Source organism: Balaenoptera acutorostrata, chromosome 8 (assembly GCF_949987535.1).
Source record: "Balaenoptera acutorostrata chromosome 8, mBalAcu1.1, whole genome shotgun sequence".
Lineage (NCBI taxonomy): Eukaryota > Metazoa > Chordata > Mammalia > Artiodactyla > Balaenopteridae > Balaenoptera > Balaenoptera acutorostrata.
The window spans coordinates 55,122,776-55,614,475 of NC_080071.1; the positions used below are offsets into that span (position 1 = coordinate 55,122,776).

A 491,700-nucleotide genomic window follows, 5' to 3' on the forward strand; every position below is an offset into this window, starting at 1 on the left:
ACTGGAAAGTAAATGAAGCATACATATGATTTTGTATTGGTAGGGCTGACTTAAAGCTATGTTTCTGTATTTGGAGGGTCCTCTATCACTACTGGTGATTTGAGGCAACATTTAAGAAATGACAAATAACATACAAGGGAACTCCTATAAGGTTAACAGCTGATTTGTCAGCAGAAGCTCTACATGCCAGAAGGGAGTGGCAAGATATACTTAAAATGATGAAAGGGAAGAACCTACAACCAAGATTACTCTACCCAGCAAGGATCTCATTCAGATTCAACAGAGAAATCAAAAACTTTACAGACAAGCAAAAGTTAAGAGAATTCAGCACCACCAAACCAGCTCTACAACAAATGCTAAAGGAACTTTTCTAAGTGGGAAAAACAAGAGAAGAAAAGGACCTACAAAAGCAAACCCAAAACAATTAAGAAAATGGTAACAGGAACATACATATCGATAATTACCTTAAACGTGAATATATTAAATGCTCCAACCAAAAGACACAGGCTTGCTGAATGGATACAAAAACAAGACCCATATATATGCTGTCTACAAGAGACCAACTTCAGACCTGGGGACACATACAGATGGAAAGTGAGGGGATGGAAAAAGATATTCCATGCAAATGGAAATCAAAAGAAAGCTGGAGTAGCTATACTCATATCAGATAAAATAGACTTTAAAATAAAGAATGTTACAAGAGACAAGGAAGGACACTACATAATGATCAAGGGATCAATCCAAGAAGAAGATATAACAATTATAAATATATATGCACCCAACATAGGAGCACCTCAATACATAAGGCAACTGCTAACAGCTATAGAAGAGGAAATCGACAGTAACACAATAATAGTGGGGGACTTTATCACCTCACTTACACCAATGGACAGACCATCCAAAATGAAAATAAATAAGGAAACAGAAGGTTTAAATGACACAGTAGACCAGATAGATTTAATTGATATTTATAGGACATTCCATCCAAAAACAGAAGATCAAACTTTCTTCTCAAGTGTGCATGGAACATTCTCCAGGATACATCACATCTTGGGTCACAAATCAAGCCTCAGTAAATTTAAGAAAATTGAAATCATATCAAGCATGTTTCCTGACCACAACATTATGAGATTAGAAATGAATTACAGGGAAAAAAAAGTAAAAAACACAAACACATGGAGGCTAAACAATACGTTACTAAATAACCAAAAGATCACTGAAGAAATCAAAGAGGAAATCAAAAAATACCTAGAGACAAATGACAATGAAAACACGAAGATCCAAAACCTATGGGATGCAGCAAAAGCAGTTCTAAGAGGGAAGTTTATAGCTATACAACCCTACCTCAAGAAACAAGAAAAATCTCAAATAAACAATCTAAGCTTACACCTAAAAGAACTAGAGAAAGAAGAACAAACAAAACCAAAAGTTAGCAGAAGGAAAGAAATCATAAAGATCAGAGCAGAAATAAATGAAAGAGAAACAAAGAAAACAATAGCAAAGATTAATAAAACTAAAAGCTGGTTTTTTGAGAAGATAAACAAAATTGATAAACCATTAGCCAGACTCATCAAGAAAAAGAGGGGGAGGACTCAAATCAATAAAATTAGAAATGAAAAAGGAGAAGTTACAACAGACACTGCAGAAATACAAAGCATCCTGAGAGACTACTACAAGCAACTCTATGCCAATAAAATGGACAACCTGGAAGAAATGGACAAATTCTTAGAAAGCTATAACCTTCCAAGACTGAACCAGGAAGAAATAGAAAATATGAACAGACCAATCACAAGTAATGAAATTGAAACTGTGATTAAAAATCTTCCAACAAACAAAAGTCCAGGACCAGATGGCTTCACAGGTGAATTCTATCAAACATTTAGAGAAGAGTTAACACCCATCCTTCTCTAACTCTTCCAAAAAATTGCAGAGGAAGGAACACTCCCAAACTCATTCTATGAGGCCACCATCACCCTGATACCAAAACCAGAGAAAGATACTACAAAAAAAGAAAATTACAGACCAATATCTCTGATGAATATAGATGCAAAAACCCTCAACAAAATACTAGCAAACAGAATCCAACAACACATTAAAAGGATCATACACCATGATCAAGTGGGATTTATCCCAGGGATGCAAGGATTCTTCAATATATGCAAATCAATCAATGTGATACACCATATTAACAAATTGAAGAAAAAAAACCATATGATCATCTCAATAGATGCAGAAAAAGCTTTTGACAAAATTCAACAGCCATTTATGATAAAAACTCTCCAAACAGTGGGCATAGAGGGAACCCACCTCAACCTAATAAAGGCCATATATGACAAACCCACAGCAAACATCATTCTCAATGGTGAAAAACTGAAAGCATTTCCTCTAAGATCAGGAACAAGACAAGGATGTCCACTCTCACCACTATTATTCAACATAGTTTTGGAAGTTCTAGCCACAGCAATCAGAGAAGAAAAAGAAATAAAAGGAATACAAATTGGAAAAGAAGAAGTAAAGCTGTCACTCTTTGCAGATGACATGATACTATACATAGAGAATCCTAAAAATGCCACCAGAAAACTACTAGAGCTAATCAATGAGTTTGGTAAAGTTGCAGGATACAAAATTAATGCACAGAAATCTCTTATATTCCTATATACTAATGATGAAAAATCTGAAAGAGAAATTAAGGAAACACTCCCATTTACCATTGCAACAAAAAGAATAAAATACCTAGGAATAAACCTACCTAGAGAGACAAAAGACCTGTATGCAGAAAACTATAAGACACTGATGAAAGAAATTAAAGATGATACCAACAGATGGAGAGATATATCATGTTCTTGGATTGGAAGTATCAATATTGTGAAAATGACTATACTACCCAAAGCAATCTACAGATTCAATGCAATCCTTATCAAGTTACCAATGGCATTTTTTACAGAACTAGTACAAAAAATCTTAAAATTTGTATGGAGACACAAAAGACCCTGAATAGCCAAAGCAGTCTTGAGGGAAAAAAGCAGAGCTGGAGGAATCAGACTCCCTGACTTCAGACTATACTACAAAGCTACAGTAATCAAGACAATATGGTATTGGCACAAAAACAGAAATATAGATCAATGGAACAGGATAGAAAGCCCAGAGATACACCCACGCACCTATGGTCAACTAATCTATGACAAAGGAGGCAAGGATACACAATGGAGAAAAGACAGTCTCTTCAATAAGTGGTGCTGGGAAAACTGGACAGCTACATGTAAAAGAATGAAATTAGAACACTCCCTAACACCATACACAAAAATAAACTCAAAATGGATTAGAGACCTAAATGTAAGACCGGACACTATAAAACTCTTAGAGGAAAACATAGGAAGAACACTCTTTGACATAAATCACAGCAAAATCTTTTTTGATCCACCTCCTAGAGTAATGGAAATAAAAACAAAAATAAACAAATGGGACCTAATGAAGCTTAAAAGCTTTTGCACAGCAAAGGAAACCATAAACAAGACGAAAAGACAACCCTCAGAATGGGAGAAACTATTTGCAAACGAATCAATGGACATAGGATTAATCTCCAAAATATATAAACAGCTCATGCAGCTCTATATTAAAGAAACAAACAACCCAATCCAAAAATGGGCAGAAGTCCTAAATAGACATTTCTCCAAAGAAGACATACAGATGGCCAAGAGGCACATGAAAAGCTGCTCAACATCACTAATTATTAGAGAAATGCAAATCAAAACTTCAGTGAGGTATCACCTCACACCAGTTAGAATGGGCATCATCAGAAATTCTACAAACAATAAATGCTGGAGAGGGTGTGGAGAAAAGGGAACCCTCTTGCACTGTTGGTGGGAATGTAAATTGATACAACCACTATGGAGAACAGTATGGAGGTTCCTTAAAAAACTAAAAATAGAATTACCATATGATCCAGCAATCCCACTACTGGGCATATACCCAGAGAGAACCGTAATTCAAAAAGACACATGCACCCCAATGTTCATTGCAGCACTATTTACAATAGCCAGGTCATGGAAGCAACCTAAATGCCCATTGACAGACGAATGGATAGAGAAGATGTGGTACATATATACAATGGAATATTACTCAGCCATAAAAAGGAACGAAACTGGGTCATTTGTAGAGATGTGGATGGATCTAGAGACTGTCATACAGAGTGAAGTAAGTCAGAAAGAGAAGAACAAATATCGTATATTAACTCATGTATGTGGAACCTAGAAAAATGGTACAGATGAACCAGTTTGCAGTGCACAAATTGAGACACAGATGTAGAGAACAAATGTATGGACACCAAGGGGGGAAAGCAGCAGGGGGTGGAGGTGAGGGTGTGATGAATTGGGCGATTGGGATTGACATGTACCCACTGATGTGGATAAAATTGATGACTAATAAGAATCTGCTGTATAAAAAAAAAAAAGAAATGTTGACATGGTTTCCTGATTGAAACTGGAACGACAGTAAATCTCCACCAACTGGTGAACAGTTCTTTAACCAACAGTTAAAAATGGTTTTGTTGTTTTGTTCTGGGAGAGGCAGGGAGAGGGATATGTTGGCAATGTCATGAGAAGGTTCAAAAATTTGGATTTGGGTTCCATTTTCCAATGCCAACTAAATACCAACTAGACGTGAATTATTACACTATCCAAGTGTTTTGTGGTGCAAGAGGTAGTATTTTATAACAATATTATAAATTGTCAAAGAAATATATATTTGACAATGATTTATGGCTTGGAAATTGCTGGCTTTTCCTTTCTAAATGAACAATCAGTTCATTAAACTAGACATCATCTAAATATCTTTTGAGATGACCTATAATGATGGGGCAAATAAAATATGTGAAATTCATTTCTATCAATATATACATTATATTTTTATCAGATATTCTCATTTCAATTTATTATTGTTACTCCAAAGTTTACTTTGGTTGACAAATGGAATACTAGTCAATCTATTGTCTATTTAGAAGAAAGTATCTGTTTAGAGGGAAAAAAAGTCATTAATAAAGTTTTTTGATCAAGAAAAAGTGGAAAGTATGAAGAAAAACGCTTTTCCATTCCTTGATAAAGGGGTTAAATGCTTTCTGGTTAAATGGTGAAATAAAAAAACATCAAGAAAGACTTCCTGGGGGCAATTAGCAGGATGGTGGGAATTATGCATTGTTAAAACATTCACTAAATAGGTTTCAGGTTTTATTAAAACAATATAATGAAAGTAGATAAATTTATCATAACGAAAGCACATTGAGGTCAAAGGTTACACAGGGAACATTATGACACCATAACCAGGAAGTCAGTGTCATAGATTAATCTCTTGCTCTTCTCTTTCAATAATAATGTCAATCTTTAGTCAGTTATAAAGGATGTCTTTGCTTAACTGTTCTCATGTGATACAGGAAATTCATTTCTAGTTTCAAATACAGACTAGAGCTTAATGGCACATGTTTCACAAAATCTTGACATGGATCCTCAACTTGTATGAATTAAGACGATGAATTGATTTTCAGAATGATACTCGTGGGTTTCCCTGGTGGCACAGCGGTTAAGAATCCGCCTGCCAATGCAGGGGACAAGGATCCAAGCCCTGGTCCGGGAAGATCCCACATGCCGCAGAGCAACTAAGCCTGTGTGCCACAACGACTGAGTCTGCTTGCACTCTAGAGCCTGCAAGTCACAACTACTGAGCCCGTGTGCCACAACTACTGAAGCCCGTGTGCCTGGAGCCCATGCTCCACAACAAGAGAAGCCACCGCCATGAGAAGCCCATGCACCGCAGCAAAGAGTAGCCCCTGCTCGCTGCAACTAGAGAAAGCCCGTGCGCAGCAACGAAAACCCAATGCAGCCAAAAAGAAATAAATAAAATAAATTTATAAAAAGAAAAAAGAAAGAAAGAAAGATACCGGTAAACACAGATCATTTTCAAGTACATCATTTAGTGATTATCTGCCGTTACAGCATATATTTGCCTTTTTCCTTTCCCCATCTCTTTGTATTAACTGCCATATCACAGTAATGTTTTATTTATTTGGTCAGTTCATTTATACTACCAATCAAGTATAAAGTAACATTACTGAGTAGATCAAGGGTTCCAAACTGGGGGACCTGCAAGCAAATTCAACCTACAGACATTATTTGCTTTGATCCACCCAGTATTAAAGAGATCTAGAAATGCCATATAAAAATTTAGATTTCTGGATTTCTCTTGATAAACCAACACTGGCCTGAGTCTTTCAACACTGACCTGAATCTCATGTGACTAGAATCTGCTGGACCAAAATATTAGAATGCCTCCTTTAGGTAAACCCCACCACACTCTGTTGCTTACACCCAGACAGTTTCATTCATTAAATACCTACTTGGCCCCTGCAGGCTTGTGACTATGTGACCCCTCGATTAGATTGATGTGGGTGGTAGTGGTGGTGGTGGCGTGCATATGTGGTTATGAAATAAGCATACAACCAAGATGGTTTAACAAATAGTCTCAACCCATGTGACTTCAGAGATTATGGTTTGTGTTAATTCATTTCTTTAACATTAATTTATGGCCTATCAAATAGTAAAATAATCTTTTAGGGATAAACAAAATAGATTCCTACTTATAAATATCATGAAAAGAGAACTTCCTGTATCCACAAAGCTGCATACTAATCCCATGAGACCTTTACCCCTACTTTGTTCTCTTCTCTCTTGAGTTTTTTCTTCCCCAAATATATCACAGAAAAATCATAATCTATTTTTTTTAAAGAAGATTTATTTTGGATTAAGTGATTTCATGATGCAACATGGTTTTAAACAAAAATAGAGATCAGTATGAAAATAAAACAAATTGTACACATTAAAATATCTTTCCCTCAAAGCATTTCAGAGTCATAAAAAAATACAACACAAAAGTCAGGGGTTCAGGTTAGGATAAGAATACAGAAAACAAACAACAAGTCTACATTTCAGAGTCCCAGGCTCCATTTAATACCACCCACGATTCATTTCTAGGATGTCAACAGTCTGTATTATTTGCTTGGGAAAAAAAATAAAGGTGAAATTGAAATATAAGGTGAAATGAGAGCTGTATAATTTCAGTGTCAATAGCAAATACTTCTCATTATTATTCTCTACTAAAAGTCACATTGAATAAATATAAAGCTTAAATCAACTCAACAAAAATAGAAACATAACTATTAATTGTGACATGGTGTAATAGACACAATGGGTGGAGTTGGTGAAAAGAAACTGGAAGGCTTAAAAAAATACATGACCCATGCTCTACGTCGTAGAAATAAATGTGTTTTTCTTTTACAGAGCCTTAATATTAAAAAGTAAGCATTATTATAAAATTAGATTAATACTTTCAGTAAGAGGCAAGAGAGATGCATGTATTTTTATTTATTTATTTTGGAATGCCTGCATCCCTATTATAAAAACATGTAATCTTATGTACTTTCCAACATATAACAGCCTCCATTTTACTTATGATATTATATAAAGAAAAATAGGTTGTAATAACATCTTTTAGAGCATTAGGGTCCTAAAAGAACATTCATTTTGTGTGTTTCTTGGTTAGTCCTTCCAAGGTATTTCTTGAACATTATCCATCCTTTTTTTTTATAGAAGGTGATAGTAACCAAGAGTTTACTAATGGTTTCTTACCTGCATCAGTAATAGCTGATTCAGTTTGAATCATACACTATACCTATCAACACTCCTGAGGGCTGTAATATCTTAAAAGAAGATTGGATAGAAAGATATCACCTGCCCAAGGCCACTAGATGTAAAAATCACATATTTAAATTTAATTTTCCTGTGTTCCCCAGAAACCATACAAGTAGGCCCTTCCAATTCTGCTGAATTGTTCGATCATAAAAGCCCAATAAACTACCTAACAGATTAAATCTAAGCAAATGTATTTCAGTCTTGATGAATTTCTCGAAAAACTGGAAACATTTATTAGGTCTCCATTTGCAATTCAGTAACCTAATTCTTAGGTTTTTGCTTTTTAGATGAACAGTGAACATTTAAGTTACCATTAGAAACCAAGAAAAACGTCTCAAAAACTATTGTAACATCAAAGAATGTCTGCTAAAAAACAAATTAGGCAAAATAAATGTGTCAAGCAACAACACCCTCTCTCATTTTTCCCATACAAAGTTCAGTAATAGTAACGATAATTCTTAAATTAAAAACAGTCCACAACGTAATTTAATGCTAAATTGTTGAATCTCCTGATTGAGCTACGGTTAGCTTTAATACTTTGGGACTAAGTTCTGTTTTGCAATACAGAAAATGTTATCAACCTACTTAAGTTATAAAATAAGGGTATTTCCCACTAGGCAGATTACCAAGCAGTGCTCTCAATAGGCAGCATGGCATTCTTTTTCTCTAAGTCAGAAACCAAAGTATATGTTCCTACACCCACCAACAAGCCCTAAGATGATCCTTCCATCTTTGTTTTCACTTTCCCTCCGCTACAGTCCTGTGGACTGCTCTGATACGGGTAGTGCACACACATTAAGTATATCCTTTGTGCCAGCTCCTTGGAATGCAGTTACCACTCCTGAATCTTGAAGGTTGGTCAATAATTAGCACTACATTCTTGGCAGGGGTGGGGGAGGGAGGGAGGCACCACTGCTGGGCTCCTCTTTTCTGATTTTTGTTTCTATCATCCTTCTAGTGGGGAGCAAGTTGTTGGCCTTAAGCCACAATTTAGAAAGCTTGATGTCTCTGACGTTTCTTTGCTTCCACATTAGAAAAGCAAATCTATCTAGAAAACACAATCGAACTAGAAAGGTAATAGTTTTTGCAAAATTAGGATCTAACTGAAAGTGACATTCTCATTAATTTAAACTCAAATTTTATAGAAGGTGTCTAAGATTTAGAGTGTTTTCATTCATCAATTAAATCAGAAAGAAGGTAAGAAAGCACAAAAGGGCCTGAAAGTCAGATTCAGTTTGAGGATGAGGCATGTTCTTTATTAGCGTTTTTTCTACGCAGGGTGATACGTATCTTGTAATGATGGTATAGCATCATTTCATACTCAACGGGAATTTTCAGAATTGGGTTGGATTGGAAAAAAGACTTTAAGGCTATTCGTTATCAGATGTTTGCCTTAGAAGTAGTCAAGTCATAAATACAATTTGTGCAGACAGAAAAAAAAAAAAAGTTGGAGGAGTGTGAGGAGGACGGAGAGGGAAAGAGAACCTGCAGTAGTTCCTTCATCCACATCACTGGAACTCAGCTATCAGGGTTTTCTAGATCCATCCTTGTCCAAAATTAAAAAATAAAATCAGGCTTCTAATTAAAGTGTTTTTTCATTACCTTGCTTCCAAATAATATTTGAGAAAACTAAACTTACTATACCATATAAATCCACCAAAAGCAATCAAATTTTGCAGTTTGTTTTTAATTTCTCATAACAACTAGTAAAATGGAAACATTAAGAATATGGGGGGTTTTTCTGTGAATATGCTAATTTCTTCATGGACTTTTCAGAAGGTGTCACATTTTAAGAGTGTTTGAAAAAATGAGAGTTTGGGTAGACAAAGCAGCTTGTAAACTTCACTGAAATTGGAATAGGCTGGTAGAAACATTAGTCTCCACATTTCTCGAGATGAAACCTAGAACTGTAGCTGTAAAGTACTAAAATTGATCTCACAAGCCACCTGTGAAAATCAGCCTCAACCCAGATGGGACCTGATGCCTTCTACCCCACAGAGTGTGTGAGGATCAAGAGAGACTAAGCACTTAAAAGTGCTTAGAAACTCTAAAGCGCTGTTCAAACATATTCTACCATTACTGTTAATCATTTGAATGCTGGTTTTCTTTAAACTTCTGACTGTTAAGCAAGTACAACAAATTTTCCTTCATTTATTACAGAATTTCTACTTAATTATAAACACAATATATAGCAGAAAATTGTGACCACACTTCTTTGACCAAGATCCATTCATTTTGTGCACAAGAAAAAAGTTTTGACCCCAGTGGTGGATGGGCTCAAGGATTGGGATTTTTCACACTGAAAACCAAAGGTACATTGTAGTGCAGATGAAAGGAAACAGAGGGAAACTACTGAACTTAATTTTGGCATTTTTTGGGTAATCTGAAGATCCTTGAGTTGGTCCTTCACAGTTCAGCTCCCCACCTGCACACTTTAAACTCTGTGTGTAAACACACTCTGGGCTTCCACACTTGACCAGTATCATCACACTGTTACATGCCATGAGTCACCAACAGAAAGAACATTTATATGATTTTTTTTTAGCCACAGTATCTCCCATGTATGAACCCTTCACTGGAACCCCCAGATGGAGCAAGCCATTCTCTCCTCATTCCTTGACTGTAGAACATACCAAATTTTATTTAAAATACCTTTTTTGAACCTTGGTATCTACTCCACTAGACTGTGAGCTTCTTGAGGGCAGATTTTTGAATCTTGTAGCTCCATCATCAAACACAGTGGCTGGCACAGAGTGAATGCCAATAGTGGGCCTCTTCTCTCACCTAACAGAAGTTCTGCATACACATTTGATGCATCGTGACTGTCTTTTATAGTATAAGATGGTATAGTATAAGCATCACTTATAAGTTTCTTAAAGAAAACAAATCAGACAGCCAAATTATCTAGGTTCATAGTCCAGAAGAAAATATTTACAGATATTTCTATTTGTAGAGTATATTAAAGTCTAATTTATTCTGTGGAAATGTTATTTAATATTTTAAATAGTTATTATTGGACTCTTTTGTTTTACTAACGAATAATAATAGATCAGTTATCATGGTGTTCTGATGTGAGAGGTCCATCTTGGATAATTCCCAATTCTGAGAATGGTAGCAGCTAGACGATTATATTGGTATTTGGAAAGAAGCTCGATGCCTTAACAAAGAAGTATATTTGCTAAAAATAATTAAAGAGAGATATTTTATTTCAAATCTCTTTTACCTAATAATGTGTAATATGGTAACAAAGTGTCACAAACCAAAATGCAAGCTGACATGGTCTATGAAAATATTTTGGAAAGAAATGCAACCTTCTATATCAGCTGCTTAGAGAATGCCAGCTCTGAAACATCTTATATACCATCAAAAATGTGGTGTTTTTTTTTTAAAAAAAAGCACGTTATACTATTTTTCCTTATAATGAAAAAAATACAAGTAAAAATAGTTTGTAAGATTAAATATATACTTATATTCATGATAAGTAAGTACAAACTAACATTTCCAGTTCAAATTTTTTTCTCTTTCTTTCTGATACAATTATAGTACACAGATAAATCTTTCCTTCTTATTTCCAGATTTCTGTAACCTTTTCCCCAGAACGTTTCTCCACACCACAGTACTTGCCTTTAGAGCAGGAATGCAACATGAGTGGTATTCCTCCTGAGGGTCCCAATAGTAAATGTAGCTTAACCAACAGTGAAATCAGTTCTTACAAACCACCTATGAAAACCATGCATTTGACCTCCATAAAATGTAGGATTGCCAACACCTCATAATAGGAATTCCATGGTTGCTTATAAATATAGTTCTCGAAGAAGTATTTGGGCAATGCCTGTAATACCATAGGCTGGCAAGCCAAATGTTTAATCCAATGATTTTATTACCCTCAATTTAACTTCACTCTATTGGACACCTGATTAGTTACGACCATAAGTCAAGAAATAAACAAGGATATGGAATAACCCCAAAGCAAGAAAAATGAAGAACACCCTCTGATAAACTAAGCAGAAATAACATTAGTGATGTCATGCAGTTTCTGAGATATCATAGAAAAATTGTTTCTTAATATTGATAAGAAAATTATGCATCAGTGAAAATGTAGGCTTAGAAATATAGTACTGAGAGTTTCAATTTGTGATGTCTTCACTGATGAGGGAAAATGGAATTCTTATTACTAAAGAGGGCTGATCTCTTGGGTGTTGCTGATGGCTCCCTAACTGAGCTTAGTGTTTAATGATGCTGTACAAATAAAAAGCAGTGGGGGAAGTACGAAATATCTGTATTAAATGCCATCCTGCAAAGTATTTGATGGATGGAAGAGAGTCTAATGCATTTTAAATAAATGCATATCATACTATCACATAGAGTGAATCTTAAAAAATTATTACTTAGATGCACAGTCCTTGTAGTGGTAAACATGGCACTGTGAAGAAAGTTTGATTTAGAAGCTATTTTGTATTATACTTGTCAAGTGATGGAGTTGCTGTTAGTCATATTGTAATGTCCCTTCAACTTTGGTACATTCAGTGCAAAATATTTTGGGGAATTTTTTTGTACCTTTATAAATATAAAAGGCCCTTTTGTTCCCTTTGAGAGTGCTTAAAAGGATACATATTAGCATGATGCCCTAGTAAGCATGGAACATGAAAATGGAACAGATGATACGTACAGTATGATAGGTAGGTTCTTATATACATCTTAGAGAACATAAATATAATGAACTTATAAAAAATAAACGGAACTCACTGTGTACTTTTTCCTGATATGCTGTGATTAATTGCTAGTTATTTTAAAACTGTTTTCATGCATTATAAAGCATAAAATCTGTCATTAGTAATTCACTGAATAACAGTTTGTCTTCGGCCATATACACACATACCACTTTGCATATACATTGTCACAGACCACCTTATTGCAAATCTTTAAGGTTACCTCATATTGACTTGGTTTCATCTTCACTGTGTCCCATGAAAGCTGAAACCTATGGTGCACACCATGCAGGCACTCATAAGCAAGAAAATGAATATTCTGTTATAACTTAGGGCTTAAATGAATGTATTTTCAGGAGATATATTTGTTTTTATTATATTATTTAACTTGCATTAATTTGGAGACTGGGCCAAGTGCTGCCAGTTTGGCTTGAATCATGTTCAAAGGTAAGTTTCAAGATTCTCCTGAGTCTCTAAAAGTCATCATGGAGCTGATCGTGTACAGGTTCATCTTTGTCTTGGAACATAACAAATGGAAAAAAGTTTGGCAGTCAAGAACTGTTGATTGAAAGATTGTTGGGTGGTTCCCTGGGCATCAAGCTCACCCAAATCCTTCCAAGAGGACTCATCACCACTATCCAGTCCCCAAATGTGACAGAACACGTGTTCCTGGAAAATAACAGCGCTCAGCTTTACTCTAATGGAAGTGTACTCCTGAAACTTCCAACGTTCAGCCATTCTTCTAGAGGCAGCTTCCGGAATTGCCTGTCTACACAAGGCGGGGCATTGTGCCTCCAGGTCACTCAAGTCCAAAGGTACTGGTCTCTTCAACTGCTGTCAAGAGTTTTTCATAAAGCATGGAGAAGGATGGGTACGGAGGGAGATCCAGACGGTTAAAACAAGTGTGAGCTCTGCAAACAGAAGAAGCAGTACAGAGTTCAGAACGCTTTGAGTGAAACGATATTGTTTCTCTGTGTGTCTGCCTGTGCTTGTCTTTCATATTCAAATGGGTTTGTTGCCAATTTTCACATTCCTTTTGGAAACACTTTGAAAACGTTTCGACTTGAAAAATTCAGAATTGAATTTCTTTAAGGGAAATAGGATCTTTAAAAAATATTTTCCTTACATTTTCACAACCGTTTAAAATCCATATTACATACATATTACTATTTGTTTAGTTGTCTAAGAATTACAAAGACAAGTTTGAATTTTTGTTTCTCTTTTGATGTTAGATTTTTTTTTTCCTAAAAGACATGACTATAAGCTCTTGCAAAGTAATTCATTTTCAGAGTTGGCATTTGCCTGAAAGTCTCTCAAAAAATCTACGGTTTTCCATTTTTTCATTTTGTTGGTCAGGGAAGAGCACTGAGTGTCTCTGAAGACCCGCAGACACGCCTCATGGCTTAGAGTTTTGGGAAATTCCCTGGCTGGACTTTCCTGTCGAAGTCAGTAGACCATTGTTACTTCTTTGACTCCAGTGCTATATAATCTGTTTTCTCCTAATTCACAATGCAAAATAATGGCCATTTAAATCATTACATTACATTCTTTTTAGAAATACCTCCCCTTTTGCCAAGATAGGAAAAAAATATGCTTTCCTGTTATTTGCACCTGAATCACAATAAAAAATAGACAGTCTCCAAATAGTACATCTTATCAGGAAGTAAATCTGTACTTTTGACATGAAATAGGAAGCATTTTATTTGGAATGTACAACAGTTTGTTTGTGGGAGCTAAACAACTTTGACTTTAAAAAAATGCTCCTGAATTAATATGGAATTTTGGGAGCTGTGATTTTTAACAGGCTGTTTTTGCAAAGTCACATGTTTAAGTTTGTATTCTTATAAATCACTTTAATACTAATGAAATATAGTTATACTCCTAGATGCAGCATAGTGTCATGGGAAGATCAGAGATCTACAGCTGGATAGACTTGGGTTTGAATTTCAGCTCTGCCAACAAGTTATGTAATTTGCAGTGAGTTATTAAAAATCTGCCACTCAGTTTTCTCACCTATAAAATCAGAATCATATCATTTGTTTCAGAAGGATATGAGGATTAAATGACATCACAGAAACATGCTTAATACAATGCCTGGCTCACAGTGTTTGACCAATTAATAAGATATATATTGTTAGCTACATTTCATTACCATCAAAAAGATTTACTCCAATTGCCTTCATTAAACTGCCAAAAGATAATCATGACTCGTGGAAACTATGAGATAACAAAGAGATGATAAAGCAGGTGTGTGGTCACATGGCTTATTAGAAACAGTAACTCGAAGGGGCTGTTATATTAGAAAAATAAAGATCTTCCTCAACTTACAATGGGGTTACATCTTGATAAACCCCTCGTAAACTGAAAATACAAGTCAGAAATGCATTTAATACACCTACCCTACCAAATATCATAGCTTAGCCTAGACTACCTTGCACATTCTCAGAACACTTACATTAGCCTACAGTTGGGCAATATCATCTAACACAAAGTCTCTTTTATAATAAAGAGTTGAATATCTCATGTAATTTATTGACTATTGCACTGAAAGTGAAAAACAGAATGTTTGTATGGGTACAGAATGGTTGTATGTGTATAGGTTTTTTACCCTCGTGATCACGTGGCTGACTGGGAGCTGAGGCTCACTGACACTGTCCAGCATCAGGAGAGAGTGTGGCACTGAATACTGCTACCCTGGGAAAAGATCAGGATTCAAAATTGGAAATATGATTTCTACTGAAAGTGTATCACTTTCACACCACTGTAAAGTCGAAAAATTGTAAGTCAAACCCTCATAAGTCTGAGACTGTCTGTACCAGTTTTAGGACACAGAGAGAGAACCGGCTCAGAGTTTACAACTCTTGTTATTACAAACTCTAGAATATATTGGGGGAAAATCACCGAATCAATCTTTGCAAGCAAACACTTTCTTTGATATAATAAACCACTTCAGAATTGCATTTAACATAATCTATATTACACCTTCCTTACACCAGAGCCTCAACTTAGGTCTCAAGAACAATGTTTTACTTTTTAAAAAACTAGGGGCTTCCCTGGTGGCGCAGTGGTTGAGAGTCTGCCTGCCAATGCAGGGGACACGGGTTCGAGCCCTGGTCTGGGAAGATCCCACATGCCGCTGAGCAACTAGGCCCGTGAGCCACAACTACTGAGCCTGCGCATCTGGAGCCTGTGCTCCGCAACAGGAGAGGCCGCGATAGTGAGAGGCCCGCGCACCGCGATGAAGAGTGGCCCCCCCCTTGCCACAACTAGAGAAAGCCCTTGCACAGAAACTAAGACCCAACACAGCCATAAAAAAATAAATAAATAAAATAAATAAATTCTTAAAAAAAAAAAAAAGAACTGAACTAGCATACTGAAAGTCTTAGGAATGGTTTAAATATCTATCTTGTGTAAAACATTGGTGTAAAAATATTAACTGAAGACTTAAATCTGTTATAGGGAAAGGGGAGGAAGAAGAGAAGTATGTTTTGAATGTAATTATCATCCAGACTTTGTGTGTCAGATGACACGTAACATTCATTATCCCATTAGACTAAAGATGGTACTTCTTTTGGGTGAAATTTAAACATTTTCATTTCTTTGGTTACCAACAAGGCTGAGAATCTCTCCCCAAGTCAGCTTGTTTGTAACATTTCCCATTTTGTGATCTACACGTTCATCTCCTTTGTGATCTACATGTTCATCTCCTTTGCCTATTTACATTTTCTTTAAAAATTGTTTTTATTGTGATAAGATACACATCACATAGAATGTATCATCTTCACCATCATCAAGTACACAGCTCTGTGGCATTACGTACATTCACGTTGTTCTGCAACCATCACCACCATCCATCTCTAGAACTTTTTCCTCTTTCCAAACTGAAACTTTGTACCCACTGAACACTAACTCCTATTCTCTCCTGCCCTTGCAACCACCATTCTTTTTCCCATCTCTATGAATTTGACTACTCTAAGAACCTCATGTGAGTGGCATCATACAGTATTCGTCCTTTGTGACTGGCTTATTTCACTTAGCATTTTCCAGGCCCACTTTGTAGCATGGGTCAGAATTTCCCTTCTTTTTAAAGCTGAATAATATTCTATTGTTTGTATATACTACATTTTGTTAATCCATTCATCCATTGATGGACACTTGGGTTGTTTCCATCTTTTGACTATTGTAAAAAAGTGCTGTTATGAACATGGGTTCCAATTTTCCTACATCCTCACTGACACTTGTTATTTTTTGGGTTTTTTTTTTTTTTTTTGATAATAGCCATCCTAATGAGTGTGAAGTCAACTTATTATTTAAAACTTCAGGACTTCTTATTGATTTGTAAGAAACACTACAAAATAAAGAGATTAATTCTTGTTTATCTCTAGCTAATCTTTTCCAGCCTCTTCACCTTTTTATTTAGTTATGCATTTTATTTACAGAGCAATATTAATCTGGTTACTTGTTACCCATTTTTGATACACTGTCTTTCTTCAGCATGTTGCTGTGATAAACGTTGAAAAGATGATCTCTAATGTTTACACCTAATAGAAGATTTTCATTGTCTATTTTTTTCTTTTGGTAGTGCTGGTATATGAAAGAGTGTGACAGATCAACTTTCGGGACAACTCTTAAAAGAGTAACTCATTTTATACAGTTGTAATCTTGCATAGATATGTGTGAATTCATTTTTGTGAACTGAATCATAGTGGGTAAACTAGGAAATAAAATAATTCAAGCAAACCCTTTATCTAGGTAAGCAATAATCCATAATTAATGTTTTACTTGCTTAGGACAGGACAGGACTGTAGGTGTAGTATATCTATCACATGGTAGTTAAGCCTGTTTCTTCCCTCTTGATAACCAAATACCTTCCCTTAACTGAAGGTTAATTTCACCTAGTCAAGAATTAACAAAATGGCCACATACATGAGAATGAGAATTCATAAATAGTAATGTTTGAATTCCCCAATTAACTTCTTATGCATACTTGAACTGAATGATGAATTTTAATTCACTGTGGTCTTATGGTAGGCAGAGTTCTAAGATGATCTGCCATGACCTATATACCTTTGTATAATCCCCATCATTTGAGTGTGACTGGGGACCTGTAATTTGTAACCAATGGAATATGGCAAAGGTGAAGGTATGTTGCAGATGCAATTAAAGTCTCTAATCAGTTGATTTTAAGTTAATCAAAAGGGTGATGATCCTGAACGGACCTGACCTAATTAGGTGAGACTTTTCAAAGAGCATCTAGAGATCAGAGACTCTCACTGTTGCTAGATTTGAAAAAGTAGGCTGCCATGAATTCTATAGCTGCAGGCAATGAATTCTACCAACAACCTAAGGGAGTTTAGACACAGGTCCTTCCCTAGTTTAGCCTCCAGATGAGAATGCAGTCCAGCTGACATCTTGATTTCAGCCTTATGAGATGCTGAGCAGAAGCCCTGGCTAAGTTGTGCCTGGACTCCTGATTCACAGAAACAGTGACATAGTAACTGTGTGTTGTTTTAAGCGGCTAGACTTGTGGTAATTTGTTATGCAGCACTGGAAAATCACTACAGGTCTCAATGTAGTACAACAGTCTAAGAAAAGGTAGTTAAGTGTGATATAGTAGCATCATCCCTATCAAGGGCAGGCAGTGGGGCCAAGCTGGGAGTCAACAGCAGTCCTTTCATTCTCCCAGGTTTCTGAGTAAAGAAAGAGGAACTCTGCATGTCTCTGCTGTTCAGTAACTCATCCATGAAATCCATAAGCCTGGGTACTCTTTCTTCAATAGTTTCAGTTCTCAACACGAAAAGAAGGACTGGACAACTTTTTTGATCCTCTTCAGTCATAAGACATAATCGCCATCACTGATCCATAACCTAAGGCTATCAATGCTTCCTAAATTACATCTGGGTGCATAATAGACGGTTACCGTAACAGAACTTTCCTTCTGAATAAACTGAACGGCTCCCCTGGAAGATGTATCATGAAGATGGAGAAAGTATATATCGTTGAAGGGGAAACTGTGCAGAAAGAGTAAGTGGTTTTTCCCAAGGTCAAATCAGGAATAGGACTGCAACCTTGGGTTCCTAGGGGAAGTCGAACATTAAACCGAAAGCAGGGAGACTAATGCTCTTTCACTTTTGGAAGCCTGACTGTTAACTTCATCCCACCCCTGACTTTTAACTGCTAGTCCTCAGCCTCCTACCAGATTACATACATTTTGACGATAGCAATTAGCAAAATAAAGCTTCAGATATTTTTTAACTGAATGACTCAATCAAAATATACGGGCACTCCAGGGAAAATGGTCCAGATTGGGTCAGTCCAGAAAACTCTGAGAGATACCAGGGGATTTTTAGGTGCTCAAATCATCTAGTTCTATCTCACGCTCACGCTCACCAGAAAGCAGAGATACTCAGAGAGATATGGTGAAATTCATCAGAATCACCCAAGAAGCTTGTTTACAATGGAGATTTTTGGGGGTACCCCTGAGATTCTACTTTAGAAGGTTTGGGGTGGGCCTAGGGATCTGCATTTTAACTATCACCCCAAATGAGTCTGATGCAGGTAGGCTCCACTAGCGGAGAGACGTCAATTGGATTAGAAATAAGATATCTACATTGGCTATTTGTTTCTTTTTTTTGAATTTTTGAACTTTATTTTATTTATTTTTTTTATACAGCAGGTTCTTATTAGTTATCCATTTTATACATATTAGTGTATATATGTCAATCCCAATCTCCCAATTCATCACACTACATTGGCTATTTGTACCAGTGTTTTGTGTGCTTGCAAAAATTTCAAAACTCCTTATAAACAAGACAGCATTGCTAATAAGGAAATTGAGGAATAGTGTGGTTAAATAAATTGCCCAATATTTACCATCAACTTGCTGTATGAGCCAAGAACAGGGGAAAAAAAAAAAAGCAAAACAAAACACAATCCTCTGAGGCTTTTCACACCCCCTCTCCCGCCCCATTCCATGTCCTAAGAAAACTCTAGCAGAAAATAACAGAAGGGCCCTTGGACTATGTTGATATTGGCAGCAAAAGCACATCCAGTTATTCAGTCTCAATAAAAGAACATTTTTCAAATCTTTCAAAGCCAGCCACACTAAGGCTGTAATGAGTTTACCTCATTTTCATCTATGCAGCCAGAAACACTCAAGGAGGGCAGGTCTGAACTGGTCTTTGGGAAATCATGCTGGCATCAATATAAAGAAGATTTAAAAGCCCTCCAGACATCTGGTCTGACTTAATAGATCTCTTGGTGCTTTCTGGATTCTTTAAATGGTAACCAGAAGGTCACATGCTCAACCCTTTTTTCTTTCCTATAGATAGACAAGTCAATTATCCAAATCCAATGAGCCCAAAGAATCACAATTACATCTAAAGTTTCATCAATCAATTAACTGATTAATGTATTTCTGTATGTGTGTATGTATTTATTAATTTATTCTCCATTTCCCCAGAAGTGATTTTTGGTAGCTTATAAGGACTCAAAATATGAGGCAAAGAAGAAATTACAATCAGGATTTTAAAGAGAGAGAGAGAGAGTGAGAGGTGAAAAGCATGGGCCTCATTTTATCTAGTAGATATAGCCCAAGAAATAAAATGTATATAAATCGAATAAATTTTTTTAATTTGCATTATCATTTAGAATGTGTTTTATCAGTACTCTCTTTCTTTTTGATTGGCAGTGGTGCCTAATCCTAATTTGTTTCCTTACTCCTATTCCCACCTTTTCATTAAGCAATTAATCAATCAAAAACAAATACTTATATATGTATATGTATAGCTGATTCACTTTGTTATAAAGCAGAAACTAACACACCATTATAAAGCAATTATACTCCAATAAAGATGTTTAAAAAAATACTTAAAAGCATTCTGGACAATTCCTAAGGGATACTAGAGCTTATCTCTTTTTAATGTCATGATTTCTTTGGAAATGTGAGCATTCCTGACCGAGTTTACGTGTCAAGTCCAAATTTTCCTCATCTGAGATAGCGCCTATAGGCTTCCCCACAGGGGAATCAGGTGCTGCCGCAGTTCTGTTGGCAGGGAAGGCTGGAGGGAGGAGCAGAGTTGGCCTGGAGCTGGGCTATGAGGTAGGCAAAGAGCGACTCCCTTTGGGCTCTCCAGGGCCCCCTAATTCAGGGCCCACTGAGTGTTCAGGTAGCACCCAAGCACTTTCACCTGCAGACCCTCTTTTATTCTGTCCCCCATTGAAGACCCCATATTTTGAAAGCTTGTCATTCCTATACAAAGTACCCTGATGAACAAAAATTAATTTTTCAACTTACATTTCATTTATTCCTTCATTCATTGAACAAATACTTACTGAGGTCATACTGCATGCCAGACACTGAGCTGTCCCCTGGTAGATGAGGAAGAATAGTCTACTCTCTGCCCACAAGAAGTTTGCACTCTGACAGCAAAATATGCAGGAATGGGACCCACTAAAGGTTATGCAGCCTGTGCTCTGTACTAGGGGATCTGGCTGGGGCCAGTAGGCACTGTAATCCAGCCTACCTTTGGCTCTGCTCACCAACCCATAATCCCTAGCTCAGGGCTGCATTTCTCCAGAAAACTGTAAGAAACCTTTCTCTAATCCAAAAGATTCATATGGGCTCTCAGTGGCCCTGCACACAATGAGTTGCAAGTCTGCTCTGCAGAGTCAGGAAAGGCTTTATAGACGACACTATCTGTGCCAAGCCTTGAAGGATTTATAGGTGTGTAGGGTTTTTCTGGATCAACAACAAGAAGGACGTTCCCAGCAGACCGCCCGGAAGTGTGAGGAAGCATTGCATCATCAGGAACTACAAGTGCTTGAGTGATAGGAGCCAAGGTTGGACGTGAAGACAGAGAGGGAGGTAGGGTCACATCAGGAAGTGAGGTGTGCTCATGCAGAGACCTTTCCCATTTATTCCATGCATTAAAGGGAGCTAGTGACTGGGTGTGGAGCTTGATACGGCACAGGTGCCATTAAACACACCAGGGAATAGAGGAAATGGGCGCGGCAGATGATGGATCCGGAGCTTGTCATCAACATGAGAAATACAAAGTTACCAATCACACAGAGTGATCAATTCAACGGAAGTAATTCAGTGATTGTTTTGTTAGCCTAGATAGATTAACACAAATAAAGGTATAACTTTTGTTATGATTTTTTAAAATATTCATAATTTCTTTAGTATCCCAGTTAATACTTTCTTAGACCATGAGATTTAGAGCAGGAATTCTCGCTAAGACTGGTTCACAAATATCTGGGTAACCCATGGTGGTACAGCACAACCCCGACCCTCACCAGGTGTTCAATAAATGTGAATCAATGGAAGGGAATTCTACGGCACTTACTATGCCCACTACTCGTGTGTCATATACCGTTTGGTGGCAGTGATGTTGGTTATCTATTCATTGAAATACCTATTACTTCCTTCTCTGTGTTTTAAAATCCACATGGACAGAGGTCAATTTATGTCTCCCATAAAGTTTTGCATATAATAAATGCATAATGAGTATCTAAAGGCTTGTTGGAGGAATTAGATTTACTAACTAATTAATATCTTATTCTAAAGTCTCATTAGGTTGTCTTGGTTAAAATGCATCTGGATCTATAAATACAAGGTGGAATGTTCCCACAGTGGGAATTCCTGCATGGGGGATAATTAACAGAAGAAACTCTTCAAACTATGCCTGGTAATCAGGTCACTTCTCACCTGTGGATGCCCCCTGGGAATAGATGAAAAGTACATACTTTTCAAATATAAGAATTTAAACCCGATAGAAGAAAACCCAGTAAGGAACAGTTCCAGAATGAGAACTCTTAGAAGCCCAAACAAAATATAAATATCCTGGGTGGATGCAGCACATTTCTTGAACACCTAAAGATTGTAGAATGCCATGCCAGCTCTGAAGGCTAGGGATTAGGGCCAATAGTCAAAATAGCTGAATTTATTGAATAATGTGTCAGGCATCATTTTAAGCACTTTGTACATGTTATCTCACTTAATCTTCAAAACAACTTTGTAATGTAATTATTAGTACCAATCCCTATTGTTCAGATGAGGGCATAAAGATACAGAAGCGATATTGGCATATCTTGTCTGGAGTGGTCCAGAGTCAGACCTGAAGTTTAAGAAGTCACTAAAAATACTGAGTACCAATTATGCACTACGACTCAGCACGAGGGGCAAAACCACATTCAATTCAAACAAGGTCCTTGTTCTCATGGGGTTAGATCCTAGAGGGGGAGATAGACAGTCAACAAGTACACCAATAACTAAACACAATGAATGAACTGAAGTAAGTCCTATAAAGGAATTAAGGTATGACAGAGTGGCAGGTACACTGGGTGCAGAAGCCTGGAGGGCCTTTCTGAGCACTGAGCTGAGTCCTTAGGGATGAGAAAGCCAGCCCCATGCAGAACCAGCAGAACAGAGTTTGGGCAGCAATTTCCAGAGTCTTGAGGCAGAGTTAAGTTTGGCACATTTCCTCAAGAAGGAGGCTGGTGGCCGTAGCTGGCGGCGGGAGAATGTGTGTGTTGAGGTTAGAAGAGTGGACCAGAGCAGGCCACCCATCTGCTAGTCCTTGGCAAGGAGTATGGATTTTACTCTGAGGCACTGGAGGGGATGAGCAGGAGAGGGAGGTGATCTGGAGATTTCAGAAGCTCACTCTGGTTGCTGAGCACAGGACGAACTACAGGATGTACCAACAGAAGCAGGTGTGTAGCCAGCAGGCTGCGGCAGCAGCCCCAGCGGAGAGGGGCTGGTGTAGTGGACTAGGGTGGTGGAAGGAGATGAGCCCAAACTAGTTTTTGGTCTTGAAGCCAAAGAGGAGGGGATAACCATTCCTTAACAGCTGTAACGTCTGTCACTCACAAACACACACTTTATGATTTATAGTTGTTGTGACTTGGACGACTCTATTCTGTTGGCAGCAGCAATGCAAACTAATTTCATTCCGTTCAGTAATTACAAATTATTTCAGTAGTATTTTACATTCAATACTGGAGTCCTTTTTCAGGCAAAGTGCGTTTTACGATCATCTTACCCACTTCCCAAAGTAAAGACCAATCCAAAAGGTGTAGCGTATTTAAGGATTTTTAATAACGTAATATTCCTAGTCATCACTGGTGTATTTTCATTAGCACGTGCTGATCCAATGGCAGGATACAGTAAAACCTTAAAATATTATTATAAGATAGTATAAACTGAGTAGGTGGGAAGGAAGGGAAAGGGTGGAAGAGGGCCTTGTATCAGAGATTAAATGATGGAGCAGACTGCCGTGGGACAGTCTTCTGCCAACTCCCTCTCAGCCAAGGCACTTCGGCTGACCAGCAGGTGGTGGGGACCTGGGAGACCAAGGGGGGACGTCCCAAGGCAGGTGCAATACGGAAAAGTGGTGGTGTCACCAAGGGATCCTCCCAGTGTCCATCGCCTGTTCTGGATTTTTTTTTAATTAAAGAAAGTGACACCAGCTCCTCAGTTACTTTCCAATTTCCAAGCTGATAGCTCCAGTAGACAATGCTCTCTGTACTAGAGGAGGAAAAGCTGAATTATTGATAACATTGTAAAGCAGTATTTAATGACATTGAAAGTTATTCATGATTAGTGATATGTGATAAACAAAAAGCAGGTCATAATCAGTACAGGAGCTATGATTGTATTTTGTTTTTAAATGTGTGTTGTGTGTGTGTTATGTTTGTAGAAATGAGTGGAAGCATATTTAGAGATTATCTCAGTAGTGGACTTTATATATATATGTATACATGTATATTTTTATTATATACACACATATATTATTGTATTATATGTATTATATACACAAATATTTAAAATTTTTAACTTCTTGGCATTTTTTGTGAAATATTTTCTTTACATAAGAATAAAAAGCAGAGTTTTAAAAATGAAAATAATGTCTAGCAATATAGGGGTAGGGGAGTGAGAGGTACAAACTATTATGTATAAAAGAAGCTACAAGGATATATGGTACAACACTGGGAAATAGCCAGTATTTTATAACAACTATAAATGGAGTATAACTTCTAAAAATTGTGAATACTATATTGTACACCTGTAACTTATATAATATTGTATATCTACTGTACTTTAATTAAAACAATTTTTAATGAAAAAAGTCTCATCTTTATTTACTTATTTATTTTGCAATTTTAAAAAAATATTTATTTATTTATTATTTATTTAATTTATTTTGGCTGTGCCGGGTCTTAGTTAGGGCATGTGGGATCTTTTAGTCGCAGCATGCGGGATCTTTTAGTCGCGGCATGTGGACTCTTAGTTGTGGCATGCATGTGGGATCTAGCTCCCCGACCAGGGATCGAACCCGGGCCCCCTGCATTGGGAGTGCAGAGTCCTACCCACTGGACCACCAGGGAAGTCCCTGGGATTTCAATTTTAAATCGGGTGCCCAGAGAAGGCTCTACAGAGAAGGTGACATCTCTGCAAAGACCTAAAGGAGAGAAGGGAGAAAGCCATGTTTTTAATCTAAGTGAAGAATGTTTCAGACTGAGAGTGGCAAGTGCAAAGGCCCTGGGGCAGGAGCATACTTGGTATATCTGAGGAACAGCTAGAAGGCCAGTGTGGCTAGAAAGCTGTGAGTCAGGCAAGAGGGTAGGGGCAGCTCCTATAGGGCCTGGGAAGCCCGCAATGGTTTTGGCTTTAACATAGAGTGAAATGGGAAGTCCTTGGAGGGTTTTGAATAGTGGGGATCTGATTTATGGTTTAAAAGGATCACTGGTTTCTATCTGAGTGAATTCAGGGATTAAAGAGAGGAGGCCTGTTGGAAAGTGATTGTATATAGTAATGATAATGGCTTAGTAGAGGTGGTGGGGAAAAGATTGTGGATATATTTGATAGTAGAGCCAACAGGATTTCCTGACAGATTCAAGGTACAGAATTAGAGAGAGGGGTCAAGGATTGTAAAGTCTAAGGCCTTTGGCCTGAGCAGCTGGAAGGATATATTTGGTTGAACCGAATGATGTTGCTGATATTTGACTGTTCTTGACCTTAAAAAAAAAAAAAAAGGTTATTTCATATATTCTAACTTAATAGTGGCCATTTACTGAGAAGGGGAAAACTATGTGAGGAAGAGGTGGGGAGGTTATCAGAAGTTTATTTTTGGACATGAGAAGATGTTGAATAGTCAGCTGTATATACATGTCTGGAGTTCAGGAGCAAGGCCCCAATCAGAAATGTATATTAGGGAGTCAGAGCATAGAGGGCAGTTAAAGCTCTGAGACTGGATGAGATCACTTAGGAATTAAATGTAGATAAAGAAGAAGAGAGGCCTGGAGACCGAGCCTGGAGCCTCTAGCATTTCCAGATCACGGAAATGAGGAAGCAGGAAGCCACAACTGGCAAAACAAGGGTTCCAAACAGGGGTGCTGGCCCCGAGGAATAATGTAGGTGTGAAAAATTTCCCCAGCCTTTGTCTGTCCTTGAGCCTTGGCATTAGGGTGTGTGTGTGTGTGTGTATGTGTGCACGCGTGTGTAAGGGGGACATGATAATATCTCATCCACGACTAGAAGTTGCAACATCTCTTCTCCTATTTGATCTAAGCAAGGGTAATGTAGGTGCTATCGCCCCATTTTACAGATGAGTAAACTGGGACACAAAGGTTAGGTTACTTGCCCAAGTTACATCAATAACAGGTAGCAGATCTGGGACTATGAGGGGGCATCTGTCTCCAAGTTCCACACTCTCGTTGAATCACACTTGTTTGGGGGAGGTTGGTGCTTCCCCAGGGGGCCTGCTGCCAGAAGGAGCAAGCAAAGAATCCCATGGGAATGATAGCAGTGAAGGAGATACAGTCTTTCCATCCTTTCTGCTGCTGGCTGTTCTTGCGCCCCACTGACTGCTTCTGGTCAAGGGCAGGTTCAGGAGTCCTCTGAAGCTCTTCACCACAGAGATCGACACTGTGACGTCTTTAAAAAATACCAAAAATGGGAATTCCCTGGTGGTCCAGTGGTCAGGACTCCGCGCTTCCACTGCAGGGGGCACAGGTTCGATCACTGGTCGGGGGAACTGAGATCCCGCATGTCTTGTGGCGCAGCTAGGAAGGGTGATTCCTTTTCAACGACTGCTCAGAGGCTAAATCGCCATTGCATTCTTCAGTAGAGCAGCCTCACCTTCCCCAGTGTGGCCCAGAACAAGTCTCTCGAACTAAACACTCCTCTGATGATTTTTGCTTAGTACTTAGACCACAGCATCATAACATCTGTGAAGATTAAAGCATCAGGGAAAAATCTCTATATCCACCCTATGCCCTTCTTTCTCAAGTGTCCCATCCTTGACCAGCTCTTTCTGTTCTGGAAAAAATAGCTTCAGATCCTCTAAGCTTGCTACCTTGGTCTCAGGTGGGGAGGAAACGTCCTTATTTGCATAGCCTCATCTTTAAAAAATAGCTTTATCTTTTTAAATTCTATTCCACTGGAAAAGCTGTCTCCCTGAAACATTTCATAATTAACTCTTGCTTCTTATTTTTTAATTTGGGTCAGCATTTCACTTGTAATAATCTCCAGATGCAGCCATTTTCAAAAATGAATGTTTCCTCCCTTTGGCAAAACCAACACTCCCCCATCATGACTGCGGCTCTCCAACTCCTCTGTCCCATCATCCTACTTGGCAAGAACCTCTGAGATGAACATATAAAGTCTATACCACCCTTGGAGAGAGGATTTGACCTGCATTTTCCTGCTGGCATGTTAGCAGCCTGTTTTTTGGAATGTTTAAGAGCAACTGCAGTAAAGTGAATTTACAGTCTCCTAAGTCCATCAGAGCACAAGGGACAGGAAATCTACAGAAATGCAAAATATAGAGCTAACTACCAACCATGAAGCAGAGGAAGTACAGTTATGTGTTCAGGCTAGAAGCCTCCACAGAGACATCCGTCTGCCTCCATCATTATTTATCATCTGGTCTCCAGTTACTTTATTACCACAAGACAGAAAAAAAAGAGCCATGGATTCAACTTGTACTGGCTTCAGAGACAACCCTATATACTTTAATACACTTCTTGGCCCACATTGTGAGTAGTGCTATTCACTGCTACCGCAGTGTGGGACTAGGAAATCTGAGAAAAGAATGAGACTCACATTTGCTTTCTTGAAAGGTTGAAAGGCCTTCAGTCATCCATTTCTAGAAAGACTAAGATGCCCTCCCTTCTGCGGGTACTACCTGCCCTCATCCTTCATAGCCACTTCCAAGTCTCCAGGGTACAGCCTCCCATGCCTGACACGAGATGATGCCAGACCTCTTAGGCAATACACTTTTTAAGTAAGAACAACATTCAACCATTTTGTCTCCAGTGTGTACAATGTCACATTTTAAATGTTAAACATCATCTTGCTAATAAGAAAAAAGAAATACATTGGGGTTGACCAGCTTGAGACAGACCAGTCCTTTAGTTCTGCAACTCAAACCTAGCCGGAAAGATGGCTTCAGTGTATCTATTCTGATGGTGGGAAAAAATGGACTCAGTCATATAAAACCATCTCTTGAGACCACAGCCAATCTTACAGATCTTTTTCACACTTAAGTAACACCCCACATTTCATAAAGGGTGATGACAACGTTATCAGTAAAGAAATCACTTCTGATAAAACTATATGGTCATGCATTGAAGTTCTCCTTTTGTGTTTTTCCTCCAAATGTACTTTTTTTTGTGTGGAGCACATTTTAATAGTTTCAGCAGTATGGTGGCTCACAGAAGATTCACAATAAAAGGTTTAAAAGAACAAAGAAAACATAGTGTCCCTAAGAACTTTCATACACATTATCTCACTCACTTGTCGCGAATACTCTTTGAGCATGGCATCGTTATTCCTACTCTTCAGAGGTGGATCTGGGCTCTTAGGATCACATTGCTAGTGTATCACAGGGCTTAGGTCTGCATTCATGCCTCCTAACAAGGCTCTACAAATTGATGAACTGTGAAGTAGAATAGCCAAGTAGCTCTTTCTTCCTGCTGGACCTAAAAAGTCAGGGCTTGTTAGAGACAAGGTGTGAAAACGGTCTGCTTGCCTGATGTGCCTCATGTCGTCCTTCTGTACGGCTATTTTACAACCTAGGTAGAGCTAGGAACCTGGAACCTAGAGCCTTAGGTCATAATGCAGAAAGGAAGAAACAACAACGCCTGTTGCTCAACCGTATGTATGCAACAATGTGAAGAACCCCACCATTTATGATGACTCAGCACATGAACTTCCTGGAGCTCCAAGGGGAAGCAGACAAGTGAATAGGGCCCGACACCCAAGATTCTTCAGCAACCTGTTGGGGCTACTTATTGCTCCACTAAACCTAATATACCAGCCCTTCCCTGGCCATTTAAAGATGGAGAAACGGAGGCCCAGAGATCAAGTGATCTTCTAGGTCCCAGAGTTAGCTGGTGGCAGAGGTGGGCAAGAACCCAGGTGGTCTAACTCCCAACCCTGCGCTCTTTCCAATATGCTACAGTCTGACATATATTACAGACAACGGTGACAGAAATCGTAGTGGCAGCCATCATCGACTGGATGCTTCCTCAGGGCAAGGGTCAGCAGTAAATGTTTTATATAAACGATTTCATTTAATCTTCAGAATTACTAACCTACAAGGTAGATGAGGAAACAGAGGCTCAGAACAATTAAGCAACGTCTCCAAGACCCCACTGTGGGCAAGTAACAGAACTGGGATAGAGTCCACTCTCTCTGAAGCTAAAGTTTGTTGTTTATACCAAATTGCCTTTCTCTGCTCACCAGAGGTTTGGTGAAAATTACAGTGATTAAATATGAACAGCTGATATATCTGCCTATTGTTACAGTTTATTCCATCTACTTTACATAAGCAAGTCTTTACAAAAACAGATTTCAACAGAAAGAACACAATTCATCTGTCATTTCCTGCCTCTTTAATGCTAATCCTTGAGTTTCTCAGAAAAGTGAAAGGCCCTACTCAGATACTGTAAATCTGCTTTTGAGTTGTACATTTGGTCTGAGGGGAAAAAAGCGTGATTCAGACATAAACAAAATAAAATACTTCTTCAAATAATGAAATGAAAGTCTCTTACAGTTGGAACACCAGGTAAGCCAGCTAATTACTTAGGTGTTTGGATGCAGTGCCTCTGTTCACAGACTGAGATGCACCCAAAGCGACTGAGGAGGCTCAGGCCAGCCCTGAGCTTGCTCTATTCATTGCTCTTTGCATCTATATTTTCAGCACTGCTTTTTTTCGCATGTTGATGCTTAGAACGTTATTCTTAAGAACCAGTGTCGTGCAATTGCTAAGAAGACAGTTTTGTTAACAGGTTTCTCAAAGTCACTTGTAAAGTTGCCCCTTGGTATCCCCAGGGCATTGGTTCCAGGGCTCCCTCAGGGAATACCAAAATCACGGATGCTCAAATATAAAACGGCATGTTATTTGCATATAATTGATGCACATCCTCCTGTATACTTTAAATCATCTCTAGATTGCTTGAAATACCTAATACAATGTAAATGTATGTAAATAGTTGCCATCACATAGCAAAATTCAAGTTTTGCTTTTCGGAACTTTCTGGAAATTTTTTTAAAAAATATTTTTGACCTGTAATTGGTTGAATCTGTGGTTGGTTGGATCCGCGGATACAGAGGGCTGACTGTACTTAAAGAAACTCAGGATAACATCTTGGGGAACCTAATATCACTTGGGAAGATTTAACCTCCCCAGACTGCAATTTCATTATTAGTAAAATGAGAGGCAATCCTTTTTACCTCAAAAATTCAATATATTACTGCTGACTAGATAAAGGAGTTCTGAAACCAACTGTTCTCCACTCCTCTTTTGCTCATTTGCTCCCTCCTTTTCTTTTGCTTCAGCTCCAGTTTGCTCCATTCCCCCCAAAACACTTTTTTTTTTTTTTTACTCACAAATACTGCCTTACTAGTCTCTTACATTTATTAGTAGCAGCAGAAAACAAATATTTCCACTCCAAGGAAATGTATCATCTTATTACGAATGACAGTACAATGCAGAGAGCATTCCCAGGGAGGCAAGGCATGTATGATAGAGACTGAAGAGGCACAGAGCACAATTACATGATTTAATATTCCTTAGAAACCACAATGGTCATTTTTAGTGAAGGGATTCTAAATAGTTACCAATGATAAACTTAAAACTAGAGCTTCTGGAAACGTAAATTAGAGCCACAATCATAAGAAGCCACAAGTGTGATGACCAACGTTGCTTTTCCTATTGCTAACAAATGTTTTGGTTCTGTCGCGTTTTGTATTTTAAGATATGTATGTATGAATATACACTATTGATATTATGTATAAGATAGATAACTAATGAGAATCTACTGTATAGCACAGGGAACTCTACTCAGTGCTCCGTGGTGGCCTAAATGGGAAGGAAATCCAGAAGAGAGGGGACATATGTATATGTATAGCTGATTCACTTTGCTGTACAGTAGAAAGTAACACAATATTGTAAAGCAACTATACTCCAATAAAAAAAAAAAAACAAAAGATATGTATGTATGTATTCCAAGTATGACCAGGAAGACCTTTTCTCCTTCATTTAAAAAGGTAATCTGAGATAAATTCATTCTAAAAGTTTTTTCCACTCTCCCAAACTTTCAGCATAAAAATGGTAATAAATCAATATATATATATAAGCTAAAGGTCCTCCCTAGAACACTGTAGTGACAGTAAAGAAATATTTTCTACTTTACCTGGGAAGAGCGGTGATTTTCCCCCATTTCTCCACACAGAATCTTCTTGGGCCGTTACTCCCTCGGAGAGAAGCAAATCCTTCATAGGGAATGCTGGATGTGCCTGTAACAAACTACCAACCCAAGAAAACAGAAGGAGAAGGTGAAGCCAAGAGACCAGGCTCCAGGAAAGGTTGGCATCGTTCACGTGCAGAGGTGCTGGGGAAGAGCGGCCTGCCGCTCACTGGTGGAAAAGCTCAAAAGATAAAACTTCATAGACATAGAATAGCTATAACACGAGAATTCTGACAAAGAGCTGGAGAATACCAAGGAAGGACAGAGCATTATACAGAGAAAGGGGATGTGGAGGATTTGCAGAAGATACAGCACCCTGTACAGCTGACCAGCCTAGAAGCTCAAACCATGTATACTTCCCATTAGAGATTAATAAAGTGGGCGTATCAATGAACCTAAGTCAACTTAGCATTAGTCCCCGATCGAACTGAGGTGAATGAAAAACAAAAAGAACTTCTAGCCCTGCAAATTTGAGACCCAGATCTGTGATCCAAAGGAGCCAAGATCCAGCCTACTTGTAAGGCTTTGCCTGAGTGACCAAAAGGCTTCCTCATGTCTGATATTTCTTTAGCTGCAACCAACCAGCAATTGCCCTGTATAACTATAAACACCACAAGAAAATGAGTTAGTTTTCCCAGTATTCTTAAACTTCAATATTATCTCAAATTTGTGGAACGTTAGATGGAAGAAAAGAAAGGACTCTTTATCAAGGAACTGGGTCACTTCTTAAGGGACTGGAAGATTATCTCTTTCAGCTGCCAGGGATGCTGGCCTACAGGGTACCCAGGGACCTCTTGTGGAAGGGATCAAAGTGCCCTAAAGGCAGACGTTGTTGCTGGGATTCTTGGATGGGAGCTGGTACTTCCTCACAACTCTAATGACACGCTTGGACTAGGCTGGGGATGTTCTGCATAGTGATGGAAACACAGAACCTCGCAGTCAGAAGGGTCTGAAAACAGTATATCCCGAATACGCAGATAAACCTAAATACATTTATTGAGTATACTTAGCAGTTATTAAAAATATGCAATTCCAACAATAACTGTATTAATGCAGTAAAAAGATGAACTAATGGCATCTTACCTGTAACAACCTTAGTCGTTGTTCATTGTTGAATCTTTCCACTGCAGCCCAGAACCACCGAATTACAATATGATTGTCATGATATCCTATCAAACCAATCATGAAAGCCCGTGTTACTTTGAGTTTTCTGTCTTAAGTCACCACGACACTGGCAAGTCGACAAAAGACCCCCAGACATAAATCATCGTCTTGGATTCATTAAAGGTTATTTATAATTTAAGGCCAAGGAATAACACTGTAAATGTGATCACATGAGTGTCAGAAGTCAAACAAAACACTAAATGAAACCAAGAAACCTCTGTTTCCATTTAGTGGTCACTAAATGAAACTAGTGGAGAGAAGAACAACAAATGAGTTATTTTAACCATATCATTTCTGAAAAATATAACTTCTGTTACTGGAAATGCTTAACCCTTTTGGTCATTTATTTAAGAAATAATTTTCTAGCACTGCTATGCCAAGCAGTGTCCTAAGTTTGGGGGACAATGGCAAAGGAAATAGACCCTCACAGGGCTTCTGGTAAAGGAGAGACATAAATCAAATAATTATTCAAATAAATATATAATTGCAAACCATTTTAAAACTGTATATTATGTTCATATTTTAAAAGCAAATTACTTTTTATTAATAAAAAGGGAAAATAAGTTTATTACTTTAACTCCTTCAACTAATAAATCTCAAATAATCATCAACCTAAATGTTACTTTTATTCCATACTTTACTAGAATTTAATAAAATGTCAAAAGTATCATCCCACAGGTGGATTAAGGCAGTAGCTGTGGATTCTAAAACCTTCTGTGGAGAAAAATTAAGTTCAGAGAGAAGGCTGACAAGGATTAAGGCACAGTTGGTGATTCAAACCAATTAGCTGACATATTCAGTGTGCAGAGAGCTACTCTAATTCTGAGTCAGCAGCAGTAAGTCCTAAATAGAAGGTCGGTAGAAACCATTTTCATTCAAATTTTTCCTCACATGTTTCAGTGGTTGTAGGATTTGGGGAGAATCTTGCCTTACTGTTTACCATTTGATCAGCGATGCCCTTGGAGAAAGGGGATCCAAATGAAGGGTAAATACAACTAGATTGGACACGGAGATGCACAGGCTCCTTGTCCTGCCTTTGGCAAAGACTAGCTGTTTGGTGCTGAGCAAATAGTTTTCTAATCTATAAAATAAGTGCATTGGCTCTTTATAGCTTTAAAGTTTTCTGACCCTTTGAATCAGCCCTTTTATGCCTCTCCTTTGCTGTCTGTGCCAAACCATTTGGAGAAGGAGGAGGAGTGAAAATGTCTCATCCTATTCTTTATAAACAGCTGCCCTGTGAACATATGGCAAATGGCAGCAAAGCCGCCCCTTCATTCAGTGCCAACTAGCTGGGTTAGCAAACACGGCAGCTGGGCATCTCGCCATTTTCCTGCCCCCTCCCCCCAACCCTCTCCTCCCAAGGATTTCATTTGATAAGATTGACAATAACCATAGAAATAGGTACTCGATTAGTCATATACAGTGAATAAAAGTCTATACTGTGTAAATACAAAACTGGCTGACTTGATGAATGGCATTGCTATTAGAATCTCCTGGGGGTTGGGGACGGGCGGAAGGAATGAGCTAATAGTATTTATGGTAAGATATAAGTTATGTAGCATGTTGGAGAAACTGTGTTCTAGTTAGTGAAAATAGTTAACAAAGTTATAATAGCCAAGGTCGTATTTGGATTATACACGGGGCCAATTGGAAGAGTTACTACAGCAACTGGACTTCAGAAATAGCAGCAATGAACACTGCAGTTTAATATCGTCTTTCAGAGAAAATGGACGGGCAAGGCCAGCCCAGGGCAACAGTGATGGGCTGGAAGGGCCAAGCAGAGGCCAAAACAAATCAACTGAGCCAATGTTAAGGTATTTTTTTGTACTCCAAACTTTTTAATTGTTGTTTTTTTTTTTTAATCTCTGTTTCAATTTACAGATAATTGGAGAACTGCTCAGCTCTCATTTTAGTCTGCTAAGTGATTAATTCAGTGACTTAAAGGTTGTATTCTTCACTCTCCAAGTTCAGAACCACTGCTAGCTAACCTCTTACATTCTGAGTTCAAGAACAAAAACAAAAACCAACCGTCATCTGTCACGACTTTCTGAACACTTTATAACACTACAATAAATTTCAGAAAATGTACTCTTTCTTTGATTAAAAGTATTGGATAAAACTTTAACTCTGGGGCTTCCCTGGTGGCGCAGTGGTTGAGAATCTGCCTGCCAATGCAGGGGACATGGGTTTGAGCCCTGGTCCGGGAAGATCCCACATGCCGCAGAGTGACTAGGCCCGTGAGCCACAATTGCTGAGCCTGCGCGTCTGGAGCCTGTGCTCCGCAACGAGAGAGGCCGCGATAGTGAGAGGCCCGCGCACCGCGATGAAGAGTGGCCCCCACTTGCCGCAACTAGAGAAAGCCCTCGCACAGAAACGAAGACCCAACACAGCCATAAATAAATAAATAATAAATAAAATAAAAAACAAACAAACAAACTTTCACTCTGGGTTAGCATCAGGTCCCTTTCCAAGCGTCTTGATTCAGCAGTCAAATTTCAAAGGCTTCGATGCCAACTACTAATTGAAAATTTGTATTGATCTACAGAAATGCCAGTCCTAAAGCTTCCCATTTGGTGATGTGTGTAGTTTTTAACTAATCTTACAGCAGTTTCCTTTTCAGTTGAACTTAATGCTTGAATTTTAGAAGGGCTTGTTCAAGAAACTTGACATCTGAGAACCATATCTTACTCCATTCATATGTTTCAACTGTGAATTACAACTGGTAAGCAGTTCAAGTGAAATGTAGAAAAACTGTGTTTGTTCATTAAGAAGCTCAGAGGGTATGCCTCTTCAGGTTTGAGAATGAAGGCAGAATAGGTGGAGTTTGACCAGCTGGATATGAGCTCCCTGGTGCTTCACTAACAACACCATAAAACAATTAATTAGTGTTCCTATGGTCGCATTTCTTCACTAACAATTAAGAGTTATGGCATCCTTAGACGGTGTGTAAACAGTTCTCCTTCCACTTGACAGATGAGGTAGCTAGGGAAAGAAGGGTACCTTGCCCAAGGTCTCAAAGGAGACTGCATCAGACCTATGATTAGAGTGCGAGTGCCTCTGCCTGTCCTGGATCCAGGCCAACGTGCCAAACCGCTTGCTTCCCTCTAACCTGGAACTTTAAATCCAGCCATTGATAAGTCAAATTTCACCTCCTCTATATTCTGTGTTGTTCCTCCAATCACTTAGGTCTATTTCAGCTGTGCCTGCGATGACCAGTTCTAGTTCTCTTGCATCAAAAACAGATACCAGCCTGGCATCCACCACCTGTGGAATAAAAAGAATACAGGACATGGCTTCAGAACCTGGAGAAGCCTCAGCTATAATTAAGCCTCATCAGAAAAGGAGGGCACAGGGAGTGTTGGGAACACTATGGATGTATTCTGTGGAGGTACTTTAAAACATGTAAAGCTCTCTACAAATATATTTTTAGTACAAGGTTGATGAGGTTTTCAACAGAATTTTTGTTTTATAATTGGTCACTGATTAATCCAGTTTTTTTTCTCTTTTGCAGAAGATCTAGTGCTCCAGTCACTTTCACAGTTTATTTTAATTTCAGCTATGGCTTTTTCACAGAAGAAGTCATACGGAATACTTGTTACAACTCATTCTGACCCTCAGATACAATCATTTCACATATCAGGCATGAGATCTGATTACACGTATCTAAACATGAGTAAAATGCGTGACTTAAAAGGTTATTAGTGGTCATTAAATCGTCAAATGCTATTTGAATGCAGGTCATTTTATTTCAGTGATTTCTTGTAACAGGGCAATAAGCTTTTTTTGTGTTCTTAAAACATATAGGAAAAAATGTTGAAGTGTTTGAATTGAAATAGCAACAGTAAATACACCAAAGAGAAATGGAAATATTGCACACATATGAAGTACAGTGAGGTGGACCAAGGTATTGCTGACATCAGACTGAGAACCCCACTCCTGCTGATGGTCTTTACCTCATAAAAGCCACGCACTAAGCTCTCTGTTTGCTGCACAACACCCCTCTCAATCCTCCATTTCACCATCCTCTCGATGTACTCCTTCTTATTCTTCTCGGTGACTGGGATGTTAGCACCCCCTGGTTTTAATTCTCGTTCGGTAATCTGCGATTAAAAAACAAAAGCACTGACCATAAAGCAATACTCTTGATGTTGTAAGACCACTGCTACCAATGAGCTGGAATCAGCCAGCTACCTGTCTCTGCTCTGGCCCGGGTACATCCCACAAGCAGGGTGTGTGGTACCAGCACAGAGCCCAGGCACCCACCGATGCTCAGGGAAAACTAAGCAATGAGCAGACGTCTGAGAGCCTCAGTGGTTAAAAATATATGTGTTGCAAGTGCTGAACGTTAAGCTTTAAATCCTGATTAAACAAATAAGTCTTTTTAATGGAAAGAAAGGGGCTCCAGATGCTGTTCCACTGCTATTTGAATGTTTGACAAAAAGACATTTTCACAAATTCCTTTAGGATTCACAATCAACTACATATAGAAAGCCAATATTTAGGTAAAGGTTTACCTTAAGGAAGCAGAATTACATTCAAGCGAATGTTAAATTGAGAACTTCTTTTCCAAAATACGAAATTCAGGAGACCAGCCAAGTATTAATGTTTAAGAATATTAATTATGAACTAGTATATAATTTCTGAAAATCTTTTAACCAACTCTTCTACCAACTTTAAAAAAAAACAATATGTTTCCAAACCTTCACCAAAATATTGTTTACTTTCCCTCAGCTTCAAAACAATCCATTTCAGTTGTTAAACATGAATGAGAGTTAAGTACAAGGGCTAATTAAATAATTTAATATTCAACTCTGGGGTAGCATGGATATTTAAAAACTGTATTTAGTACAAGGCACATTCTAATATCTTATGAGGATATTGTAGCTGGAAATAAAAAGATTGTTTACAACATACAAATAGTACAGTCTATAAATTAGAAAATCTTAATCTGAAGTCGGCATTAGAATAACCTTTGTAACCAAGATTATTGTAACTGTACATAAACCTGGGTTTAAACCACCCAACCAACCACAAATAAATAAGCATCTGATCTTAGGCCACTGAATTAATTCTTCATCAACCAATAGCCTTCAATTACCACACTTAGTCACCAGTTATTCACACACACAGACCTGCCCAAAAACTTCTTCGTTCACAGTGAACGTGAGGTCCAGGATGTCATGGATGTCATTGTCTTTCATCCACTGCAGGCTCTGGTGAAATTCTTCATCAAGGTATTCTAGATCACTCAGGTCACAGAGACTAAGATGATAAACAGATAGAAAAAAATATGTAGTCATGGCTATTAGCAAAAACCCAGAGTTGTGAGGAAAGAAACTAAGAAATAATGACAAGAACAAGATCAACTAAAATAGGCAGTGATTTCTGGAATCTTCTTCGTCAAAGTCAGTAACCAAACCAGTGAAATAATTCAGAAATTTGACATAAAATTGAAAAATTCTGATATATATAATGCCTTAGGAATCACTCAGTTTGTTTTGTCTTTTAAGACACAGAACTGGAGGTGCAAAGAGTGGCTGCCATTTGCACAGTCACCCACGATTAATGCCAGAGCTGGAAATGGAACTCGAGTTGACAAACTTGGGTTCAGTATTCTTTGGCTATGTTATACAATCTTAAATTATCATTCTCCTAATTAGAAATTCTTTGTATGTTTCTATACTGTACTTTAACTTTTTTTTTCTTTTTTTAAAGACTAGATTCTGTGATCCACACTCACATACGTCCCTTTTTTCTTCATGGTTCTAATTCTTTCTGTGATTCTGAAAATTGAAAGCTACAGAATTGCTCTACAATTATAATGGTTTTCTAAGAGAAGATCTACATGAGGTGGAGTTACTATTATATGACCCTGTTGTAAGATGGTAGCAATTGATTTGCTTTAGTTGTGTTGAAACTTCCTCCCATCAGTCCAATTTCAAAGACCATTTTGTTTAGTTCAGTCTACACATGTATTAGGCATCAAGTATGTGCCAAATATCTTAATAGCTACTTGATAAACAGTTACTGCCCTCAAGGAGCTAATGGTCTAGCTGGAGAGACACAGACACAAATAGATAAGTTAACATAAGGTGATAAGTGGGTAATAAGTGTTAGGGTGGGTAACACTTATTATTAGTGCACTTTTTTATATGTACGTTACACTTCAGTTAAAAAAAAAAAAAAGATAAGGTAGATATAGGGACCTCCCAAAGAAAACATGCAAAGCATTTACTTTGACCTGGAGATTTAGAAGAAGGCTTTTGGAGCAGATGATACCTATATTAAAGTTTGCAGGATGTTTCAAGCTAGAGAGGTAAAGGGGAATGGATGAAAAGGAGAAGAAGGGGAAAAAGAGAGACAGGAGAAGAAGACAACCTGAACAAAGCACAAAGGGATGGAGTATACAGATTTCCCAAGCATACTGGCAGCACCAGAGACTTAACCACAGACAGAATGTCTAGAGAATGAGGTTGGAAAGGTAGCTGGGAGCAGGTCTGAACGTCATTCTAAGGAGCTTGGTGATTCAGAACTACTGAAAGGTTTTAAAACAGGGAATGACACGGTGAGACATGAGGTGTGACTTTAAATTGTTCTTCTGGAAGTGGCAGTGTAGAGGATTACTTAAAATTGGGGGGCGGTGGTAATCATTGGGTGGAAACCAATTAATAGATCACTGCAGTAATCTGGCCAAAATAAGATAAATAAGATAAGGATTTTAATTAGGGCACAGCTATTAGGGTAGAGAAGATGAATTTAAGAATTATTTAGGAGGTGAATGTGGAAATTCATAAATGGTTTTACTGGGTAGTATAAAGAAGTATATCTAAAACGGGATGGCAAATGAACTCAAGTTACAAGACAACTCTGATTCATTGCCAGTCTTGAGGGCCAAAAGTTGAAAAACTCCTGAGGCCACAACAAGTTCAGCAGGAAAAAGTACCTAAATGATTTGTGACCTGTACCATGGGAACGGGGTGGGAGGTGGGGAAGAGAAGAAACTGTGCTGTGTATTTACCATCCCTGTTTAAGGTTGACGCCCAATTTCTGACCAGAGTGACTTGAGAATGTTGGCACCTTGAACTGTGACTGGGCGTAAGGGAGAAGGTACATTTTTAGGTCAGGAGAAATTGATGAGTCCAGTTTTAACCATGTTGATTCTGAGGTGCCTGTGAGACATACAAGAGGAGATATTCAGTGGAATGTTGACCGCTTGAGCCTACGACTCAAGGGAGATCATGTCTGTGGGTTCGGATTGGAGAGTAGATGAGACAGGTAAAGAGATATCCCATGAGAGCACACGGAGAGAGAAAAGCAAGGGGACAAGAATGGAAGCCTCAGGAACATCGAGGTTTAAGGGCAAATCAGGACATCCACAAAGGAGGCATAAAAGTAAAAGGAGAACCAGGAGAGCACAGTGTCACATAGGCCAGTGAAGGAAGAACTCAAGAGAAATGGGTGGGGTTGGGAGGGGTCAACAGTATCAAAAGCAGCAGAATGGTCCATTAAGATAAAGACTAAAAAACATTCTTTAAAAGCTTCCATAGGTTATTGGTGGGAAAAAAAGCCAGGCTAAAATGTGTTGAGGGTGTGTCAACAGTCAGTATAGACTACTCTTTCAGGAAGCTTAAATGGAAAATGAGAGATAAGGCAATGAAATGGGAAGATGCAAATGGGCCAGAAGAACCAGAGAGGCAGAAGGCCAGTGCCCAGGTGCCCAGGACTTCATCGGTCCATGTACCAAAAGGGAGGATGGTAAAAGTCTTCCTACTGACCCTCTTTAAGAACCATTAGAAATACTTTGCTTTCAATTGAGCTCTAGGCTTCCATTTTTACAGAAAGCAGATACATGGCCTTGGTTAAGGAATGAGCTGGTCAGAGCCATGTAATCATTCTGTGTTTTCTCACTGCAAGTTTGAGCTACTACCCTCACAGATAGTTGCCTTCTTCTGTTCAGCCTTGTAAATGACTACTGATTATAGGACAGAAACTGTTTGCTCTACATTTCACAATAATTGTAATCTTTCATTGTGCTAACAATGAAGAAAAAGTTCTGTGAATGCTAAATTTTCATCTGCCATCGTAAATTACTGTCTTGCATATAGAGAGATCTCAAGATAAATATGGGACTTTAAAAATATTGCCCACCTCTAACAAACAAACAAATTAAAAAAAAAAAAAAGGAGAATGAAAATATGAACCAAGAATAAACAGTTGAAAGTTTGCATAAAGCAAAATGTAAAATGCATCTTGTGAAAGATGGGGGGCTGTGAGTCACCAAGACTAAGCCGCAACTATTCTATTAATAATCGGCATTAATACCACAGGAATTCCAGCACTGTATTTGAAGTACAATTGTTTTGAAGAAACATGTGTAGCAACAAATGAGAATGAATTATTCAGAGTGGAGCAAAACTAAGCATTTGGGAGCAAGACAGGAATAAAGGAACAGAAGCTGGAAAAATCCAGTAACCACATTTGAAATTATATTAGTTGATTAGTTTCAGAAATCTAAATCACTATTAAGTAAGTAATAATAGATTTGAGATAGTGAGCCGATAAATGACATTGTCAAAAGACCCTTTTTGATAAAGGAAATATTACATTCTTTACATGCTAATTACATAAGCAATAAAAACACTCTTACATTCTGAGAAGAGCCTTATAAAAGGGCCGTGTGAAGAAGGCATCCAACAAATACTGGTGAATTAGTGCAAGACCAAGGATCCTACCACTGAACCGGAACCTGTGAAGGAAAAGCAGGAGATGGCGTACACGTCATGGAGCAATTTCTGAACGGTTCTATTTGCTCTCAAGAATGCTTTCCAGCTCTGATCATCTAAGTTTGTCCATGAGAGTTTGTGTGCACTGCAGGCTGGTTCTCCCTTAGGCTGATATTCACATCTACTTGTAGAAGAAATCTGTTTCACTCTGATGTTCAGGGAGATACTGCTCCACTTTCCCCCCATGTCAGTAATGTCCACCATGCAGCACCCTACATGGCCAACATGAATTTCCTGTTAGCATGGCAGTGAAATTTCCCTAAATCACTTCTAAGAAATGTTGACAGAATGAGACCAGTGGTGGTGGGAAAAACGTTGTCCCTTTGTAGTTTGCTTGCATGAATATTAGCAGGATTTCTCTAATGCAAACCTAGTAGCAATTCCCTTTTGAGGAAAAACCCAGTCTCAGAGTGAGAAAGTTCCTGTTTCTGTTCTCTCTCAAACCCCTCTTTGATGATAACTCACCATCCAAGAATTATGCATGTGTACATTTGAGGGAGTTTCCTCATGGGACATTCTGTTCTTTAAAATTTCAGTGCTCAATTCTATTCTGAATCACTTCGGAAAATTTATTAAATATATCTGTCACGACTGGGTTTGCTGAGATGTACATGTATTTTCTTTTTCGGAAGTATTCAAGTTTCTAGCTCTTTGAAAGCCTGGTGCCTTCCGAAAGTGTAAATCCACACTGAGGTTCATACTATTCATTTGTAATTTTAGTCTTAGGCAACCATTTTAAGATGAATGTCCAGCAGCTTTGTTTTTCTTTATCCACTTATGTTAGCATAACTGCCATAGCTACTCTTAGGAGGACTCCAAATTGTAGTTAAACGGAAGTTAATTTGAAGAATAAGTCCTAAAACTTAATGCCCTCCACCCACCAATGTTAACCTCATGACTCAAAGACATTGTTTCCATGAGTCGTACTCATGTTCTTTTTTTTGTTACTATAGTGAAAATGAAGAGGAACAAGCAAACAGGGGTTATAAAGATACTTCAAGTCTATAAAGGCAGGCATGTAAAAAAAAAAAAGTCATGAAAAGAGTGCAATTTGGGATTTTCAGAATACATAATTCCCAGATGGGAATCCTAGCCCAGTTTTCCTTGGTTTTGTGTGAGAAATTAGGAAAGGGGCAATTCCTGGCTACAAACTTGAAACAGTCACTAGGGTAAAGGGGCCACTGCTGTGACTCTGCACTCCTGCCTGCCTGCCTGCCAGCATCCTCTTCCACCTTCCGTTCCTCCAGGGCACCCCACCCTCCCGCCCTCCCTCCCCCTAGAACACCAAGAGCCCAGCTGCTCTGCCCCGCCCCCAGTGTTAGCCACTTCCCCAAGGGCTGCTCCAGAAGCTGCCTAACCTCTGGGTCAGGACATTCCCCTACTCACCCCCCACCTGCCCCCGTCAGATCTCAGAGTGGCCCAAAGCTGCAGAGAGGGATTTAGGGTCTTGCTGGGAACCTAACATCACCTGCAACTTTCTTTCAGCGGAAAAAACCTTTTGAATTCTACCCAACTCACTTAAAATTGGTCTTATGGAACATAATCTATTCCTAGCTTGGAGACTGCCTGTATATTAAATTTGACAACACAAACAAGAGTCAAATGAGATAGTTAACTGAAAATATGATGTTCTCCAAGGGAAAAAATGTTTTTTTAAAAAAGCGTGGGTTCCTATAAAAACTAGTATCACAGAAAATCAGCTGAAGAAAAGTGTTGGAGAAAAAAATACTTACCATTCATGGTGATTGTCTACAAAAGCAGACATGGGACTTATTTGTACTGTGTATGTGTCATTGGCTGAATATTCAAATAAGCCATAATATGGGTTAAAGAGTTCTCTGGATACCAGGAAGAAAAACTCTCTGGAAGGTCCACTGTAATCCAGCCTTTAAAAAATTCACAAAAATAACAACCAGTTATTATTTTTTTCTATTTATTAGGCACATTTTCTACAGTGCTCAACTTTCTACAGAACATTCCTTAGAAGTCTAATTATCCACATACCAGGATTGTTGAAAACATTGGACATTGAATGGTCATGATTCCTAATCTCAAACATGTTTTGACCCAAAATAACATAATGGACATTTATATGGAGCATATCTAAAGCTAAAGCTACATATCAGATAATGGATGAGATAGGCAGTATGCTAATAATTTGATTGTATAAATATGCAGAAAAAGGTAAATTGAAATGCCCAGAGCCAGGTTATGGGGAGAGAGAGTACAGTGGGAATGCTTTATTTAAGCAGGTTAAACCAGAGGGCATCAGCTACATACATCCATGGGACATGGAGTCCTCATGGATTTCTGAAACACTTTTAAATGGGGAAGGAAAGAGACTTTAGTGAAGTGGTGAGAGGATATTACAGATACAAGGCCTCCTAGGGAGATCAGAGGCAAAAGATGGAATGATAGGGTTCACGTGAAAACTTTAAATTATAAAACGCCAGGGAAAATTATAAACAAGAAAAGTGAGGGTGTCTAAAGCTTCCTTGGGAAGGTATTTGGAGAAGAGGCTGAAACTCCAGCTCCTGAACTACAGTGTAAATTCCATTTTACTTACAAAGACATCAGGGTCAAAGTAAAGTTTGAGAAATGATTGTGTGAGGTTTGAGGAATGACAAGTGGCCAACAATGCTGAGAGCAAAAAACACAGCAAAGAGGAGTTTGCAATAAAGCAATCTGATATGCTCAATTTAAAATGAAAAATGTAAAGTACATCTACCCTATGATAAAAAGTTTACACAAGGGTTCAAAGACAGGAAGGAATTCTGAAGGGGGAATGAAAGCTACGGATAAGTTGGGGTGGTGGGATTTTATAAGACTTCCTTTGTTCACTCTGTTTTTTTCCCTCTTAATGGAATTTTCTCCAATGGGCATTACTGTTTTTTTTTTTTTTTAATGACAAAGAAATCATCTGAGTCTTGTGTGGTGATGGGATTGTGTGATAGAGAAAAGCATCCTATTATAGGTAGAAGAGGGAGTTGGAATACTAGTACGAAAAATGAAATAGCTTTCATATGTCTTAGACAAGAGTTTAATAGAATTTACTTAGAACAGACCTCAGCTATCCACCTAACTACTTTCTCAATTTTTGCGATATACGCACTGCCATTTCCTTAATATTTCTAGCTTTACTTGCCTTTCCAATGTAGCCTTGTCTTACACAATACTGATGGAATTATGATGTGCTAGCTTTATATCTTTTCTAATACACGTTAAAAGAAACACATAAATATGAAAATAAAAAATGTCAGTCCATGTAATAGCTACAATCATCTCACACCTCACCAGTCCACACTGCACTTTGGGAGATATGAGTGTAGACTGACAGGAAACCTATGTGTACAGAAAAATGCAAACATAGCAGACTCTCAGGGCCAGAGAGGCCTTAAGGTGACATGACAGAACTGCCTTCTGGGGCAGCTGAATATACTGTGGCCACCAGGAACCGTGGGACTATGCTCAGATCACCCTGGGGAGGGCTCCCAAAGCAGCCCTGCGGCTGCCTGCCAGGTACAGTGACGCAGGCTACCCCTCTTGGTGCCGAGACCAAGGCAGCGTCTTGTGGCTTCCTTCCACTGTCCTAGTTGTGGTCTCTGACGCCACCAAGAACAAGTAGAATACTTCTTCCACTTGAACGTTCTTCACATACTTAGAGGTTTTCTTTCAACAAATATTTGAGTGCCTATTATGTTTTGGGTATTAATCTAGATGCTAAAGATGTAAATTTTTTTTCAAAAGTCACTTTCTACAAGAACTCTAAGTTCAGCAGTTTCCATATCCTTGGTCCCTGCCCCCTCCTCACTCAGGAACACAGACACTTCTTTCAACCTCCTCTCAGTGCAGGGTAGGGAATTCCCTCACCACACTGGTCCTCTGCTCTGGACACTCTCCAGGTGTCAAAGTCTGACCTAAGGGGCGGTGTCTACGCTGATCACAACACTCAAGGTGTGGTCTCGTTAGCAAAAACTTAGAAAGGGCTCTTGACCTCTCTTCCTGGACACTTTTCCCCACTAATGCAGCTTAATGTCACTCTGCCTTGTGGGGCAGTCACTTGACTTTGTTGACTCATCATGAACTAGTCATCAGCTCAAACCTTTCACCTATGCTTCTTTAACCTAGGACTCTCCCATCCTGTCTGCACATCACTGTATCTTTTTAAAACCTAAGTACTAGACGTTATACTTTTCCTACTAAATTTCACTTTGTGAGACTGAGTTCATGATTCCAGTCTACCTGGATCCCTGTGGATGCAAAACATCTCTAAATTTCCTATCGATGGTGAATTTCAGACCCCTGTGTCTTTTCAGAAACAGAGAATGCCATCAATGGCATCTGAGCAGTCATTTCGTCCATCCCCTCATTTCATTGAGAAGACTGGGGCTGAAGGAAATAACTGACTTGTATCAAATGAAAGCTGCAGTGGAGGATCCAGGTCTTGACACCGGTTTCCTGATCCCAAGTGTAATGTTCAGTACTCCTTACAGCTCACCCTTCAATAAATTTTAAACGCTCATAAGCAAAACAACGTTGCTTATAGAGCAGAGGCCAGCAAACTATGGCCTGAGGGCCAAATCTGGCCCACCCCCTGGCTTTGTAAATAAAGTTTTATTGGAACACAGCCACGCCCATTTGTTTATGTGTTGTCTGGGGCTGCTTTCCTGTTATGATGGTAGAGTTGAGTAGGTGCAACAGGGAATGTATGGTCTGCAAAGCCTAAAATATTTACTATCTGGCCCTTTACAGAGAAAGTTTGTCAACCCCTGCTACAGAAGAAAGTAGGAGGAAAATGCTGCTTTATTAAAAAACCTGACTTACCCTAAACCCTCTTCTTTAGTGAGGATCACTTCAAGGAAAGATAAAATGACGAGAATACCCTAGGGTGTATGCAACCTCCAGGAGAGTTGCACACACCCTAGGGTGAGACCGTGAGTGAGCCCTGGCCTGCAGGGTCCCTGCTCTGCAGAAGCCTTCAGACACAATCAAGGCACATGAGGATAAGGGTCAGAGACAGCTGAAACATGAGCCAAACACTCTGTGAGTCAGTTTTCTTACAAAGAGACAACTGGTATAAGTAAAATGGGTTTTTAGCTGCTTAAAATTAAACAGTGGCATTCAGTTAGAAACAGCAGGTTTTCACTGAGCTTCAGCTCTCAGTGTTTTAATAATACCGCACTTAGCAGAGTGTCTTATAATTGTCTGCCTATGTGTCTGCCTCCCACCAGACACACATCTAAACTGTAACCCTTCTGAGGGCAGGGACTATGTCCTTCTCATCTTTGGATCCTGAGTACTTAGCCTGATACATAGGAGGGGATCAGTTTATATTGTTGAATCACTGAGTGGAGCTGTCTGATGCTCTCTAAAGGAAATCAATATAATTTACATTGTTATTTCACATCTAGTGGAGTGAACAGTTTTGCACAAGTCTGCCTTATATTCAATGCATTAATAGGTCATGCCAGTCCTTAACAGACAACCCAATTAGCAAACACTGTCAGAAATCGCGCAAGTGAATTATGCTTAGAAAGCTTGCATCTTGTCTTTTCCAAGTCTAATATCTTCTAATATGGTAAAGTTTGTTAAAACAACACAGATGGACCTCACTGATTGGTTCCTTTTTCATGATGATAACTAAATCTGGTTAAAGATACAATGAATGTTCCCTGAGGAGTTAAGTTGAAGAGTAAAACTCCTTTTTTCCCAAGAGAGAACAAAGCTAGCAGCTCCTCTAGGAGGGAAATGTATCTTCCTCAACTGCTGGCTTTTATCTGCTGTTTTTTAACTCTAGCAGCCCTGATAGAGTCACTCTAAAGCCAAGACAGTTTTTAAAGTTCGATTTGATTATAATCTGAAATTTAGAACCGCATATCTGAGGGCAGGTTGTTGACTACACATTACATATGTCTACCTAATTCGATAAGACGTGTCCCAGCAGGATACCTTATGCATGCGCTTCCTGTCTTAGCAACCTCTTCCATATAAATAGTGAATATGACTCATATCCCAGGGCTCATTTGTCACATTCCTGTTCTGCCAGTTAGGTTGGTTCCACAGCTAAAGACTTGGCATGGGAATAATGAAACTCCGGACAACGGGTGTATAGCCACACAACAGCTGCATCTGAGGCCATTTCGGAATAAGCACGGATGTCCTTAGGGTGGCAATGTCGTTTTGAGCCCCACGAAGTGCTGATAAGGCATTTTAAACACCATCCCGTTGCTGGGCTGACGCCACCCGAGTTGTTAGTAGCAGCCAATATTTGTTAAAATAAATAGTTTTGCCCTCCTGTTCTTTATTTTCAACTAAAATTGACCCAAACCAAAGTATTCCAAGGGAAGCAGACTATAAAATGAAAGAGGGTGGTGCCGTTGGGAAGTCTCACTATCACTTCCTCCAAGTTTTCCGGAAGATTCTGCTTTCTTACACGTTGGTGCAGGCACAAATGGCCTACACATCTGATTCAGCCTCACATACTTATAGCAGCAAGGCTTTGGCTCTTGAGCCACTTAAGAAGGCCTGATGGGTGAGTAAGGAATTTTGTGAGCAATTAGCATGACAAAGTTCTTCCTGGCGATACCGAGCCAAAGCCTAGATACAGAAGCACCCTTCTCCAGCATGGTATGAATCAGTTAGGTTATCCTGCAGGTGTCTCTTTTTAGAGGAAAACAAGCAGCACCATAAAGTTTCACTTGAAGCTTTACAAATTTTTGAGGAATAGATGATCAAGCCCAGGACCCCAAACAACTTCTACATCAGTCAGATGTTAAGAGCTGCTGGTTATTTTATAAGCAGGGACCCAAGAAAACCTTTCAGATCTCATCCTCCCTAGTTGCTTTCATTTTTCTAAGTAGAACTATCACAGGAAGAGCGCACCTGTTCTTAAACCCCCACACGAAAACTGTTTGCACGCATCCCCTCCCTGGTCCAAGTGTGGCTTTGCAAGACAGATGACTAATGTCACATCAATGGTACCTTACATATAATGAACTCATTCTTTCCTAAAGAAAGGTGCCTTTTATGGAGCTGGCCATGGAGAAAAAAAAGAGGCGAGGCAATCACAGTGTAAACATCCTCTCTTTATCCAGGCCATTATTTCCTTACTTGTTTTGGGTACTAAGAAGTGAATGTACACCTGAAACTAAAACAATATTGTAAATCAACTGTACTTCAATAAAAAAATAAATAAAAAGAAGTGAATGGCTCCAAATGTCCCATCAGAACACGATAGTCTGCCTAGCTAAGTTTTGACACCACACATTTAGAAGAAAATAATACACTGGAGAATATGCGGTATTCTACTGGCTCCCTTCCTAAAGAAGCAACTTCTAGGCGGACAGAAGCACAACAGAAAGAGGCAACTAGAGTGTGCAATTTCCCACCACATTCAGTCAAGATGCCTCAGTTTCCAAGCTCTTCCACCACTGCTGTCTTCTCCCACTCCCCACTTTGCAAGAGCAGATAACCAAATTAAGTTGGGTGGAAATTTTAATGACTAGAACAAAACCTTCAGCGCTGACCAAATTATATCACAGTGGTTTGCTTAGAAACCGTCTGCTTTTCATAAAAAAGCCAAGCATAACATGAAGCATTATTTTAGCGAGATATAATAATTAGCTGTCAACTAGTATACTTACATTAATAGGTTCTAGATTTATTTTTGTATTTTTAATTGAATACAGGCATCTCTACTATCCTGGGGTTAATTCTACCTCACATGGAATTTGTAGTCGTCCTGTAAATTTATGACTATAACATTTCCCATCATTTCTCTTGACTCAGCTCTTCCATTTCAGGAACAACCTATATATCATGTGTCAAGACCTACGCAAAGAAACATCTTAAAGCAGAGCTGAAGTCTCTGAGTGAATCTGCTAATTCACACCTTTGTGGAGGGCAGGCAGACGCATTATTCTTAAAAATAAATCCCTTTCTCTTTATGCCCTCACTAATCTATTATAAATAAAGACCCTGATTATGGCAGGTAGAAAATACAATCAGCGAGATGGTATCAATAAGAATTGCAAAGTATTATTCCCTCACAGATAACAAAGTTGACTTTAGCAACACAAAATAATACTCTATACCTACCAATACCTCTACTAATTTCTTCCACAGAATTAACTGTATCTATATACTTATTACTCTCCTGACCTCAAGTGCAAAAGGAAGTATACACATACCAAAAATTACCCTGGTGGCAATCACTCATCAGACAGCAAAGAAATAAGAAAAGTTGTTCAGGGAAACATTCTCTAAATCTCCCCAAATCCTGACTCTATGCTTTCTTTTTTTTTTTTTTTTTTAATTAATTAATTAATTTATTTCTTGGGTGTGTTGGGTCTTCGTTTCTGTGCGAGGGCTTTCTCTAGTTGCGGCAAGCGGGGGCCACTCCTCATCGCGGTGCGCGGGCCTCTCACTGTCGCGGCCTCTCTTGTTGCAGAGCACAGGCTCCAGACGCACAGGCTCAGTAGTTGTGGCTCATGGGCCCATTTGCTCCACGGCATGTGGCATCTTCCCAGACCAGGGCTCGAACCCGTGTCCCCTGCATTAGCAGGCAGATTCTCAACCACTGCGCCACCAGGGAAGCCCCTATGCTTTCTTTTAATAAATGTTCTATTTTAGAATAGTTTTTGATTTATAGAAAAGTTGCAAAGATAGTAGGGAGAATTCTTACATACCTCACACTCAAGTTTCCCTCTTATCAACATCTTACATAAGTACAGTACATTTGTTACAGTTAATGAACTGATATTGATACATTATCAACTAAAACCCATACTTTAGTCAGATTTCTTTCGTTTTTGCTTAATGTCCCTTTTCTGATCCAGGATCCCATTCAGGATACCACATTACATTTAATTGCCATGTTTCCTTAGGTTCATCTTGGCTGTAACAGTTTCTTAGATGCTTTTGGTTTTTGATGACCTTCACAGTTTTAAGGGGCACTGATAAGGTAATCTTGTAGAATGTCCCACAATTTGGATTTATCTGATGTTTTCTCCTGATTAGACTGGTGTTACATGTTTTGGGGAGGAAGGCAGTAAAGTGTCATTCTCATCACATCATACCAAGGGTACATACTATCAACAGGATATATCACTGTTGATTTTAGATTTTAGCCTTGATCACCTGGCTGTGTGTTTGTCAGGCTTCTCCACTGTAGACTTAACTTCTTTTTCCCCCTTTCATACTGTACTATTTGGAAGAAAGTCACTATGTGCAACTCATAATTAAGGAGCAAGGAATTATGCAGAATTATTTGGAAATCTTCTGCACAGATATGTCTATTGTTATTCATTTATTTATTCAATTGTGTATTTATATCAGTATATAGATATTTATTTTATTTATATCAGTATATAGATATTTATTTTATAATTTGGGGTTCTAATCCAATACTACTTTATTTTGTTGCTCAAATTATTCCAGCTTTGACCACTGGCAGCTCTTTCAGTTGGTTCTTGTGTCCCTTTGACATCACTGTGAGCTGTCTGAGCTCCTCTATCCTTTCTGGCACAAGATGCTTCAGGGGCCATCTCGTACATTTCCTGCCCCAGTCCTAGAATCACGCATTTCTCCAAGGAGTCCTAGTCCCTTTTATTGAAGAATGATATTGCAAGCCAACATCTGGGCACTAGGCATATACATTTTTTAATACCTATTACTAGAGCTAGACATGAAGAACTTACAAAATGACACATTTTGAGGGCATTAAAATTAATGAAGGAAAACTGACCAGAAAACTTTCAGCTCCATTTCAGGATTCCATAGAAAAAACTAGGTAGCTTTTCTCTTTGGGTATTTATTATAATTCAGAAAGAAATGTTATGATCTTTAATTTTAATGTAGTAAGATGACAAAGGCTAAAATAACTTCTTAATTTTATGTTGTTTTGAGGTTTCAATTTTTTAGCAAGCATACTGCGTTAATCTTTGTTTTTGTTTGTTTCTTTGTACTGCAGGTTCTTATCAGTCGTCAATTTTATACACATCAGTGTATACATGTCAATCCCAATCGCCCAATTCAGCACACCACCATCCCCATCCCACCGCAGTTTTCCCCCCTTGGTGTCCATACGATTCTTCTCTACATCTGTGCCTCAACTTCTGCCCTGCAAACCGGTTCATCTGTACCATTTTTCTAGGTTCCACATACATGCGTTAATATACGATATTTGTTTTTCTCTTTCTGACTTACTTCACTCTGTATGACAGTCTCTAGATCCATCCACATCTCAACAAATGACTCAATTTCGTTCCCTTTTATGGCTGAGTAATATTCCATTGTATATATATACCACATCTTCTTTATCCATTCGTCTGTCGATGAGCATTTAGGTTGCTTCCATGACCTGGCTATTGTAAACAGTGCTGCAATGAACATTGGGGTGCATGTGTCTTTTTGAATTATGGTTTTCTCTGGGTATATGCCCAGTAGTGGGATTGCTGGATCATATCATAATTCTATTTTTAGTTTTTCAGGGAACCTCCATATTGTTCTCCATAGTGGTTGTATCAATTTACATTCCCACCAACAGTGCAAGAGGGTTCCCTTTTCCCCACACCCTCTCCAGGATTTGTTGTTTGTAAATTTTCTGATGATGCCCATTCTAACTGGTGTGAGGTGATACCTCATTGTAGTTTTGATTTGCATTTATCTAATAATTAGTGATATTGAGCAGCTTTTCATGTGCTTCTTGGTCATCTGTATGTCTTCTTTGGAGAAATGTCTATTTAGGACTTCTGCCCATTTTTGGATTGGGTTGTTTGTTTCTTTAATATTGAGCTGAATGAGCTGTTTATATATTTTGGAGATTAATCCTTTGTCCGTTGATTCGTTTGCAAATATTTTCTCCCATTCTGAGGGTTGTCTTTTCGTCTTGTTTATGGTTTCCTTTGCTGTGCAAAAGCTTTGAAGTTTCATTAGGTCCCATTTGTTTATTTTTGTTTTTATTTCCATTACTCTAGGAGGTGGATCAAAAAAGATCTTGCTGTGATTTATGTCAAAGAGTGTTCTTCCTAGGTATTCCTCTAAGAGTTTTAAAGTGTCCGGTCTTACATTTAGGTCTCGAATCCATTTTGAGTTTGTTTTTGTGTATGGTGTTAGGGAGTGTTCTAATTTCATTCTTTTACATGTAGCTGTCTAGTTTACCCAGCACCACTTATTGAAGAGACTGTCTTTTCTCCATTGTATATCTTTGCCTCCTTTGTCATAGATTAGTTGACCATAGGTGTGTGGGTTTATCTCTGGGCTTTCTATCTTGTTCCATTGATCTATATTTCTGTTTTTGTGCCGATACCATATTGTCTTGATTACTGTAGCTTTGTAGTATAGTCTGAAGTCAGGGAGTCTGATTCCTCCAGCTCCGTTTTTTTCCCTCAAGACTGCTTTGGCTATTCGGGGTCTTTTGTGTCTCCATACAAATTTTAAGATTTTTTTGTTCTAGTTCCGTAAAAAATGCCATTGGTAATTTGATAGGGATTGCATTGAATCTGTAGATTGCTTTGGGTAATATAGTCATTTTCACAATATTGATTCTTCCAATCCAAGAACATGGTATATCTCTCCATCTGTTGGTATCATCTTTAATTTCTTTCATCAGTGTCTTATAGTTTTCTGCATACAGGTCTTTTGTCTCCCTAGGTAGGTTTATTGCTAGGTATTTTATTCTTTTTGTTGCAATGGTAAATGGGAGTGTTTCCATAATTTCTCTTTCAGATTTTTCATCATTAGTGTATAGGAATGCAAGAGATTTCTGTGCATTAATTTTGTGTCCTGCAACTTTACCAAATTCATTGATTAGCTCTAGTAGTTTTCTGGTGGCATGTTTAGGATTCTCTATGTATAGGATCATGTCATCTGCAAACAGTGACAGTTTTACTTCTTCTTTTCCAATTTGTATTCCCTTTATTTCTTTTTCTTCTCTGATTGCCGTGGCTAGGACTTCCAAAACTATGTTGAATAATAGTGGTGAGAGTGGACATCCTTGTCTCGTTCCTGACCTTAGAGGAAATGGTTTCAGTTTTTCACTGTTGAGAATGATGTTTGCTGTGGGTTTGTCATATATGGCCTTTATTATGTTGAGGTAGGTTCCCTCTATGCCCACTTTCTGGAGAGTTTTTATCATAAATGGCTGTTGAATTTTGTCAAAAGCTTTTTCTGCATCTATTGAGATGATCACATGGTTTTTATTCTTCAATTTGTTAATATGGTGTATCACATTGATTGATTTGCGTATATTGAAGAATCCTTGCATCCCTGGGATAAATCCCACTTGATTGTGGTGTATGATCCTTTTAATGTGTTGTTGGATTCTGTTTGCTAGTATTTTGTTGAGGATTTTTGCATCTATATTCATCAGAGATATTGGTCTGTAATTTTCTTTTTTTGTAGTATCTTTGTCTGGTTTTGGTATCAGGGTGATGGTGGCCTCGTAGAATGAGTTTGGGAGTGTTCCTTCCTCTGCAATTTTTTGGAAGAGTTTGAGAAGGATGGGTGTTAGCTCATCTCTAAATGTTTGATAGAATTCACCTGTGAAGCCATCTGGTCCTGGACTTTTGTTTGTTGGAAGATTTTTAATCACAGTTTCAATTTCATTACTTGTGATTGGTCTGTTCATATTTTCTGTTTCTTCCTGGTTCAGTCTTGGAAGGTTATACCTTTCTAAGAATTTGTCCATTTCTTCCAGGTTGTCCATTTTATTGGCATAGAGTTGCTTGTAGTAGTCCCTTAGGATGCTTTGTATTTCTGCGGTGTCTGTTGTAACTTCTCCTTTTTCATTTCTAATTTTATTGATTTGAGTCCTCTCCCTCTGTTTCTTGATAAGTCTGGCTAATGGTTTATCAATTTTATTTATCTTCTCAAAGAACCAGCTTTTAGTTTTATTGATCTTTGCTATTGTTTTCTTTGTTTCTATTTCATTTATTTCTGCTCTGATATTTATGATTTCTTTCCTTCTGCTAACTTTGGGTTTTGTTTGTTCTTCTTTCTCTAGTTCCTTTAGGTGTAAGGTTAGATTGTTTACTTGAGAATTTTCTTGTTTCTTGAGGTAGGCTTGTATAGCTATAAACTTCCCTCTTAGAACTGCTTTTGCTGCATTCTATAGGTTTTGGATCGTCATGTTTTCATTGTCTTTTGTCTCTAGGTATTTTTTGATTTCCTCTTTGATTTCTTCAGTGATCTCTTGGTTATTTAGTACCGTATTGTTTAGCCTCCATTTGTTTGTGTTTTTTATGTTTTTTTCCCTGTAATTCATTTCTAATCTCATAGCGTTGTGGTCAGAAAAGATGCTTGATATGATTTCAATTGTCTTCAATTTACTGAGGCTTGATTTGTGACCCAAGATATGACCTATCCTGGAGAATGTTCCGTGTGCACTTGAGAAGAAAGTGTAATCTGCTGTTTTTGGATGGAATGTCCTATAAATATCAATTAAATCTACCTGGTCTATTGTGTCATTTAAAGCTTCTGTTTCCTTATTTATTTTCATTTTGGATGATGTGTCCATTAGTGTAGGTGAGGTGTTAAAGTCCCCCACTATTATTGTGTTACTGTCGATTTCCTCTTTTATAGTTGTTAGCAGTTGCCTTATGTATTGAGGTGCTCCTATCTTGGGTGCATATATATTTATAATTGTTATATCTTCTTCTTGGATTGTTCCCTTGATCATTATGTAGTGTCCTTCCTTGTCTCTTGTAACATTCTTTATTTTAAGGTCTATTTTATCTGAGATGAGTATAGCTACTCCAGCTTTCTTTTGATTTCCATTTGCATGGAATATCTTTTTCCATCCCCTCACTTTCAGTCTGTATGTGTCTCTAGGTCTGAAGTGGGTCTCTTGTAGACAGCAGATATATGGGTCTTGTTTTTGTATCCATTCAGCAAGCCTGTGTCTTTTGGTTGGAACATTTAATCCATTCACGTTTAAGGTAATTATCAATATGTATATTCCTATGACCATTTTCTTAATTGTTTTGGGTTTGTTTTTGTAGGTCCTTTTCTTCTCTTGTGTTTCCCACGTAGAGAAGTTCCTTTAGCATTTGCTGTAGAGCTGGTTTGGTGGTGCTGAATTCTCTTAGCTTTTGCTTGTCTGTAAAGCTTTTGATTTCTCCATCAAATCTAAATGAGATCCTTGCTGGGTAGAGTAATCTTGGTTGTAGGTTCTTCCCTTTCATCACTTTAAGTATATCATACCACTCCCTTCTGGCTTGTAGAGTTTCTGCTGAGAAATCAGCTGTTAACCTTATGGGAGTTCCCTTGTATGTTATTTGTCGTTCTTCCCTTGCTGCTTTCAATAATTTTTCTTTGTCTTTAATTTTTGCCTATTTATTACTATTTGTCTCGGCGTGTTTCTCCTTGGGTTTATCCTGTATGGGACTCTCTGCGCTTCCTGGACTTGGGTGGCTATTTCCATTCCCATGTTAGGGAAGTTTTTGACTATAATCTCTTCAAATATTTTCTCTGGTCCTTTCTCTCTCTTTTCTCCTTCTGGGACCCCTATAATGCGAATGTTGTTGCATTTAATGTTGTCCCAGAGGTCTCTTAGGCTGTCTTCATTTCTTTTCATTCTTTTTTCTTTATTCTGTTCCGCAGCAGTGAATTCCACCATTCTGTCTTCCAGGTCACTTATCCGTTCTTCTGCCTCAGTTATTCTGCTATTGATTCCTTCTAGTGTAGTTTTCATTTCAGTTATTGTATTGTTCATCTCTGTTTGTTTGTTCTTTAATTCTTCTAGGTCTTTGTTAAACATTTCTTGCATCTTCTCGATCTTTGCCTCCATTCTTATTCCAAGGTCCTGGATCATCTTCACTATCATTATTCTGAATTCTTTTTCTGGAAGGTTGCCTATCTCTACTTCATTTAGTTGTTTTTCTGGGGTTTTATCTTGTTCCTTCATCTGATATATAGCCCTCTGCCTTTTCACCTTGTGTATCTTTCTGTGAATGTGTTTTTTTTCCCACAGGCTGCTGGATTGTAGTTTTTCTTGCTTCTACTCTGTGTTAATCTTTCAAAATAGTATTATGTATTCCCAATGCCTTAATAGCAAAATGAAGTCTATATCTAATAATCTATATGTATGATACTGACATGATAAAGCCATGAGACCAGAAGTTATCTGGCCCCATTCCTGTTTCAATAAACCATATGCAGAGGGGCCTGATTAAGAGATTGTCCCTGAGGGCTGAGGTCACACCTCAAAATATCCTCCCTCTTATTTTCCTTCTGGGGTTACAGGAAGGAGACAAGAAACGGAGGCAGGAAACATTTGGACATTAGTCGCAATTAAATAAGGTTTCAGGCCCCACTCTGCATGGGCCTCCTCCTAGGAATGGATGTCAGTCCAGATCACGGGGAGACAGCTTTAGGATGATCAAGCATGATAGCATGTGTTCTATTCAAACCTAAGTACCATGGCTTCCAAAGACTCTTGCCTACATCTCTGAGATCTCAACAAACTGTGGTCCAACAAAGAAGGAAGGCAGCTGGAGTTCTGGGGGAGGAAAAGTATTCTCATCCAAACCAGACTGGTTATGTAAGGAAATACCTGGAATCCCATGCATACCTGTGATTAGGCTAAAAACATTTGCCTTCATTTTCAATTGCACAGCTGCATCTTTAAGGCAACTAACAAAAGCTAGAAGTCCATTAAGGCTTGTCAGCAACAAAAGGCTCAAGTCTCAGGCAAGCTTCTCAAACTTTGTCACATTATATTGTTTTCCCATGGAATATTTTACTTTAATCTAGTCACAGCTGGGAGACTATACAACACTATATGTGACAAGAGAAGTTATCAGTCACTAGCTGGAATAGTGAAAAGATCCATGGGTAGGAAAAAATTCAGATAGATCAGAGTTCAGGAGTTTTGCCTAAATCCCAGTGCTGGTCTAAGAATCCTGGATGGAAGACGAGAGGCCTAATTTTAAATCTCAATTTTACTATTATCTAGTTCTACTAGCACATGTAAATTATTTTATACTTTGACAGCTCCATTTCATCAACCATAAACCAAATGGCTGAATCTGTTGAATATGATTGCTACGATTCCATAATCTAATATACTTTATTCCTGGGCAAGACTGAGAGGGGTAGCCTTAAAATGATCCAAATCAACAGCAGTTAAGGAGTTAAAGAGAAGACAACCAGAGTTCAGACAATCATGTGGTATTTTTAAAATTCACTCTAGTGATGTCTACAAAGAAGGTGCTGAGACTCCAAACCTAAACCTGAAATGAGGAAAGAGTAAGGGGTCTAGGAGAGATGAGAGCTGTCATCTTCTGAAGAGTCATAAAACCACCGTTATGCCTATTTGAATGCAATAAACACCATGTAGGAGTCTTTACCCCTTCATTTCCTAACCCTTATCTCTATGAGCACACTCATGGAAGAGTCATAGAAGGCTGGACTCTGTTTATGGCAGGTAGTTATTTTGGTAGGTGTGCCAAAGAAAGAGAAAAAGTGGGGACACAGAAATAAGAACCAAGGCCCAAGAGATGCTGCTGGGGAGATTTCCAGGCAGAACAGAAGGATTCTTCTTTTTTCCTCTTTTTCTATCTTTTTTAAATTGAAGTACAGTTGACATACAATATCATGTTAGTTGCAGGTATACAATGTAGTGATTCCATAATTTGATACATTGTGAGATGGCCACCACTGTGAGTCTAGTTACCATCTTGTCAGCATACAAAGTTATTTCAATGTTATTGACTATATTCCTTTTGCTGTACATTACATCCTGTGACTTACTTATTTTACAAATGGAAGTTTGTGCCTCTTAATCCCCTTCTCCTATATCGCCCATCCTGCATCCTCCCCATGCCCCCTACTCTCTAGCAAACACTAGTTTCTAATTCGTGATTCTGAAACTGAGCTTATTTAACAGGTGAAGTACGATTTACTTAGTATTCCTGGGCACATAACAAGATCATAGATGTTAAAATGCAATTCCTTGCTTTTTTTAATCTCAAAGCCCATGTTTTGAACTCTCTTACACTGTTGGTGGGAATGTATATTGGTACAGCCACTATGGAAAACAGTATGAAGCTTCCTCAAAATCTAAAAATAGAGTTGCCATATGATCCAGCAATCCCACTCCTGGGCATATACCCAAACAAAACTCTAATTCAAAAAAGATACATGCACCCCTATGTTCATAGCAGCACTATTCACAATAGCCAAGACATGGAAACAACCTAAATGTCCTTTGACAGGTGAATGGATACAGAAGATGTAGTACATATATACGATGGAATACTACTCAGCCATAAAAAAGAATGAAATGATGCCATTTGTAGCAACATGGATGGACCTAGAGATTATCATACTAAGTGAAGTAAGTCAGAAAGAGAAAGACAAATACCATATGATATCACTTATATGTGGAATCTAAAAGATGACAGAAATGAACTTATCTACAAAACAGAAACAGACTCACGGACACAGAGAACAGACTTGTGGTTGCCAGGGCAGGGGGTGGGGGGGAGGGAGGGATAGAGTGGGAGGAGCTTGGGGTTAGCAGATGCAAACTATTATATAGAGGATGAATAAACAACAAGATCCTACTGTACAGCACAGGGAACTATATTCAATATCCTGTGATAAACCATAATGGAAAAGAATTTTAAAAAGAATGTACATGTATGTATAACTGAATCACTGTGCTGTACAGCAGAAATTAACACAACATTGTAAATCAACTATACTTCAATAAAACAAACAAACAAACATGCTTTCCCTTTGAGAGAAAGAGTTACAGAGAGAAGAAACGAAACTAAGTTTCTGCTCCCAAAAATGATCTATAGTTATGAGTTTTTACCAAAGAATTTCTATGTCAAATGATTTAAAAATCAAAGGAAGCTTTAAAAAAAAAAAAAAACTGAAAGGTTTAAGTGTATGAGAACAGCATTTCCCGTCAGAAGGATTTCCTGTTTCAGGCAACCGCAGGGGACAGTGTGGGGAAACATCCTCCGGCAGCCACAGCCTGTGCTTCACAGGCCACTTCTCTGTGCTACTCACCCTTCCTCCCCAACAAATGTGACATACAGCTTATTTCTCTGCAGGTCTTTTCTGGAGTAGCCCATAATCTGATTAAAAGCATCTTCGAGCAAGTGATCTCTTCTGATAATTAACCTGTCCAGAAAAAGACAATTTGAAAAATACAGATTATTTCCTAATCCTTATCTTTCCAGAACTGGGCACTTGCCATTTAATTTCCACTTACCACAATTAACTAGGGGAAAAGTGGAGTGACTTACTATCATCGCTGTCTGCAATAAAGCACACATCTGTCTGTAACTCTTAATGGCATTAACAAAAGTTACACCAGAGAATCATTGGTAAATAGAGCACCCCACCTAAGACCTGTAAAACCAATGCAAGAGTCCTTTCTGAATGGTCACATCAATTTATCCCAGAAGGAAAATGATTAAAAAACAACACACACACACAAAACATTTGTTTAGGGAGCAACCCTAGGAGGTAATGTTTTAAGCCTGAATGCACCTAGGAATTCAATTCTTAAGTACCTAGAAAGATAACAGTGAGAACAAGAAGGACAAAAAAATTCTCAGTGTCCTCCAAAGCAGTGGAGTTTACTGTTGTGCTTAGTTTAACTTTAAAATTAAGTGAATCTTGAGATTCCCTAAGTGACAGATAAAAATGAATGATACTGGTGGTTGATTAATCTACTTGTGACAATGACAATTTAAGTCACCCTTAAACAGGTGTCAATTTGCCCTTAATGCAAATAGTAATGGAAAGGGAGATGATAGGGAGGCTGAAGGTATGAAAGCTTGATCAGCAAGACCTTAATAAGTGAAGCTCAGAGAGGTATGGTGTTTGGGGCAGGTTGATGTTTTCGAGGGTGATGAAAGGGGAACCTGTGAGTTCAGATGAGCAAGCCCTGTATGGGGGGCAGTGAGCCGTGTGCCTGCTGGGCTGGGCAATTCTCTCACACACCTGGGTCCTGGCGCTTCTGCAGTCAGACCCACCCTCCTCTGTCCTCTCTCAAGTGGCACAGTGATCTCTAGTGGGGACATGGGACAGGGGTGGAGGTGGGGCTGAAGGGAGTATGGGTAAGTAGGAAATTCAGATAATTCTAGGCCAAACAACATGATGATGTTTCAATTCCCCATTTAAAGGGAGATGGATAAAGACAGGCAGAAACAACGTTCATGACATATTCTGTTGGACAAGTTAAGCTTACTTCACAGAAGGAAACAGAGCTGAGCAGCAGTCCTACACTCACGTCAGCCCAGGAGACAGTGACGTGCAATACAAGACACCGTGACAGCCTTATATCTAATGAATATGCGATAAGTCAACAAAGAGGTACTTTTCAGGAGAACAAAATAAATCAGCTTTTAATTTTGCCTTATTTTTATGTGAAACATGGTCGTCTCTTTCCTGTCTGTTTTAAAACCTTAAGTTTAATTGTGCTTAATTCAAGAACTGTTTTAGATGATCCTGTAATTTACACATGCCAAAATAATTATGCCGACTAAAATGAAGGCTGGTCATCCCAAATCAATCCATTTCCTACATTCCAAATTGCATCCCATCTTTTCACCATCTACTAATCCTGGGGTTTGTATTATTTTGACTTACTTTAATTTCCCTGGGCCTTGTCCATATCCTTTAGTCTCTAACTTCCTGTAAAAGTTTCTTAGTTTGGCTTCAAAGTCTCGCTTGTAAGGAGCTGGAGCACGGGCATTGGCACGCTGAGTACCTACAACAAACCACGAAGAGACAAGGGTGTGGATTTGTGCGATGTCCTTATATTCATCACATCACCATGAAAAATATTACCATGGGGCTGAGACCACAGTTAACAAGTAAAAGGAGGCAATACTTTTAGGTCCCTGCACTTTTCACCTCTCCAAGTCGAAGGCTATCACAGAGCTTAACCAGGATCTCAAGATGTCTTCTTTGTGGCCTTCAAATCCTGTTTGAAGAGTTACAGTGGTGCCCATGTGTTAGTCAAATATGTTCCTCTTTTCAGTCCAAATCAATATGAGTCAAACAGGTACTCATGTCTAATGGTAACTGTTCAGGGTGGAATATCTTTGCTTGCGGCTGAGATGATATCACAGCAATCAGACAGGAAGTTACAGTGTGAAAGTATGTGGTACAGAAAGCAAGAATAGTGAGTTTCCATACTTGATGAAAAACCTACAACATTACATTTCATACCACAGGGTAGAATAATCTTGATTTGAAAACAGAATTCAGCCATAATTGCAGAAGGCACATGTCTCCTGGTTATGCAGAGTAAAAATACTGTGATTTGTTGCACTCTTAATATATGCCAAGTACTGTAATTATCTACAGATTATCTAAAGATGTCATGTCATTACATGTCATTCCACGGCAAGCATCATTAATAAAATATAAAAGCAACATCGTTTGTTCTTCTTTCCATAGAAAAATCTGGTTTTGTGTCACACTGTGACTAACCAACAAGCCGGGATACAAAACTGAGGATGAATATGGGAATCAGCGCCATGACAAAAACACTGGATATTTCCAAGAAATATTTCACAACACAATAAAAGAAACCAGAAAACAAAAATTGTGATGTCTCGTGCATTACACACCATGTAAGCTCCTTAAATACATCTTTATGCATGAATCAACTAAGTGATGATTATTTTTTGCTAATACTCTGTTAGGTTCAGCAACAGACGCTCAGAATGGATAAGGTCGGGTTGCTGGAGTGGATATCTTGGTTGGGAAGACAGAAATAGAACATATCAAACAACTAGAGAATATTTAAGTCTTAAACTAGATGGTATACAAACTCTAAAGCAGAAGGAACAAAAACGATAGCCCTGGGGCTATACCCAGCCCTATAGATCTATTTTGTTTGCCACACAATGTTCTAAAGATTTTAAATTAACTGCCAACGTTTAAAAATTAGGAGATTTCAAGTAGAAAAAAAAAATCCTGATTTCTCGTGAAAATCAGTTGGGAACTCTTGCAACAACTGGCTTGCGTCTCCCTGGGGCTACAGAGGGCAGCTGCCCCATGAGGTGAAGCACGTGCTCTCCACTGTGCCACCGCCACTCAGTGAGGATGCATTTGAGATCAGTGTTATAGAAAAGTAATAGTAAATGAGGATAAGCAGAGATCAAAATGGAAAAGACTTTAGGGAGGAGATGTTATTGGAACCAGGCCTTATAAACATGGGAGAACTATAGTCTATACTGGGGCGGGGCAGCAAGAGCTGGAAGAAGCATTGCCTGCATGTTCAGAAGACACGGAGGAGACCCCACTAACCTAGAGCAGAGGGGGAGTGCTAGGGCGTTAAGTAGGAAATTAAATTGGTCAGAAGTTTGGTATGAAATTATGAGAAGAAGTTTTAAAAACTTAGCTGAGAAGTGTGAGCATGATGCAGCAAGCACTGGGAAGCCTTTATAGGTTCTTAAGCAAGGGAATAACAAACAAGTGGTGTTTTAGTTCAGAAATGATTTTCAGAGTGGATTAAGGGCAGGAAGGAGGAAAGACCTAGCTAGGAGTAGTTGAAGCAATGGAGGCCTGAGGGGATGAGGACTAGCCTGGACTATGGTGACTCAGAGGAAATTTTACAATGGGAAGTAAGAATTGGTAAGAGTAGATAAGTAAGGAAGAGGAATAGGAAGCTCTCATGGTAATATAAAGCTTTTTAAACAATAGCAATAGCTGTCATTTGTTGTGTCTGCTACGCATTAAGGACCATTCACTTTATAGAGAGGATCTTGGGAAATCCTCACAAGTCTAAGAAGCAGGCCTTAGTATTATTACTGTCATCACCACTTTGTAACTAAGGAAACTGAAGTCATATGACAGTGAATAGTAGATTTAGGATCTGAGCCAGGTCCGTCTGATGCTAAAGCAGCATGGGAAATGATGCTGGTAGACAGGAGCATATGAGGCTTTCTACATACTAAGCTGGAGAGGACAGCTGTTCAGGTGGACATTCCTTGCAGACACTTGAAAATATAGTACTGGAGTTCCAGCGCGAGATCCGGGCCACACTTGTGGAGTAAATGAGTTAGTGTATGTGTGGTACGGCACTTCGCGCAGTGCCGGCTGCATAAGCAGCCCCACGTAAACGTTAGCTGTTATTGCTATTATCTGCATAGTTGTGAATACTGAACACATGGGGAAATGTACTGAGGTTGGGGAATGGAATTTAATAAAATGGGCTATTGATGAATAATATGTCCAGAGGTCTGTTGGCATAGTTATGAATCTTTTACCCAAAGAGCTAAGAGCTATGCCATAAAGGAAAACAAATAAACTTGACCTTAAAAGGTCTGGGACGCAGAAGACTCCTAGGCAGTGGTTCTCAATCTTGACTGCACGTTAGAATCACTTAGGGAGCTTTTAAAAATCCCAATGTTCAGGCCACAGCCAGGACATATTACATCAGAATCGGTGGGGGTGAGACCCAGACATTAGTATGCCATGCAGCTCTCCAGATGATTCCAACGTGCAGCCAAGTCTGAGGACCATTATCTCCCACAAGAAGGTCAAAGGTAACCAATGAAACACCTGGGCATCATCCAGGGACCAACCCAGGGGGAATACTTCCCATGTATTTGAAAGGTATCGTTTGCAACATGAAGGAGCATGATCTGCGAGGACTCCAGGCTCCTCTCTTGGATGGCTGAGGGACAGAGCCGTGCAGCACAAGTCCAGTTAGAGTGGCAGAATAAAGCTTTTGCTGCTGCAGTCTGAGTAACTGCAGACTCCTAAACCCAGACAGCTCAGAAAGCAGCCATAATGAATCAGCTTTCAAGAGCGCGATCATTGATAGGGAAGAGGAAAAACAGGAACAAAAGACCGAAAATCTTTCAGGACTCAAAAGAAACCCGATTCTTTAAGAGTTGATTACTTTTAAAAAACAGCACATATACTATTGCTATATAATTTGAGATGCTTAAAAGGATGTGGCAAATGCCATAACGCATTCCATCAATATCAATACAGACACTTAATAAAAATTAGCTCTGACTCCTTTTAAGCTCTAGGTAAAGGAATTCAAGTATGGGGACTCTGGAGACAGAAACTGTTAAATGCAAAAATTATTTTGCCAATAGTTCTATTATGAAAAAATCATTCACACATTACATCATGATTTAAAAATTACAATAAATTATGCTGTTGGCCCTTGTCAAATTCTTAATGCAAGTCAGGTGCAACTGCCAGAAAATCCAGGGCAGAAACAATATTACTTCCACTTTGGAAATAAAAAATTATCTTGGAGACAGAGCTCACAGAACTAAGAACCGTAACTGTAAGTGAAGTTCTAGAATATAATTCTCTTGTAGAGAGAGTAAATGTCATAGTCTTTATGGTCTTAAAGAAGGAAGTCAGATACGAAAAGGTCAATGTTACATATAGGAAGTGATCAAATGAAAGGCTGGTTTTATGGATAGCCAGTATTACGTTAATTATTTATAGGAAAAAATTTCAGTAACAGATATTAGACTTTTTAAAAATCATTGCTAGGCAGGCCTAAAGGACTTCCATATAGTGTTACACTATTTCCACATACTGTTAAAAAACTGCACAATCACATACAAACTAAAGAATTCTACCAGGCAAAGGATTTCTTTTCTATGTGATACTAGAAAAGTCTTGGCATCAAACAGCTAAGAAGTCTGGGTCTTTTTTGATGCTGGGTGTGCCACCCAGAGCCCAGATGCTCTGATGACTTGCTCTTGGTCTGCAATGGAGGCGGATGAAGTTCAGCCTAATCCAGCATGGTTCCAGGCCTATGTACTGGGACGGCTCAGAAGAGAATTTCTTTTCTGTTCACTTTCTAAAACAAATCAACTCTATGACATTTTTAAAACAATAATTCCCTGTTAGTGAATGAGAACAAATTATCAAGCATTATAATAATTTCTGGAAAACTCTATCTTCTGGAACATAGATCAACAATGGAAATTAAGAAAAAAAAACAAAAAACAAACAAACAAAACCTCAAAAATAGCTGGCACAAAGCACAAGCAAGGAAGTCCTGGCATTTTTGCTTTATTCTCTAAGAGTAATAAAAGGCCCTCAGGTCATTGTTTTGACCTTGTTGATGCTTCCATTTACATACCATTTATTTATTTGATAATCTGATTTTTCAAATGTTGGCAAGTTAAAAGCAATTTATTAAAAGGGGAAAGCTGGAGGGCATGCCAGTGACAGGCATCTTCTGAGAGTGTTAGGGGTGGGAAGCAAGGGAGAGTAACAGCAACAAAAACCCCCAAACAAAAATACCTGTATATTGTGACAGAGATAGTATTTGGTTTTCCTGCAGTCTCTGGAATCATAACTCCCCCATCCCCACCTACCCAGAGAGCATCCTTCATTTGTACTGTTTGGTTCCTAGATCATCTCTGTGGGGCTTAGCAAAGAGAAGGGATAGAACACTTTTTCTAAAAACAAGTATAAAGCTGCTTCAGAGACTGCGGGTAAGGGGAGGGATGGAAGAGGGAGAAGGGAGGGTGGGAGGAAGTCAAAGAAGGCGGAAGGGAGAAGAGGGAGAGAGAGACACTGAGAAAGAGAAAGGGAGGGAGAGAGGGAGGGAGAGATGGAGGGGGAGAGAAAGTGAGGAGGAAGGGAAGGGGGAGGGGAGGGGAAGGAAGAGAGAATATTTGTGAAAAGAGCAAAAGAGATAAGCAGCAGCTGGGATACTAAGACTTTGGAGGAAAAGAGGGGAAAAGAATGTCCTTAAGGAGGTGCACTGTGTGTTGAGAGAAATAACTGCCCTTAAGACAGCCTTCAGTAAAGACCCACATAGCTCTTCAGTGCTCTCTGGTCTGTTTTACTTCTCTTGAGTGTGATCTGGTGTTCTACTGGCTTCCAGAGTGTCCAGTTCTAGTCAAGTTATAACAGCTCTGTATGCTGATCCCCCCCGAACCATGAAATATCCTCAAGGCACTGTGTATAGGGAAGCAGGGAGAAGTATAATGTATTTATGAAAGAGTCTCAGCAAATGGTGGGTTAAACAAATTCTCAGATGTCTAATGTCACAGCTATGGTCACGTGGAAGAATCACATAAGTAAGCACATCTCCAACAATATTAGATAAATTAGGTGTTCTTGCATTTCAATTCCTAGAAATGTACAGCTACAAAAAAGTCCTTAAATAAAATTCTGGGTCCTATATTTGGCATAATAAACCACATGGTAATTGGAAAGATCTTTTCCTTCTGGCATCGCTAAGGTTGGGACTGGCATTATAATGGTCCTAGAAAAACAAACCTTCACATTCCAAAATTTTGACAAATTTTAGGTGAGCACTCTAACAGCTGCAAAAAGCAGCGAGTCCAAGTTTCCAAAGCCCCTCTCTCTCCTGCACTTGAAAAGACATGTAAATGGGCTTGGAATGAGGAAAAATGTGGAAAGTTTAGCAGGTTCCTGGGTGTTCTGAAAGAAGATCATTAAAATTTACGATTGTCGTAATTTTTGCAATATTATTCTCATACCACTAAAAGGGATGAAATTCTAGTCACAAGAAGGAGGATCAGACAACTTGAAAAAATCTGTTAGAAATGTTTTCATAAGAACTTTAGGAGTACTGGTAGAAGAGGCTATTTTACTCAAAGAAACAGAAGATTCCTCCACAGGGTAAATGAGGCTAGTCCTGCCCTTGTTTCATATGGAATTAGTTATAGTTACTTCCATTGATATTAGGCAGTACATCCCAATTTCAAGATCAAATAAAGTCCACTGAAATAGAGTAGGCCAAAAATATGGAGATGATTCTTCCTGAAAATTAAAACCACCACAAACACTGCTAGCAATTTAGATATATTTGGGTTAGACATGTCTTTGGAAAACGTTTAACTCTCAATCTGCTTCCAGAATGCATTTATTACCACCATGGGTTACTTATGTACATTTGTGATGCTACTTGAAAAGAAGAAACTTAGTCACCATTTAGAATGTTCACAGAGCCTCAAAAGGGTCCAGCCCATCACCGAGAGTACACGCCTTTGCAGGGCTCAGAAGGGACAGAATCTGGTGATCTACCTTTTTCTCTAGGAGGAGGGGCCGCAGAAAAGGTCTGGAAAAGAGAGCTTTGACTGGGCTGAGCAATACTCCACAGAGCTTCATTCCTTTAGACATAAAGCATGAGGTGAAGGGACAACCCATTTAAACCCCCTCGTAGGTTCTAGCTAAGATTAAGGCCAGTCAGAATGATTAAATATCTAGGCAGCCAGTTCTGCAAATATGAAATAGCTTCATATGTATCAGTTATTAGTGGTGCAAATACTGACAAATTAGACTTCTCAGATTTCCAGAAAGAGAGAAAATGGGATAAACTAACATTTACTGGATGCTTGACATGTTTTAGGTACCAGGTGAGGCATTCTCCTCCAAATAACCATGGGAGGTGATTACTATCATTCTCATTTTAAGGAGAAAGAAATTCAAATTCAGGAAAGGAAGTAAACTGCCCAAAGTCACACACAGTTGGTAAATGACCGAGGCCAGCTGTGAATTCCATTAATTTTTCCCCTACACCTTTACACTTACCCATAGAGCCATATACTTATTTTCTTTTCATCCTGTATCATCAAAATAAGTGTCCCTACTTTGTTCCAGAGTTGACCTGTGCTTTTGCCTCCAGTGTCCTGCCTTCCCACGGGCCCGTGCTGTGCTGACCACTGCTTCTTCGCCCCATTCAACAAACCACTTTCCTTCCACCCACACTATCTGACCTCCGCACACACATGCTCAACTTCCCCATCCTAAAACCCCTTCCTTAATTCCTCTTCTCCTTCTAAGTACTGCCTTATTTTGCTTCACTTCCATATTTCATGGAGAGAATATTTTTCATGCCTGTTTTCTGCTTTACATCTTCTAGCATCCTGTAACTGGTAACATTCCAGTTCATGACCTATTAATTCATAGAAACTGCTTTGGCAAAGGCCACATATAACTTCATGATTTTCAAATCTAATGGCCTCTTCTCAGGCCTCATCCTTCTTGACTCCTTTGAACACCTGGCCCTGTTGGCCACTCCTTCCTTCTTGAAACATGGCTTCCCCGAAAAGACTTTCCTAGTTCTCTTCCAAAATCCACTGTCTCTCTCACTTTCACTTGCACCCTCAGCCCCTCCTTTAAATATTGGGGTTGCTCAGGTCACCATCCCCTATTTTCTCTTCTTTTCACTGACCTGTCCTCCCTACTTCCTCTATCTACCCAATGGGCTTCAACTGCCGCCAGCACACCTGTATTCCTAGCTGCTAACCTCCCCTGAGCTCCAAGACTCTGTTTCCAGTTGTCTTTGGGTTTCCATCTCCAGTTGGATGGCCCAAAGATTCTTCAACAAAACATGTCTCAAACCAGCCTCCTTTCACCTCTCCCCTCCAGTCTAACCTTTTTCCTTTCTTGGTAAATGGTGTTACCATCTGTCTTAGCAGTCTATGAGGTGAGAACCTTAGAATTTGCCTTGACTCTTCCCTACTTGGACTTAAAGTTCTAGAATCTCTACATCCAACATAGCCTTTGAATTAACGCCCTTTTCTCTATCACCATTAGTCCAGCCCTTATCATGTCACCTGGGTTAATGCAACAGCCTCCCAGATGGTTTCTCTAACTTTAGTCTCTCGTCTTCTAATACATCCTCCACATGGCCACCAAACTGAACTTTATAAAACAGGATATTCCTGTTTATAAATTTTCAGTGGCTCCACATGGAGTACAAAGTAATGCTTCAGTGGCCAACCAACTCTAGCCTATCTTTCCAACCTGAGCTTTGAGAACTTGCCTTTACTTGTATCTATTAATTTGTCCTAAACTACTTTCGTGCTTCTGTGGCTTAGCTCATGCTACTCCTTAGAATGTCCTCGTTCCTTTGGTCCACCTGGTAAAATCCTATTCATCATTCTTCAAGGCTTCCCTTTATACCTGTTGTCTTCACCTTTCCCCAAACACCCCACCCCCATCTTGAATGAAGAATTGTTCCCACATCTGTGTTCCCATACATTTCTTCATTATAGGACTAAACACAGAGCTTTTGGAGTCACTTGTTGACTTACTGCCCCACCGTGAATTTTCAAAGGCAGAGACTGTATTATTCATCTTTGTAGAACCAGGGTCCAATTCAGGGCTTGGATCATAGCTGGATGCTCAATAAATCTCTGTTAAATGAACAAATTAATAGACCTTTTTCTGTTTGCGGTATTCAGTTAGGCTGTAGCTTCACTATGATACCAATATATGAAAACAGGTGTTATATATCAGAGAACATAGAGCAGCTTTTAGTGATACATACGGAGTTTGGATTTCTATTAAAATAGTTTTAAATTCTGATAACTGCTACAGTGTGAACAATATATGGCTTATAATAAGGATAAATAGAGCTGATGTTCTGTCAACATCATGACTACCTTCCTTAAAAAGAAACTCATTTCCTAAACTGCATTATCTACTATTCATTCATCCATTCATTCCTCCATTCACACCATACCCCTTTCAAAAAGAATTTAAACTTAAAATTTTTAGTTAATTTCATCTATCAGCATGTTCTACCTGCTCATGTACCTCTGGTCTTCCTATCTAATGCAATTAGTAACTACTGAAGGGAAAAAAATTATCCAAGACCATTAAACTGATTAATTCTAATTCTATAATATTTCTTGAAAACAGAGATTTCTCTTTATTATTCTTTGAATCAATCTCCTAACTAGAACTTTTTAAATCCAAAAAGCTAACATAGTATTTTGTGCCCTAATATTTTCCAAGATATATTAAGCACTACATAACATAATGAAAAGTAAACTCTACATCTGAGTATTTCATACTGCTAACATTTATATCCTATTTTGGAATGTCATTATTTTCCTGTCAAAATAAATCCCCATGGAAACAAGCCAGTTTTAAGAGACAGGAAGTACCACAGAATATGTACCTGTGCTAACAGTACAGATGTACCCAAAGTGTTCCCTTACTGTCCTTTATGAGGACAGAACATGTGACTTCAGGGCTCACTCCTCAGAGAAACGGCAGGCAGCTGGTGGACTCACCTGGCGAGTTCTGGGGAGAGGACACAGGAGAGCCACGTGGGGACTGACAGTAGCTGGGATGGAGTAAGGCATGTGGAGGCACATATGACATTATCTCTTCTTCAAATAAACTGGGGAAAGACAAGAAATAAAATGCATACTTCAGCCAAAGAGGTGGGTAAATGCCTTGTTTCCGCAATGAGTAAGTCAATCTCTTGCTCCGACCAATTCCATCTGAGGTCCAGTGCACGTCCCAAAGAAAGCACCTGTCCCCTTTCTCCTGCAGGTAATTCGTGGGACAAAAACAGTTGGCTCTTGCATCTTTTGTGAAACCTGTGGTTATTTGCCTGTTTTCCTACCAACTTTGGACAGCATGATTTCTATTTTGTTACTTTAAATGAGTTTGAGTTTGCACGTTTCATCTGAAAATAGCCTGGGTTTTTACGTCTAGGAATAAGAGCCAAACACAAGAGACAATGTTTATTGAAGACCCATAGTAAATACACAAAGTATGTTCATACCTTCATTCCAAGACACATACAACATGGTCTCAGCCTTCAAAGAGCTCGGGATTTCATTGGAGAATTAAAAGCAAAATAAAACAAAACACCTCTTAAATAATTACAACTGCTAAATAATAAGCTTCCTCATTTAGTCTGGCTTTATAATGTTTTTCAAATGTGAGGATTTTGATGTTATTCAACCTAGTGTCTTCTTTCTCCTCCATACTGAAATTTCTGTTTCTAATACTCTCCTAAAAGATAGTAACCAGGGATCTGAGATCTTGGAATCCTAGACTTTTCATTAACTGTTATGATAAAGAAATGTACTACTGATTATCAAATATACAAACACTTGACAAAATAGAATCAACAATATAAGTAATAAGAGTACTTGTGTTTTTAAATTAAGAGTAGAAGTAGCTTTCCCTCAAACTTGGTCACATCTAGAAACCTGCTACTTGTTTTCAAAAAACATTGAGAAAAAGTGACAACAGTTTAGTCTTGCGGAGATTTAAGGAAAGAACTCCTAAGAGTTATAGCACTGGCTTTCCACTGAGGCTATTTTGCCCTTCCTCACACTCTATGGGGACATCACATAATGTCTGAGGACGTTTTTGGTTGTCGTAACTGGGAGAAGGGGTGCTTTCGGCATCTAGTGGGTAGAGGCCAGGATGCTGATAAACATCTTACAAGGCACAGAATAGCTCCCTGCAACAAAGACACAGCCAGCCCAAAATGTCAATACTTTTAAGGCTGAGGGACCCTGGGTTACAGCAATGCAATAACAACTTGATAATTCTTTCTCTGGTTCTTCATTCACCTGCACACGTCTGCTAAACCACTATAAACCACTATCACAAAAACATTTTTAGACACCATAGTTTTTAAAGCCATCTTCCCACTTTTAAACTATAAAAGTCAAAAGATTTAGAAACAGAAGCAATAAGTAATTGTATTTGTAATACCAAATTAAGCCCTGAAACAGTCAATTCTCTTTCTCAATAAATCAATAACCATTGGAATAATGTGAATTTTAAGTTGATTGCTAAGGAAAAATGCCATATAAACAGTTGATACCATAAAGGTCTAGAAATTCATAGCTAAATTAATTGAAAAGTAGGAATTAGCACCCTCTCCTCAAACATCTATACATGTGTCCTTTGCCCTATGACACTTACTTCCTTTAAATACAACCAATATGCAGAAATCGTTCTTACCAAGAGAGAAATTTTTTTACTTGAAAACTTTAATATAGGAGAGATAGCAAATAACATAAAAACACTCAATACATATCATCCAGGATTAGTACACGTTAACCTTATTACTTTTGCTTCAAACACACATGCATACTTAGGGATGTGTATATATCTATATATAGATGTATCTATATATCTGTGTGTATGCATGTTATGTATATGAAGTCCCTTTTGAGTGCCTCTATCATGACTTTAACATATCCTTCCATAGTCTGATATTTTGCAACATACATACAGACGAACAATATACAGTTTTGCCTTATGTGCTAAAAAAATTTTTAAATACTTTGTAAGTATATTGAATTCTTGAACTTTTTTTATTCAACAATATATTTCTGGTATCTGTCTATGTTGATATATAAGGGTCTAGTTTACTACTTTTACCTGCTATGTAGTATTCCATTCTATTAATGTACTAATTTATTTATCCATACCTTTCTTGACAAATATTGACTTTTTTCCCAACTGTGTGCTTTTTATCAATAATGGTGCAATGAATATCCTGTATGTATCACCTTGTATACATGTAATACAGCTTCTTAGTGTAAATATGGTATATATCTAAAAGCAGAGTTGCTCAGTCATAGTGTATATGTCTTTTTTTTCTAATAGATCTTTATTGGAGTATAATTGTTTCACAATACTGTTAGTTTCTTTTGTACAACAAAGTGAATCAGTCATATGCATACATATATCCCCATATCCCCTCCCTTCTGAGCCTCCCTCCCACCCTCCTAATCCCACGTCTCTATGTCATCGCAAAGCACTGAGCTGATCTCCCTGTGCTATGCTGCTGCTTCCCAGTAGTTAACTATTTTACATTCGGTAGATGTTGATGCTATTCTCACTTCGCCCCAGCTTCCCCCTCCCTTACCGTGTCCTTAAGTCCATTCTCTATGTTTACATCTTTATTCCTGCCCTGCCACTAGGTTCATCAGTACCTTTTTTTTAGATTCCATATATATATGTTAGCATACGGTATTTGTTTTTCTCCTTCTGACTTATTTCACTCTGTATGACAGACTCTATGTCCATCCACCTCACTGCAAATAACTCAGTTTTGTTTCCTTTTATGGCTGAGTAATATTCCATTGTATATATGTGCCACATCTTCTTTATCCATTCATCTGTCGATGGACACTTAGGTTGCTTCCATGTCCTGGCTATTGTAAACAGTGTTGCAATGAACACTGTGGTACATGTCTCTTTTTGAATTATGGTTTTCTCAGGGTATATGCCCAGTAGTGGGATTGCTGGGTCATATGTTAGTTCTATTTTTAGTTTTTTAAGGAACCTCCATACTGTTCTCCATAGTGGTTGTATCAATTTACATTCCCACCAACAGTGCAGGAGGGTTCCTTTTTCACCACACCCTCTCCAGCATTTATTGTTTCTAGATTTTTTGATAATGGGCATTCTGACTGGTGTGAGGTGATAGCTCATTGTAGTTCTGATCTGTATTTCTCTAATAATTAGTGATGTTGAGCATCTTTTCATATGCCTCTTGGCCATCTGTATGTCTTCTCTGGTGAAATGTCTATTTAGATCTTCTGCCCAATTTTTAATTGAATTGTTTTTCTGATATTGAGCTCCATGATAGCTAAAAGCAGCGTTGCTCACTCATAGTGTATATGTCTTTTTAACTGTACAAGATATTGTCAAATTGTCCTCCAAAGAGGTTGTAGAAATTGCAATCCACTGAGTCCAGAAAATATGGAGTTCCTACTTCTCACTTGGTATTACCAGACTTTTTGATTTTTTCAAATTTAATAGTATGAAATAGTATCTCAATATTTGAAATTGCATTTTATGATTACTAGCATCTTTCCATGAGTTTATTGGCTATTCATGTTTCAATTCCTTTGAAATGCCTTTTTATATTCTTTATCCATTTTTCTTTTGGGTTATTATTTTCTTTCAAATTGATTTAAAGGCATGCTTTATGTATTCATGATATCTTTGTTTTATGTGTTGTGAATATATTCTTCTAGTTTGTTGCCTTTTTTATGCCTTTATATGTGGTGTCTTTCATTACATAAAATTAAGAATCCTAATGTAGCCAAATTTATCAATCATTTCCTATATAAGCTCTGTTAAAGGCACACTTCTTACATTAGTTGAGTTAGTGACAGAATACATGAAATAGAATAACCAATAACAAATACAACAAAGTTATTTTTAAATTCTTGAGTTTTGTAATAGCTGTATTGGAAAATAACCTTACATGGGTTTATTTTAAAATGAATAATTTCCTAGAGCTATATCATTTCTACATTGCAGCTTGCTGATATTCAAGTCCATTTGTACCAGGAGTGACTTTCCTTTTTAAGAAATAGACAATGTATATAAGTAAAAATTAAATAAGATACAAGGATATAATGTATAGCACAGGAAATATAGCCAATATTTTTATAATAACTTTAAGTGGACTATAATCTATAAAAACATTGAATCATTATGTTGTACACCTAAAATAAATATAGCATTGTAAATCAATTATACTTTAATAAAAATATTTTTATTAAAATGTAATTCATATACTACAAAATTCACCCAAGAAAATAAATATTTTTAAATAGAAAAAAGAAAGAAATAGAAGTATAAAAACAGAATCAGAGACTCCATCTACATATCCAGCAAGTCCACTGCCTGAGTTTATAGTTACTGATTCAAACGACTCAAACTCCAAAGTAAAATAAAAAATAAAGAGCTGAGAATATCCCAAAATGTTTCAATAATCATTAAATATTATTTATTAAGCATGCACATGTAATATATTGTGTCACAGCGTACAACTATTTGCTCATCCAAATGAAGTAAAAGTCTAGAATTAAATAACATCATTTGTCATTTGTATGTAATAATTATAAAGCTACTATATGTAAGTAAATTTCTCACACTTCTCCAAAGGCTCAACTTCAGAAAACATGCTTATTTTCCCAAAAGGGCAAAAATGTAGCCTTGCTCTTTATATATAAATCAGTTTTCAAATATTTTAAAATTCAACCACATAACATATAGAAATTCATGCCAACTGTGGTGTTTAACAATGTACAAATATTATAAACTATATTTTAACTCGAAATATTTAGGACTATACCATCTAAAGATTATTTAACTAAGGACAGGTGAACAATAATCATGATTTCTGTTTTGCAATCATTTTCGTTTTTACTAACTCCAAAAGTAGAATTCTTTAAATAAAAAAACACAGACTTCTAGAATGAATCAAAAGAGTCCTACCCCAGCCAGAATTTTGTAATAAATGTTACTACTTTATCAACAACCAAACTACGGTAGAAACATCATACTCCATATTAATTGCCCAAGAGTCTTCATGAGTATATAGCATGCTACATCCTGCTTTCAGAACTGCCAGAACACCACAAGTTGAGGGTCACCACCTGGGCTGAGAAGTGACGCCCAACCACCAATACATCTTGTTCAGGATAAAATGAAGTGAAATATCTATGGAAAGTGATTATATCCCTTTGAATTATGCTCCAACCACAGAGTAAAAGAAAATGACTTTTTGGCTTTAGTTTTACAAATATGGCAACTATCGAGCACGCAGTAGAAATGGTTAGAGTTAAGATTATCACGAATAATATGAATGAGACTATTAACACTTTGAGATAAATAAAACATTGCTGATATGGCCAAGCATGACTTCCCTTTAAGCCTATGGAGGTTACAGTAGTAGGTGCTCCAGTCACTAGGTACAGCAAAGCATTATTTTACTCTGATCTCCTACATTGGAGAGGTAATACCAAAAATGAAAAAGCCTCTTGAAAACTTGCCATTCTAAGCTACTCTAAAGTTTAAAACTAAAGCTCACCTAACCATCAGAAAAGAAAATATAATTGGTCAGTATTAGGAAGGTCTATCAAGTTGGCAGTGAGTACCAGTGACCAAATTTCAACTTTCTTATCTGATTTCCCATCTTAAATTCTCAAAACCATAAAGTAAATAGATAACTTCAAATCAGCAAACAGGGACAAAACAGCTTTTGAGAAAAAAATTTGGGATGAAAATATAAGTACAACCTCTCTTCTACTCTGATGAGGGAAGCCAGGTATAACTTCCTGCCCCATTCTGTGATGGGACATTCTACTCATCGGCCTCTACAGACTTTCCGTTCTCCAATACCACCTCCTCTGCCAGCAGGGTGAGAACAAAATCAAACTGATTCCAGTGATAAGAAATGAAATCTGAAATGAATTATCACTAAATCAGCATCTTATACCTTCAACATGAGTATTCCACGAGTCTTTAAGAATATAGGCTGCCAATATTGGCACGTTATTTTCTAAAATGCTCCACGACGTCTGACGATAGGAGACTTCCCACTTCAAGAAGCGGTTACGTACCTCAGCAACATAACAAGGTCGGCATCACTTGAAAGACGCACCAATCCTGGGGTCCCTTCAGTTCGGATAAATTGGATCTTCTCCCTATTCAAGCAAAGAAACAGCTCAAATATGTGTAGTAGACTTTTGGGACATAACTCAGTACTTCAGGCACCATTTTTTTTTAAACAATGGTCACAACATTTTTGGGGGACTATTATATGGCAGCTACTGTGCCCTAGGGATACACATCCAAGAAAAACGTGGTCCTTGCCTTCAAGGAGGACCTCGCAAGCATGAACATCACTCAGTTCTAACAATGCCAAAAAAAATTATTTTATTGCTTTCACCTTTTGCTGCCTAAATACTACTGTGGGTAGCAGCACCATCCAACCAATAAAACTCAGTTTCTGCTTTGAGTTAAAGCCTTGTTGTGGGCTTGAATCTAAGCAACAGTCTGGACCATTCAGGCTGATTCTCTCTTATTCCAAAAAGGGAGTGTGTAGGGATAGTCATTTATTTTCCTCAGGATATACCTCTATATTATGTGTAATGAGTACATTCCTACTTGGAAGCAGGTAGTATCTATAAATTATATATTCAATATAAAAGCATATGGCCCTCTCAAACCTAAACCATTTTCAGTTACTACAGTTGGTGAAATAGATTGTGCGTATACTTGTGCAAATGTACATATACATACACACACCAAACACAACGATGTGAGTTATCTGGACCATTATTTTATTATAGTTATATGTGATAACACCAGTTTTTGTTTGTTTGATAAGTCATCGTTTTGCTGGTTTCAATTCTTTGTATGAATATAAATTCAGTAAAAATTCTTCCTGGTTGCTTCCCCTCATTTACATCATGCCATTTCAAAGCACGCCATATCAATTTTGATAAGATGAGGACAAAAAATAAGAACATAAACTATGGTACTGAAAGCATTACATTTGATAGGAACATAGGGGCCAACACAAGTATACAATTTTACTCTAAGTGCTAATGACAATATATTCTGATTCCTGTATGCTATAAAACAAAATATCAATCTCTGATGTAAGTATTTAGATTTAGTTCTTTTCCATAGAGCATCTTGTTTTCCTATTTGATATTTACACAAAGCTCTAATGAATTTTATATTCCCAAATTTCAAATTCTAATTCAATTGCATGCAGGCTTGAAAGTAATGAGGTGAAAGGCAAGGTTTAATTGTTGAGATGAAAAATTCCCTAATGTACAGAAAAGTCAACTGATACGCTCTTAGCCACACAGCTTACTGGAAATGATAAACAGAGTTTAGTCCTAGGCTTCTTCTGCCTAGATCCATTTTACATAACCTGTTAGCATACGATGCACCTAATATTTGATATTATCAACTTTTCTTTTTGGTCCTTTATTGCCAGTAGCAATATTATATGTTTTATATAATTTTTATATGATCTAATTTTATAATATGAAATTTTATATTATAGCTATATTATATATTATATAGTAGCTAGCTACTGGCAATATAGATACAGATACAGATATAGCTATACATATAGATGAATGGCAGACATATATATAAAGAAACTATTCAGAAGAGAAAGTCCAGCCTCTCCTCTCTGCTTAAGGTTATTTCAGTCTGAAGTCTCAAATCAAGCAGAACATTTTTCCTCGAGTGTTTCAATCATATGTCTGAAGCACATGACGGAAACCAAGGCCCATTATCTGGTAAATGGTTTTTTGATAAGAGACGTAAAAGTTAGTTTAAAGAAAGCTAAATTAGAGAAAAGTTATCTTGGAGAAAACAATGAACTTGACCAAAGAAGTACTCTTATAAGGGTCAGTAACAATATGCTTTGGGGGCTTCCCTGGTGGCGCAGTGGTTGAGAGTCTGCCTGCCAAGGCAGGGGACACGGGTTCGAGTCCTGGTCTGGGAAGATCCCACATGCCGCGGAGCAACTAGGCCCGTGAGCCACAGCTGCTGAGCCTGTGCGTCTGGAGCCTGTGCTCCGCAACAAGAGAGGCCGCGATAGCGAGAGGCCCGCGCACCGCGATGAAGAGTGGCCCCCGCTCGCCGCAACTAGAGAAAGCCCTCGCACAGAAACGAAGACCCAACACAGCCATACATAAATAAATAAACAATAAAAATAAAGGAATTCCTTAAAAAGAAAACCAAAAAACAATATGCTTTGATCTTGAAGAATCAAACGCTGTCTCCAATAAATACACAGTTTATCTCCTCAGTCTATCACCACAATGAACGAGGCAAACCGAACACAGCGAGAAAAGAAACGGGCTGAGCGCTGTCCTCCACTCCTTTAACTGGAACCACACCGAAGGGGCTGAGTGATCAAAGAGACAGCATGCTCCAGCCTATGGCTCGTATGTGTCCTGTGACAGCCTGTGAATAAGGAACAGATCATAGCTTCCTGAGTCAGAAGGATGACAGGGTGAGGGAAGGAAAGGGAAAGACACCAGAGTAAACAGGCCAATTGGGAAACTTTTCATCATTTTCCAGATATTACCTAATGAGGCAGTGAAGGCAACTGGTCTGATTCTTTGGGCCAGAACATACCAGAGGCAGGCTGAGACTAGTTCTCTATGGGCCCAGCTAATTTATCACAATGGCAAGTAATGGGTCATGTGCTTCCAGAACAAGACACGGGAGCATATTATCTGATGTACATCACACCACTAAGGACTTTATTATATTAATATGCGTTCATTCAGCAAACATTTTCTGAGTGCCTACTGTGTGCTGGGCATGGTACCACATACTGGGAATCCAACTGGGTGTAAGACACAGCCCCTTTCTCAAAGAGTTCATGGTGCAGTGGAAGAGAGACAGTCCATGGGCAATTCCAGTATGACACGAAAATATTTAAATTATTCCATTCACTTAACTGAGCTCTGTTTAGGCCTTATACCCACTCTTCTTCTAATAAGTCCTTCATAAAGTTATTTCACGTAGAAACAAAGAAGGCATTGGTTTACTGACTGTCAAGAAAGCAGATCAAGGCTGAGGAAGAAAAATAAGTCAGTAGCTATCCTCAGAAATGTCACCAATCTTTCCTGAAGGGGAAAAAACGGGAACCACTCCTCGGTTATCAGGTCCTTGCCCAATATTCTACAGGCCGGTATTTCTTAAACTGGCATCATTGCCTACTAGAAATCTACAGACATAATCTTGAGTTCTGGGAGAATTTTAAAATGCTGTGTTTTTACTTTGATGATCAAAACTGCTAACATGAGGTAAGCTATTTTGGACAATCTAGATGACATTCATGACTCAACATTACTAAGTGACCTCACCTCCCATGTTTGCATTTACAAAACACTTGTTGCCAAGTGATCAGAGGCGAACGTTCAGGGTGTTGATGAGCAGGGCCTTGATATTAAATATGGTAACAGTCCCTGTCTGCTACTCACATGCAATTCTTTCACCATTTAAAAAGACAAAACTTTTCTTTGGAAGTATTAATTTGTAAATTAAATGATCATGATGAAGTGAGACAAGGTAATGTATGTATAAATTGCCATAGGTTAAAGAGAAAACAAAATAAATGGACTTAAGAAGTGAATTATGCATTTATGCTAAATAAAGCAAAAAAGATGTTATGGTTTATTCTAAGAACAAAAGTTTTAATATAGTTTAGAAGTAGAAAAGTGGCGGTAGAATCATCACAGGGTACGTTTAATGATATATTTTTCTTCAGTATTGTACTTGGGGGTGCACCACTAAATGAACTGGCTCTTCACATAGATAAAAATAAGCTATTTGTTAAGAAAGAAAATTGATGACCACAATAATGCCACAGATGCACGATATACCCTTAGATGCAAAATCAAAAGAATCAAGTCATAACACAAGTGAAACCAAAAGCACAAATGTATCTTTCCACTGACACTGGTCTCAGCATTGGTGATCTGGCTTCTGAGAAACAAAACCTTCTCACGATATCATTAATTCAAATGTTATTTTTAAAGTTTTTACTTAATTTATATTTCTTCTGGTTTTATAGCTTATAAAAGCTGTAAGGATAAGAAGTTTATGCATATTTTATATTTGTACACATTTAAGTTTCATTAAAATAAAAGTGGTTAAAATCACCATTGTAGATCTGCAATGCTTCTTTTCCTTTTAGGATGGAAAATAACAGATTTGGCTCCTAAAAAATTTCCATGAGTCCACCCAGTGTCTGAAATAAACATAACAAGTTTGAGAAATGTTGTTGATGATTCATATGACTCTGATTAGAGGGACATTTGAAAGTTACATTAATATATTTATTCAAGTTTATTTTATAAATTTATAGAGTTAGAAGGAATCCGTGGCAGTCCTCTAATTTATTTCTTTACTGCCATCACCGTAATGAAGAAATTCTATTCAATTTTAGTGGTTTATAATGAGAATTAAGATTATATTCAAACAACATTTTATCATTTGACCGTCTCTGCATGGGCATGTTTCTCACTGTGCCCTTTACAGCACATTCCAGCATTTCCTCCACCGCACTTTCTCACACGGCCACTCAGTTATAACTTCAGCTCCTTTTGAATTGTGAGATTCTGGAGGGCAAAAGCCCTTCCCCCTTTATCTTTGTGCCTCCAAGTACCTAGCTCTATGCTGTGCACACAAGAAGTGCTCAGTAAAATCAAACCAGGCACATGATCAGTTAACACCAAAACAGATTTGGCTCCTAACAAATTTCCCTGTGTCCAACTCAGTATTTGGAATAAACTTATATTTATAGCATTTTTTGTTGTGGTGGAGAAAAGAGAATCAGAAAGCTAACATTAGATTATTTACTAAAACAGAACCCACTGTAGGAAGCGCAAAGACAGGTAAAGGCAACCTCTTAATAAGAAAACACAGCTGTTATAACTAAGAGATTTATACAGATGCTAGACTGTACACATAGTGACAACCTCAGGAAAACGTCGCTGGCTATTGCTGTCTCTCAGATGCCCATGGCCTTCAGACCTTGGTAACCACTTCCTCCAATGAATAGAATCACCCCAGAAGATCAACTCAAGCAGAAGATCATCTGAGGATAAGGAACATAGTCTCAAGACCGGAATGCCCACAGAAAATACCCTCATTGAAACCAACCAACATTTTGGTGAAATTAAAGTAGGGCACGTGATCAAAAACAATCAGAAGCAGCAATGCCTCTAAACCACAACACTCACTGGATTGTAGACTCTGCACACACATGGTTCCTGTAGATACAGTTTAGTAAACCTTCAAAAATATATATGTTGTTAAAAACTGCCTTAGGGCAATTTTAGAGAAATCCCCATGACTTCTCTGATGGTGTAACGCCAAGAAAGGAAAATTAGTAATGATCATTCATATTTCTGACTACAGTCACAGGGCATGGTCTGACTTGAAGGGTAAGAGCCAGGCAGTAGAAAGGTCAACTTTTCTTTCTACTTCTCATTATACAGGTTAGGTTTGGAGATACAGGTCCATTATTATCTCGTGATTCTTATGGACGCATAGAAGTGACATCAATTAGCCATATATGTAGAGGCAATATTTGTTGTAAATGGATATAAATCAACTCTGCACTAAGAATTCAGAGTTACTTAACTCTCTCTCTGCTCGTTTCCCCATCTTGAAGTAAGTATAGTTATACTATCTGCCTCATAGGTTGGTGGACAGGATTTAATGAACAAATGCAAATAAAATGTTTAGCACAGAACTATTATATAGTAGCACTCAACCATTTTAAGATATTGAGTATATTATAAGATATGCCTCATAATTATTTATTACTTTTTCAGTAGACAGAATCATCCACTGAAAATAGAGCAAAATAAGATGTCTAGTCATATACTCCTTTTTTTGTTTCTGTTGTTGGCAAGTTATTTTAACCATGCTATTTACCTTGGTTAATTCCACAAATATCTATTGAGTACTTCTATGACATGTAGTAGATAAGATCCTGACCTCTCCATAAAACTGAAATAATGCTGTGAGTACCAAAGAGATAATACATATGAAGGGTTTACAGTTCTCATAATTCAATGGATAATGGGAAACATTATTCTCAGTAAAGCAAAATTCTATGTAAAGCAAAACCATTTTGGACTCTAAAAAAGGAATTTAGTTATTATACAAAAAAACATGTGGTTATAAGACACCTTACCTAAGGCATTCTAACAGCTTGCACTGTAAGCCCATCATTATTCTGAAGAATTAGTATCTAGGGTATACTAGAATGCATAACTGGTGGTTTATATTTTCTTATGAACTATAATAATTTATTATGTATTTGATAACAAGTGTTTTAACTGAAAATATATTCAGGAATTGAAACTATGTTATATATGAATATATTTTATTTTAAAATCAATATATATATAAAAAACAAAAAACCCCAATTGGTTATAATATAAGACATTAGAACGGACAAGTCAGTTAAAGAGCGTGTAAAGGGATAGACAAGGATAAGGCAGTATTTTTTAAACAGTGATATAAAATGTCAAGGTAAGGGAAAAAAGAACTTCAGGCACCAATTTTTGGAAAATAGTACTACAAAAACTAGTAGTTTTCTAGATTTGGCAGTTATTATTTAGAAAACTAAAAACAAAAAGTCCACCCACAACAGAAACAAAAACATAAAATACTTTGGGAAAACCGAGACAAGAAACATTCAGTTCCTAAATAAATAAATAAGAAAATTTTATTGTAGTAAATGAAGGGGTTGAACACATGAAAAAAACTGTAGTTGTAGAATAAAAAATGGAAAACTAAATATTCTAATCGTATCCAAAGTAACTTAAAAAAAAATCCCCATCAAAATCCCAATGTAATTTAAAAAGTTGAGAACAGTATTCAAAATTTCATCTCAATACTCAAAATAATGCTATGTGCTAGAGAATTTTAGCCAAGTTTTCAAAATAAATAATTGTTATGCTATCATTTCCTGAGATCTAAAATAACATACTGGGATATACAAAGATATATAAATTGTTGTATTAAAAAGATGGATTCTTTATATATGTGATTTTGTGTACTGGAAATGTAGTTACTTGCCCTTTGGGATAAATAGTTTTAGGTGCTATCATTAAGTCCCAAATATATTGCTATGAAATTGATTTATTTACCAAATATTTCTCAAACACCCACTTTATTCAATGTAAGATGTGAGGTCCCATGAGGATTAAAAAAGATGAGTAAGTTACATACCTTGACTTCATGTAGCTTGTAGTTGACTTGGAATAAAGTGTGTAAGAAAACATATGGTAGAAAAATACGAGATGTTTTTAAACATTTTAAGCACAGATGGTAATATTATGCCATTTCTACTGTAAGCTATAAAATTCAGACACATAAGATACCTGATTTTTGGTATAATGGCACCCTGATGGGTCTGCAAGAATGTTTTCTGTAAAATGTACCCTCAAGGAACAGAGAGTAATGACTTATTCAATGGGACGTACCCATTTGTATGTAGGACAATGTGCATGAAATAAGGAGATTTTAACTTTAGCCAAGTAAATTTTTCTGAAGACAGTTTCCATAACTATTTAAACCCACTGCGAAAGACCAAAAAGAAAAAAAAAATACATTATTAAGATAGAGGGGATGTGTATTTTGTTTGCTTTGTAAGAAATGCTTCTGATTTACTAATAACTTAGAAATTTAAATATATATGTAAAAATCATATTTCATTGAAAACCATTTTGTGCTATCACAAATGGTAATGCATTGTTCTCCATGATTTTAGAAATGGCTTATTATTCTCTTGAGTTTGGGAAAAGCATTGAGGCTGGAATCCATACTGATATTTTTCTTTGGTCCACACAGAGTCCACATATGATGAGCTACTGAAGAAGGATGACATTTTGCTGAACTCTTTTCTTGATAAATGCAACAGAATATAGCAAAAATCAATAGTGGAACAGACATACCTAAAACATGGTTATTCTTCATGTAAGAAAATGGTTTGAAAACCCTGATTGAATCATTTGTTAGCCAGAAAATACAAGGCTTCGGATGAATATCCAGTGGATGAACATATTCGTAATTTGGGAAATCTTGAAAAGTTATATCAAGGAACTTTATTTATGGGAAAGTGGTTTAACAAATACCTGGGTGTAATACTTTAAGAGAATCTAAACTTATCTTAGCTATAAGGGTTTTTCTTTTGGGCCTATTTTATCTTAAGTGATTGACTGTATAGTTATTTAAAAATTAATAGTTACAAGATTCCACACATGGAAAATGTGAAAACTAGACATTTACAGGATGTACATGTCAAAAGCCTATACACTACTACATCTTGGCATATCCATTCACATAAAACATAAGCAGCAATTATTTCTTCCGCAGAAGCTGTAGAATAGGTATCAGGGACTAAGAATCTGTGTTCCTTACTGTCCTAGGTAGCAATATCTCAAACCTCTCATTAGATCTACGAGAAGATTATTGCCTGATAAGATGTTTTAACTCAACTTTGGATGGCTTCTAAAATGTTATGTCAATGACTTTGCCATGATGTTTGGCCCTCAGTAATTTGTACTGAACCTTGAGCCAGAAGGCTCAGTCCTCCGTGCAGGCAGGGAGCAGTCAAGGCTGGTTTCATCACATACATGTGAAAAATTTTAGAACAAAGCTTCCCATAGGACACAGTATAAGCACAACACTAGAAAACCTTCTTACACAGAAGTTAATCATGGAACTCAAGATACCCTTCCTGTATTTTAACTATGTCCATAGAATCACATGATGCCATCTATGCATATGATCAGTCTTAGGGATAATGGTATTGAGAATCAGTAAATTTAGGGGTAAATTACTTTAAACTGAGTCCTTGTGATACAATAAAGAAGTGAAGGACAGATTACTAATACAATATTACTTTAAATTTGTTGTATGCTTTCTATTGCATACGTCGTACGAGGGGCTGTAAATACATGATCACGTTTAATCTTCAAAAGGACACTGCAAGTTAGAAATTCCTATACCCACTTTACAGATGAGGAAACTAAGACTTGGAGGGGTTAAATGACTCATTCAAAGTCTGGTGAGTAAACTGCAGAGCCAGAATTCAAACCAGGTCTGTTTGACCCCAAACCTGAACTCTTAAGATCTATATTCTACTACTTTCTAAGTGTCATTATTAATGCTGGTCTCCCAGTTGGGAGACAGACCAGAACTCTCCAAATAACACTATGTGGTGTCAATAAATTATTTTAATCAGGTGTTTAAAAAAATTCAGTAATTATGCTTATGCAAATTTTTCATAGGAAAATAATAGTTTCAATGCAGTTTTCCTGTTACATAAACAGGAAAGTTTGTCATGTCGGTTCCAGACATCTGAGAGAACAGTAAACAAATTAGGAGAAGACGATGAGACAGAGCTAGGCAGGCCATAACAGGAAAATGCATAAGGATTGGCAAAGGGAAATTTATGCTATTTTGACCAAGTAGATCAGATGTTAACTGAGATTAATACTTCCAGCCCAATAGTAAATGCAGAAAAACTCATCTGTTAGAAAACTGGACAAGAAATAGGTTAGAAATTTTGAACACTGGGATTTGTTTTATGAAAGCCAGCTTTTGGGAACTTTAACTTTTTATTTCATAAAATAAATGCTTGATAATTTCACAATGGCATGCACTATTTTTAAAATGAAAACAAAATTAAGAGTATAATTTGAGCAATAAAAAAATTCTAGGGCTCTTAAAATAGGATTATGGGGCTTCCCTGGTGGCGCAGTGGTTGAGAATCTGCCTGCCAATGCAGGGGACATGGGTTCGAGCCCTGGTCTGGGAAGATCCCACATGCCGTGGAGCAACTAGGCCCGTGAGCCACAATTACTGAGCCTGCGTGTCTGGAGCCTGTGCTCCGCAACAAGAGAGGCCGCGATAGTGAGAGGCCCGCGCACTGCGATGAAGAGTGGCCCCCGCTTGCCACAACTAGGGAGGGCCCTCGCACAGAAACAAAGACCCAACACAGTCAAAACTAAATATAAATAAATAAATAAAAATTTAAAAAAAAATAGGATTATGGGAAGAAATAAAAGGTCAGAGTCTGCGTTTGCTTCTATTCTGGTGAACCCTGGGAGACGTATTCATTTGCCTTTTGTAGCTCAGAATTTCTTGACTTCCAAGTTATTGATTTACCAGTGACATAAAATAGGAAATAGCCCAATTTATCCAGAAGAGAAAAAAAAAGTATCATAGATCACATCCTCATGGGAAGGAAATTTTTTTAGGAGGCACTCAAGGAGGAATTGACCTAGAGCCCAAAATAATTATCACTGATGTCTGAGGAAAGCTGGACTAGTAGGGAGTAGATTTACTGGTTGAATCCAATAGTCACACAAAAGGGGAATTCTCAACTCAATTCAGTTTCATGGTACTTAGCTCCTTGTTCATAATACAATGTAGTACACCAAAAAGTTTATTCAATTTGTATGCATTACATTCATCTATAAAATATGCTTAAAAGGTTGTTTTTTAAATGAATACAGTTTTTTAAATGAATACATTTGTCTTTGGATAAAATATTAGAGCATTTTATTTTAATGTTATAAAGCTTTTTAGTAGGATTACTGTCTTTCACTGAGAACCAAGAGTAGGATACAGTAATCCAATGGGACTCTATCCATGTGATGGAGGTGGTACTGACTTCTGGATGTTGAGTTTTCTGAGCAAACCTCTTCTGAGATTAAAAAAAAAAAAAAAAGAGGACAACTTGGTAGCAAGCACATTTGCTTGACAGATGAAGTCAGAGGAAGTGGTGATTTGAAAACAGCAGTTGAAAGCAAAAGCCACATCCCAATGCATGAAAAACCATACCCATTCTACAGGAAAAGATACACAAGGCGGGTCTCAAGGAGGAGAAAGCTGTATATGGATACAAAGTAAACAAACTGTTGGCTGTCCTCTGGATAGCACGGAGTCGCAAGCAAAACAAGAAAATCACAGAGCACAGAGGTGTACCTACTTGAATCTCCCAAGGGCTGATGCTTATTTCCTCATTATGTTATGGAGAAAATAAGAAGGGATATTTCCTTTAAGTGGCTGTACCACGGAACAGCCACTGTAACAGCCACAGTAACACTGAGGAACAGTGTACACAGAGCTCGGGATATGAATATAGGTCCACAGTTCGCTTTGACACACAATCAGTGACTCCATTCCATGCATAAATCTCTTTATCAAATGTATCACTGAAATGTGAGACTGAAGAACCCCAGCGAGTTCCCCACCCCTTCATTTGTGGGATATGCGCCTTACAATGCAGTTTTTAACTATATGAAACAGGGTGTTCCTTTAGATGTACGAACTTCCCCATTATGTTGTTATGATAAGCAAAATGCTTAACTATCAACAGCTTTTCAGACTAAAAGCGCACTGTGACACACACTCTATGTAAGAGGAACAGTATTATCGCACTGATGTAAGTTCCTGCTTCTTTCTACTTGTCATGACCGCTCATGCTTTCTATGGTCAAATTCTATAGTTATAGAAAGAGTAAAAGGAAATTTATAAATAAGTTTTGAAATAAGATGGAAACTTATTTTAAAACCTATCAAATAATATCTTAGCAATAGCCTGCCATGCGAGATTGTACTTAATTGAGGACCCCGAGTGTCATTAAAAAATAAAAATCTTCAACAATCTTTAGGAGATTAGAGCCTTTTAAGACTAAAAAGCAGAAAGGAAAACAAAAACAAAACTGGAAGCTACCAAAGGGGCCTGCAGCTTTTTCCTCTTTAGGATCCGTTAAGGATCTCTTAAGTCATTAAAGAATAATGATGTTAGATGCCTTGTTCAGGTAGATTATATCATCTTATTTCTCTGATGAGACAGATCTGAAGATATGTTAAATTAATAATAATGTGGAGGTGCAGAGCAAAAGTAGAAAACTTCTTGAGTTCCCTTTTTCTTGCTCTTTTTTGCTGCAGCACGGTTCTTTCAGAGGAACAGATATTGACTAGACGTGGGGGGAGGAGGGGTTGGGGCTGAAGTTGGTAACAAAGAGAGAAAATAGAGTTCTCCTTATTTTGTGCTTTGCTAAAGAGGCGGGATTTTGTTTGTATGTTTGTTTGTTTTGCTTTTCAGCCCAGAACCTCTAAGATCTCTCATTAGAGAACTGAGGGGCTCATTTCTGCAATGTTATTTTTACAGAAGACTCTCTAGAGGACCATGAGTTGCTGAGTAGATGCTATAATATACAAATATAAAAAATTACAGCTTATATAATTTTTATAATTTTTTCTGACTGACAACAGCATGCTTATCAAGTTGGGGAAAACACTGAAACCTGAGTTAGATGTTAACTATGTGAAACCAGGAGTTCTGTATAAGCAATGTTTGTACTATCATACTTGAAATTATGTGTAGTTTTAGCCTTTAGGAACTTTAGAAAGTAATGATGACTTTAAAGATATGAGAGACTAAGAACATCATAAGAAGGATATCTGGTAATTTAAATTTCATATAAACATATACCTACATTTCATATTTCATATCGACATATACCTACATTTACTATATATGCAAAGTGCTATTCTAGATATTTCAGCAGTAAGGAAGGAGAAATAATGATGAGTTGGATGATATCCCTACTTGCAAGGAGCTTATAACCTAATTGGAAAATTAAGCATAAGGACTTGAAAACTCAAATTAAATCACAAAAGTCACATAACCAAAATAATAGGAGGGACAACTTGATACATTACATAATTAATGATCAAATTAGTGTCTGGACCAGAGGTAATGACACCTGGATGGGCCACTGGAATTATACGGTGAGGTGTTTTTTTTTTTAACATCTTTATTAGAGTATAATTGCTTTACAATGGTGTGTCAGTTTCTGCTTTATAACAAAGTGAATCAGTTATACATATACATATGTCCCCATATCTCTTCCTTCTTGCATTACCCCCCCTCCCACCCTCCCTATCCCACCCCTCTAGGTGGTCACAAAGCACCGAGCTGATCTCCCTGTGCTATGCGGCTGCTTCCCACTAGCTATCTATTTTACGTTTGGTAGCGTATACATGTTCATGCCACTCTCTCACTTTGTCCCGGCTTACCCTTCCTCTTCCCCGTGTCCTCAAGTCCATTCTCTAGTAAGTCTGCATCTTTATTCCCGTCTTGCCCCTAGGTTCTTTTTTTTTTTTTTAGATTCCATATATATGTGTTAGCATACGGTATTTGTTTTTCTCCTTCTGACTTACTTCACTCTGTATGACACTCTCTAGGTCCATCCACCTCACTACAAATAACTCAGTTTCATTCCTTTTTATGGCTGAGTAATATTCCATTGTATATATGTGCCACATCTTCTTTATCCATTCATCTGTTGATGGACACTTAGGTTGCCTCCATGTCCTGGCTACTGTAAACAGAGCTGCAATGAACATTTTGGTACATGACTCTTTTTTTTTTTTTTAACATGACTCTTTTTGAATTATGGTTTTCTTCAGGTATATGCCCAGTAGTGGGATTGCTGGGTCGTATGGTAGTTCGATTTTTAGATTTTTAAGGAACCTCCATACTGTTCTCCATAGTGGCTGTATCAATTTACATTCCCACCAACAGTGCAAGAAGATTCCCTTTTCTCCACACCCTCTCCAGCATTTATTGTTTGCAGATTTTTTGATGATGGCCATTCTGACCGGTGTGAGATGATATCTCATTGTACTTTCGATTTGCATTTTTCTAATGATTAGTGATGTTGAGCATACTTTCATGTGTTTGTTGGCAATCTGTATATATTTTTTGGAGAAATATCTATTTAGGTTTTCTACCCATTTTTGGATTGGGTTGTTTGTTTTTTTGATATTCAGCTGCATGAGTTGCTTGTATGTTTTAGAGATTAATCCTTTGTCAGTTGCTTCATTGGCAAATATTTTCTCCCATTCTGAGGGTTGTCTTTTAGTCTTGTTTATGGTTTCCTTTGCTGTGCAAAAGCTTTTAAGCTTTATTAGGTCCCATTTGTTTATTTTTGTTTTTATTTCCATTTCTCTAGGAGGTGGGTCAAAAAGGATCTTGCTGTGATTTATGTCATAGAGTGTTCTGCCTATGTTTTCCTCTAAGAGTTTGATGGTGTCTGGCCTTACATTTAGTTCTTTAATCCATTTTGAGTTTATTTTTGTGTATGGTGTTATGGTGTTAGGGAGTGTTCTAATTTCATTCTTTTACATGTAGCTGTCCAGTTTTCCCAGCACCACTTATTAAAGAGGCTGTCTTTTCTCCATTGTACAGTCTTGCCTCCTTTAACAAAAATAAGGTGACCATATGTGTGTGGGTTTATCTCTGGGCTTTCTATCCTGTTCCGTTGATCTATATTTCTGTTTTTGTGTCAGTACCATACAGTCTTGATTACTGTAGCTTTGTAGTAGAGTCTGTAGTATAGCCAGGGAGCCTGATACCTCCAGCTACGTTTTTCTTTCTCAAGACTGCTTTGGCTATTTGGGGTCTTTTGTGTTTCCATACAAATTGTGAAATTTTTTGTTCTAGTTCTGTGAAAAATGCCAGTGGTAGTTTGATAGAGATTGCATTGAATCTGTAGATTGCTTTGGGTAGTAGAGTTATTTTCACAATGTTGATTCTTCCAATCCAAGAACATGGTATATCTCTCCATCTATTTGCATCATCTTTAATTTCTTTCATCAGTATCTTATAATTTTCTGCATACAGGTCTTTTGTCTCCTTAGGTAGGTTTATTCCTAGATATTTTATTCTTTTTGTTGCAATGGTAAATGGGAGTGTTTTCTTAATTTCACTTTCAGATTTTTCATCATTAGTGTATAGGAATGCAAGAGATTTCTGTGCATTAATTTTGTATCCTGAAACTTTACCAAATTCATTGATTAGCTCTAGCAGTTTTCTAGTAGCATCTTTAGGATTCTCTATGTATAGTATCATGTCATCTGTAAACAGTGACAGTTTTACTTCTTCTTTTCCAATTTGGATTCCTTTTATTTCTTTTTCTTCTCTGACCGCTGTGGCTAAAACTTCCAAAACTATGTTGAATAATAGTGGTGAGAGTGGGCAACCTTGTCTTGTTCCTGATCTTAGTGGAAATGGTTTCAGTTTTTCACCATTGAGGACGATGTTGGCTGTGGGTTTGTCATATATGGCCTTTATTATGTTGAGGAAAGTTCCCTCTATGCCTACTTTCTGCAGGGCTTTTATCATAAATGGGTGTTGAATTTTGTCAAAAGCTTTTTCTGCATCTATTGAGATGATCATATGGTTTTTCTCCTTCAATATGTTAATATGGTGTATCACGTTGATTGATTTGCATATATTGAAGAATCCTTGCATTCCTGGGATAAACCCCACTTGATCATGGTGGATGATCCTTTTAATGTGCTGCTGGATTCTGTTTGCTAGTATTTTGTTGAGGATTTTTGCATCTATGTTCATCAGTGATATTGGCCTGTAGTTTTCTTTCTTTGTGACATCTTTGTCTTGTTTTGGTATCAGAGTGATGGTGGCCTCGTAGAATGAGTTTGGGAGTGTTCCTCCCTCTACTATATTTTGCAAGAGTTCGAGAAGGATAGGTGTTAGCTCTTCTCTAAATGTTTGATAGAATTCGCCTGTGAAGCCATCTGGTCCTGGGCTTTTGTTTGTTGGAAGATTTTTAATCACAGCTTCAATTTCAGTGCTTATGATTGGTCTGTTCATATTTTCTATTTCTTCCTGGTTCAGTCTCGGAAGGTTGTGCGTTTCTAAGAATTTGTCCATTTCTTCCAGGTTGCCCATTTTATTGGCATATAGTTGCTTGTAGTAATCTCTCAAGATCCTTTGTTATTTCTTCAGTGTCAGTTGTTACTTCTCCTTTTTCATTTCTAATTCTATTGATTTGAGTCTTTTCCCTTTTTTTCTTGATAAGTCTGGCTAATGGTTTATCAGTTGTATCTTCTCAAAGAACCGGCTTTTAGTTTTATTGATCTTTGCTATCGTTTCCTTCATTTCTTTTTCATTTATTTGTGATCTGATCTTTATGATTTCTTTCCTTCTGCTAACTTTGGGGTTTTTTTGTTCTTCTTTCTCTAATTGCTTTAGGTGTAAGGTTAGGTTGTTTATCTGAGATGTTTCTTGTTTCTTAAGGTAGGCTTGTATAGCTATAGACTTCCCTCTTAGAACTCCTTTTGCTGCATCCCATAGGTTTTGGGTCATTGTGTTTTCATTGTCATTTGTTTCTAGGTGTTTTTTGATTTCCTCTTTGATTTCTTCAGTGATCTCTTGGTTATTAAGTAGTGTGTTGTTTATCCTCCATGTGTTTGTATTTCTTACAGATTTTTTCCTGTAATTGATATCTAGTCTCATAGTGTTGTGGTTGGAAAAGATACTTGATACGATTTCAATTTTCTTAAATTTACCAAGGCTTGAAGAATTGCAACCCAAGATATGATCTATCCTGGAGAATGTCCCATGAGCACTTGAGAAGAATGTGTATTCTGTTGTTTCTGGATGGAATGTCCTATAAATATCAATTAAGTCCATCTTGTTTAATGTATCATTTAAAGCTTGTGTTTCCTTATTTATTTTCATTTTGGATGATCTGTCCATTGGGGAAAGTGGGGTGTTAAAGTCCCCTACTATGATTGTGTTACTGTTGATTTCCCCTTTTATGGCTGTTAGTATTTGCCTTATGTATTGAGGTGCTCCTATGTTGGGTGCATAAATATTTACAATTGTTATATCTTCTTCTTGGATTGATCCTTTGATCATTATATAGTGTCCTTCTTTGTGTATTGTAATAGTCTTTATTTTAAAGTCTATTTTGTCTGATATGAGAATTGCTACTCCAGCTTTCTTTTGATTTCCATTTGCATGGAATATCTTTTTCCATCCCCTCACTTTCAGTCTGTATGTGTCCCTAGGTCTGAAGTGGGTCTCTTGTAGACAGCATATATACGGGTCTTGTTTTTGTATCCATTCAGCCAGTCTATGTCTTTTGGTTGGAGCATTTAATCCATTTACATTTACGGTAATTATTGATATGTATGTTTCTATTACCATTTTCTTAATTGTTTTGGGTTTATTATTGTGGGTCTTTTCCTTCTCTTGTGTTTCCTGCCTAGAGAAGTTCCTTTACCATTTGTTGTAAAGCTGGTTTGGTGGTGTTGAATTCTCTTAGCTTTTGCTTGTCTGTAAATCTGAATGAGATCCTTGCTGGGTAGAGTAACCTTGGTTGTAGGTTTTTCCCTTTCATCACTTTAAATATGTCCTGCCACACCCTTCTGGCTTGCAGAGTTTCTGCTGAAAGATCAGCTGTTAACCTTATGGGGATTCCCTTGTATGTTATTTGTTGCTTTTCCCTTGCTGCCTTAAAAATATTTTCTTTGTATTTAAATTTTGATACTTTCATTAATATGTGTCTTGACATGTTTCTCCTTGGATTTATCCTGTATGGGACTCTCTGCACTTCCTGGACTTGACTATTTCCTTTCCCATGTTACGGAAGTTTTCAACTATAATCTCTTCAAATATTTTCTCAGTCCCTTTCTTTTTCTCTTCTTCTTCTGGGAACCTTATATCTCAAATGTTGGTGCGTTTAATGTTGTCCCAGAGGTCGCTGAGACTGTCCTCAATTCTTTTCATTCTTTTTTCTTTATTCTGCTCTGCAGTAGTTATTTCCACTATTTTATCTTTCAGGTCACTTATCCGTTCTTCTGCCTCAGTTATTCTGCTATTGATTCCTTCTAGAGAATTTTTCATTTCATTTATTGTATTGTTTACCATTGTTTGTTTGCTCTTTAGTTCTTCTAGGTCCTTGTTAAACATTTCTTGTATTTTCTCCATTCTATTTCCAAGATTTTGGATCATCTTTACTATTATTCTTGTGAATTCTTTTTCAGGTAGGCTGCCTATTTCCTCTTCATTTGTGGGTTTTTGCCTTGCTCCTTCATCTGCTATGTGTTTCTCTGTCTTCTCATTTTGCTTATCTTACTGTGTTTGGGGTCTCCTTTTTGCAGGCTGCAGGTTCGTAGTTTCCGTTGTTTTTGGTGTCTGTCCCCAGTGGTTAAGGTTGGTTCAGTGGGTTGTGTAGGCTTCCTGGTGGAAGGGACTAATGCCTGTGTTGTGGTGGATGAGGCTGGATCTTGTCTTTCTGGTGGGCAGGTCCACGTCTGGTGGTGTGTTTTGGGGTGTCTGTGGCCTTATTATGATTTTAGGCAGCCTCTGTGCTAATGGATGCGGTTGTGTTCCTGTCTTGCTAGTTGTGTGGCATAGGGTGTCCTGCACTGTAGCTTGCTGCTCATTGAGTGGAGCTGGGTCTTGGCATTGAGATGGAGATCTCTGGCAGATTTTCGCCGTTTGATATTACGTGGAGCTGGGAGGTCTCTTGTGGACCAGTGTCCTGAACTTGGCTCTCCCACCTCAGAGGCACAGCCCTGATGCCTGGCTGGAGCACCAAGAACCTGTCCTCCACATGGCTCAGAATAAAAGGGAGAATAAAAAAGAAAGAAAGAAGAAGATAAAATAAAATAAAATAAAATAAAATAAAATAAAATAAAATAATTAAAATAAATATTAAGAAAAAATATTTTTTTAAGTAATAATAAAAACCCAAAACCGACAGACAGAACCCTAGGACAAATGGTAAAAGCAAAGCTATACAGACAAAATCACACACAGAAGGAAACACATACACACTCACAAAAAGAGAAAAATGGAGAAAAAAGTATATATAACGTTGCTCCCAAAGTCCACCTCCTCAATTTGGGATGATTCGTTGTCTATTCAGGTATCCCACAGATGCAGGGTACATCAAGTTGATTGTGGAGATTTAATCCGCTGCTTCTGAGGCTGCTGGGAGAGATTTCCCTTTCTCTTCTTTGTTCGCACAGTTCCCGGGGTTCAGCTTTGGATTTGGCCCCGCCTCTGCATGTAGGTCGCCTGAGGGTGTCTGTTCTTCACTCAGACAGCACGGGGTTAAAGTAGCAGCTGATTCGGGGGCTCTGGCTCACTCAGGCCGGGGGGAGGGAGGGGTATGGATGCGGGGCGAGCCTGCAGTGGCAGAGGCCGGCGTGATGTTGCACCAGCCTGAGGCGTGCTGTGCTGGATCGCGGGACCCTGGCAGTGGCGGGCTGCACAGGCTCCCGGGAGGGGAGGTGTGGGTAGTGACCTGTGCTTGCACACAGGCTTCTTGGTGGTGGCAGCAGCAGCCTTAACGTCCCATGTCCGTCTCTGGGGTCCGTGCTGATAGCTGCGGCTCGTGCCCGTCTCTGGAGCTCCTTTAAATGGTGCTCTTAATCCCCTCTCCTCGCACACCAGGAAACAAAGAGGCAAGAAAAAGTCTCTTGTCTCTTCAGCAGCTCCAGACTTTTTCCTGGACTCCCTCCCAGCTAGCCGTGGCGCACTGGCCCCCTTCAGGCTGTGTTCACGCCGCCAGCCCCAGTCCTCTCCCTGGGGTCCGACCTCCGAAGCCCGAGCCTCAGCTCCCAGCCCCCGCCCGCCCTGGTGGGTGAGCAGACAAGCCTCTCGGGCTGGTGAGTGCCGGTTGGCGCCGAGCCTCTGTGCGGGAATCTCTCCGCTTTGCCCTCCGCACCCCTCTGGCTACGCTCTCCTCCATGGCTCCGAAGCTTCCCCTCTCCGCCACCCACAGTCTCCGCCCGCAAAGGGGCTTCCTAGTGTGTGGAAACCTTTCCTCCTTCACAGCTCCCTCCCATGGGTGCAGGTCCCATCCCTATTCTTTTGTCTCTGTTTTTTCTGGGTTTTTTTTTGCCCTACCCAGGTACGTGGGGAGTTTCTTGCCTTTTGGGAGGTCTGAGGTCTTCTGCCAGCGTTCAGTAGGTGTTCTGTAGGAGTTGTTCCACATGTAGATGTATTTCTGATGTATTTGTGGGGAGGAAGGTGATCTCCGCATCTTACTCTTCTGCCATCTTGAAGCTCCTCCAAGTTGTACTCATTGGCACAAGGTGGCCATCCCTGGTTTCACATCAACATGATCTCAGGCACAAACCTCGTTTTCCCATTTTGTCTTTAAGTTACTTGTTGAAACAACTGGCCCGCAGTCCCAAGGACTGTCGCAGCTTCGGCTGGTGGGGCCCCTCCAGAGCTGGCAGCCTCAGTGAGGCCGCCCTCCCCTCGGGCTCTGGGGCAGTTCAGTGACGGCGGAGGGAAGAGACCCCGAGCCAGCTACAGTGAGGTTTTAAGAAATTAAATGCTTGAGCTCTACCCCAGATCTCCTGAACTAAACTTCTGGGCAGGGCATACGAGGACAGAGGGTGTAAATTCAGAGAAGGGAGTGGAGTTGGGGGAAGCAAGACCTGGCATTCTGTACCTTATAAAACTCCCCAGTAATGCTGATAAAAACAGTTTGACACAACTTAGTGGAGCAATATTTGAGAATCACTGCCATGGGGCAGGATGGCACCATTGGGCAAACGTGTTCCTGTCAGTTAAGGTGGCATGTAGACCAAATGGGCTTTGAGTTATGCAGGATATTCAGCAGAAACTCCCACGTCTTTCCATCTCCACCTCGCTGATGCCTAGCACACCAAAGTTGAGAAATACTACACTAGATCATGAGCCTGAGAGTCAACAGTGGTGCCGAAAGGCTTCAAGGAGGGGCATCTTACATTGAATTTAAAAAGAAAAATCTTGCCAAACATAGAAGAAGAGAAGAGTTGCCAAGGAAAAGGAACAGCATGTATTCAGGAAAGGAAAACTGGGCTTAAAGTGTGATGCACTGAAGAGTTGTTTAGAAGAAAGGGTTCCTGCAGGGGAATGCTAGACTCTGGAGAGGATCAGATTTCTTCCTTGGGTTCCACTGTGTTTTTATTATGGAAAATTGTGAATACCAAGTCTAGGATTTTATCAGTCTCAATTCAATAAACTCTATGTTACTTTTGTTTACTCAAGTTACATTCTAATAGGTAGTGTCTTATTATTTTTGTTATAATCTGCACACCTAGGATGCATTCTTGGCTGTGAAATTTTCATATTTCTTCTTTAAATTTGGTTCCAGGTTCTTTAGTCAGTTTCATTCAGTCCTCATACATAACAGAGAAAAGCCAGGACTACACTGACCTGATATTAATAACAAAGTACTTGTGTACAAGATGCCTTTGTTCAGAATGCCAGAAAGCAAGAGTGAATTTCCAAGACAATTATCAGTGTTACTGAAGATTTAATAGTTGTGGCTTATGCAACCTGAATTAAATACCAATATTATGGTTACCTGAGTGAGTGATTCCTGGTAAGATCAGGTTGACGCTCCTGTAGAATTTCAAAGATGTTGGGCTGGCGCAGAAATGCAACAATCTTGTCATTGTAAGCTGAAAAAACATACATATGTAACAATATTTTAAAATCTGTTATTTTATGCACATAAATCCAGACTTTTTAAGTTTTGTTTTTCTGGTTAATATTCCTTGTATTCAAAGTGATAGTTTAGAGCCACTATAGATGCTTAAATTCCAATTTGTGTCTATCCTGTTATATGAGTATTGGACTTAGATCTGTTAGGTATGACTGACTTAAGCACTCATTAAACTCATCTGATGAGCCATATTTATTATCAAATTGCAAGATGAGATCACCAACAAGATTCTAGATACTGATTGTTTTATGCTACTGCTTACCAAAATCAACTTTATAAGCAATTGTTAAAAATGGAAAACCATCTTCTGATTAAATGTCAGCCACCTACAGATGTAAAGAGGTAGAGCAAGAGTTGCTAAAATACCGTAGTTGCCAGCAGCAACTACCAATATGCAGAGGCAAACCATTCCTAAATTCTATGTGGAAATAAATGCCATTAAGCCACAGGGTAGCTCTTTACCAAACCAACTACACCAACAGCTACAATACAACCAGCATCATCAATTATGTACATAATATTTTAAAAGGAAAATCTATATCTTAGTCAAGGCTGGCTAATGTTTACAGAAATTTTAAATTTAATTAACGTTTACTAAAGGCTCTGTTAACACTCTTTTGTAAAGAAACTAATTTGCTTACTTAAGATAATTCATCTTGATTACATTTATTTATAATTAGAAATACAGATATATTTAAATTACAGAACTGAGTGTCTGAATTCTCAAACATCAGAGATCCTAGTTCAGTCAATACTCTTGTGCTCATAAATATGATCAAGAAACATGCCTTACTTTAACAAAATATCACTCAATAGAAATATAATTCTTTAGACATTTGCCACTTCAAATTTTAGCTACATCATGCTAATTTTAGTTAAATGTGAATAAAATAATTAAAAAAATGCTATCTGCTAACATGGAATCCCATTGTCAAACTCAAAGTGTCCCTAACTGTACATTTCACCACATATAAATAATAAAAACATTTTTATAATTGAGGTTTTGTCAGCAGTTTTTACATTCTATCTAAGATCAGAGACTAGGTAACTTTTTAAACCACAATTTTATAGTACTTTAAAATTCTACGTGCAGCATTTAGTATCATATGAGTAACGGCATAATAAAACATAGACTGTTCAATTTCTACCCAAGGTTTCTTCTTATTCAGCGATTGTCGAACTTTTTAGGACATGGGCACTGCATTATATTTCATGGTAAAGTCTTTCTTAAAAAAGGAAAAATTTTAAAGCAAAACCAGACAAATGGGGAGCTGCTCAAATGTAAGTTGGAACAGGGAGCCCATCTGGCCTCCTGTCAGTCTGTCCACTCCATCTGCCTTAGGGGCTCCAGGTTTGAAAACTGATCTACTTCAACCTCATCATTTTACTAACAACTCAAGTTGTTCTTCAGGCCAATTTGCCTACATTCATTCATTTTTTTTTTTAATTGAATATTAAGAGTTTTTTTTTTTTTTAAACTTTGGGTTTATTTATTTATTTATTTATTTATTTATTTATTTATTTATGGCTGTGTTGGGTCTTCGTCTCTGTGCGAGGGCCCTCCCCAGCTGCGGCAAGTGGGGGCCGCTCTTCATCGCGGTGCGCGGGCCTCTCACTATCGCGGCCTCTCTTGTTGCGGAGCACAGGCTCCAGACGCGCAGGCTCAGTAGTTGTGGCTCACGGGCCTAGTTGCTCCGCGGCATGTGGGATCTTCCCAGACCAGGGCTTGAACCCGTGTCCCCTGCATTGGCAGGCAGACTCCCAACCACTGCGCCACCAGGGAAGCCCCATTCATTTTTATTTTACAATTTTGGTGACTTTTGCTGTCTTGCATTTGCTACAAAACCCCTTAAGAATGTGCCATCATTGCTTTCTTACTTTGTGAGGCTCACACACCTTTTAAACTCTGTCTCAAGCATTAGATATATACTAAATAAATGCTTGTCCAAATGCCTAATTTAAAATGACCACACAATACAGCTGCCTTAAGAACGTATTTTTCCTTAACTTCAACTATCTAATATAATAGTTCTACTCAGATAAGGTAGAGTAGTAGAAAAAATTCTCATCCTATAGGATTTTACAAGACATAAGTGTTTTGAGACTCAAATCGATTTCTTAGGGATAATGCAGCAGTTTTTCAGTACAGGGCAAATGTAGCAGGCTGACAATAGGGAAGTGTATCAGCAGAGAATGCATGGTACACACTGACATGAAAAGCAAAGATAAAGATTTCGGGAAAGGGATGACATACCCACTGGAACCATGTCCTGGTACTGTGGCCTACTGACTGTATTGAACGTACTCGATGGCCTGGGAAGAACTGGTGGTCCTGCATGTCGAGAATCTTCTCCTACCTGCAAATACAAGCAGTGTTTTTGTTCTGCACCAAATCCTAGAATACTTTACATCAGTACCTCAAGCCAAGTTGTTCAGAACACTTGACAATGAGCATTGTTAAGTACCAACTGATCAGAACAGAGGCTAGCTGAAGAGCTGACACAGGACTCTCAAAAGCTCTGCTTCAGTTGCTGAATTGAGGGGATGGGTTGGGGTATAATGTCCCTGAGAGGGGCCAGGGCAGTAACTGTGGACCAAGCGGTACAGGAGTAGCTCAAAACGCCTACACCTCTTGGGGATGTAGATGCTGAATTCCTGTTCCTCAGGAATAACTTCTACCTGACAGAACACAAACCTGCAAAAATACAATCAGAGAGAACACTTGGGTGGTACAAAATTCATCGGGCAGTGCCAGGATATACCTTCTTTTGGCCAAGGCAGGTCAGGGAATTCCCTGCTTCAGCAGAGGAGGGGTTGGAGAGCAGCAGTCTTCACGTGGGTTTCCGAGTTGGGTATTATCTTCTCAGAAGCAATTTTACCTGCCTATTAGAGCACCCAGTACAACAGCTCTTTCTGGTTTGAACCTCCCACACCAGCAAGCTAATCACAGCAGGTGTGGAGGAGCAAAATAGGGTTGCCCCAACCTGAATTAGTTACCATACTGATTATAGACTTAGAAACTCATACGTACAAGGAGATAAACAAAAACGCCCATTAATAGTCTTACCAGAAAACTCTAACACTGCTCTAGCTTCTGTTTTAGCATTTTTCCCCCATACCACCGAAGTCTTTTAAGACAACAGTAGAACAGTCGAATAAGAGAGTAAGAGAACAAAAGGCAAAACAATCTCCTGGATTTATAAATTGGTACTTTTAAAATACAGTTTCTACTCCCACCCATTCAAACCCTCACAACCATTTTATCATACTGCATCCGTTAGGTGTTCAGTGAGGGTTTTTCTAAAGGCCCTAAAGCTGGAAATATCGTCCCCACCCTCGACTGCTTGTTTACCCTTCAAGAATGTTCTCACTCATTCTTCAACGTGTAGTTCAAACAGCCCCTCCTCGATGAAGCCTTCCCTTCCCTTCAAGCCGACGTTAAATGTCACCTTCTCTGAGCACCCACAGCACTTGGGGTACATTTCTAAAGCAGCTGCCATTATTAACAGTCTATAAAGCATTTTTTGCTTGTATTGTTATTCATCTGGATTACGGTTAGTTTTATATACTCTCTCCTTAATAAGAACACAGGAACATACATTATTTACTTGTATCCCTCACACCAACCACATTTCTACACACAGGTGTTTAGTAAGTATTCATTTGTTGGATGGAAGAGATAGCAAAATTTCTACTACCTGAAATATTTGCTAAATGAGTCTAAGAGAATAGCTGGGAAGACTTGTGCACGTAACTAGAAATTTCCCACTCTGCTTCTCTTGAGTTATTGGCTCTGAGAAATGAAGTCAGCCCCTCTTGCGGGAGATTCAATCATTAACTACACCTTGTCAGTCACCAAACTTATCATTTCAATCTGCCAACATATACTTTCCCTCCTGTCAGTAAGTTGCCTTGTGTCATCATTTCCCAGAACAGCCAAAGGTCTTCTCTTTGACACCCTGCTTCTTCAGACCAGACCATCAGACAGTGGGCAAGCCGTGATAAACGTGTGTATTACTGCAGGATGTGCGTGCTTCCGACAGCTGGGCCAGAAAGCACATTCCCCTCAAGGGTTTAACAACACTGAGACTGAATGCTGAGTCTTTATGGGTCGTCTCTGTTCCACTGCTCAATTTCCGTCAATAAGAAGAGAAGTCCTCATTCAAATTTTAATGTGTACCTTAGTATCCCTACTGCTAGATCATGAAAATAATTCAAGTTCTGAGGCAGAGGAGTTGAAAGAAAATGTAAGTATAGCTACTAATCTCATGCACGAAAATGTATGTACAGCTACTAATCTCATGCATGTAGCCCTGATCAGACTGAACAGCCAGCGTCATATTGTGAAGTCAAGATAAGGCAAGCATCTAAAGTGCACTGGTTGCGTGATAAAACCAGGCAGGGCCCTAATACGCTACATATCACACACAAGGTCCAAAGGTGAGAGAGGTCTGTTCTGCTTTTTAGATGCATGCAATTAGCATCATCCAGTTCACCACTAATGTTTTATATGACAGCCAGGTAGAGATTTATTAGCTACTCATAAAACATGCATATTTTTGTGCATACCTCATCCTGCAATAGATTTATATATCATTTTTATGTTAGCTTCTCGTGTGTACTCTTCTATGTCTGCACTTACAACCAGCAAACACACATAATCATTAGAGCCAGTATGTAAATCATGAGGGGAAATTCCAAGAGTGGAATTTTGATGAATCAAATCCAGTTATTTATTACATTCATAATCTTTTCTTATACTAGAAGCTACAAAAATATTTGACATACAATATAATACTGAAAATATGATATGCACATAGATGGAACGTGGAAAAGGCATGCAGGAAAAGAATCTTAATTCTTCTTGTCTAAGGGAATTTTTAGAAACAATGTATATCAAGTGATAATATATGACATTCAAAGCATAAGTCTGTACTAAGGAGAAAATATGTGACCTAAAACATTCCTCTTTTATTTATTTAACCTGCTACAGAAAAAGGGAAACAGGAAGAGATTATTTCTTTTCTCTTTTCTTTCTTTTTTTTTTTCTGGTTAGATTATTAGAGAGCCCTCATGTGGTTACCATGGGACACTGCAAACTAGCAAAGTACAATAGAGTACGGTGGAGAGTTTAGTAATTCTTAATGCCACCCATTTTCTCTGAGCACTTAGAGTACATAAATCAACCCTCATATATATCCTAACTTTAAAGAATATTAATGAGGATACCACAACCCCATAGCACTGGCCGAAGATTTTAATCTAATCCAGCAATCCTCACTTAAGAAACTTCCCTATCTTTAACCTAATTTTAATCCCCTAAAAAAGTTACATTCATTTCTTCCTATGAAGCTGCTCTTAGGTATGCAAAAGGGCTCATCATCATCCTCTCGTGAACACTGTATTGCATTATGAATTCCCTCTCACCATCCACTGAATTTTTTTTCTCTAAATCTCTAATTTCTTCAACCTTTCCTCACATGTCCTACTCTTTAAACCTGTAATTTAGGCTCTATGAGTTTCCAAAGAAGCCCCGTTAACATTTCAACACTTTCAGCCTCCAAATGATAGTCTCTAAATCAAACTAGAAAAACAAAGCAATAAGACAGAGCCAGCACGATTCCATACACCCCACATCCCGTGCTTCTATCAGCCAAAAGGTCGGTCGCTAAGGCTCGGGACTCACCTCGCCCGCGCTGTGGCTGCGCTGCCTGGTCAGGTGCTGTCGATGCACCAGCGCGCTCGTGGGTCTGCTGCTCTGAAGCGGGAGCCGGGGGTCGATGAAAGTGGTGGTACGGGAGTTGTGGTCGACAAAAAATGCCTAGGAAGCAACCCACTCAGTCAACACTCCATACGTGGCACACAGTTGTCTTAGCGGTCCTATCATTTCACACATGCAGGGAAAGACCCACTTTGGAGTAATAACCTTCACTCCGTTTTCTCGTAATTTCAAATCTTCGGGAGAATTTCTCCTTCTTCCCTCAGGATAGACCAGAAGAGAGGAAGCAACGCTTAGACTGGACGCAGAATGAAGACAGCAGGAAGGAACATTGTTCCTGGCTTTAGGAAATACAGTCATCAAAGATAGGATCTTAGAAAGAAGCCCCCTGAATGGACATTTGGGCGTCTCTTAACTGACGCTCTTCGCTCTAACTGCTATCGGTTATTACCAAGTTTTTTTTTTCAAATATCATTGACTTCCCTTTTCCTTCTATGTAATCAGCTACCAAGTCCTCCCCCATTTTCTCATTATAGTGTCTCCTCTATTTGTCCCATCCCAGCCTGACTATCATTCATTCCATTATTTCAGGGCTTTCTCTTAAACATACAATTATTAGTAGTTTCTCAGTTGTTCCACATCTCTATAACCTTATTCCCTGAATGGTACCTCACTATCAGAATTTTTTTTTCTAAAAGCTTTGACTACATTTCCACTCCAATCCAAAGCCTCTAATGGCTACCTGTTATCTATAGAAAAAACATTCTGACCCTTTGGTCAGTTTTCCAAGACTCTTTACAATCTCCTTCTTACTTCCTTTCCAGTTTGGTCATTGATCATACACCCAGACAAATTCTATCACATACAATGACTCAGGGCAAGACACTTAAGTTCTCTGGGCTATAGATTTCTTATAAAAACATGCCTCCTTCATTCATAATAAACATTTCTCCTCCATAAAGTGATAGGAAGGAGGAAACTATGTCTGTCATGTTTACTGCAGAATCCCTTGTGACATGATACCACGAATGAGCATAAACCATTTCCCTCAGTTTTGCAGTAAGGATTGCATGTAATGTAGAAAGGCCTTTAAAAATTCTGTTTGTTTGTTTAATTCTAAAACTCGATGCAAGTGTTATTTTTCATTATCATTAGGAACAAAATGGTGTTAAGTTTGCAATGTAAAATTCATTCAAGGCAATAATGAAGCCCATTATCTCAAGGATAATTAGAAAATGTAAGTTTTCCATGATCAGATAAAGTTAATTAGGTCAAGATAAAAAGGACTCTTAGGAGAGCCTGGAGACTCATTACCGATAAATGTCAGGACACATGATATATGCCAAATAATCTAAGCAAAAAAGAACTGATGGAGCTCTGTTAACAAAGTACCTTAAAGACTAGGAATGAATGCATCTAGGCAAATCCCAGGGGCAGATGGTATATTTATGCTGATTAAAAATTCACCTTTCCATTATGAAACAAAATGTTTCTGTAGATAATCAGGAAATAGGGCAAAATAATTTGTAAGTAGCTCCCAAATAGGGGGAAAATGACTTCTTTAAAAAAAAAATAACTTTAAGCAGAAAGTGCACTAGGAACAAAACAGGGAAATGGCCAGAACAAGAATCCTTGTCTGTCCCTTCTCTCAATATCCGATTTCCAGGTACAAAGACTGGATTAAATGGAAGTCTTGTAGGACGGAGTCATCAACCTCACATCCCTGGGTAATGCTCCCTTTTCCATAACCTATCAGGTGGAATATCTTTCTTCTCTGATCTTGTAAAAACGTACACCAACAATAAACCCTACACAGGCTTGTATTGGCAGGCTCTGGTCTCAAATGTGACACTAGTCCCCGTTTGATTTGAGCTTCTAATACACTTGTACGTATATTATTTCTGCCACTATTTAAAATGTCATAAAATAGAAATTCATTTTTTTAAATACACATTTCAACATAATAGGTATTATAGTCAATTTAATATTCTCTTTATGTATATTAAGATTAAGCTCTTATTACTACAACAATAATATGAGCCATGTCGTTTAAGGGGAAAATACAGAGAGTATGAAAATAGAATTGCCTATTTACTCTACCTAATTTCTTAGGAATGTTTTGAAGGAACAGGTGGTCATTTAGAGGTAACAATGAATCACTTGTAATTATAAGGACTAATGGGTGTGTACATCTAGGTCAGTTGTGATTTACATGGAGTGTCATAGTATAATCTGACTTAAGAGGCTTGTCTAAAATCCATTCTATAAAAAATTATACTGTAAATGCCTTCAGGGTAGGGACTCTTTCTTACTCACCCTGTTCTCCCCAGTAGCTTTTAGGGCTGCATCTGGGAGAAAGACAGTGCTCAGTAAATAAACTGCCCAAAACTCGAATAGCAGACTCCTGACCAAAATACAGGAAGACAACTGACAATGAACTAACCAAGTATTAAACGTCACATTCTTTTATGTAAGCATAGAAATACTGAAAGATTTGAGCAAAATACATGAGAGAAGTGTGTGTGTGTGTGTGTGTGTGTGTGTGTGTGTGTGTTGGGTGAAAAGTGTGGAGAGCCGAAGACTATAATACCACAAATAGGATAAAAGGTTTTAAAACACCTCATGTGGACATGGATAAACTATCAAGTTAAAACTTGAGAAGTCCGAGACAAAGTAGTGATTAAATGCTTGGGATCTAGAAAAAGACAAGCCTGGGTCTGAGCTCTAGCTCTACCACTTACTAGTGACATAACATTGGGCAAACTACTTAACTTTTTCAAACTACAATTTCCTTTCTGTTAAATAGGTATAATAACGCCTACATCAAAGGAAGATAAAATGAGATGGTTCATATAAATTTTTGAACATAGTACCTGAGACCACTTAAATGTGAGTTAATATTATTATTACTAATAATAACAGTATTAACTTCCGAGACATTTTTCTAAGGATTACAGTGTTTCTCCCTGCAGCCCATAAACAAAGCTCAAAAAAAAAAAAAAAAAAGAGGAGAACCAGTGAACCCACATTTCCCAGGCTCCTTGTAGGTACGTATGGCCTAGATTAAGTTCTGGTCAATGAGATGTAAACAGAGGGTCACATGATGCTTCTGGAAAACTCCTTTCCAAGGAGATTTTTACAAGGTAAAGCCCTCCTTCTGTACTTCATCCATTCTGCTCCCTGAAACAAAGATGTAATTGCCGAACCCCAGCAGCCATAACAAACCCTGAAGATGAGGGACGGCTGAGTAAAAAGCCGTAAGGAGCCAAGGCTCTTACAACTTAAGAAACCACCTTAAGAGCCCTAGACTGCCTATCTCTGAACTTCTTTATGTGACAGAATAAAATCTTGTATAGTAAACTTTGTATAGGTCTCTGTCACAATGCAGCCAAACCAAATCCTAATTAATGCACTGAAGTCAGCAAAGAAGAACGCATAAGCCGGCCACCACCATTATAAATAAGGATTTTCATTATTTCATAAATAATGATTTCTCATTATTGTTCACCTTTAATACAGCTGGGTAACAGTCCAAGATTTAAGTGAAATGTGGAGTTGGGAAAGTATAAAGCTGAGATTTGAATCCATCTTTCTGACTTCAAAGCCCAGTGAGCAGTGCCTCTTTCCCCTCCCTCTCCTTTTCATAGTTCTCCTCTTTTTCTTCCATTCTTTCTGCCTCCTATTTTTCCTTTTGATGTTCTTCCCACTCCCCTCACATAGTACTTGATTTTAGAAAAGTATTGAAGTATTTATTGAATTAGGCCGACAATAACTGTCACTCAGAGCGCTGGGTCTCACCACTGTTTCCGTGCTGAAAAGGTTGCTACTGACACTGGACAGCAAACTGTGCATCCTCTGCACAATGTGCACGGCTCTCCTGCTGGAGGCTGGGCTGTGGGTGGAGCATAGGTGCTCATTTGTATTCCACAAGGAGCTCAGTTTCAGAGTAAATGGAATGTGTATACTGTTTACATGTGCTTTTTAAGTCTGCCAAGCACTTGGGGGGAAAAGTCTCAATTAAGACCACTATCAAAACCACGCAGCTAGCACACTTAGCGCTGGCCAAGGGCAGCACCAAGAGGCAATTCCTTGGCATGTGCTTTGGCTCTGCTCCACTCCCTGTGTGACCCTGGGCAGGCTTCCTTGGTGCTTTGCTACATCCACGTAAAGGAGATGACTGAGGTCACAACTGAGTTGTGGAAGATGTATTCTACTTTAAAACAAAGATCGAAGCATAGAAAAAATACTGTGCAAATTTTAGGCTTGCCATTTCTATTTGTGATGCACAAATCGATTATGTCACAAAAGTGGATCACTTTCCCATAGGATGTCCTAACTAGTTCAAGCCAGTAATGAAGCTGACCTATTCCTTTTAAAAAAAAATTTAATTTGGGTCACTTTTTATGTCACCATTCTTGAATAGCCTGCCTTTATTTATGAAATTGTCTACCGTGTATCAATAAATACTGTCTGAATAAACAGTATGTTGAGAAGGCAGACCACATTAAAAAAAGCAATTGTATCAGAAAAGGAGTCTTTTGCAGATTAGCCACTAGCAAAGCAAATTTTGAACAACACAGATTCCCTACTGTTAAGTTTCATTAAGGAAGTTCACTCAAGCTTCCCAGTGCTGGACCAACTAGGGCTAACTATATAATCAAAAACTGAAAGGAATGCAAATACCCAAATTCAAATCTCATTTTAAAAATTTCTACCCTTTTGCTGCTTCAGGGCATGATCAGAGTCAGAAAGTATGGGCTGGATGGAGCCAAGTGGTATTTTCGTGAGGCCAAACAAAATACACTTCTCTCTTTACACAATTCTTTTTTTTAAGCTTCTATTATTTTAAGAAAAGAAAAAGCCATCAGTATTTGTGAAGAAATACCAACCTCAGGCTCAACAAATCTAAGTTACAGAAGTTTGGAATTGTTTCCACTTAACATTTTGCCAAACCAGGAATCCGTATGAAAAGACCGTGTAAACAAAATAAAACAAAAAGCACTTGTAACTAATGCTACAGAAAGACATCATCAGATCTTCTTTCTTTCTCTAAAGAGCTATGGAAACAATGAAAGAACAATAATTTAAAAGAGCAGCACTGCATATTGAATCTGTTCTAACTTCTAGTTTCTCAACTCTATAAAGTCCTAAAATGCTCAAAAAGTTCACTGTAATCTACTTTAATTTTTATTAAGATTGTAATTTACTCACGCATTCTCTCCCTTCCGAAATATAAATCTCAGCTCCTGGTCCCCTCTCTAGTATTTCCCCAATTATAAGGAATAAACATGCTATTATTTTCTCTACATTATATCCCAGACAGAACTCCGTTACCAATACTGGAGATGAAAAGCACTGAATAGTAAAGTTTATTATAACTAAAAAAATAGTCATGCTAACATTTTCTAACATTTGGTTCATCTGAAGGAGTGAGTGGTCCCAAATATCTCATGACATCTATCAATAACAAAGAAGTTAAAGAAGGTTATTTTGTTAAACTGCTGTGATCAGAGATCTACAGTTGCTAGGAGAGAAAACAGGGACACATGGCACTGTGGATAAGTAAAACATCCCCAAAACTTCAGATGTAAAATGTTAGCTAAGGTGGGGGGGAAGTGGTATTTTATGTATTGGGAGTAGTGGTATTTAGGTGTTAGAAGTATAATATAGGGGAGACAGTGACATGCTGGGGATGGCTTGGACCAGCTTACAGGAGCTGATGGTGGAATCTCAAGGAATTCTCAAGCTGGTTGACGATGATGCTGGCAGCCTGAAATTGGCTATGGTGGGAGAATTTACACCATGGAAAGTGGCAAATGTTACAGATCAGCCCTCCTCCCCACCGCCCCTGGGGATCTGGTTGCTAAGCATTTATCAGCACGTCACTGCAGAAGACCAAGGATGGAGTTAACCAAATCAGCACATTTTAGGTAGAACAGAAGGGCATTGCCATGAAATTTTAAAATAGTACTCTACATTTTTTTAAAAGATTCAGTGCTGGTCAGAGGACAACTGTTTAAAGATAAAAGGCAAAGGCCATCTTGATACTTGGGCAATTCCTTCAATATTCCATGAGTTTAGCATTTTACTCAAAAATACATTCACAAAACCAACCTCTGCTTTAGTCTCTCATTCTGAAAGGTATACTGACCTAGAAGGATTCTTCACCTCTGCCTCTATGTGTGGGTTACTTTTTGGTCTAACAAGACCGTACCCCCTGAAAAATAAGCAAGAGATACTCTAAAAACTATGTGTTATTTATAAATTTAGAGTTTAATTTCATCTCTACCTGGATTGCTGTGTAAGTGGAGGTGATTAAAACAGACAACCAACACAAAGAGGTACTAGTTGTTTCAAAGCAATTAAAAAGACGTGTCACAAAAATAACAAATATTGTGCCCTAGTGAATGAAAAATATATCTTTCAAAGTGTAGAACTTATTCTGCTAAGAGACTTTTGGGATTCACTTGAAACCTCCAAATATTAAGTTGCATTTTACTCATTAAGATGAACCTGACCCAATCAACTGTGGCCATCAGCTTCATGTGGGATTGAAACCAAAGTCTGTGTCATCACTGGGGCAACTTCTACAGCCACATAAGCTATTAGCATCTGGTAAAATGAGAATCCTCAAGTAGGCTCTGACTGTGGTAACTTTCACTGTACAAATATTTGTTCTCTTCTAAAAAATCTATCCTCATAACCATAACTCCTACTTGCCATGGTCATCGAAGTTGAATATTTGGACCATACTGATACTCAAATCCCCAGTCTGACATCCAAAGTCACAAACCCCTAGAGTTACTACAAGCTTGGCTTTAGAGATGGATGTCAATTTAGCTGGGTGATATTATAGCTAGTGTTTTTTGTAGGGAAAAACACAAGAAACTATGGGAAAAGACATTTCACTTTAAATAAGGAGATGGTTACCATTTTACATTTTCATTTAAAGAGCCCATGATGTTTATATCACTTTTAAAGTTCAAAGTTTCAGTTTAGGCTCAAGTAGAATGATCTGGGGAAAGCACCCAGTGTTAATACTGTTTGAGAGTACGAAACAAAGAGGCAGGAAAAAAGTTATTCCATATTTAACATCTGAAAGGGGAGTCAAAAATAAACACTTTTCTTAAAAATTAAACCAAATGGTAAGTCCATTATATTAACTTATTAATAAGAAATATCTAGCTTTGCAATATTTTTCTAATTGTCCATGTCATTTTGTATCATTCTGTTATCCTTAACCCTCTGTAGTGGTGCTTCCACTGATTTTACTCCATTGATACCAGTCTGTGATTGTTAATTTTATGTGTCAACTTAACTGGGCCACTGGGTGCCCAGACATTTGGCCAAACATTATTCCGATGTGTCTGTGAGTGTGTTTCTGGATGAGATTCACCTTTCAATCAGTAGACTGAGTTAAGCAGATCACCCTCCCTAATGTGGGTGGGCCGCATCCAATCAATTGAAGGTCAAAAGGCTGAGTAAGAGGGAATTGCCTTGGCCTGACTGAGTTGGGACATTGGCATTTACTTGGGTCTCAAGCCTGCTGGGTTTTGGATCGGCTCTTACACCATCAGCTCTCCTGTGTGTGTGTGTGTGTGTGTGTATATATATCTAATGCAGGGTCTCTCAAAATGTTCCCATTACTTCCTTTTTTTTTTTCTTAATTTTATTTATTTCTTTTTTTGGCTGCATTCGGTCTTCGTTGCTGTGCACGGGCTTTCTCTAGTTGTGGCGAGCGGGTGCTACTCTTAGTTGCGGTGTGCGGGCTTCTCATTGCGGTGGCTTCTCTTGTTGTGGAGCACAGACTCTAGGCATGCGGGCTTCAGTAGTTGTGGCACGCAGGCTCAGTAGTTGTGACTCGTGGGCTCTAGAGTGCAGGCTCAGTAGTTGTGGCACACAGGCTTAGTTGCTCCATGGCATGTGGGATCTTCCCGGACCAGGGCTTGAACCCGTATCCCCTGCATTGGCAGGCAGATTCTTAACCACTGCACCACCAGGGAAATCCTTTTTTGTTTTGTTTTGTTTTTTTATACATCTTTATTGGAGTATAATTGCTTTACAATGGTGTGTTAGTTTCTGCTGCATAACAAAGTGAATCAGCTATACATATACATATATCCCCATATCTCCTCCCTCTTGTGTCTCCCTCCCACCCTCCCTATCCCACCCCTCTAGGTGGTCACAAAGCACTGAGCTGATCTCCCTGTGCTACGCGGCTGCTTCCCACTAGCTATCTATTTTACATTTGGTAGTGTATATATGTCCATGCCACTCTCTCACTTCGTCCCAGCTTACCCTTCCCCCTTCCCCCTCCCCGTATCCTCAAGTCCATTCTCTACGTCTGCATCTTTATACCTGTCCTGCCCCTAGGTTCTTCAGAACCATTTTTTTTTTTTTTTTAGATTCCATATATATGTGTCAGCATACGGTATTTGTTTTTCTCTTTCGGACTTACTTCACTCTGTATGACAGACTCTAGGTCCATCCACCTCACTACAAATAACTCAATTTCGTTTCTTTTTATGGCTGAGTAATATTCCATTGTATATATGTGCCACATCTTCTTTATCCATTCATCTGTCAATGAACACTTAGGTTGCTTCCATATCCTGGCTATTGTAAACAGAGCTGCAATGAATACTGTGGTACATGACGCTTTTTGAATTATGGTTTTCTCAGGGTATATGCCCAGTAGTGGGATTGCTGGGTCATATGGTAGTTCTATTTTTAGTTTTTTAAGGAACCTCCATACTGTTCTCCATAGTGGCTGTATCAATTTACATTCCCACCAACAGTGCAAGAGGGTTCCCTTTTCTCCACACCCTCTCCAACATTTATTATTTGTAGATTTTTTGATGATGGCCATTCTGACTGCTGTGAGGTGATACCTCATTGTAGTTTTGATTTGCATTTCTCTAATGATTAGTAATGTTGAGCATCCTTTCATATGTTTGTTGGCAATCTGTATATATTCTTTGGAGAAATGTCTATTTAGGTTTTCTGCCCATTTTTGGATTGGGTTGTTTGTTTTTTTGATATTGAGCTGCATGAGCTGCTTGTAAATTTTGGAGATTAATCCTTTGTCAGTTGCTTCATTTGCAAATATTTTCTCCCATTCTGAGGGTTGTCTTTTTGTCTTGTTTATGGTTTCCTTTGTTGTGCAAAAGCTTTTAAGTTTCACCATACACAAAAATAAACTCAAAATGGATTAAAGACCTAAATGTAAGGCCAGACATTATAAAACTCTTAGAGGAAAACACAGGCAGAACACTCTATGACAAAAATCACAGCAAGATCCTTTTTGACCCACCTCCTAGAGAAATGGAAATAAAAACAAAAATAAACAAATGGGACCTAATGAAACTTAAAAGCTTTTGCACAGCAAAGGAGACCCATTACTTCTTCAAAGGAACCAAACATACCCACCCAGTGTATTCCTTTTTCCACGTCTTTACTTTGGGTGTTTTCCTTCCTTTCCCATTCCAAATTTTCTCTTCTCCACAATCTAATTTTATCAAAATCCTACTCGTCATTCAGGGTTCAGTTCAAATACAAACTTTACTATGAAAACTCTCCAGGTATCCCATGCCAGAAATAAGTCTTTCTGTACCTATACTAATGCATGATGCACGTTCTGTTCTTTTATAATCCAAATAAGAGGCATTAGGGGTAAAGTGGTCTGGGCAAGGGGTGCTTAGTGGCTTTACACAGGAAGTGCATGATTCTGTGCAAATGTGTGGATCTGATTTCAGTTCCAGTTCTAAAAAGAAAGTTACTTATTTGGCTAAGGATGTTTTTAAAACACTATGTTCATGACCATAGCTTATGGAGATTGTAACCACCAGAGTAGAAGACCACTAATCTAGCAAGAGAACAAATCTACCAGAGAGACCACAATAAACAGAGCACTCATAGCAGAGACACAGAAAATGCTCTGGGTTGTTATACAGGTTTCAGGCAGAAGGAAACATTCGAGGGCAGACTACCGTGCAGTGGTCAAGAACAACATGGACAAAAAGAACAAGAACAACAAAATGAACCCTGTTGTGACAAAACTATTCTGTTGGACCACCTCAGTTAAGGGAGATCAGCTGTTTGTTGAGAGGAGGAATGGAACACTGACACTAATTCTTCAGTGTGTCTTTTATATGTCATTGTGTATTTCCCATTAGAGTAAGGATATAACCATCAATAACAAATCTTTATCATTTTTATAAAAGTCTAAACTGATGAAACTCTTTAGTTATTGTTCTACTTACTGTAGATTCTTGCTTCTACCTAGCCATTCACATCAAGATTTTGGAGAGCTGGGTAGGAATAACCAAGTGAGTAGCATTCCTGGCTTAGTGTGCTGTATGGTCCATTTTATTTTGTAAGTGTTTGAATAATCCATATTTTGCTTTCCCCAAACTAAGTCATAAACCTCTAGAGTCTTGTAATTGTACTGCTTTTATCTTCTACACTATAGGTAATAATAAGTCAATTACTGAAGAAATTGTTTAATTATAATCCTAATTGTTTTTCTTCCATTTGCAATCCCATGACTATCTAAGTTGATGCCAACCACAGCCCCAGGAGCTGGACAGGACAGGTTACTAGCCCTCATTTTAGAGAAAACTGAGGTTTGTAGAAGTTAGATCAGAAAGACAGCGATGGATCCAGGAATCCTCATCCACAGCAGCATAATTTCCTCAAATCCTCCAAATTAAAAATGAGAAGGAAGGAAGGGAGGGAGGGACGGAGGGAAGAAAGAAGAAAGAAAGGAGCAAAGGAGGAAAGAATTTTAAAAAATGAAGAAAGAAAAAACACTCCTAGGTTAAGTAACATTTGGTTTTCCTTATTAAAACTCATATTCGTCTACCAGATATATTATCCCCATGAGCACATACTAATGATCAAACCCAGCCAAGAACCAGAAGCATTTTAACCAAGTCACATTTTAATGCTACTGATGCATATTTCTTGCATAAATATAAAAAGTTTATATCAACAATGTAACTCAGATCCCAAATTACCCTTGATTTTCACAGTCCTGAGAGTGCACAAAAGTTTAAGAATTACTGCAGTAAGAAGTAAGAAGAGATTTTCTTTCTCTATTGGCCTACTTTCTTTGCTTATATGTTTTGTTTCAAATAAGGCAAGTCAAAATGTGTCCTGTATGTTAGTTGAAAATCCTAGACCTTAGGTACAACAAATATGTACACGTAGATGTTGATCACAGTCTCATGAGGACTATCCTGCATTAAATAAAATGTGGGTTAATTCCCAGAATCAAAATGATTAAGGAAATCAAGTAATGGAACAAAATACTGATTAAAATGTAGTGTGGAATTCTGAACAAGATACCTTTCCAAATGTAATTAAAAGTAGAAAGAAAAGCATTACATATTTGATGTCAAACCCAGTTTGGAACTGTATCATCTAATCTTTAAGACTGAAGAATCAAAGATCTATAAAATCTAGGAGGTAAAAAGGGAAACTCAGTCTTCCTTTAATTCAACCTATTAATTTTTTAAACAGCTTTACTGAGATATAACTCAGACACTGTACAATTCACCCATTTAAAGTATATAATCCACTGTTTTTAGTATATATACAGGATTGTGCAACTATCACCATAATATAATTTTAGAACATTCTCTCCTCCAAAAGAAACCACATACCTATTAGCATTCACTCCCCATCCCATCTCCAACCCAAGGAAACCACCAATCTACTTTCTATCTCTATAGATTTGCATATTCTGGACATTTCATATAAATGGAATAGTATAATATGTGATATTTTGTGACCAGTTTCTTTTACTTAGCAAATATTTTCAAGGTTTACCATACTGTATCAGTATTTCATTCCTTTGTATTGTTAAACAGTATTCCACTGTACGGATCTACCACATTCATTTATTCATTTATCAGTTGACAGACATTTGGGTTGTTTCTACCCTCTGGCTATTTTGAACAATGCTACTGTGAACATTTGTGTACAAGTTTTTGTTTGGAAGCACATTTTCATTTCTCTTGGGTATATACCTAACTGTGGAATTGCTGGATCATGTGGCAACTCTTTGTATAAACATTTTTCCAAAGAAGATATACAAATGACCAATAAACACATCAAATGATGATCAACCTATTCATTTGTAGAGATAAAGAAAGTCAGACCTAGGAAATTTAAATGATGCATCCCAAGTCAGTTAGATGGCTAGTGGCCAGTGAGGTCTAGACTAACCTTGCACAGGAAAATTATTACAGGATTTGGATACAGAAAGACATGGATCTGTATACAAGAGTTTACTTGCACACTTAACCTCTTTGAGCATTGGTTTCTTCATCTATAGCAAAACCTATTCCATAGGATTACTGTGAAAGTTAAATGAGCTAATATAATATCCTATCATAGAACCTGGCATCTAATAAGTCATCAATATATGTGAATTTCATTCCTTTCCATTATTCTATGCGTCCCTAGCATAAGGACTCTACGGTATTTAAGCATGAAGTCATGTATGTGTTTCTGGTGAGGTGTCCTCTAGTAAACTACCTATGATCTAATCAAAACCTATATGTATGACTCAGCCTTGAAGGATACCAGTAAACCCAGTACCTGGATTGGAACTCTTCTTCCTTGGAATGATAAAATATCTCTCATTTCCAAAGACAATCTCTCCCAATAGAGTGTAGCAGTTAAGAGTCATACTCCTAGAGTTAGAATCCTGAATTCCTCACTTGCTTGCTAATACACACATTATTTAACATCTCTAAATTTCAATAAAATGTAGATAATAATAATAACACCCACCTCATAAACTTCCATGAGGTCTAAATAAGATAATTCATGAAAAAGTACCTAGTACAGTGCCTGGCACATGGTATAAGCTTAATAAATGCAGGTATCATCATTATCACCATTGTCATTGTCATTATCACCATTATCCTCATCCTACCTACTAAGGCCTGATATTCTGTTCTTACTCTTTAACTAATAGTCAATTAAAAAAATATATTTTACTTCTTTTATGTAAGTCAAGGACATTTTTCACTCTAGAACTCTCAAAAAAAAAAAAAAAGCATATCAAATCTAGACTCCTGTGAAATCTCACCCAATTTAAACCTTTGGCCTTAAGTAATTAGAAAAAAAAAGTCTCTTACAAAACTGAAGACAGCTAAAGTGTGGTACAAGCATAATCACTACTTTGTTCAAACATGTAATATGAAAAATCCAAGACAACATATGCATTAAGAGAGGTCAAATCAGGCGAATCTTAGGAGCTACTTCTGGTGAGAGCACAGGAGGAGGAGGGAGTGGCAATGAAGAGAGAGCCTGGAAGCTTCCTCATTTGTCCAAAGCAGACATCACTGAATAACCAGGAATCTACAGGTGACAAGTTTCATTCATTCATCAAACTTGTTTTGAGAATCTTCTATATGAATGGCACTGGGGTTGAAGAGGGGGTAATTAAACAATAAACAGGAGAACTCTCAAGAAGGGGATCATCTGCTTGGGAAGATAAAATAAGTTAACAACTATACCATGAGACAGATGGGGATAGCTGTCATGAAACAGTGCAAGGGAGACTCTATGGGGAGTCGCTTATGCCTGGAGAGCCAAGAGCAATCCACCCAATATGCTGCCCTTCGATGATGTGTCTAAAAGCTCCCACCCCCTCAACTATGGTAGGAGACCCTACCACAGGCTCCCAGAGCACCTTTTACTACCTTCACTGTAATTGCTAGAAGATATGCATTCACCCTCCTCACTGGTGAGAGGCAGGGTAAAAGCACAGACTTTGGAGCTGGACGTCTTGAGTCAAATCCAATTCTATCACATACTAATTATAGGACCTTGGTCAATTTGCCATGCTATGCTTCAGTTTACTCTTCTAGAAAATATGGATAAAAATAGCAGTTATGTACAAGGCTGCTATGAGTATGGAAGGAATTAATCTAAGTGCTTATAACATGTGTAGCACACAGCCAATGCTACATACTACATAATGCTACACTGTTAGCTTGTATCATTGTTATCACAGTGGCATGTACATAGTAGGCATTCAGAAGTGTGTTGAATGGCAAAACAAATGAAAACACAAAAGGAAGATGTTGCACTTGAGAAGACAACGTGGAGCCAAATTTCATAAACCTGAGCAGCTAAGTTTGACAACGTTCCTCTTAAGAACCATTTCTTTTCATGCAGGTGAGGATTTGGCCATCCTATTCCATGTCAATTCTAGAAATCAGTCATCAATGTGGGGAAAAAAAAAACTCATAGTATTTAATAGCTTTCGATGTTATATTAAATGGGGCAAAAAGTTTACTCCCTTTAAATGTTCTAGAGGTAAAGCTATTCATTAAACAGGGGAGCTAAAATTTCAGGCTGGAAGAAAACCTATTAACTGCCTGGAGGATGGGAGCCATGACTTTTAAAGTACAGTCAAAAGCAGCACAGCCAAATACAGACATGGCAAGAGCCTTTCCCAAATGTTCTTTTAAGCTATTTTAGTTCATTGGAAGCCAATCATTTGTACAGGAAGGATAGGGGAGAAGCACAGGGAGATATATCTGCTTTCACTAAGGTACCCAGCTTAGCTAAAAACCTTATTAAAGTCCAAATGCACAAAGTAGAGGAATCAGGCTAAAGTGATAATCTTTCAGGCCTGTCTGATAATCCATTTTGTCCACAAGGCCAGGGGTCCTTCCACATCTTTCATGCCACACAGCATTCAAATGCAAAGCCACCAACAGACTGTGAGGTCAGCTATCTACCAGCCCACATCCAGGGCTCTTTACAATACCTACAACTTCAGGCTGAAACCCCAAATGAATCCAAACCCTCAGGGAAAGATGGATGGTTATGTTAACCCACACAGCCGAGATAACGTTTACCTCTGTTTAACTATCGAAACTTTATAAAAGCTATGAGACAGAATTTGTTCTTAAGAATACATCGTAACTCATCTTAAATAGTATCCTAAGTTTAACTTTTCTCGAGGTTCAGGTGTTATTAATAAGAAGTTCTCTCCTGAATCGTGTCTGGCAAGTTGTGACTGGCAAGAAAGGAACCTCCCCTTCCGTGTCTGCATGATAAGTTCCCGATTCCCTTTAGCTAAGGATACAAAATGACTTAGCAAGTTAAGTCTCTATATAGAGCAGAAATACATGCAGTGTTATCTCAACTTGGGTTTCCCTGGACCTATGGTTCTCTAATGAGTATAGCTCCTCATGACACCAGGTAAAATATTGTCAGAGTTGAGAACAGAGCTGAATTCTTCGTCTGCTAATGCTCTTTTATATGCAGGTATAATACCATCAATATTTTCCAAAGTCCTTTCTTGGACCACCTGTGCCTTTTCATTTAGTAGAATGTTTACAAACACTGGGCTCTCAGGCTGTTGACCCATACTCAGCACCAGCAAAGCGACATCCTCCTCTGGAAGGAGAGAGCACAGGAAGTGCTGTGTCCCTGCTTGCAGTTCCTAGTGTCCTGGAAAGGCTTCCCTGCCATGCCCACCTGACTCTGATACAACGCCATTCTATCTGTGGTCCAGGGACCTAATCACAAATCCATTCTCTTTCATCTATTCTACTTCATGCTTGCCACTTCTAATCTTCTCTAGGCTGGGAATTAGAGGTTTACTAAAAAAAAGTTTACAGAAATCAAGTCAATAGTTTCAATGAAAGTATGAGGGGTTCCTCCCATGCATTAAAATACATACATGTACTTTGTAGTATCTAATTTGACTGCTTATAAGTTCTTAAATAAGATTGTTGGAAGCTGAGTTCAGGATGAGTAAGATGCTACTGTGGTATTATTGCCAGAGGGTACTTTGGGGGAGAACGGCATTTATTGAGCACTTTCCACATACCATTCGCCTTGAATGCTCTTCCCTGATATGGTTTACCTCTCACCTCGTTCAAGTCTGTGTGCATGTAGAGCCTTATCTGTGAGGCCTTCCGCAGCCACCCTGTATAAAATAACCCTCCACTCCTGCCTTTCTCTAGACCCCGTCTCCTGCTTTCTTTTAAATCATAGCTTTAATCAGCTCTTGGCATGCTATGTATTTACTTATCTGCCCATTGCCCATCTCTTTCCATCAGAATGGCAGTTCCATGGATTCGTTGGCTTATCTGTTTTGCAAAGGTGCTCAATAAATATTTGTTGAATGAAAAAGTCAAGCATAGCTATTGTAAATATCTTGTCAATTTAATCCTCCCCACCCTACAAGTCACATATTTCAAGCCTTTTTATAGATAGGGAAACTGAGGTTGGTTACTCAGTACTTGGAGAGCATAATGTGGTGGTTAAGAGCATGGACCCTTGAACCAGACTGTCTGGGTTACAGCCCACCTCAGACACTGCTCACCTCTGTGACACTGGGCAAGTCACTGAACCATTCTGGACCTGGGACCCTTTATATGTAAATAGCAATAATAATAACAGTACTGCCTTACGGAGTTGTTGAGAAGAGCTTAAACATACAAAGGGCTTAAACAGTTCATGGCTCATAGTAGGTGCTGAACGAGAGTTAATAAATAAAATCTTAGCTGAGAAACACCTTATAAGAATTACTAACTTTCTCATTCTGATTTCTTACTTATATAACAACCTCCTGATTACAAGCCAGCTTTCTGTTTCATCCGTCGAAGAAGGAAGTATGGATGTGGTGACCCGGCCTGTGTGAGAGTTATGTATTTCTCATCATAAATTCATCAATCTGTGAATCTTGTTTAATGTGCTAACAAAACCAGGGTTCTGAATCAACAAGACTGAGGCCCAAACCCTGACAGTGTCACAGACACACCTCGCGCTGTAGCTTAGCAACCTCCTAGCCACCTTCTCCAAACACTGCCGCAACTTGTATTCAACTACCCACAACACAAGCTGTATAGCTAGGAGAAGGAAGTGTTGTTGCCTAAGAAACCTTTTCTCTAATCAGTAGAAAATGGTGAGAGATTACAATTCAAAGAAAATCCAGGGGAAGTGAGTGTTTTGCCCAACAAGTGCCCTCACAGCCATCCACCGCATACACTACTTCAGAAGAGTGTAGCAATGGTTTATGGTATCAAACAACCTGCTTGTCCAGGTTTCCCTTGAACCAGGTCACGCAGGGCTTTCAGCCCTCACTTGAAGGGTAGGGCCCAGTGCCAAAGCCACAAGCAGCCCACAGTCACACGGAGGCTTCCCCATGGCAACTCCCGCAAGTTACCTTGCCCTGATGATCGTGTTTCATTTCCCAGCCCCTCGGCAGCTCCAGTTGTTTGTTTGCAAACATGTTGAGGAATCCCACAAGGTCCCGGTTATGCTGGTAGCGTTCAAAGTGGTGGGTGTCCCGCCGGACTTTGGTGATCATGTGCTTCAAACACGTGTTGTTTGTAAACATGCGGTAGGCACTCTGGAGAGGATGGAAAAACAATGTTAATCTGCTTTGGGACATGCAAAAGTAACATATATACTCCCATGGGCATATTTAATCTTTGGATGGTATACAGGCTTCAATGTAACTCTAGACCCACACATGGAAACAGCAGACAAAGCAAAATAATTTTGCTCAAAATAAAATAGACTACAGAAAATCAGGGAGTCTGCACTAATGATTCTAGTTTTCTAAGGAAAAAGAATGCCGTCGAGTCTCATTTTACAGGTGATGTAAGATCCTAAAGTTGGTTTTAGGCAAAACCCACACACTCGAAATCACACCATGCTGGAGATAAACATACCACCTCACAGTGAGCCCCAATACAGCCAGTGTTTCCTCCAGCACAGGAACAGATCATTGGCTCTTTGGGTGAGTGCCAATGAAGCAGCTGGCGTAACATTTAGGAGCCAAGTCGTATGAAAAAATGCTTGGCCATGTATTTGAATATTAGAAGTACATGCAATGGGCTGAGTTGTTCTCACTGAGAGTCATATTCAGCTGAGACCAGAGTAGACTGGAGTTTTTCATCTCACTCCTGCTTGGAGGCATAATCTCAGTAAATGGAATGGCAGGCAGAACTACCTGGACTGTATAACTCAGTATTTTTTTTTTCTTTCTCCCTCTCTTTTTCCTGTGTGTACACACACACACAGACATATATACATATATATCGCTAAATTTACATGATTGAAATACACAGTTAATAAAACTCCATTATACCAGCACATACAGAAAAGTGATTGTTTTGTAAAAGTATCTCATGATACTTAAAGAAGAGTCCAAAAAAGGACCATGGGCTGTCTGCATATGAGTCAGGCAACAAATATTCAATGCACAATACCATGTGCCAAGCAGTAGAAAAGGAGTAACTGTATAGAGCTATTTCCTTAAGTCATCAGAGGGAATGTGATATTCATGAAATTGACCAACCGTGAATGATCGCTCCTGGAATGCTATTCTTCTCACGTAGATTCAAAGGGCTTTGGATTCCTCTTATCTTTAGTGTCCCAGGGACACCAGACTAAGTCTGGAGGCCTTCAGGCTTTACTTCATGGGTTCTGTTATTTATTTCCTTTTAGACAGACCAAGGCAAACCCAAAAGAAACCCGAATCCCTGGAAATCGTTTCACGTTAATAAACATTTACTGTGCTGGTTATTGAGGATAAAAGATAAATGAGTATGAGGACAGTCAACAGTGCTCCTGCCTTTCCAGGGTCCCTCAGGATGTGTCATGTCCAGGTCAAAGCATTTATTGCCGATGGGAATCCCTCTAGAGCTTTCTTTTCTTTGGTACAGTGAGCACAGCAACCGGCCATGTTTGAAATAGTGGCTGCTTCCCAGTCTGGGTTCCCGGGTCTCTGAAGGCTACAGGGATCAGAGAACCCTGACAACCCAATTTGGAATGAGAAACAAACCTTTGCTGGCTTAAGCCACTGAGATTTTTTGGTCACCGTTATTGATGTATAACCTAAACTACATAAAGTAACTTTTCTACCATTATTCTGATTGATTCGCTGTCATTGTATACTTTTTGCTTTGCATGAAAATATTTTTCCTCTATCAAAATGGAAGGAACGGAGGGAGGGAGTGAGGGAAGGCCAGCCACATTAAACTGTCCTCAAATAGTAGTGTACTAGTTCCTTAGTACACCTGAGTAGAAAATATTTTGAGGTCACATTTCAACCTGACAGTCTAAATGAGAGGAGGTTTGATGGCTGTGAGAAATTATGAGGTTCAGAGCACACAGCACTGCCAAAGCAGGCAGGCCCGTGCAGGGGCTCTGGGCAATTAGAGAGCACGAGAGAATAAGAAAATGATACCATGAAAGCAGAGAAGGAGACTAATAAAAGAAGTTGGAGGGTGTCAGAGACAAACGTTAGCTAAGTCACAGTTTAGCCTGTGGCTGACCCTTCCTTGGAGTCTTACGTACAATCAGCAAGGCATCTGTTTTCTGCATTTGGCTCCACGTTGCTGATTTATTTTCACAGAAGCCATTACAAGCACAGAGGCCAGAGACCACACTAGCTTCTGTGATGGCGATGGTAATGAACTTTCAAGTCATACTCCCTAATAAGTCTCTCTGGGGACAAATTATTGCAGGATAATTCTGTCAGATAAATCATTTCATTAACTGTCTTCTAAATAGGTATGTCCTGTCCCCCTTCCTTCTCCTTCCGCCCATTAAAATAAGAGGCCACATCCTGATTCTTTATCTAGAGCACCAGAAATGTGCCTCACTGTGCTAAAGAAAAGCAGCAGAACTTCATTGGGGCAAGCAGTGGTAATGAGGTGAAGGAACCCACTCCAGCCTCAGGCACGAAGCAACTCCCTGGGGTTGGACAGCTCTTTAAGCACAGGAGTCTTAAGGCTGGTCTTATAATTAATTATGTCCTTTCATCTTCCTCCTCTCCACTCAGTGAGACGTGTAATAGAGTGCCAAGTTCAACGGATCTTTGCAAAAAGCATCTACCAAAGTAAATTAAGTGTAAGGAAGATTTCTCTCATCAGTAACCAGCAAACAACCTTTAGAACCACAGCTTTTTCAAGTTTGAATAGTATGCACATGACTATTAGGGTCTATTTAAAACACATAAGGCAAACAGGAACATCCCTCTAGACTGCTACATGTCTATAAGAAACTACATACATACTTATTTACATATATATGTTTACTTATACATGTATATATGTATGTATTTGTAACATTTATACAGGTCTATGCTTATATACACATGTTTATTCTATTTTTGAATATATATTTTATATGTTTATTTAATATATATAGTATTGTTTTAAATATATATTTTTTAATTTTATTATTATTTATTTATTTGTTCATTTTTGACAGTGTTGGGTCTTCATTTCTGTGCGAGGGCTCTCCCCAGCTGCGGCAAGCGGGGGCCACTCTTCATCGCGGTGCCCGGGCCTCCCACTATCGCGGCCTCTCCCGCTGCGGAGCACAGGCTCCAGACGCGCAGGCTCAGCAGCTGTGGCTCACGGGCCTAGTTGCTCCGCGGCATGCGGGATCCTCCCAGACCAGGGCTCGAACCTGTGTCCCCTGCATCGGCAGGCAGACTCTCAACCACTGTGCCACCAGGGAAGCCCTATAGTATTGTTTTAAAATATATATTTTATATATGTATATACATATATATATGATCTGAAATATAAATATCCTTTCTGAGTAATTTTGTTCAGAAAAGATATTTATACTCCAGTTCATACAGAACTATGGTGAGGATTCTAGTCACAGCTCATGGACAGAGACAAAGAAAGTAATTTACTCTCTGCCTCAATTTGCTCAACTATTATAAGACAGGATAATAGCAACTGCCCTGATTTCTTCATAGGCATGTGGGATTGAAATCCAGTGGAACAAAGGATGTAAAAGTGCTTTGAAGAGGTAAAAATCACTGTAAAAATATAGAGTGGAAGTAAGTACAAGAATACATAAGGGATTATACCTATCATAACTACATTCTAACAGATGAATGATAGTACTAAAACTGTTTTCTACTTTCAGTCATTGAAGATCTTGGGTGAGCATCCCACTTTCTGTTAAGGGAAGAAGGGTCTCATAACCTCTCACTAATTATGTGCTAAGCCCTGTGCTAAACCCTGAGGATACAGAGATGAGCACAGCCTGATCACTCAAAGGGATGGAGAAGGAAAATTATAGGGGGAGGTGGGAGGAAGGGGTTCACTGGAGGCAGAAAGTAGAGCTTGGGAAACAGAGGCCACAGTAGCAGTGAAAATACTGAAACACACTGATAGAACTAGCAGAGCTAAGAAAGAGAGCAGTCCAAAGAGTTGAGAAATACTAAACAGGTGGGATTAGGTTGAAAGAGCTTCGTCTTCAGGCATCTTTATTCTCCCTCTGGGGTTCAGTGGGTCTAACTGGAAAGGGATCCTTTTCTGTGTTTGAGTTGTTGTTTTGTTTTGGTGTTATAGGGAAAATATGCAGTAAAGGGATCTGATCTTCTACCTGAAACAAAAGTAGATTAGGAAAGGGCAAATGGACCTATTTCACAGCAGTCTCATGATAATGCACAGAACGATCTCACCTGGGAAGCTGCTGCATGTGGACTCACAAGCAGTGAGGCAAGTTGGCAACTGTTAACAGTAGACAGAGTCCCTTTAAATGACCCTAAAGGGTGTAAAGTTTTCTTGTCCTTTGATGTGATTTAAAATGTCCATTTTGATCATCCCTTCTCTAATCCGAAACTCCCTTTCCCAATCTTCTTGGTTGTTTCTTGTCTTATCTTCCTAGTAAAGAAATAAACACTCCATGGTTGGATGAATGATCAACTGATTATGAACTGAATTTCTTTGTGGAATTTTGTTCAAATAACACTCCTTAGAGCTTGACATGTTTTGTTTGGTTAAGTGCTTGAGGTGTTAGAAGTGAAAAATATTGAGAAGAGCCAAGGGGAACGTTATTGCCATTTGGCAACAGAATAAGAAAATTGTATGTGAACACTCACTTCTTATCAATCAACCAACTTATCGATCAATTAATTGCAATCAATGCAAGTAATAACCAAACCTCTTTTCTTTTTTTGGCAGTTTTTTTTCCTTAAGCATTATGGTGATCATATGCCCAGGATTACCTGGGCCAGTCTTGATTTACTCTAAATCTGTTCTTTTCAATAACACAGGTAAGTATTGATACATTACTGCTAAAGAAAATCTATCTTTCATATTCTAGAAATCCTTCATCAAGAATAGGTATTCTGATTTCATGCTTGGAAAATATCATCACTGCCTCCATAGCAAATGTATACAAAGGCTCACAAGGGAGCAGATGTGAGCATCTGTATATATTATGCACTAAACAAAATTTATCGTAAACAACATCAAATAACATTGTTTCCATAAGATATATGCTGGGATATGGAAACAGTCTTGTCTTACGCAGGTGCTTCACAATATTTTTAATCATAAGGGATTTTACATTTTTCTCATCTAGCTAAAGAGTAAAATGGAGGGAAAACTGAACTTATTGACAAAACTAACTAAACTATCAACTCATCTACCTTGCAATAGCGGGAATTTCTGTCTTATAAGAATATATTTAAGTATTTTGAGCAATATTTTTCTTCATTAAGTAGTAAGGAGTGTATAAGATGGAATTAATGTATTTCTAGAGAGTTTATTAAAAGCCGAAGTAATAATTATTTGGCATGTATGTTGGAAACATTATTCAGTTGCATATAATGAAATGTATTTATGTATGACAATTATTAGACAAACACAGTCATACCAACTATAAAAGACATGACACTAACAATTAAATCTTGAATTATCAGGAGAAATGGTTTATCAAGACAATTTTGGAAGCAATATGATCACAACCAGAAGAGGGCAGTAGAATATATCTTAAAGCAACAACCACGCAAAAACAGAAAGAAAAAAAAAAATCCCAATATTTTATTCCTCAAGTTTTCCTTTAGAGTTATGACACCTATATATCTACTTAATTTTGTTCTTTTCAATAAAGATGATTAGGTATCCACCAAAAAATTATTAGAACTAATAAATGAATTCAGCAAAGTTGTATGATACAAGATTAAAATACAGAAATCTGTTGCTTTTCTATACACTAATAATGAACTAACAGAAAAAGAAAGCAAAAAAAAAAATCTGTTTAAAATCACATGAAAAAGAATAAAATACCTAAGAATAAACTTAACCAAGAAGGTGAAAGACTTATACTCTGAAAACTATAAAAGATTGATGAAGGAAACTGAAAATACATAGAAATGGAAAGATCTTCTGTATCCTTGGATTGGAAGACTTAATATTGTTAAAATGTCCATGCTACCCAAAGCAATCTCCAGATTTAATGCAATCCCTATGAAATACCCATGACATTTTTCATAGAACTAGAACAAAAAACCCTAAAATTTATATGGAACCACAAAAGACCACAAATTGCCACAGCAATCTTGAGAAAAAAGAACAAAGCTGGAGGTATCATGCTCCCTGACTTCAGACTATACACAAAGCTACAGTAATCAAAGCAGACTGGTACTGGCACAAAAACAGACACACAGAGCAATGGAACAGAATAGAGAGCCCAGAAATAAACCCACACACCTTGGGTCAATTAATCTATGACAAAGGAGGCAAGAATATGCAATGCAGAAAAGACAGTCTCTTTAATAAGTGGTGCTGGGAAAACTCGACAGCTACGTGTAAAAGAATGAGATTAGAACATTTCCTCATACCATATACAAAAATAAACTCAAAATGGATTAAAGACTTAAATGTAAGACTTGAAACCATAAAACTCCTAGAAGAGAACATAGGCAAAACACTCTTTCACATAAATCATGGTAATATATTTTTTTTGGATCTGTCTCCTAAGGCAAAAGAAATAAAAGCAAAAATAAACAAATGGGACCTAATTAAACTTAAAAACTTTTGCACAGCAAAGGAAACCATCAACAAAACAAAAGACAACCTACTAAATGGGAGAAAATATTTACAAATAATATGACTAACAAGGGGTTAATATCCAAAATATATAAACAGTTTATATAACTCAATATCAAAAAAACAAACAACCCAATTAAAAATTGGGAAGAAGACTCAAATAGACATTTTTCCAAAGAATACATACAGATAGCTAACAGGCACAAGAAAGGATGCTCAACATCACTAATCATCAGAGAAATGCAAGTCAAAAGCACAATGAGATATTACCTCACACCTGTCAGAGTGGCTATTATCAAAAAGTCTACAAATAACAAATGTTGGTGAGGATGTGGAGAGAAGGGAACTGTTGTACTCTGTTGGTGGGAATGTAAATTGGTGCACCCACTATGGAAAACAGTATGCTGGTTCCTCAAAAAACTAAAAATAGAACTATCATATGATCCAGCAATTCCACTCCTGGGTATATATCCGAAAAAAACAAAAACATTATTTCGAAAAGATACATGCACCCCAATGTTCATAGCAGCATTGTTTATAATAGCCAAGATATGGAAGCAACCCAAGTGTCCATCAACGGATGAACAGTTAAAGAAGACACAATGGAATATTACTCAGCCATAATAAATAATGAAATTCTGCCATTTGCAACAATGTGGATGGAACTAGGGACTATTATGCTTACTGAAATAAGTCAGACAGAGAAAGACAAATCCTGTATGTTATCACTTATATGTGAAATCAAAAAATAAAACAAACAAATATATATAACAAAACAGAAACAGACTCACAGATATAGAAAACAAACTAGTGGTTACCAGTGGGGAGAAGGGAGGGGGAGGGGCAAGATAGGAGTAGGGTATTAAGAGATACAAACCACTATGTATAAAATAGATAACCAACAAGGATATATTACACAGCACAGGGAAAGAGCCATTATTTTGTAATAACTTGAAATGGAGTATAATCTATAAAAATATTGAATCACTATGCTGTACCCCTGAATCTAATGTAATACTGTAAACCAATTATACTTTAACAAAAAGAAATCACAAATCGCACACTGTAAAAAGATGGTAGCTTGAAATTGGCCACAGTGGGAATGTTAACACTAAAGAAATCCGTAAATGCAAATCAGGCCTTGATATTGTTTTATGGGCTGTCTAGACTAAGAGTGAGTAAACTATAGACTCATGGGCTGACTTGCTAACCAAGTTTTATTGGAATACAACCACATCTATTCATTTACATGTTGTCCGTGGCCCAAAAGCTGAAAATATTTACACTCTGGCCCTTTCCAGAAAAAGTCTACTGACTTTTTCTAAATAATAAGTTCTAGACTTAAGAAATTGGTAAAGAAAATAAAATGCTAATAATACAAATTAAAGTTCAAATTGTGCTGTTACATTGCAAATAGCGCATGCACGTGCGCACAGACGATGAAGAAAAATAAGTCCAATATTCAAACGCTATTATCTAGCTAAACAAAGAAGGTGCTGGCCTCATTGACAAAAGAGTGTGAAGAATGCCAGCTCTCCCTCCAGGATATATGCCATATTCATCCACCTGTCACCATCTCCACTGCTGCTGCACTAGTCCAAGTCCCTTCCATGTCTCACCACAGCGCCTTTTCACTTGTTTCCCTGATGCCGATCTTGCCTTCTAAAACCCGTTCTCAACACAGTAGGTAGAAGAAACTTTAAGAAATCAAAACTACACCCCCCACAGGAACCCCCTTTAGAATAAAGCCCATTTAGAATGAAGCCCAAACTCCTTGCCAGATCACACAAGCCCTACATTTTGAAGCCCTGCTCACCTCTCTGACCGTACTATGTACCACATCAAACTCATTCCTGTCCTCAAACCTTTGCTCTTCCTTGGCAAGGAAAGTTCTTCTCCAAGACCTTTGCCTTTCTGGCTTCTTGACGTTGTACAACAGCTTGAATATGGCTCCTTGGAGAGGCCTTGCCGTCCACCTGATCTAAACCAGCATCTGCAGAACCTTGGCCCCAAGTCACCCTAGCCCAGTCACCTGTACTCTCTCAGTTGCCTCATGACACATTTCACTGTCTGCATTATCTTTTCTTGTTCACTAGTTGATCTTTATTCCACTGTATCCTGAGAGTCTCGAATGTACTAGGCAAATCGTAGGCATTTAATAATTACTGGTTGAATGAATGCATGAACAAATGAACAAAGGAAAACTCGTGTTACCTGACCCCAAGTCCAAAGCTCTTCCCACCACAGCATGACACTTTCTGTTTTAGACTGACAACTCTGAATGTTATCCCATTCTTCCTTGTATGAAAGCCTACGATCTCCTAGAATTGTCACATACACGAGTTTAGGTTCCTGTAACCCGGCTTCTGCTTACCTTTCCAGGCTCAAATCTGACTTTCACTAGTGTCCCATGCTCTCCGCACACCAGCAACACCAAACTACTGTACTAGTAATTCGGTTTCAGTACTTCTATAGTAATTACAAAGACAGCCTTGCAACTTCATGGATCTCTTGTTTTGTAAATGCTGCTCCTTCTACCTAGAGAGCTCTGGCCCATCTTATTTCTAGGGCAAGTTCCTATTCAATCTTTAAAACCTATCAGTCTTTAAATCCTATCCCAAATGCAAACCCAGCTATGACTCCTCCCGTAGGCCTTCTCCCCAGAGTTAATCATGCACCCCAGCAGGATATCTTCTACAGCCTTCCATTACAGCACTTACAACTCTGCTCATTGCATTGGAATGTGTTTTCAAGTCTGGGGTTCCAGAGCCCACAGTTGCTGTCAATTTTGTATCTCTAGGACTTAGTGCCTGGTATACAGTAGGGAATAAACAACTGTTGCTACAAACAATGCCTCTTGCATGAAATCTGAGAACAGCCTTCTCCCAAGTCCTCTCTCTTCCAAGATAAACCTATAAACCATGAGATAATGATCAGTATGTTAACTGATCAATAAATATGTGCATACTAATGGCCTCGCCAACAGCTCCTGGTGATTGGACTATGCTGACTTCTACTTTTCCCAACAGTCTACTCTATTTTTCCTAAGGCATATAATCTGTCTGGTTAAATTCAAAATGTTCTTACATTCCCTTAACAAGCCTCTCAAAAGTCCTCTTCTTCAGTTTCTATTCTATTTACCCACCAAAGCCTGCCAACTCTCTGCCTGTGATTCTCTCATGCTGGATCCTTCCTCGTTATTTCCTCACCTCCTAGTCTAGGCTCTTATCAGCTCCAGCCACGACGAATGGGTTAAATACAGCTGGATGTCTGAGGCCAGGGTCTCCCCCCCCCCCACCGCCGCCCCCGTTCTAAAGCGCTCCAGGTGCAGCTAAGACAACTTTCCCCTAATTAAAACCTCCAGGAAGCCGCTCCCTCAGCCCTCAGAGACTTGTGGGACAGTGCCCGCCTTGCCGCCCTGTTACCCCCAACACCTTGCAGAAACACAAAGCTCCTTCTCGATGCCTCCACACCTAGTCCAGTTTTGAGCTGTTTACTTGCGCGTTAGCTGACCCAGCAAGATGAACTCCTGTGTCAGACCAAAGCCCTACAGGTGTTTCTTGTTTGTTCTTTTTCCCATCCCTAACAGTTTTTCACCAAGTCATGTCGACTCCACCTTCAAAATAGCTCTTGAGCCCGTGCACTTCTCTCCATCTCCACGCCAACACCAGTATTCCAGCCATCACTGCCTTTCCCCTGGACCATGAAGATCCTCCGTTCTCATCACCCTGCTTCCACCCTTGCCTTTCTATGCTCTCCAAATCCAAGCACGTCACACTCTAAGTGCATGATGGCTTCCCGCTGCTCAGAATAGAATCTAAATCCCCTGCCATGTCCCACAGGCAGATCAATGATCTGGATCTTGCTGACTTTCCAACGTAGTATCACACCACCCCCTCTTTCTATCACTACACAGCAGCCCCTCTGCCCTCTTCTGAGCCCTGGGGCCCCTGCACTTCCTATTTCAACTGCTTGAAATGAGCTTCCCCTGGCTTTTCCCATGGTTGATGATTTCTCATCTTTCAACTTCCAACTCAAAAACTATTTCTTCAGAGAGGTATTCTAGAACCATCTTTCTAAGGTAGCCTTCATTCTCTGTCCATTCTAGGATAAGAACTTGATCTTATTGCCCACTGTGTCTGCAGCACCTACCATAATTTCTAGCATAAACTGTGTTTTAAGTAATATTTATTGGATGATTAAAATAACTCACTATGCATATAGGACATGTTTTCCACTTCTGTCTTTGCTCATGCATACCCTCCACTTAGAAGGCCCTCCTACTCCTTTCTTTTTTAACCAACCAGTGTCCGTTATTTATTCTGTGAGACAATTTAAGATTTACATCACAAAGAAATGCTTTCTAACCAACTTTCCTATCACACTCTAATTTTTTTCTTCACACACACACACGTGCACACGCCAAAACACAAGTTTTGGCTTAAACTATATAATATTTTCAAACACTTCTCTTTTCTTCTAGAAATGTTTGAGATAAATATCATGCTCAGGACCAGAGAACAGGTATGTAACATTTTCCACTGTCACCCCATGGACTTCATATACCCTAGTGCCTCCAAGAGGTTCATGCTTCCTGAGTAAAATTAAAACCTCCCATTCCAGACGGTAATTCCAAAATAAATGTGGGAAAGGGGCACATGAATAGAGCTGGAGAAACTGATTGTCATGAGGACTTAATGGGGTGGGGATTGGGAGCTAGCGAGGGGTTTCTTGGTTAAGGAACCAAGATCAGGAAAGGGGTAGAATTTATGTTAAAAGTCAAGACTGGGGGAAATGAAAGAAAACAAGTGAAGGAGACAGTCAAAATGATTTCTCTCTATTTAAACAAGATTAAAAGGCTGACTTTTTTAAAACCTTCTGGTTAACAGAAGGTTGATTCTTTTAGCTGATGCTAACATTTTTAGGCCTCTCGCAAAATTACAGAGGGAGGGCTTCTAAAGAATAGACATATTAGTAAAAGAAGGGAAATTTAAATCTACTTCATCCTAAACACATCACCATTCCCCCTCCTCCCACTACCCCCCCCAAAAAAATCCTGATCTCCCATACAAACCTCATGTATCTTTAAAATATTCCTCTATTTATGGATTTATTTTTTTCAGATTACAGCAATGTATACATTTTATATTCATTCTTTCTTTTGGAGAGCCCGTACCAATATCTCAAAGCTCAATCCGACCAACGCCTCTTGTCAGTTCTCAGATATTTGGTTATACTTGTGCACGCAAAACGAGGTGGTCATTAAGAGCACAGACTCTGGAGTCAGCATCTCTGGGATTTTAACCCCAGCAATCCCACTTAGTAGCTGTATAAACTTGAGCATGTTATTTAAGCTCTCTGTGCCTCAGTTTCTTCATCTGGAAAAATGGAAGTTTTATCTAACTCATAGGTTTGTTTGGGCTAAATGGGTTAAGCCAGGGGTAGTGCTTAACACTGAGCATGGAACACATGTGGTGCTCGGTAAACTTAGCTGTTTTCATTCTTACTCTTATGACGTAAACCAGGATAATTTCCTTCGGCTTGGTGCTCTTTCCCTCACATCCTCTCGGATTTGATACTCACAGGGTTAGAATGCAGCACGGTGAAGAACTCTGGGCTGATGAGGAACTTCACGGGGGGAGACTGTAACAGCAACGTGAGCCTGGATCTGGAGGTAGAGTGGGGCGGGACGTTCTCCCGTCGGAAATCTAGACGGGGCAGACCACAGAGGCTTTCAGGGAGGTCTCTGCACGTGCTAGAAACATCTACTCACTTCTGTCTATATTTTAAAACAACACCTATATCGTTTGTTATTATTTTAATCCCCCAAACACTTTTTTCTTTTCTGTAAATTCATGCATAAAACCCAATTGCTCTCCATCACATTAAAATAGAATTCAATAATATTTCTAGTCATATTAACATTATTTTAAATAAATTTATTTATTTTTTATTTATTTATTTTTGGCTGCATTGGGTTTTTGTTGCTGCGGGCTTTCTCAAGTTGTGGCGAGCGGGGGCTACTCTTTGTTGCGGTGCACAGGCTTCTCATTGCGGTGGCTTCTCTTGTTGTGGAGCACTGACTCTAAGCACACGGGCTCAGTAGTTGTGGCTCGCGGGCTCCAGAGCGCAGGCTCAGTAGGTATGGCGCACAGGCTTAGTTGCTCCGTGGCATGTGGGATCTTCCCAGACCAGGGCTCAAACCTGTGTCCCCTGCATTGGCTGGCGGATTCTTAACCACTGCGCCAACAGGCAAGTCCCCACTATTAACATTTTAATGCATCCTTAGATTTTACAAGTAATCAGATTCCATCTTTTTCTACTATCCCACAGATCCAGAGATTAAAGTAATTTATATCCTGTTTGGTTTTGTGATTCTTTTCTTAGTACTAATAAAAAGCTGAGGATTAGAAGAGGTGTCTGGTGAGTTCGACTTTTTGAGTTGAATTACCTGGTCTTCATGAAGATCAAAAGTCCTTTTAAAGAAAGCTTCATTTCTTGGAAATCCTTACTTACTTGTTTTCTATTTTTGTGAGATTACAAAACAAACCAACCCAAAGGCTCTTACCTGCACTGGCTTGGTGAAAGTCGGCTTCCTCCCCTGCCCCATCAATCGCATTGCTATTTTCCTCAGGCCTCTCGTTAGTCATGGTTCTGCGGATACTCTGGTATCTAAAATCAGGAGCCTAGAGTTACAACACAGCAGCCTCTAAAACACGGGGCTCAACTGCTCCCCCAGAGCCCAGAATTTTTCACCATCTTCCCAGCCTTGACCATTTCCTCCCCAAACCCCCATCCCCTGACCTTCTGGGCCATCTGTTAAGTAAATCCATTGGATTTAATTTCTTCTGTCCATAGTCTGTGGAACATTTTCTTAACAAATTAATAAAACTTTAAAAAACATTGTGGCCTTTAACCAAAGAAAACTAAATTCCTATATTGTTAAAGAAAAGAACTTGTGTTCCATAGCAATTAGTTTTTGGAAAAGAAGGACAGATTTTTAAAAGCTTAGGTAACTAATAAAGATGCATTACGAACGAAGATTCTAGATATTTAAAAAAGCTATCTGGCTTCAAATGACAAGTATATATGCTCTGTTTTACTAAAAATCAATGCCTTGGGTTGACTAAAGGGGTCATCATTACTTATTTCCTCTCTAGTTTCTAAGCAAGCTGTGGCTGTGTGTGCGCTTATTCATTTTTAACCAAGAGACATTCAATGAAGTCTATGAATCGAGAGAAGCGACAGCTCCACCTTCATGACAGGACGCCCAGAGATGAAAGAGGCCACCGTGTTTTCCATTTTGCACTGTGTAAACATCAGCCCAACCACAGAACCGCCCATGCTCACCGCCGGTTCAGCTGTTCCATCTGCTGTATGGAGTTGGACCTCTGCAGCACCTGCGGGGCAGGGGGAGCTGTGGGCCGCTGCCAAGTCGTGGTTCTGTTTACGTGATCCACGTAGAAGATCCTGCCGTGGCTGTCAATGCGTGCCTCCCAGTCTAAACAGCAGCAGTGCACGGAGAGGGATTAGGAGGAGCGGCTGAAGCCATTAATGTGGCTCATCAAGCAGCACATGTTTTCTCCCTGACATGCTATACTTTGGGGCTAATAACATACACCTGGCTGCATAATCCAGCACCTCCCCCCAAGTCCACTCCAGAATCTGTTTGACCAGTTAGTAAAACAGCTCCTGTGTGCATAACCAACCCCTTAAAGAATCCCTGAATGTAGGGGATCCTCCCAGATCCGCCCACAATGCTCATCCTTCACGTATGAGCGCCAGTGTTTAAAAATTACTAGCTGGTATCATAATACTTTAGGTATTCACATCAAAATTGGTACTGATGTTTATTTTCACCAAAACTTGATTTTTCTGGGGTTTTTTTCCAACTTAGATGAAAGACTCACAGCTGGAAATTTCCACGTGTATATTTACACACAATTTTAGTAGATGTAGTCTTCGGAAGAAAGGAGTGCTAGCTTAGTCATCAAACAGTATCATTATCTACAAACTTCCATTTACACTTTCCCAAAGAGGAATACATTTTCAGAGCAAGGTTAATGACTTGTCTCCAACCTCAAATAAATACAATGTTTTAAAAGATTATTTAATTTTATGTTTAAGCAATCTCATGAAACGTGTTAGTCTTTGTCAACAAATATGTAAGAGCATGTTCAGTAAAAACAGCAAGCAGAGTAGTCTTCGGGGCCAGCCAGCCCACCTCTGTGAATTCTCTAAAAGGCCATTCCCCTATAAAAATAAGCAGAGCGTGAGCTGATCTTTACAAAAGGCAACAATTTTTAAATTGATTGCAATTGGGAAGGGTAATTTATATAGGAACATATGAAAACAGCAGAGATCTATTCTCCAACCAGGAAAGTTCTTTATACATTGCTATTTCTATGACAAATATGTTTTGAAATTAATAAGCACCTTTCTCTTGAGCAGCTCTGTTAATTTCAAAACTCTCCATGTGATCACACAGCTTATCAGCAGACACCATGGGTCTAATCCTAGAGACCAGGACAGAAGCATGTTTGCTCCTGACCAGCTATGGCATTTACTCTGGAGGTGAACGGAACAAGTATTCCAACAAAGTCCTTAGGATTGCAAAAACCTGCATGGTAGATCCCAGCCAGCACCAGAAGACCATTGAAGACTGCCTCAGCTGGGAGTGGAAAGATTTCTTTTTGTTGATTTCAGCCGATCATAATTTATGACACATGGCAAGGGAAAGAAAAATTTTCCGTGAGGAAAAGCACCACACAGACAACAAATAACTCCGTGTCACTCATGCTCCAAGGTAACACGGACTCACAATAAAGCAGGCTGCCAAGAATGAATTATTCGGGCACAGCTACAATCCCATCAGTAGGACGTTTCCAAAAGACCTCCTGCTCAGTCTGCCATACGCTGACAAACAGTAAGTACATAAAGGCATTTTCAGGAACCATCTTCTAAAACCTTTGATCCATTCCATTGTTTTGCTCTGCTCCTCGCATACTTTCCCATCTCAAGGATTCTGAGAACAAGTATTCCCACTGCATTCCTCTCTCATTAGAGCCAGGATGATTCAAGCACATACTATATGTCAAATCAAATGCACATGGAAACAAATGACCATTCCTTCCCCCCAAGAATGTTTACAGTAGCTTCCAATTTTTTAAAAAAATGTAGGATAGGTCAATTAGGGATAAAAACAGAACAGAAACCAACTAAAGGAAGCAGAGAGAGAGAGAGATTCTGCCAAGCTCCCAAGATAAGGTTGTCACTACAACTTGGCTCTAAGTTTTCTGGCAGTTACAGCAGAAAAGAAAACACACTGTTGCATACTTTCCATTCTCTGACAAAAGAATATTAAAAAAGTATCTTCAAAGATGGAACTTTTTCCTTGAATAAACTATACAAGAATTTACCCCAAGAAATGTGACCTGTATGTGGGCCACATGGGTAGGAAAATGGAGGAGGGGGTATCTCCAAATATATTCGCCACTGTGCCTTGCACATAGCATGTAATGAATGAACAAATAATTTAAATAATGTAAAGCTATTAAAAAATGATTCTTGTTATGGTTAGCAGGGGGTCGGGGGGGAGGGATAAACTGGAAGATTGGGATTGACATCAACACACTACTATATATAAAATAGATAACTAATAAGGACCTTCTGTATAGCACAGGGAACTCTACTCAATACTCTGTAATGGGAAAAGAATCTAAAAAGAGTGGATATATGTATATGTATAACTGATTCACTTTGCTGTACACTTAAAACTAACCCAACATTGTAAATCAACTATACTCCAATAAAAATTTTAAAAAATGATCTTGTATTCACTTTCCACAAAGGCCAGGAATAACCTTAATTTGTATTTCAATAAAGACATTTCTATGCAATGGGAAAAACAAGGTCCAAAAATTTGCTTTCTAAGAATATGGGATGTTGGATGCACTTTGACTCTCCCTATCAAATATCATATCTTTAAATTGAGGTTGTTACTTAAGTCCCCATAAAGAGAAATGCTATACTGCTGGTTTCAAGTGGACAGTTGGCACTGAACTGGGAAAGACTGTTATGCTATTGGCTTATTCGTGAACTATATATCTACTCTTACCCAAGCGGTCAATACCCTTCCATCCAGGCAAGACAGCAGAGGTGCCTGTAGGAAGGTCAGTCCTCTATCATTATCTATTCGCGGGGGTGGGGGTATGGCTGCTTTAATATCTTATAAGTATTTACGTGAGGCCTGGTTTGTTCTTGGTTAAGAAAGCATATGAGAACACATGGCCTGGTATCAGTTTCTTTCACAGACAATGCTAAAATCACACAGGCAGGGTTAGAAGACTAGGATCTTGGCATTTACTTCCCTGTTTTGCCACACTGTAAACTGGGGTACATAATCAGTGTGCAGTGAGACTGAGAGCAATGTGTTGTGTGTGTGTGTGTGTGTGTGTTTGTGTGTGTGTGTAATGCACTAGATTAGCAAGTAGAAGGCCTGTATCTGGCCATGGCTTTGTCATACCTTTGCTACATGACCTTCAACAAATTACTACACCTCTATGACCCACAGTTTCTTTACCTAAAAAATGAGAAGACAGAGGTAAACATTGCTAAGGTCGCTTTCAGTTCTAAAATAACATGAATCTGCAATGACACCCATTTTATCACATTACGTTCAGGAAGGACCTAGCAACATCTTATGTCTAGGCCAGAATTTCCAAAATAGATTCTAAGTTAATTAAGCCTTTGGGGCCAGGGGCTCTGGGGTCCTGAGGAGTAGGGCTGCTGAACCACCTGCCAACCCCACTTTAAACACTGCAGCTCCAACATTATCTGTTGTGCATATTAGTCTTCCACATAAGATTTCACTTCCATAAAGAGCTTCACAGCAATGATAAAGTTTGAAAACTATTATCTAGAGAATGTTTCTCAAGGTGTGGGATTCTGACAGTATGTGTCAGAATCACTGCGAGGATCAATCAAAATGCAGATGCCAAGGACACGCCCCAGCTCTTCAAAATCAGACTATCTGAAGCCAGGACTCAGTTATCTACACTTTGAACAAACTTCCCAGGTGATTCCTAGACACACTAAAATTTAAGGAACACCGACGTAAATTAACAAGAACTTAAAACAGCAGCTAACTTACGGGACAAACCCATGGAGCGAATGCTGGATTTCTTAGAGGTCACGAAGTGCGGGCTCGCAAGAAACTAAATTTCAGCCTCAATACCCCAAACTGAAATCCAGGAGCAAGTGGACACTTAAAAGACACCCTGAGATTCAAATATAATAGCCCTTTAACGCGCTTCCTTGAGCACAGAGTTATTTGCAGGGTGAGGGCCGACCTTCCCAGTCATCTGGCACTCCACCCTGCAACTTGGTGCTTGTGTGCCAAACTTCACCCTTCCCTGCTCAGGCCCAGCTGGGGCCAGAGGGCAGCAACAGTTGCTAGGTCTGGGGCAGGTGGCTGAGAATCGTTCCTGGGAAGGTGAGGAGGCAGTGCATGCTGGGAGATAAGTATCTAAGGCCCCACTATGTGCTCCATTGTTTCGCCAGCATTCGTTTACCAAATTTAAAAATAAAGTTATTAAGAATTTCAAGATGATGACATTCTGAGTGTGGGGTTTCGTGCAACTGTACTATTGATATGGTATTATTTTCTTCTGTTCCGGGGTGAAGTGTAGATATAGCACAAATATATATGATGCCAAGATCAGTGGATCATGTGGGTCATTTCAGAGTCATTTTTTAAAAAACAGTTAAGGACATTAAGCAAGAAATAGGTATATAAATAAGCAGGGAAAAGATATGGAAGGTTTTACAGCAGTTTTAAGTGGTTTCCCTTGAGTTTGATTATTGAGTAATTAATATTTTCTTTTGGCTTATCTGTACTTTATAATGGCTCTAAAATAAACATGTATTGATTTTACAAGAAGAAAAAATAAATTATAATAATTTTTATTTAAAAAAAAAAACAAATATAATAGCCCCCTTTAAATAGCTGGACATTAAGGGTAAGTCAGAGAGTTAGCATGAAAATCTACGCCAAGCCACTGTCACAGCATTAATCCCAGATGCAGGGAGGCAGAGCCGGGCAGGTCTTAGATATTTTCAACTTTTACAATCAATATATGTGGGCAGGGGTCATCCCTATGGCCCCTCTTCATCTTATCACTCTTTTTTCTTGCTCCTCTCAAACTAGACCTTGGTCTCCGCTGGACCACCCAGGTGATTAGATGAAGACGTGAACACATCTCAGTGAGTGCTGAGACCGGGAAGAAGGTCAGTGTCTAGACAGGATGAATCACATATCAGGGGAAGCCAGCACTGAACTGTCTACTACGTAACTCAAAGCGGTGAGAGGACTGTGAGTAGGGAGCTGACCTGGTTGGAACTGGACTGAGGAAAATGAAGTACCTGAATATTGTGAAGTAAGTTTACAAACCCACTGTAAAAATTATAATAACCGTGGTATCCTCACCAAAATGGTGAGATGATGAAGTTACAATAAACTAAAGGTACTTTTAAGGAAAAAAGCTTTGTAATAGATGCCAGAAATCAGTGTTTAATGGATTATTTTTTCCTTATTTAAACACTCAAAGAAGTATGATACCATTTGTATAAAGTACGAAAGTAAGTTAAACTTGTCTATGCTCTGGGGAGTCAGGACAGTGGGTCCCCTTGCCCTTCAGGAGTGGGGGTTGGAGACTGGTAGCGGGGCACAAGGGGCCTCCCAGGGACCACAGATGTGGTGCTGATTGCCCAGGTGGGGACAGTTTGGGAGAATTCAGCAGGCTAAATGTGCTCTTTTCTGCATGTACATTATATTTGAATAAAAAGTTTTAAAAATCTCAAATAGCTGCATATTTTGGACCATAATATTCGATTTTTAAGGATGTAGCTTTTTTTTTTTCATTTTTTAAAATTTATTTATTTATTTAGTTTTGGCTGTGTTGAGTCTTCGTTTCTGTGCAAGGGCTTTCTCTAGCTGCGGCAAGCAGGGGCCACTCTTCATCACAGTGCGCGGGCCTCGCACTATCGCGGCCTGTCTTGTTGCGGAGCACAGGCTCCAGACGCGCAGGCTCAGCAGTTGTGGCTCACGGGCCTAATTGCTCCGCGGCACGTGGGATCTTCCCAGACCAGGGCTCGAACCCATGTCCCCTGCATTGGCAGGCAGATTCTCAACCACTGCGCCACCAGGGAAGCCCTAAGGAAGTAGCTTTTTAGATTAAAAGTGTGAATTTTTTTCTCCAAACTAACTTTTAGGTTCTAGAGAATAAGAGCCCCTAGCTTTAAACACAGTAGAAATTCTATAAGATTAATTGTACTTTTCAGATTCATTACCTTCTTTTAAACCTTCATTTCAAAGGATGCTTTAATAACCAAAGTGCACAACCACAAAAAATGATAAACATCCCCCTGTGTTTTTCCAGAGTTACTCATTTGAACCCACTACATAAGTAATACACTAGTCCTAAAAATACGGCAATAAGCCTGGGATCCTATAAGAGTCCACTACGGACTGTTCATCTGGAATCTATTCCTATTCCTACCCTTTTGGGAGAAAAACACCTTTCAACAGTTTCCTGTTGTCTCCAGTGCAGCAATGGGTTAAGTCACAATTACACTGGAGCCAAAAAAGAAAAAAATAAAATAGTTTTTCAGAAGGGGGCTGAGCTGGCCATTTTTTTTCACTTATCCTAATGCTAAAAAGACCAAGATTCATTATGCTGATGACATTTTAATGGGCTTCAGCCCTGAACAACCTCCAGCTGCCAGCCTATCAATCATCTCAGAATAAGATACAGCAGGTTCTTAAGGCACTCAATTTAAGGCACCGCCCTTAAAACACAATATAATGCAGTTTCAGAGAAGCCCCCAAACCCTCTAATTTCAGGTGATGCTTGTGCCTAATAGATAACATACCAAAATATATCACCACTCTGCCACTAACCAAGCTTTCAAAACTTACATTCATCTACCTACACAACAATCCCTACCATTCTAATCTTAGATCATAGAGTAGAAAAAAATGTTTGAGACTCTGTCTCAACTTTTACTAGCATGGAATCTTAAACAAGTTACTTAATTTATCTGGGCTTCAATTTCTCCATCTATAAAGTGAAAGAATCAGATTATTTGATTTCTACCCATCAATCTATAAATTACGGATAAGACCTGCTTGACCTACTTCACAAAATTGTTACAAAGAATTTTTTTTAAAAAGCTAAAAATTCTTTGTAAACTGTGAAGCACTATACAAGTCTGAGGTATTATAGAAAATAATGTTAAAAGTATAATCCCTAACCTTAAAATAATTCAGCCAGGTCATTTAAGAGACAGGCCAATCTGCATACTCCAAGTAGATGCCCCTTAGCTGAGCCTCCTGAGAGACAATATGTGAACGCAGAATGCCACAGCTCTGAGTTAAGAGGCATGGCCAGAGACAGTAGCAGAGCTGCCCAGTGAGGCAAGGAAGGCAGAGAACTGGTTCGGGCAGGACACACAACTAGCACAGGCAGCCAAGTGATTAAATAGACTGTCAAAAGATGAGACCGACTGAGAATAGAAGAGGGCAAAGCAGTGTGAGGACAGAACAGTAATCAGGTATGCTCAGACCATAATCTGTAATTGGTCCATGATAATGGAAATCCCCAAATCTGCAAGTTGCACAAGAGGGAACAACTCTTAAGAATTCCTCCCCCTCGCCGTTCATCAGTTACTCATTAAATTAGATATACTACTAAGGTGCTTTTTTTTCCTTTTGGATATATTAACTTATTAAAATGAACTGCCCATTGTTTATTTTTTTAAATCCTAAAATTTAGTATTATATCTGTGTAATGCAAATACCAGTGTTTAAACAAATGCATGGAAACAGCACAAATAGTGGTCATAATTTCAGCAGGAAAGTACCTGTCTTATTAAATACAATCTAGAGACCAAAACTGTGACTCCAACAAAATTCAGAGCAATTGGATGTGGCCAGGAGGATGCCATTTATCCATACACTGATGCAATGCTATGCCTCCTGTCCAGGTGCCTGAAACTCTGATTACTTTCTATTAATCCACATACTCATGTAAACAAAGCTCTCCCAGAATTCTCTCCTGGTGTTCCTAATTCATTTCTCTCCAATTATGTCTAAATATCACCCAGGAATACTTTTCTTTTCTGCCTCTAATATTTTCTCCAAGGGTAAACAGTAAGGAAGTTTTCCCCTCCACCTGCTTAAGATGACACAATGGTTAATTAATCTCTTGGATGATTTTTAAAAACTGCTTAAAATATATGTTTCCTATGAGTAACCACCCTCAGTTATCCAGATATATGAACAAGGGGAGGATCTGTGCACAACAGTATTTACAAATGATTAAGTCAATATTTTGCCAAATTGTACAGAGCGCCATTCAGCTCTTTTGTCAGCACTCACCAAAACTAACCACTCAGCATTTTAGCCCTTTAAATCCATACTGCCCCCGCTCTATGTCCCACCATTTTTAAAACACAGAGGGCCAAAAGCATCCACTTCTTGCCATGATCACATATAAGATGGGTGAATAGAGAAGGTGAATAAGAAGGAAAAGCAGTAAGGCAGAAAGATCTATTTTCCAATGTGTTCTTAAAAACAGTATTTACTGAGCTTGATCACTGTTCTTCAAAATGCTTTGCTCTCACAGAGTAATATTGCTTTAAGGGATTCTAGAAACTTAAATAGAGTTTAAATTACATTCAGACTATGATTGGCCATGGGCATCACTCAGCTCTTGGAGTTCAGGTCGCATAACTTTCCCAGCATTCCTAGTCCTCACCCATCTCTCCTTTAAGTGCTATGTGTTTCTTGAAAGCAAAAAAAAAAAAAACAAAACAAGAAATATCTTTCAAATCTCCAGATAATCATCATGGTCCAGAAAATAGCAGACTAATTTCTGAAATTAATAACACTTCTCTGGATATCCCTAAGAAAAAAAACAGGACCCTGTAGTTAATGATTTAAAATGTTGTAAATGAATAAAAAGCAGTAATATTACCTAGAGCTAGGTTCTTCTAAGAGATTGTACCTATTTGTCTAATAACTGAAAATTCATACTGCCTTATGCAAACTTAAAATTTTTTCTATTATATGTCCTATTGTCCATAACATCTGGATCTCTTTTCCTTTAGAGTATTCACTTTCCCCCAGCTACCCTTTCATTTGGTGGAACTGGGCCACAGGGGAGTCTTCTGCTAAGCACTTTCCAGACTGTATCTGCTAAGTCACGTGGCAGCTCCCAGAACCCTACTTCTGGGGGACAGGGCATCCATCCTTTAGGTCCCGTGGGTCCTGTCACCCTTGAACCCTTTGATCAAGGTGAGCCCTTTAGTTAGCAGGTCCTCACTTGGTGGGAGAGCCTCGTCCACCCTCTGGTACCGGCTAACATCCTGGCGCACTGAAGGCAGTGATCGTAATGGCTGGTGGCCGTTGGCTTGAGAACCTAGGATTAAAGGTAAACAGTTACCTGGGTATTGTTTTCCCCTTCAGTGTCAAAACAGCCTTTGGAAAAAAAAAACACCTAACAAAAATCCTGGGGCCAGTCTCTTGTCTCTCTTTCGTCTCATTTCCCATATGAGGACCCAGAAACAACAGAAGAGAATGGGAGGTGGATGCTTAGTCAGAAGCGGGTCTTCCAGGGAGATGTCGGTCCGTGCCCATTCCTCCCCCTCCCCCGCCTTTTCCCACCCTGGCATCTGTCCTAGTCATGCACCAATGCTTTAGGGTCACACAATGACTGCAAGATAATGAGAAAAAAAAAAAAAAAAACGGTGGAGGAAGAAAAGAAGGGGATAGGTAGAAAAATAAGTTACAGAATAAGAAAATCATTTCTATTTCTGAGTCTATGCTACTTAGGCATGTGAAATTATACTCAGACTTTTTGATGCAGCTATAATAGAACAGTTTAAAGGGATCATTCTACTGAGCCACATTCATTGAGACATAAAACAAATTTTATGTGTAAATTTGCATCCTCAGACACTCAAACAGCTTGTTTTCAAGTGTCAGAATGCATCACCTAACTTAGTTGACATTTCTTATACTGCAGAAGGCAGTATAAAAATATGACATTTGATGCAAAGCACATATTAACCTTCTGTTTTGAAGCTTCATGCAATAAGGAGCGAGTTAAGATGTTCCTGAAAACCTCGCAGATAACACTAACGTAGATGCTTTCGGCCTGTTTGGTTTTGTATCTACAAACCCAGGTCGCGCCAGAGATTCATTATGTTTTTTCACGCTGTCCAGACAAGAGGACTGAGCCCCAGGCGCACTGAATGTGCCGGTGCGCGGCACGCACCCCAGGCCTCCAGGCCTGTGTGGACCAGGGGTGCCCCCACCCACCGGGCCACCTTCCTAGGCAGAGCAGGTGCCCGCACTGATGCAGAGCCTTGAGGTGCATTATCTAAGTTTGAAGACTGTTATTTGACAGGCCTCCTATTCCACCAAAAGAAGATCCATAGGGAGGGTGGGAGGGAGATGCAAGAGGGAGGAGATACGGGGATATACGTATACGTATAGCTGATTCACTTTGTTATACAGCAGAAACTAACACAGCGTTGTAAAGCAATTATACCCCAATAAAGATGTTAAAAGAAAAAAAAAAAAGCTGTTGAACCCCAAGGAGAAGAATTCAGCTAATATTTGCCCTGCAGTACAATTTCCACTGAGGGACAAAAGCACAAGACTTCTCTCTTGAGCGGGTATGCCTGAGCCATGAGCCACGTTGTCTTGTACATCCTACCTCCTCCGGTGGCGCCCTCCTCCTGGGCCGCGGCCCCCTCACAAGCGCCTTGGGCATGCGCCGCGTCACGCTCTTCTCGGGGCGGGCTCTCAGCAGCAGCGGCCGCCCCCTCCAGGCTCCCCCTCCGCTGCCAGACCTCGCCCGCCTCCTCCTGGTCAGGTGAAGTGGCCGACCCTGCCCCTGGCCCTTCCTCCTCTCCACTGGGCACCTGCACTACAGGTAGAGAACCAGGAGTGCATACGGGACCCCGTGACGCTTCAGCGGGGCCACTGCTGGTGGGCTCTGCTGCACAGGCTCCATCTTCCTCCTCCTGAGAAGAAAAGGCTGGGGTTTCGGGAAACCGCGCGCTCTCGAGCGACGAGCACCGCGTCTCCACCGAGGACAGCTGCGTGGTCACGCTCTCATTGCAGGAGCTGTCGGCCCCTTCCAGGTCACTCTCACCCTCGGGCCTGGTGCTGGCCTCGCTCACGCTCTCTGTCCTGGCAGGGTCACTGGGTTCTGTTTCCGAGGACACCTGGGAAGGCTCAGACCCCTGATCAAGGGACTCCGTCTCACTGATGGCTCTCCGGCTTCCCCCTGACGCGTCGGAAGTGCCCGTGTCTGCCCCACTCGTGGGCTGATCTATCTCTTGAGAGCCACACGGTTCAGTGCTCCCCTGGTCAGCGCTTGGTTGAGGCTCTGGAGCATTCTCACTTTCGTCGGGGACCGGGCCTGAGGGTAAGGAGCTCTCCGCAAGCTCGGCAAGATTTTCTGGCTTATCCTCGAAGGAGGCAGCTTCATTGATGGAGCCTTCCTCGTTCTCCACCGCGTTGTCTTCTGCCTTTGTCTGAGATGTCAGGCTCCCATCATCAGTTCTTGATGCCCTGCTAAACATTATCAACCCTCCTTCCTCCTCCAAGGAGGATGGATAACCCAGGTCTTGCTGGAACTCGTGGTCTTCTTCATCTGAGTCGATATGAAGCATTGCATTGAGTCTTGTGTCGGTGGGAAAACTACTCCTTAGTTTCGGAGAGGCTCCCATGGACCTTTCCGAACAAGTAGTTGCACCCGACCTGGAATGGCCATTGTGTTCAATAGCATCTAAATAATCATTGAGTGAATCCTGACGTCCTCTGGGAGGTGAGGTCCTTGAAGAAGTAGAGGTTAATTCTTCTGAGTCTATTTCCAGAGTAGAGCTAGTCCTGAAAGAATGCTTGGGGGTCCCATTAGCACTTTCCTCAGAAACTGGTCCATTGGAACAAACCGGGCTGTCATGATGGCCCCCTGGCATGTCCTCCTCATCAGAAGGGCTTCCTAGGTCTCCATTCACAGTATTGACTCCAAGTATTGTGCCAACAGTTTCTGGAGAAGCATCTGAAGGAGAAAACAGCATTTATAAAACCAAAGTAGTAATAACGAATGAACTTTTAATGTCCTATTCCTTTGCCACCAATCAGTTCAAAGAATTCAGTCATCCCACTGAGGTCTCTTTACAGTATCACCAGCTTGCTAAGAGTTACTATTCACTACTAAACGAGTACATATATTGCTGGTCAGTTTGACATATGAGGTTTACATGTTCACTACTGCCGGAAATTCCACATCCCAGTTTCCAAATGCAGGTAAAACCTAAGAGAGATTTTTTGATAAACAGGCTTTTAAATCTGCTTGGAAAACTTCAGCAGGTAATCATTTGATAGCTATTTTATGTTCAGAACAGGATACAAACAATTCTGTTCAAATGTAAACTGACAACAGAGTAAGATTTAACAAGTTTTTCCTAGAGCAATATATTTATACAGGTATCTCACCTTCATGCACAGAAGATGTGACCTCCACTCTGAACTGGAGGTACCCACTCACATGGTCAGCTGGGAGCCTTCTGCCGAGGTTGTAGCTGAGCATCTGATCACTGCAAGAGGAGAAATGGTTCTTTCATCCTTACTACTCTGGTGTCAGCCTTCATCTTCTTCCCATAGGCCACCCCCTAAACCCCACATATTTCTCTTGAAACTTTCACACTCACAAGAAAATAAAAGGTCAAAGGCATGTTAAGAGTCAGTGTAATTTTGTTCATTTGTACAAATGAATACTTATAAACCCAGGGATAAAAGGGAATCTTGTCACAAGGAAAAGTATCAGTAAAGGCTGAAAATGCAATACTGTACAATATTGTTATGATTTTTTTAAAGGGCACTTATTTGCTCTCTCACCGTTAAGAGTGACCAGAGAAAGGGCATTTTAAAACCCATCAAGGAGCTGAGAAAGGCCTAAAATTTTGGGTGTTTTCTGACTCAAGTGTAAATGTATAGAAGGTCTGGTTCCTTAGCATTTAGCATGATAGGAGTTAGGTTCTAAAAAGACAGGCACAGGGAATTCCCTGGTGGTCCAGTGGTTAGGAATCCGTGCTTCCACTGCAGGGTACACAGGTTCCATCCCTGGTTGGGGAACTAAGATCCCGCATCCTGCATGCTGCACGGCCGGCCAAGCAAAAGAAAAAAAACAAAAGAGAGAGAGAGGCGCACAGGTAAGGGTTATCACATGGAGGGCACAGTGCTGCTGTATCCTGAAGAACAGGAGCTGGGAGTTAGGAGAGAGCAGCGTGAGAACAGGCCGGGCTCTGACAGCTGCTCCAGCTGTGTGAGAGGCAGGGGGTTGCTGCACCTCCCCTTCTTCACCTGTAAAGTAAGGGGATCACTGTTGGCCCTCACTATTGGGGGGCCTATCACTGATACTCCAGGCAGCTTGTGAGAGCCATACTGATGGGACAGTTGGAGAACTGCACTAACTGTTGGGAGTCTCGCTGCCACACTTGGAGGTGCGCTGGAGGGGACCACAACTGGGCCCAGCTCCTGCCCCACCTTGGCCCCAGGCTCAGGCTACCAGCCTCCTCGAGGATGGAGTGGTTGATCTTTTTCAATTCCGTGTTTATTTATCAAAGTCAAATACAATCACATCATTTCTCTGTATGCAAGCAACTTTTGTTCAGAATCTGATTTATTCTTAATTAAGGAAAATAATCAGAGGGATAGTACCAAATCACACTATCTCTGCTCTCACACTGCCCTCTAATGGCAACTTCAGGAGGAAAACACAAGGCCTCTACCTAATACTTGCACCACTGTACACTTCAGAGCCTCTGGTCAGCTACTGATTATTAATCTCCATAACTATTTTGCTTGTTCTTCTCTACCTCATCAGTACAATTATAAATAGATGTTATCTGGGATTTTACATTAGCTTGTACACATTTACATGCTAATGTAAAATCCCAGTTCAGCTCTTATGAATTTCTTTGAGTTCATAGCAAGATTTTCTTAAAACAATAAGATCATTTCCTTTACTTCTTTCCTTTTCTTCCCTAGAAATGTTGTAATAATTTTTTGACTGATGCTTTTAAAAAGCTTTGTTTCCCCCAATTGAGTGCTTACACTCTGATAAGGGCTTTGCATGCATCATCTCCTTCAATCTTCCCTGTGAGGCAGGTGGTGGCCCTGTTTTCTAAGGCATAGGGAGGGTAAGTAACTTGCCCAAGGCCAGGCAACAATTAAGTGACAGAACCAGGATTAGAACACAGATGCATCTGACACAGAAGACCCTGCTCTGCAGTCTCCAGATCAGATCTCATTTTATACACACTTTCAGTGATTCTTGGCTGCTTTCAGTAGCATGCATTTTAATGATGTTTACTCATGGCTCATCTCAATGCAATCATTATCATAATGTTTTGTCTACTTAATCTGGTATTTTAAAAAAATTTTTTCTGTAAAGGGATATATTGGCATTTTTAACTATTAGACATTACAGGTATGTTAAATGCTTTTACATTAGAGTGTTTGAATAATTCTATAATGACTATAATGACAGCAGGGATGTCTTTTTCTCTTACCACTGTCTTCCAGTATTTAGACAGTGCCTGACACGCAGAGATGCTCCACCTTTGTCCACTAACGCATGAACCCAGCAGCAAACTACTGGGACCTACTCTCAACATTACGGTTCCTCACCCACGTCTTTGGACATTCAGTCCTGGAATAATAAAAATCTTCATTTCTTTGTTAAAATTAAATTGACTCTCCTCTCCTCCTCTTTGGCCAGTAAAAGTAAAGTGCTGGTGTTGATGATAAAAACTTATAAAAGTGATGCATTTTAGCTAGGAAGTAAATGTTTAGTAGGGATTCTAAGAATGGCATCCATCCTTTTGCTCACTATCATACCCCAAATACCCAACACAGTGCTTAACATTTAGTAGACACTATATGTATACACACCCACACATTTGTTGAATAAATTTAACAAATGAGGCTCTTTACTTGGAAAAAAGAATTTTAACCGGTGTCAGTGCTATTTTTTACCCAAACTGACAAGATACTCAACTAGTCAGTCTATCAGTACAGGAATGCCTCCCTATTTGGAGATTCCAAGTCAAGGGGGTTTCATCCTTGTTGAGTGCCTGTCAAGGGATTCACCTCTTTCTTGTTCTTACTCAGTCTCATCTGATTCATCCTGCCTCTTGCCATGACAGATAATTGTGTACCCTATATTATATATTATTATGATATATAATTATAAAGAATAAGTGCCAAAGAACTCTCACTGTCTGACTGAGACATCCTCTCACTAGTGTAATCACAGCAAATGACAAAGCATGGGAAGGCGGTGTGCCTTTTGGACAGAATGCAAGCCACTCCCTGAAAAATGTCACATTCAAACCGATGCTCTTAAAATAGGTAATGAGTAAGGACTTCTAGCTCATCCTATAAAACCTCACCATGTAAAAACCTCAGCTACTTCAGAGAGTTGCAGTCTACAAAACACATAAGGAAACTCAGCATTTTTCAAGACGTATCAATTACTTGATAGAAAGTAATAATCAGATCAAAAAATAGATTTAGATGCTAATAGCCAATACACTAATATGTAGTATCATATTTATTTAATAAAGCAAATTCCTACGTATCAGGCAATGCTTTTAATATACTTATGTAGAAACATTTCATAATTCTGATATTTTACGAATTCATGCTGGACTTCCTTCCCGTACATATGGAATCTATGACAGGCAGTACTCTATGTGGCCAGTTCTTTAAAAGACTGAATGAAAAGCCAGCAAGTTAACAGGAGTTTCAAGCACTGATAAGGTTTTATTTTTCCTTGATCATTCTCACTGGTATACCTAAATTGACACTCTGCCAAGGGTCACAGATATTATATAAATTATATGATTATACTTATATAAACTAAATTCTAGGTATATTTCCAATGAGAGTTAATTCTCACTCTTCATAATTTTTCATTTTCTATCAATCCTAAAAATAATTTTTTAAAACTTCCCAAATAATATTATCTCTACTAGAAGCAATAATTGCTATCCTTAAAAATAACTGTGATTTCCCAGTTTTATCAAATTAAACCAGGCTGCTAGAATTTCAGCATAATATTTCTACTTCACGTGGTCTGGCTCAACCATTGCCTCTGATGGCCAGAGAATGAGAATCCATTAGAATCTCTTAATTTCAGGTTTTGAAGGGGTCTTAGAGATCATCGGTCTAAAGACTTTATTTTTCAGATGAGGAAAGCAATGCCTGAAAAAATTGTGACTTGCAGAATCGAACAGTTAATTAGCTGCAAGGTGAACAGGAATGAGCAACCTTCCTCAGTTAGCTAGTACTACATCACTGCCAGTCCTTGAAGTGTTGCAGAGAAGCTGGGATTCTGGAGCTGACCGACCTGCTCAAATCCCAGCTCCACCCCTGGCTTGCCAGCCTCAGATTTCTCATCTCCAACATGGGTATAATCACATTATTCACCTCTCAGAGCTGTTGAGAAGATGACATGAGCTAATGAGTGTAATTTACTTAGCTCCTGACACAGAATAGGGTCTCATCATCTTTTTTGTTTACTTTGGTTTACTACGGCTGCTACCACTACTACAACTACTTTTATCACTGATACTGCTGCTACTACCACTACTATTATCACATGTTCATAATGTTCTCCTAAAATGAAAAAGATGCCCCCCAGTGCCACCTGAGAGCACCAGTGTTACTGGGTTTGCTGGCACTTACCATGTGAAAATATATACACCATTTATAATAAGGGATGGAGGCACGTTACGATTTCTTAACTACTTGATTCACAGCTTACAAAAAGTTCACAGAAAGAAAACAGACGTCAAATCACATTTTAAAATTCTCTCAACAAGTAATTTCTAGTTGTCTGAATGAACATATATGTCTTAGAGCTCCACTTTAACACCTTCTCAGAGTCTAGGCTTTGTTTTAAAGGGCCCTAAAATAAGGTGGTTTTGGTGTCTCAGGAATAACATATTCTCTGGATGGGGTTAATCAGGATCAGGAGGTGTCAACCTGACACTCAGATCTTGCTCTAGGGAGAGCTTTTTATAGCAAGATTTCAATATGCTCAAAAACAACTGAGCACTGTGACATTTGACACTGAAATGGTAATAATGGTAGGTACATCTTGGAAAAGATAGATAACCCAAAAAAGGTATATAATTAAAATAAAGTGCTTTCTGCCCTGCACATTTCAATGAGTATATGAGCACTTTCATTTTTAAAAGAATTATGTTACCACTTCTTATCAGTAAGAAAAGTCCTCGGACTTCAAAGTTATCATTTCAGTTGCTGCAGTAGGAACTAATCCCAACAAGACCCCTACGTGTGAGGGCTGATTACCCGATGGCTTGCCGCTCCAAAAGCCTCTGGACTGGAATGGTTAGTTTCCCCAGAAAACGCTTGATGATAGGACGGCTCTTGGCAAATTTGTCTTTAATTTCAATTTCTAAGACATCAGTAAGGAGTGCAAAAAAGGAATATTTCTGAAAACAAAACATAACAGGTTGAGTCAAAAAAAGAGATAAATATGAAATTATGTATATCAGTTTATTATTATAGAAAATAGTATCTCTTAAATCCTAATGACACAAAGAGTCCACATTGTTAGAAAAATCTGCAGCTATTGTCAGTCCTTTATTCACTCAGAATCATTAACATTCACAAAGACTAAAAAGCAACAGCTAGGATCTGTATGATAAAGGAAGCCCCTTCAATCATCCAACCCTTCCTGGTTCAACAGTTTTAGGAGATGCTATCAAATATTAAACTATGCACAATACAATTTTAGTGCTCACTATATTTAACGCATCTTAATTCCTTAATACTTAACATCTTATTATAGAGTGGCTTAGACTTAACTGATACATTTGATTAACAGCAATTTTAATTCCTGATCCCATGGTATTTTTGAAGTTGCACACCACAGGTTAAAATACTCCTTCACTTAGTGGTTAAAGTAGGAACATCTAAAGGATATTATGGTTTCCCTGGTTTATATTAAAATAAAACAATGCTTAAATGCAAGTTACTCAATTTAAAAGGCACACAGGGACATTTTTTCTGGGACAGAAAAATAAAAGTATGAGGTTAAGATAAGATGTGTTGTTTTAAGAATGCCATTGGAGAAAACTGGATTGGATATTAATAAGGATATAAAATAAAAATAAAGAGCTTTACTCATTTACAAAGACTTTCACATATATTACAAAGATAAAATTTTCTTTTTAATGATGAGGCTTTCAGGAAAAGTAAGTGATGGGGCCAGGAATCTAACCTGAACCATTTCTCTCCTCCCCTGGCAGTATCCAGGCAACCACAGTGATGTGAATAGTGCCAGCCAGCTTTACACTTAGGGGTCACGAAATTTATTTAGTCATAACAATTTAATTTCACCAAAGGGCCGTAAAGTTTAGTCATCTTCTTAATGGAAAAAGCACTTGCTTAGAATAAGAGAGCAGAGTTTAAGCACTACTAGCCTCTGAATAGCTAGTTACATAAACATTTTAAGCTTCTGTTTCTTAATCACACAAATGGAGAGATGATAATCTCATCCCTTACACCCCCCTTATCAGGCTTGTACTGGTAACATGGTTAAAAACTTTGTAAATATTAAATGTTAGGGAAATAAAGTTACTACCCAAAGCAGTCTACAGATTCAACGCAATCCTTATCAAATTACCAATGGCATTTTTTATAGAACTAGAACAAAAATCTTAAAATTTGTATGGAGACACAAAAGACCCCGAATAGCCAAAGCAGTCTTGAGGGAAAAAGACGGAGCTGGAGGAATCAGACTCCCTGACTTCAGACTATACTACAAAGCTACAGTCATCAAGACAATATGGTACTGGCACAAAAACAGAAATATAGATCAATGGAACAAGATAGAAAGCCCAGAGATAAATCCACGCACCTATGGTCAACTAATCTATGACAAAGGAGGCAAGGATATACAATGGAGAAAAGACAGTCTCTTCAATAAGTGGCGCTGGGAAAACTGGACAGCTACATGTAGAAGAATGAAATTAGAACACTCCCTAACACCATACACAAAAATAAAATCAAAATGGATTAGAGACCTAAATGTAAGACCGGACACTATAAAACTCTTAGAGGAAAACATAGGAAGAACACTCTTTGACATAAATCACAGCAAGATCTTTTTTGATCCACCTCCTAGAGTAACGGAAATGAAAACAAAAATAAACGAATGGGACCTAATGAAACTTCAAAGCTTTTGCACAGCAAAGGAAACCATAAACAAGACGAAAAGACAACCCTCAGAATGGGAGAAAATATTTGCTAATGAATCAACGGACAAAGGATTAATCTCCAAAATATATAAACAGCTCATACAGCTCAATATTAAAGAAACAAACAACCCAATCCAAAAATGGGCAGAAGACCTTAATAGACGTTTCTCCAAAGAAGGCATACAGATGGCCAAGAAGCACATGAAAAGATGCTCAACATCACTAATTATTAGAGAAATGCAAATCAAAACTACAATGAGGTATCACCTCACACCAGTTAGAATGGGCATCATCAGAAAATCTACAAACAACAAATGCTGGAGAGGGTGTGGAGAAAAGGGAACCCTCTTGCACTGTTGGTGGGCATGTAAATTGATACAGCCACTATGGAGAACAGTATGGAGGTTCCTTAAAAAACTAAAAATATAATTACCATATGATCCAGCAATCCCACTACTGGGCATATACCCAGAGAAAACCGTAATTCAAAAAGACACATGCACCCCAATGTTCATTGCAGCACTATTTACAATAGCCAGGTCATGGAAGCGACCTAAATGCCCATCGACAGACAAATGGGTAAAGAAGTTGTGGTACATATATACAATGGAATATTACTCAGCCATAAAAAGGAACGAAATTGAGTCATTTGTTGAGACGTGGATGGATCTAGAGACTGTCATATGGAGTGAAGTAAGTCAGAAACAGAAAACCAAATATTGTATATTAACACATGTATGTGGAACCTAGAAAAATGGTACAGATGAACCAGTTTACAGGGCAGACGTTGAGACACAGATGTAGAGAACAAATGTATGGACACCAAGGGGGGAAAGCCGCGGGGGGCGGGGATGGTGGTGTGCTGAATTGGGCAATTGAGATTGACATGTATACACTGATGTGTATAAAACTGATGACTAATAAGAACCTGCTGTATAAAAAAATAAATAAAATTAAATTAAAAAATTTAAAAAAAGAATGTTAGGGAAATAAAGTTATTGCTAGTATCATTACTATATCCACTATGTGCCTTCTAAGTGCTCATCTTGAGATAACGTTTTATGTCTTCTAGGCTTCTAATGTGTTAAATTAAGTGGTATGCCTTTAAGAGTTAATCACTATTTGGGGACAGTAAGTAGTTTTTCAAACCAAGAATAAGAAAACATGTAGTATTTATCCACTTAAATAACCATAAAAACTGCCCAGGAGAAACATCCTGCTTCACTGACAAGTCTCAGATAGCCACATCTTTTCTCCAATTGGTTTTAGATCCCCTGAAGTATCTCCCTAGCCAATGAAATACTTGTTCAACATTGTTAGAACATATTATTGTCATTAAACATTTAGGGAGTGATTTAATTAATTGTGCAACTCCCATGCCAATACAGGTTTGTCTAGATGCACTCATTAATGCTAGTATATGAAATGTGTCTTGGTTCCCTGAGAAATGGTGGGAGAACTCACATTTTGCTCCCTAGAAAAGAAGCAACGTCTCTGTTCATTCTTTGACTTTAAATAGTTCCAGTGGGAAAACCCTGGGCTTGATTTCACTGATATGATGCACTATGATGACTGGTAACATATTGTAACTGTGAGAGAGTCTGAAATACCATCAACACAATCTGCCTTGCCTCAGGATGATGACTCCTTGAATGGCTCATGTAAGTAACCAAAATCTGTAATGGAGATCCAAAAACCATTTGCCAGACAGTAAGGAGAGAAATTCCTTTAATCTGTACTGAGTATATGCTAGAACAAAATATCAAAATTTTAAATAAAAATGAGATCAGTATTATTGACTTTTCCTTCTGCCTCAGGCTCCCATATGGCTTGGCAAGGCACTGTTACTGATGCTGCCCTTACAGAATTTTGATACTTTGTTCATCATGAATTTTTGCCTCGATTTTGATTTTTTAAAAAATATTGCATTGAAATATTAATTTTGATCATTGAGTCTTTTGTACCCTATAAATCATGCACCTGAAGGAAGTGCCTCACTTGATTTACCCTAGACCTAGCCCTGGTTAGAAGGGAATATCTCATTTTCATTGTACCTTTTTCTAACAGAACCTCTAGACACCTCAACCATCTTGCCCACACCCATAAGCAGCTCAATGATACAGAGTCCAGTGGAAAGAGATGGAGTTGGCCAACTTCCTAACTGTCAAGTAGAAGGCCACTTACGATCATCTTACCTCTCGGTGCCAAATTGGATTTGTGGTGTTACTGATGATAGTAGACCTCCTCTCCTGCCCATGGTGGGCACAGGTGGGGAAACTGCTCTTCTTCCCTGGCTGAATCGACATCTTAAGATAAGGGTCAGGATTGAAGAACATCCCTTTCTTTAGCCCAACTGCCCGAAGATCTTTAAAGAAAGAAAGAGAGGAGGAAGGAGGGAGGGAAAGAGAGAGGGAGAGGAGAGGGACAGAAGGAGAAAAGATTCATATATCTTGATTAGAACAAGCAGCTCAACGACAATTTGTTCTTAAATAATCACACAGGAAGCTCTAAACAGAAACTATTTGGTAAAACAACAAAGTTATTCACACTATGATTGCTTAGGTAAGTGAGGACAAGTGGGTTATGACTAGTTCCAGCAGAAGGTCTCCTAACAGGCTGCAAGATGAAGCCAAACTTTTACTACCACCTTATACACCTAAAATGACTTTTCCTGGGAACCGTTTTGATCGTAACATGTGCATCTTCACCACCTTTTTCTATGTGGCTTGGCAGCTAGCATTTCACACAATGTCTTGAGAGAAACCCTTAGTAAATAGTGTATTAAAAAAGAAAACCAATATGTTCCTTCATGAGAGAAAAGTGAATCTTCTATATACACATATGAGATGCACTGACTTAAGTTTAATTGGGGATGAAACTTAAGAGCACACATTCAGTTATGCCATATTTAAAACGTCATACATATTCTACAAATGAAATGAATGTTAGGGGAAATAAAAGGAGACCAGAAATATTTCTAAAATTTGAATGCTATCTGCTACATTAAATAATTGTAAGATTATTTTTTCAATAGGCTGTTAAGTTAAATATTTGATGAATGTCCCATAACTCATCTTAGAGTCACCACTTGTTATTTCATACTATGGAAGCTGCTAAAAGTTCTGGCTAAAGTCTGGTTAGTGAAGAGACTAAAACTTTTAAAAATGGTCAAGCTGAGGGATACAAAAATGTCAGGAAATAAAGCTGGCTTCACTGGATCCCTGATGCCTTTCTGAGAATATCAGTTTGAATAAGGTTGCCCTGAGAGCTATGTGATCTTGAAAGCTTCCGGGAGAATAGACAGCTTCTAGGTAACTTTATGCAGTTATAATCAGTTTAGGGAAGTCCTGACCACTGGTTCAGAAAAAAAATTCTGTGGACGGCCTCTGAATCCTCAAAGACCTTTGGATTACCCAAATCAGCTGGGGAAGAGACCCTATAGAGTAACCCCACATTTTAGGAGGTCACCAGGGTCATCCTACTCAAGCCCATTCCTGAAACACAAAGTCTTTCTTAGAAGGACAGAATTGGCCTGGGGTTGCCCATAGAACCATACTCCCTGGAGGAGGTTCACCAATGACCAAGAAGAACTTGTGGCCTAGATAACATGTGATGAAAACAGACCAGGACTGTCTAATGACTCATAACTGGCAGTAGTGGGAGACAGTCTAATATGTCAGAAAAGATTTAAAAATTCAAGCAAGAGGACCTTATGTTAAGAACACTGCATCAAATATAGTAAGATCTTTGATCTAAAAGCCAGTGGCAGATGGGAAAGATGAGTAAAGAACTAGACAAGCACTTCAGAGAAGCTGCTGTAATCTCATTAGCTTCATAGTTCCCATCCCTGGCACTTCCTAAACTATGGAGTCATTATTAATACAGCATTTGCATTTTACTGTCAATTTAATAATGCTGCATGTTTTCACTTGGCTTTATTTAGCATAAAATAGCTTTGAGAGAAAATGCAATTTACATATTTATTTTCTTACCTTTCTTGATTGTGCTCGCCTCAGACTCAGACAAGAGAATGACATTCTTTAGATATTAAATCTACTTCTCAAGAAGGGATTTCTTTGCAGTAAACAAGGAGTAACATGTACAGAAATGGCTGCCATGACGTCTGACAGAGCTAAATTATTCATGCAAAACATTCCTTTGAAGAAAAAGCATCCACCAGAAGATTAAGCCACAGCGATGAAAGATGTCACTATTAACCCTTTTCCACAAGGGACATCGTACAAATAAATACAATAAACTACCAATTATTTGTACTCTGATAATTCAGTTCACTTTATCCATCTCTTGCCTCTCTCTTTTATCTTTTATATATTTTATTGCTCATAAATATCCATATCACCTAACAGACTAAAGAAGGACTCAAAGTCACAAAGGTATGACAGGTTAAATATCCTTCTTACTTGGAGAAGAGGTTTAAGATAGTCATCAAAAAACAGTTTTTTGTTTTAGCTGTAGAGTTCAATTATTTGTGTCTCTACTTATCCATAGATAATCAAGAGCAGAACATTTGCAGACAGACATTCTACAGTGCTTAAATGCGCTCCATAAATATTATCATCCACTGTCAATATGCTACAACCAGATGAATTTTTTAGAATTACCGTTATAAAATTGCTTTCATCTTCTATAATTTTTAGCCATTTCTATACATCATCTGCAAATAGCTGATCACATGGTAAGAAATAAAACAGATTTTAGGTAGCGAGCCTCCATGTGTATTGAGGTGGATGTTGGAAAAAGTTGTATATAAAAAAAAGCATTTGGCTGTGCCCCAAAGCTTATTTCCTACTTTTTAGGAAAATGTCCTGGGATTTTCAACTTCTACGTGGTCATTCTCCCATGGTGGGTTAATTAACAGCCCCTCTGGAGTCAAAATCAATATGTGTGTGTCATATTTAGAGTGATATTGATCATTTGAAAGCTTAGGGCAATGCTTCTAAACTAAGAAGACCGTGGTATGGTCAAACTAAGTTTTCTGAGCCATGGAGGTTGGCCAATTGTTCCATATCTATAAACGAATAAATCTATAAATGATTTCTCTTCCTGCAACCACCCCAGAACTGTGAAGGTCTAAAGCACAGGTAGCCAACTGAAGTGTTTTCAGAAGAGAGACAGATAAGGGGGGTGGGGAGTAGTATCACAGGCAGTGGTAGTAAGTTCTTTTCTAAAAATCTAGATATTTTTAAAACCCTGAGGGTTCCAACCAAAATATATTTATTGGCCAAATTTGAACCAGGGCTTCCCTGGTGGCACAGTGGTTGAGAATCTGCCTGCCAATGCGGGGGATGCGGGTTCGAGCCCTGGTCTGGGAGAATCCCACATGCCGCGGAGCAGCTGGGCCCGTGAGCCACAACTACTGAGCCTGCGCGTCTGGAGCCTGTGCTCCACAACAAGAGAGGCCGCGATGGTGAGAGGCCCGTGCACCGCGATGAAGAGTGGCCCCCACTTGCCGCAACTGGAGAAAGCCCTCACACAGAAACGAAGACCCAACACGGCCAAAAATAAATAAAATAAATAAATAAATAAAAATTAAAAAAAAAAATTTGAACCAGTTTACAGCCTCTGAGATTTGCCAGAGAACCAAAGCAAAATGGTTTTCATGGTAAGTAACCTGTATGGCGGGGGAAGGGGAGGAGAAGGAACATGCTAGAACAGACACAGATAGGCTGTGGGCCAGCAATGAACTAATGTGCACACTTCCATTATACGTGATATTCATGCATCATGGACTTGTGTTTTCAAGATCAGCCTTCTAACTCTCACTCTTGAAAATTTCTATTTTAATTTTCTATTTTCATTCGTAACATTTTTTTGCAGCCAAGAAAAAGTGAATCTAATTTAAATTTCAGAAGCACTACAACAATGGAAAAATGAAAACAAAACATCTTACAGTGATAGACATCTGTTAGACTTGATTTTACATGTATTGTAGTATGGTCGTCTGTTTTAAAAGTCCATTTCAAATACTGATTTTTCTTAGAGTATTCTTGACTTTATGACTGCCGATTAATTTTTTTAAATCAGTGGCTTTGAAACTTTTTTTGACAGTGATCTATGTATGAAATACATTTATCTTGAAACCCATTATACACATACATAGGTGTGTATATTTTTGTGTGTGAAATTTTCAGTTTGTATAAACTGGTGTTCTATGAAAAACATTTCCCTTTGGTGGTTAAACTCTGACTTTTTTCTATTCTTTTTTTAATTGCTAGTTTCAACTAAATTAATCTTATAAATCACCAGTGAGTTCCAACTCACAACCTGAAAAGCGGTGCTTCAGTTGTATGATAAATATACAAAAAATCAGAATATTTTACTAACCAGAAAATAAACAACAAAAAAATTGTCTCATCCACTTTTCAATTCTTTATATGTATTCCTTCACAGAAATAGGAGTATCCCTTGGCTTTTTTTCGCTAGTCTCCAAATTTTTCCTTTCTCTAGATGAGGCAAGCACAAATTGTTTTCAGTAATCTAAGCTCTACAGTGGGTTTAGCACATGTTACATTACAGTTTTTTTAAGTAAGTATACACAGTTATGGTCTTTTCATCACAAGACAACTTGCTAGAAGCTTTCTGAGTTTATATTAATAATCTAATTTTTCATGGTAAGAGATATACTTGAATTTCCAGAAGTATTACCAAAAAAAAAAAAAACTTGCTCACATATCATATATGAGAGTGTAGACAGAAGTGACTATTCATGCCTTTGAAATTACACACTTTCCACCTGGACATCATGTTTCAAGACATCCTTACCAGACAACGTAAAGCTAACGAGTTTTCGAGAATGCTGACTTCCTGAAGCACCTCCTTCCATGCCTTCTGCCCCCATCTGCAGAGAAAAAACACATATGTTAAGTTTCACAGGAATATGGTACCTCTCAAATTTCTTAGGGAAACACATATATTTGCAAATATGATTTTTGTATCAATGTATTGTATATGCCTTTTCATATGCTACAAATCTTGGAAGTGAGACATAAATGCAGATTCTCAGAGACTAGAGAAAGGGTCATACCTAAATTTAATCTTTACCCAAAATGTAACCAATATGAGCTTCCAAGTTCCCTGGGATATGAACCAACCTACTTTATGTCCTTTTATTTCTTTGGTAAGAATATTGGGGCTTCCCTGGTGGCACACTGGTTAAGAATCCGCCTGCCAACGCAGGGTATGTGGGTTTGAGCCCTGGTCCGGGAAGATCCCACATGCCGCGAAGCAACTAAGCCCATGCGCCACAACTAAGCCTGCGAGCCACAACTACTGAAGCCCACGTGCCTACAGCCCAAGCTCCACAACAAGAGAAGCCACCACAATGAGAAGCCCGTGCACCGCAACGAAGAGTAGCCCCCACTCGCCGCAACTAGAGACTGCCCGCGCACAGCAATGAAGACCCAACGCAGCCAAAAATAAAATAAATAAATATTTTTTAAAAAGAATATAGTTGACATGTAGTAAGCATACTTATATTGCTATTATGGTATTAAAACATTCCCTTAACTTAAAAATCAAACATCAAATTCCTTCAGATTTATTAGGAAAACCTAGAATAAACTAAACAGGTGATTTACATCAGACTCATCCATATATATGTAGAATTATCCTCTCTTGCTAAATATTTCTGAGTGACCATGTGGATGTCCCACTGCCCTTGTAGACTCCTATTTTATTGTGCTACTGGTACATGGCACATGCTATTATAATTAGCAATAATAAGAATTTGCAATCCTATTGTACTGATTATTGTATTGTAAAGTTTTTTCTAAAAGCTTCTGAGTAAATTATATCTTACTTGAAACGAGTCATTTACAGACCATAGCAGATTAAGTCTCTCAATTTATGTACAATTAGTGCTCAATTTATGGTACACTAGGAAAAAAGGGTTTTGTGGTCCTCTAAAAAAGAAGTCCAGAACACTGTAAGAGACAGATTTGAAGGCAGAATGTATTTTGAATAGTCAAGAAATAGAAACCACATTTTAATTCCAAAGTTTATATTACACCCTTCCATCTTATCTTTGTGGCACTCCCCACCTCCCTTAAAAATCATACACCACCAAGAGATAAAACTTTCACTAATCCAAGTCAAGTTGAGGAGCTTCAAAATAAATTCCATTCAAATTTTGAAATACAAATGCCCATTTCCGGGCTTCCCTGGTGGTGCAGTGGTTAAGAATCCACCTGCCAATGCAGAGGACACGGGTTCAAGCCCTGGTCTGGGAAGATACCACCTGCTGCGGAGCAACTAAGTCTGCACGCCACAACTACTGAGCCTGCGCTCTAGAGCCCAGGGGCCACAACTACTGAGCCCACGTGCCACAACTACTGAAGCCTGTGCGCCTAGAACCCATGCTCCACAACAAGAGAAACCACCGCAATGAGAAGCCCGCGCACTACAACAAAGAGTAGCCCCGGCTCGCTGTAACTAGAAGAAAGCCTGTGAGCAGCAACGAAGACCCAACACAGCCAAAAATAAATAAATAAAATAAAATAAATAAAATGTGAAAAAAAATTTTCCATTTCCTTCTCTACTTCTTGTACCTTAGTCAAAACTATTTTGTGTGACATTTAACTGCTTCCTGATTGTTTCACATATCATTTGCAATATGCCTAGGGTACCATCCAGGCATCTCTACTTTGTTCTATCCAGATGCAAATTGTCCTGCAAGAAGTAACTGAGAAACTCCACAGGGAAGGAAAGAGCAGCCATCCTAATCATGTAGTCTCCTTTCTCACATATCCTTTTGCAATGAATCAAGAATAAAAAAAAGTTATGTGTTCTCTGTCATGCATACTTTGACGTCATTGCCATTCATCAGAGTACACAGTGATCTGTGTCACTTGGAACAGGAAATCCTTCGCTTCAGGGACAGATAAAGGCGACCATCACTCACTACCACGTATTGTTTCAATACGGGTTGACAGTATTACTTCTGAGCTTTCCTGGCTTAAATCTATGAAGGGAGTTTATTTAAAAACCTCTCTCTAAACACTGAGTACAGATGTGTTTATTATCACTGATGTTCCTATATCTGGTGGTCAGGTTGGTCTTTCCTGGCTTTATGGTCACGAATGATAAAGCTGAATTCTCTGAATATTAGTTCACATGAGCATTTTACCACGCTGTTGTAAAGGACACTGTTTATCTGTGAATTATGTGAGAATTGTTTCATATTAGCCTTTTGCCAGACAGTGAACTACACTTTTTTTTTTTTTTAAACTTTATTTATTTATTTTTGGCTGCGTTGGGTCTTCGTTTCTGTGCGAGGGCTTTCTCCAGTTGTGGCAAGCGGGGGCCACTCTTCATCGCGGTGCGCGGGCCTCTCACTGTCGCGGCCTCTCTTGTGGCGGAGCACAGGCTCCAGACGCGCAGGCTCAGTGGTTGTGGCTCACGGGCTTAGTTGCTCCGCAGCATGTGGGCTCTTCCCACACCAGGGCTCGAACCCGGTTCCCCTGCATTGGCAGGCAGACTCTCAACCACTGCGCCACCAGGGAAGCCCTGAATTACATTTTTAAAAGGAGAATTCGAGGGCATTTTCTTTCGTTTGTATAATTTCTTAGAACATTTTAAGTAGGCTTTGAATGACGACAGACTATGAATCTTAGCAAAGTCTCACTGTTCTCACTTGGCATGAAGAGACATCATGTTTTCGGAGGGGGCACATCTCCGGGCAGTGTGGTCCATTTGAGGGGAGGCCACGGTTTGTGAGATGCCTGGCACAGGAAGGGCAGCTGTTGCTGAGTGTCTGTCCCAGATGCAGTCTGTACTACCTCTCTGTTTGCCACTTTACAGTCCAGGGGTGTGTGTGTGGTGAAAGCAGGATGAGGCAGAGACAGCGATGCTATCTGGCCAGTTGGGTGCTGTCTCTGCTCTATTTAACCTAGGGATGATGAGTCAGAGGGGTACAGCCCAATATAATAAACCATATGCACTTGGTGAGAGCCAACCAACCCAGTGTCATCAAGCATTAAAATGTGGTTGCTACTGCCCAACTATTCTTTGCATCATGGAATGATCCTACTAAATGAGCTTTGTGAATATCGATGTTGTCAGTCAGTACCATATCTACACACAGGTCATGTTCCTAGGTGAACGTCATGCTGTCATAGAAACACAGTGCACAGCCCACACTGAAATGCCCATTGGCACAGCCTCTCAAGAGCAGATATAGACCCAACTGTCTCAAGCTTGGTCAGAAATCTACTGACCACCAATTCCGTTAGTCAGCCTTTGAACCAAAATATTCTATTATGATTGCCAGTGCTGTATCTATGAAGCTTTTAAGGTGCTCTAAAACCTGTCTGAAGCAAATTAATTACCTCCAACTATCCACAGGCTTTGACAGAATAATCTCAATGCAAAATCAATTGAACAAGATCAATGCTCACCAGGCTGTAAGCTCCCAGCCGTCAGTGATATCTGATCATGGAAACTGCTCAAATCCAAGAAAATCTGATTCCAGAAGGTCATGTTTGAAAGCTATTATCTAATTTCACACATAGTTAATTTTTCAAACGTTTTATTATAAACAGCCCCACTTTTCTAGTTTTATAATTTTTCTTTTTAGAATATTAATTATTGTGTTCCAGGGCTTACTGTGACATGGCAGGCTTTGAAGTCAACAATTGTTACTCTCCTTGTGAACCTTCAAAGTCTTATATAGTAAATGTGGGCTTTTTAAAAATATTCTATACTTTGTTCACTATAATAGGAACTCAAATATAATTCAAATGTGAACAGAGTCCTTAGATATTGAAAATTTTGCACATACCGTTCCCTTTCCTAAAATGCTCTTCCCTCCCCCTCTTCACCTAAGTAACTTCTACTCATCCTTCAGATTGTCCTGAAAACACACCTTCTTCAGGGAAGCTTTCCAAGACCTTCCTGAGCAGGATGAATCCTGCTAGTATATGCTCTCATAGCCCCATTTCACTGCCCCTCATAGTAATTATCACTCAAATAAATACAATTCAGTTTAATTGATGTCTCTCTCCCCCACCAGACCAGTGAGAGCAAGGGCTGTGTTTTTGCTTGTCATTTCACTCCTAGTGGTGGGTATAATGTCTGGCACTTAGTAGGCACCCAGTGAATATCTGTTTGAATGAATAAATGAAAGGAAAAGACTGCTTGGTATCGTATTGGTGGGCCAGACAATTTCAAAATGCCATCTGCAGAGATTACATTCTGAATTTCAGGGAGTCAACCTGTTCACTTGCTTATTTCCAAAAATGCATGCATCTATAAATGTGTACACACACGCACAACATTATGAAGATTCTATATTACGAGAGTCAATAATTTTCTTCTATACTTTCACGACCTGATTGTTATTAATGACTTATAAACACTGCAATGATTTATATATCTTGGACTCCAAGAATCATCTGAGTTCAACCACCCATGTACAATGGAGTGCATCCTGTGAAGCTGTTAGATTCTAAAGTTAGTTGGTGAAGTGAAAAATCATGAAATTGTGAAAAGTAATTCTTAAGAAAGTACCATGTTGGAAATGGACATACTTTCCTTCAAAAGTCCAGCACAATCAGTTTTCTCCGAAGCTAAGTTAGATATCTCTTTCTTTAATTGAGGACCTGGTGAAAAGGTTGGCTTCTGTTGAGTGGCCACGTGATACCAAACTTATGTGTGGTACCTTTAAGCACTATAGATCAATTCAGCATCAAGAGGGATCCCACACTCTGTCCTGCAGGAACGGCACATTCGTAATCCCCATCTCACACTCTCTTTGGGGTAAAAGTCTGTTAAACTGACTGGCAGGGAGAATCACCCACTACTTAAATTTTTTTTTTTCTCTCTCTTTTACTCACTGAGTTCATGTAAATTAAATTCACATAAGATGCAAAACGCCACCATTTCCTACCAACTGGCCACCCTGACAAAGTTTAAAAAGAACCTTCCACGATGGATGGGCACGCACCAATTTCCTTCAGGAATAGGTTCCCTGGAGAGTTGACTATATACAGAATTATTATAACTCAAGCCATATTTTCCCACTGGTTTACATTATGGATTTAGTTAAGCCATCCTGTAAGTTATTTCCTTTCCCAAAACGGCGCCCACACTGCTATGTGTTTCCTTTGCATTGTTTCCCATAACCCTGCCATAGCTGCACGGGCAAAAATAGAAACCAAGGCCTCCGGGACTGAGGCTCAAGGAAGCAGCCTGAGGGGCACTCACCATCACAGCGGGGTTCTTCACCGTGATGCAGGGGGTCGTGGCTCGCAGGGCTCCACTAATGCCGTGGTAGTATTTGAAACAGATTTTTATCTCCGCTGTAAATTGATTGGAGAAAAACAGTAATTTAAACACTGAAACAAGTCCCTTAGGCATCACCTGAGGAAATCCACCTCGCCACCTCTCAGAAAATCCCACTCAGGACTCTTTGAGCGATCCCTTCTTTTCCAGTCAGAGGCAACAGATTATACCAATTCCTGTTTGATTTTATAGGCTTCTCTGAAAATTTCTAAGAACACCCCAAATATATTAGAAAAACAGTGCACAAAAACAACACGCCAAAATATAAGTAGTGTAGAGATAAGAATAAGACTAGCTACCACTCACTGAGGAGCTGCTGATGGACCACAGGGCTGCGTCTCTGCCCCCATTGTTACTGACCCCTCATATCTACCTCGGGAGGCAGAAATTCTTGTCCCCATAGAACAGCTGAAGTATCGAGGTTTGCCGAAAGTCAAACAAGCAAGAAACGACAGAGTCAGGACTCAACCCCCATCAAATGGAGCTTTGCCCCATTCCAAAGCCTTCATTCCTATCCTCTACAATATAGACAGACTGCAGCTGTCAATGGGAATAAAAAAAGAGCAGACTAACAGAGTATAAAAGAATGCTGTAGGAGACTCTGTGGTAAGAGGGTCTGGGAACCTGTATTATTTTAATTTCCCAAGTGACTTAAATGTAGCCACTAGTAGGGACCATATTTTGGAACCACCAGTAAATATATATCTACATCTCCACAGGTGTGTACGGGTGTATGTATATATATTGGATATAACTATAGGTGCTTGTGTATGTATATATATCTATATACTATATAATTTGAACTTGATAAAAAGCAATACAAATGTCAATTATTGTTTTTGGAAAGTAACTACAATTACCATGAAGCCAACAAGTGTCAAAGATAAAACCCAGAGTCACTGAAATTTCTCTGTATACAGAGCATCTGAGTCACTGAAGTTTCACTGTGAGATGTCTTTTTTCCCAAGGTGTCATTTAATATAGGCAATGACGCTGATGGGCAGGCTGCAGAGGAGAGTCCTAGCCTATAGGAGTGGAGTTACCCTCTCAACTGAGTCACCTGGATTATTAAAGTGGGACCACTCGATGTGATTCCCCAAGGAAACTAATCTTGCACTGACTTTCCTGACAGCACCAAATGGTCTCCTACAGAGTAGCTGGTTTGCTTATTTTAAGAAAAAGATACAATGATTAAAGAAAAATCCTACTTTAGGAACTTATATAGGAATATTTAGGAATATTACATATAAAAATATAATATTATTTCCCATCAATGAAAAAATACTAAATCTCAAAAAAAAGGTCTATCATGGGTAAAATACCGAGTCTTTCCATTACGTACGTTAATCATGATGCAGTGATTCACAACACAGTTGGCCTCATGAAGTGAAAGATTTTTACCATGCCCAGCACTATGCTAGACAGCGCAAGGGAATCAGAGAGAGGTTTCTGGTCTAGCAGGTGTTTTATAGTGCAGCTGTTAAGATGACAAAATCCAGAAGAGAAGCACTGAAGAGGCAGAGTGCCAGGTAGAAACGTGGAGATCGTGGAAAATATTCCACGTGAGGGCACAGTGGAGTCAGAAAGGTCTCATGGAACAAACAGAACTCAAACGTTCAGCTGAGAAAAATGGGGTTGGAGAGAGTTAGGAGTGAGTAGTGGCAAAAACAGGGAAGCAGGAATGAGCATGCTGGCTTGAGGACCAGCAAGACGACCTTGGCAGCAATTCTAGCTTTACTATGAATCCCCTGGAGCCCGACATAAGTGACTTGAGTGAGCACTAACACAGGTTTTTGGTGATTATGGAAATGTAATAACTATAGATCTGAGTAAACCGCTGTCCCACTTGCTTTCCTTCAAGACCAATAGCATGTATTCTGCAAGGACAAAGCTAAGTAACATGCACAAGGCCTGTCAAAGCAGAACAAGCTCGGTGACAGGCGGGAGGACTGAATTCTGCGGGCATGAGCTCATTAATATCACGTTCTACATGCCGGGAACCAGCAGTCTGTGAATCTGCCTGCAGCAGTGCCTCACAGACCCAGCCAATGGCCAGTCAGTGAGCAGCTTGTTTTTCAATAAAGAGAAGTGCATTTTTACAAGACATCTTCCCCGAACTCCCTCTCAAGTTAGGATGCCACCTCCTCTTTTCTAATGTTTTAATAGTCAGCGAGGTAAAAGACTAGGAAACAGACCCCAAAAAGTGTCTGCTTATTTTTATCTGTAGATGCTGCTAGCCAGACCAGCTTTGCTAGCTGACCCGTTCTGTTACTTTACTTCTTGCTAAAACAAAAATCTCCAACCCCCGTGATAAATTAGAATCCCTGAAACTATAAGATAAACTCATTCTCATTGTGCACAGCAGATTTTGTGGACATGATCACCGAAAACCGCGGAGCTGGGGCTTCCCTGGTGGTGCAGTGGTTGAAAATCTGCCTGCTAATGCAGGGGACACGGGTTCGAGCCCTGGTCGAGCCCACATGCCGCGGAGCAACTAGGCCCGTGAGCCACAACTACTGAGCTTGTGCGTCTGGAGCCTGTGCTCCGCAACAAGAGAGGCCACGATAGTGAGAGGCCCGCGCACCGCGATGAAGAGTGGCCCCCGCTCGCCGCAACTAGAGAAAGCCCTCGCACAGAAACGAAGACCCAACACAGCCAAAAATTAATTAATTAATTAATTAATTAATTAATTTTAAAAAACAAAACAAAAAAACCCCACAGAGCTGACAGCTTCACAATGCTTTAAGATTCAGTGTAAAGCCAAGGGGACTTACACAGATCACCAGTTACAAAACCAAATGCATAGGCTGGTCCTGGTCACCAGAGAGAAAAACCCAGTACCCAACAGAACTAGTTGCTTGCATCTCAACTGTTCAGGAGGACACCAGTGGAGACTTCTGCCCCTAAAATAGAGGAATGTTTCATGCTGAGTGGGAGGTTTCATCTTCACATATCATTTAGTGTTTTAGAAGGTCACTCAAGATTTTAAAGAATGGTGTAACTAAGCAACATCCCCTCTGAGGAAGAGAGAGAAGAGAGAGCAGAATTTTGATTAATGTCCCTGAACATGTTAGTTATGAGAAGAGGTAACTGGGAAGACTACTCAAAAGGGCGGAAAAGAGAAGTTGGTATTCATGCTTCTATTTTAGCTACAATTTTAAACTCTAACTGTAAGAGGAGACCAGAAAGCTATTGCTGAGAAATAGATACAAGAACAGGTGAAAGCAAACATGGGCGTTATGATGGAGCATCAGATAAGGGAGGAGGCACTGGCCACAGGGCCAGCCCTGCTCACAGGCAGGAAAGATGAAGGATATGGACTAAGGAGCATTCTACCTGACAACGGTTTCTCCACAGCCTGATGTGGCAGCTAATTAGGCCTCAAATTATGGAGGGGGAATACATATAACTATTCCTTTGGATTATAAAAAAAGAAGAGTATTTTCTCCAAAGCTACCGCTTATAAAAACATGTTGCCTTACTGGGAATATACCCAGACAAAACTATAATTCAAAAAGATACATGCACCCCTATGTTCATAGCAGCACTGTTCACAATAGCCAAAACATGGAAACAACCTAAATGTCCATCGACAGGTGAATGGATAAAGAAGATGTGGTACATATATACAATGGAATACTACTCAGCCATAAAAAAGAACGAAATAATGCCATTTGCAGCAACATGGATGCAACTAGAGCTTATCACACTAAGTGAAGTCAGAAAGAGAAAGACAAATACCATACAATATCACTTATATGTGGAATCTAAAATACGGCACAAATGAACCTATCTACAAAACAGAAACAGACTCATAGAGAACAGACTTGTGGTTGCCAAGAGGGAGGGGGGGAAGGGAGAAGAATGGGCTGGGAGTTTGGGGTTGGTAGATGCACACTATTACATTTAGAATGGAAAAACAACAAGGTCCTACTGTATAGCACAGGGAACTCTATTCAATATCCTGGGATAAACCATAATGGAAAAGAATATAAACAAAGAATGTCTATATGTGTATAACTGAGTCACTTTGCTGTAGAGCTGAGATTGGTACAACATTGTAAATCCATTATACTTCAATAAAAAAAAAATGTTGCCTTAGAGGCAGTGAACCAGGAGAAGGGTGAGGCCTCCCACATTAACCTAGAAGGACCTACAGTCTGGGCCAGCTCCCGGAAGGAAGAAAGCATTGCCGAGTGGCATCTTCTCTCTCTCAGGTCCCTTCAGAACAGCTGAAGCCAGTCATGAATCACAGAAATATATTTTGGCCCCTTTCAATAATCTTCTGGACACTTTCGTTTATAGAGTTACTAAAAGATTTAGCTGCCTCTATTTAAATGCTGATAAGACATAGAAAGGCTTTTATTTTTAAAATTTTAACTTACCAGCTTCCATTAAATACAAATGAAGAGGTCCCCCAGAGCAAGAGCATGCCAGCTCCACGTCCACCACAGATGGGGGGTGGGTGACCACTGTCCAAAGATGGCACTTTGTACTTGTTGGGGGTGACTGGGAAGGTAGAAAGAACTTAAACTTGTTCCCAAGTAAAGGGGTTTCTGTAATCGTGTCATTATGACATTGCATTTTAAAGCAATCATTCTACCATCTGCCTAAAGGAAGAAAATATCTCCGTGTTTGTATATGAATAAAATACTTCTAGAACGATCACATGAAACTGGTAAAACTGATTGCCTTCAGAGAGGGGAAACTGGTGACTAGGGCATGAAGCTGGGGAGATTAATTTACTTTCATTTTTGTGTCTTTTTAACATTATACTCTTTTCATCTATTATCTGTTCAAAATTTATTTTTAAAAAGCAATCTCAACTCAGCTACGTTTTAATTCTAGGCACTGGTATAAGATTCCAAGCCCTCTCGGAAAAAGGTTCTACAGGCCACTCCCTGCAAGAAATGGTTTTGTTTCAAAGACTGGGATCTTTGAAACACCACCCATCACCTTAAATAGCTACAAGATTCACTTAGGTAGTAGTTAATAGCTTGCTCCTATTTAGAAAATCTGGATTTTTCTCAAGTTCTAGAAGTTGACTATTTTGAACCGTAAAGATGGATGGAATGGAAATGTTCTTCTTCCTTTAATCATTTCTGTTTCATTAAAATAGAATAATCTAAAAAAAAATCAAGCTAATAGGAATTTATTCAAAAACATGATTTTAACCACTGCCTTTATGCCTTTATTATATTCTTAATATTATGATTCCTACTGATAAGCTCTTTTATTCAGAGGCCACAAGTTGGGAAAGAGTAAACACATTCTAATTCTCATGCTTTTGAAGAAATTTACCCACATTTCTAGGGACGTGCTCACCTGTTTATACGGTACCGCAGGTTGTCTTCTCTTTAACAAGGGCCAATGCAACCTGAAAGGGCCAGGCCCTCCCCTGCTAAAACTCAGAAAAACAATCTTGAAAATCAAAGACAGACAATATCAGTATAATGTGGAAGAACCTAATAGGATTAGAGAAGTAACTGGACCTTGTTTTTTTTCATTACTTAGTAATGGCAGCTGGACCAATGTTGGAAAGTAAAGAGAAGTAGAAATAGGCAATAAAACGTAAAGTATGCTGGCAGAGAATGAAAAGCACCAAACCTCCATCTAAGGGGCAAAAAGGCCCTTCTGATGTTGGTGGGAAGGGGCTTATGAATGGAGGTTAGAGCAGGGGCTCTGACAGTACAAATAAGAGGCTGAGGCCACCCCGTTCCCCCCACCCAATAAAAAGTCACCCACAAAGGTTCTGTTTGGGCAAGGCACCGCATCTTAGAAAGCACGCTAACCTGAGCGCCAATCAGAGATGAGGCTCTCACTTACACAAGCCACATGCACCTCTGCTATGCAGTTTCCTAATCCTGTCCACTTCCTAGGGCTGAGATAGGTAAGGTATGTGAAAGCACTATGTAATTTGTACAAATGGCAATGTCCTGTTATTATCATTAACGATCACAAAGCAGTTAAGTAAACAGCAATGAAGCTGACTATTTCTAAGCTTATTCACTGATCCAGGAATCAGTGAGTTCTCGAATACTGCCTGGCACAAAGTTGACACTTAGCTAAATACTTCACGATGGTTGGGGACATAGATGGACAGATAAGTAGAAGAAATGAAGGAAGGACAAAAAGCAGGTCTGAATGAATGAATGAATGACCATAGTCTATGAAAGACTATGTAGAATAAAATAGATATCCTAGCATGCCAAGACAATTTCTGAAACCTCTTACATTTCAAAACTCAAGAATACATATTGCCCAGGTGACCCATTCATTTTCTGCAAGCATAAGCTCATTTGAGGAACTGTGACAGTCCTATGACAAGTAAGTGCAGATGAAGCTGATCCTCCTCTCCAATGTCTAGGAAGGTCATTTACTCAGAATTAAACCTGTCTTTGTCCTTCAAATTCATTCCAGTAGGTCCCATAATAATATAAGTCTGGGCCTCCTGCCTCCTCTGGAGTTTATTCAGATAAACCAAAGCCATCTTTACTTTCAGAAACAGGTTAAATAGTGCTCAAATCCAGGTTTGCCCAAGAACTCAGGTCGATTTTCAGAGAATTTACTTTGCTTGGACTTCTGATTAGCTAAAGATAAATTTTCTCTCTGAAGATGAAAGCAAAAATTTTTAAATGTCATAAGTTTTCAAGATCAGAGGCTGAAAACATAGAAGTTTTTAACCCATCCCCCCAATCCCAATTTTTTTGTTTCACACCATCATCTCCAGAGATTCAAGCAAAACTTCATTATGCTGGGAAGTCCCCTTAGGTCTGCTCTAGCCAAACATGGGGTAAAAAAATTGATGTCTAAGAGATCTAAGAGACACAGACTACACTTCTAAGCACTGATATAAACACCACCTGACGTTTTTACAATGAATGGATTTTGAAAGGATAGGGATGTGTGTTGGGGGAGATCCCATTCTGATGAATGAAGATAAACTTATTCTAAAGCCAAATCTTTCTGTAATTCCTATTCACTGTCTTGCACTTTAACTTATACAACTTTTCTCAGTCCTTAAAAATGCATTACTAAATATTTCCAGTTTTACAACCATGCTACACAATACCCCCAATTTTGTGTGTGAAGAATTAAGGTGGAAATGCTAAATTAGAGGAGAAAAGCAAAAGCATTCCCAATTCCTAGCTTCAATATCAAGCCCATTTCTGTTAAATACTAAGACTGAGATGTAAAGAAAAAATTGTGTCATGCCAGAGATGTTTACTATACCCTAATCAGCCAGGACATTATGAATCTCTAATTCATACTTCATGGAGAAAGAAAATCAATCATGTCAAGTGGGATACTCTGTAAATGGTTTTTTTATACATAATGTTACAAATTATAGCAGTGTGTGGTACTGACTTCTTCCCAGGTGTTCACATGAGCCCTATAATGTGAATCTGCGCACTCCATCAACAGGCAACCATTCCTAGCCATCTTCAGCATTTTAAAGCAAACAGGAAGGTTGTTTTGCCTTTTTCCCTGAAGTTCAGTTGGCAATACTTCTCAGCTAGATCATCCTCTTAAGCCCTGGGATCTTTTCAAAGGAGGAATTACACTGAAAGTAAACCCAGCTATTTCCCATTCCATTTTCACCAGATTCTTTTATCACTTATTTTTCTCATTACTTAGTAATGGCAGCTGGACCAATGTTGGAAAGTAAAGAGAAGTACAAATAGGCAATAAAAACAAATCACCCATAATCTCACCTCCCAGATACAACCCTTGTTCACATTTTGGCAAATCTCCTTCCAGACTTTTTCCTACATGCTGTATTAGCTGGGATTATGCTGTATGTATCTGCTTCCCGCTTATTGTTATATCATGAGCATTTTCCCTTAAAAACTACATTCCATGTAAGGAGAAAATCTAGCCAGAAATTGAACTATGAAAAAAAAAGACAGTCCTTAGAGGACAGAAGTGGGATTCAAGAAAACTATGAAATGCTGACCTACAAGTAAGGATGGTCAAAGAAATTATCTGGTGTCTTTCATGGCAATTCAAAATAATAGATGTTAATCTTTTAAAATGACTTTTTATATTATAGAAGTTTTACATGCTTCAAAAAAGACATGCTTACATCAGATTTCCATTTAATCAAACTTACTTTATATTTTATGGTTTAATAATTACCATTCTTAAGTACCAGTATCCACACACTTTCTTATATTAAATCCCTTGCCTATAGAAAATTTAATTCTTACACAGAGCTAAAGAGCTCAGAAGAATTTTAAAGAGCTCATTTTTTTCTACATTAAAGAAAAATAAATTCTGTAAATGTAGAAGTTAACCTGGACCAACTAGTAAATCATATAAATAATACTATATATAAGTACTATACATAAGCATTTGTATTTATAAGTAAGTATCAATGTAAATCAGATCAACTGGGTAATGGTTATTTGCAGTCAATTTCTGATTCCTAGGAAATGACCTCTATGGCAGTGTGCCCCACACTATCTCATCTACACTTGGAAAGACCAAGACCCAAATGCAAAACTTATTCTGCTGCTGGGAAAAATAATAGTGAAGTATTCTATGGGCAAATAAAATTCTTAGATTAACTGAAATCTTGATTATTCTTTCTGCTCCTTGTAATTAATATAATATTAATTATAAATAAGATATAAGGGTATATAAAAATGTGTAAAGTATTAAAATAACCATACATAATTTATATACCATACATTCATCAGGTACATTTTACACACACAAGTTTTTCAAATTATATGAACATTCTCTAATGAGTATTTTCCAAAACAATATATTTTCCAGTTTGGGGCAACATGGCATACATGAATAAACCAGAGCCCAAAACTTTTACAATAAAATTCAGGAAAGACTCCATAGATTTCTGCATACTTCTGCAATGTTCAATCACAAACTTATATTTCACACTTAGTTACTTACGCTCCATGAAATAGGGCCCAGGCTCAATTCTCCATACAATTTGTCCTTTTTGTGTTCCAGTTACACCCCTGTTTTTAGAATCCCAGAAGTTGGCTGGAGAATTCTCATCTGAAAAAACCAAAGAAACACTTTTTAATCTTAATTATAACCTCTTTGTCTTTCCTTAGCTCAAAGACTAATACAAGTTCTAAAATAAATGGAAAAGAAATAAAGGGGAAATATTAATGAACACTATTGTTAATGACTTACTTCTTCCCAGCAGATTACCCTGAATTTCTACACCTGCATTTATACAGGAGAATTGGGGAGGAGGGTGGGAAGGTGGAAAGGAGATGGCATGTCCGGGCTTGGCCAGGTTGGTCATTGTTGCCAAAAGACAAAACTGCAAAGAACAAAGGGTACGACTGCTCGTCAACCAGCAATGAGATGATACATAAGAAAGGGGTTGGGTGAGCTCCCATCTATAAAATCCTTTATCAAAAGAAAAGGAAGAGTAAGGCCAGACACTATAAAACTCTTAGAGGAAAACATAGGCAGAACACTCTATGAAATAAATCACAGCAAGATCCTATTTGACCCACCTCCTAGAGAAATGGAAATAAAAACAAAAATAAACAAATGGGACCTAATGAAACTTCAAAGCTTTTGCAGAGCAAAGGAAACCATAAACAAGACGAAAAGACAACCCTCAGAATGGGAGAAAATATTTGCAAACGAAGCAACTGACAAAGGCTTAATCTCCAAAATTTACAAACAGCTCACGCAGCTCAATATCAAAAAAACAAACAACCCAATCCAAAAATGGGCAGAAGACCTAAACAGACATTTCTCCAAAGATATACAGATTGCCAACAAACACATGAAAGGATGCTCAATGTCACTAATCATTAGAGAAATGCAAATCGAAACTACAATGAGGTATCACCTCACACCAATCAGAAGGGCCATCATCAAAAATCTACAAACAATAAATGCTGGAGAGAGTGTGGAGAAAAGGGAACCCTCTTGCACTGTTGGTGGAATGTAAATTGATACAGCCACTATGGAGAATGGTATGGAGGTTCCTTGAAAAACTAAAAATAGAACTACCATACGACCCAGCAATCCCACTACTGGGCATATACCCTGAGAAAACCATAATTCAAAAAGAGTCATGTACCACAATGTTCATTGCAGCTCTATCTACAATAGCCAGGACATGGAAGCAACCTAAGTGTCCATTGACAGATGAATGGATAAAGAAGATGTGGCACATATATGCAATGGAATATTACTCAGCCATAAAAAGAAACGAAATTGAGTTATTTGTAATGAGGTAGATGGACCTAGAGTCTGTCATACAGAGTGAAGTAAGTCAGAAAGAGAAAAACAAATACCGTATGCTAACACATACATATGGAATCTGAAAAAAAAAAAAGGTTCTAAAGAACCTAGGGGCAGGACAGAAATAAAGATGCAGACGTAGAGAATGGACTTGAGGACACGGGGAGGGGGAAGGGTAAGCTGGGACGAAGTGAGAGAGTGGCATGGACATATATACACTACCAAATGTAAGATCGATAGCTAGTGGGAAGCAGCCACATAGCACAGGGAGATCAGCTCGGTGCTTTGTGACCACCTAGCGGGGTTGGATAGGGAGGGTGGGAGGGAGATGCAAGAGGGAGGAGATATGGGGATATATGTATATGTATGGCTGATTCACTTTGTTATAAAGCAGAAACTAACACACCATTGTAGAACAATTATACTCCAATAAAGATGTTAAATTGAAAAAAAAGAAAGAAAGAAAAGGAAGACCAAAGCTGGTAGAATATAACAGAATCAAGATGGGATGAAACAAAGGAACACTGAGCTATGAAACTGAGTCAAGACAGCACAGGTTGGCCATGGACAGTGTTCAGGAGACACCAACTAAGTTATCAGGTTGGCTAGGACAATCGTTTACAAAAGGTCGGTAGCAGTAGACCTTGAGTCAATACAAGAAGAGGAAAGAGGAAGAAGGACAGAAAGAACAGATCCAAAGAACAGCCTGAAAGTAGCATTCTCCAAGCTCTCTGACCTCATGGCACTAAGAAGATGGTAATATTTGTAGGACACACTGGAGTACATGAAAGAGACACTTACAACTTAAGATTATAGTAGGGGTGCTCTGGCTGCCCCAGGCTCTGCCCCACCCTGAAGGCGCAAGGGATTCACATTCTTTAACTTGCTCACATCACACTAGTTTGAAGTTCTGTCCTAGGGCCCTGGAATAGGAAATGAAACTAAAAACATGAAAAAGAGACCATTCAGAGTTTTATAGGTACACAAAAATGTGTGCAGAGATACTGGCTCTTAAAATCAGATGTACCTTATTTGCTTCCCCAAATCCCTTTCCCAGGAGGGAAGATTAGGGATACACTTTAACTGAGAGCTGGAATTAAGCCGACAGGGTGACAATCCAGTGGTTGTCCTTGGGGCCCACTGGTTTCATCACATTGAGAAGTCAAAGAAGTTTGGGAGGAATGGTCCTTTCCTGCTATCTGTAATCAGCACAGTATAAGTCAAAGATTCTTTATTGTGAAAAGGCCAAGAAGCAGCCACTGTTCTTGTAAGAATGGAAAGGCATAACTGACTCAGGGCATCACCTCCCCTCATAGATAAACAACGCAAGGCGATCCACTCCATTCCATCACAAAAATAGAACCACAACACTGATATTTAGAAGGCACTCAGACAATCACCTAAAACTGGATTTGAAAGATGTCATGTGGCTCCTCAGGGCAGATCCTGCTCACTGCCTATCCCTTGAGCCTCTTCCTTGTCAACTGAACCCCATTTCTGTCCGAGGTAACAATGTGCCCAGTTAAAAATAGTTGCCTCTCCAGAATCCCTTGCAGCTAAGGGTGGCATGTGGCCAGGGAGACGTAGGTAGAATTCTACTGGGTGGGACTTCTGGGAAAGCTGTTATTTTTCTGATTGATAAAAGGACAGACTCAATAATCTTTTTGTTCTCACCCCTCCCCTCTCCTTAGATGAGAGTCACATACTAAGAATGGCAGAGAAAGAAGTTGGAAGCATCCATGATGATCCTTTGAGCCCTGAATGGCCTTCAGGCTTTTTGCTACCGAGGCAAAAATAAATTCCTATTTACTTAAGCTCCTGTGGTTGGGTTTCTGTTACTTGCAGCTGAACACAATTCCTAATAGACACAACTACCATCCTAAAAATCACTCAGTGAGGGCCTTCCCTGGTGGCGCAGTGGTTGGGAGTCTGCCTGCCGGTGCAGGGGACACGGGCTCGAGCCCTGGTCTGGGAGGCTCCCACATGCCGCGGAGCGGCTGGGCCCGTGAGCCACAATTACTGAGCCTGCGCGTCTGGAGCCTGTGCTCCACAACAAGAGAGGCCGCGATAGTGAGAGGCCCACGCACCGCGATGAAGAGTGGCCCCCGCTTGCTGCAGCTGGAGAGGGCCCTCGCGCGGAAACGAAGACCCAACGCGGCCATAAATATAAATAAATAAATAAATAAAATTAAAAAAAAAAAAAAAGCAAGGAACATGACTTAAAAAAAAAAAAAAATCACTCAGTGATTTAGATGCATCATGCCTGACTTGACCCAGAATTGCTGAGATGGCATCACTTCTCCAGGTTAGACAACAAACGTAGTTTCTTCCTTTCTAAAACATACTGGGCAGAGCTGCTGGCATAGGGACAGGGACTCTCATGTTTTCACAAACAAATGTATTGTATTAGCTGTTGCTCACATGCAAGGTGCTGGACCCTGCAGGGAACAGAACACAGACACAGGGAGTAGAAGGTGTCCAGCTGTTCAAAATGCTTTTTTTAAAAAACACGGCTATGCACATGGACATTTTCTGAAAATACTGTTGTGTCACTTTCCTCTTGAGGCCTCAGGAAAGATGAGGCAACATCAAATCTCATTTTAAGGAGCATGCATTAGGATCACAATGATAAAAAGCAACATTAATAAATTTGTACTTGTTAAAGTGTGACCTCTCTGTAAGAGGGTTTGCACTTCTGCTATTACTAAACTTTTTCTCCCCAAGCCATCAGTTAAGTCAAACCAAGTACACACTTCTGACATAATGACCCTGAGAAGATGGGGCACTAAGGAGCAGAAATAGGAGGGGGTGGGGGTAATGGGATGAGGAGATATCGTGAGAGGACTGAGCTCCACACAGAAGTGATGCCTGAGGCTTGACACAACCCCTTACATGTTCCCTGGAGGAGAATTTTGACAGAGAACCAGTGCCAGCATCTCTTGTCCCAAGAAAGGCCACTAATAACCTTCTTTTTGCCAGTTATATTCACTTTGAGGTAGAAATACTGCACTGCACGAATATCTATCCTTGGTCTCAGAAGTTGGAAATAAGGGAGGATGAGTTATGGGTGCTTCCTCCCCAGAACCCTCACCAAGAAAGAGACCTAGAGTTACGGGTTCGGTTCACCCACCAGCTCGTGTGGGTTGGGATAAAACATGTGTCTCTGACTTTTACTCCTATCATTGGTTCATAGGCTATGTGGACAACTCCATTTGGTTAAGTATATGATATTTAAAGAAATAAAGGCTAGCCCCTTGAAGCAAAATGTCAAAAATGTACCATGAGTATTCAGGCCCATAGGGAACTCAAATGTCGCATATATGATGAGAAATGGGTCAGAATTAGGATGAACAGGCCCAGAGCAGAAGCTTGATGGGTCTGTTCTGATTTTTTTTTTTTTTAGCCCAAATGCCATAGCAAGAAACAAATCTGTAAACCTTCATGGGGAAGGTCTTATTCCCCACCAAGCATAGTGTCTGTCATTTGGAAGTTACCCAAGTTGGTTAATATTCTGGTTATTCTAGATGGAAATCTTTCTCCAATGAGATTATGTTTCTGAAGATTCATCATCCCTGACAGATACTAGCACTCCTGCTACTGAGTGGCAGCTATTCTTAACTGAAAATGTAAAATCCTTAGAAAGAAACCAGTGCGGTGGCATAGAGTTCAAATTATTTTGTGGCGGCTCTCACAGTCTCCCCCACAGCTCCAGCTCCTACTGACGCGAGCCGGCAGAGCTCTGACCAGCCTCGGTGGCATCATTCTAAAAAATACTTAGAATGACTCACCCCTTGTCTTTGTTTCAAGAAGACCAATTTTAACTTGTCCTTCAGACTAAACCTTTTTTCCTTAAGTAGGTTAACACCTTCATTTAGGTTGCAATCCATTCTAGGCTAGCCCAAGAACATCTTTTCAGTGACAGCATTTCTCTGCTCAGGTCTATTTTTTATGGATATTGGAGGACAGAATATTTTTTCCCAGATTGTGTAAGTTGTTTTTCTTCACCCTCATTTAACATCTGTATTAGATGACTCAATCTTTTTAAAATGCCCCCACTCCAAATACGAAAAATAACTGAGTATAAAAACAGTACACCAAAGAAAGGCTTCTAAATTCCCTACATGTATCGTATAGACATAATTATACATCTATTTCTTCCTTTAACTGAATAAAGATTCTGATAGATCAAAGAAATGTCATTGGTCTTTAAAGCCAATTATCAATTTTTCCATTTACACTTGGCCACTTCCCTTCCCCATTTCTCTTAAGAGCTATTCAAATCTGTCTCACTGTCCTCACATCCTCTAATTTCCACCTTCTGACTTACAGCAGGGTACCACACACACTATGGCATCTAGAACATGGAGGACATCAAGCCCCATTTCCCTGGTTTCTCCCTCTCCCTACTGCCATCTTTTCTGAACCCACATGTATTTCTTGCTTTCTTGTCCAGGGTTTTACCCTCCATTATGGTGGTGCCCTTGACTCAAACCCTTTCATCAGTCACCTTCTCTCACCTTGACCTTTAGCTTCTTCCTCTCAACCAAGAAACATGTCAGCTTCCATGAGACATAGTTGTCTGCTTTTGCTCTTTGACCATTGCCTTCCTTGCCCCCTTTCCTATCCACATTTTTATTTCCCTTCTTACTAAGATTAAAATATCTGTTATAGTTACAATGGAGTCTGTATTCTAGGAGTGTATGTTCTAAATACTTAGGTAACTTTCTAGCTGGAATATAATTACAAAAAGAAACATTGGAGGTGTTTAATTCATGTACCTAAATATCTTTTCTAAATCTAATTTTGTTTGGCAGCGTTTATATGAAGCTTGTCCACTCATGTCTCTTACATATTCTTTGTTCTCTTGTAAATCTAGTTGGCAGTACATGTTCTGTAAATAAAAAGGCAAAGCACACACCCAAAAAGCCCTAAAATCCTTCTAATATAATTTTCATTCCTGTTTGTGAATATTGTGGGAACACGATCAAGAAAACTTTTGAAAATCTTTACTCTTGCCTTATTTTAGCAATCCATGATACTTTTCGAAAATGATTTCATTTAGCGTTTTTTAAAATTACAGTTGACCCTTGAACAAAGGCTGGGGTTAGGCACACCGCCCCTCTCTGAAGTAAAAAATCAACATACAACTTATAGTCGGCCCTCTGCATACGGATGGGGTTCCTCCTTACCCGCAGGCAGTTTCCGCATCTGCGATTCAACCAACCATGGATCACATGGTACCACAGTATTTACTATTGAAAAAAATCCGTGTATAAGTGGACCTGAGCAGTTCAAACCCATGTTCTTCAAGCATCAACTGTACTCTTCTAGGGCTATTCCAATTAAGTTTTTTTTAATACTGGAATTACTTCTGTTAAGTCTGCTTCTCCAAGGGAGAAACAAAGTGTTCGGACCCAGAAGTAAAGGAGTAGGGATATAAGATTACACCACACAGAACTAACTCTCTTCTATTAACTGCAGAGTATAGTAGCTCAGAGAATTTTCTCAGAAATTTGGTTAATTAGGTGAGAAATAGTCCTCTTCCTTTAATGAGAACCACATGATTTTACCTTGGGGTCTTAAAATCTCTATATAAGCAGATTTACCAACATCTCCTGCACATTCAGTAGGTCACAAATCATCATTGGCTACCTTCTCCTTTAGCTAACTGATCCTCTGGGGCAACGATTGCCCAACTCCATTGCTCACAATGAATATCCTGGGGGCTCCTTCAAAAATGCTGATTTTGATTCAGTAGGTTTGAGTCGGGATGCAGGAATTTGAATTTTAGGAAGCACCCCAACCAGGTGATTCTGATACAGGTACTACAAACACCTCACATGGAAAAAATCTGTTCCATGGTAATTTCCAGGGAAACTGAGCAATCATAGCAATGCTGTGGACCATGCACATCTCATTGACCACTGTCCCTCTCATTTGCTAGCTTGTTCCTTTCCTTCCTTCCTCCCTCCTTCCCTCCCTTCCTTCTTTCATTTGAATGGCATTTATTGACTGTCTTATGAAGGTCAGAAACATCCATTTCCTGCCATAAGGAGTTGGCAGTACAGTAGGAGAAGACTGGCATATAAGGTACAATGCAATGTTAAAAATGCTATGATAGAGGTGTGCATACTTTATAAAGTGTTAAAGGAGAACCGAAGGGGAATGATTAGCATTCCCTGTGACCGTGTATAATGACTGTGGCTCTGGATCTCTCAAGTTTGAAGTGTCTTTGGGAGATGCATATGGAGATATCCTTTCAGAGGTCTACACATTTAAGCCAGTCATTAAGGTATCCCATCCATTCCTTTGCTTCGCTATTCTCTAGACATATTGTTTTGTCTCCCAAGGTTCATTTTTTGGTTCCATAAATGGTCATCAGAAGCAACAAACAAGTGGCATATTTAGAGCTGAATTCAGTGGTAAAAGTTACTGTTGTTCTCTAGGTCCCATGACATTATCATTTTCTTACTTGGAAAAATAGGATTAATTATATTAACTTACAATATGATTGTAAAGAGTAATTTTAAAAAATAAATAAATTCTTTTTAAAATGCCACAAAAACCTAAAATAACGTAAGCATAAAGTCTTTTTTTTTTTTTTTAAAGGATTTTCTTTTATTTATTTATTTATTTATTTGTTTATTATTTTTGTCTGTATTGGGTCTTCGGTTCGTGCGAGGGCTTTCTCCAGTTGCGGCAAGCGGGGGCCACTCTTCATCGCGGTGCGGGGACCGCTCTTCATCGCGGTGCGCGGGCCTCTCATTATCGCGGCCCCTCCCGCTGCGGGGCACAGGCTCCAGATGCGCAGGCTCAGCAATTGTGGCTCACGGGCCCAGTTGCTCCGTGGCATGTGGGATCTTCCCAGACCAGGGCTCGAACCCGTGTCCCCTGCATTAGCAGGCAGATTCTCAACCACTGCGCCACCAGGGAAGCCCTAGCATAAAGTCTTTTATGCATCAAACTCTTCCTTCCCTGTAATATTTCACACACAGAGATCAGTGTGAAAATAATCTTTTAAAGATTAATTTTTTTTTCTGTACATGATTTTTGGATTGCAGAAATGTCCTGTGAATAGGCATATATAGGAGACATGGCCAGACATATTAAACATATCCAAAATAATTGGGATTTGGAAATGTTTCTATGTCTATATTAATATTTCCAAAACCTCCATACAGTACTGGAGATAAAATAGAAACAAAAAAAGTATTCAAAGTCCTCACTATTCTATCAGTCAACCTAGGGGAGTTGAAAAAAGATAAGAAATTTTGTAAGAAAGATGCCATGTGACAGACTGTGACAGATGAAAAATGATGTTTACAAATGTTCTTTTGCTTTAAAGTAATTCCTCCCTACATTTTCTTGAAAAATGGCATAAACATCTAACTTGATTTTAAATTACTTTTTGGATAAAAATTGAATATACCCATCTCCTGAGGTTGGATCATAAAGAGGCCTGGCTTTCTTCCAGCTACACTCAGAAATTAGATGCCTTGTCTAGGATTTGGGATTTAGAGCAATCCTAAGCTACAATTTGAATCAAAATGATCATTCTAGACCTGGGCAAAAACACATCTTCACAGGGGCTGCCTGACTGTTAAAACTTTGCAAATTCACCTGCATGTGCTAGGCAAGTTATGGAATCCCACTAGGCAAGTTATGGGAGAGCAAAACTCTGACAATGGCTGAGATCTGAACTACATTGCAGGTGGGTGAGGGGGTGACCCTTTACCACTGATTGTACCAAACAGAGCACCAATCTTATTCAGTGCTATGAGCATTCACGCACAAACTTCATGAATTGGCACACTTGGCATTTGTTTTTAACCCAATGTCCCTAGATGCCCAATTCTGTACACTGACACCCTCCCTGGATGGAAAAAAAAAGAGTGTGAGTATCCGACATATTTAGGGATTGCAATGATGACACCATGCTATCAAATGAGAATGCGCCCACTGCCACTTGAATATTTTCTTATATTGATAGATACCAGAAAGGTTTGCTGATTATAATGTGCCGGAGATGAGAGAAAAAGACACTGGCACATTACAGGACAGAAAAAGCAAAAGAGGCTGAGAAGACCCTCTGGCAAGTCGGTAAAGTCTGGCCTTGGGGATGTTTGCACTGAAGGGCGCGTGCCCCGCTAAGAAGGGAGCTGGCGAGGGGGGCTGGGGGGAGTGAGGCGCATATACTGATTCAGTGTCACTCACACCGCTCTATGAGAGAGGTGTGCTATTGTTGTCTCCTCTACGGGAGGCCTCAGCAGGGGTGGTGCAGCCCAATCTGAAGAATGTTATATGTTTCAGTAGATCCAGGCTGGGTGACATAACTTATAGCCAAGTCCTAACACCCCTGAGGGGTCTCCTCAACATTCAGACCTCCAGACGTGCTAGGCAGAGGCAGGAGGCCCTGCTAAGCAACTTCCTGTATAAAATACCTGATCCTAAAATAGTCAATTAAACACTCATTTGACAAGGGAGAAACCACCAACAGACCAGTGAGATGAAACACTTGGCTTCATTTTAGCAAATACCTCTCAAGAGTTTCAGTCAGAGAGGGTTTACAGAAGAATTCACTTTAAACATAGGTAATGTTTACATATTGAAGATGTCTTACCTCTTCTCTTGTTCATTGGATCCCTGTTTCTTTCAGAGTAAAATTCAAAGTCTTTTTGGAGGTTAACAGTGCCCTACAAGATCTGGCAGCCCCCTTCCCCACCCCCCCAAAAATTAGAGCTCTGACCTCATCTTTCCCTACCCTCTCCCCCTCCCCGCTTGCTCCACTCCAGCTGCACTGGACTCCTCGGTAATGAAGGGAGTTGAGAGTATGCCAGGCCAAAATATGCCACTTTGAGCTGAAAGCAACCAGCCCTCTGCTCCCCCCCTTTATGTCTAAAAGCAAGACATAAATTTCCATCTGTAAAGGTGTCTCCCTCTCCCATACCAGGAAGAGTAAGATGACTCTTACTCACTACTCATCAATGGAGAAGGAACCAACTTCAGTCTGCGTAACAAACCTTCCTGAACAACCCTTATCTTCCATTAGTTTCCCCCATATATTTACCTTCCCACAATTTACCACCCACAGAAGCCAACCCCCCTTCCTTTGTCTAGTTACTTCTCCACAATTTATTGTCCTTTGTTAAAGTAGCATATAAGCCCCTGAGTTTAACCACTTCTTTGGGTCTTCATTTTATATACAAGAAGGCTTCATGCAAGTAGAAATAAAATTCTTAACATCTATTAAAATTTGTATCCCCTTTTTCCTGTTAATCTGTCTTTTGTCAGTCTGATTTGCAGGGCCAGTAGCCAAACCTAAGAGAATAAAGTTTTTTTCCTCCTTTACAATATCCTCAAAGTTCTGGTCAGGATTCTGCCTCAGGGTCCATCTGTCTGAAACTTTCCCCCAATATATCCTTATGCATCAATCCTCTCCTTAAATTATTTTTCTTTTTTGTTTTCATATCACTGTCTCAATGAAATCTACCCTGACTGCCCGGTTTAAAACTACCCTGTCTCCAGCATTCCTGGACTATCTTACTCCGCTCAATTTCTTTTCTATAACCCTATCACCATCTAACATCCTATATAATCTACTTACACTTCTTGTATATTGTCTTTCTCTCTAGAATGTAAACTCCAAGAGGTCAAGGACTTTTGTCTATTCTGTTCACTGATGTATCTCAAGTAACTAGAACAACACCTGGCACATAGTAGGTGCTCATATTTGGTTGAACAAAAGATGTTGTCATATCTTCTTTTTTTTTTTTTTTTTTTTTTTATTGATTAATTGATTGATTGATTGATTGCTATGTTGGGTCTTCGTTTCTGTGCTAGGGCTTTCTCTAGTTGTGGCAAGTGGGGGCCACTCTTCATCACGGTGCGCGGGCCTCTCACCATCGCGGCCCCTCTTGTTGCGGAGCGCAGGCTCCAGACACGCAGGCTCAGTAATTGTGGCTCACGGGCCCAGCCGCTCCGCGGCATGTGGGATCTTCCCAGACCAGGGCTCGAACCCGTGTCCCCTGCATTAGCAGGCAGACTCTCAACCACTGCGCCACCAGGGAAGCCCCATATCTTCTTTTAATTATGATGATATGGCATTAACTGAATATCAGTATTATATTGTTAAAATATACAAAGGAGGAAAATAAAATTCTCACCAAGGAATGCATAAAGCCTTTTTAAAGAGATCTCTGTCCTGTTCAAAATAGAGAAGAACAAGGACAATACTGCAAATTCCACACTAAGCTTTATTAGACTAACTTAACAAGATCAATTTATTTAAACTCTCAATCTTTATAACAAGAATTTCTAATTAATTCAATCACACTGCTATGCTGAGCTGACATTCAACTTTGTTTATAGCTTATAATCCATCATACCAATGCACAAAAAGATGAACTAGCTTCCTTAAGATCGCATAACCAGTTTCTGGTAAAGGCCTTTGAAACATCTTAAACAAGTTTTTTCCTGATGAAGGCTTTCAGAGCATTTCTAAATTAACATTTACTTTTTCCCCAACTGAATACTGTCCTATATAGAACATAGGAAACTCAAATTCTTTGATAATACCTCAAATGAAAAAATTATTAAAAGTTTACTTATATCAAACAATCTATTTAATTTGGCTACTCTAAAAATTTATAATAAATATCATTGTGAAAACAGAATATGCAACTGGTAATAGTTTTAGCCAATTTCATGTTAGAAATATCAGCAGGAATTTGGTGATCTTTATAAAATTTGAGGCTTAAAAATTTCCAATGTCTTCATGAAGTACACATTGCTGTCAAAACATAATTTTCCCCATCACAGTTTGCATGGCTATATTTCCTCCAGCGATTACACTCTAACAATGAGAATGTAAGCCTCAGCTCTTTCAAAGGGTCAAGCATGGTCAGCACATGGTAGCTTGGTAAACACCTTGGCACTTGATTCTCTATTAGGCCCTTTATGAATATTCTATAACAATGACACTAAAATGCCTCAATCCCCTTCCTGGTACCAAAGCTGACAGATCAGAACAAGACTTCATATTGCTAAAGAAATTTCATGAGAAAGAGTAGGTAAATGATCTTTTTCTAAAGGTCCATCATGTGGGGCAAGGTGATGACAGGCTAACAAGAGTTAGAAGGAAGACTTTAAGGCCTAAAAACAGAAAGAAAACAATTACAGAAGTGATGATGGAAATGAAAATCACTGAAAATTAATTCAACAAATATTTACTGAGCATCCCCTCTCTGCCAGGCCATATTCTAAGTGACAGGGATCCTAGGGGGAATAAGAGAGTGAAAGTCCCTCTCCTTGTGGAGATTTTGGTCCAGTGGGAAAAGCGATGAATAATCAGACACAAAATAATGTATATGTCAGGTAGTGTAGTAGAGACAACGTAATGTCAGGTGGTGGTGACATGGGTTGAAGAAAGACAGCCAGGGAGCAGGAGGGGGAGAGAGGGTGGTGGGAGAGTACTATTTTATGTCAGTTGATGAGGGAAACATTTGAACAGGGCCTTGAATGAAGTGAGACTGCTTTCCACTGGGAGATTTGTGAAAATGCAAGGACCCTGAAACAGGACAAGCCCACTGTGTTCCTAGGAACAACAAAGTGATGCAGAGTGAAGGATGAGGCCAAGAGTGGGAGAAGATGAGATCAGAGAGACAGGCAGGGCCAGCTTGTAGATGGTGTAGTATGGCTTTTGTTTTCAGGTGCACATCATTCATTACAGGTGCAATGAAAGTAGTATACTGCTTGATAATGGTGTTACCAGTCTGTGGCTGCTGTGTGATGCTAAGATCCCAGAACTTCAAGAAACAGCAGGCCTGAGTTTAAATTCCATTTTTCCCATTTACAGAATTTATGACCTTGGGCAAGTCTTAAAACTGCAACGACTCCATTTCTTTATTCTATAAAATGATAATGGCACTCCTAGCTCAGAAAGCTGTGAGGAGGACATGTGTACAGGATGTGAACCTGGTTCATATTAGGAGCTATTATACATGTGTAGGTGTTTATTTCATCCTTTTTAAAGAGTGCTATGTTTTTAATACTCAAAAGCACAATTCCTCAACTTCTTTCCTTCCTCCTTTTTAAATTTATTTCCTTTAAAGACATTGTCTTATTCTGATTTTTCATAAATAAATTAAAACAAAAGCATAGTTATTTTTATCTTTTTGGAGACTCTGCTTTCTTAAGCAATGGATGCCAAATGACCAGGCAGCAAAAGTGCAGGCCGTATGTACAGTAATTGTACATTATGCCATGTACTATGCCGTGTAGCACAGTCTCCCACACAGAGTATCTGTATACTGCCCAGTTCTTGGACGGAGGGTCACTCAAAGCTGAAAGTTCTGTCAATGAGCTTTAAGCCTGGCTTAATAAAGAGTCAGGCAGAGGTGCCCTCATCTCCCTACACAATAAATCCAAGACTTTGAGTATAGTTTCAACTTGGGAATCTCTGTCACAGCACTGTGTATAAAAAGTCATCAGGAATTATAACGTTTTAACTATATATCCTCCTTTCTTTCCTCTATTTTTTAAAATACCGTGCATACACTAAGCTCTCACTCATAGGTAATTCCTTCTAATACTAAGTGAAGTTTAAAAGCAACCTCTAGATCTTCCAGGATGTTACTTTTACATTGCACATGATAACTGAAGATTCTGAGAAATGTACCATTATAAAATATAAGTTTAGTACCAAATCATCCTTTGGTTCAGGGTAAATTACTCCTTTGATCTTAATGAGCTCATATAATAAGGACTGGAAACTGTAATAGATAACTTTATTTAAAGAAGGAGGTTGCCGGGCTTCCCTGGTGGTGCAGTGGTTGGGAGTCTGCCTGCTAATGCAGGGGACACGGGTTCGAGCCCTGGTCTGGGAAGATCCCACATGCCGCGGAGCAACTAGGCCCGTGAGCCACAACTACTGAGCCTGCGCGTCTGGAGCCTGTGCTCCGCAACAAGAGAGGCCGCGATAATGAGAGGCCCGCGCACCGCGATGAAGAGTGGCCCCCGCTTGCTGCAGCTAGAGGAAGCCCTCGCACAGAAATGAAGACCCAACACAGCCATAAATAAATAAATCCCAAAGTTTAAAAAAAAAAAAAAAAAAAGGAGGTTGCCCTTATTGAAATGAACCAGATACTTGTTGGAGCTAATCCAAACTAGTTATGAAAATATTAATTAGAAATATGTGGGAGCAATCTCTTTCTGGAACAGTTATTGCTACTGATTCTAAAGAATAATTTTGCCAAGTGGCTACTCCCTTGGGTCCTTCCCCAAAATGTCTTGATCAGAAGATGGATAACCTTCCCAGAGATTAGACTGCTCACCTGAATCTCTACTAAATCATCAACTTCCTTTTCATTAAACTGAGCATGTATCAATGTTTCTCAATAAGAATGCTCCTGGCATTCTAGCGGATAATTCTTTGTAAGAGTCTGTCCAGTACATTATAGGAATGGTTAAGCATCCCCAGCTCCCAGGCACTAAATGCAATTATATGCTTTATGACAATAAAAAATAACATCCCCACCCCCCTTGAGAACGATTTTTGGCCTACAGCCCCCCCCCAAAAATTTTTTTTTCATTCAAAAACTCTAATTTGAAAAAATTAAAATAGAACTGAAATTTTGCCCTGCATTCATCCCAGTTTTTAAACAATTAATTGAAGCAGATTTATAAGGTCTATAGAAGACTGGGCCAGTTTGCCACAGTTTCCACAAGAAAATATTTTTTAAAAACATGGTTTTAATCTTGAGTTAAAGTTTTGTTGTAAGATTGTTGTTAAATCATTAGTCTCTAGAATGTGAATCCCTATGAATGAATACTGTCCACAAAAAATGTTACATTATAAATAAATCTGTTTTAACACCTCATTCCCTGAGAGAAGAGTTTTTAAATCCATCAAAAACATTATTATTCCAAAGGCAGATGACCTGTCATGAAATCTCTTTGGACTCAGCCTAATGCCATTTTCAAAAGCATTCTTGTAGGTAGAACCTGTACTTAACTTCACAGTAAAATAATTCCTCTAAAACCAGTGGGACTCTAGAAATTCAGTGAGGGGACTGCATATTTATTTGTAAACGTTTTACAAAAGCTTTAATCCCAGCACTGATCTCCTATGTTGAGATGTCAAATGACTAAATGTGATGAATGCACTACAGAATTTGTTAATAATGGTCCCTAACCAAGCTGGGAGGGGATAGCATTAAGAATTTTTCAAAAAGAAAGGCAGAGACAACTGTAAATCCCAAACAGTTGGACACAGAAATCATATGAGAGTGGAATTCATTTCACAGAACTTTCTAATACCTTACCTCATAAAATCCCAAAGAGTTCCTCTCTGCCTTTGCCAGGGCAGAATCCATCATTTCAAACCAGATTTAGGAAGCAGCATGAAGAAACATTTCATTCTCCTTCAAACCATGCACCTGGCCTACCCACTTGGCAATTTCATTCATAAGAGTGGCCCGAACTGAAGTCAAAGAGGGTCTGAGATCCTAATGCGGCGGGGGGAGCTCTGCAGGTCCGCTTCAGATGCTTCCGTTGCTCTCCCCCTTCCCCAAAGTTCTAGCAGTGAAATACTGAGTGGAACTCGGGCAGGCTGCTACCAGGAGACTCCTGTCCAGCTATAAACAACACTGAGAGCCGCCCCTGCCTTGCATCAAGACTTATCACTGTTCAGGCATCCGAAGTGAAAAAAAAAATCACGTATCAGTGTTCCCGCGGCTGAGGCAGTTGTGGCCACGCCCCTGTAAAGCACAGGATGCACAATCGCCCCATCCTCCCCTCAGCTTCCTTCCTTTGCTTTTCCATGGGAGAATTCCAAAGAAAAAGTTATGCGTGTACACACACACTCTCACACACACAGTGGGCTGATGTCAACAAGCTGACTGTTATCACAGAGAGGGAGTTTTTCTGTTTGATTTGCTCAGAATGGAGTGGCCACTATCTGGGAAACTCTAATTTATTGTTACCATTCATCAGATACAGCCTTAATTTAAGTTACTGAAATAGTATCCTAGCCAATCCAGAATAGAGTTTGTGGACTTGTGGTTTCAAACTGTAAAAAAGGACTAAAACTTTTTCATATAGCATATAGCTTTCACGAAAATCGCCAAATGTGGTTATCAGTAGTTATTTTCAGACCCTACTTTTAATGCAAAAATAGACACAATCGCCGATTTAGCTGGTACTCCTGTCTTATTCTAGGAAGCGGTCGTGGTGTGAGAATCTCCAGTTCAGATGTGTTGTTCTTCAATGGGGAGAGGGGCCTCGTAAAGCTCTTCACCCACCCAGTGCCATCATTGCAATTTTTAAGTGCTGGTTGAATGTATGAGTACAATCAAAGGCTACAAGACCATCTCTTTCCAGCAAAACTTCCAGGAAAGCAAGATATGTCCTCCGTTGTCACGTGCTTTTGCTGTGAAGTGGGGCAGACTAGATTTAAGCTCCATGGTATATTTGGTGGCTGCAATTTCCTCTCCACTGTTCCCTTAACCCAGACATAGTTTGCCATGAAACTTCAAAGGTCCACAGAACTTTGGGCTGATTCTGGAATAGACTGAGTGAACACAGCAAGCTTGTCACTCCAGAACCACCCCAACCCTGTCCAGGCCTCTTCTGGACATGCAAACCCAGCCACGTCTTAGGACAAATCATTGTGGATTTCTAGGTATGTCCTAGCAAACAACAATTATAGCAAGCATGTACGGAATGCCTACTATGTACCAGGAACACATAGTAAATGCTTTAGAAATAGTCTCTAATGAATGCCACCGTACTCTAAAACTGAGGTCAATAGTGTTATTAGGTCCATTTTACAGATGAGGAAACTGAGACTCACAGAGAGAAAGTGATAACAACCAGGATTAAAGTCAGATCTGAATACACCCAAGCCCAAACCCTGTTATAATACACTGCCTCCCCCAAATAACACTGTGAAAATGCCATGACCTCATTAATTAATAGGTGGCCAATGGGCCCACAGCAGCCTCAGTCACCATTAGGAGATTAGAAAAAATAAGCCAGAAAGGATGAATTTATTTCCTATTATTGGCATGAAAGATGACGAGAGCCTATGAACAACAGACTTCTCAACAATGTCAGCATCTCTGTTCTCAACCCCAGTCTAGGAAAGTGTTTAACCCTTACCTCCACTCAACTCCCAGGGCCCTAGACCCACTTGATGCTCCCACCACTCTGGCCCTCCAAGCCACGTTTCCTTGCCTTCCAAATATTGTAACATTTGTCAGATACACCACTTTAGCTGAACTCTAGGTTCTGGTCCATCCACGTGTCACTGACACTCACTTGTGACAAACAGGCTACTTTCCTATGTAAAGGAAATCTGCTTCTCCACAGCACAAGCCTTTGTCATAATAGAACATAGATTTTCCCAAGTTGATCATGAAAGAAACTTATAGAGTGGAGCAAGGGAAGTTAGACGAACGTTAGAGCTTAGCCGTAAGGCCATCACATACACGTACCCTTTCATGGGGATGCTGTTTCCTAAACACAAGCAGTTCAGCCAGTACCTCTTCACTCACAATAAACTACTGTACTGAGAAGGTACAGCCAGAGGATGGTAGTGTCAGGCCTCGAAATTTACATATGCCATTCCTTCCTCCAAACCACACCCTTGAAGAAAACACCGAAAAAACAAAAAAAAATCCATAGCAACAAATAAAATGGTGAAGCACATTAATACCAATTTTGCATCCATATAACACCTTAGCATTTTCACTTACTATGCTATCATATAGGTGCTAGGCACTGGGAGACACATGCGAACAAGACAAACACAGCCCCTCCTCCTTCTTGCAGAGCTTCTATTTTAGAGAAAGAAACACTAAATAACAAATATAAAGTGAATTCTTTAGTTACTATTATGATACATGCTACAAAGGAAAAAGAGAAGGTGGTAAGGCAATGGATGAGCTGGGGACATGACCCAGGCCAGAGAATAAGCTCCCTCAAGGAATCGGTGTGTGGACTAAATGGACGACTAGGAATTGGGGAGGGGAGGAGGGAAGAGGAGAGAGAGTTCCTTCCAGATAGAAGAGCTGGCCAGAGGCCCTGTGGTAGGAAGCAGCATGGCCCTTTCAGAGACTGAAGGAAGACCAGTGTGACTAGAGCACAGAGGATGAGGGAAGGATGAGGCCATGGAAGGAGAACAGACTAGAAAATTTAAGCATCAGTGTATAGGGAGAGAAAAGGAAGCTTAAGAATAAGGGAGAGGAAATGTCCCTTTCCCCATCTCCTTAAACTCTCCTTCTGAAAGCCCAACTGATTATCACGGTTCTCAACATTCTGATCTACTGATCAACAAGGATGCTTGTGGGTAGAACTGTGATTTGGGGCTGCTGAATGAATTAATCATGTAAATTAAAGACATCACTGAACTGAAGTAGCTTATTCCCCAAAGCCCACAGAATATTTATTAAGAATAAGGTAGAGAAGAGCAAAACACCATTCTTAGATTACAATCCAGACTGACAACGGAAAACTCCAACAGTGTCTCCTCCAGCTATCTTTATGCTGGCACCAAAAACACGAAGCAGAATCAAGGGTAGCACATCAGGAAGCAACAACCCTCTTCCTGAAAAGCCCATTATGAATTTCCTTTGTGTTTATGCATTTAGCATGCCTGGGAGTCTGACATCACTCACACGCATTACTGAAGTCTTGCAGCAAGGGTCTGCCTAACTGCTGCAATTTGTATTGCCTGCTTTTTCTTCTGAAATTGTGTTCGTGAAGCAGCCAGATGAATACTCATTTCATCATCGCTCTGCTTTCGGATTCCCAAAATCTTCCAGTGGAAATACACATCGGTTTGTGTATAAATCAGAAAGCTTTGGAAAATAAATTTTAAAATGAGACAGCTGCTAAAAGATCAAGGGGAGGGGCTTCCCTGGTGGCGCAGTGGTTGAGAGTCTGCCTGCTAAAGCAGGAGACACGGGTTCGAGCCCTGGTCTGGGAGGATCCCACATGCCTCGGAGCGGCTGGGCCCGTGGGCCACAACTGCTTAGCCTGCGCGTCTGGAGCCTGTGCTCCGCAACAAGAGAGGCCGCGACGGTGAGAGGCCCGCGCACCGCGATGAAGAGTGGCCCCCGCTTGCCGCGGCTAGGGAAAGCCCTCGCACAGAAACGAAGACCCAACACAGCCAAAAATAAATAAATTAAAAAAAAAAATAATAATAATAATAAAGGCAGAAATCTTGTGAATGGTTTAAAAAAAAAAAAAAGATCAAGGGGAGGACGCTCAAAACTAAACTCAAGTAGACACATGTACATGAAATATGTTTGTTTTAAATTTAGCTTAGAAAGTGGTATGCAATCAAATTCAATAAAAATAATAATGGCTATCATCTATTAAGAAACTTCTATGTGCCAGGTGCACACTCCCTCATTTAATCCTCATAATAACCTTCCGGAATCATCACTACAATCCCCATTTCACAGATTAAGAAAAATGGGGGATACATGGATTGAATTACTCGCTAACACAAGATTACATAGCAGGAAACCAGCTGAATTTCAAATCTAGAGTTTGCATGACATCAGAGATTACCCACACATTTCCCACTGCTATACAAATTCCCCAACAGTTACTACCACTCACCAACGCCAAGAACTGTGCTCGGTATTTCAGAATCATTAACGGATAGAGTTCTCCCAGCAATTCTAAGAGGTCTTGTTATCCTTATTATGAGGAAACAGTTTGGAGAGGTCTAGTAACTTGATCAAGGGCACACAATGGCAAGGTTGAAAGGTCCAGAGGAAAATTTTCCAGCAGCCTGCATAATTTCACATCAGCAACATTCTTGTGGTACTCTGAGTTCAGTAAATACAAGTATGGACCTGTTACTTTCTTAGGGTTTTGCAGTTTTACCTGGGAAATTATCATTATGCTTGGGAAGAGAGTGAAGTCCCCAAAGAACTGATTTTCTTACCTTAAGTGAATAAGGAAATCCCTTTATCACTGTCCATTCAAGACAAAATATCAGGATTATGATCTACTGCTTTCCTAAACAAGAATAAATGACCCTCACTTTTCTATTTCTAAAAGACAAATACATAGGGAGGGTGGGAGGGAGGGAGATGCAAGAGGGAAGACATATGGGAACATATGTATATGTATAACTGATTCACTTTGTTAGAAAGCAGAAACTAACACAGCATTGTAAAGCAATTATACTCCAATAAATAAATAAATAAATAAAAGACAAATACACACACGTGATATAATGTGCCAAAAACTCGGAAAGGAATAGGCAAATAAGAATAAATGTGGTGGTGTTTTTTTTTTTAAGTAATTTCCACTACTGAACTAAAGATCCAGCTATAGCAGAGGCTCCTTTATTTGACTGATGTGTATCTTGAATAATATATCTAAGGATATATTATTTTTCCTTATGGGTGAATTTGGTATTAACACCTAAGAATATAATATTTTTCCTTATCAATAAATTTTGTATTAACCCCAGATTAATGTAAAGACAAGTGTTTTTAAATGAAATATTAACGTGGTTTATATACAATCCCACATGCCTCATTCAATTCATAACAACTGTTCAATTACATGGTTAATGGATTCTGTAGCTATGCTACTTTTTATTCCAAATAAAATTATATTATATAAAGCAAGGTGATTTTAAGAATAGATTTTAGGTATGTAAAACTTTGAAAATAAAATGAGAAGGCTGTAAAATCATTACAATAAAGAAGGATGTACAATTATTTTATTTGTGTATGTGTGTTCTTTGCTTCTGTCTGTAAAATGAGAACATACCTTTTTCCAACAAGGCTTTGTATATGTCTGAGATAGCAATGAACCCAATAATATCCTGGAGATTCTCTGCTGAAAGCACATATATAGAGATTCCAAAATATTCACATTAGTGGCCATTTCAGAATTGGCATTTATAATATACCACCATAGTGTATGATACAGAATCGAATAACCACACAGATTCCCACACCCTGAAAGAGTAGAACTCAAATTCTATTGTGTATTAGAATCAACTGGTGAGACTCATGTTTAAAATTCAGACAAAATTTCATAGAGCAAACCAGAGAAATTCTGATTCAGTAGGTATAAGATGGGTCTTAGTAGTCTTCATTTTTAAACAATTACCCAAGCTAATTCTCATATAGTTGGTCCTTAAACCACACTTTAAGAGACACTGACCCGGTGTCAAAATCCAACAGACCATTTATTAAGGTATGTGTGTATGTGAATGTCATATTTGATTTTGTAAATTCGTTTTAGTAGAAAACTCAAAAAGAGACATGCATCTTTGTACCTTTGCAGTATTACCTACCCTAACAATTCTCATGTTGATTATTTCCAATCCATCTTAAGAAAAGAGGAAAACTATGTAAGAAAAAGACAAGAAAGTACAGGAAAAATGAAGAGACAGGAAGGAACGCTAACATGAGAAAAAAAGTTTTTGTCTGTATTTAAATCTAGAACAATGCTCCTCAAAATACGGGCCATGGGCCAGCACTGGGCCATAAGCTGGCTGTTAATCACCTGAGAAAAGTACAGAAATTGAGCCCTTTAGAAACTTTTACAGAAATTTGTCAGAGTAATTTTAAGTCTGTTCAATCTAATAATAAAAATGTGGGCTTATATTCTGTGGATCTTGTTTTTTATTCGATTTCATTCTTCTAATAGTTTATTTTTATTCTGACTAACAAAAGATCAGTGTCTGTGATGGATCTGAACGACCATAGGTAATCTGAGAAACTCTGGCATACTCTAGATGGAAGAATGAGCCATGCTTGGTCAGACCAGGGAGCCTCTTAGCCCAGGGTTTGATATAAAAGTGGCTTTCTGTAGTATCATTTCCAAAGGTTAGGGGCCAGAAATGATCTATTGAATGACTGTCTGAACTAACGTCTTCATCTTCTCATAATAACTCACTCTGAATCTGTCAGCAATACACCAAACTATGTGTTACGTGAACTGACCAACCATTTTTTTAGCTCGTACCACCTCTTAGAATAACATTTTGGTAAAATTTCCTAAAAGTTTACTTTCAACAGCAAAAAGCAGCCCTTGTTTCACTTATTATAAATGTGTATCTTTCAACTTGCAAAGAAATCCTTGAGTTTTAATATTTGAGAATTCAATGATGAACTTTATCACTTTAGGGTGTAGATATTACATCTATACAATATCTATACTCTGTCTGTGAATCTTTGTTGACATGAAACTACTGCTTCAGGCTATTCTCAAATAGCAGCCTAGCCATCTTAGCATTGGGCCCTATCAGCTAATGATTTTCATGATTTTTGGCAATGAAAACAGTAATAGGAAGCACAAAGTATCAGTACATTATTTCAGTCATAAGTACACAGACACAGATTTTGCAGTTTTCCTGCCTCCTAGTAAACCTTGAATAATAATTCTTTCTCTTGTTAGAGACCTGCATTCTAAACAGAATTGAAGTTAAATGCTAGACATATTTCTACAATTCCTGGCTCAGGTCAGTATTTCCCTTCATGCCCCCCTGCAGTTGCTACTTTTGCTCTACCAGTGTTGCCAAAAATAACTTTTTCCTCTTCCAAGTTAAACATGGTGTTTATAAAAGGTGGGGATGGAGAATCTGGGAGCATGAATCTGTACACACAACAAACAAACTCACAATAATAGCAACAGCACTCCTAGCTGCCAAGATTTCTAGCCAGGAAGAATGAAAAATGAGGGTTTTTTTCCGACTAAATAATTATGCCTCCTTTTTAAAAGAGAATAAAGCCAAGCTTTAAATATCCAAGTTTGTTCTGTGATGCTTAAAAGTTATGTCACACACTAAGTTTGTTCATTATGTTTTCTTAACATTTTTTAATCCAATTTAAGACATTTTCTCATGTAGTCAGTTTAGTCAGTTCATATGACTAAGAACTCTCTGACAGCTTGAAGGCAGCACAGAATAGCACTGGTTCTGCAGCCAAAATGGACACCTATTAGCTGTGTGACATTGGCCAAATGAGTAAACTTCTACAAACTTTAACTCACTCATTTATAAAATGGGGATAGGGACTTCTCTGGTGGCACAGTGGTTAGGACTCCGTGCTCCCAATGCAGGGGGCCCGGGTTCAATCCCTGGTCAGGGAACTAGATCCCACATGCGAGCCGCAACTAAGAGTTTGCATGCCACAACTACGGAGCCCACCAACTGCAACTGAGGAGCACCTGCATGTGCCGCAACTAAAGGAGCCGGCGAGCTGCAACTAAGGAGCCTGCCTGCCGTAACTAAGAACCGGCACAACCAAATAAATAAATAAATATTTTTTTTTAATTTTTAAATAAATAAAATGGGGATAATAACAATGTATAACAAGCATGATTTTGAGAGGACTGTAAAGCTACATAAAGCAAGGAGACAGTGTGCCTGGCACAGAGTATTTACTCACTATCAGTAGCTCTCAGATTCTAGTGTTGTCTTTATTCTCAATAGAGAAGATCTAAATCATTGGACTATTTGGAGAAGTTTTCAGAATTCTACTTCTGTGACAAATACGAATACTAAGTAGATTAATGACAGTCCACCAAGAAGGCAACTGGCTAGATGAACTGACCTCAGAAGTCACTTGGATCTAGGTTATCTAACATGATTCAACCAGGCTTATATTCAGTACTTTTATTAAAATTCAAGTAACATTGTTGGAGAAAAAGAATTGCCTTTAACTAAAGAAATTATAATTATGTTAATTCTTTTTATTGTATTACATACATTTGCTTCAGCAATCACTTTGGGAAAGGTTAAGTGGAGTAGATAAAACTAAAATCATAAGACATCATTGTAAAAATAGATGGCATTCATCCAAAATGCCTTTCCTGGAACAAATTGTTACAACTTGATTCACTGCCGCCCTTCCCTACAAAGCTATATTTAAGGATCTGTAAGCATTTCCCTTATAAACTGCTATCATCAGGATTTGTAATTTTACCTTCTAATCTGTTTTAGAGTTTATGTTTAAACAACTCAATCATTCTTAAAAAAAAGTTATTGTTCTTTAAATTTAAAAACTTCCTTCAGTAAAGAATAATAGTACAAGGTTGGGGGTGGGGGGGGGCAACACCAGAAAAGTAAGGATTATTTTACACATGAAAAATGGTTTAATAAGCAAAATAATATGCATGTTCAAGAAATATGTGCCACCAAAGATTATATAAATTCAGTGGTCATTGTGTCATGATCTGTAATAATTAGAAACTAGATTAAGTGTCCAAAAAAGATAAATAGGTAAATTATGACACAACCATATTATAGAATATTATGTAGTCATTACACTATGTTCCCAGATAATTTTGAATGACATGGGAAATGGTCATGATATAATAAGTGGAAAAATGTACTGCAGAGTTATATGTATAACATGAGCTTAATTGACCTTAAACATACGTATGAGATTTATAAAAATAAAATTGTAAAAGGAATATGCCAAAATGTTCAGAGTAATTATTGCTTGGCAGGAAGACTTAAGTGTTCCTAATATTCTTCCATATTTTCTACCTTTTTTGTAATGAACTTGCATTACTTTAATAATCAGAAAAGAGAGGCTTCAACCTGGCTTAGTGTGACAGAGAAATACAGAAACAATAATAAATAAAAAAATAAAGTTTCCCTTGCAAACCTATCTATCCTGACACTTGAAAATATTACTTACAGTGTGGATTTATTAAGTACTCCTTTAAAAGGAGTTGTTATTTATCAAGTGGAGTTGGCCAAAAAAGTGACCTTGTAGCTAACCACACATTATCAATAACCCATGTGTCTCAAGATACTAAAAAACACAAGTATCATCCATCATAAGGACACCTCCAGGGGACAAAACTCAAGATACAAACTCAAGATACATCTGGTAAAGGAATTGTAAAAAAAAAGTTGAAGTGAAAGATGTCACACAAAAACTAGTTTGAATCTGAGTTTAAAATTGTATTCAAAACTCCAAGTACTGAATAGTCATCAACTCAAAGAGATCTGCTCCAAATGGAATTATGACATCAATTTAAATCAAACATAAATACCCAAAGAATTCAGATTCCCAGGCTACTTCAGGGTCTCCAGCTTCCACTGTAAACACAGGCCCGTGTGCGTGAGCACGTGCACACACGCCCCACACACAGAAAAATCACAGTACAATCAACCATTGTAAACATTCATGACCATAAATATCATTTCCAGTTTCTCTTTAAAGAAACCTGAATAAATTCTACCAGAAAAACAAGTTTTACATTTTTCATCAAGATGACATTTTTTAATACTTATATATCCATTATGTATCAGCTACTATGCAAAATATTTTCACATAAGCTCTTTTTTTCATCTTGTCCTCTTATACCACTGTTAGAAAATCTGGTCCACACGGATACAGTCATATCCAATCCCCTCTATCAGTCTATGTTATCTGAGATAAGGACATAGAAGATACTTTATTAATCTTCATATTCCAAAAATTATCCAGTTCTGGGAAACATCCAATACACGTTTTTGATTAAATGCGTAAGAACAGAATCTCTATCCTAGTTTTTATTTCCCTCAGACTTTACTTCAAACATCATAAGCGTGAAGCACTTTATAACTTACTGGTCTCCAAATGTATGTATTTAGGAGCAACTGTTAAAATTAAAATTTGAAGAGATACTAATACTGGAACAGACACAAAGCCACATCTAAATAATCCCCTTATACTGACAAGTAAATATGAACAGTCTGACAACAAAACATAAATCCAAATAGTTTTCATTCTTTAGGGGAAAAAAACATAAAAGTTACAAACTCTATAAAAACTACTCTTTGAAGATGTTCAAATTTCATAAGCAGGCCAAGGAAGTTTTAATAACATTACCCTCTAAGTCAAATGGAAACCAACTTGGTTGAAGCTACACACTTAGTTTGTGCCAAGGAGAAGTAGCTTGGACATTCCTGATAAAACAATGAATAAATTCTTAGAGCCTTGAAGAGAGAGAAAGAGAGTCTCAAATATAACCTAAGAGGAAACTTACATTATGGCCACTTTTAATTCTTTATGTGCTTAAGTTTATATACTTGGAACAACTGCATTCCCTATCTAAGCTGGTAAAAATTATCTTGGTGTAGATTCTTCTAAATGGCATCGGAATAGTTAATTCACAAATGAGGCAAAGCTTCCATTTTACAAATTGATCATGCAGTAACAACTGTAACATCTGAAAGGGCTTAGAATAAGCTTTTCTCCCCATTTCTTGCCAGTAGATCAAGTCAATAAGACTAAATCAAAAGTAGAAAATGTGGACCAACCAAATAAAATACAAAAGAGAAAAAAGGAAAGAAAATGAAGAAGAAGGATATTTTTTGTTGGCACAAGTCTACTTGGATGCATTCTCACATAACATTTTTACAATTCTTTAAAAAACAGTTCCCATTGCTAATTCTGTGTTCAGATGACTTTACCACTCATTACTCTGAGAGTAGCAAGTCACACATTCCTCCTTTTTTGGGTTGTGGGTCAGTGAGACTGCCATAAGTATAGCAGAGCAGTTAAGAGCCCAAGGTCAGGAGTCAGATTGTTCCTGAGGAGCAAGGAGAGAATATAGTGAAAGAAACCACACAAAAGGGACTTCCCTTTTGTGGTGCAGTGGTTAAGAATCTGCCTGCCAATGCAGGGGACATGGGTTCGAGCCCTGGTCCAGGAAGATCCCACACACTGCAGAGCAACTAAGCGCGTGTGCCACAACTACTGAGCCTGCGCTCTACAGCCCACGAGCCACAACTACTGAGCCCGCGAGCCACAACTACTGAGCCCGCGTGCCACAACTACTGAAGCCCGCGCTCCTAGAGCCTGTGCTCCGCAACAAGAGAAGCCACCACAGTGAGAAGCACGCGCATCACAACGTAGAGCAGCCCCTGCTCGCCGCAACTAGAGAAAGCCTGCGTGCAGCAGTGAAGACCCAATGCAGCCAAAAATTAAAAAAAGAAACCAGACAAAAATGAAATACTCTATATAATTGGTTTGTACAGTATGAAAGCAGGCAAAACCAACCTATAGTCTTACAAGTCAAACCCAAGGGGAATTATAACTGGAAGGGAACATGAGGATGACTTCTGGGGTGCTGAGAATGTTCTATATCTTGATCTAAGTGGTAGTTATAAGAGTGTGTACATATGTAAAAATTGATTATTCTGTATATTTAGAATTAAGGCACCCTAAGGACCTTCCTAAATATGTGCTAATTCCCAAAAAGAACAATATAAAAGGCATGACTAATGTATGGTGTTAGAAGTCAAGACTTTAAGTTGCCTTTAAAAAGGGATGTGACTGGGGGGACTTCCCTGGCAGTCCAGTGGTTAAGACTTCTCCTTCCAGTGCAGGGGGTGCAGGTTTGATCCCTGGTTGGGCAGCCAAGATCCCACATGCCTCACAGCCAAAAAACCGTAACATAAAACAGCAGCAATACTGTAAAAAACACAATAAAGACTTTAAAAATGGTCCATATAAAAAAAAAATTTTTTTAAAGGGATGTGATTGGAAAAGGCAGGAGAGGGACCTCCAGAGTGATGGAAATACTTGGTTTCTTGATCTGAGCGCTGTTGCCATAAATGTGTTCACTTTGAGATAATTAAGCTGTAAACTTATTACTTTTCTTTTCAGTATGTATGCTATACTCCAACTTTTAAAAAAGTGGAGAGGAGGTACTGCTCTATATTAAAAGTGCCATAATAAATAAATTGTTTACTGAATTTTGTTTTAAGCAAACCAACTGATTTTTAAGAAAGTGCAATTTTAATATTGGATAATACTTGTGTATTATAATAAAGACATTGTAGTTGTATAAGAAAATGCCTCTATTTATTAGAAGTTTATAGGGATGAAGCAGTTCTCATGGGTGGCCACTGAAGTCTATGCTAAGTTAGCTTAGTGCTCAGATAACAATTGGACAGAGATTTGTTTAAATGCCTTTGGCCAGTAAGTCTCCCAGCCTTTGCTAATGGGCTCCACGTGTATGATGGATCGCACCTTCAACACTCTAGCAGCTCAGAGCACTGTAGCTTACACTTCCTGCTTGCACAAAGTCTCAAGATCAGTGAGATGAGAGAAATGAGAGCCTTCTCAGGTCTTTGCTGGGCATAACACAGCCCTACATATGTGTGTGGCCTTCTCGAGTCCCTAGAATATATCAAAGTTTTTCAAAGTCCTGCATATTATCCTTTTACATTTTTTTGGCCAGCCCTTTGTGTGCCCCAAGCAGTACTGCCACCTCAGGCAGCTATGATGCAAAACAGTTGCCAGTGATTATTTTTGACAAATGTCTTGGAGATAGGGCTATTTGCACAGAGCAAGCTCTGAGCCACGTCAAATAAAGAGAAATCCCACGATTGGGGCTTTTCCAGGGGCTGCCAGACATGTCAAGTAGTGACAATTCTCTAAGCATGAGGCTTTTGGGGGATCTGGGAACACATTTTGCCTGTGTTCGTGGCTATTAAGTTGTTGATTTTCTAAGCTACCATGGTCACAAGGCTCTTGGTTTTCAAAACTACCGTGGAGCTGGGGAGAGGGAGATAGAAATAAGGTAAGTTAAAATACCATAAAGCCAAAACCTGCTATTCTAATTGAGATTCAACTGTTTCTTGAATAAATGCTCCTCCTGTACTTAAAAGCATTCTGATGATTTCCAGAATGCTGAAAAAGTTAATTTTGAAAATTAGGGGTTTTCCTATTGGACTTCCCAGTTCAACTAGCTGCCATTTTCAATAAGCATTTATGCTTAGAGCATGATACTCAGGAAAGTCAAGAGTCCCTTACAGACACTGTTCTGTGACCACAAACTTCACTGATAACATGGTTATCATGTCACTGATTCTAAAAATCGGTTCAGCAAAAGTCACCCCTCCTACTGGAAAAACAATTAAGTATAACATGCCCTTCTGACCATGTGGGCTATTACAGTAGTTTCTATTAAAGTTTTATTTTCATTCACAATGCTTTTGCACCTTAGTTGTTAACAAGTTGTAAATCAGTAAAGAAAAATAAACTAAATGTCCATACAAAATTCTCACTAAAAATGAATCAACAATGGAATTTTCAAGGTGGTCACTAGTTTCTCATAGTGTAAGGGATGGTAAAGGGACAGGTTCCGGGCTATTAATAGGCAGAAAATGTTTCTTATGTCAAAATAAGTAAAAGCAGAGAAGTTCTGGGAAGTCAGGAAGCAGATACTTACCTCCTACCAGGAGGGCAAAAGTTTCCCAGAAACCAGACCCAGCTGGGGTTGGAAGGGTCATTATGCTAAGGCTCTCTGTAAACCATGATTTGGAAGCTTAGAGTGAAATAAAGAAGTGAGCTTTCCTAAACTGCCAGGAGTGCACCACCTAATGCAGGGCATGGCCAACATTAGTTCTTTAACTAGTTTAAGCTGAAATAAAATTAAACATAATATTATACAAGACAAAACAATAAAGTTCCTTAAGAGTTAAGATTAAAAAGAGGTAAGTGAATGAACCACAATAATCCCCTTTATGGTTAGGAGCATATCTTAAATAAGCTTTTCTTAACCTCAAATCCTTGGATCCTTAAAGGTAGATTTTTGAAGATGCTAAAATCCATAAAATAGTAAGCAAACTTTATATGTATGTATACATTTTGTTTTTCCTGTAAAGAGAGCCCATAGCATTCATCACACTCTCAAAGGATTAATTATAAGTCCCATAACAGTAAATGCATCACAAATTGTACCCAGCAGCATATTAAAAGGATTGTACACCATGGCCAAATGGGATTTATCTCAGGGATACAAGAGTGGTTTAACACACAAAACTCAATCAATGCAATATACCACATTAATAGAATGAAAAGGGGAAAGACATTTCAATTGATGCAGTAAAAAAAAATCTGAAACAGTCTAACCCTTAGGACAAAAATACTTAACAAACTAGGAATAGAAGGGCATTTATGAAAAACTCACAGCTAACATCATATGCACTGGTGAAAGACTGAAAGCCTTCTCCTTAAGATTAGGAATAAGACAGGGATGTCTGGTTTTGCCACTTCTATTCAACACTGTACTGGAAGTTCTAGCCAGAGCAATTAGGCAAGAAAGAGAAATAAAAGGCATCCAAATTGAAAAAGTAATAAAACTATCTCTATTCACAGATGACATGATCTTATATAGAAAATCCTAAAGAATCCACAAAAAACTATTAGAGTTAATAAATGAATTCAGCAAAGTTTAAAGAATGCAAAAATTAGTTGTATTTCTACACACTAGCAATAAACATGCAAAAAGGAAATTGAGAAAGCTATTCCATTTACAATAGCATCCAAAAGAATAAAATACCTAAGAATTAAGTTAACCAAGCAGGAGAAAGACTTGTACACTGAAATCTATACAACATTACTGAAAAAAATTAAAGAAGACCTACAGATTCAATGCACCCACTATCAAAATTCCAATTGCCTTTTCTTAAAGAAATGAAAAGACTGATTTAAAATTCATTTGGAATTGCAAGGGCCCCTAAACAGCCAAAGCAATCTTGAAAAAGAACACAGTTGGAGGCCTTATACTTCTTAATTGGAAATTTACTACAAAGGCTACAGTAATCAAAATAGCATGGTACTGGCACAGGGATAGACATGCAGGCCAATAGAATAGAAATAAACCCATATATTTATGCTCAATTGATTTTCAATAAGGGTGCCAAGACTGTCTAATGGGAAAAGAACATTCTCTTCAACAAATGGTTCTGAGATAAATGGATTTCCACATGCAAAAAAATGAAGTTGGACTCCTATCTCCCAGAGGTTGCAAGGAACGAAGTTGGACTCCCTTTCTCTTAGAAGAAAACACAGGGGTATGATTTCGTGACCCTGGATTTGGCAAGGGAATCTTAGTAATGGCAACAAAAGCACAAGCAATAAAATTAAAAATAGATAATTTGAACTTCATCAAAATTAAAAACTTTATCTGCAAATCATGTATCTGTTAAGACTCTAGTATCCAGAATATATAAAGAACTCTTACAACTCAACTACAAAAAAGATAATCTAATTTTAAAATGGGCAAAGGATTTGAATAGACATTTCTCCAGAGAAGATATCCAACTGGCCAAGAAGCATATGAAAGGATGTTCAACATCATTATTCATTAGGAAAACGCAAATGAAAACCACAATGAGATACTTCATACCTACTTGGAAGGCTATAATAATAATAAGTATTGGCAAGGATATGGAGAAATTGGAGCCCTCATACATTACTGAGAATGCAAAATGGTACTCCTGCTGTAGAAAAGTCTGGAGGTTCCTCAGAAAGTTAAAGAAATACCATATGAGCTAGCAATTTCACTTACAGGTGTGTAAGAATTGAAAGTAGGTATTCAAACAAATAATTGTACATGTATGTTCATAGTAGCATTACTCACTGGAGCCAAAAGGTTGAAAGAACCCAAATATCCATCAACAAGTGAATGAATAATGTGGTATATACATAAAATATAATGGAATATTATTCATTCATGAAAAGAAATGAAGTACTGATAGATGCTACCACATGAAGGAAACTCAAAAACATTATCCTAAGTGAATGAAGCCACTTTTAAAAGGCCATATATTGTATGATTCCATTTATATAAAATATCCAGAATAGATTAATCCATAGAGACAGAAAGCAAACTGGTGGTTGCTGAGCTGGGAGTAGGGGTATTGGGAAATGACAGCTTAGTGGCTGCGGAGTTTTCTCTTAGGGTGATGAAAATGTTTTGGAGCTTGATATATGTGGTGGTTGCATAAAATTATAAATAACTAAATGCCACTGAACTACTATACACTTTGGTTAATTTATGCTATGTGAATTTTCCCTTAATTGAAAAAAATGAGTAATTGCATTAATTATATACATATATATAATTTTATACATTATATATGTATTCAACACAGCATTATTTATTTGTAATAGGAGAAAACTGGAGAAAATTTAATCTCCATCAGGTGTACCTGTTAATAAATTGTTACATCTCAACAACAAAATAGTATGTAAATATGTAAGAATGGGACTCTATGTATTGACATGGAAAATCAGAAAAATACATTAAGTGAAAACAATCTAGGTGTAGAAGGGTGTTATTTTGCTACTTTTTATAGCACAAGAGGGGGAAATTTTTTTAAATATGTGTTTGCATTTGGCTGTATATATGTATGTATGTATATGTGTACACATATGTATACACACATGCACTAGAATATATAGCCACCCATATACAGTATATGGAAACTCTGAAAGGATAAACCTGAAACTAATAAGCATTGTTACCTGTTGGGAGGAAAGGAGAAATCTGGAAATGCAGAGGAGGTTAAAGGGAGACTTTTTCCTTTATATCCTTTTGCATTTAAAGAAACTTTTGAGCAATGTGACTAAATCACTTAGTTCAAAAAAGGTGTTTGTTACATGGTTATTCAAATATGGCCAAAGGCTCTATGATAAGATATTTTAACACAACTATTTTAAACAAAATTAGAAACTAGAGATATTTTCAAATTTTACAAATCACTGTAGTCAAGAGAGAGTTGATGAAGCCCGAAAGGATGGAACGAGAGTCTGTCCACGTGATGAGGCACTGTGTTCTCCGCCTGGTAGCAAGAGATGCTTTGCCTTAATTTATAAATAATCTGGCTTTAAAAAGAGACCTATAACCGTGGACTCATAGGGAAACTGCGCTTCCACCTTGCTTCACAACCACAGTCCTAAACCAGGGTAGTTGACATGATCCCGCTGTATTTTAAATATGTAATTGGCTTCAATATTAAAGAATTATATTGTAGATGGTAGCGGGCCTATAAGTAATTTTTACTTTATTCTTTATATTTCCTGTATTTTCCACGTTTTTCACTGAGCTTAACCTTAACGATCAGGGATAAAACTATATATTTTTATAAGACAGATAACTCTAGAGGCAGTATGGAGGAGGAACTGTAGCAGGAAGAGATGGGCAGCAGGAACCTCAGTCAGAGTGCTGGAAAGTATGGGGAAAGATGACAAGGATCTATATAAAAGGAGAGGCAGTCGGGGTAGAAATAGGTAAGATGAAGAGGTGAACGGACCAGGTTAACTGGATAAAGTAATGAAGAAAAATTTAAGAATAAGTCTTAAATTTCCGAGTTGAGTAACGGCCACCAGCAGTATTAGAGAAAAGAAGAGGTGGGCTGCTTGCAGGACCAAGGATGGAGGCAAGTTCAGTTTGAGATTAGTGAGTTTGAGGAGTCTGGACCCATTCCAGCAAAGATGTCAAGTCAACACTGGAAATACAGCAAAGGCACTCAGAACCAGGAGGAGGATTGGCGAATTAGGTGCATGGACGTTAGTTGAAGCCATAAGAATGGATGAAATTGCTCAGAGTTCCAAGAGCAAAATTAGAAGAAAATGGGACAGGATAAAAGCTAGGAGAACACCAGGATTTAAGGTGAAAGAAACAGTAAAGGAAAAAGTAGAAATAAATGTAGGCAGGTAACTAGGAAAGAATGAACTTATTTTCAAGAAAGAAAATGTAAGATCAACATCATCAAATCCTGCAAAGATTAAAGGATAAAGCCTGAAAAATGTCATTGCATTTGGCAATAACAAGGTCCCCAGTGAGTTTAGTGGGAGCAGAAACAGTTGTGTTGGACTTGGGAGCTAGACTGGTGTGGGTTGTGGAGTGAAATGGAAGGTGAGTATTCCAACCATTCAAACCTAATCATTCACACTGTATATACGCCATTCATTTAAAATCTTTAATAAGTGAGACTGGAAACTATATTCTCTTTTTATCTGATGGCCAAAGGTTAAACAGTTTAGTACAATGGTTAAATATACTCCCTGTGTTCAAGTCCTGTTTCTATCACTTACTGCTTGTGTGACTTTGGACAAACAATTTTACACCTCTGTGCTCCAAAATCCTCATTGGTAAAATGGGGATGGGAACTGTACAATTTCAAGACATTGTTGAGGATCAGATGAGGTAACTCATGCAAAGTAACTGGCTTAGCGTCTGCTCACTCAAGATTCAGATGTTACATTTCCTAACTCTTCTATCTGTACAAAACCAAAAAGAAATTAAATCTGGATCTCCCCAACTGAAGTTCTGATTATTTAAAAATAACAATCTCATTCAGGACTACTCATGAAGCTTTCTCATTCACTGGACAATGAACATTCGTTGAGCCTCTTCCATGGGCCAAATATGTGCTGGATCCCAGGACAAAAATGATTAAGGTTTGGTCCCAACTCTCACAGGCCAGAGGAGGCAATGGCTACATTGAAAAAAAATCATTAATATATATTTCTTTGTGTTAAAAAAAAATCACAAGTTGGCAAGTAAAATTACAGAAGAGTTATTATAAGGGTTACTTTTAAGGGTTGTGAAGAAGCAACAAGAGAATACAAATGTATAAGTATTTACACAGTGAAATGGTGAAAACAACACTTGAAATACCCTGCTTTAGTACTTCTTACAGTCCTTCATTACAATGTCCTGAGCTAAGATTAAAAAAAACCACAATGCTAAACTGCCAGTTGATTAATTTCTTTTGCATGCTTTATAAAATATTAATCAGTTGTTCTAAATACCTGTGTTTAATCTGTTTTATTCTTCTCTGTATACCTTAATAACTTCCTGACGTTAACAATAAGTCTCCTGAGTCACCTGTTGGCTGGTTTCTTTTCTGCACCCCATATGCAATAAATCACATGTAATCTCATTAAGATGTAAAAGCCTTCTCTGCCTTAGAAATAACAGCTCATTTACTTAATCAGAATATAAAAGCTATAGTTACTTAATGAAGAGTATTCAATAAACCACTGAAAATGGGATTAAAGCAAATCTTTTAATATGATCTCAGTAGAGAGAAATGAATGTTTCATCCCGTAAAACACCTTCCTGAGATCCTGTATCGTTAGTCACCCCTCTCCCCTAATAGCCTATAAGCTGATACTATAACCTGCTAGCAAAAGAGCACTGTATTCACCTGGGTAGGACTCCAAAGACTTAGGCTGCAGGTCTTAGAAGATCATTTTTGTGATCTGGGGCTAGTTCTTTAATTTCTCTGGAACTTCAGTGAAGGAGGACTGAAAACACCTGTTCAGTTAGTCAAGGTTGTCAAAAAAAATACAAGAAAGTTTTTACCCAAGTGCTCTTCAAATTGTCAAGTGCAATACTAATGTGAAGTATTTGACTGAAATGTAACTCACCTGCATTAAAATACCAGTTTTAGTAGATGACTTTTGTTTTCTTAATTACTTATTTCAAATTAGTCCAAAGGAAACTAACCTGATTGGAAGCCTATCTCTAAATATCTATTAAATATGCTTCATTTAATATAAAATACCTCACTTAATGTGGAAAATGTCAGGACAATGTAGAGCTGTGTATCCTGAACTTCTTCCCACTAATATATACAAATGTGCCACCTCCACCCCCATCCTCAAAACTTTTTGGAAAGAAGAAACACAGGTTATACCCTTATGAAGAATTGGACTAAGGAGAAAGTAGAATGACAAAATTCATTCAACAACTATTTACTGAGTGCCTACTTTGTGCCAGGAACAATTCTAAGCCCTTGGGATATATGAGTGAACTAAACAAATAAAAAAACTCTTGTCCTCATGGAATTTACATTCTAGCAGGAGATGGAAGGAAGAGATAGACAATAAAGAAAAAACATAAGGCAAGTTAGAGAGGGTATTGGAAGGTGTAAGTATTTTGGGGAAATAGAACAGGTTAGAGGCTCCAGAGGAGGAAAGCAGGGTAGACTCCATTCAGATGGTGACATTGGAGCAAAGAATTGGGTAAGGTTGTTGAGTTGGTCTCTGTGTTATGAGCACAGAGAATGAATGTGCAAAGGCCCTAATGCAGAAGCTTGCCAGAAAATGCTTGAGGAGCAGCAAGCAGATAAAAGGAAAATTTTGAAGATTTAAAAGGAACAGAGATACACAAAACAGAAATAGACCCACGGACATAGAAAACAAACTTACGGTTACCAAAGGGGAAAGGGAGGGAAGGGATAAGTTAGGAGTTTGGGATTAACACATACACACTACTATATACAAAATAGATAACCAACAAGGACCTACTGTATAGTACAGGGAACTATATTGAATATTTTGCAATAACCTATAAAGGAAAAGAATCTGAAAAAGAATATATATATGTGTGTATATATGTATATATTATAACTGAATATATATATAACTGAATCACTTTGCTGTATACCTGAAACTAACACAACATTGTAAACCAACTACAATTTAAAAAAAAGAAGAAAAGGAACAGAGAAATTAAGAGCAATGTAAAGAAAGAGACCAACTGTCTGAATTGGCTTTTCCTATAGTCATTGTGTATGGTGTTGATTTCTCTCAGTTGGTAAGCTGGGCACCCCAGCATTGCAAGTTAGGAAAAAGGCAGGAAAAATCTCCTTTACCCTCTGTGTTCTGAATCTCTTTTCAAGCAAAATGAAGACCTCAGGGCCAAGACAATCTCCTTCCTAGGCAGTGTTTTTCAAATATGACTAATGAACAGATTCCTTATATAAAAAGAAAAAAAATTCTGGCATGATTCCTAGCATAGATACGTTATTTTTGTTATAATATTAAATATATACAAATGTATAACTAAATGCCAATAGTGCCAAACAAATTTATAAAACAAAAAACAGGCATTAAATACAAGCAAAACTAGAAAACAAATAAAATTCTCATTTACTGTTACTGATGATGGTGTTTGCTGGAACTATAATGAGCCCCTAACACTGACTACTAACAGCGGAAGTTAGTTTGAGTTCATCATGAAAATAATGCACGATGCTGGGTGATGACTCAGTTCTTCTCATTTTTCTTTATTAAAGCTACTGTGAAATCTTTGTTTTGGGCCCTTTCTTGGCACAAGTACATCATCGACATATTAAACTTACCTTTTATCTTTCTCATGGTGACAGCAACATTTAAGCACAAATGTTATAAACTGATGATCTCAATGAGTCAGAATATGTTTAAATACTTTGGAGGGATGATCCCTGGAACAAAAACACAAAACTTAAAATTCCTTGTAAAAAATACACCCCTGAGGGCTTCCCTGGTGGCGCAGTGGTTGAGAATCTGCCTGCTAATGCAGGGGACACGGGTTCGGGCCCTGGTCTGGGAAGATCCCACATGCCACGGAGCGGCTGGGCCCGTGAGCCACAGCTGCTGGGCCTGCGCGTCTGGAGCCTGTGCCCCGCAACGGGAGGGGCCGCGATGGTGAAAGGCCCGCGCACCGCGATGAAGAGCGGTCCCCGCACCGCGATGAAGAGTGGCCCCCACTTGCCGCAACTAGAGAAAGCCCTCGCACGAACCGAAGACCCAGCACAGCCAAAAATAAATAAATAAATAAATAAATAAATAAAATTAAAAAAAAAAAAAAAATACACCCCTGAGAATATGCTTACATGTGTCCAGGGATCGGGATCTTGTGGCCGTATTTCAGCCAATAGTAGAGAAGAGACCACTGAGGTGTGTGTGGTGTGCGACACAGGAAAGAGAATAACAGGCCAGATTAGAGCATTTGCCTTCTTTGCTGTGACTTGGGGGATATCATTTGGCAACTTCCTTATTTCACTGAAGAGTAGCAGCAGTAGATAACTTGTATCCAATTTGAAGCCCTCGTTCCTCTTAAACAGGGTTTATGAACACTGAGTGATTAAGAACCATTCCTTAAAATACAATTTTATTATTCTTATTGCACAAAAAGGTCATTTTCTAAAGACTGATTTTTTGCTTTTTCATGACTTTCTTTAGGTATATGGATTTAACGCTTTATATAATGTGTACTACCTGTCATCCATTGTTCAGGGTATTTTATAAATATAAATTAATTTAATCCTAACAGCAAACCTATGACTTAGATGCTATTATTATTCCCATATTATGAGGGTGAAAACGGAGGCACAGAGGGACTATATAACATGTCCATAGGCACAAAACTGATTAGCAGCAGGGCCATGATTCAATCCAGATGCCTGGCTTCAGAGTACATGAGTTTCACTACCAGGTAGCTATGCTATCTTATATTTACTTGTGGGCCTTAAACATACACCTATTTTCTTTTTCCTTAATGTATTTATAGCATCTAATCATATGTATGATGTTCAATATATAAGAAACCTAGAAAAAGGTAATGAGGATTGAATTTTTCTGGGTATCAAAAGCAAAATACTGTGGCAGTTTTGCAGAAGTGAAACCATTAGGGTTACTGGATGTGTTTACTTCTCAGACTCGAGTCACTATCTACAGAGCTGCCTTTTGATTATTATGTACGTTTGCTTTTGTTGGCAAGCAAGACTAGCACTGGGGACGTGGCTACTGCCACAATGAAGAGCGCCTCTGTGAAAAGCTCAGCAGAAGTATAAATCTCTCTACGGGATAACTTTACAGGCAACAGGAAAGCAACAGTTCCTAGAATTTGAAGCACAGATTGGTACATAATAAATTGTGATTGAAGTGCAATCTGTTGTGAATTAGTCACTTTATGGACCATTTGGGACAAATTTTTCACCTGTGTCTGGTTCTCTCTCCATACGGCACAGTGACTTCATGCCATTAACTGAAGAATATTCCATGCGTGAAGTTAACTACCGTATTGCGAAACTGTCTATTGCTGGAAAATGGATGTTCTACCAAGAAGCCTTACGGAGAGATATTTCCTTAGTGCAGCATTTTGTAAAGTGCATTTTGAGAAACCTTAGTGCTTTAAGAAGTTACTAGGAAAGGCGGCCGCTGGTCAAATAAGAGTAGAGTGTGATGGGCCCTACACCGCCCCTTAGAGGTTCACAACATGAATTAGCAAGTACAAAGGTTCCCAGAAGCATTCTGACATCCATGGTGGCTTAAATTGACTTGATCAGGGGACCCTTTATCACATATACCTACAAACAGCTGGGGATTGTAGTTTGAGAGACTGTGACTTGGTGAAATCCCCACTATTCCGGATCTTTCTCCTGGCTCTGCAAGAGGTTTGATCTTGTCAGGCTCCTAGGAGTTACTCAGAATCAGAAATGCAGATTAAGTTGACAAAGAAAGGTCACTTGATGGGGGTCTAATTCTTGCATCCTCTGGCCTTCTAGGAAAACTCCACAGAAAGCCAAATTACAAGTTTGCTGGGTATCAAGAAATCAGAAGTAGGGAACAACTTCAGATGTTTAAAGGTCTCTGGCTAATGTCATCGGACACATGCACCTCTGGCCCTTGGGACCACACAGACTTCATCCTTGGGCCAGCACATCCTCTCCCTGGGCAGTGATTGGATGGACACTGCCAAGGACTACACTGCTTGCTCTAAGCTTCTGAGACTCCTTCTGATTTTTCATAATCTCTTTGGGATTTTTCCAAACCTTGGGTCTGTTATAGCCAGGGCTTGGAATAATAATACTTACATACTCAGTACTTCCTTGATGTCAGGTGTTTTATGAAGTACATTTTATTCATTAGCTCTTATCATTTTCCTTACAACTCCGTGAGGTAGACCCTACCATGGCACACATTTTTTCATGAGGTACCTGAGACTCAAAGAAGTTATGTAGCTTACCCAACATCACAGAGAAAAAGTGACCAAGCCTAAATTTAAATCCAGGCCACCAGTTTTTGGAATCCATGCTCTTCACTAGCTACTTCAATGATTTAAAGACCTGAGAACTTTGCGAGTTCTTTAAGATGACTTGGCATGATCAATATGTCAACTTGATAGTTTAACTCTCAGAGGGAATTATTTTTACACTCTTGCCAGAACTCCTTGTACTCCCCCAAACTATCCCATATCATGACTTCCCAGCAGCCACTGATCACCTCTCAAACTGAGCAAGAGAAGTCACTGCATGGAATACTAAACACACTAGAAGTGACCATGAGAAGGGTACTAGTCTCTTCTGTGCCTTGATTTTCTCATCTATAAAACAGAAATTACACTTCCATTAGTTCATAACCTGGCAGGGAATGCATTTTCCTGCAAATGCATTTTCAGCCTCCTGGGGGAAATAATGCCATCTAAAACCTTGTTGTTTTTTATTAATACAACACTCTCCTACTTAATGCCTGTTGGGGCCAATGCATTCACTGTCCTGGAAACAAATACACATTGCTATAAAACCAGTTACAGTAAGAAACAAGATACTCCGAGATAAGTAGATTAAGACTTCACAACAGGCAAGAACGTTGTTTTTATTTGTGATGAATGGGCCAAGTATTTAGACAAGGAATTTTCTGATTTGAATTTTGTATGTTGTCTAGGAAATTCTACAGGGTGATATCCTTATACACATTGGCATTGGTGCTGGATTATCTTCCATTTGCCCCACCCCTACCCCTACCCCCTCTGCGCCTCTTTCCACTCTGCTCTCTGCCCTGGGACACTGACTTGTATTGACTGCATCATTGAGCTCCTTTTCTTTCAAGATTGCAACTGGATTTAGCCAACAGGTAGTACCAGCAAGACAGAAAGGAGGGAGAAGAGGAAAGTTGGGATATTAAACCCCCAGTCCTAAACATATAGCTCTCTTGCAGGTTATATAGCTCCTGCCAGGTGACCCTCTCCACCTGGCTCTCTCTGTCATCCAGGTTCTAATAACAGTCCCCTCTTCTTGCATCTTCAGGCCTAGGAGTGGTAATGGTATCCACTCTGCTGATACTAGCCATGTGTCACCCCTTGTGATTTCCCTTTGCCCTGCTCATACCCTTGTAAATAGTCCCTGTATTAAAGGCTCCTCAAATTACCTAAACTGAGATGGCCATCTGCATTCTGCATGGACCCTGACTGATATAGCACTCAATCAAGAACATCCTTGTGCCACTTTTGTACTGAATTAATATTGTTCTTATTATAATATTTAATGTATGTTTTAGATTGTAGGATCTCACATTTGGAACCCAAAGGTTTATCAAGTGTAATCCTATAGAGCTTCCATTTTTTGAAGTTTAGGTCTTCTATGCTTTCTCTCTCACACTGCACTTAACTCCCTGGGACCAGAATAAGAAAGTACGTTTTCTAGCCCCAGATGTTATATTAGTTTCCTAGGACTGCCATAACAACGTATCATAAACTAAGTGGCTTAAGACAACAGAAATTTGTTCTCTCAGTGTTCTATAGGCAAAAAGTCTAAAATCAATTTGTTGACAAGATCATGCTCCCTTGCCTCTTCCTAGCTTATGATGGTTCCTGGCAATCCTTGGTGTACCATTCTAATTTCTTACTCTGTTTTCACCTGGACTTCTCTGTGTCTTTGTTTTGTCCTCTCCTTTTAAGGACAACAGTCATTGGATTTAAGACCCACCTTAATCCAATATAACTTAATCTTAATTATATTTGCTAAGATCTAATAAGGTCATAGTCTGAAGTTTCAGGTAGACACAAATTTTGGGAGGACACTATTCAACCCACTACAGATATGCTATGTACAATAAATTTGTCCAAATAATTTTTCTTTTTAGGTTCAGTTTTCTAATCTGTAAAACAGATCATATTAAGATTGGTAATAGAATAGAATAAAATGGAATAATATTGTTCTCCATCTCCTAGTCATGCTAATTACTTACACGACTCTTTCCAGAATGAAGCATCAATCTTACTAAACATAGTACTCTGTGTAGCTTCTACTATTCAGTTTAGGTAGGCATGTAAGATAAAACCTATTTTCTGTGTCAGGGCTATGTGGTCTTTAAGAATCCTTCTGGTTCTTTGATTTTAAGCTTTAAACTCATTAATTAAAATGCTATGTACAAAAGCTTAAGGAACTGTGTTATATAAAAGAAACTTATTCTTTTAATAGTAAATATTCAAGTCAAGAACTTAGGAGAGAAGATTTGTTTGTTACTTTTTAGTCAGCAATGGAACACAACATATTCCATCTTCTAAAATGTGAGAATAATGGTTTATAAATCTAGGAAGTAGGCACAGTTAATGGAAAAGTATGAATCATTCCCCTTAAGAAATAAAATACAAAAATGCCAAATGCCACCCAAATGTTTCAGAAATATTGCTGGAAAACATGAAAGAAATACAAAAACAATAGAAATCAACACTGAAACAGCAATAAATAAATAGAGAAAAGGAAGACATGAAAATATCACTCTTTGCATGTAAAACTTTTATACACCTAGAAAACTATCCCAGAAAAAAAATATTACAGATAATGAGTGACAAATAAGAATTTGTTTTCTATTTCTCTCATTACCTAAGGTAGAAGACAAATTAATTAAAGGGAAACTAAATTCTGCTGTACCTTGGCTGAGAATAATATACTTTCCTCCATCATTTGCCTAAACCTGGGGCTGGTTTTGCAACTTTAGTGAGTCAATAAGCACTACCCCACTAGTTCATGACAAAGTTCAGACCATCTAGAAGTAGATACAGGAGCCAGACAGATGGATGATTTATCCAATAGCCTGGCCCAGAAAGGTCAACTAACTCGCCCCAGATCATATAGTTAGTTAGCAACAGAGGTATATCTAAACTCAGGTTTGTATGATTCCAAAACCCAACACTGTATACCACAATGCCTCTCTGAGAGAAAAAAAAAATGAATTTGCAAATATTCTTTTTTAAAATGTTTGCCACTCAAAGGGGAAAAAACAGTCTTTTGAACAAATGGTGCTGGGAAAACTGGATATCCCCATATGGAAGAATGAAGTTGGACTATTACCTTACATCATATACAAAAATTAACTCAAAATGGATCAAAGACATAAGCATAAGAGCTAAAACTGTAAAACTCTTAGAAGAAAACATAGGGGGAAAGCTTCATGACATTGGATTTGGCAACAATTTCTTGACTATGATGTCAAAAACACAGGCAACAAAAGAAAAAATAGATAAGTTGGATTTCATCAAAACTAAAAACTTTCGTGTATCAAAGGACACTATCAACAGAGTGAAAAGGCAACCCACAGAATGGGAAAAAATATTTGCAATGTTAAGGGTTTGATATCCAGGATATTTAAAGAACTCTTACAACTCAATAACAAAAATACAAAGAACCTGGTTTTAAAAAATGTGCAAAGGACTTGAATATACATTTCTCTAACAAAGATATATAAATGCAATAAGCACGAAAAAAGATGCTCAATATCACTAATCATTAGAGAAACGCAAATCAAAACCACAATGAGATACCACTTCACACGCATTAGGATATCTAGCATCAAAACAAAACAAAACAGAAAGAAGAACTCATATGCATTGCTAGTGTAAATGAAAATTGATACAGCCACTGTGGAAAACAATATGGCAATTCCTCAAAAAATCAAACAGAGAATTACCACATGATCCAGCAATTCCACTTCTGGGTATGTACCCAAAGGGACTGAAAAGAGACCCGAACAGCTATTTATGCATCCATGTTCATAACAACATTATTCACAATAGCCAAAAGGTAGAAGCAGCCCAGTGTCCATCAATGGATGAATGGATAAACAGAATCTGGCACACATAATGGGATATTATTCAGCCTTAAAAAGGAAAGAAATTCTGATGCATGCTACAACATGGTTTGATCTTGAAGACATTACGCTAAGTGAAATAAGCCAGTAGCAAAAGGACACATTTTGTAGGATTCCACTTATATGAGGTACCTAGAGTGGTCAACTTTATAGAGACAGAAAGTAGAATGGTGGTTCCCAGGGACTGGGGGGTTGGCAGTTTGCATGTCTAAATAAAACAAAAAATACACAAAGATAATCAATAGGTAGAAGTAATTGAGAAGTTTATAATTCAAACTACAGAAATCGTTTTTAGATAAACACATATGGGTCAATTCTCAGGGTCTCTTTACATAATGATTAAAGAAAAACTACCCAGGACTAAAAATAGGTAGTAAATTATCACATGGAGAAGAGTTCTGAAATGCCATTTTTAAAGATTTACTGAATATCTAGTAAAGGAAATAAAAATAAACATGTAAAAACAGGCATTCTTATACATTTCTTGTTGCAATGTATAAGACTGTTTCGATCTTCTAAGGAATAATTCTTAAGTGTTCAACATAAGCTATAAAAGTATCCCTATTGCTTTCTCCTTTTTGAGAAATATGTCCCAAATTAATACCCTTAGATACTTAGATTCTTGCCTACAGGCAATTTTTTAGTGGTAACCAAGCTGAATGTTTACAGAGGTAAGAAGGAAACAAGCATGAGTAAAAGTGGCCTGGTTAGGACTGTGGCAATGTCCCTGAAGGTTCCAGCAAATTACTGTCTTGTAGATAATATATAGGGTTAGGTTTTCACATATTCCAATTCAAAAAGCAAAAACTGCCTTTGTGGAGCCTTCTACATATGGAAGAATGAGAGCTATTTACAGTTTGACGTGACAGAGGAAAGACATTATATTGTGCCTTCTACTCCAGAAGAACAAATGAAAGTAAGGCAGTGCTTAATATGACTCAGGTACCAGAGAAATCTCACTTCTGAAAGTAGGCCTTCCACTCCCTTCCCCAAGAGCTTACTGACATTCACTTCCTGGAACCATTGTGTACCTACCCCACTTCATACCAACTCAATGACCTGCATCTACACACACAAATAAGGACCTGGATTTGTCAATTCTTAAATTCTTTTAATGGGGAAAGCAGTGAACTGCGAGGACAGGAGTGAGTTTGGGTTTTGTGGCTTCTTTCTATTATTTTTTTTAAAAAACATATTCTGTTTATGCTTAACAGGTTTGCTAGCTCTCTGCACAACTTCACAGGTAATAATAATGACAGAACCCCCTTCATCTCCCACCAAATAGCAGAGAGCATCATTAGTTGTGAACACTCAAGGCCCCTTTCCCATTTTATTAAGGTGCTCAGCTGCCAAAATCTGTTTTCCCTTGGAAGTAGTTAAATTCTTTAGGTTATGGGTCTCCACTGACTTGCTTAGCTACCATTTCCTTCTATACACACCAAATTTTTCAAATGCTTCCAATGTAGAGTCCTTTAAAACTCAACAGAATGCCTCCACACCACTGCCTCACTTGCCTCATCTTCCTCACCTGCACCCAAAGATGTTCATGGAAGGGCTGTAAGAATAAGAACAAGTCTTCGTTTCCACAAAGCTCTGACAATCCTGCAGAAGGCATGCCCTTCCTAAGGTACATCAGCGGGAAGTGGAGTTTTCTTAAGAAGGTGTAGGTGTTTTCAGGCAATCAAAGGGGAGAAGGAAACATAAAAGGGGGAAAAAATGGAGATGGTGGGAGTGAGCAGCAGGGAGAGAAGAGGATAAAATGGCCTTGGAAGTCAGTATGTATCCCTGTGAGTAATGAGGGAGGACACACTGTCCTGGAAGGAACCCTGGCTAGATGAGAAGGACTTTGAATTTGACGACGAAGACTAATGGTCAAGTTAAGGGTTTTGAAGACAAAACAATATGGCCAAGTCCTTGGGGAAAAAACCATTTTGTTTATGCATGCAGAGAAACAAACATCTAGCAAAATGTAGCCAGTTAAATAAACATGTTTAACAACTTCAAGGAGGGGAATATGTTATATAATTAACACAGGTAATTGTAAAAGAGATATATAATTACTATAGTTTAATAAATTGGGTGCTTCTGGATAAGGTAAAAGACATAGCAGTTAAGGTTTAGAAACAGCTTGGATATGAGAAGGGAAAAGAAGAAATACCCCTAAGGTGTCCTTTTTCCAACGAATCAAATCCCACCTATTCTTCAAACTCTACTCAAATCCTCTATGAACCTCTATGAAACCACCTCTGGCTTCCAGTCCAAAGTAGAATCTCTCTTAAACGTGTAATTTACTGTCCACACCACTCATTTCTCATCTAATCATATGCCCCTGTATGCAGATATGAATCTTGTGATATCTTGTACTCCATATCTTGTCTCCCCAGTGAGAGTAAAGGGTTTATGGTAGTCTATAGATTCAGGTGCCCAATAACTCCAAGAAGAAGTAAATTTTAAAAATGGAGATAGAAGTATGGCTAGCAAACCACCAGATGCTTACAATCCAATGTTATTATTTTGTTTCAATCAGTAACGACATATTGGCCCAAAAATCCATTCTTAATCTCAAAATGACAACTGCATTCAGGCCTCAATAGTTCTAGAGTTCCTCTCAGGCGATGGTTCTTAACTTGAGCATGCATGCTCCAGAAGAATGCACGGGTATGCCGGGGACCCTCCCAGTCCTATTACAAACATGGAGCATAATTTTAGTCAAAGATTTGAAGAAGAACGGGGAGGGCTAAGTAACATTAAGTAATCTAATTAGTAACTTTTAAAAAGCAATTCTATATGAAAACATACATTTCTATATGAAAACAAGACTTCAAATAATTCCATCCCAGTAGCAGACCACTACGAGCTATACTTTCAGAGGCCAATGTTACTTAGCCACTGCTATCTGCAGTAGGAATTCTCTGGTGAAAAACTCTGGGAAGCTCTATTTTAAGTTTCCACAAAACAGAGAATGAAGTGCCAACTATAAGAATAGCAACTCACTGGTGCAGCCACTATGGAAAACAGTGTGGAGGTTCCTCAGAAAACTAAAAATAGAATTACCATATGATCCAACAATCCTATTCCTGGGCATATACCCGGACAAAACTATAATTCAAAAAGATAACATGCACCCCTATGTTCACAGCAGCACTATTCACAATAGCCAAAACATGGAAATAATCTAAATGTCCATCGACAGATGAATGGATATAGAAGATGCGGTACACATATACAGTGGAATACTACTCAGTCACCAAAAAAGAATGAAATAATGCCATTTGCAGGAACATGGATGCAACTAGAGATTATCATACTAAGTGAAGTAAGTCAGAAAGAGAAAGACAAATACCGTATGATATCACTTATATGTGGAATCTAAAATATGGCACAAATGAACCTATCTACAAAACAGAAACAGACTCATAGACATAGAGAACAGACTTGTGGTTGTCAACGGGGAGGGGCTGGGGGAGGGAAGGACTGGGAGTTTGGGATTAGCAGGTGTAAACTATTACATATAGTATGGATAAACAACAAGGTCCTACTGTATAGCACAGGGAACTGTATTCAATATCCTGGGATAAACCGTAATGGAAAAGAATATAAATAAAAAGAATGTCTATATGCATATAACTGAGTCACTTTGCTGTACAGCAGAGATAGGCACAACATTGTAAATCAACTATACTTCAATAAAAAATTAAATTAAATTAAAAAAAAGAATAGCAACTCATGATCGAGCTCTTCCTCCAAGTCAACTATGGTGCTATGCACTTTATGAACATTTATTAATTTCTTTCTCCAGTCCCATAAGAGTTATGGTGCCCACCTGACAGACGATGAAACTGTAATTCACATAATTTGCCTAAGTTCAAGCCGCTATTAGTGACAAAGATGGGATTCAAACCCAGGCCTACTGAACATCAATGCTGATGTTCTAACCACATAGTCTCCTACGTAGGACTGAAAGATGCTTGGACTTGCAGGCCTAACTCTTCTCAAAAGGCTACTTCAAATTATAAGCAAATGTTAACACATCTTTGAACAAATGGTTCAGTAGCCTTTCATTGCCGTATCTACTGACATTTTCAAGGCAACAGAATAGTCTCACTGTATGCTGCCAAGTTTTCAGTACAACAAAAGCTTCTCTGGATTTAAATAAACTCCTGGAGAAGGTCCTAATACAGCAGGTACTCAATATTACATTATCAATAATTGAATTACAAGAACCTCTTAGAATAATTAAAAAATGCTAGAATCTAGAAGTATGGAGAATTTGTCGTATAAGAAATTAATTGGCTCTCTCCCTCAGGCCAATTTCTCAGGAACTTTTTCATAAATGTAAGAACCAAATCTCAAATTTTCAACAGTCTTTCTAATCATAGTAAATAGTGTTTGGTGTCTTTGTAACCTTCACTGTGGGATTCTTGAGGCCTTTCCAAAAGGGACAGCCTAATTTTAACTGCCAACATTGCAGAGAAACTGCATCACTCCTGTTACATACATCAGCAAGGAAATGGGACAGACAGAGGAAGGATTTTCGTGTTGGGGGGAAGGAGGGTAGGGTATATGACTAATGCTTGCATACCTCTGGAAAAGATATAGCATTTTTGCTGTTGAGTGAAAAGATAAGCTTATGCATTGTATTAAAATCAAGCCCTTTGACTGAAACAGGATAGCCTAGAAATAGTTCAGAAGCACGGGATATTTGAAACTTGAAAATGGACTTTCAAAGAGGCTATTTTTATAAACCAAATATGCACAGGAAATTCTGTTATTCTATTCCATAGCTTAAAGATCTGTATTGTCCTAGCACAAAGACCTTCTTGGACTCAATCCCAGCCACAGTTGGTTTACTTAAAAATCATGATAATCTGACTAAATGCCACCTTGTTCCAGATAACATCTTCCTGGCAGATGCCCCTTCCTCACCTCTTTTTCCAAGACTGAATGGTGACTCTTTTGCCCTCTCTCTAAGCCACTAACCTGCATTCTCAGGAAATGCAAAATACAAAGTTTAAAATAATTTCCTATTTTTATATTCAACTTGGGTCTACTTAAAATACAATTTTAAAATTTCCATGAAACCTAAAAAGGTATACAACTTCATCTGTGATGTATGCCTTAATCATTCAGCAGACTTGTACCCGCTATCATTTGAGCAATTTCTAATTTAATTTCACAGTTAATAATAGGCTTTAGTAAATTGATATGATGTTTCTGGAGGGATATTTTGCACTATCCCTCAAATTAAATGCGCACATTCTTTGCCTCAGCAATTCCATGCCTAGAAATTAATTTCTTAGAAATAATGACACAAATGCTCAAAAATGTAAGTGTAAGAACTTTTCTTGCAGCACTATTTATAATACCAAATTTTGGCACCAATCTAAATAGCCCTCAACAGGGTAATGATTAAATGAATTACGGTAGAAGCACATTAGGGAATATTACAAGGAAGTTAAAAACAATGAATATCAAGATTGGTGGATGTCCAAGATGCATTGCAAAGTGAAAACAAAAGCAATTTACAAAAGGATATGTCTAGCATGATACATTTTTTTGTTTAAAAGTTTATTTTTGCATGTATATGTGTTCACGTGTATTATTACATAATCCATCATTAATACTTCTTACCTTTGGTGGAGAAAGGGAAACAATTTGTATTATTTGAGATTTTTACAAAAGAATACAATATTCTTGTAGCAATTTTTAAATAAAATTTTCCTTTAAAAACTCTAGCTTTAAAAATATGAATCATCCCCTCCTCTTCCCAAATATTTCAAAGTATCATATCAGGTAACAATATACCTTTGAAAGATGTTTTATATACACAGATGTGAATCTACATTCACAGATACTTTTCAATGAAATGAACATTTAGAGAGCTTCATTCACAATCTTACCAAAAAAAACCTTTGTTAATGGCAATACTTTATTCATCAATATGATTTCCAATGGAAAACAAAATTCCCCAGATAAGTTAAAACATTGAATCAAAGTATGGTGACCATTTATAGGATCATCAAATGGAGAGAGTACTAGCTAGCTACAATTAGGCATCCCAAGGAGAGAAACTTGCCACAGAAACCTTAAGTTACAAAAAAAAAAAAAAAAACAGATAGAAAGCAAGCAAGCAAGCAAGCAAGAAATAGCAAGCTTTTGTCAGAAATTCAGTAATTAAGCCATTATATAGTACTTTACAATTTAACAGACGTTGGATTTGGTTTTGGGGGGGATGGTTTGCAAGCAGTATATTTTTTATTATTAGTCAAAAGGAAACTTTGGAACTGTTGTCTGACATGAGAATACAAGTGAGAGACTTTTAGCCGTAAATGCTGTGCACAGAGCACCTGCACAGCATAGGTTACTTCGGCTACTTCTGCTTTCATTGTTCAGTCCCCCTGAGAGATATTATGCTCCATAATGTTCCTCTGTCATTCATTTAATGCCTTTTTTCAGAGTGAATAATGTAGCATATTGAATGATATGTTTTTCATGGTACCTAATACAAATTACCGCAGCATACCTTTGACAATCGCCTGGAACCCCCCTAAAAAGAGCAAACTGTAGGAGAGCAAACACAATTTCTATGGCTGACAATTTAATTTGGGAGACCAAATGAGTACTTATGAAGGAAACTTAAATATTTTTAAAGCAAATAAAGTAAGAATTAACCAACAAATAAATCTCTTTGCCTTGGGGTTTTTTATTCTTTTGCGGCTCTCCCCAACTAATAACCAGCTTTAACTGTGCCAGATAGGGTAGAACCACAGGCAAAGAGACAGCTAGTAAGTACAAAATAGCCATAGGCTACCAATGCATTTTGATTCTTTCTTTGATGGTTAATGTAATGTGTAAGAAAGTGTTAAATAGATATGTTTTGTGGAACATTATCATACTAATAAAGCAACAGATCACTACATGTTTCTGTTTTACACACACACTTGAGATTACATATAAACTATTAAAAAGACGTCTAGGGAAAGGTAGACTCTGTCATTAAAAATTCATCTCATCAAATGAAAGAGATTCTGTAAGTGCAAACCCTCAGATCTTCAAGATGCCATAATTTTCTAAATGTCCTTTCCAAAAGACATTTATACTGTGCAGCTCATTTCTGCAAAATGTGACTTGATTACCAAGTCCTCAGCAACTTACGTGATTTATTTTAGGAGACTGAGTCATTTCCCTAAAGTTTTACAGCTATCTCTTGTCAGTGAAAAAATCCTAACGCTTAAAAGCTCTCAAGAAAATGAACCAAAACATTCTGGAAAATTCTTTCTTTGCAGAGAAGATAACAACAGCTATAAGACCAGGAGGTGTAAGGAAGTTAACAGGGAAGAAGAATGACAAAATGTGATAGGACCTCAGATCTTTTGAAGGAAATTAAAAAAACAGGAACGGGTCCATCTCCCATCTTAATATATGTAGCCAGATTGTAAGCCAGACGCTTTTTCATGTTTTCACAGGTTGTATATCAAGCACATTGTCCTACTTCAGCACCACCACTGTCAATATTTTCTATAGCACCCAGCCTTTCTTTTAAAATTATGTTACATGAATACGGTTTAGGCCTCATATTCACCTAAGATCAAAGTTTTAGGTGCCATGTGACTTTGATAATATACAATGGAACCACTCATTGGCTGTGGCTGGCTAGCCATGTTATATTAGGTTTTTACTCTCTTCAATTAAGTTCTAGGGGAAAGTTTTCTGTTTGCATCCATACAATAAACAGCTTTCTTACAATTGGAGGGTCTGTAGCAACTTGCAGCATCCACATTGGATAAACTTCATTTTTTAAATCACTGTTGATAGTTGAGGAGGTACATGGTACTGGAGTTGGAGACTGGCTATGAGTCCCATTCTACGAACTTTAAGAGTCAAAAAGCATAATTCTCCTTATGACTCGCCTCATGAATGTTTATTTAGTTGCCCAAAGCATTAGTCATGCTGTTTTCTGCCATATCTGCTAGGATAATGTAGGAATAGAGAGTCTTCAAAGTCTCTCCCTACATCTTTCAGTAGAAGAAAATGATGTTCTCATTTCCCAGCACCCAGTAAACCTGGCCCGACCAGTCAGGAAGGTTTGGAGGGTCGCCTAATGCCTCTCCTAGTCAAAAGTTTATAACTTGAGAATGTAATGACACTTTTCTTTTAATTGAGAAGAGACTCTCAGAAAACTGGCATTAAATCCCAAAGGGATTTTCACTCTTGAGACATTTTATTATCTTGGAAACTGTTCCCTGTCTTTTGGGCATATTTCTGTACCCAAGGACCTCTGATCTTCTAGCTCACCGGGTTCAATGCTCCCACTCCAGAAATCCTCTGTCTCAAGCCTTTCAATTCATTTTCTCTGTCAATCACCCCCAAGAAATCAATATGCTCCTCATCCTGCTAGATTCCTTGATCTATTCTTTTAATCACCCTCTGAATCCATCTTCCTTTTCCCCTTCTGCTGTGCCCCATGGCAAAGCTCAACAGTAGTTAAACCTAGCAACCTACTTAGACCTCATCTGCAGCCCAGCTGCTAGAAAAATAAAATGAAACCAAACACAAGGATGCTCACCAGTCTTTTGACCACAAATCTTGCATGGGACTCAATACTGCCATGCGACCTTGCTACACTGCTCAAACACATGTATTCTCTTATTTCCCTAGGTGACTATGTCACATGTTTACCTCTCTCCTCCACCTCCCTACCACATGCATAAAAAACATTCAAATGCATAAAAAATAGACGTGAACAGACTCATATCTTCATTGGCAGATCTACTGCTGGCCTGCTTCTAGACACATCTTCTCTCCATTGCCTTCTACCCTTCTGGATGAAGTGCTTCTGCTCCTGTTGAAGTCTGAGCTCCTGACCTGTGCTCTCACCTTCTCAAATATTTATCTCCTGCACTTATCCTCTCTCCTGAAACATCAATGTCATCTGGACAATGTCTACTGGGTCATATCCATTTTTAACACAAAATGCTAAAATGCCTTCACTTTATTTTGAATGCCCCACCAGGCACTACCCCATCGCTTTAGCCTTCTTCACAGCAAGTTCCTCGAGGGAATGCTCTGCAGCCAAAGTAGCCACTTCCTCGCCTTACATTCTCTCCCCAGCTCACTTCATTCCAACTTCTATCCCCATTGATCTTGTCAAGACAGCAGTGATCTCCCTTACCACGTTGCCAAGCCCAGGGGTCAATTCTTGACTCTTAATAGTACTTGACTTCTCAGCTCTAACTGTTGATTACTCCCTCTACTTGATCATATGCTACTTTCTTCTTATAGCTTCCAGGACACGTCACTCTCTTGGCTTTCTTTCCTGACCACTCTTTCTCAGGCTTCTGTGCCTCCCCTGCTCTGCTCAACCTCCACCCTAGGTCTCCTTCTCTTCTCTATGTACACACTCTCTCAAGGCAACTCCCTCCAGCTCCATCTGTCAATGATTCCTAGACTCCGGATTCATGGACCCCACCTTCTTCTTGTCATCTCTACCTGGATGTCTAATAGGCACGTCAAAACTGACATGGCCAAAACAATTTTTAACTGCCTCTTCCCCTCCTCCCCGTTCCCCCCAGTTAATACCTCCCTCAGTCAATTGAACTATTCTGGTCAAAATTCAAGGTGCCATCCGTGATTCTTCTCTTTCCCACAGCACCCCTTATCTGAGCCATGAGGATTCTGTGGATACCATCTTCAATAATGCCCTACATACATTCAACTTCTATCAACTTCTCTGCTATAAGCCCATATTCTCTCTCACCTTCACTGCCACAAGACTGCGGCCTATGATTCATTCTCCACCAGCTGCCAAAGTGATCTCCGAAAAACTCAAACCTGTTACTCTGCTTCTTAAAACCCTTCACTGGTCTCCTTTATACTTAGAATAAAACCCAAACTCCTTATGCTGGCTTACAAAGTGCTCTGTGATCCAACCTCTGTCTGTTTCTCTGACCCCCATCATGTCTCATTTCCCCCTTATCCACTCTGCTCTAGCCACATTGGCCCTCTTTCCGTCCTTGAAACCTACTAATAAGCTCATTCCTGCCTAGGAATTATGCTAGAACTATTCCCTCTGCCTAGAAAACTCCTATCATTGGCATGGCTTTTTCCTTCTCGTCATTCAGCTGAAATGTCACTTTTCAGAGAGGCCTTTCCTGACCCCCAGTATAAAGTCTACCCAATCATTCCTATCAGATTACCCTGTTTTTATTATCTGCATTGTACTTACTTGACAATCCTGATATTTTATTGCTTATTTATTTTCTGTCTTTCCCCTCTAAAATATAAGCTCCACAAAAAGAGATCCACTCTGTTTTATTCACTGCTGTATCCCAAGATGGAGAAGGATGTCTAGCACCAAGTAGGTGTACAATAAATACTTGATAATGAATGCTTATATGGAGAGCTTGGTCAAAGAATATGAGCTTTATGGTTCAAAAACAGTTATGTTTCCAAAATGTTTATACTTGCATTTATGTGGCAGACAGTAGCTTCAAAACACTTTCATAGTCATTTGTTTAATCTTCCCAATAACCTTTTAGAAGTTCACCATGATTCTTCCTTTCCCTAACACAGAGAGAAGAGGCTAACTGATTTATACCAGGTCACACAGTCAGGCAGTGCAGTGCTGGGACTAAAATCTAATTGCTGGACTCCTTGCTCAGTGCTCTTCCTACTAAGCCTAAGTTAACAAATGAAAGCATATATTGAACTGGACCTTTCTGCCATCATGTGCTCTGTGCATATGTTGCACTTAAAGATTATACTTAAGTTATTTGTTCACAGGTCTCTTCTCCCACTGGCTATAGGCTCCTACAAAACAAAGCTCATGTTTTATTCATCATCTGTATTCCCAGTGCCTAGCACACTGCCTGGCACATGGTAGGCATTTAAATATTTGTTGAATTTAGCTGAATACTCGCATCAGAGCCAAGCGTTGCTCTCAGTGCAAAACAGATGGGTTATTCTCTATCTCAATACTGAAGATTTCACTCTGAATACATAAAAACCTTTTAATGATTCTTTTGAAAAGCCTCACGTTTCAAGTCATCCAGCACCTTCTGAGTTCTTTCACTGACAACTCATGTGCCACAAGTTGTAGGAGGTTAAATGAGTCCTAGGCATTCCTCCAAATCAGTACTCCAATTCACTTTCCACTTCTTAATGGGAACAAAGGGCATGTTAGAAAACCTAAGATTTATTCAATCTGAAGTCAGAGGCTAATGACATAGGCTATATGTTTGTCCATGCTCTGAATGTGAGAAAAAAACAAGTAGTCAAAATGGTGTAATAGGAGGAACACTGAATGGGGTATCAAGAATCACAGGTTATGATCCCAAACCATGACTCTCAATAGCTATGTGGCTATTTACGTGCAGGTTTCCATCAGTCTCTCAGTTTCCTCATCTATAGTTTAAGAATTTTCGATTATCTTTAGGGTCCTTCTAGTTCTAGAATCTGTTATTCTGTAAGCAGTCCTGATTATCATGACATTGCCCCCAGTATCTTATCCCCCACCCCAGTCTCTAAACTCAAAATAGCTAGATGGAGGAGTGCCATAATTAGATTTGGATGCAGCGGTAATAGTCAAATATAAATAAATAAATAAATAGATAAATAAATAAATAACTGACTAGGTGAATGGGAGATGTTCTGCACCCCTCAACTGGACTTTCTCTCCAGATGCAGAATCTTCATGAATAGCAAAGTCTAAGTCCCACAACATGACTATCTCAAAATGCTGCAGAACCAAAAGAAACATCCCCTCTTCACACCCAGTATTTGTTATCATACTTTAACTCAAAAAGACAACAAAGTCTTATGAAGAGATTAAAATCCAGGGAATGCTGGACTCATTTTAACTGAGCTGATCAATAAAATAGGCCCTTGTCTTAGTCACAATGTTTTATCTCCCATCAGCTCAAGGGGCCTACCTATCTCACAAGACAATGGTCACTGATATGCCACCAACAATGCCAAAAAGAACAGGCAGAAGAATACAACTGGTGGTGTGTTGGAGCTGGTTGTTAACAGTTTCTGAAACTTGAAAAGCTGATTGTTAGGCCGCTTGAAATTGGCCATGGTGGAAGTCTTTATACGATGGAAATCTATAAACACTACAAATCAGGGGGTACTTTTAAAAGAGAGCCAGTTAATCAACACACTACTGAACACGGTGCTTGGCTAGAAAGACTCTGGAAAAAACAGACGATGCAAGATCAATAGAGAACAGAGAGAAGATCTGAGTTCTAGCCCTATATACCCACTCATTGGCCATGAAAACTGTAGCAAGTCTATGAACCTATGGTTTGTTGACTAAAATGTAAGAGAAGTGAAACAAAGGTCCCTTTAGAACCTAAAATTTAGGATTTTGTGGTTCTCTGTCTGGGTCATACTTACCCCGACTCCTGAGGTCTTCTTACAGGAAATGCTACATGAAACAAAACCTGGGTAGCACCAGGACATTGATCAATCTTCCCTTTGTTGTGAGAGCACTACTTCAGTCTGACGCATTTGGCCAATCAGCCATGTTCAAACCTGGCCAGAGTTCTAAAGTTCCCAGGATCTCTTAATTATTGAGCTGCATCCAAAAAAAAGTTCCAGAAAGCCTCCAGCTGATTCAAGGGTTTCCTTCAGACTTAGGCTAAAGGCTCAGAGAGGATTCCTGGCCATTTTGCCAAGCATGTGCTCCTTCTATATCCTGTCGCTGTGGTGAAGTTCCATAAGGAGCCCTCTGGCATGAGGGCAGAAATGAAAGTGCCATGCTGCCCGAATAAGTTGTAGAAGAAGCACATGTCCTAATACCAGACCTTCTTCCTCAAACCTGAGCCACCATCCCAAGCTCAACATACAGTAAGTCCCTTAAAGGCAGAGGCTGTGTATTACCCACAAAACCATGGGTTTGCACAAGAACCAAGGAAGATTTGCTACAGTGAATTCCCTTGTTTGGTAGAATTTGAGGTTCATCAGCCTGAGGCTGGTGTATGGGCAACAAATAACATTTAGTTAAATGTTTCTCCCAGAGCAGCAAAGGACTCCTCAAAACAGCTGCTCCCTCTGACAAGTCAGCACAGATTTATCCCACAATATAGGATGGCAGTGTCATCATGCATGATTTGATCATAAAAAGATATAAATACTCTTGTTGTGCTTCCAAGTGTTCTCATTTCTGGATGCAAGGATTTGTAAATATCATCATCATTCCATTGCCTTGCTCTTCAAAATAAAAATGCATATATCACATTTGGGGGGAAATATTTAATTGGTAAATAGCAACAGTACAATCTGGACATAATCCTAAAAGTGATGAGAAATATAATATCATCCAAGAGGACCAATTTGTCAGTGTGCTGACAGCCATATATTTTTTTTAACATTCAGTCACAGAGAACAGAACTTAAAAATAGAGTGGTTTAAACTTAGAACAGATTCTAGAAAATGATCATATATAACCAATCTAAATCATAGAAATAGATTTTTAAGAGATTATGGAAAAAGGCAAGGAATTATTTAAGTCCATCTGCTGTGTTTAGGTCCAGATAGCTACCTAAACCACTGAAAACATTTCCTAAAGCTCCCTAGAAATACAGGAGCCAAAATACCTTGGGAATCCAGTCCAGAACTAAAAACATTCTCTAAATCAACAATATTCTGAATCTAAAGCCTAGAAGAGGGCCTCCCTGGTGGCGCAGTGGTTAAGAATCCGCCTGCCAATTCAGGGGACATGGGTTCGAGCCCTGGTCCGGGAAGATCCCACATGCCATGGAGCAACTAAATCTGTGTGCCACAACTACTGAGCCGCCACTCTAGAGCCTGCAAGCCACAACTACTGAAGCCCGCGTGCCCTAGAGCCTGCGCCACAACTACTGAGCCTGCGCTCTAGAGCCCGCGAGCCACAACTACTGAGCCCACGTGCCACAACTACTGAAGCCCACGTGCCTAGAGCCTGTGCTCCGCAACAAGAGAAGCCACCACAATGAGAAGCCCTCGCACTGCAATGAAGGGTAGCCCCTGCTTGCTGCAACTAGAGAAAGCCTGCATGCAGCAACGAAGACCCAACGCAGCCAAAAATAAAATGAATAAAATAAATTTATTAAAAAAAATAAAATAAAATAAAGACTAGAAGAACATTTCAGGTGCAACGTATCACTGAATTCAATTTTATGGCAAATTAAAATACAACCTATAGGACACTGAACCTCAGTTTTCCTTTTAAAATGCTCATTGATTCAACAAACTCATACTGAATCTGAATTTGGTACTAGGAACTGGGGATCCAAACATGATTAAGACATGGCCAGTCTGCAAACTCACAGAATACAGCAGAAGACACACACCCACAAATGGTAAAGATACAGGATGCTGAGAGCTATGGTAACAGCAGCCCATCCAGATAAGTACAGACTCTGGAGCTTCAAATGCCATACAAGGCAACAGCTCAGCTGGAGGCAGCAGCATCTTTGAATTAAGGGCCAGGCTCTGTGGTGAATTCAAATAGTGCTCTTTTTAGTGGGTGCTACCACTTCTAAGGATAACAATTTTTTTTCTGGCCAGAAGAAGTAAAAAAAAAAAAAAAACTACAAAGCACTGGAAGTTTAAAAAAAGCAATCCAGGTTCAGTACTAAGGTTTGTGGAAAGGAGGACAGCCCTTTACCTGACACAGGGTGGCAGAGTCCAGACACCTAGGGGACCTCACATAAAAGGAGACACACCAGAGGGTGCCCAAGCTCAGGATATGGCGGTGCTGTGGCAGGACTGGGGTTGGGGGGACACTGTTGAAGTGGAAAGAGAGAGAAGGGGCAGCCTGAGAAGGCCTTAAGGCTCCCGAACAGGCATTTTTAATTCAAAACTCATGAGTTTGATCAGAATTGCACTGGAAGAAGATCATGTTTTTCAGTTTAAGAATTCTTATTTAGTTACATTCTCAGTATTTAAGCATATACCTACTGTATTCGTTTCCTAGGGCTGCCATAACAAAGTACCACAAATTGGGTATTTTAAACTGAAGTTTACTGTCTCACAGTTTGGAGGCTAGAAGTCCGAAATCAAGGTGTTGACAGAACTATTTCCTTCTGAGCACTGTGAGGGAAGGATCTGCTCCGGGCCTCTCTCCTTGGCTTGTAGATGGCTGTCTTCATATTTATATGGCATTCTCCCTGAACGGCACGTCTTTATCCAAATTTCTCCTTTTCATAAGGACAACAGTCATATTGGATTAAGGTCTATCCTAATGACCTCATTTTTAACTTGATTACCTCTATAAAGACCCTCTCTCTAAATAAGGTCACATTCTAAAGTACTACGGTTAGGACCTCTGCATACAAATTGTAGGGGGACATAATTCAACCCATGACATCTATATTATAAAAGACACAGTCAAAGACACAGTCCTTGTCCAAAAAGAGATTATAATCTAATTGTGAAGTTGGGACTGAGCCACATGAGACAATTCCAGAATAACATTCAGAGGATGTAACTGAATTATAAGCTCTGTGTTTTGGGCAAAAGTCTTTAGGCTGGTAGTTCCTAAACATACATGTGCACTGGCCCCCATCACAATTACTGCCACATCTCGGTAGCACTATTTACTTGGTGCTTTTTAATTTCTACTCTTTCACTTAAACAAGTTTATCCTAGTCCGTTAATGGAAAACCAGTATCTTTGCCAAAAATAGAAGGCAAACTTAAAAATAAACACATCACTATTAAATTTTTTAAAACTGTCCAAAAATCATCTGAAATCCTCTCACCGCAGTTGTTAACACAGCAGTAAAGGCTGGTACACTGGAGAGAGCTCTTCGAATTAGGAAATTACAAGACAACTTTGATCAAATTTTGTTACCGTCTATCTAACCTTGGGTAAGCAACTTAACCTGTCGAGTTTCCTCATCTAGTTCCACCAACAGGTGGCATAGTTAATAAGGTGGTTGGTTGCTATAACAATTACATGAAATGTTCCTGAAAGAACTCTCTAAATATAAAAGCACTGTAAACACAGTATCATGGATAAATTGGAGGGAAGACTGAAACCTTACAACCTTAATCCTGCCTTCTTTTTCACTCTCTGATTCGGAGCTCTCCCTTTGAGGGAGATGGCATCCTTTGAGGTTTACCATCGCTACACTGACCGCCCACACCATCTCTCGCGTCTCTTGGCCTGTCAGTTCGTGCTAGTCCCTATAGGAACACAGAGGCTGTTCGGAGAGACAGGTGGCCTCATTTCAGTCACCCTGCACTTTATGCCTCAAGGACTGAGGCAGACCCGCCTCAGCTTTTTGTTTGTTGTCGTTGGCGATGATCATCGCTCTGCACTTCACCTCCGCATCCAGCTGTATCCCACCAATGTCATCAAAAGCACAGAGAACACGGTCCCCTGATTTTCTCTTCTTTCGCTGCTCTTGAGTGAAATGCTTTGCTTTTCTACAAATAGTTCAGAGCCTGATGCCACATGCGTATTTCTTCAAAAGTGGTTCTCTCCGGGGGACTGGAGCACAGCTGTCAGTCAGCTTGACTTAGAAGCAAGAGATCAGAGAAAGACATTTTCCCCAACAGTACAGTTTTCGATCCCACTTTGCCTGGTCCCAGTCAGCTCAATTTCACCTCTAAGACTAAAACCATGCCTGTAACATCCCTGTAACCTCCAGTCTTGTAACATCACAATTTGCAACTTGAAAATCAAGCAAAACAAATCTCAACTGTCTCCTCCACCTCAAATTCCAAAGACCCTGTTTAAGCCCATATTTTTCAATATAAATTTAATAACTGGGTATTCAGTGAACTATTACATTGAGCAAGCAGGACTCATTGAGTACGACTTAACCCTATCCTACAACCCTGCTGCTTGTCCTAATCTGCTCTGGGGGACTAGTTCTTCGCCCACCATTGGACGGGATGAGAGCAGGGCCCTTCACTTTTCTGGTCATTCTGAGATAACGAAAAGTCCTTTGGTCACATCAAGTCACAAAAAAGTTCACTTCTGCAAATAAAATGTCTGGTCCTGTGTCAGAGACAAAACTTCAAGCTTCGGTTACAATGACATCTCTTCTGTCTTCGCGTAGGTCTGCAGAAAGCCTTCCAAGAGAAAAGGAGACGTGGCTGGATTCCACCACATGGATTATTTCCCACCAGTTTCTGACTCTCTCAGGGTAACAGTAGGGTGGAAGGAAGAGAGATCAGGAGGGAGAGAAGGTCTGACTGAGCTGGCATGGCCACAATCTGGCGCCTGTACTCTGCAAGCTTGGAGTATCTCTCTCTCCAGGGGACCTTCCTGGGTTCTGGAGACATACCCCATTCTGGGGATTCTCACCTGCAATTTCCTTGACGTGGTCACTTACAGCCCTCTACCCACCAGAGATGCTGGGACTCTGGGAGCGCACTCAGCCTCTTTCTGCCAAGGTCTTCTGTCCCGCCCCTTTGGGTGGCCCCTGGGAAACAGCAGCCTCTCCAGGTAGTCCCTTGAGCAGGTGTGACAATGACCCCACACCAGCTCTGTCGTGGGTAGACCCCACCCCTGATCCACAAGAAACATGCATTCTTATGCCAACAACTCAGGCCATGCAGGCCACTGCCAGCAAGCCCTCCTCACTCGGAGGTCCAGCCAAAGCTTATTACCTCTAGAGCCCCCAGGAGAGGGTCAGACTGTGACCAGTCTACCGTGTCCCTCACACTGCAGAGGACACTTGTGAGCCTCTCAGAGCAGCTCCCCTGACATCCCTCTCACTTGATTTGAGGTGGAGGGAAGCACCTTACATCTCTCTGACAAGTATGTGTGTGACAGAAAGAACAGGCTTCCCAGCACATGGACAATGCCCCCAAAGAAACCCTCCATCAAATCAACAACTCTGAGCACCTGGGTGGCCAGGAAAGGGTCATGAGAGTGATTCTGGACCACCTCCTTCCCAAGTGCTGCTTGGGTGATCAAGCATCTCACTTTGAAATGTAGACGTGGTTGTCATCTTTCACCTGGGAGCCTCAGCTGACACTGATCCAGAACGATTTCCATATTAACATCCTTGAACACTAATGATGCTATTCATCAACTGAAGTACAATTGCCATCATCATATTTCCTACATACAGTGTTTAGTTTTATTTGTTAACTCAAAAAATACTTTATCCAAAAGTAATGGGCTGTACTCGGCAGTACAGCAAATGGAAACAGAAAATGCTCTTTGCCTGGCTCAGATATGCAGTTTAATCATCATCATCATCATCATCATCATAGTCGATACCTCCTATACTCTTATTAAACCAAGTCCTGTGCCCAGCACTTTACATGTATGCAGAAAAATCCTACTGGGGATTTTGTTATTTCCTATGAGATTGCTACTGTTATCAGAGAGGGTAAGTAACCTGCTCAACATCACACAGGAAGCAAGTGGCAAAGCAGAGATTTAAATACATGTCTACCCAACTTCGTAGCCTAAACACTTGATCTCTAGCCTCTGTTACGTGAGTTGGGAGGTTTATGACAAAGGATAATAGACAGAGCATAAGCTACAAAGTCAGGAACATTTCAACTCCTCCTTATGCTAATTGAAAACACCTTGAATTAAATTCTTGGTCTATTACTTTGGCTATAAAATGAGGATACTAACAACTGCCTAAATCAGACATTGGTTGCACTACACAGCATCCATCTCTCTCCTCATTCTCAACAGTGTAGCTTGTATAGCACCACCCCCACCCCTACCTCCAGGCAGAACCTGGTTGGGTTGGAGGATAATTTGCATATGCCATTCTCCGGGCCACAGTTACTGGTCCAGGGAAGGGCTAGGTTTGTTTGGTTCTTTTTAGTCACTGACAAATCCTAACTGATACACTACTCCATAAGGTTGTTTTTTTGGTTTTTTTTTATAAATTTATTTATTTATTTTTGGCTGTGTTGGGTCTTCGTTTCTGTGCGAGGGCTCTCTCCAGTTGCGGCAAGTGGGGGCCGCTCTTCATCACGGTGCGCGGGCCTCTCACTACCACGGCCTCTCTTTTTGCGGAGCACAGGCTCCAGACGCACAGGCTCAGTAGTTGTGGCTCACGGGCCCAGTTGCTCCGCGGCATGTGGGATCCTCCCAGACCAGGGCTTGAACCCGTGTCCCCTGCATTGGCAGGCAGACTCCCAACCACTGCACCACCAGGGAAGCCCCCATAAGGTTGTTTTAAGAATTAAATGAGGTAAGATGTGTAAAGCACTTAGTTTAATGCCTGGCAAAAATAAACTTACATTTATTAAATGTTTGGCAATAATGTGGAACATGGACCGGACTAGAGCATGTTAGACTGAGGAGATTACTTCTGTAGCTAATAAAAAAGACCTAAACAAAATGAGAATCAAGAGGTGACAGTGGGCTTCCCTGGTGGCGCAGTGGTTGAGAATCTGCCTGCTAATGCAGGGGACCCGGGTTCGAGGCCTGGTCTGGGAAGATCCCACATGCCGCGGAGCAACTAGGCCCGTGAGCCACAACTACTGAGCCTGCGCGTCTGGAGCCTGTGCTCCGCAACAAGAGAGGCTGCGATGGTGAGAGGCCCGCGCACCGCGATGAAGAGTGGCCCCCACTTGCCACAGCTAGAGAAAGCCCTCGCACAGAAACGAAGACCCAACACAGCCAAAAATAAAAATAAATAAATAAATAAATAAATTTTTCAATTAAAAAAAAAAAGAGGTGACAGTGCCAGGAATCATTGCTAACTTAAAACTTACATCGCTGAGTAGCAGATTAGATGTGCAGGTTGAGGGAGGGGGTAGAAGTCAACACCTTGGGCAAGGTTGTCAAGCCTGAGAAACTAAAAATAAAAAAAGCATTTCCACTAACGAAAACAGGGAAATGAAGAAGAACTGGTGTGGCATGTCAGTCAATTTGTTTTGAACAGGCTGAGTTTGAGGAATGAGTAGGATATTCAGAGAGACATGATCTCGGGAGCTTTCAGCAGAGGTTGGGACTAGTTAGTGGTGTGCTGGTGAACTAGCTCTGGGTGACTGGGAGGAAGCCCTGATTTGTAACGTTTGCCCCTTTTTGTGGTATAAATGCTCTCATCACACAGCTGCCTTCATGCTACTTACATGAGGAATTGGGAAGGGACGTGCAGAACTGGCTCTCACGAGCCAGGAAGAGATGACTCCAGTCACCCTTGATGAAAAGGAAGCTTTCTGCTTAGACTGGCAGTGAATGAAATTGTTCAAGGCGAGAGGTTAAAAAGAAGAGAATTCATAATAAAGCCTGAAGAATACTTAGAGGATAAGGGTGAAAAGGGGGGAGTTTCAGCAAAGAGGAAAAGAATGAATGGCCAGAAAACTGGGGAAGTTGGGACAGTGTCACATCCAATGAAGAAACAGTCTCAAAAACTGGGGGCAGTAGACAGCACGTAAGGCAGAGGGTGCGGACCCAAAAAAGGCCTAGTGTCTGACTTTTAAGAGTATTGTTGACTTGAAGTGCACAGTTTTGGTAAATTGTAGGGGGAGAGAGACTCTATTGTGTAACCTCTTATAAATAATTCTCTATATATGTCATTTTTTCTTCCTATCCTTTTCTTAATAGAGATATTAAAGAAATTTTGTTGAAATATTTCAGCTCATGGACACTTTGGGGTGCTGGTCACATCTGTCTTTAGAAAACAGTAAATTACATCAGTTACGGTTTAGAGATAGATGAGTAGGTGTGATATTTTATGGCAAAGGAATTTAATAGGATCTAAGCAATCATATTAGATCCTCTCAGCCTTTCTTATGCCCAGAGCTTGTATGCACACTCGGCCCTGTGGATTTAAAATCCCAAGGAATGGGGTGCTCCACTGCAAAGGAAGCACAAGAAGTAACAGAACAATATAGATCTCTGTGTATCTGGTAAGGGAAGTCACCAGAAAAAATGTGATGGTTTAAATGGAACTCTTTCAAGAACCATAAACAAATGTTAAACTCTAGGTAAAAATGCATACTGTAGTGTTTAGGGGTGAAGTGTACTGATGTTTGCAATTTACTTTGAAATGCAACCAAAAATAAGATAGATTGATCAATGGATAGATATGTGATAAAATAAATAGAACAAGATGTTCATTGTATAATATAGGTAATGTGTATATGTGTGTGTTCACTGTACAATTCTTTCAAAATTTTCTGTATTTTTGGTATTTTTCTAATAAAAATGTTGGGGGAAATGCAAATAAATAAATAAATAAATGGCACTCTTTCACTGAAGTATTGCTCAAAGTGACAATAAGTATTGGGTTGGGGGGGTATTTTAGACAGTGCTATAAAAAGTAGTAAAAAATGATTTATAAAATAAATCTCTATGAGCTTACTTTAAAGGAACGAATTCAGCATACACTACAGAATCTTCAAAGATGAATTGATGTTCAAAGGAGGCACAGCAAATACCCATTTAACAAATTCCAGTGTAACCAAAAGGCTCACTCGGGACAAGCAGAAAGACTGAGAAAGAGAACAATCTAAGAATAGTGGGAACCATTCCAGACCCTGAGCGCACGCCCCTGGGGGAGCATGAAATGTGCAGCTCTTCCAAGCATCGCACCAGGCTGAGTGGAATTTTAGTTTGAAATGATAGGTTTTTTAACATAAAAACAGCCCCTAAACACAAGCCAACTTCTTCTCTGGCACTCAAGCTAAGACAGGAGTCTGTTCCAAGACTGGAAGAAAAGCTAGCTGCACTCAACTCATTGTTAGGTTGCATTGCCTTCCTACGGGGTTTTTCAAGGGTAATTTCGACTACACTCAAAAATCACCTGCAGGAATTGACTTTAGCACCTAACTTCCTTTACAAAGCAACTCCACTGTGGAGGAAATTCCTGTAGACACTATTTTGTCTGACTATTTCACTGAGTAACCATGGGTACATTACTTAATCCATCTGAGCCCTCAGCCTCTCGTTTGTACAATGAGGTCAGTGAAGTAAAAGATCACTAATTTCTTTTCTAAATCTAAAACCCTATGACACTATCTTTCAAAATAAACTTCAATAGATGAATAATATATTTTAATGATTCCAAATGACAAAAAAAAAACAAAAAACAAAACACAGTACTTCACTACAAGCATTCAATTTCCTTAAATAAGTAACAAGGTTTCCTTACATTTGAGTGAAACTTACTTAGAATGAGGAATTCTGGGGTTCTGTCATTAGCATCCACACAATGTGAAGATGATAACCGTGGCTGCTTAACTTAGCAATATTGCCGTAGTTAGAAAGACTAACAAGTAATAATAATAATTTCTAAAAGAAATTTTGTTAGTTTCGTAGCACTCCATTCAGGCAAATGAATCACATGATGGGCCACAAAACTCTAAGTTAGCTGACATATGCTGACCTATATAACCTTGCTTAAATCAGCAGTTACAGTGGGTCATGTGCAAAGCACAGTTCACCTTGTTTATCCCTTTGAAATGGCTCAGGAATGACAGGTTTTGGCAGTTAAGGTGAACAGAGAAAAAAATGGCTGTTACACAGCCCCTAACTAAGGCTTTAACCTCCTCCAGATGCTCCCTGAATTCTTAAGGCTCCCCTTTTCACATGAAATGTTTTATCATGTCAAAAATATGCCACAGACTTACACTTAAAGAAAAAAATCTATTTGGATGCTTTAAAAAGATACGCACTAAATATTTAGAATCCTATTAGTAATGTAAATTCGCAGTTGGAAATGTCAAGATTTTTTTAGGTTAGTCTTTCAGTAACATATTTGCTTCTATATTACACCTTAATGCTATAACTACAGTCTAAAAAACTGTTCTTATTTTTGTAGAGTAAAAGGATGATCATTCCTTGATCCATCAATAATCACATAATAGCACTTGTTCATACTACAAGTATAATAGTTATATATTTCTGAATGACAAAAACACTACAGATATTCTCCATGTCAAACTCACAGCCTTCAGGAAAACATCCAAGAGTGCTTAGAGTAGCAGATGCATACTTTTGAAAACAAGAGACCAAGAAAGGCCAAAAAAGTGAGCGTTTAAAGCAGTAACAGTGAGTTCAGGGAGTAAATTTATTTCTATTTAAACATACAGTGCTTTCTATATATTTTTTTCTTTTTTTAAATTTGGCTGTGTTGGGTCTTCGTTGCTGCACGCGGCGAGCGGGGGCTACTCTTGGTTGTGGTGCGCGGGCTTCTCATTGCAGTGGCTTCTCTTGTTGCGGAGCACAGGCTCTAGGTGCGTGGGCTTCAGTAGTTGTGGCACACGGGTTCAGCAGTTGTGGCTCACGGGCTCAGTAGTTGTGGCTCACGCGCTCAGTAGTTGTGGCTCACGCGCTCAGTAGTTGTGGCACTCAGGCTCTAGAACACAGGCTCAGTAGTTGTGGCGCACGGGCTTAGTTGCTCTATGGCATGTGGGATCTTCCTGGACCAGGGCCCGAACCTGTGTCCCCTGCATTGGCAGGTGGATTTTTAACCACTGCACCACCAGGGAAGTCTAATGCTTTCTATATTAAAGATAGAATCCATGGCTTAAGGAAACAGGAATCTAAAGGCCAACATATTGTATAATAATTGGGAAAAACCCTATAGTGACAGCACTTTATTAAATATAGATATTTTTTAAATTCTTTCAGATGCCTGGTACAGGGTAAACTCCTAATATTGTTGAATGAACAAATGAATGAATGAATACCAAAAATCATCTTTTGAATAAAATCATCAAGAGAAAACTACATAGATGGCCAACAGGCACATGAAAAGATGCTCAACATCACTGTCATCAGAGAAATGCAAATCAAAACCATAATGAGATATCACTTCACACACCTCACATTTGTTAGAATGGCTATCATCAAAAAGAACACAATGGGGGGTGGGGGAATGGGATGAATTGGGAGATTGGGATTGACATATATACACTAATATGTATAAAATAGATAACTAATAAGAACCTGCTGTATAGCACAGGGAACTCTACTTCCCTTCGCTGTACAGTAGAAACTAATACAACATTGTAAAACAACTATACCCCAATTAAAAAAAAATATGGACATTAAAAAAAAAAAGAACACAATAACAAATGCTGGTGAGGATGTAGAGAAAAGGGAACCCTCCTACACTGTTGGTAGGAATGTAAACTGGTGCAGCCACTATGGAAAACAGTATGGAGGGTCCTCAAAAAACTAAAAATAGAACTAACCTATGATCCGGCAGTCCCACTCCCGGGTATATAAACACTAATTTGAAAAGATACATGCACCCTAATGTTCATAGCAGCATTATTTACAATTGCCAAGATATGGAAGCAACCTAAGTGTCCATCAACAGATGAATGGATAAAGAAGATGTGTGTTTGTGTGTGTGCATGCACGTGCACACACACACAATGGAATACTACTCGGCCATAAAAAAGAATGAAATTTTGCCATTTGCAACAAAATCAATGGACTTGGAGGATATTATGCTAAGTGAAATAAGTCAGACAGAGAAAGAAAAATACTGTATGATAGCACTTATATGTAGAGTCCAAAAAATACAACAAACTAGTGAATATAACAAAAAAGAAGCAGACTCACACATATAGAGAACAAATTAGTGGTTACCAGTGGGGAGAGGGAAGTGGGGAGGGGCAACATAGGGATAGAGAATTAAGAGGTACAAACTATTATGTATAAAGTAAGCTACAAGGATATATTGTACAGCTCAGGAATTATTGCCAATATTTTATAATAACTATAGATGGAGTATAACCTTTAAAAATTGTGAATCACTATATTGTACAACTGTAACTTATATAATATTAACATCAACTATACTTCAATAAAAAAAGAAAAAACATAACATGAAATAATCTTCAATAAAAAAGTATTTACTTTTGTGTCATAAGTGCTCTAGCCTAAAGCCTATTCTTTAATGAAATTAATTGATCTGCATGAATAATGCGGCAATGAAAGCTGCTCAGGACACAACATGAACAGGACACAGTACAAGAGTTAAGAGTGCAACTGAAGAGACAAACGTGGAAGAAGATAAATTACAACACAGTGCAATCAGCACTGAAACAGTGATGCGAAAAAGTTTCTAAGGGAGCAGGAAAACCGACTGATTGCTTGAAAGAGATGGGGGGTGCATGACAGAGTGGGTGGCTTCTGAATCCTGTCTAAAAGGATACACAGAAGTCAGCCAGGAAGAAAGGGGATGGGGACAGAGGCGCAACCTTCTAACATAGCACATGAAGCCCTTCACGGGAAAGACTGCATCTGCATGTGCAATTCCCGCCTCCTAGAACGACTTTTACCTTCTTGGTGAAGCCCGTTCTATACCCTTCCCATCCCCGAATCCATCTCAAGCATTAAACTGTTCCCCCTCCATGCTCTCATGTCCTCTGTAACGTTGTTCTGAACACACTGCATCATGCACCCCACTAAACTCCGAGCTGATCCATGTTTGTATCCTATTGCCCAGTGGCAGACAAATAGGAGGCTCTCAACAAATGTTTGAAGTTGGTGTGGCAGCTACCTCCTACGAAACAATTACCCTTGTATACATATCACAAGTGTTATCTTGTTCCATCTTCGTTGCAATTGTGTAAAGTTGGTATTCTTCCCACTTCGTATATGAAGAAACGGAGTCTCAGAATGGTTAAAGAACTCCCAAGCACCAACTAAGTGACAGAGTCAGAATCTAAATCCATGTCTGTCTCACACCCCAATTCCAAAACCATCCTCTTATCCACACTATTCCTGATGCTGAGTTGATGGATCCACGAGACCTGACCCAGTTCAAGTTTGTCTGTAATTAAGGCATTAATGTGGTTCTCATAATGATTTTATGAACTACAGTAAATTGAGCAAATATGACCATCTATCGTATTTACTTGTTGCTTTATAAATTTTGATGTAAGAAAAGAAAAAATCAGGTTTTCTCAATGAGTAGATATACACTAGGAGTTTGCAATTCATAACTGACATAAAAAATACAAATACAAATCAGTTTTTCTCAATGAGCATGCATACATTGAGAGTTTGCAATTCACAATTGAAGTAAAAAATACACACAGAAGGTAGAACTACAAGAACTTAGAGGAAGAATTCCTTAATGTCACCATTAGAACTGTGTTACAACACTCTGGCACTCACAACTTAAAACAGACTGAAGACCTGAGTTGTTCTATACAGTTTCTCTGAAGTCCATATGAAGTGAAGTGAGTCTGTAGTTATTCAAAAATCCAACAATGTCATTCAGATTGTAGGAAACAACTGACGGAAATTAATATAATGACTTTGATAGTTATCACAGCTCTACTATACCTCAAAGACTGCCAGCATAAGGCTGGTTTAAACTAAAGATACAAACAAATGGTACAAAATGAAATAGAGATCGTGTGAGAGCCCATAAAGGGGAAAACTCACTGGAGAAAATGAAGAGAAGATTTCAGACATACCTGACATCTTTTATCATTACCTACATTAACCAGAAAAAAAGAATTATTTGATTTGGTAAATCAACAAGGGTTTGAAGTTAAAATTTAAACTCCCCCTACTTGCTTCCATTTATTTTAGAATGCAACTTCGGGGGGTGGTGTGTGTGTGTGTGTGTGTGTGTGTGTGTGTGTGTGTGTGTGTGTGTGTGTGTGTGTGTGTGTGTGTGTGTGTGTGTGTGTGTGTGTGTGTGTGTGTGTGTGTGTGTGTGTGTGTTGCAGGAAAGTCAAACCCCATGTACTCTAGTGTTGCTGATTCAGATGTCTTTTCTTTTCATCCTTAAATTATTTACTCACTCAATAAATTGTTGCTTTAAGCCACTAAGTTTTGTGGTGGTTTGTTATGCAAAATATATAACCAGAACAATTCCTGTCTATGAAAAAAACACAATAATAATAACGACAATATGGAAGAAAGGGTTTAAAACAGGATGGAATTAAATGTCAACAATAAAAAAGAAGATGGGGAGGGAAGTGATTGTAGTGAATCTCTCCTAAGAGCCTTGTACAGTTTGAGAGGTGCTTAAACACACCGATTCATTAAAACCTTTGTTAATTATACATGACATATATTTTAAGGATGACCACTAACAGACTAGAACTAGAATGTTCAACTGCCAAGCAAACAGACTGAAGAAGAAAGTGGGAGGTAGGGATGAGTTAAGAAAACTCATCATTTCAACTGAAGGCATAAAAGTAGAAGGAAAAAAATACCTATGAAAAAGCAGGCAATATATAGAAAACAAGATGTGGAAATAAATCCAAATATATGAAGAAATAACACCAAATGTAAAAACACTAAATGCACCAATTTTAAAAGATGGTCACACAGATTGGATAAAAATCATAAAGCTATAGATGATTTACAGCAGATATATCTGAAGCAGTCAAAGAATGGCTGAAAGTAAATTGGTGGGAAAACATACATCAAGCAAAAACTAACCAAAGGGAAGCTGATAGGGCAACTGATAACGGACAAACTGACTTTAAGAGAGATATGAGGATAAAAAGATGGCATTATAAATGCTCTTTCTTTATTGATGTGCCCACTATTTAGTCCTTAGGAAAGTATGAAAAGCCAATTAAAACAAACATTACAAAATGAGCATGTGTGGTAAGGATTATTTTGTATTTAGTAGTGGGTTATATCAGAATGAAACATTTGTAAACCTCAGGCCAATGGTATTTTCACAAAATATTTACAATTATTTAACATTTAGTAATTATGGCACCTACATAAGCCTCCTTTAGGGAAAAGTGACACAAATCAGCATGGGGGAAAAAATCAAGTAGTATTTAGAGAATAACGGGATAGAAAACAAAAACCATGTCACTATATGGAGAGAAGAATACCTATTTCAAGTACTGCTTTCAACCAGTATGTTAGGGGATAAAATATACTAAAGTGTCTTCAGTACACTGAGCTATACAGTTTTTTGAAACCTACGTCATATCCAGGGAAGTGTTCCATTACCATTTTGAACTCACGGACTTCTCTGTGAACCAAATCTTCAACATGCATAATAAAGGAAGATCCACGATCATCTGAGACACCAATGCAATGCTGTGAGTTCAGATTCCAGTAACTGCTATTGTGCGTCCATAATGTTGGGTATTATCCTTGGTCCTGCCCTAGATGTGTCCTCTCATTCAGTCTTCTGAACACCTTGCAAAGTATATCCCAAAGTATGACACTTTCTAACCTCCAGCAACTATTCTTGCAGTGACTATGGAAGACCAGACACATCTACTATGGCAGAGATACTGACTGCTCACCAAATAGCCAAGGGCTTCTCCCCATTTCCCAGTCCCTATGCAGTTAGGCAGATCATGAGACTAGTGCTGAACGACGGACTCTGAGCAGAAATGAAATGTGTCACTTTGGGGACAAAGTGTTTAAGAGCTGGTATAAAAGTCTCCAGCTCTCTCTTCCCTTGACACCTGCCCAAAGAGGCCCAATGTTCCAGATGGTATAATGACAAGATGGTTGAGACTTTAATAATCCAGTATGGCAAAAATCAAGAGGTGGTAAGCCTGAGTCCCTAAAAGACAGTACAAAGCAAGCCCCCATGTTGGATACATAGCATTAGTAATAATCATCTTTTGCCTGTTAAGCCACTAAGGATTCAGGAGTAGTTAATTACTGTAGCATAATCTGACCTATACTAATACAACAAGGTAACAAAAAGTAATTTAGAGTTAAGTTGTTCCAAAAAATAATTTCATTTCCAAAGCTATTATTTTCTAAGAGAATTTTTTTTTTAATTTAAAGACATGACCTAAAACAACACTTCTTTGGCACTAATCATGTAAAAATACCCCAAAAAAGAGTTTAAGAACAAATACTCTTAACTGTTTTTGACAGCTGTTCTGGAAACTAAATACCTAATACATAAATTATTTGTTCCATTTGACTGAATTTCAGATTAAACTGCAGCTTTCCTATCACCTTGGAAAGTACGCTGGTTTAGAACCTACATAGTACTCAACTTAAAACACTGCATTATTTAGCATTCATATTTTAAGTGCTTTGTATAATTCCTAGAGCTCAATTTCAAAAGAATAGATTTTGTTTTCTGTAAGCAGAAGTAAGCCAGTATGTCACTTTAATCTGGAAATCCTTCTTATGGACTCACTCAGTGGGTAAATTCGTGCTGCTGCTTTAGACTACCAAGGAGATGATTTCATTATTAATAGTAGCCAACATAACGATAATAGTTTACAATCAGCAGGCCCTTACAATGAGCCCAGGTACCTTGCTAAGAGCACTGCATGTATTATCTCATTTAATTCTCATGATACTGGCACTTTCCTTAGTCTTTTTTTTTTTTTTTTTAAGATAAGAAACCTGAGGTTTAAAAAGATTACATAATTCTCCCAAGCTAGTAAGTAGATCTGAATTTACTAGTCTGCCTGACTCTAGAGCCTGTGCTCTTAATCACTGATAACCTCAGAATTTCTCAAAGTGTGCTGCGTGTGACAATCTTGGGTGGCCCACAGACACAGTTATTACTGACTGTTAATGTATGTTAGGAAGAAACATAGCTAACACAGCAAGCCTTTCCCAGACCTTACTGCTTAGAACAAGGTCAGGGTACATAACCAGTTTGCTTTCTTTTAATCAGATGGTTTAAAGAAAAAGATTAATAGCACAAGTGATAATCCCAATATTGCAAAAACCAAGAAAGTGCTGAGAAAATAACTAAAGGTTGAAAAACACTGGACTAGGGCTTCCCTGGTGGCGCAGTGGTTGAGAGTCTGCCTGCTAATGCAGGGGACGTGGGCTCGAGCCCTGGTCTGGGAAGATCCCACGTGACGCGGAGCAACTGGGCCCGTGAGCCACAGTTGCTGAGCCTGCGCGTCTGGAGCCTGTGCTCCGCAACAAGAGAGGCCACGATAATGAGAGGCCCGCGCATCGCGATGAAGAGCAGCCCCCACTTGCCACAACTAGAGAAAGCCCTCGCACAGAAACGAAGACCCAACACAGCCATAAATAAATAAATAAATAAACTCAAAAGTTAAAAAAAAAAAAAAGAAAAACACTGGACTATATTTTTCAACACAGAGGGGAAAACATGAAGACTGGGACACAGGGCTCTTAAGTCCCAGCCTTGACTGCCTCCAAGTAGCTGTATGGTATCACCACTCTGGACCTTAGTTTTTTATCTATAAAACATCAGCTTAAATTTGGAGCTCAAAAATACATGATCCCAATGCCTTGGATAACTACTGCAACTTTATTTTACCATCCAAATGCAAAGAAATATGAAAAATGTCATAATACATAAGCCAGGATTTTTTAAAGACAGGGTCAAAGTACAATTGTTCTGCCATCTATCTTTGAAGATACAATCAACGCACAGAACTGAGAGGTATACTCAAAGGATGGTCCAGACAATGCTGGTAAATTATTTATCTGTTACCACTCGATGACAAGATAAGAACCTTGATCCAGAATATGAAATACCTACATCAATAAGCACTTTACTTAGTTTAGATGATTTTTTTAATAGCAAGATTTTCTCAGTGAAGGAAGCTGCTACACTGATTTACATTCTGGAGAATGTTTCTTATCGAGTTACAGATCAGTAACGAACAGTTCAGAGACCAGCACTGTGAGAAGCACAGGTGTACAGCACAGTGTAAACTTCTAATTTTCATAATGTGCATTTTCCCAGTTCTGTTCAGGTACCTGAAGCTGCCTGCACATAAGAAACGGCAAATTAAGCTTCTTGAAGTGTTTCTCTTTTGAACAGCCAGAAAAATAAGCACGAGATTAAAGGTTAGGGGAATTAGATAGTGAGCCTGAAACAAATTTAATATTTTCTGCCTCCACTTTAAAAAGTGTCCATTTGATTTTTCATGGAAAGCTGTTTGTGTTGAGTACCCTAAGTGTTCTTGCACAAGATAAGCATTTGGTTCTTTTTATTTAGAGAGCTTAGGAGGAAGCAATGGGTAGCACTATTAAATTTGTGAGGGGTCGATTCTAATTTTGGATACCAACACTAAATTATAAACCTAGTGATTTCTGGAAGCCATCTACAAGGCATTAATTGTTGTAATTTGGAGATTTGGCACTACAGGTACATTGTGATCATCTCTGGAAATCTCAGGGTGTATATGAGACTTTCCGGAAGGAGAAAATATAATTAGCTTCTGCTTTAAGAACCATGTTCACACTCAAAGTTTCCCCAAATGGTGTTTTGATAGTTTCAACTTTTTTGCTTTATATTCCCAAGAGGATCTCTACATCGCCTAAACTGCCTAAAGAAAGATTTATGTTTCTGATCCAGAAGGATATGTTTTCCCTCCAGATTAGTAGTGCTAAAAGTCATCTGGAACAAGCTGTACAGTGCAAAACGTTACTAGCAATTAGCTAAACAAAAACAAATCACACTTCTAGGTAGGAAGAAAATGTAAGCCAAGAGAAATATGATCAAAATGCAGGGTGTGCCAATATGCCACACCTCGCCAGGCTTATGTTCCACCCAAATCCTTCCCCTTTGGGACTTATTGCTATAGAGACCATCTCTCAGTTCCACAAATAAAACTAGACATGGCTAGGAAACAGTCCAGCTTCTCAGGACACAGCTGAAGAGGAGTGGCTGCTTCCTACTAAGAGGTATAGAAACCTGAAGCTATTCCCACTATATGTGCTTTTATGAAACCTATTTCACAGAGCCTGAGAGAGAACTTATTATGCATATTCCTCTTCAGTCATAACAGCCTTAAATTTAGGACAAAACTTGGACCCCAACATTCTTTTCCCCACCTTAGCCCTGCATTTCCTCTTTTCTTTCAGGTCTTCTCCAAATGCATCATCTCACCTATCTTCCCTTCATAGGGCCCAAGAAAATTGTTTTGTATGTTTTCAAATTACTAAGTGCTCATTTGAAAGATTCTTCCCATCACGTCATTGATTCTATTAAGCTCTTGAAAATTTCTGCATGGCTTGGAGTTACAGTTTTCAAAATTTTTATGTCAATTTTTTGTTACTTCTTTTAAAAACAACTGAGTGGTTTTTACCTATATTAAAGCAGCCCAAGCCCTCACCCTGAAGCAGTAACTATGGAAGTAGCCCACTCACTCTTCATCCTGCCTTTAAAAGCAGTTGTGTTCCTCCTTTCCCCTTTCTCATCATAACAGCCACCCCAGTGACTCAGTTAGGAATAACTGCTGGTTCAAGAAAGCCTCACTAATGATGACTTAAACAGAGGTGACGATTTTTTTTTCATATATAGCAAGAACTTTGGAGTTCCAGTCCAAGCTCTTTCTTTCTTCTCTGTAATTCTCGGCTCTTAATTTTCTTGATTGATAACTTATGGTTGCTACATGGATGCCACAACTCAAAATATCACATCCTTTCACCAGAGTCCCAAGTACAAGAGAAAGGGAGGTTTAAAGACTCTCTTCATGAGGCTCTGGTTTTTCACTAGAAAAGGAAGTTTCCCCAAAGTCTTTCCCTTACATATCACTGGCCAGAACTGGGTCACATGTGTACTCCTTGACTACTCACTAGTTGGACAACCACATCAGTTTAGACCCGTCCTGAGTCTGGAGAGGGCCTGCCTGCCCTGAGATCAAGGGCTTGCTGCCCACCCCCTGACCCCATAAGGAAGATGGGATCAGGAGATGGCTGCCAGCTAAAGACCACAGTGCTGTCACCAGTCCCTCACTACGTGGGATGGCAAAGTCCCCACAGAAGTGAGGTTGTCTCCAGTCCAGAGGTCAGAACAGTCCATGCTAGCCCCAGGGAAGAAATGGATATCTTTGCTTAAACCAAGGTCTCTGTCACTCACTTTGAGGTCCCAGATAAGCCAATCTTTCTTTTAAACACAGCTGTGGTTCTGCAACTACATAAATGAGCTATCTTTAATGTTCTAGATGTTAGGACCTGTGCCTTTTAAAGCCATTAACTGTGGAAGACCTGTTAAAACCAACAGCATGCCTGAAAATACCACATACCTCATTCCACCTACATGATACTTTTATTCCTGAATTCTAGTCTCTGTGTTCATCCCACCCCCTTAAGAGGTCTGAGGGTGCCAATTCCTCACACCTTTTCCATGTTAGGGATCTAAAACTATTAGAAAATACACTAAGAAGGAGACAAACATATGGGACTCAAACTATCATTTATTATTTATTCAGAGTTCTCTGGAAATGGCTAGATGCGGAAATTAAGTGGAACCTCTTACTGTCTACCCTAAATCAAAAGCAGGGGAGAAATTTCTACTTCAGACCATATTGCAGTAATTAGTTCCAGACTTGCCTTCCTAATGAAGCACCTGTAAAACTAGAAGGCAGTGGTTTTCTGACATTGCACAATAGATTAAAATCCCAAAGAGAAGGGAAACTTATAAGTTGACTCCATGACCACCCAGATCTCAGCTGGGGGACAATTTCCTGGAAGCTCTGATGAGCTAAGGAGGCAGCAATCAGAGTTTGGGTCAACTGAAGTGGCTAGAGTCTCCAGGCAAGGCACTGGAAAGGAAAGAGCTATGGGGGGATGAAGGCCAGAAGTCCACATGGGGATCCCCCATAAGCCTTTGGCTAAGGTCTGGGCTGCACATGTGCAGGGCAAGACTACCAAGGCTTCTTTCCAGAGAGCAGCTGCTACAAGGGCTGAGAGTGTAGTGGAGTTAAAGAAGTAAAGCAGTGCTGGAGAACACTGGAGTTACAGCTGAGCCAGAGAGAATGGTTAACATTCCAGGCACGCAGCTAAGACATCAGAAATGCCACTACTTAGGAATAAGCACGAAGGCCTAGAGTAAAGCCTAGTAGACCTACTCTAACAAAGCCCCAAACCAAGCCCTAACAAAGTCCATAGAGGAGACCAAACTTGAAGGCTGAACGCCATCAAGCTAGAAGTGCTGCATAACTACACTGGGCTTTCCATAGATCCATTCTAACCACGTGTTAAATCATACGTAGTAAGCTCAAGGAAATAAATCTGCCAACTAGAATAAAAAATAACATTAAAATAAAAAGTATGCCACAGAACTCAGGATTTCTACAATACAGAATCCTCAATGTCCAGTGTAAAGTAAAAAATTGCTAGATATACAAAGAAACAGGAAAATGGGACTCATGGTCAAGAGAAAAACAGACAATAAAAACGGACCCTTAGATGACCCCCACAGATATTGGATTTAGCAGAGAATTTAAAGCAGCTGTATTCAGATCAATTCAAAGTCCTGAACAAAGATATGGTCTGACAGACTTAAGATATAGGGACTCTCATAAGAGTAATTAAAACTATAAAAAGAGAAATCCATATTCTATCAATGAAAAGTCAAATAACTGAAAATTTAAAATCCCTTGGATGGGCCTGACATGGAGAATGAAGATAAAAAAAGAAAAAGTTAGTGAACTTTAAGATAGGTAAGTAGAAATGGTTGAATTTGAATACCAAAGAGATTAAAGAACAATTAACCAGAGCCTCAGGATCTTGTAGAACAATATGAAATGATATAATAAATGTGTAACTGAAGTCTCAGAAAAACAAGAAGAAAGTGAAAATAGAAAAAAATATCTGAAAATATAATGGCCAAAATTTTCACAGTTTTCATTAAAAACATTTACTTAAAAAACTCAAAGAATCCCAACCAGGATAAATAAAAAGAAAATCACACCTAGGTACACAATAGACAAACTGCTGAAAACCAAGATAAAGAAAAAAATGTTGAAAGTAGCCAAAAGGGAAAAAAAGAAACACATTTCATATAGGGAAGCAAAAATACAATGAGAATACGTAAGAAAGGTACAGAAACAGCTTGAAATAAACTAAAGAAGAATAGCACTTTTCAAAAGAGATTTATTTCCTAATTCTATTTTCCTAGCTATATCTTTGGACTAATTCCAGATTTAGAACTCTGGCCTATTCTCTAGAAAGTGAAATATAGGAACACCAAGATTTTGTGAATTTGGTCACTTGGGAATAAGATAAACTTGGTTTTGGATCCCTTAGTTCCTTCACAATTAAATACAGACAGGGAAATAAAACAAGTGAGATAAAGAAACAGAAAGAAAATTAGGTAAAAAAGTATGAAGTAATAGGAGTCATTGTCTTAAGTGATTCTAGCATCTTACAGATTAAGTTATTCACACACAAAAAAGAAACCATCTTATGTGAGAAAATAAAATTGATTATGTCCTAAAGAAATATCACATAAGAATCATTTAAGAAAACACAATATTCTATTTGTAGCCTTGTATTAAGCAGTAGAAAATCTCAAATGAGAAAAAAGGCAAAAAATTATGAGAAAAGAAAAAAGTTTTATGAAATCCAAAAGGGTGAAATTACATCAAAACCAAGAGTTACTTCTAAAGTCACATCAAAACTGTAAGATTCTTTTGTGAACATAATAGAGATCAGATATAAAAATGTAATTTTAAAATCATGAGTCTTCCTCACTTTGAATGTACATTTAAACACACCTGAGGAAAATGATGAACTGTGAAGACTTTTCCTCCTTTTGTGATAAGAGGAAATAGAAAGATAAAAATTCATTGAATTTTTGTGTTTCCATTTCTCTCTACCTAGCATGATTAAACATTAAAAATTACATAAGTAAATACAAATCAATTTTATTTTAGTCAATATAAAATTCTCTGTCCAGAGAAACATAAAGTGCAATAGGTTTAACATTTTAATAAAATTTCAGCCAGTATATTACTTTGCCTCAACCAGGGTTTCTCAACGGTGGCACTGCTGACATGTGGGGATAGATAATTCTTTGTTGGGAGAGGCTGTCCTGTGCATTGCAGTATATATAGCAGCATCACTGACCTCCCATTCCCCTACCCACTTGTGCCAACCAAAAATGTCACCAGACATTGCCAAATGTCCCATAGAGCAGGGGTCCCCAACCCCTGTGCCATGGACCGGTGCTGGTCCACGGCCTGTTAGGAACCACGCCACAGAGCAGAAGGTGACCAGTGGGCAAGCGAGCAAAGCTTCATCTGCCGCTCCCCATCGTTTGCATTACAGCCTGAACCATTCCCCCCCATAGCTCGTATTACTGCTGGATCCACTCCCCCAACCCCCCACACACACCACCCCCCTCACCCCCATCCATGGAAAACTTGTCTTCCACGAAACCGGTCCCTGGTGCCAAAAAGGTTGGGGACCGCTGCTCTAGAGGAAGTGGGCAAAATCGCCCCTGGTGGAGAAGCACTGCATAAACCAGTCTTCCCCCGGCAACCAATCTAGTCACTAAAAAAAAAAAAAAGAAAGAAAGAAAGAAAGTTGCCTGACTTATAGTATACATTGAAAGCAACAATGTCTTTCTGATAAAATATCTGTTGTTGTTAAATTTTTAAAAGAATTCCTTTCATTCAGTGAAAATGTTCTCCAGCTTTGGGGAATGTTAGATTTTATTATCAGAGTTGATTTAGATTTTCTTTATGATTGGTTAGTAGGTTTTGATTTTTGCTTTCAATTAAAGTAGATACTTATATTTTCTGGGATGTGCTATTCATCATGCACTCACCTATGAATAACAGATGCAAATCAGCTAAACAGAGCTAAGAAACTTTTATTAAAACAAATAGTAACTGGGGCTTCCCTGGTGGCGCAGTGGTTGAGAGTCTGCCTGCCAATGCAGGGGACACGGGTTCGAGCCCTGGTCTGGGAAGATCCCACATGCCGCGGAGCAACTAGGCCCGTGAGCCACAATTACTGAGCCTGCGCGTCTGGAGCCTGTGCTCCGCAACAAGAGAGGCCGCGATAGTGAGAGGCCCGCGCACCGCGATGAAGAGTGGCCCCCACTTGCCGCAACTAGAGAAAGCCCTCACATAGAAACGAAGACCCAACACAGCCATAAATTAATTAATTAATTAATTAATTTTTTAAAAAAAACAAATAGTAACCTATTTCTAAGTCATTTGTTAGAATATGACACTTTCTTTACCTAATCTAGGACACATCAAGGAATTTTGAAATAAAAAGATACTTTAGACTACAAGTTGTTCTTAATGTAATTCAACCTTCTGAAACAGCACATTTTTTCATATCAGTTATCTAAATCTAAACATCCTTTTCATCGACTTAAAAATACTAGTAAATGTTAATAGCCACCTCTTTCCAAAATGCGGTTATTGATCAAGGGCAAAGTGAAGTTTTAAAAAGAAAATACTGCAGGTTCTGACATTCAATTAAGGTAGAGATAGAACCACAGTATTCATATCAGCAAAGGTATTTATCATTGTTGACTTCCCCCCCCCAAAGAAGAAGAAAAAGTTCCTAGGATCTGGCTGCTTTAAATTATGTGTGTGAATTTCTTCCCAGGAGAAAACACAGAATAGTATAACGTCAGAGTGAAATGTACGCTCAAGTCACAAGCAAGTCCAGTTCATTTGACTCACCTATGTGATAAAGTCCAATCCAGTCACTGGGGTCCACCTCCTCTTTAATGTCCCAGAAGATAATGAGGTTCTGGGCTTGCCCCAGCGTGTACTCATACATGCTGGCAGTCAGGCTGGAGCGGCTCTCAGAAGTCACCAGATCGGTGTCGCTGTTGGCCCGCTGTAGAGTCATATTCTCGGGCATGGAGCTCTGGGCGGCCAGGCTCTGGAGGTTCTCTGGACTCAGTGTGTACCGCATCTGGGGATTTCGACGCCTCACAAAAAGCAGGTGCTCCCGGGCTGAGCTAGCCATCCCTTCTGCCTCTCTGAGGTTGGCTTTCTACAAAGCTGTGAGAGACAAACAAGCACAAAGCATTAGTGCTACAATGCAAGGAATTAAGTTTAAGCTTCCCAGATAAAAAGACTTTATGAGTGTTTGTGAAAGCCTAACCATGCAATAATCTTCTGCTGTCAAAATAAAACCTATTATTCTACTGTCAACTGATGATTGTCAGAAACAACTTCTATAGACTGAGGTCACAAGACGGCAAAGGTCATCAAACACCTGTGGCCCTCAGTTTCACTGGGCACGGTTTCCTCAGAGCAATTAAGAAGGGGACTTCCCTACCATCCCTTTTACGGCTATTCTTTCTCCTTCAGAAATGGCATCCTCCTCTCCTTCACCACACTCACATATTCATTTGCTGATGCAATTAAACTTTAAAATAGCAAGACAGGAAATTTTGAGACATGTTCAACAGAGTTGAAATATACTACTGAGGACAAGTTCTATTTCCTTCCCATAGGAATGAAACTCACTAAACCCTTTTTCAGGAGCTTGCTCAAATGTTACCTCCTCACTTTATAGAGTTGGCCATCCTATTTAAAACTGCCAACAGCCAAGCATTTCTCATCCCTCCTTCCTGGCTTTACTTTTCTCAAAAGCACTTACTCTGATCTGATGTACCACCACATAGTACCATGCTCTTATTTATTTGGTTACTGTGTACTTTCCCCCACAAGAATGTAAGCTTGGGGAAAGAACACTCTTCAATAAAAGGTGATTGGAAAAATTGGGCAACCATGTGCAAAAGAAGGAAACTGGACCACTGTCTTACACCATACACAAAAATCAACTGAAAATGGCTTAAAAACTTGAAATACAGCTCCGAGAAGAAAACACAAACCAAAAATTCTTTGACATAAATCGTAGCAATATTTTTTTGGTTCTGTCTCCTAAGGCAAAGGAAACAAAAGCAAAAATAAACAAATGGGATCTAACTAAACTTAAAAGCTTTTGCACAGCAAAGGAAATCACTGACGAAACAAAAAGGCAACCTATTGAATGGAAGAAAATATTTGTAAATGATATGACTGATAAGGGGTTAATATCCAAAATATATAAACAGCTCACACAACTCAGTATCAAGAAAAACCAAACAACCCAATTAAAATACGGGCTGAAGACCTAAACAGACATTTTTCCAAACAAAACATACAGATGACCAACAGGCACATGAAAAAATGCTCAACATCACTAATCATCGGGGAAATGCAAATCAAAACCACAATGAGATACTGCCTCACACCTGTCAGAATGGCTTTTATCAAAAAGAAAACAGGTATCAAATGCTGGCAAGGATGTGGAGAAAAGGAAACCCTCCTGCACTGTTAGTGGGAATGTAAATCAGTACAGCCACTATGGAAAACAGTATGGAGGTCCCTTAAAAAACTAAAAATAGAACCAACCACCATATGATACAGCAATTCTGCTTCTGGGTATATATCCAAAAGAAATGAAAACAGGATATCAAAGAGGTATCTACACTCCCATGTTCATTGCCGCATTATTCACAATAGCCAAAATATGTGAACAACCTAAATGTCCATCCATGAATAAATGGATAAAGAAGATGCAATATATATACATACGATGGAGTATTTTCCAGCCATGAGAATGAAGGAAATCCTGCTCTTTGCAACAACATAGATGAACACTGAAGCATCATGCTAAGTGAAGTAAGTCAGAGAAAGACACATACTGTATTATCTCACTTATATGTGGAATCTAAGAAAAAAGTCAAACTCTTAGAAACAGAGAGGAGAAGAGTGGTTGCCAGGGGCTGCGGGATGGGGGGTAATGGGGAGGTTGATGAAAGGCTACAGACTCTAAATTTTCAGATGAATAAGGCCTGAGGAACTAATGTAAAACATAAATGACTACAGTTGATAACACCATATTATATAATTGAAATTTGCTAAGAGAGTAGAATTTAAATGTTCTCATCAAAAAAATAAGTGAGGTGATAGATGTGTTCATTAACTAGATGGTGGGAATCCTTGCACAACGTATATGTACATCAAATCACCACAATATAAACTTCAAATATCTTACAATAGTACCAGTTATACCTCAGTAAAGCTGAAACTAAAAAAAAAAAAAAAAAAAAACAAGAATGTAAGCTTCACAAATGCATCTGTTTTGTTCACTATTTTATCCCCAGTGTTTCCAACAGTGCCTGGTACACAGCAGGTGTCGATAAATGTTGAGTGAAAAGATCAGTGAACAGTGAGCATCCTTCTGCTAGATACTCCTTAAGCTCCTAGGAGATACTCCTTACTATCTCCTAGATACTCATGACTCACACCTTGAGTCCCTTTGCTGGCCCTGCCCTTTGCCAAACCTATTTCTACCATCTAGACCCATAGTAAGCTATTTCCTTTGGCTCCCACTTGGCCTCCATCTAAAGGAACAAAGCTTTTCCTGTTCGAACTTAGATCCAGTCCCCTGTTGGTTCACTATGAGTCTAGTCCTAAGATATCCATTTCCTTCTCCATTGTCAGACTCTGACAGAGATTCTTTCTAAGACCTCTGTGCTTTACTCTAGCACATTTGAGGTTCCATCTGCCAGTGCCTTTCCTGTCTGTCCATGGATTCACACTCCCTCACCCAGACCCCACCGGCTCTACACAGAATGAAACTGGCTCTCCTCTCAGGACCCCTTTCAGGACTACATCATTCACTAATAGGTTTATGGATTTAACATTTACTCTGCATCCCTAGTATGTGCTGGCCTCTTTAATATACTACATCTTTTCAAAAGGCCACTCCTGCAAGGTGTCCTAGAATGTCAGCATGAACTTTCATGAAAAAAAACCCAAAACTAATCTTGGGCTTAATATTTACGTTATAACTAATAATCTTGGATACCAAGTCGGAGGGAAGAATAGAGGAGGGTTCCCTAATTTCTCCCATCCCCTCATCCATTTCACAAACGCTTGGGTGAAGGGGACATCCTACCATTGCTAAGGTCATAGTACTTGCAAATGTATCTATTCAATTAATTTCTGTCATAAAGTTGATCTCATATTTTTAGCACTATCCCTTGAATTAAAAAATCACTGGGATTGGTGGGCAAGATGTCCTGTGTAAAAAGGACAGAAATAAAATGAACAGAGAAACTAATACTCCTCTTCCTAAATTTAGCACTTGCTTCCTTATGTGGTATATGGTAACTCTGACATCATATAACCCATAACTGTTAAACAACCTCAAATCCATGAAGCCTAAAATTCAGGTCAACCTCTAATCTCAGGGTTTCATGAAATTTTCATTTTAGTGGATTTCTACAGGCCGTTCTTTGTCTATAAACCCAGAGTGAGCCCAGCACCACATCAGCTTCAGCAAGCACTGTAAATAATTAACTCCTAACATGTTGTAGTCAAATAGAAAATGCAGGCTGGACATAACTAAGCTACTTCCCTGAAAGAAAGAAATAGGCCAGAATCTTTATAGCTTTAAGCCACAACAAAAGAACAACTGAAAATTACTCTGCTCTAGAAAAAAGGGGAAAAACAGGGATGTACACCAAAACTGTTTTATTTTTTAATGACCTCTATTTAATCAGAGAGATAGGTAAACACAGTGGATAAGGGAATAAGCTCCAAAGTCTGATTTCTGGGTTTCAGTCATATTTCTACTATTAAGTTGCTCTGTGATCTTGGACAATTTATTTTAACTCTGTGTGCCTTCATCTTCCCATTTGTAAAGTAGAGAATAATAACACCTGGTTTGTAGAATTTTGGAGAGGACTAAATGAATCAGTATAGGTACAGCATTTAGAACAGTGCCTGGCATATAATAAGTGCTCAATCATGTTTAGCTATTAATATTATTATGTGACTACATTCTACTTTAATTATATAAAGTAGAACTGGTTTTAATCCCCTTGATCCCCCCACTTATTGGGAGAGTAGGCTATCAGTATCTGTCATTATTCAAAGCACAATCCCAAAAACAGAAAGAAAAAAAAAAAAAAAAGAAAGAGGCTGGTAGGCACTGAGGAAGAGCTATCCTGAAGCCCAAGCCTTAACGCCATAACAGTGGCCTGACAAGGGCCATTCTCTGGTCCTCTAGCCAGAGATAAGGGTTGGAATTTGACTTTCTCACCATTATTGGGTTCATTCATTCACACATGCATTCAACAAAATTTTATCGAGTACCTCCCTTGTGAAAGGGAGACACGCAACAGACAGGTCAAAAAATAAGACAGAAATGTGCGAATTTGCTAGTTTAACTGAACCCTGCAAAAAAAACATATGGAGCATCTATTAGTACACGTCTGGCATAAAGCTACAAAGTATAGTAAACAGAAAAGAGAGTAAGGTTTTCTTTCAAATTCTTTCTTTTCTTTCCCTAAGGCATGTAATTTACTCTATAGGAACTTTGACTTTGGGGGGAAAAGACAAATACATATATGAAGGAATTCAATCCTGTACTAATGACACTTCATGTATATGTACAATTTGTCCCCACAAGTATGTGATGGAGATAATAAATGCTCATGAGGCATCAGGAAGTGATAGTAATATAATATTTATAAAGTGTTTTACATTTTTCAAAGCATTTTCACGTCTATCATCTCAAGTGAGACCCAGAATATTATGAAGTAAATTTGAGAGATGCCATCATCTCTGTTTTCAGGTGAGAAAACTGAGGATCTGTGAGGCAAAAGGTTAGCTGAAGGAGATAAAAACACTTTGAAAGTGGTTATATATTTGAGGTAAGTCTTAAAAGGATTAGAGGAAAAGAAGAAATATATGAAGAAATGAATGCATTCTAATTGGAAGGATGGATATGGAGAAGCAACCAAGGATGAGAATATGAGAGGGAAGAAACAAAATAGAAAACAGAGGCTCTGCAGAACCCTGGGAAAATGATGGGAATCCTCCAAAGGAACCAAGCAGAAGCCCAGGGAGAGAGGCGGGTCTTAATACTGCCACTGATGACATATGGTGAGCCCGGACCTGACTCAAAACATACTGATGCCCCATGAGGTTAAACCCACCCAAGGTCGCAGAGCTGGTAAGTGACAAGGGTAAAAATCAAGGTAAAATAGGAGAGAGAGAAACACACAGACACGAGAGAGAGAGAGAGAGAGAGAGAGAGAGAGACAGGAAGGGGGAAGAGGGAAGGGAAGGAGGGAGAAGGTGGGGAGGGGAGAAAGGGAGGGAGAGGGAGAGAAACATGTCTTGAAAGTCAAAGAGAGAGTCTGAAGGAGAGCTTCAAATGTTGCAACTAACGACTGAAAAGTTACCATAGCATCTGAAAACTAGGAGGACATCCTTGGCCTTAGGAAAACCTTTTACATGGAGTGGTAAAAGTGGTAAACGCCAGACTGTTGAGGTTTGAGGAAGGAGGCTGGAAAGGTAAATGGAGGTAAAGAGTACAGACTCTTCTTCAAAAGGCTGGACTGTAAAGGGAAGGAGAGCACGTGGTAGAGGGTGATGTGTACTGAGACAGGGTTGGGTGTGTTTGCTTGTTGTTTTTCAGCCTGAGAGACTGTTGCATGTTTATAATACTAGCACAGTCACTAAAAGCTCAGGAAATATCTGTTGAATGAATGAATAAATGAAAATTGAGAGAAAGAGCCAGGGAAGAGGAGAGGCTGAAGATGTAGGAAAGAGAGGAGATACATGATGGAGCAAGATGGCTGAGGAGGAACAAAAGCTGGAATACACAGGACAGGAAGAGGATTAGTCTAAACCAGCACTGCCCAATAGGAATATAATGCAACCCACTTATGTAATTTTAAACTTTCTAGGAGCCACATTAAAAAACATTTAAAAATGTGAACATTTTAATCATAACATATTTCATTTAACTCAATATATCCAAACTATTATTTCAACGTTAATATAAATAATTATTAATGAGATATTTTGCATTCTTTTTTTTTTTGTACTAAGGTGTTTAAAGCCAACACATATTTTATACTTAAAGCACATTTCAGTTCAAACTAACCACATCTCAAGAGCTTGAGAGCTTCATGTGGCAAGTGGCTCCTGGTCTGGACAGTACAGATCTAAACCACGGGAGTGCTCCCAGCTTCCGAGACAATCTGCTTCCTTTTCAACTTTATCCCACCAGAAAGGCCCTCAATGTAGCTAAGAGGAAAACATCATTAACTAGCTGACAATAATGTGTGAATAACCAAGAATTCCTTAATCCTTCCCAAGGGTTCTTTCCATGCATTTTAGCATGAAGATGCTTTTTTTCCATTATAGTTTGTTACAAGATATTGAATATAGTTCCCTGTGCTATACAGTAAATCATTGTTGTTTATTTTATATATGGTAGTATTCATCTGTTAATCCCATACTCCCAATTTATCCCTCCACTTCCTTCCCCTTGGGTAACCATAAATTTGTTTTCTATGCCTGTAAGTCTGTTTCTGTTTTGTAAATAAGTCCATTTGTACTATTTTTTAGATTCCACATATAAGTGATATCATATAATATTTGTCTTTTTCATGAAGATGCTTTCTGAGCCGAATCTCTACTTGTTATATGAAGACACCCAGTCTAGGGTAGAGAATTTTCTGGGGATAGATTTCAGGATGGGGAGGGTAACAAGTCCCAGAAAGTCTTTTGGTATCTTTTAGCTTCTTTTCTTCAACCTTGAAACTCTACAGTCTTCAAAAGCAGGAACAGTGCCTCCAGTGGAGCTTAGTGTAACAGGGGAAGAGATGAAGTGGGGAAGTGATCAGGTTATCTGTATATTTCTTTAGCAAACACTCACATGGCACTTACTCTTTCTAAGTGATTTACAAATATATACAGGTTACTTGTAAGTCTTCTGTGTTTACCTAAATAACTGCATATACTTAAACTTCACCCTGTCTCAATATATTCAGCTATTAAATGGAGGTAACTTTAATGTACCACGCAAGACCATTTGCAAGGATTAGGAAAATCATAAGTGAAAGTTATTTTGTTATTTTTTAAAGTAACTACTGTTATTTTAATAAACAAATAATATAGTTCTGAATTAATTAATGCAATTAATGCCTGGGGTAGCTCTGCAGGCCTAAGAGTCTGGGGAGGGGAACTAAGACTTAGAAGACAGTTAACAGAAATCAAATGCTAAAGACCATCTTTACACATGAAAACTCACTGTGAACTCTGCCTAGTGTTGGATGACCCCATACTTAGGAAAGAAAGGGAAAACAGCTCATGCTCCCCTACCTTCCTATTCAACATGGCTCCTGGCTCCCAGAGCCCAGAAATCAGCTACATTAGGATACACAGGCCTTCGAGTTATAGCTTAGGAACTCATCCACAGCTCTTAAAGAATTGTTTCCACATAAAAAAAAATTAATTCCAACTTCCAAACCACCCACTTTAAAGGAACTTTTAGAGCCTACCACTCACAAGCCAGTCACTGCATGTAGTGAGATGTGAGACTAGAGAGAGAAGAGCAGATTATAGAAGAAACTTGGGCACAGAATGTGAAGTAATTCACTTGGAACCTCACCAATGAGCAGGGAGCCATTCCAGGCTCTTGAGCAGAAGAGTCAAAATATGAAATTTAAGCATGGGAAACTTAATCTGAAAGCTCATGTGGGGCTGATTGTAAGAGGAGAAAACAGAGGTGGGGGAACCAGTTAGACGCTAACTGATTAGTTAAGACATCCGGCACTGAGTGCTGAAGAGCGGATTCAGTAACACAGGAAGGAAGTATATCAATCAGGAATATTTCAAAGAAAGAACCCGAAGACTTGGTGGCATATTGAATACAGGGGATAAAAGTGAGGAAGAAATTAAGACTCAATTCTGGATTTTCAATCTAAGTGACAACAGAATCCCAGAAACATTAATAAGGCTGAGAAAATCAATACTACTTTGGGTGAGTTTAAAATAAATGCAATGTATCCAAGTAACTATATCCCAAAGACTCTCGTGAAGGTGGGCCCCAATTGCTGGTTATTATGAGACCAGGGATAAAACAAATACTCAAATGCAAGTTTCTGCTTACTAATGGGCTTAGAATTTATTAGTTAAAATTGACTATGCCAATGTAACTCTAAAAGGCTCAACTCAGTGTTGAAAAACCTCACTCAGATGTTTTACTTTACATAACTTAGATCAATGGAAAAGAAGTAAAATCAGAATGCTGAGATTACAATGAGAGACTATTATGCTGAGATTACAATGAGAGACTATTTCCAAACCTGCTTTGGAAAACTTCATTTTTCCCTTACAATATAAGTAATGTATTTTTTAAGAGCTCATGTTTCTGTAATAAACAAGATCAAACCCCATGCAAAAATGAATTTGCAAAGTTGCATAAAAACATTAACAATCAAGCCACTCTATCTTCAGCTAAAATTTGAGTTTATAACTACCTTATTCAATGCAATGTTCTCACATGGGAAAATGAGGGCTACTCCAACAACAGGCAACGACTGCTTCACATTTTCTACTGATATCTAAGAATTCTTCCCTGGTGTCCTGGTTTCATATCTATGCCTTCTGCAATAAGAAAGGCAAATTTTCTTCAGAATAGTATCTATGTTCTTCTGCAAAGCTTTAGTAGACAAAGCTGATGGTAAGGGAAACTGATTAATACTCATCAAATTTATTAAAAAGAAAGCTAGTCCTTTAAAGCTCCTTAGACAATCCACCCACGGTGAGCCTCTGCTGAGGCTATATGTCCCATTCCCAAAGGACACAATTTAACACGATGTAGCACTCCTTTAAAAAAAAAAAAAAACCTCCCACTTCTAATTATGATTAGGTCGGTACTAACCTGCTCTCTCAGGTAACAGACATCTGCTTAAATGACAACCAAAAACAAAATCACTTTTCCTCCAGAGGTCAAGAGAGATATAATTACTAAGCAAATTGCAAAATGCTTTAGTATACAATTTCATTTCCAAAAGCAGCAGATTTTGTTTAGAAGATACAGACAGAAGCAGATGACAAATACATTAAACAAGTGTTTTTATTTAAAATATTTTTGCTAAAGAATCTGGAGGTGAAACCTCACCTAAAGGGCAAGTACTGAAAACATTCATTATGAAAAGATTTTTACAGACTGGAAATGCACCCTCATATTTTAATTTCCTAGACTGGACATTGAAAAATAAAACCAATAATAATAACTAACATCCTTGTTTAACCCTTCAAATTCCCAAAAACACACCACATGCATACACACACATGCTCACACCTGTTCAACTACACTGTACTTCAAACTCCATTTATGTTTTACTATATAAATGAGGAAAACAAAGGCGGGATTATATTTATGTCTAGAGACACTAAAGAAAACATAATATGTCTGCAATAAGCAGAGATGTGAGACCTCTGGGAAGAGAAAGCAGCGAGCCATCAGACCCCGCAAGCCAGCTGTCACCTGAGATGAATAAAGTTATCACCAAATTCTCAACTAAGACCCCTTCCCAGTGGCTTTTCACTGTGCCTTCTTGCTAAGAGAAAGCATACTCATTAGTCACTGTTTATCATACATAATCATAACCCAATGCTTAGCTTACTCGGCAAGAGTGTGCTAGTAAAATGATTAAGATCAGAAAAATCCCTCCTATTCGACCTACCAATAAATGATTTCAGGGCATTCAACAGAGAGCCTGCACTGACTGAAGCTGCCCCTCACTTCCTCTTTCCAGGTGGAAAAGTATCAGAAAATGCAATTTTCCCTCCAGCCTGCTGCCCTTTAGGAAAAGGCTCTTCTCCCCACAATTTTCTCAAATGATATGTTATGATCCACAACATAATAATAGCCCACCTGTAAATTTGGAAAAGGGATGGACACAAATAGAAAGAATTTTAAGTTCCAAAAGTAGTTAATTTTAAAGACTGAGTCCAACAAAGCTTTCAAGCTGTTGATTAGCTTGAATCATATTTGACTGAATATGCAGCGAGACAAATATAAGAAAATAATTAAGATTTGGTTTAACTCTTCTGAATTCTTTAAACGTGATAAGGCTTTTAATTCAATTACTTAATTAAACTTTTCTTTTGCAGATGTGAATAGATAATTCACAAAAGGAAAAATTTAAATCACTAATAATTATATGTTAAAAATTCAAACAAAAATTAGATATAATTTTTTATGCACTAAAATATCAACTTTGAAAAATAACAGTACTCAGAAGCGAAGGTGCAGTGAGACAGAAGCTCATGCTGCTGACAGGATGGTTTTGCAAAGCTCGCTGGGCATGCCCTTGGAGAAGAAAAGGCATCTAGACCAAAACTGAAGGCAGTGGGGGACAAGTGAGTCCTCAAAACAAGTGAGTTGTTACTAGAAGAAGAGGAAATGAATGCTGGACAAAAATAAAGGGAAAAGAAAAAATGGCAGACCCCTATATATGTAATTAGAGATGAATTTAGGATAGAGAGTGTGGGAAGAATCAAGACAACATCTTTATCTCAACAGTCAAGGAGAGATTGTAATGGGCCCTCACTGGAATGATATTCATTGGCATAGATACCAATTTTTTTTTAAATTGATCTACATTTTTAAAATGCTATTAAATTAAGAACAGCAAAACCATTTCAAGAATCATTTTTAAACATTATGCCAGATATGGAAATCAAAACTTCATATATTTTCAATACCTGTTTAAAATTCCAACATATTTTTCAGTAAATACACATGAAGTTCCATGATCTGTCCAAGGATTGATAAAAAGAAACGAAAAACTCTTTTATATCGAGCACTCTTGGTGGTTTCCTTGCCTAGCAACAAATAGTGATGGTTTGTGCGGGAGAAGTAGAATCGATTCATTCTAGAGTCATCTCTTTTGAAAGATATTCAACTTTTACTCCCTATACAGCCTTAGGGGAAAAGATGTCTTTTTTCTCTTGTGTGGAACACATCTCAAGACATTAATTTCCGCTAAAGCTGCAGATAATTACCAATTGTTGGTAAATGGAATTCGGATATTTAAGAACTCTGCATTACTTTGAGGTGGCTGGAAAAGTCCTTCTTGCAAAGCAAACCGCATAAGCTTCTAGCTGTGGATTGTCAAAAGCTGCTAGAAAAGATGACTAACTGTATTTATATACAATTGCTTATTCCATAAAACACCGAGGTTGTAACTACAAACACTACTAATAGTGGCATGTACTCTACACCCCACAGAACACTCCCCTCTTTTCCATTCCTGTTGCCACAATGGCGCTAAGTCAAATCCATGTCATATCGTATCTAGGACATCACTTCTTTATTATTTTTATTTATTTATTTATTTATTTATTTGGCTGCACCGGGTCTTAGCTGTGGCACACAGCATCTTTGTTGTGGCCTGAGGGATCTTTAGTTGCAGCGTGCGGGATCTTTTTTTTTTTTTTTTTAAGTTGCAGCATACAGGATCTTTTAGTTGCAGCATGCGGGATCTAGTTCCCTGACCAGGGATCGAACCCGGACCCTGTGCACTGGGAGCGTGGAGTCTTAACCACTGGACCACCAGGGAAGTCCCAGGCCATCACTTCTTAAAAGTCCTCTCTGATCCTTGTGTTTTCCCCCAGACAACCCATCTACCCTCTCCCTATAGCACTTTTTCAACGACAACACTCCCAATCAAGTAAAATACATAATTAAAGGGCCACGATGGTAGTGAACAAAGGGGCAGGGGTGGGACCTGGTTTAGGCAGGGTGAGCAGGCAGGCCACTCACAGGTAGTGACATATAAATTGATTAAGTTGAGACCTGAAGTTAGCAGGCAGTTGCATAGTCCAGGTGAAAGGTGAAGATGGCATGGATTTGCATGGTGGCTCCGGGGGTCAGGGTGGTTTTTTAGTGTATTTCTTTATACTTCCTTAAACAAACCCAAAGTTCTATACAAACTTTCTCAGTAGAAGGTTATCTATCTGCTCCCCATGAAAATGCTTAGCTCACCCAGCATTGCTCATGCCATCCTCTCTACTTCCTGCACCTAACTCCACCTTCAAGGTCTAACGACCACTCTCTTCTTGAAGAACAGCCAGCCAGAGGCAACATTCCCATGACTGAATTCCAGTGGCCTTTTTGATATCATTCATATCATGTGTAATTCACAATGGTTTATACAGTCTAATTATAAAGATTCGTGTCTTCTCTTGCCAGACTATAAACTCTTTGAGAAAATTACTGTTTCTCTTATATGTTATATTCTCCGTAAAATAGTAAGTTTTTGGTAAATATTTTTCAAATAAATGAATGGATGGGGTTGACTCCTACTAATCAGAAAATAAGAATGTAAAAGGACCAAATCGACAGTATGAATACATGTTGCATTTTCTTTAGAATTAGCCACATTAGCCATCCAAAAAGATTTACTGAGTAAAGTACTTACTTTGTGCTGAAAAGCACAAGTCCCTTGTTATAGTATAGAAAGAAATATAAATCAATCTGCAAGAAAGAAATAGACAACAATTGCCTTCTATACTATAAGGTGTAAGTGCAAAAGTCACTTACACCTTAAGTGCAAAGAGCTCACTGCCGGGAATGATCAGCAGGGGCTGGAGTGTTTAAGAAAAGCCTAATGAGAAAAACTGAGCTGGACCTTGAAAGATATGAGGAGGCCTTTGAAATACGGCATGAATTTTAGGCCAAAGAAAGAATGTGATTAAAAAGTAAGGAAAATAGAGAGAAAAAAAAAAGTAAGGAAAGATAGGAATTAGCTTCCACTACCTTCACTCTGGTCCAAGCCACTGTCATATGTCATCTGAATAAATAATCACCTCCATCCCTGCTTCCATCCTTCATTTCTTATTGTCTATTCTCAACATAGCAACCAGAGTGATTCTCTTCAAATGTAAGTCAGAACATGTTGCTCTCTGCCCAAGACCCTACAGTGGCCCCCATTTCAGTCAGAGTGAAAGTCAAAACCCTTACGATAGTCTGTAAGGCCCCACATAATCTGGTGTCTGGTGCTCCCTGACCTCATCTATCACTACGGCGACCCATGCTCACGTGACCCTAGTCCCACTGCTGCTCCTCAAAGGCACCAGCCACACTACCACAGGAGCCTTTGCATCTGCTGTTTCCTCTGCCAAAGAAGCTCTTCAGGCAGAAGACCTGAATAGACATTTTCCAAATAAGACATACAGAGGCACATGAAAAGATGCTCAATACTGCTCATCATCAGGGAAACACAAATCAAAACCACAATGAGATATCACCTCACACCTGTCAGAACGTCTATCACCAAAAACACCACAAAAAACAAATGTTGGCAAGGATGTGAAGAAAACGGAACCCTTGTACACTGTGGGTGGGAATGCAAATCGGTGCACCCACTATGGAAAATAGTATGGAGGTTCCTCAGAAAACTAAAAACAGAACTACCATACGATCCAGCAATTCCACTGCTGAGTATATATCCAAAGAAAAAGAAAACACTAATTCAAAAAGACACATGCACCCCAATGTTCACACCAACATTATTTACAATAGCCAAGATATGGAAGCAATCTAAGTGTCCATCAACAGATGAATGGATAAAGGAAATGTGATATATATACATAAATATGTGTGTGTGTGTGTGTGTGTATATATATATATATATATATGTATGTGTGCGTGTCTGTGTATATATATATATATATATATATACACAGACATATATATATATGGAATATTACTCAGCCATAAAAAAGAATGAAATTTTGCCATTTGCAACAACATGGATGAACCTTGATGGTATTATGTTTAGTGAAATAAGTCAGACAGAAAAAGACAAATACTGTATGATATCACTTATAGGTGGAATCTAAAAAAATGAAACAAATGATGATTTTAACAAAACAGAAACAGACTCACAGATACAGAGAACAAACCAGTTGTTATCAGTGGAGTGAGGGAGGGGTAAGGGGCAAGACAGGGGTAGGGGATTCAGAGATACAAACTACTATGTATAAAATAAATAAGCTACAAGGATATACTGTACAGCACAGGGAAATATAGCCATTATATTGTAATAACTCAAAATGGAGTATAATCTATAAAAATATTGAAGCACTATGTTACACACCTGCAACTAATATAATATTGTAAGTCATCTATACTTCAATTAAAAAATAAAATAATAATTAATAAATCACCAATACCCAGGATTTCCATGGTATACAGAATGATCTGGAAGAACCAAAAAGTTAAATGAATATCAATATGCAGCATGTGGATAAGCAAACAGCTCTGTTCAGTATCATGACCCTGCTTATTGATACCAAGTTTAATCTTGATTCAAGTATTAGGATAAAAAACGTTTTGAAACCTTTCCCAAATGGACTGCCTACATTTTCATAGCACACATAGTTTTCAAAATTTTCTGACAAAGGAAAAAATCCTTCTAACCTAGGTATTCTTTATCCAGCTGCACTCTATTAAGGAACTGAAGAAAGCAAAAAATACACAAAACAATGAACTGAAGACTTTTTACATGAGTCTTCATTCAACCATTCTTCCCATGCAATGACAGAGTTGATCCCTACCACTCACATCTCTGTCTTTTAGTCAGTCACTCACTAAATTTCAGATGTTCCAACAATAAACTGATGCAAAGAGAAAAATGCATGAACTAATAAAAGACTCAGGATTTCATAAAAGTCAATGAAAGTGATTTTGAAGAACTACTTGAACCACATGCTAAACCACTGATTAATAAGGGTCCAGCAAAGTTAGAATAGTTGACAACTGAAGGAGGAAAAATATTAAGTGCAATTTGAATGTCACAGGATTAAAAAGAATGTCACATGGGAAGGCTGACAGTGGCCTGGCACAGCTTTTGTAATATGACTTTCAAAACTGGGGTAGAAAGACAAATATCATATTATGCTATTATACAATGTTTTGAAAAGATTAACTCCCCCAACCCTCTAAAAATGTCAACTCTTCATTTGTTCTTTTTTCACTCTAATAATTAGGCCGTATTTGTGATTATAAATAAGATTAAACTGATTTCCATAATTTGGACTTTTGTTTGTCGAGATCCAACTCTTTTTTCCCCTAATCACTATGAAATCCGGCTTCCCAGTGTAAATGGATGCGCTTTAAGAAGGCTGCTTTTCTGGCATCTCTTGTCTATGCCCTGCCCTCACACTCACCCCATGGTATCTCACAAACACCTTATGATGGAGCTGTAAATTCTAGATTGCCATTCCCAGGTGAGAGCACCACACTAGTGGGCGGCACAGCTGAGACCCACACTTAGGTCTCTAAAGCCTACTTCTCTTCCCATTTGTCACCATTCCTTGTGGCAACTATACCAAGCCCACATCATGGGGTACCTACAGTTACCCATAAAATTGCGAGGTGGGGGGGGCGGGTGAAATCATCTGTTCACAGGATTTAAAATCAGTGCCTTCCTTGCAGGTGCCGAGCAGCCTCCTGCTGCCAAAGCCGAGCTCCTGAGCTGACCTGCCATGCGTCCTCCCTGCCTTCTCACTCTCATTTTTGGTCCACCTACTGTAAGCTTTGCAGACATAGAAAGTCATTATTTCTTTATTTGTTATGAGCCACAGATCTATTATAAGTCAACTTTATAAGCCCACAGTATTGTTGAGAAGCAGCAAGTTCCCTCTCTCAAAATAGTCTCTCAAAACGGACTCTGACAACTTTGTAATGTGAAGGCACAATAAAGAGGCCCCAAGGAGTGGCTTTGCCGATGGGGGCCATTCCAGAATAGGACTCATAACAATCACATCCTTTTCGCCCGTCTTCTCTCACCCACCCATTTTTGAAAAGGATGATGAATATGTAGTAGGAGGGTTCCTTGAGCAAGCACATGAAAGTTTGTACACAGAACTGCTGCAGTAAGCAGAGAAGTAAAGTTCTGCCTCCCACGTCAATACTGGGGCTGGACTTCATGACATTTGAGTATGTGTTTAAAGGAAGACAGTGTTGGCCTCTTAACCTAAAGATACTGGGAGGAGGAAGGAAATTTGTGATGTCAACTCTGGGAAGCTTGCCTGTCTAAACTACCAGCTTCCTCCTGCCCAAATGCACTGATGCCTACAACTAATTCTCAGGGACCCTAACAGCTCTCCAGCCGACTTCAGAATGACATGTCATAAGTCCCTAACAAAGCAACTTGGTCTTCTCCACCTTCTTCCCTTCCCACTAGTTTCACCAAGATGTCTAGTGCAGTAACAGTGACATGGAAACGATTCACTGAAAGTGGAAAAAATATGGAATGAAACAAGATTGAAGTTGGTGGAATGATTTCTGCAGAACAGACAATTCTTACAAAATAATGATAGAAACATTTTAATTGGGTTATATATCAGATAAAGTTCTATAACTTTAGGTAAAATTACCAATTTCTTTCTAAAGATGCTGAAAAAATTCTTTAGTTTCAATGAGTCAAATTATTCTAACATTAAATTTATAGAAATTGGAGGGACTTCCCTGGTGGCACAGTGGTTAAGAATCCGCCTGCCAATGCAGGGCACACAGGTTCGAGCCCTGGTCCAGGAAGATCCCACATGCTGCAGAGCAGCTAAGCCCGTGCGCCACAACTACTGAGTCCTTGCTCTAGAGCCTGTGAGCCACAACTACTGAGCCCGTGTGCCACAACTACTGAAGCCCACACGCCTAGAGCCTGTGCTCCGCAGCAAGAGAAGCCACTGCAATGAGAAGCCGCGCACTGCAACAAAGAGTAGCCCCCGCTCGCTACAACTAGAGGTAGCCCGTACGCAGCAGCGAAGACCCAAAGCAGCCAAAAAATAAATAATTAATTAGTTAATTAAAAAAAGAAATTGGATTTCTTCTTCAAATTCAATATACTACAAGAAGCTGCATTTTAATTGATAAAAATCTATTCAAAGAAGGAAATCTACTCAGTTTATAAATATTTACTTTTGCTTAGAATGCTACACCATTAAATTTAGAAAAATACCATGGCCTTAATAGTTTCAAACAAATTAAAATCTTGTTAAAACGTATATCAATTATAACTGGTTGTAATTGAGCGAAAAATCTCAAAACACTATGCACTTATCCATTACCTTATTAATCCAACTCTTTTTTTTTTTTTTTTTAATATATATTTTTTTAAATTAATTTGTTTATTTATTTTTGGCTCTGTTGGGTCTTCGTTTCTGTGTGAGGGCTTTCTCTCGTTGCGGCAAGCGGGGGCCACTCTTCATCGCGGTGCGCGGGCCTCTCACTATCGCGGCCTCTCTTGTTGCGGAGCACAGGCTCCAGACGCGCAGGCTCAGTAGTTGTGGCTCACGGGCCTAGTTGCTCCGCGGCATGTGGGATCCTCCCAGACCAGGGCTCGAACCCGTGTCCCCTGCATTGGCAGGCAGATTCTCAACCACTGCGCCACCAGGGAAGCCCCCAACTCTTTTTTTAAAAGAAAGATCCCAGTGTAAACCAAAAACCCACTCTCTGCCATGGTCAGTCCTTCTGTCATGACGCATGAGTAACTGGGATAAAGAAGAGATTTTGAATCACAAGTATTGGCACTTCTCCTCTCTCCCTCTCTTCCTCGAAGAGGAAAGTGTTCTCCTGCCTGCCTTCTGGAAGTAAGGAGACCTTGCTGGTCAGCCGGGCTGAGAACCAGAGAGACAGCTGTGTATGGCTCTCGCCTCAATCCAGCGTGTCTGACACAAGGCCCATCCCTAGTCTCTACTGACACTTTTCTCTTTTTGGTTAGGCAAGTTGGGATGGGCTTCTGTCACAGTCTTAAAGAATCCTAGATAATACACTAAACAGTTTTGTAACTGTTTAGTTACAAAACCTAGGTAATGGAGGAAGCAGGGAGGGAAAAACGGAAAAATCCAAAGAATCTGAGTTGACCTATAAAACACTGTGCTTTGCCAGAGAGGGGCAGGGAAAGAAAGACAAGAAAATGATGTGGTGGTGGGACGGGAGATGTATATACAAATTTCCAGCTATAACATAAGCATTTCTGGAAATCTAATGTACAGCATAGTGATTATGGTTAATAACACTGTATTACATACTTGAAACTTGGTAAGAGAGTAGATCTTAAATGTTATCACCACAAAAAAGAAATGGTAATTATATCACATGATGGAAGTGTTAGCTAACTATGACAGTAATCATTTTTTCAATATATAAATGTATCAAATCAACATGTTGTACACCTTGAACTTATACAGTGTTGTATGTTGATTATGTCTCAATAAAGCTGGGGCTGGTGAGGGGGGAACCAAAAGGAAAAGACTGTGGGGATTAAGTATGGGGAGCATTTTTTTCTGGGGGATTAGTGAGGAAGAAGGAAGATGGGAGAAGTAGCTACCAGGAATATGACAACCACAGGATGTGTTAAACTACCATATTCTAGACCCCAACCCAAATCTACTGATCTTAACCCTCCCATGGGACACGGCCCAGGCATCAGATTGTAAACATGTTCCCCAGTTTATGTTGAAGAATGCTGAAATTTGAAAGCTTACTGATGTAAGAAATCACCAGCTAATCCCTATAGAGTCCCAAGTTAGACCAAATAATAACTTAGATGCTCTCTCCCCAAGTATATCCAAGTTTATTAAATTTTATTTTATTATTAAATATTTAAACATTAAATATTTTAATATTTATTTTATTAATTTTAAAAGAACCAAAAGTCAACTGACTTTGGTCTTTCTGAAATTTAATTCTATTTCCCATAAAATTTATAGCAACAATTACTTAAACAATAAAAACTTAAATAACACAAAATCTTATTTATTCATCCCCATTCTTATTCCAAAAAATTTTTCATGGCATATTGCAGTATGACACTCAACAAGCTGAAAGAAATCAGTGAAGAAAAGCCAGGGGAAGCAAGCCAGGGGTCAAGTTTATGCCCAGAATTCTCGCCATTCAGCACTGCTCAGATACTAGAAACAGGCCATTGATTTGTCTCTGAACTTCCTAGCATCCCAACCAAAGACTCACAGGGATCACAGGCCTAATCCACATGTCTATAAGATAAACACAAGTGGTTTCCTGGTGATAAGCCCTGACTTTAAGTTAAATTATATGACTTTAAGTAAAATAAGAAATTTCTGTTTATTAGTCTTTATGATATAGGAAGTATTAATCTGTATTCTTATATCTACATCAAGTATGACATTTGTAATTGTATTACCTTTTTTTTTGACATCTTATTGGCTTAATACAAATAGTGCCAATTCGGGCACATTTGTACATAGCTCTATAGTGGTCTGCAATGCGCTGTCCACTACAAGCTATCAGCCACATGTGGCTACTGGGCATCTGAAGTGTGGCTGGTCCAAATTGAGATACGCTATAAGCATAAAATACACCAGATTTTAAAGACTTAGTACCAAAAAAGGGAAATATCTCAAGTTTTATATTGATTACACATTAAAATGATAAAGTTTTAGATATATTGCGTTAAATAACATAGATTATTAAAATTAACCTCACCTGTTCTTTTTACCTTTTTCAATGTGGCTACTAAAAAATGAATGTGTGGCACACATTATATTTCTGCTGGAACAGTGCTGGTCTAGCAGCTACACTCCTGCTTAACTCAAAGGTCAAATTTAGACTTAAATCTTAGATCTTAAAGCAATGGCTGGACTTCTTATTTTTTAAGCAATTCTTTGTGAATATAACTTCTCATAAATCAGTTTCTCTTAAGAATTTGGCAACAGGAAGTTCAAGATAAAGTCCACTAACAGAAATCTGACCTTGAATATTTGACACAAGTGACTAAGGGCAAAACCACTGGGAAGGATCTCATCCTTTTGTGAACATGAAGGAAGCTGACCAGTACGTGTACCTGCATAAAAGGCCACTCCCCTCCTGCATGGAGTTTTTTTAAATTAATTAATTAATTAATTTGTTTGTTTGTTTTGGGCTGCATTGGGTCTTTGTTGCTGTGCAAGGGCTTTCTCTAGTTGCGACAAGCGGGGGTTACTCTTCATTGCGGTGCACAGGCTTCTCATTGCGGTGGCTTCTCTTGTTGCGGAGCTTGGGCTCTAGGGACACAGGCTTCAGTAGTTGCGGCACGCAGGCTCAGTAGTTGTGGCTCGCGGGCTCTAGAGCACAGGCTCAGTAGTTGTGGTGCATGGGCTTAGTTGCTCCGCAGCATGTGGGATCTTCCTGGACCAGGGCTCGAATTCGTGTCCCCTGCATCACCAGGGAAGTCCTCTCCTGCATGGAGATTGGTGGAGAGATCACTTCTGGGCAAGATCTTCCTCAGAAAACAATTCTTGTCTATGTATGACCAAATGAATGATGACCCCAAAGCTCTAAGGAAAAAACATGGGCCAATAAACACGTCCTGGTATATTTTCAGAACAGGGCTAACCAGTGGGCCACAATCCAATGATGTAATCCTATGATTTCAGTAAATCAATTCCAGGACGGGAAATATAAAAACAAAACTAAGCCCCATCCACAAAGACCAGTGAGAATCCATGATGAAATTGTGTCGCCCAATGAAAACGAGCTTATTTTCTGCTAAATTTGCTTTTAACAGTAATTAGTTTTACTCTAAGCAGCACGCTTAGGGAAGTCAGCAAGACCTTTATACGTATTCCCTCTGCCTACAGAAACCATGTAAACAAATGAATCCACTCACACAAGAGAGGAGAGGGTGGACTCCGTTCCTCTTTAAGAAAAGAAACTCTCATGATTGAAAACACCTAATCACCAAGGGTTTGGGACCCCCTGCAAGAAACTAGTTATGAATTCTTTTTTCTATTACATCATAAAATTGTGGGGTATCCAGCTGGGGTGATGCTAAAATCTCTTGGCCAATGAATTACTTCGAAAGAAGACTTTGAAAGAGGACAGCCAACTAAATTAGTTTTAAGCACATATACCCAAAGTCTAAGTAAAAAATAAACTGCCCCAAAGCACAGCACTACCAGCCGAGTCCAAACCCAGTGTGGGGTATGCAGTGGAATACAATCTTTGGGATGTTTTTACATCAAAGTAAGATTTAAGAAGAAAAGAACATTCTAATCAGGCTCTGCATATATGACCATGAAAGAAAAATTTTGACTGTTTGACAAAAGATTCCTGATTACTAATGACATTTGTTGACTTTAAATGCAGCTTTAAGATATCATCTGCTTTAATGTTCAGTGATAGCTTGTATTTAGTTATTTTAACAGAGTTCTATCTTTGTATAAATTATGTTATGGAAAAGTCATGTTTAAATCTGGAAGCTCAAGCCAACTAGGTGGGCTCTTCAGTTTAGAGCACATCCAGAGCTCATTAGCCCCACCTAATGACAGCACATCTAGACCTCTGGAGCAGCTTTAGGCTAAGGAATAAACAACTGTGGAAGTTGAAACTTCAAAAACAAAATTGTATAACAAAGTGAATCAGCTATATGTATACATATATCTCCATATCCCCTGCCTCTTTACAGCAGAAACTAACACAACACTGTAAAGCAGTTATACTCCAATAAAGATGTTAAAAAAAATAAAAATTAAAAAAAAAACTGACATGGAGCTTCATGAAAAGCTCACATAAAATACTGCCTCACATTCAGAAAGCATGACACCAAAGAAAAACTTGCCAACCTAATTTTATCACAAAAAAATAAGAGTTGAGGGAATAAGGAAAAGAAATACTTTTTAGGACTTTTTTCCAGTTATAAAAATAACACATGCCCACTATAAAATTTCAAAAAAGATGACAAAAGATAAAGAAGAAGATAAATATCATCCAAAATGCCAGCACCCAGAGATGCCAGCCCACTGCATTTTGGTCTATAAATACATGCATAGCTATTTAAACGTACAGATGAGATCATACAACAGAGTACAAGCTGTTTTGTAACCTGCTCTTTTCATGTAAACTGCAATGTGGACATTCATATTAATAAACATAGCAGTATATCATCCTTTTTAATAGCAATATAACATTCTATCATATGATGTTCCAAAACAACTCCCTCGAGATGGTCGTTTCCATTATTGCTATAAACCATGTTTTAAGCACACCCTCTCACATTCATTAATGCACACTCAACTGATTATTTCCTTAGGATATATTCTTAAAAGTAGAATTTTTGGATCCTAAGGTGTTGAAGAGTGCTACCAGAATGCCTTTTCAAAAGAATGTGCAATAAACGTTCCTCACACCTGCAATGCAGGTGAGATGGCTATTTTCTTCCCAATACCTGCACCAACACTGAATGTTGTTAACCTTTGCAGGCAGTTCAGTGAGTAAGGGAATGGGTTCCAGAAGTAGAATTCTATAGCTGGGTTCAAATCCTAGCTTTGCCATGGACTGGCTCTATGACCTCTGGAAAGTTACTCAACGTTTCTGCAGATTTCTGTGAAACATAGATTGTATCATTATACCTACATAAAGCGTTGTTTTTAAGGATTAAATGAGTTACTACAACACCTGACACAATAAGGACTCAATATTCACTCATTCTATTAGTAGTGCCCATCTGAAAATAATTTTTGTTTAATTTGCATTTATTTGATTCTTGCTGGGATTAAACATAGACCCTTTTATTTAACTTTAATAAACTATTTTCACTTTCTTGGCCTCTTTTTTTTTAAGTAGTCAATCACACCATTTACAAGTAAGGTGATTTCTGTTATCTTCCTGTTTTATTTTTCTGGAATAATTGCTTTGGTTAGAAGTTCTAAAGCAAAGTTAAATAAGAGTTGTGGTTATATGTGTGTGTGTGTGTGTGTGTGCGTGTATAAAACCTTATATCATTCATGACTTTATGGTAACAAAAGCATTTTTAAAGTATTCCAAAATTCAAAATTATAAAAAAGTGATGGTACAGACAACTTTTTAAATACAGGATCTTACAAAATATCCTTTAAATATAAATTCTGCATTGTTTCTAAATTGTGGCATTTAATTGTGGCATTTTTTTAGGAAAAAAATCTTCTTTGATATTTAAAAAAATCTTTATTAACTAAATTTGAATACACCTTTAACAAAGACCATAGTAACATTTAACACTAGAAATATGAAGTATAAAATAAAAAACTGTTATATTACTCAAATTATAGAAGGAAATTCAAAAGACAATAATGTAGTTTGCCCAATAACCCCACATCCATTATTTTTTTGTAAAAGAAATATATAAATAACAGAAAAATTTTAAACCACCATTTGTAACCAAAAATGTTGAGCCCTTTAACTTTAAACAGCTGCATTTGGACCTAGTATTTTTGACTCCTACTGTTTTTTCATCCTAAAACAGAATATAACTTTCAAAAGAAAGACTCCATTTCTCGCAATTCACACATACTCCCACATTTTGAGAAGGAGCCTGAATTATTTCTAGATATCAAAGTCTTCAGTACAAATTAAGCCTCTAATTGCTAATCCCCAATTTAGGGATACTAAAGTCACAGAACATGTTAGCTTCCTTTTCTTTTTTTTTTTTTTTTTTTAATAATGTTGACACTTTTCAGCGTTTAATCCATTTTATTATTATTATTTTGTATTATTTATTATTTATGGCTGTGTTGGTCTTCATTTCTGTGTGAGGTCTTTCTCTAGTTGTGGCAAGTGGGGGCCACTCTTCATCGCGGTGCGCGGGCCTCTCGCTATGGCGGCCTCTCTTGTTGCGAAGCACAGGCTCCAGACGCGCAGGCTCAGTAGCTGTGGCTCACGGGCCTAGTTGCTCCGCGGCATGTGGGATCTTCCCAGACCAGGGCTCGAACCCGTGTCCCCTGCATTAGCAGGCAGATTCTCAACCACTGCGCCACCAGGGAAGCCCCAGCTTCCTTTTCTTAAGTTAAGCAATAGAAGAGCCACTGTACTAAAATTCTACTAAATCAAATACTCTGGAGGATCTTTTCCCCAGGTCTTAACAAAATATACAGGCCTGCCTGCTGATTGCCTAAGAGCTACAAACCTAGAAGCACGATTATGAAACAGAATAAAAACATATTTACTGAGCACTTAAAATGTGCCAGACCCTATGCTATGAGCTTATACTATAGTCATTATCTCCTTTACCCAACAAGGAAAATACTGCCACCCCACTGGCTTCACATTGCCTTTGGCACAGAGTCTTTCCAAAGCACCCTGTAACCACATTGCAAATGGTTCTTTGGGAGTCATGACTGACCAGCTGTCCTGTGAGGAAAGATGAGGAAATATCAGGGCCGCAGGCACTGCAGACATACTTGGAGCTTGGACTGGTGAAAGATTGATTACTCGAGATCACGACAATCAGCAAGTAAGAGTAATCATATCCCAGGGTACAGGACAAGGTAAAATGACACTTAAGTATGACCAGACGACCTTCCTATTTACCCTCCTGGGACACTATCCTTGAATAAGAGTGAGCATAGCTAAGAAACACTGGATTTACTTTTCCACAGAATGTAAAATAAGGAAAGTTTATCAGGCAAAATACACTAATTCAACAAAACTAAGCCCATGGATCAGTTACAGTGCTTTTCAATAAAAGATGCTTCAAATTTAAACAACCTAAGTTTTCTTTATTCTTTAACACAACAACACACCTACCACGTATATGGACTATTCATTTGGAAGAGCCAAAAGATTTCTAAATAATAAGTTTATTGGTTCATTTGTATCTATTCGCAGTATTCCTATTCCTGCAACAAGCTCCAAGCAAGAAGAGAGATCCAAATTAAGCCTAAGAAATAGGAATCATCTGAAAAGCTTCAATCGTACTGATGAACCTAGTTGCAGGGCAGGAATAAAGAGGCTGACATAGAGAATGGACTTGAGGACTTGGGGTGGGAGGGGGAAGCTGGGGCGAAGTGAGAGTAGTATTGACATACATACACTACCAAATGTAAAATAGTTGGCTGATGGGAAGCAGCAGCATAGCACAGGAAGATCGGCTCAGTGCTTTGCGATGACCTAGAGGGGTGGGATAGGGAGGATGGGGGGGAGGCTCAAGAGGGAGGGGATATGGGGACATGTGTATGCATATGGCTGATTCGCTTCGCTGTGCAACAGAAACTAACACGGTATTGTCAAGCAATTATACCCAAATAAAGATCTATTTTTTAAAAAAAGGAAATAAAGTCCACGTTTGGACTTTCTGCTGCTGACACATTTGGTCAGACACTAGATATGTCAGTCTCTACTCTCATTTCATAAAGCTTTGATCATGTCAAGTTCCAAGTGTTTACCATTGCTTCATTTTTACACAGAATTTTAGAATTAAAAGGACTCTCAGAGAGAACCTCACCTAATTCTTCCATTTTTAAATAACACCAACAGATTTTCTGAGTGCTGTATGATTTTTGTTCTAAGGTCATACAGCTTGTAATTAACAGACCTGGATTAGGACCCAGATTTCTCAGCTACATGCCCCAATGCATGGTATTTCCACCTCTCAACTATGTTCTATTTGAGGTCCCTTGCAGAGCAGTTCAATATATTAGCATATGAAAAGATCTTTTGAAACTTTCTTTCTTTAAAAAAATTATACTTTTTAAGAATATGTGAGTTTCTCAGATATCTATCTCCAGAATAATACTCTATAAACTGGGTTGGAGAATCAGAAATAATATAAATTGATTATCTCAACCTACTCTGTCCTATGCTGACTTCTACTAACTGTAACCTTATCTAAGTCACTTAATCACACTGGTCCTTGATTTTTTTCACCTATAAAAATGAAAGAGGGGGACTATATAATTTCCAAGACATCTCCTAACTCTATAAATTTATGTCTGTGACTCATTTATAAATCAGAATAACCATGTCTCCCACTTCTGTTTTCCTTTCCCTCACAACAAACTTTTAATAAGCACTACTACCAAAAAACCTGAAAAGGCCAAGTATAGAAGCAGTCTATACTTAAGAAACATGCCAGAATATGCCAAAGTGTTTATCAATAAAGCATATGGTATTTGACCCAAAGAATCAAAAGGGATAGTACCCACAATTATTTAAAGCCTTGGCATACTAGGAACTGTTTCCCTTTTTTATGTCCTCTACCAGTTCTCTTATATTATATACCTGAGTTACCCAATCTCTGCAGTAAAAAAGGTCTTTTAATGCTAGGAATATCTGTTATACTTCACCCCACTACCAATGGATGAAAATCTGTGACTTATATTGCTAGGTACTGAAACAAATAATACAAGGCTTTTAAAGCTCCAGAGTGAAAATTATGAAACCAGATGATGAAGAGGACAAGAATGTAAACACGGTGACCTAACAAACATATATCCAGATGACTAAGTACTAGGTGTTCACTGAGCATTTATTTTATGTCCAGAATACCATGTTAGGCACTGTAGAATATACAGAAAAAAAAAACAAAAAACGACTTGGTTCATATTCTCTAGAAGCTTATAATCCAGCTGGGGAGACAATATTAAATAAACAATAAACAGCACAGGACTACAGAAATTAAATGATAAATTCTGCACATAAGTGATAGAGGAATTATTGATAATTAGAAATGACATGAAAAATAAATTGGCCCAAAGAAAGAATAGAATTAGGAAGACCAGACTTTTTCATAAACTTTGCATTCTACTCAACCCACCATATTTTTCTTCAGTTCAATTTCTATTATATGATTCAAAATGACAGTAACATTTCTGGATCCATTAATAGTGCTTTCCAGATGGCCAATTCCTGGTTATGCTTTAATCAGGTCTTAGCTGAATAGAATCTTAAAACTTAAGATAATCACTACGTCCCAGAAATATACCCAAAACGGGTTTCTTTTTTATAAATAGGTCTTCCTTTAAGGCTATTTATTTATAAAATAAATGGTACTAAATTTTTTATTAAGTGATAAACTTATACATCTCCACCATCACCACACACACACACAAAAAGGCACTGAACAAAATGAAATGGTCTTTCATCATGCTTAACAATCCTGAGCGTTACTGAAAATAAGTCAGGTCAAAACTACTATACTCTTTATCTCAACAGCATTAGAAATGTACAATCTAAGAAGACCCATGGGTGAACGAATGGAAAGACTAGGAAATAAAATGTAAGGGAAAGCCTTAAGGGAGTGGCCCAAGCAGATGAAACAAACGGTTTTGAGCGGCAGATCAGGGAAAGCAGCCCTCACCTGCTCTCTATCCCCTGTTCCAGGGAGACTTCCAAACAAAAGAGAGAGGTCCCCCATTCACACCAGCAGGGAAGAAACTGCAAAGTCTCCCATTCCCCAGTTGTACTAATGCCAAGGCTTCTGAGTCCTGGTAGAAGTTTAACTTGGAAGTTGTATAGTCACAAAGTAGCAATTAGTCATGGGGGTGTGTAATAACCCAATTCTGTCTTCCCTGGTGATCACCAGCGATAGCACCAATAGCCCTGTGGGTGCAGAAGGGGTGTCTCACCTCTTTTGTGAGATTGGAACATAAGAAAAGCAGCAATGATTATTGTAAAAGGTATGTGTTCTATCAACTGTAATTGTTAGCATGGCTTACTGAGTGAGAGATGAGTTCTCTGAAAAATAAGAGCGATGTTAGTGCCTGGAATGTTTGGGAATAGACTGAAATGAATCCAAAGTAGATTCGTCATGCAAGTCAGGCAGTACACCCCTCCCCCACCACCAGCCTGCCAAAAAAAAAGAAATTGCAACTGCAAAGTAGGAATTTTAATAGAAATGAAAGTTCAAAACTATGAGGCTGGGCTTCTCCAGAATACTAATATAGACTGGCATCAGTCTACATTATGACTATAACAGTAATAATTGTAGACAAATAGCTAATATTGTTTACCATTGTTTTAAACCTGCTTATATAAGGTTCTATTTTATATTATAAAGTGAAACCATTTCCAAGGTGACTTAACTGAACTACCTGATCTCTTTGTTCTTTGAATTCTATTAGACAAAACGGTTCTTTGCAACAGTCCTCCTCACCATGAGACGTACATTTTACACTACTACAACCAGGAAGTAGTACTTGTCCAGTGACCCTCCTCCCCTGAAAATCCACAGAGGCAATTGAACCAACTAGCAACATTCATTACCTGCACTTCATTTTGACCCAAGAAATAAAATCAAACTGTGCTGGAAGTTTCATGTAAAGGAACTAAGAGTAAGTACTATTTTAAGCTACTTCCCCAACCTCCCTCCTCTACCTATGAGAAGTCAGGTCCTTTTATTTTATCTTGAAATCTCCTTCCTTCCCTTCCTTCCTTCCTTCCTCCCTCCTTCCCCCTCTTCCTTCCTCCCTCCCTTCCTTCCTTCCTTCCTTCCCCCTTCCTCCCTTCCTTCCTCCCTGGCTTCCTTTTTCTTTTCTTTTCAGAAGCTCTTTTACCAGTACTTCAGGAGAGGGATACATTAAAATTGTCACCCACTTTAGGGGCCCTTATCATCTCTGTTGCTTCCAATTTCATTTTGGATCTTTCAACATGAAACATTAAGAAAATGGCACCCAAGAAAGCATATGCTGCCACATTATCACCAGCTGTTATTGCCTCATTTTTAACTCTCATTTTAAGGCTTTTTTAAACATACTTCAGAACTCCCAACTGAAAAACTGCATACGTTATATAGGAGGGAAAAAAAATTTTAGTGTAGATCCAGGGCAAAATAGTATTGTTGGGAGTTAGAATTACTAACTAAGTATCATCAGTGTTTTTGGTGTGTTGTGTTTGGTTTAACTAACCATGAAGGCTCCGCCAAAACTAAAGCAGACCCTATTTCCTTTCGAGATATCAAATGACAGCTTATTGACGACTAAGCTCAGATATGCAATTCTCTTCCCGTTACAAGACTACCAAACAATAAAGAAAGAGGAAAAGTCAAAGGAAAACCTGAAGTATTATTCCCAAGATTTTACAAACAAGAGGCAGTCTGTAATAATCTCATTGGCCATGTTCAAACCCATAACAATTCTAGGAGGGCAAAAGATTAGTGCCATGACAATTGTTTATGTGCAAGATAGGCAAGAGGATGAGAAACCTCCAAATAAGATAAGATTACACATTTCTAAAACTTTGCTTAAAGGAGGGGATGGTAATGCACGTATTTGCCTGTAATCCTAACACCCTCCTGCAGAGGTGGTTCTATATACACCTCAGTGGAGAGTGAAAGAGTTCACAGCTTTAAGGGGGAACATGTTTTATTTCTTACTAACAAATTAAAGTATTTGGCAGTAATTTTTTTTAAGCAGATGGATTGGAATATTTTGGGAAATGCTAAGGGGCTGATTTTCTATTGCCTTTTAGAATCTCAAGTTATAAAATAAGATTTTGGCTACTCTAGTCTTCTTCCAAATTCAGCAGTATTTATTAAAGGCAACAAGCTTTAACTTTCTTATCTAGGTTATCTGTGAAGCAGTAATTAGCTTTAATTAGAAATTCAAATTCAAATTCACACAGTCAAAATAATGCTGGATTTGGTGCCTTTATTCTTCCAAAATAAGGAGAGATTAAAAAACAACTATGTGCCCAGGACAACATGGGTCCAACCTATACCATGATTTTTAAGGTGCTCTTAAATTCACTATTTCTTCTTCTGCTTTTAAACCTAATTTTACTTTAGAGAACCTGCCTTATCTTTTACTTTGTCCATGGTAAAGATTAGCACACTTTCTCTACAAATACCTATACTTATATTAAGCTCAAACAAACTCATGTTTCCTGTGTCAGGCAATCCTTGGTTAACCACTGGTCCAAGAGGACATTAAATAAAAATGAAGCTTCGCAATTTCTTGCTTTATATTATTTTAGCCTTGTGCAATCCCACTGGATATACAAAGGAATTATTCCTCTTTCTTTGGCTCCTTCCTTAGATCAATCATCTGGCCAATATTTATTGAACATCTGCTATGCACATAGTTCTTCAAAGAATTGCTTTCACAGGCTGTCCAAATAAACAGCTATAAATTTTGCTCAGATCCAATCCCATAACCTCTCAATTGGCTCTCTAACATAGAAGCCTGTAAAAATATTTTTTAGAAACTAGAAAATTAGTCTAAAGGCTAAGAATTCTCTTCACCACACCTACATACTAGAAGAATCCAGTGAACAAGAACAAATGACTCCCCCACCCCATCCATAAGTTGAATCGTGAGAGAAAGCATGTTATTCAAATCTGCTAATATTTGGCTCCTGAAATTTGGATAATGAGTTGGGAAGTCGGGGATTTAAGTTGTGTGCTGGATGGAGCTGGCTCTCGCTGGCTCGGGAGCTGACTGCGTGCATCTCTTCCCAACCTCCAGAGACCTCAAGTTGGCAGCCTGAGATAACCGAGAGGAAAATATTTACGCCCCTGTGATTTTCCTCCAAATATTCCCCTCTCCAAAAAGTTACCCAAAACTATTCTGCTCCTGGGTTCAGATGGTAGGAGTTTAGCTAGCAAGGGTTACCTTTTACATTAAGAAACCATCACTTGTAAGAAACAAAGAACTGGTAAAAACAGAAAGTTATAAGATCCTCAGCCCTCAGGGAACCTGAGGATTCAGAAGGACAAGCCACAGGCAATGCAGGGAGAAGCTGGTGCACAAAATACTTCTCAAGCTGGCAAGAGGGATGAACAGGTATCCAAATCATTTGAAACGGTCAGGAAGAGCTCAGAGAGGAAAGGAAAGTGGGATTTGAAGCAGAACGTAATCGATGGTTATGATTTTGGTCAGCTGGAGGGAGTGGAAACAGTCATCCCTGGTGGGATTACTGAATGGACAGAGGAAGAGAGGTAAAAGAGTAAGGTGAGCCAGAAATGGACTGTGGGGCTGCATACGGAGACCTGGAAAGCTAGAGGCAGGGGGAGCTAAGTGAAGTTCTGCGAAGAGAGTGATAAAGATGTATTTTAGGAATATTCTTTCCAATTTTGCTCAACTTCTTGTTTTTCTGATCTTTAACTTCTTTCTGATCTCTGATAACCCCAAATCTCTTGGTTTTCAGACTGGTTAGACTAGCACTCATACTGGTACTGAGCATAGCATGCTAGTGTGTCAGCTGGTAACCCTGAGCCTCCTGCTGGGACACAACAAATAACAGCTGATGCCAGCTTGCCCTCATAAAGCCCGCTTGGCCTCATAAAGCTCACATCAGGGGTTCCCAAGGAAATGGTATAGGATAAATTTCACCTTAGCCTTTGTCTTCAGCTAGTTGCAAATTATTGGAATTTAAATGAAGGTGATTCTCATCTTCAACATTTAGAAAAACTATGCATAAGTATTCTTTAAGCCATTCACTTGGAGCCCCAAATGTCTCTTCCCGTCAAAAATCACGTCCTCCTTATTTCTGCACCCTATTATACTCCTACCACAACTACTATCCTTAGTACTAACCTCTATAGACTCTGGACTCAAACTGCCTGGGATGAGATGAAAGGGAAGGAGGGATGTGGGATGTGGTGGGGAGAGAAGGGGAGGAGCTACTATTTATTGAGACCTTCCTCTGTGCCTTTTTGCAGATCCCATTAAATCCTCACAGTAATCCTGTGAGATAGGAAGATACTGAGGCTCAGTTCAATACTTGTATTACTGCACTTCCTATGCTTGTTATAATTTTGTTTTCAAAATCTGACTCTCTTCCTAGGTGCTATGGGCTCTAAGGGCAGGAATGGCTGCTGTGTGTGTATAACTCCAGTCTGCTGTATGCCAATAAGGCTTCTCAACAGAAAATTGATGAGTAGAAACAATGTCAGAAATGGTAATTAACCTTCTGGGTTAAACCTGAAAAATTAAAAATAATAATGCTGGGTCTTGGCAATACAAATTATTGCAACATAGAAGCAAGAAAGGGTAAGGTCATTCCCACTTCTGAGCAAAATCCTTGATGCTCCCTTTATCCCACCTCCTATTTCCTCTTCTTACTAAATACATTTCGTGCTTCCCTAGACTTCCCCTTACAGTCCCCTCCAATCCAGGCCTAGCCTATCCCCTTCTCTTCTCTTGCTAAAAAACTTCCATTTCCTTATAAAGTAGCAGATAGCAACAAAGTCTAATAATTATCAACATTCAAATGACTAGTAACCCCTTCATTCTCCTAGTTGTTTCCTTAAAGAAGTATGTTTGGATTAAGTAAATGAACTAAAATGAACCTCACTGGCAGGGCCTCAAGTTGTACAGCGTATGTACGGCTTTGTCAACACCTATCCACCCCCAGGCTTCAGTTACTTTGAAGAAAGACTCGGGGAGGAGGGGGTCCCTTCTGAGGCAGGTCAAGCTTGACCAGGACTCTGTTTTTGCAAGCAAAACTTCACTTGTCAAAACGCAGCGTCTGATTCAATAGGACCTGAGTGGAGCCAGAACCTGCATTTCTAATAAACCACCAAGTGATGGAGAAGCTGCCCAGCTGCAGACCACACTTAGAGTAGTACTGCTTGAAGCTATTCCACTTCTTCACTGCTTGTTCTGAAGGCCTCCACTTCTACAGCTATAGACTTGCAAAATGTATGAAGATGTAAGGTATTTTTTCAAAATAACTCTCAGGAAGGCAAGATCTGTAACACTGGGAACTGGACTTGGGGAGGAAAGAAACAAGGGGCAGGATGATATGCATAAATCAACACACACATGTCTAAACCAAGCCTGCAGGTGTTCAAAAGAGAATCACAGAAAGCCTGGATTGTTGAGTTTTCCTAAATTTATCTGCCTCGTCTCCCTAGACAGTCTTTAGGTTGTCTAAAATGTCTTTTACAAATATCATATGATATCGCTTATATGTGGAATCTAAAAAAAGGGTACAAGTGAACTTATCTGCAAAACAGAAATAGAGTCACAGATGTAGAAAACAAACTTACGGTTTCCAGCGGGTAAGGGGGGGAGGGATAAATTGGGAGATTGGGATTGACATATACACACTACTATATATAAAATAGATAATTAATCAGGACCTACTGTATAGCACAGGGAACTCTACTCAATACTCCGTAATGGCCTATATGGGAAAAGAATCTACAAAAGAGTGTATATATATATATATATATATATATATATATATATATATATATATACTATACTCCAATAAAAATTTTTTTAATAAATAAAATAAAATGTCTTTTAGCAAGCTAATGACAGCTTACTTGCACTGTAATGTTACCATATAGAAGAAGCAATGACTTTTTTAAAGGGGAGGGGTCTGATTTGATACCAAACCAGGGCCAGATGTGAGAGGAAAAACAAAGAACTTTTATTTTCTACTGAAGGTCACTGAATGACTCTGTGTGTGTGTGTGTGTGTGTGTGTGTGTGTGTAAATGTGAGACCAGCAGAGAAAACTCGGTAAGAAAAAAAATAGAAAACTGGACAAAATGTATGAAGTAAAACAATTTACAAAAATAAAACCTAAATAGCCAATAAACATATTGTGAAAAGATAAATATTATTTCACATCCATCAAACTGGCAAATTAAATAGTCTAATGATACTAAGTGTTAATAAGGATGAGGTACAAAGGGAATTCCCATATACTCTGGTGGGGAGTATCATAAATATGAAGAGGTGCATATCCTGCAACATAGCAATTCCACGCCTAGGTACATCCTAGGAAAATCCTAATAGATTTTCATTTAAAAAATCCCTACCAGGATTATTTGTAATAGGGGAAAAAAAGGAAACAAACTAAATGTCATTTATAGAAGAATAGATAAACTGTGGCATTTTCAAACTTTAAAATATTATACAGCTGTGGGAATGAATGAACTGGTTACCCACAATCAACATGTATGGGGGGAGTTGTAGAGAAATACATGTTACATATTATAAGTATGTACTGCATAAAATTTAAAACATGCAAAACAATAACTCATTGTTTGGAACCCAAACATAGGTCTACAGTTGCATGGGAATAAGAAACAATAAATTCAAAACAGTGGATCCCTCTGCAGGAAGAAGGTAATGTTTTATTTTTCAAGGTACTCGATAAAAATATGGGCCTTGGTCATATTATATGTTATACTTTTTGTATGTCTTACATATTCTATAATAAAATTTTAAGATCTTGTCTTCATAAACTGGTAACCATATTCCCTTAAAAGAGAATTGATAGCAATCGACTGTAACCAGAAGTTGTATTCAAGTTACACTCATTCTGAGGTTTACTAAAAATCACATCCTTCAAAAATATCATACTGAGATTAGTACTATGGCTCAAAAGGAGCCATGTGGGTGCACTGAATAATCTTCTGCTTTCTAAATCAGTGGTCTCCAAAGTGGGGGGTACATTGGGCTCAAGAAGAAAATAATAGAACTTATATTTCTTTAAAAAAATCCTTCTGAATTCTAGCTTTTGTCTGTTACATAATATACAAAATAGAAACAAGCATAAATTAATTTATATAATATGTGCTTGCACAGTGGTAAGTGTATGCCATTTATAAAATTTTTACTGATCAGGGTGTAAAATCAAAACAGTTCAGAAACCACTGTTTAAGATGACCACTGACTTTATTTGGTTGTTTTTTTTTTTAATTAATTTTTATTGGAGTATAGTTGCTTTACAATGTTGTATTAGTTTCTACTGTACAGCAAAGTGAATCACCTATACGTATACATATATCCCCTCTTTTTTGGATTTCCTTCCCATTTAGGTCACCACAGAGCACTGAGTAGAGTTCCCCATGCTATGCAGTAGTTGCTCATTAGTTATCTACTTTATACTTAATATCAATAGTGTATATATGTCAATCCCAATCTCCCAATTCATCCCACGCCCCCCTTTCCCCCCTTGGTGTCCATACATTTGTTCTCTACATCTGTGTCTCTATTTCTGCTTTGCAAATAAGATCATCTGTAACACTTTTCTAGACTCCACAAATATGCGTTAATATACGATATTTGTTTTTCTCTTTCTGACTTACTTCACTCTGTATGACAGTCTCTAGTTCCAACCACATCCCTACAAATGACCCAATTTCGTTCCTTTTTACCGCCGAGTAATATTCCATTGTATATATATACCACATCTTCTTTATCCATTCCTCTGTTGATGAACATTTAGGTTGCTTCCATGTCCTGGCTTCTGTAAATAGTGCTGCAATGAACATTGGGGTGCATGTGTCTTTTTGACAATTGACTTTAAAAACGACCCACCCAAGTAATCTATACCCAAACCCTGAAGGTTAAACATAGAAATTTTGGAAGAGGACTAGATTTTTAACAAAGAATTTATTCGTGAAAAATATCTTGAACCAGATGATTAAAACTGCAGCCTGAGAACTGACCACGTCTGCCAACTTTCTACAGATCAAATTTTATATCAGGCTTCAAGATAAAGGTTGATATCAATGCCAACCAGTGCAGCATTGGGTCTGGATACATTAGTGTTGAATACTGTGTTAAAAAAAAAAGAAGGGAAAAGAAAAAGAAAGAATAGAAATCATTTGGAAAACCCACACAGGAATAGGACACAACCTAGGAAACTGAGTGCCCCTTGTTAACACAAGAGCTAAATTAACATTCTGCAACTGCTTCCAGCTCTTGATATTCATTGTGGAACAGGCAGGACATATTTAGAAAATGCCACGTCACCAGAAAGTGTGGGTGAGGGTGTGCAATTTTGCCTACTACAATGCAGCCAGAATCTTTCCAGAACCAACTTCAGGAGCCAGAGAAGAAAATTTGTTGCATAAACCCTTTATATTGGAGTGTAATCCTCCTACAAAATAAACTATATAAAATTGAGTAGTATCAGGACTTCCCTGGTGGCACAGTGGTTAAGTATCCGCCTGCCAATTCAGGGGACACGGGTTCGAGCCCTGGTCTGGGAGGATCCCACATGCCGCAGAGCAGCTAAGCCCGTGCGCCACAGCTACCGAAGCCTGCACACCTAGAGGCCGTGCTGCACAACAAGAGAAGCCACTGTAACAAGAAGCCTGTGCACCACAGTGTAGAGTAGCCCCCAATCACCGCAACTAGAGAAAGCCCACGCGCAGCAACGAAGACCCGATGCAGCCAAATATAAAATAAATTAATAAAAAACAAAAAATTGAGTAGTATCATCTTACTATAAATAGCCATTCAAAGAAGATGCATTTTAAAATAAACTTCTTGGCCTTTAAGCTAGTGATCTTGGTTATTGCCACCTGAATTCATAATTAAAGGGATATAGTTTCACTCAATGTATAATAATCTACATATACCTCTTAATGAAAATGAGATGACTATTTATTTATATGTATCATTTATCAATTTAACAATGAGCAGACAAATGTGAGAACGGGCACATCAGCCAGCTACCATAAAGGCTTGCCTTTGGGGCTTCCCTGGTGGCGCAGTGGTTGAGAATCTGCCTGCCAATGCAGGGGACATGGGTTCGAGCCCTGGTCTGGGAAGATCCCACATGCCGCGGAGCGACTAGGCCCGTGAGCCACAATTGCTGAGCCTGCGCGTCTGGAGCCTGTGCTCCGCAACAAGAGAGGCCGCGATAGTGAGAGGCCCGTGCACTGCGATGAAGAGTGGCCCCCACTTGCCGCAACTAGAGAAAGCCCTCGCACAGAAACGAAGACCCAACACAGCCATAAATAAATAAATAAATAAATAAATAAATAAATAAATAAATAAAATTAAAAAAAAAAAAAAAAAGGCTTGCCTTTGGGCAAAAGGAGAAATAGAGGTGGGTGGATACTAAAAATATCATTAAGACATAAACTGAGGGAAATTAATATATTTACTAGGATTAGTGTGCATTTTACTCTAATAATACTGTTCTCATACCAAGCCAAAGAAAGCCGTCTCAAAATATCCTTCAAAATCATTTATTTGGATACTAACTTGGAAAATCTCACTAAAGGTGAGAGGCCTTTAGTAGTACCAACCTACACAGACATCTATTTTGTGACTTGTAAAGGAGCTACACATCTCTTTAAAAGGTACAAAGCTTATATAAGAAGCTATCTCTCATTTCATATCTGAGAATGGAAAGATTTATCAAACAATTGCCACCCTGTCTCCACTGCTGACTACTTGTTTAGAATTGATTCCTACAAGGTACATTACAGAATGAAATAGGTCATCCGAGGATAGATAAGTCTTTGATGAAAGCATTTGCCAGGATTTCTAATTTCTTCCCTCAAGTTCATGAGACAAAGCAAAGCATTCACTCTAATATCCAGGCTTTCAAAGCAGAGGCCCTTTTATTAGAGTATGTTCAATATAGAAAACATGGTCTGTATCATGCTCCCACCCCCTAGCCTCAATCCCCTAGGCCTAGGGAGGGCAGACTTATCATTGATGGGTCTCCACGGCTTAACAAAGTTCTCTGATGCACAACAGTCCACCGTGGATCCATGGTCCCGTGGCTCTGCCTCCCAGAGAGCCTCAAAGACCAAAGTCTCTTGTCAATGGTTTTCTCTGAGAGGCTCAGAAGACCCCAGGCAACACAGCCTCTATCCACCTAGTTTGGTACCCTTGATGCAGTTGAACAGCTCCTCCTTCAAACCAGTGGCAAAAATGAGGGGCTGTCCAGGTTGGGGAGTGCTTAAATCTATTTACCTTTTGTGCTGGAACTCTCTCAGCAGTAAATAATGGGAGGGTAGGGGAGGAGAAGAGAAGGAAGAGGAAAGGAGAGGGGAGATGAGAGGGAAGGGGAAAAAAGGAGGCTCACATAACTGAAAACTCTAGGGGTGGATGGTTCTTATGGCATATCTTCAGACACAGCTGGATCCAGGAGACAGCATCAGAGCTTGATCTCTTTTTCTCCATCCCTCACCTCTGCTTTTCAATGATCCTCATTTTCTAGTAGGGTCTTACCTTAATGTCTGCCGGCTCCAGGCTTACATCTTTCAAGCCTTACTCTTTCTAAAGAGTGCCGATAAAATTTCCAGAATGAACACTTATCAGTTCTAATTGGCCTCAGGTAGGTTATCTGCCCATCTCTGAGCCAGTCACTGTGGTCTGAGAGGTGCAAGGACTTCCGTGATTGGCCCAGCCTGGGTCATACGCCCACCCCGGCATCCTGGAGGAAGGGCAGTTTCAGAAAGCAAACCCAGGTGCTGCTACAGAAGAAGAGCATTTAGGTAAACCCACGGCTGATCTCAGGACCCTCGTCATTCTGCCCTTGGCTTCATACCCTGTCTCACATTTTCCCAACCTAGGAACCTTTGTCCTTCACCATGTCTGTCTGGCATAGGACCTCTCAACATGTTTTCCTGACACAGGAAAACCCGTGTGGTATAGTGACTCTACAGTCAAGCAACCTGGCTTCCAATTCTGGCTCTATCACTTTAGCAAGTTGCACAATCTCTCTGTGCCTCAGTTTCCTCATCAGAAAAAAGGCAGGAGACAATAGCACATCTATCATGTATTTGTTTGGGAAAAATAAGTAAGATGATACAGGCAAAACAGCTCCTGGCATAAAGTTATCTCTCAAAAAATGTTAGGTGTTAATATTCAATGATTGGTTAACATTTCACTAACATTGCCTCATTTCTGCTTATATTTGAGACATCTTATAAATGCAGTTTATAAAAAGATATCACTTAAGGACACATATAAGATAAGCAGGGGGCATATCTGAAGAGTGCTTTCTAAGATCATATTTCCTAAATTTTCTTCTCACCATCAATGTATGAATGGGTGTGTTTCACTGCATCCTCATACCAAACTGGGTATTATTTTCTAATCCTTCTTGCAGAGCCTTTATGAAAAACTTCAGTTAACAACTATCAAGTAGATCTGTTTTTAATCCACAAGACACTATAAACACCTAAAAATCTAAAAATACAATAATTAGTTTACATTTTATCCAAAGCTCTCACTGGTTTCATATTATCTAATTTGGTTACTGATAAACTCAGAAAAGAAGGAAGCATGCTTAAAATTTGAGTGCTTAGGAAACTGGAATTATGAATTGAAAAAGACTGAGTTTTTTCCCCCTGAAGGAAATATAAAAAATCTCGTTAGAAATAATATCATGTCCTCAGCTCATTAAAAGCAAAAGCTAAATGGATATATGAAAAGGAGAAAATAGTCCATTTTTAATGTGTGGAAGAAAGTTGTAATGAATATTTTTCCAGCAGTTCTCTAATAGCATTTTAGGCTATTCAACTCATCAAATTCCTACCATTGAAAAAAAATCAAACCGAATCTAAATTTCCTTATTCAAGTTAAAAATTAATAGACCATTTATAGGAAATCTTGTATGCCTTTTAAAACAAAGAAAACCCTTCTCTGCTTTCTCAGCTTTCAAGTGTTTCAGGAGGAAAATTCTAAATGGGATGAAGAATGTATTTATCCTCAAAAATCCCCTCAAATGTCCTAGGGGATTTCATTTTCAACAGTGCCATAATTGAAAACAAAGTCTATGTATGTTATTAATTGATTTTCCTTTAATTCTTTTCAAATGCTTGTTGCCAAAAAATCTGAATGAATGTTTCATATTCCTGTAAAGTGAAATCTGAATAAAACTGACAGGAAGATGCTAAGCTCCCACCGCAAGCCTGGTAGTTTGGAAGGGAGGGAGGGCTGGGACCACCCCTGTCTTGCAGGAGCTGAGCACTTCACAGAGTACACAAGTTCCACTCGTGAAACAAGTCTCCAGTGATTCAGACACTGGTCTGTGAGAAACATAAAGAAATTTAAAGAGAGACGTCAGAGTTTCCTTGGTGACGGAAGTAGTTCCAGACAAAGGGGAGACATGACCTAGGCTCTGAAGAGTAGTTAGATTTAGACAGGCTGAATGGGGAGGATAAAACATCCCACTACAATCCCTGTGCAACTCACAATGGCTCCTGTGAAAATGGACACATTTCCAAAGACACGTCTCCTGGCTGGTGGTATGTAATGTCATCATGTTTCCGACTGTTCAGTAATGTACAAAGATCGTATATGGCCCAGTAGCTTTGCAGTCACTGTGGTATGACTGTAAAGTTCTTTAAAGTAGGACTGAACATTCTGTTGCTTATACCCAATAACCAGAATGGGTAAAAAAGGTATATCGAGGGGAAGTAATTATTGTTGTTGTTATCACTATTCATTTTAACTTTACTCTCAACAGTTGCTTTTTACCTAATCCCCATAAACATCTTCATAAAGAATTGTATCAGAAAAAAATTATGCCAGAAGTACCAGAGATCTGATCCCAGTTCATAACAAAAGAAGCAACCCAGCCCTGTGATGAGAACAGGGCAGTCTAAGATACTAAAAAGTTGCCTTCACTGCCACATTCTCAATTCTTGGGAAATTCTGTATTGATTTGTATCGCCAAATAGAAACTCATTTACAGCATCCTGTAAGAATAGGTAGCAGCCAAAGCTAGGGCAAAGACGACCTCTCAACTGTAGTATATAGAAGAGGGGCCATCTTATAACAAACTTGGTTACTGGATTTCATTCCAAGAGAAAGGTGGGGTCAGGCAACACCCCACCTTAGAGCACCTGTTGGAACCCCATTTGGTAAGAAGCAACACAATGTCTGGGCCAAAAAGAAGGGTACAAAATTCAGCCTCAAATAATTGAGAATTGGCCACAATATAGTACAGCATAAACGTATTCCAGTAGAATATTATTACCCAAGCGCAAAGCCACCCTCTCCTTTTCTTATGTAATGAATAAAGAAGCAACAGTGCAGAAAATTGACCACTGTGAGCACATACAAATTGGTGGTAGAAGAAGGAAGTGAACCCAGGGCCTTTCATATCGCTTCCAGCTCCATCTCAGCCATATGTCTTCCTCGTCTCTCTCAAAAGGAAATTGGGGGGCTTCCCTGGTGGCACAGTGGTTGAGAATCTGCCTGCCAATGCAGGGGACACGGGTTCGAGCCCTGGTCTGGGAGGATCCCACATGCCGCGGAGCAACTGGGCCCGTGAGCCACAACTACTGAGCCTGTGCGTCTGGAGCCTGTGCTCCGCAACAAGAGAGGCCGCGATAGTGAGAGGCCCGCGCACCGCGATGAAGAGTGGCCCCCACTTGCCACAACTAGAGAAAGCCCTCGCACAGAAACGAAGACCCAACACAGCCAAAAATAAATATAAAAATAAATTTTAAAAAAATAGCACAATACAACGGATACAGTCAGCCCTTTGTATCCATGTGTTTCGTACCCATTGATTTAAAAAAAAAAAAAAAAAAGGGAAATTGGGAGTAAAATCCCCAAAGTACCCGAAGCCCTTGGCATACTATTCACCACTCCATTACAGACAGAAAAACATAAGGAGGAAGAATTGATGCTTGCCAACAGGACTGCATGCTCTTTGACTGCAACTGTCAGTAAGTTCTCAATCTTCTGAACAGGAAATGCAACTGACATCTGGGTGGAACAGCTCTTCCTTGTGCAGAATGTCTCGAGCGTCAGTAGCACAATCAAAATCAAAATTGCCCCAACACACTTCCCACACTACCTCTGATTAAGAGTCACTTGGTTACTGAGCCACAGCTACTCACACTGTTCCATTGCCTGAGCCTCCATCCAATGCTTAACCAAGTACGTTACACTGTATTAATGCAGCACTCAATATTTCCAAGAGCAAACTCAGGATCTCTCTCCTCTTCCTCCACCAGCTCCCTCTCCAGATGACCTTATTTCTATAAACAGAAACTGCCTCCAGAGCTCTGAGTTACCTTTGACTCTTCCTCCCAGTCCATATTTTCTTCTCGATCTTGCCCTGCCTTTCCATCCCCGCGATCATCCTCTTTCCTGAAGGACTAATATATTCACTCAACTCATCTCCCTGCTCCAGTGCAACCCGATCTCCTCCTAGTCTGTCTTAATCCCAGCTCTATTTGTACATCACTCATGCTTAGAAATATTTCAAGGACTCCCTACTGCCTACTAAACTAAATACCTTGACCCAGCATTGAGACCGTTCATAACACGACCCCAAAGGTTTTTCCTGACATACCAACCATTACTCCCCCCAAAATACCTATTCTCCAATCTGTGTATTCCTTCCCAACTCATTTCCCACCTCAGCTATATGCTTTCCCTGTTTCTCCCAATGAAAGAGATGGCTCTGCCTGAAATGTCTTTCCACATTTCTAGCCAAATCAGTTTGGAGGTCCTGCTCACAAAGCTTTTCCAACTACCCCAACATAAGATTTCCTTCTTCTTCCATCCTCCCTCCCCCACACAATACTTTGTATTTTACTATCCTAATATACTTATTCTTGTACTCAACCACTGTAGTGAGAAAAAAAATGTTGTATTTGGATTATTGCACAGGTGATAAAAGCCTGATTTCTGTTTGGGGACCCACTGTCTCAGTCCATTAGAACTGGATGAGGCCTCCTCCAAGGTCCCAAGGGTGGAGCAGAGGATTCCAGGCTCAGGCCGTCAGCACATCCCATCTGCCAGCCACAGTGAGGGGTTCCGGGCTGTGCACATTATACAAGTCTAGGCAACAGTGCTCAGTCAGAATCCAGCCCCCGGCTTTTCTTCGGGAAAGGGGGAAAGCACTGAAGAGGGAGGATGGAAAGCTGGATGGGACAGAACTGAAAGGTGAGAGACATTATCTGACACCTGCACCACACCACACAATGCCTAGTCCTATCCCTGAAGTTTTCAGTTACATAAGTAAAAAATATTCTTTTCTTGAGGTCCCTCACAACCATAAATTCTACCTAAAATATCCTTTCTACTGTCTGTTGGCTATGTAAGCAAAATGTCTGACCCTTAGTCACGTTTCCCCTCCATGCTTAGCTCATCCAGGTCCCTGTACATTACACATTTGTACAACGACAAATGTGCATTGTACTAATTCAATACTTTTACTCAAGAAGTGTTTTCTATATGGATTTGAGAGTAAATACTTTAATTAGAAGGAAATAAGGATTTAATTTTAGCTCTTTGCAGTCTCTCCAGTCATCACCTTACCACCTGTAGTCAGTAGACGCTGAAAAGCTTTCATTAACAAGTTTCAGGAAGGTTTTGCATTCATAATCAAACTCTTCTGTAGAAACCCATCCCTGCTTTCAGGATTACTTAAGCACTAGTGGCATATGGTAAAGCAGGTGTTTGGCAGCAAATGTTTTTTAAAAGGTCTTTTCAAGACCACAAACTGGTTTCTCACTCTAAAATTACGTAGAATACTACAATTTTAGCTTGGCTTCCCTGACCCTTTCAATAATATATTAATTTCATCCTATTGAGAAGCCACAAGCTTATCAGGTGCTGCCAAAAGAGGTGCAGTTGTGCTGGTTCTCTTCAAGGCCTAAGTAAGCTTCACAGTTGTTTTTATTTGTGCCCAAACATAAATGCTTTGGAAAAATAAACACATGTGTGCCCAGCCACATTGGGATGTTGTGGACTCACCTGCAGTGGAAATCAGGAGACCATCTCCTAACAGACATCCCAGGGTCTTGCTCCTTTCCAGGATTAACTAACTGACCCTCAGTTTCAAGTTTCAGCCCTCAGGCTTGCAAACTCAAAAACCTACATGTGGCACTCCACCGACTTGGATGAATCTTCAAAGGTGGACTTTCAGAAAACAAGCTTATGGACCAATATAGAAAATCACAAGCCAATTAGTTTGGTTTACAATAAAAGGTAACTATCTTTATTAGGTATTAGAAAACTATGAGTATTAGGTATTAAAAAATTTAAAGTTCACCTGATCACTCTATTCTCTCCCATAGCTAAGTTCATGGGAGACAAATCATAATCATAAGATTGCTTTGGTGAGTACTGAAATCAAAGAAAAGGGGACTTAGATGTCCTTACAAAATGTACCTCAGACAAAACAGCTAAGGAAACATCATTCCTATAAGAATCCAAGTCAATTGGCCACACTCCCTCCCCATGGAGAGAGCTAGCTGCACCATGACCGAGCTCCCCCTCATTCCATATGCCTTCTAACTACCTCTTCTTCAGGGCCAGCTCCATAATTTGCAGGGCTCAATCCAAAATAAAAATGTGGAGCTCCTTGTTCAAAAAGTGGGATAAAAGTGCCATTAAGATTCTAAAATATAAAATTTTTCCTTTCTTCCACCCTTTCTCTTTCTTCTCTCTCTCTCCCCCCGCATCCCCCCCGACCTGTCGTGGTGTTTTTTAATTTGGCACTTAATATCCACTCCCTTGAGTACAGAGATACTCACTGGGCCAGTACCGACCCTCACAGGCACCCAAGGGCCCTGTGCCGTAACTTGGCATAAGTGTGCAACCCACCAGCTAGCAGGTTCCCTCTGCCACCAGCTTCCTCCCTGGCTGGACTGACAGGGTCTGGGGCAGGGGCAGTGAAGTCAAGCAGGCATCTCCTCTTGCAATGTGGCATGTGCCCAACCCACAGTGGACAGGGCATCCCAAAGATCTGCAACCCCCAAGTCGGGGCACACTCAGTACCTGAATTAGGAGTGGGCGAGGGGCTCACCCCACTGAGTGACCTGCTGAAAGCACTGTGGTGCTGTCAGCCCAGGGTGGGAATGACCACCACCGTGCCTCGTACCAAGACACCACAGGGTGTGCTTATTGAACCCTGACGCTCCCTGCACCCAGACTCCCAGGCCGGATAGTGGTTGTCTGATGGTCGAGACAGGAGCAGGCCAGGCCGGACAAGGGTACAGGAGGTGAGGGAGCAGACTGCCAAGTATCTGTCCCAGGGAGGCTGGGCTCCATGCTCCTGGACATGCTCCACCATCCCATCGGACTTCACCTTCATAAACTACAAATTCAAAGGTAAAATTATCAAGAATTTCAAGACAGCAACTACAGAGCACTTCACCCCAAGGATGGAGCCCTTCTCGTGGGACTCCCCTTGTGTGACTGAACTAGCCGTACACCCGTAAAGCCAGCCTGCTTCTCTTGCTTTTTGTTTTCTTCTAAATGTCACTGGGTATGCCACAGCTTCAACAAGCAACAGTCCCGTTTTGCCTATAGCTATAACTTGATAACTTACCTCAAGAAAATAAAGGTTCCTCTTTAATTATTAACCAATTATTTTAGACTGGGATTCTAAAGGCTAAGCAACTTCCACAATGTGTACTGATTTCATAATCAAACTAAAAGAAGCATTCCTATTTTCCTCATTTCCAAGCCCTACTACCCAAGCACTGACAACATCGACAGTTGACCAAGCATAGCAATAACCACAGGCTGAAACCTGCCTCAAGGACGCGTTTATCTCCATTCATTTATTTATTCAACGGATTTAACAAATCTTATGTGCCTACATGCCAGGCGTTATGCTCTATGTTACAAAATTTAAGAATTACACAGTCCCCTGAAGAGTGTGCACTGAAACGGGGAAGACAGACACAGAAATGGAAAATTTAGTTTGATAAGTGCTATGGAACCATTTGCCATGGAAGCACAAAGGAAAAGCATTCAACCCAGCCTAGTGGGGTGGGGTAAAGGTTTTCCAGACCTTTTCCATCAAGCAGTGGGAACATTTTCCCCAAGAAAACTGACAGCACCTTGGAGTTACACGTTCCTTTTCCTACAGACTTTCAGAATCTATCATATGAGAACACACCACCTCCTGTGAAGTACCAAGTAGTCTTGCCAAAAAAAAAAAATCAACCTAGATCTATTCAAGCCTCCAGAACCAACTACCAATTTACAAGAGATACAGGGGACAGAGGGCCATATTAAACTAACCATGAGGAATGCAGTCAGCAAAATCCAGACTGTGAGAAACTCTAATAGGACAAATATCTCGATTCCTTCCAAAATTAAACTACAAGAAAAAAATAGGTGGAAGAGGGCTTCCCTGGTGGTGCAGTGGTTGAGAATCCACTTGCTAACACAGAGGACACGGGTTCGAGCCCTGGTCCGGGAAGATCCTGCATGCCGTGGAGCAACTAAGCCCGTGCGCCACAACTACTGAGCCTGTGCTCCAGAGCCTAAGAGCCACAACTACTGAGCCCGTGCGCCACAACTACTGAAGCTCATGCACCTAGAGGCTGTGCTCCGCAACAAGAGAAGCCACCGCAGTGAGAAGCCCGTGTACCGCAACGAAAAGTGGCCCCCGCTCGCCCCAACTAGAGAAACACCGCGCACAGCAGCAAAGACCCAATGCAGCTATAAATAAATAAATAAACTTATTTATTTTTTTAAAAAATAGGTGGAAGAGCACTCATTAGATTAAAAGGGACTTAAAGGAACATATCCACCAACTGCAATACGTGGGCCTTGTGTGGAAGTTTTTGAATCCTTATGAGGGAAAGATATTATAACATTTATGAGACCAAGATATTTAATGAAATTAAGGATCTGTTCATTTTCTAGGTGTGATCATAGCATTGTAGTTACAGTTAAAGAGGCATAAAAGCATAATGGTTAAGGGTCCAAGCTTTGGGATCATATTTCCTGGTTTCAGACATCTCTTCTGAGACTGGGCAACAAAACTTTGAGTAAGATCCAATGGCTACATGTCCTCATCTCTAACACAGGAAATAATAATGTCAGTTGTTTCATTAAGTTGTTGGAGGATTATGAGATGTAACAATACCATGAAGAAGCATTTGATACACTGCCTGGTTCACAGTAATCATCTGTTCCATTTTTATTACTACTGAGGTGATGAAGAACCTTTTTAACACCTTGCTATTGACGGCACTCAGCTCAGTTACTCTGGACTAGATTACTCCTTTTGCCCAACCAGATGCCTGCAGGACATCACCTGATGGGAGCTCACCATTCACATCCACCATCCTCCCTATTCTGTTCCTCTCCTCCCAGCTGCCAAATTCACAGATCCCGATTCCTTTCCTTTACTGCCCCATGGACTTGAAAAGTATAGTCTCAAGAATCAAGGATTCTCCTAAAAAGGGTGCTGGTTCATCTCGTCGGCTGAATCTCTTTGAGTAAACCTTTTTCAATTCATACATTCACGCCCTAATTCGCCCCAGCAAGATCCAGGCCCTGCCCTCCCAATCCTGGCCATGGCAAACCCATGCTTCTTCTTCCTCTCCAGCCTTGTGTTGTATGTCCTGGGATCCAACAAACAATTTCACTGTTTGCTGCTTCTCACTGCCTTCAGGCTACAGAACCACGTTCCGAGTCTGAAATTTTTCACCGTCTGCTGCCATCTTGACCTTTTCTCCACTTCAGGGTAGAGAAGGGCAAGGCTCCTTGTAAATCCTTAAGATCAGGGCTGCCTTACTGATTCCTCCAAGGCTACTTACTTGGTGCTTTGCACATGTAGGTACCACAAAAATCCCTCCTGATTTTTTTATAATACTTAGAAGCAAGGAGTAAAGCTGGTTTACATGTCAGGATCTGGAGAAAACAGTATACAAAGACTGACTTCGGGAAACTAGTGTAGAGAAAGTGATAGCATTCTTAAAATCTTCTCCCATCCCAAAAGGAAAAAAAAATTCTAATTATTCCTGCCTTCTTAAGAATAGACCTGGGCTGTCTGTCATAGTTCTGCTAGTAATTAGATGTACACGATTCCAGGTAGATGATTTAACTTCTCTAGGCCCTCAGCTTCTTCATCTGTAACATGAGGATGCTGGATTATAGGATCTCTGAAAACTCCTCCAGCTCTAAAGGTATGATTTTAAACATTAGAAATAAAACTCCCAGATGCAGACATCCATCCTGTGTCTAAAGCAGGTGAACCCATAGTCACTGACACTATTTTCACAATAACCATTAACCAAAAATGCCTCATGACTACTAAACTGAATACTAAAATGACTGCTAATACCATTATAAATTTAATAATAGTATAATATGTATCAGTTGCCTTAAGTTGCATGTACAAGTCATACGGTATTAGTCTAACATCTTGTGAAATAAGACATAATGTTAATATTAATAACTTATTGGCACAGAGTCCAGCATATTTTCAAATGCTACATGGTAACCAGTCCAATATCTACTGAGTTCATTCATTTAATTAGGAATTCTGCCCTAGATGATGCTTTGTTCAGGCTTTAGAGACTGCATCATGCTAAAGTGAGATTGCCCTGGCTGAGCTAGAATAATTCTTCAGTTCCTTTTCCTTGCTCCCCTTTGTTCTCTGGAATTTAGGTATAAAATTGAGTTATCAACCACTTTTGTTCAAGGCTGACCCACCTTAAATGACCATCTTGGAATGCAGCCAAGGCTATAAAAATACATCTAGAGACAGAAATGTTTCCAGGAAACTGAAAAAGACTGACATAAACATTTGTAAATAAAATCACAGACTCACAGCTTGCACAAAAGTAGGACTTCAGCTCAGCATCCTGCAAGCTGGAACCTGTTTGGGGCCTACATTTTTACCTGTCCCGGAAACTCCATTACAATGAATCTAATGGCCACGATACATAAAGACAAGTGTTTGTTAGGTGCCCCAGCAAAAAGCTGCCCCAACTGTATTACAGGCAAAAGGGTGGTCTCAAAAGAAAATCAACCTAATCATGTCATCAGCCCACTTCACTGGCTATGGAAACACTATATTAGAAAGAAGGAGACAGCTGTAACTTAGAGAAGTAGCATTTTAGTGATGGGGATCAAATCATCGTTTCAGTCTTTCCTAAAGTTCTAGGCATTGTGCTGCTGAACACACAGAGGAAAGGAGATCTAGACACTTGGGTTCAAGAGCCAGCCAAGCACTAAAAGGAGGATCAAAGTTGATCAAGTCACTGCCCCTCTCTGGGCCTCAGTTTCTTCATCACTGAAACAAGACTGGACCACCCAATCTCTAAGGTCCATTTGGAATTCAACATCTATGAATCAATGACATTTATTCAAATATCTGGGTTGTCATTTCAACCCATTTCACCCATCATACATAGAAAAAAACCTTCCTCTTTTACCTTCACTCCAACCTCTATAATGCGGTTGAAATGCCAACACGTTTACAGTAGACTCTACACCACCCCTCTGTGGGGCCCAACCATGCCCCACTCTCACTTCCCAAATGTCCCAGTTTTACCCTGTTTCAGGCATGTTAACACATCTGACTTCTTTCAAAACCAGAACTCCTTCCTTCTTCAGGCATGTTTTCATGAGCTGACACACTATAAATAAAGCGTGTCAAGGACAATAGTCAATATCCAGATTCCCCACAGGCCTGTCCGCTTTCTATCCAGTCTTGACAGAGTCAGGTTACCTCAGTTATCTCCTAGCCACCTGCTTTTGTAAATGAAGCTTCACCGATACACAGCTGCATGCATTCGTATACATACCGTTTACGGCTGCTTTCTCACTACAACAGCAGAGTTAATTAATTGCAAAAGACACAATATGGCCAACAAAGCCTAAAATATTTACTATCTGGCCCTTTACAGAAGTCTGCTGACCCCTGACCTAAATGGATGCATGGCAAGCCTAGCACTAATCTGTTCTTCCAAAGATCCTTTGGATAAAGGGAGTACTGAAGGAAGGATAACTTTCACTGAGGGTCTCCTACATGCTGGGTACCACACTAGCTTTTTACCTACTTTTTGCCGAAGCAGTGATACTGACTTGATACCACCAGACTGTACACTCCTCCAGGACAGAAAGTGAGATTCTCTTTATAACCTCAGCTCCTAAAAAACTGGCTGTACACAGCAGACACTCAATATATATCTGCTGAGCTGAATACAGGTTATCTTATTTAAGGTCTCACAATAACCCACAAGGAAACTGAAGGTCAGGTAAATGGCAGGACAAGGTATGAACCCAGGTTGGTCTGACTCTGTCCAATATTCTATAAGACTTGAAACAAGTCAGCAGTCTTCCTGGGAACTGAGTTATTGTCACCACCACCTGATAACATGGAGCTGCTGTTGGCTTCCCAAATTTCTCTTCCACACCACAATTCTATCCCCAGTGGTCGCATGTAGCTCCCACTCTCTGAGCACCTACTATGCACCAAGCACTTAGTCTACATTTTTTTGTATGTATTGATGCCTTAAATCTTTGCAGCCCCATGAGTGGTATCACTGATTGTGCCATTTTATAGATGGCAAAACTGAGGCCCAAAGGATTTAAGTAACTCATCTAAGGTCATATAGCTAGTAAGGGGTAGAGTCAGGATTTAAATCCAAGATATCAGACTCCAGAGCACCTACCCTTAACCACTACCCTAAACCATCTCACTTTTACCATAAGGTTTTTCTACAACTCAGCCCAAGACATACATCCTCCACAAAGACTTTAAAATGAGAACGAACATTTCATTCCATATCTCCCCTTTACCCACCATATCATTCATTTATACTAAATGTCATTATACTAAAAGGCATTCATGTGGTTTTTTTATCTTCCCTTTTATGCCACAAGCTCCTTCAAGGTAAAGACCACTTCTAAGGAGTTATAAGCTCAAATGTTTAAATAATGAATGACAAACAGGGACTTCCCTGTTGGCACAGTGGTTAAGAATCCACCTGCCAATGCAGGGGACATGGGTTCAAGCCCTGGTCCAGGAAGATCCCACATGCCGCGGAGCAGCTAAGCCCATGCGCCACAACTACTGAGCCTGCACTCTAGAGTCTGCGAGCCGCAACTACTGAGCCTGTATGCTACAACTACTGAAGTCCGCACGCCTAGAGCCTGTGCTCTGCAACAAGAGAAGCCACCGCAATGAGAAGCCTGCGCACCGCAACAAAGACTAGCCCTTGTTCACCGCAACTAGAGAAAGCCCATGCGCAGCAACGAAGACCCAACACAGCCAAAAATAAAAAATATAAATAAATAAATAAATAAATAATAATAATAACAAACATCTTACATTTGGCATTTCCACAAACTTTAGAACAAAAAACTTTTTTTTCTAGATAAAACAAGGGAATTTATTTACTCACAAAACAAGCATCCAGGGAAGCTTTGAGCTGCAGGTATGGCTGTATCTAGAGGCTCAGCAGAATGTGGTCTCTCTTTTTCCATCTCTCTTTTTTTTCTTCTGTTGTGTCAATCCCAAGATGATACACTTTTTAGTGAAGGCAATATGAGTTGCCTACAGTTCCAGGCTCACATTCCTCCAGCTATATGTCTAATGGAAATGAAAGCTATTTTTCTTCCCTGTGCTGAAATATATCTTGGGTGAAGAAAGAGTCAGCCTCCCAGTCCTGAGAGTGCTGTCTTTTGAAAGGTGAGTTTACAAGGTTGGCCCTTGGCTGGTACATTGAAACTTGGATTTCAGGAGGTTCCCATCATTTCCTGATTAGAGTGGCTCACTTTGTCAAAATTATTTATGCAAACAATACTGTTTATGCTGACAACCTGCCTTCCTCCTGGGAGTCTGGTATTTCAGTGCGTGCCAAGCAGAGGATGCTGATGTGACCAACCCTGATAAAAACCCTGGGCAATGAGTCCCTAATGGGCTTTCCTGGTAGACAACATTTCACATGTGTTGTTACATGCTGCTAGAGGAACTATAAGTGCACCTTTCGTGACTCCACTGGGAGAGGATTCTGGAAGGTTGTGCCAAGACAGAAAACTTTTTTTGGTGGCTTTTCTTTTTCTTTTAATTTTTTTAATTATTTTTTTTAATGTGGACCATTTTTAAAGTCTTTATTGAATTTGTTACAATATTGCTTCTGTTCTATGTTTTGGTTTTTTGGCCACAAGGCATGTGGGATCTTAGCTCCCCAACCAGGGATCGAACCCGCACTCCCTGCATTGGAAGGCGAAGTCTTTAACCACTGGACCACCAGGGAAGTCCCTGGTGGCTTTCATTAGTTCAGTTTTCAGGTCTAATAAAGGACAACTGTGTGAACTAAGCTTTTTTGTTATTAAGCATCCAGGTTACATGGCAGTATTTAAGAAGTGCACAGGTTTTCATAGGTTGGTAGATCCTCTTGCACAAGACATTTTAAAGTACATTTATTTTAATATAAAATAAATTAAAATCTCATTATTATACAAGTTCTTATTTTCTCTAAGTTAAATCCTATCTTGAAAATGTAGGAACTATTGGTGTTAGTTATAGCGCCAAACACTAATATTAATGCAGAGATTACATGTATTTATAACTCCACTCAGATTAAACCTAGGAACCATTTTCCTTATAAATATGCCATTTATTTTAGAAAGGTGGAACTAGTGGAAAGACCATGGAACTAAAAATGGAAATGGGAGTTCAGATTCCAGTTTTGTCAGGTACTAGCCAATGTATTCGAGCATATCATCATCTCAGTGGGCATCAATTTCCCCATCTCTAAAGATAATATTCACTCTGCCTTCATTCTAGAGTTGTAAATTTAATATTTATGAATGATGTCCCATAAGTATGGCAATATTTTTACAAAATTGTGGTGTCTTACCCCCTAGCAATATCTTATATGGTAATATATATTAGATCCCCGATACGTAAGTTGAGGATATAATGAGAACACGAGGGATATCTGATTATCAGTTATATCAGCTGATTAAAGAAGGAGGTTTTATTATTGTCTTTCAAGACTTGACCAGAGCAAAATGTATCAGTAAATAAGCAATTTATATATTACAACAATGGCATCATTTTTGACTCACACTCTGTTTTCATAGTATTTTGACAGCAAGTATGGCTGCTATTAGAGAGTATGAAAGACCATCCTGTGAGCACTGAGCTACATTTGTTTCATTTTTAAAATATTTCATTGTAAGTATAGCATTACCTTGCATGTTCTTCACAAATCTCAATCCAGGTAAGTCTGCAAGGTGTCTTTAGGTTGGTTGCCTCACCTTCCAAGTTTAAAGAACCTCATTTTTATCTTAACCTAAAATTATTCAGAGCATCTGTAATTGTATAACACTTCTAAACTATGTCAGGCAACTTGGCTACTGTATAGAATCTTTAAGAAGCAATTTACGAAGTGACTCACTTAGGTGACCCAACAGTATTTTCACATCTGCCAAGTGCCTCATTCACTCATTCAAGTGCACAGCAAGCACCTACTCCATGGAAGGCACTTGCTAGAGTCAAGGGAGATCTGCAATTCCAACAGGACAATATCCTCACCATCAAGGAGCCCACAGGCCAGTGTATCAGCTGCATGAGCACAATAGGTAAGTACCTAACATGGAGATGCTCCCTGGAGCAGAGGAGGACAGCACAGTCTCAGGGGCCAACACCAACTGGAAAGACATTCAGAACACACCGGGAAACCTGAGGACATCACCCTCACATCACTCTCATTTTCCAAGAAATTAAGAGATATAACAAATTCATAAGCAAAGTCAGGAAAAGAAATCAGTGCTTTCACATATTATTTTAAATGCCTGTCATTTCCTTTGTCTAGGTACCTATTTCACAGTTGCATTAATGTGTATTTTAAATGACCTAAGACGTAAGGCAATGCCTTTAGGAATAAAATTAATTCTCATTACACTTCAATTTAAGGTTTCCAAGTTGAAGCCACTGACCTTAGGAAAAACGATTCTTACATAAAAGCAGGCTAGTAGCCAGAAAAAATTCAGGGAGGAAAAAAAGTACAAACATATCAATGAAATGTATATTAAACTTGAACACAGGGGAGGAGGGTCTTTGAAACACAAAGTTCAGCAACCTAAAGCCTATGTTAAGGGCCTTCAGTGAGACAGCATCTGTTTATCTACCGCTTCCTAATTAGATCCCCACTTGGAAGGGTATATTTATACTTTTCTAGAATAAGCAAGGTCACTGCCTCACCATATCGAAAAGTTTAATCAAGAAAATGTCACAACCCAGTTAAAGTCATTCAGCAACCATTATAATTTTTAAAAGTCAGCAGAGGAATTCAAAAGACAATCATTAATTCAACAAATGTCTGTGACATACTGTATTAGTTTGCTAGGCTGCCACAACAAAGTACCACAGACTAGGCGGCTTAAACAACAGAAATTTATTTTCTCACAATTTTGGAGGATAGAAATCTGAGATCAAGGTGCAGCAGCGTTCACTCTTTCGAGGCCAATTTCCTTGTCTTGTAGATGGCCACCTTCTCCTTCGTCTTCACTTGGTCTTTCCTTTGTGTGTGACTGTGTCCTAATCTCCTCTTATTATAAGGATAGTAGTCATATGGGTCAAGACCCGCCTTAATGACCTCATTTTAACAAAATTATCTCTTTAAAAACCCTATCTCCAAATACAGTCCACTCTAAGGTAATGGGGGTTAGGACTTCAACATGTGAATTTTGAAGGAGGCACAATTCAGCCCATAACACATACCTACTCTGTGCCAGGCTCTAGGCTAGGGGTTCTACAAACCAGACCTGAACAACATCGATGCTTCATCCATCTTGACAGCACTTAATTTTTCATCAGTATCTTTCATGTGTTAGTTACACATATGTAGTCATTTAAGGACAGAAAATTAATAAGCATCAAATCTAATGAACCACGGACTATAACTGATAAATCATGCAACCATATTGAAAGAAAGAGGAAACAGGAATGAAAGGAGAGGTAAAGGGGAAAGAATGAGCTACTTTCCATGACTAGATCCTAGAGCTTCTGTACAGCACACAGAATGGGCAGGCTTCATTCCAGTCACAAAGCCTACAGGTTCCCAGGTGCCCACCCAGAAGCTCACCTGCCTTCAACAATAATGACGTTGAACAGCCCTGAACAAGTACAATTTAAACCAATCCAGGCAGGCTTTCCATACTTTAAATCTACTGTAAGATTGTGTTATTTCCCTCTCTTAACCACTTGGTCCTGCACCTATCTTTTACCAAGTATAGATTTCCAGGATCCAGGGACAGTCATTTCAGTAATCACCACATTACCAAGCTGCCCAGATCATAAAAATCATGTTAGAGAGCTAACGATCACCCTCCCAGACCTGCAATCCATAGTCTTGATTTTCTTCATTCCTTTGATTCCTCCATTTTGGACCATGAATTGTATTAATTGTAGGGTCAGAAGGGAAAAAATAAATTATTTCAGGCCAGAACTTAAATTAACTCCATGAGAACAATGATTTAATTACTTTTAAAATATCAGTAACAGCAGGAATGAAGGGAAGGAAAACGGTACACCATTTCTGAAGAAGAATTTAGTAATATATGTCAAATTATTCGCCTTAAAAATTACATATTTCTGACCTATAATTCCATGACTAAGAATTTTCCCCAAAGATATGCATAAAAAGGTGAGTGCCCTTATACTCATTAACATGATACATAACATCAAAATCTGGAAACAACCTTAACACTCAAAGGTTAAAGAAATTATGGCACATTTAAAAGACAGAATACTAAGTTCCTACTAAAAATATTTATAGATATGGGAAATGTTTAAACTATAATTAAATTTAAAATTTTTAAAGTGTCCAAAACAGTATTACACCATGACCCCACAGTTCTCAACTATACCGCATTTATTTTGGGTATGCCTGTTATTTATGTCCTGATTTTAGAATTCAACCTTTCTTTTTTTTTTTTAAAGAATTGGTCTTTTTTTTTTTTTTTAATTTTATTTATTTATTTATTTATGGCTGTATTGGGTCTTCGTTTCTGTGCAAGGGCTTTCTCTAGTTGCGGCAAGTGGGGGCCACCCTTCATCGTGGTGCGCGGGCCTCTCACTATCGCGGCCTCTCTTGTTGCGGAGCACAGGCTCCAGACGCGCAGGCTCAGCAATTGTGGCTCATGGGCCTAGTTGCTCCACGGCATGTGGGATCTTCCCAGACCAGGGCTCGAACCCGTGTCCCCTGCATTGGCAGGCAGATTCTCAACCACTGCGCCACCAGGGAAGCCCCAACCTTTCTTAAGATGAAATTACACACAATAAATCTATTGAAATATACAAAAGTAATAGAAGCTTGATATTAAAACAAAAATGAGTAAATCCTGGAGGTCAACTAGAACATTTTAGAATTCTCCACCTTGATCTGGAGTTACCTTAAACCCAAGAGGAACCAAATGCCATGGCAGATACATATCTTCTTTCATCTAGCTCAGTATTCTCCAACTTTAATGTGCATAAAAAGTTCTTCCCATGTAACACACAAAAAAACCTTCTACACTCCCTTTTATGATTGATTCAAAGGATTTTTTATGGGTGCTTTGACATAACCTCCAGTAACTACTATATGTACATACATATGTATATATATTTCTTTTAAAATGTATATTTTATATACATACATGTAAAATGTACATATATGTTCCTTAAATATATATTTTATATATCATATAATATATATTTTAAACATAATATATGTATATATGTATATATTTCTGAAAATGTGTATTTTATATATACATAAAATGTACATATATATTCCCAAATACATATTATATAATATATATTTTATATACATATGTTTACATATGTATGTGTATATATATTTAATGTATATTTTATATACATACATATATTATGTTTATATATTCCTAAAATATATTTTATATATTAAATATATTTTAATATGCATAATATATATCTATATACGTATAATATACATATATCCTTTTAAATGTATATTTTATATACATACACATATATTATACGTGTGTGTGTACGTATATGTATGTTTGTATTCCTTAAAAAAGGACTGTCTGGATACACACCAGACAAGTGGTAGAATGGTAGGTTAATTTATTATCCTCTTGTGCTTTTCTATAACTAATAATCTGCAATCAGAAGAAAATATTACTATTTTAATAAGATAGCAGACAAGGCTTTTTTTCTTTTCCTTTCCTGTATACCTGACAACATTACAAGGAAATTAGACAAACCAATTCCTCTTTTACCTAGCATTTCCCAAGTTAATGGTCCAGAACCACTCTACCTAAAATGTGGTCCTTCAACTGCAGCATGCGTAAACACCTGTCTCTTCTAAGAGGTCTACTCAGAATTGCTTGTCCGTACATTAGACAACCTCAAACTATTTTGCTTCTGGAATTCCTGCACTTTTTATTTTTCTGTGTCTGCTGCCTCTGAGCCTATTTTCAGACAGCCAACCAGCCACTTCCTTTTCTAGTGTGCTGATTTTGCTTTTCAGTGAGAAACTAGATAATTACATATGTCCTCACCGTTCCAAACTTAGAGGTGCCAATCGATCGAGTCTAATGTCACACCTATGGCCCTCACACTCTTATGTGCTTTTATTTTAACGCATGAACTCTGGGACATATACTTTGGCTTCACAAAGGCCTTCTTTGTCCTCCACATTCTCTAAAAGCCAAGTGTGCTGAGGGTGAACTGTGTGCCCAGTACTGCCCTAGTGTTCTGCAAGTACTAACCCCTTAACTCCTCACAACAGCCCTAGGGGGTCAGTAAAAGAACCCCCATTTTACAGCTAGTGGAGGTATTATACTTCCAGGGTATAAACCCAGGCATGCTGCTTGTCACAGGTATGTTGTCAGATACTTGGCCTCAGGGTAAGCGAGGTACTTTTAAAGAAAATAATCTGCCCAAATTCTCTTATCATTGTGCAAATAATAATCTTGTATATCCACTAGGTCTCAATTTTCATAAAATCCTAGCTATTAAAAAGACCTTCAAAGCTATCTTAGTCAAAGGGTCAAAGCCTTCTTTTAATAATAGATTATTTCCACCTTTCACAGTATAAAAATTAACCACTGCCTTCACAAAGGAAGAGACCCAATGAGTTTACAAATTTGTTCTCCATTCCCAAACTCAAGGCCTTCTTAACATATGAATATATGTTGAATTACAATCTAATATAGTGGTTTAAAACATGTGTTTTGAAGACTGGCAGCCCTGGTTTGAGTCCCAGCTCTGCAATTTATGAGCTATGCGGCTCTAGGCAAAGCCCTCAACCTCTCTGGACCTTGGCTTTTTCACTGGCCAGATAGTGGTAACCGTACCCACACCATTGGGTCGTTGTAAGGATGAAATAAAATAACACATGTGAAGTACTTAAGCACAGTACATGCCAGTTAGTAAATGCTAAATACATGTTCTTTCCTTTTTTTTTTTCCTTGGCTGCACAGCAGTCAGAACCCATGCCCCCTGAATTGGAAGCACGGAGTCTTAACCACTGGACCACCAGGGAAGTCCCTAGATGTTCTTGACATTTTTAAAGTTTCATGCCAGTTCAGCGGTCAGCCAGATGCTCGTCTTCACAAAACAGGCCTTGTATGCAAATCAACAGTTCATTACAAAAAGCCCTTCAGTTACAAACCCCTTCATTACCTGTTAGGGGACAAAATGGCAGAATGCTACTAATTACTCTTCTAAAATCAGTAAGTACTTAACTAGAAGATTTTTTTTTAAGCTAATTTTAGCTTCAAAAGATAACTTTTTCTTTGAAGCAAAAATGAGATATTAGGCCTATTGTTCTTGATAACCTAGTTTTCCAAAGAATGTATGCAAATTCTAACTTTTAAAAACCCTACCATTCCATTTTTTGACTCTACAGTGTCCTATCACCATCATCCTACATTAGATTGCAGACACCTGTTGTGAGGGCTTGGCACTCAGCCTCGCATCTGTAAAATGAGGTAATAGCATCTAACTCATAGGGTTTTGTGGGGATTAAATGAGATAGTGAGTGTAAGGTGCTTCATGTAATGGTGTTAAACAATACACAGGAAGCACTTGCTGGATGTAGCTATTATTCATTAATTTTGTAAATCTCTCCTTATAAATTGAACAGCGGAGACCAACTGTTTGCATCTGGTAGTCTGTGCAGTTGTGGAAAGCACAGATCCTGAACTGGGTAATGATTATGAAGAATTATGGATATCACTGTTAAGCTATTTCTTAGTAACAAACCCACACTCCTTCTGGATTAAAATATCACAGGGATTCCAGCAAGAAGGCCAATCACATTACAACTCTGAAATGGCATTTGGAGCCTTTGCGTTTCCCTAACAGTTTTAGTCACTAATCTCCAAATTTTGAAGTGGTAATTATTTGACATTTGTTAGGTTCTGTGCTAGGATCAATGAGTCCAAAGAAGTATGAGACATTCCTTCTTGTACAAAGCACAGGATGTAAGGCAGTGGTTCTCATCCTGGCTGCAAATAAAAATCAGCTGGGGTGATTTAGGAACAGATGATCCCAGGCTTTCCTCAGGCCAATTAAAACTGAGCCTCTGGGATGGGGCCTGCGCATCTATAATGTTTTGTTTTGTTTTAAAGTTTCCCAGATGGTTCCAATACACAGTGAAGACTGAGAACCACATGTGTAAGGAGAAACAAGAGAAGCAGACAAGAAAATTCTGGAAAAAAAGATCAGGCCATTTTATCCCATTCTATAGACTGCCTTTTCACTCTGTTGTTTTCTTTGCCGTACAGAGCTTTCCAAGTTTGGTGTAGTCCCACTTGTCTATTTTTGCTTTTGTCGTCTGTGCTTTTGGGGTCATATCCAAAAAACCATTGCCAAATCCAATGTCATAAAGCTCTTCCTCTATGTTTTCTTCTAGGAGGTTTATAGTTTTAGGACTTTACATTTAAGTTGTTAATCCATTTTGAGTTAATTTTGATATATGGTGTAAGGTGAGGGTCCAACCTTATTCTTTTGCATGTGGATATCTAGTTTTCCCAACACGATTTGTAAAAAAAAAGGACTGTCCTTTCCCTACTGTGTAGCCTTGGCACCCTTGTTGAAGATCACTTGACTATACACTCGAGGGTTTATTACTAAGGCCCTCTTTTTCAACATACATAAAGCAAAACTGTGTTCTTCCTGTATATATTATTTTGTAATCTGCTTCTGTCATTTAAAATAGATAACTGATGATGACTTTCCCTTGTAATTTTAATTCTTTTTTATCATTTTAAAGGCTTTTTCCCTGACTGTGAAAGTAACACATGCTCAATGCAAATGAGAAAGGTAAAGAAAAAAAGTGTAAATAACCAGTAATCCCACAAAGGTAAGCACTGCTAACAGTTTGGTGCATTTATCCAGAACATTTTCTTTTCTGAAAATGAAAATCTTTTTCCAGATTGTAATCTGATATTTACTGATATCCTACTATTTTCCATTCACTACACTTTTGGTACCTGGCCTAGAACTACAAATAAAGCAGCATCTAGACCCATGCCTCACACATAGAAGGCACTCAAATACTTGTTGAATGAATGAACGAATGAAGAAATGTGTGACCTCAATTAATTTAGAGTTAGTCCAGTTAAGAAGCAAACAAGTACAAAAATCACTACAGGACAGAATGATAAATGTTACAACAGAGCTGTGATGGGAGCACCAAAGCACAGAATAACACTCAAAATGTTAGGTCACTTCCTCCAAAGGAGATGGTGCCTATTGTGAGTCTTAAAGGAGGACCACAAGAAGACGGGCAGGTGAAGAAGCAAAGCAAGAGCAATCAGGAGGAGCAATGTGTCGCCAAAACCAAATCAACAAACAAAAAGAAAGGAAGAAGACAATGGCATGTTCAGGGAATGGCAGAGTTCATCTGCAAGGGAAGGTACAGTGAGAGTGTGTATTTGTGCATCTCCGTGTGTGCACATATGTGTGTGCACGTGTGAACGTGTTTGGAGGACTGGAGAAGTGTGTGGCGGAACAGCAACTCAGGAAGCTGATAAGGCATAAGGAAGGCAAAACATAGAGGGCTTTGAATGTACCCTCAAGAGTTTCAACTTCATTGTGAAAACGATGGGAGTGATTGAGGGATTCAAGCACGAAAGTTATATATTCAGTACGGTACACAGTCCTCTGGGTATTCTTTGGGTGGGCGACAAGACTGGAAGCTGTAAGGGGTTCTACTGCAGGATTCTAAGCCAAAAGTGACGCGGGTCTAACTCAAGCCAGCACGGGGTGTGGAGAGGGTAGAAGAGGAGAGAGGTCAGTTATCAGTTATTAAGGAGGAAGAGCCATTAGGGTGTGGTGAGTAACTGGGTGTGGTCACCTGGAGGAGGAAGAGTCCAGACAACTCCCAGTTTTCTGAAAAGCAGGATCACAAAAGTAAAAGCAGTTGAAAAAGAAAAAATGTTGAGTTCCACTGGGGACATGTGGAAGGAGAGGTACCTGTGAAGCATCGAAGGGGAGGGCTCCAGAAAGGGTGGCTTAGAGAAAAGAGATGAGGCCAAGGACAGAGAGCAGAGAACGTGAGCACAAAACGGGAGAATGAAGACGATGCGTCGGGAAAAGAGACTGGGAAGGGAAGTGGCCAGAGAGATGATAATAAGGAAAGGAAGGAGACGGCTTACCACAATAAGAGCAGAGGTTTTAAAAACCAACTAAAAAATGAAAAAAGGAGTTTTAAGAAGAAAAAAGTGATCCAAAATGTGACAGAGGAAGATATTTCGAAAAATAAAGGAGAAAGTAAAAGGCTAGTAAAAGGAGTACAAAGTAGAAACTCTCAAAACATAGGAAGACAAATCCCTGAATCACTTCAGAACTAGCTGTCTTCTATCATACCACTCTGTCCTATCGCGTACCAATACCAAACACAGCATCTATAATTTCCCCACCTATATCACACAGCAATTTTTGTAAATTTTATAGAAGGTGTGATGGTATCCCAGATCCAGATTCTGGCACCACAGTCCTTGTGATGGTTGACTTTTTGGGGGGGCAGAATCCAAGCCAGACCTCAGTTACTGCAGCCTTTTGTTATTCTGTAAGGGCCAGGGGCACGGGGGGAGAGAAATAGGGAAGAAAGGAAAGGAAGGAAAGAAAGGGAAGGAAGGAAGAAAGAGAGAGAGAAAGGAAGGAAGGAAGGGAGAAAGAGAAAAAGAGAAGGAAAAAAGAAAGAGGAGGGAGGGAGGAAGGAAAGAGAGAAAGAAGGAGAGAAAGAAAGAAAGAGAAAGAAACAAAAGAAGGGCAAAGAGAAATTCAGAAAGTGAGAAAATGCTCTCGAAGCTCTACCAGAGACCTCACATGAGGTCACACATTTCTGTATGCAAACTAAATGGTATTTTCATAGCTCTCCAGAGCCTCCAGCTGAGCTGCTTGCCTGTTTCCCCACTTTAATGCTAGCCAGTGGGACCAAGCAGTCAGACACAGCTTCTCATTATGTCACAGTACAGCGAGGGTGGCCAAGCTTCACACCGTCATATGCTGCAGAGGCAATCCCCCTGGGCTCAGAGAAAAACTATGACTTTGGAAAAGCCACAAGCCCATGCACTCTGCCAGCATTACACACATGAGTGTTCCTAACAGAAAAATAAAATCAGCGGCAACACTGAGCATCCTCTCAGGGCCCAGGGTGTGGGTGGCAGCCTTCCCCTGGAAGGGACAGAAGTGGGAAGAAGACACATAGGATGAAGCACCCTTAATTATTAGGGTACACTCTGCCCGATTTTTTAGCAAGGCTTAATGAATGATGTTTTAACCTGGTAACAAAGACTGGGGCCCAGCATCCAAGGTAACTATTAAACAAGAATAGAAATGCTAGTGTCCACGTGGCCCTTATCTATGTGATTTCAAATATTAAGTTCAGAGAAATTAAGCAGCTTCACCTCTACTCATTTCCTCACTAGAAAAGCAGGGCTAATATTAAATCCTCAAACAGAGCATTTAAATAAACTGCTATTATTGCCAAAGGGGTACCATGAAAGATGGGTAAGTACCACTACATCACCGATCTCTGGTAATAACGCTCAGGCGAGCTCATGAAGAAAGGCCCCCTGTTTATTCCTGGAAAATGTTAACGCTATCCAGATTTTGCTTATTAATGTTCCAATATGCTGAGGTTGAGACCTTAGCTCTGAAGTAGAACTGCATGCCACGCTCCAGGGAAAAAACTTGGCCTGTTCCATCACAGCACCTGCAAAAGGGGTCTCCAGGTAACTGCCTTAAATTACAGTCCCACGCCAAGTCAAATGTCACAGAATTTGACTCTGACATAGATGTCTTCTTCTAAGACAGGGGCCAAATACTGGATGAATTTAATCATCTCAAAACTGTACTATAACCATAAATGTATGGCGTAAATATTTTGATATTGTTATAAGGTAAAATTTTCACATACTACTACAAATCTATTAGATCAGTGCATTTACTAGGTGGTATTCCAAGGGTACAGTATCAATGACATCTATCCAAAATGCACCAGCTTTAACAGAAGTCCTTGGGTCTTTCAGGACACTCATATTGTTATACTAGCTGCCTAGAAAAATGTGAACAAGCCTTAGTTTTTGTTTTTGTTTTTTTTTAAAAAGGTATAGTCCTAGAACTACAAACTAACAAATGTGATCGTTTCAAACACCATGATGTTTGTGAAACCCCATTTACTATACGTTTGGTTTTAAACTGGGAAAGTGCACATACACATTCTATGATTGGGAAATATTCAATAAGACTACTGTTACCACGTTGAGCAACAGAGGTACATGCACGAAAGTAAGTTTGCTCATATTCTCCAAGGAATCTCCTACTATCCCATTTCTCAAGGTCGTATTATAAGGAACAGGATCAAATGCTTTCTTACATTCAAAACAACAAAATACCCAATGTCACTCTTAGAATAAACACCAGGAAGAGTTAAGGCATGTCAGATCATAATCCTGACAAGTATTTCCACCAACAAGTAAATAGCTCTTTTAAAGAAGATCAAGAATAGAAAAAAAGTCTCAAAGCATAGACACAAAACAGTGATTGTATTTCTTCTTTATAATTCTGAATTGATGGACTGAATGACAATGAGCTTTATTCCTTTTACAGTAAGCAGAGGAAATTATTAAAATGATATTATAGAAGAATATGTAATGGCATGGGGAAATGTTCATCCCACTATACGTTGTTAAAATAATAAAAAGCACATTTCAAAACAACATATATTATACATTAGGATCCTAAGTTTATCACAAAGAATACACACACATACACACACCACATAAAACACACCTGCAACCATATAAACCCAGGCGGGGAAAGGAGTAAAGTTAACTTCTCCAAAATGTTATCCCTAAACGATTGGGCTGCTAATGAATTTTTTTCTCTTTACTTTTCAGGATTTTCCTGTTTTTCTACAGTGACCATGACATTTATAAAAATAGCATCTAACCTCTTCTGGATGTTGTGGAAATTAAATGAGACTATTCTTGAGTATAGCACAAAACTCAGTGACTACACATAGTTAAGCATTCAATAAATATTATTTTAAAAATTCACTGCATAAAAATGCATTCATACAAAAGTTTATTAAAAAGCAAAGGGTAAGATATTACCTACACAGATTACATTGTATTAAAAACTATATATTGACTAAAATAAATTTAAGAAATTTTTGAGTAATACAAATAAAGTTCGTATCTTCTATTCTTGTAATCTTATTTAAGTTCCTTTTCCTTAAAGTGTACTTATACAGTGAGATGTTTTCAAGAAACATGAAATTTACAGAGACAGTGAGTCCCTGGTATTGTTTTGCTTTGTTAATCAGAAGACAGTATAATATCATAAATTAGTAGGCTCATAGAAGGGTATACTGAACATACTTTTCAAAACGGTGCTTTGTTTTTATGCTTTGCTAGAGGCTGTGAGAAGGTTTTTCAAGGGCTCAAAGAGGGAAATAGAACCACCCTATCATACACAAAGCTATCATTTTCCATAACAAAACACTGCTTTTCTTCTATGGTCCTCAAAGCTATTTATTCTCAAAGACACTGTTATAGGGGCTTCCCTGGTGGCGCAGTGGTTGAGAATCTGCCTGCCAATGCAGGGGACACGGGTTCAAGCCCTGGTCTGGGAAGATCCCACATGCCGCGGAGCGGCTGGGCCCGAGAGCCACAATTACTGAGCCTGCGCGTCTGGAGCCTGTGCTCCACAGCAAGAGAGGCCGCGACAGTGAAGAGGCCCGCGCACCGCGATGAAGAGTGACCCCCACTCGCCGCAACTGGAGAGAGCCCTCGCACAGAAACGAAGACCCAACACACCCAAAAATAAATAAATAAATTTATTTAAAAAAAAAAAAAAGACACTGTTATAATTCAGTGGTGTTGGAGGGATACAGCTAAATTCAATAGGGACTAATGAGTGACCAGGAGAGAGGTCAAAAGAATACACTTCATGGAATCACAAGGTAATAAAAGCCATAGAATCAGCATCCTCAATCCATATCCTTTCTTTCCAACCATTAAACTAAAAAATTCCAAAAGGAAACAGCCTTGGGATGTGAAGGAGGAGACCACAAGGACGGCGTCAAAGGCTAGCTCCTCACACACTCAAGTTTGCCACTGCCATTTTAGCAATCCAGGAGGGCCCATCCACTTGGCCCCCAGCCTCGGGAAGTGGGTCTTGTTAACTAGGAAATAACCCAAAGAAACACTGGCGAGATGGCACAGCAAAAGGTAAAGAATAGAGATGCACTGTCCCTTACTTTCTTCTCTTCATTGGATGATACTTTAACCCCCATTATTATAACCAAGGCTCATCTGCAGAGAAGACTACAAAGAGGGGAGAGCTAGGCAGTCCAGGGGAATGAGGTAGCTGAAAATCAGGAGAGCCAAAGGACTTACGTGGTAAGGGCAAGGACACATTTCACAGCCAAGGCTGACTCTGCAGGGGAGCTCTTTCTCCCATACCGTCCACTCCACTCTCCACTACAACCACGGCAGAGCAAGAGTAGTTACTGGCAGCCCTACTTTCCCACACTCAGCCCACTGAGGGAGATGCCGGGAAAAAAACAAACAAAAAAGAAAAACAGGTGGATGAAGGTGGTCGAAAGGTATAAACTTCCAGCTATAAGATAAATAAGTAGCAGGGATGTAATGTCCAACATGATTAATGTAATTAACACTACTGTATGTTATACATGAAAGTTGTTAAGAGAATAAATCCTAAGAGTTCTCATCACAAGGAAAAAATTTTTTTTTCTTTTTCTTTTATTTTGTATCTATATGAGATGATGGATATTCACTAAACTTACTGAACTTACTGTGATAATCATTTCATGATGGATGTAAGTCAAATCATTATGCTACACATCTTAAACTTATACAGTGCTGTATATCTATTATATCTCAATAAAACTGGAAGAAAAAAAGACAAACATACACACACAAAAGAAAGAGGTGCCCAATTGCCTGGGACATCCCATTCACTCTCTGGGCTAAGCACTCCTTGGAAAGCATTTGATTTAACTACTCTTGATAAGCACTAAAAAAACTACAGCCAAAACCAAATAAAACAAACAAAAAAATTAAACAGTGGTTGTTCAAAGACTGGAGGATGGGGACGCCCCTCTTTCCCCTTATTTGCTCTTCCTTTCCTATTTCACACTCCCCCATCTGTTGCCCAGCAATGACAGGTGATATACTTGCCCACAAACTAAATTCATTCACAAATCTGCTCTCATTCAACACAGAGAATGCCTTCATAGCACTTGAAAAAGATTTATTCCAACAAGAACGTTCAGATGCTGCTGGCGGGAATGAGAAATGGTGCACCTACTTTGACAAACAGACATTTTCTTAAAAATTTAAACATACATTTACCATACAACCCAGCAATCGTACACCTAGCTGTCTACCCAACAGAAATTAAAATGTATGTCCACATAAAAGCTTGTACATGAATGTTCATAGCAGCATTATTCATAATAGCCAAAAAGTGGAAAACAACTCAAATGTCCATCAACTGGTGAATGAGTAAACAATATAAGATATTGCTGATTACAATTCAGCAATATAAGGAAATAAAGTATGGATTCATGCTGCAACATGAATGAACCTCAAAAATATGCTAAGGGAAAAAAGCCAAAACCAAAGCAACACATATTGTATGATTCCATTTAAATGAAATAGAAAAAGCAAATCTAGAAATACAGAAAGTAGATTAGTCATTGCCTGGGGCTGAAGGTCGGGAAAAGGATTAACTATAAACGGGCATGAGGAATTTTATGGTGATGGAAATACTCTAAAACTGGATGTGGTGATGCCTGTAAAACTCTGTAAATTAACTCAAAACAGTTGAATTATACAGATAAAATGACGAAGTTTTATGATAAACTATACCTCAAAAAAGTTGTAAGAAGAGAAGTGCACAGTGCATAGACTACCAAAAAAACAAGGATTATTCCACTTCTACTGCACTCCGAGTCTAGCTAAGTGCTGTGACATAGCCCCTATACTTAATGAATTTAAAATACAATGGAATGTTAACATTTAAAATAAAAAACAGAGAAGCTTTAGGGAATTTCCTGGCGGTCCAGTGGTTAAGATTCGGCGCTTTCACTGCTGTGGGCCTGGGTTCTATCTCTGGCTGGGGAGCTAATATACCACAAGCCGCGCCACACGGCCAAAAAAAAAAAAGAGAAGCTTTAGCCTTCTGACTGATTTGTTTATTAACCACGAACTCTGTGTCTATGATGCAAGAAAACCAACCACAATCAATCAAAACTAGTTTTCAAGATGTTATCAAATAGTTGATGTAACTTAAAATAGTAAATCATCTAAATATCATTTGCAAATGGTCTCAATACCAAACTCTTTAGTATTTGAACTGTCCATATATTGGTATAATAATTAAACCAAACTTACCCCAAGTGTACAACTGGCTTCTAAGGTAAAGATAATAATTACAAGGAATAAATGCACTATGATTCCAGATTAGCTCTTCTAAGATTTCACTTAAAGTTAATATAATACTAACAGAACTGAGAGACAATTTCATGAATTTTTTTCAAATAGGTGGGTTAAATCTCTGAATCTGGGTGGAAATTTTAACTTTCAAGCCTAAAATAAAATCCTGATTTTAAAATAATATACACTACCATTTAATGCTTAAAATAAAAACATACAATCTCTTAAGGAAAACTAACATAGTCAAAAAGGTTGCAAAGTAAATAGAGAAAAACAAATGCTTATGCTTGAGAGTAACACTCAGTATAAAATGTGCAGATTAGCACAGAATGTTCCAGAAACAACAGGTACACACTGGTCAGAAAGCCAGTGTCCCTTTGTTACCTGACAGGCATCATATAGGCTGGCATCTTCCCAGACTATCTGTTTGCATGATGCCAGGCCACTAGACAGAATTATGGCAACTTTCCTACCCCTCACTAAAAACCTCCAGTGTAAGTAAGTTACTCCCACAAACCAGTGGGGACGATGTCCAGTGCCATAGCCAAACCTGCAAGCAGTTTACAGAAGACAGAATAGAAAATAAAATTACATAGTCCATAAGGTGTCAAGCCTGTTAAAGACTAGATTATCAAACTGAAATTATTAAACTCTCCAGCAAATTCATGCTCAGTCAGAAGACAAAGGATTGAGGGTAAAGGGTTGGGGGTGAGGGCGCCGGGGGAACTCAGATAAAATACATTTTTCTTGCTGAGGTGCTAATTCAAGGGCACCACTATTATCACCAAAGTATTCTCTTTCCTGAAATTTGAAAGAAAATTTGGGTGGAAAAATGCATTCAAAAGTGATTAACATCAGTAGCAGCAATTAAGTGCTGCCATACCTTTTATGTCCGCATCATCTTTCATCTTGCATTGCTTACTTTTGAAGCTGCCAAAGAAACTGCCCTTCCTGAAGAAAAATTTCAGTTAAAAAACTCAGCAGATATATTTTATTGACAAAAACAACAAAGGCTTTTCAAATTTGTAATGATAGAAAACAGAGGTGTAACCTTAAAGATCTTGACTCTTCAAAAAAAAAGACAAACTCTGCTGTAAAGTAGAGGGGGATACAGAATAGAGACCGCTGATTAAAATAAGCACATTCAGGATATTTCAGAAAAATCTGCCTGAATGTTTCTAATAAGATCAGAATTAGACAGGATAATAAACAAATTCAGTTATGTCTTTGCTACTAATGCAAATACTTTTCTTTTTCTTAACATTGAGTCTCTGAGTATCTGAATTCTCAATCCAATTATCTTTCAAAGAGTAAATTAGGGAAGTCAGTGTATTAGGTATTGTCCATCCCTTTTTTAAAAACGTATGTTTCTTTTGTCTGTCAAAGGTCTAACTGGCCATAATTCAGACTAAAGATTGGAGGAAGAGTATTTCCCAGGTGTTCTGAATGCTTTTCAAAGAGCAAATTTGGGGTTACAAGTTAGTGAGATTACAAGCAGATTTATACAATAGTCAACATTGGCTCCTACATGCGGGAAGGGCAGAGGAAAAGCCTATTTATTTATTATTCAGAATTGGTTTCACTCTATAAGCATTTATGACAGTTCAGTGGTTACACGCCTGGCCCTAGACTACAAAGACAAGTTTGCTCATAATCTAAGAGAGGAAAGAGACGCATAAGCAAATATATTACAATTCAACTCTAAGTAAGAACTGAGCTGCAAACAGAGGAGGGTGTGACTAACCACCACCACCCCTGCTCTGTCACCCCCTCCCCGCCCCAGGGCTTCAGCGACGTCTCACAGAAGTCATGGCTTTTGAGTTCAGTCCTTAAGGATGTTTAGGAACTCACCAGGTAGGGAGAGGCATTCCAAGCCCAAAGTCACAAACATCTGTGAACAGGACTTGTCCTGGAAGATGACCTGTGTTGCCAAGAGGGTGGAGGTGGAAGCTGACACTGGACAGAGAAGTGGAATTCAGATCATAAAAAGACACACATGCCATGTTGACAAGTCGGCAGCAGGGGGCTACCTAAAAGGAATTTTCCACTGGTGAGATGATCAGATTTCCATGTTAGAAATCAAGTTCTAGTAGAACTGTGGAGGATGGCATTGAGAGACGAAAACCTGAAGGCAATCATAATGACCCCAAATGACAGGGAGGATGGTACAGATTCAAGAGATAATTAAAAGGTAGAATTTCTAGAATTCAATATTCCATTAGATGGGGAAGAGAAGGAGGGCAGTTACAGAAGGGACAGTTTAGGAACATTCCCAGATGTCTTGGGCCAACTGGGTAGATGGTGCTGCCATTTACAAAAGCAGTGCACGAGGGAAGGGCATGCCAGTTGAGAAGTGGGTAGGAGTGAATCCAAGATAGTCTTGGACACTCAAGATTGTCCAGTACAGAACTGAATATATGAAATCCAAAAGTTTAAGACTACTACAACTTCCCAGTATATTTTTTACATGCAAAACTCTCCTTAGGTGACAGTTAAGGTGATTCATGTTTATTCATTCCATAGACTCTATTGCGTGTTTCCTAGATGCAAGGCCCTCCACTGAGGATTCCATGAGGCTTCTGCTCATGAAAGAAATAGCTCTAGATTCAAAATCAAGACAGATTTCAAAAATTCGCTTTGCACCTGTTCTGCAATCTCCAGTACTTGCTCACTTTGATCTTCTGTAAAATGCAGATGATTTAAATAAGGTTAGCACATGGAAAGGCACAGCATGATACCAGGAACACTAGATGATCAATAAAAGTTGGTAGAACATAACATATATCATTCTTTATACTCTGAAAGCTTGCGAGCTAGTGGGAAGATGAGATGTGTATCATAATAATACAGTGTGGTTGGACCTTCAAGATGGCGGAGAAGTAAGACGTGGAGATCACCTTGCTTCCCATAAATACATCAAAAATACATCTACATGTGGAAGTACTACAGAACACCTACTGAATGCTGGCAGAAGACCTCAGACCTCCCAAAAGGCAAGAAAATCCCCACTTTCCTGGGTAGGGCAAAAGAAAAAGAAAAAAACAGAGACAAAAGAATAGGGATGGAACCTGCACCAGTGGGAGGGAGCTGTGAAGGAGGAAAAGTTTCCACACACTAGGAAGCACCTTCACTGGCGGAGACGGAGGATGGGCCGGGAGGAAGCTTTGGGGCTACAGAGAAGAGTGCAGCAACAGGGGTGCAGAGGGCAAAGCGGAGAGATTCCCACACATAGGATCGGTGCCAACCAACACTCACCAGCCTGAGAGGCTTGTCTGCTCACCCGCCAGGGCAGGTGGGGGCTGGGAGCTGAGGCTCGGGCTTCGGAGGTCAGATCCCAGGGAGAGGACTGGGGTTGGCTGCGCGAACACAGCCTGAAGGGGGCTAGTGCACCACAGCTAGCTGGGACAGAGTCCAGGAAAAAGTCTGGACCTGCCAGAGAGGCAAGAGACCTTTGTTTCAGGGTGTGCAAGGAGAGTGGATTCCTTCCCCACATGCCCACAGAAGGCAGAGCACCGCCTAAGTGAGCTCCAGAGACAGGCATGAGCCGTGGCTATCACCTCGCACCCCCAGGGACGGGCATGAAATGCTAACGCTGCTGCCGCTGGCACCAAAAATCCTGTGTGCAAGCGCAGGTCACTGTCCACACCCCCCCAGGAGCCTCTGCAGCATGCCACTGCCAGGGTCCTGAGATCCAGGGACAATTTCCCCAGGAGAACACACAGTGCACCTCACCCTGTTGCAACATCACGCTGGCCTCTGCTGCTGCAGGCTCACCCCACATTCCAATTATGACTACCGTATCCCTCCCTCCTCCTGGCCTGAATGAGCAAGAGAGCCCTAATCAGCTGCTGCTTTAACCCCCTCCTGTCTGGGCAGGGAACAGACGTCTGAGGTTGACCTACATGCAGAGGTGGGGCCAAAACCAAAACTGAACCCCAGGAGTTGTGCAAACGAAGAAGAGAAAGGGGAATTTCTCAGTGCAGCCTCAGGAGTAGCAGATTAGATCCCCACAATCAACTTGATAAACCCTGCACCTGAAGAATACCTGAATAGACAACAAATGTTCCCGAAATTGAGGCAGCAGACTTTGGGAGCAACTGTAGGCTTGAGGTTTGCCTTCTGCATCTAATTTGTTTTGGTTTTATGTTTATCTTAGTATAGTATGTAGTGCTTATTATCATTGGTGGACTTGCTTATTGGTTTGGTTGCTCTCTTCCTTTTTATATATTTTTTTTCCTTTTTCTCTTTTTGTGAGTCTGTATATGTACGATAATTTGTGTGATTTTGCCTGTATAGGTTTGCTTTTACCATTTGTCCTAGGGTTCTGTCTGTTCATTTGTTTGTCTTTGTTTTTTTGTTTTTGTGGGGGGCGGGTTTCTCTCTTCCTTTTCTCCTGAGCCGTGTGGCTGACAGGGTCTTGGTGCTCCAGCCGGGTGTTGGGCCTGAGCCTCCAAGGTGGGAGGGCCAAGTCCAGGACACTGGACCACCAGAAACCCCCAGGTCCCACGTAATATCAATCAGCGAGAGCTCTCCCAGAAATCGTCATCTCAACACTGAGACCCAGCTCCACCCAACAGCCAGCAAACTCTGGTGCTGGATGCCCCATGCCAAACAACTAGCAAGACAGGAACACAACCCCACACACTAACAGAGAGACTGCCTAAAGTCATACCAAGTTTACAGACACTCCAAAACACACCACCAGACGTGGCCCTGCCCACCAGAAGGACAAGATACAGCCCCACCCACCAGAAAACAGGCACCACTCCCCTCCACCAGGAAGCCTACACAAGCCACTGAACCAACCTCACCCACGGGGAACAGACACCAAAAATAACAGGAACTACGAACCTGCAGCCTGTGAAAAGGAGACCCCAAACACAGAAAGTTAAACAAAACAAGAAAACAGAGAAATATGCAGATGAAGGAGCAAGGTAAAAACCCACCAGACCAAACAAATGAAGAGGAAATAGGCAGTCTACATGAAAAAGAATTCAGAGTAATGACAGTAAACATGATCCAAAATCTTGGAAATAGAACGGAGAAAATACAAGAAACATTTAAAAACCACCTAGAAGAACTAAAGGGCAAACAAACAGTGATGAACAACACAATAAATGAAGTTAAAAATACCCTAGAAGGAATCAATAGCAGAATAACTGAGGCAGAAGAATGGATAAGTGACCTGGAACATAAAATAGTGGAAATAACTGCTGCAGAGCAGAATAAAGAAAAAAGAATGAAAAGAATTGAGGACAGTCTCAGAGACCTCTGGGACATTAAACGCACCAACATTCAAATAATAGGGGTCCCAGAAAAGAAGAGAAAAAGAAAAGGTCTAAGAAAATATTTGAAGAGATTAAAGTTGAAAACTTCCCTAACATGGGAAAGGAAATAGTCAATCAAGTCCCGAAAGCACAGAGAGTCCCATACAGGATAAATCTAAGGAGAAAAACACTAAGACACATATTAATCAAACTATCAAAAATTAAATTCAAAGAAAAAGTAGTAAAAGCAGCAAGGGAACAGCCACAAATAACATACATGGGAAACCCCAGAAGGTTAACAGCTGATCTTTTAGCAGAAACTCTGCAAGCCAGAAGGGAGTGGCAGGACATATTTAAAGGGATGAAAGGGAAAAACCTACAACCAAGATTACTCTACCCAGCAACGATCTCATTCAGATTTTTTTTTAACATCTTTATTGGAGTATAATTGCTTTACAATGTTGTGTTAGTTTCTGCTGTATAACAAAGTGAATCAGCTATATGTATAGATATATCCCCATATCCCCTCCCTCTTAAATCTCCCTCCCACCCTTCCTATCCCCCCCGCAGGTGGTCACAAAGCACTGAGCTGATCTCCCTGTGCAATGCAGCTGCTTCCCACTAGCTATCTATTTTACATTTGGTAGTGTACATATGTCCATGCCACTCTCTCACTTCGTTCCAGCTTACCCTTCCCCCCACCCCGTGTCCTCAAGTCCATTCTCTATGTTTGCATCTTTATTCCTGTCCTGCCCCTAGGTTCATTAGAACCTTTTTTTTTTTTTTTAGATTCCATATATATGTGTTAGCATACGGTATTTGTTTTTCTCTTTCTGACTTACTTCACTCTGTATGACAGACTCTAAACCACAATGAGGTATCACCTCACACCAGTCAGAATGGCCATCATCAAAAATCTACAAACAATAAATGCTGGAGAGGGTGTGGAGAAAAGGGAACCCTCTTGCACTGTTGGTGGGAATGTAAATTGGTACAGCCACTACGGAGAACAGTATGGAGGTTCCTTAGAAAACTAAAAATAGAACTACCATATGACCCAGTAATCCCACTACTGGGCATATACCCTGAGAAATCCATAATTCAAAAAGGGTCATGTACCACAATGTTCACTGCAGCACTATTTACAGTAGCCAGGACATGGAAGCAACCTAAGTGTCTATCGACAGATGAATGCACAAAGAAGATGTGGCTCATATATTCAATGGAATATTACTGAACCATAAAAAGAAATGAAATTCAGTCATTCAGATTTGACAGAGAAATTAAAACCTTTACAGACAAGCAAAAGCTAAGAGAACTCAGCACCACCAAACCAGCTTTACAACAAATGCAAAAGGAACTTCTCTAGGCAGGAAACACAAGAGAAGGAAAAGACCTACAATAACAAACCCAAAACAATTAAGAAAATGGTAATAGGAACATACATATCAATAATTACCTTAAATGTAAATGGATTAAATGCTCCAACCAAAAGACACAGACTGGCTGAATGGATAGAAAAACAAGACCCATATATATGCTGTCTACAAGAGACCCACTTCAGACCTAGAGACACATACAGACTGAAAGTGAGGGGATGGAAAAAGATATTCCATGCAAATGGAAATCAAAAGAAAGCTGGAATAGCAATTCTCATATCAGACAATATAGACTTTAAAATAAAGACTATTACAAGAGACAAAGAAGGACACAACATAATGATCAAGGGATCAATCCAAGAAGAAGATATAACAATTGTAAATATTTACACACCCAACATAGGAGCACCTCAATACATAAGGCAAATGCTAACAGCCATAAAAGGGGAAATCGACAGTAACACAATCATAGTAGGGGACTTTAACACCCCACTTTCACCAATGGGCAGATCATCCAAAATGAAAATAAATAAGGAAACACAAGCTTTAAAAGACACATTAGACCAGATAGACTTAATTGATATTTACAGGACATTCCATCCAGAAACAACAGAATACACTTTGTTCTCGAGTGCTCATGGAACATTCTCCAGGATAGATCATATCTTGGGTCACGAATCAAGCCTCGGTAAATTTAAGGAAATTGAAATCGTATCAAGTATCTTTTCCAGCCACAACGCTATGAGACTAGATATCAATTACAGGGAAAAAATCTGTAAAAAATACAAACACAAGAAGGCCACACGATACGCTACTATATAACCAAGAGATCACTGAAGAAATCAAAGAGGAAACACATGACAATGAAAACATGATGACCCGAAACCTATGACCCAAAACCCAAAAGCAGTTCTAAGAGAGAAGTTTATAGCAATACAATCCTACCTCAAGAAACAAAAATCTCAAACAACCTAACCGTACACATAAAGCAATTAGAGAAAAGAAGAACAAAATTAAAAAAAAAAACCCAAGTTAGAAGAAGGAAAGAAATCAATTTTTCATTTATTGAAAAAGAAATGAAGGAAACAATAGCAAAGATCAATAAAACTAAAATCTGGTTCTTTGAGAAGATAAACAAAATTGATAAACCATTAGCCAGACTCATCAAGAAAAAAAGGGAGAAGATTCAAATCAACAGAATTAGAAATGAAAAAGGAGAAGTAACAACTGACACTGAAGAAATACAAAGGATCATGAGAGACTACTGCAAGCAACTATATGCCAATTAAATGGACAACCCGGAAGAAATGGACAAATTCTTAGAAAAGCACAACCTCCTGAGACTGAACCTGGAAGAAACAGAAAATATAAACAGACCAATCACAAGTACTGAAATGGAAACTGTGATTAAAAATCTTCCAACAAACAAAAGCCCAGGACCAGATGGCTTCACAGGCGAATTCTATCAAACATTTAGAGAAGAGCTAACACCTATCCTTCTCAAACTCTTCCAAAATATAGCAGAGGGAAGAACACTCCTAAACTCATTCTACGAGGCCACCATCACCCTGATACCAAAACCAGACAAAGATGTCACAAAGAAAGAAAACTACAGGCTAATACCACTGATGAACATAGATGTAAAAATCCTCAACAAAATACTAGCAAACAGAATCTAACAGCATATTAAAAGGATCATACACCAGGATCAAGTGGGGTTTATCCCAGGAATGCAAGGATTTTTCAATATTCACAAATCAATCAACGTGATAACACCATATTAACAAACTGAAGGATAAAAACCATATGATCATCTCAATAGATGCAGAGAAAGCTTTTGACAAAATTCAACACCCATTAATGATAAAAACTCTCCAAAAAGTGGGCAGAAACGGAACCTACCTCAACATAATAAAGGCCATATATGACAAACACACAGCCAACATTGTTCTCAGTGGTGAAAAACTGAAACCATTTCCTCTAATATCAGGAACAAGACAAGGTTGCCCACTCTCACCGCTATTATTCAACATAGTTTTGGAAGTTTTAGCCACAGCAATCAGAGAAGAAAAAGAAATAAAAGGAATCCAAATCGGAAAAGAAGTAAAACTGTCACTGTTTGCAGATGACATGATACTATACATAGAGAATCCTAAAGATGTTACCAGAAAACTACTAGAGCTAATCAATGAATTTGGTAAAGTAGCAGGATACAAAATTAACACACAGAAATCTCTTGCATTACTAGTAGAGTTTTGAAACGTAAGACTCAGAAAATATTTATTGATGTTTTCAACAATTTTTGTTTTTATCAATCACAACTGCAATATACTGGTGCTGATATGAGAAACACTGATGAACTTTTTCCATATATACATACATATATATATACATACATATATTTATAAATGCACATGTACCTATATAGTAATTCTCATATGTTTATATTCTATCAGTATGACTAATCTCAAGCATTTTTTATAATTAGCACACTCATATTCTTTTTACAGCATGTTTTCCTCCAAATCTTAAGCCCTTTTTCACTCTTCATTTGCCACTGAACTCCCACTGGAGTTAAAAATAATCAAATTTCCAATTCAGATATGCATAGCACTTTTCTTCCAAGGAGCTTATGTTGCTTTATAAATAGTTTCAAATTTATTAAGTTCTGGTGAGATATCAATAGTAGGTATGAAACACTATATAACCTCACTGGCCTGTAAAACAGACTAGATATTCTTCCTACAAGTTCACCCCTGAAGAGTGATGGCACTGAGGAGGCCATGTGTTTTGTATGTCACTCAAATGTTAACCTGGTTTTTCTTCATCCATCTATTCTGTATCACACTGGTTACTAACTGTACGGAAATCAGTAATTCATCTTTTTCCAAGCATTTATTCAGTACCTACCATTTGCCAGACATTATGAAAGGCTGAAGGGAAGTAGACTAAAAGGTAAGTCTTGGTACCTGCCTTTTAGGGATTCTCCGTTAAGTGGGGAAGACAGACCCATCCCAGCTTGACAGCACAGATTAGTGCAAACCAGACTGGATGAAGGTCTTCAGGAGCCCAAAGGAGGGAGGAATGTGGACACGACCTTAAAAAGCATATCGAATCTTACTCCCAAATCTTAATTCTAGGATCTATAGATTCCCCCCAAAATATGCATTCTGAAATTGTTCGGACCAAATGGCCCCCTTAAGATTTCCTAAGGTAGGTTGGATTTCCTGGCCACTTTTAAGCTGTGCTTTCGTTTGTCCCACCTTGATTCCTAAAGCAAACAAAGCCTTCCACCCGGGAAAGAAATCCAGGCGGTGAGATTTAACTAGAACTCCATACTAGTAAACACTTATGAGTTAACATCAGGTTTGCATTCAGATACTAGAGACTTTAGGCTCTTCATCTTTGTACCTCAGGGCCCAGCTTAATATGCGGCAGAGTGAATGGGAAATGAGTGGTTGCTGACTTGACTGAGTGAATCACAAAGCCACTATTCAGCAATGATAGTACATCAATTCGTCAGGAAGGTAAAGGCACACTGGAACGTCAAGAGCTGCTGTCACTCCCTAATAACTGGAAGTTGTATAAATCTTACATCCTGTTTTTTTCTCCTCTTAACATTCTAGCATAAGTGTTTTCTTTTCTCATTTAATTCAAACTTTTCAACATGTATCAGTTTAGAAGCTATATAAATACATTATTGCTTGACTATATAATTTTTCTAACTATTCCCACTTATTGGAAATAGCCCACAGGTCCTCTTTTTGTTCATTTTTATGAATAATATTATGGTGAACATCTTTGTGCATAAAGTTTGTATGTATTTCTGATTATTTTTTAGAATAGGAATCCAGAAGTAGAATTAAAAGGTCACATTTAAAGTTCTTATGCTGTACTGACAAACTGCTTTCAAAAAAAGCTTAAATTCATTCTGACTGCAGGATATAAAAGTACTAATTTCACTGGACCTTTGCCAGCATTAAGCATTCTTAATTTTTTAAATCAATGCTAGTTTGCTAACTTAAACACATTAGACAAATAAATGAAAATAATGCTATTTGCATTTAACAGTTTCAAAGCAAGAGACCCTGAAAAGACTTGGGAATGCAGAAGAAAATAAGCTATTTAGATAGGGGCTTAACTTGGAAAATGATGCTGGATTTATTATTAGAATCCACAAACAGTTTCAGACATCTTTTATCTTTACTGGTAACCTTCTCAAAGTCAAATTTAGAGTCCTTCACTCTGCAACTTTTCATATTACATTGAATCCTACGCCTTGCTTCTCACTCTTGGACTCAACAACATATTAAAATGCATGCATTCTTTTATTTTACTATATTTTGTTATTATTATTGTTTTGACTTTTTTTTTTTGGCCTTGTCATGTGGCATGCGGGATCTTAGTTCCCCGGCCAGGGATCAAACCTGTGCCCTGTGCAGTGTAAGCTCATAGTCCAAACCACTGGACCACCAGGGAATTCCCCATGCATTCTTTTAAATGGACAAAAATTAAATTTTAAAAAGTACTTAATATACACTAAACATCAGTGTTAACAAAATGCCCAACACCTCTCTAAAGAACTCAAAGAATTCCAGAAAGTTCTTTTCCTCAAAGGTTTCATTTCTTTTAACTACATTATTCTTAATTATTCTGAGTTAAGGATTAAATTGCATGCCCTTTCAGACAGACCTGATGTTGTTACAACAAAGTTCACCTGTGTATTACATTTCTACTCTTTTCTATAAGCATATGACAAGAGATGGGATAATGAGTCTGAGATTCCATTTCATTTCGAGTTCTAGTACATATTTTGTTCTAACCTTGAGCATCCTTAAAAATGTCCCTCCTCAAAAACAAAACAAAAAAGATACAGTAAACTCCTTGCTCATAATTGAAATTCTCCAATGAATAATGCTATCTCTATGACTCCAAGCAGTGAGAATTAAATGAGATAGTACATGTGAAAACCCGCTAAAGAACTATAAAACTTCCCTTCCTCAAGTTTTTTCACTAAGACCCAGCACTTTAAATTATCAACTTTTAGAAAAAAGAAAGCACAGCATATAACTTGATATAACTCAAGATAAAGCAAACTGAAAGCCCAATTCCCCATCCCCTGACCTAAAGACAACATAGGCATTAGCAGTAGGTTGATCTCCTTAATACACAGATACATAAAACACATACATACAAACATATATACACACATAAAATATTCTAAAATTAATTAAAAGATGTGAGCATTTCAAATAATTTTCATAGAAACAATTCCCACTGCTAGGAAAAAAGACCAAATGCTAACAAAGTAATTGTTGCTGCCACTAAAAGAATGAACGGTAGACTTTGGGTTTCACAGAACAATAAAATTCCAAAAACATTCTGCAGACTGACATACAGTAGCTTTATATTTTGTCAAACAAAGATATTTAAGAGAAAAAAAAACTAGCACAACTAACACCATTTTACCACTTTACCATTTAATTCCTCAAGTTAAATAACCTCAGTTTTAATAAAAAGCTCAGTACATTGTCCATGTTTTTTTAAACCCACAAAAATGTTGTCTCAGAACAGCATTGGGAATCACTTACCTAGACTGTACTTAACTGAAGGACAACCACTGCCCCCTCCACATCTCCATTTCTTACCCACATTCCCTGCTGCTACTTCTTTTTGTCCTCCACCCTTTCTCTGTCAACAAGGCAGTCACCTATCCCGGACTCAACACTTCAGAAACCAAGGTCAAGGCAGACTTGGCTTGAGGGACACAATGCCCACAGATGGAGGACAAATTTCCAATAGCAAGGACATCCTTAATTTTCCTGCCCTAATTGGCTGGGTTAAACCATTTCCAAAAGTAAAGATTTTTCTCTTTGAAATATAAATGTAGATAAGGATAAGGAGGAAAGATAAAGTGAGTGCAAATAACAACATAATGAAACCACCTACTTATTTTGAGATCCTTGTTCAGAAAGTGGTAATTAAAGTAATAATACACAGAATTTTCATGTGATAAAAAATAATCTAGCAGCAGCAGAAACATTTTCTTTATCTCTTTTAAGAAAACCCTAACATATCAGAATAACTTTTTAAAATTATAAGTTATAAAAGGTGACAAATTTTTTTTATGTTTTCTTTACTGTGAAACTCTCAATTTTTGCATGGTGTTAAAGAGATAGTTGGAAGGGATGCCACAATTACAGAAAAAATAATAATTTTTTTAGGAACTAACTACCAATTCTCAAATTAGCACTAGTAGTCTAAGTCCTCCATGTGTTTTGCATTTACATTCATGAGAGCAGAGTTTCTCCTGCTTTAGATTTTTTTAAATGTTCCTTTAAAATGTAAAAGATTCTCAATATCTAAACCCATAAGTATGATCATAGATCAAAACATTAAGTGACTTAGGCTTACTTCTAATTAAATATAAAAGGAAAATGATATCTTCTGGTTTGGAAATATGAATGCTTACACTTCTCTTGAGCGTTAGACAGAAAGAGTTGTTGCATAATTTTCTGAAGCCAGAAACAGATCAGTATACTCTATTTTACTAAGTTTCAGTTCCTGTACGTTCCTCAAAAAAGGACCATTACACAGGAGGAATCCCACTTCACGTTCTCTTCTGCACTCCCCCACCCCCGGTCCCCACAAATGATTTAGATTACAAGTGAGCTTAATCACTCAAGTCACCTTGAGCTAAGCATTCTTCACTATGAAAACCTTGACTTTCCTTGAATCTAACTCCCATAGATAGTTTTATTTATTTTGAAAATGCTTTCAAACTAGTGCTAGGACTTACATGAAAAGATAGTCATCAAATATAACATTCCCATTTTGCTTTAAAATTTAGTCTCAATGATCAAAAACAAACACAGTAGTTTTATAACATATCTCCTATTTATTTGTCTTCATTTAACCAACTCTGGTAGTCTGGGGGGGGGGGGTTGTTTATGTTTGTTTTGCTCCTTCTTTCCTTCTTTCCTTCCTTCCTTTCAACTTAGTTGAACTACATACCATCCTGTAATGGATATTTCTGGTGAAAATGTGAATCAGGACATTATTGTGAAGTTTCCTTCCCTCAGAGAGAAAACATGCTACAGGTACAAAGTCAAACGACAATATATTAACAAATTCACATAACTGTCCCTAAATGTTACATAACTTTTCAAACTGTGCATGATCCAAGAGGAAAATGGATACTGGAGAGCATCCTGGAACAGCTGACTCTTCGACTGTTACACATAATCTCACCCCAGTGATGAAGGGAACTTCCCTTCTCTTCCCCTCCACTGGTGAATAATTTCCTCCCTTCCACTGCTGCTCAGATCTCATGACTATTCCTTCTTTCATTTAACAAGTATGTGCCAGGCTTTGTTCTAAGAAACAATGGAGAGCTGGAGCGGCGATGGTCCCTGCCCGACGGAGCTTACGCTGGGTGGAGGGAGCATGGTCTTTACCCAGCCTTGATCCTTCCAATACCAACAGGAGCTGGAGCCATGCTCTTATGCAGGTCCACTGCTACCAACAGAAGGTTCAGGGCAAAAGTACAATTGGAGGCTCACCGCCTCCCATATGTCTAAATACCGAAAGGCTATAAATTAACCTAACAAATATGTTCTATTCTCCTACCTTGACCCTCATAATGGCTTGAAAGTCCAGGTCTGAATTGAGAATTCTAACCGGAATGTGACTTGCCAAAGGGGCCAGGTACCCTTCTCTTTCTACCCCCAGCTCTGTCCAAGACAAAGGGCCTCCTGCGTGCATATTTGTGGACACTGAGCCAGCTCCTCAAGCCCTATTCACACCTTCTACACACAACTGCCTTCTAGACACCCCTTGGGCCTAAGAGTGTGCACACTGGCTTCCCTGTCTATCCTTAATAGGAACTGCCATGAAGAGGCCAAGAAGGCCCTAGAAGCAGGCTTGGGGCTTTGGGGCAGGGAAATCCAGTACACAGAGGGCCTGGAGGGTGTTCCAGAAGGCAGGGCGAATCTAGGCACAGGCTCCAGGTGGATACATCGCTTGGCCCTGTGGACGCCTAGCCCCGTGGGGAGGAAGGGCCTCTTGTCCAGTTCTAAGGGCACAAGTGTACTCTTGAAGTACAGAGGCAGGAGATTAGATTGTTCAGTGTCAGTCTTCAGTACCATTTAAGAGCAGCAAGAGAGAAAGGGGAGCAGAGGAGTCAGGGGCCAAGGAAGAAACCTACTATCCTGATGCCACCAAGTGATCCCACCACCCCCCCACCATCGCACTCCTCCACCCAGACGGCCAAGAGCAGTAGAAGGAAGGGGAAGGGGAAAGGAGAGGGCCAGTACTCTGCTACTGCAGAAGGGTGTCTCCCTGTCACAGCAGAGTTGAGGGCACAGCCCAGAAGAATTGGGTGGAGAAAAAGGAAACAAGAAGGTAGGTGAAAGGGAACTGATATTTACCAAGCCTCTGCTCAAGGCCAGTTCTGCCCTCTCACAGGGACAGAAACACAAACACAAAAATTTACACCGTAAGCAGTGTCTAATATGTTGTTTATTACATTATACCCAAAAACTTAATTAAACTACCTTTCCCACCACAGGCTTTGCTCTGCTCTTCATGAGTCTTCCACAGCAGAGCCAACCCAATGACTCCCGCTGTCAAATCAACCCCAGGTGCTTCTAATCTGGGAGTAGCCCATGCTTGCTTGATTCAAAAAGGGCAGACGCCATGCAATGCCTGGCTAAGAAGTGGTGCCTGGACTCTGGTACAGCCAACCCCCAATCACAGAGATGCAGTCCACACTCTCCTGGGCTCACCTGCTGAATGCTTCTACTGACTAATTCTCCACTCAGCCCCTCCAAGCCAGAGACACCTGGTAGCAAGCCTGTCTCATATGATCACCACAGCAGTTAACTCTCCTTCCTCTTCCTCTGTCTACCCACCAGGCAAATGGCATGGGCTTCAGGGGGATGCTTACAGATCCATGCCAGCCCACGGGTCCACAAACCTCTACATCATGTTACTTTCTGTATTATCTTACCCTTCCATCTAGAGCACAATTCTCCCCTTCTTCCTCCACACCAGTCCTCACCCTCATAAGAATTCAAGGTCACTCCCTTTTTCCCTGACATATCTCTTCTACTTGACGTATTTGTTTATTTGTGAGTTCTTCGGGATGGAGCATATGATCAAACCCTATGTATCATGCACTCAAATACTGGAGAAGGAGGTTTTGAACATGCCTTCTACATTTAGGAACCATGCTTCTTACATATATTTTCTCACTTACTCTTCACAAAATTTCACAACCATTATTACTATCCACAGTTTTATCCACTGAAGTCAGAGAGATTAAGCAAGTTGCTCAAGACGACAAAGCTAGAATAAGTGTGAACACAGCAGAGTTCTACCTGTACCTGTGAAAGTCCAGTTACTCTGCTTCCACTGTGTTAGTTTCCTGCGTGATGCGTGGCTGCAGACTTTAGAGTCTTACGTATGGGTGTTGGGCTACATTGTGCCTTAAATAGCCTGTTAAAGGCTGATCCACAATAACAAGAATAAAATATTATATTAACAAGATTTTATAGTTTAAAAAGAACTTTAAAAATAATTTTTAAACACCAAGAGAGCAGAAAGAAAGAATAAGGACAAAACAGCAATTAGTGAAAGAAAAAAACAAAGAAACTAACTTGATTAATAAAGCAAAAGATGATACTTTGAAAAGACCAATAGAGCACACAAATCACAGGTTAGCCTGATTTTTAAAAAGAAGAAAAACAGAAATAAGCAACACTAAAAATGAGAAAGAGGACACAACTGCTAATTCAGTATTTAGAGAATACTTCAGATCTACACCAATAAATTTGAAACTCTAACCAAGTGGGTAATTTTCTAAGAAAATATAAATATACTAATCATTCAACAAACATTTACGGAGGACCTTCTATATGCCAAGCATGAGGTCTATCACAGTCAACAAAACAGATGAAGTCCCTCCCACTGTAGAGCTTCCCTGGGGCAGAGGGAGCGGGGGTGTTGAGGGATAGAGAGAAATAAATATGTAGCATGTCATGTGGTGATAAGTACCACAAAGAAAAATAAAGATGGTTAGTGGGGAGATACAAGGAAAGGGGTTCATCTTTTAATGAAGTGGTCAAGGAAGGACAGAGCCAAAAGGGAAAAAAACTGGAACTACTTGACTTATTCCAGTTCTGTGAGGAGAACAAAGAGGTAACATGATCTGATGTCACTTTAAAAGAAGCATTCTAGGTCAAAAAGGACCCGGAAGAGGTGAAAATACTGCACAGACCGATAACTCTGGGAGGCATTAGAAAAGTCATTTAAAAAAAACACTACTTCTAAAAAAAGGGGCACCCAGATGGCTTTATAAGTGAACTCCATCAAGCCTTTGAAGAACTGATAACCCCTATATGGAAAGCTTCTGAACATTTAAGAGGCTCACAGAACCTGCAAAACAAAGCCGACAAGGATACATATAGAGCTTTCCTCCCCACCCACACACACGCACACACACGCATACATACACGTACATACACACACACTACTTTATAGGCCAATGTTTCCCAAACCTCAATCACTCCGGTACATCTTCACAATTTTTAACAGATCCAGATATCACCTATAGTACATTTAAATATTATTTAATGTTCATTTAAACTGATTGGCTACTCTAAAAGATAAATTTCTACCACTATCATAAATAGAAAATCAGTAGCATCTGTCAAAACTAATTAAAACAATTGTATGCCTATTACAATTTTTAAAATATTCATCCACACACTACTGAAGAGTAGGTCACATTCTGTCAGTACTTGGTGCTGGCACATGGACCATATTTTGAGAAACACTGCTACAGGCCAAACTCTCTTATGACTCTTGGTATAAAACATTTTAAATATAATATTAGAAAATCTAATACAGAAATGGTTTTAAAGAACAATCATGATCAATAAGTTTTATTCCAGAAATAAAAGAATGGCTCAACACTGGGAAATCTATTTAGGTGTGCATACACTAAATTTAATATATGTACGTATATACACACATAGAGAGACACGTGTGGGTAGACTACAAAGCACATTCAAAACCACTCCCTATCTCTCTTGAAATAAGTCATACCCAACTTTGAGAGAAAAACAGGCTAAGGGGTGTTATATAATCTGACCAAGCTCTAGCTCATATATTTAGAGCAGTGGTTTTCAACCAGGGATGATTTTTCCCTCCGGAGAACATTTGGCGATGTCTGGGAACATTTCTGATTGTCGTGACTGGGGGAGCTGATACTGACATCCAGTGGGTGAGGCCAGGGATGCTGTTAAACCTTCAACAATGAACACACAGGACAATCCCCAGGACAAAAATAATTAACCAGCCCAAAATATCAACAGTGGTGAGGTTGAGAAACCCTGACTTCATCTAACTCCAAAATCTGACTGCAGGTCCAGGACTCTTTCCACTGCATTTCTATCACTGAATTAAAACATTATTTCTATGGAAAAATACATTTTGAATTCCAAAGAACCAACTCTAAAACTTACCTAAACATGATACATAACTGAAGAGTCACAATTAAGAGAAAGGACAGCTCACTCCACGCGGAGTCTTCTTCCCCCGGTGGAACTACAAGTGAGAAAAGTTAACGCATTCTTTCCACCACCAGGGCAGGGTCAGATGGTTTAAGAGCAGTCAACCAAAATGTTTGTCCAGCTACTTTTCTCCTGTGACATTAACATTCCTCTTTGACTCCAACATGCTCTGCAAACCTGGGTCCATCATTTTAAACTGTCCTGGGAGATTTTATAATAGGCTAGTGTTGTTTAAATACTGTTTGCTTACACCATTTATACAATCTATGTATTACAGAGAATAAAAAATGGACTACTTTAAACAAGAAGGTATTTTTATCCCTCTGCAACTGTCTCTGAAAGAGTACTGCTTTCTGAAAAATGGAAGGAGACATAAACATATTACTTTACTCTTCTTCTGTTAAATCTCCTGACCTGCTTTTTCTAACCTGCTTTCAATTCTTTTACTACAAGGGCAGAGGGGAGAAAAGAACAGTTAAGAAGCCACCTGTGTCAAATATAGAAGCTTGCATCCACCAGTCTCTCGGGATGTTCAAGACACACAAGCTAAATATTTCCACCCTTCCCTGTGGTGCAGCTAAAATACAAATTATAAAACTAAACCAGTAAAGATTTTCTGCAAGATCACAATTCAATGGCCTGCAAAAGAAAGCTACTGGATTCTCACTGCAGCTGATGAGCTTGAAGTCCTTGACTTTCAAAATTCATGGATTATAAAAAGCATCAATATGTGTGCAGGGTTATGTGTAGGTTGAGTAGGTGGGGGTATAATAAGAAAGAACAGTATTTTGGTTCTTTAGCAGATTTAATTCCTTCACCCCAGCCTCCCACTGGTATTGCTGAGGATATGCAAATTACCCCAGAATGCACTTCTCCAGCTTTCCTCCTTCTTCCTCTTTGCCCTCCATCCCCCTCATCCCCCAAAGACATCTTATCACAGACTGAGCACTCTTGTTTCTTTCATTTCTCCTCCATTTTCTCCATCCCTGAAGAGAGCCCTGTGATTTCCTACAGGATTTCTTTTTATGAATATTTTCATCTTGAGGTTTCAAATAACCAAAATTATTACTCTGTTAAAAAAAAATATTTCTACCAAAAGCAGGACAAAAAGTAAATTATTAAATGTTTAAATGAGCTTCTGGCTCGAATGTAGAAAAATTTAAAGGGTATAATAGAATCGTAATATTTTATTTAAAAAGATTCCCTTTGTGATACTTCATAATATTTAAAACAAACAAACAAACAAACCTTCCAGCCATCAACACTAAAGACTTTCACAGATTTTTTTAAGTGGGATTTTAGTAGTATTTACCACAAATATGGGGATTTTTTTTTTTTTTTGCTTAGGCATCTATTTTTTTAATGCTATGATCAAAAACCCCAAAGAGCTTATGGACAAGCGGTTCTAGTTATTATGTAGCACTGAAGTTTTAATTAGTATGAAACTAATTTAATGGTGACTTATTTTTCCCCTCAGAATTGTAATCACAAGCAATTAGTAGTAAGGACTTCTCCCCTACCCTCTGGTAAATCTCTAAAAATCAGACTTTGCAATCTGTGATAATACAGGTACAATAAATAAATTATTTTTAGAATTTTAAAGTACTACCTTCCCAAATGTGAAACCACAAGCACCAGAATTGTAATTAATAAACTTATCAAAACATCAATCAATATTTCCATTCATTTTCTGAGATAATTCAAATAGAAATGGGCTTTAAATCAGGACTGACTGCCATACTGCAGAGGTGCAAATTAATTCCACAACCCACCTTCAAGCCTACTGTGCCAATACCATCGTTTCATTCATCCAACAAATATGTGAGTGCCTGATGTATGCCACACACAACAGCAGGGGTTGAGAGTTCAGTGATGAACAAGCAGAGAGGGCCCGTCATAGAGCTTACAACTTGGTATTAAATAAGTAAGCACATAAATAAGTATATGATTACAAAGTATGATAGGTGTGATTAAAGAAACAAACAGGCCAGAACGAGGAAGACAAAGTATTGTAAGGTTAGCATTGTAAGGTTAGCACTGCGTGAGAAAACTGTGTAATTCAAAGGAGAAAGCTGTAAGAGGCGAGCGGAGGATGATGCATGAAGGTTTCTAGAAAGGCCAGTAGGAGAGTAGGGACAGAGGAGGGTGGAAGGTGGGGTAAAGAGAACAGCAACTATTCCGAGCAGGCCCTGAGAATCAGGGTAACAGGAGTTATGACATCACTAGCAGGGCAATCTGACAGATTCTCTTTCAGTGGGTGTCCCTCACCACAGCCTGCTCACTGGACATTCTGTGATCCAAGAGGGATTTTGACGCATTACTCCGTACCAAGGGTCACAAACTCCAATGCCCCTGGGGGCCAGGCAGGTAAGGAAAATTAACAAAGCCAGCTATAAACACACTCCGTGTGAAAGATGGGGACTATGGGGACACAGGTGGGGACCTGGAAAACAGGTAGGGAGCAATTGCCACTTTTATCCATGGGGACAAACATTAGAGTTTTTTTAAGAGATGCTAGAAATCTGGATTTTTTTCATGTGACATATTCCAATTTTTTTAAAAAACAATATGGGCCAAATGAAGCAAGTTTGAGGGCCACCATTTTGCAACCTTCCTGCAACATTTTACATCACTTACTTTGGATACAAAAGACTTTTCCTAAATCTTCAACTAGTTTTACTTTTGAATCTACCACTAACACAATATCTCTGACCAAGAAAAAAAAAAACAAAATCTATAAGACAATCCATTCCTCTATTATTGTCCTTTATATTTTTTTCATTGAGGTATAATTGACATATAACATTATATTAGTTTCAGGTGTACAACATAATGATTCAAGATTTGTGCATACTGCAAAATGATCAAAGTAAGTCTAGTTAACATCCATCACCATACACAGTTACACTTTTTTTCTTGTGATGAGAACTTTTCAGGTCTACTCTCTTAGCAACTTCCAAACACACACTACAGTATTATTAACTAGAGTCACCATGCTGTACATTATATCCCCAGGACTTATTTTACAACTGCAACCTTTTGTTCCCTTTCACCCATTTTACCTTTATTCTTTAAACCTAAACAATCCATACATAGTTTAAGCATAGATAACATTGAAGATATAACAGCACATTCCATAATAGTCTATACTTTATATGTAAACTTTGCTGTCTTTAAATGTAAATCTACCACAATGGTGGTTGTTGTTTTACCTGTTATATAATCCACCTAAAGAGTATTCAATAAGCACTTTCAGCACCATGCTAAATCCCCCTCCTCAGAGAGCTTGTAATATTGTTGGTGAGAAAACAGTCACAAAAACAATTAGAAAACCATGAAAAATCAGTATATAATTAAATCTAAATGTACAGAACAAATGAACATAGTAAGAAGTCACAAAAAGAGATTCTGAGAAGCTAGTTTAACCGAGGAAGATTTGGATAGGCATAGAAGAAGAGAAAAAAATAAATCATACGTAGAGAGATAGAGTAAGTAAAAAGGATCATCTGCACTGGTGCTACTCAAAGAATGGTCCACAGACCTGTGCCCATTGGCCCATGGTTTGCTACTGGTCCATGAAATAAGTACAGAAATGGAAAGCTAAGCAGCTAGAAACTTTTCTAGCATTTTGACACTGCTCTGACATCCAAGCTTGTAGTCAGTGGACTTTGCTCATTGAACAAGTCGTAGGCCAGTTAGGGTACTATCAAACTCATGGGGTGGGACACGTGTGGCACAAGCTGCATGCCAGGAATGTACATTAGGTCCATGTCACAACATATAACATTTTCACATACGTTGTCAACTATAACCCAACAGTGTATAAAACCCAGAAATCATTTCTTTCTTCAAGAGGCAAGTTATTTACTACAAAATTGTTGAAACTGGTTACTGATAAAGGATGGAAGATTAATTTGAAAATAATAGCATTACTTGTTTCATTTTGAGTTATTTTATTTTAAAACTTCTCTAATCAATTAATTTGGTAAAGTAGTAGGATACAAAATTAATGCACAGAAATCTCTTGCATTTCTATACACTAATTATGAAAAATCTGAAAGAGAAATTAAGGAAACACTCCCATTTACCACTGCAACAAAAAGAATTAAGTACCTACAAATAAACCTACCTAAGGAGATAAAAGACCTGTATGCAGAAAACTATAAGACACTGATGAAAGAAATTAAAGAGGATACAAACAGCTGGAGAGATATACCATGTGCTTGGATTGGAAGAATCAACATTGTGAAAATGACTATACTACCCAAAGCAATCTACACATTAAATGCAATCCCTATCAAACTACCAATGGCATTTTTCACAGAACTAGAACAAAAAATTTCACAATTTGTATGGAAACAAAAAAGACCCCAAATAACCAAAGCAATCTTGAGAAAGATAAACAGAGCTGGAGGAATCAGGCTCCCAGACTTCAGACTATACTACAAAGCTACAGTAATCAAGACACTATGGTACTGGCACAAAAACAGAAATATAGATCAATGGAACAGGATAGAAATCCCAGAGATAAACCCATGCACATATGGTCACCTTATTTGTGATAAAGGAGGCAGGAATATACAATGGATAAAAGACAGCCTCTTCAATAAGTGGTGCTGGGAAAACTGGAGAGCTACATGTAAAAGAATGAAATTACAACACTCCTTAACGCCATACACAAAAATAAACTCAAAAATAAACTCAAAATGGATTAAAGACCTAAATGTAAGGCCAGACACTATCAAACTCTTAGAGGAAAACATAGGCAGAACACTCCATGACATACATCACAGCAAGATCCTTTTTGACCCACCTCCTAGAGAAATGGAAATAAAAACAAAAATAAACAAATGGGACCTAATGAAACTTAAAAGCTTTTGCACAGCAAAGGAAACCATAAACAAGATGAAAAGACAACCCTCAGAATGGGAGAAAAGATTTGCAAATGAAGCAACTGACAAAGGATTAATCTCCAAAATTTACAAGCAGCTCATTCAGCTCAATATCCAAAAAACAAACAACCCAATCCAAAAATGGGCAAAAGACCTAAACAGACATTTCTCCAAAGAAGATATATAGATTGCCAACAAACACATGAAAGAATGCTCAACATCACTAATCATTTGAGAAATGCAAATCAAAACTACAATGAGGTATCATCTCACACCAGTCAGAATGGCCATCATCAAAAAATCTACAAACAATAAATGTTGGAGAGGGTGTGGAGAAAAGGGAACCCTCCTGCACTGTTGGTGGGAATGTAAATTGATACAGCCACTATGGAGAACAGTATGGAGGTTCCTTAAAAAACTAAAAATAGAACTACCATACGACCCAGCAATCCCACTACCGGGCATATACCCTGAGAAAACCACAATTCAAAAAGCGTCAGGTACCACAATGTTCACTGCAGCACTATTTACAATAGCCAGAACATGGAAGCAACCTAAGTGTCCATCGACAGATGAATGGATAAAGAAGATGTGGCTCATATATACAATGGAATATTACTCAGCCATAAAAAGAAATGAAATTGAGTTATTTGTAGTGAGGTGGATGGACCTAGAGTCTGTCATACAGAGTGAGGTAAGTCAGAAAGAGAAAAACAATGCTAACACATATATATGGAATCTAAAATAAAAGGTTCTGAAGAACCTAGAGGCAGGACAGGAATAAAGACACAGACGTAGAGAATGGACTTGAGGACATGGGGAGGGGGAAGGGTAAGCTGGGACGAAGTGAGAGAGTGGCATTGACATATATACACTACCAAACGTGAAATAGATAGCTAGTGGGAAGTAGTCACATAGCACAGGGAGATCAGCTCAGTGCTTTGTGACCACCTAGAGGGGTGGGATAGGGAGGGTGGGAGGGAGATGCAAGAGGGAGGAGATATGGGGATATATGTATATGTATAGCTGATTCACATTGTTATAAAGCAGAAACTAACACACCATTGTAAAGCATTTATACTCCAATAAAGATGTTTTAAAAAAAAACTTCTCCATGTTTTTATATTTTATTTTCATTTTATTTATTTATTTGTTTGTTTTTGGCCACACTGCGTGGCATGCAGGATCTTAGTTCCCTGACCAGGGATCGAACCCTCATGCCCTACAGTGGAAGCGCAGAGTCTTAACCACTGGACCACCAGGGAAGTTCCTGCTTCACTTTGTATAAAAGTTTTAAATGAATATCCTGAGTTTGCTGAGATTGCTTTAAAAATCTATTCTTCCCTTCCTGTCAACATAGACTCTGCAAGAATGGTTTGTCTACTATGAGTGTTATCAAATCAAAACCTGAAACCTTTTAGGTAGACATTATGCCTTGTGAGTAGCAGGTCATCAGCCCTATAAGTTCTGCAATTTCTTCTTTTTTCCTATGTTATGTTTGCTATTGTTTACTGGAATGTCATTTTGTTGGTTGAATCTAATAATAAAAAGTTTGGGCTTATATTTTATATGTATGGTTTCTGTCTTATTTTTCTAGTAACTCACAGTATCAGCCCATAATGTATTGAAAATTAAAATCTTAAAAAAGAAAATCTGGCCCTTCTCCAAAGATAATTTGAGAAATACTGATCTAGCCCCAGACTGCTAGAAAACAAGCCAGAGTTATGCAAACACAGCTTTCCCAAGGGCTATCTTTTCCAAAATTCAGGATGTGCTGCTTGGTAATAGGCTAGGCATTAAATCACATTGAATCAGAGAGTAAGAAAGTTTCTGCAAGCTGACCTTTTCGGAAAAGGTCTGGGTCTTTTAATCGGTTAAGGTAGGTACAAGCTATATATCCCACTCCTCACGAGCTTGCTGCTGGGGAGTATGTTAAGTCACAGACTAAATTCAGCCAAAGGTACACTTACTGTTAAGCAGGCATCAAACCTGTTTTGTAACTCAAGGACGTCCCACTTTCTTCCTCTGGTACTTCCTCTGGGACTTAGACAAAAGACACTCTGAGAAAAACACAAGGGTGTCTTGATGGCAGGACAAGCCACTGTCCCAGGACCCTGCCCCAGTAGTGACTCCCGGACTTCCCACAGCTCATTCATACCAATGGCATCGAGTTCATGGATGAAAAATTATTCCTAACATCCCTTAAGGTAATGAAACCCTCTGGTATAGATTTCTATAACAATACTTGAAGTTCTAAATATCCAGCACTGAGGTGTTCATTCCTTATGAGGGTACCTGAAATAATAGCCTCTAAGAAGAAAATTAGGCAGGGATCACGGCATTTATTCTGAGGCACTTTTGGACTAAATTGACACACATACAATACATGGATTTTATTCCAGTAATTCTACTGAAATAAAGTCTCTCTTTGATGATAGGGTGCTGTGAATAAATCTTCAACACTTGCTAACCTCCCATTTTAACAGAGCAGAAATTTGGCTTAGAGCCTTTGGCAAGTATCAGTATCAGACTAAAAGTTAATTACATTGTTTTGTTTTCATTGTAATGACTACTACAGTTACCTTCTCTTGATCATGTAATAATGATATATGAGCTACCTTTTAAAATAAATTTCCTTAAGTTAAATTAAAAGTGAGTAAATAGAAAACACTAGGTAATCAATAGTAGAGGCACATAAGGTGAAAATCTGTGAAAACTGTTCCGTCCTAAGTTATGGACACACTCAATCACCCCCAATCCCACTTCCCCACACTTTTAGGACACAGCAGCTCACCAGTGACTGGGGAGGGAAACTATTGTTAAAAAGGTCTGGAGCTCATTAATTTCCCATAATTCTACATCAAGCATCACTCAGGCAAATCCCATGGGATAATCCATCCTTATTGCAACCCTTTTTCCTTCAACACCCCACAGAGAACGTATGGCTTACAATTCGGCTTCTCTAATGTTTGTGTTAATTAAATTTTAGCAGTATAAAATAGGAAGGGGAGGAAGAGAATTTTTATACACAACTGGGATAAGATGAAGAAAGACAGAAATGCACTGCAGTAACATAGCTATGGAACTGTGGACCGTTTTTTGTTTGTTTGTTTGTTTTCTTCTCCTTCTCCTGTCTTTATATATTTTTCCAAGTTTTCTATAATGTTGTTATAGGTCTCTTATAAACCAAAAATGTGTTAAGAAAAAGCAAAATATAATGAAAAAAATATGCAGAGGCATCTGAGCCTAATGTGATGGGAAATGGGACACAAGACCAAATTTATAAGACCTACATGGTGATAGTTCACTTTACAAAAGGCTTCTGCACATCACCTCAGAGAACTCCCTTAGAGAGTTCCCATTCGGAGGCTCGGTAGGATCCTTAACTCCTCTGTGTCATGCATTCACAGTAATGACATTTACTGTGCACTCCACTGCACATAAAAGTGTTTATTAGCAAGTAGGGACAATAGAATCATACTCTGAATGCCAGTACTCTGGCAGGCCAGTAATGCCAATAATGTCAAACCCAGCCTTAGCTTGGTGTCTGCTACCTTCTTGTCCACATGGTTGTCCTCTCTGTATCTCTGCCTCTCCCAGGCAGGCCTCTCTGGCTCCTTACCAGTCTTCCCACCATGCCTGTCCCACAGTGTCCCATGGTGTTGGCATATGTCTCCACTACCCCATGCAGCGCCTTGAGAACCAGGACATGTCATTTCTCTGTGTCCCTAGCGTCATACCCAGATCTTAGGCACACAGAGGGAGCCCAACAGATGTCTGCCTTGGGACTGGAACTGATTCAATTTACAACCAAGAAAAAGAAACAGAAAACATATTTAATATTAATAATAGCTACCACTTACATAGGTGCTTTCCATACATCATCTCAGTTAACGTAGCCTTCAGCCCTCTGAGGTACTTATCATTATCCCTGTGCTACAGGTGAGGAAACAAGGTGGGGAGAGGCTACGTAGCACAGCCCTGTCCAATCTCAAACCCTTAGAAGGTGGTGGAGTCAGGATTGAAACTCCCGCCTCATATGAAATTGGCTTTCCTCTGCCACCCAGTTTCACTTTCACAGGTTCACCAGTACAGCAGAACCACTGTCAACAATCTCTCCCACAGCAACACATCAGTAACTCAACAACTGTACCCCCAAAAAAGATCAAAATAAACAGAAAATAAACAGAGAAGAGCATTGGCAGCTTGCCTGAGCTGTGACATCAGCACCTTAATCCATATGTGTTCTGAGGAACGTTTGCACACTTTCTTATTTCTTGAAAACACATAAGTGTAAAGTCCCATAATAAACATTGCTTAAACAAAAGTAATAATGTATGCTAAGAAGCATTTTGTCTCATTGCCTCTCAGTTTTTGAGATCAGTCCAGTCCATTCCTGATGGCAAAAAGGCAAAAGCTTCCCTGAAACACTTAGAGAAAGATGGATGCAGATTCAGACTGCACGTATTTCTGACATTTTCCTTGTTTCTAGGGGTCACAGGGGTAATTAGATTTAAGGGAAAATTTAAAGTTTAAGCCAAGAAAATCAGAATGATGAGAACTATGTGAATTAGGCATATTTACTTTTTTATGCTTATCTATGTTTTCTATATGTCTTACAAGTGAACGAAAGTACTACTTTTTACAATTAGGGTGGAAAATGTTATAATTTTTAAAAAGAACTAAAGATTTCCTCTCACCAATAATCTATAGCACATATTAACCTAAACTGAACTTGAACATAAGCTAAGTGTTATATTACCTGGAATCTACCTTAAAATACTACAGCAGAGCAATATGAAATATATGCACGTATTAGTTTTAATCTCCATCCTAATTGGGACTGTACACTCCAAAGGCAGTCAACTGACACTGACTCAAAAGAACCACTCTACCTTTCTCTCCAATCAACACTGGTGGTTTTCATCACAGGCCTTGTAGATGTTAGAGACAAGTTTTCACTGGTCAAATTTCAGTGGCGTTGAAGATGTGGGAACTGATCTCTTTCATTAACCTGGTACAAAAATCTAATGATTAAATGCAATGTGGTATTCTGGATTGGATTTTAGAATTGAAAAAGAATATCAGTGGGAAAAAGTCTGGAGTTTAGTTAACATTAATGTGCCAGTGTTTATTTCTCAGTTTTGATAGACAGACCATGGTAACGTGGAAGGTTAACAAAAGGGGAAATTGGATAAGAGGAATATGGAAACTCTGTATTACCTTTGCAATTTTCCTGTAAATGTCAAATTATTATCAAAAATAAAAATCTATAAGCGTGCAGACCATGACATTAAGAATAGCACCTTAGGGACTTCCCTGGTGGCACAGTGGTTAAGAATCCACCTGCCAATGCAGGGGACATGGGTTCGATCCCTGGTCCGGGAAGATCCCACATGCCGTGGAGTGACTAAGCCTGTGTGCCACAACTACTGAGCCTGCACTCTAGAGCCCGCGAGCCACAACTACTGAAGCCCACGTGCCACAACTACTGAAGCCCACGTGCCTAGAGACCGTGCTCCGCAACAAGAGAAGCCACTGAAATGGGAAGCCCGCCCACCTCAACGAACAGTAGCCCTTGCTTGCCGCAACTAGAGAAAGCCCATGCACAGCAACAAAGGCCCAAAGCAACCAAAAATAAAAAAATAAAATAAATAAATTTATTTTAAAAAAAAAAGAATAGCCCCTTAGGTCTGATTCTTCAAAGCCCTCTGGATAGTCTCCGTTCCAATGCACTCCTGTCCACCCAACACTAGGTAGCTAACAAAGTATTCCTGCTATAACACTGTTGCAATTGCCCCAGGAAAACCTATCATGCAATGTACAACTAAAAAGCACCAAAAAGGACAGATTGCTGGGAATTCATAGAGCTTACAGAACAGGTTGTATGAGTCTTTTGTACCTTCTTGCTAATAAACATTTTTATGTGCAATGAAATGAAGTCCGAAACTTGCTTTCATTATTTCCCAGTAAGAAAGCTACTCCTAAGTACTGGAGGTTAGTGATGTTTACCAAAACAAATAAGCCTAATAGTTGTACATAACCAGAATGGCTTAGATTGGTTTGTAATACGATACTCAAAACAGTTTTTCAACTGTAGCTTTTAATGGTGGATGTGGATGAATGTCCCATGAGTAAGCAAAATAGAGACAAGGAGACAAGGCAGGTCTGAGGGAATTCAGTCAGCTCTCATAGGAGGAAATACATGAGTAATTCACCAGAAATAAGAAAAAATTATTTATAAGGTCAGAAAAAAATACACTGTGAACAGCAGAAAGCTAGCTAAAACATAGAACAGTGTGGTTTTAGGATCTACAGAAGTGAGTATGCAAACAAAGCAAGTTTCCCATCCATTCCTTAACATCGCTCATATCCCTGCCAAAACCCAATGGCTGTGGAGCATATGAACACACCGGAAAGGGTAAGGACAAGGAGAAAAGCATGATTTCATTTCACATTCCCAACAATGTAATGTAAGTAGATACTACATTCCATTTTACATGTAAAGACTCGACCTCCTCTTGTAGGTAAAGTATTAACTGGCCCAAGTTGTGGGCCCAGAATGAGACCCAAGCCTGTCACTTCTAAGCAATTTCTCCAGTCCTGCAGTCTCCCTTTTATGTGACCACTACTGTGAAAAGTGAGCACCAAAAAAAAAAACCTACCATTAGTGGCCAACTGACAACTGCTTTTATATAGAAAACGTCTAACAGATAATTATAAAATATTCTCTTCACAATAATGTTTCAGAAACTTATATATGAATATTAGTAAATCATTTTAACCCAGGCACCATCCACAACATGAAGCTGTACCTGCCAAACTTGGAAGCTCACAGTTAGGGTCTGAGGCAATGCTAAAAGCACTGCAAATGCCAGGAAAACCTTCTCGGAGTATCAAAGTTTACCTAATGTGGAATAATTTAAAACAGTATTTTTATGTTAAAACAAGAGGTATGTATAAAATAGAATGCTACATCTGCATGAATATTAAAAACATTGCATTTCAGAGAAACTTCAAACTTGCAGCACAACACTTTGAACTGTACATCAAGCCCTTGGGGGTTTACAGTTCTCCTAGAAGTATTTAAGTGAAAATTTTTAAGAAACATTAAAATGATTTTTACGTCCTGGTTAAAATTTCACAAGCAGTCATGTAAATTAATGCTTAAAGAAAGCTCATGGACATGAAGACTCTCAGGCTTCCATTTTTCAGTATTTCAACATTTAAAAAATATAATGATAAAGATTCCTTAAATTTTTGTTTACAGAGATCATAAAGGTTGAGTGAGCTACTTTCCTCTCAAAGCTTCATTTTCCTCTTCTAGAAAATGAGTCCCACAAGCAAGGGCTCAATAGATGTTGATGATGAAAGTGATGGTGACTGTATTTGATGATGGTAGCTTTGATTAATGTTCACCTACATCTCCAGGAGATCATTTAAGCCGTTACTTAATATGCCAAATTCTTCCCTCAATAAATATGACATAGACTTTTAAATATCTTTAAATTATCCAATGCATTACCAAGCAATTAATTAAATATTAAGGTAACATTGGTGCCTACAAGACCAGAAATTGACTAATTAATAGAAAACAAAGTCAAACGTAATTTTTTAAATTACATTAAAAGCAACATTACCACCATCCTATCCTCTATATGGGAGGTAGAACACACTCAGCCTCCCCCATTTAAAAACAATTTGTTGGGCTTCCCTGGTGGCACAGTGTTTAAGAATCCGCCTGCCAATGCAGGGGACACGGGTTCAAGCCCTGGTCCGGGAAGATCCCACATGCCGCGGAGCAACTAAGCCCGTGTGCCACAACTACTGAGCCTGTGCTCTAGAGCCCGTGAGCCACAACTACTGAAGCCCATGTGCCACAACTACTGAAGCCCGTGCACCTAGAGCCTGTGCTCTGCAACAAGAGAAGCCACCACAATGAGAAGCCTGCGCCCCACAACAAAGAGTAGTCCCCGCTCACTGCAACTAGAGAAAGCCCGCGTGCAGCAGCGAAGACCCAACGCAGCCAAAAATTAAATAAATGAATAAATAAATAAATTTATATAAAAAAAAAAAAACAATTTGTTGCCTGAAGCAACCAAAAGCTAACAGATTTCCAAAGTCAGTGCTGAGAGTCAGAGGCAGAAACACCAGGACTAGAACCCTGGTATCCTGGCATTATAATCCCGGGCTCCACCAACCAGAACATGATGCTCTTAAAAAAGCAAAACAAAACAAAACAAAAAAGAAGGCTGTTCTATTGTGCACATCCAAGGCATTGTCAACACATCACTGCTTCATTGTTCTGCCCATTCTTCATCAGAGCAGTCACAATTATGTGGTCAGGCCTGGTTCTTTTCCTAACTCTAATAAAAGCCAGAGGAGAGAGAATTCCACATCCCTACAATTTTTCATTCTCTAGAACTCCAAATTCACTATTTAAATGTTTCATTCAGTGACTTGAGTAAAAATGAAAGACGGCAGTCAAGTATCTGGAAACTCTGTTGTTTTCTCTGATCTGTATTAGTGAAATGCCCCAAAAACTGTGAAATGAGATTTCACTTATCTGTGCAGGGAGTTATGGTTACCCAGAACTAGAAGACTGATTTGACTAACGAGAGCAATTCTAGCCAAGACACTCTCTAAGGGTTTTCTCAGAAATAGAAATTTTTTTTTAACATCTTTATTGGAGTATAATTGCTTTACAATGGTGTGTTAGTTTCTGCTTTATAACAAAGTGAATCAGCTATACATATACATATATCCCCATATCTCCTCCCTCTTGCCTCTCCCTCCCACCCTCCTTATCCCACCCCTCAAGGTGGACACAAAGCACTGAGCTGATCTCCCTGTGCTATGCGGCTGCTTCCCACTAGCTATCGATTTTACATTTGATAGTGTATATATGTCAATGCCACTCTCTCACTTCGTCCCAGCTTACCCTTCCCCCTCCCCATGTCCTCAAGTCCATTCTCTACGTCTGTGTCTTTATTCCTGGCCTGCCCCTAGGTTCTTCAGAACCTTTTTTTTTTAGATTCCATATATATGTGTTAGCATTGTTTTTCTCTTTCTGACTTACTTCACTCTGTATGACAGACTCTAGGTCCATCCACTCACTACAAATAATTCAATTTCATTTCTTTTTATGGCTGACTAATATTCCATTGTATATATGAGCCACATCTTCTTTATCCATTCATCTGTCGATGGACACTTAGGTTGCTTCCATGTTCTGGCTATTGTAAATAGTGCTGCAGTGAACATTGTGGTACCTGACGCTTTTTGAATTATGGTTTTCTCAGGGTATATGCCCAGTAGTGGGATTGCTGGATCGTATGGTAGTTCTATTTTTAGTTTTTTAAGGAACCTCCATATTGTTCTCCATAGTGGCTGTATCAATTTACATTCCCACCAACAGTGCAAGAGGGTTCCCTTTTCTCCACACCCTCTCCAGCATTTATTGTTTGTAGATTTTTTGATGATAGCCATCAGAAATAGATATTGAATGAGGGTGAAGGTTATAACCACAGGCAGAAACCACACCACAAGGAATCAATGTTCCTGCACATAATTAAACTCCAACATTTAAGACAAAAGAATTTTCTGATACTGCCAAAGCAAAACCATCCTACTAAGCACTCAAAGGGCTGTTGGCTTTTGTGGATTCCCCTCATCTGATGCCAGGAGTGATCAAGAATGATAATTCGGAAAGGAAATAGGATAACACATCCAGGAGGAAAAATACATGTTGCCATCTCTCATCACACTTTGATAAGCGACTAAATTTTGTTTGGTAACAGGAACTCAAATAAGTTGAGTTTTATTTTAAATATTTATTATAAATACATTTAAAGGCATTTTATTATTATTAAAACTGAGCCAAGATACACTCTAGTCCTGCCACTAATTCTCTTTATGATATTGGGCAAGTCATAACCTACTTGAACCTCATTTTTATATCTGTCAAATAAAAATAATAACCCATCGTGCCAGGCTCAAAAGGCTAAAAGGATTTAAACAATTAATAGGGAAGTATGCTGGGAAAAAACATGTAAATACTAAGCGTTGTTACGAATACATAGCCAGAGCCTTAAGACGATGAGCATGCCTCATCCATGCTCTCTTTCTCTCTTTATGAGGACTGGAATCCAGAAGTGATGACCAAACTTTAACCATGCAGATGAACAACACTACACTTGGGGATGGTGGAACAACAATTTGGGAAGAACCTGAATGACCATGAAGAGCAATGATGTCCGGCCACCTGTCCTTTCACACTGGAACTGGCAAATGAGAAACAAACATCTCTGCTCTTTTGGCCACTATATTATTGGATTTCTTTGTTACAGCAGCCTACCCTAACTAATACAATTATTAAGACCTAAGCACAGGGCTTCCCTGGTGGCGCAGTGGTTGAGAGTCTGCCTGCCAATGCAGGGGACACGGGTTCGAGCCCTGGTCTGGGAAGATCCCACATGCCGCGGAGCAGCCGGGCCCCGTGAGCCACAATTACTGAGCTTGCGCGTCTGGAGCCTGTGCTCCGCAACAAGAGAGGCCGCGATAGTGAGAAGTCCACGCACCGCGATGAAGAGTGGCCCCCGCTTGCCGCAACTAGAGAAAGCCCTCGCACAGAAACGAAGACCCAACACAGCCATAAATAAATAAATAAATAAATAATTTTGAAAAGAAAAAAAAAAAAAAAAGACCTAAGCACAAAAATGAATCTGTGCAAACCAAATCCCGCTTACAGACCTGTTTTGCTTGGCCCTTACAATGTTCGTCTATACAGTACTTTGTTTGTATGTTTGTTTGATTTTTACTTAGATATCAACATTTAAAAATCAGACGATTTCATATAACAATCCAAAAGTCTTTATAAAGAAAAAGGGAAAAAAATCAGAAGATCTGGCAACAATGAATTTTTATTTACAAATGGCAACACTTGGAACTGAATAGACTTGTCCCCTTCAGAGAGGGCATGTGCTATCCAATTCCCCATAACCTCCCGCCATTATAACAGGGCTGCTTCATTTAGTTAGTTTTCCTATTCTCAAGCCCTAATAAATATTTGACTTTGCAACCCCTCATTAAATAAACTTGTGGACATTTAAAATTCTTGGGATTCATATAACATTATGAATTTCAGGCCTGGATAGCAACAGATTAAAACAGTTAATTTCTGCCAAACTCTGCTCCATGATGTCCTGCCTATTAACTATATTATGTCTAATAGATATCCATCCCTACAGAGTCCATATCACCACATCCTTTCTCACTTGGATTATAGCAATAGCCTACTGGCCTCCCAGCCTTCCATCTTGCCCACGCATTCATTCAGAGCATTAAAACCAGAACCACCTTTTTAAATTGCAAACTTAATTCCTTTCTTTCCAGTGGTTTCACAATTACTTTTGGTTAAATCCTAAACTGCTTATTAACATAGTTTGTGGAGCTGTCCTGTAATTTACTTTAAAGTATAGTGAGATGGTGAAATATACAGTTAATGGCTCAAGTTCTCTAAATCAAGAATTCACTCCTCTTAGCATTGCCAAGACCCTATTCAGGTGTCCACCCTCCTCCAGAAGCTGCTGTACCGAATTCTGACTGTTCTATGGGAAGGATATAAACTTCAACCTTGCTTGAGTTATTATAATTTGTGGCCTCTTTATTGCAGCACCTGAAATTATAACGCTAACACTATAACCAGTGTTTTTCAGTTCCTTAAGTATACCACATTTCCTCTTCCCATGAGTTCTTTGCACATGTTCTTCCCTCTGCCTGGAACTTTCCCACCTTCTAACCTTCATCTGGCCAACTTCTACCTCAGTTCTCACTTCCTTTCAGAATATCCCTAACCTTAAGATCAGCTTCTATTCCCCTTGACACGTATTCCAAAAGCAGACTTCTTTCTCACTTTCAGAAAATTTATGCACAGTGGTTCACTAATTAGTAGAAGGGACACTAGAAACAGTTTTTCATTGATGAAGTGAGTGATCAAGAAAAAAGAACCTGAGTTCCAGAATGACCTTTCAGAGCAGAGCTGCTTATTCACCCTGGCTTGTTGACCAATTCCAGACAATTTCATGGGAGAAATTAAGTTTCTGCCTTGTTTGAGCTACCGTAATTTGGGGTGGCTTTGTTACAGCAGCTTAGCTTGTACCTTAAAAATGCACTTACCATATTTAATGTTTTTCAGGTCTATGAAAGGAACACGTTCTCTCTCACTTCTGAGTCTTTACACATGCTACTCCTTATACCTGGAATACTCTACCAACTCCTAATGTTAACCAAGCTATTAGTCTCCAGATAGCAGCTTAAAGATCATCTTTTCTGGAGAAATACTCCCTAACCTATGGGTCCGTTAGATCCAACAGAAGACCCTGCAGCCCTCTTATCATTACTTCTTATTTACTGCCCTTCGTTTTGTAATAGTCTGTTTCCTTAGATGCGCTATATGCTCCTTGTGGAGGGGCCACTTCTGATGTGTTCACCGCTGCACTGGCAGCACCTAGTACTGTGTCTGGCACCTAACATCATGATCCAGGGCACGTCGCTCCATCTTGGCCACAATGCCGTCTGGAGAGATCTTGTCAATTATCTTGCTATAATCTAGACATATCTCCATACTTTATTTTACTTACAGTAACACTAACAAAGAGAAGAAAAGGGAGGAGGAGGAAAAAAGGGAAGAACAAAGGAGGAGAGGGAGGAAGAAGGAGAGAATAGTTTGGCAAATTTGGCATGGCTTTGTGAACCCTCCTGACTAGGCTACTCCCCAAAACAACTTGTTTAAAAAATACATTCGGGCTTCCCTGGTGGCGCAGTGGTTAAGAATCTGCCTGCCAATGCAGGGGACACGGGTTCGAGCCCTGGTCTGGGAGGATCCCACATGCCACGGAGCAACTGGGCCCGTGAGCCACAACTACTGAGCCTGCGCGTCTGGAGCCTGTGCTCCGCAACAAGAGAGGCCACGACAGTGAGAGGCCCGCGCACCGCGATGAAGAGTGGCCCCCACTTGCCACAACTAGAGAAAGCCCTCGCACAGAAACGAAGACCCAACACAGCCAAAAATAAATAAATAAATAAATAAAATTTAAAAAAAAAAAAGAATTAGAGCTTAATTCTCTAAAAAAAGAAAAAAAACATTCAAAATATGTGGAGGTTGAAAAAAGTTAGATAACTTGTATTTTCTTTAGCTATAATTTTTTTCAGGCCCATAGCATTTAATTTATCCTGTGTGGAAACCAACTGGGTGCCCTCTTACTATCTTTTTACCTTGGATAGAACTTCAGTTGCGTCTTACCATGTTAGTTTGAAGACTAAGACATGATGCTTTGCTAGTATGTTTTAATTCTTCCTGGAAACCAGGAATTGGGAGGCTTATCAATCTTTTGGTAAACAAATAACTATAATATTATGGAAATGTCACCTGAGGTCACCTTATCCCACGCAGAGAAACCGAGAAAGATCCCTACACTGGTTGGGAATTAGCAATCAATGACCTCTATTTACTTCCAAAATGCTATGTTTCTAGCACACTAATGTCTATCATTGACACAGCCCTTCCATAATATGAAACAGCCTCAATCACCACAGGTGAACCTTAGCTTTTAAATTACTTCGAATCACAGCAGCCAAGAGACAATATGTCTCTTTTTTTTTTTTGGCTTACCTTGTATCTCACTTCCCTTTCCACCCTCTTGGCCTCCCCTTCAATTTGCAGGTTATGAGACAGAAAGGCTCTTATTCCCTACTCTCAGCAAAATCATATGTATCCTTGCCATGGCACCAGAAAAGGAATATATAGATGTAATTTCATTCTTGATTTTCCATTAGTAATGTGTTTAATTAGGCACATAGCTCTGTTACCGTCACCTTAAACTAGGCTGCCTTGTTTCTGGCTCAACTTACCTTACTATAAAACAGTATGAGACCAATACTAGATTCCAGAATTTAATGAAATGCCTACGATGAAAGCTTTACAATCTCTTCTATTCTTGCTTTGCGTCAAGAACAAGAAATCAAATTTTGCTCTGAGGCTAAAATATAATACTAGCCTTGTGGAAAATGATTATTGTACATAATTTATATCCTCATTCCCGTGAACTATCTAACCCAGTGCATCTGTTATTTTGATATTGTTCATGAGCTATCAGCTGGGCTGGGGATTGTTTTTTTTACTGTTGATTTACTGTTGCACACTATTCCCAGAATTCTGATTTCATTTGTTTTCACTGATAACATGCATCTGCTAAAAAAGTCCCAACTCTGTGTCCTACACAAAATAAGATCAATCGGAAAGTAATATGTATAAATTTTAATATCCAGCTATTTATTGTCCTACTTCCCAGATGTATTTCCGGACCACAGGAAAGGTTCAGTCTGGCTATAAATGCGTCTTCAGTATGTGTCAGGGCCCCCTGTCCTTGTGCCGTAAAAAATCTTTACTCTGCTTTGTTCTTAAATTATTCAGTTCTTCCCTGCCACACACACTAAACCGCTCATATGTCAGCATTAATAAACAGGAATAAATGATTAGTGGCAACAAGTTCTGAGATCTCAATTCAGTGAGTGTGAAACATCAAGAGGGAATTTGTTACTTTTCTCCTCTTTAAAGAGTACACTTAAGGACCATGGAAGAATCTTTTCAGCCTTAGAAGTAAGAAGCGGTGCTGAAATGATGGCTAAATTCTCTTCTATTCTCTTATGCCTCACTCCACCTCCCATACACATCAGAAGAGAGGCTGCATATTCTGGGGAATGTAGGCCAGCTGCTGTGACGCGGGAGGGAGATTAGGGGCTCAGAGACATAAATTTTTCAAAGAGCTAAAAGTAGCTCCCAAGAGCCTGCTAACACAAACCCCTGCCTCAGCCTCAGACAGCACTTCCATCATCAGTCTCTACTTTGAAACAAGATGGTACTCATTTAGCTTCCTCCAGTGGCTCCACCTGGCTGGGTAGGTTTAACTAGGATGAACAGGTCACTTCTTGTGCATTTCTTGCCTCAAATCATGTTAGGGGAAAACCATCTTGCTACAAACCTGAGATACCAAATTCAAATTCTATTTCAACTGCCACAAAGCTCCTCACATTTAAACAGGGAAACTTCTGAAATGGCAAACCCTGAATTAACAAAGCCGCTAACTCCCCGAGGAATGTAGTCTCCTTCAGTCTGTAGGGATTTGTACAACGAAATGACTAACAGAAAATAAATTGTCAATATAACTAAAAAACACTCTTCTTCAACTGCTAAACGAGGTAGCCTCTAAAAAAGCCACATTTTAGGCTTCATTTTTTGCAGCACTCCCATAACGGGGAAAATAGACGTCCCAGTTTGTAAAAATCAGGGCGGCTTTCAGAATGCTGGTAAGGACTCCAATTGAAGAAACACGAAATCAGGATCAGTACTAAAATAAATGCGGGTTGGTCCTTACCACCACTGTGAGAAACAGACTGTTTACCACGCTGGTTTTGTTACTTTCTAAGTGCTGCTTCCAACATAATGCATAGGAAAGGACGAGATTTCAAACATATCAATGTTTAGAAATTTTATACTGTTTGACATGAAATTTACCTGCCTCTCGGAGAGGTTAGCTGAGTTTGGTGTAATGCCATGTGTGACATGGTGTAATGCCATGTAATGCCAGATAAAGAAACTGGCTAAAGGCAAATTATAGGGCAATTTCATTAAAGTCTCAAGCACACAGCACTTACAGCTTATATGTGAGAACACTGCACATCCCCTTACCACATACCTTTCCAGGTCGAAGGTCTGTGGCAAAGTCAACCCTAAATGTGGCTATTCTTCCCCTCTCCAACCTCACCTATCCTTAATTAGTAGTCACTTTGGAAATGCAGAGATGGCATAAGTTCAAAAGTAGCAGAAGAAAAATTCAAGAAAGCAGAAACAGCTTGGAAGAATAGATCTTAAGGACAAACTGCCATAAATTATTTTATGTTGTCGTTTCACGTTTGTCCAGAATGTCTGAAATTGCTCATTTTATTATGATACACTGCCTCAGATGTCATCAGTGAGAGATTTGAGTTAACAAGCACTGCTTGTCAAAAACAAAAATCCAACTACCTTCAGGGGAATCACTAAACTATGAAGAATTTAATCAGATTGCTTTCCACTCTAACACCTATCAGAGAACAGTTTCAGAGGGAAAAAAATGGATGAATGAGGCTTCATAATTTGGAAGCACTTTAGGACAATCTGGAAAGGTAAAGTGAGCCCTTAGGAATTACATGACATCCTAAAAGCTCAAGCTCTATTTTTCTAAGTGGCCAAGGTTGGATACAGAGGACACATTAAATAAGTCAGCGATTAACAGATCTCGTGGAAGAGTAACTTGATCTGAGACCACTTTGATGCTCCTATAAAATGTATGCGAGGAGATTAACCAAGATGGCGGAGTAGAAGGACGTGCTCTCACTCCCTCTTGCGAGAGCACCAGAATCACAACTGGCTGCTGGACAATCATTGACAGGAAGACCCTGGACTTCACCAAGGAGGACACCCCACGTCCAAGGACAGAGGAGAAGCCACAGTGAGACGGTAGGAGGGGCGCAATCAGAGTAAAATCAAATCCCATAACTGCTGGGTGGGTGACTCACAGACTGGCGAACACTTATACCACAGAAGTCCACCCACTGGAGTGAAGGTTCTGAGCCCCACCTCAGGCTTCCCAACCTGGGGGTCCGGCAAAGGGAGGAGGAATTCCTAGAGAATCAGACTTTGAAGTCTAGTGGGAATTGATTGCAGGACTGTGACAGGACTGGGGGAAACAGAGACCCCACTCTTGGAGGGCACACACAAAGTAATGTGTGCATCGGGACCCAGGGGAAGGAGCAGTGACCCTGGGGGAGACTGAACCAGACGTACCTGCTGGTGTTGGGGGGTCTCCTGCAGAGGCGAGTGGTGGCTCTGTTTCACCGTGGGGATAAGGACACTGGCAGCAGAGGTCCTGGGAAGTTCTCCTTGGCGTGAGCCCTCCCAGAGTCTGCCATTAACCCCACCAAAGAGCACGGGTAGGCTCCAGTGTTGGGTTGCCTCAGGCAAAACAACCAACAGGGAGGGAACCCAGCCCCACCCATCAACAGTCAAGTGGATTAAGGTTTTACTGGGCTCTGATCGCAACAGCAACAGGGAGGGAACCCAGCCCCACCCATCAACAGTCAAGTGGATTAAGGTTTTACTGAGCTCTGACCGCCACAGCAACAGTCAGCTCTACCCACCACCAGAGCCTCCCATCAAGCCTCTTAGATAGCCTCAACCACCAGAGGGCAGACAACAGAAGCAAGAAAAACTACAATCCTGCAGCCTGTGGACCAAAAACCACAGTTACAGAAAGACAGAGAAGATGAAAAGGCAGAGGGCTATGTACCAGATGAAGGAACAAGAAAAAACCCCAGAAAAACAACTAAATGAAGTGGAGATAGGCAACCTTCCAGAAAAAGAATTCAGAATAATGATAGTGAAGATGATCCAGGACCTCGGAATAAGAATGGAGGCAAAGATTGAGAAGATGCAAGAAATGATTAACAAAGACCTAGAAGAATTAAAGAACAAACAAACAGAGATGACCAATACAATAACTGAAATGAAAACTACACTAGAAGGAATCAATAGCAGAATAACTGAGGCAGAAGAACGGATAAGTGACCTGGAAGACAGAATGGTGGAATTCACTGCTGCGGAACAGACTAAAGAAAAAAGAATAAAAAGAAATGAAGACAGCCTAAGAGACCTCTGGGACAACATTAAACGCAACAACATTCGCATTATAGGGGTCCCAGAAGGAGAAGAGAGAGAGAAAGGACCAGAGAAAATATTTGAAGAGATTATAATCGAAAACTTCCCTAACATGGGAAAGGAAATAGCCACCCAAGTCCAGGAAGTGCAGAGAGTCCCATACAGAATAAACCCAAGGAGAAACACGCCGAGACACATAGTAATCAAAGTGGCAAAAATTAAAGACAAAGAAAAATTATTGAAAGCAGCAAGGGAAAAACGACAAATAACATACAAGGGAACCCCCATAAGGTTAACAGCTGATTTCTCAGCAGAAACTCTGCAAGCCAGAAGGGAGTGGCATGAAATACTTAAAGTGATGAAAGGGAAGAACCTACAACCAAGATTACTCTACCCAGCAAGGATCTCATTTAGATTTGATGGAGAAATCAAAAGCTTTACAGACAAGCAAAAGCTACGAGAATTCAGCACCACCAAACCAGCTCTACAACAAATGCTAAAGGAACTTCTCTAAGTGGGAAACACAAGAGAAGAAAAGGACCTACAAAAACAAACCCAAAACAATTAAGAAAATGGTCATAGGAACATACATATCGATAATTACCTTAAACGTGAATGGATTAAATGCCCCAACCAAAAGACATAGACTGGCTGAATGGATACAAAAACAAGACCCATATATATGCTGTCTACAAGAGACCCACTTCAGACCTAGGGACACATACACACTGAAAGTGAGGGGATGGAAAAAGATATTCCATGCAAATGGAAATCAAAAGAAAGCTGGAGTAGCTATACTCATATCAGATAAAATAGACTTTAAAATAAAGAATGTTACAAGAGACAAGGAAGGACACTACATAATGATCCAGGGATCAATCCAAGAAGAAGATATAACAATTATAAATATATATGCACCCAACATAGGAGCACCTCAATACATAAGGCAACTGCTAACAGCTATAAAAGAGGAAATCGACAGTAACACAATAATAGTGGGGGACTTTAACACCTCACTTACGCCAATGGACAGATCATCCAAAATGAAAATAAATAAGGAAACAGAAGCTTTAAATGACACCATAGACCAGATAGATTTAATTGATATATATAGGACATTCCATCCAAAAACGGCAGATTACACGTTCTTCTCAAGTGCACACGGAACATTCTCCAGGATAGATCACATCTTGGGTCACAAATCAAGCCTCAGTAAATTTAAGAAAATTGAAATCATATCAAGCATCTTTTCTGACCACAACGCTATGAGATTAGAAATGAATTACAGGGAAAAAAACGTAAAAAAGTCAAACACATGGAGGCTAAACAATACGTTACTAAATAACCAAGAGATCACTGAAGAAATCAAAGAGGAAATAAAAAAATACCTAGAGACAAATGACAATGAAAACACGACGACCCAAAACCTATGGGATGCAGCAAAAGCGGTTCTAAGAGGGAAGTTTATAGCTATACAAGCCTACCTAAAGAAACAAGAAAAATCTCAAGTAAACAATCTAACTTTACACCTAAAGAAACTAGAGAAAGAAGAACAAACAAAACCCAAAGTTAGCAGAAGGAAAGAAATCATAAAGATCAGAGCAGAAATAAATGAAATAGAAACAAAGAAAACAATAGCAAAGATCAATAAAACTAAAAGTTGGTTCTTTGAGAAGATAAACAAAATTGATAAGCCATTAGCCAGACTCATCAAGAAAAAGAGGGAGAGGACTCAAATCAATAAAATCAGAAATGAAAAAGGAGAAGTTACAACAGACACCGCAGAAATACAAAACATCCTAAGAGACTACTACAAGCAACTTTATGCCAATAAAATGGACAACCTGGAAGAAATGGACAAATTCTTAGAAAGGTATAACCTTCCAAGACTGAACCAGGAAGAAACAGAAAATATCAACAGACCAATCACAAGTAATGAAATTGAAACTGTGATTAAAAATCTTCCAACAAACAAAAGTCCAGGACCAGATGGCTTCACAGGTGAATTCTATCAAACATTTAGAGAAGAGCTAACACCCATCCTTCTCAAACTCTTCCAAAAAATTGCAGAGGAAGGAACTCTCCCAAACTCATTCTATGAGGCCACCATCACCCTGATACCAAAACCAGACAAAGACACTACAAAAAAAGAAAATTACAGACCAATATCACTGATGAATATAGATGCAAAAATCCTCAACAAAATACTAGCAAACAGAATCCAACAACACATTAAAAGGATCATACACCACGATCAAGTGGGATTTATCCCAGGGATGCAAGGATTCTTCAATATACGCAAATCAATCAATGTGATACACCATATTAACAAATTGAAGAAGAAAAACCATATGATCATCTCAATAGATGCAGAAAAAGCTTTTGACAAAATTCAACACCCATTTATGATAAAAACTCTCCAGAAAGTGGGCATAGAGGGAACATACCTCAACATAATAAAGGCCATATATGACAAACCCACAGCAAACATCATTCTCAATGGTGAAAAACTGAAAGCATTTCCTCTAAGATCAGGAACGAGACAAGGATGTCCACTCTCACCACTATTATTCAACATAGTTCTGGAAGTCCTAGCCACGGCAATCAGAGAAGAAAAAGAAATAAAAGGAATACAAATTGGAAAAGAAGAAGTAAAACTGTCACTGTTTGCGGATGACATGATACTATACATAGAGAATCCTAAAACTGCCACCAGAAAACTGCTAGAGCTAATTAATGAATATGGTAAAGTTGCAGGTTACAAAATTAATGCACAGAAATCTCTTGCATTCCTATACACTAATGATGAAAAATCTGAAAGAGAAATTATGGAAACACTCCCATTTACCATTGCAACAAAAAGAATAAAATACCTAGGAATAAACCTACCTAGGGAGACAAAAGACCTGTATGCAGAAAACTATAAGACACTGATGAAAGAAATTAAAGATGATACCAACAGATGGAGAGATATACCATGTTCTTGGATTGGAAGAATCAACATTGTGAAAATGAGTATACTACCCAAAGCAATCTACAGATTCAATGCAATCCCTATCAAATTACCAAGGGCATTTTTTACGGAGCTAGAACAAATCATCTTAAAATTTGTATGGAGACACAAAAGACCCCGAATAGCCAAAGCAGTCTTGAGGCAAAAAAATGGAGCTGGAGGAATCAGACTCCCTGACTTCAGACTATACTACAAAGCTACAGTAATCAAGACAATATGGTACTGGCACAAAAACAGAAACATAGATCAATGGAACAAGATAGAAAGCCCAGAGATTAACCCACGCACCTATGGTCAACTAATCTATGACAAAGGAGGCAAAGATATACAATGGAGAAAAGACAGTCTCTTCAATAAGTGGTGCTGGGAAAACTGGACAGCCACATGTAAAAGAATGAAATTAGAATACTCCCTAACACCATACACAAAAATAAACTCAAAATGGATTAGAGACCTAAATATAAGACTGGACACTATAAAACTCTTAGAGGAAAACATAGGAAGAACACTCTTTGACATAAATCACAGCAAGATCTTTTTCGATCCACCTCCTAGAGTAATGGAAATAAAAACAAAAATAAACAAGTGGGACCTAATGAAACTTCAAAGCTTTTGCACAGCAAAGGAAACCATAAACAAGACGAAAAGACAACCCTCAGAATGGGAGAAAATATTTGCAAATGAATCAACGGACAAAGGATTAATCTCCAAAATATATAAACAGCTCATTCAGCTCAATATCAAAGAAACAAACACCCCAATCCAAAAATGGGCAGAAGACCTAAATAGACATTTCTCCAAAGAAGACATACAGACGGCCACGAAGCACATGAAAAGATGCTCAACATCACTAATTATTAGAGAAATGCAAATCAAAACTACAATGAGGTATCACCTCACTCCTGTTAGAATGGGCATCATCAGAAAATCTACAAACAACAAATGCTGGAGAGGGTGTGGAGAAAAGGGAACCCTCTTGCACTGTTGGTGGGAATGTAAATTGATACAGCCACTATGGAGAACAATATGGAGGTTCCTTAAAAAACTAAAAATAGAATTACCATATGACCCAGCAATCCCACTACTGGGCATATACCCAGAGAAAACCGTAATTCAAAAAGACACGTGCACCCGAATGTTCATTGCAGCACTATTTACAATAGCCAGGTCATGGAAGCAACCTAAATGCCCATCAACAGACGAATGGATAAAGAAGTTGTGGTACATATATACGATGGAATATTATTCAGCCATAAAAAGGAACGAAATTGAGTCATTTGTTGAGAAGTGGATGGATCTAGAGACTGTCATACAGAGTGAAGTAAGTCAGAAAGAGAAAAACAAATATCGTATGTTAATGCATGTATGTGGAACGTAGAAAAATGGTACAGATGAGCCAGTTTGCAGGGCAGAAGTTGAGACACAGATGTAGAGAATGGACATATGGACACCAAGGGGGGAAAACTGCGATGAGGTGGGGATGGTGATGTGCTGAATTGGGCGATTGGGATTGACATGTATACACGGATGTGTATAAAACTGATGCCTAATAAGAACCTGCAGTATAAAAAAACAAACAAAACAACTAATACTAAACTTTCATTGGGTTATTTGTATGGAAATATGTTAATATAAATGTTTCAGACATTACATGAAATTTCTAAAAATCTTATATTTGTATTTGTATGGAAATATGTATGGAAATATGTTAATATAAATGTTTCAGACAGTACATGAAATTTCTAAAAATCTTATATTTGTATTTGTATGGAAATATGTATGGAAATATGTTAATATAAATGTTTCAGACATTACATGAAATTTCTAAAAATCTTATATTTGTATTTGTATGGAAATATGTATGGAAATATGTTAATATAAATGTTTCAGACATTACATGAAATTTCTAAAAATCTTATATTTGTATTTGTATGGAAATATGTATGGAAATATGTTAATATAAATGTTTCAGACATTACATGAAATTTCTAAAAATCTTATATTTGTATTTGTATGGAAATATGTATGGAAATATGTTAATATAAATGTTTCAGACATTACAGGAAACGTCTAAAAATCTTATATGTTCTGGTATAATGTTATAAGTAATAATCCTAGTTATTACTTTAAAATGTATATCTCAGAAATAACTAATTTTCTTGTCAACTGCATTATTATGAACTTTCATCAAATCTTTAACCATGGTCATTTTTAAGTCTTTTGTCATTTACAGACAGTTCTGGGTGTACTCTGATGATTTTGCAAATATGTTCCTATAAAAGAGTTTCATCTTCAAGAAATTCATGGAAAAGACTCTGACAAGTACAGGTTTCTGGTAACTGACTGTACTGCTGAACTGAATGAATAAGCATTTTCAGAACTCTAATGAAAAACTGATGAACTCATAAAAGTGCTAACAAAAGATCAAGATGAAAAAAAAGAAATTAATTACATGGGACTGAGTGAACTGATGAGGATGAGTATAATTTTTGTGACTTTCTGTCTGAATTAAAAAAAAAAAAAAATCCCACAAGGACTCAGAGGAAAAGAATATACAAATCAATTTTCACTGCAAAGTAAAGGAGCTGTTACAGTGGAGGATTACTGGACTGAATGTCAATGTTATGACATAGTATAAGTGTGTTTCATGTTTGGTAATTGCAATCATTGTTGCTTTTGTTGTGGTCATCCATGTACAATGCTTGGTGTCAGTCTATCTATCTCTTGTAAAAATAAAATACAGTGTGTGTGTGTGAAAAAAAAAAAAAAAAAAAAAATGTATGCGAAGCCTCTGGCTTTGTCCAATTCTGAACTCATTAGTTTTCTTGGTTCACCTAGCTGCATGGTTTGCCACTCTGAACTGTGACAGCCGTGGCAGCTTTCTGAATAAGGGGCTACTGTTGGGGTCACAGGACCACATGAGAGAGCTAGACTAGAAAGATCAGAAACATCACTGGCCACTTGCTTTCTGGAGAATGTGTCTAAACTCATGAATTTTAAAAGCTGGCGTGCTCAGCCTCACAAAACCCCTACTACCTATGCATCTATGCCCCCCATCGATTTCCAGAATTCTTCTCTTGATAAGCAAGAAGAGGAGCAATGAGAAAAAATAATTTCTTGATAACCATTAGAGTTTGCCATTTGATGCCTACACTCCCACCCAGGACTCATCTCCAGCTTGAAGGGGAAAAGGAGATTATACACCTTGAAAAGTTAAATGGCAAATGATTTTCAGGAGGCACAAAGTCCAATTTCTGGACTAGGAGCTGAGAGTGACAAACCAGTCACCTCCAGTCTGCCGAGTGGCCACTGTGCTACATGAATAAACTGAGCATTGATCCAATCAAGTCAGAAGCCACTGCAACTCACTGGGTCTTTGACGGCTGCATCAGTGCTGGTGTGGGCGGAAGGCAGCAGCAGCCGTAAATGAACAGGCCCAGAGCTCCCCAAACATCACCCACCTCATGCGTGTGGGACGGACATCACCCATCTCATAGCTCCATCACCCAACTCCAAACACAGAAGCCAAGAAAGGTAGAACTAGTGAAAAGAAAGGAGAGGACAAAAACCAACTCCTATTTAATTTTGCCTAAAGTCATTCCAATCAAGGAAGAAGCAAGAAAACTATTCCTCCCTCAATAGCATAAGGCCTCCTGCTCCTAGGAAATGACAATTCAGTTACCAAATAACATGAATCCGCTTCAGTGGAACAACCTGAACACCTTAACACTATAATAGAATTTCCAGGAAAATGTGCTCCTAGACATAAACAAAAACAAAAAACGAAGAAGGATACTGGGAAAAGCTGTTGGGAATGTAAGAATGTGCTGTGTATTTATGGGGACAGGTTTAGAGGTGGGAATGTTGAAAGGCTGTGGGTGGAAGGCAATAGATTCAAGAGGAATTCAAACATCCAACCCAGAGACAGCTAGCTCAATCCAAAGATTTAAAATTCGACTGAAGCTGGGATCAGGAGGTGGCAGAGTTCTTGGCCTACCAAGCAGACCAGGCAGGACACAGATGACTGTAATTATGAAAAAGCTTCTCATAAAACCAGGGACAGCCTGAACCAGGGCGGAGAACCAGGCTGAGATGTGGCTGAACAGCACTCAGTAGAAAGACTGACAAGACTGACAGAGACGGTCAAGAGCTCCAGTTATTCCTCTGCCTTATAGAGATCCTTTCCTGGCATCCTTCCCACCCCCTTCCACAAAGTGACCTGTCTGAGTGCATCTCAACTGCTCATGAGAACGACAAACAAGGGAGATGAGAAAGGAGAGAGTGGCTGTCAAATTTTAGAATATCTATGAATACTGGGGGAGCTTGTTAAAAATTAAGAATCCCAGGCCCCACCCCCAAGAGATTCTGATACAGGCACTTCTAAGCAGTTCTAGTTACAGGCAATAAAAAAGCAGCAGAGCAGCCTCACATTCATTCCGGCAACGTAAAAGGTACCCACACACTCAACAATCCTTGGAAAGATTACTGCAAAGCTCTACAAAACGGCCCACCTTACCTTTAGGGGAGAGCTATGGCTCCAACTTGGATCAGTCCTCTATTAGGCAATCACCTCATAGCTCAGTTAATCACAGAATTAGTCAGTGCCCCTCCACCCTCAACCTTGAGCAATTAAAAAAAAAAAAAGTTTCTGAAAACTTGGAGTTTGTAAAACTATACAAAGGTATCATGAGCTAACATGTTCTGACACTTTTGTTGTAACCTGTGTGAGTTTTACTCCCAGGTCCCTTCGTTTTTAGATGAAGAACAACCCTGGTAATATGCGAGAGAACAGAGGCCAGCTTGCCAAGCCTCTCATCAAAGCTTACCAGAAGGAAAAGCTTAGTAACTTGCCTGGGTACCAGCTGTTGCCTCTATACCAAGTCAGCCCACTGCCACGGCAGTTTCCTTGGAGCTGAAATACTCTTTGAAAGTGAGAAAAATATCTCTGAACAAAGAAACCAAGTCCTTCCCACAGTGAGAAGTAGTAGTCTGAAAAGGAAGACCCTATTCAATTTTATTAGTCCTAAAAGTGAGGAACTATTGCCTAAATGGCATGAATATTGGCAGAAGTCCAAGAAGTACCCTAGAGTCTCAAGCTGAGACTAAATGGATTGTTAGAAAAACTCTGAACACTCCTAAGTTCTTGTCTGGGGAGCTCAACCACTGTAGGACCTTGGGTGAATCACTTAACCTCTGAGGCTCATTCTACAAACATGTAAAGTGAGGGTAACATTCCTGCCATCCCTCCACATAGGAAGTGGTGTGGCTTGAATGATAGAAAACACGCAAGAGCTGTCTGTAAAGTGTTAGTCAACAAACAAATATTTTTAACATATTTTTATCACCATGATTGTTATTCAAGACTTTTAAAAATCGAAAAAGCAACTATTTGCTTTATCCATTAACTATTTGCTCTACTCATTAATCTTTAAGTTACAATGCTAATGTGTAAGCGTCAATGAAATTGTTCAGTACATAATAATCAAGTATAGGAGAGGAGGAATATTTGTGCCTAAGGTACCTAATCTCAAATACCATCTTCTTCTATCATACATTTTCCTGAAACAAAGAATAAAAATAAATATGAGGAAGTACAATATTTTTAATCATTACACTTTCTCCATGGAATGATCACACAAAGAAACGACTGGTCACCCTAGTCACATGACAGAGGGTATCAGGAACCAGAAAGAAAAAAAAAAAAAAAAAACCTTGGAAATTTAGCATTGTAGCAAGAAACTACATAAAATTATCTTCAGTTCATCTGTGCCCTTCCATCCCTCAGTATCTTTATATTAAAACTCTCTTAGCAACCTCCTCTAACCCAGCCTTCACTTAACCAAGCACCTCAAACAGCCAATGCTCCTCATTTCCTCCGTAAAACATACTGAGTGATGGATGCCCTTGGACCTCCGGGGGGGCTGCCCTCCAGGGGGCCTGTGCGCCTCTGTTCTGACCAGTTGAGTTGTGCGCCCCCAAAAGCCAAGTGTGTTTGTTCCCTACCCGTTTATGCCAGTTCTACTTGTCATTATAACTATATAATTTAATTAAATATTACATAAACCACAGAAATTCAAGACCAAAAAGAAAGACTGATTGTATCTATGGAAACCAAGTTAAATGCTTTAGAAAGATTTGGTAAAGGCAAGTAACTAAAAATATTTCTGTCAGATTAAGAATGAGCAGAGGATTGGGGGAAATCTTAAAATTCTAGAATTCCTCACTCAGACTGCTTCACAAGAGTCTCTAAGTACTTTCTCCAGTGAAGAAACTGGAACAGGAAAGCATGGAGGAATCACTGTGGGCGCAGCTTATGCAAGAAAGCCTGTGAGGAACTGCAATATACTGGAAGGTGGCATTTCAGTGATTTTTATTTTTTCTTTGTACCTTGCCATATTTTCCAAATTCTAGTAATCAAAGTCAGAATAGTCAGAAAGTATTTTAGACATTAATAGTTAAATACAAATTTACAAGTGAAGAGTGTTACAAATTAAGATGCACATAACTTCCCAGAATTTAAATTTAAGGTACATTTCAATAATCAACCCAAAAAGATAATTCTAGAAACGGTGTAATACATTTTTAATGTATGTATAAATGTGCATAAAAAGAAGTTATATACCCAACATAAAATGCTCTACACAAAGGTGAACTATTCATATTATTGTTGACAGCACAGGTGACAACAGAAATTGAACTTTTATGTTGCTCTCCTCCTCAGTATTTAATTCACCTTTGTGCGCTGCCCTTCATATTCTAAGACACTGTTAGTAATGTTTCTTCAGAAAGACAGGTGAATTGGTAACAAAATATCTGGACAGCCTTAGGCAGACCTTACCATGGCATTCGATCCATCTACCACCCAGGCAGCCCCGTGCCCCCAGATTTCAGGACTCTGCTAGGCGAAGGAGAGCCAAAGATGAAGGGGGCAAAGCAACCACCTCCAACAGCTCTCAAAGCAGGCACCAGAGACACTGCAGGCAGCCTGAAAGGAAAAAGACTGATTTTCCTCAAAAGAACTGGCACAGCTCCATCAAAGCAAGACCAGAAGAACAGCCTTGCTCCTTACCCAAGCCCTAACATAGGCGAGGCCTCCAGCCCCGTCCCCAGAAGGACGAATTACCCAACTAGAGTTGGCCACCCTCCGGAGCCTCATGGGACCTTGAAAAACCAGATGAAAATGTTTACCATCTGGGGCCGGCAAGAGTGGTTAGTGAAGTTCCGTTTGTCCCCGAGCTGAGGAACAGGAGTTCTTCGCTGTTACAGGGACAGGAAGGGGAGAAACAGGGAGATGCTAGGCCTGAACAGCCACTGCCCCCTTCTCTCCCGGCTTACACACCAACTCCCCCTCAGCCTCGACAACTCCAGCTAACAAACCCCCAGAAAGTCTCAGCCCACCATTGCAAAATTACCTCACGATTCCACAGGTACCATTTCTGGAAATGATTTCCATCCAGAGTCATATTTGCAGAGCATGCAGTAGGAGCAAGAAAAATAATAGTGCTACTTCTCAAAGAGCAAGTCAAAGCAGAGGTCTCTAGAGAGTATTTATATTACATACAAAGCTGGCTGGATGACAGGTCTGATCTGGTGTGGCAATTCCAGTCTTCCTGTTGCCGTGCCCTTTTTTAAAATTGGCATGCCACACACACAATGTGGTAAATGGTGTGGGGATTCAAAAGGAAAAAGCAAGGGAAAACAGCAAGGGAAAGGAGACCTCCACGGGGTCTCACACTGGTCTCACAGTCTTTGCCCAAGTCCAGACTTCGCATCTCAGTCTGGAAGGCTTTGGAGCTTGATTTCTTGGTTGCCACATTCAGAGCAGACCCTTCTCTCAGGGGCAAATTCACCTTATTGTAACTCATAAGATCCACATGTGTGTGTGCGTGGGTGTATGTGTGTAAACACATACCCACAGAGAATGCCAGTGTATTAATTTACAGGGAAAACTCTGTCAAGGTGTCCGGAAACAATTAACATGGAGGCAAGTGCGTTTTCTTCCTACAGGCATATCACACGGAAATCAAATAGCAGAACAACAGAGGAGAACTGCCATCTCTGCCTATCCAAATCCGTTACTCTTTACTCTGAAAATTTTACTTCTGAGAATGACTCGCCCTCCATTAAATCTATGGTTTAGATGGCTGGGTGGGCACGTGTCCCAGGTCTGGCCAGTCATGGGGCTGAAACTGCCCCAGCAATTGTTAGGTTTGCTAAACCATGAGGATGTGAGCTGGGAGATGCAGAGAGCGACCTCAATGAGAGAGCACTGACTGAAGATGAACCCAACAGGTGAGCCAAACAAAGAGATGGAAAGAGACATTGCCTGACAATATCGTTAAACATCAGAGCCAACCAGGATCCTCCTTGAACTTTTCATTTATTGGAAACAGTGAATTCCCTCCTTTGCTTGGGCCACTTTGAGGTGGATTTCTATCTCTCACAAACAGCAAGAAGTCCTGATTAATACATAAGAGTTTTGACAGAGAAAGTGGAATTGGACTAAGGAGAGTTTATAATATGACTTGAATATTCAATCAGCATTCATTTAAAGTAGTTTAATGCATCTGTGTCTACACCAGGGCAGGCCAGGGCTCATCCTGGTCATCCGTCTGTCCTTTGACACCTGACTAACCTCACTTGCACTGACACATTCTCTTTTAAACCACGCTCATATGGCTAATCCACCTGGCAGGTCTGCAGTCATTCTGTCTCTGCTCCATTTAACTCTCAGAGGGCAATCATATATCCCTAGTTCCCAAGTCCTTAAGGTGACGCATCACTGGATCCCAAGAACTAAGAGTAACAGAAAACCACTTAATAGATTGTTAACTTCTATGGCACCCAAGAGAACTCATAAATCCTCCAGGTTAAGTGGTATGGATTCCTTCCAGTGAATTCTAGCATCGAAATACCATTTACTGTAGCAAAATTACATAGTCAACGGTTTCCAACTATCAGGATACATCAATGGTATTTTCAATTAAGGTGAACACATAGTTCTTATACTTTGATTAAGGTGGGTTCTTTAAATCCACATTGTTTTAATTACAAGGAGTTGTTTATGCTTAATTCTATAAGAAATTCACAGGACAAGACAGAAGTGTGTATCTTTGTAAGTTTAGCTCCTATTATAGCTATTTTTATGCAAATAAAGGCTGCAGTGTATTACTTCCTCCACTCAGACACAAATCCTGTCTGTGGTTAGATTCTTTGAGGGCCTCCCCTTAGTGCCACTTCCCAGTTCCTTGTCCTAATTAACCAATGCCTTAGAGAGAAGCAAACAGTTGTTTTCTCCTCAAGCTGTTGTCATCGTTTGTTTACATGTCTCCCCCACTAAACTCAGCTCTTTGGATGACTTCATGACCAGTCTAGCACTGTGTCTAGCAGATGCTCTATAAACATTAGTTGAGTGGAACTTTACACTTGTCAGATTTTTACCAGAATATCTGGTTTGTGACCTTTATGTCACTATTCAGTTTCAAGCATCAAGGCAAGTATTGGAGAGGAGTCTTAGAAGCTTGGTGTCTGCCCTCCCTTCAAGAACAGGGTCCAGATACAGTTTCTTGTGCACAAGCATTCAACCTTTGTAAATTTATCCTGCAACCCTGGCTACAACTATCTGGACCACGGTTTGGTGCCTGACCTAAAGATGTCAGCTCCAGACCAGACATGAGAAAGGCCACTGGCTTACAAGGTGGCCAGCCATGAAAGCTCAACCCCAGGAGGGATAACGTGTACAGTGATCGAGCAACTCAATAAGATCCTTTCTCAGGGTATTTGAATGCAACTTGTACAGAGAAAGTTGTCATATAATAGAAAGGCACACACATACACACACACCAAAAAAAAAAAAAAATCTAGAGAAAATAAAAACAAACTCTAAAACAGGAAAAGCCAGGAATAATCAAAAGCTCTGAGGACTCTAGGGAGAAGGAAGTATCTAGGACTGAAGAGAAAGAGAGAAGAAGACAACACAGCAAGAAGCTAAGTATCAGGAAAGTACTACCGCTACTATTTTGTGGTCTGAAATTTCCTTTACAATATAGTTGGAAGACCCAATTAATCAAAAGGCCATATTAAAAGACAGCTACTGTAAGTTTTCCAACCATCTTTACCTCCACTCAAGAGCTGAGGTTGTCTGCTATCAAAATAGACATTAGAAATCGGTTTTTATTGTTGAAATTTAAGATGTTCAAGACTTGTGAACTGGCTAGAAATACTTCAGGGGCATCCCCACAATTCCATGAAGGGGTATAACCTAGCACGTTGACAAGGCTGGACTCAGAAACCTGGCCCCGGCTGGATTCTGCACTGAGGCACGTTTATTTGGAAGACTGTGGTTGCCCAATGCTAACTCTAAGTTTAACTGAATCCTGCCTCTACAATATTATCATGTTTTCCTCAAGTGAACCTCTTAAGCAAAGGGAGGGACACCAAAAAAGGCAGAGACATAGACTTTATTAAAGCTACAAAATAGGCTGTAGATGTATTTTTATGCCTTCTCACAAATTAACATTTGCTTTCATATCTGGGAGCGGGGCCACCGGTGGGAGACCTATAGCCCTCACCTACCTCTAACTACTGGAGTATATTAGTTGGGGGTATAGAGTCAGGTGCTATTACACCGAAACTGAAAAGAAAAGTGGCTTGAACAAGAGACGTATTCATGTCTTCACATTTAACAGTCCAGAGGTAACCAGGCCAGGCAGGAATAGTGTCCACTTCTAATTCCCAATGGCTAGTTCAAGTCTCAGCATATCCCAGTCAGCAAGAAGGAGAAAAAGAAATGGAGGGCACATTCTTACCCCATCGGCCAGACTCTGTCACATGATCATGCCTAGCTTCAAGGGCAGCAAAGAAACTCATCTTTACACCAGCAACTGAGGGGCAACTGAGTGGAATTATACTGCTGTACATCATGTTGTACATCATTTGGGGGTCTCCTTCCCTGTGCATCTCCCATCACCTGACGGAACTTGAGTGAGGTCTGTTCTTCATGGTAGGGATGACTTTAATACAGGAATTCAACTCATTGCTTAAATAACACCAATAACAAATCCACTATGAAGTCATTACAGAAAACAGACAGATGTTTACAAAAAGAGAAAAGGCAAAAAAATAGTCAATGCTCTGACAGATAATTAGATAACTGTTATATTAAACAAAAGCTGGGGCTTCCCTGGTGGCACAGTGGTTGAGAATCCGCCTGCCAATGCAGGGGACACGGGTTCGAGCCCTGGTCTGGGAAGATCCCACATGCCGCGGAGCAACTGGGCCCGTGAGCCACAATTACTGAGCCTGCGCGTCTGGAGCCTGTACTCCGCAACAAGGCCGCGATAATGAGAGGCCTGCGCACCGCGATGAAGAATGGCCCCCACTTGCCACAACTAGAGAAAGCCCTCGCACAGAAACGAAGACCCAACACAGCCATAAATAAATAAATAAACCCAAAGTTTAAAAAAAAAAAAAAAAAAAGCTGGATGACCTAAGACTAAAACACGTCTGTCCCCAGCCTTCTTCAATCACTTTAATTAGAGATTCTGAGTCACTTGGGAAAAGTAGCTGTCCCTGCTCTACTTTGAAAGGCCCTAAAACAGGACACTGTGATTAGTAAAGCCACCGATTAAAACATAAAGTCCTTATTAGTTTTCCAAACTGTATTTGTATTTGTTAGGACTGCTGTAATACATACCACAAACTGGGTGTCTTAAGCCACAGAAATATAATGTCTCACAGTGCCGGAGGCCAAAAATCCACAGTCAAGGTAAGGGGTTGGCCGGAACAGTGCCTTCTGAGGGCTGTGAGGGAGAATCTGTTCCCGGCCTCTCTCCTTGGCCTGTACTGTAGTCGGCCATGTTCCTCTTATGTCTCTTCACAACATCTTCCCTCCAAGTGTGTCTCTGTGTTGAAATTTCCTATTCTTACAAGGACACCATCCAAACTGGATTATGGTCCACCTTAATCATCTCATTTTAACTTGATTACCTCTGTGAAGACACTATTTGCAAATAAGGTCACATTCTGAGGTACTGGGGGATTAGGACTTCAATATACGCATTTAAGGGGGGGGACATGATTCAACCCATAACACAAACTTAGAAGCCCTTTAAATCTGAAACCATGCTTTACTACAGTAGTCATTATATCCTTTTTAAAGGCTTTTTATTGGAAAACATAACAGATAAATAAAATGCATAAGACATAAATATGCAGTGTAACAAATAATTATAAAGCAAGCACCTGCGTAATTGCCATTTGGGTCAAGAACAGAACACTGTCAGTAGCCAGGAGTCCCTTCCCGATCACAGATCCTTCCTTCCTCTAGGAGGTATCACTATCATTACTTTTAGGAAAATCACTTCCTCTTTCCTTCATAGTTTTACACTTCTGAATACATACCAAATGAGTATAGTTTCGTTTTACCCGTTTTTGAACTGCATCTGAGTGGAATTATGTTGTAACCTATCATTTGGAATCTTCTATCCCTTAACATGTTTGTAAGATTTATCCATATATTTACATTTTAATGGTTCCAAAGAATACTTCATTAACCTAAATCCAATTTTGCCAGTCAAAACTATATTTTCTCCGATTTTACCATTCTCACTCACTTTTAACATCTGCATATCCTTCAAAGTCTACATCAAAATCATATCTATAGGGGACTTCCCTGATGGCAGAGTGGTTAAGAATCTGCCTGCCAATGCAGGGGACTCTGGTTTGATCCCTGGTCCGGGAAGATCCCACATGCCGTGGAGCAACTAATGAAGCCCGTGTGCCACAACGACTGAGCCTGCGCTCTAAAGCTCATGTGCCACAACTACTGAGCCCGCATGCCACAACTACTGAAGTTTGTGCGCCTAGAGCCCATGCTCCACAGCAAGAGAAGCCACCGCGAGGAGAAGCCCACACACCGCAAGGAAGAGTAGCCCACGCTCGCCACAACTAGAGAAAGCCCACGTGCAGCAACGAAGACCCAATGCAGCCAAAAATAAATTAATTAAATCGCGTCTTTATTTCTTCAGCTTTAAAAAGCATTGTGGTAAAATATACATACATCTTAAACATTTTAACCATTTTTATGTGTACAATCAGTGGCATTAAGTAAATCTGTGCAACCATCACCACTATCCATGACAAGAATGTTTTCATCACCCCAGACAGAAATTTTCTATCCTCTACACAATAACTTCCCATCACCCTAACCCAACAGGCCGCTCTGAAAAGGCTTGCTCTGGAGGGAAGCCCCTCCTCAGGGCCCTGCCTTTCCCCAGGACCCAGCACCCCACTCGGCTGTCACCCATCAGACACAACACCAAAACGCAGCCCCCGGAAGCAGCCCCGTCCCTTTTGCTCAGACTTAAAGCCAAGGACAAGTTAAGCAATTATGTGCTTCTTTAACCTCCCCTCTCAATACCGTACCTTCAGAATGAAAAAAAGTGAGGTAGACAATTACATGTTATGTAGTATCCTTGATGGGATACTGAAACAGAAGAAACACACTGGGGAAAAACTAAGAAAATCTGAACAAACTATGGACACTAGTTAACAATAATGTATCAATACCGTATTATCAATCGTTGCAAATGTACCACTAATGTAAGATGTTAATAATAAAGGAAGGAGCTTCAAGATGACGGAAGAGTAAGACGCGGACATCACCTTCCTCTCCACAAATACATCAGAAATACATCTACACGTGGAACAACTCTTACAGAACACCTACTGAAAGCTGGCAGAAGACCTCGGACATCCCAAAAGGCAAGAAACTCCCCACGTACCTGGGTAGGGCAAAAAAAAAGAAAAAACAGAGACAAACAATAGGGACGGGACCTGCACCAGTGGGAGGGAGCTGTGAAGGAGGAAAGGTTTCCACACACTAGGAAGCCCCTTCGCGAAGGAGACTGCGGGGGGGCGGAGGGGGGGAGCTTCAGAGCCACGGAGGAGAGCGCAGCAACAGGGGTGAGGAGGGCAAAGCGGAGAGATTCCCGCACAGAGGATCAGTGCCGAGCAGCACTCACCAGCCCGAGAGGCTTGTCTGCTCACCCGACGGGGTGGGCGGGGGCTGGGAGCTGAGGCTCGGGCTTCGGTCAGATTGCAGGGAGAGGACTGGGGTTGGCTGCTTGAACACAGCCTGAAGGGGGCTAGTGCACCACGGCTAGCTGGGAGGGAGTCCGGGAAAAAGTGTGCAACTGCCGAGAAGGCAAGAGACTTTTTCTTACCTCTTTGTTTCCTGGTGCGCGAGGAGAGGGGATTAAGAGCACCACTTAAAGGAGCTCCAGAGACAGGCGCAAGCTGCGGCTATCAGTGCGGACCCCAGAGACGGGCATGGGACGCTAAGGCTGCTGATGCCGCCACCAAGAAGCCTCTGTGCGAGCACCGGTCACTATCCACACCATCCCTCCTGGGAGCCTGTGCAGCCCGCCACTGCCAGGGTCCCGTGATCCAAGGACAACTTCCCCGGGAGAACGCACGGCGCGCCTCAGGCTGGTGCAACGTCACGCCGGCCTCTGCCGCCGCAGGCTCGCCCCGCACTCCATACCCCTCCCTCCCCGAGTGAAGAATAGATGCCCTTAGGGGACCTACATGCAGAGGTGGGGCCAAATCCAAAGCTGAACCCCAGGAGCTGTGCAAACAAAGAAGAGAAAGGGAAATCTCTCCCAGCAGCCTCAGAAGCAGCGGATTAAAGCTCCACAAACAACTTGATAAACCTGCATCTGTGGAATACATGAATAGACAAACAATCATCCCTAATTGAGGACGTGGACTTTGGGAGCAACGATATATATATTTTTTCCCCTTTTTCTCTTTTTGTGAGTTTGTATGTGTATGCTTCTGTGTGTGATTTTGTCTTTATAGCTTTGCTTTTACCATTTGTCCTAGGGTCTGTCTGTCCATTTTTGGGGGGTGTTTTAATTACTTTTTAAAAATTTTTTCGTAATAATTATTTTTTATTTTTTATTTTAATAACTTTATTTATTTTACTTTATTTTTTTTAATCTTCTTTCTTTTTCTGCCTTTTATTCTGAGCCATGTGGATGAAAGGCTCTTGGTGCTCCAGCCAGGTGTCAGGACTGTGCCTCTGAGGTGGGAGAGCCAACTTCAGGACACTGGTCCACAGGAGACCTCCCAGCTCCACGTAATATCAAATGGCGAAAATCTCCCAGAGGTCTCCATCTCAACGCCAAGACCCAGCTTCACTCAACGACCAGCAAGCTACAGTGCTGGACACCCTATGCCAAACAACTACCAAGATAGGAACAAAACCCCATCCATTAGCAGAGAGGCTGCCTAAAATCATAATAAGGCCACAGACACCCCAAAACAAACCACCAGATGTGGACCTGCCCACCAGAAAGAGAAGATCCAGCCTCATCCACCAGAACACAGGCACTAGTCCCCTCCACCAGGAAGCCTACACAACCCACTGAACCAACCTTAGCCACTGGGGACAGACAACAAAAACAATGGAAACTACGAACCTGCAGCCTGCGAAAAGGAGAGCCCAAACACAGTAAGTTAAGCAAAATGAGAAGACAGAGAAACACATAGCAGATGAAGAAGCAAGGCAAAAACCCAACAGACCTAACAAATGAAGAAGAAATAGGCAGCCTACCAGAAAAAGAATTCAGAATAATGACAGTAAAGATGATCCAAAATCTTGGAAATAGAATGGAGAAAATACAAGAAACGTTTAACAAGCACCTAGAAGAACTAAAGAGCAAACAAACAGAGATGAACAACACAATAAAAGAAATTAAAAATTCTGTAGAAGGGATCAATAGCAGAATAACTGAGGCAGAAAAACAGATAAGTGACCTGGAAGATAAAATAGTGGAAATAACTACTGCAGAGCAGAATAAAGAAAAAAGAAAGAAAAGAACTGAGGACAGTCTCAGAGACCTCGGGGACAACATTAAACACACCAACATTCGAATTATAGGGGTCCCAGAAGAAGAAGAAAAAAAGAAAGGGACTAAGAAAATATTTGAAGAGATTATAGTTGAAAATTTCCCTAATATGGGAAAGGAAATAGTTAATCAAGTCCAGGAAGCACAGAGAGTCCCATACAGGAAAAATCCAAGGAGAAACATGTGAAGACACATATTAATCAAACTATCAAAAATTAAATACAAAGAAAAAATATTAAAAGCAGCAAGGGAAAAACAACAAATAACACACAAGGAAATGCCCATAAGGTTAACAGCTGATCTTCCAGCAGAAACTCTAAAAGCCAGAAGGGAGTGGCAGGACATATTTAAAGTGATGAAGAAGAAAAACCTACAACCAAGACTACTCTATCCAGCAACGATCTCATTCAGATTTGACAGAGAAATTAAAACCTTTACAGACAAGCAAAAGCTAAGAGAACTCAGCACCACCAAACCAGCTTTACAACAAATGCAAAAGGAACTTCTCTAGGCAGGAAACACAAGAGAAGGAAAAGACCAACAATAACAAACTCAGAACAATTTAAAAAATGGTAATAGGAACATACATATCGATAATTACCTTAAATGTAAATGGATTAAATGCTCCCACCAAAAGACATAGACTGGCTGAATGGATACAAAAACAAGACCCGTATATACGCTGTCTACAAGAGACCCACTTCAGACCTAGAGATACATACAGACTGAAAGTGAGGGGATGGAAAAAGATATTCCATGCAAATGGAAACCAAAAGAAAGCTGGAATAGCAATTCTCATATCAGACAAAATAGACTTTAAAATAAAGACTACTACAAGAGACAAAGAAGGACACTACATAATGATCAAGGGATCAATCCAAGAAGAAGATATAACAATTGTAAATATTTATGCACCCAACATAGGAGCACCTCAATACATAAGGCAAATACTAACAGCCATAAAAGGGGAAATCGACAGTAACACAATCATAGTAGGGGACTTTAACACCCCACTTTCACCAATGGGCAGATCATCCAAAATGAAAATGAATAAGGAAACACAAGCTTTAAATGATACATTAAACAAGATGGACTTAAGTGATATTTATAGGACATTCCATCCAAAAACAACAGAATACACATTCTTCTCAAGTGCTCATGGAACATTCTCCAGGATAGATCATATCTTGGGTCAGGAATTAAGCCTTGGTAAATTTTAGAAAATTGAAATCACATCAAGTATCTTTTCTGACCACAATGCTATGAGATTAGATATCAATTACAGAAAAAAAATTGTAAAAAATACAAACACATAGAGGCTAAACAACACACTACTTAATAACCAGGAGAACACTGAAGGAATCAAAGAGGAAATCAAAAAATACCTAGAAACAACTGACAATGAAAACACGATGACCCAAAACGTATGGGATGCAGCAAAAGCAGTTCTAAGAGTGAAGTTTATAGCAATACAATCTTACCTTAAAAAACAAGAAACATCTCAAATAAACAACCTAACCTTATACTTAAAGCAATTAGAGAAGGAAGAACAAAAAAAAACCCAAAGGTAGCAGAAGGAAAGAAATAATAAAGATCAGATCAGAAATAAATGAAAAAGAAATGAAGGAAACAATAGCAAAGATCAATAAAACTAAAAGCTGGTTCTTTGAGAAGATAAACAAAATTGATAAACCATTAGCCAGACTCATCAAGAAAAAAAGGGAGAAGACTCAAATCAATAGAATTAGAAATGAAAAAGGAGAAGTAACAACTGACACGGCAGAAATACAAAGGATCATGAGAGATTACTACAAGCAACTCTATGCCAATAAAATGGACAACCCGGAAGAAATGACAAACTCTTGGAAAAGCACAACCTTCCGAGACTGAACTAGGAAGAAATAGAAAATATGAAAAGTCCAATCACAAGCACTGAAATTGAAACTGTGATTAAAAATCTTCCAACAAACAAAAGCCCAGGACCTGATGGATTCACAGGTGAATTCTATCAAACATTTAGAGAAGAGCTAACACCTATCCTTCTCAAACTCTTCCAAAATATAGCAGAGGGAGGAACACTCCCAAACTCATTCTACAAGGTCACCATCGCTCTGATACCAAAACCAGACAAAGATGTCACAAAGAAAGAAAACTACAGGCCAATATCGCTGATGAACATAGATGCAAAAATCCTCAACAAAATACTAGCAAACAGAATCCAACAGAACATTAAAAGTATCATACACCAGGAACAAGTGGGATTTATTCCAGGAATGCAAGGATTCTTCAATATATGCAAATCAATCAATGTGATACACCATATTAACAAATTGAAGGAGAAAAACCATATGATCATCTCAATAGATGCAGAGAAAGCTTTCGACGAAATTCAACACCCATTTATGATAAAAGCCCTGCAGAAAGTAGGCATAGAGGGAACTTTCCTCAACATAATAAAGGCCATATATGACAAACCCACAGCCAACATCGTCCTCAATGGTGAAAAACTGAAACCATTGCCACTAAGATCAGGAACAAGACAAGGTTGCCCACTCTCACCACTATTATTCAACATAGTTTTGGAAGTTTTAGCCACAGCGATCAGAGAAGAAAAAGAAATAAAAGGAATGCAAATCTGAAAAGAAGTAAAGCTATCACTGTTTGCAGATGACATGATACTATACATAGAGAATCCTAAAGATGCTACCAGAAAACTACTAGAGCTAATCAATGAATTTGGTAAAGTAGCAGGATACAAAATTAATGCACAGAAATCTCTAGCATTCCTATACACTAATGATGAAAAATCTGAAAGTGAACTTAAGGAAACACTCCCATTTACCAATGCAACAAAAAGAATAAAATATCTAGGAATAAACCTACCTAAGGAGACAAAAAACCTGTATGCAGAAAATTATAAGACACTGATGAAAGAAATTAAAGATGATACAAATAGATGGAGAGATAGACCATGTTCTTGGATTGGAAGAATCAACACTGTGAAAATGACTCTCTTACCCAAAGCAATCTATAGATTCAATGCAATCCCTATCAAACTACCACTGGCATTTTCACAGAACTAGAACAAAAAATTTCACAATTTGTATGGAAACACAAAAGACCCCGAATAGCCAAAGCAATCTTGAGAAAGAAAAACAGAGCTGGAGGAAACAGGCTCCTGGACTTCAGACTATACTACAAAGCTACAGTAATCAAGACACTATGGTACTGGCACAAAAACAGAAATATAGATCAACAGAACAGGATAGAAAGCCCAGAGATAAACCCACGCACAAATGGTCACCTTATCTTTGATAAAGGAGGCAAGAATATACAGTGGAGAAAAGACAGCCTCTTCAATAAGTGGTGCTGTGAAAAGTGGACAGGCACAGGTAAAAGTATGAAATTAGAACACTCACTAACACCATACACAAAAATAAACTCAAAATGGATTAAAGACCTAAATGTAAGGCCAGACACTATCAAACTCTTAGAGGAAAACATAGGCAGAACACTCTATGACATAAATCACAGCAAGATCCTTTTTGACCCACCTCCTACAGAAATGGAAATAAAAACAAAAATAAACAAATGGGACCTAATGAAATTTAAAAGCTTTTGCACAGCAAAGGAAACCATAAACAAGATGAAAAGACAACCCTCAGAATGGGAGAAAATATTTGCAAATGAAGCAACTGACAAAGGATTAATCTCCAAAATTTACAAGCAGCTCATGCAGCTCAATATCAAAAAAACAAACAACCCAATCCAAAAATGGGCAGAAGACCTAAATAGACATTTCTCCAAAGAAGATACACAGATTGCCAACAAACACATGAAAGTATGCTCAACATCATTAATCATTAGAGAGATGCAAATCAAAACTACAATGAGGTATCATCTCACACTGGTCAGAATGGCCATCATCAAAAAATCTACAAACAATAAATGCTGGAGAGGGTGTGGAGAAAAGGGAACCCTCTTGCACTGTTGGTGGGAATGTAAATTGATACAGCCACTATGGAGAACAGTATGGAGGTTCCTTAAAAAACTAAAAATAGAACTACCACACGACCCAGCAATCCCACTACTGGGCATATACCCTGAGAAAACCATAATTCAAAACGAGTCATGTACCACAGTGTTCAATGCAGCACTATTTAGAATAGCCAGGACATGGAAGCAACCTAAGTGTCCATCAACAGATGAATGGATAAAGAAGATGTGGCACATATATATAATGGAATATTACTCAGCCATAAAAAGAAACGAAATGGAGTTATTTGTAGTGAGGTGGATGGACCTAGAATCTCTCATAAAGAGTGAAGTAAGTCAAAGAGAAAAACAAATACCGTATGCTAACACATATATATGGAATATAAGAAAAAATAAAAAAGGTCATGAAGAACCTAGGGGCAAGATGGGAATAAAGACACAGTCCTACTAGAGAATGGACTTGAGGACACGGGGAGGGGGAAGGGTAAGCTGTGACAAAGTGAGAGAGTGGCATGGACATATATACACTACCAAATGTAAAATAGATAGCTAGTGGGAAGCAGCCACATAGCACAGGGAGATCAGCTCAGTGCTTTGTGACCACCTAGAGGGGTGGGATAGGGAGGGTTGGAGGGAGGGAGATGCAAGAGGGAAGAGACATGGGAACATATGCATATGTATAACTGATTCACTTTGTTATAAAGCAGAAACTAACACACCATTGTAAAGCAATTATACTCTAAGAAAGATGTTAAAAAATAAAAATGAAAAAAAATAATAATAATAATAAAGGAAATCGTGTGCGTATGTGTGTATGTGGGGCGGGGGGGAGTGTAATAAGGGCATTCCGTACTCATAACTTTTCAGTGAATCTGAAACTTTTTTTTTTTTATGTCTATTAAAAAATAAAGTGAGGCAGGAGCTGTTGTGATGACCTCATGTGTCAGAGAGCCCCTCCTCTTGAGGACCAGACATCCTAACGGGGCAGTGAGTGAGTGGCTCTGGTTCTCGGGGAAAAGGATCCTGACGTGGCCATGCCTAGTGAGCTCAGGGGCAGGCCCCTCCGTGTACTGCGAAACGCAACTCTGCACCGGTGGTTCCAGCAACCTAATTATGCTCCCAGAAGACCATGGGCCTGTTAAGGTCTTCCAGACACTTGTGCTGATGATGGAAATAGAGGGGACACGAGTGACAGGTGGGTCTCACAGAAGAGGGCAGAGTCCCTTCTGGAGGTGCTGCACAGGCCCCCTCAGGGTGCAGGAGCCACCTGGGGGAGGGCCTGCAGGTTGAGCAGGTTGACACCTGGGTCCAACCCTGGCTCCTTCACTCCAGGCTGTGCACCCTCAGCAGTCTCCCCGTCTATGACACTGACCCCTCACTGCTGTTGGAAAGATCTAGTAAGACAACAAAAGTCAAGTGGTTCGCGCCCAGAGGGTGCAGGCCCGCCACGTACCCACTCTCTACGACTGGTCCCTGAAGTCAGCCGAGGACAGGGGCGCTGCTCTGCTCAACATGTGCTCTATGGTCAGTTTTCTGGGCAGATGGAACAGGGTGCCTGCTTCCCGGGGCCGCTGCGTCCCGCCATGTCTTTGTCCTGCTTCTTACTCAGCAGTGCGTTCCATGCACCCTGCCTCATCTAGGCCTGGGGCAACCTTGTTCTCTCCACAACACTGTACCCATTTCACAGGCAAGGGAATTGAGGGCCAGATCAGCTTTCAGGTGGGCTCTTTATTTTGCAAGTGTTCGAACCTGACTTGCCCACGGCAGCGTGCAGAACCCTGGTTTTGAGTCTAGGTCTCTCTGGCCCTTTGCCCCGGTAGATAAAAACCGCAGCTCCTACCAAAAAAAAAAAAAAAAACACTTTTTGGTTAAGGTTTCTATCTATGCAGGCAGATTATAACATAAGCAATTTTCGGGGCTTCCCTGGTGGCGCAGTGGTTGAGAATCTGCCTGCTAATGCAGGGGACACGGGTTCGAGCCCTGGTCTGGGAAGATCCCACATGCCACGGAGCAGCTGGGCCCGTGAGCCACAATTGCTGAGCCTGCGCGTCTGGAGCCTGTGCCCCGCGACGGGAGGGGCCGCGATAGAGAAAGGCCCGCGCACCGCGATGAAGAGCGGTCCCCGCACCGCGATGAAGAGTGGCCCCCGCTTGCCGCAACTGGAGAAAGCCCTCGCACGAACCGAAGACCCAACACAGCCAAAAATAAATAAATAAATAAATAAAATAAGAAAAAAAAAAAAAAAACATAAGCAATTTTCATAAGTGTTGCTTCCACAGACATTTTCCCAGAAAAACCTACAAGAAATGGTAAGCTAAGTATATTTACCAAACGACCTACCTTGTTTCAGGCAATGCTATAATATTCTAGGTTGAACTGGCCCATAGACCATTTCTCACAAGGTGTGTGAACCACCAGGTAAAGGCAAGAGAGGGCATGATTCAGCAGTTCGAGGGGACAGTCATTTGTCAGGGTCTAGTTGACAGGCTTCACTGATGAGCAAAAGACCTTAAAGGAAAGACGACAATGTAACCTGCTGGGCTACACTGACCTCTGAGGCTTGCCCAATTCTTGGGTTTTCAACGGTCAGAGACTTGTTTCTTTGTCAGTTCTATTTGAGATGTGCAGTACTCTGACCCTGGCTCCCTGCTTACCCTTCTGAACTGTATCTCCGTCTGTAATCTCAGGCTGGAATCTGACACTAGTCTGATTAACTCATCTACTGGTTAGTGCCCTGGCCATGCAGAGGTAGACGGACCGGCTTAGATCCTAATTCTTGCTTAGTAGTCTCCATCCACACTTCATTTCCTGGTCCTGATCATCAGTTTTATTACAAATACAGTCAATATAACAATGCTAAAGGAACCTTATTTACACCCAAGAAGATTAACGACTAAAAAGAATTTCTAATGAAATCAATAAAGATTTTAAATCTTTCATGCCTTATTGCTTGCACATAAGCAAGACAGTGCTAAACATTCAAACTTCCAATTAGGATAAAACCTAAGTATTTCTCTTTTTGCCCAGTAAGAAGTCCATAGTCTGCAAGGGCAACTAGAAAATTCAATAAAATCCAAATGTTCTTCTCATCTCCATCACAGCAAGCCAGGTAAACAGCTCTATCTGCTGAATAAGCTAAGAAAGAGCCAAAGAAATGCAATACCATAGGGACTAAAAAACTAAATCTCACAGTGAAAACAACCAAGAGACACACCCACTTCATTTTATTAGGAAGAAACACAATATAACTCTTATAGCCAAAGGCAGGGGCAGGAATTTAAGTGAAAAGAAACAGTAACTAGATGCTATTTTTCACAAACATTTATATGAGATCTTAAAAGATCAAAAAATTTCAAGCTATTGTTAAAAAGTGACAAACTATAGAAAACACAACTATTTTGAATCATTCCACTCTAGGAAGTGGAAAGACTAATATTTGTAGACACCACGTAACAGAAGTTGGCTTCTATTTGTTGCTCAAACTCAATTCCAGATGATGAATCAGAATATACAAATGCTTGAATTCAATATGCTTCTTTATATATGTGTAAATTTTCCCCACACTACATAAAGATTTACATCTCTGCAATACTATATGGTTTCAAGTCATCTAAATATAATATCCAGTAATTTTGTTTAAATAGTAAACACGATTATAAATTTCTTTTAAACTTAGATGTGTAATAATTACTCCCTGATTTGGAAGAGAATAAATATGAATTGAAAAATTACACTAAATTCTGAGGAAATATAATTTAATATAGCCATGCATTCCTTTCATAAACTTCTGCAATCTGACTTCAGGATTCAAATCTTGCCTGAAACTCTCCTCTCCATGGTCATCGGTGACCTCTTTCATTTTATCAGCAATACTTCTCATTCTTGAATTTCTTTTCCTAGCATTTCTAACTGTTGACTACCACTCTTTCTTGACATTCTCTACTAATAAAATTAATTCGTATAATGGGACCCACAAAATGGAGACCACCTCAGTGGTCCAGACCACCTCACAAATCTAAACCTAAGACAGCCTGCACTTATGGGAAACATCTGTCAAGGTGTCCTAACATACATCAATCACAGTCCTCCAACTTAGCTTTAACCAGCCTCCCTTACCCTAGAAAATAGGATCTGCTAGCCAGGAAGTCCCCAATCTCCTAGCCAATCACGCCTTCCTTCCCTGCTGCCTCTTCTAACTCTCTATGAAACTCCCTCTTGCCCCAAATCCCGCAGGAAGAGCACTCCACTGCTTGTGGGGCACTGAACTCCCCCAATCCATGGATTATTTCTCTTGAATAAAGGACATCAAGCTCATTACTAAACTGTATTATTTTTGTCACTTGGCATTTCTCTCCAGCTTTCATAACCAAACACCACCCTGAATCACTTCGTACCCTTCTCTTCCTTATCTCAGTTAATTCAAATATTATTATTGGAATACCTCAGGTCCTCAGCTGCCTGGAAATCCTTCTAAGTTTTCCCTACGCAGCTCTCTGGTCCACTTCCATGACAACTATTTCTTATTTTCTTCACTCTCCTCAAAATTTCCAGACAGCCTCTATCTGTCTCACTCACAGAAGACAATCTAACCTTCAATTTCAGAGAAAACAGAAATACAGCCCATTAGCAGAATAATCTTACTGTTAAAAGAAGAAGCACCGAGTACAGAGAATGGTACCGGGAGTTATTTTATTGTTTCCTAAATCACCATTTCCACACATGACCCCTTTGAGAGGCACAGAGAAGTCCTTCCTGTCTTCTGCTTCCTTGTGGTTCCTTAAGTGTCTTCGCTCCCTGGCCAGAGCCCTAGGCTCCCTCTCACCTTCCTCTGCCGCCGGCCCAGAGTCTCCACCATTCGATTCCACTGGTTTCTCCTTCAGTGGAAGAGGGCTGGAGGCCAGAATGGCAGTGAAGGGGAGGATCTTTCCACTTCAGAGAATCAAGAAAAAGGAATTTCCAGATCCAGCCTGAGACTGAAGTCTAAGTCTCTGGGACCCTCTCAACATAACCCTAGACCCTGAAACACCTCCAGATTTCCATCCCACCTTACCAAAACTGTTCCCGTTAACCTAGCTTGATCAAGTCCCCAGAAGGGAGATGGCTGTGCACCGAGCCCCAGGAAGGCTGAGAGTAGTGGGGCCCAACGGGAGGAAAATCCCGTCCTTTCTCATGGGCTCTTAGGTTTTACTGCAGCTGCTTTCTAGGAATCAAATTTAGATAAGCTAGAAGCTAACAACTGTTTTTGCAAGACATTAGAAAATGTATTTCACATGCAAATAATGGTTCTTCTCCAGAAACACCATTTTGTTCAAATCCTGCTCAACAGTATGGATTACACGCGGTAATCCTACTATACCTGAAAGAGTTTTGAAACCCAGTTAATTAAAGTTGTGGGTTAGCCAACGAAAATCAGAAATGTAAGTATATAACTCCCCTATAACCTGAAAGTACTGGGACTCTTTCAAGTTCTTCAATCGTTCAGCAAATATGTATGAAGCCTCTGTCTCATGTCTGATAACTACACTAGGCTCTGGGCACACAACGGAGAATAAAACAGATATGTCCACTGCTTAAGACTATGGAGGAGATGGATTAAAAAACAAGTAAACAAGTAAGTAGAGCATTACAAATAGTAACAGATGTTTGCATTACACGCTGCAACAATATTATACTCCCAGGCACTACCCAGTTGCCATCAGGCTCCTTAGCAGGATGAAGCAATGATCAAGAAAACACAGTAGAAAATTGCTCCAAACTGTTGGTCTAGAAGACATCTGCATTTAACTCTGATTTGTAAAACAACAGTCTGGAGAGGTCTACAGGCTGATGACTCACTGGACCAAAGGGGACTCTTACACAGCTTAATATTCAAATTGATGCCCCCCATACTACATCAGTGTTTAACCAAAGGCACCATTAACTTGAGCCATCAACAATATCCAACCCACAGAAGTCTCAGAACACATTTACATGACAGTTGTCATTTTCACATAACCAATAAAGTCTCTTCAGTCAGTAACCTCAGCATCTCACGCAAATGACCCAACCCCAAGTGGACAGAAGCCACGGAGTTGTTCACCAGGAAAGGTACCTCACAGACATCTCAGAGGGAGGTGGGAAGGTTCTTTATTTAAAAGATTTCTTAATTACAATGGCAGAAAATAAGCAACTCCTGATTTACCCTCCTTGGCTCATTGTCTTCTCAGCGACATTTTCATGGTCCTGGAAGCTCCATAAATGGCTCAATGGCTTATCAAAAAACTGGAGAAACATCTCCTAACTAACCCCATTTCATCTGAGATCTAAATCGAAGAAGGAGAGAGGTAATCAGAATTTCATCCCAAAATATGTGTGCCCCCCAACCCCAGTCTGGGCTTTGCACACAAAGGGAAGCAAACTACTCCCTCATACTGCTTTCTAAAGCAGCTGGGAGCTACTCTCCTGTGCCAATACTTTTCTTGTACTAATTCTACTTTAATGCCCACAAACCACACTTCCCAGCAGGCAGTGGGGCTGAGAGGTACTCTGATCCACAAAAATGAAGTCAATCATTGGATAAGTTCAGCCTAGAAGAACAATAAGCGATAGGCTCTGTGGCGTACAACACTGCTGGCTTGGAAATTACTTGCAGTGTTTTCAGATCATCCAAGAATAAATTCTCACCCTTATAAAAAGATAACAAAGACAAGATATCAGAAAATCCCTGCTTTAGACAACAGATCCACAAACAATAAAGACCACAGTAACACAGTACACAGCACTCAGCCCTCTAGCTTAAAGGCCAAAAGGAGATTATAAAACCTAAAAGGTAAACCCAGAATAAGGACACCAAGAATAATGATAAATATGGCCTACGTCAAGAATGAACAGATTTCTCCTCATGTAAGACTAAGTAAGGAAGAAAAATCAATATAGGTCCTATCAAAACATCTCACTTCATAAAAGGCACAAGTTATACACAAAATTTTATTAGAGGACAGAATGCACTTCAGATCTATGGGAAAAGGAAGAATTGGATAATAAAATAACAACAGCAATAATAATAATAAAAAGCACAGAGACTATGACTAACTACTTGGAAAGAAAATTCATAGGCCCCATAGGCATACCTTCCTTTATGGCAGTTAGCAGATATTGCGTTTTTAACACAATGAAGGTTAGTGGCAACTCTGCATCAAGCAAGTCCATTGGAGCCATTTTTCCAACAGCATTTGCTCATTTTGTGTCTCTGTGTCACATTTTAGTAATTCTCACAATTTTTCAAACTTTTTCATTATTATTATATTTGTTACAGTGATCTGTGATCAGTGATCTTTGATATTACTATTAAAATTGTTTGGGGGAGCCATGAAATGCACCCATATAAGACGGTGAACTTAATCAATAAATGTGTGTGTGTTCTGACTGCTCCACTGACCAGCCATTCCTCTGTCTCACTCCCTCTCCTCAGGCCTCCCTCTTCCCTGAGACACAATAACATTGAAATTAGACCAGTTAATAACCCTTCAATGGTCTCTAAGTGTTCAAGTGAGCATAAGAGCCGGGTGTCTCTAACTTTAAATCAAAAACTAGAAATGATTAAACTTAGTGAGGAAGGCGTGTTGAAAGCTGAGATAGGCCAAAAGCTAGGCTTCTTGTGCCAAACAGTCAGCCATGCTGTGAATGAATGTAAAGGAAAAGTTCTTGAAGGAGATTACAAGTGCTACTCCACTGAACACACAAACGATAAGAAAGTGAAACAACCTTATTGCTGATATAGAGAAAGTTTTAGTGGTCTAGATAGAAGATCAAACCAGCCACAACATTCCCTTAAGCCAAAGCCTAATCCAGAGCAAGGGCCTAGCTCTCTTCAATACTATGATGGCTAACAGAGGTGAGGAACGTGCATTAGAAGAGTTGAAGCTAGCAGAGTTTGGTTCATGAGGTTTAAGGCATGAAGCTCTCTCCATAACATAAAAGTGCAAGGTGAAGCAGCAAGTGTAGTAGTTGCAGCAAGTTATCCAGAAGATCTAGCTAAGATTATGAATGAAAGTGGCTACAATAAACAACAGATTTTCAATGTAGACAAAACAGCCTTACATTGGAAGAAGATGCCATCTAGGACTTTCATAGCTAGAGAGGAGAAGTCAATGACTGGCTTCAAAGCTTCAGTGGACAGGCTGACTCTTGTTAGGGGCTAACGCAGCTGGTGACTTTAAGTTGAAGCCAATGCTCATTTACCATTCTGGAAATCCTAGGGTCCTTAAGAATTATGCTAAATCTACTCTGCCTGTGCTCTAAAAATGAAACAAGACAGTCTAGATGACAGTATATCTGTTCACAACACGGTTTACTGAATATTTTAAACCCACTGTTGAGACCTACTACTCAGAAGAAAAAAAAAGATTCCTTTCAAAATATTACTGCTTATTGACAATGAACCTGGTCACCCAAGAGCTCTGATGGTATGTACCGTGAAATTAAATGTTGTTTTCATGCCTGCTAATGCAACATCCATTGTGCAGCTGATGGATCAAGGAGTAATTTTGACTTTCAAGTCTTATTTCTGCTTAAGAAATACATTTCATAAGGCTATAGCTGCCACAGATAGTGCTATTACTCTGATAAGTCAAGGCAAAGTAAATGTAAAACCTCTAGAATGGATTCACCATTCCAGGTGCCATTAAGAACATGTGTGATTCATGGGAAGAGGACAAAATATAAACATTAACAGGAGTTTGGAAGAAGTTGATTTCAACCCTTATGGATGACTTTGAGGGGTTCAAGACTTCAGGGGAGGAAGTAACTACAGATACAGTGGAAATAGCAAGAGAACTAGAATTAGAAGTGGAGCTCCAAGATGTGATTGAATTGCTACAATCTCATGAAAAAACCTGAATGAATGAGGAGTTGTTTCTTATGGATGAGGAAAGAGGGTAGTTTCTTGAGATGGAATCTACTCCTGGTGAAGATGCTATGAAGATTGTTGAAATGGCAACAAAAGATTTAGAATATTACATACACTTAGTTGATGAAGCAGCAGCAGGGTTTGAGAGGATTGACTCCAATTTTGAAAGAAGTTCTACTGTGGGTAAAATGCTGTCAGACAGCATTGCATGCTACCGAGAAATTGTTTGTGAAAGGAAAAGTCAGTCAGTGTGGCAGACTTCATTACTGTCTTATTTTAAGAAATCACCACAGCCACCCCTAGCCTTCAGCGACCACCACCGTGATCAGTCAGCGGCCATCAACATTGAGGCAAGACCCTTCACCAGCAAAAGGATTATGGCGTGCTGAAGGCTCAGATGATGGTTAGCATTTTTAGCAATAAAGAATTTTTTATTAAGGTATGTACATTATTCTTTTAGACATAATGCTATTGCACACTTAGTAGACTACAGTATAGCGCAAACATAACTTTCATATGCACTGGGAAACCAAAAAATTCATGTGACTTGCTTTATTGCATTTTTGGATTTACTCTGGTGTTCTGTAAGCTAATATGCAGTATCTCCAAGGTATGCCTGTAAACTACAAAAGGATTCAAGAGTTAATTTTTTTTAAAAAAGAAATCATCATGTCATCTACTTTAAACATTCTGTTTAAATTGCATTAGTGGCTTTCCATTGCTCTTCCTATAAAAGACCAAAATCTACAACAGGACCTAGAAGTCCATACATGGTCTGGCTTCAAAATTGCTCTCCAGCCATAAACTTGACACAATCACACTTCATCTTGATGTCTGTGCTTCAGCAACAATGGCCTCTGCCAGGGCCTGAAATGCCCTCCTCCACTACCTCCTTGCTGTGATTTAACGATGATCTTACTTCAGAGTTTATCTCAAGGTCACTTCCCTAGAAAAGCTATCCTGGGTCTCCCTCAGCAGGTCAGTTACCTTCATTTCTATATTACCACTTACCTCTCCTTCATAAATTAAGGTCTACTTTCCTCTAGACTGAAACTCCAAAACGGTAAGGATTATTCCTTTTTTTCACACAATTGACTTAGCACCACCATGTAAGAGGCACTCAGTAAAGATCTGTGAAATTAATGTGAATGAAGACTTGAACTAAAACATGGAAGATCATATAGTCTTGAGATGGAGACAGACATCCTGAGCATAACACAGAGGCAGAAACCATAAAGAAAATAACTGATCAATTTGACTAACAAAAAGAAAAGAAAATCTCTATCAAAAACATTTTGAACAAACTCAAAAGTCAAATTTAAAACTGGAGAAAATATTTGCAGTACCACTGGTTAAAAGTTGATAGCCTTAAAAAACAAAAAGCTTTTTACAAATCAATAAAACCCCCGCAAAATGTGCAAAGGACACAGAGAAGCAGTCTCAGAATAATAGTTTCTAAACATAAAGAAATTCAGTATCAAAAGAAAAAATTTTTTAATTTTATGCAAAACTGATTTTTTATCTACCAAACTGACAATTTTTTTAAATTACAATTTTCACTGTTAGAAGACATGAAAACCAAATTTCATATATTCTAAGTGGGAATATAAGATTTGTAGAACTTCCCTGGAGGTCAGTTTTGTAATAGGTACAAAAGTGAATATAGTCTTTGATGTAGCAATTCCTCTTCCAAAGACTTAGCCCAAGGGAAAAAAAAACAATCACTAGGGAATTATTTATAAATAATGAAAGACTACATAATGAGATACCACTACACGTCTATTAGAATGGCCAAAATCCAGAACACTGACAATACTGAATGCTGTGAGGATGTGGGGCAACAAAAACTCTCATTCACTGCTGGTGGAAATGTAAAATGGTACAGTCACTTTAGAAACAGTTTGGTGGTTTCTTACAAAACTAAACAGCTCTTAACATATGACTGCACAATCACGCTCCTTGGTATTTATTCAAAGGAGCTGGGAACTTGTGTCTACACAAAAACCTGCACACAGATGTTTATGGCAGCTTTATTCATGATTGCCCAAACTTGGAAGCAACCAAGATATCCTTCAGTAGGTGAATGGATAAATTGTGACACATCCAGACAATGGAATATTATTTAGTGCTAAAAGGAAATGAGCTAGCAAGCCATGAAAAGTCATGGAGGAACCTTAAATACATATTACTACATGAAAGAAACCAGTCTAAGAAAACCATGTGCTGAATGATTCCAACTGTATGACATGCTGGAAAAGGCACAACTATGGAGACAAAAAGATCAATGGTTGGGGAAGGGGGCAGATGAACAGGTGGGGCACAGAGGATTTTTAGGGTAGTGATATTATAATGATGGATATACGTCATTATACATTTGTCCAAACACGCTGCATGTACAACACCAAGAGTGATGTTGATAATGGAGAAGGCTGAGTACATGTGAGAGCAGGGACTATATGAGAAATCTCTGTACTTTCCTCTCAATTCTATTGTAGCTAAAAACTGCTCTAAAATAATTGTCTTAAAAAATGAAAAACTGAAAACAATAGAAGAAACAAATTTTAGGACATAAAATGCCAATGAAATCATGTAACAGAAGAATATTCAATAACATTCGAAAATATTACTAATGTAATAAGTAAAAAAGGTGGGTTTTAAACAAAGTCCTACTATATAGAACAGGGAATTATATTCAATATCCTGTGAAAACCATAATGGAAAAGAATGTGAAAAGAATGTATATATATGTATAACTGAATCACTTTGCTGTCCAGTAGAAATTAACACAACATTGTAAATCAACTATACTTCAGTAAAATAATTTTGTTTTAAAAAGGTGGGATTAAAGCCAATGTAATTTTGGTTTCCTTGTGTAAAACATGTATATAGGGAAAAAGAAAGAAGACTGGGAAGATATTCTAAAATGTCAACATCAGTTATCGTTAGGTGGAGAATTACAGTGACTTTCATTTTGTTTTATTTTACATTTTCCACAGTGAACATTTCTGCTCTGTAATCAGAGAAAAATTAATAACAAAAATTAATAATAACTAACAGTATTTTAAAATATGCTTACCATGTGCCAACTACTATTCTAAGCACTTTATATATATATTACCTCATTTATCCTATGAGGAAGGTAGTAATCCTATGAAGTAGGTACCATTCTTATCCCCATTTTACAGAAGAATAAATGTAATTTAAACGAGACAATTCTTCATTTGCTAATTGTCTTAAATCTGATTAAGAAAACTAACATTTTCCAAACAGCAACCACTTGAAAACAATAAAGGCACTACATCTGTACTAAAACCAGAGCCTCCAAGCTCAGACTTGGGCCATGGGCTCAGATTCAGGGAGAGAGAAGGGAGAGAAGAAAGAGGCTGTAATCAGCCGCAGTGAGAACACAGATAAATTAGGGATTTTGTGCCACACTTGCTAGTTTCCCAACATAAGCAGAGTTCTGAATTCAGCTATAGAACTTTATACTGAACCCTATATCCTTTCCGAACTGTAAAGAAAATCTTCCTTTCCAGGGGATTACATGAGCATACTTTTAGAAACCAGTGTCTCGAGATTAACCAAGATGGCGGAGTAGAAGGACGTGCTCTCACTCCCTCTTGCGAGAGCACCAGAATCACAACTGGCTGCTGGACAATCATTGACAGGAAGACCCTGGACTTCACCAAGGAGGATACCCCACGTCCAAGGACAGAGGAGAAGCCACAGTGAGACGGTAGGAGGGGCGCAATCAGAGTAAAATCAAATCCCATAACTGCTGGGTGGGTGACTCACAGACTGGCGAACACTTATACCACAGAAGTCCACCCACTGGAGTGAAGGTTCTGAGCCCCACGTCAGGCTTCCCAACCTGGGGGTCCGGCAACGGGAGGAGGAATTCCTAGAGAATCAGACTTTGAAGTCTAGTGGGAATTGATTGCAGGACTGTGACAGGACTGGGGGAAACAGAGACCCCACTCTTGGAGGGCACACACAAAGTAATGTGTGCATCGGGACCCAGGGGAAGGAGCAGTGACCCTGGGGGAGACTGAACCAGACGTACCTGCTGGTGTTGGGGGGTCTCCTGCAGAGACAAGTGGTGTCTCTGTTTCACCGTGGGGATAAGGACACTGGCAGCAGAGGTCCTGGGAAGTTCTCCTTGGCGTGAGCCCTCCCAGAGTCTGCCATCAATCCCACCAAAGAGCACGGGTAGGCTCCAGTATTGGGTTGCCTCAGGCAAAACAACCAACAGGGAGGGAACCCAGCCCCACCCATCAACAGTCAAGTGGATTAAGGTTTTACTGAGCTCTGACCGCCACAGCAACAGTCAGCTCTACCCACCACCAGAGCCTCCCATCAACCCTCTTAGCCTCAACCACCAGAGGGCAGACAACAGAAGCAAGAAAAACTACAATCCTGCAGCCTGTGGACCAAAAACCACAGTTACAGAAAGACAGAGAAGATGAAAAGGCAGAGGGCTATGTACCAGATGAAGGAACAAGAAAAAACCCCAGAAAAACAACTAAATGAAGTGGAGATAGGCAACCTTCCAGAAAAAGAATTCAGAATAATGATAGTGAAGATGATCCAGGACCTCGGAATAAGAATGGAGGCAAAGATTGAGAAGATGCAAGAAATGATTAACAAAGACCTAGAAGAATTAAAGAACAAACAAACAGAGATGACCAATACAATAACTGAAATGAAAACTACACTAGAAGGAATCAATAGCAGAATAACTGAGGCAGAAGAACGGATAAGTGACCTGGAAGACAGAATGGTGGAATTCACTGCTGCGGAACAGACTAAAGAAAAAAGAATGAAAAGAAATGAAGACAGCCTAAGAGACCTCTGGGACAACATTAAACGCAACAACATTCGCATTATAGGGGTCCCAGAAGGAGAAGAGAGAGAGAAAGGACCAGAGAAAATATTTGAAGAGATTATAGTCGAAAACTTCCCTAACATGGGAAAGGAAATAGCCACCCAAGTCCAGGAAGCGCAGAGAGTCCCATACAGAATAAACCCAAGGAGAAACACGCCGAGACACATAGTAATCAAAGTGGCAAAAATTAAAGACAAAGAAAAATTACTGAAAGCAGCAAGGGAAAAACGACAAATAACATACAAGGGAACTCCCATAAGGTTAACAGCTGATTTCTCAGCAGAAACTCTGCAAGCCAGAAGGGAGTGGCATGATATACTTAAAGTGATGAAAGGGAAGAACCTACAACCAAGATTACTCTACCCAGCAAGGATCTCATTTAGATTTGATGGAGAAATCAAAAGCTTTACAGACAAGCAAAAGCTACGAGAATTCAGCACCACCAAACCAGCTCTACAACAAATGCTAAAGGAACTTCTCTAAGTGGGAAACACAAGAGAAGAAAAGGACCTACAAAAACAAACCCAAAACAATTAAGAAAATGGTCATAGGAACATACATATCGATAATTACCTTAAACGTGAATGGATTAAATGCCCCAACCAAAAGACATAGACTGGCTGAATGGATACAAAAACAAGACCCATATATATGCTGTCTACAAGAGACCCACTTCAGACCTAGGGACACATACACACTGAAAGTGAGGGGATGGAAAAAGATATTCCATGCAAATGGAAATCAAAAGAAAGCTGGAGTAGCTATACTCATATCAGATAAAATAGACTTTAAAATAAAGAATGTTACAAGAGACAAGGAAGGACACTACATAATGATCCAGGGATCAATCCAAGAAGAAGATATAACAATTATAAATATATATGCACCCAACATAGGAGCACCTCAATACATAAGGCAACTGCTAACAGCTATAAAAGAGGAAATCGACAGTAACACAATAATAGTGGGGGACTTTAACACCTCACTTACGCCAATGGACAGATCATCCAAAATGAAAATAAATAAGGAAACAGAAGCTTTAAATGACACAATAGACCAGATAGATTTAATTGATATATATAGGACATTCCATCCAAAAACGGCAGATTACACGTTCTTCTCAAGTGCACACGGAACATTCTCCAGGATAGATCACATCTTGGGTCACAAATCAAGCCTCAGTAAATTTAAGAAAATTGAAATCATATCAAGCATCTTTTCTGACCACAACGCTATGAGATTAGAAATGAATTACAGGGAAAAAAACGTAAAAAAGTCAAACACATGGAGGCTAAACAATACGTTACTAAATAACCAAGAGATCACTGAAGAAATCAAAGAGGAAATAAAAAAATACCTAGAGACAAATGACAATGAAAACACGACGACCCAAAACCTATGGGATGCAGCAAAAGCGGTTCTAAGAGGGAAGTTTATAGCTATACAAGCCTACCTAAAGAAACAAGAAAAATCTCAAGTAAACAATCTAACCTTACACCTAAAGAAACTAGAGAAAGAAGAACAAACAAAACCCAAAGTTAGCAGAAGGAAAGAAATCATAAAGATCAGAGCAGAAATAAATGAAATAGAAACAAAGAAAACAATAGCAAAGATCAATAAAACTAAAAGTTGGTTCTTTGAGAAGATAAACAAAATTGATAAGCCATTAGCCAGACTCATCAAGAAAAAGAGGGAGAGGACTCAAATCAATAAAATCAGAAATGAAAAAGGAGAAGTTACAACAGACACCGCAGAAATACAAAACATCCTAAGAGACTACTACAAGCAACTTTATGCCAATAAAATGGACAACCTGGAAGAAATGGACAAATTCTTAGAAAGGTATAACCTTCCAAGACTGAATCAGGAAGAAACAGAAAATATCAACAGACCAATCACAAGTAATGAAATTGAAACTGTGATTAAAAATCTTCCAACAAACAAAAGTCCAGGACCAGATGGCTTCACAGGTGAATTCTATCAAACATTTAGAGAAGAGCTAACACCCATCCTTCTCAAACTCTTCCAAAAAATTGCAGAGGAAGGAACTCTCCCAAACTCATTCTATGAGGCCACCATCACCCTGATACCAAAACCAGACAAAGACACTACAAAAAAAGAAAATTACAGACCAATATCACTGATGAATATAGATGCAAAAATCCTCAACAAAATACTAGCAAACAGAATCCAACAACACATTAAAAGGATCATACACCACGATCAAGTGGGATTTATCCCAGGGATGCAAGGATTCTTCAATATACGCAAATCAATCAATGTGATACACCATATTAACAAATTGAAGAAGAAAAACCATATGATCATCTCAATAGATGCAGAAAAAGCTTTTGACAAAATTCAACACCCATTTCTGATAAAAACTCTCCAGAAAGTGGGCATAGAGGGAACCTACCTCAACATAATAAAGGCCATATATGACAAACCCACAGCAAACATCATTCTCAATGGTGAAAAACTGAAAGCATTTCCTCTAAGATCAGGAACGAGACAAGGATGTCCACTCTCACCACTATTATTCAACATAGTTCTGGAAGTCCTAGCCACGGCAATCAGAGAAGAAAAAGAAATAAAAGGAATACAAATTGGAAAAGAAGAAGTAAAACTGTCACTGTTTGCGGATGACATGATACTATACATAGAGAATCCTAAAACTGCCACCAGAAAACTGCTAGAGCTAATTAATGAATATGGTAAAGTTGCAGGTTACAAAATTAATGCACAGAAATCTCTTGCATTCCTATACACTAATGATGAAAAATCTGAAAGAGAAATTATGGAAACACTCCCATTTACCATTGCAACAAAAAGAATAAAATACCTAGGAATAAACCTACCTAGGGAGACAAAAGACCTGTATGCAGAAAACTATAAGACACTGATGAAAGAAATTAAAGATGATACCAACAGATGGAGAGATATACCATGTTCTTGGATTGGAAGAATCAACATTGTGAAAATGAGTATACTACCCAAAGCAATCTACAGATTCAATGCAATCCCTATCAAATTACCAATGGCATTTTTTACGGAGCTAGAACAAATCATCTTAAAATTTGTATGGAGACACAAAAGACCCCGAATAGCCAAAGCAGTCTTGAGGCAAAAAAATGGAGCTGGAGGAATCAGACTCCCTGACTTCAGACTATACTACAAAGCTACAGTAATCAAGACAATATGGTACTGGCACAAAAACAGAAACATAGATCAATGGAACAAGATAGAAAGCCCAGAGATTAACCCACGCACCTATGGTCAACTAATCTATGACAAAGGAGGCAAAGATATACAATGGAGAAAAGACAGTCTCTTCAATAAGTGGTGCTGGGAAAACTGGACAGCCACATGTAAAAGAATGAAATTAGAATACTCCCTAACACCATACACAAAAATAAACTCAAAATGGATTAGAGACCTACATGTAAGACTGGACACTATAAAACTCTTAGAGGAAAACATAGGAAGAACACTCTTTGACATAAATCACAGCAAGATCTTTTTCGATCCACCTCCTAGAGTAATGGAAATAAAAACAGAAATAAACAAGTGGGACCTAATGAAACTTCAAAGCTTTTGCACAGCAAAGGAAACCATAAACAAGACGAAAAGACAACCCTCAGAATGGGAGAAAATATTTGCAAATGAATCAACGGACAAAGGATTAATCTCCAAAATATATAAACAGCTCATTCAGCTCAATATCAAAGAAACAAACACCCCAATCCAAAAATGGGCAGAAGACCTAAATAGACATTTCTCCAAAGAAGACATACAGACGGCCACGAAGCACATGAAAAGATGCTCAACATCACTAATTATTAGAGAAATGCAAATCAAAACTACAATGAGGTATCACCTCACTCCTGTTAGAATGGGCATCATCAGAAAATCTACAAACAACAAATGCTGGAGAGGGTGTGGAGAAAAGGGAACCCTCTTGCACTGTTGGTGGAAATGTAAATTGATACAGCCACTATGGAGAACAATATGGAGGTTCCTTAAAAAACTAAAAATAGAATTACCATATGACCCAGCAATCCCACTACTGGGCATATACCCAGAGAAAACCGTAATTCAAAAAGACACGTGCACCCGAATGTTCATTGCAGCACTATTTACAATAGCCAGGTCATGGAAGCAACCTAAATGCCCATCAACAGACGAATGGATAAGGAAGTTGTGGTACATATATACAATGGAATATTACTCAGCCGTAAAAAGGAACGAAATTGAGCCATTTGTTGAGAAGTGGATGGATCTAGAGACTGTCATACAGAGTGAAGTAAGTCAGAAAGAGAAAAACAAATATCGTATATTAATGCATGTATGTGGAACCTAGAAAAATGGTACAGATGAGCCAGATTGCAGGGCAGAAGTTGAGACACAGATGTAGAGAATGGACATATGGACACCAAGGGGGGAAAACTGCGATGAGGTGGGGATGGTGGTGTGCTGAATTGGGCGATTGGGATTGACATGTATACACTGATGTGTATAAAACTGATGCCTAATAAGAACCTGCAGTATAAAAAAACAAACAAAACAACTAATACTAAACTTTCATTGGGTTATTTGTATGGAAATATGTTAATATAAATGTTTCAGACATTACATGAAATTTCTAAAAATCTTATATTTGTATTTGTATGGAAATATGTTAATATAAATGTTTCAGACATTACATGAAATTTCTAAAAATCTTATATTTGTATTTGTAGGGAAATATGTATGGAAATATGTTAATATAAATGTTTCAGACATTACATGAAATTTCTAAAAATCTTATATTTGTATTTGTATGGAAATATGTATGGAAATATGTTAATATAAATGTTTCAGACATTACATGAAATTTCTAAAAATCTTATATTTGTATTTGTATGGAAATATGTATGGAAATATGTTAATATAAATGTTTCAGACATTACATGAAATTTCTAAAAATCTTATATTTGTATTTGTATGGAAATATGTATGGAAATATGTTAATATAAATGTTTCAGACATTACAGGAAACGTCTAAAAATCTTATATGTTCTGGTATAATGTTATAAGTAATAATCCTAGTTATTACTTTAAAATGTATATCTCAGAAATAACTAATTTTCTTGTCAACTGCATTATTATGAACTTTCATCAAATCTTTAACCATGGTCATTTTTAAGTCTTTTGTCATTTACAGACAGTTCTGGGTGTACTCTGATGATTTTGCAAATATGTTCCTATAAAAGGGTTTCATCTTCAAGAAATTCATGGAAAAGACTCTGACAAGTACAGGTTTCTGGTAACTGACTGTACTGCTGAACTGAATGAATAAGCATTTTCAGAACTCTAATGAAAAACTGATGAACTCATAAAAGTGCTAACAAAAGATCAAGATGAAAAAAAAAAGAAATTAATTACATGGGACTGAGTGAACTGATGAGGATGAGTATAATTTTTGTGACTTTCTGTCTGAATTAAAAAAAAAAAAATCCCACAAGGACTCAGAGGAAAAGAATATACAAATCAATTTTCACTGCAAAGTAAAGGAGCTGTTACAGTGGAGGATTACTGGACTGAATGTCAATATTATGACATAGTATAACTGTGTTTCATGTTTGGTAATTGCAATCATTGTTGCTTTTGTTGTGGTCATCCATGTACAATGCTTGGTGTCAGTCTATTTATCTCTTGTAAAAATAAAATACAGTGTGTGTGTGTGAAAAAAAAAAAAAAAAAAAAAAAGAAACCAGTGTCTCATTTCATAGCGTTCCTCATGAAAAAGAACTCCACATACTGCAACCACTCGAACATGATTAATTCACCAAAGCCCTTTTCACCACAAGTCAACGTTACACATACCCTCTCTTTTTCCTGACTCTGACTACATGCTGGCATATCCTCTGTGTAAGATGGAAGATTCTCAGCTTTCTGGACATTTAACCACTGTAAGCTATGATGCAGCTGATAAACCTGCCAGGTTGAAGACACTGTGCCTTTGAAGGCCAACATCTGCCATGGTGGTAATAACAAAAGATGACGCTCCCCCAGCAAAGAATCACTTGGAAATATATGTGATGGACAAAAATACCAGAAGCTACTCAGCTTAGCTGAGGCAGGCATGAAAAAAACTGGTAAGCAATTATTTACTAAACCAAATGTATACAGTAATGCATACTTACCATTCGATGGGCACCTACTCTACACCAGGCACAGTATTAGGCTCTTAATATATTATCTCATTAGGGCCTCACAACAACCTTGGGAGGTATGAGTCAACCCTACTTTTACAATTATGGAACTCAAAAATCAGAGATTAAATAACTGGTCACAAAACTAATAAGCAGGAGAGCTGGGATTCAAATCCACATCCACCTAATTCCAAATTCAATGCTCTTTTCACTGCACCATATTGCCACCCTCCATCTAGCAGTTCTCAGTGGACCTCCCACCAGAGGGAGCCAGTAAGATGTACCTGCAGTCTGCCATTGGCTTAAGGTATTTGCTTCAACAGCACATATATTAGTCTATCAGAGTCACATCTGACTCATCCATCCCTCAGAAATATCTAGGGATGTGTGGGAGTCTCATATGAGTGGAAGAGGGTCAATTCCTTCACCGTCATCCCAGATATAGTAAACATTTGGAAAGCTAAGAAATGTATATGAAAATATTTATATCAAGCTGTCGTGAACATCACTAAAGCTAATGCTGGGCTAAAGTGAGTTATCCCCACCTAGAGTTCAGCTGATTACTTCTCACGGGGTTATGCAATAAGTGGGCCCCTCTGCCCCAAGCCTGCAGGGTCCTGGAACAAACAGGCCATGCTACTGTGCTTAGGGAGCCCCGGCAGAGTTAGGATGCAAACAACCAAGGCATCCTAAAGCTTTTCCTCGTAGAGCTTTCCCTTCACGTTGAAGCATCCTAACGCTTTTCTTCGTAGAGCGTTCCCTTCACGTTGAAGCATGACTTCAAAAATGTAACCACCTGGTATCACAGTACAAAGAATATACGAAGCAGGAAAAGGGAGGAAAGTATTTGAGCACTCCAGCCTATGACTAAGAAAATGACCAAAAAAAATCACTTTTTAAAAATAATTTTCTTGGTCTTCGGGAAACATCTCTTTCAGTCTTCCCGGAAGGAACAGTGTGGGGAAGGTTAATATCTAACAACTGTACTGACCCAAGAGTTTACAATAAATATCCGAAATGCTTTCACTCTAAGAGGATTTGCCTAAATATGCTATTTAGTATCTGCAAGTACTTCACAACCTGATGAGTCTTTATCACCCAACCAGTTAACATGCAGAGGACAGTCTCACAAAAATGATTTCCAGTGCTTCCCAAAGCTAATTTATTTACGAACCACTTGAAGACAGTGTCCGAATGCAGATTCTGAGTCAACAGGACCAGAACAGAGCCTAAGGTTCTGCAATTCTACCAAGCATGGTAGAATCCAGGTGGTGCTGATGTGTAGGACCACTGTGTAGTAGCACACGCCTCAGCCACAGTTTCTTCACTGAGATCCCCATATGCCTGTGCTTCCCACCACTGCCCCAGGGAACTGAGCTTTACAGAAATTCTTTATTGTGGGTTCATTTTCTTTATAACCTAAAAAAAATATATTTTACTCATCCAATGCCAAGACTTCTCTTTTGAGGAAATAATTAACAGGTATTTCGAGAAAATTAGTTTTCTTAAGTCAGTTTTTCTCAACACGGAGTATAGAGACATCTTCTTGGTGGGTCCTCAAGAATAATTTTCCATAAAAGAGGTCCATGCAATGTCTTCTTCATCAGAGCTTTACCCTACTCAGCAGCACAGCCAGAATCCAGCTGCAGAAAAAGGATTGCCATCTGGGAACAGACAAAGGTTGGGAGGAAGGGTAATTCTGAAAGTCAGAGATTGACTTCCCTCCCTGCAAACCTCTGAAGTGGATTACTGAATAAGTGATCTGTGAGAAATTAGGGGCAATAAAACGAGGCATTCACTAGAAAACAGGATGGTTTTGCTAAGAATAAGTTACACCAAACACTTTCCTTTTTGACAGGCTTTCTAAGCATGGGGGCTATGACAATGCTTTAGACAGACTACCTGGATTTCAGCAAGGTATTTCAGTCTCTTAAAATAGTTTGTGGCCAAGAAGAGGAAACGCAGCCTAAATAATAATGCGCTGCATAGATTCACAGGTGCTTAAACAGAACATGCAGACAATGGATTGATGGCATAATGGCAGCCCAGTAAGTGATCCCTTAACAGCTCCTTCCCTTCTCCCCTCCAATCCCTCCCAACTTCCAACCAAATTAGAAATAATATCACAAGTGACATGTACTGAAACTGAAATTCTTACATGTACTTTAAATGTAGACAGAAGTAAAGTCACTAGTATCAGAACTTTACAAAAGAAGGATTCAACTTCGCTATACTTTGAAGCAACCACCCTTGATAAAGCCCCAGTACTTAAAATTTAATGGCATTTTCCCTGTATGAGTTATTTATGTCAACCGTTTGCAATGGCAATTTCAGTGGTCACGAGTAAACAGAGGTTGGAAATAGAAAAAGGAGGTAAAGGGGATGCCGCAGAAGCAGTAGAGATGTTTCCAATTAAAACTTGGGAAAGATAATGGAAAATGGGCTACAGCAAATACTGTATTTCCAAAGTGTACAGGGGAGGGGGGGAGTGTGAAAGAGCAGATATCTGCTGTCCCACCTTAAGTATCCACATTATTTTGCATCTACAGGACAACAAAGGGTCTCAGGAAGTAGCACTCAGGAGTTTTTATTCTGAAACATCAATCAGAAAAGGACCAGCTTTGCGAAGCACACCAAAAACTTCCTTCTTGCTATCCTTATAATCTTGAGTAAATCAAAGCTATGCACACACCGCTAAACTACAAGAAAGGAGAACCTTCCATCAACCAACCTATGATAGAAGGAAATTAACTGTTTAAAATGTCTAGGGGACAGACCTTCAAGATGGTGGACGAGTAAGACGCGGAGATCACCTTCCTCTCCACAAATACATCAGAAATACATCTACATGTGGAACAACACCTACAGAACACCTACTGAACACTGGCAGAAGACCTCAGACCTCCCAAAAGGCAAGAAACTCCCCACGTACCTGGGTAAGGCAAAAGAAAAAAGAAAAAACAGAGACAAAAGAATAGGGACGGGACCTGCACCTCTGGGAGGGAGCTGTGAAGGAGGAAAGGTTTCCACGCACTAGGAAGCCCCTTCGCGGACAGAGACTGCGGGCGGCGGAGGGGGAGCTTTGGAGCCACGGAGGAGAGCACAGCAACGGGGGTGCGGAGGGCAAAGCAGAGAGATTCCCACACGGAGGGTCAGTGCCGACCAGCACTCACCAGCCCAAGAGGCTTCTCTGCTCAACTGCCGGGGCGGGCGGGGCTGGGAGCTGAGGCTTGGGCTTCGGAGGTCAGATCCCAGGGAAAGGACTGGGGTTGGATGCGTGAACACAACCTGAAGGGGGCTAGTGTGCCACAGCTAGCCAGGAGGGAGTCTGGGAAAAGTCTGGACCTGCCTAATAGGCAAGAGACCACTGTTTCAGGGTGTGCGTGAGAAGAGGGGATTCAGAGCTCCAGAGACAGGCGCGAGCCGCGGCTAGCAGCGCGGACCCCAGAGACGGGCATGGGAGGCTAAGGCTGCTGCTGCAGCCACCAAGAAGCCTGTATGCAAGCACAGGTCACTCTCCACACCTCCCCTCCAGGGAGCCTGTGCAGCCCTCCACTGCCAGGGTCCCGTGATCGAGGGACAACGTCCCTGGGAGAACACATGGCACGCCTCAGGCTGTTGCAACGTCACACCGGCCTCTGCCGCCGCAGGCTTGCCCCGCATCCGTACCCCTCCCTCCCCCCGGCCTGAGTTAGCCAGAGCCCCCGAATCAGCTGCTCCTTTAACTCCGCCCTGTCTGAGCGGGGAACAGATGCCCTCAGGCGACCTACACACAAAGGCGGGGGCAAATCCAAAGCTGAACCCCAGGAGCTGTGTGAACAAAGAAGAGACAGGGAAATCTCTCCCAGTAGCCTCAGGAGCAGTGGATTAAATCTTCACAATCAACTTGATGTACCTGCATATGTGGAATAGCCGAAGAGACAACGAATCATCCCAAAATTGAGACAGTGGACTTTGGGAGCAACTGTAGATGTGGGGTTTGTTTCTGCATCTAATTTGTTTCTGGTTTTATGTTTATCTTAGTTTAGTATTTAGAGTTTATTAACACAGGTAGATTTATTATTGATTTGATTGATCTCTTCCTTTTTTTTTATATATATATATTATTTTCCTTTTTCTCTTTTTGTGAGTGTGTATGTGTATGCTGCTTTGTGTGATTTTATCTCTACAGCTTTGCTTTTACCATTTGTCCTAGGGTTCGGTCTGTCTCTTTTTGGTTTGTTATTAGTATAGTTTTTAGCACTCATTATCATTGGTGGATTTGTTTTTTGGTTTGGTTGCTCTCCTCTTTCTTTCTTTTTTTTTCTTTATTTCTTACTTTTAATTTTTTTACTTTTAATAATTTTTTAATAACTATTTTATTTTATTTTTATTTTTTTCTTTCTTTTTTTCTCCCTTTTCTTCTGAGCCATGTGGCTGACAGGGTCTTGGTGCTCTGGGCAGGTGTGAGGCCTGTGCCTCTGAGGTGGGAGAGCCAACTTCAGGACACTGGTCCACCAGAGACCTCCCGGCTCCACATAATATCAAATGGCGAAAGCTATCCCAGAGATCTCCATCTCAACGCTAAGACCCAGCACCACTCAACGACCAGCAAGCTACATTGCTGGACACCCTATGCCAAACAACTAGCAAGACAGGAACACAACCCCACCCATTAGCAGAGAGGCTGCCTAAAATCATAATTAGGTCACAGACACCCCAAAACACACCACAGGACATGGTCCTGCCCATCAGAAAGACGAGATCCAGCCTCATCCACCAGAACACAGGCACCAGTCCCCTCCATCAGGAAGCCTACACAACCCACTGAACCAACCTTAGCCATGGGGGGCAGACACCGAAAACAACAGGAACTACGGACCTGCAGCCTGCGAAAAGGAGACCCCAAACACGGTAAGTTAAGCAAAAAGAGAAGACAAAGAAACACAAAGCAGATGAAGGAGCAAGCTAAAAACCCACCAGACCAAACAAATGAAGAGGAAATACGCAATCTACCTGAAAAAGAATTCAGACTAATGATAGTAAAGATGATCCAAAATCTTGAAAATAGAATGGAGAAAATACAAGAAACGTTTACCAGGGACCTAGAAGAACTACAGAGCAAACAACCAATGATGAACAACACAATAAATGAAATTAAACATTCTCTAGAAGGGATCAATAGCAGAATAACTGAGGCAGAAGAACGGATAAGTGCCCTGGAAGATAAAATAGTGGAAATAACTACTGCAGAGCAGAATAAAGAAAAAAGAATGAAAAGAAATGAGGACAGTCTCAGAGACTTCTGGGACAACATTAAACACACCAACATTCGAATTATAGGGGTCCCAGAAGAGGAAGAGAAAAAGAAAGGGACTGAGAAAATATTTGAAGAGATTATAGTTGAAAATTTCCCTAATATGGAAAAGGAAATAGTTAATCAAGCCCAGGAAACACAGAAAGTCCCGTACAGGATAAATCCAAGGAGACACACGCCAAGACACATATTAATCAAACTATCAGAGATTAAATACAAAGAAAAAATATTAAAAGCAGCAAGGGAAAAATAACAAATAACACACAAGGGAATGCCCATAAGGTTAACAGCTGATCTTCCAGCAGAAACTATGCAAGCCAGAAGGGAGTGGCAGGACATATTTAAACTGTTGAAAGGGAAAAACCTACAACCAAGATTACCCTACCCAGCAAGGATCTCATGCAGATTCGACAGAGAAATTAAAACCTTTACAGACAAGCAAAAGCTAAGAGAACTCAGCACCACCAAACCAGATTTGCAACAAATGCTAAAGGAATTTCTCTAGGCAGGAAACACAAGAGAAGGAAAAGACCAACAATAACAAACTCAAAACAATTAAGAAAATGGTAATAGGAACATACATATCGATAATTACCTTAAATGTAAATGGGTTAAATGCTCCAACCAAAAGACATAGACTGGCTGAATGAATACAAAAACAAGACCCGTATATGTGCTGTCTACAAGAGACCCACTTCAGACCTAGGGACACATACAGACTGAAAGTGAGGGGATGGAAAAAGATATTCCATGCAAATGGAAATCAGAAGGAAGCTGGAGTAGCAATTCTCATATCAGATAAAATAGACTTTAAAATAAAGAATGTTACAAGAGACAAGGAAGGACACTACATAATGATCAAGGGATCAATCCAAGAAGAAGATATAACAATTTTAAATATTTATGCACCCAACATAGGAGCACCTCAATACATAAGGCAAATGCTAACAGCCATAAAAGGGGAAATCGACAGCAACACAATCACAGTAGGGGACTTTAACACCCTACTTTCACCAATGGACAGATCATCCAAAATGAAAATAAATAAGGAAACACAAGCTTCAAATGATACATTAAACAAGATGCACTTAACTGATATTATAGGACATTCCATCCAAAAACAACAGAATACACTTTCTTCTCAAATGCTCATGGAACATTCTCAGAATAGATCATATCTTGGCTCACAAATCAAGCATTGGTAAACTTAAGAAAACTGAAATTATATCAAGTATCTTTTCTGACCACAACGCTATAAGACTAGATAGCAATTACAGGAAAAAATCTGTAAGAAATACAAATACATGGAGGCTAAACAATACACAACTAAACAACCAAGAGTTCACTAAAGAAATCAAAGAGGAAATCAAAAACTACCTAGAAACAAATGACAAAAAACGACGACCCAAAATCTATGGGATGCAACAAAAGCAGTTCTAAGACTCAAATTTATAGCAATACAATCCTACCTCAAGAAACAAGAAACATCTCAAATAAACAACCTGACCTTACACCTAAAGCAATTAGAGAAGGAAGAACAAAATAACCCCAAAGTTAGCAGAAGGAAAGAAATCATAAAGATCAGATCAGAAATAAATGAAAAAGAAATGAAGGAAATGATAGCAAAGATCAATAAAACCAAAAGCTAGTTCTTTGAGAAGATAAACAAAATTGGTAAACCATTAGCCAGACTCATCAAGAAAAAAAGGGAGAAGACTCAAATCAATAGAATTAGAAATGAAAAAGGAGAAGTAACAACTGACACGGCAGAAATACAAAGGATCATGAGAGATTACTACAAGCAACAATATGCCACTAAAATGGACAACCTGGAAGAAATGGACAAATTCTTGGAAATGCACAACCTTCCGAGACTGAACTAGGAAGAAATAGAAAATATAAATAGACCAATCACAAGCACTGGAATTCAGACTGTGATTAAGAATCTTCCAACAAACAAAAGCACAGGACAAGATGGCTTCACAGGCGAATTCTATCAAACATTTAGAGAAGAGCTAACACCTATCCTTCTCAAACTCTATCAAAATATAGCAGAGGGAGGAACACTCCCAAACTCATTCTGTGAGGCCACCATCACCCTGATACCAAAACCAGACAAAGATGTCACAAAGAAAGAAAATTACAGGCCAATATCACTGATGAACATAGATGCAAAAACCCTCGACAAAATACTAGCCAACAGAGTCCAACAACACATTAAAAGGATCATACACCATGATCAAGTGGGGTTTATACCAGGAATGCAAGGATTCTTCAATTTATGCAAATCAATCAATGTGATAAAACATATTAACAAACTGAAGAAGAAAAAGCATATGATCATCTCAATAGATGCAGAAAAAGCTTTCTAAAAAATTCAATACCCATTTATGATAAAAACCATCCAGAAAGTAGGTAGAGAGGGAACTTTCCTCAACATAATAAAGGCCATATATGACAAACCCACAGCCAACATCGTCCTCAATGGTGAAAAACTGAAACCATTGCCACTAAGATCAGGAACAAGACAAGGTTGTCCACTCTCACCACTATTATTCAACATAGTTTTGGAAGTTTTAGCCACAGCAATCAGAGAAGAAAAAGAAATAAAAGGAATCCAAATCGGAAATAAAGAAGTAAAGCTGTCACTGTTTGCAGATGACATGATACTATACAAAGAGAATCCTAAAGATGCTACCAGAAAACTACTAGAGCTAATCAATGAATTTAGTAAAGTAGCAGGATGCAAAGTTAATGCACAGAAATCTCTTGCATTCTTATACACCAATGATGAAAAGTCTGAAAGAGAAATTAAGGAAACACTCCCATTTACCATTGCAACAAAAAGAATAAAATATCTAGGAATAAACCTACCTAGGGAGACAAAAGACCTGTATGCAGAAAGCTATAAGACACTGATGAAAGAAATTAAAGATGATACAAACAGATGGAGAGATATACCATGTTCTTGGATTGGAAGAATCAACATTGTGAAAATGACTATACCACCCAAAGCAATCTACAGATTCAATGCAATCCCTATCAAACTACCACTGGCATTTTTCACAGAACTAGAACAAAAAATTTCATAATTTGTATAGAAATACGAAAGACTTCCAACAGCCAAAGCAATCTTGAGAAAGAAAAATGGAGCTGGAGGAATCAAGTGCCTGGACTTCAGACTATACTACAAAGCTACAGTAATCAAGACAGTATGGTACTAGCACATAAACAGAAATGTAGATCAATGGAGCAGGATAGAAAGCCCAGAGATAAACCCGCACACCTATGGTCACCTTATCTTCGATAAAGGAGGCAAGAATAATCAATGGAGAAACGATAGCCTCTTCAATAATTGGTGCTGGGTAAACTGGACAGCTACATGTAAAAGTATGAAATTAGAACACTCCCTAACACCATACACAAAAATAAACTCAAAATGGATTAAAGACCTAAATGTAAGGCCAGACACTATCAAACTCTTAGAGGAAAACATAGGCAGAACACTCTATGACATACATCACAGCAAGATCCTTTTTGACCCACCTCCTAGAGAAATGGAAATAAAAACAAAAATAAACAAATGGGACCTAATGAAACTTAAAAGCTATTGCACAGCAAAGGAAACCATAAACAAGATGATAAGACAACCCTCAGAATGGGAGAAAATATCTGCAAATGAAGCAGCTGACAAAGGATTAATCTCCAAAATTTACAAGCAGCTCATGCAGCTCAATATCCAAAAAACCCAATCCAAAACTGTACAGAAGACCTAAATAGACATTTTTCCAAGGAAGATATACAGATGGCCAACAGACACATGAAAAGATGCTCAACATCACTAATCATTAGAGAAATGCAAATCAAAACTACAATGAGGTATCACCTCACAACAGTCAGAATGGCCATCATCAAAAAATCTACAAACAATAAATGCTTGAGAGGGTATGGAGAAAAGGGAACCCTCTTGCACTGTTGGTGGGAATGTAAATTGATACAGCCACTATGGAGAACAGTATGGAGGTTCCTTAAAAAACTAAAAAGAAAACTACCATATGACCCAGCAATCCCACTACTGGGCATATACCCTGAGAAAACCATAATTCAAAACGAGTCATGTACCACAGTGTTCAATGCAGCACTATTTAGAATAGCCAGGACATGGAAGCAACCTAAGTGTCCATCAACAGATGAATGGATAAAGAAGATGTGGCACATATATACAATGGAATATTACTCAGCCATAAAAAGAAACGAAATTGAGATATTTGTAGTGAGGTGGATGGACCTAGAGTCTGTCATACAGAGTGAGGTAAGTCAGAAAGAGAAAAATCAATACCGTATGCTAACACATATATATGGAATCTAAAAAAACATTTTTTAAAAAATGGTTCTAATGAAGCTAGGCGCAGGACAGGAATAAAGATGCAGACGTAGAGAATGGACTTGAGGACACGGGGAGGGGGAAGGGTAAGCTGGGACGAAGGGAGAGAGTAGCACTGACATATATACACTACCAAATGTAAAACAGATAGCTAGTGGGAAGCAGCCGCATAGCCCAGGGAGATCAGCTCTGTGCTTTGTGACCACCTAGAGGGGTGGGATAGAGAGGGTGGGAGGGAGACGCAAGAGGGAGGGGATATGGGGACATATGTATACATATAGCTGATTCACTTTGTTATACAGCAGAAACTAACACAACATTGTAAAGCAATTATACTCCAATAAAGATGTTAAAAAAAAAAAAAAAGAAGAAAGAAAGGGACATGACAATCAAATATAACGCATGAAACTTTATTGTATCCTGGATATTTTTTAAAGTTGTGGGGTAACTTCAACATTAAATGTATATAAAATGATATAACTGGATTATGGTTAATTTTCTTAGGTAAAACAATGATAATAATAATAATATTAGAGGTGGTAGGACAATGTATGTGTTCTTAGGAAACATGAAAGTATTTGGGGTGCTGTGTAATGTTACCTGCAACTTCTGTTTTTTAATTTCAGAAAAATATATACAAATGTAGAGAGAGAATAGAATGTGATAGGATGTTAACAATTTATGATAAAGAGTATATGAGTGTCTCTGCTCAATATTATGCAACAACCTAAATGGGAAAAGAATTTGAAAAAGAATACGATACATGTATATGTATAACTGAATCACTTTGCTGTACACCTGAAACTAACACAACATTGTTAATCAACTCTACTCCAATATAAAACAAAAATTTTTTAAAGATAATGGAAAACAAAGAGTATACGAGTGTCTTGCTTTTTATTTCAACTTTTTACAGTTAGTAATTTTTGAAAAGTTAAAGGTTTAGGGAAAAAGACAAATTTTTTTAAATTTAAACATTCATTAATTTTTTTTATTCCCCCTAAGTCTTATTTTCTCCATAAAAACTTATGTTCCTCAACCTCTTCATGCCCCTTACTGCAGAAATTTCCAGTATAAACGTCTCTTTGGAGACTGATGGTAATTACAGTTATCTCTGAACTATGCAGTCAGTATTCCAAATGTATACAGATCATAATAAAAGGTATATTTAAAAATAAATGGAGGTATTTGTAGTGAGGTGGATGGAGTTAGAGTCTGTCATACAGACTGAAGTAAGTCAGAAAGAGAAAAACAAATACAGTATGCTAACACATATATATGGAATCTAAGGGGAAAAAAAGGTCATGAAGAACCTAGTGGCAAGACGGGAATAAAGACACAGACCTACTAGAGAATGGACTTGAGGATATGGGGAGGGGGAGGGGTAAGATGTGACAGGGTGAGAGAGTGGCATGGACATATACACACTACCAAATGTAAAATAGATAGCTAGTGGGAAGCAGCCACATAGCACAGGGAGATCAGCTCGGTGCTTTGTGACCACCTAGAGGGGTGGGATAGGGAGGGTGGGAGGGAGGGAGATGCAAGAGGGAAGAGATATGGGAACATATGTATATGTATAACTGATTCACTTTGTTATAAAGCAGAAACGAACACACCATTGTAAAGCAATTATACTCCAATAAAGATGTTTAAAAAAAAAAGGTATATTTAAAAATAAAATAAAGCATCAAAAGTTCAATGAACAGGGTCGTCCAGTAGATAATACGTTAAAAGCTGAGTGCTAATTTCTGTTTCTGTGCTTTCAATTTTTTTTTCAAGGCAAGCACTTCGACTATTTCTTCACAGAAAGTTAGAGAAACCCTGTGGTAAAATTCAAAGCTGCCTTTAGCCCAATACTTCCCACCAAGTTAACAACAAAGTTCAACCTAAGTTATTACAAGACTGATAGCTGCGTAACCCCACACGTCTTACTACGTGTAAAGATCATCTTAAGCTCACCCACAAGACAAACCAGCGAGTCCAAAGATCAAGAAAAAAAAAGTACCAAAAGCTGCAGGTTAAGTCAGTGAGAACTCAACCTAAATTGGGGGAATTGCATCCAAAATTGATGATGACAAAGCAGACGGCACACATATTTCTCTTCCGGCACTCTGCCCAAGAAACAGCAAACCAAGAAGGAATTCTTACGCAACAAATGAACATATTTTAGAGGTACTAACTCAAAAACAAAACGAAACAAAACTTAACATGTTCTTTGCTTTTTTATTTCTTATGTCCTTATCATCAAAGAAAGTAGGGGATTAATGAGCAAATCGATTTAAAAGTCAGCTTTCTCAACTTTGAAACACATTTCCAATGGACAGAGATGATGCTTTAACCAAATTAACATATGATTTCACAAAACTAATGAAAATCCCTGAATAATAGGCTTGTCACATTTCATTTTCATTTTCTGACCAAAAGCTGGTTTTTGCTAAGAACTGCTTCAAACACGTTAATGAATGATCGTTAACAATTGACAGGATAAAGTAAATAAGTAAGGAAACCAAAATCCAAAATAAAGTTAACTTTCTATATTCCAGAATAATAACAATTGGCTGTGAACAATTAAAGATAATAATTTGTTATAGATTTGAATGTTTCTTTTGAGCTACAAAGGGCAAATAATATATAGTACATTCCAACAGTCACAACACTATTATACTATGAAATGTAGGGATTACATTCCCTACTTCCAAAATCAGACAGTTTAAAAACTATTTTTGTATGTGTTTCAAAATATCAACAATAAAGAAGTTTTGTTTTTCTTTAAATTAGTAAGAGGTTTTATAGTTTATTCCCCCCAGCAAATATCAGGAAAACAAGTTTTTAAATTACAGATGCATTTTAGAATTCTCACTTCTGCAGCAAATCCATACACTAAGAATATCTTGCCAAATAAATGAACTGCTTCTAGCGATGACCTATTTCAAAAGAAAAATCTAACTAAAATTTGTGCAACTGAAATTAAATGGACTCTAATGGACTACTTACCTCAAAACCTACTTATGTGTTATCTACATTAAAGCCATTATGAGAAATACCATGAAATACTGTTCCACAAATAATATTTTTTTAAAAATAAGCTAAAACAAAAAGCCTAGACGTTATATTTCTATAATACCTGTGGTCTTCACCTATTTAGCCCAGTATCTTTTATTATTTCAAATAAAACAGTATAATTTCCTGAAGTAAAATAAGCATTGCTTAAGAGTTCTGTAGGCACTGAAAAACAAGAAAGCAATATTTACTCTTATTTGAAAAATATCTTCATAGTTAACATTTACTGAGCATGTTTCATATGCCAGAAACTGAATAAATAATTTATATGTATTACCTTACCTAACCCTTAAGACAACCCTCTAAGGTAGATACGATTACTATCATCATTTTAGAGATGAGAAAAGTAAAATTCAGAGAAGTAACTGTGGCAGATCACTAAGCGTTGCCCAAAATCTAATCTCTCCTTTCCTAGTAACAGAGGTATAGCTGGGCACATGGCCAGCCAGCCCCCATTCAGTTCGTTGTGGTCATGCACCAAGTTCTCACCAATGGTTCTCACTGGTGAACTAAGTTCCCTCGTGAGTGGAGGTGATATATGCACCTTCCATGTCATGTGCTTCTCTCCCTTCTCACAGTGGAACACAAATGTAGAACTGAGGCAACTTCAACCATGCAGATGATGACAGCGCCCTAAGGGATGGCAGAGAACCAAAATAAAAGAAATAAGCAGTGCTCAAAGTGCCTATCCATGCTGGACTACCGTCCACCTGTGAAATAATGGAAACTATACACACCGTAGTCTCTGGTCCTGGTTCCTGACACAGAGCTCCTGAAACCCTTATAATTTCCAGGTGAAAGGAGCATCTCCTGGTCTAATGAAGTAACTCTGGGTGAGCTCCTGGATGAGGGCTGGTCACCAGAAAGAACAAGCCATGATTAGAAGCTTGGACTTTTCAGCCCCGCCTCCCATTCTCTTGAGAACGGAGAAGGGCTGAAAATGGAGTTAATGATCTGTCATGCCTACATGATAAAGCCTCCATAAAAATCCCAATTATATGGGGTTCAGAGAGCTTCCAGGTGGGTGCGCACATCCACGTACTGGGAGCATGATGCACCCCAACCCACACGGAAAGAAGCTCCTGCACTCAGGACCCTCCCAGACCTGAGAGGGTCCTTCATATTTCTCTTCATCTGACTGTTCATCTGTATCTTTTATCATATCTTTTAATGAGCTGGTGAACAAAAGTAAATGTTTCCCTGAGTTCTGTGAGCTGCCCTAGCAAATTAATCTGATCCAAGGTGGGAGGAGGTCATAAGAACCTCTGATTTGTAGCCAAGTTGGACAGAAGTTGTAGGTAACCTGGGGACCTACTTCTTGCCCTTGGCATGTGAACTGGGGGGGCAGAGTCATGGGACTGAGCCCTTAACCTGTGGGATCTGATGCTATCTCCAGGTAGATAGTATTAGAACTGACTTAAACTGTAGGACACCCAGGTGGTGTCCCAGAGGATTGCTTGTTGGGGGAAAACCTCCAAGCATTTGGCAACTAGAGGCATCAGAAGTGTTCTGTGTGAAAGAAAAGGAGACACACGGGGGGAAGGAATGAAGCTTTTCCAAAACACTCTTTCAGGTAAAAACAAGAGAAATATTAGAGAAAAAGTTAGCAAGCAATGAGCTTCTATCTTTAGAGCCACTGTTTTGGGGAAGTGTCGATTATACCAACTTAGCTCATACTCAGAGAATCTTAGAAATTGGTAACAGAAGTGGGGTGCTGATATTACATAAATATAAAATAGGAGGCACTGGCTTAGCAATTGGGTGCTAGGTAACAAGAAAGAAGTTATTGCTAACTGGAAAAGGTTATAAACTAGTGACCCTTGTTTGTCACAGTAAAGTAGTTGGTGAATCTGTCACCTGAGTATTCAACCAGAATTAACTGTCTAACATTGATGGGGCTATTGTCACAAAGAACTCCTGGAACTAATTGCATACATTCTTTAGCAAAAGTCTAAGACTTTCTTACCTTATACAATAAAAATATCAGTGTTAAGATGCCTTAGTAAGTCTATTTCTAAATTAGTTTCATCCTTCCCTCAATGAGAATTGAACAGAAAGCACTAAATAAAACCTTCTCACATTTTGGAAACTGAGAAATGGAATATTTTATTTCCCCAAAAATTTCTTAGAGGGAAACAAATTTTTAATCTTATATACAACAGTTATCCAGTAAATCTTTTGTTTCACATTAATATTACACACATCTAAAAATACAACAATTAGTAAGATATATTATTTCAAACACACTTCCTTTAGAAATGTTTAATTATTTTAATTGGAGATTTTGTATATTTTGCTTCACTTGTTTCTCTCTCTCTCTCTCTTATTATCTTTTCATTTCCAAATTTGGCTAAGGATTTGTTAGAATTTCATTCAAGGTCAAGTTGTATGTTTCTTTAAAACACTGAGAAGTCATAATCCTCAAATATATATGTAAATAAAAATTCAGTGTTATGTTAGTTATTATATGAAACTTTGGTCCCTAAAAGTGCTGTCAATTTAAAGACTCACAGTACTTTCACCCACCCCCACCTACTACAAAATGGAGACTAGATGTATGAATAAAATTAAGTAAAAGAAAGAGCCTAAAAAAGCACTAGTCAAAAAACTAAGAAAAATTATAGAAATAAAACTTTGTCTCAAATGTCATCTTCTTGATAAACACCAAAATTTATCCAAGAAATGCCTGCTACTTTCTATCCCTAAATATATTTTCCCAATAGCCTACTTATTTATCAGTGAAATTTAGACCATGATGCTGTGTTGGTTGCTTATTCAGAAGAACTATAATGATTCTTATCCCTACATTCTCCTTTTTCTTTAGGCACATAACAAATAATAGAACACAGAAATTTTAGGTTTCAACTAGAATGAGAAGTTGGATTCCATTTAAGTTTGTAATTTACTCATTTCCTAACCCCTGACATGGCTTCAAGTCATTTAAAATTTTTTAAACTTAAGCAGCTTAAAAACAGGAGAACAAGTGAGATAATGTCTATGTCTGAGCAGAATCAGGAAAGAATACTTAGTTGTGCTTAATGAAAATGTATTATATAGCAAAATTTGAGACAGTCAGTTAAAAGAAACTATCAAGTTGGATATTTCTATAGATACTTCCATTCAAAAGAAAAAAAATAATTATATACTCAAAAGAATTGAAGCCAGGTCTCAAAGAGATATTTGTACACCTACATTCACAGCAATGAATTCAATAGCAATTCAATAGCAAAAAGGTGGAAACAACCCAAGTGTTTATTGATGGATGAATGTACAAACAAAATATGATATATCCATGCAACAGAATATTATTCAGCCTTAGAAAGTAAGGAAATTCTGACACATGCTACAACATGGATGAACCTTGAAGACATTATGCTAGATGAAATAAGCCAGTCACAAAAAGACAAATACTATATGACTCCACTTATATGAGATACCTGGAATAGTCAAATTCATATAGACAGAAAATAGAATGGTGCTTGTCAGGGGATGGTGGGCGGGGGAGGGAGAAATGGGAAGCTTTGTTTAATGGGTATAGACTTTCAGTTTTTCAAAATGAAAAGAGTTCTGGAGATTGTTTGCATAACAATGTCAATGTACTCAACATTACTGAGTTTTACATTTAAGAATGGTTATTTAGGGCTTCCCTGGTGGCGCAGTGGTTGAGAATCTGCCTGCCAATGCAGGGGACACGGGTTCGAGGCCTGGTCTGGGAAGATCCCACATGCCACAGAGCAACTGGGCCCGTGAGCCACAACTACTGAGCCTGCGCGTCTGGAGCCTGTGCTCCGCAACAAGAGAGGCCGCGACAGTGAGAGGCCCGCGCACCGCGATGAAGAGTGGCCCCCGCTCGCCACAACTAAAGAAAGCCCTCGCACAGAAACGAAGACCCAACACAGCCATAAATAAATAAATAAATAAATAAAATTAAGAATGGTTATTTAAGGTGGAAAATTTTTATGTTATGTGTATTTTACCTCAATTAACTTCTTCAATCTATGCATGGATTTTTTTTTAAAAGCATGTACCTATGGGAGGGGTGAACAAAACAGAGATAACAAAGATGAAAAAAGATAATAAAAATTACGTTTCAAAATCTTGAAAGCAAGCAAGCAAGCAAGAAGCTAATCAAATGTAACATCACAAGAGTAGTAGGCAGTTGTAAAATTCAGTAGGAGGGAGAAGCACTTCCAGAATGGCCAAGTAAGGACCCCCAAAAATCTGATCCTCCATAAAAGCAATGAGAACACTGGCAAAAATTGTCAAAATCAACTTTTTCACAATTTTGAAAATGAACGAAAGGCTTACTACATTATGAGAATGATTAAGGCACAAAATAAGGTTGTGTCACAATAAGAACAGTGAGCTTAGTGGCATTTTCATTTTCCCTATTTCCAATCACTCTCTCCCCAGCATCACAATACCCTTAAAAATCAGCATCATTACAGCCACAGTGACTGAAAAAACCCGTACTCTAGCAGGCAATGGAGAGAGCAAAATGGGTTTAGAGTTCCACAAAATGGCTCTATCCCAGTGAATTGTCACTATTTGACCTGGCAGTTACTTGGAAAAGCCCTACTCCGAGGGCTTTTGTTTATTGGACCTAACTCAGAGATCACTCAATGGAAAAAGTTCTAGCCCCAAAGCATTTGTTGAAAACACTCAGCTGCAATTGTTTAACAATACAGATGTCTATGGCAGCAATACCAACTGGAGCAAAGAGGCTGGCTTATAAACTTAAAAGAGAGATCTGGAGAACGAAATGTCCATAGAAGGAGTTGAAAGGCTCTGACATATTCCTTATGATTGAAAAGACCACATTCACGTGCAGCACTATGCACATACCTAAGAAATATCTCAGGAGACCCCATTCTTTCAGCTCTGGCTGATCTTGAGGCTCTGTACATGCAGGAAATGAAGGCTACAGCGCAGTTGTCAACTGCCTGGCTACTTGTTGAAGGCATGCCCCAAATTGCACATAGAGTCTCTCAGCAAAGACTGAGATACTTATTGGTTCCAGACATTTAAGGAAATCTCTGTCTAATCATTAACTGACCACTAAGGGAACCAAGCAAAAATTCAGTAGCCACATGTGACAAGAATGTAGACTTTCCAGAATTTATTCAGTAAAGTCAGTAAATAAACAAAAAACAGCAACAAAGAGCAAACACACCAAACCTTGGGGAGGTAGGAAAATTTGATTTTCAGAGTTGCCATATGATATTATTTGAAATGCCCATTTTTCAATAAAAACTTAAAACATACACAAATAAACAGGAAAGTATGGCCCACACACATGAAATAAAGTAGTTAAACAAAATATGTCCCTGAGAAGCCCAGATTTGGGGCATACTAGACAAAGTTTTAAAAATACTAAAACTATGTTCAAATAACTAAAGGAAACCATGTCTAAAGAATTAAAGGAGAATTTAAAAACATTATTTCACCAAAGAATATCAATATAGGGATTTCCCTGGCGGTCCAGTGGTTAAGACTTCACTTTCCAACGCAGGGGGTGCAGGTTCGATCCCTGGTCAGGGAGCTAAGATCCCACATGCCTCGTGGCCAAAAAACCAAAACATAAAACAGAAGCAAGGTTGTAATAAATTCAATAAAGATTTTAAAAAAAGAATATCAATATAGAGATAAAAATTATTTTTAAAAAGAACCAGATTAAAATTCTGGTGTTGAAAAGTACAATACCTGAAATGGAAAATTCACTAGAGGGGTTCAACAGCAGATTTTAATAGGCAGAAGAAAGAATCAGTGAACTTGAAGATATGTGGATTAAGATTATTCAGGCTTAGAAACAGAAAAAGAATGAAGAAAAATTAACAGAGCCTCAGAGACCTGTGAAACTACAGATATTGTATCATGCCATGCACGCTGGGAATTCCAGAAGGAAAGGAAAGAAACATTATTTGAAGAAATAATGGCCAAAAACTTCCCAAATTTGATGAAAACATTAATCTATACATCCAAGGAGTTCAATAAACTCAAAGTAGGATAACTAAAAAGAATCCACACCAAGACACATCATAGTCAAAATGTCAAAAGACAGAGAGAAACTTGAACACAGCAAGAAAAAGTCTCATCACAAGCAAAGGATTCTCAATAAGATTAACAGTTGATTTCTCATCAGACAATATGAAGGCCAGAGGGCATTGGAATAACACATTCAAATCAGTGAAATTTTAAAAAGTTAACCAAGACTTCTATAGCCAGCAAAATTATCCTTCAAAAATGAAGAAGAGGGCTTCCCTGGTGGCGCAGTGGTTGAGAATCCGCCTGCCAATGCAGGGGACACGGGTTCGAGCCCTGGTCCCGGAAGATCCCACATGCCGCGGAGCAGCTGGGCCCGCGAGCCACAATTACTGAGCCTGCGTGTCTGGAGCCTGTGCTCCGCAACAGGAGAGGCCACGATAGTGAGAGGCCCGCGCACTGCAATGAAGAATGGCCCCCACTTGCCACAACTGGAGAAAGCCCTCACACAGAAACGAAGACCCAACACAGCCATAAATAAATAAATATAAAAAAAAAAAAAAAAAAAAAAAAAAAAAAAAAAAAAAAAAAAAAAAAAAAATGAAGAAGAAATTAAGACATTCCCAGCCTAGCAAAACCTGAGAGAATCCATCACTATCAAATCTGTCCTACAAGAAATACTAACGGGCGTTCTTGAGGCTGAAAGGAAAATCACTAAATATTAACTCAAATCCACATGAAGAAATAAAGAGAATTGGAAAAGCTAACAACATAGTTAAATGCAAAGTACAGTATAAATGTATTTTTGTTTACAACCCTTTTCTATTTAAAAACAACTACGTAAGACAATAACTATAAAAGTGTTAATGATGGGCTTACAATGTATAAAGCAAGGAATTAAGCCATATTGAAGTAAAGTTTTTGTATACTTTTGAAAAGATGTCGAAATTGATCTGAACTAGATTGTTTTAAATTAAGAATTTCACTGTCAATAACCAGGCAACAACTAAGAAAATAACTCAAAAATAATCATAACAATATTATCAGGAATGACAGAATAAAGGCCTATGAAAATTATCTTCTCCAGAAAAGCAACAACAAGAAAATTTAAATGGCACACTAGAAAACATATATATTTAATGCAAGACAAGTAATGGAGGAACTGAGGAACAAAAAAAACATAAGACACACAGAAAACCAATAGCAAACAAGGCAGATATACATCCATCTAATAAACAGTAATTACATTAAATGTAAATAAATTAAACACTCCAATCAAACATTCTAGTTAAACACTCACCAAAAGGCAGAGATTGGCAGAATATATTTTTAAGTGATTCAACTACATGCTGTCTAAAAGAGACAATTTAGATTCAGAGACACAAATGGGTAAAAGTAAAAGGAGGAAAAAGATACATCATGGGAACACCTCTAAAAAAAGAAATGGAGTGACAATGCCAACAACAGACAAAATAGACTTTAAGGCAAAAATGGTAACTTGGGAGAAAGAATATTTTATAAAGATAAATGGGTCAATTCAAAAGGAAGACATAATGATTACAAACATATACGTTACAAGGGGCTGCAAAATACATGAGTAGAAACTGACAGAGTTGCAGGGAGAAAAGGACAATTTAACAACAATAGTTAAAGATGTCAATGCTCCATTTTCCATATTGGATTGAACAATTAGGAGATCAATAAGGATAGAGATGCACCAAAAGCACAAGAAAGAGAAAAAAAGATACTTGGGCTTTATCAAAATTACAAACTTTTGTGCTTCAAATGACACCGTCAAGAGAGTGAAAAGACAATCCAAAAAACAGAAGAAATATTTTCAAGTCATATGTCTCGTAAGTGTCTAGAATCCAGAAAGTTACAAAAAAAAACTGTACAACACAAAAATTTTTAAATAAATAAACTTATTTTAAAATTAGCAAAGGATCTGAAGAGACACACCTCCAAAAAATATACACAAATGGCCAATAACCACACAAAAAGATGCTCAACATCATGAGTCATTACAGAGAAGCAAATCAAGACCACAATGAAATAACCAATTCATACCCACCAGAATGGTTAAATCAAAAAGAAAAGCAATAACAAGCATAGGTAAGGATATGGAGAAATTGGAACCCTCAGACATTGCTGAGTAAAATGTAAAATGGTGCACTCACTTTGGAAAACTGTTTGGCAGAGCCTCAAAATGATAAACATAGAGTTACCATATGACCCAGCAATTCCACTCCTAGGTGTATACTCAAGAGGACTGAAAACATATATCTACACAAAAACTTTTACACAAATGCTCATTGCAGAATTATTCATAATAGCCAAAAACTGAGAACATCTCAAATGTCCATCAACTGATGAATGGATAAACAAAATGTGGTATATTTACAATAAAATTTTATTTGGCTATACAAAAGAATGGCATGCTAACGCATGCTACAATATGGATAAACTTTGAAAACATTATGCTAAGTGAAAGATGCTAGTCACAAAAGGCTACATATTATATAATTCCACTTTTATGAAATGTCTACAAGAGGCAAATCTATAGCGACAGAAACTAGAGTGATGGTCGCCAGGGGCTGTAGGCAGGGGAGATGAGTGGCTGTAAGGGCACTGGACTTCTTTTGAGGGTGATAAAAAGGTTCTGAAATTACAGGGTGGTGATGGTTGCACAACTTTGTAAATATACTAAAACCCACTACACTGTACACTTTAAGATGATGGATTTTATGGTATGTGAATTATATCTCAACAAAGCCATTATTTTTTTAAATCAGTGAGGAAAATGAATACCTACAGAATGACTCACCAAGATAGAAAATAAACTATATTCTGTCTTATAATCAGTACAGATCACTGACCCAGACTGTGGTGGATGTAAAGATGATAATAATGTAAAGATAAATAATAAACAGTGCTAATCTTTAAGGAATTTAACTTTTAACAAGAAGTATAATCAATAATAAATCTTTGGAAAGAATTTTGATTCCTTTACCTAGTTTTCACTCTCAAAATATATAAAATGCTAATTTTACCATGACAAACTTTAATAGAAAACTCAATTCCAGCAAACTTTAAATATTAGCCAGGACTTCGCTGGTGGCGTAGTGGTTAAGAATCCACCTGCCAATGCAGGGGACATGGGTTTGATCCCTGGTCCGGGAAGATCCCACATGCCGCAGAGCAACTAAGCCCATGCACCACAACAACTGAGGCTGCACTCTAGAGCCTGTGAGCCACAACTACTGAGGCCACGTGCCACAACTACTGAAGCCCGCGAGCCTAGAGCCCGTGCTCTGCAACAAGAGAAGCCACCGCAATGAGAAGCCCACGCACTGCAAGGAAGAGTAGCCCTCACTCGCCGCAACTAGGGAAAGCCCACACGCAGCAACGAAGACCCAACGCAGCCATAAATAAATACATATTTTTTTAAGTATGTTTAAAACTTTTTTTAAATAAATAAATATTAGCCACCACCTAAATTCAACAACCAGATGCTAAAGGTAAATTAACTCGAATTCTATCTCCAGTCACACTTCTCTCCAAGCACAGTAAGTTCCAAGCTGTGGTCCAGCCTCCCAGCTCTGTTGCACTGTGTGATCCTAGCTTGGGAGTGCCAAGAAATTTCCATGACCTCATTTCCTCACCCTGGACCCAACTCCATGCTTACTTCCCCTTCAGATTTTACAGGGCCAAAATTTTATGCCTTTAGGCATCTAACTCTTTCCTTCAAACACCATTAGTTACTGAGGTTCTTCAGACATATTTTAAATCAGGTCATCAAAGCAAGTGCAGCTCCCTTCTTTTATGTCTTTTTATTTCTTTTACTTAGTAAAGATCCAAAATGGTCCTTACCAGGACCAAAAGGCCTCTCCCTGTGTTTGGTGCCCTGCACTAAAAAAGCCAGGTATTCACACCACCACATATGTTTTGTTGTTCCAGAACAGGGGTTACAAAACAGATGCAGGCAGCATATGAATTTTGTTTGGCCTGAGCCATTCTAAAAACATTGTAATTACCAACATACTATACCCAAGAGATGTTTTATGTACAAACTTATATTTTTAGCTTCATTTGAAAAATCTGACGATTTGGCCATGCTGAACCCAAATTCCCATGTGGCAACAACTGGATGACCTGAGTGGTGACACCTCCTTCCCCTCTGATGAAGAATGCCTCTCCACGATCCTCACCACTCCACAAGGTTTGCATGCACAGCACTTTAAGCCAGTTTCCCTTGTGTCCTGCTGGCTCTGGAGGGGTTGGAGTATGAGAACCGAGTCCAAATCCAGAGAGTTAGAAGTTGTTTCTAATCATAAAGGGAAGACCTTTTCCCTTATATTTGGTTTCAGGTTGCATGGCCACGTTCCTCTACCTTTGCCAAGCTCTCCTAGTTTCTCACTCCAAACTGCTTCAACTTCCTGTAATCACCATCACGTCTAACATCTGTACCACTCACTTACTTAAATTACCCTGGGGCACTCCTACATAATTCTGGTCTGGCAAGAAGCAGTGTTAATTCCAGGCCAACACGACAGAAAGCACTGAGGATCTCCATCCACAGACCAATGAAATCTTCATTTCCAGACTCACTTCTCTTTGAAGATAAATGCTCCTCCTAAATTTCTGAATTTTGTGTTAAAAATAAAATGCTTCTCAAACTTTACTGTGTATAGAACATATCTGAGGATCTTGTTAAAATGCAGATTCTGACTCAGTAGGTCTGGCTTCCGGGTGATGCTGATGCCACTGGTCTGTAGACTACACTTTGAATAGCAAGGAGTTAAAAGGCTTACAAAGGAAGAAGGAGGTTTCTGATATGGGAATTATCTCAATGAATCAGACCTCCAAGACTTGACTTTCTGCCATTTTAAAACTTCAAAAATATTAATCTTTTAGCATCTGTGCCAACTTAATATCTGATTTATATAAATAATAGCCTTTCATAATGGTCCATGAAAAAGAAACACGTGGTTCCTTCAGCCATGAGGCATTGATCATCGTATATGTATTCACTTCATGATCAATACTGGGCATTATACAGAGGTATCAGCCAAGTTTCCATATCTTCAGAGTACTTAAAGTCTAGTTGGCAAAAACACTAATAGCAAACAAAATAAGTAGTGCACCACCCAAAGCAGCAGATGATTAAGATCTTAATTGCTATAAGATAGGGATTCCCAACAGTGGGGCATATTAGCATGTGGGGGGAAGGTATCAAACTAAACACACTGCCCTCAATCCCCTCCCAGATTAGGATACTCACTCTACCCCAATCTTATTGCCAATCATGACAAAGGAAGCTACATTTAGTTCTAGAAATGCCATATTCTTCATAAGAGTAAGATGGGGGGAAAATGATGAAAAGCACCACTTTTAAATGACACACAGAAAAGCAGGTAGAATGGTTGGGCATTCCAGGTGGGAAGTGTTCCTGAGGTAAAAGTGCTGAGGTGGAGATGAGTCTGGGGTATTTATGGAATGAATGGAAAGAGGACCTGCCTACTGGAAGTAAACCAGAGAGCTCCACTTACCACCGCCCCGTTCTAGGTGGAGGAAGCATGGAAACGATCTCCCAAGAACTGGATGACCACCGTTAACAACCTTAAAAAGATATTTCTTGGGCTTCCCTGGTGGCGCAGTGGTTGAGAATCTGCCTGCCAATGCAGGGGACACGGGTTCGAGCCCTGCTCTGGGAAGATCCCACATGCCGCGGAGCAACTGGGCCCGTGAGCCACAACTACTGAGCCTGCGCGTCTGGAGCTTGTGCTCCACAATGAGAGGCCCGCACACCGCGAGGAAGAGTGGTCCCAGCTTGCCGCTACTAGGGAAAGCCCTTGCACAGAAACGAAGACCCAACACAGCCAAAAATAAATAAATTAATTTAAAAAATTAAATTAAATTAAATTTTTTTTAAAAAGATATTTCTTCATACAAAGGCTGAACTAGTTTGCCTCTCAGGTCCTTTCCAATTTTTCCTCAACTGCAGAACAAAATTTCAATTTTCCTCTAACACGGAATTCTAACCTGAATCACGTGCCTTGCCTGATGTTGACCATGAGAAATGAGTGAAGAGAATGTGAACATGTAGAAGTGGATGTGTATAAACGGAAGAAAAAGAGAGCCTAAGTCATTGCATCGGGTTAAATTCCATGGCTGCTCTACACCCCCGGTTCTTTGAGACGGCTCTCGAAGGTCTTATTTTCAACTCTGTCGTCAATCATCTTTGCGACTCTTCTCTGAGCCCTGTCCAAATTATCCTCATCCCTCTCACATAGGCAACTGATGACTTACACTCCAGGTCTTCCCTGAGCACCCCATGTAAAGGAAGTCTCAGTTATACTTCCTTCTCTATCAAGGTCCTCCTCTACAAAGCACTTACCACACTTCCAACTATGTTTTCTTCACTTTTTACTCACAAAATATTTCAAAATTACATTCAGAAGATCATACAGTTCAGAAGTTAATATAAAAGTAGCCAAAATACCACCACCCTAATGTAAAAATGTTTACATTTACATTTCTGCCACATTTGCTTTGCAATTACATATTTACTTGTTTATTCATATTTCTATTGCCATTGCCTATATCCTAATTCAATTTTCTGTTTTTTTTTTTTTTAATTTTATAGCTACTTTATTTATTTATTTATTTATTTTTGGCTGTGTTGGGTCTTCGGTTCGTGCGAGGGCTTTCTCTAGTTGCGGCAAGTGGGGGCCACTCTTCATCGCGGTGTGGGGACCGCTCTTCATCGCGGTGCGCGGGCCTTTCACTATTGCGGCCCCTCCCGTTGCGGGGCACAGGCTCCAGACGCGCAGGCTCAGTAGTTGTGGCTCACGGGCCCAGCTGCTCCGTGGCATGTGGGATCTTCCCAGACCAGGGCTCGAACCCGTGTCCCCTGCATTAGCAGGCAGATTCTCAACCACTGCGCCACCAGGGAAGCCCCAATTTTCTGTTTTATCTGGTTAGGCCCATGTCTGAATACTGACCTCTTTTATACCTATCACTCAGCACAGAGCCTGGCACATATAAGACTCTCAATGTTTGTTCAATGAATAATGAATGAATGACTTCTGTCCTAGTATGAAATAATGGCCATCACTACAGAAGAGTTATTAGACAAAAGACAATGACTCCATCTTTATTAAAGTCCAAAAAAAAAGAGAGAAATGGATCTTTTTTTTTTCTTTTTTTTTTTTTTTTTTTTGGCCTCACCTGAGGCTTGTGGGATCTCAGTTCCCCAACCAGGGATTGAACCCAGGCCACAGCAGTGAAAGCCCAGAATCCTAACCACTAGGCCACCAGGGAACTCCCCAAGAAATGGACCTTTATTGAAGGATGAGGGTTAAAATTTAAATGTGTGCTATAACTGGATATTCCACATTAGAGTGGGTTAGCTGAACAAGGAACAGAACTTCCCTAGAGGTCCTTATCCCTCTTGCCCTGGATAGCACATATATCTGCTAAAAGACATGGACAGAGAAGGGATGAGCTCTCAAAGTATCTTCTAGTTTAAAGATGCCGACTCAATAGCTTAAAGAGGGAAAGAACAAAAGAAGAGAGGGAGGCAGGGAGGGGAGAAAAGAAGGAGAGAAGAAGGGAGGGAAGGGAAGAGAGAGGGAGAGAGGAGGGAAGGAAGGAGAGGAGTCCTATGCAAAGAATCCTAGACCACTAGAGAACATTTATATTTTTTCTAGGTTAGGTTGGAGGCAATACAGATCTTGTTCTGAAAACCCTCGAGTATCAAGTCCATTTGTCTGAAATGAAGCCAAGCCTAAGGAAAAAGTATAAGAAAAGTCATGTCCAATTGTCAGACTTCTCCACCTCCTTTTACCTATACTCCTGGCCAGCCAGTATCTTAACACAAAATCCTAAAAGTCTGGGTTCCTCCCACTGTGGTTCTCTACATGCTCTCAAATATTAAGTATACACTTGTACTCTCTCTGCATCAACTTTATTGGATCTAAGTTCTATTCCTTTGTGCTCTTATTCTTCCAATAGGTCACTGAGAGGTATTATGCTTCTGATTTAAAGGACTGTCCATTACTGAATATATTACCTCCTCAACTCTTTTTTTTTTTTAGCCTCCTCTACTCTTTATGGTCAATGTGGACCTCCGACTCTCTCTAATGAAAAAAATGTCTCAGTCCTATGACTGTGGCAGATTGTTTTATTTGTTAACAATTCTTCCTTCCCTCCCTGTCCTTGACATGGTTCCCTGTGGGCAGAGTATAGTACTGAGGCATGCCACTTGATACAAGAGAAATCATTTCTAATCCGTGTCATGAAGAAATATTTTTCTTGCTCCACAGATATCTTACACCACAGATAAAATACCATATGAGCACCTTTCCCCTCAACAGCCAGGGTACATCAGCACAGAGAAGCAGCCTTATACTCCCTGCCCATCACTTTGCACAGCACATGCAGATACTCAGGGGCCGCAATTTGGCTGTACCCAGTTTTCACTTTCTTTTAGTTACTTCCTCAAGATCAGAAGGTGCTACATCTTCGCTGTGAATGGAAGAGCACGTGGATTGGCTTCGAGGTACAACTTCTTTTCTTCATGAACCCATCACCTTCTTATCTGTACATGAAACTTATGCTCTGTCAGTCCTGCCTCCTGAGGACTTTTCCAGTCTCATATATAATGGTTAACCAAAAGAAAAATCTCTTCCCCTATAGCACGAGTTTTCAGTGATAAATGAACAAAGCATCACCAAGTGCTCCTCCCTGAACAAATGCCAAAAGCTGATTCATTCTCTGCATGACATCGGTGGTTTCATCCAACCATAAAGTGAAATATCTGCCAGCGTGCACTTGATAGTAATCGCTCTTCCCTATTCCACTGATACTATGCAACAGTCAACCGTGTCATTTGACAAAGGAATTCTGTCAATAACTTCTGGTTTCTCTCTAAGGATAATGTTTGTCTTTAACTTTCCAGCTGATTTTCCAGGTGTCTCTTCAATAAAATGACTTATACTTACTTTTGTTACAAAGATCCTTTAATGAAGCTACTAGAGTTTTAATCTCTTACCTACCGTTAGCAGTATAATACATTAATTTTGTAATGGAAAACATTATTGGGTACTTGCCCTGTGAAACTTCAATAGTACAACAAGGAAGCCACTGTGCTTTGTTTGAAAATGACACCAAGACATCCATGGCTTCACAGACAAAGTTTCATAACAGGCAATGACTGGGGACTAGGAGGGAATGGATGGCAAGCCCAATAAAAAGCAGTTTTGAGATAGTCATCATCATACTTCCATATGCACTTTTCCATTTCAGCTACTGTTTTGAAAACATCACTCTCACAAACGTCCTTGTTTTTATACATACAGGTACACATTTTATATTTGGAATGGGATTCGGTTCTGTAAGTGTGTTTATGACATTCTGAACTGCAGCATTTACATTACTATTTTCATCACTATTTTCACACTGCAATGAACCACTTTTGAGCCACTGATCTATTTTTGTGAAATGGAGATACAATTTAAGACCAGCAACAACAAACTATGCTACATTAACAAATAAACAATAAGCAAATGACATAAAAAGTATATTAACCAAGATGAAGTGCACCATGATGAAGTGCTTGTGAAATGTAAGCTATATTGACCAGTGCAGTCTTCATAGCATGAACACAATTTTTCATACCATAATAACTTTTAAGAACATAATGGGATCTCTGCTGAAATTATAATTACTCTCACATCTCAGGGTCCTACATGCTCTGCCACTCCTACACCATCTTTCTGATTCACATTTAGAAGTCCCCCCCATCACCCCACCCCCTTGTGTTGGTCTTCTTGCTAAACTTTGAACACATCCAAACACATTCTCACCTTCAGGCCTTCGCACTGGCTGTTCCCTCTGCCTGGAACACTCCCCCTCAGGTATCTGTATGAGTAACTTCTGTCACTTCCTTTAAGTCTTTGCTTAAGGTCTCTTTCTTCATGAGGGCTACTCAACTACATTTATCCCGTTCTACTTTCTTTCTTCCAAAGCACTTATCCCCTTCTACCATGCTATATAATTTACTTATTCATTTGGTTTATTGTGCATCTCCCATTCCTACCCCTCCACTCCCAACTGAATGAAAACTTCACAAGGGCAGTTTTATTCATTCAGCACCTAGATTCATGGAAGGTGCTTAATAAATAGTAGTTGAATGAATGAATGAATAAGTGAAATTTTTTCACTGCTTTTCCTTTTTAACCACCAATCTGTCTGTGGATATTACTTTGAGAATTAAACAGAAAATGGAGAACTATCAAATGATTTAAGCAAGAGAACTACACAAGGTCAGAAGATGATTTAAAGTTTGGAAAGGCTGGGCTTTTTTTTTAGTTTAAAAGTCAACCCATGAAAAAAATGATGAAAGTCACAATTTTCCAAATGACTAGGTCTTCGTAAGTAGTTAATTTCAACCCCGCAATACACATATCTATAGATATATGATTTGTATATATACATATACACATATATGCATGCACACATTAGACATATGTTGAACAAATCTAGAAGCAGCTAAGGACATTTTTCCATCATATGGGTACTCCTCATATAAAAGCTAATGACTTAGGTAATAGTTAAGACAACCATCCATCGTAATTTTCCTGGGATAGCCCAGTTTATACTGTTTGATCTGGTGCCCCTTGCAGTTAGTATCCCCTTTTACTCTCAAAAGTGTCCTTATCTGAGCAAAAATAACTACATGGTTATCCTACTCATAAAGAAGATACATACATTTCTTCTTATTCAAGCATGCCGACCAAGCTTTTGAGGATTTTAGTGGAGTGGGTGTGGAAAAAGTGACAGCCATAATTAATTGTAACACCTACTGGCCAGCACTGCAAATGAACTCTTTCAAACAGGCAATTCTTTAGCCAAGGAGCACAGCCATTGTTGAAGTACATGCCACAAGCTTCATATATCTAGCTTTAGAACTCAAATCCCCACCAGGTCACCTGCACAATCTCCAGCCCCTATGAGAATGTTCACGTGATGAGTGGGCACACCACATTCTTCTCTGCAAGCCCTTTGTCTGAAAAACTGAGACCCAAACCCAAGACTCTAGTCAAAAGAGAGGGCAGAAAACAAAGGCTCTTCTATTATCCTCGTGGCCCAGAGGGCTTGGAAACTAGGAGAATGTGGAGTCAAGTCTTCACAACGACACATGTGTTTTGGTCTCTCAGTAAATTCCAAGAACTTGACCAAACACTAGATCTTGAAACTTTCATTCATATCTGCAAAAGCCATGCACCCATCAAGTCTGCAAACAGAATTTTGTTGAAGCTGCTCTCCCGGATCATAGGCATTGTCCCAATTCATGCCAGCCCTAGGTAAACAGGTATTCATTCTTATTGTGCTCGAAGACAATAATAACCTGGGCTCAGAGCCAGAGAAGACACTTAATATGTCAAGGAAAAAAGTATTTTATTTCTTATATGTATAAATAGATGACAACAACCAATTACGTCAGTCTTTTGTCTTCCTTGCTATTTCTTTTTTCCTTATGCATTTTTTGGGTTTTTTTTTACCTTTCTTACCTTTGCATTTAACAAATTAAAGACTGAAACAAGGCCAGACTCAAAATTTGAAGTCAGGAGAGGGTGGTGAAGAAAATAATGAAGATTCCTTAATATCTAGGGTGACCACATAATTTATCATCCAAACCAGGGCACTTTTAAATGTGAAAGGGGATGCATTTGATAATTCAGATAGGTCAACAGGAAAAAACCAGGACTACTGCAGGCTAACCAGAGGGTGTAGTCACCCTTCTACTCCCTCATACATTTTCCCACACAAAAGGCATCCTGTGTGTAAAGAAGCAATTCTGCCTCTGCTACATCAACCGAACTTCAAATATAGTCCTCTCTCTTTCAGGCCAGGCCTGGCTTTCCACAATGGAGCTGGAAATGTTTTCACTCCACCCTGCCATTCCCTATTCGTGCAAAACTGGTTCCATTTTTACTCAAGAAAGCAAGCAGCAACACACTAGAATGTGGATGCAGGCCAGGTGCCCAGTAAGCCCAGGCCTGGTGCCTCGGGTTTCTCATAAAGGAATACTTCACAAGAAAGGAAGCAACCTGGTGAGAAGGTACACAGATACCAACCGCAGATTTAACAATCTGAATTTGAATGTTAGACCCTTTTGTTGATGCCAAGGCACACGCCGAAACTGGGCAGAGCCCGAAAGCTACCTCTCCAGCAGTACACATTCATCCAGAAGAAATGGCTATGGCACCTGTCCTCAGCTACAGGTAACAACCTTGGTTTCCTTGCCTTTTGCTGAGATCAGTGGTGCAGAAGGATGTGAAAAAAGTAAGAAAATATGTTTTTTTTTTTCCCTCAAGATCACAGTTCCCACGTTAAACAGAGCCAATGCTTACTTTTACCCCGTACTTCCTGTTCAGGGGGGCCAAACATTGCTCATGTTCTTCATTAAATTTAGTCCTGTGGTTAGTGACTATTAATTTACTGGAATATTTTCCCTCACATGCATCCAGAGGGGAGACCAATTTTGCAATCTAGTTGGAACCTACAGCACATAAAGAATCTATAATGGTGGTAGGAGCAGAAAAGCTCCAGCTGGCTTATCTCAAATGTTCAGAATGACTGATTTCTTCACTGGACTCCACAGTCATTCAAAAAGATTCACTGCCCAAGGCTGTTCAATGCTGAGATGGAGGCATTGATAAAGCAAATGTCTTAGGCTGTTAAGCCTTATAAAAGTAGAGTACTACCCATAGCTGAGAGTCTCATGACAAATGCTGGGAGCCAGGGAACCACCTGTCACGGAGATGGTAGAAGAAACTCCTTTTGAATTCATGCAGATGGGACTAAAGTCCTTCCAGCTAGGAGACACTATGAGTCCAAGGGGCCATTTGTATACAAGAACTGCTGTTTTCCCAGTGGTACGATAATCTTAAATTCAAAGACATTTTTCTTAATATAACTGTTTAAACTGCTTCACATAACCACAATTGAGGCCAAAATGGGCCGAAGGAATAATCAAAACAAACAGCTCAATAATGACTTTTTAAATGTTCAAAGAAAGAAGAAACTAACTGGTTAGGCTGCTGGATGATAAGGTTATAAAGCCTCCTTTGGGAGATGAAAATTATGTCTTCCCCCACCTGACCCCATCTCCCAACAGTGAAGTGGATAATTTCGGAAGAATACAATGACCCTTTATGCTAGGCTTCTCTTGTCTGCTAGGGATGCCATCTGTCTCCCACACTATATAAACAATCCCTGCAGGAATCTTCTGATGCCCAAACAGATTAGCAAACTCCAGATTTTCACACCATTAATAATATCCCCATCCAGATTAGGCTTCTTGCTTTAATAACTCCAAAGATAAGCCTAATAACTGATCCTTTTTGTTTACAGGTAATGTGAGTGTCATTTTAAAGATAACCTCTCAGAACACACAGCCATCTGTTGGAGGGGGGGCGGGTGGAGCTCTCTCTAGGCAACAGAAGAAATGAGCCCTTGAGGGAACAGGAGAAATAGTAAAATGAAAATCATACTTATGAGACAAATGAAAACATGAAATTTCACCAGGTCTAATAGAGGACTCTAATAATTACATTAAAATCTTTTTCTTCCAAATGACAAACTAGAAAACTATTCAAAAAAAGACACGTTTCACACTTTGACAAAGGCATACGTACAATAAGAATTCAGAGTTTGCTTGACTCTAGGACAGTGAAAGCAGAAACCGAACTGGGAAGGCTAAAGGCCCCCGGGGAAGTTTGCCTACCGTTCACCTCTACCTACGAGGATTGCTGACGCTTGCCTTCTCCAAGTTTAATATCGATTGATCCCCTGTAACTCTGTGAGCTCTCTGTATTGTCTCCAAAGACTTCCAACTCTAAAAGAAATAAATTTACCTGTAAAGATGTTCCTAAATTAATAATAATAATCAAGGAAAAACACCTGAGCTCTGCTAACAGCGGAAAACACAAGGCATGGAAGAGCCAGACCTCTGCAGTTACACGTCCTCGGAAACGTCTACGTCTAAATCTGCAGCCCCAGTTTCCTCCAGGCCCCAAGCCCCCGCAGAGGATGTTCACAACACGTTCCAAACCAGAAAGGAAATGAAGCCTCCGCTCCCTCAAGTGACGCTCAGATGGACCCAAGAGTCTCAGCTCCCCGGGAGAACCAAACCTTGAAACACGTCCCAGTGCCTCTCACCCGCGTCTCTGGGCAGCGGAAGCCGAAATGTCAAATGAATGACCGCGCCGGGGCGAGAGGAAGGAAAACAAAGCCGCCTCCCGCTGTCCGGTACCTGCGGCGCGAGGGCCGGGCCAGGGCCGCGTACTCACCTGGGGCTCGGCACCCGCTGCTGCCGACTGCGGGTGGGGACGGGGCCGCCGGGCGGCAGGGCGCCCCCGCAGTCGCCCGAACCCGCGGCCCCGGCGCCCTCCGGCCGGCCCGCGCGCGCCGCGGGGAAAGCAGGCGACCGGGGGCGCCGCCGCGCGTAGCATGCAGCTCCCGGCTGCGGCGGCCGCTGCCACGGGACCGAGGGACCCTGCGCGGCAGTCTCCGACCCGGCGACTCCGAGGCAGCGACGAGAGACGCAGCGCAGAGCCGAGCGCGCCCGGCGCGCCCCTCAGCGGCTCTTCCCGCCGCCTTCCGCAGCGGGCTGGGTCTCGGCTCGCCTTTGTGCTGGCATCCTCCTTCGCTCCCAACGACGCCCGGAGCTCCCCGGGCGGCTCCGCGCCGCCGCCGCCCACCCCCGGGTTACGCCGCGCCCCCCGCGCGGCCCGCCGATTCTGTCGAGTCAGCAGCAGCGGCGGCGGCGGCGGCAGCGGCGGGGACGCGCGAAGCCATATCTCCCGCCCGCGCTCGGGAGGGCGCCAGGGGTCTGGGCGTCCGGAGTGGGTTTACGGGCGAGCTCGGCGGCCCGGGCGCGGCGCGTCCCCGAGCGGCCCCGCAGCGCCTGGCTCCCCGCCGCTCGCTCTCCAGGCGTCGCCCGCGAGCCGCGCGCCGGCCCGCCTGCGTCGCCCTCTCTCGCCGCTCCCCGCGGGCTCGCCCGGCCTCCCTCGCGCTGCCACCTTCCTCGGGCCCAGCGTGCCCGGTGCCCGCCCTGGCCCTCGGGGGGCGAAGGGTGCGGGCCGCTCACCTCCCGCGGCGTCGGCGCCCCTCCCGCTGGACGCTCGGGCGGCATCTGCCCGCACCTCCCTGCGGGGCGCTGGGCTGGGGGCTTCCTGCACGTCAGGGACCAGAGTGGGGGAGGCGGGAGGGGTGAGGGGAGAGGACGGGAGGGACTGCCAGACCTTGGCCAGTTGGACCTTCCCGGGGAAGGTGTGGGAGAGCGGGGCGGATGCAGCTGGGCGAAGGACGAATGCCGAGGCTGCGGCGGAGCCCGAGCTGCTCTCCTTCTGCGACGCCGAAGGACATGAGGGTTCCGAGAGGCGCCGCGGAGGAAGAAGACCCTCTGAGGTCAGGCAGGCTGGAGTCTTCCTAAATCCCCCCGGAAGGCTGAATGGAGGAGTGTCATGCCTCGGTTTCCCCAACTGCAAGGGCAAGACGGTAATACTCAGGTCACCTACACGGGGTGTGGTCACGATTAAAAATGGATTATTGAACGCCCTCCCAGCTACTTTGCCTAAAGAGGGCACTCAAATTAAAAATTACCGTATTAATACTTTCAGCTTTCTGTTTACTTCTTTTGTAGCATCTTCATTGACTCACTCCCACTTAGGGGAAAGAGTAAAAACGCTGACATATAAGACGATTACCCCCTATGCGTGGTATCTATCTGGATAAGGGAAAGATTTACTTGATTTTACAGTTTAACTACAACCATAGGAAGAAAGTCCCAAAACATTTTTTCCACAAATAATGGATATCCTTATTTACGGTTTTTTGAGTATGTACTTTAAGTATTATCCATTTCTCTGATAACAGCTATTCATTTTTCCTTTGGGAACTACCCCTTCCCCCTTGCCCACGAGTCTTTGCGGTTCCAGGATACTGACACCTCCCGCCCTCACTCCCCAGAACTGGCCAGTCTTCATGTTCCAGACCACAGTGATTGGTTCTGGGATGGGCATATTGGTTCAGGAACTCAATCTGGGGCTTTTGCTGAATCAGTTCAGAAAAAGAAGCCCTTCAAACTAGAATAACTTATTTGGAAGGATATAAGCCAGTGATAAGTACCACCAATGCCTGTAAATGAAGTCAAGTCAACTTAAAGAGAAGGAAAACTGTGGCAGAGGGGATGATATCTTTTGAGACTTAGGAGGCAAACATATCTGAAGTGAACTCTACCCCCGAAGGCAAAAATGCCCCTCCTTTCCTCAAGGCAGTTTCAGTTGTGTTCTGTCACATGTCACAAAAAGCCCTGACTCATTATTCCTCTGGATCTTTCCATCCCAGGCATCATTGCTAGGCTACTCCAATGAATTGATGAACAACCCCCCATGCCCCCCCCCACCACCACACACACACAAAAGAAAAAAAATGGTCCTATTCTTGTACTTGCTGGAAGAGTAGGGATCCCGAAAGATCCCACATGATGTTCTCTTTCTACAACTTGCTGTAGGCTCAGCAGCCCCACAACTGCAACCCTTAACCTCCTGTGTTGATTAAGCGCTGTCTTACAATCTGGCTTTAAACAAAAAAGCATAAAAATAAATAGAGCTAAAATGGATCATTCTTGCTGCCCTTAGGTTTAAAAAAACAAAAACAAAACCTTTTTCCCTCACCTTAAAAGCAGTCCCATCTATCTTTAAAACTCTCTATGTACAGGCATTAAACATGAGGCTGAGGCTTCAAATAAGGTTAATTAGCAAAGTCATCTTAAAATCTCAGACTTGCAAAAGTGTGTAAAGGTTAGGTTCTTTTCATACCACACTCCCCATCCCTGTCACTACCACTCCCCAAACTGGGGCCTCCCCTTCACAGGATCCCTGACTGGTCCTCATTTAGCCTCTTCCTGAGCTGTTCCTGTGAAGAAAACTCAGTATTTCATTAGCTGGTCAATTCTACATTGAAACTGGCCTAACATTAGGTAGTGATTCCTTATATTGAGTTGAAATACTTCTTTCACTTCACAGGACTACAGGAACTAAAGACAGACTTGGGAACCCCTTGAATTTTCTCTTCCAAGATCTCTGCATGGCCCTTAGCTGTTTATCATAAGGCAGAGAGTCCTGACCCTTCATCATCCTCCATTACCTCCTTTCTGTGAACGTGTTCACCTTTGAGCACCTCAAAGGTGTGTGTCTCCTGAAGCACAGCATTCAAATCTAAACCCAAGGGCAGATTCCAGGAAACTTAAAATTCAAGCCTCTTCCAGCACCACAAGAGGGGTCCTAGAAGTATATTCATGTGGTATTATGTTTCTGTAAAAGTTTTGGAAGTAAAATATTTTCATCTTAAAAGATTGCTGTCTCTGTGTACTCTAACTTCCCTTCAGTCATAATTTTCCTTGTGTCCAGAAGCACTGAAGTGATTGCTGGCATTTTGGGGATCTGGCTAAGGGGAAGCTGAGTTAGTTAAACGCAAAAAATTCATGTGGTTCATGGGCATTACAGCCCATTGGAACAGTAGCATCTATTCTGACTGCTTGAAGGCCTACTGTCACCTGGGTCACTTGGTATCGTGACACGAAGGTGGATGGCCAGAGACCAATCAGCAAATGAATGCTTTGGGACCCAGCACAGAAGCATGTAGGCAATGGGGTAATGTTTGAAATGTATGGATCCAGAACTAGAATTGGAAAATCCTCCCACATCTTATTCTGTATATGTAAAAGAAATTTGGTACAGATTTTCCCAAATTTGACCACTATCTTAAAAAATGTATGTAACTTTCCCAATAATGAGTTGTAGACTGGAAAGAAACTCTTCTAAACTACCAATAATAAAAATAAATTTCCATCAACTCCACTAGTGGAAAGACTGAACTATCTATTAACTCTATAGAACAAAATGTAAAAAAATCATTTTCATATGAAGAAGAAATCAAAGAGTATGCAGCCAAAAGATGTAGGAAAAAGTATTGTTAAAGGTATACTAGGCAGTTAATTAATTTAAAACATCAAGATATTTTTCTGAATTTGGTGATGTCTGGTTCTTGTGAATTTTTAAATTTGTAATTGGTTGTGATTTTTATTCTAAATAAATACTTTTTGTACCTTCTTTTATACTTGTGGGTTTTTTTCTTAAAGAAGCCTCTGTATTGTGTAATCTTCAGACTCCACAAAATGTGGATCTATCCCCTATTGAACCTGATACTCTGAATGTTGTCTAATCAGTGTAGCATTCAGGGAGTGGGAGCTTCCAATGGAAGAAATAACTAAGCACAATAATAGTTGAGACATCCATTACTGTCCTAGTTCATCTATCAACCATCATAGAGAAATGAATGACTAGTTACAACTAGGGAATTTAGGGCACGACTGAAGAATGTCCATTTGAACACACAAAAAAAGAAAATTTCTTAAATGTATAACAACTTTTCTGTCTTTTGAAAGAAAGTATACCAAACCTAATTGATTCATCATTTTCATAGTGGCTGTAATTTATTTACTATGCTATGATTCAGTGATACCCTTAGGACCTATCTAGGCGTAAATGTTTTTGCCTCTACACTAAATGGCCTCAGGCTCCTATAGTTTTCATTGTTGCCGTTGTACTTTAAAAGTAACTTTTTCCTTTGAACCCCATATTTTTCCTATAACCTTTTCTTTTCTTCATAATCTTTCTTGTCTCACTTTAAGTTCTTGTTTATGGTCTGGTATGGAATTGATAAACTATATAAACATTCTCATTAGAACTCTGTTTAAAATGCCTTGTGGGAGGGAAGAGGTTCAGTGAATAATATGCCTGAGCTTTAGTGCATACATTTCATGGTATCTGTTGTGGTTGCTTGGAATCCTTTCTTATTTTCTTCCAATTTCTCACTCACTAGCAATGGTAAGAAGCCCTGGATTCTCCTTGTCACATATTCTCTAAGTAAATATTTAATAACCATTTACTATGAGCCAGGCATTCTTCTAAGTGTTAAGGATACAGAAGTAAAGGGAACAGAAAAAAAATCCCTGCCCTTGTGAAGCTTATATTCTGATGGAATAGGGAAGGAGAGGTCAAATAATAAGTTGTGGCAGAAAATGTTAGTGTTTACAATATCCATATGTTCCTATATGTTTTCCAGTCTCTTTTGCATTTAGGATAGCTGTGTGACTACTTCTGGCAAATAGAATTTAAGCAGCAATGATGGGTATCACTTCTAGCAGTGGAGTTAAAAATCCAATGTGACTTCTTTCCTTCTCTTCACCTTCACTGGATACCACAGAGGCCACCTGTTGAAATGGTGTCATCCCAAGATGGAAGGAGCCTGCATCCCTGAGCCATCACTTGGAGGAAAGCTAACTGATATAAGACTGTGATGAGAGCAAGAAATACAGTGTTAAGCTACTTATTGGTTACAGCAGCCAGTATTAATGATCCTGACTAGGGACTTCCCTGGTGGTCCAGTGGAAAAGAATCTGCCTTCCAATGCAGGGGACGTGGGTTCGATTCCTGGTCGGGGAGCTAGGTTCCCACATGTCGTGGGGCAGCTAAGCCCACACTCCACAGCTACTGAGCTCGCGCTCCTCAACTAGAGAGAAAACCCGCACACCACAACTAGAGAGAAGCCCATGCACCGCAGGGAAAGATCCTGCACGCCTCAACGAAGATCCCGCGTGCCACAACTAAGACCCGATGCAGCCAAAAATAAATAAATAAATAAATAGATGATCCTGACTACGATGGAAATTAATACCTTGAAATAGGGTATTTCTATAATTAAAACCTAAAATATGTGGCATTTACTTAGGAGTTCAGTAGCAAGTAGCAAAAAACTAACCTTGGAAGCTAGAAAGATGGTGAAAATAGTATGCAGTGGCAAAACAATTAGTAAAATGTTACCGTTACCACATAACATATTGAGCCACTGAGTCAGCAGCAGTAAGATAAGTGATTGGAAAGAATCAATTAGTAAGTGATAGAGACTACTGGTTGCATATGGCAAACTATCACAAAAAAGATACGAGTTGAGGAAAGAAGTAACCAGTTTTCAAAAATAAATGAGAGATTACAGAAAGTCTAGAAATTTCAGTCTTCACAGAGGTGGAAAACCTGACTGCTTTTATATTCCAAACAGTAAAAGATGGGATTTATAAAAGCTTTGACAAAGCCCCAGTAAAATTCAGCCAGGGAAAAGATAACATTTAAGGGTGTGGTTAGATAGGTTCAAGGTTACCATTAAGTTGAGGAAGGTTTAATCTAATATTTATAAAAACACTGGGTATAGTTACTGGCACAGGTAACTGACTGGAAGAAAAAGATCAGAAACCTATTTATTTTATTAGTTTTTTTATTTTTTTAATGTTATTATGATTTTATTTATTTATTTTTTAACACCTTTATTGGAGTATAATTGCTTTACAATGCTGCGTTCATTTCTGCTTTAGAACAAACTGAATCAGCTATACATGTACATATATCCCCATATCTCCTCCCTTTTGCATCTCCCTCCCACTCTCCTATCCCACCCCTCTAGGTGGTCACAAAGCACAGAACTGATCTCCCTGTGCTATGCGGCTGCTTCCCACTAGCTATCTATTTTACATTTGGTAGTGTATATACGTCCATGCCACTCTCTCACTTCGTCCCAGTTTACCCTTCCCCCTCTCCATATCCTCAAGTCCATTCTCTAAGTCTGCGTCTTTATTCCTGTCCTGCCCCTAGGTTCTTCAGAACCATTTTTTTTAGATTCCATATATATGTGTTAGCATACGGTATTTGTTTTTCTCTTTCTGACTTACTTAACTCTGTATGACAGACTCTAGGTCCATCCACCTCACTACAAATAACTCAATTTCGTTTCTTTTTATGGCTGAGTAATATTCCATTGTATATATGTGCCACATCTTCTTTATCCATTCATCTGTCGATGGACACTTAGGTTGCTTCCATGTTCTGGCTATTGTAAATAGAGCTGCAGTGAACATTGTGGTACATGACTCTTTTTGAATTATGGTTTTCTCAGGGTATATGCCCAGTTGTGGGATTGCTGGGTCATATGGTAGTTCTATTTATAGTTTGTTTGTTTGTTTGTTTTAATTTATCTGCAAGTCTTTTTTTTTTTTAATTTATTTATTTATTTATTTATGGCTGTGTTGGGTCTTAGTTTCTGTGCGAGGGCTTCCTCTAGTTGCGGCAAGTGGGGGCCACTTTTCATCGCGGTGCATGGGCCTCTCACTATCGTGGCCTCTCTTGTTGCGGAGCACAAGCTCCAGACGCGCAGGCTCAGCAATTGTGGCTCACGGGCCTAGTCGCTCCACGGCATGTGGGATCTTCCCAGACCAGGGCTCGAACCCGTGTCCCCTGCATTGGCAGGCAGATTCTCAACTACTGTGCCACTAGGGAAGTCCTATTTATAGTTTTTTAAGGAACCTCCATACTGTTCTCCATAGTGACTGTATCAATTTACATTCCCACCAACAGTGCAAGAGGGTTCCCTTTTCTCCACACCCTCTTCAGCATTTATTGTTGGTAGATTTTTTTGATGATGGCCATTCTGATTGGTGTGAGGTGAAACCTCATTGTAGTTTTGATTTGCATCTCTCTAATGATTAGTGATGTTGAGCATTCTTTCATATGTTTGTTGGCAATCTGTATATCTTCTTTGGAGAAATGTCTATTTAGGCCTTCTGCCCATTTTTGGATTGGGTTGTTTGTTTATTTGATATTGAGTTGCATGAGTTGCTTGTAAATTTTGGAGGTTAATCCTTTGTCAGTTGCTTCATTTGCAAATATTTTCTCCCATTCTTAGGGTTGTCTTTTCATCTTGTTTATGGTTTTCTTTGCTATACAAAAGCTTTTAAGTTTCATTAGGTCCCATTTGTTTATTTTTGTTTTTATTTCCATTCCTCTAGGAGGTGGGTCAAAGAGGATCTTGACTGATTTATATCATAGAGTGTTCTGCCTGTGTTTTCCTCTAAGAGTTTGATAGTGTCTGGCCTTACATTTAGGTCTTTAATCCATTTAGAGTTTATTTTTGTGTATGGTGTTAGGGAGTATGCTAATTTCATTCTTTTACATGTAGCTCTCCAGTTTTCCCAGCACCACTTATTGAAGAGGCTATCTTTTCTCCATTGTATATTCTTGCCTCCCTTATCAAAAATAAGGTGACCGTATGTGCGTGGGTTTATCTCTGGGCTTTCTATCCTGTTCCATGATCTATATTTCTGTTTTTGTGCCAGTACCATAGTGTCTTCATTACTGTAGCTTTATAGTACAGTCTGAAGTCCGGGAGCCTGATTTCTCCAGCTCCGTTTATCTTTCTCAAGATTGCTTTGGTTATTCGGGGTCTTTTGTGTTTCCATACAAATTGTGAAATTTTTTGCTTTGGTTCTGTGAAAAATGCCATTGGTGGATTGATAGGGATTGCATCGAATCTGTAGATTGCTTTGGGTAGTAGAGTCATTTTCACAATGTTGATCCTTCCAATCCAACAACATGGTATAGCTCTCCATCTGTTTGTATACTCTTTAATTTCTTTCATCAGTGTCTAATAGTTTTCTGCATACAATTCTTTCATCTCCTTTGGTAGGTTTCTTCCTAGGTATTTTATTCTTTTTGTTGCAGTGGTAAACGGGAGTGTTTCCTTAATTTTTCTTTCAGATTTTTTGTCATTAGTGTATACGAATGCAAGAGATTTCTGTGCATTAATTTTGTATCCTGCTACTTTACCAATTTGTTGATTAGCTCTAGTAGTTTACTGGAAGCATATTTAGGATTCTCTATATGTAGTATCAATGTCATCTGCAAACAGTGACAACTTCTTCATTTCCTATTTGGATTCCTTTTATTTCTTTCTCTTCTCTGATTGCTGTGGCTAAAATTTCCAAAACTATGTTGAATAATAGTGGTGAGAGTGGACAACCTTGTCTTGTTCCTGATTTTAGAGGAAATTGTTTCAGTTTTTCACCATTGAGAACGATGTTGGCTGTGGGTTTGTCATATATGGCCTTTATTATGTTGAGGAAAGTTCCCTCTATGCCTACTTTCTGGAGGGTTTTTATCATAAATGGGTGTTGAACTTTGTCAGAAGCTTTCTCCGCATCTATTGAGATGGTCATATGGTTTTACTCCTTCAATTTGTTAATATGGTGTATCACATTGATTGATTTGCATATATTGAAGAATCCTTGCATTCCAGGGATAAATCCCACTTGTTCATGGTGTATGATCCTTTTAATGTGGTGTTGGATTCTGTTTGTTAGTATTTTGTTGAGGATTTTTGCATCTATGTTCATCAGTGATATTGCCCTGTAATTTTCTTTCTTTGTGACATCTTTGTCTGGTTTTGGTATCAGGGTGATGGTGGCCTTGTAGAATGAGTTTGGGAGTGTTCCTCCCTCTGCTGTGTTTTGGAAGAGTTTGAGAAGGATAGGTGTTAGCTCTTCTCTAAATGTTTGATAGAATTCGCCTGTGAAGCCATCTGGTCCTGGGCTTTTGTTTGTTGGAAGATTTTTAATCACAGTCTCAATTTCAGTGCTTGTAATTGGTCTGTTTATATTTTCTATTTCTTCCTGGTTCAGTCTCAGAAGGTTGTGGTTTTCTAAGAATTTGTCCATTTCTTCCAGGTTGTCCATTTTATTGGCATAGAGTTGCTTGTAGTAATCTCTCATGATCCTTTGTATTTCTGCCATGTCAGTTGTTACTTCTCCTTTTTCACTTCTAATTCTATTGATTTGAGTCTTCTCCCTTTTTTTCTTGATGAGTCTGGCTAATGGTTTATCAACTTTGCTTATCTTCTCAAAGAACCAGCTTTTAGTTTTACTGATCTTTGTTATAGTTTCCTTCATTTCTTTTTCATTTATTTCTGATCTGATCTTTATGATTTCTTTCCTTCTGATAACTTTGGGGTTATTTTGTTCTTCCTTCTTAATTGCTTTAGGTGTAAAGTTAGGTTGTTTATTTGAGATGTTTCTTGTTTCTTGAGGTAGGATTGTATTGCTATAAACTTCACTCTTAGAACTGCTTTTGCTGCATTCCATAGATTTTGGGTCATCGTTTTTTGTCATTTGTTTCTAGGTATTTTTTGATTTTTCTTTGATTTCTTCAGTGATCTCTTGGTTATTTAGTTGTGTATTGTTTAGCCTCCATGTATTTGTATTTCTTATAGAATTTTTTCCTGTAATTGATATCTAGTCTTATAGCGTTGTGGTCAGAAAAGATACTTGATATGATTTCAATTTTCTTATATTTACCAAGGCTTGATTTGTGATCCTTGATATGATCTATTCTGAGAATGTTCCATGAGCACTTGAGAAGAAAGTGTATTCTGTTGTTTCTGGATGGAATGTCCTATAAATATCAGTTAAGTCCATCTTGTTTAATGTATCATTTGAAGCTTGTGTTTCCTTATTTATTTTCATTTTGGATGATCTGTTCATTGGTGAAAGTGGGGTGTTAAAGTCCCCTACTGTGATTGTGTTGCTGTCGATTTCCCCTTTTATGGCTGTTAGCATTTTCCTTATGCATTGAGGTGCTCCTATGTTGGGTGCATAAATATTTACAGTTGTTATATCTTCTCTTGTATTGATCTCTTGATCATTATGTAGTGTCCTTCTTTGTCTCTTGTAATAGTCTTCATTTTAAAGTCTATGTTGTCTGATATGAGAATTGCTACTCCAGCTTTCTTTTGTTTTCTATTTGCATGGAATATCTTTTTCCATCCCCTCCCTTTCAGTCTGTATGTGTCCCTAGGTCTGAAATGGGTCTCTTGTAGACAGCATATATACAGGTCTTGTTTTTGTATTCATTCAGCCAGTCTATGTCTTTTGGTTGGAGCATTTAATCCATTTACACTTAAGGTAATTATCGATATGTATGTTCCTATTACCATTTTCTTAATTGTTTGGGGTTTGTTATTGTAGGTCTTTTCCTTCTCTTGTGTTTTCTGCCTAGAGAAATTCCTTTAGCATTTGTTGCAAATCTGGTTTGGTGGTGCTGAATTCTCTTAGCTTTTGCTTGTCTGTAAAGGTTTTAATTTCTCTGTCGAATCTGAATGAGATCTTTTCTGGTTAGGGTAATCTTGGTTGTAGGTTTTTCCCTTTCATCAGTTTAAATATGTCCTGCCACTCCCTTCTGGCTTGCAGAGTTTCTGCTGAAAGATCAGCTGTTAACCTTATGGGGATTTCCCTTGTACTTTATTTGTTGTTTTTCCCTTGCTGCTTTTAATATTTTTTCTTTGTATTTAATTTTTGATAGTTTGATTAATATGTGTCTTCGTGTGTTTCTCCTTGGATTTTTCCTGTATGGGATTCTCTGCGCTTCTTGGAGTTGATTGACTATTTCCTTTCCCATATTAGGGAAGTTTTCAACTATAATCTCTTCAAATATTTTCAGTCCCTTTCTTTTTCTCTTTTTCTTCTGGAACCCCTATAATTCAAATGTTGGTGCGTTTAATGCTGTCCCAGAGATCTCTGAGACTGTCCTCAATTCTTTTCATTCTTTTTTCTTTATTCTGCTCTGCAGTAGTTATTTCCACTATTTTATCTTCCAGGTCACTTAACCATTCTTCTGCCTCAGTTATTCTGCTATTGATTCCTTCTAGAGAATGTTTAATTTCATTTATTGTGTTGTTCATCATTGTTTGTTTGCTCTTTAGTTCTTCTAGGTCCTTGTTAAACGTTTCTTGTATTTTCTTCATTCTATTTCCAAGATTTTGGGTCATCTTTACTATCATTATTCTGAATTCTTTTTCAGGTAGACTGCCTATTACCTCTTCATTTGTTTGGTCTGGTGGGTTTTTACCTTGCTTCTTCATCTGCTGTGTGTTTCTCTGTCTTCTCATTTTGCTTCACTTACTGTGTTTAGGTCTTCTTTTCCAGTGCTGCAGGTTCGTAGTTCCCATTGTTTTTGGTGTCTGTCCCCAGTGGCTTAGGTTGCTTCAGTGTGTTGTGTAGGCTGGTGGAGGAGACTAGTGCCTGTGTTCTGGTAGATGAGGCTGGATCTTGTCTTTCTGGTGGGCAGGAGCATGTCCCGTGGTGTGTTTTGGGGGTGTCTGTGACCTTATTATGATTTTTGGCAGCCTCTCTGTTAATGGGTGGGGTTGTATTCTTGTCTTGCTAGTTGTTTGGCATAGGGTGTCCAGCACTGTAGCTTGCTGGTCGTTGAGTGGTGCTGGGTCTTAGCTTTGAGATGGAGCTCTCTGGGAGAGCTTTCGCTGTTTGATATTACATGGAGCCGGGAGGTCTCTGGTGGACCAGTGTCCTGACCTTGGCTCTCCCACCTCAGAGGTAGAGGCCTGACACCCGGCCGGAGCACGAAGACCCTATCAGCCACACAGCACAGACGAAAAGGGAGGGAGGAAGGAAGGAATGAAGGAAGGAAGAAAGAAAGAAGAAAGTTATTAAAATAAAAAAATTTAAAAATTATTAAAAATTTAAAAATTAAAAAGTAATAAAAAAAGAAGAAAAAAAGAAAGAAAGAAGAGGTAACCAAACCAAAAAAGAAATCCACCAATGATAACAAGCGATAAAAACTATACTGAAAAAAAACCAAAAACGGACATACATAATCCTAGGACAAATGGTAAAAGCAAAGCTATACAGACAAAATCACACAAAGAAGTATACACATACACACTCACAAAAAGAAAAAAAGGAAATAAAATATATTTTTTTAAAAAAAGGAAGAGAGCAACCAAATCAATAAACATATCTGCCAATGATAATAAACTCTAAATACTAAACTAAGATAAACATAAAACCAGAAACAAATTAGATGCAGAAAGCAAACCCCAAGTCTACAGTTGCTCCCAAAGTCCACCGCCTCAATTTTGGGATGATGTGTTGTCTAGTCAGGTATTCCACAGTTGCAGGGTACATCAAGTTGATTCTGGAGATTTAATCCGCTGTTCCTGAGGTTGCTGGGAGATATTTCCCTTTCTCTTCTTTGTTCACACAGCTCCTGGGGTTCAGCTTTGGATTTGGCCCCGCCTCTGCATGTAGGTCGCCTGAGGGCATCTGTTCTTCGCTCAGGCAGGATGGAGTTAAAGTAGCAGCTGATGAGGGGGCTCTGGCTCACTCAGGCCATGGGGAGGGAGGGGTATGGAGTGCGGGGGGAGCCCGTGGTGGCAGAGGCTGGCATGACATTGCAACAGCCTGAGGCATGCCGTGTGTTCTCCCGGGGAAGTTGTTCCTGGATCACGGGACCCTGGCAGTGGCGGGCTGCACAATCTCCCAGGAGGGGAAGTGTGGATAGTGACCTGTGCTTGCACACAGGCTTCTTGGTGGCTGCAGCAGCAGCCTTAGCATTTCATGCGTGTCTCTGGTGTCCATGCTGATAGCTGTGGCCTGTGCCCATCTCTGGAGCTCGTTTAGGTGGTCCTCTGAATCCCCTCTCCTAGCGCACCCCGAAACAATGGTCTCTTGCCTCTTAGGCATGTCCAGACTTTTTCCTGGACTCCCTCCTGGCTAGCTGTGGTGCACTAGCCCCCTTCAGTCTGTGTTCACGCAGCCAGCCCCAGTCCTCTCCCTGTGATCTGACCTCTGAAGCCGGAGCCTCAGCTCCCAGCCCCCACCCGCCATGGCAGGTGAGCAGACAAGCCTCTTGGGCTGGTGAGTGCTGGTCGGCTCAGATCCTCTGTGCGGGAATCTCTCCGCTTTGCCCTCTGCACCCCTGTTGCTGCGCTCTCCTCCGTGGCTCCGAAGCTTTCCCCTGCTGCCCACCCCCCGTCACTGCCAGTGAAGGGGTTTCCTAGTGTGTGGAAACTTTTCCTCCTCCACAGTTCCCTCCCAGAAGTGCAGGTCCCGTCCCTATTCTTTTGTCTCTGTTTTTTCTTCTTTCTTTTGCCCTACCCAGGTACGTGGGGGAGTTTCTTGCCTTTTGGGAAGTCTGAGGTCTTTTGCCAGCGTTCAGTAGGTGTTCTGTAGGAGTTATTCCACATGTAGATGAATTTCTGATGTATTTGTGGGGAGGAAGGTGATCTCCATGTCTTACTCCTCTGCCATCTTGAAGGTCGAGACAGAAACCTATTTATTTTAGAAGAAATTATATTACCAGAGAAACTATTAGCCCACCCAGACTAAAAAGTTATTTATCAGTTTAAGTTTCAGAGCAATTTTCCATGTGAGGAAGCAGGTTTTGAATGCTATACACACCCCACCAAGGAGATCCCTCATTTTATATGTGGCCAGGGAGAGTAATGGGAAAGAAAGAACCTCACAGAGGAGAAAAAGGAAAGGATGGAGGTAGAGGGAACAATGTACAAGGGAGGTCCTCCCTGAGGGCAGAACCAGAATTTAATCATGAAACTTCCCAAACTGCCAGGGCAGGTGGGGATATATCACAGTGCCTACTCATAGGGTTTCAGAATTACTCTGGACAAGAGACTGCTGTGTGTCTTCCATTCTTTTTTTTCCCAAATGTGAGTATCTATTGTGGGTGTCCATTATCTATTGGATTTCAGAGGAGGCAGATCTCTTGTCCTTTTGACCATGGGTTGCTATATACCCTAAGTTGCTATACCAGGAGTCACCACATCTGGACTTGATGGAGAGAACTGCACATCACCCAAAGATCTAGGGAAAATGACTGTATTTTCTTCCTTAGTGAAAAAATGAATGTTATTTTTAAATATAGGAATGTATTGATTTTTTATTGCTGTATAACAAATTACCACAAACTTAGTGGCTTAACACAGCACACAGTTATTACCTGACAGTTTCTGTGGGTTGAAAATCTGGGCAAAGCTTAATTGGGATGTCTGCTCATGGCCTCACAAGGTGTCTGCTGGGTTACATTCTCATCTGAAGGCTTGACTGTGCAAAAATCTACTCACTCAATGTGTTGGCAAAATTCATTTCCTTATGGCTCTAGAACTAATGGCATCTTGTTTCTTCAAAGCTAGTGGGAGAATCTACCTTTCCAGTCTTCTAAGACAGAGTCTTATACAGTATACCTTAATCAATGGAGTAACATTCTATCATTTTTGCCATATTCTATTGGTTAGAAGCAAGTCACATCCACACTCAAGGAAAGATATTTTACAAGGGGACTTAGCTCATTGTCTGCCACAGGGAAAAGGGGAACAAATAGATATTTGGTGACCAGAAGGCAAATATATTGGTTTTTTTTTTTTTTTTTTTTTTTCTTTTTTATTTATTTATTTATTTATTTATTTATGACTGTGTTGAGTCTTCGTTTCTGTACGAGGGCTTTCTCTAGTTGCGGCAAGTGGGGACCACTCTTCATCGCGGTGCGCGGGCCTCTCACCATCGCGGCCTCTCTTATTGTGGAGCACAGGCTCCAGACGCGCAGGCTCAGCAATTGTGGCTCACGGGCCCAGTTGCTCCGTGGCATGTGGGATCTTCCCAGACCAGGGCTCAAACCCGTGTCCCCTGCATTGGCAGGCAGACTCTCAACCACTGCACCACCAGGGAAGCCCAAATATATTGGTTTTTACCAATCACTATGTGCTTCTATATTTTCCAGGCTGCCTTATGATTAAGTGGCCATGTGACTAGTTCTATCCAATGAAATGTGAGCAGAACTAACATTGGTCATTTCTAGACTGAGATGATTAATTATACAATGTACCTTCCTTATCTCCTCTTCTCCCTTCCCTAGACCATGAAGGCTACATGTTGAAAGATGGCAGCATTACAACATAAAAGAAGTCTGGCTTTCTGAGCAGTGCTTGGAGACAAGCCACCCAGGAGAATAGCACCTATGCCCAGACCAGGACAGGAGTAAGAAATAAACACTTCTCATGTTAAGGCACTCATATTTGGGAGTTATTTATACGGAAGGATTGAAGGGGGTGGAATATTATATAGGGGAGGAAAACAGCCTCCCTGAGAAAATGACTTAAATAAGGATCTGATAGAGTAAAGGCTCAGCCACTCAGGCATTTGGGGGAAGAACATTCCAGGAAGAAGGAACAGTAAGTATAGAGGTGCTGAAATAGGAGATGGATAAATAGTATCTTACTGTATCAGAGGCTATGTTGATAATCACCTTGTTTTTAAGATATTTTACAGTAGTGTTTCCCCATCCCAAAATTATTTTGTTTAATATATTATTTTTATGAGCTTCATTCATTTATTCATTCAAAAAGAATTAAGTGTTTCAGGGACTAATATAAAATGTGAGTGTAAAATGTGAGTAAATTTGTGATTCCATTGCAAAGATATTATTGTCATTAATACTTCTATATTTCTTTATTTTGTCCTTGATTTGATCTTCTCTTCTTGGTAACAAAAATCTTGTTTTGGATTTAAGAAAGAAAGCCTACCTGGTAAAATTAGTCTGATAAGTTTAAAGAGTCTCTTTAGATTAATTCTGTCTTTTTAACTTAAAAAAGCTCAGTTTCCCAGATTCTTCCCCCCACACCCAGGATAGTGCCCGTGAAAAGAGGTGGCAGTGGAGGCTTATGTGATCATGTGGCAGCAGCTGGGGAGCTGGATCCATGGCATCCTCTGGATCTATGCTGGCCTCTCATGGGGAGTGGCCATCTGGACTGCCTGAGTTGTGGAAAGCCAACTGGTCCCACCTCTGGGTATTCAGCTGATGGAGTCTGCTGAAGCCTGTGGCTACTGTGACTCATCATCTGACCTCTCAGGTTCTGGTAGGCCCAGCATTGCTCCCTGGCTGATTGGGCCTCCTCCCAGTTGCTGCTGCTGCTATAGATGCTTCTAAATGTCTGTCATATGTGCTATCTACTCCATGGCCTAGGCTATGCCTCCCTTGGGCTCTACCATGGAATCACCTCATCTTTCATCACTGTTGGCCCTATGACAGTCACTCTATTCTCAGTGCAGCTGCTTTTATGTTCCTCATCAGCATGTGGTTAGTTCTGAGGCCTATACACAACAAGGAAACTGAGGTAGACTCAGTAAGGTTAAACTCAGGGTTTCCCTCTGTCTAACTACACTGTACCCCTGAACTTACTTTGATGCAGCTGCCCTCAGGTTGGTGCCAGAGCAACCTGTGAGGCAATCTCCTTACTAAAGCTTAAATATAAATTGAAGAAGATTCTGGGAAGATAGTGGAGTAGGAAGCACGAGGAATCTGTCTCCCCACCTAGACAATGATTGCACTATCAGAATCTGTCTGATGTAACTATTTTAGAGCACTGGAGTCTGTTGAAGGCTTGAAACCTCCAGGGGAGACTTGGATGGCAAATTGTGGTTAATTTTGGCCAATTTTAGCTCTTAGCACAGTAGCAGCTACCCAACTCCCACACCCAGCCATGTGTCTGGCAGCTATATACATGTTCTTAGAGCAGCTTGCACACAGCTTACAGGAAACAGGGTGGTCAAAAAAGACTATGTCCTCCAAATATCAGGGATCTGTACTCTGATCACTGATTGCTGCTTCTGATCACAGAAGTGCAGACAAAGAGGTGGGTAGCCATTGTTGCTGTACCTACCCTCTCCTTGACACAAGCCCCTCCCTATCCAGCTGAAGTGATTTCCAGGGGATTTAAAGAGCTGGTACCGTTTTCCCCCTTCATTTTTCATTTTTTTCCCTTTTAGGAGGCAGACATTAAAAACTAGGGCATTCAAAAACACTGCCTTTATGGAGAAAATTAGAAGCTGACTGTGCATTCCCAGGGAAAGGCTCAGAAAAGACCTGCGAAGACTTTAAGTTACATCTTGGTCTGATCCTTGGCACAGAGACAGCCTGCAACAATATAAATATAAATATAAATACAAATATAAATACAACAAACCCTGGAAAGGGAGAGAATCTGATTTCTAGAGTTACCACATTATTAGATTCAAATGTTCAAGGTTAAACTAAAAATCACAAGGCATACAAAGAAACAGGAATGTATAGCCCACTCAAAAGAAAAAATAAATCAACAGAAACTGTTCCTTTAAAAGATCTAATGGCAAATATACTAAACAAAGTTTTCAAAACAACTGTCTTAAAGATGCTCAAAGAACTAAAGGAAGATGTAGAGAAAGTCAAGAAAATGATTTGTGAACAAAATGGAAATATCAATATCAATAAAGAGATAGAAAACCTGGGGAAAAAAAGAAATCCTGGAGCTGAAAAGTACAATAGCTAAAATGAAAAATTGGCTAGAGGGATTCAAAGGAGATCAGAGCAGGCGGAAGAAAGAATTAGCAAACTTGAAAATATGACAATGGAAATTATTGAGTCTGAGGAATAGAAAGAAAAAAGATTGAAGAAACATGAACAGAGCCTAAGGAATCAGTAGGATACCATCAAACAAACCAACATATGCATCGTGGGAGTCCCAGAAGAAGAGGGAGAAAAGGGGGCAGAAAAAATATCTGAAGAAATAATGGCTGAAAACTCCCAAGTAAGATGAAATACATGAATATAAACATCCAAGAAGCCCAACAAAGTCCAAGGAAGATCAACTCAAAGAGACCTACACCAAGATACATTATAATCAAACTATCAAAAATCAAAGAGAAAATCTTGAGAGCAGCAAGAGAGAAGCAAATCATCACATACCAGGTATTCTCAGATTAATCCTAAGATTATCAGCAGATTCCTCACCAGAAATTTTGGAGACCAGAAGAGAGTGGACTAATATATTCAAGATGCTAAAAGAAAAAAAAAAAACCCTGCCAGCTAAGAATTCTATATCTAGCAAAACTGTCCTTCAAAAGTGAGGGAGAAATTAAGACATTCTCAGATAAACAAAAGTTGAGGGAGTCTGTGACCACTAGACCTGTTCTGCAAGTGAAATGAAAGGACACTCAATAGTAACTTGAAGCCATATGGAGAAATAAGATCTCAATAAAGGTAAATACATGAGTAATTATAAAAGCTAGTATTATTGTAACAATTGTTTGACACTGCACTTTTTGTTTTCTACTTGATTTAAGAGACTAACACATTTAAAGAAAAAAATTAATGTAACAGCTAGTATTACTGTAACTTTGTTTTCTATATAATTTAAGAGACTAATGCATTTAAAAGAACTATCAGTTTATGTTTTGGAGCACACAGTGTATAAAGATGTAATTCTATGACATCAACAACCTAATGTGGTGGGAATAGAACTGTAAAGGAGCAGAGTTTTTGTTATGTTATTAAAGTTTTAAATTTTTGTGCATCAAAATACCCTATGAAGAGAGTAAAAAGGCAACACACAGAATGGGAGGAAATATTTGCAAGTCATATCTATGATAAGGGATCAATACCCAGAATATAGACAGAACTCCTAAAACTCAACAACAACAACAACAGAAAAAACAAACAACCAAATTCACAAATGGGCAAAGGACTTGGAGAGACATTTCTCCAAAGAAGATATTTGAATGGCCAATCAGCACATGAAAAGATGCTCCGCATCACTAAACATTAGGGAGATGCAAATAAAAACTATAATGAGATACCTCACACCCATTAGGATGGCGACTATTTAAAAAAACAGAAAACAACAACTGTTGATGAGGATGTGGAGATATTGGAACCCCTGTGCTCTGTTGGTGGGAATCTAAAATGATACAGCCACTGTGGAACGGTATGGTGGTTCCTCAAAAAGTTAAAAATAGAATTCCCATATGATCCAGTAATTCCACTTCTGAATATATACCCAAAATAATTAAAAGTTGTATCTCAAAGCATGTGCTATATACATACAATGAAATATTATTCAGCCTTAAAAGGGAAGGAAATTCTACAATATGCTACAACATGGATGAACCTAGAGGACATTATGCTAAGTGAAATAAGCTAGTCACAAAAAGGCAAATATTATATGATTTCACTTACTTGAGGTACTTAGAGTAGTCAAAATCATAAAGACAGAAAGGAGAATGGTGGTTGCCAGGGGCTGAAGGGAGAGGAGAATGAGGAGTTATTGCTTAATGAGTATAGAATTTCAGTTTACAGGGTGAAAAGAATTATAGGGACGGGTGTTGGTGATGGTTGTACAACAATGTGAATGTATTTAATACATAAAATGGTTAAGATGGTAAATTTTATGCTATGTGTCTTTTACCCCAATAAAATAACTATACAAATAAATGAATAAATAAAATAAATCAAAGCAAGAGTCCCTGCCCTAACATATTCACCCCCTTGAGGCCAGAGCCTGAAGAGGGCATATATTTTGAGAGACACATCTGGGTTGCTCCTATCTCTGTCTGCCTTCTTTTCCTATGACCTGCTGGCACTGGAAGAGACATTTTTCTTTTACTTCTCCTTCCTTGTTTCTTACTTTCTTATTGTTTTCATCTTTTCAGCATCTTCCTTAATACCACCACTCCTTATAGCATTTTTAATAATATTCATATAGGAAGAGCCCCAATTTGCTTTCTGAATGAATATATCTTCACAATTTCTTGAGATGAGAGGCCAAAATGAACTTAAAGATACAGAAAGAGATCTATCCCCCAGAAGGATAATATTTTGATTATGTAAGAAATGTGATGAATGCTTTAAAAATCCAAAATGTATACTATAGTTGGCATATTTCTCTTGTTGATGAACAAATATTTATCTCAGATAAACCCAGCATTTCCACTTGGCTCAAAATTCCAACCCAAAACATGATTCTTTCGGGATAGAAGACTATGAGTGATGCTGTAGCTTTTGGCCAAAGAAAATATATCTTTCCCAGAAGCTGTAACATTATTGAAACTTGTGCCAAGGAGTTTATATTGTGATTTAGTTCAAGGTCATGCAGAGGTAGCAGGTGATGCAGCAATTAATCAAAGAAGACTTAAAGTGAAACAGAAGCATAGAAAATACATTGTGAAATTAAAATCAAGGGTGAGGTCCTAGAAAAATAATATAAATTTTATAAAAAGTTTGATTATAGTGTCTTTTTTTAGTGTTATTCTTTCCCCATGTCCTGGAGTCAGTGATATACCACATACAGCTTATCCATTTATACTGGTTTTCTTTGTATGCCAAGCCACTTCCTCTGGAGACCCATGTTCCACCCTTCTCCACCCCGCTTTGTGTCCTGGAAGACTGACCCATACGGACTGCACAACAGGCTCCCTTGCTCCCTGGCATTGGAGGAGATTGGATGGTAGGACAGCAGAGGGATTGGAGTGTTTTCTCCCCAGCTCCCTCCTGGACTTGGTGATGCAGTTCCAGAGTCCCCCATTAGGCAGTCCCCTTTCTACTCCTCCAGCCCTCACTGGACTACCGGACATCGTTGCCCTTTCTGCCTATGGATAAGAGCAGCTTCCCACTGTTGCTGGTCCCTAGCTGCCTCAACATTCCTGCTAGGTTTCTTAACTCTGCCAAAGCCTCTGTGAACAGAGTTTTTGTGACATTCTGTACTACAGTCCAACTCAGCATGCATTCTATTTTCTGCCAGGCTCTCAACTGGCATCCTTTTCCAGGATATTTATACTTTGAGAAATGATAGATTTAGACACGGTTAGAAGTACATTTAAAGTAGATGGTCTTTACAGTTCAGATCAATAGGGTTCAGGTCAATAGAGCTCAGATAAACTGCCATCAGGTAATTTCATAAGGAACTTTTTTTTTCAATTTTTTAAAAAAATTATTTTATTTATTTATTTTTGGTTGTGTTGTGTCTTTGTTGCTGGGTGTACGCTTTCTCTAGTTGCAGCGAGCGGGGGCTACTCTTCATTGCGGTTCACGTGCTTCTCATTGCGGTGGCTTCTCTTGTTGCGGAGCACGGGCTCTAGGCACACGGGCTTCAGTAGTTGTGGCACGTGGGCTCAGTAGTTGTGCCTCACGGGTTTAGTTGCTCCGCAGCATGTAGGATCTTCCCGGACCAGGGATCGAACAGGTGTCCCCTGAATTGGCAGGCAGATTCTTAACCACTGCGCCACCAGAGAAGTCCTGCCATCAGGTTATTTCAGACCTAGATTCATTGAGAGTTTATATCTCAGTTTTGAAGGTTCAAAAACTTCAATTTTATCAACTCACCTAGAGATGACAGAACCATAGGGAATCTGTTCATGCCAAATAAACTCATAGGACACAGAGTTCTATTTCTAGACTTCTGTTTATTAACTTACAGAAGAGAATCTCTGGCACCAGAACTGTTAGACCATCAGCTCAGGGTTCCCCTTTTAGGTGGATAATATCATGTAGAGTCTCATATTACGAATCAGAGGTTTGCATCATGGTGAGCACAGAGTTAGAATTAGAGGCATTAGATATTTTTAAGGTCTTTTCCCATGTATTTACATCAACACAGTGAATTGCTCTTACACACTTCAGGCATTTGCCTACATGAACACAACAAAAAACAAACAGCATTCACATGGAATACTATAAAGTAATGAGAATGAACAAGTTACAACCAAATAACGATATGGGTGACTCTCACAAACATGAAGTTGAGTGAAAGAAGGCAGACACAAAAGAGCATAGATTGTATAATACATTAATTAATGCCATTTAGAAGTCAGGACAGTGGTTACCTTGGGGTGGGGTGGGAGGTTATGACAGGAAGAGAGCCTCGAGGGGGATTCTGGGAAGCTGGTGATGTTCTCTTTTTTTTTTTTTTTAATACAGGAGATTTTTTTTTTTTTTTTAAGGGAACGCTATTTATTTATTTATTTATTTTGGCTGTGTTGGGTCTTCGTTTCTGTGCGAGGGCTTTCTCTAGTTGCGGCAAGCGGGGGCCACTCTTGATCGCGGTGCCCGGGCCTCTCACTTTCGCGGCCTCTCCTGTTGCGGTGCACATGCTCCAGACGCGCAGGCTCAGTAGTTGTGGCTCACGGGCCCAGTTGCTCCACGGCATGTGGGATCTTCCCAGACCTGGGCTCAAGCCCGTGTCCCCTGCATTGGCAGGCAGATTCTCAACCACTGTGCCACCAGGGAAGCCCGATGTTCTCTTTTTTAATCTGGGTGCTAATGACACAAGGGGATCAGTTTGTGAAAATTTATCAAGTTATACATTTATAATAGGGGTGCACCTTTTTGTATTTATATTATACTTCAGTAAAGTTTTTCAAAATTATCAGTACCACTCCTAGAAACGGAGCTTGCCCTCTATTGGACAGTACTGTAGATCCACTGACCAACTACCACCAATTTTGCTTTTCTGATGGGGTAGTCATTGTCAGTACTAAAGCTTCTATCATGACATTATCTCAAATAATAATGTCTAACATCACAACTATTTTACATTAGCACCTCATACTTTCTGGATGTCTTCCAGGTGAAACATAATGATAACTCTTTGGTTCTAGTCACAAAAAATTCTTGGAAATAATATCTTAGACTAGGCTATTTCTGGAGAGAGTTCCATTGACCTCTTTTAAAACTTTAATCTCAATTTTTATGTGCCTTCTTGATACACCAGAGCAGTGATTTGTAATCAGATGTATGCCTTGGAATCTCATCCCACACCTGTTGAATCAAAGCCTCTATAGTCTCCCACTTTCTTGTCATATGTATTTTGAAAATGTGTCCTGGATGAATCAGATGCACTTCTCTATTTAAAAACTGCTCTCTTATTTGAACAGATATTGGCTACATCATTATTCATAGCTACATTATTCACAATAGCCAAAAGGCAGAAACAACAAATTTCTGTGACCAGCTGATTGGATAAACAAAATCTGGTATATACATGCCATGAAATATTATTCAGACTTAAAAAAGAATGAAATTCTGACACATGCTACAACATGGATGAATCTTGAAGACATTATGCTAAGTCAGACACCAAAGGACAAATTTTGTATCATTCCACTTATATGAGGTACTTAGAGTAGTCAAATTCATAGAAACAGAAAGTGCAATGGTGATTTCCAGGAACTAGGGAGAGGTGGATGAACAGTTCATGTTTAATGGGTACAGAGTTTGTCTGGGAAGATGAAAAAGTTCTGGAGATGAATGGTGGTGATGGTTGCACAACACTGTGAATGCACTGAATGCCACTAAACTGTACACTCAAAAATGGTTAATATGGTAAATTTTATGTTACATATATTTTACCACACAAATAAAAACACTCTCCTTGAGGCTTATTTAACTTATTTTATGCCAAAACAAACTAAGGGTTCACACGATTGGAGGAAGATAATAGAATCAAACTCAAGGGCCATCTAATGGCACCAGCAGCCCCCTACTTGAAGGCCAGAGTGACCCACAGCCTTGCATGTAGATAGAGATTTGTACAGTGCCATTTTTGTTCTTGCTTATTTGATCTGGATGTTGACCAGTGGGAGCAAGCATTATGTACTCAGCCTACAGACTACCTATGGTTCCTCTGGCTTGTTGATTAAAAGCAGCCTCTTATCTCATTGAACTCCTCAGGAAGCTAAGCCCTACCTGGCAACAGTTGCCATGCCAGAGGGACTTTGTTTAAACAGCATTCAGAAATGTCACTCATGAGCATTAAAGAAACCCTGCAATAAAGAATTTCATTCCATTTTGCCTTGACTCCTCTAAAGAAAATATCATTTTTCTTGGAGCACTGTCATATAATTGTTTCTAATAATAATAGTTTATTACTTTAGGCATTTGATTATTATTTCGGTTTAGTTTGTTTATAACAAGATTTATCTCACCCACCTAGCTGTCAAAAGAAACAGGATACCTTCATGGCCTTCGTAAGAAGCCCCTGGTTCGGGCTTCCCTGGTGGCGCAGTGGTTGAGAATCTGCCTGCCAATGCAGGAGACACGGGTTCGAGCCCTGGTCTGGGAAGATCCCACATGCCGTGGAGCGGCTGGGCCCGTGAGCCACAATTGCTGAGCCTGCGCCTCTGGAGGCTGTGCTCCGCAACAAGAGAGGCCGCGATAGTGAGAGGCCCACGCACCGCGATGAAGAGTGGCCCCCGCTTGCCGCAACTAGAGAAAGCCCTCGCACAGAAACGAAGACCCAACACAGCCATGAATAAATAAATAAATAAATAAAATTAAAAAAAAAAAAAAAGGAATGCCCCATGTAGTAAACAGAAATCTATTTCCAAAAAAAAAAAATCCAGTTGCAAATATGCTCTTTTTCCTTTGGCTAACTAAAGCTGTGGCAAATATAGGTGCTATTACTCCCCCATCCCCCGTCCCACCACCAAAACCAAAACCAAAACCAAATAAAAAAAAAAAAACTTACCTTTTACGAACTAAGGACCTGATGAAATGACAATGTGGGGACTTCTTTTCAGCTAACTATGGTTCCAAATTAAAGTACATCGACTAAGGCACTCTCTTTAGATGAGCCTGCTTTTACGATTAGAATAATGTAATGGTAATTGTCTTGTAAACTGGCTGTACCCAAGCAGCGACAGGTTTGGGGATGCATAACTCCACACGTATATTACCTCCCACTCCGGCAGAAACTGATAGAGCACATTTCCTTGGTAAAAGAACACTGACTTCATCTGGAGTAGTGTATTCGTTTCTTACCACTGCTATGACAAATCACCACAAATTTAGTGCTTTAAAAAATACAAATGTATTATTTTGCAGTTCTGGAGGTCAGAAGTCTGGAATCAGTCTCACTGGACAAAAAGTCAAGGTATCATCAGGCTTACCTTCTGGAGGCTCTCGGGAAAAATCTATGTCCTTGCCTTTTCCAGCTTCTAGAGGCTGCCTGTACTCCCTGTTTTGTGACTCCCTCGTCCATCTTCAAGGCTCATCACTCCAACCTCTCCTTCCATTGTCCCATCTCCTTCTTCTACCTTGAACCCTCTTGCCTCCCTCTTATAATGATCCTTGTGAATACATTAGACCCACCTGGAAAATTCAGGATAATCCTCCTGTCTCAAGATCCTTAACTTAGTCATATCAGCAAAGTAACTTTTGCCCTGTAAGGTAGCATGTTCACAGATTTGAGGGATTAAGGGGACCATGATTCAGTCTACCATGGGAAGCTATAGCTCCAGATAAAATATTATACTTACCAGCTTCTTTTCCAGATACAATTATAAGATTAAAATTTGGCCAGTGAAATGTAATAAGTGGGCCTTCCAGAAAGAACGGTTAAAGGAAGTTGATTTAACTGGAAGATGTACCCTTCCTTTTGTTCTTCCTCTTTTCTTCCTATCTTCTGCCTCAAATACAGATATGTTGGCTGGAGTTCAGCAGCTTCTATGGACTCTGAGGTTAACACTGGAAGTGGAATCCATGACTAGGGCAGTGAAGCAAAAAAGGTAGAATAAGCCTGAGCCTTTGCAGGGTCACTGTACCATCCTGAAATGCCAAACTCTGGACTTACTGTCCATGAGATAATAAACTCTTGGGTACACAAGTCACTATTTGTGTCTGTTACTATCATCCAAATACAATTCTTGCCTGACTTGACTCCCTGTATAATTCAGCAAATCTACCTTTTCAGTTGATCAGAGGGTATTTGTTAAGAGTCACACTGCACTATGTGCCTCTACATTAGTAGGGCTTTCAAACTAAATGTAGAAGAAAGAAAGAAAGAAAAGAAAAGAAAGAAAGAAAAAAGAAAGAAAGAGAAAGAAAGAAAAGAAAAGAAAGAAAGAAAAAAGAAAGAAAGAAAGAAAGAAAAGAAAAGAAAGAAAAAAGAAAGAAAGAGAAAGAAAGAAAAGAAAGGAAAGAAAGAAAGAAAGAGAAAGAAAGAAAAAAGAAAGAAAGAGAAAGAAAGAAAGAAAGAAAAGAAAAGAAAGAAAGAAAAAAGAAAGAAAGAAAGAAAGAGAAAGAAAGAAAGAAAAGAAAAGAAAGAAAGAGAAAGAGAAAGAAAGAGAAAGAAAGAAAGAAAGAAAAGAAAAGAAAGAAAGAAAGAGAAAGAAAGAAAGAAAAGAAAAGAAAGAAAGAGAAAGAAAGAAAAAAGAAAGAAAGAAAGAGAAAGAAAGAAAGAAAAGAAAAGAAAGAAAGAAAGGGAAAGAAAGAAAGAAAAGAAAGAAAGAAAGAAAGAAAAGAAAAGCAAGAAAAAAGAAAGAAAGAAAGAAAGAGAAAGAAAGAAAAAGAAAGAAAGAGAAAGAAAGAAAGAAAAGAAAAGAAAGAAAAAAGAAAGAAAGAAAGAGAAAGAAAGAAAGAAAAGAAAAGAAAGAAAGAGAAAGAAAGAGAAAGAAAAAAGAAAGAAAGAAAGAGAAAGAAAGAAAGAAAAGAAAAGAAAGAAAGAAAAAAGAAAGAAAGAAAGAAAGAAAAGAAAAGAAAGAAAGAGAAAGAAAGAAAGAAAGAAAAAAGAAAGAAAGAAAGAAAAAGAAAGAAAGAAAGAAAGAAGGAAGGAAAGAAAGAGGGGGAAGGAAGGAAAGAAGGGAGGGAGGGAGGGAGGGAAGAAGGGGCAGGGCAGGGAAGGAAAGAAAAGTGTGTCAGCCCCCATAACTTCAGTTAGGGCTGGCACCAGGCACAGCCTGACTTCAGGCCAAACTAGACCCCTAGGACCCATGTTGGCTTTGCCTCCTCAGGGCTTCATCATCAATCTGGCTCCTCTCCTGATGGCACAATGGCTGCAGCAATCCCATCTTCCTCATATCGTTAATTCCCTAAACCCAGAGGAAGAGTGAAAGCCTCTCTGTTCTTGAAGTCCCGTCAAGGTCTTATTAGGCCTCATTACCTCTGTTTAGATTATGTGCATATTCCTGAGCCAGTCGCTGTGGGGACTGAGGGTTGGGATAATCTGATTGAATTGGTTTACACCAATCAGGACCTGCCCTTATGGCTGGGAGTGGGGTCCATCCCCCACATACAATATGGCTGAGAACGAGGGAGGGTGTATGTTATAGAGACAATGAGTATTCAGAGGCAGTCTAGAAGACTTAGTGTGTCAGCCCACCAGTTTCATCAGAGACTTCTCCAAGGCCCTAGAAGAAGAATTTGAGCCATATAATAATTAGCAAAAAATGTTTCTAGGTTAGAAAGCGAGGATTTAAAGCAAACACCTTTAATTCCTAGTCCCCGGCCATCCTCACAGTCTTCCATTCTGCTTATACAATTGTTCATGGACTCTTTTCCTCCCCAAACCAGAAGCTGCCAGGGCCAGTAAAGATTTCTCTTTGCAGTAGTCTCAAAGTTAAATCTGCTCCAAGTTTATCTGTATATACATTTTTTCAAGAGATTATGTGGCCCTGAGATACTGTTTCCATGAGAACTCTAAGATGGGTAATGTCATCACTTCTCCTGGGAACAATAGGAACTTATCTTTGTTACTATGTGTATAGATTCAGCTAATTTTTTGTGTGCAATGCAACCAGTCTAGGACCTTAAATGTTCAGGCATGGTTTTCCCTTTCCTTAGTCCATGTACACAAATCTGCATTCGTATGTACATCCAACCTGTCATACAGAGTAGATTCTTTTACAAACAGGTTAAATTTAAAATAAGGTAAATTTTATTTCATTTCTTATTTTTCAAAAATACAGAAAAAAGACATCCATGTGTCCATGACTGAGATTAAACAAGCATTAATTAATTGCCATATTTATTTTACTTTTTTGTTGTTATTAAGTATTAGTTTCAGAACTAAGACAGTTTAGAAATAGCTTAAAAACAAACAAAAACAAACAAATAAAACCCCTAATTCTCACTTTCCTCCTTTCCTCTCTTCCTCAAAAATAACCACTACCCTGAAGCTGATGTACATCATTCCCATTCTGTTTTGTTTTGGGGGGGTTGGCAACATTTTTCTCCCTGTGTATATGTCCAGAAATAAGATATGCCCTGGTTAAATCAGTTAGGATCCCAGCAAGGTGATGGCACACTCAAAGGAGTAATCAGAGAGAGGTTACAGAGGGTAAAAAGGGACTGTTCACGGAGGGATGGGCAGTTTTAAAGAAAAGCAAGACGTGGTGAAGCACCCAGGAAGTAGCAACGGTGGGAAGTCCCGACCACCTGTGCATTTGAAAGGGCCAGGGGAGGGAGTCATGTTTCCAGAACCTGGTGTGAGCTGCGGTTTGGGACAGGGGTCTGATGGGGCTTTGACCTGCAGTAGAGGAATTAGAGGATCTCAGTGGTTGCCTAAACCAAGGCCTTCTAGAGAAAATCAATACCAGTCTCTCTTTCCTCCCTCCTCTGATCACTTACCCATGCCTTCCATTGGCCACAACCAACTAAAAGCCAAGATAGCTTGTCTGATGCTCTCCATAAAGGTCAGTTTCCTGTGGCACAGAACAGGGAATAGAAGGGTGAAAATGGGATCTGGAAAGTCAAACAGATAATACAATGGTTCTGTATTTTAAAAGTTAACATAAAGACTATCATAAAGTACATAAATCTAATTTTAAAATGATATACAAACTGCTTCCTTCAACCATAAGTTAAAAAACCAAGTTATTAAACTACAAGTTTTATCTCTGAGCACTACAGTTATTCATCAATATGCATTTGATAATCAAAAAAAAGAAAGAAGAGAAAAAGAGGTTGAGGTGGAGGGGGGGAAGAGAGGGAGGATGAGAGGGGGGGTGAGGAGGGGGGGTGGGACACAGAGAGGTTGGTTGATTCCAGAGTTTGTTGAAGAAAGGGGTAGATTTATTTTTCCTCTATGATGGCTTAGAGAAGCAGCAAGAGCACAGAAATTTCTTATTTCCTGTCAACTGATCATCTTCAGAATCACTACGGGTTCCACCCTTCACCTTGCCCTAGTGGAGAATAGAGATATAGCATCTGAAAAAAATGCTGTTAGCAAATAAGCACCATTGCCCCATCTTCAAAACAAAACAAAACAAACAAACAAACAAAAAACTTTGAGATATAATACAAATACTATACAATTCACCCATTAAAATTGTGCAATTCAATTATGTTTGTATATTCATAGAGTTGTGTATCCATCATCACAACCAGTTTTAGAACATTTTCATTATCCCAAATAGAAAGTCCACACCCCTTAGCCATCACCCCAATACTTTCTCTTTTTCAACTCTTTGGTCACTTGCTGTAACACTGCAAAAAGTAATATTGTTATCTAACTTATGCAACTCCCTAACTTATGCAATCTACAATCTTCCTGTAAATTCTGACTCCAGAAATCTAAAGAACTAGACCAGATATATTATAGTAACCTATTGAATGTACTGGAAACATTGTTAACATTCTTCCCTTATTTATTACCCTTCAACACAGATGCCCAAATTAATTCATCAAACCTGTCAATAACTATATGTTCCTTCTCACTCTTTAAATTACTATTAGATACGCTCTGAGGTTTTTAATTACTTTGAGGAGACTTCAATTATTTTTTGCTTCTTTCAGCATTGTCTTTGGTAAGTGAAATACCTTTTAGGATACGATAAATTATTTAAAAGCTTTGAATTATATTAACGGGGACAAACAAAAAAGATCTTGAAATTCCCTGGAGGTAGTTCTGCTTTGTTGGGGATTAATCATAACCTTTATTAATGCACCGCCTCTTATTTTAGTTCCTTCATTTAAGCATAACGTACAAAAACAAGTGAATGTCCAGAGAGGAACAAAGGAAATAAAGGATTATAAAAATGAGTAGGTATGGAGAAATTAGAAATGGGTGTTTGGCATTGTTTCACTCTGAAAAGAAGAAGGCTGAGGAACAACTTGGCTGTCCTCAAGTTTACAGAGAGGATATTAATTCATCTCCATCTCCACAGACCCTTACATATACACTCTTCCTGGACAACATCATCTACTTCCATCATTTCACCTGCCATTTATACTCAACATGGATTGTGGGTTTATAGCTCCAGCCCTAAGCTTCTCTTTTGGTTCTAGACTCACATATCCCACTGGACATCTTTACTTAGATGTTACATGAAACTCAACATGTCCAAACTGAACTCATCTTTCCCCTCTGTGGCCCTTGATTCCAGCCTCATAGTGTTCACACCTTTGTGTAACCCTTTCCCCCTGACAGTGGGTGGGGCCTGAGACTTGCTTCTAACCAGTAGAATATGGCAAAGTTGGCAGGATGGCACTCCTGTGGCGTTAAGTTATACTAGATTCTGTCTTGCTAGCAGACTTCCTCTAGGGACTCCTTGTTGGCTAAACATAGTAGTCATGTTGGGAGAGTCCAAGTGGCGAGGATCTGTGGCCAGCCTCTAGAAACTGCAAGTGGCCTCAAGGAGCTGAGGGCAGCCTCCAGCTGTCATCATCAATAAGTTGGGGCCCTCAGTCCTACAATCACAGGACATGAATTTTGCCAACAATCTGAGTGAGCTTAGAAGCATATACTTTCCCAGTTGAGCCTCCAGATGAGAATGCAAACTTGGCCAATACCTTGACTACAGCATTGTGAGACATTAAGCAGAGTGCCCAACTAAGTCATGCCCAGATTTCTGGCTCACAGAAACTGTGAGATAATGTGTTGTTTTAAGCTACTAAGTTTGTGGAAATTTGTTACACAGCAGCGATAACTAATATACCCCAGAATCTCACCCATTTCCACTTTTCTCTGTCTCCTTATGGCTATATATTCTACACTGTTGACCAAGCCAATCTGAATTCTTCCCTCTTCACCTCTACATTCAACCAGTCTCTGTGGGCCACCATTTCTGCCTCCTGAATAGCTTCTTAATTTAACAATTCCAAAACTCTGTTCCACGGACTGTAAGTAGATACTGCATACACAAAAATTTATCAGTGGTATATCAAGTATGACATATATAAATTCAGATCTTCAGAATCATTTGCCTGGATATTGCTATAGCCTTTTAATCAGTTTCTCTATATCTATCCTTTCTTGTTTCCAATCTGTTCTCATAGAACTACAAATCTATCTTTCTAAAGTGTAAATCTAACCATTTCACTCCCTAGGCAAATAAGTTCATATTTACTGACAAAATTCCTTAGCATAACTTTGATCCAACTACCCTTGTCTAGTTTCATTTCTCACCATTTCTGCTCTACTCACACTGCACTTTCAGTTCCCATATACATCTTACTTTTCACCACAAACACACTTGCACAGACTGTTCTTCCATCCTGGAGTTCCCTTTCTGTCCTTAAGTCAACAGGACAACTCCTACTCATCTCTTTTTACTTAATCTTGGCATTATTTCCTCCAGAAAATTTTCTCAGACCTCACTACCTGGATCCATGTGAGATGTCCTTCTGAGATGCCTTTCCTATGTGCTCTCCGGGCCTTATTAGGCTTGATCACAGCAGATGGGTTGTTTGCATTTCAGTCTCTTTTATGAGATAGTGATCCCCTTGTCTTCTGGATTCTTGTCTTATTAATTTCTGTTCCCCCTGTAGTTAGCATTGTGTCTGACCCAAGCCATAAATGGTTGTTTAATTAATGAATCAATAAGCTTGCACTTTTAAGATACATGGAAGTTGGCAGAGAATGCAGTTAACTACACAGTGAGAAGGTATTGACTCTTGGAGCAAGATGTGAAAGAGAAAAGTAGCCTTTCCTCTGCCCTCAGCTCAAGGCTAAGTTCCCATTTCTAAGGCATGTGCTTCACAGGCACTTCATCTTTGCAGAGAGAGCTGGTGGGGGATTGAACATGGTTCTTTAAGCTTCAGTCTTGGCTCAACACATTTCTAAGATCTTTGAGGCACTGATGGAAATAGTAGAAATCTGGGGATAGGGCAAAATATCATCTCAGAGCTACAATCAGTCTTTGGGTATTGGAAGATATAGAGAATAGAATGCAGCTTTGATACGAGTTATTTTTAATTTGAAAAAAAAGCCACCCAAATAGAACATTTAAATATACAAAAGAAAACTGGAGCCCACATAAAACGGTGTAGAATTGGAGTTCTGTGATTTTTAGTTTGGGTTTTCCCAATACCTGAAACAGAATCAGGACTTGGGTGCACATTGTTTATTTAGGAGGTGATCCCAGGAAGCTGAAATAAAAGGGTGGAAAGAATGAAATAGAGAAAGGAGAAGAGCCAACAAAGAGTGCCTCATTGACCTGTGGGCAATTGGGGTTTGATTCCCACTGGGAATGCTCTGAAGAACCATGTAGAATGTGCTCCAGAATCATTTTAGTAAAGAACTGGAGGGGGGCTGGTTATTCTCTGACCTCCCTCCACCATTGGTTGATGGTTGCCCACAGGGCTGTTAACTATCCTGTCGCCCAAATTTCCAGCTGAGCCTGCTTGTTCTGAGTGGCCTTCTGTGGCTTCAGAGAAAATCTTGAGCTAGAAAGGTGGAGAGATTTCACTGCCCACATTGAGACTAGACACTGGCACTGTGCTTGGAATTGTCCACCACCTCTGTGCTGGAATCACATGAGCTAACGGGATATGACATGGGGCACCCAAGTGTCTGCTCTGTGTGTTCTAAGAAGCTGAACTGAATTTGTGATCATGGATTTGTCTCTTTGCTTGAGCCAGAACTGAATCTCTGCAATCTGTGTCCTCTTTGGAGAAAAGTTTACTGTGAGTAGATTTAAACTGCACTGTGCCTGTAGAATGTTGCTGGGTTCTGATGAGATGGTTGTGTTCTCACTTGAGTGGTTATCACAGATAAGACCCCATAATCCTAAGAATGGCAGGAAGCATGTACATACATTTTCATCTCATCTGGAGAAGAGGTCATAAAAGGAACTAGACTGGGTTTGACAAAGCTCATCTCAGACTGAATTACTGCTGTCCCACGTATATTATTTAAAATATAATAACACAGGGTTGAGAAATGTTTTTAAAAATCTGTCTCTCTGCTATTTGGAAGTGGGGAATTTAAGGTTGCAATTTCTCTGCTGCTGGGAGTGCATCTCCCGTACTGATATCAGATTCTGTGCTGTCATGTCAGGGAAGGTATTCGAGCTATTATGAAGGGTGTGATTATTGTCACTGTCAATCATCTTAGGAAGATAAAGACCTTAAATAGGGTGAGAAGGGAATTTTCCCCCCTTCTCCAGGCATGGGTTCCAAGTACATGAAGCTATTCATAAGAGGTGAAGGAAACCAGCCTCTGCCACAGAAGCAATGTGGTAACTAGGCAGAAGAGAAGCTGTATGGATGAACCAGGGTTACAAAAACAGCCACACCAGGTAGCCAGTAGTCTGTACTGGGTTTCCCTTCTATATCCTCTGAGACTTCAGTCAAGTTTTCTTTACAGCATACAGTCTAGCTTCAAGCTCAGCTTTGAGGATTTAAGTTTGTGCTTGATTTGGAGTGCTCTATTCTAAAATTCAAGTGAAGACAGTATGTCCAAAAGGATAAGGGTGATAATGGGGTCATATCTGCAGAGAGGTCAGGAGGAATGGAGGCAAATAAAAGCCATTGGGATTCTGCAAAATGGAGGTCAACAGTGCCATTTCAAATGGCCATTACAGGAAAGTATTGAAGCTAGTCACCCAATTACAATATCTAAAGAGAGATAAGAGAAACGGAAAACAATCAGTTCAGAACATTCTTTCCATTACAAACTAAGAGAAATAATGTGTTTTTTTAGTTAAAAATTATTTTAACTGTCACACCCTCAAATTCAAACTGAGTCTTAGATTATGACTTCCCAAAGTTACAAATCTAGAAAGTTTTTCTCCCTCAAGTTCAATTATTTTCCAGCTGGAGACCTTCAAGATGGCGGAGGAGTAAGTCGTGGAGATCACCTTCCTCTTCGTAAATACATCAAAAATACATCTCCTTTTGGAACAACTCCTATAGAACACCTACTGAACGCTGGCAGAAGACCTCAGACTTCCCAAAAGGCAAGAAAATCCCCATGTACTTGGGTAGGGCAAAAGAAAAAAGAAAATCAGAGACAAAAGAATAGGGATGGGACCCGTACCTCTGGGAGGGAGCTGTGAAGAGGGAAAAGTTTCTACACACTAAGAAGCCCCCTCCTTTTCTTCTGAGCCATGTGGCTGTCAGGGTCTTGGTGCTCCGGCAAGGCAAGAGAAGAGCTAACACCTATCTTTCTCAAACTCTTCCAAAATACAACAGAGGGAGGAACACTCCCAAACTCATTCTACGAGGCCACCATCACCCTGATACCAAAACCAGACAAAGATGTCACAAAAAAAGAAAACTACAGGCCAAAATCACTGATGAACATAGATGAAAAATCCTCAACAAAATACTAGCAAACAGAATCCAACAGCACATTAAAAGGATCATACACCGTGGTCAAGTGGGCTTTATCTCAGGAATGCAAGGATTCTTCAATATACACAAATCAAGCAATGTATAAAACATATTAACAAACTGAAGGAAAAAAATCATATGATCATCTCAATACAGGCAGAAAAAGCTTTTGACAAAATTCAACACCCATTTATGATAAAAACCCTCCAGAAAATGGGCATAGAGGGAACTTGCCTCAACATAATAAAGGCCATATATGACAAACCCACAGCCAACATCGTCCTCAATGGTGAAAAACTGAAACCATTTCCACTAAGATCAGGAACAAGACAAGGTTGCCCACGCTTACCACTATTATTCAACATAGCTTTGGAAGTTTTAGCCACAGCAATCAGAGAAGAAAAAGAAATAAAAGGAATCCAAATCGGAAAAGAAGAAGTAAAACTGTCACTGTTTGCAGATGACATGATACTATACATAGAGAATCCTAAAGATGCTACCAGAAAACTACTAGAGCTAATCAATGAATTTGGTAAAGTAGCAGGATATAAAATTAACGCACAGAAATCTCTTGCATTCCTAAACACTAACAACGAAAAATATGGAAGAGAAATTAAGGAAACACTCCCATTTATCACTGCAACAAAAAGAATAAAATACCTAGGAATGAACCTACCTAAGGGGACAAAAGACTTGTATGCAGAAAACTATAAGATATTGATGACAGAAATTAAGGATGATACAAACAGATGGAGAGATATACCATGTTCTTGGATTGGAAGAATCAACATTGTGAAAATGACTATACCACCCAAAGCAATCTACACATTCAATGCAATCCCTATCAAACTACCAATGGCATTTTTCACAGAACTAGAACAAAAAATTTCACAATTTATATGGAAACACAAAAGACTCCGAATAGCCAAAGCAATCTTGAGAAAGAAAAATGGAGCTGGAGGAATCAGGCTCCTGGATTTCAGACTATACTACAAAGCTACAGTAATCAAGACACTATGGTACTGGCACAAAAACAGAAATATAGATCAATGGAACAGGATAGAAAGCCCAGAAATAAACCCACGCACATATGGTCACCTTATTTTTGATAAAAGTGGCAAGAATATACAATGGATAAAAGACAGCCTCTTCAATAAGTGGTGCTGGGAAAACTGGACAGCTACATGTAAAAGAATGAAATTAGAACACTCCCTAACACCATACACAAAAATAAACTCAAAATGGATTAAAGACCTAAATGTAAGGCCAGACACTATCAAACTCTTAGAGGAAAACATAGGCAGAACACTCTATGACATAAATCACAGCAAGATCCTTTTTGACCCACCTCCTAGAGAAATGGAAATAAAAACAAAAATAAAGAAATGGGACCTAATGAAACTTCAAAGCTTTTGCACAGCAAAGGAAACCTTAAACACGATGAAAAGACCACCCTCAGAATAGGAGAAAATATTTGCAAACAAAGCAACTGACAAAGGATTAACCAAAATAAAATATACAAGCAGCTCATGCAGCTCAATATCAAAAAAACAAACAACCCAATCCAAAAATGGGCAGAAGACCTAAATAGACATTTCTCCAAAGAAGATATACAGATGGACAATAAACACATGAAAAGATGCTCAACATCACTAATCATTAGAGAAATGCAAATCAAAACTACAATGAGGTATCACCTCACAACAGTCAGAATGGCCATCATCAAAAAATCTACAAACAATCAATGCTGGAGAGGGTGTGGAGAAAAGGGAACCCTCTTGCACTGTTGGTGGGAATGTAAATTGATACAGCCAATATGGAGAACAGTATGGAGGTTCCTTAAAAAACTAAAAATAGAATTACCATATGACCCAGCAATCCCACTACTGGGCAAATACCCTGAGAAAACCATAATTCAAAACAAATCATGTACCACAATGTTCATTGCAGCTCTATTTACAATAGCCAGGACATGGAAGCAACCTAAATGTCCATCAACAGATGAATGGATAAAGAAGATGTGGCACATATATACAATGGAATATTAAAAAGAAACGAAATGGAGTCATTTGTAGTGAGGTGGATGGAGTTAGAGTCTGTCATACAGAGTGAAGTAAGTCAGAAAGAGAAAATCAAATACCGTATGCTAACACATACATATGGAATCTTAAAAAAAAAAAAAATGGTCATGAAGAACCTAGGGGCAAGACGGGAATAAACACACAGACCTACTAGAGTATGGACTTGAGGATACAGGGAGGGGGAAGGGTAAGCTGACCCGAAGTGAGAGAGTGGCATTGACATATATACACTACCAACTGTAAAATAGATAGGTAGTGGGAAGCAGCTGCATAGAACAGGGAGATCAGCTCGGTGCTTTGCGACCGCCTAGAGGGGTGGGATGAGGAGGGTGGGAGGGAGACACAAGAGGGAGGGGATATGGGGATATACGTATGCATATAGCTGATTCACTTTGTTGTACAGCAGAAACTAACACAACATGTAAAGCAATTATACTCCAATAAAGATGTTTAAAAAAAAAAAGAGAGACATGTACCACAATGTTCATTGCAGCACTATTTACAATAGCCAGGACATGGAATCAACCTAAATGTCCATCAACAGATGAATGGATAAAGAAGATGTGGCACATATATACAATGGAATATTACTCAGCCATAAAAAGAAACGAAATTGAGTTATTTGTAGTGAGGTGGATGGACCTAGAGTCTGTCATACAGAGTAAAGTAAGAAAGAAACAGAAAAACAATGGGAGGGAGATGCAAGAGGGAGGAGATATGGGGATACATGTATAGGTATAGATGATTCACTTTGTTATAAAGCAGAAACTAATGCACCATTTTGGGGCAATTGTACTCCAATAAAGTTGTTAAAAAAAAAAAACAGATACCGTGTGCTAACACATATATATGGAATCTAAAAAAAAAAAAGGTTCTGATGAACCTAGGGGCAGGACAGGAATAAAGACAGACATAGAGAATGGACTTGAGGACACGGGGAGGAGGAAGGGTAAGCTGGGACGAAGTGAAAGATTAGCATTGATGTATATACACTACCAAATGTAAAATAGTTAGTGGGAAGCAGCTGCATAGCACAGGGAGATCAGCTCCTTGCTTTTTGACCACCTAGATGGGTGGGATAGGGAGGGTGGGAGGGAGGCGCAAGAGGGAGGGGATATGGGGATATATGTATGCATGTAACTGATTCACTTTGTTATACAGCAGAAACTAACACAACATTGTAAAGCAATTATACTCCAATAACGATGTTAAAAAAAATATTTTCCAGTAGCTTTCAGGAAATAAGCCTGTGTCTTGAGAACCAGGCTATGTGACTATATTTTGATCAACTAGATGTGTTTAACTTCCAGGGAATAGCTTTAGGAAGGAGAGGTGCTCCTCTTTATTTATTCTTTTCTGCCTTCTGTGGTACAAAAATGATGGCTACAGCCTGAGGAGCCATCTGGAACCATAAAGTGGAAGTCCCTTTTAAGGATGGTAGACAAGAAATGTCTAGAACCCTGGCACCAAGGAGCATCTGCCAGCCCTGAACTGTCCACCTCCTGATTTCATTTACATGACAGAGAAACAATCCCTCCCCCAACACCATCTTATTTAAGCCACTGTTATTTTCAGTTTACTGTCACTTAACGCAAAATCTAATATTAACTGAGCATCTGGGGATGTGAGCAAGTGAGTGCAGCCACGTTGATAGAAAAGGAGATGGATTGTGGTCTTAGTTGGTAATCTCAATGGAAATTCAGCTTTATGTATTGACATTATCCTTGCTGTGGCTGTGCTGGGTCTAGCTAGTAAAATGACTAGTTGTCGTGGACATTTGTTCACTTTGTCTGAATGTACCCCTTTCTCCTTCGGAGAATTTGTTACTTTTTCCACGTGCTTCTAGTGGGACTGCCATTTCATTACCTTCCACATAGTTGCGGGGAAGGGGTCTGCAGGTGACTCAGGCAGTTCTGGCTTATCATTATTCCCTCTTCTATTTATTGGGATAATTGTTTCAATGGTTGGGTGCCTGACCCTAGCCAAGCCAATTAAAGTCCTCCTCTGAGATCGTTCTAAATGGCTCTAGGGCATAAAGTCCCATTTGACTCCGAAGACACAGGGCTAGGAAGAGGTGAAATTGGTGCTGCTTACAGCCATGTTCCTTACCATGTGGGAAAAGCCTGTATCTGCAATAGAAATGAGGTCAAGTAGAGATAAACAGAAGGAAGAGTAAGTTGGTGGAAGTTCTGGGGGAGGGAGGGAGAGAGAGGGAGGAGTTGGGCCCTAGCCTTGCTAATAATAATTTAAGTCAATGGATCCATTTTCTGGCTGAGCTAACTGTATTAGTTTCCTATTGCTGCCATAACAAATTGCTACAAATTTAGTGGCTTAAAACAATATAATTTATTACCTTACAGTTCTGGAGGGCAGAAATCCAAAATCAGTCTCACTGGGCTAAAGTCAAGTTATTGACAGGACTTATTCCTTCTGGAGACTCTAGAGGAGAATCTGGTTCCTTGTTTTTTCCAGATTTTAGAGGCTACCTGAATGCTTTGGCTCATGGCTCTTTCCTCCATCTTCAAAGCTCTCTCTCTCTGACCCCTGCTTCCATTATGTCATCTTCTTCTATAATTCTGACATTCCTGCCTTCCTCCTTCCCTTATAAAGTCCCTTGTGATTACTTGGACGCAGAAAATCCAGGAGAATCTCTCCATGACAAGATCTTCATCTGTGAAGTCCATTTTGCCATGCAAGGTAACATACCCACAGGTGCTGGGGATTAGGATGTGGACATCTTTGGGGGGCCATTGGTCTTTCTACCACACTAAATCCCCCCTGGACTTGTAAAAAATTATTTTCTTCTTCTCTTCCTCTTGTAACTTGCAAATAAGAGTCCTGGCCTCACTGACTGACCACAAACTCCTCATATTAAATCTTACAGAATAAATAGTTTGAGTCCACTTGGATTTATCATGGTCTGTAAACCTCTTCACCCAGGTCAATGAGGATTCATCATAGGAATTCATTCACCTGTTACATTCTAGTATAAATTCTCAGGATTCATGAGGATTGATGGTCTTGGGTAAATCAAACATGATATTGCCTTTTGCATATTCTGAATCCCAAGAAGTCCAAAATTTTAGAGCAAAATTATTACCAAATAGTGCTATATGGATTATTAAGATATTGCTTAGGATGTGTTTATGCCCTGGAAATCTCAACCCCTTAATTCCATGCAGGAGCTAAAACCTTATACAAATATAAACCATGGACAGTACATGAATAGCAACTACCTGGGGACTTCAGGGAGAAAAATAACAGGTGGACCATGGAGAGGACTCAAAACTTGAAGAATGGCCTGTGCAGGGGTTAATTTCCCTTTTTTCTTCTTTTTTTCTTTTTCTCTTTTATCTGCTGGTGTTAACCTAAGGAAAACTCCAGTTGTGTGTAACTGTGCAGTACCATGGGCAACTATATAACTCTGAGAGAAATACCATCTTTCTAGCCAGAAGACTGGGAAAAGGGGCCCTAAAAAGTTGGAGAAAATGATGGAAATATCAGAGAGGAGAGAGCTAAAGGAGATCCTTTGGTTCTGTGTATGAACCAACATAAGTCACAAGCTCACCACCGAGCTGTACACACACGGAATAGATGTAAAGTAGCATAGAAAAGCCTTTGAAAATTGAAATGATATTGGAGCCACTCCCACAGAAGTTGAGACAGAGCTTAAAGTGTGAACCTAACTAGGTTGATTTCTGTTAAATCAAAAAGTAATCAACATTCTAAAGTCCAGAGGACTTTAACAGGTCCCAGAGTCTCACTATATATTATTCAAAATGTCCAGAATACAATCCAAAATTGCTCAACATACAAAAAACTAGGAACATGTGGCCAATTCTTAACGGAAAAGACACTCAACAGATGCAAAACCTGAGATAACCCAGATCAGGTGCAAACTTTTTATGTAAACAGCCAAATGGAAGGAATATTTTCGGTTATTTGGGCCATATGGTCTGTGTCACAACAACTCAGCTCTGTCATTGTAGTACAAAAACAGTCACATACAATATGTAGATGAATAAACATGGCTGTGTTCCAATAAATTTGTATTTATGGAAAGTGAAATTTTAATTTCATGTAATTTTCACATTACAAAATATTAGCCTTTTTTTGATTTTTTCCCCAACCATTTAAAAGTTTAGCTTTGGTTAAAACTGTAGTGTGAAAACAATTCTTTGCTCATGAACCAAACAATACCAGACAGTAGGCTGGATTTGGTTTACAGGCTTTAGCTTGCTGGCTCTTGATATAGATGGTGGAAACATCAGACAAAGATTCTAAAGTAATTTTAACAATACGCCATGAGGTAAAGGTAAACACTTGAAATGGATGAAAAGATAGAGATCTCCTCAACTAAGAAATAGAAACTATAGTAATAATAAAAAAGAACCAAATGGGAATTTTAAAACAGAAAAGCTACATATCTGAAATAAATGTCAAGAAACTCAGAAAATCCTTAAATAAGGAATTCTCTGCTCTACCGAGAGACCCAACAGGATCAAAATGTATCACGTAATTCTAAGGGTGATTATGTGGAATGAAACAAATCATATTTCTGAAGCAGAATGAAGTTTTGTGGGGCAGGATCTAAGACCTAAATCTTCTAGGTATTAGAATTATTTTATTCTTATGTATACTGGGGATAGGGAATGGAAAATGAGTCATCAACTAAAAAATACCTGGAAGATAGAAACATTTTTGTCATTTTCTTTTAGTATTTTTTGTCTTATCTTTATCAGGTTTTTTATTACAAAAGAAATACATATTTATAAATCATTTTTTGTAATAATACAAAAGTACATAAAGCATAAAGTGGAAGGAATTTATCGCTCATCTCCCAATTCCAATCCTGAAGATAAATACTAACGGTTTGGGCTTCCCTGGTGGCGTAGTGGTTGAGAATCTGCCCCCTAATGCAGGGGACACGGGTTCGAGCCCCGGTCTGGGATGATCCCACATGCCGCGGAGCAACTAGGCCCGTGAGCCACAACTACTGAGCCTGCGCCGTCTGGAGCCTGTGCTCCGCAACAAGAGAGGCCGCGATAGTGAGAAGCCCACGCACCGCGATGAAGAGTGGCCCCCGCTCCCCACAACTAGAGAAAGCCCTCGCACAGAAACGAAGACCCAACACAGCCAAAAGTAAATAAATAAATTAATTAATTAAAAAAAAATACTAACGGTTTGTGTATCTATTCAAGCTCTTTATTGTCCATATAAAATAAATACATGTATTCAAAGGTTTTTCTTTTAAATGAAAATAGGATCGTATGCATATCTCACAATTTGTTCTCTTCATTCAGTAATGTATTGTGTACATTTTCCATTTTAGAACATTCAGATTCACTCATTCTTTCTGATGGCTGTTTAGTATGAATACACTGTATTTAGTTAACCACTTTCCTATTGATTATGGTAGAGTAAATTGTGGATTCCAATTCTTCACTCTTCTATAGTACATTGAACATCCTTACCATGGTTTTCTGGTGGTCTTGGTATAATTTCCCATGTCTTGACTTCGGGCCTGGCTGTGTTACTTGCTTTGACCATTAGGATATTATCAGATGTGACACAAGCAGAGGCTTGAAATGTGCTTGTGCGATTGGGCTTGCCCTCTTGTTCTTCCATCATTCCCAAGAAGAGTATGCCCCAGCTAGTCACTGCCCCCTTTTGCCTGGGCCCCCCCCAGAAGGGGACACATGGAGCAGAGTTTTCCCAGCCAACTTGTAGACATCACGAGTGTGAAAATAAATGCTTGGCTTTATGACACTGAGTTTTAGAATGGCTGTGTTTGATGGTATTACTGTGGTGACAGCATTTTTATAGGATGGTCATTTATGTTTATTCCAATTTTTATTAAAAATTTACAATTAATATCTAGCACTTTACACATACCTCACAACTTTCAGCCTGACAAATTCCCAGAAGTAGAATTGCTAGGTCAAATCTTAGTATTTTTGATGCTAAATAATGCTGATGGTGATAAATATTAATATTTGTTGAACATTTTCTACATTCCAGACTCCAAGACTGTCATATGTGCCAAAAACTGTAAAGGGTCTCAGATTTTACCCTACTTTCAAGCTAACAAGTTATCCTGTCACAGTTCCATGGATGCTGACAGAGACACGAGACTCCTGGGTAAGAGACAAAGGACTTTGTTACTCAGGACACAGCAAACAGCATAAGGATCAGCATGTTTGCATTAGTTCCCTTTTCCTCAAATTACCAGAGGGGCCTCATTGCATATGAAGTGGATGGTGTTACAGGAGGGGATCCCTGAGCTTAGGGAATCCAAATCTTTTATAATGGACAGTAAGCAAGCCTTCCCTTTGCTCCAGAGGCAGACTCTATCTCTATTTTCCCTCTAAAAATATTCTTGAAAAGAGAGTCCAGAGAAAGGGCAATCAGTGCCTTTCCTCACAAGTCACAGAGAAATGTGAGAGACCTATAGACAATTGTCTCCTGGTGGTGTTATTAACTTACTTAATCCTCTCTACTTTACAAATATGGAAACTAAAGTACAGAGAGTCTAGTAACTTTCCCAAGATCATACAGCTAAAGAGTCAGGCATATTGGTTATTATTTCTAGAACAAAGATAGATTTCTATTTAAGAAAAATCTTTAATACTGTAATTCTAGAATAAGGAATATATGAACTCAATTTCTTCATTATCATATTAAATAGTAGTCCTTTTGACTTTATTAAGCTGTTGAGTTTATATAAGGCAAAATATTATATCTTCATAGCACTGTATCTAGAGAGAATGTTTTCCACGAACAGTTATTTTAAGAAGCCAGGACGCTTTCCAGGAAGAGAATACACGGGGGTAGAAAATGAAACCAGCCAAGTTGTCAAAGGTTTCAAGAGACAGTATGCACTTCAGAGCTAATGTAGAAGCTTGATTTTATCATCAGTATATTTGACTGAATTTACTATCTTTGTGGGTTTTCAGTACTGATTGTTATGGAGGAAACAAAGAAGAAAGCAATGTGAATATGGATTTTTCTATTTGTTGAGTGCCAGAGGAGAAACAGTTCTACTTTGTCATATAATCTTATTAAATAATGTTTTATAAAGATTTAACCTTTTACCATTTGATCATTGTTTCACCAAGATATCCAAGTGATACCTTGATCTCGATTTGAATGTTTTTAGTGGAATACATATATTTATATTCTGTAGGGATTATCACTATTGTAACAAGGTCCAAATATAATTATGAGAGGTCTATAAAGGGATCATAGAACCTTAGCAATAATGGAACAGATTCTGAGAAATAAGATCTATAAATTGGCTGTTTAGAATTCAATGTCTAGGTAAAACATCATTTTGATTTCCACCTTTTTCACCCACCTGAAATTTCCTACATTTTAGATGGGACACATTCCTGTTGTAATACTGACCTGTAGCTTATTCCAGAGCCTTGTGTTTTGAAGGGCTGAGTTAATCTTTGATTATTAAAAATAGGAGCATTCTTATTATTTATAGGAACACTTATTTGAATTCATTACTTACATTTAACTTATCATCAGATCAGTTCTTTAAGAACCTTTTTTCATTCCATAAATAAAAATTTTATTCTATTCATATGATTTATTGACTCATGGAACTCAAGGATGTACTGAATATATAATAATGCAGCTAAATTTCAGAAACAACTGAACTAAGGTCCTTGCTGCAGTTATAACATTTCACCCATTGAATTCTAAACAACCACTTTATAAATTTTATTTCTCATCAATTTTCCCATTACTGTGCAGTTTCTCTTGGCCAAAAATTATGTGGAAAAGACTCTGGCTGTGCTGGAGACATATATACAGAACAATGTATGAAAATGGAAATCTCCACAGTAACCATGGAGATGAGGCACAGGTTCTGAGGAAAAGGAACAGTGCTGAGGAAACCCTCAATGATGCCCTCTACAGGACCTCAATGATGTCCCTTTCTTTTCTCCCAATTTTCTACAGTAAGTTGCAGTTTACTCTTTCTTCATATGTAAGATGCTTCAAATAAATCAAAAAACAGGCAAAGAAAGATATAAATAATGAGAACAATATAACCAAGTCTGAGATAATAATATTCATGTCACCAAACCTGCAGGTTAGGAATACAGAGCAAACTAATCATTCAATTCTGATACATATGTTGTAGACTTTCAGAGTTGGATATATAATGATTATACCATTTTCTCCAATGAAACTCAGGTAATCACCAATGCTAACTAATCAACTGATTCATTCGTTTATTCAACAGCATACACTGAGATCTTACTTTATGCCAGGAATTATGCCAGATATTTAAAGAAGTATATTTATTTTATTTTTAAGAGGTTATACATTCAAATGATTAAAAATGAAAATAATACTAAAAGGTATAAACTATAAAGTTTTATTCCCACAGAGGTTCCCAGCTACCATTTTCCCCATCCCACATATCCTATAGGTAGGGTGACCATACACCCTGGTTTTCCTGGAACATTTCCAGTTTGTGCTTTTCGTCTTGGTTTAATTATTAATAGTGCCCCCTTTTTATTCTTGAAAATGTTCTGGTTTAAATAATAAACATGAGAGAAAAAAATCAATAAATTTGAAAACAGGAACTCAATAGAGAAAATCAATGAAACCAAAAGCTAGTTCTTTGAAAAAAAAAATCAATAAAATTGATAAACCTCTAGCCATACTGACCATGAAAACAAAGACAGAAGACAAAAATTGCCAATATTAGGAATGAAAGAGGAACTATCACAACAGATCCCATAGAGAATAAAAGGAGAATAAAAGAAGACTGCAAACAACTCTATGCCCATAAATCAACTCAGATAAAAGAGACCAATTATTAAAAGACAAAAATTACTTAAACTCACTAAAAAATACTGCAATACCAAAAACAAACAAACAAACAAAAAAACCTAGTCCTATAACTATTAAAGAAACTGAATTTATAGTTCAAAACCTTTCAACAGAGAAAACTCCAGGCCCAAATGTTCACTGGCAAATTGTAAAAAACACTTAAGGAAGAAATAATATCAATTCTAAATAATCCCTTTCAGAAAATATAAGAAGAGGAAACACTTCTCATGTATTTTATACTGCTAGGATTATCCTAATATCACACCAAACACATTATAATAAACTGAAAATAAATACCAGTATCCCCCCACAAACATAGATACAAAAATCCTCAGTAAACTATTAGCAATAAGATATGGTACATATATAAATGGAATATTACTCAGCCATAAAAAAGAATGAAATAATGCCATTTGCAGCAACCTGCATGGGCCTAAAGATTATCATACTAAGTGAAGTAAGTCAGACAGAGAAAGACAAATATCATATGATATCACTTATATGTGGAATCTAAAAAGATGATACAAATGAACTTATTTACAAAACAGAAACAGACTCACAGACTTAGAAAACAAACTTATGGTTACCAAAGGGGAAAGGTTGCAGGGAGGGATAAATTAGGAGGTTGGGATTAACATATACACACTACTATATATAAAATAGATATCAATAAGGACCTACTGTATAGCACAGGGAACTCTACTCAATATTCTGTAATAACCTATATGGGAAAAGAATCTGAAAAAGAATAAATATATGTATATGTATAACTGAATCACTTTGTGTACACCTGAAAGTAACACGACATTGTAAATCAACTATAGTCCAATATAAAATAAAAATTAAAAGAAAAACTATTAGCAAATCAAATCTAGGCATATATAACAAAAATAATACAAAATGACCAAGTCGGGCAAAACCTAGGAATACAAGGTTGGTTCAACTTTTGAAAACTCAATGTAATTCACCAGATTACCAGACTAAAGAAGAAACAAAACAAAACAAAACATGATTATCTCAATAGCATTTGACAAAATTCAACACCTCTTCATAATAAAAACTCTCAACAAACTAGAAATGGAAGGAAAATTCCTTAACCTGATAAAGGATAACCATAAAAAACCTACAACTAATATCAAACTTAATGGGAACATGGTAAAGATAATCTCCTTTCACCACTCCTACTCAACACCACAGTGAAAGTCCTAGCCAGTGCAACAAGGTGAGAAAAATAAAGTCATTTCAGATTGTAAGGGGGGAAAATACTCTATTTACAGATGACATAATTTTTACATAGAAAATCCCCCCAAATATAGCAAAAACAGTTCCTAAAACTAATAAGTGAATTTACCAAATTCACAGGATAAGAGATAAATACAGAAGTCAATTACATTTCTATAAACTAACTTGGATTTAAAAATTTTAAAAACAATATTTACAATAGCACCAAAAAAAAAGAAAACATAGATATAAATCAAACTATGAGTAGGATCTATATGCTGAAAACTACAAAATACTGATAAAATAAATCAAAGAAGACTTAAATAAGTAGAGAGATATATCATGTTCGTGGATTGATAGACTCAATAATATTAATCCTAAATTCTCCCCAACTTGATATACAGATTCAGCATATTCCCCATCAAAACCTTAGCAGAATTTTTTGTAGGTATCAACAAGTTGATTTTTAAATTTCTACGGAAAGGCAAAAGAATTAGAATAGCCAAAATAAAGTTGAAAAAGAAGAACAAAGTTGGAAGACTATGCTTTCTGATTTCAAGAAATACTGTAAACTACACTAACCAAAGACAGTGTTGCACTAGAAGAAAGGGTGGATAATCTTTCCAACAATAGTGCTAGAATAATTGGATGTCCATACCAAAAACAAAACAACTTATACCTCATACCTTATTTTAAAAAATAACTCTAGATCATAGACCTAAAGGTAAAACACAAAATGGTACAACTTCCAGAAGAAATCATAAGAAAAAAATCTGCATGACCTAGGGTTAGGCAAGGAATTTTTAGGTATGACACCTAAAGAGCAATACATAAAAGAAAAAAAAACTGGTAAGTTGGTTCTATCAAAATTAAAAACTTTTGCTCTGCAAAACACTGTTCAGAGAATGAAAAGACAAGCCACAGACTAACAGAAAATGTTGTCAAATCACATTTTGATAAAGGACTTGTATCTCAAAAAATTTACCAGGAAAAAAACACCCCATTTTTAAAATGGGAAAAAGGTATGAACAGACACATTATTACAAAAGATACATTCATGTCAAATAAGCATATGAAAATATGTTCAACATCATTAGTCACTGAGGAGATGTGAATTAAGCCACAAGATATCACTACACACTTACTAGAATGGCTAAAGAAAAAAAAATACTGACACTATCAAGTGTGGATAAGGATGACAAGCAACTGGGAATGCCATACATTGTTGATGTATATGCAAGATGGTAGAGCCACTGTGGAAAGCAGTTTGGCAGTGTCTTACAAATTTAAACATATACCTACTATATAATCCAGCAATCCCACTGCTAAGTGTTTAATCCAAGAGAAATGAAAATTTTATTTTTACACAAAAACTTCTATGCAAATATTTATAGAAGCTTTATTAACAACCACCCCGCCAAACTGGACACAACTGAGATGTCCTTCAACCAGTGAATGAATAAGCAAACTGTGATATATCAATACAATGGAATGCTAGTCAGCTATAAAAATGAATTATTGATTCATGCAACAACATGGATAAATCTTAAATGCATTTGCTAAATGAAAGAGGTCAGACCCAAAGGGTATGACTGCATTAACATGACATTTTGCAAAAGCAAAATTATGGGTATGGAAAACATATCAGTAGTTGCCAGAGGCTGGGAGGTGGAGGGGAGGGATTGACTATTAAGGGGTAGAATGGTGGAATTCTGAGGGTGAGGAAACTTCTGTATACAACTGTGGTGGGAGATAGAAAACTCTAATAATTTGTTGAAACTCATTGAACTGTACACCACAAATAGTACATTTTACCATATGGAAATTAGATAAAACCAACAAGGATTTGGACAGAACACAAGCTGGAATGCAGACTGGGACATATAAATCTAACTGTATTACAAATAAATCAAATAGCCACCCTGAAGCAAGTGAAGAAGAAAGGAGTGACCCAAGTAACTTTGGAAAATGGTGTTTGGACTGGGTGCTATAAGGCTAAAGACAAAAAGATCTGTGCCCAAGCAACATGCTCTAGTTTTTTTTTTTTTTTTTTAATTAATTAATTAATTAATTAATTTATTTTTGGCTGTGCTGGGTCTTCGTTTCTGTGCGAGGGCTTTCTCTAGTTGTGGCAAGTGGGGGCCACTCTTCATCGCGCTGCGCAGGCCTCTCACCATCGCGGCCTCTCCCGCTGCGGAGCACAGGCTCCAGACGCGCAGGCTCAGCAACTGTGGCTCACGGGCCCAGCCGCTCCGCGGCACGTGGGATCTTCCCAGGCCAGGGCCCGAACCTGCGTCTCCTGCATTAGCAGGCAGGTTCTCAACCACTGCGCCACCAGGGAAGCCCCTCTAGTTTTAAATGTGTTTCTTATCCGGTATGGATTAGCAATTTTTAAAACTGCTTTATATGTGTACTGGGGTTGAACAAACAAGTAGATATATTGTGGATAATGAGAGCCAGGTTTCCCACAGTCACAGAAAGAAGTTAAAAGAAAAGGGCAAAAGTTAGAATAAACTGTGGTGCTGGATTTGAGTGGGAATATCAGTATGAACTCATGTCTTGTTTATATAGCCACACATTTATATACATGTAAAACATATATATATACACAGATACAGAAATATAGATATATTGTATATGCATGGGGTGGTATTTATACATAAATTTCCTATCTCTGCCTTCTGAGAGGAACTAGAAGCAGTGATAGCCTAGCATTCAGATTTTAAATACCATTCTTTAATAAAAAGAAACAGGGCTCCTTGGAGAAGTATTCGAATCTAGGGCTGGGCCAGGAAAATACAAGATGAGCCTGGAAATCTTGCAATAATAGAAAGTAGGGAAGTGCTTAAAGAAAAAAAAGAAAAGAGACACAGTGGCTGCTTAACGGTCTCTGAATGGCCAAAGCTGGAACAATTTCAGCAATAAAAGAATAATGATATTGAATTATAAGCCAAAGAATAAATATCCATAAGCTCATACTGATGTAAATAACTGAATAAATAAATAAATTGGAGAAAACATACAACACCTCTCTACAAAAGAACTCCAGCTAGTAAATGAGGAAAATAGAAAGCCACCATTAACACACCATAAAAGCTGTTAGCAAGAAAAACTAGCTAAATTTAGTGGGTGAAAGTTTAAGGAGAAACAGGATATTTGCACAGCCTTGAAGTATCTCTCCCCAAATACTTATTAGTTACAGAGAACACAGTAAGATCACTGGAGAAATCTAACAGGCATCACCTTAAGCAAGAGATGAATATTAACTTAAACAGTAACAAGGCAGGCATATCATGTACCCCCGAATATGAGGCACCAAGAAGTACACAATATCACTTCTGTGGTATTTTTCCCAAATTGCATAACCACGATCTAGTCATGAGAAATCATGACAAACCCAAATTGAGGGACATTTTACAAAATAACTGACCAGTAGTCTTCAAAGATCCTAAGGTCATGAAAGACAAAGACTGAGGAAGGAGACAGGACAAGTAAATGCAATGTAGGATCCTGGATTGTATCCTGAAACAGAAAAAAGACATTAGTGGGTAAACTGATGAAATCCAAATGAAGTTTGTTGTTTCATTAACTGTATCATACCAGTACTAATTTCTTAGTTTTGATCACTGTACCATGATTATATAAGATTTTAATATTAGTGGAAGCTGGGTGAAGGGTATATAGGAACTCTATGTACTGTTTTTGCAACTCTTCTGTGAATATAAAATTAACTGATAACACAAAGTTTGTAAAAAATTATCTTGGTTAGGATGGAAAATCATACAGTCTCCCTTTTACTTTTATTGGTTCCTTATGTATCCTCCCAGTGCTTATTTATACAAATATAAAATTCTTATCCCTTCTGTTTTCCCACAACACCTTGCTTTTTTCACTTAATATATATAGTGGAGACTTTCCATATAAGTACATAGATATTTTCTTTTCTTTTCCAGTTTTTTATTATGAAAACAAATTTAAACATACAGAAAACTGGTAAGAATTGCATAAACACTCACATACCATCACCTGTATTTCCTCATTTTCTTTTATAAACATATGGTATTCCATTGTGTGGGGTTAACTCACGTATTTCTCATCTCATAGTTAGATGCTGAAATTTCTGTCTTGACCCACTGTTGTCAGCATGGAGTAGAAAATGGATAGGAGATGGAATCAAATTGAAAAGCATGGGCTTTGAAGCCAGATAAACCCAGGTCCAAATAACCATTCTGTCACTTACTGGCTATATGGTCCTAGGCAAGTTACTTAACTTCCTCAAATCTCAGTTGCCTCATCAGTAAAATGGGAATATAACTACTACCTCTAAAAGTTACAGTCAGGATCATGTGAGGCTATATACAGTCGGCCTTCCATATCCATGAGTTCCACATCCACGGATTCAACCAACCTCAGATAGAAAATATTCAAAAAAAAAATTCCAGTAAGTTCAAAAAAGCAAAACTTGAATTTGCTGCAGTGGGTAGCTATTTACATAACATTTACATTGTATTAGGTATTATAAGTAATCTAGAGATGATTTAAAGTATTAGGGAGGATGTGCATACTTTATATGCAAATACTATGCTATTTTATATAAGGGACTTGAGCATCCTTGGATTTTGGTATCCTGGTGGGTGGGGGAGTCCTGGGAAAAATCCCCTGCAGATGGGGAGGGATGACTGTATATAAAACATCCAATTCAATAGATGATTCAATAGATAATATATACTGTTACTATTATTCAATCAGAAAATTTCAGAAATAACTGGCAGCTGATTTGTGTAAGCCAACTTAAAGACCACCCACGTCCCTTCCTTTTGCTGATTATGAGTCATCCTATTAAGACCAAAAGAGTACTCTTATCTTAGGAAATGTAAAACAGAGCCCAGCAACATCGCCATAACCTTGACCTTATTCTTAAGTTTGATCAGCAGAACAATGTGAAAATCTACTTGACCACACAATTTATCAATAGTTGGTAAAGCTAAATGACAGAGACCTTGTAAGAAGCGCTGTTACCCTAGACTGATTCAGCTAA

The 491,700-nt window shown here is 39.1% G+C and overlaps 1 protein-coding gene and 1 non-coding gene across 10 annotated transcripts; both read right to left on the minus strand.

Moving 5' to 3' along the window:
* Positions 1–6,772: 6,772 nt before the first annotated feature.
* On the minus strand, positions 6,773–440,829 carry HECW2 (HECT, C2 and WW domain containing E3 ubiquitin protein ligase 2). Of its 9 annotated transcripts, XM_057550881.1 has the most exons (30): positions 374,417–374,487; positions 373,843–373,989; positions 255,804–256,130; positions 174,731–174,838; positions 165,737–165,831; positions 160,298–160,373; positions 155,710–155,879; positions 151,602–151,744; positions 146,715–146,815; positions 144,925–146,277; positions 143,527–143,622; positions 134,492–134,642; positions 133,710–133,813; positions 132,725–132,849; positions 120,493–120,678; positions 103,254–103,388; positions 99,822–99,924; positions 97,427–97,523; positions 76,281–76,364; positions 70,173–70,282; positions 60,763–60,883; positions 59,173–59,286; positions 42,885–43,037; positions 41,016–41,114; positions 37,501–37,630; positions 36,322–36,468; positions 35,518–35,632; positions 32,288–32,373; positions 31,151–31,263; positions 6,773–13,356 (listed from the first exon to the last, which is right to left on the minus strand). In XM_057550881.1, exons 3-30 carry the CDS (start codon positions 256,093–256,095, stop codon positions 13,245–13,247), a joined length of 4,719 nt encoding a protein of 1,572 aa, XP_057406864.1. In that variant the 5' UTR covers positions 256,096–256,130; positions 373,843–373,989; positions 374,417–374,487; the 3' UTR covers positions 6,773–13,244. The 9 variants fall into 9 exon arrangements, with proteins under 9 accessions (XP_057406864.1, XP_057406865.1, XP_057406863.1 ...); XM_057550882.1 differs by lacking the exons at positions 373,843–373,989; positions 374,417–374,487 and adding an exon at positions 440,766–440,829; XM_057550880.1 differs by lacking the exons at positions 373,843–373,989; positions 374,417–374,487 and adding an exon at positions 439,966–440,104.
* TRNAG-CCC (transfer RNA glycine (anticodon CCC)) lies at positions 24,763–24,835 on the minus strand. Its single transcript has one exon. It is a non-coding gene; the product is annotated as a tRNA-Gly (tRNA).
* Positions 440,830–491,700: the final 50,871 nt, after the last annotated feature.

What these genes read in the sequence shown, in the direction of transcription:
- HECW2 (XM_057550882.1), bottom strand. Translation starts at nt 256,095, where the DNA reads ATGGCTAGCTCAGCCCGGGAGCACCTGCTTTTTGTGAGGCGTCGAAAT. An exon ending in CACATCTTCTGTGCATGAAG is followed by an intron (nt 146,278 to 146,714) that starts GTGAGATACCTG and finishes TTTCTCCTTCAG; the next exon opens with ATGCTTCTCCAGAAACTGTT. An exon ending in GACCTTGTTATGTTGCTGAG is followed by an intron (nt 70,283 to 76,280) that starts GTACGTAACCGC and finishes GTCTTTCCCCAG; the next exon opens with TTTATTTGAAGAAGAGATAA.